This window comes from Nipponia nippon, unplaced genomic scaffold (assembly GCF_047370975.1).
Source record: "Nipponia nippon isolate SJK-2023a ecotype South Korea unplaced genomic scaffold, ASM4737097v1 scaffold_1, whole genome shotgun sequence".
NCBI lineage: Eukaryota > Metazoa > Chordata > Aves > Pelecaniformes > Threskiornithidae > Nipponia > Nipponia nippon.
This window is the reverse complement of record NW_028262290.1, coordinates 53906972-54483687: the sequence shown is the minus strand read 5'-3', so window position 1 is coordinate 54483687 and position 576716 is coordinate 53906972. Positions and strand designations below refer to the sequence as shown.

Here is a 576716-nt window from a genome sequence, read left to right as displayed (position 1 = left end):
AGGGGAAAAATGTGTGCGGTGGGTTTTTTCTTTGTGTGGTTTTTCTTTTTTTGGTGTGTTATGTGGGGTTTTTTTGGCTTTGGTTTTGTTGTTTTTGTTTTTCAATGGAGGGACTCTGAATTTCTTTAAGAAGATTCTGTGCTTCTGGCTTGGTGCAGGGATTTGAAACCTGGCAGAAGGTGGCCTTGGAAAGAGAGGGAAGGGTTTTGCTTTTGCCTGTGTTTGTTAAACACCTGAGGAAAAAAAATCAGTTTATATATCCTCAGATATGTGTTCATTTATGAACACATTCTGAATTCTCAGAATATTCTGTCTGCAGGCAGCAACAGTCACTGTCCCTCCCCTTCCAGTCCCTACATCCTCATCAATCTTGTATGTGACTGCATGCATCTTTAGGGTGCAGGGAGAACCCTGTGGTTGAGGAGCTGTTGTGACATTGTCTAGAAAGAAGAGATTGGTTTTTGGTTTGTTTTTTGGATTTCCCCCCCCACACACACACACATTCCCCCTGCTATATTTAGCTAATGCTCAGCTGGGATGAAGTTGCTAAAATCCAGCAGGTTGCAGAGGGGGTGTGAGCAGTAAGGAGCAGAGCTGAAGTGCAGTAAGCAGTGGAAAATGGCAGAGAGTGGAAAGAAAGAGGATCAGGGGTTGGTAAAGGGCAAGAAAGGAGGAAGGGGAGAAAACTGAAGCTTGAGTTGTTTCACACAGGAATGGTTAAGAAGCTTGAGAGGGAATAGATTGATGATGCACCTTTCCCATCTTAGCTTTAAGCAGTGATGGGGCAAGGAGCAGGGAGTGTGGAGGAGAAGAGAACTGTAGAGACTACTAGCTGTGCACCCAGAGAAAGGCAAAAGCACTGAAGATGGTGTTGCAAATCCAACAGCAGGCAGATATTTAGAAGATCTTGCCAATGGAAACAATACATATGAAGATCCAGTCAGAAATGGAGTTCAGATTATCTCCTCACAGGCCTTACAGGTTTTTCCAGCTGGACTCTCACCAAGGATTAACTAGTCCCTGTGACTGCAAACACAGCTGGACATCTTCCCATTGGACCTGGAGGCTTTCTTTGTTAACCTTTCAAGCAAATAACATGCTATTATGAACCCCAGCTGGTGATGTCAAGTCCCTAGCTGGCTCAGTTGGCTGTGTTTTGTTACTGGCTTACAGGAAAAATATTTGTGTAGAGAAGGTATGGCTCCTTTGGCATAATCTAAAAGCATAATAATGTTAGGCTCTGGGCCCGGACCTGCTGAATGTTTGAATCTCTTAGGTATTTGATAAATCAAAAATATCCAATCCCTAATCATGTAAGATTCTGGACTGTTTAGTAGATATGTTTTAGAAAACAGTGTAAGAATTTGGTATAGAAGTAAATATGAACTGCTATTAGCCTAGGTTTTAATTACTCTATTTTGTCTATAGAAGCCAATAAGTAGAACACAAATTGTGGGATCTGAATTTGAAGTAAGACATAATTTCTAGAGGAAGTTTCTTGAGGATTCTCAATCACCTGATGCTAATTATAAGATGGAGCAAACCTAAGAAACATGTGTTTGCAAGTGATGCCAACTGACTTCATGTGCTAAATGAGATATATATCAGCAGATAACTTGGATTTGTGATTAGAAAATATCTTGGCCCCAACCACACTTACCGATGGCTCAAGCACTTGAATCTAGAGATTTATGAGAGAGGGTAGCGTTTTCTGGACACAACTTACGTGTAACTAGCCAGAGTGAGTTATTGTGATTTAGTCTAGTGGAAAATATCTGCTCGAGTGGGGTTTGTTTCTCTTCTTCACCTTGCTAACTCAGATCACTACAGAAAAAACCTTGTATTACAGATCTTAATTACTCTTTCTTAAGTTCTGGCTTGAATGACTTGTACAAGTGGTCTCCAATTCACTTGCTTTAATCCTTGTTCATGGAAGGGTGTCAAATTCTCACAAACTATTGCAAAACAGAAGTCTTCATCCAACAGAGGTTGAAAGAAACAACATAGTTAAAGGTGAAGAATTCTGGCTGATGTTACTTTCAGCATCTCTGTTTAACAGACAAATATTCAGTAACCTGCAAATGTTAGCAGGTGCATCTGACTGGGAGATTGTTGGTCAGCCAGAGAGAGCGTAACAAATGAGCACTTGTATGACAAGTGTCACCTCTCTCTGTTTTTCTCTGCAAAGTGGCGGGAGACATGGCTGTTGCAGTTATCGGCGGTGACTCTCTGATCGTCTGACAAGGGCAGTTTCTAATTTCCAAGGTCAACAGTGGGGTTTGAAATTCTGTTTGTTCTAATCTTTGACCTAATACTTCCAAATTACCAAGTTCACAATAAGCCACAGAGTTGTAATGGGGGTTACTCTGGAGAGGCTGCTTAGTGGTGCCAAAGCCCCAGTGACTGCAGGGAGGGGAAAGGAGCAGAATTAAAACTCCTGACCAGGTCAAGACTACTCAGGGAACCAGGCTGTGGCCATTCAAAATCCACTAAAGGAATAATGAAAGGACCCAATCCATAGCCAGCAAGTGGGACAATTCTCAGTAGGAGCCCTTTGAGGATGGAAGAAAGATGCACCAAATGAAACTATCCTCTGATGAGACACTAACATCACATTACCAGTTACAGCAGTAAAAAAAGATTAAACTGAAACTTTATCTAGATTCTGGGCCAGTTTCTGAGGTGATAAAAAGCAACTGAGCAAATAGCTAAATTGGAAGCCAAAGAGAACTTTTAACTTAACTCACACCAAATCTTCAATAACCATAATCATTAAATAGAAATCCCTCCTGTTTCAGGAAGGTGGGAAACTATATTGCATGAAAACTAAAGACAGGCAAGAACTCTTTGATACTCTGTGCATTTTTCAGTGACAGATCAATCCTGAGAGTTGCAAAATGCCTGGAAATTTTTCTTGGGGAAGCTACAGAAGTGCACAACTTATAGCTGCTGTGAGTTAGAAGGAAGATCTAACCAAATTGCTGGTGACTATCCTTAGGTCTTGTATTCTTGGTGAAAACTGATTTGCAACTCTCTCCTGGGTACCACTTACCTAAAAATGGAAATTATGCTGCAGGAGTATAATGGTGACTAAAACTTCCCCATATTCTCCATGCCACTGAGGGACATGCAGGGGCCAACCAAAGGCAGGGGTGGAGGTAAGCATCATATGAACTGGTGGGCCCTAATCTGCAGAAGCTGCCCCACTCTGCTGTGCAGCTGGCAGCAAAGCACAACTTGCTGGTGCAGCAGAGCATATTGCTAACATCTGCCAGGTGGCTTGATGGTTTTTTCTTGCTTCTTCCCTTCCCTTAAGTAAGAGCTTAAAGGAAATTTTATATTGTGGGCAACCATGGTGCTTGCTGCTATTGGATGGAAGACAAATGGTGTTTTGCTTCTGTGGGGCTGGGATGTAAGTACATGGACTTGTGAACAAATTGACCAAAGTGGTACAAGGTCTGTGAATTTTTTTATAAGTTTGTGGAGATCACTGTACTTGATAAATGGAGGCTTTAAAAAAAAAGTGTTCAGCAAAAGCATATAGTAGTTGTACTATGAAGAGTTGGCCAGTCTTTGGAGGGTGGGAGCTCAGGTTTACCAATGCCTGGTTAAGGGACTTTGAATGGGAGAGCAGAGGCTTCCCAGAGGAGGGGGTCTGCCTAGCATGGTAAACAGTGTCCCTCTTCCCCACCCCAGATATTTAGTCATCCTTGCCGGGGGGTCCCTCTTGGGCATCTTGCCAAGGACAATGTCCCAAGAGCTCTGGCATGAGGTTGCTGAGGCTGAAATACTGCCACAAGCTGGTTTGTATTGGAGTTCATCTTGCCGTGGAAAGACTGGCCAGTGCTCCAGCAGCAGTCTGGCCTAAATGAGCTACAAAAATTGAGGCAGATGTAAGCCTGAACGTTGAGACAATAAGATGTCCCAGTGTCAGAGGGTTAAATTGTAAGTATCCCTATAACACTTAGAACGGGTGCAAGATAACTAGCTTCTGTTTTAAAGAGTCTTCTGTTACCATTGACACAAATGTGTTTTGCTGTATCTAGTCAGCCCTTGCTGAAATGAAGGGTGAGTGTCAGTTGTGTCACTTGATAGCCACACAAGCTTTCCCAAACTCTGTCCTTGCTTGGGGATGTTCTGGGGGCTAGAGCTTGAAAAGAAAATGGAGCCTTGGGGTGACTGCTGCCCACATCTGTGATGAATGTAAAACCTGGACCTGGCAATGGCCTTTCTCCAAAGCAGTAAGAAAACAAACCCCACAACTCTAAAAGGATAAAAATATCTTTAGGTCCCTAGTAGCTCCAAGAAAACAGTTGCTTCACAGCATGTTAGTCTTTCACATACTCACTCATTTTCCCGAGAGTCTTGAATAGATTTTTACTGTTTTGAAGAACAGTGTGAGGCAGGTAAATTGTCGTAAGCTTTTTCTAAAGTTATGTAAATGTATGCTATGGGAAGACTTTTATGAAACATGTTATTTATATACTTGGGAGACTGATAAGACATTATTGTCATTTGCTCTGTGATTCTAGACACTCTCAAAAGGCCTTAATGTCATATGTTAAACACAAATAGAGATGCAGCAGAACAGGGGAATGATTCATAAGAGTAGCACTGTGCTTTCCTTCTGCTGCTCTGCTAGTGATTTGTAGGAAAGCTATAGTGAAAAGCAAACCTGCATCTTATAAAGGCTTTTCAGGTCTTAAATTACAAAAACCTATAAATTGGCTCACCTGACTGCTTCTGAGATTTAAGCTATCCAGTTTCCCTAGATGACCTAATCTGTGCCCAGTGGTACTTTCATTAGCCCAGCACAGTTCAGTCCCTGGAAAAAAACACTTGCTGTAGGCAGAGAGGAAGTATGACTATTCCCAGGCTCAGGACTCCCAAGATGGCAGGAAAGTTGGTGAGATGGCATATGCAGATTGTGTGAGAAGAATTGTGCTGGAGTCTGATGACAAAAAACAAAACAAAAAAACCCCAACCAACCCACCAAAAAACCAACCACCACCAAAAAAACCACAATATCCCCTTCACTTAGAGGCTAAAGTGATCAATCCTGCCTTCAGCCAGCTGGTTGCCACATGGAAGCTCTGGAATGTGTCCACCGATTGGCATAGACTAGGTGAGTATTTTCTGCTCCCTGCATGTGGGTGCCTGAAGCAAGGGTAGATCTATCTGCGGGGTTATGGAGGCTGCGAGCTCCTGTCTGACAGCATGATCCAAAGCTCAGGAGAAGGGAAAGGCTCTTTTTCCTGCTGCCTCAGGAAAGGCTCTTTTTCCTGTCTGAAACTGTCCCCTGCATGGTTAGTGGAGGAGGAAATATATAGGGATATCTATATGCTCACAGATTCTATGGTCAGAAGAGACTATTCTGGTGATCTAGTCTTCTTTTTTTTTTGGCATATTATAGACCTTAGATTTCCCCCCCCCCCCCCCCCCATTGGATTGAGTGATCTCTTAGATAGTTAATCTTTAAAGACTTCAGTCTCTGCTGACTCTACCACCTACCAGATAAGCTCTTTCAATGTCTAATTATCCTCACAGCTAGGAAAAGACATCTTATTTCAAGGTTGAATTTGTAGAGCTGTTTGTTTCTTCTGGGTTTTGTTTTCATTATTTCATCTTCTTTCAGCTGACTTTTTTCTATAAATTTTTTGCTACTAGATTAAAATGGCATGAAAAAATCTGAAATGTATAGGTATACTTTTGTCTTTCATTTTCAAAACTAAGCATTGCATATTAGAATAGCTTAATTTATAAAAAAAGCTGAAAGGAAGGGAACACTTACGTCTAACTAGTAAGTCTGCTCTCACTGATTGAATCCCAAACTTCTAGAATAACAAATCTCCACTGTTTGCTTACAGCCGCCTTCTGTTATTTCTAGTTGCTTCTTGCACATGTCTATCAACAATGACTTTATCAGTTCTTGAGTAGGCCTTCTAACGCCTTGTCTTTCACAACCTGTGTTGTATTTTGTCTCAAAAAGGTATTTCAGCAGTCTTTTCTTGGAAGGAACTGTTTAGCTGCAAGCCCTTTAAATGTGACATGAACATTTGGCCTCAGAGAGTGCAGAAGAACAGCTGTAATGGGTCAGACCAGAAATTCATCTAGCCCAACAGCCTCCTTCCAGGAGTGTTCAAAAAAGCTGCTTTTGGGAAGATGATTAAAAAAAAACAAACCCAAAACTCATCTCCTCCTTGGCTATTAGCCAAGTCACCAATGCAAGTCAGTATAGATGCCAAAGCAAATAGGCCTTTAGGCAAATAGGATTTGGAAGTAATTTTTGCTGGCATGAGGTTATTTCATGGGTGGGCACATCCAGAACCACACAACACTGTGTAGTCTGAACTAAATCTGCATGGTGATAAGTTTAGGCCTTGTGAACCCATAATGTGTGAATTTAGCAAGCTCAGTAACAAATTGCATGAAAATGTTTTGGTTTTTTTTTCTTTTACAGATAAAATAAAGCTAAGCTAATCACATAAATGAGTTCTCTTTTCACTCTAAAGGAGAAAAATGCAAGGGAAAAATAGCAGAGTTAGTAATGGCAAAAGGGAATCAAAGAACAGGAAGACAAAAGTGGGTGGGGTTTGGTTTTTTTTTTTTACAACTCTCACACTTGCATGTTTTGTTGACTTCATTTGATTCCTAAATGGAGGAAGATGGTGATGCAAGCAGGCAAAACAATATTTCCTGGCTGCTGATTGTATGTATAGTTGTAGCTGCAGATTTTTTCTTAGACATTTCAGCCATTTTGTTTTGAGCTTACTGGTATTAAACGCAAATTATTTCTCCAGCACATATCTCTGCAATCCCTTTCCTACATTTAGGATAATCAAGCTTCTCTCTCTGTAAGACGAACTCGACTTGCCACTCCACTGTACGGAGAAGGTGAAAAAGGGACATGATTTTGTGGGAGAAAAAAAACCACACATTTTTTTGTAATCCTCCTGCCACCATTGAAGAGCTGTGTATATAAACTTATTCATGTTAGTGTCCAAGAGCAATTGGGTTTCAAATGGGCCTACCACATACATGCAGGTGGCAGGATTATTGAAACAAGTGCAAAGTGAAAGGCGGGGGGAGGGGATAAAATGCAAATTGTCTGCACTATCTAAATTATGCACCAGAGAACTCTGAGTAGATCCAGTCAGAAACACAGAATGAATGATGACTAAATGCAAAATGATTTGCAGCACCCCAAATATAGCCTGGAATCATCCGACTTCTTAAATCACTTCTGTATTGTTGCCGATTAGGTAGGTCTGAGCTACAAAACCAGACTCTGTTCTTTCTAGCCAAAGCTGGGCTTGAGGGTATTTGCTTTCCTCTGTTCTAGAGACGGAGGGCAAAAAAGTCATGTAGCTGAGAGCCAGATGCCAACACTAGCAGGGGTCTAAAATGAGAATGGAAAGAGCTTTTGCTGAGCAGAAGCCATAATGCTGTACTGCTGCAGAGCACAGTTTAGTGCTTCAGCAAACCCATATTTACAGAAAGCATCAGCACACAGCTATGGTCACATGTCTGAAGGTTGCCTTTCACCCCCTTGTAAATATTTTTCAAACAAGACAGAGGGGTGGGAGATGGTGAAAGCTCAGATGATGTTTAAATTTCTGCAGCACTGGAATTTCAGTACCTGCTGCAGAGCATCTAGTCTTTACCTCTTAAACTGAAATACCAAAACTCACCCTCCTGAAGCTCTTGCCAGTTTTCACGCCCCCCCACCCCACCCCCACAGCCTCATCACTACTGTCAGCATTTGCTATGCCATTTTGCTTCATTGCTCACTTGCTAAATATAAGTCTGAGATTTTTTCTTTCTTCTGAAAGCTCTGCTGTGCCATAAGCACTGAATTCTGACAACTTCCCCCACCCCAATTCACTGAAAGCTATGGATTGCCTACAAAGGGTCATAAGTCCATCTTAGGTGAAATGTTGGCTCCTGTGGCCAAGAACGTTCTTCAGACTGCCCATGCACAGTGTCATCCAGCAGCGGTGACACCTCAAGTCCAACAGAGCCTTCTCTTCAGGTGCTGAGGCAAACTTGTACTCCAGGCTTGGGTATTCTTGTTGTTCGCTAATGGCCTAGTTTGCTTTTGAGGCAGACCTAAAGTGCATTTAATCTCTCAGCTTTGCTGGAGACACAGGTACTTTATGTTCAGCTTATACCTAACACTACAGCAGTCAGTGGTGCTGTTGCTGTTTCTGTTCACCTCTCATCTGGGAAGTGGGAGACCTGGACCTGAGCACCTTGTGTTCCTAGATCCACAGCTCTGAGCTTCAAAGAGATGTCCCACTTACTAGGCTAGAGACCTGCTTGTGCACCCAGAAGGAAGATGAGCTGCCAGCTTGAGTGGACCTCAACTGAATGAGCAGTGGGAATACTACATGAAGGTGGAGGTGCTTTGCTGGAAGGAGGAGGAACTGGAGTCCTGTTGCATTTCAAGGTCAATTCATGCTTTATGGACATATACAAAAAAAGACTGCATTGAGAGCAGGGACTGAAGGCAAAGTGGATTGTAGGACGGACAGCTGAGGCTGGGAGGAACCTCAGGAGGTCTCTGGTCCAGCCTTCTACTCTAAGCAGGGTCAGTTGTGAGATCAGATCAGGTTGCTCTGCGTGTTCTGGTCTTGAGAACCTCCAGACACAGCCTGCACAGCTTCCTTGGTCAACCTGATTCAGTGCATAGCTGTCCTCAGGGTGAAAAAGTTTCTCCTTGCATCCAGTCTGTGCCTCTCACTTCTCTTTATGCCTGGTGTCTTCCCACTATGCGCTGCTGTGATGAGCATGGTTCTATTGACTGGATAACCTCATAGATACTCAGGGACTGCTGTTAGATGCCTCTAGAGCTGTCTCATTTTCAGATTGAACTAGCCTTGGTCCGTCAGCCTCTCTTCGCAGGGCAAGTGCTCTAGCTTTGACTAGTGGCCCTCTGCTGAACTGATTCCAGTTTACTGATGCCTTTCCTGTATTGAGGGCCCAAAACTGTGTACAAAATTCTAAATACAATTTAAAGAGTCCTTAGCAAAGAGGGATAATTCCTTCTCTTGATCTGCTAACAGTGCTTCTGATAATACAGCCCAGGATTGCTATATAACCTTCTGTGCTGCCAGGGCATGCTGCTGGCTCATGTTCAGCTTGCTGTCCTTCATGACTTCTGGGGCCTTGCAGATCTGCTCCACAGGTAGTGACTTGCCAAAGGGTTCTGAAGTGCTCTTTAGAAGCCCTTATGTCTTCATTGCCAGTGTGGAGAACGAACTTACCTTAGGTACTCTGAAGGAAGCTTTAAAAATCTGACCATGTTTACCCTACCAGTCTTTGTTCAAGACCAGTACTAGGTCACCTGAAGGTGTTAACTCGGTGCAGCATGTGCTGCCTGGATAGTTTTGTTAACTATGCAGTTGCCTGTTAGCATTGTCAGAAGTACCTGAAGACTTAATGGAAAAGAAAACAATTATCCCCAATTCTGTTCCTATTATCACATCAATGTAACTTATGCAAGTATTCCACTATAAACAGATGCAAGGGAATACAGCAGACTGTGCATGTACATACAAAAACTTGCTTGTTTACCACTGCTCCTAACAGTAGTAACTGCCAGTGTAGTGTCAGACTGCTTATGCACAGGAACGGGCATAACTACATACCCTTCTTCTTTCACCGCAGTCCACAGTTTGCACCCAACAATAACTGGATGGGGCAGCACCACTACTCTTGTATCTGACTGCAGCTCGTGTTCTCTTTCTTTTGTTCTCCATCACCTTTCAGTGTCGGCTCCTTTCCTTTTCTTATTTCTCTACCCCTTTCTTAGCTATTCCAAGATGTGCCCTTTTCTTAGGATGAACTTGTTATCTGAGATAAATATACCATACTCTCACACTGCAGGGAGACAGATCATCTTCTTAATCTCTACTTGCAATTCTGAAATGCTGAGATTGGAGGTTATTGCCAAATCGTCAGGACAGATCAGCAGTGAGGGCTTATCCAGAGGTCACCATTGGAAGCTCAGGATATTTCAGGACAGTGGATTCAGTATAGTCTGCAAAATAGTTGCTTGCTTGCTTCTTTGCTATCAAATGCAAAGGCCTGATCCTGTAGCTCTGAGAATGACCTTACTGGCCTCAATGGGACTGTTGCGTGACAGGGATTGCAGGACCAGATTCTCCAGGATGTTTGAAAAATGATGCGTGTCCATGGGGAAATTGGCTTGTTTAGCCATTCATGAATGTATGCATTTTGAAAGAGCAAAATTTTGCTTACAGTTTCTGAAGTAAAAGAGCAAATTTCCTGGCTACTTCTAAAAATATAACTATCTCTTAATGTCAAGATGCCAATCTGAAACAACTGATGATAGCATCTAATTTACAGTGAGGAATCATTATCTTCTAGCCGCATCACAGTTAGTTGCAAATAATGAAGTAAAGCTGTATGTCACTTAAACAGAGGGAAATGTTCACATTAATACAAAACATAAATTGGCAAGACCATATTCACAGTTAGTGCTCTGTTTGACATTCTCCCTCTGCCTCCTCCCCCACCTTTAATTTCAAGGATGAAGCGGTACGGGCTACAGCATTAAGGAAAATGTAGGTTTCTCTTTTTTCTCAGCTCAGCTTTAAGGAGCATGAGGCAAGTTTGTATCAATTCCCTTGTAACCAAGTATCACAGTGCAAGGATGGGAGGTCACTGTGTTCTGTAGCCAGTAAAAGAGGTGTGAAACACCAAAAAGGTGGACTTAACTTACCGGTCTTGATGTATACAGAAGTCTTAAAACAGTGCTGGAAAGCTGAGTGTCTTCCTCTTGCAAGCTTCTGAAAACAAGGTAAAAAGCTGTAAAATCTGAGTTTTAGTTACAGCCTAAGTAGTACTCAGCTAACGCAGATTGGTTTAGCCTCCAGGTGCAGAGAAGCTATCCAGCTTGCCAGCTTTTTTCTCCAGGTAGAGGAAAAGTAACTAAGCCAAGGGTTCAGGACCAACTGGGTGAGTGCTACTGCAGTTGGGTGCTGTGCAGGACAGAGCTGGAGGCAGCTGGTCTGGCTACCTCCAAAGCATGGGTGAAGATCACCTGCCTTTCCCTGCCACTTCCAGAATCTGCCCCGAGTGCTGTCCTTCCCTTGGGGTACAAGGGGCTGCTTCTGCCTGTAAAAACAGCCTGTTGCACTAGTAGAAATATATCCTGGAAGGCTGAAGATCAGGAGTCAGTATTGAAGACATTGAGTATAGTGCCAGGTCCTTCAAGAGAATGTTTAATATTGGCATTCCCTTATATCTCAAAGGAATTAATGTATTGGAAGAGCTAAAGCTGTTTTTGCTTTCTAGGTCAAGGTCTTGAGGGTTAGAAGTATTACAGTCTTGCTGTGATCTCTCAGATACTCTACAATGGGAGTTTGCATAAGTATCTGAGATTCTGAGAGATCACAGCAAGACTGTGTACTATGTTCAGGCAGGTGTGCTGAAAGTGTCTGGATAGCTTGTGGGTTAATTTCATCTGTTTTGAATGTGAGAGATCAGATGACCTACTAGACAATCATTTTACTGGGTAGCCTAAAAGGATGATTTAGTTTAAAAACCAACCAAACAAATCCTTTCTTGTTCAACCTCGGAAACTGGAATGCAGAACTGAAGGAAAATTCTGGGGCAGAGTATCCAAACACCTGCAAGCAAAAAAGGCCACAAAAAGCTGTCTAGTCCAAAGGATCTACAAAACTCTTCAGGTGCTTCACCATGGGTGCCTTATACTTGTGTCTGTATTTGCTGCAAAGCCTAATCTGTCACAGGAACAAAGCAGGAGAGGGATCACGATAGTGCCAAAGTCCTGTTCACCACAAGTGCAGACCATTAGTGGTGTGTATGGGAAACATACTTCAAGAGTCTGAAGCAAGCAGATGTGCCTCAGGCTATCCTGAAGCCATGAACACTGTCAGTGTAAACTATTTTCCAGTTAGACCTTGGCTTTGTCAGTGTCTAGGCCTTCAGGACAAAGATCCCTACCCTGTTTGAGAAGCCTAACATACATAGAAGGAATAAACATACATTTCTGGTCCCCAAAGGTGAGCGGTCCAGACCAGCCACACTCACACAACACAAACACGCAAAGGGGTCAGGTCAGGTCTCCCTCTTTCTCTAAGATATTATGAATGAAAGACAGTCTTAAGGGTTTTCGAAAGGGAAGACAAATTGTCTCAGCCATAAATTTCTCAGTGTTCTTTGGAAGTTTTAGTCCCTTTGCTTATTGAATTTCTCCCAAAGCATGAACAGAGATGCTAGGATTTATTAACATAGTTTATGAAAGATGTTGGACTAATTATCTAGTTCCACATGGTATGTTAGGAGACATGGGAATAATAAACATGGCTCATTATTAAAAAATAAAAAATTGTTGAGGAGGTAAGATAAGCTATGGACTGCAATATGCTTGTTTATCAAACCCTTGGTCTTGCAATCTTTTAAGTGCATCAGCATTTCCAAATGCATAAGCTGTTTCTGTGAAGTAAGTGCTTTCTGCATCCTGCTTGAGCTGGATGACAGAGAATACCATGGTCAGATATTTAACTTTCTTAAAGTTTAAAACAAAACAAAACCCCAAACAAATCCAGATATTTAAGCACACATACAACTAGTTATGTTAATCTCGCATAACTAGTTTTTCATAGCATGGCATGCCAAGGTGGCAAGATAAGATGTCTCCTAAATAAGTTGGACTGGACTGTATTAGCCCCACTGTACAGAGAGACATTGAGGAGTTCTTGAAATCTTCCTTCCAGACAGGCTTTGGTCAGAGTGCTGGGTAACTCCTGGGTGATTTGGGTTGATGGGTTTGGGCAGGTTTTGGTGGTGGTTGTGCTTTTGTTTGTTATGGTGTTTTTGGTTTGTTTGGGTTTTTTTGGTTGTGGGGTTTTTTTTTTTTTTTCATTCTTTGTTGGGTGTGGGGGTGTTAATCTTCAAGAAACTAAAAATCTTGAGGTTTATAAAGGACTCATCACAGAAGCAATGAGACAGTCTTAACAAGGTACCTGTTTTGAGCTAATTGTCTAATGTGTAATGAAGGGTTAATGTTTTTTGAACAGATTCCTGGATCTATTTTGAAGATGGATGTGTTAGATTCTCTCATTATGTACACCTGTGATATGTGCTCCTCTGGTAGACGGACAATATATATTTGCACAGTTTTCTGCCGTTAATTTCTAATTAGATACTTGTCAACAATGTGAATCAGCCTTGCTATTGTTCAGCAACCCTGTGATTGCTCTGTCCACCCTAATCAACAAACGGCTTCCTTATAAGTAGATTAATAGAGGTAGTCCCATTACCTAAAGTTATTTCAGTCACTGTGTTATAGTGCACCTCATTAGCTAATTGTAAAACGAAGTAGCATTTCAATTAGCTATTACACAGTATCTGATTCTTTTTGTTTTCTCAGCTATTCTTTAAAATGGGTTTTTAAGAAGGCCCTGACCTCTCCCTGGCATTCTTGAGCACAGCACAGCTTTCTGTGAAATGTCACTGCACTTAAGAACAACAGCAAACATAGCTAACTTCTTACTGTATTGCTAGAGAAAACTGTAAGGGAAAACTATGTTGTGATTAATGTAAAAAGAGAGATTTCTGTTTAAAAAAAGTCAGCGCACAGATACTGTGAGGTGTGCAGTGTCAATTGGAACTTGGTACGGTTGCTTAGCCCAAGTGCTAAATGACTATGTAAAAGGATAAGACCACAAGGTAAACTAGAAAATTACAAGCAGCTTTCACATGGGAAAGTCAGAAATGATGGCAGAAGATTGTCACATCTGCCCATGCTGCCTACCACTGCAAAAACATGTGAAGCTAGTAGTGCTGTTTCTAATTCTGGGCTCCACAGTACAAGGGAAACATGGACATACTAGAGAGAGTTCAGTGAAGGATCACAAAGATGATGAAGGGACTGGAGGAAAGATTGAGAGAGCTAGAACTGCTCAGCCTGAAGAAGAGAAGGCTCAGGGGGATCTCATCAATGTCTATAAATACCTGAAGGGAGGGTGCAAGGAAGACAGCGCCAGGCTCTTTCCAGTGGTGCCCATTGACAGGACCAGAGGCAATAGGTACAAACTGAATCACAGGAGGTTCCCTCTGAACATCAGGAAACACTTTTTTACTGTGAGGGTCACCAAACATTGGCACTGGTTGCCCAGGGAGGCTTTGGAGTCTCCAACCTTGGAGATACTCAAAAGCCATGTGGGCATGGTCCTGGGCAACTGACTCTGGGTGTCCCTGATTAAGTGGGGGGTGGGGTGGGTGTGTTGGAACAAATCACCTCCAGAGATCACTTCCAAACTCTGTGAGATATATGTAGGAAATTTAATGCGAATCACACAAGAGTAGAATGAACCTGTCCCTCTACTGAATGTAAGGACCAGCTAATCACTGATTTTTAAGAGCTCTAATTGATCTGGGTTCTATGACATAAATTTAAAACAAAAATCTAGAAGGTAATTCAGGTTAATTCAAACTTCAGCATGCTGAAATGGCTGTATTCACCATTACATTATCGAACTTGCCCATAAATGGCACAGACAGCCTTTCCTGTCATTATAAGTTAAGCATCCACCTTCATAAAGTGTCTGTTCTTGTTCTGAATGGCAAGGTTAGGGTGTGCTCAAGTTCCTTGCTGTGTTTGCAGTTTGGGTGGAATTATACAAGGCAGGGTGAAGCTAGTGAAACCATTGCTATCTTGAGTTCTTTGTCATAGCTACAGACTTGCCAACAGTTTACAGAGCACATCTGCAGGTGGAGGAGAGGCAGAGAGAAAGCAGACTTACCTGCTGCTTTCTTGTAGTGAAGAGTTACTGGTGAACTGCTGAAAAAATTCAGTCTAAGGACTGAGCCAGCTGGATCTGCACAAAGAGGATGGGTGGTTGGTACCCGCTCTCCTGTCTCCCTTCCTCTTTTGACGGAGGCATCAAACCACTTTGATGTGGGACTAGTGGTGATCTTTGAAAAAGAGACACATCTAAATGGTGGGCATCGGCCCCTCAAAACTTAACTAATACAGAGTTCTAAGGTTTTTTTGATCTTTCAAAGATGCTCATAACCATAATTTAGATCAACACCGAATTTAGAAAGAAAAGCCAAATGCTCCTTCTGGAAATGTTGGGGAAGGTGAGTCCTAAAAACCTGAGCCACATCAGTTCCTTGTAACGTGAATACAGAGAGGGTAATGGTGGTCTTAGACTCTGCTGTTCTCCATCTCTGGATGGAAACCCTGATTCATGGACAAAAAACTGCCTCCATCACAGAACTACCACCACCAAAACACAAACCTCAAACACAAAGAGAAGCAAACAGGTTTGTGGTGGTACAGAGTTGTTTTTTTTAATATAAAAGCTGAATCTTATAGGTTATCTTATAGTTTAGAGAAGTGCATGTTATATGTTTGTTGTAGCTGTACTTCAGAGTCCATGGGCATCATTGAGTTCAAAGGAATATAGTTAATCGAAAGGCCCTGCAGAAGTCTGCTCTACAGTCAGCTCCAGTACTCACAGAAACTTTTCAGTTGTGGATATAGGTGATATTTCAAGTGAAGCCAATGGTCATAATAAGGATTATTGTCATTCTATGCTATGATCATGCCTTTTCAATAGTAAGATATCTAAGAAGAATATAAAATATAAAATATTAATGACATCTAAGATTTCACTTTTTTTATTTCTTTGCTATAGCAATTAAGTGGTTAGTAGAGTAGCCATGCACTAAGGGAACATGTAGGTTCACAGTGTTGTTCTTACAAACTAGAAGTTTAAACTAGAGCATAGAATAATATAACACCACTCCATGAAAAGCGTTTTGGTTTTTTAATGAAATACCATGGCAAAAGATTCAGAGATAAGGGTGTTTATTAAAATGCTGATGGTGTATAAAACAATGCAGAAAACAGCTTGATACAAGACTTTACCCAGGGTATGAAAACCTAATTGAATGGGAAACTGCTGCACAGAAATATTTGAACCAGAGTGTCTTATATAATTCCACGCCTCCCCCCCCCCCCCCCCCCAAGGCTGTTTACTTGAATTGCGTGGTTGGATGAATACAGCATGAATATCAATCCAAGGGATGTGCTGGTCAAATTTTAAACACAAAACTATCTTTCTAGTAGTATACAATCTGATTGTATTTCCAGGAGTCTAGGAAGATTTTTTTTTTCTATTTGCTTAGTTGGGTCAACATATACAACCAATATTCTAAAGCTTAAGCACTAGGAGGCCAAAACATCAGTTTATTGATTTAGTCTCCCCTATTTTTGGGTTAGCAGCATTGCTGTCATAAATCTTTTTATCGGTGGGCCAAGCTGAAACAACCTGGGGTATTCAGACTTATAGCACACCTTGGTTTCAGTGTACGTTTCCAGTTTGCGAAGTGCAGTTAAGGTAGACTCTTGCTTTTACCTTCAGTCATACTTAAATGAGAATTGAAAATAAAATAAAAGTCAACACTTCCTACACAGAGATCAAAGACACAGGAGGGAAAGCAGGAATAGAGCAGGGAAGCTGGATCATTGCTACTGGGGGAAATAGGAGGCATGGGAGAGGTGGCAGCTATACTTGGAGCCAATCCTTCAAGTGCCATACAATCTAATGCCTCTCATCCTGGTAGCAACAGGAATGAGCTGCTTGGTGTCTTATTTTACTCTTCTGTCTCTTCCTTAAAGTGTAGTGCTCGAAACTGGAGACTCAGTCATGTTTTCATCAGTGTTGAGTAGAACAGAGTAGAACCCTCTGCTTGTCATAACTACAGCACACCTACGCAATTTCATCTGCAGTAGATAGTGTTTTTGGTGAGAAGGACTCCTGTTTAGTTCTGGTGCACTTGAAACTCCAGTCCTTGGAGGTTGTGGTCCTTGTTTTGCAGCTGGGTGTTAGATTTAGCAATAGGAAATCACTGTTCTTTATTGTCTTTCATCTTCTTGCACCACTTGTTCAATTTATCATAGTCATGCTGACTTTGTCCTTCAGAGTATTTTGCTACTTCTTCATCTTGGTGTCATCTACATACCTCCTTTTTTCATGGTTTTTGTATGAATGTTGTATCTATTCTTTCCTCAAAGTCATTGGGAGATGCTAAAAAGAGACCAGCTAGGGACATACAGGTGCTTTGCATTAGAAGTGCTTTTCCAAGTCTGGCAATAATCATTACTAATAAGTTTTGTTGCAACTACTCATGTATTTCATTCATGCCTTGTGCATATAGCCTCCCAAACTGGTGTTTTCACTTTGGTCAAGGTCAGGCAATACCATACCTATTGCTTCCCCTCTACCTTGGCTCCTGTATAAAACTAATGGAGCCCCTCAAGCCAGAGCACTCAATTCATAAAGTCCCTTGCACTTGCCCTTTCAACAGTGATATGCCTAATTATCCTTCAAAGCTATCTAAACTATCTAAAGCAAAGAGAGGTTGTTAAACACACCAGTCCAAACAAGATATAACCTGACCAGTAACTGAAGTCTAATATCTCACAAGCTATTTACACAAGCATGAGATTTTTCTTTGAACTCAAAGTAGGTTCCAGTAATTCCAAAATGGTGTTAAGGGAATACACAGTTAAGCAAAATTTTCTCTTGGTTGAATACTACCTCCTAGTCTTCCATTATTCTGTAAAAGTCTAAAATGGCAAGTGGCTTTTAATATTAACCTAAAAAGTTACGGAAGTAGAACAAGGTTAATTGTTTTACAATTGCTGCTTCCTTTGCTTAGTCTCCACTCAATGTGCAATGCCATTAGCTTTACAATATCACAAAGCTTACTTGATAATTATTGCAATCATTACAAGGTTGTGTTATCTACTTTCTGCATGTATTTAAAATTTTATCTGAAATTTTAAAGCAAGTGATGCACTATTTTTATGGTTCTCTATGAATCTTATTTCTTTCACGTTTCAAGGCTTATCACACTGCACCTGAGTGGAACAGCAATTGCTTCTGATGCACTGTTCACACAGAAGCAGCAATGTCTGTTGTGATGTTAGCTTAACTGCATGTTAATAAAGTATTGCTAACCAATAAACTGCAAGCTATGTCGCCAAGTTTTTTAGAAATAGGCAACAATTTCTCGTGTTTCAAATCTGTTGCTCAATTTAAGAGACCTTAAATAGATTTCTGATCTCGGAGAACAATAAGCATCTGTATGCAATGTGGATCTCTCCTATGTTGTCTGAAGTTGAACGCAAAGGTGCCAATTGCTCTCCAAAATATTATCTATGCTGGAACAATCATGCTAAACATAAGATGCCATTTGAAGTATGACAACAAATTTGTGACATGTCTGTAAGTTACAGTTTTTGGCACTATCAAACAGTAAGGGGGCCAAAGCTCTGCAGTTTGCAAGAAGAATGAGCTATCCCATAAGACCAGCTTTTACAGTCGGTAAAACAACAGTATAAAATATTCTGTTTTGAAATCACTAAGCAGGAAAATTGAACTATAAAAAAATAGTGTTCTTATGGAAAATTAATCTTGGAAGTGGAACTGAATAGTTCAACTGGTGGAAATAGTGGCCGGGAAAAAGGACACTTCAGTCAGAGCTAGGGTTAGAGCTCTGGACTTTATGAAACCTTACTTTTTCAGCTGATTTTTGGAATCATGTCCTCTGTGAGTGGACCTACTATTGGGGTATCAACAATGTGTTTTGCGAACATTACTTACTCCCAGTATTGATGCCAAAAGGAGGAAACAGCACAAGCATCTCTGTGGCTGCAACGGAGGCCTTTAAATTTAGTGTTTCATTTGCTGAGTGGATTAGATTGTGTATAGCAAAGTTTACATTGGGCTTTTCTTGAGGGGACAATAGAAATTAGATTCCATTAGGACCCTAGAAAAATTTGGGTTCTATGATATCCCTGTAGGAGTTAATACTTTTGTCTTGTCTTTTGCTGATTTCTTCCTTGCTTCTGAAAATATGGAGAAATAGTTGCCTAAGGAGAAAGTCTTTGTAATTCTAGACGCTAGCAGTTAGGGATAGCTTAAGTCTGGCTCTTGAGGATAGTACTTGACACTTGGTAGTTAAGAATTTGTATTGCTTATTAGCTTTGACTGTGATATTGCATAGTGATTTCATATGTCACACAATGTACAGATAGCCCACTCTGATGCTGTAATCAGCGTGGTACTGCAGTTTGGCAATATTGCACATACGCACAAGCTACTTTACTCAGGATGGAATAAATCCCATTTTGCCCCAATATTTCAGTAAAAGAAAATTAAAACAGATTGGCAAGAAACCTTCACTATGCGTAAAACTTAGGGCACTGCACGTTCTTCTGGAACTTTCAGCAATTTTTTTTTTTTTTTTTTTTTACACAAATAAAGGGGATTGAAGCAGTACCTGAAAGGGACAAGATGCAGAGTCAAAATTTTTAAAAGTTATTTGACCTCAGGAGGGCTTCTATATGGGCTTTTTACTGACATAAAGATAGCTTCACCTAGATCTAACCTAGTGGAAAGATAAAACTGACTTTTACAACACTAGTAATGAATGATTACTGTCTTGCAATCTACAGTCAGCTCTGAGAAGGCCTTACAGGTATATACTGTTTGTTTGGGAACTACATCTCAAGGAAGCTGCTGGCTAACTGATATGCTGAAAGAACAGCAAAGACTAGACAGCAAAAATGGCCTCTAAGAAAAGGCTTGAAAGCATTATTCTTTTCTAATCAAGACGAGATGGAGGAAAGGAATGTAAGTGTTCAGTATACAAAGAGCTATTGCAAAGAAGGGAGGAAAGTGCAGGAAATGGACTGTAATTTCAGCAAGAAAGTTGCATGTTGGAAATCACCTCCACTGGTGAAAGCTGTGATGTGTAGCAGGCAGCTACCTGGTGAACTTGTGGAGTTTTTACCATCAAAGGTCTTGAGGTACACGCTGGACTGGAGTAGTTTGGGCATAGTCTGTCACCTGGCCATGAGACAGAATTCACTAAGTGAGCTTTGAAGCTCTGCTTTTTTGCGATTCTATGATTTCTGGGTGTCTACTCACTGCAAAGGTGTGTCTAGTAACCAGGCAAAAAGCTATCCTTAAAATAGTGCCCTGAAATTGCAAAATGCTATACTCTCCATGTTGTGGGTGGAGAAGAAGCTGTGTCTATCACAAGGCCTGTCCAGATTAAGCAGATAACAGCTTTTTGCCTGGCTCCTGTTCTCCCTGCTGTTCCCAAGCACCTTAACTCCCATGGAAGAAGCACCTGGGCATATGTAAGAAAATGCAGCCCGGTGCAGCCCAGTCAGGACAACTGGATGATTAGGAGCTGGAGGGTACCTCATTACTCAAAGTAGTCTTCCATGCAGCCCCTGTGGTCCACAAGAAGTGATATGAAATTTGTGGTGAGGTTATGGGAACCAACATCTTTGTTACAGGTGACACTTCTCCTTCACCTAAAAAATTAGTTTCTCCAGCTATTTCAGTAGACAACTTGTATTAAATTACACACCAGCCTAGTTCATGCTTGAGTGTGAACACCTTTTTCAGACTAATCCTGGAATTAAATGATACAGGAAAGTACCTTGATTTAGCTCTTGCAAGCTGTTAGTCCCGGTTTGGTTCAACAAGACATAACCTGAAATAATTCTCCCAGAAAATAAATTTTCAGGTCCGTCCATTGAAGAACGTAGTGGAAGAGTAGTGGCACAATTGTTTCATGCTTCCTAAGTCACTATTCAGGTGGAGCTGTGCTGCACGGAGGAAAAAACATAAGCTTCATTATGAATTTTCTTCCTTTCTACAGACAATTTATTGCAGTGTTAAAGTGACTGAGAAGAACATATTTCATGCCTGTATGCTACTGAAATAACTACAGTACACTGCAGTGGGGACAATTATAGGAATGATGTTGGCTGGATATGAAGGGCTGAACAGCACAACCCACAGCTGGCAGTATATGGAAATATTATACTCTGAGATCTTCCAGGAAGTTGTTGTGCTGGTGATGCTTTCACCCATCATTTTGACGAGACCACATAGATGTTTTTCAACAGTACAAAATAAACTGTTTCAAGATGGGGTCTGAGCAAGTGTTACCACCACTACTTAGTGTGTTAGATGTGTTGAGGCCTACAGTATATTTTAGTAAAATGGGTTTTGTTGTGGCCATTGAAAGTTCGTTCCTCTCTAGTTTTGTTAATGGGTGGCAGACTTTGAAAAGAGAATAAAAGAACTATTACAGTTGTAGTTGCCATTTTCTTCTCCCTTCGAAGTTAATAAATCAGGCAGAGCTGTGAGGTAGCAGGCTTTCTGGTGGAGAGCATCATGTTGTCCTCCTATTTGTAAATTACATTTTTTCCTACAATGTCAAAGCACACTGTAAAATTGACTTACTATGTTATGACTGAAATAAAGCACTTTGAGGCTGAAGTGGGAGCTCTAGTTCTGTGCAGAGATTTACAGTGTGCGCTATTGCACGCCTCTGAGGACGTAACCTGTTGGATGCTAAGTATTACTGTCGGGCCTTGGCAAGACCTGTTTCAGTATCAGCTGTATAATGTTCTCTGTTCAGCTTCCTTTTTTCAGATGCTGGCAGTGACCTCTTGTTTTCATCTTTTGAACTGGTATTTTTCTGTAATTTGGCCTTCCCTGTGGAGCCAGATGTTTGTTTTCAGAAGTTTGAATAAACTAACCTTCTGTCAGAGAAGAATGAACAGAGACTATTCCTCTGCTGTAAAAATAAATTCTGCTCTTCTATTTTTATTTGAAAATGGAAGTCTGGCAGGGAAATAATTTTGGAACTATGCATGACCTCATTTTGAAAAGGCATTGACTTTGATTTCTCATTTCTGAAATACACATCAAAAATAAAAAAAAAGTACAGAGGGCTTGGTGGGGGTTGTTGCTGATTGAAGAGAGAAGCACTATATTCATGCTAGAAGACCTTAGCTGCTTGTGATCTTACAACTATGTTAAAATGGCAAGCCATTCTATGGAAAGCTATTGATATTGAATTAAGTGGAGAAAACTGAGAAGTAGGGAAGATTTCTGGAGAGAGGACCTTGTGAACTATCTATATGCACACAGTATGTTGATAAGACACTACCTTTTTGAATGTCTGCATAGGACTAACAATCCAGTGCTCTTATAGCAACACAATCAAGGATGCTCTAAGTCTTCTAAGACATTAAAGTGTTGAAAGTGGCTGGAAGAGTCCTCAAAAGAACAAGAGAAAAGTCCTTTTTTGGAGCATTAAGGTTTAGAGAGGAAAGGACTTGTTCTTGCAGACCTTAATACTAGCTCCATACTGTATTATTTAAGAATTTGTTATACAACAAATTAAAACTGTGTCTTAATGGAAACGGTGCAGGCAACCACAGCCCAGTGCTTTTATGGAATCTGATATGGTGTGTGACACTGTCTTTGATCTGAATCTGAGTGCTATTGGAGAGGGGTTGATGCCCATCATAGGACTCAACTGTGTTTCTTTTCTGTTATTGCCTTTTGTAACGTGCCTTGAAGCATCAATCCCAAGTAAAACCTGGGACCAGGCCATGGAGTTCAAAGCCTCTCTTAAAGCAACTAAAGCAGTATGTATGTTGGAGCTGGTTGTACTTTAGGCCTTTATGGATACCTTGGCATAGGGCCTCTAAATCTGGGAAGTTTGATTTTTTTTTTTTGTTTGTTTGTTTGTCTCCTAGTATAAAAACCTTTTTTAGGCAGTGTGCCAGGTGTTGTGGATATTCCTATGCTTACTTCCAGCATAGCTCCACAGCTTGAGAATGTCTAACCTATGGTCTATAGGGTCAGTCTAATTGCTACACTTAGTCATTAATGATCAGCTTATGATGAAAACAGTGATTCTAAGTGATCTTTTTGATAAGGAAAAAAAATTAAGTATTTAAATGCAGTCAACCCATGTCTATTATACCTAAGTGCAGAAACAGGACACGTTTGCATTAGAAATAATTCTGTGTTTCCCAGTGATACTTCTGAGTTTGTCCATCTTCAGGAGCTACCTTTTATAACCCACCTAAAATAAATATTCTTTTCTATCATCCTGAGTCTAGTTAAACTACCTGTCCAGGCTCAGTAGGATGCCAGACGCTCTGTGTTGTTCCTGAACTGTTTATAGGGGTTCTCGTTGCAAAGCTGGCTGCTACCCATTAGCCTGTGTGCAATGAATCCCTTCACATCAGTCAGCCAGATAAGCATCATTCAGAAATAGTTATACAGAAACTTCAAATGTGCCATACGTTGGAAAAGGAGGGCAAGCTAAGTTATAAAATGAGGGCTGGAGGAAGGGACATGACAAGGAACACAAAAGCTGCTGGTGGACTTACCTTCCTACACACCATTCTTTTCCTATTCCTTCTCTATTTTGTCCCCTCCTTTTGCTTCTCCTCTGCTTCTCTTTGCAACAACATTGGCCTGCTGTAAAGGTTGCAAAACAAAAGGCAGAGCTGGATGACTTCATACCTGACGTGAACTGAACACAGCAGTTGCTCTGCATTTACTACATCTGATGGGAGTTGGAAAGAAATGTGGGGAAAGAATCACCTCAGTTCAGTTGCACAGTTCTCACTTCAATAATCCTTCAGCCCCAATTATCCTGGAGTGTTAATGACTAAGCTGTAGGAACTACAGAATGAAATGCCATTAAAATCGCTTATATTAACAATCTCTCTAAGTGAGGTGGGAGTGTGCATCATCCATCAGCTCTATTGATCTAAGTCAGTCTCAAACACTCTTTTGATTTGAGATATTGACAATTTTAGTCTAACCGGGGTGGACTATTACCACTGGAAGTCAGCAGGGTACTGGTGATGATGCATCCATGGAAGGAGCCTAATAATAACTTGAATGCCATTGAATCAATAGTGGAATCATCAGTAAGTACGGTGTTTTTCAGGCTTTAACAGAGCTTGAAGGTATGCTGCATGTGAACCACTAGTGAAAAAGGGGGGAAAAAAAGATCTTTCCTGCTGTAGAAGCAGGGTGCTTTGTTGTAGCAACAGCATTAGAAATGGTTTTGATATTTAGGACAGCGTAGACAGAAATCATTAATCGTACAAACGTGTCATGGCAACAGTTGGGGTGCCTCTTGAAGTTTTTTTGGTTTGTTTGCTTTTTGGAGGACACTCTTGCTTCTTACTTTTTTCCTTTTTCCACTAACAGGCAAGGTCATTAGAGCAAAATAACCTCTGCCTTATGAACAGGAGAAGGCTTTTCTTATTGGTGGTTTTGTGCAATTACTTTATGGCAATAACATTTAAGATAATAAGCCAGATTCTCTCCTGATGAAAGCAAATGTGGCTACATTAGAAGTAAACATAGTTATGCATTCTAGAGATAAATAAGATAGAAGTCCCAGCTTTGCAAGAGACCCAAATAACCTTACAGTACAGCTTAATTCTCTGCTATTAAAATCAATGAGTAGAGTGTAACAGTAATAACGTTTAATTGAAATAAAGCACTATTGCTGTTTTAGATGTTTTGATTTGTGGTCTCTTGGTAGGATGGACAATGGGAGAGCTAGGAGGACTTACATGGAGTGTGTTTGCTTTTTGGTTTTGGGATATTTTTTTTTTTTTATTGAATCTACACAGTCTTACCTACTTAATGTATCTGGCTGTTTTCCAGTAGTTGAGATCATGAAAAGACCCTACCCAGAAAACCAAAAGAACACTCATCAGATATAGGGGAAATAGCATAAATGCCTTGGGGAATGTACTATATGAATGAAGATAATGAGAACTACCTCCCATAGTGGATGAGGAATGATCATCCATCACACATGCAGAAGATCCTTGCAGGTAGCCATTAAAGGACAAAGTCAATGAAGCTGCACCATCTTTCCCAAGTGGAATACTGCCCTCTGAGCTGCTGGCTCACCGACAGATACTTACCCTTTTGAAAATATAGGCTATGCTCTGCCTGTGAAATAATCCTTAACGCTGTTTCTCAGTATTTAAATTAACTCTTTGAGATGTTCATTTGGAGAAATACTTAAAGTTTAAGAAAATGAAAAAAAACAAACAAACAAACAAATGGTAGTTGTCTCACCAACAATTAAATTGCAGGCAGGAAGCCTCTGCCTGCTAACCTATCTTGTTTTCCCCACCCTGTGCCAGTGTCACTCCCCCTCATTTTTGCCAGCTGAGCTGTGCAAGTGAGCAATCCTCCCAACTCAGGCAAAATGAACTGGATTGGTACAAGCTGTGAGACCAGTCTTTTCTGTGTTTTGGTGGAAGGGGATTTGAGGAAGGCAGAAATTCCCAGCACCGGGTGCTAGTGAGCAGCTGGGGTGGGCTGGCAGGAAGGAGGTGCGAGCTTCCACTGGCACAACTGGCTGTGGGAATGCACATTTATCTCCTTCCTGTGTATCGGCTAGAAACAGCATCAGTTGCTTTCTTTTCTTCCTTCAAAATGAGGAAATTGTAATAACAACATTGGTTCAAATTTGTCTCCTGTCTCTGAATATCAATTAGAGAATAAACTAGGTCCTTAGTTCTCATGCATAAGCATATAGATGCTGCATGAACCATGGCAGTATTTGATCCCCAGTGCTAGTGTTCTACCAAACCCTCACTTTCAGTTCTGATTCTGTAAGCATCTTGATCTCTGATATTTATTTGTTTTGGTCACAAATCACCTTTCTGGTGGTGGCGAACAACCACATATGCAAGGTCTTACTCTCAACTCAGCTATAAAATACCTATTTGATAAGATATCTTCTAAATAAATTCCTAATATATTTCTTTAGATTAGCACAGGACGTGCTTGGTTTGTTGTCTGCCATGTTTTTTCCACGTAAGAAAAATAGAAATGGCTGTGGGCTGTGTTTTTGCTATACTTTGGATTTTCTTAAGGACAAAAGCAGTGCATCATTGGTTTGTTTTTTTTCTTCCTTTTGACTTAATACTGAATAATACCAAGGAACATTACACAGATCTGTTTTCATGTCCTGTGACAGCGTAGATAAGCTTTCTGTTGTCAAGATCCTGAGGACAGTAAGCTAAAAATCTACATATCTCAAGCTCAGTGTTGAAAACTGCCGTTTACCTACGAGCCTGCAATACATGGTATCACGCTTACAGGTCTAGTGAACCACATTGAACTGGCTTTCAGCAGCAGCTAGCTTTGTGATTTTTGTGATAATTCATCCATTAATAAATATGTAGCATCTCTGGGCATATATAGGAATGTAGCATACGCACATCAATCTGTCCATAAGATTTTTGGCTGTGTTAGGTTGGCTTGTGGTGCATCACGAATTCTCTAGGACAAACTGTTCTTAGGTTTCAATGTGACAGAAATGCCTGTTTGTGAGTTGGGCCATTGTGTGACTTAATGGGTGGTTTTGGTTATGGTTGTGTCAGGGTTACCACTTCATTTCTGCCTTTTCTAAGTGACTTGGAGGAGAGCAGATCCAGCACACCAAAACAAAGCTCAAAGGAGAGGATACAATGATGGTTCTATCATGTGGAATGCAAAATGGTGTCAGTGGTTTCTTCATGCCAAACCAAATCACTTAGAGTGAACTGGGATCATGTTCAAATACAGGTCCCACATCTGTCCTCTACAGGGCAAGCATCAGGATTTATTGTGCTGTAGGTGATTCTTTAATTGATAAGGACTTGTACTGATATATTTAGTAAAGTACCTACTAATAAGAAAATAAAAAAGCTTCCTAGCAGCACTGTAATGTGCTAACATTTTTTTTTTTCTGTAAATTCATGAAAGATAACTGTCTATGTATCAAAACAAACAAGACAGCTCAGCTGAAATTCAAGTTAGGAATGATGCATTCATATCTTGAGAAAAACAGGAAAGGAGAAAAAGGCAATAAAGTACGGAAGATTTTTTTTGTCTGAGTGGCTGCTGCTATTCACAGCTGCACAGAGAAATCGGGAAACCCAGTTTATTTACTTCATCCTCCTCTTTCTCCTTCCCTGCCGACTTCCCTTGCGTACTTGGAGAGGTGGTAGTTGAGAATTCATGGAAGGAAAATAAATGGTTATGCAAAGTGAAGGATGCATACTTTTGCAGCCTTCACCTATGTGCAACGGATGGGTGTGATAGTGTATAACTGTTTTATCTGCCAACTGATCTTTAAAAAGGTGTGGTTACCACAGCAACTGCCACATAGTTGTGATTTACAGCATGACACTTCTTGCATGCTCCACAGCACAATCTCTCTCCCCCTGGCTGGAGTCTCTCTGGTTAACTGGTGCCCATTCAGCACCACCTCCACTGCAGCTCCCACCTCTCCCCACAAGGTAACAGAGCAGAGGCAGGTGGTACGGACCGATGGCTGCTTTCATACCTTACTGCATTTTGGCTTGGTTGAAGTGTTGATGACCTTGAGGTACAAGGGTCCCATGGTCATCCCTGTGATGAATGTAGTGTAGAGCAGAAGCTGTGGGAGGTTTGCCTTTCAATGCAAGAAAGAGAAACAAGTGCAGAAATCAAAGGAAAGCTTACAGTTGTTTGCAATTGACCCAAGGCATCATATCTTCTCTTCATGGCTTTCTCACCTTTGGCTTTTCTTATTTGCGAGGATATTTTGTGTCTGCGCTGATAAATTACATAAACATGAAGTTTCTTTGGTGGTGCAAATGTCTAAAAGCATTTTTATGTCTTGCTAAGGAGAAAAGTAATCTTGATGACTGAGTTTTCAGAAAGGTGCATTTTAATGAAATAAGGGAAATACCTCGAGGTGGTGAGATTGCAGGCTGGCTTCTTTATTGTGGTACCTCAGTAAAACGTGGATGTTTGAAGGGAAAGATGAAGGCAAGCCTTCTTGGAGACAGGTCTACCTTGCCCAAAGTAGCAAGGTGCACCCTTAAACCACTTTGGCTTGCCTTGACAAACAACTGGATTAAGTTATCTCAGACTTTGCTACAGCACTGAAAGTGAATAAGATTTTCTTTAAAAAAAACATGCATTTCTTCTAAAATAGGGAAAGCCTAAGCATAAAAAAATAAGAAAAAAATGAAGAACAGAATTATGGGCAAACAGTAGACAACAGCCTTATGCTGGATTCAGAAAGATATAAAAGCTCTTACAAATCTCTTATGCCAGTTAGTCCCTTCAGAGAGTAAAAGTACAGAATGGTAATTATGGCGGTTTTCTTTTTGGCTTTCTACTTTAGATTTTTGCATGAGCAAAGCAGAAGGGATATGCACATTAATAAAGCAACATCAAAGGAAAACAACCCAGCCGGAAAATAAAGGGCTTTCACAATGCCATGTAAAGGAACATAAGGAAGTCAGCTTAATAGCACAGATCTTGTTTGACACAGAATTAGCCATCACTGCTTGTAACAGCTAGGGAATACTTGAATGCAGCATCAACATGATATTGTTGCTATGGCATACATCTCCCAGTCCTCCTTGTCTCATTACTGGTTTAGATTTCACATATAGCACTAATAATTTGACAAGCAGCATGGTAGCAAGAGATTTCTTATGTAGCTCATATCTGTGAGGAAATAAGAAGCTGGGGAGAAATGACACTAATTTTGTGGGGTTTAAAGTTAAAGGAATTCTGCCAGCTTTTCCCAAATTTGCTTGGAAAATGCTCTAAGCTTTAAAGAGTATAGTTAGGAAACTGTTGGAGAAAACTCCCACTAAGTTAAAGGGGAAGAAAGCAATTGGCTTTTTACGCATTTTCTACTCCATAAATACACACTTTCATGTTCGTATAGTACAAGATATTTATATAACACAATATTATTCACACCTTATGCAACAGTTATTTTTCATGAACTGAAGGCAGAGAATATAAGGTGGAACCAACTCTTCAGTACTTTAGGAAGAAAATAAACAGGATCAGGTGTTGTTTGCCTTGTATCAAATCATAGCTCCTCTTTTTGCATTTATCTTCCAACACAGTAAGGCAGTCTGTGAATATGCAGCACAAAATGGAGTCACAAGCCCAAGTAAGAGGTGAAAAAGAGTTAAATGTTAAGAATAAAATTAAACCAGTGTTTTGCAGCTGACTGTTTCAGTTTGTGCAGCTGAGATGTAAGCTGATATGCAAATCATTTGACCTCGAGCATTGTAAGTGGAGTCCAACTAGATTTATGCTGGCAAAAATGAGATAAGTCTTGTTGACTGGTGTCAGATAGATGCATCCTTTTCCACAGAAATAGGCACCTTACATAAATTGGTTGAGCCTTTGACGTACCTTTTTAAAACAAACAACCCCCTAAAAAACCCCTCCAAAAACTGGCAACTTAGGTTGTGCTTTGTACTTGGACTCTACAAAACAGAAAAAGGGGTGAGGATTTAAAATGTAAAGTAAATATGAAGAATTTACTCAGGACTGGAAAAAAAAAAAGCTTATTAAAATTAGCCTGTGGATTCAGGTGGATTTTTGTAATGTTAACAGACCATATCAATTTTTTTTTTTACTTGTACACAGGTAAAAATAAAGTGAGGTGAACCAGTTAGTGTATACTCATGTGGCCATTTGGAAGACTTGAACACAAATTGTATAAAGGAAATTAATTACACATAAATTGCTGGAGGTAAATGGTTTGTAAAGCTTGTATTCATCTGCAAAGGGGAGATATGTGAAAATTTCAGATACTTTGAGGCCTAGAGCTGAAAGTCTTTTAAGGGCCACTACACCATGTTGTCACAAGGGAGGCTGTAAACGTTTCTAACAGCCACATAACAAAATTGTTATCTCTGTGTAAAAAAAACCAAAACCACAAAATGAAACAAACAAAAAAAAAACCCCAAATTTTTCAGCCTGTTTTTTTGCTTTTTATGATATGCATCATTTCCATGGTGACTGACTTTTTTTTGTAAAAGATTATCTTGACAATACACGCTACATTCATTTCAGTGGAAATACTTCTCCAAATAAATGGACAACCTGGGTAGTATTTCTTGCTTTGCTTAGTGGCTTAGTTAGTCCGTCAAATACTGATCGCAGTGCCTGAGAAAGGTGTGGTTTCTACACCTTTTAAGATCATAATTCCTGCCAATACAAAATGTTCTTTCTGAAGTATTAATGTATTTTGACGTAAGTCTCACCCATTTGGCTTCTGTGAAAACTGTTTGAAACTGTTAACTTTGATTAACGCTGCATAATTTCTTATTCAAGTTGTCTGAATTCAATGTAGAGGACACTGTGTCAAACCCTTTTCTTGCGCACCTTTGTTCTACAACAGCAGTATAGAACAAAAGAAGCAACAGCAAGATGAACATGGATTAATTTTGGAAAAAGCATGTTTATGTTCAAGACCCTCTATATGATACTGAATCATTATATCACCTTCAGGCACATTCATATTGTTGAACTTGAACTTCTTTTGGATAACTCGTACACTTAGATGTTTGCACATGCTTAGGTGATGTTGAATTTGGGCCTCTGCAGCAAAAAAAAATACTGATATGTAACATTAGAAAAAGTCTGGAAGATTTTTTTCTATATTGTAAAAACTACAGCTTTTTTTTTTTTAAACCTCAACTTTAAATCTTTTGATTGGAAATCATGCTCCTGAAGAAACATTTCAGGGTGTACTGCATGGGGCCAGTCTTTTAATTTTAGGCATGTGAATTAGGTGCTCAGATCTAAATTTTACCAGGACCAAATCTCTGTTTTGTCTCATTTCTACTGAGCAATCTCATTGCTTTGGTCTGATCCTCAGCAGGTGCCTGTAGGCACAACTGTGTAGAAGTCACTGGAGCTCTGAATTCCTTTGAGAAGCTGAAGTGATCTGTGCATTTCAAAATATCTGACAGACGCTTGATGCAGTCAGTGTATGGCAAGTCAATTAATCTTTCTGTGCCTCAATTCATCCCTCCATAAAATGTCATGCACATATCCCAGGATGTTATGAAGCTCAACAGGTATTTATTAAGTACGCTGAGAATCTCTTATGGAAGGAACATAGCTGCTATACAGCACAGTGCATCTTTGCCTCATACTTGAGATCTTTGGGGTATTTATATAAGAAAGATGGAGAGAGCCTTTTTTCCAGGGCCTGTAGTGACAGAACAAGGGGCAACGGTTTTAAACTGAAAGAGGGTAGCTTTAGATTGGACATAAGGAAGAAATTTTTCATGATGAGGGTGGTAAGACACTGGAACAGGTTACCCAGAGAAGTTGTGAATGCCCCATCATTAGCAGTGTTCAAGGTCAGGTTAGATGGGGCTTTGAGCAATGTGATCAGTGAAAGATGTCCCTGCCCATGGCAGGGGGGTTGAACTAGATGATCTTTGAAAGCTCTTCCAACCCAAACAATTCTGTGGCTCTGTGATTTAGTTTCAGGCCTCATGCTCCAAAACAAAAAGTTACCCAAGGTCATTCATGTCTTAAGTAACTGAATTATGGACCACCACCGCTGATTAGACATGCAGCCATTCCAACAGTAAGGATTTCACTCCTCTGGGTGCTACTGCATTTTAATCATAAGGCTTGTGACAAGGAGAGAGGCACTCAGCCCAGAGTCATGAGGAGGAGGAAGACCAGTACAGCTCTGTCCTGCCTGTTTGCTCCTGCTCAGTACAACAAACTGTATTTTATTCTGCACAATAAATGGAATTTCTAGAAAACTTTGCTTTTCCAAGGCAACTGCTTCTAACACAACAGCTTGTGTAAAATACGTTGTACCTGCATTAATTCAGCAGTCTTTTTGCTTAGTTTACAGCTTTTCCCCAGCTGTACCTTGCAGATCTGTTTCACAACCTGAAATTGTCTTGGCGTTACCCCAGTTATTTCATTTGATGTGATGTTTCTTGCACTCGGAGGACCTGAGAAAGCTACACATAGCTTCGGAAGACAGGAAGCAAGAAAATTATATAATAGGCTGCTTGTTGTAATACCAGTTGTCAAATGAATGGGAGATGACATATCTAGCAGGCCTGGATTAATTTTTCTTTTTTTTTCTTGTTCATTTAGCTTGGAGGCAAAAAAGGATTCCTGTGTAATCTGGGAATTGCAAGAAGTTTTGTAGCTTAGTGTTGATGTGGCATGTACTTTTACCTCTTTCATATTTGACAAATAAGTGTTACAGACAACCTAAACCAGGTTCATGTTCTTCAAAATCAGATTAAATTAGGAATAAATCAGGCCTGCTTTTCCTTTCTCCCAGAATACTTCATCTGCCATTTTATATGTCAGGAGGTTGGTTAATTTTATTCCTTCTCTGGGATATCTTGCTAAAACACTTGGCTGTATCTGGCTATCTCAGTCCCAAACCCTATGCCTGTGTCTCGGCAGCAGAATGTATTGCTTTAGTATATACTTGATTTGTCAACTGTTTGCTTCCCAGGAGCTAGTAAAACATCTGTCAGGCCACCAAATATGATGCAAGTACTGAGTAACAGTGTTCCTTACCTTCTGCTGAAGTGCTAATGCAGCTGCGGATTTCAGCTGTGTAATGAGAGCCTCTAAGTTTGTGAGTGTAGTTGTTGCTAAAGGGGGGAAAATGTCATTTGGGTGGGAAACTGCTTTAATAAAAAAAACTTCGTGAATTTGTTCTTTTACAAATACCAATATTTTGAATAAATAGAAAAAGAGAAATTAATGTGTTTTCTGTTTAGACAGCAAAATAATTAAATGGATTTCATGAAAAGGTACATATTTTAAGGTTTTTTTTCTATAGCTGATTTTAGATGTTTAATTTTCCTATGTTAGGAGAATAAATATATTATTTGTGTGACATTTCTATGAAGGAAAGCCAGAATAAATTGTTTCATTAAGGAGTTGTTCTTTTTAAACATCTTATAGTAGAAATGCTGAATAAAATTTAAGTGATAAGAAATCTGTAGAAATAAATAAAAAAATCACTCTTTTCTTCAAGAACTCTAAACTTTTTGGAGTAATTCCTATTAGCCTGTCACCTCTTCTAATAGTATGCTGAACTGTTCCATTCAATTGATCATTTTTTGTTATATAGCATAAGATATTCCTGTAAGACTGAGTGGCTGCCTTCAGAAATTAACTGCAATTTAGGTGTAAATTCATCACCCAACTCCAGGTGCTGGACTGTCTGCTCCATGTGGACTTGTTAGCAGGGACCTCTCCCTGAAGAGCATAACCAGCCTGCTCCTTACAAAATTTCACTGAAGAAGAAGGAATCACCTTGCTTTTACTGAGCAGCCTGGTAGATCAAGACACTGTCCCAGGACATGAAATCTCTGGCTCAGGTCTTTCTTTTGCCCAAATAAACTTGTCTTTCTACCTCCTGCCTACTCAGTATCTCCTACCCGCAGTGTTTGCCCTTTTTGCACGTGTGCTTATATGTCTTTGTAACGGCAGATGGATCTCTTTAGTGTCTATTGAGATATCAAAGCATGCTTTCTCTTCAATAAATATCAAATGTGTTCATGTGTGAGGAACACTTCCAATGGCAGAAATTGTGAGACCCTCTGAAGAAATATTTCATAATTCATTTGAATCACTAACAACTGATAATTTTTTAAACTCAGTCCTGCTATGCAGCCCACCTTGGTCCAGCCTCCGTCTATCTCTCTTTCCTTTGCAGCACCAGTCGTCACCACCTCATGTTTGCACAGCAGCTCTCAGGCTTTGCCTTCCCTACAGCTGCAAAGTTGCAAGCCTCTGTCACCTGGGCTCCCCTTTGAGCAATGCCAGACATCCACTTCACAACTTTTTCTTCCCCCACAGTTTGGCTGTCTCAAATGCTAAAAAAAAAATCGCCACTGTCTAGCTCTAGCCCTGCATGATGTGTCACCTGCTATTACTTGTTCAGCACAGAAGTGTTACACGAGCTTAGAAACTTTTTCTGTGCTGTTGTGTGACAGGGCACAGGGTATGTAGAGGGTCACAGGACAGGCCTGTATTAGCATCAGGGAGTGATTAGGTTGTGGGGATCTCTGGAGGTACCCTCCTGCTCCCACAGCAAGTGTTGCACAAGTCTGCCTTGTGGCAGTGATGTTCTTCTGAAAAGTCAGCGATGCAAACTTTCATTTCCTCAAGAAAAATATGACTTTTGTGTTTGGGACTTTGACAGATTCACTTCAGCTACTTGTGCTCTGAGTGAAAAAGGGCACTATCTTTTTCCTGCTTCAGCGGACTTTAGCTGTTGCAGTAGGAAAAAAAAGATTAATGGATCCTAGAGGCAAAGGCTTGAAGTAGGGACCCATGTGGTTAGCATGTCCAAGATTTGGGCAGTTCTGAGTAAAATATTCAAAGTAATTATAAGGTACTGTAAGACTCTGCTAAGGTACTCCAGGCTAGGTGTTGACTGAGAAGCGTTGCTGAATACCTAAAGGCAAAGTGCTTTTGGGTACCTAGCCCCATAGCGGGCTACTTCAATAAAAGCTGGGGAAGTTCCACCTTCTGGAATACCTGGAGGTGAATGGATTTCTTTAAGCTGCAACCTAAACTAAGCTTTTGGGACTACTCTTATGTTATTTGAGGTAAACTTAATCTGTTTTCAGGCTTTGTATGGCCTTGACTTGAAGGGCTCCTCACAACAGTGATTAGTGCATGAGCTGGAGCAGAGTGGGAAGCAGGCTCCTGGATCTCTGCTAATAAAATAAAACATTGGACCTGTTCCTGTGACTGAATTCATTTTTCCCTACTCTGTCCAACAAACTGTCTTTAATCTAATAGCTTTCCTTCTGTCATTCACACTTCTTCTGAGTCACAGCATTTCAGGCAAGTTATTTAAAAATTAAAAACCACCACCACACTCTGGAATGTAATGTGAATCTTTCAAATTTGGTTGGGCATTTCAATTTCAAGATTAAACCTAGCAATCAAGCAGATGAGAAGAGATGATCATAGGTAACATAAAATGCATCATTTCTGTGTGCTGCAGAAAATGGAATGTATTTCTCCTGTGGGGACTTTCATGTATAAGATGTTGTATAAGGTAAAAACGTAGAGGGTAGAAATATTTATCTCAGCCATCCATCAATGCCTATTTGATTAAGGTATTCAGAAGGATCTTTATAAATAGCATCTTATCTCCTTGTTACATATGTATCCAAGGTTTCCAAAAAGAGGATCTGTTCCAGGTGGTACATTCCTTTTAAGCGATATATTATTTTTTTAAATGAAAGCTGAGTGTTGCTGATATGCTGAGCTGAGGAAAACACTTTGCAGAGCTGTACTGAAATAACCGAGCTTGCATAGATGTTCACCTGTGCAAGGTGGCCCTGTGGGGGCCAGTAGAAGCCTTCCCACTTGAGAAATTAGGCTAAGCTGGACCAAGGCAGATCGTGATATGTTGTTGCACTTAGAAAATCCTCACGCCATCCTTTGGAAAGCGCATATGGCTTGTTTTAAATGCTGTGCTGTGAGAGTTTTGATTTTCACTGTTCTTCCAGGAGCTGCTTTGTTAGCCCAAGGGACTATTTTTGACATTTCATTTCTTGCTTCCAAGTTTTGTTTGCATTTCTCAACAAAACTGCTCTGTGTACTACAGAAAATGAAGGACTAGAACCAATGAAGGTGAAGTTTGGGGTGCTGAAGCAGGGACAGGACCAGCACTGAGTATGGCTGAAATCAGGTGCCCAAACTCATGAGCAGAGAACATGGGATGAGCGAGGATCTGAGAGCACGCTGAAAAGAAAGTTATCTGAGGTCAATACACTACCTTACCATGATTATGAGTCTGCAGAGGAGTGAGGTGGGTCTGAATCATACTCCAAGACACCACACCTCTGCTGACTTGGAGCACCTGCCTGGAAAGACCTCCTGATGACTTGCAGCTCATCCCTCATTCACACACTCCTCCTCTTCAAAAAGTCAGTGGAAATGGTCCTTTCTCATAAAATGTGCTCAGAAGGTGGAGTGGCATTTAGTCATTCTTAGGTAAAAAACTTAGTAATTGGATTCAATCACACAGTAAATTGCTATGGAATAAGCTGGAGAAACTGTCCTTCAGACAAAAAAACAAATTCTGGTCTTCTGCAAACTCAAAAGAAAGCCTCAATCATGTGTCTATACTGGTATGTTTATTTCTGTCCTCTCTATATCATTGAATTACTGAATTACTTTCTATATGGTTCCCTAAGTTCACAGGCTGAGAGCAGCCTGGTAGGTTTAGGGTGGGGTAAGTCTAAACTGTTTGGGAGCAGGGGGACAGAATTCAAACTTGTTTCATAGAGGGGGGAAATTGAATCTAAAGTTTCTATTTCTTGAATAAGCATGCAAAATTCTGTGTTATTTTATTAATGCAGTTCTCTCTTAACCATAATTTTTTAAACTTTTTTTGAAATGTGCTTGATGGCGAGAAGAACTGATCCTGTTAGTATACAGTAGTACCAACCTGAGTATGTTTATTGGATTAAACTGTCAGAGATATGGGCACAGAAAAGTTTGAGCCTTAATTAGGTTTAGGTATGGCTGAGCACTGAGCTGCTTCAGTATTGTGGTTATTCTTTTGCTTGTGTGCAGAAGTAAAACTTTAAACAGTCTGAGAAACTTCACCTCCAACACCAGCTGAGCAGGTCTCTTCAGAACTGCAGAGTTGGAGGCAGTGCCTGAAGGCTGCTTGGTTGCTTTCTGGACCAAATCCAAAGTGATTTCTCCAAACTTTTTTTCTCCTCTGTGGACAAAAAAAGATGTTCTTTCTTCTGCTTAAATTAAAGTGAGATGTGCAGATGCCCTGTATGCGAGCAGAATTTGTTTTTCCTTGGGCATTCAGTGATCCAACAAAAATTATTTGGAAATATTTTTTTCCTCTAGCTGTTTGGTAAATGTTTCAATGCTGTTGCACATAAATTATTTTAAAATTTACACTGCAACGTCTTCTCTGAACAGGCAGTCTGGAAAAGTCATGATTAAAAAAAAAAATTGAGAGGTAAGAAAATACCCAGTTATTCAGTAAGCAATTCATTGTTTCACAGTAATTTCAAGCTTGCCATTTCCATAGCTTTTCTTTGGGAAAACCAAGCTCCCACTGCACAGTAGCTATCCTATTAATGCTTCTTCCGAAATGGGCTTGTCTTCATGCCAGCTGGTACTGGGGCTTTACTGGTTCTGAGTCAGTCTTTCTCTAAAGAAAAAAGCATTGAATGAGGACATGGGACGAAGAACAGCAAAATAAAAGGTGAGCTAATGGCAAGCAAAATGTAGCAAGAGAGAGGAAACTGTTGGCTCGATTTTGGTGAAGAATTTGTGAAAGTTGCCTGTAATTGCTTCCTGCCTCCTTCAAGTGTTCACACAGGTGTTTAGCTCAGGTGCTGGCTTCCTGGCTGTCCCATCTCTGCTCCTGTGCTTCAACTGGCACAGATGATCTCCTGCCAAAGCAATTTGTCTTGGTAGTTCCAGTTTTCCTTTATATGTGATTGCCCTTCCAAGATAGGTTAAACCGAAAGGACTCAAATCAGCAGTGACGATGCAACTTAAAGGACTTTGCCTAATATTGTGAGCTGATGGCAATGTCCCTGGCCCTAAATTTTGGGACGTATTTGTCCAAAGGGGTACTGTGGCCTCTCAGGCATGCTTATCCCACCTAGCCGAGCCAGTCCATGAAATATGAACTTTCACGGTCCTCCCTCAATTACATGCTTCAAAACCCAGCACCTTCAGAGGGCTTGCGAGTAAATAACTGATGTGCATTAACCTTTGTAAATTTGTTTTGAAAATTCAGTGAAACTGCTGAAATGTTTCTGACACCTTCTAGAGCTCATCAGCATGTGGTGGTGGTGGTGGTGTTGCTATGGTACCTATCAAGCAAAGTTTTGATGCCCTTAGCGTCTCAGTGTTTTAAAACTCACCTTATTCCACAATAGAGACCAGGATTCTGAATGGACTTTTTGGTAGTACCTGAAAAACTGTCAAACTTCCTAAGCATTTTGGAGCATAGAAATGCAGTAATATCCATAGATGGCATTAGCTCCATTCTGTTGTGACACCAGACAATATCTGGTGTCTTATTTAAGTACATTGGAGGAAAAAGATCATTACTCTCATTCGCTCCCATCTGCTCATTGTAAACTCCAAATGGAAGATCCTTTGGTGCACAAAATAAATCTTTTCTGCCAGGCATCAGTCAGTGAGGGTTTAGTACAAATAGATGAATGCAAATAACGCTAACACATTCTGCAATGGTCTCAGATTTGCTTTGCAGATTTGTAGCAGACAATCCTTTGCAAAACCTTGAAATATTCATGTTTTTTTCACTTTAAAATGCCTTACAATTCTCTCTCTACCTGTAAGCAGAGTGCTTTGTTTCCTTTACTGTTGACTTAACTACATACCTTCAGAATAAAAATAAAAGTGGACTTGAAACAGTATGGCAAAATAATGGCCTCAGGCATGCTCCCACTGCAAACCATAAATCTAAGCAGGACCTTTTCCTTTGGTTAGGTGTGAGTTTTGTGTGCTGCCACATTGGTGGGAAAAATGTTCTTAGAATATAAATATACACGATTCTGTTATCACCACAATTTGAATTTGGGAGCTGGTTGTCAGGGCTAGCTTAATTTTCAGCTGCTGCATAAAATAAATTCTTTAGCATTTCTTAAGGATGCATTAAAAACTCAGTAAGCTTTTTAAGCAGAGAAAACATTTTGAAACTATCTTGAGTTGAATTCAATGTCCTTGGCTGGAAAGAGAGGAAAAGAGATCTCTCAAGTTGTCATTAAAATATGAGCTTGTCTGGTTTTATGATGAATGAACAACAAGGATGAGAAGGAAGAGTAGAAAGCTGAAAGGAACCCCTGAGACTACTGAGATGCTGCAGACATGGTACAAGGCTTGCCTGGGCTCAGGCTTTACTTCCCTGGCTCAAAAGATCATCCATTCCAGCAGCATTTCTTTTCTGACAGCAGAGCAGGATGAGAAAGTGGAACAACTACTTTTTCGCAGCGCTGGGTCAAGGCCATCAGTAAACCTGGGACCCGCTGCCATGAGTGGCAACACAGGGGCGGACTGGGCTGAAAAGGAAGGAAAGTGCATGTCTGAAGCTCTTGGGTTTTGGTGTCTGTCTCTGCATGTGTATATACCCTACATCTTGTTAACATCTGCACCTGTGGTCTTGCTCAAATCCAGGTTTGCCTTAAAAATTATCACAAGGTCACACATAGAGACTGCTGCTATTTCACTCTGCCTGCAAGGTAGAGGCACTCTACACATGCAGATCAACTCTGCACTGGTGTTCTCTATACTTTGCTGTGGAGTTTCTTGATATTGGTTGCACAGCGAAACAGGACACATAGGGCTGTGTCTTAAGACAAACCCATTAACAACCTAACAACCAGTTTCTTAAAGCCTAAACAAACACACTGGGTGCCATTTAGAATTGTAGAATCATAGAATGGTTTGGGTTGGAAGAGACCTTGAAAGGTCATCTAGTCCAACCCCACTGCAATGAGCAGGGACATCTTCAGCTAGATGAGGTTGCTCAGAGCCCTGTCTAACCCGACCTTGAATGTTTCCAGGGGTGGGGCATCTACCACCTCTCTGGGCAACCCATTCCAGTGTTTCACCATCCTCATTGTACAAAATTTCTTACTTATATCTAGTCTAAATCTACCCTCTTTTAGTTTAAAACCATTACCCCTTGTCCTATCGCAATGGGCCCTGCTAAACAGTTTGTCCCCATCTTTCTTACAAGCCCCCCTTAAGTATTGAAAGGCCACAATAAGGTCTCCTTGGAGCCTTCTCTTCTCTAGGCTGAACAACCCCAGCTCTCTCAGCCTGTCTTTGTAGGAGAGGTGTTCCATCCCCCTGATCATTTTTGTGTCCCTCCTCTGGACCCGGTCCAACCGATCCATGTGTTTTCTGTGCTGAGATTTCTCTGATCCCATGTTAACTATATTCATTTTGCACTGTTTTCATGGCCATTTTAGAAATATTTATCGGACTAAAGTGACCTCTCTAATCAGGTTTTTTTCAAACTCTCTCACTGAGCCTTAATACTTGTCTCATTTGGAAAGCGGAACTTGCCTTTAGTGACTCTAAAAAGCTCCCAGTTTTAGTGATATTGAACATTACACATGTCACTGTGGGGTTGCAAAATGATTCCACTGTGGCTGAAACTTCTGCGTTTCTGAAAATGGAATTCCGCTTATCTGAAGAAAGCCAGAAGAGGAAAACATGTAGTTGGGGGAAAAAAAAAGCCAGCTGCTTAGGTAGCTGATGTGTTAAAAATAGCCTCAGCAAAGACAGATTAGCGTATAAGGATATAAGAATGTATCAGTTAGGTAAGATAGAGGAAGGTAAAACAAGAATGCAATGTGTCATATGTCTCCACAGTTTATTAGCTGGTTATTCTTTGTGCTTATTAGGTGTTTCCTCAAAAAAAGGCTTTGCTTCAAGGTGAGATCATGTCACAGGGACCGGTACAGTAATAAGCCCATTGAGTACTCTTAAATGATGTATGTGAAGGGAAGGGGGGGAAGGGAGCTTTCTTCTTTAAGTGATGATTTCTTAAACAAAATACTAAAATAATAGGGAGGACTGATTGAATTTAGCCAACTGTTACATCACCATAGCAACCATACATGATGGCTCCACACTGGGAATATCTGTTTTCTCAGGGATTAAAATGTTGTTTCTTTTTCTTTGGGAAAAAAAAAAATGTGGCAGATCCACTACGATCTTGCATTTGAAGAAAGAACTAGTTTTGTTTTGTTTTGTTTTGTTTTTTTAAATATTGTGATGGGGAGAAAAGATGGGGATGTTTTGTGCACTGTATTGGCAGAGTTTCCTATATGGCCATATGTTATCTTCTGCAGGAGTGTAGGGAAAGCAGAACAATTGCACACTGCTTAACCAGAAAAAAAGTCTTTAGAGGTCTTACTATTGTTTAAATTTATTTATTTTTAACCTTTTACACTTAGGGGTCATAGACCTAAAACAGTAATCAATTAGGTTGGACTTTTTCTACTTAGTCTTTTCTTTGGTTAGGTCAAAAAGCTACAGCTAAGCTATTTATTTTATGATGTGATAAATAAATGGAATAAAATTTTGCTGATATTTAAAATGTGCCTACTGCTAGAGTGAGCTGCGGGGGTATCAACAGTCAGAAAATGACCCAGTAGACTAACCAAGTGAAAATATCTTACCCAATTTGACGTGTTCAGTTGATGAAACTGCCCCCAAAATTGTGTAATAACAAACTGTTGGCCTGGGATCAGTATGAGACAATTTCACACGCCCATTTATTGTCTATTTTTGTATGACAAATGCAGTTCTCACTGATGGCAGCAAACTGTGGTTTCTTACAGTATTTCAATAAGTTTGGTCAAGACTAGGAAAAATGATTTTAATACCGAACAATAATGACTCTTAATCAGCTGTATTTGTCTTTTAGAGAGCAAACATTTAGCAATTACTTTTGGAAAGAAAAATGAATCCTTTACAGCTAAGAGGTATATTTGTATGTATGTTGTACTATAGTGAGAGAGGACAAATGCTTCTTTTTTCTCTTCTAAGTAGGTTGTCACTAGGCTTTCTGAGCAGCATTTATGAAGAACAAAGTGAGAGAATAACTTTGTAGTGAAGGCAGGGAAAAGGCTGTTCGGAAAACCAGAGTGGGGCTTGCAGGGGTGCTGTGGGCTCCCCTGAGGATGCACAAACTTATTGCCAGTGCTGAGCAAGACAGAGCAGTGCTGGGGAGAGGGGGAAAGCATGGCTCTGCTGCTGTAATGCTTAACCTTTTGCTGACAAGTTTTGCCTCACAGCAATATCATGCTGATGCTCACCCTCTGCACCAAGTTTGGTGGTGCTGGAGGTACAGAGGGGAGCTCTGCTTTACACCACACAGTGTAGCCAATGCCTGTGTGACCATGGGCATGGTATTAGCCAGATCAACAAAGACAGCTGATGATCCTCATTTGGAACTACAAGTGCTCTGTCCTTTTGGGAAATGGACCATGGCTGAGATAGCTAGGGGTCCCAAGTCCAGTCATGTCTGAAAATGTTGTCTCTTTCCTTTAACATCTTCATTAATAAAACATTAATACTAACAACAGGCTTCATCAGTGGGTCACAGAGAAAAGACAATCCCTGAAGCTTTGTATCTTCTTTCAAAATACTGCTTCTGTCTCTGAATGATGGATTAGTTGCTGAACAGCTCTGTCCGTGCTACCTAGCAGTGAACTGATGATACTACTTTCCCACAATTAATTCAAGTGTTGCAGTAAGGCTGACCTGGCTAATTAACATGAAATAGCATTCAAATTACCACAAGTATATTAGCTGTCTCTCTATTGTTTTTAATTTACTGACAGCAAAATCACTGAAAACACAGATCTTGGCCATATAGTTTAAAGAGCACGATTATTCTGGAGTCACAAGTTGTAGTAGGGCTGCCTTTGGCCAGCTGCGGCTCTCATAGCCATATTAAGTCAAAGCTGGCCTATTTTAGCTCCCCTTTTGTAGCATTTTTGCTTCCCTGAAGGTGCGATGTCTAGTGTTATTAATAGCCAAATTGTCTAACATCTTATAAAAGCTGGGTATTTCCTTGGATTCCATTCATTTGCTACTGGTTTTCTACAGAGGAGGCCATGGGATAGTGCTTGGAGGCGCAACTGCGGAGAAAATAGCTAATGGAAGGGGAAGGGAACATAGTGGATCAATGTTGCCCCTACATCCATAATACTTGTGACTTTAAGCTTTTCACTGTTCCTGGAATAGCGTAACAGGCTTTTTATTATTATTATTGAGGTTTGAGTACTGTAATGACTGTGCTGTATGCTAGAGATGATGGCTCATGTTGTTTTGCATAGCTGGAGATGCGCATGGGGAGGAATACTGCTTTGCCTCCTCCATTCACCACATGCATGCACCACATGCATGCACCCCTAACTACATAGTGTTGATCCCCAGGATGTTTCTCCCATGCAAAACATGGTATTCAGAAAAGGATTTTGTACTAATTGTTTAAATGACGTTAGTCATTGATGATAGCACACTGGCACCTATGAAACAAGGTGAGAGACACCCTGTGAGCAAATCCTCATATGCAATTTCTCATCCTCATCCGTTTGTGTGGATTTTGCTGTGAATTTCTGGCAATTTGTATTTTCACTCTCTAACAAAACTACAGAAGACTTTGTCATTTAATAAATGCATTTCACAAAATGTGTGAATCAATAGGAAATTTTAGCAAGACGAGTGAACTTGCTAAATGAAAAGAGGTGGCTGTTTTGCAGAAGATGGGGAGGGGGATTGTTTCTGATTGCAACTTTTCCATTAGATCCCTAAAGTCTTATAGCTACTTTCCAAATTGCTGCATCAAAATGATCAACCCAATTAATCGCTAACTGCCTATAAATCCCTAATGTTTAACTGGATCAATAGTTCCCCATTTGCTGCCTGTTTCCACAGCGTACCAAACACTATGATACTAACCTATAAAGAACATCTAAAAAGAGCAAGTGCTAGTGGGACAAAACTGTGTAATACACAAGCGATTGCACTATGACACAACGTTTGCTACTTGCTGTATGCCATTCCTGGAAAAAATCATAAACTATTGGTCTCTTTGGGCTTTCCAGCTGTCCCTCAGTCATGTCTTATTCATTGCTAATCTACAGTAGTAGAGATTTCACCCACTGACTCTTCTCCTATGTGTCCATAAAACTCACAAAATTGGTTTTTTCCTTGTCTTGCTTCCTTCCTTGCTCTTCAGTGATGTCCTTTACTCCAGATATAAAAACATTAGGTGGGAAAGGGTGAGTTACTTTTTTCTACAAGTAGCTTCAATAATATCTTAGGTCAATATTAATGGATTACAGAGTGCTACCATACGAACATTGAATTTTGTAGTATATCTTAACAGTAGCTCCAGTGAATCTTGTCTTGAATGTCCAGGAGCCTTGAGTCATGTTGCTAAAAAATACTTATTTTTAAGTAGCAGAGCTGATACTTCTTTGCAGTGATTCTTTCTAATCATCAATGGGCAAATCTCCTTTTTTTTTTTCTTTTTTTTTAACCAAAAAAACCCATAACATTTTTATCTTATGCATAAATGGAACTGGCCTAGAAGGCTTCAAAAGTATTTTTCATCAGTAAAATAATTTTTGTATGCCCACACAACTGATTTGATGTTTTTCCTTATTCAAGTGAGATATTTTGAGCTGGTGTTTATTTCTTGTTTGATGTTTGGGTTATGACTTTTTTCCTTTCTTTCTTTTTTAAGATTCATCATGCAGAATGATAAAGAAGATGCCCAGAAGGAGAGCTTTTGTCTCATTTTTTTCCTTCTCATTTTGGCTGGACTAATCACTGCATGTATAAGGATGATTTGTTTGTTTGCTGTCAGGCCTTGAACAATGGCATTGTGTTGAAAGAGTATTTTCTTTTAAAATAAGATGGCTTTTGCAATAGCAACAGAAAGGCCTATCCTGAGCAGTAATCAGTGTTTAGGTCGTTAGCACAATGACAGAGACCACAGCAATCTATAATCAGCACATTTGAGCTCCAAAGTTGGATTTTTTCAAAGCTGGCGGCTGATCAGTCCCTTTGAGATGTCCCCTTGAGACGCCCGCATGTCCTAGCCAGGTGACTGCGAGTGTGAAGAGTGTGCAAGAGCCTCACAGGCACAGGGCTTTCTGTTCTCTGTTTGATAGGGCTTTGACTGCTATGTGATTTTTCTTCACACACACCCTACCCCACAAGCCTTTTGGCTTCGTGACCTTATACCTGCCTTGTAGAAAATTGGAATGGGAGGACAGCCCGTGAGGCAGCAGCATATGTATGTTGTTTTATTCATACCTGTTGCAGGTATTGCTAAATGCCTACAACACACGTTTCCATTAGGGAAGCAGACCTGCTGCTCCCTGCATGTTCTTTTTAACATTCCCCACTGAGGACTCTGGCCAGCAAGTTTTTCTTCCAAGTGCTGCTGTGCTATAACTGATACAAAGATGTCTCGTATTGCAGTGCTCACTATGGTGCTCAAAACCTTGCATTTGTAAAACTTACAAAAGTCCAGTTAGCAAACACATGGCAAAACTTTCCTGGTCATTGCAAGGACTGTCCACCCTCTGCATGCTCTGTGTGAACACTGGGCTGCAAAGCTTTGCTGGGCAGCCCCCCAGGCCCTCCTTGTGGGTCTGTCTAAAGGAGAGTTGGATTTGGGAGACCAGGGATGGCACAGAGCCCTGACAGCTGCCATCACTCCCACTGTGGGATGCGTCCATGGGGAAGGACCTGCTAGTTTGCAACACAGCTGTCTGGCACAAGCAGAGCGTCTCATCTTAAGTCTTGTCTCAAGAGCTTCAAAATGATACTCAGCATGCCTATTATGCTCTCCATTTCACGTTAGGCTTGTTTTACTAGTCTGCCAGTGCACTGCAGCTAATTTCAGCCAGGCTTTACAATGGGTGGTGAGAAGCCACCATCTGTGATGGTTCCTGTTTTGTTCAGGAGAGCCCAAGATGGACTCTTCTCCATCTGCTTATCAGAGGGCTCTGCACATTTGACCTTACTGTTTTTAGATGCTCTTAGCAGTGGGGCTGTAAGACCAGGCACCTTCTCTCCCCAGCTTGAGCAGTTTCTTCTTCAGATGGCTTTTTCTTGGCTGCAGCAGTAAGTTGCTTGAAAGGAGCAAAAGCCACTGACTTTGCTAAAGATTTATGCAGTCGTAGCCACAACTAGAAACAGATAAAAAAAAAAATCCACCAGGGTTTTTGCTCTCCACTCCCATGATTAGAACAATTACACAGAAATGCAAATCATTTGGAAACCTCATTGCAATGCAGCACAGCTGCATCATTGGAAAGATACAGGTTCCCCATGCAGAAGTGAGCGTCTGTGGAAACAGCCGCTGGAAAGGTGGCTCCTTCCCCACCACCAGCCACCACCACCGGACCTCATACCAGCTGCACCAGGCTGCAAATAACCTGCTGAGCTGGTTAAAGGGAGGTGTGCACCTTGCATGCCCCCTTCTTCAGCAATACCAACAGTATCTAAAAAATAGTTTGGTGGGATTGCATCTTCCACATTCCCTGGGGATTAGGCAGTGAGATAAAAGCCACTTTTGGGCAGCAATCAGGGAGAAACACAGCATTTCTGACCTCTTCAAGAATATTTTTTGTGAAATGTTAAATTTCCAAGTCTTTTTCTCTGCATGTCATATTTCTCTACCCACTCTCCCTTGCTTAGAGGTGTTTAAAAATGCTTGGAATGGAAACACATATGAAAAATATTTAATCACAGCAGCAGCCCTGTGTGGAGTGTTCTGTTTAGCAAAAAGTCTGTATAATCTGCACGTCAGCAACCACTTGGAGACGTTACATGGGCTGTTATCTCTAATCACCCGAAGATGTTTTATAACTCTAAGAACAACATTGACAGCCTTCCCTGGACCAACACAGTGTAGTCTTTGCCACTTACACCATCTCTTGGAGAAGCGAGAGAAACATCACTGTGCGTGATGCTAAGATCTGGTAGATGTTGGTTTTAATGGCAATCAGCATGCAGCTGTTTTCACAATTGTTTAAAAATCATATTCAGACCGTCTAAAAAAACTGGAGCAGGAATCAGTGTGATCCGATTTAGAATGCATAGCAACATTGGTGTACTAATTATAATTTTGCCACAAGCAATTGTCACAGTCATAAAACTGCCAGTCTGTTTGGTGGTGGGCAGCTTTCTATTTCACAGACATCTGGCAGAATCAGCAGAGGACGATTAGCTTGCCAGACTGCCGGCTGCGTGAAAGAACAAAAAATCTCAATGTTGAGGTAGGCTGGAGAAACCAGTGAATTCTGCAACAGAGATGGTGGGCTTAGGCACTGCAAAATGGAATATCATTTGGCATTTAACAAACAAGGCTGTGAATGTGTCATGTCGGTTCTTACAAAGCGTGTTGTTGCTCTCAAGCTATTCTGTACCCTTCAGAACACAAATAGTTCTGATATTTTTATACCTAAAAAATACTGGAGGTGCTTTTGTAGCAGGGAGGTAAGCTAGCTTTGCCATGAATTTCATGTATCGGAGAGCATACTGTTGCACTGTTTTAGGACAAGACTGAGGGCCAATATATAATTTGCACTCTTCTGCATCCTAGAGATGGAGATATACCTCTGATAAGTCATATACTTACCTGAAGTCAGTTGGACATTTTCCAGTGACACAGACTAGCACTGAGAAAATGCCATTTTGAAACAGGCACAATGTGAGAGCATTGTTCATTCATCGCAGAGCTTTCCAGCCCAATTTCAGTATTTCATTTCAATAATGTGCCAAATTTTATTTCAACTTTATATGATACCATACAAAATGTAAATATATCTTGAGCCTTTCCTACAGTTTCAAAGTATTTAAATTCACAAAAAATGATGTAATTTTTTCTTTTTTTTTTCCTGAACATGCAGAAGAATTCTGTTTTAAAATCTCTACATTTGCCAGTCGGACATTACCATCAGGTGCAGTATGGGCAAGGTCCCCCCTTTCCTACTCACTGCTGCTGCCTGAACAGCCGTGGGAAGCCTCCCTGGTGGGCAGCACTGCTGCCATCTTGTTATTTACCTCTGCAGCAAATGGGTTCTGAAGTATGCCATACCCCTTCTTTTCCTTAGATGCATGATGTAGTTTTATACATAATAATAAAAAAATTATTGCAAAATTTGTAACAGTTCACATGAACTTCCAATTGATTTTAATAGACAGGAGTTACCTGGAGCAATAAGTGTTTTATCTTACTGCGTTTCTACACCTTGTCTCAGCGAAGGTGGTGATCTTTTAATTCTGTTCCTTATTGTATGCACATGATTTATGGAAAGAAATCTTTTCATTTCAGTGGCTGAATGATGATTGTTGATCAACAATCTGTATCAAATGGGTCAAATGCTTACCCTTAAAGCAAAACAGGATTGATTGCAATTTACCTACCTAAACACTGATCCTAGACGAAGAAAGCAACTGGGTTCTTTCCTGGAGATATTTTGAGGCTACATTATCCATAGTCAGATGCTTAGTTCAGGGAAATATAACGGACAATTAACTAAATGAGAAGATTATTATAGGGCAGGATAGATATGTTTTTGGAGGGAAAGTGAAGACAATAGCACAGGTTTGTCATGTCATTTTTCACTGTTGTGCTTGGTTGCATTTTTAAACTAGCAGGAATAATAATAGTAAAAGAATAATTCAAGAAATAATAATAATTGTAAAAGGATTAAGTAGGTGGAACTTTATCTGTGTTGGTTACTTTCCCTGGGGGTCAAAGTCCTGTGAGAACTGTGTCTGTAAGTCCCTCCCTGAGCTCTGTTTCAAATCTAACACAGCTTATCTCATTTTTAAGCAAAAGCACTCCCTAGTACCTACAGTAAACTAAAACTTTATCTACTCTTTAATTTGCAATGGTAAATTAGATTGGAAATTGGGAATTTTCACTCACATGTTATGGCACAAACTTCTTGAAAATATTTTACAAACAGGAGCAAAGACAGACAGGCTTTCACAGTAAGGTTACTGTTGAGATGAGTGACAGTAGGAGAAGGACTTTAGTCTGTTTTGTTTGGCATGGAAACACGATTTTCTAAATTTCCAGGAATTTAAATGCCTCTTCTCTGCTTTCATCTGCTAATATACATGATTTTAGCATATTATAAAACTGTGGCTATAATAAAACAGCACACAAAAGAACTCCCAAAATTAATTCGTATGTGAGAAAGAACACATCTTCAGAAAATCATGTTTAAACTTTTTTATATAAATGGTGGTAGTGGATTATGGTAGATAAGTCTCAGCAATATTTGCTGTGGCTACTTACTATGTGCTTAAAATGTGCACTTTACCAAAATAGCAACTAAATTCAAATACCAGTTAAAAAGCAATTTTCACATAGAGATAATGATTCCAAATAAAAATAATTTTATTTCTGCTTCTATAGTTATAGAAAGGAAAATAACTTAACCTCTAATATTTTAATGACTCTATGATTTAATATTCTATAGCTAACCCAGATAATATATACTAAGGCCGTGAACACTGCAACCAACATTGTATACTCCAGAAGAAACATTGGGGCACTCTTCCATCTCTCCTTCCCTTCCCCCACTCCATCTTTTGTGTTCATTTCTAGATAAAAAGTAAAGAAGGAACGAGACTTTCTGTGTTGGCATTGTGAATTGCAGCACAGCTACAAAAAAACTCTTGTCCTTTAAATGACTGCTGCGAGTAGCGGACGGAAGTAGGGCTTGCTTTGAGCTAGGAACGGGCAGTGAGAGCAGAAAATAATGACAGAGGGCACAGATACTCTGCTGAAGGCAGTGCTTGTCCTGCCCATATGCCCTCTAACAGTCAACAAATTGTTTGGTGTGGAAAACACTGGATACTCTTTTTGCATCGTTTTCTCAGTGTAAGAGAGAAGATGGAAAGAATAACGCGATGTGGGGGAAGGGAGGAGAGGTCTTTGCAAAGCAGTTTCCAGCATGCTGTCGTTGAGGGGGAAAGGGAAAATGTTTTGGGAAAGCACTACTGCAGCTGAATAAGTACATTCAGGATGACCGGAGCCTCTCTGTAAGATGCACTGCTTTTTTTCCTCCTCCCTTGCTCATCTTTAGTGTATGTTGGCTCCTAGTAAGTCATCCTCTATGGTGCAGCAATATAATCGCAAGGTCTTTCCACCACTTGTGAGAAGACTGACCCAAAGTTTGTGACCCTGTTGAAGCAGCACATTGAAAAAGGAAGCAGTGTTTGTAGGGAGAGGCGATACCTTTTCCTTAGACTCATTTGATAGAGCTGGAGTGGGGGAAATATGAGAGCCTTTGTCTCCGTGTAACTTTATCAGGTTCTTAAGGAACGGTGGCTGCAGGCTTGCCTTGTTTTATCCAGCTACCATTACCTGCTTTTCTCTGTAAACCTTGATTCCCTTTTATTCTTAGGCCATCATGCTGCAAATCTACTGCTACACATTAAAAAGATCACATCATGTAGAGAAAAAAATGTTAAAGTCACTTTCACTTTGGAATTTCAATTAATGCTCGATCGTCATCCGCTACTCTTTCGTGTCTCTTGCCTTCTGTGGAGCAAGTTTTAAAAGGACCATGATTGCAGCAGAGATGAAACCCAGCTAAGCAGAATGTCTTGTCTTAGGTAAGTTAATAATGTTAATCATGAAAATACTGTGTTAAATCATTTTTAAAAGCCTATCTCAAAGTAAAATTTCCTCCACGGTTTCTCTGCCAGGAACGGTGAGAGAAAGTTCAGTTAGAACAGGACATCAAAACCTTAATCTTTACACAACTTCGGATATTGTTTTTGGAGAAAAAGATAATAATGCATTTGCCCTTCAGGAGCTGGGAGAGAGAGAATTCCCTGAGATATCCTTTTCTTTTGTAAATACTACTGAAGGAGACAAATGATGGCCTCTTTTAGATGTGAAGTCCTCAGTCTTGGCGTTTGCATTAGGAAAGTTGGAAACTTTAGCATGACTTGATTTATATACATGGACAGTAAAGTACTAAAATATATGCTTGCTGTTATCATGGTGAAATTATTGATGTTAACTGACATGAGATTACAGGCATTTCAGAAGAGCACTGCCAAGGTGAGAGGCTGAGAAGGCTAGGTAGACTGATGCAGGGAAAGTATATTTGGGACCACTCAGGCACTTCCTGAGAAGTTTGACCGTAACCATTCCGGAAAAATAACTAGACACCATCAGAAGAAAATTGAAGGTACTGTCATGCACAAAACCTGTTAATAAGAGTGTTGCAGGCATTGTATAAAAATATATAACCTTTTCTTATTTGAAGTGGATTTCTATAACTGGATTTCTATAACCATCTTAAAGGAAAGTGCCACTGGGTAATCTTTACTTTGAGTTAATGACTTCCTGGGGAAATGAGGAGCTTATCTGTGAAACTTAGAGCCATGACTTGCTGGGACAAAGAGTTTAGCTGGATTCAATCAAGAAGCAAAAGCATACAATTTGGCTCGTTATAGACAGCTATCATGACACTTTATATAACTTAGTTAACTTGTTATCTAGAAATTTTAAGTAAGTTTTGTAAAGAGGGCAGGGAAATAATAGAAGCCATGGAAAGTTTATACCCCTTCTCCTAATGGAAAAACTTTTATGTATACACCAAAAATTTTAGATTAAATGACCCCTGGGAAAAAAACTTGTCCTGTGTTACCGCTCTACTGGGGCGCGATGGGGTGCTTTTTGGGGAGGTCCATGGTGTTTCACTTCAATCCTGCCTACACATTTCTGCAGTCTTCGTGAAGTTTACTGCCCCACTGGCTGAGAGGATTGAGCCATTTGTGTGAGTTAAAAGTTTTACAGAGGACGTTTTCCTGAGACTATTTCCTGGTTTTCAGTGGTTTGAGAACAGCTGAATGAGGACACAAGGGAAGTAATCTTAACTTTGGTTTAATGAATTATTGGGGAAGTGTTTAACCATGGACTTCAATGCCATGAGGCACCAAAACAAAGAGTCTAGTTGACTTCAATGAATAAATATTGTGTAAAATTTGGAACTTTGTAGAGAGCTACAGTGACACCTGCAGAAGAGTTCTCAATCCAGAAACAGATATCTGTAAAATACTTAAATTTGTCTTTCTACCATTTTTTTTTAAATGCAGATGCATTGTAATTTTTTTTATATATTCATACTTTATATGGAATATTTAACTGCATAAGCAAATCATTCCTTAGTAGCATGGAATTATGTTGCCCTGTTTTGGGATAGATGTGTCACAGATGAAAATGAACATGGCAAATGATTTGTCTAGTAGATTTTTTTTTTAAACTTGAGAAGAAACTCCTAACCTGGAAAGGGTCTATTTTCAGTAAAATATTCCGAAAACTACTGGAGCTGATTAAACTAACGTATGAGTAATGGACTTTGCCCTGTGGTGGACATGATAATTCATGCTAGTGATAATGAAAATAATTTCTTGACAATTCAGTTTTCTTCAGAATGCGATTTAAAATAGTTTTTCTATCTTTTGTCATTGGTAACTGTCTTTATCAGTCATTTTTCAATGTACTTTTCCATCAAAAGCTTGAAAAAACCCAGGAGTTCTGGGGAGTCAGTCTTCTAAGGTTTGTAACTTAGCAATTTTTCTTCACTGAGTTTTTTCACAACTCTTCCACTTTATGTCCTTTTAAACTGAACCCCTGGAAAATTCCTTAGAAATAGACTTTTTTGTACATTGCTTAGTTTCTTTAGCTTTCTTTTTTTTATTATTTTTTTTTTAATTCACTTCATGTAAAGGAAACTTGTATTCAAGAGAATATTAAGGAATGTTAATGAAGTTTCAGAGCTAAAATGTAGGTATACACAAGGTGCGGAACAATTTTTGTTGCTCTATACTGTCAAAACAACATTTTAATTCCATCTCTTTCTGAAACATGAAGACTGGAGTTTCAGTGCAAGTTGTATGCCTGTCTCCCAACGTCTTCCTGTCTTCCTAACTGTGCAATGGATGTTTCCTTGTCCTGCAAGCACTGCCTTTCTCAAAAGTCTCTGTCTTGGAGACTCGAGATAGTATCTCCTCTACTGGATAATCCTCTTTCTTCTCTGGAAAAGGCACGAGCCTTAGAACACATTATGTAGGTCTTTGGTACCCTTGTGAACTCGGATCTTTTCAGTTGGTCTACAAGGGTAGGGAGCAAATGGTTTGCAGTGCCACTTAATGGAGCTGTTTAAACTTTCAGTTGTGTGCAAATCATTAACAAAAGTGAGGTGTTTTTTGGTTTTTTTTTTTCCCTGTCTGTAAATGAAATGAAAGCATTATTTTTTGCATATTTTAAAATTATGTGATCAAATTTGAAAACACATTTTTCTACAATGGAGCGCTTGCTACTTATTCTCATGCTGTCTTCAACTACTAACTTGTTCATTAAACAGGAATTTCGGATGTCTAAAATATTTAGATTGGGAGATAAGCATAGGCTTAATATCACTGTCAGAGCTCTTATGGTAGGAGCTTTACTTACTTTTTTTCCAATGGTTGTTGTAAACAAAAATCATTAACTCCAAAACAGATTTCAGAGGAATTTTGAAAGGCCATAAATACCATCAAGGAAATCTGCCATCATAGTCTTGAAAGGATGCTACAGCATCAAGCAGTGTAAAAACACCTAACTAAATAAAGATATTATTCAGCATGTATTTGTATTACTTTTTTGCACATGCTCCTCAGCATGTTACACAGCTATCATGAACAGAGACTGCTTGGGTATTGCAACAGAAGCAAAGAGTAGTGGTAGCAACTAAATCACGCAGCCAAGGAAATGCTGCCCAAAGTGCTGTCTGTCAACTCGCATCTGTTATGGTGTCCAGTCCTACGGCACATGGGATTACCAAGCCTTGCTAAGTTTAAAGTACAGTAATCCTCTTTTGTGCAGTAACACGTGTAGATTCTTTATAACAGCTTAGATGGTAATTAGCGGGGGATTTCGGATTCATTGACTGGATACAAATATAGCATAGCGGAGGGAAAGACCTAGGCAGCAGTTCTCAAACTAGGGGTCACTAATGCAATAAGGGTTGTAGCATTTATGGGGGTGAGGATGAGCCAGCAGAATTTCGAGGAGGGGTGAATGTTACTAGCATCTGGGATTGCAAACATAGCAATGGAGTCTTAATCAGAAACAGATAAAGACTGTCTTGACTGGAAGAAGTTTCTGTTTAGATCTGTGTTTTCTCCAGCATTTTGTAACCATAGATGTAAATCCTTTGGACTGACACTCTAGTTGGCTGTTTCACTGGTTACTGTTCTGCTTTTGAAGTATTGGGAGAATTGTAGCTGTTGAATCAGCCTTATTAATTTAATGTATTTTGATATGTCTTATGAGAATGGGCCTGGGGTGAAGTGAGAAAGAACAAAGTGAGTTAAGCTGTCTCCACCTGACCTTGTTTTAGCTGCAGAGACACTACCACTACAGTTAACTGAAAGAAAATGAAAGATTTTACAAATTTTAATATTCAGCAGATCGATTTAGTCACCAAATGAATCATACTGCAAATGCATTGGCTCTTTCTGCTTACAAGTTTTCTGCATTTTAGCTATTCAACTGCCGAAATTTCAATGATGAAATTTCAATGATGAAATATCACATCATACTTCTGGTCTCACTGCCAGCTAACAAAGTTGCGCAAATACAGAAGAATTTGCAGGTTTAGGGTTTAAGGGAGTAACGAAAATCCTTTTAACTTTCTTTTAGTACTTGGGAGGAATGTTGGTTTTGTAAGAACAAGATTCACATCAGCTCCAAATGCAAACTCAGATCCTAGAAATATAAGTTGAATTCACACCTTTATGTGACAGAACGTACGAGTTCAGCTATTGGTTTATGTATCGGTTGTGGCATGCTCCCTTTCTTGTCAGAAGAGAAGGGGGCTGCCGTATATAGCCCTAGGTGAGAACAGGTTTTGAACAGTTGTTTGAATTAAAAAAAAAAATACTGTTAGAAATTCACCTAGATTGGCATTATTATTTTTTTTTTAAGCTACAATAAGGGCTTTATTTTGACTCTTACTTTGACTTGTAAGGAGCTTATAGGTTTGTTTGCCAAGAATGGGCTTTGGCAACTGTTTTAGTTTTGTTTGTTTGTTTTGGTTTTTTTAAACATTTAATAAATGTTTTATTAAATAAGCTTTATTAAATAAGCATTTATTAAATGTACGAAAAATTATTCCTTCTCTGTCCTGCCCACAAGATACTGACCAAGTAACAAAAAAACATGTTACATTCAATATATTGAATATTTTACAATTTAAAAGTCATCCTGTTTTTATCAACACTTTTATTTTTTCAATGAATGTTGCACATCTCATTTTGTTCAGTCTCTGCATTAGTTTCTCCCTCTCTCTCCCTTTCAAAGCACTGAATAAACAATCCTCCTGCTTGATGCTGCTCCTTGATGAACTCTGAAGTCTCATGTTTTTATGTTCTTGTGAAAATATCTTCCCCTGTGCTGTTAGTGGCTTCCCTTGCTTTCAGTAGTGGCCCTGGAAAAGTGCACTAAGAAATATTGCAATAAATTTAAAACTGAAAGCAAAAGGTAGATGACTAAGTCTATGCAAACAGGTTTTCTGGTTCAGTTGCCAAGATGATGTTATATGTGTGGTCGGAAAGGCACACATTGAAGCTTTACTTTCATGTCGAAACAGCAAGTCATGTGCTGTCAGCAAAGGCTGGTGGCAGTGGGTCAGTGATCGGGTACTCCCTCAACTGGGGAAGTGCTGGATTTCAACCCATCCTTTCCCACAGGAGATTTGATCGTCAGTGCTGTGAGGGCTGGGTTTTAGGTTGGGGCTCTGAGCACGGGTCACAGTGGCAGGGCAGCAGCTTGTGGGTGCTGAGCTCGGCCTGACTTTGAGCCCCAGGGGTGCAGGTTGACATGCTCAAGTAGATGTGAAGGTGCCTCCAGCTCCCAGCTTTTGGCTGCATAAGGCCTGTGCGCAGCTGTTTCTCCTCTCTTCCTAAAGCAGATGTAAACACTATGCAAGCCACCCACAGAGTTGTGCAGAAAAGCACAACTCAGGTTGCACTTTTTTCCTGTTAAAGCTGTCTACCTTGTACAACAAATGTGCAATATTAAATACTTTATTTTGTAAGGAAACCCATAAAATCTGTAGCTCTTTTGTCAAAAGATGCATCCAAGCCTTGAGCTACTTCTATTTTTTTTAATTTAGTTTTCATTCTGCCCAAAATTATTCTGTATTTTTAAGACCCAATTTCACAGATAGTTTCAAAACATCTGAAGCGGCATTTTTAGAACATGAACTAGTTGTGAAATATTTTGACCTACTTCTGTTGATGAACCCAAAAATTTGAAAGGAAAATAAATGTTGTCTTTAATGAATCTTAACACTATCTGTTTTGGAAGACATCATTTCTGTTTACAATCTATCTGTGAACCTTGTCAAATCTGCATTGAATATTAATAGGTGAGAAAAGCACAGAAAGAAATTTCTTTTTTTTCAAACTTTTCATCAGAAAAAGATTTGAGTGCAAGGTGTAACTATTATGCTGATACCTCCTCTATGCTGTTATGTTACCACTTTGTATCTGTGCCACCACTACTATGTGCATAGCGCCTGTAAATTCCTTGGGATTTATTTCTAGGGACCAGAAGGCACACTAGTCTGTTGCACTGACAAGCCATACTAGTATTATCTCATCCCTGATGAAATTCATAACACCCTTAATAGTTTATCTTGATGCTCAAGAAACTTAATAGGTCATCGAAAATGTTCACTTTCCATCATGACTGTCATGGTCCTCCTGAGATTGCTTCTTCGCTTGCTTTAATAACAATTAATCATTCTGGTTTTTCTCACTGCCTTGTTTTCAATTGATTTTCTTAATTAATGCATCCAAGCTAGTAAGCAAATAGAGGGGAACAAGGCAAACTGTGGGGTAGTAATTTCTTTTGTTGCTGTGAGATTCTATTGTTTTCAGTTCCACGTTAACTCTGGTTCATATAATCTTTTTTTCTTACTCCGTATGACTCACAGGCTAAACAGAGCAGATGGGGGAGTGATTTCAGACAATGACCTCATTTCTGCACAAAAAGAACAAGTTGGTTTTTTTTTTTTCATTTTGCTGCATTATAGACATGAATAATTTTGAAAAGATAAAAGGGCAAAGGGGAAGAGTCTGAGCTTCCAACACCACCAGTGTGTTCTGCTGTTCCGAGCTGGCGTAAAGATCACTGTCAAACCTTTGGGTACAGCTACCTTGAAATCTCCTCTCACGCTATCCTTTTAGATCTTCTCTATGTGCGAAGTATCCAAAAGACTATTAGTCAAATAATTTTAAATTTAAACACATTAAATTTCTTTACAAGAGAGTTTCTACTCATCTGTGTGTCTAAAGTTAATCAGGTATTGAATTGGTTGCAGTATTCAGGTCTTAGCTGCAGACACTATTGCTTCAGACAGATACACGTATTAATGATTGCAAATTGCTATCAAAAAGTATGAGTTCTCAAAAAATCGGTGTCTGCAATGAATACCCGTGCTTGTTTTTTCCTGTGGTCTTTATTGTGATGACAAGTCCAAGAGAAAACACAGCTGGATGAAACCCATAGGATAAAGATTTCCGTAATGCTGGAAACATTTTCGTTTTCTGTAAATGCTGCCCAATACATATATAGAGAGCAGTGACCAGTCTTGAAATCATAGAGTGAAATATAAAACTGTAAGAAAAAGACAAGAATACAATTTCAGTAGCACCTTGGGTTTCATATTTACCCTTGCTCTAGTAGTATTTCCATCATTAAGCAGACAGCGCTCCAATCTTATGTTGGTGTTAAGCTGGCTGTTGGGAATATGTCCTTAAAGCTCACAACGCTTTTGTATTTTCTTCAAATCTCCAACCCAATGGGTCAAGTTTTTACAAAAGAACCTTCCTTTTCAAAAGAGTAATATTAATACACCCGGAGGAAATCTTTAAGGTTTAGAGTGAGGATATCCTGAAGCTTAAGAAAGGAAGTAAATAAGTGCCTATATTTTTAAGCATATTTAAAATGTTAATATATATTAAACTAGTCTTTTGGGTTTTGGAAGAGGTATGACATCGTGAATATAAAATGTCATCAATATGAATAAACCGTAAGAGAAAGGAGCTAATTACTTTAATTTATTTAAAGTTAATTTCTCTCCATACAGTTACTTAAGGATAGAAATATTAGTCGATATTATACTTAATTTGCTTAAAGAGCAGGTAGCATGATAAAACCAGTGATTTGCTGCATTATGATCACAAATATTTATACAAACATTGTTCAAATTATATTGACTTATTTTTTAGATTCTAAAAATTCTAGAAGTTATAAAATTATAAAAAGGATGACATCAGTGATAGTAAATTACCTTGTGTGAATCTGTAAGGAATAATTATCAGGAGTAATTACTGTGAGACACTGACAGGAGAGTGTGGAGTTCTGTATTTCTGGTGGAATAATTGCCTGATTTCATAACAGATGAACACATCTTATGTCCTGTGAGTTGACATTGCCTCTTTTAAGGGTAACTTTTGTCAATATTTGGAGCTTTATTATTAGAGGTGATCTCTGACAAAATTCAATCATAAGTGTGGACTTCTGAGAAGGTAGATTTTCTGAGTCTGCTCAGTTTGTTCTAGAAAAAAATTGACTTGCTAATTTCAGTGAGAAATTAGCATTTCTTTTATTTTTCCTTTTGCCACTGAAGGTATTTCTCTCCATTTGATATCTTCGTATTGTTCTCTGTAGGATTAATTTGTGGGTGGATGGTATCCTGACCATTCTGTGGGTGGACTTAATCCTGACCAAGGCAAACAGAGATGCATTTATGCACTGACAGTCTGCTCTCCACTTCTAACCAGTGCTGGGGGAAAGCACAGCCAATCTGAAGCTGAGAATTAAATTCACTTTCTTACTTTACTTTCTTGTAAATTACTCTGAATAGCTGAGAGGACTGGTGATTTATGTCTTTTTCCTCTGTCCTGCCCTTCAAACACCACACGCAGCCTACAAGCCAGTGCCCCAGATCAGCGGAGAGAGATGCCAAGCCCTGCTGTGGGAGGCTGGGCTGTATGGCCAGAGGCTTTCTAAACTTGCCAGTCATCCTCAGCACGTCTTTCCTAATCCCTGCTGAGGTTTGACCTGTACTGGAGGTGGGGTTTCTTACCCTCATAGTATTTGCTTTGCAAGACATATTTTCTTTTGCAAGAGGTGAACTTCTATTCGAGGGGCACTGGAAAATTGATAAGTTATGAGCACAGTAGTTGCAGTTGTATACATAGTTCTGCAAGTAACTTTACGAACATACATCAGGTAAACAGATTTTTCCATTACTTGAGAATTGTTTAAACTCCTTTAAAAGGCTGAAAGCTATTTGTTGTGGTGGGGGAGGTTGAATAGCACTTTTATAGGGTAGTTAGGAAAAAAATCCCATTACATCTGTTATGTAAATACTGTGAAATCAAATTAAAGCAAAGAATATTGAAGGGGAGGGGGTGAGGGGAATATTAAGAATTTCTTTTTCTCACCAAGCAGGTAAAATGTTTCATCAAGGATCTTCTCCCCCAGTGAAACTTGTCCTGATTAGTTTAATTATGCAAAGATTAGTCTTTGCTTCATTTCTCTAAATCACAGTAATGATGGTACTGTCAGACTACAGAAGAGGTACTAAGCATCTTATAGGAAGTCCTTTCTAAACCTTTGCTATGAACTCAGAATAGAACTGTATTATTCAGTGTAATATTTTTCTTGAAAATTAATGTTTCAGTAAATTAAATGGAGATACAGCTCACATTCTAACATGAAGATACTTCTCCCATGGATCCATATTCTGTTTGAAGTTAAAAATGGTTTAAATTTTGTAAACAGAAAAGACCATTTTATGACTGACGCAGTGTCAAAAACAGCTCCTGTACAAGCACCGACCAGCTGATGTACTTCACAAACACTTTGCCTAACACAAAGGGTGTACACATGTCTCTGTGGCTGTTGGCATAAGCATGGGGCACAGTAGCCAGTTAGGGTCAACATTTGTATAGAATCAGGTAACAAGGAGATTACTAGTAACTGATTATAGAAGGGTTTTATTCACCAGTGAGGATTCATATATTGAAACATCTGCAATCTTTCACTATGAAACCCAAGAGTAAGCCAGTTGCATATGGAAGATGCTGAGGCTGGCCACTGGGAAATGGGAAATCATGTGCCTGATTCTTGTGCTGTGATGGTGTCAGATCTGAGAAGTGTGTGGGTATTATCAAAAGCTGGTAAACTCTCACCTGGACTGCTTTGCTCACTCATCTGGTTGTCAGCTCCAGCTCCCGCAGAAATGTAATCTCATTTCTAATGTTTTTCCACTGTTTTTCTCTACTGTAGTGTGGTTCTCAATGGCTTTATATGCTAAATCATATAATAGGCAGCAATGGCTTTTAAGCACATTTGCTGCTTACTGATGAACTAGCTCTGAGGCAGGGCATTTCCCCTTGCTTGCTGCCTCTCTACAAGTAAAAAAATACTTGTAAGGGAACTGGGTGTCTGCTTGCTAATGGAAGACCAAGTGGAGCTTCTGGCTGTTTTCTCCTAGTGGGCCTGATTACGAGGACTCACCTATGAGCACACAGAGGGAAAGGTGTCCATTATGTGTGAGAGCTGCTTATTTACACACATGCCTCTGTTCAAGTATTTGTACTTATTCAGCATTTGTACTTATTTAGTATTTGTACTATTTAGTAAGTATTTGTACTTACTAAAATATTTGTACTTGCTTATGCCAATAACAGAAGGTCAAATCCTCCCTTTGGAAAGCTCTGGGGGTCAGAGTACGACGAGGCAGCCTGCTCCCCACCTGCTTTTCACTCACTCCCTTGGGCCTGCCTTATAGGCCTCATTTTCCTGGTTTTGTAAAACCACTTTCTGATCTACTGGTTAGAGTGTTAGAGTTGCATAAACATATACACATGCATATTGGTAATGACCAGATATTCCTTAAGGTTAAGCATTAAAAATAATCATACAAACCAAAAGGGAGATTCCTGTGACAAATAAAAATTACACTAAAGAAAAAATCCCTTTTATGGTGCCCAGGGCTTAAAATATGAGGATTGTCTGAAATATTAGTTGTAATGAAGGGAATAATAATTTTTTTCTGATTACTGAAATGTTTTCACAACTTAGAGCTACAAGGCACAAATTCACAGTGCTTTTGACTAGAAAAATAGCCTTTTGTATCACAATGTCCCTTCTTTGAGCATAGGAGATTAATAAGCTTTTTGTGAGTAATAAGTCTCTTTCATGCAGTAACATGTGGATTCATAACAGCTTACATTGTAATTAGAGAGTCATTTAGATTCATTGACTGTATGCAATTATGGTTTTCCCTTGTCTGATTTCTCTGACCTATGCTTTGGATTGTATCTTACAATGCACCTCCTACATTAAGCATCATTATAATTCCCACTGACTACTGATGTATTTTCCATGGTATTTAAGATATTTCTCAAGGGAATACTGCAAATCCTGTAAGCAAAAAATACCACAGTGCAATAAATAGCCATTTTTAACGGCATCCATTATTTCCCCAAGATGTAATGTCTCAGAGGGCCTGAGTCCAGCAGAGACTCTGATTACCACTAAGTCCTTTATAAATCTGCCTGCACTTGTTACGTATCACTCCTCCCCTCACAGGCGTATGAGATTGTTCCTCACTTAGCACAGCAGCTCTGCACGGAAGCTCCTTCCATTTGGTTTTATCTTGAAGTCCTGGGAGAGTTTCCTGATTGATGATAGCATGTTCAGCCAGTGGACATTAGTGGGTTGAATTATTGCCACTAGTGTGTTAGCTTTCAGAAAAGTTTAGGTTAACACTTATCTTTGGCTGTGATAATATTTCTTTTTAGTGTAATCGGTTCTTCTAACCTTGTGTTATTTCTATCAAATCTGAGATTAATGATACAATCTGCTTTTGTGTTCTGTTATTGCCTGGAAACACCAAGTAGGAGCTATGACAAATATTGCTCTAGAAAACTCCTAAGCAGTAGCTAACTCTTGTTAGCCTAGTTAGGGGGAGTAAACACTCCGATTGCATGGGGAATCTTATGAGTCATTTATGAGAAGACAGTTTTAAAAGTGCTTGAAAAAGTTGGAGATTATTGAGCTAAGAAAGATATAAAATCCAAATCCAGTTTTTGGTATCATCCAAAGAACATCATAGTTGCATTATAACTAAGTTATACGTCACAAATGTATTGGTGGACACAGAATAACAGGAGAACTCCAGTCACAGCAAGAGAAAAAAAAACAGAACTGAGGATGTTATCACATCATTCAGTGCTGTTCTATGACTCATTTTCCACCCCATGATACTTAATCGCAATGAAAAACCATAAAAATACACTGAAAAAAGTTAGATGATAACTGACTTTCAGCAATTTTTCAGGTAGCTTTTATTGGAAGCAAAACTTAAATATTGCATAAAAATTAAAAATAAAAAAATCTGTGTTTCTTTAGAGAGACTGCTAAAGCTGTACATGAAATTGAACAACGCTTTTAGACTTCAAAGTCTCACTCTCCTGTGAAATACTTTTGCACACCTGACAAAATTCTTGAGCGTCAAGTACAAACTCTGTCTTGTTTCTGGATTCCTTCTCAAAATGTCACTCTGCGTGTTCACAGTAGATCGTCAGAATGGGGGTCTACAGTGGAAAGAAGGGTGAAGAGGAGTGATGTGAATGTTCAATCTCCCTGTGATTGTTAGTCAATATACAGTCAAAATTATTTATAAAAGGTAGAAGCCTATCACTGAACAGTGATGTACAATTCCCTTAGACTGTGAGGCCAAAAGAGAGCACAAGGAAAACACTGATGAGATGGGAATGGTATGACAGAGGAGAAGAACACTTTTTCTATACCTTGGACAAAAAAGGAATTCTGATTACAAAGGACCTTTCTCTGCACACCAGGCATAAAGTTCCTGCAACTTCATAGACAGGAAGAGAATTTGTGTATTTATCATAGCTTGCATAACCACTACAAGAAATTATCATGGAACTGGCCCAGAAACATAACTTACTTAATTTTTAAAGCACCTGCTGAGGGATTGGATAGCAAGTGTATCAATAGTGCTTTTAAAGCTATTTGGAGGAGTGGAGAAGAAGGAATCTCCTTTCTGCTTCCTTGAGAAATGATAGCAAAGTAAAGGTGTCGGGGGAACAATTTAAGCTTTTAAGAGCTGAATTAGTATTCCAATGGTATTTCTACACTTCAAAGAGTTTTGATCTTATTGACTGTCACTGCACTTCCAGGATTCTCTTTTTCATATAGTTAATCCTTTAGGTAGATGGGTAACTTGGCAAATAACAAGAGACGGTAAACTAATATCCTGATAGGTGCACTTGTATTGAATAAAATACTTGGTAGATAACATAGGTGCCAGAGGATAAACTGGAAACAGATAGTAAAGAATCAAGGTAGAAGTCTTACAAATGTTTGAGGTTATGCTTGTTTCCACACACGAGCAATGTCACTGCTGATAGTAGGAATATTTTCAGTGACTAAGGTAGTCTGTGTTTGCAAAACTGGGACCTTAGCTACTTTCCATGGTCTCAGGAAGGCAGTGAAAACAAATTTCCCTTCAGAAAATTTGAAAAGGAAGTATGTTGTGAGAATAAATCTGAAAACAAATCCATCTAGATGGACTTTTTTTCCTTAATTGGTAGAATTGTTCAGTGCTAGAAACCACCATTTTGTTTATAAAATGCTAAGTCCATTGATTGCTTTGAAAAATAAAGCAAGCTAAATGAAAAAGTGTACAGAACTCCAAACTCTGAATTATTTACTATATGCAGATAGAAAATCCCCAGGAGGGACTGGAACAGTTGTTGTCTGAGGGTTCAGTTCACTCAGTTAATAAGAGCTTCTGGTGATTTGGTAGATATTTGGAGGAAAATAGATCTGGCGACAAGCCTGAAGACATTTCTCTAGCTTCGGGCTGCAAGAAATGTGGCACATTTATTTACAAAGGAGGGAAGGAAAGGGAGACTGTTTAAAAAAAAAACCAAAAAAAGTAGATAAACTAACGCTCCGTTTTCAGCATCTCTCAGCTTGAAATATAGTGAAGCACATAATGGCCCTGTAGCTACAGCAGGCTTCCTCATAAATACTGATGACATGCTGAATCCTTTAAGAAAAGGAATGGAAGTCATTAGACTTCTCATTAATGGCATAGCTCTTGGATAAGAGTCCTAACGACTGCCGAAGCATGAAAAGACACCCTGGCAACTGCTGATCTGTGAAAAGATTTCTTCCTCCCCTCTGTTTCCATTGGATCTTTTCCTTACAAACAGAGACGAGCTTGAAATGTAAGATGTGAACCATGATGTGAAAGGTGCAAGACCTAAGTATGTATATTAAGCAAAGGCCTCATGATGGCAGAAGCTTGTTTGCTGATACCTTTCCCTTCTCATTCAGTAACATGGTGGTTTTTGCCTTAATTATATGTGCGGGCCCACAAAAACTGTAAAGTATGAAAACCAGAAAGCTTTAAAAATTGTTTTTATGATCTTTGATTTAAGTCATTTTTTCTGATGTCTGTGACAGATGGTGAAAACTGAGATAACACCACAACTGTGTGAGGCAGAAGTAAATGTAGATCTAAAATGACTGAAAGTGCTTGCAAAGATTAATTACAGTAGAGGGATATGCATGCCATAGCTGGCACAGTTTCTCTGTATCATACGTAAGTATATTTGATTATATAAGTTCAAAAATAGCTTTTGTGCAGTGACTCAGATGCCTTTTTATTTTTGATATGCATTAACTTTCATAAATTCCTTTGATGTAAACCAAACTTCACATTCTCTGCATCATCAGTATGACTTCTTTGGATATTTTGTTGTAAAATGTAAGAAAGAGAATATGCTTCCCCAGCTGCACTTTGACAAACTGGATCATTCTTTATGTGCTTGCTTATAAACAACGTGCATGCCACAGCAGGATGAAAAACTAGTACATTTTAACAAGAAACAGGAACACCATTCTCCCACCTTCTGCATCAGAAAAGCAGGTAGGTTGCCTAGGAGAAGGCTGCGGGTACAAAATATTCTATGTTAATGAAGGGTATGAATTTGTAATAAATCAGACGTTCCAGGATTACTATTTAGTCATGTTCTGCCTCCTGTATGTAATGCAACTTACTCATTAGGAAGGAGGGACTGACAGATAAATTTGTGTTTATGATAGGGTAATAGCATGGACATTGGAAGTCATTTTACAATAGGTTCTGGGATAGGAAAAGAAATACCACTGGTTACCGATTAATAGCTTCCTATTTGGAAGGAAACCATCTATTTTGAAGATACCAGGTATGGAAACACAAAGACCAGTTTGAAGCAGCAAGAGGGCATAAAATCTTTGGGACTACCCAGGATGTTAACTTCGAAAAGCAAACCCCTTGTTCGCAGTTTCTGTATTTTCTTTTGCCCCTGCATAGGGGAAATGATCAGCTTTTTGTTTCCCTCACCTCTAGGAAATGGGCCAGAGAGTGGCTTTATCTAAATTACAGTGAAAGCACCTTGTAGAGATGAAAATGAACTGCTTCTGCTTGGCCAGGGATCCTTTGCCTTGTCAACAGCATTAGCCAGCTGGAGAATGAGCATCTGATATTTCTGGGCCTCTGGTCTTGGGGGTGGGGGGAAGTTATTCTATTCTGTGAGTTGTAGGTCTAATGCATGAGAGAAAATGGGTCTGTTCTCCAAGATCTGGCCTAGTGGTACAGTTTTTGAGATATGCAAACATCTGCTGTTGCCCTAGATTCTGCTCATTCAGACACTGTTCTTCTGGTCAGGATTTCAAAGGTGGTAAGGTCAGTGCCCTTACAGGGGGAAGCCAGAACTTGAGTAAGCTGCACCTTTTTTTTTTTCTTCTGCCATTGTTGCTAAAATATAAGACTTGGAGTCAGTGATATTTTTGGAGTGGGATGAGGAAAAAATAGTAGAATTATAAAGGTTGTAGAAAGACCACTTTCCAGTCAGTTTTCAGCATAGTACCTGCATGCCTGCATGGGAAGTTTCTTCTGTTCTTCCTATACATATGATACTTCTCGTGTTACTTTGCTTCCTAAAAGAGAAAAAATTATTTGTAGCTTGATGTATCAGAAATCAGCACAATCTCTTTTTCTTCCATTTGGAAGATTAATTACTCTTTTTAGTGAACACATGATTAAAGTTGCTAATAAAATTATTGCACTAAACTGACCGGTTTCATACAAAATTTCATGATATGTTTTACTGCTTATAGGCTTTATTTACCTTGAAGTTGAAGCATGCATACTCTCTTGCATACAATTGCCTCCACTCTTCTTTTTTCTTGATCTTTTTTTTGCTTGCTAGTATAGTGCAGAAAGAATCAAATGTTTACCTTGGTTATTTAGGCATGCAGTTATTTTAGCATAAACACGGTTGCCAAACAAGGATACAGGAAGCACATTAACTATAGCTCTATTTTGTTATTAAAGCAAAAGTGTTGTTGACTCAGGGAACAGAGATGTATTTAGTATTCCTCTAACATGCCATACAGTATACATTCTAAGGATGGTTTGCTATCAGGTGCAAGTAAGTTAACTCCTACCAGAATCCCAGAATAGCTGAATCTTAAGGGCACCTCCAAAGGCCATCTAGTCTAACACCCCTGTTCAAAGCAGGGTTACCTAGAGCAGGTTGCTCAGGACTGTGTCCACTTCGATTTTGAATATCTCCAGAGAGAGAGAGACTCCATAGCTGCTTTAGGCAACCTGTTCTTGTGTTCAGTCATCCTTACAATAAAAAAGTGATTTTTTTCTTATGTTTAAACAGGACTTCCTGTATTTCAGTTTGTGCCCATTAACTCTTGTCCTATCAATGGGCACCGCTGAGAAGAGTGTGGGTCTATCTTCTTTAGCCCGCCCATCAGGTATTTATACACATTGATAAGATCCCCCCCTGAGCCTTCTCTTCTCCAGGCTGAACAGACCCATCTCTCTCAGCCTCTCCTCATATGTCAGGTACTTCCATCTCTTAGTCACCTTCATAGCCCTTTGCTGGACTTCCTCCAATATGCCCATGTCTGTCTTGTACTGGGGAGTCCAGAACTAAGCCTAAAGTTGACCCTGTGTCATGTGCACCACATAGATAACTTTCTAGATTTTGCATTCCGTTAAATCAACCAGACAAGCTTTCTCCTCGTCTGTCAGAGTGAGCTTTTCTGAGGAGCAAGCAGCTCTTTCTTTCCCAGTGGAATCTCATATTGATATTGCTGACTGGACTCTGAATCAGAATGCAAAAGGTATCTGAAGCAAAATACTGCCTTTGACAACGGCTACAAAAATGGCAGGTCTTCTGTTCTGGAAGACTGGGAGACGTAATAGTGAAAGATTGGTCTGAAAAACAATGGGGGCAAACTTCAAATGTTGCCTTAAATCATTGCTCATCAGAAGTCAAACTTAAGGAAAATAAATAGAATGGGGTGGACTAGACAGAACAGATAATTTTGATATCCTAGAATCATTTTACTGAACAGCGATGATGGAAGTGAGTAATTTTCTCACTATGACTCAAAGACGTTTCATATAAAATCAAGGTCTGTAATCTCTCTCCCTAGTGTAAATTATATTTGAATGGCAATAGGAAGACAAATGCTATTTATAAAGATGAGTGAAATCAGTTAGTATGCTGATTGGATAGTAAAAAAAAAAAATCAAAGATGGAGATTAATGTCTGCAAATTTACACAGCTTAGAAGAAATGTCTTTCAGTTTAGTGACATGGAATACTGCGCACCAGTAGTATGAGCTATACATACCATAAGTCTCTATCTTCTGCCTTGTACCCGCGAGAGAAATGTGCGTGTCTGGAAGACATGTGCTAGCCTGATACTAAACTACAAAAGTAGTTTTTACTCATTTTCCATTGAGTGAGTTAAAGAATTCAGCTAAACTCCTTGCACATGGATGTGCCCATTGATTCACATTGCAGGAATTTTCAAGCAGACAAAAATATCATGCAGTGGAATTGTCTTTTCCTAGTAAAGCAAAAACAAATATTGCATAGATCTACAGCAGAGCCGTTATTTCTTCTTACTGCTGTGCTGGTGGTAATGTGTGCCATTACTCTGAGGTTATTTCTAGTACTGCAGTTAGATTCTTGCACCTTGATTTTGACATTGCATTTAAACCTTTTCAGCATGTGTTTAAAGGAATTGTGTCTGGGTGCAGTGTCTCATTTACTCATTGCTGTCACTGTTGTTTTTTCCCAAAGTAAAGGGGTAAGAAAGACAGACATATTTCATTATGAATTGAGTGAACACAGTGAGCAGAGAGGACTATCTGCCTATTGCTCTAAGCCTTTGGCTGGGTTTTCAGTACAATGCATTCCTCCCAGATGCTTCAGGCTTTCCCAAAATACTCCGGGGTTTGAAACTTTCCATCTCAGCAAGCTCTTTAAGAGGAGAAACTTTTCTCCAATTCCTTGCTTTGTCCCCTACCTTTTCCCTCTCCTTTGTTTCAAAAGATCTTTTTTTTCAGAGAACAGGAACCCAGTGATGAGATCCAAAATGTACCAAGCTGGTCCCAAATTCTGCTTCCCTACTAGAATGAATGGGAAGAAAACTTCCAGGAAGAAAATATGGTGGAATTTTCTTTCTCTCATTTTTCCCACGCTGAGGTGTCCCATGGGAGAGTGTGGCTGTGTCCAAAGCACCTTTTATGTATGGGCAACATCATCCATATTCATCAGTTTGGGATATGGTCCAGAGCAGATCAATTGGTATTAATCTTCAAATCATGTCTATCAAATTTGTAAATTTACAACTTTAAGGTAGTTAATGTAACATCAAAATTTATTCTTGAACATCTACATATGAAATGGTGAAAAAATACAAATTAAATCCAATTGTGTTCTTCACTTCTTCCTTCCTTCTTTGGCATAAAAGCTGTACCAGATCATGCCAAAGATCTTGCCTCTAGCTGTGAACATCTAGGAATCAGAGTAAAACAATTGTGTTACTTCCACCAAACACTCCTTGTCCCCAGCAATATCTTTCAGGACCTTTCTTCTCCTCCTCTCCTATGTGACTAATCATATTTACCTACATAAATGCTGAAACAATACTTTTGTTCTTTTGCTGTACTTCATTACAGAGCGAAAGGGACCATGCATGGTTCAGTCTCTAAGGATTAGCAACATAAATAAGCATATATTATGTTGGAGTCAGAACCTTTCCACTGCATAAGCAATACCATTATTGCTTTCAGAAAAAAAATGTGATGCAAGAGCTAAACCTTAAAAGTCAACTCTTTAAATCCAAATCTCTTTTTTTGTCATTGCCATTCATTCATTCATACCATCTCATGCTTTGGAAGGTGGTGGGATTTTTTTGTTTGGTTGTTTTTTTTTCTTTCTTTTTTTTTTTTTTTTAACTTTTCTGCAAAGATTTGATAGAGGTGCTGTAATAGCATGGTCTTAAAACATACTGGATCTTGACACTTCTCATAAAGAGGATTCTGTAGTCCCTGTATAGTTGTTCCGAAAGGATTGCTTGTAGATGAATTCTGTTGCTCTCCAGCTTAAGTGGGACTAACTCAGGAATAAAGCAGTAAATTTTGCCTGCAAAGATTTATACAGATGTGTTTTAATTTAGAATGATTTAATTGACATGTTTGTACTCTGGCAATAACCATTCCATTTCAAGTGAAATAATTCAAATAAAGGTCACTAGATGTTACATTTTAAGCAGCTGTGAGTTATTAAATCATATATATGCTATACCAATTTTTGATAAAATCCCATGACAGGTATTCCTTATTTTGATGCAGAGAAACACTTGGTAAAAATTGTGAAAGTAAATTAGGTTTGGCCATTAAAGCACTTCTGTTTTTCTTTAAAAGTCTATACTTTTCTGGAGACTGAATATCATGCAATATATAATCATCTTTAACAAAGAAAATGTGGGGTTTTTTTTGTGTAATATCCAGAATGACTTGCTATGTTAGACTCAGAACTGGAAAATTATACTGCTCTTACTACATCGAATAATTTACCACTAGAATCACCATATACTGCAAAAAGGTCTGCTCTGCCAAGATGGCATCATTCAACTTCTGTTCAAATTCCTGGAAAATCTCACAGAAGTCTAGGAAGTTTGCAAGGATGCCTAGCACATAGTCATAAAATACAGCAACAGTGAAGTGAGAATGAAATGTCCTAACTGCAGAGGTGGCATATTCTGTTTGAACTCATAACTCTGGTCCAGCTCCTGTTGTTCCAAGTACTTTGTGTCTATGTGATCACTTCATTTCCCAGTTCTGGTCAGCAAGAATTAAATTACTGCCATCTGAGTACTGTTCAGAGTCCATGGTGAGAGTTAATAGAAAAGTGAATCAGACTGATGGGCAAGTGCTGCCAATTGAACTGCAACTAATCTGTTGATTTTTCTTAGCAGAGAGAAGTAGGAGAGGAAGCCAAGCCTGTAATATCAGCATGCTATTTAGTCATGTCCGTGCTAGGGCAGGTCCAGTCCCTCCACCATCCCTTTTACAGTGTCCCTGCATTCACGTGAAGGACAGCACCCCGGTCCCTTGGGCTACAGAAGACAGTCAGATGTGGGGTGCAGTCAGAACGGCAGGTTCCCTGACCTGCACCAGCCTGAGCCAAGTTGATCAGGTGCAGGGCTGCTCAGAGGGACCCATAACAGCCCTGATTGCATGGTTTGCTGTGCCTAATATTCCCCTTTTCCCTTCTTACACATAATCAGCCCAAGCTCGTTTTACTCTTTCCCCCACTAGCCCTGGGTTTGCTGATTTTATGCCCTTATTTGTTAATTCTGGCTTGGTGAGAACCCCTGCTGAGCCAGCACCCCCTTTCACTGTACTTCGATGTTATTCACCTAAGGGGAGTTTCTGATACTTCCCTTTCACTTTGGTAGTTTATCCCACTATTCACTATTGTCTTAATAGTTTTAGACCACTTTAGGTTTTGCCAGCTACTTATCTTCTTCGATTTTGTACAGCATCCAGCAGACTCTCACATTTTTTCCTTGATAGTTTGACCTAAAGCCAGGGCTCCCCATCTGCCTGTATACCTCAACTGAGTGATTATATTTTGATTATGGATAATTACTTGTGTACAATACCATGATTAGGGTTCAACCTAATAAAACTTTGTCTGTACCCTATTGGTGACACTGTGATAGTGATTGCAGACTGGCAGCCTGGGCAGGTAAAGAAAATATTGATCCCAGAACGGAAGAAGGGTTCATGCAGGTGTCCTGTCACTGGAAGACAGGCGGTATTTCTCCTTTGGCCTCATGTGGAAATGGACAGATACCTTCCAGCATATGGCGCATGGTTGTGTTCCTTGCTGTCTTCTCCCTTTCTTTGTGCACACACATGCACAGCACATGTACACGTTTGACTGTTAAAGATTACTGAATTACAAATCAGAGTAATTAGGAACCGAGGGAATTAGTTACTGCTGCAATGGTGGAGAGGTCTGTTGCATTTCAGAAATTTTATAAACCTAGGATAGCGCGAGCTTATCTTTCTTCCAGCTCTTTGCACATCCTGTAGGAATACTGGAATTACAGCAGTGAATCAAACCAAAGACCCACCCAGTTCACCGCTTTGTGTATCTAACATCAAAATAATAAGTGTTTCACAGAAATGTGCTGAATAAGATGAACGTGCCAAGTGTCTTAAGATCTCCTTAAGCTTTGTACACGAAGATCTGTTTCCAGCCTATGGATGATCACTTCTGCATGCTCCCAGCTGCTAGACACCTTTCTGCTGCTTCCCATCCTTCAGGAATGGGGAATACTAGAGCTGAAAGCGTGTCCTGGAAACCAGCCAGTGCAGTACCAGACCATTTTCTTCCTTTCTCTCAATCTGCATCTATGAACAGCACTTGATGTTTCGCTATTTCAGTCAGTCTTTCCATGGTACATGTGGCAGACCTTTAACTAAAATTTCTCCTAAATAATGTCTTTGAAGTTTGTCATAATCTTCATGTTTGTCTTTGAACTTGTAGTTATTTCATCAGTGTCCTGAAGTTGTTTTGGTATCTATTTTTCAGAGCAGTTTTATCCTGGATGTATGTATTAACTGAACTATCCACAGCAACAGCTTTTCCGCTTTACTAGTTGGAAAAGCTAAGAGATAAAATTAAACCTGACTGAAAAAGCTGATGCATTACTGTTTGGATGCCTTTGAGAAGCTGTGATAGGATTGCAGTGAAATCAAACAATTTTCCCCTGCTGTGGCCTGTCCTATTTCTAATCATTGTTCTTCAACACTTCGAGCACTGATTATTGCTACTTTGCCTGTACAAGAATGGATGCATTTGAGAGAGGTGAGGTGAGGATATCTTAACAGTACACAGGCACAGTGTTTTGCTGCTGCCTGCCATGGCAGAAGTGAGTGTAGTGGCACAGTCTAACCCAGTGTTTTTGTTCTCACTGGAGTCATGCTTTTCACCCATGCCAGGTCATCAGCAATGGATCCTTAGGAGAGGGAGGGAGCACTTTTTACAGAAATGTTACATTCCCCAGGGCTACAGCAACAGGTAAAGGCTTTTGTTCCTGAGGACTTGGTTTGTAACAAAGCCTTTGTGCAACTTTCTGCGAGTTTAAAGGAAAAATTAGTTCCAACAAAATCCCATCTCTCATTAGCATAATGAAGAGTTGTTTGTACAAACATTGATCTTGGCACTAGCATTGACAAAGAGGATTTAAAAGTAAATGAAGCCTTCTCAGCAGGTATCTCCAGACATGACAGGCAACGAAGTTGATATCCTTATTAGTAGACCAGTAAGCACCCCAAAGAATACAGTGAGCGAAGAGGCAAACTGGACTAATTTGGAAAAAAACTCTTTCTGGAGGGACAGTTTTTCTCTTCACATAAATTTCCCATATCACCAGAAAGCTGGCCGACTAACTTTTTTTTACATAAAGAAACTAATACTCCTCCATTTGACAAAGTTTAGACATTGTGCTATGACCAGATGTGGAATTTCATGTTGGGATAGCCACAAACAGCCTGACACTAGCACAGCTTTTGCTTATAAGAAAAAAAAATGCATGGAGCGAGAGCTAATTAATTTTAAAAGAGAGCTAATTAATTTAAGGCTTAATTAAAAATTAACCTGCTTTAAGACCTACTGAGAAAATTACTGCAAACTGTGATTCAGCTTAATATGGACATAGCTACATCGCACACTCACTTGATACAAACAGGTTTCAGATTGAAGTAGGTGGGAGTCTTTCCCCTAGGCTGGTAGTGAATTAATGTTCTGGCAGGCTGGGGTACTTCACATCCTAAACCTGTAGTTTTCCTTCACCTAAGTGCCACTAATATAACAGAGTATTCATACTCTCTCAGTAGTAATATATTTACCTTCCTCCTGTGCATCACCCAAACTGTCAGTCTCATTAATATTTCAAACACAGAGGAGACAGACTGATTCTCTTTAGCTTACTAATTAGAGTGCTCACCTTGGGGTGTGGGAAAATCCAGGGGCAGACACAACTCTTGACGGCTTTTTTGTAATGTCAAACAGATCCAGCAGAGGGTACTGAGAAAAGGCAGGGCTGTCTCCCACATGTGTAAGCTAACCACTGAACTGCTCTAAAATGAAGTGTATTTCTGTGTCTATTTTTATCGTTAAAAATAACAAAAAAACGACCACTGAAATGTTTTGATAGTGTCCTAACAGGAGAGAGATTTTTAAAAAATTCCTAGTCTTTGAGGATTTGGGGAAGATTTCTCTAACTGAAGTTTCTGTATTTTCTTGCACACTGTTTATTAGGAACACAAACTTGGTTCTTTTCTAAAGAGAAAGAATGTTGTGAACAGTTTAAATCTTCAGGACCTACAGAGATTTCTATGTATCTCAAGGAATTTGGTTTAAAAATAGAAGTTCCCCAGTAATCTCAGGATGTAAAGCCTAAAGCCACACAAATGCAACAAATAATTATTACCCAGGCAATCTTGTGCTTTTCAATAGCAGCTAGCTTTGGGTTGTTGCTTTTTTTCTTAGCAAATAGTAAATTCACAATTACATGCAGTTCTAAAGAGACTGTGTGAGCAAATACCTTCAGCCAAAAAAAGTGGAAGAGAGAGTATTGGAAAATGTTAAAATGTTCTAATAGCTGAACACTTGAAATATTTTTGACATTTTTAAAAAGAAATAGTTCACCTTCTCATGTTGAAATGGTCTTTTTGAAATAAGTAACTGAAAAGGAGTGGGAGTTAAGAGAAAAGGTTAAGTAACCTTGAGACAAAAGCAAACACTTGTCTTCCAACATACTCTAAACTTTAACTTGACCTGAATTATTATTTTTTTCCTTGTGTGGTTTTCATTTTCCCTGAAACCTCTTTTTCTTCTCCTCTTCTCTGACCCCTCTCCCAACTCAACTGAAAAAAAAAAGGTCTCTTGGCAATCAAGCAGATTGCTTTACTATGGATACAAAATGAAGAGATCAGATGAATAACTCCATAAGTATTTTCCAAGTTCAGTCAATTGTGAGTTCTGTTCATGGGGGAAATGAATGATTTGGAGGGTGTAGGACTGGAGCAGAAAAAAATATTTTGTTCCAGGTTTAAACTCCCTTCACACAAAGTTTGTCCTAATACTACTTAAAATAACTCCTTTTCCCTTCCCTTTCCTTTTCCTGATCTGACTGCGAAGGTCTGGGCTGCACCAGAAGGGAAAATAGGGAAGAAGGGAAATATTTTCCCCTGAAGGGAAAACAGGGAAGGTGTTACTTCATATGGCTCCTCAGGGTGTCCTCTGCCTGTCGCTGGAGTACACTAATGGCTTCTGAAAACGTTATTCTAGTTGAATGCTCCAGTGCTAATTTAAAATTATGTTAAATTGAACCTGAAATATGCTTCCAGTTCTGCCATCCCCTCCCTGCTCTCCTTCTCCTTGGCTTCAGCATTTCACTGCACTTTATGTTCCTTCTGTCTGTCGGGTTGTGCCTGAGACTTAGCAAGTGGACTACACGTCTTCCAAAATGTTTCAGTGCTGGAACCTGTATCATTGACTTCCAAATGGTTTTCTTTATCGTTTCGATAAATAAAATGTTCTTCACAAAGTGAACTTTAAGGGAATAATAAGGAAAATATTAAATGGCACTAATATGTTGTATGCTTAATTTTATTTCATGAAAGTATAGTGAGTGATTACAGTTATTTAGATATTGTATCATATTTCAAAACTAATTTGCTTGTGTTCATATGTCTTGCTTTTATGCATTTGAGTTATATATTAAAATTATTATATATATTGGCAGTACATATATCATTATATGACTTACTGATCTAAATATCTACTAAAGTGGATTAAATTTAAGTCCTAAGCGTTTACATATTTATGCAGTCAGTAAATTAAAATATAGTGAAAAAATAACTAATCTGAGCTATCCAACAAGTCTGGTAGATAATTAATGCAAAGAACAACTTGAATTCAGTCTTTTTCATTAAAGAATAAAACACTGCCACAAAGCAATTTATCACATAGTGACGCATAAAGAAGGAATTACAGGAAATAACAATCTATTGCCAACAGAATACCATAGACAGAAAGCAGCTTAACTCTATTGATTCTTCCCTCATCACTGGTGGTATTTTATTAAAGGACACAGGACCGTGATGTTTGGAGACATATATATATATCTCATCAGCTGAGTTACTGAAGCATTGGCATGCATATCTACTATATCTTTAAGTTTAGTTTAACTAAGGATAATAATTAGCAGAGAAAATGTAGCAGCAGAACCTTCAGCTCTAATTAGTAGTCAGAACAGGTACCTGGGGTTTCTGGCAGGCTTGACTTACTTGCCCTATAACCTGACTGACCTGTATTCACTACTGTTAGTAGCTAGATTAATGACAATTTAAGTATGAGTTTCTGTGTTGCATATGCTATGACTCCATTGCACAACCAGGGAGGATTGTTCTGGAGATAAATCTTGCAAAAACTATAAAAACATTTAAATTAGATGGGTTATCTTACAAATTATTCCATAAAGATATAACATCAGATTTTAATCTGATCTGTCTACAAGGACCACTTCCAAGGTATGATTATCACAGAAACATGGGGGATAGAACTCAATCTACAGCATAGAAAAAATATGATTTATAGGGTAATATGGCAAGATAGCTGTTGTCACATGAGTTGGGTCTGATGAACTTTATCCTAGAAGACCCCAGAGCACTTTCCGAACCTTTAAGGTGAAAAGTAATCATGGTACAGAAGATTAAATACATATATATACACAGAAGAAACTTTGCTGTTTTTTTGTGGTTTTTTTTTAGTAGAGGATCTAGTAAATTATAGGTCAGGCATCTAAACTTCAATTCCATGAAAAAACAACTATAAAGAATAATGCTATCAAATATTTGTGAGCTTCTAGAAGATAAGAAAGAGATGAGTAGCATCCAACTGAATTCATATTAGCAAGTCAGATGAAACCAATCTGATTTCCTTCTATAACAGACCCTGTGTTCTGTTCTGTATCTTAGCTCTAGTAAGGCTCTTAACAAAGTCTCCTATGATATTCTCATAGGGAAGGTGAAGAAATACAATCTGCAGTGAAGAACTGATTACATAACAATACCTGAAGAATAGATACCAGTGGGTTCACTGTCAAACTGGAAGGAAGCCTCTAGTCAAGTTCAGCAGACACTTGTCACAGGTGAGGTCTTTTATGTTCAGTGTTTTTACTAATGATGTGGAGAATGAAATGAAAAGCATTACATTTACCAACAACCCAAATCTGGGAAGTTAGAGCACATTTTATAATTCAAAATGATATTTGCGGATGGTTTGAACAAAAATCTTTGACATTAAAAAAAAAAACTCAGTGAAAGAGGTAGGAGTAATTAGGTTCACAAGAACAGATGCAAAACAACTGAGTAGGTAGTTGCTCTGAGAAGAAACTATGGGAATTACTGTGGATCACAGGCCAAATGAACCTTTTAACGACATGCAGGTACACAGAAGATCATTGTACTGGAATATGTTTGCCAGACCAGTGGAATAATTCTTAAATAATATTTCTCACTGTTGAGACCTCACCCCATTTGATGTTTCGAGAAGCACCTCAGGAAGATTTAGACCAACTGGAGAGCACTAAGAAAAGCAACAATCGTTGATCTAGAGATCTAGAAGGCATTATTTATGAGAAAAGAGAAAGAGCTGAGGCTGTTTTAGTAAAAGGAAGAAGAATCTGAAGGGGATGTAGCAACAGGCTACTCATGGCTTGGATGAGTATACTCTGTGTTGGGTAAAAAACTGGCAGGATGCCTGGGGCCAAAGAGTTGTGGTGAATGGAATTAAATCCAGTTAGCAGCTGGTAACAAGTGGTGTTCCCCAGGGCTCAGAATTGGGGCCAGTTCTGTTTAATATCTTTAACAACTATCTCGATGAGGGGATCGATTGTACCCTCAGTAAGTTTGCAGACAACACCAGGTTGGGTGGGAGTGTTGATCTGCTGGAGGACAGGAAGGCCCTACAGAGGGACCTGGAGAGGCTGGATCGATGGGCCAAGGCCAACTGTATGAGGCTCAACAAGGCTCAGTGCCGGGTCCTGCACTTGGGCCACAACAACCCCATGCAACGCTACAGGCTTGGGGAAGAGAGGTTGGAGAGCTGCCTGGCGGAAAAGGACCTGGCGATGTTGGTCAACAGCCAGCTGAACATGAGCCAGCAGTGTGCTCAGGTGGCCAAGAAAGCCAATGGCATCCTGGCTTGTATCAGAAATAATGTGACCAGCAGGACCAGGGAGGTGATAGTGCCCCTGTACTCGGCATTGGTGAGGCCGCACCTCAAGTACTGTGTTCAGTTTTGGGCCCCTCACTCCAAGAAGGACATCAAGGTGCTGGAGCGTGTCCAAAGAAGGGCAACGAAGCTGGTGAAGGGTCTAGAGAACAAGTCTTACAAGCAGTGGCTGAGGGAGCTGGGGTTGTTCAGTCTGGAGAAGAGGAGGCTGAGGGGAGACCTTATTGCCCCCTACAACTACCTGAAAGGAGGCTGTAGCAAGGTGGGGGTCAGTGTCTTCTCCCAAGTAACAAGTGATGGGACAAGAGGACATGGCCTCAAGTTGCACCAGGGGAAGTTCAGGTTGGATATCAGGAAAAACTTCTTCACTGAAAGAGTAGTCAGGCACTGGAACAAGCTGCCCAGGGAAGTGGTTGAGTCTCCATCCCTGGAGGTATTTAAAAGATGTATAGATGCGGTGCTCGAGGACATGGTTTAGTGGTGGACTTGGCAGTGCTAGCTTAACGGTTGGACTTGGTGATCTTAAGGGTCTTTTCCAACCTAAACAATTCTATGATTCTATGAACAGGCTTCCAATATGAAAAAGCCATTGCAAAGAAAAGGGAATACTCATATTATTCATGTCCAAAATGGGTAGAGACCAGATGTAATAGGTTTACGTTGCAGCAAGAAAGATCCATGTTAAATGTGAGGAAAACTTTTCACTTGTTAAGTGAGGCAGTAAAAGAGACTGTCCAGTAAGCCTGGAGGGTCTCCATCACTGAAAGTTTGTGAGAGCAGGTAATGAGGGAATTAGAATCACAGAATCATAGAATTGTTTGAATATCTGTGATATTCCTGAATTAGGGATGGCTGATCCTTTCTCAGGGATTGAGGATGAACTAAACAACCTCTTGAAGGCCCTTCCATCTTTATAAAGGCCCTTTATTGCTTTTTTTATGAGCCTTTGAGGATTCTTCATTTTGTTTTCCCAAAGCAAGGAGCACATTCATCATGTAAGTTAGCATTTCCAGTTTATGGTTTTGTTTTAGGGAGGGAGGAGTTAGCTGAGGTTCTGACAGTGTCTCGTATCTATTGTTATAAAAGTTTATGATGATTTGACATCTTTTCTTCCATTCCTATCAACTATAGGAGGTAGAGACATTGGGGAGTTAATTATTGCACCTTCACTGACAAGTCAGACCTTAGAATTGTCTGCTGACTTAGATTCCTAAATTTCATTAGAAATCTATGAACAGTATCGTCTCCATGGGAGATTTCATTATTTTTTTTTTAACTTCTGATTGAATAGAGTTCTGTGCTAAATTATTAATAAAAAATGTTTGTCTTCCAGAAATTTTTATATGTATCTAGATCCATATTTAAGATTAAAACTGCAGTAGACATAGTATGTCTTGGTTCTCTGATTGCTTTTTGCAAAAGCAGTCCCATATTGCAACCTGCAACATAAGACAGTAAGGGTGCGTCTGCTTTTTAGCTATGCTCAGTGTCAGTAGAGACAATGGGGTCCATTTGTAGCTGGATTAAAGTTAGTCTTCTATAAGCCACAATAGCCCCAAAATAAAGATCACTGGATGAAAAATTTTAGTAAAATATGAACTAACCATTACTTACAAGCTGATTTGAGACCAAGGTTCAGCTGGTCATATATTGTTGTACTCTAAATTACTGTCTCTTTCTTTTAAAAATCTTGCTACTCCATTTATTTATTTTTGTGATTCTTTTCTGACTTTCATAAAACGGACAATACCCAGAGAAAATTTTCAGGCTATAAACAAGGAAATCCTAACTTACTGTTCTTAAGATGCAGCATTTAGTACTAACTTTCTCATGTAATTAAATAGAAGCTAAAGGGTAATTACTTGACTTTATCTTATTAAAGTTCTGCACAGTATTACAGCTGTCAATAAATGTCCTCTTTTTCTTTAGTGTTTATGTATCATTGAAGACAATATCCTACAGATTGCAATCAAGATTCCTGATTATTTTTGGGTCTATCTGCCAGAAAAGAAAAGGAAGAAAGGGGACTGGGAGGAGAGGAGGAAAGAACTATTATATCTCAGAGGTAGTCATAAAAAATCTCACCCAGCAATTTCAAGTAGTAGATACAATTTTGCTTTTCTGTTATAGTATAAAGTGTTCTAGCTATACAAAAGCAGCTTTCAGGTGCCCTTGTACAATGATAGATAATTACTGCTGCTGGATCACAGGGCCAAGCTGATATCCAAGGATTCTGAGGGTGCTTGAATTTGCAGCTACCAGTGCTGTCTGACTTATGGAAAGTAGTTAAGGGGAGATAAACATATACTCAGAGCATTTTAAGAGGCCGGTGCTTCTTATACAATCCCTTCTGGGCTCCCTGTATTTTCTTCAGCCAGTTTGATTGCCACTTGGCTTCCTTTCTCCCAAATCCCTGGTTAATCTCTTCTATATAGGCTCTTTTGCCACCCTTATCACCGTAGCATCCAAGCAGCTGCCAGTAGCGCATTAAGCTACACAGTAAGATGTCACATGTGTCTCATGGTCTCTTTCATCCGCTTTCCAGGGGAAAAAAGAACCTGTGTGGACAACAGGGTATTGTACTATGGGATTTTTTTTTTCATTTGAATATGTGTCCTACAATGTTTGAGAAATCTTGGCAGAAAAAGCACACCTGAAGCATTTGAGGTAGAAGTGGGAATGGTCACATGCTCTGATGAATTAGTGCAGAAAGTTTCCTAAGGATTGATGGCCTCTGTCCCCCCCCAGAAGTGGCAAAGATAATTAAGGCTGAAATATCATCCACCAGGATGAAACAGAATGTCTTTCCAGACAAGGATGACTGGACCCTTCCTTTCTGGCTTTCTGTGAACCACAGTAAATCCATTAGCATTTCTATGCCAAGAAAGCCAGCTGACCAAAGGCATTTGTACTCTGCCCTTCCAGAAGCCCAGCCCAGTTCTGGGATGTGTGCTGGCCACATCCAGGTATTCAAAAGTGAAAAATTAAGCTCCCAAATATGAAAATTTAAATGGTGTTTTAAATTTTTTTTGCTTCAAAATGAGTTTTTTTAAGGCCACCCAAATGCACTGTAGTCATGTATTTCAGCTGTTTTTTACAATTGCAATACTAAGAAAAATATTTCTTAGAAAATAGAAGCAGAAAACATCATGTAACCATTGAACGAGAGGAACTTGGACTGTTGCAAGAACAGTTTTCCATGAAAATATTACAAGTAATTATGCACCCTAGTGTATTTCTCTGTAAGTAAATCCCTGGGTACTTTGGAGCTGTAGAGTGAAGCAAAGCAGTATTCCTACCTCAGGCTGCAGTTCCAGACCACATCCTGTAGCTCACGACTGCCTGCCATGTTTGGAGATTTCCTACCTGTGCAAAAGACCCCTCTCAGGGTTTTCTTCATTATTCTGGGTCTGTGACTGCTTTCAGGAATGATGAGATTTAACTGGTGGAAGAGGATGTGGATCTATTCACCACTACACCTAAGGAGAAATAGCACAGAAGACTCGTAGCAGCCTAAGGGCTGAAGTAGTAGCTTACTTGTGATTAATACCCTGCAAAGTTTCCACAGTGATCACTTGCTGACAACCTGCTACTTGAAATAAAAATCAATAAACACAGATACCTTCGTTATATCTGTGGCTTAGCACCTGTCATAATTAAGCTTTTAGCCTAACACCTTAGCAGACACTGAAATTGCTTTCATTACACTTATTTCTGTCATCCATGGTGAGTCAAGCTTACGCTTTAGTTAGGACAACCTCCTCTCATAGCTTTGTGGAATTTTAAAGTTTTAGACACAGGGAAATTGGTCCCATGAAGAACAACACCAAAGTGTGTTTTTAATGACTATCACATCTTGTTTAAAAGGGAAGAGCTACCACTGGTACCATCATTCATAGGTGATAAAGCCACACCATCGCACAGTCACTGATCTGTTTTTATTTAATTTTTTAAATAAGCAATGACACTTGTGAAGTATAGATAAAACTTCAAGAATATTTGGTGGCTTTAACAGACTTCTGAGAAGAGTAATTGCACAATTTCCCTTTTCCATACATCATTTCCTCTAAGCAAATGAGGAAGGAGAGTCTTTTCTAAACCTTCCCTTCAGTGAAAAATAGTTATGAGTTATTAACATACTCCAATTCACTTTCAACTAGTTTTGCGTTCATCTTTAGGATTACTGTTAATGACTAGAAGTAGGAAATAGCAAAGTGTGACATTTACTGGGTGGCAATACAAAGCTGCTGTCTCTAGAAAAAGCTTAGCTGAATATGAAGTGTTTCTTTGTCGTTTAATAGCTCACACAAATATACGTAGTCTTTAATAGAAGAGCCTCTCAAGATACAGAAGCCAACAAAGATTTGGGTTTGTCTTTAATCCACAAGAGTTGAATAAAGTTGCCATGTTTAACTCATAAATCCTAACAAAGATGATTGAACTACAGTTCACACACATTAAACTTGTTTTCCATCTGTTTCAATTTCTCAGGTTAATATGATCAAGCGTGTTGAAGATCCCAGTTTCTTGTAATAGAAAGTTTAACATACCCTGATGAAAACAGAGTATTATGAAGGATTTGGGTCATGCAAACAGAGAGAGGTAAGATATATCACAGGGCTGACTTCTCCAAAAGATTAAAAACATTATTTCAAAGTCTAAGAATAAAGTAACCACACCCACAAAAAAAAAAAAAAAAGAGGATTAAAGACACCTGGAGATAAAATTAAATCACCCTTGTTCAAAAACTGAGTGCAACAGCAACAAGGTTACTCTGTAGAATTTCCAACCCCAATAAGATAGCAAGAATACCAAAATAAAACTAATTTAGAAGAAAAGTATGGGTGCAAAACTAATGATAATGCTTAGCCAAGTCAGAGAAACAGTAATTCTCTACAAAGCAGTATTTCTTCATGTCCAGAAGTAAGGCATTTCTAATACCTTTTTCTACAATGATTGTTGTTAAAAAATGCTTAAAATAAGCATGAGCCTAAGTGAAGGCACTTTTATGTCTGGCAAGCTACAGAATGATATTTTGTACCTTTGTCTAGGTTTTATGTCATATTGCATTAATTCTCAATCTGTATCAAAAATTAATATCAGATTTTTTTTTTAATTTTTCATCTGCATGTTAGCTTCACTGTGTCAATCAAGCTTTTTTGGTTTGCCAAATATTGGAATTTTCCATATTGTAGTTTTCTAATGTTTTCAGTGTCGGTTTGCACCATAAAATTAGAGGCTGCTTTAAGCCTTACTTCGGAGTTGGACTTTTTAATATTGTTGAGTACAATCATTCTACTGTGGTCATTCATGGTGAACTGAAAATAGGATGTATCAATGGTCATCATAGGTAGTTCTATTCTTAGATGTGTGATACCTTAGGGAGCTTTTTGTTTAAAATAGCGGTGCCATTTCTGGGTTTCACTAAGGTAGCTAACACATTTACATGGTGATTTTTACTTACAGCACACAAAGACTGTTCCACAATTTAATGTAACTAGACAAAATTCAATATACAACAACATTAGCTTAGGAAGAACTTTTTACAAAAAAAAAAAAAATCAAACTATTTCCTTATGCATATTTTTAAAAGAAATAGTTTTCCTGAAGTAGCAATGTTTTTCGAGAAACTCATCTTCAGCTTCCCTTTCACCATTTTAATTAGAATGACTCAGAATAAAATCTGCTGAAATGAACTAATTAAGCATGTTAACACCTTTGTTTCCATATGTCAAATTGAAGGTCGTCTTGCCCTTGCCTTTGCTAGTCAGGAGGTTCTTTATTAGGCTTTACAACTATAAAATGTTCTTACTATTTTTATTTCTTCAAGGCTTTGTAGATGCTATTGTCAGTTACCCATATGTATTTAACAAAATATAAATTGATTTTTAGTCTTTTTTTTCAGCTAAAATTCTCTTTTTTGTTAATCAACAGGTCAATATTTTGTATGCGCCAAGACAACCACTTCTGCATTTCCCACTCACCTATTGTTGGTGAGTTTTTAGGCTTTCAAGGATACAAGAGACACTTGATCAGCTGGGCTTGTATTTCTAATCTACCAATCTGCACCTACCCCTTGTATTCAGCTAAATATTACCAAAACCCATCTACACTTAAACCAACTTTATGTTCACTCCAGTCAGGTGCAAGCCTCTTCCAAATATTTACGAGCTTTAAAAGGGCATATAAAGTATTCGGGTAACACAGTTTGTTGGGTCAAAGTGTAAAACACTTTCATAATGGAGGTGTTAACCCAGAGGGCTTCACTGACTAGGGCTTCACTGACTATTGCATAGCATCCACTTACAAGAATAGCTTAAGTAGAAAAGGTAATACTGAGAAAATACTTATTTCCGAGCCTTTAATTTCTATGTTCATGCTTTTAGCCCAATCTCCTGTTGGCTGTGAACCTTCTTCACTTCTGCCTCCATTTCTTCTCTTGTTGCCTCCTGAACTCTTTCCATCAGCCTAGATTGTGTAATTTAATCTATGTATCCTTTTCTAAACCTACTCCTGTTTCCACCTATTGACACATGGCCCTAAATTCCAAGAGGTTATTGACAGTTGTTACTTCAAATACCTCTCTCCTAAACCCACTCTGGATACCCTTAGCTTTTACACCTCTCCTTCACATCACTGGAATTTCTTTCCTTCTACATAGAGGAATGCACAAATCATCAGTTCTGTCATCTCCTTTGACTTGCCTGTCCTCTGTTGCTCATGTAAGTGAGCATTGTCATGAAACTGTTCTTTTCTGGGGTTTTCAGCCTCCACTAGTGTGGGATTGTCTTCTGAAGTTCTTGTTATAAAGTACCAGGAAGATGCGTGCTGTCATCTTTACACAAAACTTTGTCACAAGCTGCCCTTATCTAGGGGAACCACATGGCTTGAGGATTTTGGCAGTTGATGGGCTACACCATGATTTGCATGGCTTCCGGCTTAAAAAAGTTTTCCAGAATTACCACCTAGTCAGGGCTTTTCTAAATTGGGATGAAAGAGAAGGGATTTTTTTGTGAAATGTTTTGCCTGAGATGCAGTGAACAACCACAAGTCTGCATGAAAATTAATGGAAGCAATAGAGCTTCAAGTGGTAGTATTTCTGTCTTTGCCCTAGCTTCCCAGCTTTTTTCCTGTTTAGAAAATACACTGCATGAGTCACTAGAAATGTTAATGACTACAGGATTTACCCTACAGGGAAGATACTTGTGCTCTTTTATGGTGCTACGACTTGGACTCTACAGAGACGACATTTTTGTTTTATTCAATATAAAAAAAATACATTTTAAAAGGTATTTTAAAAGGTATTACAAAGCTGGCCATAATATCACATCTTTAATATGTCTTATTACTTTGAATTTGTATATTTTATCAATAATTTAAAATCTGCTAATAAAGTTATCTTTTTTTCTAATTAGCTGATTAAGCTTAGCACAGTGAAATTTTAACATTTCACTCTACCCTTCCTAAAACATGCGTCCCAAGACAAATGTGTTCACGGGCTTCCATTTTTCACATTTTTTTTTTGCCTATTTTTTTTACCTTTTAATACATCACTTCGCTTTGAAGGTACCTGTAACTCAAGGGTTTTCAGTTCTCAGGTACTGGTTCTAAGACTAATTTCCCAAACAAATACAACATCACTTAACTTTGTACAGTGAGAGTCTCCACTAATCTGCTTAGTCATTCAGAGCATCTAATCTTAGCCAGAACTCTGTAATACCACATTTAAGAAGAAGAAAGAATGATGTGGCTTGTAAATGGCAAGTATTACTAGGAATAAGGAAGAGGAATAGATCACTGTGGAGATTAAGGGATGGCCATTCCAAGCCTCAAAGCTATTTTACAGGTGAACCCTAATTCTTTTCCTGACCCTAACATTTATCAGAAGTGTCTCAGATAATATGAAGAAAATTGAAGATGAATTTAAGCACATTTCCTTTGCTGGAAAATAGAAAGAATGCACGTTGCCAGGTATGTCTTTCATCTCTAACAAGAGGCTAAGATAGTACTCAGCTTTTCTGTAGATATTTTGTTTCAGAAAATTTGATAATGTCTTTAATTTCACTCTTGAGCAAAAGCTCATATTATAGCTAATTTTCCCATTAGAAAAGTGTTCAAACTAGAAAAGGAATTGTAGCCCAATAAACAATGCTTGATATTTACAATGTTCGGGAGATGCACTTTTAAGAAAACAGCCATAGCAATTTGGATAAGGAACTTGAACAGAATTTGAGTCAGCTGCATGGTTGAATTTTTAAGTAATATCTGACAGTACTGGCATACAAAAGAGAAAAAAATACCCTACTATCTCTACTCATGCAATCTGAATGAATTTGTAATTGTCTCTGGTCAGGTACAAAAAAATAAGATTATTGTCCAATAGCAGTTAGAGAACCTGCACAGTTCCTAACCACTTTCATGGGATTATCAGCACTGATGTCCCAAGGTTTTGTTCCCCACAGAAGAAATCCCAAATGTGATCCTAGATTTCAGGTTCCTTTTGAAAAACAGTGGAACCATTTGGGAGAAATCCTAGCAGCTTGTGCTTAGATCCTGTAAATTAGTCCGGCATGAATGGACAAAAATGTTTGAAATTGTAGGTAGTGTGATGTTTTCAGGATCTAGCTTAAAACTGTAATGGGCAGAACCAAAATCCTGGCTGGAAAACTCCTAACCTTAAGTATTAGGGATCCAAACTATACTAAGATTGATTGTATATAAAATTGAAAATAGCAAGGGAAACTTCAGTGAATTTGAAGGACCACTGGCAGTGCAATTCTCTGTGATCTCCAAAGGAAGCCCATGGAAACTATTGCTTGTCATTAGAACTCACCTACCCCATTCCAGAGGTAATACTGATTTAAGTCAGCTGCCAGTTTTGTTAAGCCATTTTAACAATGGACTGGGCAGCACACTTTCCACAGAAGGTGGATACTAGCTGAAACATGGCTTTTAACCACATTTATCTGGGTTCTCATCAGAAAACATCTCAAATTTTTATCTGGAAAACATATTCATTAGACTATTTTCAATTAATTCCCTCTACTTTTCACTATTTTCCCTATTGCCAGAATTCAGAAACAGTTCTCTATGGAAAGACACATGCAAACAATTCAGGTATACAAGACAAATGTGTATCTACCCCACAGTAATGACAAAAATCAAGCATTTAAGTTCAGGTACAGATTTAAGGCAAGCATCCTTGCCCCTGTTGCTGCAGCTGCTCCTGCTGCTGCCTTCACCAGAGCCAGCAGCACCAACTGGCATCAGAGGTGGCAGGAGTTAGTGAAAGAGGATCTGCAGTTCTGAGAAAGGAGTATCCAAAGGGTACGTGACTGTTTCTGCAGGGGGCTCTCAAGCCTGGGCATCTCTCACGGGTACCAGCCAGTGCTGTGTGTGAATTAGATTCTTATGGTACCTTTAGAGAAGCAGAAACAGTCAGAACTATGCGATATTTTAAAAGGGAAACCAGTGAGTAATTAAGTACATACTTAGCTTTAAATACACAAATAGCTTTGATTAGTTTTTTAAAAGTGAGTAATCTAATCACATGTGTGTTTGTAATAACATAATGTTTTAAAATAGAAAGAGATTATGTATTACTGCTTCATTTGAACATTGGCATGGTATCTATAGTTGCCTTTTAAAATAGTCTCTAAGATTTAACAGGTGTTAATAGTTAAATATATAATTAAACTTAAAGTGATGTATGGAACAATACCATCAAGTAGGAGAAGAAACTTTAAACCAAAGGGTGAATTACACAATATACACTGGACCAATTTAAGTCTAATTTTATCAGTCCACAGTCAGCCTGAGTAACTGTGAAACTAGAAAGGGTGAGGAAGATTTGTACTTCTCAATAAGCAGTTCGCTTGCAACTAAGAATTTAAAAACAAGTTGAAAAAAATGAACTTTCTGAACCACTTATGACATTGCCTCTCTAAATCAACTTTTGAACTATGCCATTTAATGTTTTTGTTAATGACATGAAAGAAAACACAAAAAGTGATTAGCAAAGGAGGGGGAAATCATGATAAGGACAGATCACTAATACAAAGCAATACAAGTAACTTGATTCATAGATACGGTAAACCACTATGTGCTTCAATAGGGGACAGATGGTTTTACATCCAAAGCCAAGGTGCAAGCAATGGTATACGACAGGAGACTCTACCCCAGGGAGCAATGACTCTAAATAAGGTATTATGATCATGGTGACAGCTAATTGTAATTCCAAGGAGAAACTTGGAGTAATGTTGTCCTTCAGGATGTAACTATTATGCTACTGATGTGAACATTACTAAAACATGTTTTGTCATTTGGGTGTCCATATTTCAAGAAGGATCTTGAGAAACTAAACTAGGTTTGGAAAAGAGCCCAGGCATCATTAAAGAGATGGAAACTATACCTTACAGGTAGAGATTCAAAGATCTCAATCAATTTAGTTTATCAAATGGAAGATTAAGGAGTAATATAATCAATCTGTAAGTGCTGCAAATCAGATAAAGGATAATTCTGTCTAGAAAACAAAGAGTAATAATACGAAATATCTGAAAATGAACTTAAACATAATGATATAGAAATTTGTGCCATAATGCTGACATCGAACTAATGTGCCAATTTGAATGGGATAGATGTTATTTACTCGGACTTGTAACCAAGGCCTGTGATAGATACTGCACAAACAGTAGTTCTAAAATCAATGTGAGGAGCTTTTCTGGAAGGTGTGCTTAACTTCAGCTCCAAGCATTAATTAATGAACACAAATGATGGAACTTCTGTGAACCAGGAATTTGGAGAAGATTAACTACATTCTCTCAGCTGGCCTTAAAATCAATGAAAACTGTCATCTTCATTGCTAGTGAGCTGAATCACCCAAACAAAATAATAAAATAGAGGGAGAGCTAGAAAAAAGGTGAAACGTGAATGGAAAAAATGCCTCTTTAAAAGAAAATTCAATTTCCTTTCTGATAAATATAGCACACTAGTTGAATTCTGATTCTTCAGAGGAATGATTCATCAGTGTCCTTCAATTTCTGTGGGGGGTTTTGATAAAAATTTTACCAAGAATTGTTTCATGTCTTTCTATTTGGATAGAAAATTAGACAGAACTTTTGGATAGGAAATTCTTCTTGGTTTTAGTGAAAATTGAGTACTGAAAGTTAAATGAAATTACCAAATCAGTATATATGTTTGAAATAAAATTTCTCTGCCCTATTTATAAATCATTAAAGAGAAAAAAGTCAGTTAGACTATCTTTTACTGTTGTTTTGTGAAAGCCTATTGTTTTAGATTAATTTTATTTGCAATCAAGCTGCCTTCTTTAAACTGGTGTATTTTAGAATGGAAGTATTGTTAATACAGATATAAACCAGTATGCCAAAAAACTATTTTAGGCATATGGACTTTGACTCTTAATTTCTTCTGTTCTAATTCCATTATTCTTTCTCTATTAAATTCCTTCTCCATTTATAAAATGGTAAGTGAAGTAAAGCAAATGGGTTGACCTTTAAAATGGAAATTCTGTACTGATTAGTTTCATGGTTGTGTGCATTACTGTGTTGTTTGATTTTCTTTCAGCTAACAGAAAACAATTAAAAATACTTGTTGAAAAAAACCCCTTTTTCATGCAGATTATTATAAAATGTCCTAAATCAAACAGTTTTCTCCTCTGACTAATTCTGGAAAGCAAAAACTAATGCATCAGTTCTGTGTCCATATAGTCAAAATTATCTCTATGGAAATTCCTAGATGTTGATCCTGTAGTGGTACAGGACAAAGGTTTAAAATCTAGAATTTGTCTCCCTGACACCATAAGAGAGACCACAGAAGCAGTTCCGTGTTTAAAATGGCTAGAAACCTAAAATTGAGCTCCAAAACGTCCTGGGGCTTCATCTTCAATGTTTGCGATGGACTCCTTCCTAGCAAAGAACTGACAAAGAGGAACTGAGATTAGATTTTTAAAACTGCATGTGTAACTTAATCGTGTGGAAATCTCTTGCCCACAGAGATTAACTGGGAGGACTTCAAACACTAATTCTTCAGCCTTCCACCTTTTTCAGAAAGTTATAACAAGATATTTTCTAATTTCACCCCTCTCAGAAGAGCAGAGGAATGCTCTGACTGGCCTAATTGGCTTATATTGTAAAGGTCAGCTCCTGGAAAATCCCATGGAACTGAAGTACAATTAATATTGTAGTTCTAATATATAGAAGCATACTGAAGAATTTAAAATGCTGTTTAGGAATTAATACTTATGAATAAAAAATTTCATTTAAAAATCTATTTCTAGCTAGAAGCTGGCCAAAAAATGTGCAAATCAGACAGAAATTATATATTTTGCTATCAGTCTACGGTAGGACAAGTCTTAGCTTCTATTGAAGCAAAAAGGAACCGACAACCTGAAGTTCTGTGAGAGCATTACAGGCTAACTCATCCATAACAGATCTCATATGAAGTAGTTAGTATAATACAGCAACAAAGAAATGCATTATCACTGAAGAAAACAAATGAAATAGAAAAATAAATAAACAGCTCTCAGCAAATAATGTAAAGTTAATACCCATGAGATCAATGTTGAATAAAGACATATTTCTTAATTTTACTTTTCTTCCCATAATGACCAACAGCAAAATGTTGTTGGTCATAATAATGCTCATTATCTAGGATATCATCCAACATACCTTTTCCCCATTACTCTTAAAATTTCTAGTCAAAGACAGCTTTAATCCTGTGTCTGAATATCAGGATCTAGAAACTCAGTACAAAGCTATATATATTCATTAGTGACATAACCAGTGGAAGGTTATCTCTAAAGCTTGCATAGCACTTAAGTGCTTAACTTGGATTTGCCCCAAGTATTTTGATTCACTTAACTCCTATATGAAGACCTAGGAAGCAGACTTAGCATATAAATGTTCACAGCAGAAGGTGAAGGCAATTCCTTTTGCCACTGCCACCTAAGGACTTTAGAGTTGACATAACACAGCTATCCCACCTATGAGCATACTGGCATGTTTCCTCTTCCATAAATGTCCACATTTTTACTGCCTCCAATATCTTCTTTTACATGGATGCAGAAGAGGTCAGAGCTTTTTTTTGTCTGGGGAGAATAATTTTTTCCAGAGCACGCTCTGTCTGTGCTCTCTCCCAGAACACAGTGGTGGTGTTCACTTCTCCAGGAATAAGGCTATCTTAGTATGAAACTAACCCTGTTACATTTACATCATGAAATGATGCCTTATCAGGATATTGATTCAAAATTGGACAAACAGAAGACAAAATAAAATAATAATAATAATAATAATAATAATAATAATAATAATAATAGTAATAATAGTAATAATAGTAATAATAATAATAAATGTGCTTACCATATATTAGTTTATTATTATTTTTGGTGTTATTGTTGTTATTATCATTATTATTATCATTATTATTATTATTGCAAAGACCCCTAACCCAGCAAATTTAATTGACTTTTTTGTTTGTACTCATATTACAGAGTTTTGGATGTTAATGGATATTGAAATCAGAAAATAGTGAAAGTTCTCTCCTTTGAGCTTTCTTACCACCTGGAAAAATAAAGAATAAAAATTCAGTAATTTTCAGCCCAGGTGAGATACAGGTGATGCTGTAGGAATAGGAAAGGAGACCTGTTTAAGGAATTAGCTGTAGTTGGATATTCAACATTTCTATTAAAAGTACAGCTATTTCAAATGCTAGCATTGTGTCAAAATGTATTTTAAAGTTCAGTGTGCCAGGAAACTCCAACTTTTTATTACTTGCCATGAGTATGTCTGCTCCGATCTTTTTCAGATTAGAGTTCTCTAACTAGGTAAAGAACATCTGGAAAACTTATTTTGGTTCACTAAGCCAGCCATCCAGGTCCCAGACAGGTTGATAGATTCATTGTACTCACAGTCAGATGATGTTATAAAAACTGATTTCTTCTCAGAATACTTTACCCTGAACATCTTTTTTGTCCATAACTCGCATCCCATCTAGACTTATATTTCATGCTATAGTTAATACTATCCACGTTGAAATTACTTAACTGGGGAAATCTGCACTTACAAAATCTGCTGGTGGCAGAATAGCCAAAACATAGAATAGAATCGCTGGCGGCAAAACAGCCATCATTAGTTCAACTCCTCTTGTAGGCAGGAAGGTTGTACGCAGAATACCATAAGGTTTTCTATGTCAGAGAAATAAGGTGAAGGAATTGTTCACCCTGAAAACCAAGAATAGCATGAAAAGAGGTCAAACTTGCTTTTTTTTTGGGGGGGGGGGGCAGGTAACGTTCTTAATTATAAGCAGACAAGCAGACAAAGCGAGTGACTGTGCATGTATGTTGGCATTTAAATAACTTCAGTGTGCTAGAAAATTCTACCTCTCCATTTGTTGCCATAAAGCATGTCAGCTCCCAGTACTTTCCACATGCTGGTGCTGCTGCAGGGGCTGGTAGACAAGGGGTATATCAAATTAAGCACTGAATAACTAATAAAATCTTTCTTTTTTTAGAGCTGGGAATGTTTTTCCTACCCATGTACTATGGTGAGCCTGTTTTCCCTTTATGTTAGATGTTCTTTCTAAGTAGTTCTTCAGTTATTCCTGTATATATTAGACAACAATTTCTCTTTTACCTACATTCTTTCAAATCTACTCCTATTGTTCAAATCCCCAAATAGTCTATGAAAAACTAAACATAAATTCAAATATGTTCTGCTACCAGCTTGAGACATATTAATAAGACATTTTGATTTAGTAAGTTTACTAGCTAATAAATGTTCAGTATGATATTTCCTATCTATTGTATATTTATTTTCCAGTTTAGTTTTTAGCACCATGTAATTTTTTTTTTTATTAACTATTAGCAGCCCTCCTGGGCAGTGAATACTTTGGAAGACATCCTCACATGATTTGTACTAATTCAAAATTTTTCAGTGTGAAAAAGCACTTTTAAAATGTGTGCATACACAGATGTACTAACACAAAAAATTGAGGTGTACTGGACAGTTACATTACCAAGGATCAATTCTGTAGCTTCCCCATGCTCTTTCATTGCTAGATATCTTTATTTCTGATTTTAATATGCTTTTTGTAAATAGTGTGCAGTTAAACTTTTATTTTCTTTCATTGAACAGTTCATTTTCACCATCTCGTCACTGCTGAATATTCTAATGGTAAAACTGAGAATGGTAACTTCGCATTTGATTGTAGTGGAAATACAGTGCACAAAGGCAATTGTACATTTTGGCTTTCCCCTGCAGAGCAGCAAGGTTCTAATTTACTCTGCTGTTTGGTTGTGGGGTTGTTTGGGTTTTTTTCAAATTCAGCAAGAATGCTAATGATTTTTTGCCATGGTATCTTTATATTTAAATGATAAAGTTAGAAGAATCATCCCTGTGAGATACCATTAGATGAAACATTTCTGCAAAGTCATAAAACTTACTTCCTGTGCTTGATTAAAAAAAAAAAAAAAGAGGAAATTACATGCCTTTTTGTAGCTATTTACAGAATCAGAGAACAGTATTAGCCTCTGAATGATTTAAACTGTTGGTTTTAACCTACTTGTTTTCTGTACCTGGTGAATATGCATCACCCACCTATCTTGAATAGAGAGGTCCCAATAAACTACATAAATGAGCTTTGATGACTCTTCTAAATTATTCCTGATTGCCCTTGCTTCTATTTGCATGGATCTACTACATTTGCCTTCAAACACAGTGTCCTAGGGTATATACTACTGGCTGAATGGCAAAACTGTTGCAGGGAAAATGCTTTTTCGACATTAGCAGTGTGAATTTCTCAAAATAGAAGCCACTCATAAGGCTACATCCTTATACACAAAGATGCTTTTAACATATGCTCTTCCTCTGTGTTTATCGAATACCACTTAAACGAATTATTGAATAATTCTTGCCTGTTTATTTTCACACATTGCGAAGACCATTATAATGATTCAGCACTCTTTGTTCAGTAGAACAGGGAATTACACAAATATCACACAGGATGATTAGTTAAATAACTTTATAATAGGACTCCCACTTTTATTCTCCATGCCCCTGTTAGTTATAAAAAAAAATTGTGCAAGGTCACTGGTGTTAGGAATCATGTCTTTCACAGGAGTGGAAAAATAAATCTGTCTGTGAGGAACCGTATTCATGACATAGTTTCTCTTTCTCTCTGTATCTCCCTTTCTTAATTTCAATTGTACCTTTTTTTTTCTGAATACAATATTTTTGACATACACAAATTCAAGCATTATTATCTGCATCCCAATCATGCATAACTATTCTCTGTCTTTGCTGCTCCAGCACATGTAGTGGAATGAATGACCCAGGGTTTGACAGAGACTGAGGTTTGGGTGAGAGCTAGCTGGTAGAACTAAAAATGAAAAAGATTAAAACAGAGCCTGAAGTTGAAGAAGGCCACTGGAAGAATTGGTATGACTTATAACATTACCTTTCCTGAGGACACAAATTCTTTCTTTATAAAACAGCTAAATAGGTCAGGAGTTTTAAATTTAATATCAAAGTGCTCTGTTTCAGAGGAAAGCATGGGCTTTGGTGAGGGACTTCATGTGTCTGTATAGAATTTTAGGGCTTTATGTTGCTTTAGTACTGTACGATTTAGTACTTTAGTACTGAGGGTTAGAAAGCCACCTACAGTCTAACAGAGTATGAGATATTTTGCAAGATTTCAAAGCAGAAACCATAATTTTCTCCTGTTTCAGTACTGGCTTACTGCTAGAAAGGCCAGTTTAAGGCTTTTCTTGGCCCTGGTGGTGTTCATATGGGTATGGAGGTGCAGACCCTGCAGTCTTGACATGGCAATGGATCAATTCTTGCCAGTAAAAAGAATAGCTGTTCTGCTCTGGCCAATTCAGCACCTTCTGACAGCTCCCTGGAGCCAACAGCCTCATGTCGGGTCAAATTGGCACCTTGCTGCCATAGAGGTGGCAGCTCGAGTCACCTGCTGAGTTCCTCTGGAGTGAGATTTTCTGCACTGCATCAGGATCCAGCCCTGGCACAGACACGAGATCATGGAGGCTCAAAAGTATATTAAGCTTTATGAAGAAGTTGCTTAAGTGGGCAGAGGAATTAAATTTAATGTTACTTTAGCTAAGCACCAAGAAACTCTAGTTATGAGCTAGGATCCTGGAGTATTAGCCATTGTCTAAACGTGGTGAAAAGACTGTCCTATTTTATTTTGTAAAATATGTGCATGTGTCCAAAATGACTTAAGAAATATGTATTTATTAACTTTTTACTTTCATTTTATTTCCCCTATTTGTTCACCACGTGAAAGTCAATAATGTCCACAGAAATTGTTTTAACAGTGTTAAAAGTTTAAGGTTTAGCACTTAAAAGGGCATTTATTCCCTTCTTTTGACACAGCCTCTTGATACAAGGATATGTATTCTTGTCTAAGAGAAAATACAGCTAACAAAGCATCAATGAAGCCAGCTAGGGAATGGCAAGTTGATGAACTGCATTTTGAACACTGGTACAAGGAGCTTCACAGAGGGCAATATTTAAAACTGCAAGTATTAAATTGAGAGCGTATGCTCCAGGACAGAGGCCAGAAATGTAATTCTATAAATGTTTATGTGCGTGTTCCATCTTATCCTTACGAGTAACCTTGCTGGCTGTCACTGCACTGAGGACCTACGTCTGGAACATGCTTAGCACTGTGTGCTCAGAGCTTCAAACTCTCAGGGAAATAATGGGACCTTAAGGGTTGTATTCCGCTTGTACTAACCTAGGAGTGAGACTTATATGTGCTTCAGTGTATAAAGAAAACATTCCTTTATCACAAAGAAGAATGCTTTTATCATTTTAGTAAGGGTATGAAGAAAGCACCTCAGCTTAGGGCAATAAGGTTACTCTTAAAATCTTACACAACTTTTGTCCCTGTCCTACTATCTCCTGCCTAACAGCCCTGCTCTTGAACATACCACTGTGTACAGTTTTTACCTTCACCATCACACATATTACATATTACTGAAACATTCAAAGACATAGAGAGTTCCCTCCCAAATTATGTGAGCCGCTGTGGGAAAACCTTTCCAGAGAAGGATAAATTTGGTCATATATACCACTTTCTGTTTGCTTTGCACTTGATTAATGTGATGCCTGTAAGAACATATGCAAGCATTAATTCTGATTAACTGTTACTGCATTGCTAGCACGTCCTTAACTTTTAAAACTAATTGGCCTTGTTCTTGTGTTTAGATCTGTTTTATAAAGTGTAGCTGTCCGTGACTCTCACTGCAACCTTTTCAGACATATGAATGATGTAAAATTTTCAGAGCAATCAGCTGGTTGAACTTTTACCCAGTCGCTTACCCGGATCAAACTCTTGTTCAATATAGAGAAAATTCTGAGATGCAAAAGTTTTTGAAACTTTTCCATACAATGCATTTTGTAAATGTATTTTCTAAGTGAATTCTGGATGTTTTCACGTACATTTAGAAGCCGGAATGGATGCCCTGAACTCGGTTAACAAATTCTCGACAATTATCTTAATAATGTGTCTGATATGAAAAGACTCTTCTATTAGCTGAATGAATAAGTTGGCCTTAAGCCTGCAGTCTTTCCGCTGTGGTATACAGCTAGTTGCAGAGCTAGGCTTTTGTTACCGTGGCTAGCTTCAACTTCATTCTTTCCTTGCACTCTCCTACTTGTCTGTGTGCATCTTCTGTCTCTAGTCTTGTTCTCGCTTTATTAGCTCTCTGAAAGATACTCTTTTGTTCTGTACTTGCAAAGCACTTGGCACAGGAGAACTGATCATCCTGAGCATGGTTCCTAGGCATTAAAACAATACGAATATTAAACAATCTCTTTTCTTGAAAGCCAACTCTTATATTGGGGTGCAGTCTTTATGTGCAGAGAGCTGTTTTGATTACATGGGATGCAGAGAGATGAAATTTGCAATATATAATCCATATTATGTTCACAGAAATACTAGAAAATAAGCAGGCACAGCATCACAAGCAATTGAGAATATATTTCTTAGGATTCATGCTACCTTTAAGTGGCACTTGTTATCTTATCTTATGGTGTATAATTCCAGGAGGATGAGAATGTATGTCTTTTTACTGTCTGCTGACAGCAGGAGATAATTCATCATCCAGTAAAGCTCTTTCCATCCTAGGTCTTGGCCTAAATCCAGATTGTCCTAGGTCCAGAATACACTGGCTTTAGCTAGATCAGCTTGTAATTGGCCTTTGGCTAACTCCTCTATGAGCCCAGTCTGATACTGGGTTGTAACTATTCAAAGCTGGTTTATTTGATGCTGGTTAGATTAGTTTGTTTTCATGGAAAAGCAGAAGAATCATTCATTTTCTGAGCACGTTTCAAGCTAGGTTGATTTTTTTTAAAAGTAAATCAAATTATTATACCTTGTATAGGAATAAAAAAGGGTGATTAATAGGATACCATCTCACCAGCTCTTTTGACCTTAAACTGTATGAATTTCATACCTGAATGAAACTCCGTCTACTTCAAATAGGCACCACTTGCTTCTGTCAGTGAAGGTGAGAATATGGTCTTGGGTTCAAAGTCATCCAGGGGATTTAGAACAGCTCATCTATTGTGAACAGTTTAAAGACAGCCTGTTGTTGGTTCCTATAGTCCGATACTTTCCATTAAAAATACTGAATGATAATCAGATTGTAGGGAGAAAACAAAGTAGTAAATTATTGGGAAGGAGTAACACCATGCCCATCTGTCGCAGAGATATTGATAATAGCATTTAGCAATCTCTAGAATTTCCTCCTTACTTTATTTTAAGGCTGCAAATTTATCCATTTAAATATGCATGAAAATCAATACCATAAAGATGTTTATGTTTGAATAGACCTATTTTGCTACTTTGGCAGAATAAGAGTATAATTTCAAGTGCTTTCTCCAAGAGTATGTAAAGATGAAGAAATGGGACTTCAGCTTCCCTCAGGAGTCTGTTCCAGAGACTAATAGAAACCCAGTACAGATGAAGTAACAGGTCAGATTGGTAACTTTAAGTAAACTGTAAGGCGTTTTATCTCACCTCTTTCCATGTAAAACTTCCTCCCTTCCTTTCCCAGACCTGTTTTCCACAGCATTTATGGTAGGAAATGAAATATGATACAATTAAAACAATGGCACTTTTTTACATAAGAATTCCTTCTTCAAAATTATAACTATTATTCTTCTTAAAGACAAAGCATATATTACCCCTTTTTATTCTTGTTAAACCTGCAGAAGCAATGTATCAGTGACAGATAGAACTGGTTTATACGTGGCTTAAAGAGCAACATTATTCAGTACTAAGTCAACGGCATACTCCTGAGACTTTCTGTCCTTCAGTGATGCAGAAGGAACACCACCTGGTTTTCAACCCTAGCTTCAGCTTTCAAGGATGGCAGTTTAAAAAACTCTTTGAATAAATAAATAAAGTATGGAGAAGAAATTAACACAATACCCTACAGTGCTATTGGTAGTAACGTCTTTTGACATTTTACCTGTGCTTAAAATATTCTGTCCCCTTTGTTGATCTCTGGTCATCCTGGTGGCTTTTGGATCCTCTTGATCACAGTAGTACGTTTAATTATCAAATATTACATGATGTGATTCCATTATGAACAAGATCAAAATGGCACTTTTTCTTGCCTTCAGCTTCCCTCCATAGTAGTCAATTATACCAGCTTTATTGCCTTTCTGTGTCACTGAAGCTGCACAGAGAAACTATATAGAAGGTCTTCCCCAAGGTATAACTAATCACCAAATTGCTGACTAAGCTGTACTGCGGCACTTTTCGTAAGTTGAGGAATCTGATTGCTTCTCATTGGCTAAACTCTTTTTCCTTACACCACGGTGTTGGACACTCTGCAATTTGCTAGTCTTGCTTTTGCCAAGGGTTTCTGCCTTCAGAGATGCTGCATTGTGTACGCATGGTGATTTATTCACGATAGTTTGCTGTCCTTTACTGAATGCCATTTTAACATTAAAACAAAATTTAATGGGTATTAAAAAAGGAGGAAATTGGGGTTTTTAATTTTATTTACAAGCTTCCAGGAATGAAATGTTACCAGGTCCGATCAAAGCTTTTGGTGTTGGAGCTCTGTTGTGTAGGAATGATTTATATAAGAATGCTGTCAGATATACTTTATTGCAGCCTCCAAACAACTTTATAAAATATGCTGAGCTGCACAGCACTTTACAGACACTTGCAGATTTCCAAGACTGTGCTAGCTCAGCTGAAGACTAATTACAGATTAGTTTGCTGATTATTAGAAAACAAAAATTTCTGGATAGCTGGTAGCTAGAACACTGGAATGGAAGAAGCTCATAAAGATTTCCTCTTATAGGAGTTACAAATCTTGTATCTTCCTGCACATATGTCCTGGTTTTGGCTGGGATAGAGTTAATATTCTTCCTAGTAGCTGGTATAGTGCTGTGTTTTGGATTTAGGATGAGAATAATGTTGATAACACACTGATGTTTTAGTTGTTGCTAAGTAGTGCTTACACTAGTCAAGGACTTTTCAGCTTCCCATGCTCTGCCAGGTGCACAAGAAGCTGGGATGGGGCACAGCCAAGACAGCTGATCCAAACTGGCCAAAGGGCTATTCCATACCATATGACGTTATGCCCAGTATATAAACTGGGGGTAGTTGGCTGGGGGGCAGCAATGGGCTGGGTGTTGGTCAGCGGGTGGTGAGCAGTTGCATCATTTGTTTTTCCTGGGTTTTGTTCCTCTCTCTCTCTCTCATTGTTTTCCTTTTCATTACAATTTATTATTATTATTACTATTATTATTATTTTTGTTGTTTTATTTCAATTATTAAACTGTTCTTATCTCAACCCATGAGTTTTCTTACTTTTGTTCTTCAGATTCTCTCCCCCATCCCACCTGGGGGGGCTGGAAGGGTAAGTGAGCAGCTGTGGTGCTTGGTTGCCGACTGGGTCTAAACCATGACAACATATTAAAGGTCTGGGTTTTTTTGTGAGTTCAGAAGGCTGCTTCAGCTGTTTGGAAGTAAGCACACAACAGCAGAAGTACACTGATCGAAGTAATGTTGGATGGCTGCTAGGAATGGCAAAGGATGCTGTCAGAATACTGTTCATGGAGACACGGGCAGTGCCATTCAACAGCTGCTGGCTTTCTGATGAGGAGAAAACTGTCTCTAAGGAGAGTTTATTCAAGCATCTTGAATAAACTGTCCTGGTGCTTTTGAGGAGTAAACACCACCACCCCAAATACATGGCAGAAACTGCCATAGAGAATGCAGAAGGGAGTCACTTGTTAATACACACTTTTTTCCATACCCATTAATAAAGAACTTTTGAAAGAGGTCTGCATGATTTTTCATAACTTCTGTAACAACAGGAACTATATATGCATGCTTTAACAAGTAAGGACTTCTCTGGAATGGTGCAGGTAGAATTCATTTGATGAAATGAAAAAGTCTGGGGATTTCAAGAGATTTGAGAAGCTCTCACTTCTTAAATTGCTAATATTAACCCAAAACCTCTAGCATGGCCTTCCATACCAGGACCCTGTTTTGTGAACAACTGTAGAATTGTACTACTACCTGAAAACTTTTTACTACTTGAGACAAAAGTATGTTGAAATATGTTCTCATACATTTTTAAAAATATCATAAGTAGCTTCTTCCTGTGTTGTCTTTGATTCATCTTTATTTTAACTACGGACCCTCCATGAAACATGATGCTTAATTATAATTACACTGTAACTGTTATACGCATGTCAGTTTGGGGTACTTTACAGATCACGGATGGAAAATGGGAAATAATATTTCCTATAATCTGATGAGGTATTTTATTATCCTACTCTGCTGCTACCTTCATCGTAAAACTCCAGTTGACTTCCATGGGAGGAGAAACTAGCCTGAAATATCCATGTATGCTGCCTTCACTGACGTTATCAGCTCTTTTTCATGCCTTAAAATAATTCCTTTCCCATACTTGACTGACAACTTTATTGATGTAAGTCTTAATTATCGGTCTTTCTGGAGTCTAACTCTGTTAGAAGTTCCTGTTAAAAGCTCTCCTCAGAAACACCCTAACTGTGAGAGATCAGCATATCTTCCAGGCACAAAGTGGAAAATAATTGAGCATGTTATAAAAATGTGGGTTTAACCTTGACTATTGGGACCTTTTGACAGTTGTGTAGTGCTTACTACTTGATTTATCAGGATTCACATGAAAGAATGGTGAAAAATGGTTAACAAACTAAGTTGTTGCCTCCTTTCCCATAATGTAAAAAAAAAAACCAACCCAAAACCAAAAAAAACCCCAAACTTCAGAAGAATGAACAATCCCATCTCTAAAGCTTTGGATGTCTTTTCTTCTGCTTTAACACACAATTTATGCTCAATTCCTCTCACTCTGGAATAGGCTTACTAAGGCAGCAGACAACTTCTATCTTCCTAACCTCATTTCTGTATAAATGACATGATTATTGCACAACAGTAAATCTGGACAAATCTAGCTATCACTCTCTTATATCCAGTCATTTAAGGAGAATCGGGGAGTTGTCACATCAGAAAGCCCTGTTGAATGTTCTTAGGACTTCTCTCCAGGACACCTGTGCTTTGTGTGAATGCTTTCATTTTAAAAATCTTTTGGTGGCTGAAACAGACCAAGCCAGATGCAAATGAAACCCCCCTGTTAAAATCTAAAACCAGAATACAGGAATCCAGCCCTTGTTTCTGCTTCTATTGATACTTGACTTTCCACCTGCAAAATGAAAGTAATGTTTTCTTTTTCCCATCATGCTTCATGCTGTATTTGATTAAATTACTTATGAAAAAGATTGCTTTCAATAGTCTTTTGTCTTCAACAATGTTTGAACTGATAGCATCACTAGGAAAATGAAGCCATGGTCTCAGCTTGGACCTCAGTTGACTGTTGTGAGCTCTTTGATATGCAGTTAGTCTGAGTAGAGAAGAAGTATCTTCCACTGTTACCTGTTGTAAGAATGGAGTAATTCTAGCTCACATGGTAGAGAATTGTGGTTTCTGTACAAACTAGTCACTGCAGTTTTCAGCTAGCTCCGATTGCTTTGCGCTATTTGTGCTGCCTGTTCAGGAATTAATGCAGATATAAAATATCATTTTTATCTAAAAATACCTCACTTAAAATCCTAGGGGAGAGACAATTTTCTACATGATTACTAGTCTTCTCATTCATATAAAGTTCTTATAAAGCTTTCTCTGTTTCCCCACTTTTCTGTCAAAAGGAGCAAAAATATTCCTTTAGTTGTATTGCACTCCACTTTAGAATTATATGCTCATACTTAAAAAAAAACACGATATCGTAAGTTATTATAGCCCTCCTTAATTAAGAAATTGAACATACATCCTTGATGCAGATGTTTACAAACTGATTTGCACTTTGCCATTCTCTCAGGGCTTTGATATATCTCAATATCTGGAAAAGTATTCTCATTCCACTGAGGGAATGTCATGGGTTTATTGGTTTGAACTAATATTTCCTCCTCTCTCTTTATGTTTATTCAGAACATTGCTGTTGATGCCACTGAAATACATCCTAATATCTGAAAACCACAGAAACTTGCTTGTTTCTAATACTGAAAGAAAGATTTGGGGGGTAGGAGGGAAGATGTCATTCTCAAATCTTCTATTTTACATCTTCCAAAACAGAGACCCTGCTGAGAAGCTTCTCAAGACAACTTCTGACTTATTTCCTGATAGAGGTTGAAAGTCACAGGTTTTGTGGAATTATGTGTTTGATAGCCTAAAGGTCACAAGAATAATACCTTTAACAAAGTACTTGTTTTACTTCTAAATCATAAAAGAACAGTATCAATTGTAAACACGTGCTAATCTTGAAGCTTTTTTCTCTGTATTAAGTAGTTATGCTGAACTGACACTGTATTTGGATTACTTGCTACTATTTTCCAATTTTTCTGGATGAGTAACCAGTGGCTCATCAGGCCTTCATATCATCCATCTTTAACTGACTGGTCAATAGTCATTGTGGTTCTACAAGGTGAGCTGATGCCTCCTTACCTTTTCCTTGGAGGGCACCTGTTATTTAGGAGTCACTCACTGGGAACAACTGCTCTGCTCCATGCCCTATTAATTCCTCTATGTTATCCATTAGGCCAGGGAAAGGTATTTGCTGCAGTGTTTTTTATAGCAAATAATTAGGTAACACGAAATGCGGCAACACACACAATTCATCCACCTAGGACATTACTGCCTTCAGCGCAACCCAACAAAATATGACAAGCAGACCTTCAATGGGTGTTGCAGAACAGTCTTTTCAGTAAAAGACATTTATAGTATTAGGAAAGTGAAAGTATTTTAAATAAATTTTTCTAGGCAGATGTCTGCTTCAGGGTACTCAGAGGGGGAGGAGAAAGCAGGGGTTTAGGTTAAATGGCTCTGTCATTAATCAGATTAGGGGTAGAAGCCACCAAAGCTATTCTTTTGCCCATGTTGAAGATACCCTTACAGCCACCCTCAGAATGCCTTCTTGCCTTGAAGCAATAGCTGATGCCAGAAGGGAATGAGAAGAGCACACAAGTGGTCTTCATCTTTGTAAATCTGAGCTAGATGTGGTGAAGTTAAAAACGAATAGAGAAATTGGTAGCATCTACTGTGTAGAAGACATATTTTGAGTTTGACAGTGAAACTTTCTTTACTCTACACTCTGAGCAGGCCCCATCCTTCCCAGCTCTCAGTGTGCCTTGGAGATGCTTGTGCCTGCCCAGCTGGAAAACTTGGTGCGTTCCAACAGAAACTGCTCTCGATGTGCATGAGTTGTTGTGACAGTCAGTGGAGAAAATGAGACACATGGGAACTGGGAGAATATCACTGCTCTGCTCTCTGTGTTTCAGTTGTTCTGCTAATGCCCAGTCTGTGAGGAAAAGGAAAATAAAATATAAAAAAAAATGTGGTACTTTGGCAGTATTGATATAGACAGAGAAAGGTAAGTACAGAGGCCTGAAAGGTCAGAGTAGGAAAAGGGATGGAGGGCAATCTTTTTGTAATGGAATGGAGAGTGAACCAAAGGATTTAGATATGAAAGGTGATGAGGTTATCTACAAAGTTACAGGCAAATACTACCAAAGCAGCACTGCTTGAGATTTTCAGCATCTCTGTGATGAATTTAAATGCCTCTTCCCCAGAAGTTAATGGAAGATGTATCTTAAAATCTCAACCATTGCTCAGTCATCATTCTGCCTGTGTCAGCAAACTGCAGACAGCAAATTGTATGATCAATTATTTGAACTCACAGGGAAAAAGAAATCTTCTTATCAACACTGGCCATCCAGACTTTCACACCTGTAAGCCTCGGTCATGGAAAGGTGATTCACCAACAAACGAAGACCAACAGCTGTAGTGCTCTCAGGCTCCCTACGAAGACCTAATCGAGCGGTTCTGACCTTCTCTCCAGTAGAGGGCAGCGACAGACAAAAACTAATCATATTGTCAAAAATTTGTAACGTGGAAGAAGTCCATATAAGCACGCATATAGTTTAATTTTGTAGTAATGACAGTCGATATGATGACCTCTTTCACCATCGGTCAAAGCAAAGAGAACTTCCTCCAAGAAGGAAGAGATCAAAGTGTGAGTGTAGTACATAACAAGGACATTGGCATTTGGGGTAATTTGAGAAACTGCTGAAGATGGCTGAAGATAGTAATACTGAACTATCTCACCTCCCCAGGCCATTTAAAATGTTTCCTTTCAGATTCCTACTTTTCTGATCTGAAAACTATTTTGGAACAGTTTTCTTCCAGGCCTTGCTTTCTTCATTTGTTTCTTGTTCGTCTACGTTTGTTTACTGTCCTTACTGAAACCCTCTGCTTCACAGCCCCTTCTCAGTTTTGTTCGTGCATGCCATCTCTCACACAGCCCTGTGAAGAATTTTTGCTCTCATCTTGGAAATCTCCCCTCCAAGTTGCATGTCTTCTGAGACACCCATGAGTACTAGGACTACCAGTACATAAGTGTTATGTCTAAAATCAAAATAATTAGTGGCCCATGAAGACCATCTACATCATTATGTAAAGCAGCTTGAATTTCTTATTCCTCCAAGATGCAGATTCCTCTAGATCAGTTCAGGAGAGAATTTATAACGAGACTTCCCTCTCCTACCCTCTTCGCCCAGCCAGACTGAAGTCAGGCAAGCAAGGAGGATCCAGAAAATTGATTAAACGGTTTAGATTCACAATAGGGAGTGCAAGTAAAAAAAGGAACAAAATCTCCATGCTGGCTTTTATTTTGAGGTCAGATCATTCTGTGCAAAAACATCACCTCTTTCCTTCTTACTCTTCAATCGAAATTGGGTGTACTTCATTTTCTGGACGTTTGTCTGAAGCCTAAAAATATGTTATCTGTTTTCATTACTATCTAGTTCTATTAACTAATGTAATCAACTCGTTTGGTATAAATATTTTCATAGAACTATCACACATAACATGACTAAATCTGCTTTATAACTTCACAGGCCTACGGAGGGCAGGCTAAATCTTCACATGATTACATAGGAAAGATTACATAAATTCTACTATGAGGTCTTCGCAGACCGTCATATTTTAAACTACAGATTATGCCAGATTTGAAACTTGCTTGAAAATACAGTTCCTGATGACAAGTCAAAAAATTCTTGCTAAGAGATAAACTAATATACTGCATAGGACAGTGCTGTATTGATAAACACTGGGAAAAAAAATTAACCCTGTACTATTTAGCTTATTTACCTGAGTTAGCTCAGATTCAGCATCTGTGTTTCAGTTGAAGAACTAAAAGGGCGTGTGTACCTTTATTTTATATACACAAACAAACAAATGATATGGCTTTGGGGTGCAATTTGTTTTTTTAACGATGTCATACTAACTTGATTTATACAACTTAGTGACAACAAATTTGGTCTTTTTGATTTTATTGCAGGACTTCTGGGAAGTCTCAAAATATTTTATTGTAAACAGCTAAATCTTAACAAGATGGACAGTCTTTTCAGTGATTTCCTCTCTACACCATCTATTATGTCTACAACTAAAAAAACAACCCAACAATTATTTTTACATAGATTGACCAATTTTTTTCCACCCAATTGGTTGATTGCTTGCTAATTAACATAATTATCAGTCATCAGAATTTCCTAGCCTACCTAGCCTGTAGACGTGACCTACATTTGTAATTAAAAACGTCAGCAACACTTTTTCCTTTCCTCCTTGTTTTACCCCTGAGACATTAGGTCTATATTGTCCACTACAAAAGAAACAAAAAATGAGTAGAAACAGTATACCTGATATTCCCACCAAAACTTTTTTCATTCTTGTCATTTAATAAACCTTTTTCTACTACTAAGACTAACTTTTAGTCCATATATATTACTTGTTTTGTACAAAGACTAAAACATCAAGGACATTTCTCACAAACATTTCCTGGTTTGAGGTTTAAAGAAATCACATCGTGAAACTTGCTGGCACGACCCACTAGAAAATTTAGGACTATAAGAATAATTTGCTCATTCTATTTCAGCTCTTTCATGAATCGTATGTCAAAATCTCATTTATATGCATAAATGTGGCTATATATCCAAAAGATGGATAGAATATTTACTATTTAGCAAATAATTGATTTGAACGTATTACCACTGTTCAAATACCTTTTAGTAGGTCATATACCGTGGCTGAAAATTGAGTGTGCCTGACTGGACACACGAGTATCAAGGTGTCTGCACAGTGGCCTGGATTAGCACAGCCTTTCACCGCGTTTTCAGTTTCAACGCTCGCAAATGTATATATTTGTAGATAGAGCGATAGTTCTCACAAACGCCCAACCCGCACTCGGCGCCGCCACCCCCCGCACCCTCCCGAACCACAGCCGTGCCCCCACGCAGGGACAAGGGGCGCCCCGCATACTTTGGGGGGATGCCCCCGTCGCGCTGCTGCCTCTGGCTGCAGGGGCACCCCCGGGGAAACCCCGCGTCCCGCCGCTCCCAGGGGCGCGACGCTGCGGGCGGCCCCTTCCCCTCCCCGGCGCCCGCTCTCCGGGCGGCATTTTGGGGGCAGAAACGTGTGTTTTGGGTTTGGTTTGGGTTTGTTTTTTTTTTTCAGCTGGTTCCTGCCCGGCTCGGGCAGCCCGGAGTGCAGCGGTGTCCCCGGGGGCAGAAGCCCCGAGGGGTCTTTCCCGAAGGCACGTCCTTGGGAGCGGGAGGGGAAGGGCGGGCGTGCGGTCCGGCGCGCAGGGGCAGCACGCCGGCGGCTTGCGGGGCTCGGCCGCCGTAGTAGCGAGCTGCTCCTCCGGTGGTTGGGCTGGGGAGCGCTGGGCTCCTCCTCCTCTTGCCCCCCCCAGCAGTGCACAGCCGGGCGTGTGACTGACTAGTCTCCCCCCGTCTCTTTTTTTTTTTTTTCCCTTTTTTTTTTTTTTCCATGGGTACACACACCGAGATACGCACATGACAGTACTTCGGTGCAAGAGCCGGTGCATCGCCAGGAGGGCTGTGCTTTCACTCCGGGCACGGGCACGCACACACACGCATGCTGCTGCTGCTGCTGCTGCTGCTGGAAGTCTTTCTACACGGGGATTAGCAGCCGCCTCTCGCTCTCTCTATTTCTCTGTCTCTTTCTTCTCCTTTCCTTTCCTTTCCTTTCTCCTTCTCTCCCTCAAATGCTTGACTGACGGACGGCGGGCATAAAAAGGTAAATGCGTGTGTGCTGTTTGCTGACAATACCGATGGGTGATGGTGTTTTGGCAGCGTGCTGCGCGGTACGCCCTCCGCTTGCCAGGCAGGCAGCCTGCCCTCCTGCCGCGCCGGCGGCTGCCGCTGCTGCCGCTCCCGGAGGCTCCCCGGGACTCTTCGTCTTGGGGGATCGGGTTTTGCCGCGAGAGGTTTGGCTTCCCCAGCCCCCCCCGTTCTGTGAGGCAGAGAGGTTCCCCCTATTGTGCTCCCAGCAGTTGCCACCGCGGGCTGCCGGCGTGTGGGAGTGCTTAGCGAAGGTTTCGCGGGATGAAGGTTGCTATTAATTGCTGTGTGCGCGGAAGGGAGAGAGCTTTTCGCTTCGGCAGGGAACCTGTGCATGATTAATCAGGGCTGAAGAGTGGCGGCTGAAGAGTGGCAACGGGAGGACCAGCCCCCCCCCCCCCATCGTTTGCTGCATCATTCAAATGAGTAATTTCTAGCTGGCGTTGCGGGGCTTTTATCCCCCCTCCCTCCGCGGGTGTTTTGGCAGCCGCCGAGGATGGCGATCCTCCTTCCCCTGCCCCGGGGGGCGCCCCCTTTCCCGGGGAAAGAGCGAGCGATCGCGGCGGGGGCAGCCGCCGCCCCGGGCCCGCCGGCTCCGCGTCCCGCCGCCCCCCGCAGCCCCGTCCGGGCCCCACAACTAGTTGTCACCTCTTGTTCGGGCCGAGTTTGTCCCGTGTCCCTCCTCGGCAGGGCAAGAGAAGCAGCGTGAATCTTTGCCTCCCCCCCTCAGCAAAGCCCGTGTGGTGCGGGGATCCCGTGGAACCGAGAGGAGGTCCCGCACCGAGCAGCCCCCGCCGAGCGGACCGCGTCCCGCGGGGGCTCCCCGGACCCCGATCCAGACTTTAATTCCCCGGAGGCGCGGCTGCCTGAGGAAGCCTTTCAGGCCGGCAGGGGAAGGGAGGAAGGCGGCGTTGAGGAGCCTGCGCTGCCGGGCCGCTGGGGAAGCGGAGCTCCCCGGCCGCCGGGGCCGGGAAGGTCGGGCGGGGCAGCGGGCCCCGGGCAGGCGCAGCCCCCTTCCCCGGGACGCCCCCGGGCCCGGCGTGGCACAGGTGTGGGCGTTTAGCAGCGAAGAGCTCCGGTGACCGCATGGGTAGTCCCCGGGGCGGGGGGTAAAGCACCCCCCCGGGAGATGCGGGCCTCCCCCGGCGTCCCGCTGCGCATCGGTTCCCGGGCGTGCGTGTGCGGGCGGCGGGAGCGGCGCCGTGCTCCCCGCCGGGCGGGTGGCGGGAGCGGGCCGGGCCGGGCGCCGTCCCCCCTCCGCTGGGGAAACGAGGCGTTTAGCAAGGTCCGTTATGTAATTAATGGCTTTTTTTTTTTTTTTTTTTTTTTTTTTTCCCCCTCCTTCTTGTTGCTGTTACTAAAGCCGGCTCAGGATGCCAAGAAGGAAACTGTTACACCATGCTTGTTTCTAAAGGAGGGTGATCGCTTTATTTCATTTCGGAGAAAATTTATTGAGTGATTAGTATTTAACAAGGAGCACTTCGTTTCACGCAGGACTGAGTTTGGATAATCCCATTCATGTTGTTTCCTACACCTGTCAGAGATACGTAAATACACTGTTAAAGACAGGAAGCAAAAAAAGGAAAAATAATAACAGAAGTGAAAATGGTGAGAAATGTAGTGGACAGCATATGAAGTTAGTTATTAAAAAAAAAAAAAAAGTTGTTTAACCAAATAGAAGGTAGGTGTGCTTGTAGGCATGGTGTATGCTCAGCTGGTTGTGTTGGGTTGTATTTCAATGTTAATACACCTTTAAAAAGGCAACACTAATTTGTACTGGTATGTGGGTCCAGCATATATATACGCTTAAGGTATTTCCCCTCACTTAAAAGGTGTTGTGAGTTTGATCAGTGTTCACTGGTCCAAAGGATCCAAAAGTGCAAAGGATATGTATTTAAAGATAAATTTACTGCTGGTAGTAATGATTACAGGAAAATTAGGAATTTTTAGCGGCAACAACACAGTTCCTTGTTGTCTTCTGCATAGCTTACCTGTCTGTCTGATATTGTGTATTTCAGAACTATTAAAATTAGATAGCATAAATTAATGAAAACATGTGGGAGCAAAGTGTGCTGTTTATTAGAGAGGTAATCAAACAGTTTTGAAATAAAGGGTACAATAGTGTTCCATTATATATATATCTCCTCCTGAATTAAAGTTTTGGTTTTTTTTTTTCCTTCAACAGAACTGTATATGTTAAATATATGTGTTTAACTCAAGGCTCATTCTAGTCTGTCTCTTGTGGGATTAATGCTTACAAGCATATCAATGTAATCTGTTTGTGTTAGACTTTGCAATGTTGTCCTTCCTATAAAGGTGCTGTGCCTCAGTGCAGCCCTGGCTAATGATGTTGCCCCCTGGAAATATAAAAAGAACTGCATGAATAATTAATGAAATAGTATGATAAATAAAGGCAGCCCTGTACCAAGAAACAGTAGTAAGTAGCCTCCATGCAATTTTTTTTTGTTGTTGCAGTTTTCACTCTGGTCTCGTACCATCCAGTGACTCAAGCTTTCACCCAAATTGTAACAGGCAGGTGCAATACCCTCAGCCTGGCATTGCCGTTTTAAGAAGATAGAGCTCAATGCACTTTAACGTGAGATAGTTTATTCAGCTCTTAATCTCTGTAACCAAAGTTAATTTTTACAGCCTCTCTTGTATTATCTCTCAAGATTTAAGAAGGCTATTTTTGTCAGGGGCACATAATTAGTACTTGTTCTCCTCTTATGCCAAATTTTGCACTCATGCACAAAGCTCATCCAAAGAAACCTGAAAAAGGGATCTCCATGGTAACGAGAGAGAGGATTTTCTCTCTCACCATAGGTCAAGACTAGACGCCTACCCATTCCTTAACTTGTAGCAGCGTTCGTTGGCACCTTCTTCTTTGTGTTTGGGTTTTGGTTTTTTTTGTCTGCTAGGGTGTGCTTTTACTGTTGTCTCATGCTTTCAGAGAGCTGCTCCTGAGAACGGTGCTACACTGGACGAGCACAGTCTCTGTGTCTCTCACCACTCTCATCCTCCCTTCCGTTTGCATCATATTTCAGCATTTCTATACCTATATGATTTGACTGTGGGATTTCAGGAAATAACTTGTTTTCCCCATCAGGTTTTTGATTTGAAGACCTGTCTTGGCTCTAACTGTGTGTAAGACCTGATGGAGCCTTACTCCTTAGTCCGTTTCAGATGGAAGGGTGGTCACTTCCTTTCTTTCTGCTCTATTTCTCTGTACTCTTTTTGGACAAAGTTTCCCCATGGTGCCCCAGAGGCTTTATAGCGGTAAAAGCAGTCCACCTCTTCTTACCAGGGAGCAGGGCTTAATTTTGTTTTTTGAGTCAGTATGTGATATGTGATACCAGGATTACCATTTGGAGATGTTCATGATTAAAAGAGTTTCTTTTGCCCTGACTCTGTCACCACAGAGCAGTAATAGGGAACACTGCTTTCTGGGGTAATTGTGGGGGTTTTTTTGTTTTTTTTTTTTTTCTTTCCCTCCTTTCTTTGAAGGACTGTCTGCCTAGACTGTCTCTCTGTCCAAGCTAAGATGAAGTGAACCCTTTCTATTCTCCATGATCCTGTAGTCAGATACTTAAAATTTTCACTGAAGAATGTAACATATTTTCTAGTCCCCTGTTCCTTTCTGTATTCGTTTTTTGTAGCTAAAATCTCATGAGAGGATACCAAATGGCTTTTTAAATGGCTCGCTTAGGCTGCTGGTGCACCAGGTCTCTCTGGGCATATCTCCAGTTCTTTTGCCTTTCCCTGTGACATAGCTTGGGATAATTTGAAAACATCTGCTAGAGCAACCATCTTAATATAAGACAGCAGTCATCATTTGTCACTGAGCAATATGTCATTTGTGACTGTAATTGGAAGGCAGATGCTAATGCTGACTTTGGCCTTCTTGTCTTGTTGGCAGATTGTCTATAGAAACACTTTGCAGTGCTTTGAAATCACACAGTATATTTCTATCTTTCTCTATCTCTATGTTTCTGAAAGAATTGCCTGTGTCATTTGAAAAGCTGCTCAAGAAGCCGTAATGATAGCAGCTAGTACATTTGTAATCTGGCTTGCCAATTAAGCTTGACTTGTGCATATCTTCCGTGTCTTCTGCTAGATGAGAACTATTTTTGAATAGCTGCCCGTGAAGCTTTTCCTTTAACCTTTGTGTATGAGAAACTTCTGATCTCTTTCCACATGATTCCCGGTCCCTGTGTTGGTAGCATTTCAAGGAACGTCCCTCATTCCAGTCGTTTCCCTCCCTTTGAAAATTTTACCATAACCTTTAACTAATTAAAGAGGTTGTTCATCTTCTGCTTTCTCATACTAAGGAAACTAGGGATTTGAGAAATGGCCTTCTGTGTGAAGGAAATGTACACTTCTAGATATCTAGATCCAGGTTTCGAACCTCAATTGCTGTGGTTCAGATGATAAAAGTGTGTGGCATCAACTCATAACCAAAGATCTCAATAGTTGCAGATGATGTCTCATATCTAGAAGGTGCTTTTTTAAGCTTTGTGGGCCAATTTCTAATGTAGGTTGCGGTAGCTTGAGTTGACTTGCAACAGCTTAGAGGTTTCAGCTTCTTAATAGCCTGATGTGCTGATGAGGTGCCTGTGCTGGATCCAGTCAAGGATTCCTTGAGTTTTTCTTTCTTTTGGGGAAAGGGAAGATACGGGGATAAGAATCCCCCCAAATTTTGGCTAAGAATTGTTCTTGAGGGTCCATTTCATCTTCTGGGCATAAATCCTCGCTGAAGGTCATTCAAGGGCCATGCTGATAGGATGGTAGCCAAGTTACTTTTTCAGATGGAAGGGAGTGGGGTTTTTTTCAGCCAGCTTTCTGACTGTGAATCCTGTTGCTAATTCTGTGCTTGTACGCACTTTCTTCCTGTGTGTCTGTTTAGTTTTGCAGAGGGAACAGGACAATATATCTGTCTGATTGGAGGTCAATAACAGTAAAAGACAACGATTAGCAGTCTCACTTACCTTCATCGGTTTTAGCAGTGTGCATCCAACACTGAAAGTCAACATCAAGAGTTAGTGTCTCACTACTGTCCTTTGTTTTTCTTTTGACTTGCCATCAGAAAAAAAGAAAAAGGAAGAAAAAAACTAAAGAGAAATGGAGATGAAATCCAGGTTTCTGGATTTGGTAGTGGTCTCAACAGTATCTATTCATGCATAACCAGACAACAGGCAGTGTGCTGTTGCCTTTGTCCAGCAGAAGTACTGAGAGTCAGCGTGCTCCATGGACACGCAATATCTCACAGATGTCCAAAGTACACAAGAATCTCCATCTTCTTTCCATCCTGCAGTTGAAAGAATTTCAGAGTTGTTGCCGTATACCATTCACATAGGGTGAGCTTTATTTCATGGATCGTGGGAGAATGCAGCTTTTAGTTTTGTGGTGCTGGAACTGCATTGGTGCAAATATTTCACAAGGATATCAAAGGAGATTCCTTGTTCTCTTCAGTCTGTGTCTTCTGGCTATCCATTCACGGGGCGTAGTGCTCAGGTGTGGCTTGGTCCTTTAAAGTTGTCAAGAGCTCTGCATCTGGTTGACCTCCATAATGTTGTGGGGTTTTGTTTTTCTTTTTCTGTGACTGTCTTTTAGAACAACACTAAATTCCATTACCAGATCCCATTTTGTAAGAACATACCATAGGAGATCCCCCACCTAGCTGTTCCTTCTAACAGATCTTTGCAGAGCAGTGCTTACTGTCAAATTTATATACAGTTTTGTATATAGTATTGATGAATATCCAAATGTAGCTTTTTAGTGGCAAGAGGATGGCGAAGTAGAATAAATAGGGAAAAAATCACCACAGCAAGGAATGAAAGAGGTAGAATTAGGAGAATTTATTGTTATTTTGTACAAATGAAGTATTGGAAGCATTGTTGTGTCAAAACAAATTAGATTAAAAATGAATGTTGATTCTGTAATTCTGTTCATGGAAGAACTTTGCAACCATAAAATGCAATATTTAGGGAGATTATGAAAATTATTTTCTGAGGAAAATCATCCCAGTTATCTAGATAGTGCATGTCATTTAATAGCAACAGTGAAACAGTGCTAGCAATTACTAGATTAGTGGTACTTTGAAAAGTATGGTATGTATATCACTGTATGAAATGAAAGGCTCTAGAAGAAGAGTACAATGTCTATTTGGGAAGCACTGTAACTTTTAGTGAAAAAGATGGATTTCTTAAAAAATGTAATATGGATACCTACGTGATAAAATAAACTCGAGAGGAATCATAAACTGAAGACGAAACCTTTTTCTTACACATTTGGATCTCGCTCTTCCTTGGGAAAAGGGCCAATGCAGGATTTTTTCTTAAAAAAATAAAATGGAAAAAAAAGGGGGAAAATAAAAAAGCTACTGATATTGCACTCAGGAGAGGCTACTGAACGGTGGTCAAACCAGCTGGCTGTCCTCTTATCTCAGAAAAAAATATTTATGTTTTTAATACCTGAAATATTACAAACTTATTCATGTGAAAACTATGGTTACCTTTTCCACTTTTTTTTGTTTTGGGTTAGTTTTTTTTTCATTCATTCATAAAAACTACTTCAAAGCCAATATTCTTTGTAGAGCTGTTTCAATACCCATGTAATGTCATTTACAGAATTGAAGTGGCACGGTAGTTGAAGAGCATTCATTTCACCTTGGGTAGAAGTGTGAGTTGATTTTTTGTATCTAAGAATTATAATTTTTCATTTTTTTTCCCAATCTGCAAATCTATGTGGTGTTTCTTACCATACTGTGCTGGTGTGTGATCCGACTTCCAGAATACTTGTATGGTGGTTTACATCTCTATTGCATGATATAAATTTACCCACTGGGAATCTTCATGCTGTGTTTTGCAGAGAGAGTTGTATAGCAGAATTATATAGAAACAAAGGTGTTTATGCATGAAAAGGATCATTTGTTCGCTGTCATATGCTAATAATTTCTCAGTCAAGGGGCAAAACCAACAGTGTGAAGCCTGTGAGACCACTTGCACATCACAAATATTCTTATGAGCTCAATAAAAAGGACATTTACTATTCTATACATATGGTTAAGTTCTTGCATAGTGTTTGTCTTGAAATAAAATGTATTTTCAGGAAAAGGGACATCTTTAGATATCAGGATGAGGGCAGACAGGAAAAAAGGAATAATAATCTGCACGTTTTTAAAACCAGATTTTAATAATTATCAGCAGTAGATTTAGACAAAAGATGAGGAAATGCCATTCCCATTTTTACAAATTCATGTGAAAAAAGCCTTGCACAGTTAGCAATGAGATCTTAAATACAGAAATAGAAAAGCTAAACACAAGGAAGTTCTGCAGTATTCAAGTACTTTGGTCATTTACAAAGCAGATATTATGTAATGTACTTCTAAAATCAGTGCAGCGGGCTGCGAAATAAGTTCTTATGTTAAATTACCTTCCAGAGGACGCTTCTGACAGAACCAAGTCGAAATATGAGAGTATATTAAAGTTCTTGACCTGATCCTTTGCTCCTTATTCTGACTGGCATTTTGAACATCAACTGCAGGAGCAGGTTGCCTGCCATATAAAAAGCTGTATGAGGTTTTTAATGTTGAGCACCAATTGGTCAGGGCAATGTTAGAGGGTTTTTTTCACAAGAAGAAATGCTGAAATGCAGTAGCAACACTTTTGTGTGTTACACTTGCAGAGCCCTTCTGAAGACAAAAATGTTTGCTTAGAGATTACTCAAGGATCACAGCATTTCTACAGGACCTAGGAGAAATGAATTACATGACGTTTCTTTATTCTAAATTTCTGGTGCCTCCATGACAACACACAGCAGAGCATGGTGAGAGAAAGATGAAGGTTCATCTTAGTGCCCATTTCAGTTTCTTTTGGAACTAAAAAGAAAAAATTTACATACAATGAGAAGATTGGTGACTTCAGTTCTGTGTGTCCAATAATCAATTTTCTAACAGACTTTGCACATCTAGAGAAACTATAACTTGCTTTTTGCTATTCAGCTTACCTGTAGTTTGCTTCCTGAACTGCTATAGGACCAAAAATAATTAGACCATTTTCCCAAGGACTTAGTGTCTCTAAGAAGAGACGCTAATATGTAGGAAAGCCCACAAATGTCAATCTGATTTGTTAAAAGCTTCAATATTAGTAATCAGTAATGGTGTCATGCTAAAGTTCATTTTCATGTTTAATACAGTACATCATTTAGAACAAATCCTACCAACGTTCTGTGTGCAGCTCTCAGTCATCTCTGTGCGAGATATGTCCTTGATTCAAGAAACAATGCTTGAACCAATGAAGTTGGTGAAGGGCCTAGAGCACAAGTCTTATGAGGAGCGGCTGAGGGAACTGGGGTTGTTTAGCCTTGAGAAGAGGAGGCTGAGGGGAGACCTTATTGCACTCTACAACTACCTGAAAGGAGGTTGTGGCGAGGTGGGGGTCGGTCTCTTCTCCCTAGTAACGAGTGATAGGACGAGAGGAAACGGTCTCAAGCTGTGCCAGGGGAGGTTTAGGTTAGAGATTAGGAAAAACTTCTTCACCGAAAGGGTGGTCAAGCATTGGAACAGGCTGCCCAGGGAAGTGGTTGAGTCTCCGTCCCTGGAGGTATTTAAAGAACAGATAGATACGGTGCTTGAAGACATGGTATAGATGGGACTTGGCAGTGATAGGTTGATGGTTGGACTCGATGATCTTAAGGGTCTTTTCTAACCTTAACGATTCTATGAACCTGAGGCTATTGCAGAAAAGCCCAGTATTTTATTTTATTGCAAATTAAGAGATACCAATTAATAAATTGGATGTGGATTTTTACTTGGTTCAACTGTGATTCTTCTTTGTTTCTTTGTTTTTATACAGAACTGGGATCATTAATTAATTATTTGTGGTATAATTAATGAATTATTTGATGAGTCTGTCAGATCTAGTTTAGCCTTTCTGGCTTCCTTCGCCCGACAGGGCCTTAGCATACAGACTCCTTGCAGCTGATTTAGACATTGGCTTGAACCATTGCTGAACGAAGCAACGTTCTGGTTTTGAGCATCTGGATTTGGTTTGGTTTCGGTTTTTACTGCTTCATATTAAAAAATGAACATAATGTTGACTCCAGTATTGTGTGTACATGAGAGCCTTGTGTTATTGTAGAATATAAATTAATTCAGATGTATCTGTTGGTTTTGCCTTAACATTTAGTCTAGCTATAAACTGCTGCTGTACTCATCTTTCCTTCCATATCCAGTTCATAGCAGCTACTGCCCAGGTTAGCAATACGATTGATAAATGTGGAGTACCTCTTCAGGCTTACATATGCTTTGAATTTAAGTTTAAGTCAGGATTGATCTTTTGATGGGGATTTTTTTTTCCTCAACTGCAGGGAGAATAAAAGTGAGAGAGTGAGTTCCCTTGAAAGTCCCTCATTCTTGATGTTAATCTCTCCCTACTCTTTGGTGTTGTAGAAGAGGCTGAAGAGAAACTGAGATTAGCTGTTCAGGCACATGGGACGCTAAAGAGTTTTTCTTGTCTTTCTGGTGGAAGCAATGAGGACCTTGAGGAGGAACCATGAATTACTTTCTGGAAGGCCTTGAAGGCAGCGAGCATGCACCTAAGGGCTGAAACTGCCACGTTAGTTATTGCCATTAGGTGGCCTTGAGAACATGAATTTATAGACCTGCTAGCTCAAATAAGTAGTGGACTTCACAAACCCTAGGTCAGACCTACGTCGCATGCTCACTTAGCAGGTATTTAAAAGATGTGTAGATGTGGTACTTAGGAACGTGGTTTAGTGGTGGACTTGGTAGTGCCGGGTTGACGGTTGGACTCAATGATCTTAAAGGTTTTTTCCAACCTAAATGATTCTATGATTCTATGTGGTAGACCTGACTATCACAAGTCCACTTCTCAAGAATAATTCACTCAGTGGGTGTATTATTAGCCAGTTTTTCTGCATAGTCACATGACTGTCTGGAATTTCTGGATACCAGCAGCACAGTTATGCTGCACTTGTATTTTTGATATAGTAAACACCCCTTACTCATGGTAAAGGAAACAGCGTTTTTAAACAGTTTGATCTAGGCAGATGTGTGCCCTCTACAGATTGTAAATAGCCAATATGTTATTTAGTATACCATGATGTATGGCTGAATAAATAAATAAAAGATGACTATAATAGAGCTGTACTGTAAAATCTAATATGGTTAGAGCTTTTTCCACCACTAGCAGAGCTCAGTAATTTATTACTACAATTTGGTGTCATGGATATGACTAATTCTATTGTAGTGGATATAAACAAATTGCTTTACGTTTGTGTAGTAAGATATTACTCAAAGCTGAATGCATAGTTTGTATGATACTGAGATACTTGAAATTTTACAGAATAAGATGTATTTATTTATATGGGATTTTTTTTGGGGAAAAAAGTAAATCTTTCAGCACATACTATTTAAACAATCATCAGCCAACATTTAATTCAGCAATCAAGAGAACAGTTCTTGATCCAAGTGAATTTCAATGGCAAATCATCCTGGAGCCAAACTGGGCCCTCCCAACATTAGATACTGAAACTTGTGTGTAACCCAAATGCTCAGTCACTTTCCAGTTTTTTCATCTGTAGTATGAATTTTTCTAAGGTAAGCTGCCTGCTGTGTGTTTTATGGAAGAAAAAGTTAAGCCACAGTATTAGAAACAAAATGTTTAAATAAATTGATCAGTATGCACACTGCACATCTTATCTGTTTACAATAGATAAATACAGAAAAAAATTCATTTTGCTTCCCCCTTTGAATTTGCAGATTAGTCATGGATTGTTGCCCACAATTTTATGGAACCTAATCATGTAGTCCTTTCTTAATAGATTCCATTATTATCTTTACAATATACTAGCTGAAGTAAGTAAATTAATTCAGTGGAGTCTCTCTAGAGCTAAGTTTGTGTATGTGCTGGAAAATTAAGTGTGGCAAATGTAGTATGAACGGTTATTTTGTTAAGCATTTTTTTTTTTAGAGTTTACATGGAGATATTGAAGAAGTAGGATTAATTTTGTTGTATTTATTGCTAGGTCAAATACTTTTTGGAACTAGGATGAAATTAGTCATGCTTTAGCTAATAACTACTTCTAACTAACTCTGTTTGTGCCTAATAAATAAATGTGAAATTAAACCAAAGATGTACTGAAGAAAATACTCTGTGAAAAAAATACTCAAACACGTATATTTTATCAAAATACACCAGATCTTGTTCCCTTCTGCTCACTGACTGGATAGCATTAACAGGAAGCAGAAATGTATTTGCAGTAGAGTTTATCTCAGTAGATGCAAAATGCAGAAGACTGGGTTTGTGACTGGTGTGTTTACAGGGAGGTGAGTGGGATGAAAGCAGGAATGGATTTGACTTAATGGTAGATTCAAGTAGGTATAAATGTAAATTCATAAAGCCAAATGAAAACCTGGTTTTGTTATGTAATTGCCATTTTACAGCTTTTAGTATTTAGATATTTTTAAGTTTTGCCTCACCCTGGACTTTTTTTTTTTTTTTTTTTTTTTTTTGAGGAAGAGAAGGGGTAAAAGTTCATAATTTGGATAGTGGAATATATGACAACTGGAGGGGAAAAAAACCCCAAAAAACCCAAACCAACAGAAAACCTAAGGTCACCAGTTACATCAGTTTCTGTAGCCAATTATGGAATGAATTTGAATTTTAGGACCTTAAGGGTTAGTGCATATGATGTTAAGCCTCACAGTAGTCTGTGGGTAAAGCAAGAGCAGAACGTGTGGAAGAAACATCTTGTGCAATGAATATCACAACTGGCAAATCATTTGTGTAGTACTGGCCACAGTAATAAATGAGGTGTGTTCATGGTCTCCTCCTCAGTGACTAATACAATATTGCCATCCCTGTTGTGGTAAAAACATGGTCACTGTTTATTTGGTAGGATGTTGTTGTCACGGTAATGAATTTGAAATGAGTCTGTGTTTAGCAAGAAGAAATGAGTTCATAGAGAAATTATTGTTTTGAAAAACAGAAAATCACATCAAACTGAAGCAGTACAAATAATTTCTGAGTTTTCTTTGCCAGCTTAGTTACAAGTGAACACGTAGTTTGAATGACTTTTATAACATAAAATAATGAAGATGTATAACCAAGGACAAAGATTAAACCATTTAAGTTATGCTTTTAGAGTTTTAAATTTTTAGACTTTCATTTATGATATCAGTTCCAAATAAATTTCCTGTTTCAGAGGTGATAAATAGACCTTTCCTACACTTTCAGACCATACTGCTAATATAAGTGAAAATAACACAGTAATTTGAAACGGTAACATAAAAAATTACAGTGCTAAACAAATTGTAACACTTTTTATATTCCCTAAATAATTATCTGATAGATGAATTCAAGGCATTAAAATATGCTCATAGTTCTAAATTATAATTCATTCTCCATTATATTTTGTCAACAGTCTGAATTTCAATTTATTTATATAAACTTTACCAAGTATCCCATAAGGTCAAACATTATTATAAGTTCTTTAATGGTAGCGTGATATCTTTTGTGCCTGTCAGAGTTCAAGGAGCGTCTGGACAATGCTCTTAGTCATATGATTTAGTTTTAGGTAGTCCTGCAAGGAGCAGGGAGCTGGACTCGATGATCCTTAGGGATCCTTTCCAGCTTGAGATATTCTATGATTCTAAGATTTTACATTGTGTAAAATCAGAACACACTTTGAAATAAATAGCAGAAGTCAATGTGACTTAAATGGGTCCAGATTTCAACATCTTCAGCAAGGTGTATAAAAAGAAGTATGTCCGTAAGCCAGCATAGCCTGGTGCACCCTTTAACATGTACACATATAATTTTTATTGCTAAAAGAATGTCTCATGGTTTAGCATAGCTAGGATAATCCATAGGAGCCTGATCTGATACTCACCGAAATCTGTGGCTCACACCGTGAATGTAATGTCTATCATTGCCTTAAGCAGGCATTGGGTTGTGTCAATACATAAGCACAAATATCGCATCTCTCTTTTTTTTTTTTCTTTTTTTATGAGACCTGTTGGGTTATTGGCACTTCAAAATATTATCTCCTAAATGCTTTTCTTTTCCACGTGAATTGTTTGAAAAGCAGACTTTATACTGCTACCTGGTCTCCTTTGTATTTGGTTAATATTTGTGGGTTTCTTGACATTGTATGTGCACAAAAATTACACTTTTGAAGGGACAAAAAAAGTTATATGGGTTCAAAAGTGTGTGCGTGCCCATGGATAACTGAAATCCCAGTTCAGGCTTGACTTTGTATGTTATAGACAGATATTCCAGGTTTCTTTCAAAGAAAAACTTAATCCTCACTTGGTAAACCTGCACATAGCCTATGTATTATCTTTGCCTCATGTTAGATATATGTTTAGTACTTAACAGAGGTTGAAGTAATGCATGAGATCATCTAAGCTGACTTGAATTTTACCCACAGATAGTGGAAACTGGCTGTTAAGCTAAATGGTGGAAGATTAAGACACTATTTCTCCCACTAAGGATTTATAGTCGTTAAGACTGTCACATTCATTTGTGTGTCAGTTACAGTTCCAGAGGTGAAAAGTCAGAATGCCTTTCAAGACAAGTTTTTCTAATTAGAGTAATGAATGTTTGATTAATATTCCATTCGTAATATATGATAATTGTACACTGATGGGCTGTCACTTTCACCACATACAGAATAAGATCACAGATGCATTTTTATGTTGTTATGTGTTTGTCAGCTTTGGTTCCCATCAACAGTTAGCTTTAGGCAGATGCATGCTGTAATATTTCAGCAATACATTTTGTCCGTAAACCTGTTAAATGGTGCTACACGTCTGCTTTGTAGGTCAATGCCTATCTTTTGCTTTGTTTAACATTTCATCAGGGTTCTACACTTTGGCATTCACTAGATTGCACTTGCAGGCAGTAACTTTACTATGCAGGAAATATAGTGCGTGCGGAAAATCCTGATTTACTAACGGTGAATAAATACAAATCATGAAATACAGTATCTTCATAGAACTACAGTGGAAAATGTACATTTTTTGACTTCTGGAGGTTAAAAATATTTCCTTAGAATAATAGGTGTTGTAGAGATGTGTGCAGTTAATACTCAGAATCCCCAAGTTAATGTAATATATCTCCCTGAGGGTGATTGTTGCATTCAGCTTAGTTCTGTGATTGAGAGCTTACAGCGCTTTCCAGTGAACCTCATGGTCTTCACCTTCTGAAGCAGTTCTGGAACTCACTGTTGACTGTGAACATCCTGGTATGTGAGGCATGTTAAGAGGGAGGGGAAAAAAGTTGTAAGGATTGCCTGCTACAAATTGCATAGCAGAATGCTGGAGCAGCAGACAAGGATTGCCTCGATGCACATCTGACCAACCTCTCCTTTTTTTTCCTTGCATTTTCTATTCGCACTAGCTCAGAAGACCATTTTCTTTGTATTGCAACCTTTACACGTGGCTGAAACCGCGTGTCAGAACAAGAATAAAGTTTTCTTTCACAGTTGAAGAAAGGAAACCTAATTGATGCTGGCATACATGTTTATGTGGGCCATGTGTTAATTACCCATGGTTGCAAAGGAAAAGAGAGGTATGCCAGTTGTGTGTGCATGCTACAGTATATAGGAACAATTTCAGTGTTTGAATGTTTAATACGTTGTGCACTGAATTAATTTTTTTTTCCCAACACTTTTAATCTTGTAACATTTTTATGGTATTAAATATTGTGCTTTTAAACAAAACATGATTCCTTTTCTGTTTAATAGTAGGTATCCCAGTACGTTAAGACCTATAATGCAAAGCTGTCTGCCTCTTGGAATAGCAAAGGGACAAGTAGCTGTAGAGGACTGTTACCCTTTCTGTGTCCAGCCGCAAATCTGAGAGGAGAGCTTTGCAATTACCTTTTGTAAATACTAGCTGACAGCAGAGGAGGGTTTTGAGACTTCAGTTTTCTGGGCTCCGCTCCAAGTTCTGGGATGAAATATACTTCAGTGAGTGCATATCTCCCTGCCCCTGTCTCATGTGTCTCCCCTAGGCTGACTACTTTGTCTCCTCATCTTGACTCATGTTCCTTCTGTGTGCACCACGCTTCCTTCTCCCCTTTTTCTGCATTATGGTGAATGCTACCTCTGCCTTCTGTTCCACGCTTTCTGTAAAGTGTGGATGGAGGATAGAAGGTACTAGAAACAGAGTGTATTTTTATCTCATTTTTAGCATTCATGCCGTTGTGCCCCACTGAACAGCAATAAGCAATGACAGAAAGGCTCTTGCTCACCTGGAGACTGAGCTGCGTTAGGTGGCTGATGCTGTGGGACCATGTTCTGTGGCACTGGGGTACAAAGAGGAGTTTTCTTACAGCTTCTAATGTACTCCTGTTGGGTGAGATGAAATGGCAATTTTCTAAGGCCACCTTTTGATGATTTTTCATAGCTTTCAAGCCAGAATAACCCTGTTGCCCTATTTTTAAGAATGGGAGCAGTAGCTTTTCGGTGAGATATTTTTAAGAATTTAACTTAAGCAAAACTCTTTTTAAACTCAAGTGCTCAGAAGTATCTCAGCTGCTCTTCTCAAAAAGTTTATGGACTCTGAACAACTCAGGCGTTTTCACAGTTTGTTTGTAACTTGGATTATTTAACTTTTTTTTTTTTTTTTTTTTTTTTGAACAAGATTAGTTGAATGATTAAATCGGGTCTAAGATCTAGGCTGTCTGTGGCAGTAGCTGGGACTGAAGAGATCCAGGCAATTGCCATGTAAGGTGGATTGGCTGTTGGTAGGAGAGTTTGTTTTGTCAGGAACCCTTGGTAGGATATCATGGATCACGGCATGACTCAGTGCTGTGCAGATTGTCTCTGCCACTCATGTGGAGCTGCTTTCAAGGACTGTCTACAGTCCATAATTCAGGAGTGGATGGTGCTAACTACTCACAGAAAACTTGAATCCAGAGACACTGCTGAAAAAGTGCTTTGACGGATATGTCAGGAGGAGGAATTTGGCCAGGAAGAGCAAAAGTTTTCAGATTATTGTTAACAGGAGTTACCAGGACTTCTGATACAAAACCTTCTTATGGCAGTGAGCCAAGAGACTGAGATCCTAACACAAAAGCAATTAATTAGGATTGTTTTGGGAGAAGATTACATAGCTGCTTTGCAAAGGGCTTTTAGTCAGAAGGATGAAGATGACCTGAGAAATCAACTGATGTGCTTAGTTGCATATCCCAATAAGTATTCGTGACAACAGAGGAGATGTTGCTTTAGACATGATATGTACAACGTATACTCCATGAGATACCAGGAGGAAACTAGGTATTTCCACACCATTAAGAGTAAACTGACCTTGTGACGGGAAGCATTTGTAATTCAAGAGAGGGTTCAGTGGATGGATTAGCTCTTAAAAGAGAGAAGACAAATGTTACTAAATACTGCCATTTCTTGTGGAATTGGATTGGAGAGACTGCAATGGTGCCTAAAATGGTAAAGAAGCAACTAAACTGCTTCCAGGTGCTGTGGTATTGCTGGACTTGAATACGGTGAATACATTCATCATGGGGTGATATTGCAGCTTCCAGTTTTTAGTTTTCTGATGCAGAAGGATAATCTTTTTGTTTTAATTCCCGCTAAAACTGTAGTACTCTTAAAACAGTGCTATCTTAAGGTTGCAGTAGTAGCTTCATCTCCTGATATATTTTCTCATTTTTCCAGTTTAAAATATCTTTTCTAATATTTAGTTAATTGTCAGTATTTTTGTCCTAATAAATATGTACTTGCAATCTGCTTGAAATGGTTTTAAAGAATTTAAAGTTCTCCTTTTTCTTTAATCATCATTAGTAGTTGGACAGAAGCATTCATTAACTTGATTTGATCAGATTTTTGCTCCTTAATGCAATGAAATCAAATGTAATATAACATCAGCTTCTTTATATAGGGCGAGTAATGATATACAGTGATTGTTTTCACCCAAACAGAATGTAAATTTTTCTATTGTTTTAGCCGCTATTTTTCCATTGGAATTCTTTGTACAAAAATTACGTACGGTGCTCACATTTTAGAGGCCTCTTGATAGAGAGTACAGTTTATTCTGTTGCTAATAATAAACTCTCTTTTCCTCCCCATCTGCACTATAAAAATGTTACTAATCTTCACTATCACCATATTTCTCAAATCATGTTCACAATTAAAATACGACTGTAATGATGACACCAAACAGTCTTTCTATTTTACTCTCTGAGATAATACTAGTGCTGTTCGTAAGACAATATTTCCCGTGTTCTCAGTTGAATATAGCTCTGGAACCTTGTATGTTGTGTGGGGGAAATTATTTGTGCTTATGTGTATTTTTAATAATTATCTCTTTATTCTGCATTAGTACCGCATCTTACAGGTGATAGCTTCAGAAAGACTGCTCCTGCTCAGCTGACAATTCAGGAGGTATTGCCATCCCTCAGAGAGAAAATTAAATTAGGTCTTTTTGTTTAGACTTTACTTGCATTTCCATTTTCTGTGATGCAGGAGAGGATATGGGTATTTTGCTTCTGTGGCAGACAACCCATTAAACACACCTGATACAGTTGAAATAGATGTTCCAAAGAAGAACCAGCTCCTGTCCAGTTAATTACAGCTTTGTAATGTGTCATTTATTTAAGTGTCTTACTGCAGCTTCTTGTTTTCTACAGAGCTCATAGGTTACCTCTTAATTTGTCTGTTTTTATTAACTGTGGATGTGGCACATTGTAACAGAGGGAAATCAGTGTTCTTTGTTTTGCTTGATATTAAAAATGTTGCATTAATAATCTCATATTTTAATAATATTATTTGCCTATGAACTGATTTTATAGAGGATTAAACTACAGTCTTGCTGAGAATAAATGGATTTAAAACTTCAGCAATTAATATAAAATTAATGTGATTTGACAGACCCTAACGTATATTTCAGACAGACCCAAATTGAGTACCTCTGTGATCATTTTGGTGGTTCCTTTGTGGCACTGAAACTATTGTTCTTTCATAATCACATCTTGCTAAGGACCGTAAATAAGTTAACACTGATTATTTTATATCAAAATAAACTTTGAATATTTAATACTCCTGTGTCTCTCATATAGTTATCGGAGACTTCTGCAAAAATATTGGGTGAAAATTCCTGCATGTTAAACAACTGCATAGAAATTACGACCTATTTTCAGATCCTTTTTAGACAAATGATCAGATTGGAAAAATGCCTTTGGAACTGGTGTAAGAAAATGGTTTATTACAGTCTATCAGTACAGTAGCTGTATAATGATAAGGCTTGAGGAAAAATTGGTATATGAATACTTCAGAGATTTGCTGAAATTCAGTGATCCCAACTTGTCTGCTATTTGAAGTGATTATATCTTGCATTTGTTCCTGTAGACCTCTTTCCAGGAATGCATCAAGAAGAATAATGGCTTGGGGTTTATATCTACTGTGTGCAGAATCATACCAAGAATATACTTTTTTTTTTCCTACAAATTTATGTTATCAAACATGTGACAGTACTGTTTCTTATATAAAACATTTGGCTGTTGGAAATTATTTTGGTGTTGTTGATGTGGCTTGCACTTGATGGCTTTCAGACTTGGTAACATAGATCTGTGTTGTCGGTTGTGACCTAGATTAAAGCACACGGGAACAATATTGCTTTCATTGTGGGCCACTGTGGCCAGAGGATGCTGCATTGGGAGCATTGTATATGGTAGCCAGAAGTTCATTAGTTCACTGTGTGTGAAGATTGTGATTTCTTCCACTCCTGAGGCATAGTCCTGAAAGGTTTTCTCCTGAAGAGTTAGCAAGAGGAGCTCAGTTTATCTTGTGAATTAGTGGATGAAATGACAGAATGGGAGCTAGTCTCAGATATGCTGCTCATTTGGGAAAGGAGAGCTGGGCTCAGATTACATACTGATATACAAATAGGTAATCATTTTAAAATAAGCACAATAGTATGTGACTCAAAATGCACATGCAATAAGTAACTTGGTGTCTTTTATCTGATTTTAGTGACCCTTTAAATTCACTCCTTATTAGACTAGCTGAAATTTTATAATGAACAAAATGAAGTATGCGAATTTTGTAACTTCAGTTTATGTTGAAAATTTGCTCATGTGTACATAAATAAAAGTTACAAAATCTGCATACAGATAGACACATGCTGTCTCAATATCTGCAGACCTATGCCTGGATATTTTGGGATTGTGTTGGATCATAGAACTAAACTGAGTTTTCATGCAGCTCCATATATTTCTGTGCTGGTGCTGAGGGATAACATAGCCGATAAGTCCATCTGCATTTTATAAGTGGGAGGAGGCAAGAAAGGAGGCCAAATTCTGCTTTCTTTGATACTTTGCAATTCCATAAATTTTATCTATTTTTAGTTGATATTTGTATCATTGCAGTGCGACTTTTGAAGACTGATTGATATCGGTGCCTTCTTGTAGGAAACAATAATTCCTCTTGCCCTTTATTATCACTACCCTGTGAAGTTATAACTGAGGAAAAAGAGTAAAAATCCATCAAATTATGCGATGGGTATGCATTTATGTACTTGGACAAAAGACAGAATGGTGTTTTACGTGATCATATATTTAATAATCAGTGTACATGATGAATTTTTTTTTATTGTCAAACTATGCTCCCTGAACCTTGTCTTCTTGGCTTATTTAGGCTAGTGTTTAGAATATATTTTATCTTTCTAAAAACCTTGCTGGCCACAATAGAATACACTGTACAGACATTTTCACGTGTGTAAATGACACTTTTCAGGGTGGTCATGGGCTCTCCATGGAGGCTAGCAAGACAATCATCTAAATATTGTATTTCTCTCTGCTGCTCAGGTGTCCTACAGGTAAGAGATACAAGGAAAGCTGTGGAGTTCTTTGATTAGTATAAGACTAGGTCATCAGTGACCTCCTTGTGGGCTAGGACTTTAAGGTGTAAGAACAAGTTTACTTGCCCATACCACTTCAGTAGGAGCCAGTCTCCTGTTACACAGAACCCCACAGAATTTCTGTCTGATTAGGGTTCCCAAAGACTAACTAAGTTCACTTAAGATTCTTCAGTATTTCATGCTATTACATCTGTGTTACTTAATGAATACTAGGTGGTGTCTTCTCAGGGGACACATTTTCTTGATAAATTCTGTGTATAGCAGTAGCTTGTAAAGACCAGGTTATTATAAGGTTGGCGAATTTTGGCTTCCTTCCTCATGTAACTAGCAGAATTTGGCTTAATATGTTTTTGTGCTAAAGAAACTGCTCCCCAGAGGTCTTTATGAGCTGCTGAACCAAAAATCTCTGCTCTCTTTAAGGTAATAATTGCTTATGACTTCATGCATTAAGAGAGACATGCATCAAAATATATTGACCTGAGAAGTTTATGTTGACTGAAGAATAATCTAATTCAATATTTACTTAAAGCAAAAGTAAATCGTGTTGCTTACTAAAACATAAAGGCAGGACAGTGAATGCAAAGTTCCCCACCACTTGTGCCAAAAGCTTCATTTTCTGCAAATCTGGCTCTGAATCTGGGCATTACAAACAAAAAATTTTATAAGCCATATCCCAGATCTGACTATCTGACTCTCTAGGAACTGTGAATTTCTCATAGGTAGACAGCTATCTCAATCTATTACTGCCATGTTAGAGCTATTGGAAAGACTTTTATGGCCAGCTGGTAAATTTTACCTGGAGTTTGTTAATGAACTCCTGAAACCTTAGTGACCCACTCAGGAACTTGGACTTGAATGTATATGTGTGATCAGACTGGATATAGCATGGGGCTCAGGGAAACCTATTATTGTCTTCTGAGACGCTAGACAAGGTGAAGTCATGTGCAGATCTGATCTCATTAGTTAACATTGTTCCTGATCTCAATATTGTTGACCTCTGAGGAGGTCTAAAAAAATAGAAGTGCATCGTCATGTGAATTCCCAAGCCATGCTTACTCTAGAATTTTACTTTCTTGGTAATATTCCTAGTTATTACTATAAATGGAAAATAATATCTATTAAAACAGAGCAAATGGCTTAACATAAACATATCAACACCTGGTGCCTACAGTTGTAGAGGTAGCTACTTTGCAACAGTGTAATACATTGTTTCTTTGTTTTGTTTGTTTTTATGTCAGTGAATATTTGTTTTGAAGAGGGCAATAGCTAGAACAGTATTCTAGCGTTTTTTTAAAGTGTGATATTTCATGTTAGAATGTTTTATACTCCAGATCTATTAAGTAGTTTACTGAAGGGTTTGACCGTGCAGATCTACAAGTTTTTTTAAGAAATAAGTTACTGGTTTAATAACTGTCCAATCGAATGTATAGGCGAGGTAAGGGAAGGAAAGTAAGAAAAACACAATTCTCGTTGCCCCAGTGAAATTTTTGCTTTGAGATCTCTACCTACAAATGTATCTTAAAAGAAAAATCCAAAGGAACTGTGTCTAAAGCATATCCAAAATGGTCCTAACTTTTATTTCCCGATTCCTTTTTCCTGCTTAGGTTTATTGCTCACCCTCTTTTATTATTTTTTTCTTTTCTGAGTAACTTCAAAATATTAATCAATATAATGTTTATGTTTTAAGTTAATGGTTCTCTTTGAGGAGGAAGATAGAGGTTTTGTGTTTGGGGGTTTTTTTTGTTTGTTTTGCTGCTTGTTTTACAGATCTGTGATCTTATATTCCCTATATTTTGTGAATATTTTCATAGAGAGTGCTTTGACAAGTAGCAATGGATAAATTATATTATTTGTAAGAGAAGAAGTGCAGTCTGCAGTCTTGAAAAGTTGCTTTAGCAATCATTTCTGCCGTGGAGGAGGAAAAAATGATATGACAATTTATAAGGTGTATGGTCTCCTCTTTGTAACTGTGGTTGGTTCTAATTAGGAGATGTTTCTTACATGTATCATATGGGTCTGTAATAATTAGCATTTTATTCACGTGCCCTTAAAAATATTAATAGTTTATGGATAAACTGCTGCACCATATAAAAACACTTCAGGGTCTTGGATCTCTGTTTATTTTGAAAGTACCAAAGAGATACTGAGAAACAATTGTAACATGGATATATGAAGTTGGGAGGTCAAGAGTGCCTGCCTTATATATGGTGAAAAAACACTTTATGGGATGCTGGGAGTGCATTTCTAATTTTTTTTGTTATTATAGAGTTCATCATGTCAATAACTGCATTTAATTGTGTGAGCCACAGCACCTGCTAATAACACAAATTCTGCTATATATTACATCTGTAGTCTTTTGCAGAGCTAATTTTTCCTTTTGCCCATGGCAATAATATGCAATATCTTCATTAAACATACTGACAGCTCCTTAAAGAGCAAATGATTAATTAATCATGCCGTAGACTTGCAAGAAAGAGTAGCATAGGTAAAAAGATGCTGTTAGATCAAAATGCTTTGGGGAAGGACGATAAAAGAAATTGCGTTGGTTGGTGAAGAGAGACCTACCTGGATACTCCAGAGACAGGATTCAGTGTGGATAGAGATTCCTGTAGTGTTATGAGTGAAGATAAAACTCACTCACAGAAATTCAGAGGTGGAGGTTGAGGAACAAATACTGTTATCAATCTGACAGCCTTAAATGCTTTGCTCTATAGTGGGCAAGTTGTGATTACTAGAGAAATTAATTTTATTAAAAAAAAAAGTTGTAAAAACCACCTTGAATTGAGTGTTCACAAGATTCATTTTGACTTAAATAGAAGCATAAATGAAAGTGTATTAGTAATGTGTTTCAGGTCTTCAGTTTCAAAATAGAAAATTTAGAAGAACTGGAAAAAGTACAAAGGGAAGTTGCTGGACAGAGAAATTCAGGATTTGTTATATGGGAGAACACCATAGTTAGTAGTCTCTCCTTTGCCCAATATCTTGTCCATCTCACAGTTCCTCACTATTCATGTTTCAATAAATAATTTCTCAAGTGGCACCATAATAAGTGCTTTATTAAAGTTCATATTGATTATATCTGCCATGTTTTCTTGCATTAAACACTATTTACTGATTATTTTTTTAAAGGTAGAGTTTGTTTAACAACATATGCCTTTGTCAAGTCCATATAAAACTCCATGCAGCTTTTTATTTACCTCCACAATTCTACTCGTTCTCTCCAGCAATATTTTTATCTAAGTATTTACAGACTGTTAAGTCAAAATAGAGGTCTTGCAGTTGCTATTATTATTTAAGTAAATGGGAAAAGTATCAGCAACCATTCCATAACTCCCATAAGACATCACTCCAACTGATAGACATTGACATACATCTTGTAGTCACTAACATTTTTGTCCCTGTTATGCCTCATCTTTGCTCTCATAGTCAGCTGTACCATCCTTATCGATAAAAGAAACAGAATGTTAATATACCTTTCAGTCTACACCTAAACTCTACACCTAAATCTCTATAATGAAATTTCTGTTTAGTTCTCCCTCAGTATTTTTCATTCCTTGTTTTTTCTGTTCTTTTGGCTGAAGAGCTGTTTGTTAAAACATCTATGATATCTAACTAACCTTTGCTTTTAGCATTTTTCATTCTATCCTTCAATGGTTTTCTTTGCTGATTAGCTGAGAAGGAATGGAATAGACAGATCCACTAATTCTAAATGATTTCTGGAGAATGATCATTTCACCCAGTTAAATCAGGAAACACCTCTTGTGGGTTTTTCTTGTGTCACTGGTTTCAGGTCAGAGCAACCCTCGGTATCAATACTGAAGGGATGATGCAGGGATTGAGAGTAGCCCTGTGGAGAAAGACTTGGGGGTAATGTTGAATGACAAGCTGGACATGAGCCATCAATGTGCGCTTGCAGCCCAGAAGGCCAACCGTATCCTGGGCTGCATCAAAAGAAGCGTGGCCAGCAGGTCGAGGGAGGTGATTCTGCCCCTCTACTCCGCTCTGGTGAGACCCCGCCTGGAGTGCTGCATCCAGCTCTGGAGCCCTCAGCACAGGAAGGACATGGACCTGTTGGAGCGGGTCCAGAGGAGGGCCACAAAAATGATCAGAGGGATGGAACACCTCTCCTATGAGGAAAGGCTGAGAGAGCTGGGGTTGTTCAGCCTGGAGAAGAAGGCTCTGGGGAGGCCTTATTGCATCCTTTCGATACTTAAAGGGGGCTTATGAGAAAGATGGGGGCAGACTTTTTAGTAGGGCCTGTTGTGATAGGACAAGGGGTAATGTTTTTAAACTAAAAGAGGGTGGATTTAGACTAGATATAAGGAAGAAATATTTTACGATGAGGGTGGTGAAACACTGGAACAGATTGCCCAGAGAGGTGGTAGAGGCCCCATCCCTGGAAGTATTCAAGGTCAGGTTGGATGGGGCTCTGAGCAACCTGATCTAGTTGAAGATGTTCCTGCTCATTGGGGGGGGGGGGGGGGGAAGGGGGGGGGAGGGGAGGCGGTTGGACCAGATGACCTTTAAACATCCCTTCCAATCCAAACTATTCTATGATTCTGTGAAAGGAGCAGTATTAGTTAGGGGGAAAATTGCATTCCTTAAAGAGAAGTCTTCAGATCTGTTGTGCTTTACTATTTCATTGTTGACCCTGGCATAAAGTGTAGGAGTATGCTAAGGAATGAGTCAATGTTTTGGAGATATCTACAGTTTGGAGGAGGACTGGATTTGCAGAAATGGGAAGAAGTTTGGCTTTACACAGTGCAAGAGATCAGTGTCCAAGCACGCAAGTCCTTGGGGACTAATTCAGGTAATTTGTTTACAGTTGGGAATTCATTGCTTCAGAGAGAAATCTGCGTAACTAGCTGAGTATAGAATGACTATGAAGGCTCATATTCATGGTTCGAATGTAGATGAAGGCCACTTGTAACACAGAACATGCAAGGACAGACATTTCCTTAGATGTAGGCCAAGTATGGTGTTTGCCTGAGAAACCAGCATGCAAAGGTGGTGAGTGCTGCTATGCCTGCACTGAAGGTTGGCCATTACCATAGCTCTGTATGCCCAGTATGCGTACGAGTTACCTGTCCCAGAGCTGCCTGTTCTCAGAGCAGCAGCCCAGAAGGCACAGGGGGGGTGAGGCTGGGATGCAGTTTCATACTGGGGCAAGCAGGTGCTGCTGAAGGGAGGGAGGATGCTTTAGGAGGAAGGTAGGGTTTATGCCCAAGGGGGCAGGGATGAGGGAGGTGGGTAGGCTCCAGTGCCGCCTGTGAAGACGAACCTTCTGTTGCCTCTGTCTGTCCCCAAAGCTTTATTCTGTGTGCTCAGTTCTTCCTTCTTCCCAAGGAAACCCCTACTTTCCCACCGATACTACCTCCCCCGGCGACTGCCAGACCCTGTAGCTTTCCTGTAGTCTTGCTCATCCTCTTCACTCCTCTGAAATACAACAATCCCTTTTACCCTCACTGCTTGCGCTGGTGAAATCTCCATGACCCCTGCTGCATCCTTATGGCTGCAAAGCAGAGTTTTACCTACATGATGAGAACGCTTTGTTTGACATGGAAGGGGGAAAACCATGAAGTTTATTGCAAAAAGCTAGTGGTTAGAGTTTATCTAAAATACTGTGTAAAACTGATCACCCATTTGAAAAAAAGGCCCACATTTGGAGAAAAGTCACATAAGAGGTTGAGAGAGATAATATTTAGTTCGGCTGAAGAAGTCAAGCTGTTTTTAAGGCTGGAACGTTACAAAATGGCGCTCTCTATTTGTGTGAGGAACTGAACTGAACACCGGGGAGAAAACAACTATTTGAATCAAAAGATCATGTTGGTATACGCACAGATGACCCACCCATGGATAGTTACCAGGTGGAAACCAGAGAAAAGTTTATTACTTCCAGTAACGGGAGGTTTTAGAGCAGCAGTCCAAGAATGGTTTTCAGATTAAATTGGCTAAATTTATCTAAGGGCTTATATGATGTGGTTATGTGTGATAATGAGGGAGAAATCTTTGTGAACCTGGAGGCCTATTCCAATCTAATAACAAAGACTTTTTATAATACATTCATACAGCAGATATTAATGATTTTGTAGAGTTAGTTCTCAGTCTCAAGAGCATCCTTAAGAGTGGAATTTATTTCCTTTTTTTTGTATAATAGATCTTTTTCAGAAATGTCATGTGGTTTCCCAGGTTTTTCTTTACTTTCTGAATTGCCCTTTTACAGTTTTTCAGAATACAGTCACGTACTATTGTGATTAACTTCAGAAAATTTAGAGGAAGAACAATGAACTGAGTGAAGGAAGAACGACAGAAGAATCAGTGAAATAGAGAAAATAGAGAAATCTGATCTATTGTAAAGAAGCACCTGGACTTTCAGTGCTTATGTGAACCAAGCTTCTGAATATTCTCACAGTTGTCATCTGTAGGTACCGTACTTTGGTGATAAAAGCATACAGGCTTCATACATGTCCTACCCTCAATTTTAGGATTAAACATGTGGTAAATTTTTGGCTACTTTGATTTCAGTGGGAGTCTTCCTTTTGTTTTTCGGTGGAATCTGTTTTTGGGACTGTGATGTGAGAAATCATCTCATTTTAAAGCATACACAGAAGACTAGTTTAAACCAATTTAGTTCAGTGTCCATAGGTATGATGTTTCAAATCCTTATGTAAAGTTTGTCACTGCAGCATCTGTTTTTAAACCCTGAATTCTATTACAGCTCACTGTAAATTCACCAACTCAAAAATATTTTATGCAACATTTTATCCCTGAGTGAACATTTCTAACCAAGTTGCAGACCATGAACTGCAGATCTGCAGTGAAATACAAACAATTTAACTAGGTTATGCCAGTAGCTATTATATACTTGATCTGGGTTTCTGAATACTAAACTATGATATTCATACAGTAAATGTATAATTTATAAGTGAATGTATAAATATAGTAGACTTTTAGAAGCATACTAACTTTGATTAGTTAATCAAAAGAGGATTTTTCTTTTTGGTATTTGTGTAGATTAATTTGCTATTGAATTTGCTTAATCTAAACTATTTATTATTGAATGTTTTCCATTTCTAAGGGCCAAATTTTGCAGTCTTTAGGGAAATACTCATTCACTTCACTGTGAGTTTTGTTTGGATAAATGCTGTGGGATTTGCCCCTAAAAGCCATTGAATCTATACCTACATCAAACTTTAACAAATATTTCTGTGTTCCATAAAGAGCTGTCTCTCTACAATCTGAATTAGTCCCTTTCCAGACTACGGTGCTTGTCTATCAAAATATTTTTCATTGTGAACATTTCTCACTATGTAATTCAGTTTTAATTTAACATCGTAGTGCAATGTATGAATAAGTTTCACTTAGTCCCAGTATACCTGTGGTAGCATGCATGAACAGGTGACGTTTATAGTGATGCTTTCTGCGATATACCTTCAAGCTTCCTGACTCGGGAAAGTGTCTGGGAGAAAGGCATCATGAGATCCGAGGATTTTCTTGACAGAAGATTTTCTGTTATAAATTGTTCTTTAAGGTTGTTTCAAATTTGTTAATAATGTCCATGGCACTAAAAATACATGAAAGCAACAGTTAGTCCTACCTGTAAGCTCTTTAATATTTACATCATATAGAACAATTCATGCATATATTCTGTGGCCCATCATAATCTCTGCAACAGTTTCCCAGATGTGGTGTGAAGATAGTTTCACAGTTTTTCTTCAGGAAAATAAAACAAAAAAAAGATTACTTTAAAAGCGAGAGCTTAAATTGTCCCTAGGCTATATTCCATCTTTATAGAATCTCTCCTGCCTAGGAGCTGCAGTGTGGCATTGTATCATTGCACCTCTAGTTACAGATAGACTTCATGAGCCATGCATACAGATGCATCTTGATAAATAATGCTTCTCTTCTTGAGCAGATATTAGCAAGAGTACCTTAGTTTAATCATGTACCTGGAGCTGACCAACACAGTCCCATACCCCTCCAAGTGTATAATCCAGAGGCAGGTTATCACAGAAATGCATTGCTGATGTTGTTTTTTCCTAAGAAGCAATTTTTCACTTGCTTTCATAATAAGAAAGAAGGGTGTTGTGTGCAGGGGCTTAAGAAGTATGCACAACTCCAAGATGCTGGCTTTTTGGCAGCTGGCTTTTCAGATCAGTCACCTACAAAATCTTGGTTGCTTCACCTGTGAAACTGAATACTCAGTTGCCTCATTTGAATCAAGATGGTGCTTGTCACTCCAAGGGTAAAGGATGGAAAAGTGGGTAACAGTCATCAAGCATTCAGCCTTTTAGATGGAGGAGCTGAGATCGTTTGGAATGGAGATCTGTTCTGAAAAGCTAATGTTTTCTTCATTTGACAGTCCTAATGTACTTTCTCTTGCCACATCCTCTGTGCCACATATTTCCTTATGCATTTAAACTGTATGCTTTGCTTAAAGTCTGCACACATCTTGCCTCTATTACGTTGATCCTGATGGGAAAAATTGCTTTGCTGTCCTTCAAATCACCAGCCATTGCACTTGTCACTTGCATTCCTTGACGAATAGATGGATATGGCTCTAGTTGCACAGGATGTAATCTACTTCAGTATGGAGTGTAGTCCAGTCCACTGACCCAAGCAGACTTTTAGAAGAGAAGTATTTGAGATAGTTGAATGCAGTGAAATAAAAAAAACAAAACCAAAACCAAACAAAAAACAAACAAAAAACCCAAAAAAACCTGAACCCAAAACCCAAACAGATATGCAAGATGCAATCCTCTGTGAACTTGAGTATAAAAAAATATGTTGGAGATCTCCTTTTGCTTCAGGTTTTTATGCCCTGCTGAACATTTCTCCCATCCCCTGGGATTTCAGACTAGACTTTGCCTGCATGGTTAAAGTAATGCCCGTTTTTTCTCTTCTCATTTTCACGTCTGTTTTAGTTACCGTTTTAATTTTAAGCACTACCACTGAGGTGCTTAATTGCTTGACTTTCTTATAATTACCCATAAATGCAGTAGTCAGTACTGTAGCCTTCCATTTTAACAGAAGTTACTGTTGCCCGTTGACAAAGCAAAGACACTGACACTCTGATACTACTGTTGTCTTTAGTGGTTGTGAGCTCCCTTTCTGCCTCAGGGTTCTTATTTGTTCATTTTTGACACCTCAGTGAACAGCAGAAGTCAGTCAGAATAACCCTTTTGGATAATATGAAATAGAAGAAGCCAGCTCATTTGAATTTCGGGGATATTTTGTATTGTATGTTTTAATTTTCTGCTTAAAATAGTTTTCTACTTAAAAGCAGCTGGAGGGAATCAGATTAGAAAAGGAAAAAAAAAAATCTCTGAGCTGAGACCAAAGGCAGAAAATTTTCTGTTGGAAAGGAACATTTTTCCTCAGTTGTGAGACTGTGAGCCAGTGCAGCAAAATAACTGTTCTGACAGAATATGAACTCAAAAAGGTTTTTGGTGCGTGATGCGTCCTTCTGACTCATGTTAGTCAAGTGCACACCAATACTGCTGACCTGATGCAAAAGTGTTTCTCATCTTCTTGTCTTGCCTGCTGAATGTTTCTGGGGGGTAGCTAAGTGCTTTTAACTCATTCTTTTCCAGAATCAAGTTCGCAGCTGAGTGTACATATTTGATAAATAATATACTCTGCATATCCTGAAAGCGTGTACTATAACGCTAAGTGAAACTCCATAAGGGCAGCAATCATTCTGTATGCAAAATATATTGAAATCAGTAGGAAGAGGGTGTGGCCTGGTGAGTTGAGTCAGTTGTAATCTAAGACATTAAATACTTAGACTGAGATTTTTCTGTGTTGCCCATTAAAATAAACAGAAGCTCAATATCCACATCACTTATGTGACTTTAAAAAACTGTTCTCAGAGTCTCTTAGGGAAAAAAAAATTGTTGTCAAGTGAAGCCATTATTACTTTAGTGTTTCTATTTTGTGCTGATTGTGAAATGTAAGCTAATATGAGCGGTAAAGGGTTACCGGTATAAAAAGCTTTATTTTTGTATGTTCGGTATTTTATTAAAGTTTGTGTAAAACTTTAAGAGGCAGTTGCAGAGCAACGAAGGCTCCCATTGATTTTCTTTTTGTCAGTTTGATTAAATCTGAAATGTCCAAATGATTACAATTTAAAGCATGAAAGGTATTTCAATATACTATAAATTCTGTTCTTCTGCTTTATAAATATGCATTATATTTTTATGGAGTTGTAAATAAAAATGTTAATCTTACAGAAGATAATGACTTCTAAACCAGATTGGTATCTCAATACTAACCTCTAAGTAATATTTTCTCCCAGTTAGCTTGGGTTTTGGCTATATGAATGATATCTCAGTAAGTGCTGGAGCATCTAGCGTTTAAAGTGAGAAGCAACTTAGCTGAAGGATTTTATTATTTCCTTTGTGAAATTGTACTATTGTGTTGATTGTGTAGGTTTTCGAAGCCAAAATACATGACAAATGATAAAGACAAATACTGGTTCAGATCATCTTTGCAAAGAGACTGTTGTGTTAGCAGTACAGTGGTTTTGGGAGGCCTGTCCTATAGACTGAAAGCTTTTATTTCCTACTGATGTTAGTGAGAAATTAGAATTTTTGGGACCCACCATGAGGTGCTCAGCACCATGTTGCATCCCAAATGAACATGGACCTACTCAACCAGTAGATTTGAGACCTTCATAACCAAAAGAGTCTATGCTAATCTATAGATGCACTGGGTCAAAATAATTCTTTGCATATTTGTTTTAAATCAAAGGTCAAATGATTCCGGCTGCTGATTTCACAGACGTGTTTGTTTATTTATTTTTCAAACTAGGATGTATTAATCATAGCATAAGTAAATTTTAAAGTAATTTGGTTTAAAGTACTTTTGTTGTTCTGAGAAAGTTTTAAAGAAGTAGGTTGCTGAGCAATATCTGGAAAGGTTGTTCTGCTAATTTCTCCCTAACGCATACTATAGCAATAAGATGAATTGTAGAACTGTGGGCAATTAAAAAAAAAAAAAAAGCCAAGCCAAACAATAAAAATATTTACTTTTCACTCTTCTTTTTAGCCTCAGAAGTACATGGGTTTAAAAAAAAAAAGTTTCCTTTTTTTCATGTCTCCTGCATGTCATTGCCATGTAATTTTTATTTACCCATTAGTAAGGTTAGAGGACAAAAAATTATATCAGGTCTTGATTTCAAGCATGTTTTGACTTCCTGGCCAATTAATTGGTTTCTAATTGAGTTGAGAACGAGCAATGGAAAATGTGTGAATCTTAACTTTAAGCTGAAGAGTTTAGAGTTCATAGCTGAAGGCTGATAGACAAGTATCCTCCCACTGTAGGTAGAGGTAAAGGGGAAATGTAACACAAACTGACAAATTGGTTACATAGATACTTCAAAAGAAAAAATCAACATGAAGATCAGGATCTCGATATAATGTATTTCTAGGGTATGCTAGACCCTGCAGCAAAACACAGTCAACCTTTGGATTAATAAGAGCTGAACCTGAGCTTTCTGTACTGTTTCTGTCTCCCTGTAGCCTGGGCTTTTATCACATATTCCATTTATTATGTCAAACCTTAAGCTGTGTTCAAAATAACAGAAAAGCCATGACAAATAGCAAACAGTCCTTGAGCACTGACAAAAGTCCAGACATGTAGCAAAACTGTCTTGCCAAATGCATCTTCCAACCCACCACCTTTTAACAGATGTGCTAACACTGCGGTCTCTTGTATGTTTTCATATTCTAGTGCAGATTATAAGTAGTATATCTGTCTTTACCATGAAGTTATAGAGACTATGTTAATATGCTATGAAAGTATAAAATAATTTGGATGAATAACTGAACAAGAATTTAATTCAGAAACCCTTAGGGGTATATTCTCATTTCAATGAGAGGCGGTTTATCCTTAATGGGAGGCTTATGCATAGCTGTCTGTGCAATGACGTGAGAATACACTCAAAACTTCTTAAACACAAGAGCTACGAATAATCTATTTAGAGGTTTAGTAGTCAAAAGAGCTGGAATTTTAAAAGTAACTAGTTAGCCCTTATTTGCATAAGAAAATTAGCTGAAATTCAAGTCTCAGAGGAAACTTCAAAGGACTTTGTCACCTCCATTACATGGTATCTGATCAAATTGTACATGAAGGGAAATAGCCTGATCTTTTTTCCCATGTAAATCTTGCAAAGTGCATTTTATAAAATTAATTATTTTAAGAACCTTGTTAGTAAAGAAAATTTTCAAGTGGCTTTTTTTTCTGAAATTGATCATGATTACATTGCAAACAGATCTTTACCAAGTGTTGACCATTGTTCTTTTAAATGCAAATTGCTAGTTGTATCTTATTTTATTTAGACTCTTCATCTTAGTGAGTCTATTTGTTCTCAAATAACATTATTTTGCAAAGTTTCATACATAAAACCTAATATGTCTGACTTGTATTGCAGGAAAGTACATTTTGAAATTATTTTACTCGTTATGAAAACATCAGGTTTGTAAGAGAGCATGATCCTTTTGACAGGTGCATGCTGGAGAAAGAAAATTGTGGGTCCCCCTTATTCTAGATGGGCTAGACGCAATGATATTCCTTATTCACAAAAAGTCTTGGTGTACCTCTTATACCAACAAGGCAGATGTCAGTTGTGGTTGGGCAATTGTGCATTATACGGCAAGGGGTGTCAATAATTTTTTTTTTGCTTTCAAGGACAGTTTATGCTAACTGAGCTGGCATTTTTACAATACCTTCTGATGCCTTGCTCGACTCATGCTCAGAAAACAAACACATGGATGAGTTCTCACTTACAGTTTCAGGTACAAATTTACTAGGGGAATGTTCTGGTTAACTTTATTGGGTTTTGGAACAGACTGTTAATGCTCCTTTCCTCTCAGAATATATAAAGAATCAACAAAGAGGCATATGTACATACTATCAGTGTGGTCCCTTCTTTGGCTCAGACTTTATAAAATTCTTGTCTCCCAAATGGGGCAAATCCAAAGGAGCTCCACACCAAATTACACTGGATTTGCATAGCTGTAGCTACAGTCACAGTGTGCCTCTCTGATTCTCAGAAAGATACTGGGTTTTGGTTCTGTCTGTGTTCAAAGTGGAGTCTTAGAGCAGAAGGAAAAATGCTAGGTCAAGATAATAATGGAGGTAGTAGAGGAGAACAGGTTTACAAAATAAGAGCATGTGCCAAAAATATCTACTAGCAATACAGGAGAAAATGTATTTTGAAATGTCGTGTAGGAGCATCAGTACTTTAACAGCTGGTTATTGCTTGTGCCCACATGCAGTGTTTAAAATAACTGCAGGGTGAGTGCTGAATTTTTTTACACATTAGGTTATTCAGGGGAGTGGTAGATGACTTTGGCTCTTTGCAGTTTAAACTGGACTATGTAGGTCTCATCCTTTACATATTCAGCTACATAAGATGATGTTCCAGGAATTTTCAAGTAACAATTAAATACAGTCCACTTCTATTGTAGCATGAAAACCACAGAACTGTTAAAGATACAGATTTTTAAACTTTTTCTAATTTTTTTACTATTTATTAATTAGTAATAGCTAAATGGATTTAACTACTTTTACAATTTTACCTGGCAAGAGAAATTTATTTTTTCTATCTTGAGATCATAGGGAAATGTATTTCTCAGCAGTTCAGGTAGAGCTCATATTGATTTCAGAACTAGGAAGAATGCTCAGCACTTTAGGAAATCCTCCAGGTTCATACAAGGAAAAATACTGCTGACTTCAGATAATCCTTACTTGAGTTACTGTAAAAGGTTGTTGCTGAGAATAATAGTTTTAATAGTCATATTCCCTTTTGAGTCAAATTTAGGATAGTTTGTGAAGTTACACATTTTTTTCTGCTTATTTAGCAGCAGACACTTGATTTAAGTATGTGCTTAAATGCAGTCATGTAGTTTAAAATATCACATGCCTTTAACAGGAATTGACTTATTTTGATTTTTTTTTTTTTTTGAGAGGGAGGTGCTAATATAAAAATAGCAGCAAAAAATTGAGAAGTGAATCAGTTCTGGCTATAAAACAGGCTCAAGGATTCTGGGTACTTGTTTGAAAGGTGCAAACGACAGTCCACAGAGAGCAAACTCTTCCATGGTGAGATTGCCTCTGAGCCATTGGGGATGCTTCTGACAGATTAATGTGCACGTGTTGTCATTAGTTCTTGAACTACAAAGGAGTAAGGCACACGACTGTAGAGAGTAGAGCTTTTAAGAGCTTCAGCCCCACGTCTAGACCCTCTGCATCAACACTGTAGAAAAGATTCATTTTAAATACTGAAATATATTGGTACCCAGATGGAAACCAGACCATGTCAGGCATCCCACTGATTTCAGTTTTGCTTTGAGAGAGCACACTTACAAGTTCATAGAAGCAACCTAAGTTGCCATATCTGAAATGATTTCTGCGTTGTAATGATTCTGCTGTCAGTCGAAGCAGAGACTTCCTTGCGACTTGAAACAATCCGTTCTCCTGTTATGTTTTATACCCAGATAAGTCAGACATGAGGGAGAAAATATGTTCCTTTTATAAATGCTTTTGTGAGGGCTCTCAAACTAAAAAGTCACTGAAGGCTGATCCTGTGCGATTGCAGTAGACCGTAAAGCACCCCTAAAATAATTTGTGTTTCAATTCTCAGATAGACACGCATGAAACTAGCTGATACTTGTGACACAGATCAGGAGTGACCGAGTGTCTATTTCTAACTTGTTTTTAAACAATTCCACAACCTATTTAGAAATCCCTTTTCCCTTCCTTACAGTTTTAGCTTTATTGGTAACTGACATTTGTGAAAAAGCTAAGCTTCCCACTTTGCTTTCACTGTAAGCATGGCTGCAGGTTTTCTTGGCCAGGACATGATGAACTTAAGTTTGCTGTCTTCAAGTCTTAAGGTAGATGCTTGCTTTATTAGCTGTAGCTGCCAAAATACATTATTACTTTTCTTTGATGCACTCTGCTCTGTCAGGCAGGAACAAACAGAATCATGCTCAAAAGGGAGGAGGACAGCTTTTCTAGAAAAGTTAACTCTTTTTTTTTTTTTTTTTAATCAGTATTGATATAATGAAAGGATACATCATGGGACAGAAAAGTAGCAGAACTAGTGCAAAACGTGCGTGCTCAAATCGTAATTATTTTTGAGATGTTGATAATAATGCAGATAAAATCATGGAAGGTAACCAGATTTCCCCACAAAGGGGCTTGGGCAAATGGGTACCACATTGCTTTGCGCACAATATTGGGCAGCAGCAGAGCAGGATTGGTATGTGGGGGGTGTGTGTGTATATGGCCATGCTGTGAGAAAAATACCCTATCTCACTCTGTTGTCTTTGAGCCGCCCAAGGTCATGCTGTTTTCTTGCAGGTTCATGCCAAAAGCATTAGCTGTGCATAGTTGTTGCCGTCATGAATTTGGCTTAAAACAAGGAATGTAGTCAAAGCTAGAGGCATGATGACTTGCTAATTTTTACCTGAAGATACAGACCTGCCATATTGTGCATATTTGAAGTACTTTGGGAATGCTCACTTTAGAAATATATATGCCTTTCTACTCAGTTAGGTAAACCATTTAAAATCCAGAAGATGAATGGCAATTAACAGGATGAAGGACTTAACAAACTGTAGAGAAAATGCCTGTATCAAAGAAGTGCTTCGAAGGAGCTCAAAGATAGTAAGTGATAGATTTCTTTAGCCAGCAAAGCTGACTCCCTGGAGGCATTTGGATTGCATTAATTTTGTCCAGATTCAGAAACAGGTCGCACCTGCTTCTACCATCCCGCTCTTGGGTAGGTCAGTGGTCCTGAAGTTATACATCCTAATGGGTAACCTGTATTAAGGGACGAGAGGGCATTTTTCTGAAAAAGGCCAGACTCTTTCAGCACCTGAAAAAGGTTTGTTACAGCTTCTCCATTGCATCACTACCTGGGATCAGTAAGCATAAATGTTTATTTTTGTACTGTCTTGCAATTTGAATATGTAGCCTAAGCAGTCTGTGTCTCACCAAGCTTCAGGGTTCAGGGAGGATGGATGGTCGTTGTCTAGTGTCTGGAAACAGTGAGGTGCCCTGGGGTCAACAGGCTGCTTTTTGACATCAGAAAGCAGTGGGATGCAGCTGGGAACTTCAAGCATTTGGGGAAGGCCCCCTGGATTCAAATGGACCAGGTCTTTTTTTCTCTTTATTTGCCAATGTGTGTCAGTGTCAGGTAAAGAGCAGAAGCAATTTGTTTGATACCAGGCTGGTAGCTAAACGACAGCACCCATGTCCATGAGAGAGCTGACCCGCTGTGATGTTGCTGTGTGCCAGAGTGCTCTGAGGTTACTGGTTTTGTGCTTCGGTAACACAGTGAATCAGAGAGGAGCTGCCTTGGGCTACTGGTCTGCAAAAAAGAAACTCATGTTTGAGTTAACTTGACACCTAATGGTTTTGTATGTATTTTGTGGCAGTTTTCGTTCTAGTGCATCTCTAATGCATTTCTTCTGGAGGTACAGTTACAGGATCTGTTACACTTGCTCAGTGTTTAAGATTAGTTTTCAGTCAGTGGTTTTGAAGTTGGTCTCTTATAATTTAGGTCAGTGAAGGGAGTGTAATACATTGAACTAACAGCTTTCTCAGCTTCAGTTGAGAGTACAAACAGGATTTGCTAATGTTTGTTTAAATATTTTGGAGGAAGGGAGTGGAAGAGCAATAAAATATTCAATGTATGTGTTGTCTTAAGTGAAATAATATAGGTGGTATAGTATGTGAGTTATTTTATCATATCTTTTGGAACCAAAAGAGATATTTACTATTTGAATGTTTTGAAGTATTTTCTACTTCAAAAATCTGTAGAAGGAAGCTCTTACTAGGAGTATAAAAAGAAAGGCTTCCAGTAACATGAAATGACCATGAAACATGTAAGTGCTTTTAGTCCTCAGATTCTTGTTTACTTTTGTGAATCAGGAATATATATTTAATCATAATTAAATGTTTCTAACTATAAATGCAAGGAACTCTTAATTTTTTTTCTGTGTAATGGGAAGACGTGTTTATGGAGACAATTGATGTTTGTGAGAAACTTACACTAAGGTACTGGAAAAGTAAATGTGTCTTTTTTGTCTAGTCAGATATATCTGTAATCACATAAGGTCTATAGGCCGGATGAATGCTTGAACATCTTAGAAATGGTGAGTCCTCAGTTCTCTTTAACTGAAATCAGTGATCCGCTCCATCGAAATGCCTTTTCAGCTTAAAGAAAACATAGAAGGGCATCTACCATTTGGTATGTGTGAGGAAAAGAAATGGTCTGCTGCTTAGTGAAGAAATCATTGCTAGCACCATACCTGACTGTCTATTTAAAATTAACAGCGATCACCTAATAGTAAATGATGTTTCCTTCAGAAACCTGCAAGAAGGTTTGTACTTTGTCAAATAGTCAACAAATTCAAGCTCTGTCAGATTAAGGAAAGAATAGGTTGTTTTATTGAAGTAGATTTTTGGTGAAGGTGCTCTTGCTGGCAGTTGCATCCCACCTAAACCAAGAGATTGGCTTCTTGACTGCTTGGATGGTCTCAGTGGTCCAGGCAAATAATGAGAAATAAGTAAAAGGGAGATACTGGAGTAGAGGAATTAGAAGAGATGGGGTAGCTAATAAAAATGTGACATGAAGGAGCACAGGGATGCCAGGGTCTCTGGTCAACACGAATGAATTAGTATCGTGTAATCTGTCACACAAAATTTGGCTGTAAAGCTCTATCTTTTTTTCCACAACTAGTGCTGCAAAGAAATCCACTGCAGAAAGGGTAAAATGAGTGGAACTAGTGAAAAAACTTCAAGGAATTTTTTGACAAAAAAAAAGTGAGAAGAGAGAGAAGTAGCATTTTTCTAAATTTTCCAAGCATTATCAAGCACAGATGGCTGTTTCCAAATGGTCTGCCTCTAAAATATTGCCTACTTCTATGCTAGCTGAATTTTTCAAATATTTTCTAAGTGCAGAGCAGATTGCAATGATCCAAGTGGAAGGTAAGAAGAGATAGCTAGCCTCTGTAATGTCTATTTCTAGAAAAAATCTGGCAACATGTCAGCCGTACATAAATGGAAATAAGTGTTACTGATCCTTTACTGACACCTGGTCATCCAGAAGCAATTGAGCAGCTCCAGTTCAGATCAAATTCCCTAGCTAGTTGAACTGAAATAAACTCTATAAAAATCTTTTTTTTTGCTTCCACAATATTACCAGCGTTACCTCAGTCTTATGAAAACCCATATTGCATAAATTGCACCCAAGAGGTCCTCATCCGACCTCATCTCCATTAGGACTGTAAAAATACTGTGTCTGAATGTATATGTATGTGTGTATTGTATTGATACTCTTGTCATCCATGACCTAATTTGGAAAACCTTGCTAGGTCTGCATTGCAAATAGTTAGGTACATGTGGTTCTCCTCCCTCATGTCTTAGTCATATGTGCACACGTGCTGTGTGGTGATAATACCAAGTGATTAATATCTTTTGTTTTTCTGTTTGAATGACAGTTGTTTCTTTATTTTCTTTAACATGCACAGATTAACTAGTTCTGTGACGTTAAGGAGCATGTTAAAGTCTCCGACAAAGCCCAGCAGGGCACTAGGACTTTTGAGCTGAAGCAAGAGAGACTGTTGTGTAGAGGTTGGGGATGAAGATGGTCAAGAAGCTGGGGAACAGAGCAAGACTTGCATGAAGGGTTTTCTTGCTGTAGAGAAGATAGAAGTGGCTGAGGCACCAGTGGTCAGGACCAATGATACTCAAGTCAGGGTTTCTAGCAGAGAAGCCCTGACCTGTAGAAGCTACCTGCACAAGGGGACATGTATGGAATAAGCAAGAAACTTGAGGAAGTAAAAGGATGAATGCATGACTACAGTGGGTGAATGGATTTTCAGAGCTGTATTTTATCTCTGACACTGCCAAGGTCATGGTGTGTCGTAACAGTTAAGTGAACTTTTAGGTAATTGGTTGCTTGACTTGAGAATGTGTTGCCATTTACAGAAGTGCTAAGTACTCTCAGCTGCTTTGGAACATAAGGGTGTGTGCAGCAGTAATTAATTTTGGCATTTCCAAACTTCTGAATGAGTGCCTTTGCCATCTTCACATTTTAACAAAGGGATATTTTTGTGCATGTTACCTATTAAAAAAATAAAAGTTACCTTAATAGTATATTGCAGCTAGTGGATTCAATGTAAGTAAGCTGGAACATCCTGTTTCATGCTATTGCTATGAAAATCTGTGAGTACTTAATATAGCTTGCACACCCTGAATTGCCCAGTGATGCAAAGCAAGATGAGGCCCAGCATGATTACAGGATCCCAGACTGAGGTACTGGAGTGATAAAAGAAATATCATTTAGACCTACTGTGTATAAAAGACTGTAAGGTAATAAATATCAACCCACAAAGACAACTTTTGAACCTGTAAGACAGACAAAGGGACACATATCTTTCTGTTTGAAATGTGTACAAAATGCTGCTGCAGGACTGGAGAGAGATATTTAGATTATATTTGCAGTCTTAGATATGAGTTTGCAGCCCAAAACTGGGGACATGTATTTTTGGGGGAGGAATTTATCAGTTAATGATGAACAGAAGGAGCAGACTGACTGATTAGAAGACAAGAAAGTACATACTGACTCTGCTCCAGGGAGAACAAGCATGGCTAACAATTCCAGACAGACACTCCTCAAGAAGCGGCTGTGGATGTTTTTTGATCCTTTTTTTTTTTTTTTTTTTTGGCGTAGGAATAGTGGAGGTGGTAAAAAGAGACTGTAATGTTCTAAAATAAAAAACTTAATGTTTCCAGGTCATGGCTGTCCACACGTAAATTTAGTTAGTTAGGTTTTTTAATTTAGTTGTTAGTATTTGTAATGCTGTTCTTGTCTTACATTTTATTAACCTAAACAGCTGTTTTGCATAATATTATGTGATACATTTGCATTTTGTAATATTCTCAATTTCTTCTGTAGGTTTTCCCCCATTTATGTTATATGGTCTAGTTTTTAATTAAAAGCAGGTTTTCAAAAAAAGCATGAGAACATTTAACAGCTGAACTGAGGCACACTGGAGGATGGGAGAATACAATCTGACTCCTGAAATCTTGTGAACGTGATACAAGTGGGTAAATGTAATAGGCTGAGATAAAAAAGCAATAGATGTAGTGAATTGATAGTTGTAAACCTGGCTGCATGTGTGGTTCTGTAGTAGCTCAGCAGAGAACCAATTCTTCCCCTATCCCAGCCCAAGCATTAACTATGTGGACTGAGAAATTTGACTCTGTCTGAGGTACATAAGCAGCTGTTAGCATAAATAATAAATATTCATGTTTTATATATAAATGTAACCTCTATCTTGTCAGTCATAAAAAAAAAAAAAAGTCCTCTGAACCAAGTTTTATATGAGGACTAGTGAAGGACAGTGAAAACAAATTCAGAACCAGCTTGTAAAATGGGTCTGTTAATCGCCTGAAGCTGTTGCTGTGACTAATGTGCTAATGCTTCCCTGCATGGGGGTTGGGAGGGTGGTTTCTCAGCGACTTCAAGTGCTCTGGTCGTGTCTGCTGGTCTGCTGTTCCCCAGCAAACCAGAGGTACACGCGGTGGTGTCTGAACTATGTGTGTGGAGAAGATGTGTGTGTGAGACATGGTCTGCTTCTGCTTTTCTCCTTTGTTACATAGTCCTACCCATCACAACCCAAATGAGTGGGCAACTCTTTGTTGTTGGGGTATTTTTTCATGTGGTTTGTTCTGGAAGAGGGACTTGGATAACCATCTTAGGCAGTTAAAAATCATGTGCCATGCTCTATTAAAATGAAGACATTTAAATAGCTGTTACAGGGGACACTTCTGTCTTCTGTTCCCATTATTTCTTGCAAGGCAGGAGGAGGAGCAAATGTTTTCTTCTGTCATGTTTCTATGCAGCCATAAGACCCTTTTCCTTTTCTGAAATCTGAGATTTTTAAAGGCCACAGTTTAAAGAAAGAGACAAGTACTATTATGGAAATAGCAGTCCTTCCCTGTCTTTCCATTCTTTCATCATTGTGTGAGATTTCTCTTTTATGTTCCTCTGATGTGATCACATTTGGAGAGGAGGCAAGGGACGCTGCTTGTTGGCTCTCATTTGACCTCACTTGGGCTGACCAATGGGTCAGCAGCTTCTGAGTTTAATCTTTTATTTTGGGAAAGCTGCTATGAAGTCCCAAATCACTGGGTGATGATGCTGTTTGTCAATTAAAAATGTCTAAGGTAATAGTTCCTGAGTTTAGATGCACCTCAGAAGTGGCTCTCTGATTTGCTTCTGAACCAATTAGAGTACCCTGAGAAGTACACAGCAGGACTAATCGAACTGTGTGTACAGTCTGCACTCAGGTGTACAAAAACAAATGAGAAAATGCAGATTAGGTAGCTATTTCAGTAAATGTTTTCTTATCATTTTTGTATTCTTTGTTCGAAAATCAGTCAACGCATTGGCAGGAACCGAGTGGTACACGATTGTGTCCCATATATTTTGGTTTTATTTGGGGAAGTAGGATGTGCCATGGGGGTATCAGGAGGGCACTCAGGCAGAACTGGATGCCTGAAGCTGACAGCACTCATGGTTGAGACTGAAATTTCACAAGTGAGAAGGAATGTTCACAGTTCTTATTTCCTGAACTGAAGTAAATTCCCACTGGAAAAGGAAAATTCTCACTGATACCTTTGCAGTATACCTTCTCCTGTTCCCCATGAAGCTGCTTACGGAATAACAGAAGCTAGCAGTCAATGGCAGTAGCCTGCAAGCCATAGTTTAGTAGTTGCAGTTTCTGCTGTCTGATGTCTGCATGCCAGTGGCTTGGGATACTGCGTACCTGTTGAACTGTAATTAGTAGGTCTTGCTTCAATTTATAATTTAAGTGTACATTTAGTTAACATTTTAGGCTTCTTTAAGGATTCCTATTATGGTTGCCAGTGTTAAATTCTGTTCTATAATGTAATTTCTTTGGGTTGATAAACAGACATTGGTCAGTTTACAAAATTAATAGATAAACAAAGGAAGACATTATGTAAATGTTCAATTTCAGAAGCTACTAAGTCAAGATAGCTGTAGAGAATCTAAAAAATGTCCTGCCAGTAATATGAGACCGTTAACAGTTGAACAGAGGTCTGGGGGTTTTAGCTTGTGAGGGAAAAGTGGTTGCAGGAGTTCTGTATTTTGGTTTTGTGATACTTGCTGAAACTTTCACAAGTTGTTAATAGCCATCTGTGTTTCCTTTTAGTCACTGTGTTACTAAAACCATGGGATGAGCTCCAGACTTGATATACTTTTCTGTTCATGAGTTCTTAGTAACTAGAAAAATACCAACGTCCTGAAGATCACGGTGAAATGAAACTTTATTTTCCTCTCTTCATCTTCAAATAATTGTCACCAGAGAGCAAAATGTACTCTTGGTGTATGCATTAAGTATCTCATCACAGACGTTTTTCCTTAAAGGATCAAGTATATCTGATTGCACCCAAATATTTCAAACCCAAAACAATGGGAGAAATTATTTAAAACATTAGCATTTTATCTGTTTTCTTCCCCATCATTGTAATAAAAATAAGACAATCAGGTGGATGATATGCAAAAAAGTAACACACCATTGGTGTAAATATTAAAGGCTTAGAGGAGGCTGTAGTGCACTCCATCAAAGCCTCTCATAGCTCTTGAACTGCTGGCCTCAACAGTAGATGTACAAAGGGAGCCTGAAAGAAGGGTAGCTTCCCAGTGGCACTTTCAGTATCGTATCTAAGGGCATTAGCACAGTCCCTGCATCCAACCCTGACATCTTTGTTGCAGATGAATTGAGGTTTAGAATTGGTGTGTCTGGCCAATGGGAAATTTTGGAGTTGTAAAGAAAGTATCTGCTTCAGAAAGTATAGCTGAAGACCGAGATGCACTGCTCTTGGGAGGCTCTTTGGTGTGGGGCCAAGAAGCAAGACTTGCAGTGGCTGATGTGAACTGGCCTGTGTCTGTACTGTGTAGGTCTTGGAGCATATTATCTTTTCTTCTGTGCTCAGGTTCTCTCACCAATGGAACTGCTTAGATAGCTCTAAGTAGGAGTCTGTGTGCAAACTAATATGTATGCAGTGTGGACACTGAGAGGCCAAGGGCTGTGCAGTGAAACAGAAAGGGAAATAATTTGACGACGTAGATAGGAATTGTCATGTGTGTTGGAGCCAGGAACTTGAAGAAGGCTTTCCCAGGTAGGGTGCTCCACAGCACCCCTGGGAACCCTGGAAAGACAGTGCTTCCCATGGCAGAAAGTCCTGGATTCTCCAGATTTAGGACAGTTTGCATCCCCCAGGTGTTAGAGAGGCTTGGCTTCTGACTTGCCAGTCCCCAACAGAGTGGATGTAGCAACCTGAAAGCAGCATGTACCAGGCAGAATACAGTAGACTGCCACTAAATTGTATAGAACGTTCATGAAACGTGACAGATATACTAAAAAGTCACCTAAAATCAACTATTTCCAATAAAAGGCAGTTCCAGCAGAAAATTCTTAGCCAGTTACAATATAAAAGAAAAGTCAATGTCATCTTAATTAAGGCTAGATCATATAGAAATTAAGCTCCTCTGAAAATTAGTTTAAAGATAGAATGTTTAAAGATAGAAATGATGATATGGCTTCTGCCCACAGGAATCAAAATGAGTATTTGATCTAAACTTATAATTTCTTTTTTTTTTTTTTTTCTATTATGTTATAAAATGACCACACTGACTTAGTCATAGCTCTTTGGAAGTTACAGATGAGATTTTAAAGCCATATGTATAATAATTTATATAAATTATAGTAAATTACATGAACCTCCTTCAAATCTGTCAAACTTAATTTTCTGCTCTGTGGAGCACAGTGATTGAGACAGTGAAGCTGAATGATGTTTTACACTGTGCATAGTGCCAGCTGCGAAAAGCCTGTGGCATTAGCTGAAGCCACAGTAAACCCACGGACAACTGGTCAAGTAATTCCATGCTTCCCAAGTGCTTCCTTGGGAGCTTTCAGCATTGCTTTGCAGTGCCTGCACTGGCAAAGCAGTGGCATTCTTGATGAGCAGTTTGACAGAGCTATACCTATACCTAGCTATTTCAAAATTGGTTTGGATGCAGGTAAGTGGTTTGAGGGTCATATTTTCTTTGGATCTCTTTAATATCAGAAACATAATTAGGATCAGTGTCATATTTGGCCATAGTTCAGCTATATCCAAAAGGGAGTGTATAGCATACTCTCTTTTAAACTAAATGGTTAGTCAGTATTCAACATCTTATAGGTTGTTCTGTTGGGAAGAAAAAGCAATGAGAGAATTGCCTATAATCTTTGATGCATCTTTATTTGTTTGCAAAACAAATCTTCATAAAATTATATCTTCCCAAATAAAGAAAGAATAGGAATAACAAAGGGAGCAGTCTATTCTGTATTCTCTAAATTCTCCCTAGTGCCAAGATTATGCTTGTGATGCACTTTCTGAGCTTTCTTCTATGCTTGTATTACAAGTGTTCCTCTGATATTTCATTGTTTTCCATTGCCTTTTCTGGCTACATCTGTGATGCTTTTGTCTTTGTCTTTTTGCATATACAGTAGTACCAAGACTTTCAAAATTGTTTTTAGTCACCAGGAGAATCCCTCTCCTTGCATCACATGACAGCACCAGAGGAGCATGTGCATGAGTTAGAGTGCTAATTTCTTCTGCTTCTAAGGGATCTTAACTTCATGTTACACTTAGAGCGAATTAAGGATTCCCATTGTGCCTCCAAAGCCACAGATTTTGTACTCAATACCTCTGATATGAAACTACTCTTACGTCTTGCTTTTAATGTATGCCAGGCTCCTTTGAAATTGAGGACAAACATACCAGTGACATGAATGGTATCAGATTAGACATCAAATTGATGTGTCCAGGGTAATTCATAAAATTCATCCTCCAATGTTTGGGGTTTTTTCCTCTCCAAAATTTCACATTTACGCATAAGATCTAAGACTGTAGGTCCTTGAGATTCTGTAATTTGCATATTCTGTAACATTTTTTTTTAGGCTTTGAGTGTTCATGTAAGGGATATGCCATTTTTATCCAGGGGCTGCAGGAGGGAGCTAGGCTGTGTAACATGTCTTCTTATGTCTTACCGGGAGTGCCAGGATGCAAAGTTTGGGAGCTTGTCTTCTAGTTAAGGTGGCATCAGTGTCATGTTTTTTCATGTTCCTTGTACTGGAATGTAAGAGTATTGCCACTGCATAATTTTACTAGTTGGTCATTTACTTCCTTTTTTCCAGAGCAAAGGTAACTTGGAGTTTTCTTTGAAGATACTTTATGACCTTGCAAACCCTATCATGAAGTATTCAATACCATGCTCTGCTTTTTCATGTGACGCTTGATTGTCGTCATCCACAGCCATTGGCAAGCTGCTTTGCCAAAAAGTTAAAAACGCTTTCAACTGCAATCTTCATTTAATCTGAGGAGAATTTTAACATTTGATTCTTCGTTTCCTTTGATTTAAAAAAAAAATTAACTTTCCCTCATATGACTCTCTAAAATAATTTTTAGATGGCAGCAGAAAGAAAGAGTGGACACAGAGGTGTGTCTTGTTTGTGATGATGATATTATTATTATTTTTTTTTTTTTTTAAAAAACCAAAGCAATTAAAACCTCCAATGTATAGGGATGGAAATTTTCAGGTCCACAATATGCTCTTTTCCTTTAACTATACTTATCACAAAATATCTGTTGTAACTAAGTATAAAGGATAGTAGGGCAACGTACTTTAGCAAATTGGATCCACAGATATATATGCAGTTCTGAAAAATTCAGAAATCTTTGGTATACGTATAACAAAGAATTCTCCATATGCATGACATTTCTATTGAAAAGTAGCCATACATGTCACATCTTACCCTCACTGCATTTGTTAACCGTAGTTGAACAGACAGGTAATATATTTCATTTTGTTTTACTGCAATCAGAAAGCAATATCTTTCTCATTGCACAACTAGCAGTGGAAGAATTAAGTTGTATGTACCTGATTCAATTCTTAGTGACAGAGCTACAAAAGAAATATATGAATAAAACATCATTATAAATATGCTGGCATCAAAGCTATCTTTGTATCATGTAGAGGTTTTTGTATTGTTAAAATCAGCTGTATAAAAATAATCTTTTAAAATATTTTTCAAAAGGTGAACTTTATTCAAAAGACTATTTCTTCTATTGTATCTTCAAACTCTGTGTTCACCTCTTCAAGACCAAAATTTTGGATTATGCTTAGACAAAAATGCTTTTTCTTAAAAAAAAAAAAAAAACACAATATCCATCCACAAATAATTATTTGTGAATTCTCTTTTAAAGTACAGTGGATTCTTTGGCTGTATAGAGTGAAGAGACTGGCTCCACAAATGTGTTGAGCAGATATATTTTTTTATATCCTTAACAGTGGGTGGAGGTGAGCTTTCCCAGTGTGGTCTGAAAAAAACCATAATATAGTGTATGTGGGAGTTCAGATCTTGTAATCTCATTTTAATTCTGCCCCAGTCTCTGCTGTGTAGCTTTGGACTTGTTGCGTAATTTCTCTGTGCTTTCGGTTTTCATTTTCACTTGGGTGCCTTTGCCTAAATTAGATTGTAGTATAGGATTTTTGGTATAGGTGCCTTCGTGGGGCAGGTAATACATCTTTCAGGAGGAGTAATTTCACTAGGTGATTCTGCAGAGACCATTTTACAAGGTACTAGAAACTGGACTAAATAAAACATAGGATCCATTCTAATGTGATAAAGCCATCCATACTGAGTGCATGTCAAACGAAAACCATGTGTGGGTTGTTTTCCTGTTGCTATCTATGTTTATTTAAATTAAATTTGTACCTATGTAAATTTATATATACTACATATTATATATACACATACATATATAGATGTGTATATATATTGTTTCCTTTATATACGTATGTTAATTTCCTTTATTTTTTACAGATAATTTATTTCAATAATAATTCTGGGTGCAACTGTTTTCCATTTCATTCCTTTATGTTACTTCTATTTTTTAAATAAGTTTCTGGATATCTCTTGCCACAATTGGGCAATTATGGGTTTTGGAGTATGAGATGGGAGGTATTCTGATGGAGGTCTGTAGCCTAGTTTAGTCAAAGCAATACGTTACTTAGTTTGTCTTTACTTTGGAAATGCTGGAGTGGGAAAGTGTGCACAGCTGGTGCCCATGCTTCTATACCTGTTCTGAGTCAGCTGAAAAAAGTAATTATCCAGTGTTCTCAGGATAGCACTATTAAAAGCAAAATATAACACAGACGCTCCCACACCTCCAGTGGTAAATGGTTTTATAACAGAATTAAACATGTTCATGTGCTGCTAACTCTAATTTATTCAGGGTAGGCCCAACAGTAAAGCAGACAGTTTTTTATTTGAGGGCTGGAGTCTCATTTGCATTAATATACATTCACATTTCTGTCTGGCAGTAAAGAAATTCAGTACATAGGTGTGCTCACTTTGTCCATGTGTGAGGAAAGCCCCATGTAAACAAGAACAGGGTCCTGGAGATCTGATCTGGTGAAACGTTTGTATCGCAGGTATAACCCTGTACCTCCTTTAGGATGATGAACATGAGCTTGCTGTTCTTTGTTTTAATAAATGTCTGTGGCAAAGTTGAATTAAGTCTCTGTGTTGCCAGAGTATTATGCAGGTACTTTCTTTTTTCCTGGCATTCAGCTCTGTGACCTATTTTATTTTTGTGTGTGATTTTTTTTTTTTGACTTGCTACCACATAGCCTTCAATATTTAACACTCTGTCCCTCACAAATAAAAACATACAATGCTTTCAATGAAACCTGAGCTAGTAAAGAAAATTATCTGAAATGTCACAAAGTTTTATGTCTCTAACTAAAATGATACTAACCTCGTTTTCATTAAAAGGAATTATTTCAAAGCTGAGAGTTTATGTCAACGTAAATGGTAATGGGCGAGTTGTGAATAGCATATCAAAGTCTGGTATGGTTATACTGTCAGGGTCAATGCAGCCTCAGCCAGAGCATTATCATATTAGATTGTGCTAAAATGTCATTAAATTGCAATGTAATTTTCTCTCCTTCCCCATTTTGTCACTGCTGTGGCAGAGAAGTGTCTGAATAGAAGCTTTTTTTAACAATTTGCTAATCCAGCTTCATTTATTAAGTGTTTCCATAATTCAGTGCTTGAAACATCTTAATCACCTGCATGCATTTAATGGTGAGGTCCAGATACCGCAGGAAATACACTGTTCCAGGGCTTTATCTCTTGTGGCCATGCTTTGGGTAGGGAGGAGGAACATTGGCAGAGCTGCTGAACACATGTAAAATAATGTAAATACAGTGAGCACATAACACAGGCCTGGGGACCTTATCTTTTTCATAGTGTAGACAAGCCAGATTATCTTGTAAAAATATCTTCTTTTCTGATTAATAATCCTGGGGTGCTGACATCAGTTCTTCATGGATAAGCATCACTTCATTATTCCCTCCAGTCACTTTACACTCTGAAAACAAGGAAAGGAATTTAAATGTTGCTTTGTCACAGCTGTGAATGGAATCCAGTTTTCTTTTGAAAATCTGTAATTAAAAAGAAAGAATCAACAACAGCAAAGAGGAATTCCATGTTGTGTTAATAAAGAGTTCTTCATTGAATTCCGGAGCAAAAAGGACAAAAATAATTCAAAATCATACACAATTGTTTTCTTCCCAGCTACAATAGTTGTCACAAGTTCTTTTGTAAAAATTGTATTTGTAGGACTTTAATCATTTGAATGAATAATTTGCTTCTGGGTGAAAGTTGGCACACATCTCAGCTCTAGCACAATTCTCGGCTTTTCTGAAGGTGCCTTTATGGTCTATTCAGTAAATAGAAATATTTTCTTTTTTGGCACTTGTAACTTGAAAAATGTTTGAAAGAATATTATGCAATAAAAATGTCTAAATGCCATGAACTCTCTGTCTCTTCCCTCTTCTAAAAGGAGAGAAGCTACTCTTATGAATGGGCGGAAGGAACAGGCATGACAATGAATTAGTAAGAGGTAGGCAGTGGTTTGTTTTTTTTTTTAGTTTGGTTGGTTTTGTGGTTTTTTACTGTATTGCTGCTGGTAGCTCTTCTTGAAGACAAAAGGACTTGTGGAGTGTTGTATCAGCTTGGCAATGCCACCTAGACAGCATCTTCAAAATGCTGCTCTCAAAAAGTTGTTAGTACCAGAATATGATCTATTTCCATTGTGGAAAAAAGGCAGCCTTTCACTGGAGTGCATCAAGGAGCTTGGGTAGGGTCCCACGATAATGTGATACCAAGCCAGACATGACACTCATTTGACTTTGATGGAATACCTGGTACTGTGCAAGGATGATTCAGAACCTGATTTTCATCAGAACTCACTGAAATTTCTGAGTTTCAGTTCAGAATTTTTGAACAATTTCATAATTTCTGAAATTAGTATAATTTGCTATAGTGCTTTCAATTTTGAAGATTGCTCACCTGAAGTATTTTTGAAGAGTTAAGCAGTGACAGTATATGTACAGCTTCTAAAGGCCAATTAATGAATAATCTTACAGCTTTTCTGAATGCGATTGGTCAGATACGTGACATCTCTCGAGTGACACAGGGTGCTAAAAAATGTTTCCTGTTAACCTGTTGCTCCACATTGAATATCTGAGTATGAGAAGTTAATTAATTATTCAATAATAATGACAATTTAATAGCATCCAAAGTTGAATTTCCAAATAAAAAAGGAACAATTTAAAAAATCAAATATTCTGTAAATAAAATTGTATTTATCTGTTGAGATTTTAAAGAATGTGGATATCATTGGCCTTTTGCATTTATATGGATAAATTCTACATTTATTGGTACCTGCATAGAAAAAATACATAGCTGAAATATAATTGCCAGTGGAACAATGCTTATTTTCATTATGAGCATGAATAGTACAATCACATTATAAGATCTGATAGGTATTTTTCAATCCATTGCCATAAATACAGAATTTGTGAGTTATTCATTAAGAGTAAGTTAAAAATGATCAAACTGGGTTTTTTTGTAGGTGGGTTTACTTCACATGATGAGTTGACCCTGGCTGGATGCCAGGTACCCACCAAAGCCACTCTGTCACTCCCCTCCTCAGGTGGACAGGGGACAGAAAATATAACCAAAGGCTCATGGATCGAGATAAGGACAGGGAGAGATCACTCACCCATTACCGTCATGGGCAAAACAGACTCAACTTGGGGAAAGTAGTTTAATTTATTACCAATCAAATCAGAGTAAGGTAATGAGAAATAAAACTAAATCTTAAAAACACCTTCTCCCCAACCCTCCCTTCTTCCTGGGCTCAACTTCATTCCTGATTTCCTCCATCTCCTCCCCCTGAGCGGTGCAGAGGGATGGGGAATGGGGGTTGTGGTCAGTTCATCACACGTTTTCTCTGCCGCTCCTTCCTCCTCAGGGGAGGACTCCTCACACTCTTCCCCTGCTCCAGTGTCAGGTCCCTCCCATGGGAGGCAGTCCTCCACGAACTTCTCCAACGTGAGTCCTTCCCACAGGCTGCAGTTCTTCATGAACTGCTTCGGCGTAGGTCCCTTGCATGGGGTGCAGTCCCTCAGGAATAGACTGGTCCAGTGTGGGTCCCCCACAGGGTCACAAGTCCTGCCAGCAAACCTGCTCCAGTGTGGGCTTCTCTGTTTCCACAGGTCCACAGGCCCTGCCAGGAGCCTGCTCCAGCATGGGTTTCCCACAGGGTCACAGCCTCCTTCGGGCATCCACCTGCTCCGGCATAGGGTCCTCCACAGGCTGCAGGTGGAGATCTGCTCAACTGTTAACCCCCATGGGCTGCACGGGGACAGCCTACCTCACCATGGTCTTCGCCACAGGCTGCAGGGGAATCTCTGCTGTGGTGCCTGGAGCACCTCCTCCCCCTCCTTCTTCACTGACCTTGGTGTCTGCAGGGCTGTTCCTCTCACATGTTCTCTCTCTGGTTGCAGTTGCACATCAAAGTTTTCCCCTTCTTAAAATTTTGCCATGCAAATCCAATACAGTTCAGCATGATGATTGCAGGTGAATTGTCAGTAGGAGCTCCTGTGAATAAGATGATGATGTTTGATTTGCCTGGACTTTGAGCAGTACCTCCTTGCTGGCACCTGCTTCATTATGAGTAAAGTTATAACTGTCACAGCTGCTGCAGATTTAGTTTTTGCTTTATTATTAATGCATTCTTAACGGAATTTTTTCTAGTGGATTGGCAGCTGTGAGTTGATGATAAATATGTAAATGAATGTGCTCCTCTGAGGAAAAAGCCTTGAATGTTGCTGTATTTTGACCATGGTCTTGTAGGAAGTTACCAGTGACAGGCTGGTAGTTTGTCCTTTCTGTGGTGTAGCAAGCTGGAGGGTTTTCCTTGTGAAGTTTTGAGGGACAACTTTCAAGTGCAGTGTTGACTTCAATGCTTCTATGCAGCCTCTCTATAGTTTTTCAGAGGCTTGGAGGAGCAGGCTACTTTGAAGGAGAAACAGGACATTGAGGTCCATGTACTGCTCTGTACTTCAGCAGGTAGAATCAGCAGGGACTGGAATAGTAGTTTTAAATTAATTTAGTTACTCTTGGAATTATCCAGACGGCTTTATCAGAAAATAATTTTCCATCATCTCTCTGGCTATTATCATGTATCACTAAATGTATGACTGTGGTGGTTTTGAAAAATTATATTCTAGGTTTCTTTTGCTGACTCCAATAGTTTGCCTTGCTCCACATATGGCTGGAAGCTCAGAAAGCATGTGCAGATCTTAGTGATTAAAAATGAATTGTGGAAAAATGTGTCAGCTTAAGAATTTGGAACACTGGTTCTGTTTCTGCTTTTGGTCTCTGCTGCCTTTTTTCTTTTCCTTTTTTTTTTTTTTTCCCTCTTCTCCTGTCTTTTGAGGGAGAGGGTGGAATATAATTAACAAGACTGAACAAGTACTTGTAATTAAAAGCTTCAGATGTGAAACATACTTTATCAGTTCAATTCATTGTTAGAGGTCAATTCTAGAGTTGACGAGTCTGGGATTACTCCTGCAAATTAGCATTATGGCCAGCAGTGGAAAAAGCATTTATGGTGGATAGTTCATGTATTTTCGTTAGTGTTCAGTAACCAGTCTCCAGCATGGAAAAATCACCCAAGCATTCTGTTCCAGCCTTCCTTTTAGTGCGAGTACATTCACTTAAAAATCATCTTTTAAAGCTTATTGGCTTTAGTAGACAGGAGTCAAAGGTAAACTTACTGTGACCTTGTCTGAATTTAGGATGACTGTCCTTGACAATAGAAAAATTAAATGCTCTAAAAAGTTGGATTGTTTTAAAGTCATTTCCACCAGAGTGTATCATAATGGAAGAAAAAGACACGATGGTATCCATTTTTGCGTTTAGTTCAATTGCTGACTCCTTTTTTTGTCCCTGTGGCCTTACCAAATATATTTTTTGGTGAAGGCTAGCCTACTTCACCTTAATGAACAAAATATCAGTAAAACTGAAGCAAATTTGATAATTTATGCCAGGTATTTGTCATAGGAATCACAATTAATACATTGCTGATACATATTTTAGTTTTGAAGGTTAGTGGAAATTAGCTTTTCTCTATTTTTCTGTTGCCTTGGTATTAATGATTCTGGGTATTGGTATCCCCAGTGAAGCCGGATAAAGAGGCAGCATTTAGCTTAAATGTTCTTGACTCAGCCTTGCAGTAATACTAAGTCAAAACAACAAAGTCTTTGTTGTTTGCTTTGATGTTTTTGAAAGGAAATACTTTGACCTTGCCCAGAAATACTTGGTTTTGCATCCACATTCAACAAAATCCATTAGTTTTCACAGAACATTTTAAGTCTGTTGAATCCATATTTCCTTCCAAAAAAAGACTTGGAAAAATTTCAAGCATCTCTCTCTAGTTCTTGTGTATCTAGCAAACTTCTAGCAAAGCTGGTTTCATTATGTTCCTGTTGAATGATCATGTGCTTCCATACATGTATAGTAATAATAACAGGAAACAAAGGGAAATGTAAATAGCCATAAAATTCAAGCATGCAAACTCAAGTATGTAAGTCTGTTTTGCTAAGAAAACCTGTTAGAAATTGTTGACTTCAGGAAGGGGTCCAAGTATGTGAATTTTGTGCTTCATCTTATTTCAAAAGGCTTTTGTCTCTTTCTGACTCTTCTAGGTGTTAATTCCTGAGGAAATGTTTAGGTCTGATATTAAAAAAAAAGATTAAAAAGACTTTTAGTGCAGTTTCCCATCTATACTTTGTAGGGGAAATACTGTTTTTTTTTTCAATTGTTTATAACTTAGTTACCTTATCTTCAATTGCATATATGGCATGTTATTTCCTATTCTTAAGTCAAAGGATGTATTCGTAAATAGGTACAGACACAGAAGGCCAGGCCTCCTTTTGCTTTGAGCATCCTTGTAGGTAACAATTATTTGATTCTCTTTGATTTCTCTTTCTCTTATTTCAAGAAACTTCTACAGGTTCTGTTCTGAGAAACCTGCTGGCATCAGTGGTGAGTGCTGCCCACTCATACATGTAAGCTCAGTTTCTGGAAGGAAGGACTATTTTTTTAAGATTTTATTCTGTGGGCAAGAAACAACTTGTAAGTCACCACCTATAAAAAGTAAACCTGAATCATGGACTATTTTGGAAAAAGTAGCAAGTTGGGTTTGGAGGTTTTTTTCTTGATAAAAAACATTGGGATTTATGTAGGGGTAGTTTTACTAGGTATTTAGATTCTATTCATCAACAATTATACATTTAATTAAAAAAAAAAAGACATGCAGATCTCCTTGTGAAAATTTACCAAAAGTTGTTTTTGTCTTTAACTAAGTTATTTGTGATCCTATAGATAAATATTTCCTGGGCTATATTTTTATTTCATTTGTATAGATCATATTCATTTGTACAGATCATATGCATTGTAATTCAAGTAGGCTATGTAAGGTAGATGTTGCAAGTAAAAATAAGAATCGGAACTGGGTGTTCCAAGAAGGATCATCAGCTAAAATCTACATGTACATCATTAGAATGTTTTGTGTGGGAAAATGGATGGCAGAACTTCCTCCTTGCTCCTAAGGTAGGCTTGTGTGTGGTGTTTAACCCATAATGCAATTTAAGTCTATGCCTGCAGGTCTAAATGTGATGGAAATGATATTCATCTATTTAAAAAAAAAGTCCTTATTTTAGGGGTCTTGCACCTACCATCCCCTTTTTCTTTATTCCATAAAATTAGATTTAAAGTCTTGGACAGTCCTATGCTGTTACATGCTCTTAAAACAACAAACAAAAAACCTGCTATTGATGTACAGATGGCATTAAAATCTCTGCTAACAGCTTTCAAGAATACATCAAGGACAATTACTTCTAAGCCTTTATGAAAATAAGAAAAAGCAACATTCGCTATCCCATTTTGCTGGATAATAATTAGAAGATTTAGAGATGTCAGCGGGTGGTTTTAGCTGTGACATCTGGAAGTATAACTTCTTGCTTAATTTTACTCTCTGCTAATCAAATGTTTCTGAACTTCTTTGTAAATTGTGAATTTTTTCGACAGGGTAAACCATGCTGCCTTCTTTCCCCTTCTTTTTGTCCCCATTACCCTCCAAACAAACAAACAAACAAAGCCTTATCCATGCGGGAGAAGAAACTTTCATAGAAGCTATTTTTTTCTTTATGAAGTTTTATTTTGTGTTTCAAGTGAGCAACGTAAGCCTCACCACCTTTTCTCCAAGCAGAAGAAGGAGGACCTGCCTTCAAAAGAGCTATAAGAACACATCTAACTTCATTTACTCTTTAAACCCAGAAATTCCCAATACTGTTACTTGCCAAAGTAAATGATACTCTTCATGCAGAATTCTCCCTTTGGAGAAGAATCAGAGAAAACAAATATTTTGTGGCAGATATTAGTCATGACGCTTAACATACCAGTAGGAAGTGCCAATAAACTATGATGTGATGGCAGTACGGAAGTGTTCATTCAGCTCTATGGTTAAAATCAGTTTGTGCGAGATGAATGTGGTCATTCACAAAGAGACTGTAATATATTATAACAGGGAATAGGACTGCACTGCAAAACTCCAGACTACAACACTTGCCAAGTTCCAGTCTCAGTCTGCACCAGAACATCACAAACTTTCATGCATTCAGTCTTGAGTCACATTTGAATTACATCACAGTTTAGGGCTGCTTTTGTTCGTCTGTGAAATGTTGACAAGATTACTGAGAACGTGTTCCTTTCTCATAGGCATCTACCAGTTTTTCAGACTGTTTATCAAGATCCCCTTCCAGACCATGCCTGATTTATCCTGGCACATCTGTAAACCTCCTCTCCATTGCGTGTGCCTAGCCTCAAAGTCCCAGCATGAGAAAGGCCACCTGCTTTTGCTCTGCACAGTTGTTCCCTTCCTGGATGGATCATTCCGGGCATCTGAGGTGCAGCATTCATGCACAATCCAACCCTATGCTCCATGTGTACCATGGGCACCAAATACTTGATTGTAGTGCAGCATGATTGTCGTGGCTTACAATCAGACTGTAATTTGGAATATGCATTCTTCAAAAACCCACAAAGCCTAAGAAAGCTTGTGTTTCCTTTTTGCTAGTTGGTGGAGACACAGCTGTTATTTTCTTCATCACATCCATTGGGATCTGATGACGTCCAACTTGCCATTTTATTCTGAAAAACTGGATCTCCTGTGCGGATCCTTTGACCTTACTTCGTTTTATGTCCAACCGGCTTTCAGAATGCTTTGGACTATTTTCTTCCCTTTCTCAAAAACCTCTTCTGCTGTGTTGCTCCATATGATGATGTCATCAATGTATTGGAGGTGTTCCAGAGCCTGACCCTGTTGCAGTGCAGTCTGGATCAGTCCATGACAAATGGTGGGGCTGTGTTTCCACCCCTGGGGAAGTTGATTCCAGGTGTACTGGACACCGCAAATTGTGGCCTGCAATCTGCGGCCTGCAATCTGCTGCCAAAGGAAATGAGAAAAACGCATTAGCAATATGTATTGTGGCATACCATTTAGCTGCCTTTGACTCCAATTCGTATTGAAGTTCTAGCATGTCTGGGACGGCAGTACTCAGTGGTGGCATGACTTTGTTCAGGCCGCAATAGTCTGCTGCTAGTCTCCACTCTCCATTAGACTTTTGCACTGGCCACATGGGACTGTTAAGGGGTGAGTGAGTCTTGCTGATCACTCCTCGGCTCTCCAGTCAATGATCTCCAGCTTATGGATGGGAATCAGGGAGTCTCGGTTGGTGCAATATTGCCGCTGGTGCACTGTTGTGGTGGCAATCGGCACCTGTTGTTCTTTGACCGTCAGCAACCTCAAAATAGAAGGGTTCTCCGAGAGACCGGGCAAGGTGGACAGCTGTTCAATGTTCTCCGTCTCCAAGGCAGCTATACCAAAAGCCCACCCATACCCTTTTGGGTCCTTGAAATACCCTCTCCTGAGGTAGTCTTTGCCAAGGATGCACAGAGCCTCTGGGACAGTCACAATGGGGTGTTTTTGCCACTCATTCCCAGTTAAGCTCACTTCGTCTTCTGACGAAGCCAGGTGGCAATGTGCTCAGCTGGATGACAGCCGAAATCTTTTCGCATATCTTGCAGCTCAGACTGATACCGGCATGGGTTGGTTCTCTCGTTCAGCTGCAGTGCCTGCCACCGGGGTTGGCATAGCCACAGTGACTGTCACGGGCATTTGAGTAGCTGCAGTGCCTGTCATTTTGTCATCAGATCCAGTGACCTTCTCCTCCCCTTGTGGGTACTGAATAGTGTTGAACAGGGCTTGGTAGGCATGGGCCAGGCCCCAGCACATTGCAGTGATTTGTGTCTCCCTAGAATTGCCAGGGTGACATCATACTTTTTCCAAATACTTTACTAGTTTTTCAGCATTCTGCACTTGTTCAGGGGTGAAGTTCCAAAACACTGGAGGTGCCCACTGTCCTAGATACTTGCCCATGCTATCCCACACACCCTGCCACTCATAACTATCCAGCCTTGGGGCAGATCTCTGGGTGGTATTCTTAAGTAGTTGTTTAACTTTAAAGAAGACCTGAAACACATTCAGGAGTAGGAGCAACAGGAACATGCTGGTTTGAACATCCCAAGGATATTCCAAATTCTCAAGAGCTATTGTAACTAGCCTGGAGGAAAAGGGGAAGGTGAAGGAAGGTGTCTTCCCCGTAAATTGGCCCTTCGAGGAGAAAAGGTAAAAATTGTAATTATTAATAGTTTCCAAGAGATGGATCCCGAAGTACGGAGATGACAGCAATGCTGAGTACAAATACCAGATTAGTCTCCTGACCAGCCATTTTATCATATCATAAGCCAGTGCTACAAAGTACAGCAAAGTGATAACCTTGACCCAGCTCCCAGCGGTGATAAACAGCACAACAGGGAACATGTACTGCAAGTAAGGTGTTTCATAACACAACTGGAGAACAAGCACAACAACTTTGAGAGCAAATTGATCGACATTGTGACCAGTGACTATCAAACTAATGTAATGACTATTTATAAAAACTTTGTTCTAACATGCTCTGGTCAGATCTGTCATTATCTCAACCTGTCGAGCCCCACGTTGGGCGCCGAAAGGACTGTTGTAGTTTAACCCGGCAGGCAACTCAACACCACACAGCCATTTGCTCATTCCCCCCCGCAGTGGGATGGGGGAGAGAATTGGGGAGAGGAAAAAAAAAAAAAGTAAGATTTGTGGGTCGAGATAAAGACAGTTTAAGGACAGGAAAGGAAGGGAAAATAATAATAATAATAATAATAATTAATAATAATAATAATAATAATAATAGAATATACAGAACAAGTGGTGCACAATGGAATTGCTCACCACCCACTGACTGATGCCCAGCCAGTTCCCAAGCAGCAGCCCCCTGGCCAGCTTTCCCCTAGTTTATATACTGAGCATGACATCATATGACATGGAATAGCCCTTTGGCCAGGTTGGGTCAGCTGTCCTGGCTGTGCCCCCTCCCAGCTTCTTGTGCATCTCCAGCCTTCTCAGTTAGTAGAGCATGAGAAGCCGAAAAGTCCTTGACTTAGTGTAAGCACTACTTAGCAACAACTAAAACGTCAGTGTCCTATCAACATTATTCTCATCCTAAATCCAAAACACAGCACTATACCAGCTACTAGGAAGAAAAATAACTCTATCCCAGCCAAAACCAGGACAATGACCAAAGAGATGTGATAGCTGATTACCCTCATGCTGCACTACAGCCACCAGAGTCTGTGGGATAAATCAGTTTGAACAAACCTCAGTAAGAAGAGTCCATCTAGGGGCAGGTTTTATCTTGCTGCTGAAACAGTTATTGAGGCTCTTTTGTTTAGCCCGGTGGATTGCTGTTTATCAGTTGCATCAGGACAGCTCGATGGAGCAATGCTTTTGACCTTGATGTTCACACCACTCACCTCCAGCCATTCCCTGCCAGCCAGGACCATTGCCGACTGCTGCCACTAGCTGCCTTCTCTGCCAGTTGTTCTTGCTCACTCTGTCTGCTGCTTTGCTCTGTCAGCCAGTCTGTCATATCCCGTTTATCTCCCATCTGTTCATTTCCACTCTTGCTGTTCTATCCTCCCCAGCCAGATTTCTTTGCAACCCCTGTAGGGTTTCAGTTCTTTTAGAAATGATACAGTGATATTGATCAATCCACCTGGAGCCTTCCTTTTTTCCTCTTTTTTTTTTAAAAAAAAAAAAAAGAAGAGAGAGTCAACCCCTTCTCTTTATTCTTTTAGTCCAAACTTTTTTTACATCAAGGGCGTAAGCCACAGCATTCCTGTAGGGTGACTTATCCAATCTAAAACAATGGACACACTAGCTGTTTATGCTTTCCAGACACATTTTCCCCAATTTTATCATTGCACTATGTTTAATAGGAATCTTGCAAAGAATTGCAAGAATTACCTAATCCATGAGTGAATGAATTTTGAACAACGGAAGCTTTTGGTCAATTCCAGGCAGCTTCCTTTACTGTCTGACCAAGGTCAGCACAGCCCCTGCCTTGTGGGACTTCCCACTGAAGTTTCCAGGGAGAGACTGCTAGTGTGTCTCAAGATCTCAGTAGGAGAAAATAAAGTTACTTCATGTATGTAGAAAAGACTGATAATACATCCCAGTGGGATGACTGATTGGATTTTTGTTATTTAAGAGTCTGACCCAGTTGACATACATTCATTTTGTGATAAATTGTAGCCATCAGGTCCTGTTTTGTGGAATCTCTGACGGTCAAATCTTTGCTGAATTTCTGTCCGAAATTTGTGCAAATGAGCTTTCCTGTATTACTGCAGTGTGTTGTACTCATTCATAAGAGACCTGTAGCTTTCAGCCAGTTTCTCTGTTTTCCTGAGTGCCTCTTGAATTATAATCGTGGCCTCCAAAATGCTTGTAATCACTCCCAGTTTAGTGTGATCTCTGAATTTAATAAAACCTACTCCCTGTCCCATCATCCAACGCACTGATAAAAATAATAAATAATAAATAATACCATACTGAGCATCGGCTTTTCTGAACTTCACCCAAGTAATCCTTGTGTTTGTCAGTGATTAGATGTTGTTATCAATAGCTGTAAGCCTGTTTTACTGTGGTTTGCCCTAGACCATGTCTACCTAGTTTGTCTATGAGGATATCATGTAGTAACTGTGGCTTATTCATACACACCATTTTTTAGCCTGTAAAATCCTTTCATTTCCAAGCATGTTGTTTCACTACTTTGGCATAAAACCTGCAGTATCATTTTTTTCTGGACTCCGCAGATTTAGCACTGTACTTGTTTCCTTTTACTCCCAAGCTGATATTTTAGTGGATGTACACTTGTCCTGAACTTGCAGCCATAGGAACAAGGGTCTCATATGGCACAGTGGAGTGCTTCCACCTGCTTGTGTCTTTGATTTGTTTTCAAAATGTAAATTGTTGCTATGTTTAGAAGAGCTGTTCAGTGAGTCTTAGCAATTAAGGTTGACACCACTGTATACAAGTGCCAGAACAGTTCTTTTTAATATACAGTAAATGATCTCAGTGTCAGGTATAATGGATGGTTATGGTGTACTTGTCAGTGGCATCCTTCTCATTTTGAGTCTAAGTGAAAATGAGAAGTAGTGAGGGAATGGTTGATGAATATATTTTTCTTTCCTGTTGAGTAGCAGTTTTATTTTAGATGACTTAGCTGATTTTTTTTTATTCACATTTTTACCTGAAACTGAAAGTATTTGTAAATTTTTCTGTTAGCCTTTGTGTCTAGTGATGCTTGGGGTACAAACATAGAATCATAGAATCACAGAATCGTTATACAGCCCTTTGTGAGTATTCCTGCTACTAGGGAAACCCTGGAAAGAAATTTTGCTTAGAAGACACGATGCTCTCAGTCAGTGTGCAGCTCTTACTGTCTCCCTTGAAGTGCTGTAGTGTTTTCCTTCGTGTTTAGTCAGCTTCAATAGCTAAAGATAGATATGGAACCAGTACTGCTCTTGCTCAGTTAGGGTGGTTTATTTGACATGGTCGTTTAAAAGGAATATTTCTGTAGTCCATCAGGGACAGAGACTTCAGCGCTCCATAGCCATGTCTGGGAAACATGGCGGCCAGCCCCTCTCCCAGGCACCACAGCACATTGATGGGGCAGTTGGGAGTGTGGTTCTTGGTGAAGGAGTTGATATGTGTATCATAATGGCAACAAGATTAAATTTGATCTAAATGTAATGCAAGCATACAGTGCTGCTCTCAGGAAACATGAGATTTACACATGCATCACGGGGAATGACTAGCTATGCTGCTGGAATAACAGGGTCTATCTGTTTGGACCTCAAGCTGAATGGAAATCTGGCAATGATGTGATGAAGTTACCAAAAAGACCAGTGTCACTGTTCTATGAAATGTGGGGAGGTAATTGGTCTATGCAACTAAATAAAAGTCACTAGGGTCTCAGATGTACTGCTGTGTCTAGCTGTGGACACTGTACTTCAAGCAGGGGTTGAAGAAAGTATTTTTGATGGCAGGAACATTTGTTAGAGATCTAGAAATATATCTATGGGGAAATATTTTATTTTAAATTTAATTTGTAAAAAGTATTTAATTGGGGAGAGCAGTCAACATCTGTCATTGTATAAAGAGGGCAGGCTATCTTTGCAGTCTTCCTCACTGAAGATTTTAAACATCAGATTAGAAAAACGTTTTCAGAGATGGTCTATATATGTATCATTCATCAGAGCAAAAGAATCAGCCAGATGTCTTAATATCCCTTCTATGGTTTTGTTTGTCATCCTTTTGCAGAAAAATGCCTCTTCTTTACTTTTGTTGGGACTCTATTTTTAAGGGGTTCCTAAGAAGAAAATATTTCCACCCTATACTAAAAATCTCCCTCTTACCTGACAGCATTTTACTGAAACAGTTTTACCTGGTATTTGTGCTTTTTTGCACAGAGACGGATGAGCTGCAGATTTAAGGGAAACACATGAGAACATCCTTAAAACAAACTCCACCATTTTTCTTCAGCAGAATGAGCAGAATATTAGGTCAGCTAAAAATATGCTGCACTTCACAGAGCTTCCGTGGATGTTGGGATGTGGATGTTGAGGACTTTCAATAACATGGTATTAGAGACATCTTTAATTTCCTCTGAATGAGAGGCAAAGCTTTGTTTTATATCATCTGTTTTAACTGTATTTGACAGTGGGAATAAAGGGAACACTAAACCAAAATGGGTTCAATTAGCCAAACTATCCATTCGCTTCTCGCTTCTCGTTATTTACCATTTCTTTGCCAAGTTGCTTCAAAATAGGAGAAGAGATGACACCTGCATGGAGTCTGAGAGAAGACACAAAAAAGCCAGCTTAAATCTCAGATAATATTCCTGTAGAAATTTGGTGCCTGTCAGAGATAACTCAATTAAAAATACTGCATCGTTCACCGTGCAAATAGTTGTGTTAGAACTACTCTGTATTGCATTATGGTTTTGAGTGTTATCTGAGATGAGAGGGAAACTGGCTCACAAACTGGCACATACTATCTCAGCTAAAGAATGAGGCTGTTTTTTCTCCAGTGCTGCTTCATAAAGCAAAATACAGTGGGCAGCAATAAATTGAGTCAAAGAGGTAAAAGGAGGAGTAATCACATTCCGTACTGCATCCAAACATCTTTGATTGCTTTGTGTCTGTCTTATTCAGGGTGATATGATCCTTTCTGCTACAAGGCATGGAAGAAATCAAACAAAAATACCAGCTCTATCCAGATGATTAAGTTTGGGGAGGGAACAGAAGGCATTCAGTGTTCTGTTTTTCTTCTCAGGAATAGCAGAATTCCTCTGTATAGCACAATAGTATTGGATCCTCCATTTGTTTTGTTTTGTTCTGCTGGGATGGGGCAGAAGGGGGCGTAGAGGAGCCAATGGTGGATGTGGAGAAGTCAGTACTTTATTTGCCAGTATTTTTGACAAGGAACATGTACAATTGTTTTCCTCCTTGTCTCTGATAAACTGCCAAGTTTCCCAGGTATGTGGACATATGGGTAGACCAGACAAAATATATCCAGTTGACAAAACAAAAAACCATTTTTATACAGGAATCACCATTATCATGAGGCAATTGATATTAAGATGCACTTTTCTGGAAGTATGCCACTGAAGTCCTTGAAAAGTTCACTGCACAGTATAATGGTTTTGGTGCAAACTGATACCAAGACTCACAAAACTTTCTATTTTTCAGTCTAGAGGATCATCATATGTAACTTGGGGTTTTTTTAATACATACATGTCACTTGTTGCCATTCAGCATAGTCTTTTTCAAAAAACTTCCAACGGAGTATCTTCAGTAAAACTGAAATAGAAAGGCTTAAAGCATAAGTTGCAGTTGCCAATTTACAACAGCTTGATTCCAAAGTAATCTGGGTGAAAAGGGATAAGAAGCAGTTTGGCAGTATTAGTTGTAGAGAGGTCTTGCTCTCTGCAGGTTGTCACCTGGATGGTGCAATATCAGTATCATAAAAGAATATTGTTCTTGCTCTCTCTCTGCTTCAGATCACTTACTTGAAGTGAGTCATTTGAAAATTTTAGAGCTCTCAAAGAACACTTCCCTTCCCATCCAGTATTTTCTGAAGAAATGGATTAAGTTGTTTCACTAAACCTTGAGAGAAGTTGGCGAAAAAAATGGAAGGAACTGGGCATTCAGTTACCTGAGTTACAGGTAGGGGCATGGGTGCACAAGTTAGGGAAGCAATAGAGTGTCAAAAACCAAAAAGCTAGAATCTGATAAGATCAGGGCTGCAGAGCGCCTGTTCAATGTCCTTCTCTAGACTTGGACTCATTATTCAAGTTGGTAACCCTTCCTTTCTGACAGGTAGCTGTGAAACCCATAAAGTCAAGCACTTGCAAGTTAGGAATGCTGGGCATATAGTTGAACCATATAGGATTTATTTAACACCTTTGTGCACACACATTATGATGCATCTGGTTAATTAAATGCTTAAAGAGGCTCTCCCCCCCTGCTTTCCACAAAAGCTTTGCTAGCTCAGTGTATGAGGTGCTTTTGCTTTAGGACTGTATATAGAGGGGGCGACTCATAGTGAGTAAAGTAGAGGACTCCAAGAGGACTGTGTTTGCAACATGGCATAATTGGGTTTCAGCTTTGCCTCTGCCCCAGAATTCCTCCATGATGCTGGGAAAATCATGTAGATATAAAAATTGTCAAGCATAACTCCTCACTCTGTATTGCTTATTTTCTGAGGGCTTCACATCAGGAACTACGGGTTGGTTTATTTAAGTTTGGAGCACTTATAGCTGTAGCTGGGGCCAGTTTAATAGGAACTGTGCTCTGAAGGTGAAAAGTGCAATAAAACATGAAGTAATCTGAAAGATCAGGCATAGGCTTCTCAAATTTGGTTGCCCAAAAGGAGCTGACACTTTTCATCATTCTTGTCTTAATCTTTGTGCTTCTGTTCTCAATGTGTCAGATACATAAAAGAAAATGTGCTCAGTCAGTTGTAAACAATGGAGGTAGACAACAACTTTAATTTGGATATATATATGCCCTTAACTTAAAAGTAGGTTTACTTGAAATATGTTTACATCTGTTGTATTATAATTTAATTGGTCTTCACTGGTGACAGCAGAATAAAGTGTTCTTAATGATGGCTTAAGGGGAACAGGAATCTTGTTTGTGGGTTACTGGGGGTTTTGGAGGCAGTGGGGTGCTTTTTTTTTTCCTTCAGGAACGTCAGAAACAAGGGGAAGAATATAATGGTTATTACACAGGAGAGAGATCCCTGGGAAACACTGAAGGATCCTGTGGGCGTCAGAGGTGTAAGCATTGTTGTTCGACTCCAAAGCCAGGGGTGAGATGCATAATTGTTCAAAAGACAATGAAAGGCACAGAATGGGAACACGTCTGATGTAAATTACTGATGCTTTTTGGGAGATTTCATGGCCGTCATGAACACTAGCTTCTTCATATTGACGGTTGTCTGGTTTTGTTCGTTAGTGCTTTGCTCCCTGCTCCACCAGCTCAAAGAGTGCTCGCAGAGGAAAGAAACTGCACAACTAACAAAACATGTCAGTTCAGTGAAAAGGCACTTTATGTTTTGTTTAACCGCCTTGAACAGCTATTTTGTACCAACAGCAATGAGTGAAATAGAGCAAAGACAGTGTGGGCAAACCTTGGGTTCTCCGTCTGGTAAAACAAATGGAAATATGTACTCATCTCTCTACCTAATTCTTTGAAAGCTCAACGTTACACCTCTCGGACACTGTGTTCGTTTGTCTTTGCAGAGAATGAGGATGAGCTGCATGCCAGGATTCCCCGAGTGAACTGCTTTTCATTGTTCACCAGTAGCAAAAGTCTGCAAGGAAATAATAGGCTAGTGCATGTATAATCATACTATTCGATTTAGCTACATCTTGCTTATTTAGAATATTTATTAATTACATTTCAAATACTTCTTCTGACTTGCTAACTTGTTTGTAATTAAATCCTTGTTAAGGTGATTGACTTAATTGAAATAAATGCAACATCCTGATGAGAACTGGGTTATTTTGAATCTAGTTAACCTTCAAATGAAGAGTTTTTTTCTGCAGTGTAATTACAATTGAGATTAGCTTGTTATACACATAATGAGTGACCTTTCATCTTGTCCAAGGTAAATAAATAAGCAGAGGTTTTTGCTGCATGAGCAGAAAGTACACATTTTAATATAAGATACAAACTTACTGTTTGTTTTGTCTTTTGGGGCTCTCTTTGGTTCAGACGGACATGCTATTTTTGTTTGTAAAGTTCTGAAAGACATGAGTCAGGAGAGAGGCCCTCGTGTCAGGTGCTGCACAGAACCTCAAAAAGAATAAATGGATTCAGCTACTAAATCAGGCTTCATTTCTGACTGTATCTCGTGTTTCCTAGGCTGCCTCTGGATGTCCTTGTGCTACGTCTTGAATAAAAATGAAGCTTCAAAATTGTAGTTTCTCTCTCTTTCTCCCTCCATCAGGCTTGTCAATTCTCTTTAAAAAAAGAAAGATGAAAAGCCCTAGTGATTGCTGTGTATAGGCCTCAAGTGCAGAATCATTCCCATCAAGGCTTCTCTTTGTTTTTCAAGGCCCCATTCATTGGGAATACTTCTGTTAATTGTATTGTTATATATCCTCATACTTCATTTAAATGCTGACATGGGATACAGTACTGCTGTGTTTTAATGAGTGTGATAATGACTTGAGGCATAGCATGCATGCAGAGGGAATAGCGATGAAAAATGTAATTATGTGTTAATTGACAGTATCTGTGTAATAGAAAGCATATAGGTAGCATCACAATCTAGCTGACATAGCATCAAAATGTGAAGACTCTTGCCTTTATGTCAGGATACCCTTCCTTGGTAAGCCATAAGTTGTGTTCCTGGACATGTCGCACAATGGCTCTGTGCATTGTTTTCATCACCTTTGAAATAGGGAAGAGGGATTTGTATTTACTATTGCAAAGTAACTCAATTTAAAGCTTCTATATAAATATCTTGGTACTATTTTTCCTGTCATTATGGCAGTGTGATATTAAATACTGAAAGTAGAGGCCATAGGGGTCTCTTTCACTGAGTTTTTTTTAATACCAATATCATCAAGAGCTGTTTGTCATCAACATTTGAGGAAAGGACAGGCTGATGCTCTTCAGTTTGTAACTCCTTATAATCAGTGCCCTTTGTTCCACAAAAAACCCTGCGTTAGTATTTTATGGTCTGCAGAATAGTACCAGTGTAAATTCTATAATGCCTCTTTTCAGTATGCCTGGAAGACCTTCCTCAAAATGCAGAATAATATCCCGCAATACATGCATTACTTTCTCAAGACTAATGGGATAGTTTAAAATTAACAATCAAATAGAGGCCTCCTTTACAGGCAACTTTTATGCTTTAAATTATGTAGCTGTACCAAACCTTTTCTTTGATAGGTTGGAGGCTTACTGGGTCTTCCTGTTCAGAACAATACTGTTTGTGCATATTAAAGGTTCAGAATACATTCATTTGCAATGGTAATGGAATACTGATTTAGGCCATATGCTGGGGAAGTGAGAAGTTTTCATTCATTTGATCCAGCTGCAGACTATAAATGATGTAAGGCAGATCAAACTGGATTCCATATAAAACATGTTTGCATGGGCTTTTCCTCAAATTCAAAAGCAAAAACTGTAGGAGGTAATATTTTCCTTTTGTATTTTAACAGCATAGTACTGGTCACACACACACTAGAATTCGTTGCTATTGTCACTGTCACCTGTCTCTGCTAATCAGGTTTTCAGTGTGAGCTGATATTAAGGTGTTAAGATACCATTCAAAGTCAGATGAAAAAGATTGCTGATTAGCTTATGGAATGACTAAGTCCATAAGTGTTCGTTTGTCTACAAGAAGGATTTACAATATAAAAGTCAAAACTGATGATTTCACAAAGCAAGAAATCATGGATTTTTTGCTTTGGTTGTCTGTGGCAAATATTTTCAGTAATCTGACCCTGAGCCTCCCCAATGAATGATCGATGTCCTCCTCTTTTACTTATCCCATTGCCTTGCGGAGATTTTTTTCAAATAAATTGCAAACAAGCATTTAAAAGGGCAAAATAAAGACCTTTTGTATTGTATAATATGCATCATGGTGTTGTAAACGTAACAGTGATCCAAGTCACTAGTTATTCGTGTCCAGTAGGATATCAGTGCCGAATTCGGAATAGTAAATACAAATAAATACAAATCCTTTGGTACAGCAGAGAGTGCAGAGGTGTCTGAAGAACCAGCTGAGGATGATGTGCTGCCCCACCTTGAGACAAACAGCTGTCATGAAAAAACTTCAAGGTCTGACTCTGAACTTGCTTACCTTGGAGATTTCTTTGGGTTCATTAACTTTACGTTGACTCCAGGTTGTACACATTAAAGGTGTTTTATTTAAATATGACAGAGTTGAGGCACCAGGAACCCAAGCACATGTGGCAGAACTGGCTCTGTCGGCTCAGACATGAACACACGTTAGTGAAGTTCCTCATCTTAAGTTTAATCCTTTAAGATACAGATGCCCATGGTTAGAGATGCCATTAGATCTTTTTTTTAACCAACTTCATCTTTTTCTGTTAGCCTTTACTACAACCCTTGCTGTTTGAATGGGTTGGAAGGAACAGCTGATAATTGAAATCTATAAACTGCTGCTAGTTTCCTGACCTGATCTTAATGGTCAGGCAGATGGCAAAAGGAAGCTTACCACATGGATTGGCTACTTATATCTAGCTTATAAAGGTTAAAACATCCTGTTATTTTTACTTCATGCTTGCCACAGCCACCTGTTTTCTCCTCTGAGTTTTTGAATCTGTTTTCTTGTTGTTTATTTAAAGATTTTCATCTCTTTTGGAAGACAGAAAAGTTTGCAGTTGTTCAGGGGCTCTGAGTACTACTGCATAGTGCTCGGTCACCAGTAGTGACTGAAAATTACTGTCACTTGGCTGCTCTTGGAAAGTCTGCCTTGCGACTTGGTTGGGGACCATCACAGTCAGCTCTAGGTAACATCTGCCCAACACTTTCAGGAAGCATCTGTGCTACCCCTTGCCAGCATTTTTAGGGGAGGTCAGTACTAAGTGGTATGGCAATGGAAGGTTACTTCTGGGTTAGGGATGAGATGTGTTTTAGAGTTTGTTTGAAAAAGCTCCCACTGCTTCTGGCTGGGCAGCGGTCTGTTTTGAGGGCCAATATAGGATGAGAGTTTCTGTGGCTGTCAGTCTAATGCCGTAAATTAATATTAAGTACATTTTCAAAAGTCAATGATATAATTTAATGAAATACTTTTTATAATACGTTTCAATATTGCAAGTGTTAAGTGGTGGTAAATTATATTGTTTAAAAACAAAGAAAAAAGAGACTCTTCAAATCTAAAAGGTAAAGTAGAAATGAAAAGGCCGAAGCTACTGTGAAATTTTGGATATTTTATGCCACTCACTTCTCAGATGAATATATATGACTACTATTGTACCAATAGACATATATTATTATTTTAATTCCTCTGATGTAGGCAATCAATTAAAATATTATACCTGTCAGTTTGCCCTTGGTCTCTCTAAAGGGCTCTTATTTAAGTTTTCTTGCTCCTTAATAAGTTGGTTCTACTTGGTTGAAGCTTTGAAGAGATGAAATTTCTTTTCTCTGGCAGAGAATAAGATCAAAGTTACGCTAGCTTGAGGCGTTGATATTTTCTTAATTGGAGCAAGTTTTCTTCTCCTTCTTAGAAGTCTCACGTAGAAATTAAAGTACAGCTTTTTTTCCTATTCTCTGTTGTTCTTTCTCACCCAGATGATCAATTGCAAGCTTTATTTGTTTGCAAGGCTTTAGGCCATGTGGTTTTGGAATGTGGTCTCATCTTTTTCTTCTGTAAGATCTTCTATCGGGAGCCTCTAGGGAGGAAGCGGAGCCTCCTTTCTTTCCATCACAATGCTAGAAGATGTGCTGTTGTGGTTTTCCTTCAGAAAAGGAAGTTTCTTCTACTTAGGTATATTCAGGTGGGGAATGTTGCTGGAGAATGTTATAATATATTTTTCTGTTCCATTTATTCTCACAAGAGTTAACCCACTTATAATTTATGTAGATTTTATTTCTAATAGGCTAAAATTTAACCTGTGATATTCCTGTTCTGTCAGAATGTTCTCTTTTTTCTTTATTTTTAACTCTAAGTTATAGTATCTGCCAATATTTTTTATATCAAAGATATGATATCTGCAAGTTCGTAGCCACAGGCAGAATGTGTATATTTGTTCTAAACTCACATCAGATTGAAAACGTTGTGATTTTGATACACTTCAAGTACTTTGATTAAAAGAGTCAATGTATAATAAGGTTTGTCCACAATTGTTTCTTGGATGAATGCAGTTGAAACACAGACTTGTGATTTACCAAAGGCTGCTGTGGTCAAGGTAGGTTCTGTCCTGGAGTTTTGGTGTGGTACTGGGCAGGTGAATTAAAATTTCTGTATCTGAAGCCTGCTTCTCTAAAAGGGGAGCCAGATTCTTCATTATTCTCTGAGATATACTGAGAATGTATAATCTTAATGACTAAGACTTACTTTCATGCGGTCTGTAATACTGTTGTTCTCCACCTTAGCTGGAGTACTTAAGACAAAGAAAGTTCTAATTTGCAAAGTGCAAATAATACCTATTATGGTCTTGTCAAATGCAGACCACTAGAAATGCTACCAAATCCTGAATCTCAATGCCTGACAATATCCATAGGAGAGGGAAGAGACTATCTCTGTTGTGAGGCAATACATTGTGCATGTGTTTCCAATTGTATGGATGCCCGAGTTGCTGGGGGGGGTGGGGGGCAGAATTCCCATTTTATTCACCTGTAGCTTATTTTATTCGTTGTAGAGGTCACCTAGTCACCTCTGTTGTGAACTTCATTTCCTACCTGTCTGTTAACGCAGTCGCAATAAGGTGTCTGTTAAAAAGTTGATGATGCATTTTGCTGATGCTGACTTGGCTCCCTTTTCTCTAAAAGTACCCAAACAATCACTTTATCTTTGTTTTGTGGAGAAAAAAATGTCACTATTTGAACTGCATCATTCTGTATTGAACCTGCATTGCCCATTCAGTTTTATGGTCTTTGCAGGGAGAGATCCTTCCTTGCTCAGTACGTTATTTATTGCTATAACACTGTGTCCTGGTTTGGGCTGGGATAGAGTTAATTTTCTTCCTAGTAGCTGGTATAGTGCTGTGTTTTGGATTTAGGATGAGAATAATGTTGATAACACACTGATGTGTTAGTTGTGGCTAAGTAATGTTTATACTAGTCAAGGACTTTTCAGCTGCCCATGCTCTGCCAGGTGCACAAGAAGTTGGGATGGGGCACAGCCAGGACAGCTGACCCAGACTGGCCAAAGGGCTATTCCATACTGTATGATGTCGTGCTCAGTATATAAACTGGGGGGAGCTGGCCAGGGGGCAACAATTGCTGCCCAGGGATGGGCTGGGCATTGGTCAGCAGGTGGTGAGCAATTGCATTGTGCATCACTTGTTTTGTATATTCTTTTATCATTATTATTATTATTATTTTCTCTTCCTCTGCTGTCCATTTAAACTGTCTTTATCTCAACCCACGGGTTTTACTTTTTTTTCCAATTCTCTCCCCCATCCTTCCGGGGGTGGGAGAGGGTGAGCCAGTGGCTGTGCGGTGCTTAGTTGCCGACTGGGGTTAAACCACGACAAACTGCCTACAGAAATGAGAGGAGCTGCAACAGATCTATGCGTCCATTATTAAAAACATCCCTATATTTCTGAAGAGTCTGGATACTTCATTTGAGTGGGACTTACCAGTGATGCCAAGGGCTTAAAACAGTAAAGATAACAACAAATTACTTGACATTTTATCTAGACCCCACTGAGCATTCTTTTAGGTTAGCTTTTATGCATATTTATTTTTAGTTCCAAAAGGTATTCATTAAACATCTAAATATTAGAATGTCTCAGAATCAAGGCTAGTATGTAAAGCCACAGACAAAAATGTGTTGTTGGAGAGATCTGCATATATATGGGAAAGAAATAAATTTTTCCCCTGTTTTTCTTTCCAGTGTCTGATGTAGTCTGCTTTCCTTGTGACAACTTGAAGGTCCTTTTTTCCATTAACTTAAAGGACATGTATATGCAAGTCTTATTAATGTCTAAAGAAATGACCTATATTTACCCTCCCTGTAAATAAGATATAGACACTCTTAAATGCTGCTGCCATTGATAGCTTCTGTGAGCCAAGACCTGCTAGCAGGTAAAAATAAAGCACAAGCACAAGAAACTGGGGAAAGTTATCATGACAATCCACTTCTCAATGGATACTGTTAGGCTGAGGTGTGTGTGTGTCTTTGAGACAGAACTAGAACATCGATGTTTGGTCACATAAACCTAGCTATGGTATAAGTACAATAAGGATCAATTCAGTATTGGAAGGAAAGTGGATTCGATTGGTTTTGGCTTTGGCTTGTTGAGGAAGTAAAAGCACTGTTAGCAAAGCAGTCAGCAAATGCATGGATTTAAGTAATTTTCCCTCAGAAATGATAGGTGATAGCCTCAAAAGGCTCTATTATCACTAATTTCCATTAAAATGGAAAAAGATGAGGATTGAAAGATCTTATTGCTTATACTGATTTTGTTTTTTAAAAATTTATCAGCTCAAATATAGCTGTGTGAAATTTTGGACCTAGTGAATCAATGACAAATTTCTAATTGATGAAATGCAACCCTTTTGTCACCCTCTTGTTTGCTCTGTGGTTTTCTGAAGCAAACATTTAAAGTGCCCAGTTACCTACACAGGTCACTCTTTCAAAGGAGAAACACATTATTCAGAGAAAAAAACTGAATAAAACTGACACTGTCTTTACTGACTTTGATATGAGCATGCTACTTATGTGAGAAACATGCCAACCATATAGATAGAGGCCTTTTTCTTCAAGAGTTTCTGAGCAGCTTAGGTATGTTTTGAAAACAAAGGTAATAGTTTATTAACTCTGTGTGATCTCATTTTTAAATGTAATGCTCTTGGCAGAAAGCCTTATTTCTGGCTTTTTGCTGTGATGAATAATGAAACTGATGAAAAGTTTTCCAATTTCTCTTCCCCATCACAACAGATTATTCACTCTCTCTAGAGTGTGCAGGCAGAATCTGGAAATAAACAGCAGAAGCTAGGCTACATTTTACTAGTGATGTTGTTCCAGCACATCTGGTTTATTTGCTTTTAAAACTTTCGGTAAAATTTTCTGCCGCTTAACGATGGAGATTGTTTTTGCGTTAAAATCTAGGGGTATTTTGGGCTACGTAGGGGAATACCTAAATTGAGTCTCTAGTTATGTAAATTAGTGGTGGTTTTGTGTTAAGCTTCTTGACTGTGTTTGCAAGGTAATGCTTGAATGCAGGCATCACCCAGCATTGTAAGTGATTTCTTAGGTAAAAACCATGGGTACTCTGTGTGTATAATGTAGCATATATTTTATTACATACACATTGCTCTCTGAATTACCGGTAACACTGGGATTCTGCAGTGATCATAGCTTCTCACCCTATTTTACATATTCTCTGATTACTTTGGGATTTCTTTTGTAGCCCAGCATATTTTTGGTGAATTACCACTGTGCATTGAATTACACAGAATATAGATTACAACTCTGAATACATTAAGTCAGAACTACTTTCTGTCATTTATCTTCCTTTCTTCTGTTTACTAAAAGGCACTGGAAATAGGATGCCTTAGGAATGAGGTTTGATGAGACTTGCACTTTCTGAGTTACAAAGCTAAAAATAAATACAGAAACATCCAACTACTAGTAAAATATGCATAACATTTAATTTAGTACTATAATTCTTTACTTATTACTTATTTTTATAGTGGGAGTTGAGAAGCTGTAGAAAGGTTCAATATTTTTGATCTTATATTAGAAATATATTTTAGTCCACTAATTTTATGAGATTGCATGTCTGTAGAGAAATACTAGTAGTTTTCCCAGAATAGAATGAGCCTGAGATTGTCTCTCCCTTAATGCTGGGACAAGTTATTGCACAGCTGGAACAGTGTCAGAAGGTCAAGACTAAGGAATGACAGCTATTGGGGTGCATTTATCTAGGTCATTTTCTATCATTCATCTGTCTGTCTACAGCTACGCACCAGGGAAGTTTTAATAATAGAAATAATGCTCTTTGGAATACTACTTCAATTAGGTTATGTTTATTCAAGCAGCTGATTACATTATCAGAATCATATTTAGAAGAGTTTAAAGGTACACAGGAAAATAGAGAGCTGTATAGAGGAGGCATTTATTTATAATAAACATTAAAAATCTGCTATAATTTGAATGTTTGTTCATGACAAACCTGACAATTAAAGTATTAAATGATACCCAAATAAACATATTTTCTGACTGTGAAAATCAACTTCTACAATATTTTTCCCTGGGAAAGAAAGTAGATTTTGTGAAAGAGACAGAAATTTGGTGTTGCTTTCTTGTGCAGGTTGTACCACTTCTTTAGGGCCATCACACTACCTTTACCTATCTGTTTTCTGATAACTGTTAGAAGACAAAGAAATGGCTCAGGATTTCATGCTCAGTATGTAGCAATGATACAGCAGTAAATGCCAAAGGCAACTAATGCTTTCTGCAATCATACTGCTGTGAAGTAACAATTTGCCAGGTTTTATTTATGTTTCTCAGAACCAAAAAAAGCTATAATGCCTCAGACTGTGGAGCTTTTCCCAGCAGTCCCTTACTCTCCCACAAGATGCATGAGATTATGCTAGCCCCAAACCACCCTCAAAATGAAGCACTTTTAAGCACATTTTAAGCACTTGCTTCAACACCTTCAACTCTTCCCACCAAAGAAACAAATGCTCTAGTAAATGCTCATTGGATCCAAAGCCAAGCAGTTCTGAGTATTTGGACAGAGGTATCACTATTGGCTAGTGTTATACTGTTACTGATAACTTCACTGCATTTCAAATTGGCTTTTGGCTAATTATGCCTTTGAGGTGGCTTTGCCTGCAGACTCTGGTTCGTGGTGTTGAGAAGTGCCACTCCAAAAGGCAGATTTTTGTGGTGGAGAAAAGTGCAGGGATTGTAAGAATTTTGAACAATGCATACTCAGCTAAAATCCATTTTAGGAACCTATAGGGCTTTACCCAGGCAATCAGAGGAGCTGCAGAACAGATTGCTTTTTTTAGTTTGCAAAACAATGAGCAGTTAAGATTATATTTTTTAATCATTTACCAGACATTAATGACCTTGAAAGACCTGGAAAAATAAATAAAGCAAAGTATGACTGGTGTTTCTAGATGTCTGCTTCATGAATTTCACTTTTCAGGAAGACAGGTGTTGCCAATTGAGAAGCTTGTACATGACAGGTACCATCCTCTCCAGTTCTTTGCTGAACATAAAAGTTTCCATACTGCGTGGGACCAGAGCTTGTCTTTCTCTTACTGTGACCAGCAGTGAAAGCTTACAGAACAAGTATAAGAAATGAGACATACCAGGACTGACCATCAAGGGTTAAGGAGCTTGCTTCTTTATTTAATAATGATCAGTGAGCTTACTCTCCATGAACTTGTCAGTCTCTTTTTGAATTCTTTATACTTTTGACTTCCTTAATGTCTCAAGAGAATGAGTTCCTCAATTTACATGCACAATCTGTGAAATATTTTTTTCTTTGGTTTATTTTAAACCTTCTGGCTGGTAATTTCATAAGACAGAACCAAACTTTTGTGTTATAGATGGAGATAATGGCTCTATAGCCACCTTTTATGAATTTCCAGTGGTATGTGGAGCTTTAAGGAGTATAAAAAAATAGTTTATAGTCTTTTGAAGATTACAGGTTTACAGATTGCTTCATGTGGGCATATATAGAAAAAAGTATATCATAGTAATTTATATCTTTTTTTTTTAAAAAAAAAGTCTGATATTGCAGAGAAAACATATTCCAGAAGATCATTCCATAGAAGATCCTTAGAATCTCAAATGTTTTCCTAACTTTGCTGGTGATTTGATGTTTTACCTTAGGTAAAGTATTTTATTTTTCTGTGCTACTGCTTCTTAACCCATCCATTGCATGCCGTGCCTTTATCAACTTTCAAAAAGCAGCATTTTATTATCAACTTTCAAAAAGCAGCATTTTATTGTATCTATTGACACAGAGTATATCAAAATGATCTTTTAGTTCACTCTTAGGTGTCTGCCAACACTGCAATAAAGATGGATTCCAAAACAACAGTATGGAAGCAATTAAACCACTCTTTCTTTCTGCCAAGCAGTTGTTGGGAAGGTTCTGCAAGGGTTTATGACACCCTGTGTGACAGCCTTCTCTTACAGTCAGAAGAGAGATATATAGCTTAGAAATCTATCTTAATTATGTCAGCCATAATTTGCTGATATCACTTGTAATTCTTGTCTATTTGCATCTTTCAGGAAAATTTCACCTTGAGTCTGCAAGATGACAATATGCAAATCCTGCATATTCTGTATAATCACAGCTCCCTGTTGCCTTCTCAGCTCCCTCTTCTGTTTTGTTACTTGTTTCACATGTTGAAACAGCTTTAATTGGTAATTTTTCAGTCCTGTGATCCACAAGCCTCAAAGGTGTGTCTACTAAGGAGCTTTCTAAGGTGACAAGGAAACATATATTCATATATATTATATAGCTCTGTCTGCATGTGACATTTTAAAAGATATTCAGACATAGCTTAAAATTTTTGAAGTGGTCTGCCCTGTAAAAAGCCGTTGAGAATGACATTTTCAGGTTGTAAAACTCGCTCTAGAACAGCATCTCACCTGCCTACTCATCATGGAAACATAGTGGGATGACTTGTACAACTGGAATGCTGCAAGAGATGGCTATAAACTCTTCAGAAGGGATAGGCAAGGAAGGAGAGGGAGTGGGGTAGTCTTTTGGGAGTGTTTTGACTGTAGAGGTTAATGATGGCAATGATAGGGTTGAGCGTTTATGGGTAAGAATCAGGGGGAAGGCCAGCAAGGCAGATATGATGGTGGGAGTCTGTTACAGACCACCCAACCAGGATGAAGAGGCAGACAAAATATTCTATAAGCAGCTGGGAGAAGTCTCACAATCACAGGCCCTTGTTCTCATGGGGGACTTCAACTTACCAGATGTCTGCTGGAAGTACAGTACAGCAGAGAGGAAACAGTCTAGGAGGTTCCTGGAGTGTGTGGAAGATAACTTCCTGGCACAGCAGGTGAGGGAGCCAACTAGGGAAGGCACCCCGCTGGACCTCTTGTTTGCAAACAGAGAAGGACTTGTGGGTCATGTGACAGTTGGAGGCCACCTTGGGCATAGTGATCATGAAATGATAGAGGTTTCAAGTCTTGGAGAAGTAAGGAGGGGGTCAGCAGAACTGCTGTCTTGGACTTCCAGAGGGCAGACTTTGGCCTGGTCAGGAGCCTGGTTGACAGAGTCCCTTGGAAGGCAGTCCTGAAGGGCAAAGGAGTCCAGGAAGGCTGGACATTCTTCAAGAAGGAAATCTTAAAGGTGCCAGGAGCAGGCCATCCCCAAGTGCAGAAAGATGAGCCATCGAGGAAGACCGACCTGGCTGAACAGAGAGCTTTGGCTGGAACTCAGGGGAAAAAAAGAAGGACATTGAGGTGCTGGAGCATGTCCAATGAAGGGCAACGAAGCTGGTGAAGGGTCCAGAGCACAAGTCTTATGAGGGAGCAGCTGAGGGAACTGAGGTTGTTTAGCCTGCAGAAAAGGAGGCTGAGGGGAGACCTTATCACTCTCTATAACTACCTGAAAGGAGGTTGTAGTGAGGTGGGGGTCGGTCTCCTCTGCCAAGTAACAAGTGATAGGTCAAGAGGAAACGGCCTCAAGTTGCGCCAGGGGAGGTTTAGATGTGATATTAGGAAAAATTTCTTCATGGAAAGGGTAGTGAGGCACTGGAACAGGCTGCCCAGGGAAGTGGTTGAGTCCCCATCCCTATAGATATTTAAAAGATGGTTAGACGTGGTGCTTAGGGACATGGTTTAGTGGTGGAGTTGGCAGTGCTAGGTTAACGGTTGGACTTGATGATCTTAAAGGTCTTTTCCAACCTATATGATTCTATGATTCTACCTCTTGGCTGACTGGGGAGAGTCATTTCTCTTCCCTAACTCAGCAGTGATCAGCCCCTGACTCTCGCTGTGGGGAAGAGAGCAATGACTATTTACCTGCTGTTATCTGCTCTGAGCAACTGGAGGGAGCAGGAGTGAAAGCATATTGGCTGCACCCCACTGTCTGTTGGGAGGAGGAGTGACGGAGAGCACAGGGTAAATTTTGTGCAGCACTGAAAAAGGGAAATACAACCAGCTTATCCCGGTTAACCGGAGTGGGCAGGGGGCGAAGAGCTGATGCACATGTAAAGGAGTTCTTGATCTGTGCCACTTTTAGGGGAGCTGCGGGTTGCTTCTGACCTGGAACAGGTTGTGAAGTAATTGTTCATATTTATGCTTATCCAGTGGCTTGTCCGATCTTAGTGGCTATTGATAGTTTCAAGTATTTGAGTTTGAGATGAAAAATGTGTTTGGGAATACGCAGTATCGGAAGAGGTCTGGAACCAGTTGATACTGGTTTTAGAACAGAGCAGACGCAGTCTGTACTGAGCTGGGATTGCAGCACTTGCAGACTTGTTACTATCCTGACAGATTCCAAAACAGATCCTTCACATTTGCAGGGCAAAAAGGGGACCATCTGAGAATAAGTGAAAGAAAAACATAATGTGTGAAAGAAAGAAAGAAGGAAAGAAATAGGATATTCTCCAGAATGCATATTTCATTTTAAAATCTATATTTAAAAGAGAGAGTTCTGTTAGCAATAACGAGTTGATCCATTTCCTTACTAGATGTTAACTTTAGCTAATTATTATCAGAACATGCATTCTTTCTTTAAATATTGGAAAGTTTATTTAAATTGTACTGCAAATCGCCATATAAATGGAGCTTTTCAGGGCACCCATCCACTACAGTCCTTAGACTAAAGTGACAGATTTGGTGTTAGGAAACAGCTATGCAGTGCTCTGTCTATTGAAGCACTTTGTAAGCGGTAGTATACTCTCATGAGATTTTAAAGGTGATCACAACAGAAAGTTTAAAATGTATATATATGATAGAATGAACCTTTACAGTAACAAATACATATATAATTTATTACCTAAAGAGCTTCTTTGTGGTTGGAGATCTCTGCAATTTTCAGTTTTGTTTTGAAAGCGAGATTGACATATTTTAGTTATAAGAGAACCTAAAGCAATCAAAGCTAGAGGACTGAACAGTGAAGCTTGTAGGTCCATCAGTTTACACAAGTATTGCCCTTTTCTACCCATATTCATAGTGACCCAAGTTTCAGACTGGATGTCAGGCTTATATCTCAGTTTATGTTTTTTCTCTAATATGGTTCAGTGTATTGGTATGATTTAAATATATTGGGGGGCTTAATAAAATAGTAACATCCATTTTTCTCAGTGTGGGAGTGCGAATTAATGGTTAAAGACAGCGACAATGAGCCACAATTCCCTGGTTCTATTCTGGGCTCTGAGCTGACTCACTGCATAATCTACTCAAGTCATTTAAATTCAGGTGAAATGGGCCCCACTAAACTGATGAGATAATGCATGTTTCAGCCTTTCTTCCTCAGCGGATTTTTCTGTACAATTCTTCCCCTCAGTCATGAACATAAACTTATTAATATGTTGTTGCATAAGATCATTGTAAAATGTGTTTAATAAACTTCTTTAGTAATTTTTAAATCCTTTATTGAAAGGTAATTTTTTTTTCTGTTAGAAGCAGGCAGGTAAATGTTATCCTAGTCTGTGGAAATATTTTTTCTAAAATGATTCTCTTCTACATCCAGATGAAATGACCTTTCAAAAAGCATTGACACCCATAATAGTTAATTGCCCATCAGTAGGGTTGATACCTGGAGGTATCATTGACCCATGCTCAGATCTCTACAGTGAACTAAATGATCCTTTGTGATACATGAGTCTGAAGTCAGGCCACTGAACATTTGCTCTCCACTGTAAAGAGTACCTCTGATGTATGAAAACTCAAGAGATCTTTACTTTCTTTTTAATTCCAGTATGTGGAGTGAGAATCAAAATACTGACCATTTTTGCCAAGTGAATTTGTTTTCCAGCAAACTGTAATGGAACTTAACATAGAACAACACATGCTTTCCCTTCCATTTCCTTCCAGAAACTGCATCCCGTATTACTGTCTTCTGCCTTTTTGGTTGCCTTGTTTGTTGCAGCAAATATTATTGTCTCTCAGGTTAGCATTCAAAATTTTAAAAATTGAGGTATTCAGAATTCATCCAGGATCTGTGAAGTTGCTGTGGTCTTTTTGACGGACATGTTGGATGACCTGTGAATTCTTTGCATCCGTATAGTCCTTCCACTGTCATAATCTGCAGCTGACTGAGGAGGATAAGAAATTATGGCTCAGAATGACTTCACATGACTACACATCCCAGCAGTGTGAATGGCAGCACCAAGCAGTGGTGATTCATTCCCTTGGCACTGAAATTGCCAGCATTCAGAGGAAAAGGATTACTTTTGAACAAAGAAATGCTTTATCCAACAGAGAGTACAGACATTATAGAGTTATTAATCAGGGCAGTCATCCTGAAAGTAGATTTAACTGCAGGATTTCATGTAGAGGGAAACTAGAATTACAGTAGGAAGCGATTGAGGACTCAAAGTGGTAGATAGAATTGCATATTTTAAGGGCTTCTTAAATTACACCTGGGGAAAGGTTAACTCTGTGGATGCTAATGATACGGTTCCTGTTTGTGCGGTTCAGTGTTTTCTTTGGATGGCATCTCCCCAGTACAGTAATTGCAGTTGGTTGTAAAACAGGAAAACAACCAGTTTAATTTGCTCTGTTTTCCACTTCAGTATCACAGCAGGCTGTTTCTTTGCTAAATCTTGTATGCGAAGCCAAGTCAATCTCATCATTAGTGAGATGGGAGACCTCAAAAGAAAACCCAGATGTGGCAGGTAACTATACTGGTGATTTTTGGCTGCTAGGAATCCTTCTTTGGAATCGCTACTGAAGCATGAGCTGGGAATTAAGGATTTTATAGCACTGGAGCAGCTATTGTCTTTATGAAACATAAAGTTGAGGTGCTCTTCTTCTATGGCCATTGCAAAGCAATTCAGATAATTTGGAACTCGCTGGCTCAGCTTCACTTCTTTTTGGAAAGTGCCTGAAGTAGTGCAAATCAAATTTCTACCTTGTCTTCTGGATATTGCTGTGGTTCAGCTGAGGACAAAGTAGTTTCACATAGATTCAAATGATTGTTTAGGTTAAAAGGGGCTTCTGGATCTCAAGGACAACTTCAAAGCTAGATCAGGTAGCTCAAGGCCTTGTCCCATTGAGTTTTTAATATCTCCAAAGGTGTAGGTTCCACGATCTCTCTGAGTAGCTCGCTCCAGGGTTTGGCCACTTTCATGGTGAAAGAAGTAGGTACTGTCAGTTGCTCTGTAAATGTTCCATGTAGAAGGGAGTTCAGTTGCCTTGCCCCAAATAAATTATATTTTGATATTGTCTCCTGGCTGCCAATGAAGTAACGTGTAAGTGCTAAGGCTTTAGTGACCTCCAGGTTAACAGTACCTCCACTGAAGTTGTTTGGAGTCCAGGTAGTCATCATGTATCTCTGTGGAGATTTTCAAATGTTCAGGACATTAACTGAGCCAGATAAGGCTTGCGTTCGGTGGAGTCCTATCATCAAGTGGGTCCGTAAGTTTTCGCTTCCCAGAATGGAAGGGGTGACTGTGTGTGTACTGAAAACAGGTCTTTATTCTGATAAAAGTTACAATAGAATAGGGGCAAGCAGATATAACAGAAATTCTGAAACGAGTTCTTGGAAGCTTAGATGTCTTGGTAGTGCAATTAAAGATTTCAGAGATGTACGTTTAGAAAAGACACCCTGAAACTCATTAGTATTTATCACAGTTTATGACATTGCAGATTACACCAACCTACATTTCTGGTAGTTCTTGAAAGGCATGAGTTTTCAGCATTTACTAATATCTTAGGTATTTCTTTATACCTGTAAAAAGTGTTGTGTAACGTAGTCATTTTGATTTGGTAGCACTTTTGGCACCTATTCTGCATAAGTATATGTGTCTGCACAAAGCAGGAAACAATAGGTAATCATGTGTTTTATATTTTCTTACACAACATCGCAAAATTTAATTCATTGAAGTCTTTAAGGACTTGTTTAGAATTTGTATAGGGTTGGATATTACATTAGTTTCTTCTTTCTGCTTCTTTAGATGTTGGAACTTGGGTAATGAAATTCTAACCTTACATAAATGGGCATGATTTCTGCCAAGTATCTGAAAGATGTGCACGTTCAAGAGAAAAATTGCTCCAAATGTGTCATGGTATTAATTTTTATTTAAAGACACAAATACTTCTGTCCTTAGTAATGTATATTATACTTGAACGCTTCCATTTAATTTTCACTGTAAAATCGTGTGTCAAACAGTCTGTAAATTCTTAGTCTACTAGTTTCAGCAAGTTAGGAGCTGATGTGTTATTTACAACCACAGCATTCATTGCTCAGGGAGACGTTTCTGCTTGGTCTTAATGGAACACTCTGTGATCAGTCCGTATTATCATGGAGCTCATCCTTTCTCGCATTGACTTATGAGATTATTCCTATGGATAGCTATTCTTTCTCTGGTGTTATAGTGGAGTTGACATCTTGGTAGTGCTACATTTAGTGAAACAAAGACTTGGGAAATAAGAAATAACTACAGTTCTAGAATATGCAGTTTCAAGTAGTCTTTTCTTCCCAGTGCACATATTCGTTAAAATGAGGTTGAATCTGTAGATATGCCTTAACTGCAAACTTCATAAACCATATTCTGCAAGATTTAAAAGGCAAGCTTTACTAATTTCAGCACCAAATTGTCACTTATCTGATTTCCTGATTGGCATTTTTCTACTAAACTCTTTTATCTCTAACGTACCTCATTCAGAATAGCTGTCTGTTTAAAACGTGTTCCAGGCCAGTCACTCATATTGCTGAGACTAAGGACAGCTTTTCCATTTTGTGGTACCTCCCATCTGTGATTATGGAATAATATGTGCTGTATCTTCAGCTTCTTGGGAGATACATGAGATTTCAGTAATCTCACTGTATTCTTCTGCTACATTTATGTGGACTCAAAAATGAGGTGCAGTCTGAAAGGAGTTAAGTACTGAGAAATTCCTTCTGGAATCAGCTGCTGTACAACCGCACCATTAAAACTAAAGTTGTTCTTCATTGCCTTGTTTTTAGTGAGTCTTATTCCTGAGAGCGTGCAGCATATTCCCTCTCCATAAATAATGATCGATTTAACTTACTGAGTAATGGAGAGATGAGAGCACCTTCCTGACCTTCCCACTGAGGCCTTTTATATAAACCTGCAGAAGGGAAACTCTCTTTGGTCATCAGAAGATGTATTAATGCCCAGTTGTACAAAGGGAAAGACAGCCTAAATCTCTATCTCAGTTTTTGCAGCAGTTTTAAGCAGTCCAATCCTTAGCTGACAGCTCGTTACTGCATGCTAATGGTGGCCCAGCTTCTAAGAGGATCTAGAAAATAATTCATGTGGAGGGAAATCTCATTGGTTACAATTTTACCAAGGAAAAATAAATGGTTGTTTTAACTATCAGCATTTCTGCACCTGGGTTTTCATCCTCACTTCCCTGGAAATTAGTTTGTCCATCTATTCATATATTTGCTTGCATCTGTGTGTGTGTGTCTATTGCTCTTACCAGTCTACCCTTCATTGGTGCTTCTTAGCTTCTGTTAAAAGCAACAAAACAAAATGAAATTTCATTTGATTTGCTGACATTTTATTCACAGCAGTTTCAAACTTATTTTGTTGATATGCTTTTGGGCAATTTCATGTCTGGAGAGAGGTAAGCAGAGGGCTAAAACATTTATGGATGCTTCAGTTCCTTCAGTATGGCAGTTATTTAGAACACATTTCAAATATCACATTTGTAAATAATTCTGGTTTGCCATATTTCCTATAAAATGTCAGATTCTTTATAACTGGTATCATTGAAACAGGATATGTGATCACAGTGCAGGTGCCTTAGTATTTATTATTCAATGTCTCGTCATTTTTACTGGACAACCAAAATGTATACTCTGGTGTTTTCAGTGAAAATATTTTATTTTTGAGGTCAGGAGCATTTTTACCATGTTCATCATAGACCTCTTTATCACTTTTTTATATAAATATATTGTCCATGTTTTACAATTTATCAGTTTGTTTATGAGGAAGAAAATAGTGTCCAGTTTGTAATAACGGAGATGCTTCTAAGTGAAGTCCACTGATATTGGAAGACATAGTGTTGGTTTGCTGAGAGATGGATGATCGTATTGTCCAACTTCTTATTCCCTCAGACAGTGGGTTCACATTATACATGTTCGTAAGTGTATTCATGACTTCATTATATTGTGTTTGCAAATAGGCAAATGTATCTGGGGATGTTAAGTGGAGACAAGCAGCTGAGGGACAGTGGCCCTCCGTTTGATATAGTGAAAAAAGTGGGGGAAGTGAAGCAGAGAGAGTGCTCCCTTGGGGAAAGAAAGGCCTTCAGGGTTTTTTTATGGAAATGACATTAGCATGAAAGCTAGCAGGAGACACTGATATTTAGAACAAATGTACTTTTGGGTTTCCCCCTTTTCTGAGGCAGAGAGGAGAATTAGGAAAAATCTTCCCATCTGGACTTTCTCTCGTATTGCCATATGAACATGAATTGTTCTCTTTTCTTAATTTTTTAACATTTTTTTTATTAAGTTCCTGTTCCCGTTTACGTTATTTCACACTTGTTTCCTCTTATATGAGCTATAATTACTCCTCCGTCATCAAAGCATAGTACTTTGAGTTGCTGGATGCCACTGCTTGATGTTTATCTCAACCTGTCTTTTCCTTTCTTTCATTACTCCAATGAGTGTTAATAATTTCTAAAAATGTGACAAGAATCTTAAATGTCTAAATTGTGCATTTGTTCCAAGGCATGTTGAATATGCCAGTTTGCAGATGACACCAAGTTGGGTGGAAGTGTCGATCTGCTGGAGGGTAGGAAGGCCCTACAGAGGGACCTGGACAGGCTGGATCGATGGGCCAGGGCCAACTGTATGAGGTTCAACAAGGCTCAGTGCTGGGTCCTGCACTTCGGTCACAACAACCCCATGCAATGCTACAGGCTGGGGGAGGAGTGGCTGGAGAGCTGCCTGGCTGAAAAGGACCTGGGGGTGTTGGTTGACAGCCACCTGAACATGAGCCAGCAGTGTGCCCAGGTGGCCAAGAGGGCCAATGGCATCCTGGCTTGTATCAGGAACAGCATGGCCAGCAGGACCAGGGAGGTGATAGTGCCCCCGTACTCTGCATTGGTGAGGCCGCACCTCGAGTACTGTGTTCAGTTTTGGGTCCCTGACTACAAGAAGGACATCGAGGTGCTGGAGCATGTCCAAAAAAGGGCAATGAAGCTGGTGAAGGGTCCAGAGCACAAGTCTTCTGAGGAGCAGCTGAGGGAGCTGGGGTTGTTTAGTCTGGAGAAGAGGAGGCTGAGGGGAGACCTTATTGCGCTCTACAACTACCTGAAAGGAGGTTGTAGTGAGGTGGGGGTCAGCGTCTTCTCCCTAGTAACGAGTGATAGGACGAGAGGAAATGGCCTCAAGCTGCGCCAGGGGAGGTTTAGGTTAGACATTAGGAAAAACTTCTTCACCGAAAGGGTGGTCAAGCATTGGAACAGGCTGGCCAGGGAAGTGGTTGAGTCTCCATCCCTGGAGATATTTAAAGAACGGATAGATGTGGTGCTCGAGGACATGGTATAGATGGACTTGGCAGTGCTGGGTTAACAGTTGGACTCGATGATCTTAAGGGTCCTTTCCAACCTTAACGTTTCTATGATTCTATGATTCTAAAAAAAAGTCAATTGACCACTGAAATGAGAGAGGGAGAAATGTATCCACTGTTTACCTGCTGTTGCTGTGGAGTGTGTGGTATCAGACAGAGGATATGAATTTTATTTGTTGTGTCATTATTTAAACAAGCGGTTATTGCAGAAACAACTATCCATCTTTATATGCAACTTTAGTTAATTAAATGCTTTGCAGTACCTGCTGGCTTTAGGAAGTTGAGTGGCTGGTGAGTCATAGTTATCTAATTTCACTGTTATTTTCTAAACCCAATTCTGTCTTATTTTGCTGTGTGTATTGAACTCAGTGTCTGGGCCCCTTCACTGATTCCATGTGATTCTTTCCATATTCAGCAACCTTGCTTTTCCTTTTCTTTCAGGAGCTTTTGAGAGTGACAGGTTATGCAATTATTAATTGCAAGTCCAAAGACTAGTATCTGCTCACTTTATTCAAATCCCAAAGATTGTTCCTAAGAGTTCAGGGTTTTCTTCACAGCTGTGCATGTTGTCTCCAATCCATTCTTTGTTATTAGTAATTTGTTTCAATGAAAGTTCCTTTTTAGCAAGTTGCTTGTTGGCAAAATGCTCACACTGGGAATGTTTCACCAGGGCTTCTCTCAGAGAAGTCTGGGAAGTTCCTAAAACAACTAAAAACTGTATCCAGCATGTTCTCCCACTTTCATGACCTTCTCTACCAATACTTGGCTGGATGAGTGGATCACTGTGCCCTGGCAGTTGTCTGCTCTGGCTTGGTCTTGGAAATCTCTGACTATCTCAGTGGCCCAGTAAGCAGAACTGGTTGTTATTTGGCAGCATGCTCCAGCAAATGCTGTATGTAGTAGAAGCAGTTGTGCAGAGATGGCAGATTCTTATTTCAGTCAGTTACTGCATATAATTCATTTTCACCTGCGTATCCTACTTTGGTAAGTATTCTGGAACATATTACTTCCTTTTAGCAAAATAATTCCAGATTACAGATAAATATATCTGTTAAAGAGGGGATTTTAGTAGTTTAAAGTGAAGTTCCATCAATCAAAACTCTTTTTTCCTCTTCAGCTGACTTTATATTTATTTGTACATATATTTTTTTTTTTCCTTGGCAGCCTAAAGCATCACAACGGTCATATTGTTCAGGATTTTAAAGAGCCATCATTTATCTTTGTGGATACAAGTAAACGGACAATGGTGTCCCAACCATCTGCTCAAGCTGCTTGAGAACAGTCTTCTGTGCAAATGGCATGAAAGGTAATTTAACCTCAGAAGGTGCCCACAGAGCTTCAGTTCTGTTTACCATTGTCTCTTTGCCAGTCTAAAAATAAATCATGCTGAACAAAAAAAATCTCTTCTTCTTTCCCAATTTAAAGAACAGATCATCACAGGAGCTAATTTCAGCTAATTTCACTAGCAAGGGGTTGTTTTTCCTTTCTAGTATTTTTTCAAGTAGCAAAGAGCTTTTCTGGGATAAATGGTAGCTGTCTTATAATTGTCTTTGTTGCTGTAGGAGGCTGTTGTTTTTCAGAGTACAAAATAGGATATAATCATAGAGTGGTACTCAGTGCTGGGTGATACACACTTTCAACATATGAAATGCAATTCTGCCACGACCCCTTTGTTATTTTGCTTTGCCAGCCCATGTGCTTTAATGAGGAAGGCACCTGTGTTAGTAAGCAAGAAGGTGTTTTTGCAGAGGGATATTCTGTCCTGAAAATGATGAGTGCTTTCTCTGGCTGTTTTTTTTCAAAGCCTCATTTGATAGTAGTTTTACTCTCTGGTCCCGGTGAAACTGTTAAAACACTTTTAAAGTCTTTTAAAATTTCACTGCCAGTAACAAAATCAGAATAGCAGTTGTAAAATGTGTATCTATATATATATAAAATAGCAAAAAGAGGGAAAAGGGGATTCCTTTCTAAATTTAAGTATGTATTTCAGGATAGAAAAGAAGGACCTGACATTCATCTCACTGTCACTGGTTTTACAATTCCTATTGGCTACAGTGGTTAATATCAGGACTAGCAAGAGTAGTCTTCAGGTGTTGTCCCACAGCTTTAACCTCTGTACTACCTTCTGTCATCTACTGTGCTAATTTCTTCAGTTCCCACCACTACAAATAAAGCAGTTTCTGGCTCCTTCATGCTCTCTTAGAATCATAGAATTGTTTAGGTTGGAAAAGACCTTTAAGATCAAGTCCAACCATTATCCTAGCACTGCCAAGTCTAAACAATATCCCTAAGCACCACATCTACCCATCTTTTAAATACCTCCAGGGATGGGGACTCAACCACTTCCCTGGCCAGCCTGTTCCAGTGCCTGACTACCCTTTCCATGAAGAAATTTTTCTTAATATCCAACCTAAACTTCTCCTGGCGCAGCTTAAGGCCGTTTCGTCTCGTCCTATCACTTGTTACTAGGGAGAAGAGACCAACGTCCACCTCGCTACAACCTTGTTTCAGGTAGTTGTAGGGAGCAATAAGGTCTCCCCTTAGCCTCCTCTTCTCCAGACTAAACAACCCCAGCTCCCTCAGCCACTCCTCATAAGACTTGTGCTCTGGACCCTTCACCAGCTTCGTTGCCCTTCTTTGGACACACTCCAGCACCCCAATGTCTTTCTCTTACTGTTTATACTTCATTCCTCCTGCTTTATGGTAGGTCAAACTAGTCCAAGATTTGAGACTGTTTACTTGCGAAGACTGGCGATCAGGTCAGATGTTGTCTCTGGGACACTGTGGCTGTGCAGTCATCTTGCATGCTGCTGTGGGAGGAGAAGTAGAAAATGTGTTTTCCTAGCCGCTTTGTCAGATAGCTTGTTCTGAGGGCACGTGGGAATATCAGCAGCAGAAAGAAGGTAAATATAATCTGTATTCAAGAAACAAACTTGGATTAAAGTAATAGTGAAGATAGTGTGTCGTGAGAAAAGACATACATCTTGTCTGAGCTGGTTTTGTTGCTGAACTAGCTACACTGGTTTAGTTAACCTAATAAAATGTGTCTTAATGTAATAAATGCATTCTGAACATAAAAATGGACCAAGTTCTTATATTTGATTGCAAAAGAGTATCCGGTCTTCATGGTGGCATAGCTTTTGCTCCAACTTAACAACATAAGCCTGATTCATATTTTTCTTGGACATTTTCACTTAGATTTTTTTTTTTTTTTAAAGCAGAAGAGGTGGAACATGACAGATTTGAAAATGTTTTATATAGCTTTCAACAAGAAGCAATTTATAGCAACTTGAAGTTACATAACTTCTAACTCCACTTTTTTCACGGCATGATTTAGATAGTTCTGGTGCTTTCACAATAATTCAAAGGAATATCAGTCAATCCATCTTATCTATTTTAAGCATTTCCAAGGAACCATCAGTGTAGTTTCTAGGTCCTAAATCTGAACACGAGTGACAGTTTGCCATAAACACGCATTTTGTGAGATATCAGAAAGGAAAATGTCTTTATTCATTTAAGAAATGAGGACTTCCTCAAATAAAGGGATCCCACAGTGTTGATTATTCTATTCCCTACACGATTAGTGTTAACTTGTGCAGGTACTTTAGGACAAACTGCATTTGTCACAGGAAGATGACAGGTTTCATCTCCAGCTTCAAGTAGATATGTAAGACCCCACAATTATCAGAAAGATAATATAGCATTACCTTTTAGCAATTGCATAGGCCTAGATATAGGACAAATGAACACAACAAAATTTTTCACAAAGAAACATTTAGGATAATCTAGGAGGGCATCTAGGAATTCATCCAGATTTCTTCAGAATACTTATAGCCAGAGGTACTTTGAATAATATCATAAAATAGTTTATTCAGATCATTTTGTGATATTGTTCAAATGAATCATTTGGCTTTTAGTCAAGTGAATAATTCATGAACATTGATTTAGAGGATTTTAATCAAGGCATTTGCTTAATATTTTTGCAATTCATTCAGTTTTACTTATAGTACTATCAAAGCAATACCTCAACCTCAGCTGGCACCTCTGCACAGTTCGGAAGTTTGGGGTTTGCATCATTTGAGCTTACAAAGAAGACAGGGAAAATAAGGTTGACAGTATAGGGCAGAATTAGGTGCCTGTCTGGGACATAAGGGTTACCCAGCTGAGAAAAACAGACTATCAGTTGAGAAAAGCATGAGGAGAAGTACGAATCAGGAGCAAGAAATTTGGAGTGGATGAAAATACCCCTAGCAGATAGAAAAGCCTGTGTGTCAGCAATATTGTCTGCTTCTGACTGCATTAGCATATTTACTTAAAATCTTTAAATGTTCGCTCCTTGTTCATGGTTCTTTCACAGCTGTAGAGCAGATTTGGATGATTTTAGTGCACTTTTTCAATCCGTATGAAAGTTTTACTAGAAAGGAGTACTAAAAAAAAGGTATCAGAATTAACTGGAGCTTTTTTAAGGGCAGGGACTGCTACTGCAATTCAAAACAACAGTCTCAACAACAGATGGAAATCTCTGCTACTCTTGAGCTAAGAGAAAGAATTCTGGAAGACCCTTTTAGTATTCCCTGAAGTATGAAAGTCATGAAGACTTGAGAGCTCAGTTTATCTTCTGTCTCTCAAAAGGTACATGGTAGTTTTGGATGTTATTGTTGGTGACGTTTTACTGTTACTTTGGGCCACATATCATTATTAGGTTCACTGAAAGCAGGAATTAGAGATCAGGTGGGATTTGATCCTACCTCACATCTCCTCCAACTCACGGACCATGATTGGACTTCATTAGTTGTTGCTCCTTGAATGGTAGTCTGTCCTGAGATGAAGTGGTCAGTGAACAGAAAGGAGTAAATATTGTTGTTCTCCCAAGCAGAACTTTGTCTTGAATGTACATTTGATGGAAGGCCTGAGACAAAATGTGAAGAAGCTAGTTCCCAATATATGGTAATACCATTTCAAGCATCGTCCTCACCCATACCATGTAGCATTGACATTTGATTTCATGAGCTGTAATTATCTGTAATTATCTGCTGTTATCTGCCATGATCTTAGGCTGTGGTCGGTTTTCAGTTTGTGGTGAGGACACTTTAGTGCAAGCATATGTAAGTGTCTAAATGTGTGCTAGGTGTCTAAATTCTAATGTATAATCAATGGACTATATGTCCTCATGATAGTCAGGCCAAAAGAATCACTCTAATGACCAGCTCCTATAGGTTCAAATCACTGACAACTGTGTATGCCACTAGTACCATTTGAAATGTTGCAAGGTATGTGGGACATCCACATGGAACTGATAAATATGTCACAGGACCTGTAGGAGACCTGCAGCCTCCTGAAGTGATAGCTGGAGGCCAGGAAGGAATATTCCAGGGCATCTCTGAGGGCAACTGAATTGAGCCATAGGTGTCTAGGTAACAGCAAACTTAAGCATCTTTCTTGTGTGTAAACAACAGGTGTGGGGTGTGTTAATCTGAAGCTGAACTCCATCACGTGTAACTGTGTCTTTATTGTATTTTCTGCAAACAGCCTCACTGATATGAGAATCACGTAGAGAATTAAAAAGTAAGGAAAGTCATCCAGGTTTTGTCTCGTTTGCTTACTATGGTCACTTGTAGGAGTATGACATTGCTATGATATACCAAAGAGAAGCTTTCAAGGGCAGGCCCATGCGAATTTGATTTGAAGCAGCTGAAACAGCTGCCAGTGCAAACCTGCTGGCAAACTGAGAGGCAGAGGCAGGAGCTTAGGTGAGTACATGTAACAGTCCAGTGTATTACCTAATGCAATCAGAAGAAATAGTCCCTTGGATTCAGGCTTAGGTGGGGACCTTGGGCTAAGTGAACCAATGGCTTGCAGCAGGCATTCAGCTGGGCACGTTGTCTCCAACCAGGGACCCATTGCGGGAAAACCCTCATTGGGGTGGGACTGCAGCTACCATGACCTTGCCCATTTAGAGACCCTGAGCAAGGCTTTGGTGTCTGGGGCAGTAAACGGGGCCTCAGCTGTTTTGAGACTATATGGACCCAAGCAGGACCTTGGGCACTTGGGAGCAGCATGGACTGTAAGTCAGACTTGGGCAGTTTAGGGGTGGCCAGGGGTACTTGACAGCAGGTGATGGTGAAGGCAGCTAGCAGGGCTTCAGCAGTAAGGGGACCCTTTGCAGGGTAGGGCACTTGCAGGTGGCTTAGGATGCTGCTCTGGTTGGTGTTTGCTCTTCGTACTTGGAGTTTGCCCAGCAGGATCAGGCTCTGCTTTTAATTCTTTTCGGAACAACTTTTGAGGTCTTCCAGGCTAGTATGGAGAAAAGCTGGCTCCTGATTAGGACATGTCAGTTCTGATAGTCTTGGACCAGTCTTGGGCCCCCCACTACAGGAAAGACATTAATAAACTGGAGGGAGTTCAGCAGAGGGCCACGGGATGGTCGGGGCTGGAGGACTTGTCCCTTGAAGAGAGGTTGAGGGACCAGGACTGTTTCAGCCTGGAGAACAGAAGGCTTTAGGGGCACTCAACAGCAGCCCCTGGTACCTGCAGGGAGGTTGTGAAGCCAGACAGTGATGCATAGTGGGGGGACAAGAGTTAATGGGAACAGGCTGAAACAGCAAGTTTAGACTGGATATAAGGAGAAACATTTTCACATTGAGGACAGCCAGGCACTGCATTGGGTTGGTAAGAGATGCTGGGCTGGCTCCCTTCTCTTAAGTGTTCAAGACCCAACTGGACAAACCCCTGAGCAACCAAGTCTGATCTCACAGCTGACCCTGCTTGGAGCAGGAGCTTGGACTAGAAACTGCCAGATGTCCCTTCCTACCTGAATTTTCCTATTATCGTAAGATACATTATTTCAAGAATTGAAGCCAGTAGCTTCCTTGTTCAAGCCCAATTAGACAAAGACAGAATTATTTTTCCTTAACTGAAGATGCAAGGACAGTAATTTTCCTTTTCTGGCAGGAAAAGATATGGTCACAGAATTAATTGAATTAATCCTGTTGTAGTACAATATAAAATAAAGTGGTTTGTGAAATCTTGTTACAATAAGCATTAAAAAATTATGAAGGCACAGAAAAAGAAAAAAAAACAGCAGAAGGATTTAGGGTGGGGTTTGTTGTATTTTGTTTTGGTTTTTTATATGATACATTTTTTGCTGTGAAAAGGTGGGAACATTAAATCCTACTTCTTTATAAGTGCAACAAGGCAAACACACAAAGAGGAGAAAGAAAATGTAACAGTTTGACTTGCAATTAGAAATATAGCACTTCCTCAAAATTAAGAAAGCCCAGGAAAAATAAATTTCAGGTCATTCTAGGATTTTTTCTCTTCTCATATCAGTGGAGCAAAAAATACTCTCTATATTTAAGGAAACATTGAAATAGGTTTTCTTACCTCCCTAATTAAAGCCATACTTTATTATTTTAATCACAAGACATGTATTACAGATAACCCAGCATATATGGCTAGCTATGCCTGTGCAAAAATAAAAAATTACTTACTTCTGAATTATGACACATTTGCATGGGGTGAGAGCTGCATCACACAAAAAGATACTGAATTACTTTTTGCCTTTGCCCCTATTATAAAATAGCTGGTAAAACTGAAAAAGAAAGTAGAAAACATCACTTTCATTGACTTGTGAACAAAAAGAAAGGATGTTTCAAAAATATGCAAACCACTACATAAATACAGACCCTGTATTACAGTAGTGTTTCAGATAAAAGTCATGTTTTTAAAGAAAAAAAAATTAGAAAACAAATACAGTAGTAAAGCATAGTTATCACAGAACAATAATAAAATCAACAGGGAATTTGGTGCATTTTGTATGAATTCGAAGAGCAGGATTTGAGCAGGCTCTGGAATGCAGGAACCGTGATCTTGCTTTGTTATTTGTTATTCAACAAATTTGCATACTTGAGTAGAAAGGTGCCTGTGAGTGTTTGAATTTTGGTCACTCCTATCTATACCAGAGGCCATGTACTGCTGAGCTGGTGACCTCCTTCCTAGAAAAGCCTGACGTGTACAGCAAGATTAGATAAGATGCTAGAGCTTGTGTTGCTTCAAGAACAGCCACAGACAATTTAGAGTGTGCTCGTAATGCCACGGTTCTTTTCCTGCAACTTAGAAAAAAGAAAATTGTAGTGGAGTGTAACCAGGACAGGTATTGGATAACCATCAAAGGAACTTTTCTTAGTTGCATCAAAATCTTAAAGGATGTCTGCAAGAACTTAACTACTTTCAGTCATACATTCAGGAAAATACAGGTCAGTTGGTATTAATGTCAGAATAAGGTTTTTTGTGTCATTAGCCATATCCCAAAATTATTTTCATACTTTTTCGTACTGTTGATGGTCTTTTAACTGTTGTAACACTGTCTTATGCTAGATTATGAGAAGCATGCCATTATAGTTCATAAACACTTGATTACAGCAGGAGTATTATTTAATATGTTTCAAGATTGTTCCCTTTAGTAGTAAGTAAAGCAAGTAGTGTAAAATTGGTGATCACTAAACCTTTATGACAAGATGCATTTCATTTTGCTGTTTTAATATCCAACTCCCATACCCTCAAATAAGATTTTTTTTTTTAAGTTGTGTTCCATTATTTTCAAGCTTCCACCTCTGAAGTTTGTTCTGATTGAACCTTGAACTGGTCAAATATATTGTCAATAGCATAAAGTTGCATAAATATACAGATCATATTGGTTCTGGAGAATGCATGCAGAAGACATTTCATGCAGTTATAAATAGTTTAATAAATAAAGGAATTCTTTATTGGCATTTTCATCTCATCTAGTAAATTGGGGTGAAAAATTTAATTATTTCTAATTTTTAAAAGGTTTTAGTTATATGCAATCATTAGTTCTAGCTGGAGATTTTGTTTATGTGAATGTGTATATATATTTATATTAAATATATATATATATGCGCTTGGTTTCTGTTTCATTTGTTCCTTTTCTGCATCTTTCACCTACTGTTTGATTTTTTTCTTTCTTCTAATGCATTTTGACATTTGCTTGAAATGTTCTTCAACAGAAACATTGCTGACATTTCTCAGATATTTAGAAACATGTTACCTTTTAATCCTATATGGCATGTCTTCATAGAAAATAACCTAAAGTAGAGATTTGTATGTTTAAAAAGAAATCGGTGGTAGTTTTTTGGGTTTTATTTCTTGAGTGGTTATGTTTTCTCAAGGGTAGGCTAACACTGGTCAGCTGCGACTATGCTGCCTGGAGAAGGTATCATCCCAATGACAGTGGCATTAGAAGTGTGGATTTTGAATTTCTGTTCAGAAGGTTAATGTTTGTAAATAAATAATAATTTTGCTAGTACTTGCACCAAGTTTTATCAGGCAAAATATCTTAGACATAACATTTGGATTGTGATTTGTTCCATCGTGCTGAGGCTGAAGGTGTGTTGGGTACAGAGCTATTTTCATATGACGTACCTGGGAAAGTTTGGCTGTTAGCATTTGGCCTCTTGGTTGGAAATGGTATGGCATTTTTTTTTAGTGCTGTAATAGTTAAATCAGTCTGAGAATTATGTTTTGCATCTCTCTAAATTACGGTCAGTAGTTTCCAAAGGAGAGGGGTTAATTCTCGTACATGATTAGCTTTTGAAGTAAAAAGAATATGGAGGTTCCATAGTGAAGTCTCACTGCAGGCAAATCGTACAATCAGAAAGGGACGTAGTGCTTTCATGCTTCTTTAGAAATAAGACACATTCCTTTTACAGTGTTTACTTGCAAACTTGCAAGTTGAAATGGACATGAGGTCTTCCACTTCAAAACCTATTAATTTAGCAGGTGTTAATTCTTGGGGAAAAAATAGCTTTTTAATATGCTTTTGGCATGCTTCCATTTCAGCACTTTAAATCAAGTCATTAAATATTTCTGATGGTTCTAAATTTTTAGAAGAAAAATAGGTCAGCAAAGTCGGTAAATCATTTTGTCTTGAGGAGTGGTGATGTCTTGAAAGATAGTAAAGTGATGAGATTTTTTTCTTGCTGCATGTGAAAAAATTACATTTGTAACGTGATAGATCACCTCTGGAATTAATACTACCTTTGAATCAGTGATCAGTGTGTAACACAATGAAATTACAAAAAGTAATTTAAGTATTGGAATGTTAAAATTACAGTAATTTGTAATTTTAATCTTGAAGTAACATTTAGACTACAAAAAATACCGCATTGCTGAAAGAATCATGGAAGGATATAATATACATGGGAGCAGATGAGCCACAGGTACAAGGGATTTCAGGCCATTATGCAATAAAAGGGTTGATATCAAATAAGGTTGGTATAGGTGAAAGTTACAATATGCTAATGGAGTTTAGAAAGCTTGAATTAAATTATTTAGTGATTTTACCATGCTGATGGAATATTATCTGTTTCATTAACTATATCCATTGAAAATGGAATACCTCTTTTCTAGTCATATTTAGCACAATGGTTAACCATTAAAAAGTCAAAGAAACCAATTCTTCCTTATATTCTGAAATAAGGGGGTTGACAGTCAATTCTGCAGTACATGAGTAGGAATTCATAGAGACGTTTTTTCCTGTGCTGTACTTTTTTTTGAGCTTAGAGGACTTCAGTCCAAAGGGCTGCAGTGTAGGGCTTGTTAAAGAGGTAGTGGTCAATAGATAGTGTTTTACTCCTTTTTTTAATTTTTTTTTTCCTTACAGTGCAAATATGCTACAGAATTGACTTGTCCAAGGTACCTCAGAATAACAATAGTTAGGATTTCAATCTGATTAGGGTTTTCATTCTATTGGGTAAGCTTGTTTGGGTAGTTCTTCCAGAAAAGCAGTTTGCAATGGTAGGAACACCATTTCTAGACCTCAGCCCTCTACTCCTGACAAAAAATACAGTAGAGATGAAACAGAGGTGGGTCTTTTCTTCCCCTTTTTTCATGTTCAGTATATATACTGTCACTCACAAAGTTGATTGTGAATGATGACAATTAGAAGGAAACTTTTTTTTTTCTCTAGGGGTTCTTTTTGCATTAGCTGCAACTTGTTTTTTCAATTGGGGAGATTTTTGCTAAAACAGAGGGGCTGCTTTTCTCTTAAACAAGTTGTTCTGCATTGAAAGCTAGTCCTGAAATTCAACCAGATTTCAGAGAGAGTGAAAAAAGGATAATGATATATGTCCTTTTTTTCCTCATATTATCATCAAAATTATCACTTTGAAGTATTTTATTTTAACATTTACAACTAATACGCTCAACATAAGTCACTATATGAAAATTGCATTTTTATAGATGCATAGACTGCTGACTATTTGTTTCAGGTAGGAATTCAATTTTACAAAATAGTTACAATAAAGTTAAGATGAACTCGTGTAGCTACTAACATCACAGGAGAATGTATAAGGCTTATATCAGAGGCAGAATGAAACAGTGCATTTATACAAGTCATAATTTATAGTTAGTAAGTTAAAATAATAAAAATCTAGTGTTGCTATGGGATTGTCTCTGTTAAAGGTACTTAATAAACTGTCCCAGGTTTATTTTACACACTTACTGTTCTTGCATTCAGCATCTTTTGTATAATTCCTAAATGAATTCATCCCAGCTTCCTCAGTCACCTACATTAATGAAACATAATGTATCTAGGTATTTGAGTATTGAAACTGAAGGGAATATAATGAGCTAATAGTAATTGAAAGGAGATTAACAAAGCTGTGTTATGTTCAGTAGTACTTAAGTAGACTTTTTTTTCCCTTTTTGTTCATTTATTCCAAGCAACCTCTCTTTTGAGACTGACCTCTGATGGAAGCTTTACCTTGTTTAACAAATAAGTGTCATCAGAGCAGCTTTAATTGTGTAAGCTCTCTTCAGAGGCAGCGAAATGAATTTGAACCTTCAGTGTACTGTGGGAATAGAGCTCCAGCTTTTTTGAAGCACACTGAAGGTTTCTGGGAGAAAGGCATGCCTAACTGTACAAAAAACATTGGGGTACAAAAAACTTAAAGGCTGGAAGGCAAATTGGAATTCCGTAGTTTCATTTCCACCAATCACACAGGAACTCTTGTGGACAGATAGGCTAAAAGGAAACCAGATTTGCCTCTGTTCTTTGAAATACATTGAAACTCATACTTCCAGCAAAATATGTTACTCAAAGAAAAAATATTTTCTAGTTAAACACCTTTTGACCAGAAAATACCAACTTGTTGGAAACGTTCTAAGCAGTTCTATTCTCGATTCAATAAGTACCTAAATTTTGTTGACAAACCTTTGTTTTGCCCTTAAGTCTATCTCTAGTATTTAGAATCATAGAATCATTAAGGTTGGAAAAGACCCTTAAGATTATCAAGTCCAACCGTTAACCTAGTACTGCCAACTCCACCACTAAACCATGTCCTCGAGCACCATGTCTACCCGTCTTTTAAATACCTCTAGGGATGGAGACTCCACCACTTCCCTGGCCAGCCTGTTCCAGTGCCTGACTACCCTTTCGGTGAAGAAGTTTTTTCTAATATCCAACCTAAACTTCCCCTGGCGCAGCTTGAGGCCATTTCCTCTCGTCCTATCGCTTATTACTAGGGAGAAGAGACTGACCCCCACCTCGCTACAACCTCGTTTCAGGTAGTTGTAGAGAGCAATAAGGTCACCCCTCAGCCTCATTACTTACTCACATTACTTACTTACTCAGCCTCATTACTTACTCATTACTACCCCTCAGCTGATTTACTTAATCGGATGCAGTAGTTTTACATACTTTATGAGGCATTACCTGTATTTCAGAAATGAAGATGACTAAGTCAGAGCTGCGAACAATTTGCAGTCCATTTACAATTGCATTGTATTATTAAAAATTCTGATAGTGTAATATAACTTCATAAAATTATTACAATTTGAAGTAAGTTTAGAAATATTTGGACAGTTTACAATAAAAAAGGCTGAGTAATCTTGGAGGGCTGACCTGGATATTTTACAGTAGCTGAGGTCTTGGGTTTGATGAGCATGTCATCTTAAAAAGTTTACATCCTGGATTTTTAACATATTCATGAATGGAGCAACTATGGACAATACTTGGTAAAGTGTCCCTACTATTAAAAACATCTTCCTTTTATTTGAAAGCTGAACTTGTCTGATCTTGGCTGCTAATGACTCCTATGACTAAATTTCTATTGTTCTGTGGCACCATAAACTGTGACCAGTTTATCCCTTAACTTTTTTTCTGAGCAAGCTTTTGGTATCAAGCATGGGTGTTGATCGTTTGCTCATTCTTAGGATTCTTTGCTTCTCCTGGTTTTCAGCATCTCTATGCAGCTTTGCAACAGTAAGTTGGGAAGGCAGTTTGGGGGAGGAAAGAGGACAGTCCCCTGGAATGCAAAAGAATTATGAAAATCACATGAGGAAAAAAAGGTGTTCTTCGTGCCATGTATGAATATGAATTGTAATCCTTATAAATAATTCCATCCTCTATGTAATGCATGACAATGGAAAATAATTTTCATTTTTTTCTGATTACTAGATATTTTACTCTTCAGAGGAAATATGAACATCAAAAGTGGCTATTATCATCTTTAAACATCAGCAGGTAGTATTTTGGCCACAAACTAATATACTGTGGATGCCTTGAACTATGCAAAGTTCAGGCTGCATGCTTTGTTATTGGTGTCTGTGAGGTAGTTGAAAATTTTATTCTATGAATCACATTTTCTGGTAGTTCATAAAAACATTAGTTAAATAAAAAATGCATAATATATAGTGCACATATATAATTTCCAAGGGATTATTATGTGACATACACATTTCTTAATTTTAATAATTTAAACTAAGTGATTTTCTATTCCACTGGATTCTGCAGTAGTATTGCTTAGGGTCTGATTCCAACAAAAACACTTTTACTGACCTATTAGCATATGTTTAAATAAGTTTTAAGTATAGTGTAAAGACATTTACACATTGTAAATGTAAATGTAAAGAAAATGTAAATGTAAAGAAATTTACACATTGTAAATTACTTTGATTAACTGTGGTCTTTCCTTTAAAGAAAAAAGAAAAACTTAACAAACCAATGTGTTTTTTCATTACTTCAAGATATTTGGATTTTTTTGGCAATATTAACATTGTGGAAAAGGAAAGAAAATCTTCACGGGACTAAGATAATATATAATCTAAGAAATTCTTTAATTATTGATTGATTTTTCTTCAACTACCTTTATGTTTAAAGGACAAATGTCAGAAACAAGCATTTTCTTTTCTACTGAAGAGTTATGTAACTTGCATCTTTTCATCCAACCATGTTATTTGCAGTGCGTTGGTTTATATTAGAAATATTTATAGTCTTAGCTGTAGCTGTGTAATTCCAAGAGTGACCACAGTTAAGTAAAAAAGGGAGGCAGTATTAGTCTGGACATGTAAGGCAGCTGAAATTCTGGACTTGTGGATCAAATCGTGAACATGAAATAGGCTTCTTTTCAGTGTTAATGTCTGATAAAACTAAGTCCCAAAAGATCTGAAGTTCTCTCTGACCACATGAGACTTGTCAGCTTGTCCTCAGGTTGGCTGCTATAAGTTTTCTGCAGATATGAAACAAAAAAAAAAAAAGGAAAATTAGTGTACTTTTAGTAAGCATTTGCAATATGATTTTGCTGATAGTCAATGAGAAGTCAGTTTCATTTGTGAAATTAGTTGTATAGTAAACATTTACATTGCCTTTACATTCTTCTGTTGTTCTCTATATTCTACTAAAAGGAGTAGGATATTTTTTGTTCCGTCTTTGTTGTTAGCTCTATTTTTAACACAACATCACCTGAGATCTATAGCATATTCTTACTGGCCAAAACCTTTTAAACTATTTTTTATTGTTTTGTGGCTTAGTTCATGTCTGGATTAGCCACAAGTGAGGTTTCTAGATTTAGTGTACCAAAATTTGCAGTTGCATTTTGACATTGACTCCCTTTTCAGTGGTCTTACTCACTCCATCAGTGCTGAACATTTCAGTTGCAACCTAGCATCCCCAAGAAAATAGAGAATGTGTAATGAGTCTTTCCATTGCAGCCCGCTTCACTGCCTGTAGCATTGCCTTTGAGCAAGTAATGCCGTAGGAAAGTGCTGAATGTAAATAACAAGATACAGAGAACATATGTAAAATTAAAGTCTAGACTACCAGTACTACCTCTGTATTTTTCGGAGTCGTCTTCAGGTTTATTCCTGCGTGCCACTGGAATTGCATCTCAAGAGTCTGAATCTGAGTTTTGGCATTAATATTAATTATTATTAGGGCACCTCAGATTTTTCTTGATAATGTGCATACTTGTAACTCCTCCTCTATACATAGGAGTGCCTTACTGCTCTGTCAGATTGCACACTTCTAGAAAACCAAATTGCATTTGAGCATCTGTTGCAGTTAATCTCAGATTATTTCTACACATTTTCCTAGCTTTAAATGTATTTTAATATAATAGTCACTAGAAATTAGCAATGCTAAACAAATTAATCTCACAGGAGAAAAAGCGCCCAAAGAAAAATGTAGAAAGAGGAAGTATAAAATGCACAGATTGATCATGACAGCATAAATCGATCCTAAAGAATTATTATGGGCAGTTCTTACTTATCATGTCTAACAAAATTACAGTCTTTTTCTGAGCTTATGAAGATGATTATCATACACTCAGCCTGTTCTTAACAGTAAACAGTGATAGGCTTGAGTGACGACTGATTTCCTTTTGTACTTTCAGGAATAACGGTGCAAAATAGCTGTATGAAATGGGAAACTTGGGCAATTTGTCGTTAAAGGGAAGACCACTGCTACATTGAAGTCATTGTCTACATTGGCCAGAAATAATTCCATATTTCTTGTATAACCGAGTCTGCAAAAGAGCAGTTTAAAGCCCCAAATCATAAGTATTTTTTTTTAGTTGTACAGTTCTGCCAAACTTCCTGTAAAGCTGGCAGTTTCTAAATATGCTTTGTCTAAATTAAACATATGGTAAAATCTTCCTGTCTAAACTATATGGGAATTTGGAGAAATAGAAAGTCATTAGGACAAAAACTCCATCTCTCTTCCCCCCAAGTTTGTTCATGTATCAAAAGTACACAACATCCGCCTTAATGTTTGTGCAAAACTGTATGCTTCTCTGCTATTGAAATCTTCATGCTGGTTCATGGGTATCTTTCTGACACATGGATAATGTGAGGCTCTATGGAAATTAGAATAATATTATATACGAAGAATCTTCCAGATCAGCCTATTTTTTAAAGTTTTGAGTAGATGGCGTGATGACAAACATGAGCCTGTTTAGTTATTCTGTGACTCTGAGCTGCCAAACGTCAGCCAAATCCCATGTGACACCTTAGAGGAGCACGAGGGCTTCTCTGCACTCTGCCTGTGGGTATGTGGTCATTTGGCACAATACACAAGTTCCCAGAAGTGATTCTCCAGCCCCAGGAGGGAGGAGAACAGGGGCCATTACATTGTCCCTGGTTTATATTGGGTTTTTTTTCCCCTGGCCAGAGTAATTCCTAATTATTGGATGATTGAATTCAAGGGTTTTTTGCTGCTAAAGTGGCACAGAGCAGCCTCAGTGGTCCCAAGAAGGCAATGTCTATAGACTGTTATGCAAGAGGAGGAGTTGTATAATACTTTCTCCATTACTGAACCAGAACAACCTGGACCACTCTAACTTCCTGAGCGAATGTCTCCTGAGTATTAACAGTTCCCATTTATCTGCTCATGAATAAATCAAGTTATGCAGAAACATGAATATCACAGAACCCCATAGTGTGCCTCCGTGGTACACGCATATTCTCTTGCAATGTGTCATTTGCATGCTTTATACTATTGCTTTTAATCAGGTCTTATGGGAAGATGAAATAAAAATATAGGATGATTTTTGTTAGCGTAATGTATATACGTAAAAGAATTAAATTTGAGCAGGTTTTCACAAAGAAAAGGAAATAACTTTGACAGCCATTTCTCTTATTTTATGAATTCTCTTTATGAATTCTCTGTATGTGTTTTATGAATTCTCTTTATGAATTCATCTAGTCGATGATTTCTTAAGTGCTGAGTGTGAAGTCAACACAAGCTTCATCAGTAGTTGATGTTCTTCTAGGTGCCATTCATACTTGATTGCAAGTATCAGAAGTAAAAATCTGATAACTTATGATTCTGTGTCTAATCCACTGATTATTTTTTTCGTTAACAAAAATAGTTCTGAGACAAAATTCTATTGTAAAGGAATCAGCTTTCTTATGGCACAAAAATTTTGATGTAACATGAGGATAAAACTGCACAGCAATTTGGGAGAATGTGTTTGTTTACCTTTTCCACCTTTATTACCTTTGTCAGTGATATCAATCATAGCTGAGAGTTCAAAGAAAATAAAAGCTTTCTAGACTTATTCCTGCAGGTGCCTTTTCCATTTCCTGCCAAGCCTCTTACTCATCTCAGTTTCCAAATGGCACCCGGAGCTGGTACCACTGTAGATACCATGGAGCAGCTCCTGTGAGGAACAAAGGGCTTGTTCTTCTGCTTCAGCTGAGTGCGTCCCTGAACACTAATGCTTCAAACTTTAAGAAAGCTCTCTTTTATGATTGACTATACAGTGTTATATAATCTGCATTAGATAGGTTTTAGTCTTCTCACTGCTGCTGTATTCAGTATGCATTATTCTCACCCCAGAAGAGCACCCTGCCTCCTAGTGCAGTGACAGAAAGCATACCTAATATTTACTCTAAAACGAAATATACTGTGTGGAGTGTTTCACTGGAATATGATTTAGTATCCATATTATGTTTTTAGAATCCATGTTTCTTAAAAGTCTGTGTGGTTTAACATATTTTTTTCATTTAAGAAGAGATAAGAAACCCCCTCAATTTGCAATTGAAAGAATATGTACAGCAAAGCTAATAAAAGCAAAACTGAACAAATAATGTGGACATAAAAAAACTAGAGTAGCCAGCTTTACATCTGTCTCCTCACTATCGACCCATTAAGTCCTTGTACACAAGCATTCAGCGTGCAGTGCTCACTTACTCATCCACAGCAGCAAGGTGACCTGGACAGGATGTGAATGGCTTCATTCTTGCCCATGTACTCAGCAGTACAGCAGAGCTAGTGAGGCTGGAGACTTTTCGTGCAGCTGTCAGCAGCAAATTTCTATCTATCTTCCTTGTCCACAAAGGAATTGTGGCTTATTTCTGAGTGTTGAAGCAATGCTGTTGTCACTTGCTAATACAGGCTATGTCCCTTGAATACAGTCTGGTGTGGAGCAGCCAGCAGGGGAATATGAGAAATAAGTGTTGGGATACGTACATCAGAACTGACAAGGACAGTTTTAGTGGGACCAGAGTGATGGACACTTGAGAAAGGTGCGAGTTGTATTGATAATGTGAGTTATCCATGTTTCATCCATTAACACATACTCATTTAGATGATCCATTTTTAAAGTAAAAGCCTCACATCTTATGTAAATGTGCTAGTAGATTTCAAGAACCTGTTGGAAAGGTTCCCAATTCTGCCTCTCTGTATCTAGCCAAACCTGCCTTGATAAATCCAAACAACCTGGTATGTTTTCAGCATGCCCTGCCAGAAAAGCAAACAAACCCAGGACAGAAGAAAATAAGGTGATTTCATCCTGCTAATAGTATATGACAGCACGCTAAGGCATCGACTTAACATGGCTCAATGAAACAGAGGATAGGCTCACTCATAGTACCACTTCTGTTAGCAGGCTTTCACAGGGTGTGAGACTGGACTAGGTAATTAGTATGATCTCCTCTCTCTGTATGTTGTTAAGTTTTACACAGATAACTTTCTCTTTGGCCTTTATTCAGACAAAAGTATTTCCTTCCCTCAGAGACTAAACTTGGGGTTCAGAGAAGAGGAAAGGTATCAAAGTATCTTCAGTGTGCAAAGCCACTGTGACAGTAAAGAATTAATTAAATAAGACAAGCCTAGATTGTCCTAACAGGCAATGGAGGTCCTGTGCTGCAAAAGGTGGCTCAGGAGCTACTAAAGAAACCAAGGAAGTAGAAATGAATCTCTGCTGTTTTATACTCACTGAGGAGCTGACCAGAGATTAGATGACAAGATAAAACCACAGAAGTTGGCATGACGGGGTTGCACAAATGTAAGCTGAGACTGGGCTGGCAGACTATCTGGTTCCTAGGTGGGGGTTCTCCCCTTTTGTAATTGTATTTTCGTTTCTTATTACAAGATGTGATACCTTGAAGGAAGAACCTGGATGACTACACCTCTGTGTTTTATGTGCTAAGACATTTTATAATGTTTGAAAAGAATTCAGGAATGAAGCAGTTTGGTTTTGGTTGAGTTTTTCTTAAAGTCTTAAAAAATCAAGTATTTCAAAAGATGTGTGTAGGTATAAGAAAGAAGCAAATGAAGATAAAGTAGAGAATAAAAGAGTTCTTATTTTAATGAACAATTATGTTTTAACAATTTTCTTTTGTTACAGTCTTTGAATATAAAGTAAGCATAGACAAATACAAATGACTGTACAATGACAATCAAAGACAGTATGTTGTGACTTTGAGTGTGGAAGTATCTTTGTGTTGTACATCTTTTTATTATGTTTATAAATATGCATGTACCTATTCTGATGCATAGAATTAGAGACTCAGAACTTCTATTTAACTGTTCTTAATGTCTCCTATTTAGCAGGCTGGTTAAATAGTAAAGACAAAGTTTTAGCTCAATGGCAAATGATGAGGAGTTGAGTAAGAACATGCTTATATAAGATAGCCTGAAATTTCTATGTAAGCAGTATGAAATGCATACAAATTAGCTTCATGTTAGTGCTCAAATGATCACTAATTAGATTGTAATACCCTGATTATAAATACCCTGGCTATAAATGCAGTCCATATTTAAAAGGTGGTGTTGGAGGACACTTGTAGTTATTAAAAATATGCTGTACAAGGGCTAACATTTATCTTCCTGATGGTTCTCGTTCTTAAATTTCTTTTGAAATGAGCGAAGTTGTTCTGTACAGATTCAGATTTTTTAAAGTCAGTGAAATAATAAATGTTATAGAATCCCTTTCTTTCTTCCTCCTTCAGGAAACTAAAACAAATAACATTCCCCTCAAACTCTTTGATTAGTTTCACCCCAGAATGAAACGTGCTCCATAGCGTAAGGACTTTCTGTAGAAGCATTGAGGAAACCCTTAATTTTCAGATAGTAGGAAAGTCAGTAACATTCCTGGTGGCCATAAAAATTAAATCTTTTGAAATGGGTTACATAACTTGCTGCGAGTGCAGAAATGGCTTGGCATATATGTTTAATGGCTTCACCTGTGGTGATGCTTGCGGGCAACCTCCAAGCCTTAATGCTGAACTCTAATTAGTGTAGACAAGATCACAGCACTGGATTTCAAGGGAATGCAAGATAACCTGCAGACAAATTACCACTGAAGTAACATGACAGGTCTTGACAGTATGTTCAAATCATTTACAGAAAAAAATGCATCCATTGACTCCAACGTTTTCTAATATTTTGGCTACCAAAACATTTTGCACCCAATAGGTAGCTAGACTTCTGGATAAGTATAGAAGTGGCACTGTAGCTGGAGGGTTTATGGTAATTCCATAAGCAGCAAAGTGTCTCTGTAAAGGAGAGATAAACAGCTAGTAATCCTCATAATTCCCCACTGATAGCCTATCCATCTCCGCTATAAATTAGAAAGCCCAGAGATTAGGAAGGCTAGGCAGGGTGTAGCTCACAGCATTAATCACAGTATTAGGACAGCAGTGTGCTCGAATGCTGTGTCCAAAGGGCTGGTATTTTTCTCTAGGTTAAAGTGACATAATGTAGTTTGGAATACATATTGATCAAACTGCAAACCCAATGCAGAGATGGTTTTACAGAAGACACTGTTATACACTTCTTAAAACTAAGCTATCAACTGCAGACTTGGGAATAATGCATTAATTTTCACTATGAGGCTTGTGGCAATCATTTTGTAAGCTCTTCAAGTTTCCAAATTAAGATTTTTTTTTAATATGTGTTTAGCATTATTTTGGTGGAATTAGGGTCAGCTTGTCCTCAAACCTCTTGGTACTGGGAGGAGATTGTGCAAATACTTCTGATCTTTTGTAATCTGCATGTGGCCGTACAAACTGCACTGGTAATGTAGTCAATGTCTGTGTGCAAATTCCTATTTAAATATAAAATGTGAATGGACACCTTTAAAAATCAGAAGTTAGTTATTAGTTCTCAGAAGCATATGGTTGAAATTAATACATTTCATCAGAAAGTTTCTTGATAATAACATTTCATTGTGGTAGTAGTCAGAGGGAGAATGAAGAACTGTGGTTTGGCCTCCATAATAGTATGGCATATATTGCAAATCCTATACAACATTTGATTTAAAATACTTAATTCCAAAAGTGGATATTTTAGTCCTCTGCTTTTTATCAGATACATTTTCTGTGTTCAGATCTCTGCTGCCTCGTTTCAAAGTCCTGTTGAATATATGCACAATAATTGTACTCTGGGAATGTAGTTGATGTGTATATTATTGTCACTTCAGTCTTTTGAGTGGATCTAGTTCAATAAACTGTTGCTTGAGGAACAGTTTTGATGAAGAGTAAGTCTTTTCTAAAATTGACAGTGCATCAACAAACTTTTTATTCTTGCATGCAAGGTAGCAGTGTACAAGGCTTTTGAGATTGTGAAAGTGTTTCCATCATCTTGTATGTCCTTGCTTTGGAGTGACGATAGGCTTTCTGGTTTTGAAGTCATGAGAAAGGCTAAATGGGAATTTCTAGAGAAAGGAGCTCACTAACTACAATATGAAAAATGTCTGCTCAGCAAAGTGAGAAAAACACTTTAATGCATGTTCATAGGGAAAAAAAGAACAATATATCTGGAAGAGACAGAATTGTAGGGAAAATGGAAGATTTTATGTAAGTGTTTGTAGCGTTGTGAAAGGATATGAATTGACATCTGACTGTTAAAAACTAATAGGAGACTAAGAAAAGGCTTTGGCAAAAGAAGCACCATTTTATCATCAGCACGGAGTAATTTAGACTCAGCAGATACTGTAGCAAAGTTGAAGGTTCACATAACTGCAAATGAATGTCTGCAAGATGACAGCATTAGACAGAAGACAGTCCCAGAGAGACGTTCATGAAAAAGCAGTTGGAGCAAATACACCCTATTGTGTAAATGTAAAGTTCACAACTGGAAACTGTGAAAGATGAAGCAAAACACCAATCCACGAAGTGCAGAAACTTCCAGCAAAAGGTAAGACATGTATGTAAGACATCAGTGAAAAGATGTTTTGCAACACAGACAGATCCAAAAGGGAATGTTGGCACTGGGTGACAGCAAAGAAATATATCTTCAACAGCATACAGAATGTCTTTGTATGCAGCTAACTTCTGAAACGTTTTCACAAAACTTGAAACGTCAGCATGTTATTAATAATGGTCAGATCTACCCTTCCACCAGACAGATGTGTGAGAAGACCAGTGGAGAAATTCAGGCAGCTTTTTTAATTGTATTAGTGGACTCTTCTACAGCATATCAGTCACCACAGTTTATGTCTGAACTACAACCAGCAGAGTTTCTGATGGGAAGGTGAATAAGGAAGCTTGCATTTGTAGTAGTTGTTAAGCCTGAACAGAGAGGGCTACCCAACTGAATGTGAAAGAAACTATACCAAAGGTTCATGATGATACTTTGAACTGTTGGAAAAACTGGCAGAAACCATTGGGTAACAATCAAAATTCTATAAATACTTTTAGAAAGTGGTGTGCTTCAATTATTTTCCAGGACACACAGGAGAAAATTGTGTGCCTGTTCGTGTCGTATCAGGAAGTAAAATTCTCACCTCCTTTACTTCCTCAGGGAACTCAACAGGGGTGAGAATACATTTTGGAAAGCTATTCAGACCCCTCTTTCCCTTACAAAGTACTTTCAGGAAGAAAAACATGTATCACGTATGGCCATTTCAATGCAGATAAGTGAACATGGTGTTTAGGCCTATGGATCTGAGGCATAAGAATTATATTCCGGTTGTATTTGTATGTCTGTAACAATACTGGAGTGCTTGTGTAAATGATTTGTAGGTCCATTGTGTTCCAAATTATTCAGCATCGCATAGTCAAAGCAATGCTGCTGTTGGTTCCATTGTGTCCTCAGTTCTGAGCACTTTGACAAATTATATTAAAATTCTTGCTCAAGACACCCTTGAGATGAGAAACACTAATGTAGTGACCACCTCTGGAAAGTTTGGTTGATTTTATTTGCTCTAATTTGATAGCATGTAGGAATTCTGTAGTTATAAAGAATGCAGGGGTTTTGGGTGGAGTATTCAGCAGTTTTAAGCATTAAACAGTCCTTTTCTTTCTGTAATCTCTTGCCCTGTTCATTCTGCATTTTTCCAGGTTCAGCATAAAATAGGGAAAGGGTACTGTAGACTTCATGCTCTTTGCCTGTGCAGTTATGTTTCATTGAATAGGCAGCCACAGACTGTCCTGAACAAGACAGGGTCATTGGGAAAACATGTGTCATCATGTAGTTGTAAAGAGTATTATAATGATCAACAGAGGGCACAGTAAGCTTACAGAAGCAACAGTGTGGTGTCCCGTACCTTTTCAGACCTTGTTTTACTAAACTTCTCTGAAGTTATTTTGGGGAGTTCTAATAATTTATTAGTCTCAGTAAGCTCTGTGTTTGCTTTTGATTTATTTTTGATCCCTAAATTTGGGCACTTAATCGCAGTGTAGCAGTGATGGATATATACATTGCTTTTTTGTTCATGGCAATATTGCCAGCTCACTTGCATGTTATAGGTGCCTGCTTGAGGAACTAGTTGGCTACGATTCAGAGATCTTTGTCTTGCTATTCTCTACTGAAAAAATACCTTAGTATCTGAAGCTAAATCAATTCTCTGTTTTGATTAACCCTAAGAAAGTAGGAGAAAAAGGAGAGACTAACTGATTAAGCTTTCTGGAGTAGAGTTACAAACACTGGCTGAGCAGATGCTTACACTGTCATGACTGGAAACAGAACTGGTGAGACATGAGTTCTTTCATGCAGTTTGGTGCCTGAGCTAACAAGTCCTACCAAGGCAGCCATGCTGCTTCCAGAGACTTCAACCATTGCTTGTACAGCAGCACTGAACTGTGCCGTGTGGATTTGTGGCTCAGGTGACAGATAACTGCCCCATTGTCCGATACAGGCACACCTTCAGGTCTAGTTATAAATACCAACTTAATTTTCTGATAGCAGTGGTAAAGTCGAAAGGGATCATTTTTGATGAGCTTAAGACATGTTGAGGATATCCAAATGTGGATGCCAGTCTTGTAAACCTAGGAATTAAGATTCTTGTGTTAGCTCAATTGAAGATACAAACTTTTCATAAACTTCAAATATGGTAACAGCTGTGTGACCTTTTATTTAACTGACCCTTTGAAAGCACAGGTGGAGAACACAGAGTTGACATTTACATTTACACCAAGCTGGAATATTATACCAGATACTTAGCTAGATAGTTGGGCTGAATACTTCAGTGTAATATGGCTGTGGACCTCACTGTAACATAACTGCCATCAAGGGAGAAGAGGGAGCATCACTAGGTAAGTGTTTAGTATTCATATGCCAGGAATAAATAAATTGAGCAAGCAAAATGTTTTATAACATGTCAAAATCTGCAAGTATTCATTTATGTAGAGTTATATGTCAGACTGTAGTTGCTAAAATGATGTATATACTTCAGGAAAGAAAGGCTATGTTACGTCTAAGGGGATATGATAGTGCTTCGAAGGCCCGCGAAATGCCTGTGAAAAGGAATTACATGTATTCCTAAGGTTGACTGCATTAAATCTGGTGTTCAAAGTCACTAAAATAGTGAAAATTCCTTCCTAATCAATCTGCTTGCTGAGTGCTTACTAACAGCTCTGCGCATGTAATGGCATTTATTTTCCAGGAAAACTCAGTCAAACAGTGTAGGTCACTTCCTGCTATTCATTCACATTAGCTGATAATGGTAGTTTAAAAAGTGTTTCCAGTAACACTGTAGATATTTTTCAGGTTAACAGCTGGAAGTCTAAAACTTTGAGCCTCTTGCTTTGTTGCTATGTTCTGTCAGAAAGTCCTCATCTGGACTGTGAAGAGACCCTACTGTAACTGGATAATTTTTATGTATAGTTTTTGTACTCCTCTTTCTTGAAAGAGGTTGTCTTTTCTAAGTTGCTGAGTCAGGTGCTTTATTAGCAGAATCTCTTTCAGAAAGGTGAGGGGTCATTCCTGTACTTCATGATGTTTGTTAGATTTTCTCTTCCTCTTCCAGTGTGTTGTCAGCATGTTTGTCTTTTCCGCCTTCTTCTTAAGCAGTTCTCATTCCCGTGATTCCCTTGAGACTCAGGCAGTTTAAAATCTATTGTATGTTGGTTTCATTTTGCCTACTACCCTGAAAATAAAAAAGTATTTTTGTCAGATAGTAGCCCATAACTTTTCTTGAAGGACAGTGTGGCTCTGCCTTGCAGAAGGGAAGGCAGCACACCCAGTTTGCATCTTGGACAACTCAGAACTCCACTCATTTTATCTCTTTATAACCAGCGTATGGAAAGCAGGAAAACTGAAGTATACACACGTTGGCCTCTTGTCCAGAGTGGAAAAGCAATGATTTTTTCTGAAATGCTTAGTCTCTTCTCCTTTCAGTTCCTGTCAGCTGTTTGCCATATTGAATTTTACACAATAAAATGGATTTTTTTTTTTTTCTGGTACTGGAAAACTCTTCTTATAGTTGAAAGTATTTTGATACAGAAAAAGAGAAGGGAAATGAGCATTTGAATAACACTTGTTGGTATTTTGGTTTAATTTGGGGAATGTCTGATACTGCACACATTAAAAACCTTGAGACTAATTTCAGCTGGGACTTCATGTGTGACATTATGAGATTGGGGTGGGGGGAATCTTTTTCTTTACTTCCTGGAAAAGCATAATGTTTTCTCTACTTCAGACCTTCATTTAGAGGTGAGAAATTGACACTATTATGTTGACTATTATTTTGTAGATGCTAAATTCCTTACAAATGTACCATCTGCAAGTAGTAAGCTTCAAGGTGCTTGGAAAAAAAGCAAAATGTAATAAAAGGTGGTCGGAAATGAAGAAGATGTGTCGAACAGAAAGGGTGCTTTAGGCTATAAATATTCTAATTTAGCTGTGTCTATTCCAAATTGTTGTTGTAGTTCAGTTCAGAAAGGCTATCTTTCATGCTGTAAGACTAGGCAAATATCAGCCAGTGCTGAATTCTCAGGGCATAATTCTGCTCAGGATTATGGATAGGTAGTTACCAGAGAAGTCAGAAAACTGCACATGCAAATCCAGAAGCAGAGTTTGCCTTTAGTTGCAAGGCTTGCTTTAGTCAGTGTCATAGGAGATAGCATTGCACCTCAGGCAAGAAAATGTGACTGTTTAATGTTGGAGACAGATTTCATGCTTAAGCCCAGAATCTGAAGTGTAACTGTTGTTTGTTTTTATTTTAGCAGGGAAAAAGAGCAATAATCCCAACTGGCAGTCCAAAAATAACCAGATTGGAGGGTGGAAGGAAAAAGAAGGAAAAGGGAAGAGAAAAATGGAGAGGTAAATTGTTATTCTGTAGCCACAGTTCCCTTGCAAGGAGGAGCAGGGAGGCAGCATTTTTTCAGGAGTATGTGGAAATACAGTGTTTCAGTGGTGTATGGTGACTCTGCAAACAAGGAGCAGAGACACCACTGCTATGGCACAGCATTTGAAATGGTTAATGACATATGCGGGAGAGAAAGCAGAGCACACCATCTCCAGTTCTCTTTGGAGATGTTAATATCTTGTAGTCAGTTGTCCCATGAATTTCCTTAAATACCTCCTGAATATTGGACTATTACTGTTTCTAGTAATTCACTATAATGTTATCTCCCCATTTCTTTGGTAACTCCTGGTCTCACATAAATCATTCTAGTCTAGGTGGTTCAAGCATCGGGAAAGACTGATTCTTTGCAATGAAAGATGGTGGTGCAGCAGCAGATTCTTATTTGTCATTCCTCTTTCCTTGATCATCAGATTATTGGGTATTGTGGATGCTGTGGGATAATGGCATGTTTAGGCCCTCATATGCTGATATTGTGTATTTTCTTCACATTTGTGCAAATGATAAACCTCAGCCGCAGTGGAAGGAATGTTATGAGTCCTGAGATGGATTCTCCCATTTTTTTCTGATTCAGAAGTGAGCTGTGATATAAAATTATTTGGGGACTGGAAATGTGAAGGAGAAAAGTAGAAAATATGAGACTCTAAAAGTGCTCTGAGTCTGCTCTTGATGTCTATTGCTTTTTTCCTCATGAAAATATATTTAAATGTTTTCTTCCTGAATATTTTAAAAATTCAATATATTCTTCCTGGAAAGTACTGCTGCTAAGTATTACATAGGCTGCCTTTTTTAAGATTTGAACCATAAATAAAACACAGTGGGATATTTTAGCAGTAATGCGTAATATTTCTTTATATTATTTTACTTTAGTTTTATAGCTTTGTTTTATACTGTATGTTTAGAACTTGGACCCTTTCTTCTAAATTTTGTATTAGTGATTGCAGTAAAAGTTCCTAGTTTCCTCTGGCCATTTTTCTCCCCTATCCTGTAAAAGAATAGATGGCAACATGTAGTGATATTCCTTCAAAGCTGAGTGGTCTGGAGAAGGCTGAAATAACTCAGTCTCCACTCAAAGACTGTAAATGCTGCCTCTTGTTTTATTGCAGAAGTAAATGCGGAGTCCTCTGTCTGGGCTGGGATAACCCCGTGCAACAGCACAGACTGGGAGGCCAACTGGCTAGAAAGCAGCTTTGTAGCTGCTAGAGGTGTTCATGGACAACAAGTTGTGCGTGAGTCTGCAGTGTGCCCTTGCAGCAAAGACAGGCAGTCATGTCCTAGGCAATGATAGCAAGCATAACCAGCAGGTCGTTCCCCTCTTTGTCACTAAATGAGATCACGTTGGGAGAACTATGACCAGTTTGGGGTTTCCCAGTAAAAGAAATACATTGACGTGCTGGGTCGAGTCCACCAGAGAGCTACCAAGATGGTCATGGGGCTGGAGCATATCTGATGTTGTGCAAGGTAAGGCTGAGAGAACTGGATTTGTTCAGCGTTGAAGAGGTGGCTGACGGAAGGTCTTATTGCTGTCTTCAGGTACCTGGGGCATACAGACGCAACAGGGCCAGACCCTTTTCAGGGGTGTGTAGTGAAAGGACCAGAAGCCACAGACAAAATGAAACACAGGAAATTCCGACTAAGTAGTAGGAGTGGAGGGAAATTACCAGGGGTAAAATCACTGGAGCAAATGTCCCGAGAGGCTGTGGGATCTCCATCCTTGAAGGTATGCAGAACTTGGCTGGACTTGCTTTCAGATGAATTCTTGGACCAGACGAGCTCTAGAGATTGCCGCCAACTTACACAGTTTTGTGCATACTAGTGAAAGGACAAGAGGGAGATAAATTGGATTTCCAAGGGAGCTATGTAGCATAAGAGGCATCTCCTTAGAATTGTGTGAATGTTTGTTGGTTGGATTTGGTTGGGTTTTTTTTCTGAAACGCTTCTGGCTCTTACTTTTACCTTAACTTACTTGAGGATGTTTCTATAGTTTCTCTTTTTTAGATAAGTTTTGATTATTTGTATGTTTCTCAGATTTTTGTATTTGTATGTTTGTCAGATTTGCAATCATAACAGTAAACCTTCTTTCTCATAATAACTCTAGCAACCACTAAGGACCTTAATGATCCAATGCTCCATTTCTTTGTAAGCTTTGATCAGTGAAGTAGATAAAAAAATCAATTTCTGAATTATTCTGATTGGGTTTAACTTGAATACTGTCTGTAAATAGTAGAGATTATTTACACTTATCTGTGTCTCTGTCTTCAGGCTCTCAGCAAGCTCAGGCAGATATGAAATGGATATGAAAGCTATAGCAATATTTAGAAGGCTCTTTTCAAAACCATGGTTCTAGAAACTTGTTTTGCATGTAGTAATTTTAAGTTCTGGAGGACAAAATAAAAAGCTGCTGATCTTCCACACAGGTGAGGCCCGGTGTAATCCAGTCTCTGATGGCATTACTTTGAAAGAAGAATGCAAAAGTACATTTTGTGTAGCTGTATTTTAAATCACTCACTTGCTTTGAACCCATTTGCAAGATGTTATTTACTCTCTGGAGGCTGCTTTCATGGACCTTCTTGAGAGCTGAAGTTACTCATCAGTTCACCTGCTTTGAGCCCACACAGATTGGGCAGCCATCTAGCTAACAAAAAAATCTCCCATGCGAGGATTTCCACATACCAATGTGACTTATCTGACTCAGATGATTTCTTTATTGCCACATGTCAGTCATCTGCACATGTAGGTTTTGCACCGTGTTTGGGCCTCTCCTTTCAGGAAGGGCACTTGGCATCTCTCCTGAGCTTGGTTGAGGACTGTTCATTCCTCTTGTAGTAGTCTCCCGATATCCTTCTTTTCCTGAGAGCCCTCGGAGCAATGTGTGAGCTGCACGAGCTATTCTGATGGAGGCAGCTCATCCATTGATCCATTGACGCAGGAGCCGTACGGCCCTGCTATGCCCCATTAGATCAGACTTTGTCCGTATGTGCACAGGTAAGATGCCAAGAAATACATCGTCACTGCTGAACCAGTTTATCTCACTTGCAGCCTGTTCCCTTTGCAAGCGGTCTCTGGCAGGCGGGGCACCAGGAAAAAATGGCAGGGATTAGCCTAGTGTTGGCTGCCCTTCTCTCAGGGGAGCGAGTGCGGGAACCTGAGTGCACGTATTGTGCAGTGCCCACGGACCGGACTCGGCGTAGTGTCTATGTCCATGCTTGCTAAACCCCAGGCTTCCTGGGACCACAATTGCATCTGTGTGCATGGGTGGACTGGTGTGTGCAGAAGATGAAGTCACTTCGCTGATGATGGCCTGGACAGGCTTTTTGTGTAGCTGGCGTAATGTGACACATCCTGGTCAGATGCTCAGGGCAGCAGTCAGGCACTACACTCTACGCTGCTTCACTATTTTGTACTCTTTTCCATTAAGTAGCAATGGAAGTGCTTGTGGTCCTGCTCCTGCTCCCACTAAAGTCTGTTGGTGGTGCTGGAAAAAGAGATACCTCATTCTCCATGTTAGTATAATTTGGATTATCCTGAGAGGGGAAGAAAGAAAGAGAATTGAAAAATTGAACTGAAAGGAGGGAACGTCATACAAAAATAAATTCTTTTTGTCTGTTTTTTTAGTCAGTACCTCATTCTCTCTTGGCTATTTTGGAATTACAATTTTTAAATAGTAATTTAAAATTAAGCTAATATTAAGCCCATATATAATCAGTCCTTAAAAGTATGCTAACTAGTATTACACTCAGAGAAACGCTAATGAATTGCCAGCTTCCTGAAATGTATATCCCTCCTATGACCTATCCAGACTGCTGTAAAAGAATTGTGTCATCAGTTTGGCCAGCTGACGAGGCATATGGCGAACTCTTTTATGATGCCTGTTATCTGTAATGATAGCTGTTTGTGTAGCTGTGCTATTCACTGAGCGAGAGTAGAACAGTAGTGCAGCAGTTGCTACTAAGTGAAGCAAACTGCAAAAGGACAAAAAAAAAAAAATTGAAGACCAACATTTTAGAAATGTGAGAAAAAGAAAAGCAGCGTAGTCACCCAGGGGAGTTTCTATAGCAGCAGTAATCTGAAACACCCAGGCACATTGCCAAGAGCTCCAGTAGGCTGTTAATCAAAACTTCCAAGTCTCCTGCCAATCTAAGGCGCTCTCAGTATCAGAAGGGAAAACTGTCACATAATGATGTGATACTTAACTTCCATAAAGAAATTTTTAATTTTTTTGGTGAGGTGTATTCTTGTCCTAAGCAGGTATTTTCTTTTTCACCCTATAAAAATACCATTCCTATTGGGCTTTCAACTGAAGTAATGTATTTTTATACATTAATACATTTAATTTTTAATAAACGTACAGGATACTTTCTGATACCCTAGAGAATATATTCTCTTTTATTGGCTGCAATTAGGTGTTCCAGTAGTAATATGCAAATCTTATAATTCTTCCTAGGAATGGGGTAAGGTAGTATTGAGAAGATTAAACAGGTGTCTGCATAAAGCAGACACTTTAATTGCAATGTAAAATTTAAGTAAACTCTGTATAAGCACTCCAGTTATCTATGTAGTTAACAATAATATATGGCTTTGCTTCAGGCATTGAATTAACTGAAAAATAACGTCAGCCACTTCCTGTTTATAGGGGTAGTTGATTTCTTAATATCACACAGTAGGCATTTTTTTCAGCTGATGCTGACAAATCCCATTATCTAGGGAATGTTTCTATCGCGTAATCTTAGCAACAGCGAAGGCAGCAGTGATTTCAGTCTTTTCCATCTTAATTTTCTGCGTGATGGATTTTTCAGTTCACTCGGAGGAGGAGGAGAAGGCGGCAGGACATAAAGGGAAAGTGTGCTCTTTGGCATGGTTTTCCCTTCCCGCTGCTTGCCTGGCAAGCCCTTGGTGGTCCTGGTGAGGATGCCAGCGAGGGGCAGGAGGGAGGCCAGGAGGCAGTGGTGGTAGCCACTGGCCATTCATACCAAGAGTGTTCCCCAGCACCTCACTATTTGCTCCACCAATGGTGGGGTCAGCGTTAATTTACACTGTCTGGCATGTATTGAGGGGAAATTTGCTGTTAAAGGAAATGGCTGCACACAGGGATACCGGTGAACTTGGAGAGCTGTGTTCTATAGGAACTGTGCTGCCATAGAAACTGAGATACTCTACGTAAGTGTTGGCTTTTCATGTAAATGGCCATAATTGCCTTCGGCCTGCCTATATCTTGGGAGATTGATTTATGGGGCTCAGGAGAGGAGAAGTTCCCTCCCCCATGACCCTATTTCCCCAAAATACCATATGCCAACAGGATTCTTTTAAGGGAACTGTTGAGAGTATTAATGAAATAGAGCATCCCGTGTTTTTTGTAGAATAACCCATGTCAGTTGATTTGGTGAAAAGCTTTCACCAGTATAGTTTTCAGCCTGTCACATAGAGTGGAGGAATTTGACATGGAAGTACAATTCTGTGTATTGCTTTAAAGGTCTCAAATTTTGTGTTATTGTTATTATTTATCCCCTATATTTCTGCTTGCCAGAATTCCAGATATTGGCAGTAAAGTTGTTAACACGATAAAGATCCCTGTGTGACATGATGAATCAAGTCTGTTACAGACCAGAAGGCATACTTAATGGCCTTAGGCAAAATTGATGGAAAGTAATAAACCTAAGAAGCTGGTATGTATAAGCTGAAATACTTTCAAGCCAACAGGGACACTCTGTAACTCAGTAGTAGTTTGGCTTTAGTTTAGTTTGTGATGTTTACACTGTAGCTATGTAAGTATATGGCTTTTCTTGGTTCACTCACTAGTTTAGAGTGCTGAAAGAAACTGCGTATTTTAATGCAAACACAGGATGAATAAAACCAAGGCAAAACAACTTTGTATTTCCTTGAAGATGAAGCTTTACCCAAGGGTCGATAAATTAATTTCACTGTTTTGCCTATCTGACAACTCTTCTGAAAGGCACGGCTACACTTCTGTCAAACATGGGGTGGCGATGTAGGTAGGTGCAAGGTGACATTAATCTAGTTAAGTGACAGCTTTGAACATCATGAGTTTCAGTGCAGGCTGGAGACCCCAAGTAAGTACTCAGAATAGTGAGTGGTCCTGAGAAGCCTGTAGCAGATCGTGTTTGGCTATGAATGAGTGCAGTGCTCTTAGTAATTGCAAACAAGATTCATTTCTCCATTTGATTTGGACATTTTAGCTGTCTGAAAACTGTGTATGCAATCTGAGCTACTGTCTGGGTGCCTTTTCTAGCCACTGGAAAAGTGGTGATACATCTTGTCTTAATGTGGCTAGATGAAATTACGTGTGCCAAGTGAGTATCACGCATAGAGTATTACTAGCCTGAGTATGCTTTTATGTACTGCAGTTTGTCACAGGCCCCCCACAAGTGGCGTGTGTCTTCATGTCTTGAGCTCTTGCTTCAATAAAGTTGATGAAAAGATCGCTTTTTGAAAGAAAAGGGTAGAACTGGATTGCAATTTTGTGTGCAGGATAAACTGCAAATTGTAATTTTAAACCCAAATCCATCAGTCATTTATGTAACAGACACAGTCTAAATCATGCTTGCGATACTGGCAGTCCACTCGTACAGCCATAAATTGTTGATCTGCTTCCTGCAAATATTTTGCCCTTTCTGAATTATAGTAAAATTATTTACTGTCTCGTTCTTTTTCAAACGCTTGTGTCATACAAGCGGCTTTGTTAAAAATGCTACAGGCAAAGACTTGTTGAAGGGGTTTGAAAGATAGAAACTCTGTAAGAGAGTTCAATCTCCTAGGTGATACGGGCTTGATCAATTTATGAAGACCACTTCTTCATGGTTGTCTTCTTCATTTCCACTTCTTCATGGAAAGAGAAAAAAATAATTTGTACAGCAATCTGAAGTTTTTTGGATCCTTTTCAGTGGTGTTTTTCTAGAAATCCAATTACAAAATGATCAGGAAGCTGTTCTAAAATCTTATCCCTGTAAAAGAATTCTTTCTTTTGCAGCAATGGATTTTTAATGATGAAGGTGCTTCATATTGGACATGTTTTAATAAAATGCAGTAACCCCTGTGAACTTTAAATGTGACTTAAATTGCTGCTGCTTTTTTTTTTTTTCTTTTTAATCTGGCAGAAACTGATGGCTTGATTTTCAATTTTAAGCAGCTGTTCCTTTTATGAGATGTGTGGTGAGTTACAAATGTAAATTTCATCTAGGAAAAGTACACGAATTTTCTACTGCAATTGGTCCCCTGGCGTTCTGCCCCAGAACGGGGATAAACAAGGACATACAGGCTGAAGGAGGAACATACCTTTGATATTAAACATGGTTCAGTTTTAATGTCACAATTATTGCAGACCCTTGAATGATCAGATTTTAAGGGCAATCTTACACATACTGTGCCAGCATTGGGAAGGAGGAGTGTGGGAAGGGCTGGAACATCACTGGGTATTGGTCACTTCTCTCACAGGTGTTTCCAGCTCTTCTGTGAGGACGGTAGAAACAAACAAAGTCACCATAATCCTTGGCTAGAGGAAAAACAAGTTTTGTTCCGAGACCCACATTTACAGTCATCACTGATTCATATCATTGTGTTACACACTTCAGCTGGGCTCCTATTCCCATAATTTGTACTAACAAGAAAATGAGTCTCTTCTCTGAATTGCATTTAATATACCATTTCTGTTTTTCACATTCAGCCCACATGGTGCTATGTCTGAATAAAAGCAGATTGGCTTCCTTTTTTATTCAGACACTCTGGCTAACCCTTATATACATAAAAGGACTACATCAAAGTTACCACCCACTGAACATACACATTTTTTTCATGAATCAGGTCCAACTCCTGTTTAAAGGAAGCTGTTTAAGAGATTGGGTAGCTTCTTCGCATGTTACGCAGATTCCTTCCCACTTTACAGATTCAGCAACAGCTATTGTTGGGAGCTAAAGCAGCCATTTTCCTACCAATTCAAGTGAAATATTAGTCCTGCTCCATAACAAGATTAGTGAGTATTTACTGGATACTGAGGTAGTAAAGAACCACTAGAGATCTTGAGTGGAATATAAATAGATTACCTTTTATTGGGTCTCAATGAGAGGAAGCTGAGAAATATGCCAGCTGTTTAATTATTAACATTCACTATAAATCAATAACGAAATAGGCTTTGATGGTGATCTTCAAAAGGATTTTAATCATTACTTCCCTCAGATACAGAAAGTAAGCCTGAGCACTGGGGTTTTAGCCTGTGTTTCTCTTAACTGTATTGGAAGGTTACCACTGTGATGTTGCACTGACGTTAATAGCAATAATTAAGATAGCACCAGTCATTTAAACATATTGGCATTTGGGGCTTTATGGTTACCACATGGTACACCTGGGTAATTCCTGAAACACAGATGACAGACTAATGAACAATATTCACTTAAATCCCATTGAAATTAATTAAATTGTATGGTAGGACTGTCTGTAGATTTTGGGCCCATGTGGTGCGCGTGCACGGCACATAATGAAGTCAAACAAGTTTACAGTTCCACTTCAGAGTGGTGTTCCTCTGCCGCCTGCCATGATAATGATGAGCACACAGGATCTTGGGGTTATCTATGGATCCTGATTCCTTCACTGTTCCACTTCCATAGTTTGAATTTGCAATCTTGGTTTTGCATTTTATTTGATACTACAGAAAGATATGGTATGTAAGCCCTTGGAGAGTGTATTCCCTATTTGTATGCAAAAGGTATTCTAAGCGTAGTGGGGCTGGGAGGATATGTGGGTTGCAAAGCAGGGTGAGGCAAGGGGAGAACAGTTTAATGCAGGAGCAAGTGACATGGAGAGAAAAGAATAACTTTATAGTCAAAAGTACAGAGTAAGGGTTGCCAGACTTTCTGGATCTTGAAGCCATGCTGCAATGTGTTTGAGCCACAGCTTCCTGATGGATTCCCTATAGCTATCTGAAATAGGATCTTCCACTATTCCTGCCTGAGTCCCACTCCTTCATTCCATATTTCTGCTTCTTCAACCAACTCCATGTCCTCCCACCTTCCGGCTGCTCTAGCTTTCTATTGCCTGCCCTGCTTCTCATCCCTAACGTACAAGCTGTACTCGTACCAGGTTGCCAATGCTCCAGAACTGCCTCCGCCTCTAAGCTCTTGTCTTATGACCTGCATAACTCCTTGTACGGCTCCTTTTCCCCAGCGTCTCTATGGGCAAGAAGCTGGAGGCTTGGAAGATGGACTGAGGGCTGCAGCTAGAGCTATGCTTCGAATACCTGCAGTGTCTCTGCAGTCATAGCTAGTCTCTGGCTCTGAGATCTTGTGTGTTAGCCCAAGGTGCTCAGCCTGGTACGTGGTCTGCCACACAGGCTCCTGGGCTGGAGGGAGGCTGCGCTGTTTGTGCTGCGACTGCGCTGTCAAAAGAGCTCTGGTAGAAAGGTGCTCCTTGCAAGCTGTGCCTCGGCAATGTGCTCCCCCCTTTCTCATGTTGCCTGATGTGCCTACAGTCGGGTGATGGTCTGCCGTGTGAATCCTACTTCATATATGGAGTCTTTGGGGGAAAACAAGGCAGAGAAGGGACAGGGAAGGCAGCAGCTGCTGTCTGTGAACCACACTGGCTAGTAATCCAGCTGGTGGCTGGATTTCCTTTCAGTGTCACCCAGAGACTTGGAGGTGGGCTCACTGCTTAAGTCATTAGGCCATCTGGTTTGCCTCATGGGTCATGTAAAAACATTTATCACCCACTGGGTTTTCTGATTTTTTTTTTTATGATGATGCAATCTAAACTGAACCAGTATATGTAACTGTTCATATAGTCAATTATATGACCTTTGGAGCTCTGACAGATACTACTCAAGATATAGCTTATGTTGTTATTTTTTAATCCATCTGTTTCAAGGGGATAGATAGGAAATATTTTCATGGGGTAGTTTGAGAATCTGATCCTCAAAAACTTTATTTTTAAGGTCATGTGCTTTATACTGTATGTGCAATTTGCTCAGCAAGATTGCTTTTCCTTTAGTTATTTTCTCATATGTTGATACTGGTCATAGGAAAAGATTCTTTTTCTTTAGGTAAAAAAACCTCTAACAGCCATACTAAAAATGTCAGAGTGCATTCTTTTCTTCCTTCCCTTACCTCCCCATACACATGCTTTGCTATTGCTATTGCATTGGCTCCTTCAATTCAATAAAAATAAGTGGACCTCTTCCACTGCTCATGCCAGCGTGTATTTCTTGGTGTGGGGTTAATGGTATGCACTTACTGCTGCTTTACTGCCTATTGCCAAGTCAATGTGCACCTGTGCAGGCTCTATCTCTGCAGCTTCAGAATTTGAGCTCTATTGCCTGCTTTCAAATGTGCATCTGCCTCTTGGAAGAACGAAGTACTTCTGCCAGGATGACAAGATTTCATACACTGAGCCATCCAGATCATCTTACCATAATCTCACAATAATAAATCTTCCAAAGAAACATTTTTCTCTAGGACTCCTGCTAACGTACATGGTGTTTGCTAAGGAATATTGTTTAGTGCTATGAATCATTTTATTAGTTGTATCATTTTTCCACAAGGGAGACTCAGACAATTATTCATCGATATGGAAGAGCATGAAATGAAATCCAGTTTTGTTTTTTTTCTCATCATTATCTTAAATTTCATTGTTTAAAAAAGATGTTTTTCAGTATTTCTGTTCATTAAGTCACACTTGGAAGTGACTTATCTTTTCCATTCTGTGCCCTTCGCTTTTTTCCTTTTAGGCATTTTTACTACAGATAACACCATATTTTAGTTGAACTTATTTATAGGATATTATTATGCTGATAGTTACACAGCATTTTTTAAATCCCACATTGGGTCACTAAATTGACAAAGCTCAGTAGCAAGTCATTTGGGAAGACATATTACTGGTGTGTTATTGAAACCTCACAAACTGATGAAGTGAATTCACAGGCAGATTTGCTTTTTCACTTGTATTTCCTAAACCAGTACTTCAGAGCAAAGTAGTGTAGTGACTCGCCACACACACCGTTTTTCATTTTGTATCATTTGGTCAGGCAAGCTCATTTTACTGAAAGGCTTGATAAATAGTATCCAGTGCACTAATTAGCCAAGTCAGTGAGAGCTGGAGAAGTTCCAGCTGCAAGGGATTGGTTTAGCAAATATATCTTACCCCGACGATGTCCAAGCAGATCCTGAACTATGTAATACAAATGGTCAGGATCAGTCCATGGAAGAGTACAAGTTATTTTTCAATAAACAATTGTTAATGGAACTGTATTTCAGAACCTAAAAATATGGTATTTAAATTGGCCATCATCCTTTATGGAAAAGAACCATTTTTCATATCCTCAAATATTTAACAGTCTGTGACTCAGCCAATTATCATCTGAATCATTTTGTTTCATTTTGTATCCTGGAACTGTAAAACTTAAGGAAAATTGTGCAATTTTAGGAGAAAAATGCAAGAACAAATCTTAGAGGAAGTGCTTCTCTGTAGAACGTGACTCCTCAGTTTGTGCCCTGTTACATAAACTTTTTGCCTTAAGGATGCTCTGTTTCTTTTTTCAGCACACCTGAAAAATTACTTTCATGCATTATATCTTCTGAGGTGCTTGCTGAGGATGCCATATTGTTTAGTGAATATGTTTTTGTTCTGGTTAGATTAGTAATTATTCATCAGTTTTCTTTGTTCTTTTTTTCCCAATCCATGTCTTTTCCTGGTATCTGTAGCAGTATGAAAAAGGTGTCCCTTTCCTTGGCAATCACCAGCATTGCATTGGCGTTACTAAATTTCCATCAGTTTTTGTAACTGGAGTTCTGGCATGCTGTTACGACTGTTAAAACAGGATTGATTCATATGCTTTTCTTTGGGGCTTTTCACATGCTCATAGCGTAGCCTATTTATCCTTTTTTTAGCTGGTGCTAAACCAGTTCTATCTTGATTAATCCAATATCTGTATCTAAATCTGAAGTCTGAAAAAAGTGAAGATTTTATTTAACTAGAGCTAAGAACTAAGTGTCTGGTCAAAGTTAGTTGCTTAAGGTGTCTCTGTAGGCAGTGGTGAGATCACAAAGTATGATTCTTCCCATTTTAAAGTACTTTCACAATTTAGAGGATATAGAGATGCCTGTTTCTCTCCATTTTCTATTAAGGGATCCCAGCTTGGACCAAATGCCAAGTTCCAAGATTAGTGATACCAATTTAAGCTGTATTTCCACATTTCTTTCAGATGTGCAAGACTGAACTGTAGATGTACCTGGGCATCACTGTCTGACCAAGAATGGCATATTTTGTTGCGTCTGTAAAGGAAATAACCCAGATACATTTAGAACAATTGATTAATGCATGTAGTTTCAAAAGCAGCCTGATAAAGACATTGCCCTATAAGGCTACTTTTGTAAATTGTATCCACCTGCAGCCTTTCCCCACCCTATTGTTAAATACCATTATCTGTAGTGAGAGGTGTAACTTGGATTGTTTAAACTTCTGGACACCGTATGCGGTTTTTACTGTTTTCCCTGTAATGCCTAGTACATTTTTTGGTACTGTGAAATATTAATAGCATCTGTTGGAGGTAGGAGAATAGAGCTATCAGAACTGGCAGGTGGTCAAAAATGCTTTTTCATTCCATGCTGTGGAAACAAGTGCTTTCTGTCCCCTTGGTTATAACAGGTTGTCTCTCTCTGCTACCGAACGAAATGTCCATGGCCCCACTCTGCACGTGGTTGGCATACATGGTAGCTGCGGCCTGTATATCACGTACCTGTACAAAAGAGCTGCACGTAGGCATGTCTAGCTTATCGAGTGAAGAACTGGTATTTGATATGCTGTATGGTAGGTGCTGTATTACTGTTGCTGGTCAGATGCAAAGAAAGATGTTTTCGGTACACTAGAGGCCAAGCAGTCTGAGAATGTTGGTTGTCTTACCATAGCCGAAACTATGGTAAAAGTTATCACCAATTCCATCTTTTCCTCAGTAATATAATTTTCTATGAACTATAATGATTTAATTTCATTTACTATCATTAAAATATTTGTCAAACATTCTCTTGTTCTCCCATCTGTGTGAAAATTCAGATCCCTCTACCCAGTAGCTAGACATAATTTTTTTGTGAATAATATTTTAAATGTCTCATTTTGACTTCTTTATTTGTCCTGGCTATGAGAATCATATTTGCATGATTAGCATCAATGGTATTTCTGTATTTCCTTCACCATTTGACATATGTCAAATATGACCAGTGAACAGTAGCTCTGTAAGTAAATACTTTTGTAGTATTTCCACTTATAAGCAGTTTAATCTTGTTTTTATTGTTTTCTTTATGTTTTCTCTTTAAGTTGCAGTAGATTATGCCACATTTCTTAAAATTCTTGACCAAGGCATGTAAACCTAATTTTTAAATAATATTTATTGTACATACCTCCTTTCCTGCTTAGGCATAGAAGCATGATGTATTTTTCTCTGATCTGAATACATGAACTTCTTTGACATAATTAGTAATTGCACAAGTATCTTTGAAGCTTAGACATTTTTATTCATTCATAGATGTAAAAGATGACTTTAGGCGACCTTGTCTGAAGAAATGGATCATGGAAATGCTTTATCAACTTAGTCCATTAAGACAATATGCACATAAATGTAAATCTATATACAGTCACAAAAATGATGCACATACACAGAGATATAATCATATATATAGATGCATGTTCATACATGCATAAATATAGAACATGCAAAAAGCATTTGAAAACAGAAGAAAAAACAAGTTCGAAATCAGGAAAAAGCACATTTAAGGTGGCTTTAGGGACAGAGGAAGATCTTAAATATTAGCAGTATATAAGCAATATGCCATTTTCTAACTTTTTAAAAAAAAAAAAATGAATTGAAAACAAACCCCACTAATTCCATGATGTCAGAATGTATTGATATCTAGGTGGGTGATAAACATCTTTCACTCCTCTTCCCAAGTACTTGCCACTAGAGTGTACAAGGTGGTTTTAGCAGTGACTTGTCCTATGTGTACTAGCCACTAGAGGGGGGATGAGACACATGTTTTGTCAAGAAGTTTTGCAGATATTTGGTTGCAGAAGTCTTGAGTTTCTAGAAAATTTTCATTTTTAGGCTGTGTAGAGTATGATCTTATGGCTACTCATCTGCAGTCTTCTAACTTTGTGTCCTTGGGGTCTAATCCTTATTTCAAATTCATAGAATCACAGAACAAGTTAGGTAGGAAAGGACCTCTGGCAGTCATCTGATCCACATAGTCTGGCCCTCAAAGTGAGGCCAGCTTCAAAGATAGAGTCAGTTTCCAAGCTTGAGTAGGTTGCTCAGGGCTTTGTACAGGCAGGTTTTAAGGGTCTCCAAGAATGGAGATTCTACAGCCTTTGTGGGCAAACCCAGTGCAGGATTTGACCACCAATGTCCACGGTTAACATTTTTTTTCCTAAAATTTAATTGGAATATCCTTTGTCACAACTTCTATCTGTTGCTTTGCAACTTTTCATTTAGCACCACTGAGGAGAAGCCGTCTTTGTCTTCTCTACACCTTCCCACTGATTAGTTGAATACTGTTGTAATATCCATCCTTAGCCTTCTCTTCCGAAGACTGAGGAAGGCAGTTCCCTCAGAGTCTCCTTGTATGTCATCTGCTCCAGGCCCCTAGTCATCTTGGTAGCTCTCTGCTGGACTTGATCCGGTATATTAATGTCTTTCCGGGAAGCCCAAAACAAGATGTGGTTCTCGTGATGTGATCTCACAAGTACCAAATAGAGAGGAAGAACCACTTTCCTTAACCTGCTGGCTACGCTTGTTAGTATAGCCCAGTAAGCAACTTTTCATCTCTCCCTGCTACTCCACATCTCTATTTCTTGCTTCTGCTTTCTGTTTGATCCTTAGTCTTCTCCAAACCTTTGAGCCACCCTGGCTTCCACTGTCAGCTTTTTTCATGCTCCTATTCTTCATTTTACCTCCTCTCTGCTTGTGTCCAGATTCCCCTGCTCACTTTCTTCCTGCACTCTTCTCCATACTATGTGAAGAACATTCATCATTGTACACAAATGCTTCACATACAAAAAGGTTAGTGTTAAATCTTGTCAAGGAGCAAGAGACCATTTCAAATATAAGCAAAATCAGGTCTGAGTTTTTCAAAGTTGTTGGCATCCTACCATAGTTTTTCAAATAAAGGCTTCCATTGACTGCCATAAGTGGCAGTTGCAAGCACACTGCTATGCAAAATGCAGAGTGAATACAACTGCAGAGATTGTATTTCACCATATTTTGCGTGAAGTTGTTTATCAGTTCTCTGGCACAGTTCTTGATTCTTTGTGCTCAATGAGGTGCACAAGGTTCTGTCAGAGGAATGGGATTTATTCTTTCAAGTCGTATATGGAATAGATTTATATGAATTTATAATAGATTTGTGTATGGTTTATATGGAATAGATCAAAAGGATTGCTAAAATGCTGAGATGCACTGTAATGTCATCACAGTATTTATTTTCATTTTCTTCTGTACAGAATTCCACCCATTTCCCTGGCCACAAGGTGAAGTGGTATTTTTCCCTACCTTCCATGCTGTGTAGCCAAGCAGAACATGTATTTCCAGGCAGAAGGAGACCTGCTTAGGGAATAGGTTTGAGCTAAGGCAAGAGTTCTCTGGATGCAATGCATAAAGGCATATGCAAATGCTGTTATTTGAACATAATCTCTAAATGTACTTGGAGAAATTGGTAATAGTACAAATTAAAATTCAATCACATTCCATTAGAGGATTTCAGTAATTCTGCCACAGTTTTAAGGATCTCTTGAGATGACCAGATGAATCTTTTAATGTACCTCCCACTTGACAGTCTGCAGCATCAAGTCCTGAGCCAGGCTCTCTCAGTACAAAAGTTAAGTGAATTTAGCCCTATAGTCTCAAGAAGAGAGAAGACAAGGAAGACAGGCAAGTGAAATTCACTACTTTTAAGTAGTTTAAAAATCCTTTTTAAAAGTGAAAATAAAATATTTGATTGCAGTGATGCAACACAAAAGTAAAGTGTATCACATAGCATCTATTCCTAGTAACTGGTATGAGAACAGGTGTCTAAGTGAACTGTGTGAACCTGTGGTATGACCAGTGTGGAAATTCGTGGAAGTTTCCTCCAGGTTCTTAATATGGGAGAGAAGCGAGGAAAAGAATAGTAAAAGTCAGTCAAAAAATTAAGAATTACCAGTCAGTCTGCTTGACAAGCTGAGCTGGGAATTCCCTTCTTCTAGGTCATGATAGGATTCAGAGTTGAGTCATTTGGCTTTCCTTCTTATTTGGGAAACAGGATTGTTTCTGTATTTGTGAGGTTTCAAGAGTAGTTGTTGACATTTAGATACTAAAACTAGACTTTCTTCATGTACGACAGCTATGTTAGTGCTGTCGTCCACAATCCAGAGCTCTGGACACTACTACAAATTAAAGTAGGTATAGAAATGTAAGTAGGTGGCGTCTTTGTTCAAGTACATAAAATTTCACAATGTGCAGAATAAGGAAGAAATAAAATACTTCAGGTAACTGAGTAAATGTACTTTTCAGCAAAGACAGCTACAAGAGCTAACTTATGTGATTACATAAGTATGCCACAAAATTATTGGAAAACTGCTACATTGTTAGAACCTATCATTTGTAATTACTGTTATTTCTACAGACATTCCTATATTACTGTTGTTGCCATGAAATAGGAATACAGTTAACTCACATGACCTATAAAAGCAGTTTGAGCTCTTCACCTGTGCCTACTTTTACTTCTCAATATGTGCCGTATTAATTTGTACTGTGCAGTCCAGAAACTCAGCAAAACTACAAGTCTAAGCTGTAAAGATTTTATTCTTTTACAGAAATAGGTTTATGTTGAAAAGCTGCTAGTTTCTTTGACCTTATAAGATCTGAGAATATAAATATGATTAGGTATTTAAAAAAAAAATTAAATGTGCATGTAGTAATGTTTCTTCTCATAAGATTGTCAAGGTTGTAGTTTAGGAAAGCATTCACACATCCCAGTTGAAAAAGAAAGAAAAGTGCTAAAGGACATGCTGTAAAAGAATCTCTTAGGGCTGTGTGTGCTTTTGCATCTTGAAAGAATTATAGCTCAATGCTTCTGTTTTTCAACAAAAGAGGTTGCCATCCCATTTTATAGAGGGCAAAAGTGGAGCAGAGAGATGAGAAGTAATTTGCACAGTCATAAAATAAGACCTTCACAAAAATAGGCTATTAACCCAGATTATGTCAATTTCATTCTTCTAGTTGAACAACTAAGTGCATTTCCTCTTTTAAAAGGCATTAAACTTGTATAGTTTTGATTTTTTAATAAATATTTTAAAATATTATTTGTGATAAAATCCTAAACTTCAATTTACCCTCTTTTTGTCTCTTTGGCATATTATTATGTTCTTTTTTGCATATACTAGTATGCTCAGTAATATTTCAGAGATAGGCAAGGAATAATACTGGGCATTGCTGGGCTGCACTTGTATAAAGCTTCACTAGAAACAACCAGTGATTGAGAGGGAAAGCATTGAGACGATTCAGGTTTATGTCGCCATACTTAAAAAGTTATTCTAAAGAGAAACTCAGAAAGATCTTGAACTAACGTAGTCTTCTAGGTGTAGCAGTCCTGTATTCTGAAGATCCTTCATTTTACATTATCTCTGCTGTTTATATAGAACGTCTGAATTAAAAATACTTCAGCGTATGTCGATTACAGTAGAACAATTTTTACACCCCCCCCAAAAAAAAAAACAAACTGGTTTGCCACATTTAACTCTCAAATATTTTAGGTCAAAACCTCAATTGTTATAAATCAAGATAGAGTTGTGGAAATACGTGTCATGGATGCCTTGAATTTCATCTGGTGGATGTTTTTCATGTTTTAGTCGAAGCACAGTATGCAGTTATTTTGAGCATATATTTCACTAAGTTTTCATATCACTACAACAGTGATGTCATCGGAACAGAAACCTCTTCTCAGCGTGGTATTTCTTACTACGAAGCTGACCAGATTTATGCTGTTCAATGCAGTATGTAATAAAAATATCAAAGACTTAGAGTGAATATAACACTAAGGTTGAATAAGGAAGTTGTATCAAATTTTGGAGAACTGTGTTTCTGGCAAACTGTGATTATATTTCCTGTCTACCATGCCAAGTCTTGTGTTCAATAACGGCCTATTGCCTAAGGAAAAGATGAGCAAAAGCCATTCATACTGAGGAACAAATACTGAAACATTGTACAGTTAAAGTGACTGTGGTGGCTTGAAGGTGAGAAGCTGTAATTAGTAGTAGAAATGCTCCTTCATTTCCCAGATACGGGAAGGCATTCCAGCTGTGTCCCAGCACCCTGCTGGGTGAGAACAAGGAGTGCCTCTTCTGCCCTTCTTGCCACGTCCTGCTTTCCATGGGAAGGAAACCTCTTGGGTGATTGGGCTGGACAGGAGCCACCACTCCTGGTAATAGTAAGTGTAACCAGAAATCCAAAATAGGGCTAATTTTGGGTTCAGTCATGCTAGAACTTTACTTCCTAACTTCCTCTCTGAGTCACTCCCCCAAAAATGTGGTGCATTTGTTGGCACCAGTTCCCTATTGTTACCATACTAAACCTTCATATACAATTCAGGGCTGTTTATTCCACTTAGTTTAATGTATTCCATCTTGAAAGTTTCCCGAAATAGCCTTGGAAAATGAATTAAAATCTAGAATGACTTTTTGCAATGTGGAAGGTAATGGCTATTAAAAGCTGACTGACAGGGTGCTTTCCTGCCGGTTGTCAAATAGAAAGAGAAATTAAATTTAGCAGAGTTCATGAGTATTGCTACACTAAGGAGCTCTCAATCACTAGCAAAGTAGATAGGAACTGTCATGCCCATTTGCAACAGAAGCTGGGATCTGATGATACAAATTTGCCATCAGCCTGCTCTCCTTGAACCAGGCTAGTCCGCCTCAGATTCATGTGCCGTTTCACACCAATAACACAGTTGCATTTAAAGGCTTTCAGAGTTCCAGTCAGGCTTCCATGTTTTAGTATATCATATCTTCCGTGTTTCAAATTAAACTGAGTTTCATTATGTATTTAAGGTTTAGCTCAGTGTCACTGAAGTGCTGGTCTTTCTAATAGTGAAAGAGGTTTACTGGATCATTTAAAATTCTGATGTTTTAAAGCACGAAGTTTCCGCAGTTACTGTGTCTTCTGTAAAAAGTCACAGATATATCCTTAAGGATGGCATTAAAATCTTCTTTCCACATCATGAGCATTTAACTTATCATAATTTGTCCTGATATCTGATGTTCTTAAATGAGAAACACTCTCTGTTTCTTTCACTAATGTTCAGAAGAAATTCTATAAGGGAGAGATTTGTTTACTGAGTGAGCATATCAACTTGAAATAACGCACTGAAGAACTTGTGAATGCATTTATGATAATTTGGAGAAGGTAAAATCATCAATTTGTCTCCCAGATATTGCTAAGTCAAATGGAATGAAATCCTTTTGGCTACATCTCCATGGTGATTGTAAATACAAGTTGGCCACGATGTTAAAAAGGGATTAAATCTTGTGGGTTGCTTCAGTTTTTGCATAGCCAAGTTGAGTTAAAAGCTCCACTATGAAATGTTTTATCAAGAGGTTCTAGACTAGGTTCTCAACATTTTCACATGCATCCTTTCTTTATTTTGTAAATTTTGGTTGTTCATTTCTGTAGTATTATACCCTTATGCAAAACTTTAGCACTTGGAATTAAATGGTGCTTATTTTAGCATCTTAATTTCTTTCTCTAGAAGCACTTTCAAGTACTTACATTCTGTGCTAACATTAAGCAACAGCTTGTTCTGTTTGTTCTGTGGCAACGTGAAATTAAAAAGCGGCTTTGCAAGCAGCTACCCCAGTAGATTAAAAGCAAATGATCCAGTTTTCTGATGCAGTTTGAAACATGTTGAAAAAGTGAACTCTTAGTACCTATTGTAAAAGCATTGAATTTGATTTAAAAGGCAACAAACAGAAATAGTGCATTTTCTTCTTTCTTCAGGTGAGCTCAGTTCCTGCTTCTGAACAGTGCTAAAAAAAAAAAACCCACCTGAAACCCAAACTAACTGATTCAGTAAAGCAGAAAAGTCTCATTAGTGGCCTGAGCTTCTATGGCAGCTCCGTGCTGGCATTTGATCATTCGACTGTAGTGATTCAATCATTCCACACAGCTAATTTAGTGTGTTTCTTCATTCACGTCACAGGAGATTAAGTGAAAGTCTTGACCAGTGCTTGCCTGCGTAGGCAGACTGAACTAATCTGTATTCCTGCGTGCAAAGAATAAGGTCCTGGCTTGTGATCAACCTTGTTAGCAACCACAAGGAAATTCTCAATGTAATTTGAAAGTCGGAAATTTTGGGGATGGAAAGAGGGGAGATTATGAGAAACATTGAATAGCTTCCTGTTAAATGAGAGGAAGATATTAGTCCAATCAAAAACCTCTTCGTTCAAGAAGCTTTTTATTAAATAGAAATATTTATCTTCATAGTTTATTTTTACAGGACAAGATGTACGACAGGGACACTTTTTTTTTTTTTTTCAGTGAAGCAGCTGAGTCACTCAGCTTTAAAGATGAGTTTGGTTAGGAGAAGAAAGAAATTGAGAAGGAAGCTAGCTAACAGCAAGCAACTAAATATAAAGAAAAGTACCTAATAACACAGGTTTGAGTATGGTAGTACAGCTGCCAAATGGCTTTACTGAAACAGTTTCATGTTACTACTATTAATAGTACAGAAAAAAAGATACTCCTGTATTGCTTTCTCGTACTTTTGTAAATTCTCTGGAATTGTAAATGCCTGTTGTGCAACTGATATATTGCAGACAGCCATCTTGCAAAGAATTTTAGGACAGCTTTTATGGTGACAGTTCAGCTGAATTACTTTGTCATGCAGTAGTATATTGCTACTATGATACTTAATGGTCGTTAACTGAGGATGGACTGACACGCTCTGTGCAAGTATGATAGTAAAAATTTCAAGACCCACTATAAAGCCCAGTGGAAAACAAAACTATTGTAAGAGAGAGAATTCTGATGAAAGAAAATAAATGATTCCTTGTACATCTTTAGCAAGTCTTTACATTTTTTTTTTCTACTCTTATTTCCAGCCTCAGTCCTGTGTTTAGTGCTTTTTTGTCTTTAGCATCATTTTTTCCTATGCTTCTAGCTGAAACATGGTCACAGAGTCTGTAGACTCTTCCATATGATCACTCCCAAACATTTTGTAAAACAATCATAATAAATTGTCCCTCATTTCCTCTTTCCTGACTGTAAGAAGCAAAAGGAGAGACAGGTAAACAAAAATAACATCAATACTGACATAAAGTTCTCCAAGGTAACTTTGTGACCTGATTGTTGCTGATGTCCTTTCTCTTACTTCTTAATCGTTTTGTGTTTAAGATCCCACTGCAACACAATGAATTTATACTGGTATGTTCTTCAGATCAAAAACTATGCTTGTGATTCATGCCACATTTGCAGGTAATTTGTTGGAATGATAGTTGCAGTCATATTTTATGTCTAGAAATTGCTTATATTTGAATCACTGCTATTGTAGGTTTTATTGTCTAGAGCAACAAAAATAGAACAAACTTCACTTGATAAGGTGTTCTGCATTAAAACTATGTCATTGATCTCGGGAAAAATGTTGTTGTCCTTAATAAAGGAGCTTGTAAATAGTCTGGGAAGTATTTCATTAAGCACACAGCAAAAAGCTATTAATATTCTTTTGTCTTCCCTCACAGGCAAATTTTGTGTCACAGCAAGTGCAATGCTCTTCTTGAGCCTCTTTTATGATGTGACTTCACTGTGATATTTGTCACTTTTGAGTATTATGGAAAGTTTGGTCATTTGTTCAGATATTTTACCTAGACTCTGGCCTCTAACAGATTGAAGGGTAATGAGAGGACCAAAACCTAGCCTGAGCATACTGAATTACATCATCTCATAGAGAGAGGGGAAAATAAATATAAACCAATCTTTTTTTGTATGGTCATTTAGCCATTTCTCCTGTGATTGAAGTCTAAAAAGAGTCATTTCAGTAATTTATTGATGAAATAGATTAACAGAACATTTTAGTGTGTACATGTGCTGTAACAGCTTTGGATGGTAAATGGATTTTGCAAGACTACATTTATCAAATGTGGAAACTTGGACAGATGTGGTGTACACCAAAATCTTTAAAGCTGGAAACACTACAAAAGAGGAGGATTAGAAAACAGACTTTTTATCTCAAACTGCTAGTAGCCTTTCAAAGGTGAATAAAATTCTCTGTGGTGAAGCCACAAGACTAATATTAGATTACTTGGTCTTTCAAATGGTGAAGATGATTTGATATTATTTATGGAGCAGCTGGTTCCTGAATTATTGGACATAAACGTTAACAAAAGACTCTATTCATAGTGAAAAATCTGCATCCTGTCACAATAAGAGTGCCATCCAAAATCCCAAATGAATGGATAGAAAACAATTATTTTGAAGTTGCTGAGCTGCAGAATAAGATAGAATCTTGCTGAGGCAAACAAATGATAAAGATCCTCTACAGAAAATTCACATGGAATTTTCTTTTCCAACCATGAGTTCAATCATCCAACAAAATGCTGTCTTAAACCAGTGAAAATAACTTAGAATAAGAAGCAGATTGAAGCTATGTTTCTTCTTCCTACAGAAAGCATGTCACTATGCCAAATGAAAGCTTGGTTTTTATTTTCATTTCCCGTTTGAGGGGTCTATGCCAAGTGAAAACTAAGAGGAAAAGACACACATGCATCATGTCTAATAGGCTTTCCCAGTCCAGCCTGGAAAGCAGGACTCAGCTGCAGCATCGTGGCTAGTCCCCTACAAATCTGTTGGTTATGGTGACATGGTCATGTGCTGTGAAGGTGTTACTGAGCGGTATTCCATCAGTCACTCAAAATACCAGCACTGAAGGTGAGGGGATGCCGTAAATTGGAAGGAGGGACTTCTTTAAATGTCTTCGTTTCAGAGCCTGGATACTGGAGGGCTTGTCAGATACCAAGGTTGTGCTCTTGACCTGAACCACATGCCTGCCTTTGCTGACCGCAAAGACAGCCTGTAAAGACTAGCTTACTAACTTACACACCAAAATTCAGTGACCTGGGTGAGGCACTATGAAAACCTAATCAAAACCTTGGAGTTGCAGCAGAAAGTTTAAAACTAAGATAGTTAGTCCATGGAACCAGGAATAGAAGGTTTTCTTGGGTATTCCGATCACAGATCCTGACACTGCTGTCAAAGTATTTCTAGTAACATTGTCCCTAATGAAAATATCTGCCCTTTGTAAAGGCAGGTGTGTGGCCCTGTTATCTAAATACAGTCTTCAATGAGATGATGAATGTTGGTAGAACCCTACAGTGTTCTGCAGGTCTTGGAAAACATACATCGGTTCAGTGATTCTTTTGTGTTCAAGTCTAAAGTCATTCTTGGGCAGATTTTCTGGCATGCACAGGGACAGTGTACTTATATCAGTGTCCTGTTTCCCGCAATGACCAAACCCAGAAACCTGGGGAAATGTATAAAAATTGTGAAAGCTCACAATGAAACTTTCCATAATATGCCGTCAGCTTCTAACCATTTGCTTTAGACTGGGTTCCTGGACGAGGACTGCATTTGACAGACATGATGTCTTTATATTCAATGGAAGGATGAATTTTCACCTGTGGACATTTTCAGTTTTCTGTTTGAACCGTATAAACTATTAACATCCACAAGATGCCAAGGATGTCCACAGATTAATGAGATGTTACATGAAGAACTGGCTCGTGTTTGTTTGAAACCTGTGCTCTGGCAGCTTCATTTGGTGGCCTTCTCACTCTGTATTACAATGTGAAGAACTGATCCCTTTTCACACTCTCCTTGCCATGATTTCAGAAGTCGCTTTTCCAGCTTGACAAATTCCAGCCTATTTAACTGTTTTTGTTTTTTTTTTTCTGTAGAAACATTTCCAGAACAATGATCATCCTCACTGCCCTTTTCTAGTTCTACTGAATCACTTTGAGATGGTGGAGCAAATCTGCATGCAGTGTACCAGATGCAGGTGGGCCATTCATTCAATTAGCGACCTAAGGAAGTTCTGTCTTGTTCTTTATTGCATTCCTGATAATTCCTAACATTGCTGGTCATTCAATTGACATTTTCCTGGAAAGACAATAGCTGTAGGATCTAGCTGCTAAGTGGTAATAGTTAGCTTAGAGGCCATCTTTTTATGTGTAAATTTAGGGATTTTTTTCCCCACTTGTGTCACTTTCCATGTCTATGCACTACTGCTCAATCTGGTAAGATCTTTCTGCAGTTTTTTGTGGTTTGTCCTCATTTATTACCCAGTAGAATGCAGTATCATCAGCAAACTCTAGTTGAGTTCATTACACACTTCTTTTTTTTGGTCATTTATTAAAATGCTTAAGAGCGTTGTTCCCAGAAAAGATCTTTGATTTTATGGGTGGTTTCTTTCCAATGCGAGAACTTTCCTTTTCCTGTTTTTTAATTAATATTGTATCTGGGCAAGTATCTTCCCTTTTTGTCCTACTGCTTTTTTCTTTTGTGAGGAACATTTTCAGAATAATTTTGGAAATCCAAGTAGAAATTCAGCAGAGTAGACGAATGGATCTTCCTTATCCACATGGTCATAAACCCCTTTAAAGAACACATGCTACATAATGAAGCATGACTTCCCTTTGCAAATGCTGTGTTGGCTGTTCCCCAATACTTTATATTTTATCTTCACATCCACCGCTTCTGTTCTGACAGGTCTGTAAAATTCTTGTGGAACCTTTAAAAGTCAATGTCACATGCACCATATTCCAGGCACGGTACCAAGGTTATGGCCCTTGCTTTATATTTCCTTGTTCCTACATCTCTCAAAGTATTTCAAAGTGAAAATAGTCATTTTTCATGTTGTAATGCTTCCAGAGTAGTCGTCTGCCTTCCTGAAAACATGCAAAAATTTGCCTTTCACAAGTGCTAGCATAATACTGCACGCCACTCCGCAAGCTACGTGTCATTACTGGGTTTCCGGTATGACACATCACACTGATTTCACTGTTAAAACTTGTTAACAATGGCTCCTACTCTGTAATTATGTAAAGATGGAGGTATTTACACAACAGGTTTGTATCTATGTGAGTTTGTGTGCAAAATTAGGGTTTTTATTTTCACCGGTGTGCCTAAGCCAGTGCTGCTAGGAGAGAGAGGACTACATTATATTCCTTCATGTGTGCCTTTTCCTGTGTTGACTGAGTTCTTACGAACCATATTTAAGCAAACTCACTTGTCATGTGGTTGGTTGGCATGCGCAAGGCTGATGGTGATAGGCAAGACAGAAGAAGCCTAACAGCTCGTTAAAGTGTGCATCCAGTTTGCGTGCCCAATGGTTGTGGTGGGAGAGCAACTATCTATGTTGGACTTCACTGCAGAAGAATAAACATTGAGCACTACTGTGCCTGTATTACTGCATAGGGCAGAGATGTACCAACAGCAGTGGTAAAAGTTGTAATAAAAACTCAGCTATTCATAAGAATTTGCCAAAACAAAAAGTAGTTTCATAGTCATAGCAGTAAAGATTACTGCTGGTGATGGGGAGTGTAATTTCAGTTCACTGGCCAGTAGGTGGAGAATTAGGGGCACTGTGATCCTTTGATGTTGCTGTTATGTCAAACAAATTATGTGAGTGTGCTTTGGTCAGGTCATTTCTGTAGTTAGTAAAATCTTATCTAACATATTAGATCAAAGGGAAACATGTTTGTGCCATTACTGAAAATTCATGTTTTCTTAGGTAATGATTATGCAGTTATTATATATTGTATTATTTTCTGTCAGCCAAACATGCTCTGGCACAATGATAGCCATTCAGCTTGCTGTGGTTTTACTGAAGGGCTGATCTTTTGTCAGAACATTTTTATTTTCCTTGTTAATATTTACTACTTTATTCTTGGAAGTATTTGTCTCTAACTAAAAGGAAACCTAGTGAGCTAATTAGTTGACAGCAAGTTTATTTGTTGTCCATTTAAAGAAAATATGCCTTAGCAGTTCATAGTCTTGAAACACACTTTTGAGAGATAAGTGCCTGTGTTTAAATTATAGAAGGTCTCCTAAGGGTATGTAAACACTGACAAATGTACTCTTCATTACTGCAACATTAATGTCTGCCCTTTTCCTCCTTTATCAAACCCCAACATGCTCTCAGAGGTGTAAATTTGCTAAGCACAATTATGGGTTTGCAGTAATGTTTTTTCCCCTCTCCATCTGTACTATCTTATATTTGTTGCTATAAGCAACAGTCCTTTGAATTGCTGTGTTTATAAAGCTGTAAAATAGGACAGATTGGAGCATATAATCTTTGCAATGGGCAATTTTTATCCTTTTTCTTCACAAAAAAAGATGGCCTGTGGAAGGATATGCTCCCTCACCTGGATTTACAGTAGTCTTTGATCCCTCCAGAAGCCCAGAGTTTGGTTGCCCTTTCAAGGACAAATCTCTTTAAAACTGGCAAAAGGAGGAGACTGTGTGTCAAAACTGATTAAATGTGTCAGATGTGATAATCTATTGCAGAGGTTTTTCTAGCTCTGTATTCTCAGTATCCATGTTGGAATGTGGGAACCTTGATTTTCTTTTCTCACACTAAGGAAGTTGCAGTCTTGTCAGAGTCCTTATAACTTCAAACTCAGATGTTAACAACATAAGACTTCCTTCCATTTAAGTTTTAGGAAATTATTAATATTTCCCTGAAATGCCAACACCAAGTGTGAATGAGCATTTGGTTTCATTGGTTCATTTAAAAAGGAGTTCAAGAACATCTGCATTTTCAGTGATGATTGTGTCAGCTTTTTATTTCATAAACAGGCAGTTCAGCTATGACATAAGAAAAACTAAATTTCTGAAAGCTAAAAAACCAAAGGGGGTCCTTATGAAATTCCTTTGCTTTTCATACATCTTCAGCTGTGGACCATAAAAACAATATTGTGCAATGGTACTGTTGTGCAATAACAACAGTAGTTTTTAAAAGATGTTTAACCAACTGTGTTTATCTAGAGGACAATTTACTAGAAAGTAGCAGCCATCTCTTGACTGGAGATACAATTCAGGAGAAAAATAACCATCTCAAAATAGTCAGAAAAAACAACTTTACTGATTTTATAATGTCCAGAGAATATGATTATCATTTATGAAATCATGATACATTTATATCTGTACCCTTTCATGACTTGTTCCAGATCGATTATTTCAACATGACCAGTACATGCAAACATGAATTTGTAATTTTAAGTTTCATCTTTAATATAATGATATTAAAAATAATTTTTAAACATTAATATAGACTTCATTTTCTTTAAAAGGGACACTGGGCTTGAATGCATGAAAAACAGGCATGAAAGAGCTTTTATTTACTTTGTCATGGAAAGATAATTTGAATTTAATTAAGCACATTGGTTTCAATCCAAAGTACAAGAGAATCTAAGTGTTAAAAAATTGTTAAAAGTCTGTGAATCATCCCCTTCATAAATGATAAATTACCCATTTTTGCTTTGGTAGTCTCTAAGTTTATTCAGCCTTTATAAAATGTTACACCTGTTCAATACAATGAAAAAATAGCATAGTATTTCAAAGGAGCTTTTCGAAAAACTGTAAGGGGCAATGAATTTAGGTATTTTTATTTCAGAGATTCTGTGTCTAAAAGAAGACTTTAGATGACAGATCATGTTATCTGTAATTGCTTCTTGTTTTATCTTACAAGTAGCTAATCCTGTTTCTGATATAGCAGCTTTTCTTTGTCATACAGAAGAGTGTGCAGTTTGGATGATGCTTAGTAAAATCAAGTCAAATATGCTTATGAAGCTTGGCTGCTCCCCAGCCTTGTTCTCTCAAAAAGGCCTGTTTTAAAAGCAAAAGAAGAAGAAGAAAGTCAACAATGAAGAAATAATAAAGAGAAAGAGAAAGAAGTTCAAGCTAAACTGCATTTGGTGGAGTAAGATTAGGGAGTGGCTACAGGTGCAATTGAGTTGGCAAGTCTAACAGAAAAGGGCTCACAAGCAGCTGAGGAGAAGCTGCAGGTGGAAAAGCTCTTCAGCCATATTGCTACTGCTGGAATAGTATGTTTGATTGTGCTCTTACCTGGGGAGTCACCTGTTAAATAGTGAGGATAGAAAAACTTTAAAGTAAACTCTTTATATTAACATTCCTCTAATGCATTTCTTTGCTGGGGACGGGGCGTGGGAGAGAGAGATATCTGCTTTTAATTGGTGTGAGCTTGCAGGAAGAACTGCAAATGGGTACATCTGAGTGAGCAGTTCCTACCCCAGGCAGCTTCCTACTCTGCAAGGCCTTCTTGGAAATACAGTTTCTGGTATGTGAATGATGTAGGCTTAACAATGTTTCTTCCCCCATGCCTTTCCTAGACCGTATCTACTGGTGGTTTGGTTTCTGAGGAAATTAAGATTTGGTCATCTTCTTATGTCATTGATGAGTAGAGTGTATAGGTATAGAGAGAAGGATCCTTGTGGGATGATGTGGGATGTATGTGGTACATCCAAAGAATGCACAGCTTGGAAAAAAGTTCTCCCATTCCTTCCCCTGCTGTTTACATCTGACTCTATTAAAAAACATGCTTTAGTCCATGAGCTAAACCAAAGCATTTTCTACTGTCCTGCTGGGTTCTTCTGAGCAGGCTATTGTCTGTTATCACCGGGAATTTTGAAGTGCTTAGCATTTTTCAGGGATCCTTCCGCTAAAACTGATCCAACTGGTCCAACATCAGTATAGTTATTCCTCCAACTGCAAACATATGCTCACCTGCTTAATTACTAACATAAATAAATTTTATCAACATGGAGCTCAGAGCATAGCATGTCTTGCTGTATCTTGTGTTACCATGACCAAACTGCTTATTGTAACCAAACTAGCTCAAAAATACCTAGGTAGTGCTGCAGTCTATAGCACTGATTGCAGTCTAGAAAAAAACAGTAGCAAGTTTCTCATGAGTTTTAGAAGTTTTGCACTTAAGCAGTTCTGAAAATACTAGCTTACCTTATAACAGGTTATTTTCTGTTGATAAACAATACTATAAGCAAGGCTCTTATCTCCTGAGCTAAAAAGTGTTTTCTTTGGTTGCTTGATTGAATTCCTGGTATCATGTTCCATACTTACTTCTTTTCCTTCTACCCTTTCTCCCAAATCCCTATTTTAAGCCAGTTATCTTTCTATTGCCTTTTCATCTCCCATCATTGCTACTCTTTCAGTCTCTAAAAAGAGGTCAGTAACATAGCACAAAGCTTTCTGTCTCAGGGACTACGTTATATGCCATTCTCTGCACCAATATTGACAGATTGAACTGTGTATAAACTGGCAAAACAAACAATGGGGGAGAATATATTATGAAATGGATTCAGGTGGGGGGATTTTTGTGTGCGTGACAAGTAAATATTTGTATATGAGAGCAAATGGCATATGTGGGCAGTTGCATTACTCAAGCCAGCTCACAACCTTGCATTGGGCAATAGTGTTCCACATGTGTATGCACTTTATGACTCTCTTTGGCTGTATATTCCTCTAGAAATTATAAAACCTGTTCATCCAGTCTCTGTCAGATAACAATGTGAGAGAGTTGCTCTGTCAATAAGTAAATGTTTTTAAAAGGGAAAACAGAGTTACTGTTCAATTGGAAAGATAGAATGAAGGAGATGGAACTTGGAAATGTGGCATTTGAACTATTGATGGTAGTATTCCTGAAGGTGAGTGACGGTCAGCATAAAGTGCTTAAAGTATCATAGAATCATAGAATGCTTTGGGATGGAAGGGACCTTGAAAGGTCATCTAGTCCATCCCCCCTGCAATTGGCAGGGACATCAACAACTAGATCAGGTTGCTTAGAGCCCCATCCAGCCTGTCCTTGAGTGTTTCCAAGGATGGGCCATTTACCACCTCTCTGGGCAACCTGTTCCAGTGTTTCACCACCCTCATTGTAAAAAATTTCTTCCTTATATCCAGTCTGAATCTACTCTCTTTTACTTTAAAGCCATTACCCCTTGTCTTATTGCTACTGGCCCTGCTAAAAAGTCTGTCCCCATCTTTCTCATAAGCCCCCTTTAAGTACTGAAAAGCTGCAATAAGGTCTCCCCAGAGCCTTCTCTTCTCCAGGCTGAACAATCCCAGCTCTTTCAGCCTTTCCTCATAAGAGAGGTGTTCCATCCCTCTGATCATTTTTGTGGCTCTTCTCTGGACCCTCTCCAACAGGTCTATGTCCTTCTTGTACTGAGGACCCCAGAGCTGGACGCAGTACTACAGGTGGGGTCCCAGCAGAACAGAGTAGAGGGGCAGAATCACCTCCCTCGACCTGCTGGCCACGCTTCTTTTGATGCAGCCCAGGATACGGTTGGCTTTCTGGGCTGCGAGAGCACATTGCTGGCTTATGTCCAGCTTTTCGTCTATCAGTACCCCCAAGTCCTTCTTGGCAGGGCTGCACACAATCCCTTCATCCCCCAGCCTGTACTGATACCGGGGATTACCCCGACCCAAGTGCAGGACCCTGAGCTTGTCCTTGGTGAACCTCATGAGGTTCACACAGGCCCACCGCTCCAGCCTGTCTAGGTCCTTCTGGATGGCATCCCGTCCCTCAGGCGTGTCGACTGCACCACTCAGCTCGATGTCATCTTCAAATTTGCTGAGGGTGCACTCGATCCTGCTGTCTATGTCATTGATGAAGATACTGAACAGCACTGGCCCCAGAATGGACCTCTGAGGGACACCACTAGTCACTGTGATATATCTGATATTGCACTGTAAAACAGGACAAAGTAAAAAGGCACTCATGATTTTTCCACAGCGATGTTTCCCTTTTCTCCCAGAATAAGTATCGCTAGGAATGAGATGGTAGTCAGGTGTTAATGTTTGTTCAGAATTTAGGTCATCTGAATGACAACATTTTTGCAAACCTATGCAGACAGGTGGGATACTGTAACAATAGTAAGAAGGTTAAGAAAGATTTCACCCCTTATTCTAGGGAAAGAAAAAGAATTTGCATTTGTTCCTAGAGAGGTAACATATAACGAGCCGTATTACCTGGTAGGGTTTTTTTAAGCTACCAAGAAAGTGAGGAGGAGAGATCATAAGATACTGTCTTTTTTTAGACATTCAAATAGAGCAGCTTTCTAACAGTGATCTCAGTTGAAATCAAGTGGAATGTAAACATTTCATCTCTTTTTGGTAGCTCTGAACATCTTATCCTACTAGTCTTGCATCTGCCTTTCTAGATTTTTGAAAGTCTGGCATCTAGGCTTTGTGCTGAGATGATGAAGACTCAGTAAAAACAAACCTCTTCCCTTAAACCATGATCTGTTCTCCAAGTAAAGTTAACATTACAAAGTTCCACACCATATTCTAAGTGGCAAATACAGTTTCTTCTAGTCTATGCTCCATTCAGGCTGGCCATTTATTACACTCCATGGAGGTTTAAAAGTCAAAGGGGGATACTCTTTCTTAGAACTACCTAAGTACTGTTCTGTGTATACTGAAAAAATATTTTGCAAAATAGACTCTGAAGTATTGATTTGCTCTAACGATACCATTTTTCTTGACTTTTTGAGTGAAACTTATTTTAATCAGAAACACCCATATACCATTATCTATGCAAAAACCTACCTAACCCACCAAGGACAATCCCTTAGTTGTGCAAAACAAAATTAAACCAAAATATCTGACAACTAATCCTGCCAGTCTGATTCAGCCCTGACTGAACTCCATTTCTTATCCATCCCTCCATCTTGCAGTCAAAGTGAGCTCTGTTGAGGGAGCTCAACTGCATCTGGTATTAAAGAATTTCCTGCTTCAGTAGCATTCTCTTGCTGGCTTTATTTTCTTTATACGCCTATACTGTGAATTGAGGTTTTGTTTCATTAATGCATTGCTATCAAAACAGACTCCTAATACTCTTATGGTGCTGCTATTTAATGCAGAGGTCACTGCAATATGTGGGAAGTCCAGTCAATAATCAAAGACCTATTGTTTTAGGCATTGTATAAAAAAAGACAGTCCCAGCCTGGAGAATTGTTAAAGAAATGCAATCGTTAAAAGAATCCTTAAAGAACTGCAAAGTGTTCCCCCATCCCCAAACCCAGCATCTATCTGCCTCATGTAACAAAAATAAACACGTGTCTTATGAACACATAGATGTACCAGCCAGTTCTGTACAGCTTTCTGGATAGTTAAAAGAAGGTAAAATGAATCAATAATTGTTTTGTAATCAGTAAGACTGGAATTTCTGACCTCCTCATGTGTGGCTGTCTGGTACTCATAAAAAGTGAGTCATTGTCATTGTCAAATTAAACTCTAAGTTATTTGCAGATTGTGAAAACACAAGCAACTTGGGAAAGGGAAAAGTAGGAAAATTATTAATCATCCTTCACTGCAGAAATTTGTTCCCTCTGCTGCTGATGAGATGCAAACTCCACTTGAGTCTGAAGAGCTTGCTGACACTAAAGAAACTGAGAAAAACAAGGCTGTCCTATTGCAGTACACTCTGCCACAGCACTACCACTGTCTATATAGCCTTGCACAAGCAAAACTGCAATGTAGTTTTTCCAAATATCTAGATTTTAAGTTCAGAGGCATTGTGAATTCATGTACACACATGGAACTAACTTAAAATACGAAAAAAACAGTTAAAATGGAGTGAAAAGGAATCCTTTATAGAATTGAAAGAGCTGTGATTTGGAGAAATACAGGTTGTGCAGATGGTCTGGACACGAGGGCCCTGCAACTGATATCAAACTTCAGAGAATCAGCGTTTAACTGGGTGGTGAAAAAAAGACAAACTGCTAATATTTTTATGCTTCATAAAAATTTAAGCAAATGCTATTTTGCATAATAGATGTGGGGTTTTTTTTGAAAAAAAGTATGTATATTGGTATTTGAGTTCAGATATTTATAATTTCTTCTGTATCTTATAGCATGATTTACTTTGTCTGAAAACTGTTTTAACCTTGTCAGTATGCTCTTATGAAATAATTAAACATAGCAGAGTTCCAAGATAAGGCTGGACAAGCATACAACAGGAATTATTCTTATACCTTCCCTTTTGCATCAGAGAGAGACGTGACCCACAAAAGCATAGAATATCTCTGCCAAGTTTGTTGCAAAAAAGGTACACTTGCTTGCCATGCTGATGAGCAACTTGTGACATAAGCAACAGCCCTACAGACACCATCCTCCTTGTTAATGTATATCGTTCCCTCAGCTTTTGATTACAGTCTTAATAGCTTCCACTTCAGTGTTGCAGATGAAATTGCCAATTACGGCACTTCAGTTCCTCTCTCTGTATGGAATGACACATTAATGAATTGGTTTGAAAACAGATATGACACCAGTTCAATATTTTACATGCAAAATCCTTTATCCACCAGGATTTCTGTGTTGTAATGTGTGTGACCTTAAGATACTGAGTGGATTTCAATAGTTTTCTGATGATCCCAAGTTGAAACTTGTCAACTGTATCTGTTTTGCCTTCAAAATGGAAGAAAATATTGGGGGAAAAAATGTAACTATAGAAAAGAAGATTTTAATGTTAATAGTGAGCAAAGAAGAGGTAGGAAAGGTAACAGCTCTCATAGATGGGGTAGACTGGCTGTAGTTCAGTAGTTCAATCTCATGCATTACCTTAGCTGGACCTTTGGGAACTGAAGCAGATCAGCCCTCCTACTGCAAGGCACATGCTAGCAGTTCTATGACTTGGGTCTTCTTTGACTTTCCTGACTTTGACATCTGTTGCAGATGTGGTACTAAGGTATACTGACTGCTGGTTAAATCTAGTGGAGAAATTGCTACAGAACATCTTCCCTGAGAATTGTCCTTGATAATAAATTCTTCCCAAATAAAAAGAACATTATTGGGATGTAACTGTGGATAGTGGGGTTCTATGGAAAGGAAGTTTGATTGTTGTTGCAATCAGGTTTGGTAAATCACCTGGGTTACTGTATAATTTTTTAGAATCATAGAATGTCCTGAGTTGGAAGGGACCCACAGGGATCGTGGAGTCCAACTCCTGTCCCTGCATAGGACAACCCCAAAATTCACACCATATGTCTGAAGGCGTTGTGCAAATGCTTCTTGAATATTGTCAGGCTTGGCACCATGACTGCCTTCCAGGGGAGCTTGTTCCAATGCTCCACCACCCTCTGGGTGAAGAACCTTTTCCTAAAATCCAACCTAAACCTCCCCTGGCATATCTTCCTGCCGTTCCCTCAGGTTCTATCATTGGCCATCAGGGAGAAGAGATCAGTGCCTGCCCCTCCTCTTCCCATTGTGAGGAAGCTGTAGACCATGATGAGGTCTCCCCTCAGTCTCCTCTTCTCCAGGCTGAACAGACCAAGTGACTTCAGCTGCTCCTCATACGGCATTTTGTTGGCTTGGCCAACCATAAGATATCATGCTTATTGATATTGGGCTTCAGGAAAGGTACTGCACAATAGTAATTCTGACTAATGTGTAGGAAGACTCCTGTTTGAGTTCAATAAGCAGGATATTGGTAAATATGGTATCTATGTTTCTTGCCCCGAAGTGTTTGTTTTGAATGTTTTGGCAGGGCTTGTAATCAGCAGAACAGTAGATGCAGGTTACAGTCACTTTTAAACACTGGTTTAGAGGTTTGACTAGATTGTTCATCTTGTACTCAAGAACTTCAACTGAAAAAACTGCCTTTGCAGAAAGCCAGAAAATAGTCAGCCAAGTAATAAATCTAATTTTTATTAGCCTAATAATGAAAAAAATTCATATGAAAGCAAATAATGCTGAAATCATTTGATGAAATTTATTTTACCAACTTTTATGCAATTGTAATAGCTATTTCTTTATAAAGGTGATGTACAATGCAAATTATATGCAGTGGTGTCATGATACTGTGTCTTATACAAGGAGTGCGTTAAAAATCCTTAGCTGTGACTCATTCTGGTTGCAAACGCAAAATCAGGCTCACAACTTTAGTGCTACAGGCTACCCAGAAAAATGCTAGGAAACTATTTTAAAAAACATCAAATCATACCTGTTTCTTGGATGGAAAGCCAGTACTCATTGTAGTTGCAGGTAAAAGGAAAGCTTTTTTTCCTTAAAGTTGTTTTGTTTTCCTGCTGGTGTTATTCTAAAAGAACAGGTATTGCCTCTTCTTTTTAGGAAACCTTATCCATTTATAATGCTGCTATAATGTTTTTAACTACTGAGTGAAGTAGTTCAATCACTTTGGGCCAGAAATCTAATTCACAAGCTGTTAATATAATTAATTCAGCATTCAATGTAGTGATTTGAATTTTCACAAGCTTTTGTTTCTTCAAGTCTTTACACTTGACTCATCACTTTGTTTTTAACTTTCTGATAAGAGGAACTTCAATGGAGAAGTCTGTCAGTTTAAATGAAGGTTCCGCCAATCTGAAGATTTCTTCGCTAATCACAGGCTAGGTTTTATGGATGGGCAGTCTTACCACTCAACCCATGTCTATAATGTGCCATAGTGTGAGAAGTTTTGAGTGCCAATATATTTAAGTGAAAGCTATCATTTGATGATGGATTCTGCATGACAGTCAGCTACTAAATACCTAGACAGTCATGGTTTGTCGAGGAAGTCCAGAACACAAAATGTATTTACCAAAAGCAAGCAAATATGCACGTGTCCACCTTTTATGCGCGTTTGATGTTTGTTTTACAAGTGGCTGCTACAACAGGAAGTTATTTAAGTGCTGGAGCACTTAAGCATTGTATTGTTCTGGTATTTTGTATTCACTAACCTGGAATGAAAGCATCTCTCATCTGATGTCTTCTTCTGTTATCTAGCAGGCAGAAGCCAATGTTACAAATCAACAGTTCAGACCGCAAAAGAACAAAGTGAACATATTCAAACATTCAGCCAACTTTTTATGGAGGCTGTGCCAGAGGCATTTATTGTGTATTTTCCCAGTGCATTTATTAATCACTTCCTCAAAGCCTTATGTTAAAAAAAGATATGAATTATCCATCTCTGAATATGCCATTGTATAAATATTTCTACATTTTTAAATAGCAGGATTTTAGAGAAATGTGGTTAACAAAAGAAGAACCTGAAAAGTCAGTAGCAAGAAAGTTCCAAATAGGAGAAAAAATTTTCTAGTGAGTTAGGGAGTATGTTTGCATGGGTTGGGAAAATTAAAACAGAAAAGTCCCTGTACTCATTCAAAAAATTTGTTGAAAGGAATTTTCTCATATCAAGACTTGATTTCTCTGTCGCAGTAACTGGTTATTTAAAAACTGGAAAAAGGCAAGAGCTATCTGAAGAAACAACTGGTATTCTTGATAAATATTTTGAGGATGGTTTTCATTCCTAAGGTTGTCACTTGCCATTTGTGCAAAATTCACCAAGTGAACAGTCAAAATCGAGATGGATATACTTAGTATACTGTTGGTTCTGTTATAAAGTCTTCATTAGGACTGTGGGTCATGCACCATGTAACATCCAGCATGTCATTACAAGCTTAAACAATAAAATGATTTTCTGTAGCATATCATGAAGGTTCATCTGCTGGGAGTGTTTTCTGAATTCTGTGGGACTTCCGTGAGATTTGCTAGACCGGAGACACTAAAAATCAGCTGTTCCTGTGCAAACTTGATAGAAAAAGCTGCCCAACTCATTTTGCTCTTTGTGTAGGGGCATGTAAATGCAGAAGGTGCATAGTTGAACAATTTGTATGTCACTTCGCACATAAAGTGATGAGTGCATGTCCCACATGGTCAAGTTTTAGTACATGTAGGTGGTTGTGTTCAGCTAGCAAAACACATGATCTGTTGACTGTGGACTTTCTCCAGATGGTAGCAAAAAAAAATTAAAAAAAAAAATTTTTTTTCTTTCACTAAGACATACACATACACAATTGCAATCTATTCACAAAACTTGCAATAACTGCAAAAAAGGTGCCAACTTGAATAAAACAGAGCTTTAAAGTGTGAAGAAACAAGATGTGCATTTTGCTCTGTAGTGTTATCTTCTGGAAGGTTTGTGAAATACAAAAAAAAAAGTCCCAGAGTTTTTAGAAGTAATGCTCAGCTGCATTTCCTTGAAAGATAGAATGAGCTACCATTTAAAGCATATTTTCCTTATGCTCAAAATATGATCATGTAGGGTCTGCTAAGCCTCACTCGCTCCATTTTCTTCAGTGATGCTTAGACACACCAGATGAAGAATGTCTCCTGGAGTCATAACTTCAGCTTTCATGAAAGAAAATGATTTCTTGCCTCATCATTTCGGCAGAAACCTGTAATCTGAGCATAATGCAGATTGTGATGTAGCCTGAGTCTGGAGGCAACGTCTGTGAGAGAAGGGAGGAACAGCCATGACCACGAATGAATAGCCTGTCCCCCATTAGCAGTCTGAAACTAGAGTGACCCTCTATTCCTCCAGCGTGGCTTGATAGAGGACAAAATTTTCTTGGAGACTTGCATGTTCTTGGCTTACTAAACACGACTTGATTGTTATCATCACATAGGGAATATGTAGCTTTTTGTCAGTAAAAAAATGCAAGTACCAAAAATGCAAGCGATGGTGAGCGGGGCATTTGGACTCTGGGTGCCACGCATGGCAGTATCTGTGTATGTTCAGAAACCACCACAGCATGAGAGGATAGGATCAGTGCACTGAAGCAGTTGGTACTGAGGACTTGGCACTTCCTCTGAGGGATTTCAGCTTATGAACTAATTTTTCCTACATTCCATCACCATTTAGTTATACCCCTGATCTACATCTCACTTTAAGATTCTCCAGGGAAAGAAGGTGCTCATAATACCTTCCAGAATAATAAAACTCTGATTCCTGGGTACTTGCCCCTTATTATGGTAAACAGTATAAAATATAGAGTACCTAACAAGGTTCATCCTTGTTTGCCTTAGCACTAGATCTTAAAGAGAATTTAATAAATAATAAATAATGAAAATAATGCTAATTCCCCAAACTAATAAAAGGAAGACTCAGTAGGACATGATCACAAAAATGAAATATACAAAGGGTTAATAATGTGTCAGAGCAAATTAATTGAAAATTGCAAATGAACTCTGATGGACTTTTTGTGCATTATTAGACAAAATTAACAATGGTATCAAAAATGTTTTTGGCTTCTTTATCTCTTAAGATATGCATCCATCAGATTTTTCAGCATTCTCTATATTTAAAGCAAGATAAAAAAAGCTTATATGTTGTGCTACTAAATCATCTCTGCAGGCTGTTTCACATATACTGGCAGGCGAAGAAAATAAACCAATCAAAAAATAAGAAACAGAAATCCACCTCTTCATAAAGTTGTATTAAAACTTTCTTTAGTATCATATGGAAAACTTTTGATCTCATAGAAATAATAGTATTTAAGACTGTGAATATTCTTTCTTAAGATGATGAATATATTAATTTGCTTATTCATCTTTTGTTCCGTTGGTTTGTTTTACCTTTAAATATCTAGCTGTACATGTAAACTCTCATGATTATTCATGGTATAACTTTACCGTTGAAAGCCATGGCAGAAGTATTTTGGAAGGGTTTTATTTTCACTTGCAGAATACTTTAGCCTTTTCTTTCTTTCTTTCTTTTGAAGTTCACTATCAGGTGTTTGACTTCTGGCATAAATGATGTGAAGTTTCTTCTCATGCTTTGCGGGTGTTTTCATAGAACTCAAATTAACTTTATTCTTAGAACAGCAGATATATCTCTCTCTTCTGCATGTTTCATACCACTAGACCCTTTCCCCTGCTTTTTTACCATCACTAGGTACTCTGTTCCATTTGCTTCATCCATTTATGCATGATTTTGGACTTGGAAAAAGTGATAAATGCTGTCTCCCCTTTATCACTCAGCTCTTAAGTCTTTCTGACAGCAGAAGCTGCTGTTCCAGTTAGAGCAGGTTCATTAGGTCATCAGAAAGTGCTAGCAGGAGCTAGCTTTCTGCCTCCAACCTTACTGCACTAAATGCTGCAGTACCAAATGATCCAATTCATGAATTGGTCTAAGACAGCATCCACCAGAGCTTATAATAACACACAGAAGTATTCTGTCACAGTGAATGTTGAAACTATTATCTCTCATTTGCAATTCAATGAAACTGTCATTTTTTCCTTGCAGTTCTGCTTCTTTTCTACCATATGTTCTCCTTAACGTAAGCAGTTGGGCAGCACTTTTAGTATCATTCATTCACCTCATCTCTTGCTTCTGTCACTCGCCATGAAGCAGGCTTTCTGCAGCTCCAGCCTACTGTTTGCTGCCTGTGACTGCTTTCCAGTTCTGTTTTTCCTGATGAAGGAAGTTCACCAGCAATGTAGGCTTGTTCTTCACCATTATGGAGTTTGTATTTTTTTGTTACATATGTACAATTTGCAGCTGTAGTTGAATGTTACATAAATAATATGATTAATTAGCACTTATTACTGCTTTACATTTCATAAGTACTGCACAAACTAGCTAATCAAGCAGTTAATAAACTAATTAAGCAAAACCAACACGCAGTTACAGTTGTATTCTCTCTTTGTCCTTGTACAATCCGCTTGCACACTGGTACGCTGTGAAGTCTATAATCAAAAATATGTATAAAAAGTTCTCCAGATCAGGTGATGTCTTCAATTTTCTCACAGTAAAATATAATTGAAAACCAGTGCTTGTGTAGTTAGATATAATAAACCTGATTACACTGTGTGGGATTTTTAAAAAGCTTTTTACTTAAACCTATGTTCCCGTTCAAATCAACAGTAATACTGGCAGCCAGTGTGAGCAGAGATAGGCCAGCAGCAAACTCCTGGGACTAAGGTAGCACACTCATGACTCTGTAAGATTGTCTTGATGTGTCTTGCTTATTAGAACCAAATTAAAAGAAAAATCAACTTGCCAAGGTGGAAAAATACATGGCTTACCCTGATTTAAAAAAAAAAAAAAAAAAAAAGGGCAATTTCTCTGCTAACAAAAGGAATGTTTAATTGTGCAGGACATAACACATGATCTCTACTGTGCCTTCACTAATACAGTTCAGTTTGGTGGGAATTCATGCGGGAGTAAACTATCTTCATTTTACCACCCAGTGTAGCGTGATGGAAAGATAACAAATTTTCTATTGGCAGCTTTTTTTCCACATCCAGTGTAGTATCCAGAGCCCTATTTCCCAGGTTTGAAGGCTTGAGTTTTAAGTACAGCCAGTGGATGATGACTGAAAAAAAAAATGGCACGCTGTATGGGAAAACCATTACCTAGCCAGGTGTTTTAACCATGGCAATTTGCAGGGATAGCCTCTGTCATATATCCATAGTGATGTTTTGCTCTGGCTCCAAAGCAAGTGTGGAATGACATGGACCAGATGAAAGAAAAGAAATAGGACCTTTTTTCACCAGGAAATGGTAAAGAGAAATAAATGTGCTCTTAAATATTTTGAAAGATGGTCTGTTACATTGACTGATTTGTGTTATGAGAAATGTAACCTTTATGAAAACTGTGACTAGATTATCAAAGTATCACCCTATTTGCAGATTACTAATTGTGCTGCACAAGTAGAGTTCTTTATTAAACGGTGTATTTTCAACCAACTGTGTAATTGAGAATTTTTCCCTGCAAGAGCTGGATGCAGTTTTTTAACATGTTCAGTATCAAAAACTGCTCAAATGCCTCATGATTGCCATTTAGGCTGAAAACAGATTTTTGTCATTTCAAAGCAAAGGGAATTTCAATGGTTGCAGGAGTAAGACTTCATACAATACAAACATGAGCAGGACATGTTTAAAATTCACATGCAGATTCTGGAAGATGTACTTTGAAGCTGTCTGCTTTTCACTGTATACTGTAAAAAACAATACAGCTTGTTTTTTGTTTCCTGCTTTTTACTGCCCATCATACTATTTTGAGGAAGAGAGGGATGAAAACTTACAGTGGTTTAAAAACACAGTAATTCTTGCAGTGCTGCTGACATGTTTGCTTCTATACATGTTCCCAGAAGTGAGGGTGAACTGATGCAATGTAAAGGCTTTGTGAGGAATAGGGAGACCAGTATAATTTGCGAAGGAGCATGATATATTTGTGGAAACGTCACTCGAGGTTTTTAAAAATTGGCAGAGTTGTGTTAGAATCAGTTCGATGATATACAGATATTTTAGGCAGAAATTGCATAAGATGTACAACAGTATGTGAAAGAAAAAAATTGTAGTTGGCTTTTATAACATTTCACTTGACTCTGCAGGTATGATGTGTAGAGACTTCCACCACATATGTGGTGTGAATAAATATATCTATATATGTGTGTATAGAGATATACATGTCAAATGGTAAGGGGAGATGGACTGGCCAGTGCTTCACAATGAAATGATTTTATATAAAATAATTGTGGGCTAAAATTTTTGTTTCTTGTTTTCCTTTCTTAGAAGCAAGGGACAGGCTAACCGACTTTGGCTGTTAATGTGCTCTACAAATTTCATGAGGCTATTTCATGTGTTTTCTTCCATTGCTCATGCCATTGACACAATTGAAACTGGGATGATATTGCATGTGTGCCAGATGCCTAGTTGCTAGGTCTAGACGCCTCTCATACTTCGTTTACCTTTTTGCATGGCAGCCACAACGCTGTTTGGGTTAGCTGCTTGGCTCTTCCTCTGCAGTCAGTGCGAGGCGAGAGTTTCACCTTGCTAGAAGTACTTGTGTCTACCAGACACAAGCAAGGCAAGGCGAGGAATTATCAACAGGAGTAACGCAGCAGCTGTTAAGAATGTCCTTTAGGACAGTTGTTAGTTTTGTGTTTTGTAACTATTCCTGTTTAAAATACGTAGAATTCTCAGGGTGGTGGTGGATACAGAAGATTGTGTTTTGTTTTATTTCGTTTTTTTAAATTTGCCTCTGTTTTAGTTTTCTGTCTGCTTTTGAGCCAACTCCTTCATTCACATACCATGAAAAATCTCACAGTGGGGCAGTCTTGGGTGAGGAGCTGTGGAAGCCTCTCCTTATTGCAAAACAGGTTTGGAAATATTAAGGCTTTATTTAACTGATTCTTTCACTTACAATGAAGAGAAAATTAAAACCATTTACCTCCAACTAGAAGAGATTGCAGAACTTCCCACTGGTGCTGATGCAGGAACATTTCATAGAGAATATTTTATTCCTCCTGTGGACTGATGTTGAGGGAAAGCCTGTGCTCGGGATTTTTCCTTTGTCATGTGCAGACTTATAACTCAGTTTCAAAAGCAATTAATATTTATAAGGCTGGGCTGAGAATAATACAACTGCTGTGAGACAGTGAAATGTCTGCCATTCACATGCTGCTATATAGTGGTATAAATACATATTTAAGTTTGAATGAATTAAATTGTATTTAATCCTTTCTCTGGGAGCTTGTTAACAGATACCAGTGCATATCAGCACTAGTGTACATTGTTGGCAAGTTATATGTGCTGTCAGCAAAATTTTAGACACATTTCATTTCTTGCATAGTACTTATCTGAAGTTATCACTGACCTAGAATTTTAAACTTTTTCTCATTGGTGTGCTAGCTACTGAAATCAGAAGGTTTTCTCAAGGTATGAATTGTTTCCACTTTGGATGCAGAAACAAGGGACTGCCAGTAGTGATAGTCTAGTGACTTCCTAAAGTAGCATAATTAAAAATCACACTTTGCAGAGCCTTTTAATGGGCATTGATTTTAATCCTTTATCGTTAAATAGCTTCAGGTTGGCTTCTTTTCAGTTTAGAGTAAAGTATAGTCAAAAGACTGTGTCTGTATCATTGGTGGCAAATGCAATCAGGCTGAAAGTGCTCGTCTTCTCTGCCCACCTTCCCCAGTAGGATGATAGAAGATACGAGCAGCTTATTATTGGAAACTTGGTGCTCCAGTTGTCTTGGGGAAAATAAGCGGTTTGCTCTGACTATGGACAAAATCTTAATGTGTTATTATTACTGTAGATCAGGAGTTGAGCTGTAGACATTGAAGTATTGCATTAATATTTGCTGTGCTTGGATTAGCTGAATTGGCAGCATATTTAAGTAGAGACTTGGGCTTTCTTATTATTTACTTAATTATATTTGTAATTTACTGTGGCTCAGTACTCAGCATGATTTTTAATTGTCTGAGGGAGACTGTTAATTTTACAAATGAGGTGGAGTAAGTATGTAATATTGCAGTCTTGTCTTTATAGGAAGAAGTTTGAGTTTTGTGCTCATTGCTAAGCTTATGGTATTCCCATTTCTACTGCACTAGTATGGTTCTAATTAAATTTTTAGAAGTTCATTTTCCAGTAGTTACTAGACAGTCCTCATTTCTGTAATTATTGCTATTTTGCTATAATTTGGGTAGCAAATATATGAGGTTCCTGCCTAGTGCTTAAAAAGTAAAAAATTGTTGATGCTAGTGGCTTAATATACACTAAATCAAGTTCTGAAAGAGGCGTCTTCTGAACATCTGAGGTTATCTGCCATTTACCACCCTAGGTACCCTCATTGAAAGGGTGCACTATATATAAAGCCCCTCAAAGTACATTTTTGTAATGGAACAGGTTTGGGCTGCTAAAGGAGGTCAGTATCCTGATATTGCTTACAGAAAAATGGATAGTCATGCACTTTCACTATGAATTACTTAATACAAATATGAGAAGTGGGGGAAAAAAGAATAGGAAAGAAAAACATCAGGTAAAAAAATGATCCATCTCCTTTACAGTATATCTTTACTAATTAAAAATGGCGTATGACAGCAGAACCCCAGGAACGTAAAGATATATCATGTAGAAGAGAAATCAACTGGCTTACTATGTAATAAAACACTTGAAGACCTGCCTTTCATTTTTGCATTGAAATTTAGTTTAATGATGATGGCCACACTGTGAATTGGTGTTCTGCACAGGAGTGGTACAGACGTGATTAGAGTCTATTTCTTAGAATTACAGAATCGGAGAATAATTTACATGGAAAGGAATTATACGTGGTCATATAGTTGAAGCCCCTGCTCCAGCAGGGCTAATGTCAAAACTACATCAAATTGCTGAGTATCTTGTTCAACTGAGTGTTCCATATCTCCTAGGATGGAGATGCCACAGCCTCCCTGGGCACCTGTTCCAGGTTATTCTTCATTCCTGTTCTTCACTGCACTTTTTCCAGGTGTCTTTCTGACCAGATCTAGCTAGAAACACATAGTGGCTGTTAAGTTACTATTTGCCACCTAAAAGCTGGTTTTAGAGACTCTGCTTTTTGTAAATGATCTGCTGTACAATACCTGGGTAATTTGAGTCACTATTGTGTGCTAAAACTGAACCAGAAACTGCGGGGTTTAAGATAAATCTGATTCCTGCTATAGTGGTGAGTGCAGGCTACGAAGCAGATTTAGGTCAGTCTGTTGAGTGAAAAGTCAATTCATGATGTCCTCTTATTTCATGAAAAAGAAACAATCTGAAACTAATCAGAAGAGATCAGATACCCTACAGTTTGTACTTCTGTACTTCAGTTAAATGTCATGCAAAGTATTACAGTCTAAAAAAGCCACATTTGAATCCTGTCCACCTTCTATTCAATTGTCCTCTTTGTCCTGTATGCCAAATGGGGCTGTGAATGTGCACAACTTGTTGGTTGTACCGTAAAAAGATCATAAAAATGGCTACAATGTTGAGGTCAAAAGTCCTTTTGTCCCATGTCCTGTTTCATGCATCAGAGACCAAAAGAAAGAATATAAGAACATGGCAAACATATGTTCTTCTCCTCCAGCCGTCTTGAACTTCGGGTCTGGATGTTTCTGAATATTTATAGTTAGCTAAATTCAGGGGATTTAATTTTCCCACACCTGTCCAGACTTCTCTTGAAGGCATGATTAGATGTCCATGTCCTCCCGTGGCAGTGAGTTCCACAGCACAACTGCACGTTGCAGAAAGAGCCACCTCTCTTTGTTCATTTCTTCTTCTTTTTTCCTTCTTATGAATGTGATTCTTAACGAGCTTCATTTGATGCCCTCTAGTTCTTGCATTGGGCAGAATGAGGCAGTGAAAAAAAAAGCTTTACTAATCCTCTCCATGCCAGTCATGTTTTCATGATTGAATTCTCTCTTTCATAGACCAAAGAGTCTTACCCTTTTCATTTGTCTCTCATGCAGAAGTCATTCTGTACCCTCCATCATCATCTTGCTCTTCTGTGAACCTTTTCTGGTTGTATCTCTCTGATTAAATAAAAAATAGGGAAAGTGGGCAGAGAAGTCTAGCATGCATGGACATACACAAATAAGAAGGACAAAAAGCAATAGGGATGAAGAATTAAACAAATTTTAAAACTATTAAAACAATATTGATTTAGTTTGGGCTGTTGGCGTGGACAGTACCATGTGTAGGACAGAGCTTGGAGCACACTAATCCATGATCATCTCTGAAAACTGTATCATATGTACTTATAATATATGTTTGCAGAAAGTTCCTCTCAAATTTTGTCTCCTCCTTTACATTTTAGGCAGTCGTTTAGAGTGTGCTTAACACTTGTGTGATGCAGGTGATGCCTTTGCATTGCCTGGCCTCAGTGTCTCTGTCATCACTAAGCATATCTGACAAGTTAAAATTTCTTTTATCCAAGTGAACGCTGTCAGCTAAGAGAAACCCGTTTGAGCCCAACTTCAGCAAGCTTCTCAAGCACACATCTTCAAACATGGGAGTTTCAATGGGTTCAGAGAAGCCCTTTAAAACTGAAGGCTCTGCATAAAGACCGGCCCAATTTGATCCTTCAGAGATTTATCTTTGAAAGCTCCCTAAGGGGATCTTATATAGAAAAATCAATCCAGTTGACTTGTTACAATTAAATATACTCTGTCAATTTTATACTCTCAAGGGGAAAATCTAAAATGGTTATAATGTAGTCAATATTGTAGTCAAAGCCTCTCTCAAAAGAGATCCTCTCAAATGGAAATCTATGCATTTCTGAAGTTATTTAAAAGTAATTTCTGGTTCTGTACCTCTCTCTTGATCCCACCATCAATCTGATGGTTTTACCATCACATTTTCCTGCTTTAAACATATTTTTCTCCCCCTTCTCATACAAAAACCTGCACAACCAAGAAAAAGTTATTTAAAGACCAACTGTAGAGAAAGAACTGGGAAGTTAGTTTTAGACTTAAGAAGAAAAACAATAAAGATGGTTATATACCTCAAGGGAGAGGCAGGCCCTCAAAGCCAGCTATACACAAAGTGCTGTCATTGGAGTGCTAGTGGCATGTGTTTCTATTCTGACATTAATTTTAGAGACTCTGAACAAGTGTCAGAATTTAGTTCATCTTGGAAATGGGCCTCATAGTAAATAAAAAGACAGTAACAAAAGGCAGGCTGCAGCCTTCATCAATTTGACTGCTTTTGAGGTCAAGGTATTCCCAGAAATAAACTTATCTTGTGTATAGAGGCTGTTCCTGTACTCTTAGTGGTTATTTGGAAGAGCTTCAATCCAAAGCTTGATGCTTTACTAAGAAGTGCATCCCATTTCCAAAGGAGTTCATTTAAGAAAGCTTTCTAGCCTATGTGAAGTGGGACATCAGACACACTGATCAGGTTGGCCTCTTCTGGCTTTATAAACATGAGTTTGTAAGATGTGCAAGTTATTTTTGCTCTGAAATAATTTTATTTGCTTTTTCTGACAACTAGTGCCCAATAGTTAACGGTGGTCTGTGTAAAGGTGTTTCTTTGAATGAACATCAAGAGAGTAAAATAACTTTTCAACATGCCGAACAAGTTGTACTGATCATACCTCAGTACAGTCTGAGGTTAGTATCAAAGCACACTTAGCCATACTTTTTTTTTCTTTCTTTTAATATGTTTTTCAGTAAAAGTTTGATTGGAGCTGATAACTGCATTTGCAAGAAAAAATGTTTGCGCTTATTCTGGCTTGTATTTACGAATTGTTCACATAAAAAAAAAAACACAGAATAAAATAGGGTAGACCTTTAAGTGATGAGAAACAAAACTTGAAATAGTGAGATGACTCATAGAGCTCAAATATAGAGCACAGAGGAAAGCCATTTATTTCTGTTAGTCTCAGTAAGCAGTACTGGAGAGCTAAGAAGGGAAAAACATATATATCATTTTCCTTACCAGAGAAAGAAAATGGCTTGGAAATAAGTATTTTCAGTTTATATAATTTTAAAAAATTCATATATTTAAATGCACAGTGATTTGCCATTGCAATTTTGTCCACCGCCCATCAAGTCAAGTTTTCTCACCATTCTCCTCTGCTTTTCCAGACAGGGGCAGCAGGACTCCATGGTGCTTATGTGGTGTGACAAAAGGTTGTAGAAGGATGAGACTGGGGGAGAGGTGTGCGTGCAGAGAGTCAATAGATTTACTGAGGCAATCACATGTAACTAGTCTTTGTATCTTTCTGTAAAAGAACCGACAAACTCTTCATGTGTAGCACAGGGAGAATGAAGCATGTGAGATGGCACCACAAATGCAGCATCATACAATCTAAATGTTCTTTCTTTGTGCTTTTTTCTTGCAAGGAGAGCATGGTACCATGTGAAAATTTTGCCACGGACCATTGATATAAAGCCTCTCAACATTGCTGTGATTTTTAATGAATACATAGCTGCTTGCCATGTTAATAATTTTATCTTGTTTCAGGCTAGTAGTTTTAACTGCTACACTTTGATTGTGTTTCAGAACAGTCAAGCATCAAATATTGGAACCGACATCTGAATTAAAGAGTGTGCAAAAAAATCTCTTCCCTCTTTAACTATTGAAACAAACTAAAATGGAAAACTGACTAAAGGAGGTGAGTCGTTTCTTCTTACTCTCTGATCATTCTCCTTGATCTGTCTCTGCATGGCTTTTATTCGTTTTTCTCCAGATTTGCTTGTAAAAGGCAAGAAGCCAAATGATTGCAAATTCTGAACTGCTTTAATGGAAATGAAGGTAGCCTGATAGCTTGCTATTTTGGCTTAGAAAATGATATATATGATAACCCATCTTTGTACTTATCTAGGTCTGCAGCCTGCAGACAGTGTTAATATCAGGTGTCTTTGTATGTTGTGGTGAACGATTTTGATGAGTCTGACCTGAACATAAAAATGTAGCATATAATCTTAAATGTTGAGTAGAGCCCCATAGGGCTAGATGTGCCATAGCTATGGAGCGAGTTTAGAGACTATGAGAGGAAAGGATTGATTTGGCCTGGAGGAGTATAATGAAAGAGAGAGATCAGAGCCAAAAACAAAGTACAGAAGACAGCATGGGGGAGTGGTTGCAGCATCTTGGAAGCAACATTGAAATGGCCTAGAGAAGCTCTGGTAGGGAAAGAACTTCCTTTTCCACAGTTTCCACAGTTTTGCTTTTTTTTTTTTTTTTCCCCCCAGTAAGAGCTGCAAAAAAACAGGACCTTAGTGACCTGGTAGACATAGTGAAGATAAGCAGACCTCTAGCAACTCCAGCCTCTTGAACACAAATTGAATAGTAGTGAAATGTCTACATGTAGTGAACCATAGGTATTTCACAAAGTGGATCATATCGAGACAAATTAAAATCAACAGTTTCATATCCTATTTCTTTATTCCCCCATGACAGACTAAAACATACATGCACTAGAAACAGGGAGCGCATTTTTAATTTATATTTCTTATTAGAATAGTGGTCATGCTGATGATGATTTGATAGGATTTTAAAAGTAACTCTTTGAACTATGCTATATTCAACTGTTTACAGTTCAGTAACAAGCATTTTAATGATATTGTTAAATTAATATATTAATTATATAATTGGTTATGGGTATATCAGGATTAGTTAGGTATGATACTGTACTTCAACTTATAAATTTCCCTGAGTAGAGCGTAAGTTTAAGATATTGAATTTAATGTTTTACATCTCTGGAATACTCTTTCTATCACTCCAGAGTGATCTTTACTCATTGCCTTCCCTTTACTTAAAAAACTTCAATGGATACCTGACTTAAAAAAAAAGTTTCTTACAATTAGAGTGTTATGTAATTATCCAGCAGTTACAATTGCTTTGTATTTTAGTAAACTTACTATAAGAGGAGAAAATACTGATGCTGCTTCAACATTTCAATAGCCATAAAACTGTATTCATGATGATATATATAATATATATATGTATATATGATTCTGTATGTTACATATGTAACACATATATGTACTTACATATTACAAGTATGTATTTCTAAGGTATGTATGTGTTAGAAAAAGTGGTGCGTTTTCTTTGCAGAATAGGACTGGGAACTAGCATGTATTTTTTTGACTACGTAGACTAATTAGGTCAGTTCACCTACCTTTGCCTCAGTTTGACCTTCTGTAAAAGTCTAAAACTTCATTGAAATGGTGATATGATGTTGGCAATGATGTGATTTTTCCCAAGTAAAAGTTGGATTTTTAGCTTAGGAGTTTGTTTTTTGTAATAATAAATTTACTTATCACTTACATATATTTATATCAATTACTATGTGTTTTCATACACACACAAAAAAAAAATCTATCCCCTCAGTTCTCTGTAGTTGGTTAAAATTGCTATCTATCTCCAGCATTCCCAGTGCTCAGTTTCTTACAGCCGTGCTCAACTTTGGCTGTTATATGCACCTGGATTTGGGCATGTGTCTTTTCGAAGGGTCAAGGAAGTCAAGAATGACACAGTAAGAACATTATTAAGGCTGTGCAGTCACCTCTGCAAAAATCAGGAAATTCCAAAATACATGTTGCCAGTTCACACGCATCATGACAGATGCTTTCTAACAAGAATTGCATGTACCATTTTTTCCCTAGAATTATACTTGAAGTTTGCCTGGGTATTGGTGGTTTCCTTTTTTAATGATAGAGAAGTAAACTTGTGATTTAGTTACATTATTAAATGTGATCCTTCTTATGATGCTTTAAGGAGTCTATATATTCAGTCGATCCACCCAGTTTTGGATAGGGTATTTAAGATTTAAGAATAGGTATTTAAGAATATTATAAGAATATTATATAAGAACATAATAATTTAATAGGTATTTAAGAATAGGGTATTTGTAGATATATACAGACACACACATTCCTCCTAATAAAGAAACCCTCTGCTTACTCACAAGAAGCAAAGGCACTACCACTTGGAGGGCAGAACAGAGACTTTTTTCACTGCATGTTGGGCGAAGAGGTGTCACAGGGAATTCTTTCAATATAGAGGATTGTATTAGAGAGCGTAGAGGGGAGTGATTTTTTTTTTATTGTAAATACACTGTTTTGTTGGAGAATTAATTGATTGCTCATAAAAATGGAAAGCTGAAATACTGGGGGATACAGCAGCATGAATGTGACCAAAACATTGTTAGAATTACACAAAAAAAATACCATTCATTTTAGAATAATCTGAATGGACAAAATGTCAGAAAGTACGTACTCTGGTGAGGCTATAGTTGTTTATGAGAAGAAACACCTATTTCTGTGAGGCTTCCTATCAGTTTATTGCCCTTCTGTAAAGGGGACTTTTTGCTTGGGGCAAAAGGATGTGAGGTAGGGGCAGAAGAAATCTCTTAACAAAGGAATACAAAAGAAAACATTATGTGATTGAAGAAGGTATTTTGACTAGTGACACATTCATTAGAAAGAACAGGGTGTGGTCCATTTGTTTTCATAAGATTATCATCGATGTACATTAGTCTGTTGTGAATTTTGTTCAAGGGAGATGCAGATGGAAGTAAAATATGCCATTAATTAAAGACATTTATCAGCAGGGAGAAGATGACTAGGCTTTGAAAAAGTCAGATGAGGAGAATCTATATGAAGTGTATTACGTACACAGAAGAAATTGAACTTTAACAAGACCAAACAAAAGGAATATAATTAATTCTCTACAGGGAGAACGTGTGAAAGAAATGTAAATCTTAAGGTCTTCCTGGCTTATTGGGAGACAGGATAGTGGATGCTTTGTATGATCTAATTATACAGCAGTCTTAGGCTCTTCAAAATATTGTTCCTTAGGGAAAAATGACACAAGACATAGAGAACAAATTACCAGTTAAAAGATGTGATGCTCTTTGATGCAGTACAAGAGGAAGTGTAAGGTATTTTACTAATAATGCTGGTGTGAAGGTAACAGCTGTAATGAGAAAAATTAGAAGTATTGCCTCAGGTAAAGTACACTGAGAAGGCACAAAAGCTTAGATGAGGTAAAGGTAGTGTGATCAAATAAAAATAAAGAAAAATCTGAAAAATTGAAAACTGATCATGACTTGCTTGGGGTTTTTTAAAGAAAAATTTAGACAAGCCTTTTTATTATACCTTGAATGGTAATTCCCTGATTGGATATACAAAGCCTATGAATCAGAGAAGAGAGACTTAAATGACAATGAGATAGACAGGTGAATTGTCTTGTCTATTAGATAAAACAGGAGATTTCAAATGAAAATACATTTTATATATTCCACTCCCTTCTCTAATTATGGCAGAACCAAGCATCAAAATATAAGATAGGGATAACTCTTTTAAGCAACAGTATGTAGGCAACAGGAGAGACTTGATGAGATGTAAAGAGCCAAATGCATTTTTTCATCCAGTGGCAAGTTAGAAATCCAGGGAATCTTTTCATTAGAAATCCATAATCTTTTGGGATGAGGTGGATACTGAAACTACTCCTGGACACTCCTTAGATTTGAGTGCTTTAGTGACAACAATAATGTCATAACTCTGAACAATCGTGATCCATGCAGGCATAAGAGAAAATGGAGTTATAGTATATAGATGGAGAAGATACCAAGAACTGCAGATAGAGAGGTGCTGAGACATAAAGTAAAATATTGTATCAAAAATTTCATTTCTACTGATAAATAAGGAAACAATCACTAATGACTAGAAACTATAGAGGCTTATCTTTCAGTAATAAAACATTGTGATGAATTTGTTTACACTAGTTAAATACATAACTGGGCGGGGGGGGGGGAAGAACAAAATAAAGAGGAAGGTTGAAATTGGATATAGCTAAGGCCATAATTTTTTTCTGTATCAGTCTGAACAAAATTTCACTTCATCACATCTAGCAGAAATAGATAACAATTCCTCAGAGCTATAATCATTTTTGTATCAAAATTTATCTTGGAAATGCACCTTTGATCTCCTGCCTTTTCACAGTTGGTGTCATACAGATATTTATTGACTGAATTCTAGAAGAAGGTGTGGTCCTTTTTCCTCTGCCATCTAGATTTTTTTTTTTTTTTTTTGGTCAAAGATGGGAAATTGGTAGAGGAAATTGTTCTAGAGTGCCAGAAGGCTCTGTTTTCTACAGCTGACCTTAACTTCTGTAAAAATAAAGAGAGAAATTTTGTAGCCTTTAGATCAATTATTTTATTACACTGTCTTTAAATAAGAAAGTAAACAGGTTGGTAAACTCAGAGGAACAGACTCAGGAAAAGAGAGAGAAAGTAACTTCAAGGCAGCATTGTCTACTTCCCAGCCCACCTCCCATTACCTTGATAAGTATGAGGTTGTAGAAGATAGGTAAGGAAGTGAGGCTAAATATTTAAGCATCTAGTCCTTTGTTATTTATTACCCTTTTTCTTCCTATTTCATATTAATGCTATGGAATGCTAAATGGCCCTTTAATTTTAAAATGCCTTTCCTTGTGACTTTGTTTTCTTACAGTGAAAGCCACAAATTAGACCTGCTTGTGAGTGCATGACTGTTCAGTGGCAGCCTGAGGCCAAGGGACATAGTATTAGGGATAGATAACACTATTGCAAGCCTCAAAAGAGGTCATCTAGCTCAGGAAACACGAGTTATTCAGCCTTTTTATACTTTTCTGTACTCTTCCTTAGGCATCTAATACCACTGTTGTTTATGACAGTGACTCAATGGGCCTTTGAATTCACCCCACCATGGCTATTTTTGCAAGTGCACACTACTGGAAGTAGATGCCTATAAGAAGCTTGCATGGTGGGTCAAAAGTAATAACACCATTAACTCTGAGAAAGAGAACATTTCTTATATTCCCATCATTCTCTTCCAGTAAAAAATTTCAAATTGAGCACAGTGGGAATTCCTGTTTACTCCCATGGTATAAAATCATATCCCTGAAATAATTCACCTATCTTAGAAACAAACTGATCTGTGGAACTGGCACTGGTTTTAGGCTGCTGATGCGGAGAGAGGTGGCTTTCTTAGGTTTGCATTGCACATCATAAGCAGACGTAGCCACAAAGATAAATATGTCATGACCTCCTGATGCCTTCATGGAATCAGGGGCTCCACATGCGTACTCACACTGGAAAGAGTACAGGAAACACAGTCTGTCCTTATATGGTCTGTTTTTATGTTTTTATATGATTATAACAGCTAAAGCAATAACATCATAAAAAATCTGATTCAGATAATCTTTTTAGTTCAGTGTTGCAGGCATGGAACCTGCACTGTGCAAAATGAAAAGATAAATTTGTCTTTACTGAATAGTGAAAGTCTGGCCAAGGTACATTAGTAACCTATTCTAACTCATTGGGTAATGCAAAATGATGTTCTTCTGAAAGCCTTATTTTATGCAAAACTCTCTCTGCCATATAGTTATTTTTTTAAACTGTTTCTGCAATCTGTTTTATTTCTATTGTATAGTTTCTACTCATCTTTCATTTTGTTGCCCTTTCGTGCCAGCTTTTACCTTCTTCTAGTGTGCTGCAGGCACAGTTTAAAAAACTGGACAATGATTTGGGGAAGGAGCAGGATAGCAGTGGGTCACAGTAGGTACACGGCAAAGAATTCTGGTATTCAGGACTTGAATGCTCAAGAGAGAACACAGTCATGGTTGGATGTGGTGACTATGTTCTCAAGACCAAAGGAAAAAAAAAAACAAAACAAAAAAACAAGGAAAATGGTTTAACAAAGTATAATTCATTGAGGACAAAATGTATAATCATGTATATTATTGAAGGTTTCTGAGTTGCCTTTGCTCTTAAAGCATGAATTTATCTGAGCACTTTGATGACAATTAATTAGGCTAGAAATCTCCTGCAAATACTCATCTTACTGTTTTTATTTTAAAAGTGGGAAGAAATATTTCAGTGTTACAAAATCAGCAGAATGAAGTAATTTGCACCTAGGTTTTGTGATCTGGCTAGGAAGTTCTTTCAACAACTAAAATTCAGATCTTGGGGATCCTGGAACACAGGACAATTTCAAGGGGTGGAAGAAAATCTTAAATCATCAAAAGTAAAGTCTGGAAATAGTTCAAAAATTGGTGAAGTGATAGATACCAAGGAGGGTGAGTTGCTTAAACATTTTGGGTGAGTTCATATGTAAAGTATCATTCTGTATGTCCTATATCGATATAAATATAGACAAATATTGTGGTTAAGAATTAGGCAGTACCAGAATAAAGGAGTACAAAATGGGAATGTGATCCCATAAATCAAAATTCTTATAAGGTTTTTGAGGGTGTGATACAGTACCAGCTGTAACAAGATTCTGCAGGTGGCAGATTAATGCATTACTGTTAATGCACTATTTGGGCTTACAAATACAAGGATCACCTTTCTGATCCAAATACAGCCCCTCCAGGACGTACTTCATTAAGGTACTCACGCTTGAAAAAGTTGTTGAAAACTGGAGAGACTTTGGGAGAAGCCACAAGCTTGCTTCAAATGAGACTAAAAATAAGGCCAGTTTGGTTCAGTCTTCGGGCGGGAGTCTGAAAATTATTTTCTCACTGTGGAAGGCAACAAAATACTGAACTTCTGAGACTCACAAGCAATGACAAAAAAGGTCCAGTACATGGAAGTTAAACCTAGAAATGGAGGCAAAGTGTGTATTTTTAAGCAGAAGTAAATACACACTGGAACAATTTACCAAGCAGTGTTGTGGATTCTTGTAACTTAAAAGATTTCATTTGGAATTAAGGCTAGGATTGCTGAAGCAATTTAGGGAATTAGATGCTCAAACATCCTTGAAATGTACTCATTAAATTCACCAAGATCTCTTGGGTTCCTCTAGAAATGCAGGAAAGCTAAAAGCAGCATGCTGCATTTGATTCACAAATGGGGCTTGATCGAAGGTGCTGTGGAGTAGTATGAGATGTTCCGTGGTGTTACACAGCAGGTTAGACTGTATTGTCCCAGTGGCCTCTCTCGTTCACAGAGTCAGTGAGTTTGTTTATTTCTATGTGAGAATAGCTAAAAACTGTTCTAACCTAATAAGAACTACTTGAGATTGCTGTTGAAGTACTTTCAAAGTTTTTTCTCACACCCAGTCTGCTTAATAAGATGACTCTGATTCACTTGTGCTATAGCAGTGGGATGCTATTTCACCTCCATTCTTCTGCTGCTGGTAGGGAAAAGACTGAAAGACCAGGCCTGTGTACATAGATGGCATCGAGCAGCTTAGCAACAGCTTTGTTTCTGTCAGGTTTTCAGCAGCTGATTTGATTGCCAAAGCAGAAATGGTCAGTCATGTTTCAGGACCTCCTCTCTGATCTGAGTGTGTTGACCAGAGGAGGTCCTGAAATATGACTAGATAGATGTACTAACTAAGCATTTCTTGGTTTTCTGTAATATTGTCTATATAAAGAATCTACTTCAGGTCATTGTCTCTGACCAGGAAAACTTTGATCTTAAATAATTGAGTCTGGTTGGCTCGATTTTACCTCCATGAGAGTTACATTGAATTAGAGGCTACATAGACATATTGAACATCCCGTCACGCGCCAGTACAAGCAGCAATTTCACTGTCACTGAACACTGTAGCCCTTACTGCAGAAATTATCTATTTTCTTTCTTTTTTACACTTCACTGCCTATGGTCTGCATGGCTGAAAGCCACCTGTCCAGCAAACCAGATCTGTAATCAGTACAAGTACTATTTGCAAGCCAATTTCCTAGTATTACTTTTCAGAGATATGCATCTGAAATAGGATGGTCGTGGAGAACAAAGTAAAGCTCACCTATGGATGAGGAAGATCACTGTATCCCTTCAATCAGAGCTGGATTCTGCCCTGAGTTTTGTTTACTCACAAAGCTGAGTTTTGTGAAGCTCTAGTAATCCAAATTCTGCCTGATAAACACGATGTATGTACAGAGCAGTAAACTAGGACATTGAGGTTTTAGGGTTTTTTCTTGCTTTTTTTTTTTTCCCCACAAGAATGCACAAATTAACAACATGGAAACAATTAATGTGGAAAAGGAATAGTCTGCTTATGGTTATTAACACTTAATGAAATTATAACTTGTGTGTCCTGCTCAACAGGTTTTTAAACTTGCTTTCTGTTGTATGAGAAAAAAGGCTTATCTCAGCCCAGTGTTAAAAACTCAGGGTATAAATGGTTATAATTTGTATAAAAGTGATTTGAATTGAATCTAAAGTACAAAGAGAAATAAGTGCTTATGTAGTGGTTGATACATCATAGATATTTTTGGAATCTCTTTATCCAAGACATCAGTGTGACAACAAGTTTATAATATTAGGTTGTTGGGGCTGTGTCAGTATATAAAAGCTATTTGTCATCTTTATGAACTATATATCATTATCAGAATAAAAATTATACTGATGACATTGGTGCATTTCTCATCATTATCAAGTAGATCTTCCATGTGGTCTATCAAGTCCAACAAGGAAATGAAGCAATTTGTATTTCAGACAAATTATTGATGACAACTGCTGTGTGTTTTCTTTGTGCAGCTTATAAAAGTTCAAACTAAAAAGCAGCTATTGTGATGTCCAGTGCTGGAAAATGAATTAAGTGTAAGCCAATTTGAAAATATATTACATTTTCAAGATCAAGACATTCCAGCCAGGTACTTGAGTTGAAGGTGTCCAGTGTTGAAACAGTTGATTGTTTTATGTTAGTGACTGAGAAAATCAAAGTGCAGACGTTAGCAGTTTGGGATTTTTGGTCTCTGTAAGAGAGCAAGTAATAATGTAATGTAAGTGAGCCAAAAAGTAATATATATCCTTGTTAACTTCAATAGCTTTATAATGCAGCTATTCAAATGATATACTCTACTTTGCTCCCATGTCTCAGAGAAGTGTCATGCTTTCCTGTAAGGCTGTTGTGATTTTAGCTTCAGAGCACTGCATGAAGATGCCCTCTGGTCTGGAGGGTGCACTGCTTCCTGATGGATAGGCCTTATTAAAATTGGGTTTTGAACACAGTAAAAATTGAGTTGTGCTGCTTTATGATAAACTAAGTTCACCTCTTGATTTGGCCAAAATGAGTCTGAGAAATGCTTGCACAGAGTAAGTCATGTAATTATTATATCACATTTCTTTACATTACATTTGTATGTTTCTGCATATATGTATATCTAGTTTCCTAAAGCATTTTGTAAATATAACAAATAAATGTAACTTTTTCTTTCTTTCTATCCAATTCGAAAATGTAACTCAGAAAGTCTGTTCAAGGAGACAAGGCAACCTAGCTGTCCCAGGAGGTACAAATTGGACTGATTAGGTCAAAGCATATTTTCTTTAATATGTGATGTGGAATCTGCCCAAAAGCAAAATAATACTAGGCAGGACTGAAGGTAGTCAGTGTGACATCAAGAAAGAAATAATACCACTGGGTTGAAATCTGACTTTAAGTAACTATGGAGCTTCTTAGATTTAAGATCAGGAGCAATCCAATATAAGAGAGATACATCTAAGCAACTTCGTAAGACATGCAGCTATTTTAATTCACCAGAAATAAGTGAGCTATGATACTAAAACCAGCACCTCCGTCCAGATGCTATGGAATCATTGTAGGATCATTCTTTTTTCAGTGGAAATTTGTAACAAGGATGAACTTTGTCCTGCAGCAAGATTTCTGATCTGGTTTTGACTCTTTGATACTTGGTGACACCAGTCAGATTTCTTAAAGTATCATGACAAGAGTTAGTGTCTTAGAGCAACAATAAGCAAAGCAGAGTGTGCTGTGGGGAAGGCATGGCAGAACCAGACATAACACGGCATAGTTTTAGAAATTACCTGATTTGACAGAGCGTCCGGTTTAGGGTTAGACAAATTAATACTTTGAGACTGTTTGGGTAATGAATTGATCTCTTGTTGAGATATCAATAGCCTGAGTATCTGAGAAAACAGAAAATGATTGCAGTATCCTGATATCCTTCTACTACAAGAATTTATTCATCCTGCACTGCCTGACTATTTTAGCCTTCAACAACATGGTGGGTTTTTTATTTTCAATTGCTAATCTTTACTGCACATGTTATGGTAAGATTGTGTGCTTGTAGCATGTCTTCTCTGAGTAACAGGTTAGGGAACAAGAAAAAATCAATAATACCAATACTTTTTAGCTCTTAAATTCTAAATCAAATGTCTATTATATTAAGTAATTTTCATTATATGTACAGTTCTGTATGGCTATTTTATTTTGCTTATATTTATTTTCTCAGTGGTTTCCTCATATTTAAGCAAATTAATCATAATGAACTAAAAGAAAACCTTTTTCTCCCCCTTTCTAAAATATTAGATTGATTACTTTCTGGAAACACATACCTGGCATAAATTGAATTATCTGGTTTCAGCTGAGATTAGGTACTTGATTGGAAATAAAATCCAAATGGTAAAACAAATTGAGAATGACAAATGCAGTTTATTGAATCAGTAGATCACCACTTTCCTGTATTACAGCTGTTCTGTCTCCAGTGCAGTTCCGTTTGATTTACTAATGATATGCGAAATATCATTATGTTGTAGTTCTTCATAACTGTTTTGATACTTCATCAGAGGTCCTTCTTGGTTAGAATGATTGAAAAGGATTGGTGGAATAATTTGTATCATTATAGTTACTGATAGTTTGTGCTGCTACACAGTCTAGCAGACTGCTCGTTTCATGTATGCTTGAGAAATTACAACCTATTTATTTTCTGTGAGGAAATCTTGAATAAACTTAATGCTTTGCTTTTTACAGAGATGTGATATAGTGTTCTTTTTTAACTTTACAAAATGAAGTGCCTTCCTTAGAGGAGTTGGACCTCTGTGCAAAAGGAGGAAAAAATTCTGCCTTTGAAATATTACTAGTTTTGGTTATCCTTCTAAATGCATAATATTGGCTGATGATCTTATTCATAGCTACAGCGGTACTAAAACAAGGGAAGATGTATAAGGCATGAATGCTATGGTGTCTTCTTTCAGGGAAACAGAATGCAAATTTGTGGCATATTTTTCAAACTTGAATTATTTATATATCAAACATTACTCTGGCAAATCCTGATTTAACTTACAAGAATTCTCTTAATCTCTTCAACAGTTTGCCCTGCAGTTTTTAGTAATCCTCCTGACCCCCTAAAAATCTACAAAAGCTGGGACTTTCATATCCCAGCCGGAATAAATATTATTTAGATCCCAAAATATGTCTAGCTATATTGATAAATATTTCTTTTTTAATCATTAAAAAAATCTACCTCTTTATAGCTAGCAAAAGAAGGCACTGTTTCTGTGCAGAACCTATTTAATCTGTTAATTATACTTTTCTGTTCTGGCCATCATGATAGTACCTAATATCCTGACACACATTAAGCCGTTAGTTTTCTCCATATTCCTCTAGTGTGAGGAGTGACCTGAGGGTCTTGGCAGTGGAGGGATCTCCAAGAGACAATGTACCATTTATGGCAATTTTAGAAGGCAGGTACATGTCTGAGGAAGGCAGTTTTGTTGTGGACGACAGAGCCGGTGCTTGAGTGATCAGATGTTTGGGGGTTTTTTTGCTGTCACGGAAGATGGGATTCTACAGCTTTTAAAATGGACTTGGATTTGCACCAGTTACTCTCCAGGGAACAGGGAAAACTTAGTGGGTTACTAACAGCCTTTGATTATTCCCACTGATGCCATTAAATCCAGGTGTTTGACAAGACCCAGGTAATACAGTGTTTCTGCTATCGCTGATTTCTGTTGGCACACTTGTCTCCTGTGGTGTTACTGTAGGCTCGCTGTTGAGGAAGTCTTTTATTTGATAAGGCCAAACGAGAGCTTGTTCTACAGCGGGTGGGATTCTCTGGGAAATAAATCTATTGCTGAGCACCATTAATTCTCACCTGCCATCACCACTTAACCCACAAATAGCTTGTGTCAACACTAATGTTGTAATTTTTGTTTTCACCTTTGGTAGCTGAACTTCTGCTTGGGGGTGTAATGTAAAGGCTGGGAGAGGGGTGTACCCACTGGGAAGGTTGTTAGCTCAGAAACTATTATCCTTTGGTCAGTCAAGGATCATCTATTTATCTAAGCATGAATAAGTGTTAAATTGGGCTAGAAAAATCAGCAATGTAATTGATTAATGTTATTGCCTAGCATAGCATAGTGTTATTTATTTTGCAGTTTAAATTATGTACAGCTACCCAGAGATTGTAGTTGATGGGAATATAGTAATCACATCTATAAAGAAATATTTCTATTCAATGCATATGATGTTTAGCTTTTCCTACAAATGAATTATTTTTTGTTAAAACATGATGGTACTACCTATTGCACCAATTCTGAAATGACCATTTAATATCAGTCACAAGTTTATTTTGCTTCATTGTGGATACTCATTGGTAAGTTTCATATTGTACTTCTCATTCTTAATTCCCGCTCTCAAATGCTTCCCACAAGTGGCATTAATCAGGGTGCCACGGATGAGTATATCTCACCCAAGGTGACCAGTCCAGAGTTACTGGTTTAGTCTAAGATAGTTGTCTATGATCTGTTTTTAGGCGGTAGAAATAGCACCAACAAAGAATGTTTTTGACGAAATCCCTAAATGATGAGGACAGATTACCCCCCAGATGTGCCTGTCTCCCTACAGCTCTAGAGGAACCACTGGCAAAGAGCTGAGACTAGGTGACTCTTTTAAAAAGATGAATCTAATTGGAAGTATTTTAAATCACTGTTAGTTAATAATAGCCGTTTTTTGCAGAGCAGCTGAAAGGAGAACATTTGGTTCAGCCCAAAACTTATTTCTGGTTGTGTGTGGCTTTCCAGTGTGATTTACAATATATAATTTTGTCTTCCCCATATTCTTGAATGAATAGAGAAAAACAACGGCACAAGAAACGACCTGAAAGTGGCCCTGCTTAGTAAGGGAAATTGGTCTTTCGTTCCCTTTAGTTGTTCTCAAAACACAAGTTAAAAAAAAAAAAAAAAACAAACAAAGCAAACAAAACAATCAGACCTGCAGCATCTGTATTATACACCCTGGATGTTCAAAATTTTATTAAAATGTGTTCTTTTTTTTTCAACAGTCAGTCATATTTCTCAAAACCTTTTTTAGTCCATGTGAAGTACTAAAAGGCTTGTACTGTAGTATCTGATGTACATTTGTGAACCCTGGTTTGTGACATTAAATGCCAACATCTAGAAAGCATTCTTCAAATGTCTTTCTCCTCTGTGTGGTTTAAGCAACAGGAGTTTTCTCCAATGAAGTATCTCCCCCATGTACTTTTTCTGCTCTTGAGAACAGGAAGGTTTCTGGTAGGCATTTTGTTTATGTATTTTCCTCTTGGACTGGAAGTCTCTAAAATATTTACCTGTTCTGCATTCTTTCTCCTTTCCATCCTCCTTTCTTTTCAGGAGTTAAGGAGTATGGACTGAGTGCTACCAGTCACCCCAGCCCTTTCTGTTTGCAGGGGAGCCTCCTTGAACTGCTTGTGTCTGGCAGCAAATGCTTTTTTTTCTACTCATTTTTCACTTCATCCCAGTAGGGATGATTCCTCTCCCAGAAAAGGATTGTCTGGGTTATGAAGTTTATCCTGTAGCCTGACCTAACAGCAAGAAAGTCGCCTGACCTGGACAGGAGAAATGGGTTTGCTGAAGACCAGAGCATTTGCCGTTGTTTAGCCTGTTAAGTAACAGAATTCAGGGTTGCCTTTTTATGCAAGAAAACGGATTTTAAATGGAAACCTACGTTTCCTGTTTAGCAAGAGAAAGTCTAGTTATAATAGAGGAATAACTGGACTTCAGGGGGGAAAAAAGACTCCCAAGTATTTTTTAAATATCCTTCTTCATAGAATACAGCTTACTGTACCGAAGTGCAAGTTCAGCAGTTTTCAGAAGTGCAATGAACTGTTTCTTAACCCAGAATATTAATAGGCCTAAGAACCTACAAGGCAGGGTATGCTCCTCTGGTTGTCTGTGTTCCTCCCTCTTTTAATTATTAAAATAGAATAATTCATAATTTCACCTTTTACATTACTGATATGTAATCTCAGACTGAAAAACTGTTATATGCCATTTTCATATTTGTGTAACTGTGAGTTTGTAGACCACTCTAATTTCCAGTAGGAAATATTACTACCAAATACATGATGTATGATTTATTCTGAAAATTGCATAACTTGACAGAATATATTATTCAAATTATAGCTGAAGTTCTTCATAGGCCTTGGGATGGATCTGCAGGGTGCTGGGGAGGAGGCTGTGGTGGGGCATGAAGCTCGCTCTGCTTGCACTTAGCAAATTCCTTTTTTTTCTGGACTTTCATACTAGGAAAACCGAGGCATGTGAATGTTCATGCAAGTGAACTTTAAAGGTGTTCTACCATTGTCACAGAGAAATTTACCTCTGACTTGGAAAATACGTTCCATAGAGTTAGGATTTCATTATTAATATTTTTATACCAGGATTTTTCTTATTGGTGCTTTTTCTGTTTCCATTATAGAGTAAAGCCTATGTGACAGCATACTAAGGCTGTCATGTATCATTACTCAATACAGAACAACTTATAATTTTGACCTTAAAACAGGACACCTCATCAGTTTATGTCCGCACTTAATAACTACTAGAATTCTTCACTAACCGTCCCAAAATAATCATTTGTGCATAGGTAAATGCATCCTACCTTTTCATTTTTAACTTGGTATTTATTTTGTTTGTATCTGTTTTTTAAGGACAACTCAAGCACAGATTATTTTTGTAAACTCCTAACTTGTCCTAAAACAAGGAAAAAGGATTTACAGATACTATATAATGTATACCTGTAGTTTATGCAGGTATATTTTGTATAGGATCCTATTTAGGTTGCAGTGCCTAATCCTTTCTAATCCATTTTCTCCTTCCTATTTTCCATATTATCACAGTTTGGATACCAAACATCACACTTCTGCAATGTGCAACCAGGCAACATGCCTGCTACTTTATTTAGCCCTTTCACAAGTCCTAAGTTAAATGCATGCTTATAGAATGTGTTTATTAAAAAAAAAAAAAATCAAGTTAAAATAATTACTGGATAATTACAGTGAATAAACTGAATGAGTAAGAGCCATGCAGAGCCTTTTCATATTGACTTTCTGTCAGATTAGGGATTAAATATATGATCTTTATTGTTTCACTGCTCCATTTCCAGCGAAGATAAGAATCTGCTTTTAACTGTTCCGTGCAATGAATGGTGCTCTTCAATGGTCTTTAAGGAATTAATTGGACATCTTGATAACATTTACTTGCAGGGTAAAGCCTTCTAACAACTGTAAATGTAAATTCTAAGTAAATTGCTATCGTTGTTTTGTCAGTGTTGTTCAAAAGTCACAAATACTTCAAAGGTTACTTTATAATAACTCTATTTTAATTTTTGGGAGATGTTTTGTAGACTTTGTGTCAAGAATACATTCTTGATTGAATGCATACAGTCTTGATACATTGCATGTTTGCGAGAAAATCCTTCAACTGAAGTATCAGCTGTAATTCCTCGAGTTCTACCACTGTTCACTGACTTTTATTTTGCTTCTTAAATCGGTTTCTCTACAGTGGTTCTACCTAAAGGGACTATTAAAATTTGGAGTCACTGAATCATGCAGAGCAAGAGTGCATATGTCATGCAAGTTAATAAGCAAGAAAGTTTATACGAGTGAAGACTGTCTTGTTCTATATGGATGTAATCAGAGAGCTTTTTCAATGCAGAGCTACTTTGTTTCCACTTCACAGTAGAACTCATGTTGTGATTAATCAATTATGAAAGTATTAGATAATAACTTCTTAGATGGGTAATTATTAATTAATAATGTTACTCTGCAGCTACAAATTACTATGCATAGGGAAACACAATCTGGAACACACAGTCAGTGAAAATAGGGTTGGGTGAGTGATACCACGCTGCCATAGACTGAGAACTATGACAGCTCTGGAAAGGTAGGAAAACTAAAAAAGAGAAAAGAAAAGAAAATTTCTTGCCTCATTAATGATTTGGTTTACAACTTTTTGTCCTCAGTAGGCATTCAACTTCCATTTTTTTGAGAAGTGTCTTGTTTGACAAGTTTGATAGGTGGATCAGACTAACATATTAACAAAGCAAATTGTTTGGAGTCAGTAAGTGTGTAAAGATGAAATTAGTAAGGTTAGTTTAAATGTTCATGTTAATACAATGTAGGTGGTAATTATTCAGTAGAGTGCTTGTTCCTTGGTATTTCATCTTTGCAAACTGAGAACGGATTGGGAGAGCCCATTTCCTATAGAAAATCAGAGATTATAGGATCCTAATATCTGGACCCAGATCCTCATGTGAAAGGAGAATGACAGGATCTCAGCAAATGTAATGTCATCTGAACATTGATTGACACAAGCCCTTATCAGGAGCATTTATTAAAATAGTCGGTCTTCACAGTTTAGTGCTTTCATTGCCACTGAATGAAGCAAATTTGTTCTTAAGTAGCAATCCTTCTTTCTTAGGCATTATGAAAGCCATGTGCTGACATGCTGCTAAGGCATGAATGTCATTCCATGTCAGTACTTTTTTTTTTCCTATACTTGGATGGCTTAAAATCAAAGAGTAAGTGAAGACCATGATAAATTGAGTGCATCTTTGATATTTCTCAGAAAGAAAATGAGTGTGTGTCAGAAAGAAGGAACAGAGGCACTAGATGTGTAAAAAATCCTGGGCATCTTAGAAATCTTAACATTTTTGCATTGTTTCTTGAAAAGGATCCTTGTGACAGTAGGATGCATGAATCCCATAGCACAAATATTCATTTTGTTTCTGACTGAGAGCTAGAAAGGTAAGGAAGAAAATGAAATAAATAGTTTATAGAATTTACCGTAATTAAACATATTTTTCTCATGTGAGAGTCACATAAAATTAGTGTACTTGTATATGTCATCTGCATTAACTTCCAGGCTTGATCTGGAAAGGTATGAATTTCAAGGAGCCTGTCCCAGGGGAACAAAAAAAAAAAAAAACCAAGCAAAAACAAACAAAAACAAACCACCCCACATTTTCTCACAGAAATACATAAAAAGAACTTTTATTTAAATATCAAACATGCAGTAAAATGATTGAAGGATAAAGCAAATAGGGTATTTGCATCTTTTCTATTTGGAAAAAGACTGATACAATGGCAGCAGTATGAATCCTTTTTTTTTTTTTCTTTTTTAATAGTTATATTTGTAGTCAGAACCTTAAATTTGAACATTGAGGATTGTCAGCTGGTTGCCCAGCTCTTGGGAAGTCTTACATCCTACATGAGAAAGACATTCAGGTGTGTGTCCAAAGAAGAGCAATGAATCTGGTGAAGGGTCTCGAGCATGTGTCTTATGAGGAGCGGCTGAGGGAACTGGGGTTGTTTAGCCTGGAGAAAAGGAGGCTGAGGGGAGACCTTATTGCTCCTACAACTACCTGAAAGGAGGTTGTAGCGAGGTGGGGTTGGTCTCCTCTGCCAAGTAACAAGTGATAGGACAAGAGGAAACAGCCTCAAGTTGCGCCAGCGGAGGTTTAGATGTGATATTAGGAAAAATTTTTTCACTGAAAGGGTTGTCAAGCATTGGAACAGGCTGCCCAGGGAAGTGATTGACTCCCCATCCCTGGAGGTATTTAAAAGACGTGGATATGACACTTAGGGACATGGTTTAGTGGTGGACTCGGCAGTGCTAGGTTAATGGTTGGGCTTGATGATCTTAAAAGGTCTTTTCCAACCTAAATGATTCGATGATTCTGTAATTTTGGAAACTGTGTTCCAAAAAATAACTCCTCCCATATGCAAGTGGGAATCTACATTAACAGTGTAGGAAGAGCACTGTCTCAGAGCAGAACACTTCTTCTATCTTTATTAACCTAAAATTTTCTTTATCTGTTTAATGCAAACAAGTGTTACATATTTCAAATCCTCTTAATCTATATGGGGCCAAAATATATCAGTTATTAAAACAAAATTTTTAAAAGACAAACAAATGTCACCCGTCAGGATCATTTGCTCCCTTCAGCGCATGGCAATTCTGTCTCATTTCTCATTCTGACTCTTTAGTTTTTTTCTGGTCATCTTATTTGTTGCTGCCATAAATGAAGTCAAGCATGGTCTAACTTCTGTGTGCCTTTTATACATGCTTCAATAAATGTTCATTTACACTGATTTAAGGGGTTTCTTGTATTATCTTACACTGTGTTTTATACTGCAGTTTACAAGAGGAGTTGCTGTTAGATGATGTGTCTATATAATATTTGGAGTGCTATGTTTCATCTAAGTATCTTATTGTTCTTCACATCCTTCCTTAAAAGTTACCTCTATCATAAAATAGATATATAATTCCTATCACATAAAACTTAAATGGTTGCTAGGTGATCACTGATAGTCAGCAAAGCACTGTATACACACTAAACCTGTATTAAGAGACCATCTTATTTTTTTCCTTATTACATTGTTTTGTGCTCTTATTAAATCTGTAGTTTTTAAGGGCAGTCATATACTCTCTTTTCTTCTGTGCCTTATCATACTTGGATCCAGAAGTGGCTGAACTTACTTGTTAGTAATGCCAATATTATTTCAGGTTGTGTTCCATCTTTCCTGGAGCATGTTGTTCAGTTGCTCCAGGCTGAGTTTTGGCAGTGCGGGGAAGGGCTAGGGCAGTGCTCTAAGAACCCTACATACTTGAGTATTTTTACAAAATAATTTCTTCACTTTCTGTCCTTTTTAGCGCTATTATACTGTCACCGTTTCCTTCAGTTTAAACATTCACTAATTTCAGGTGCACTCTCACTCTTGTTCAAATAGCACAGATCCTTCGACTATTCATGTAAGTTTCAGGAGTGGGGCTTTGCCTAGGGAGTTGAGGTGATGTAGGTCCAGTGAAGATGAGGAAAGGCAGGGAGTCAGATGAGTTTAGTTCCCCTGAGCACTCTACAGGCAGCTGCTGCTACAAATGTGGAAAAAAAGACTCCTATATGCAAGCAGTCACTGACCCCTCTCTTCTCTGGTGTATGGCTTTAGATGCAGAATTTTGGAAAAGTGCTAGAGGGAGCCAGTTCAGTGGTTATTCTCACTTATACAACGATTTTTTGAGACACCTATAATTGTTGTGTATCAAGATTGAAGGCTGTGCAAACTTCAGAAGAAAATTTTTGGCCGAATCCCTCAACCGCAGTGGGATTTTTGTAAGGCTGGCTGGCTTAGGGAAGGCAGTGAAAGTTGTTCAGTACCGATCCATTGAAGCCTGAGTTAGATGTTCCTTGTGATCTTATAATTTATGAAAAAAGGCCATCTGGTCTTTACAGGTTTAATTTCATCTCCCTTCACACTGCATTTTCTTTAGTATAATAGGATTTAAATGTTGCACTGCACCAAAAAAAAAAAAAAATAAGTGACCATTGGACAATACAGTTACCATTGTCCTCCTTGTCCGTGCAGTTGTACTGTTGACTTGGCACTAATGACATAAATTTAAACTGCAATGAGAAACACTTTGAGAAATACTCATTAAAACCTTTTAAATACTGTGAGTGGTTTTGTGCTTGCTCTTAAGATGCTTAACCAGTACAGCTGCCAGAAATGGTAGAGAAAAAGAAAAAAAAAAAACAAACCTTGGTTAAAGTGTTTTGGTTTCAAAACACAAAACTGAAAACCACTTTGAGTTAATTTTCATTTGTTTTGGAATGAAAGACAAAAAAATTTGACAGAAATTACAAATTCTGTGAAAATTTAAAAATACTCTGATGGCTAATTTTTTACTGTTATTGCTTCTGCTTTTTACCTACATATTCCCTTTCTACCCCTAAATAATAAAAAATACCCCTGCTCTTGCAGAGCACTGATGTAGTGTCCTGACGAAAATGAGGATTGCGTTCCCCACCTGTAATGCAGGAGTGCACAAGGCACAGAGAAAGCCTGGTCAGACCCAAAGTCTTCTCAGACCCAAAGCTTTCTGGAGAGCACGTGTGCTCTCGGCATCAAAAGTATGTCTATGTGTCTATGACACAGCACCATTACTCATCCTGAAAGTGTATAAAGTGCGACAAGCGAACACATATTTTGATAGTATCTTGTTTCTGCTGCTTGTGAAGGGAGTGTTGGGAGTGGTTTTGGTTTTGTCCATTCATGCCAGTTCTTGCTGTTGAACCCTGAATCCAGCCTATGCAGGGGGAAAAGTTGCTTTCCTTAAATTAGTGGCAGCATTTTTCTCTGAAGGATCTTTGCAACAGTTTTCTGTCACATGCTGTGGTGTAAACATTTCTTGAGGCATTTTTCTTTGGGCCAGGGTACATATCTACTAATCAGCACTGCAGGTGGTGTGACAGAGGTCCTGTCTGTAGCTGTAAGTTTTAATAAAGAACTCATCTCTCTTTATTTCCCCTGGTTCTCATTATGAAACTGAACTGGATTTCTTTCCATCAAGCTCTATGAACATGAAGCTGTAGACCAGTTTCCTTTAGTTTAGAAAAATAGTGGTACCATAAGAGTATGATCTGATGATGGCCTGCACTTCATCCCTCCCCTGTTGCTAAACTCTTTTACATCTCCTTTTCCTCTGTTATGCTATTTAGGTTACCAATTTTTTCGGGGCCAGTCTAGTATTTTCAGTCACTGAATGAATGTATGCCCCATATCACCACTTTGATATGTATCTTTCATTTTTTTGCTCTTTATACTAGCTCTGGTTTTCCCTTTTTATCTCTTTATGATACCACATATAAGAAATAAATACAAAATACTTTATGTTGATATGTTTAAGGAGCTTTAAGACAGTGGTAGGTATTGAAAGCTACAACGATACACAAATTAATCAATACAGTAGAGACTACCAGATTCCACCAAAACCATAAAATTTTCATAGAGTAAAACCTCTCAAGTTACCTACTGTAAGTTAGAATTAGGAGACCTGTATATTCACTGGAAACATCCTCTGTGATACTGGAATTAAACTTTTACCAAAAATTTACATCCTAGAACACATTATGTCTGTGTTACACATTCTGACCTATGGGAGCATCAAAGCAAAATGCTTTTGTTCTTATTGATGCAATAAGTTTCTTAAAGAGTCAGACTGATCGTGTACTTCTGGTACACTGTACCTTATCCCACAAGTTGATGTTGATACAAATGGGAGCAAATTCTGTGTTACCTGTGTTAGTGTCATGTTCGTGCTGAACAGATGTATCTATTCAGTTATGTATTTGTAGCAAGTCCATAACAATATGCTACAAAGATTGTGAAAGACAAGCCATTATCTTTCATTCTTCATTTTTTCTTGCAGTAGTTAATATGGTTTTTATTCTCTTCAAGTAGTGCATCATAATCCTCCCACAGTGTTTATTTTTTGTCATTTTGAAATCCAGAGTTCAGTGTCCCACTTAGGGCCTGGTGCTTGGAGGTGGGAAACATTCTTAATTTTTCACCCATGTAACGGTTCTGAATCTGCAAGTCTCTTCAGAAAGCTTGTAACAATATATATGCTCATGAGTGTTATATACTTCTGTTATGGATGGAAATGCATGTGTTTATTATTTCTAAGGGTATTCTAATGTGTCCAAATATGCAGGATATGTTTTGCATATCAGACCAAAAATATCAATATTTTGAAGCTTGAAATCTTTGCTAGGAACTCTTTTCTAAAAAGTAGATATTTTATAGAGTAGTTAGTCAATCTTATGTAAAGAAGCAGAAATCTTACGTTGTCCTCACTGTACTGTAGTTTTTAGTATGACACACCCAAAGTTCAAACCAATAATCTTGGTTAATTTTTTCTGTAGCAGGTGGGATGAGGAAGCTTCTGGGTGTACTATTTTAGCAGTGTCTTCATTATAAGATGAAAAATATTGATGACTGAATGAGCAAAGATTTGATTAGATAATTGTGATGAAACAAGACTACCAGAATTGTGTCTTCTGCTTTTGCCTGTGGTCTTTTCCATCAGCAGTTGAACAACAAATCTGAAAAGTGACAAAATCAAATCTTAACAAAATAAATTGAAATAAATTGTGTAGTATTAGCTAGTTTTCTATCCCTGATAATTCGCTGCCTGATGGAAGTCAATCAACCAGTCTTCTGTTTTCCAAGACTTTTTAAACCTATGATCCTTGGACGCTCACAGTCAATAGACAACTCCAAGGAGGTCAATGAAAGAACACTAAGAAAAATAAGCTTCTTGTCAGCTTCATATTTACTATATGAAGGACTGTACTCTCCCAAGAAAGATTTGAAGCACTGAGAACCTCTGAAAATGAGGGAAAACAGAAAATTAAAAATATGCTGATTATTTAGTTATTTTTATTTGTTTACATCACTGTACGATTCTTAACTTTTTTTTAATGCCTTGTTTCTAATGGAACACCATATCTGAATCATTGTTCATGTTCTGGAAAGTTCTGCTGCCTCATGGCAAAATTACTCAGGCCAATATGTGGACCCTTGCCAAGCTGCTTCTGCTTGGAGGAGAAATGGATTATGAGAGTCAACTATCTCTTTAATGATCTTCTGTTTATTAACAAAGAGGATATAGAAAGCATATTTTTCTGAAGGCAGGAAGAACAAACAGCAGGCAATTTCCTTGCCTGAAATACCATCGCTGCTTTTTCAACCTGTCCTGTGTACCATGGGTTTATTTTTTAACCTCTGTACAAGGACACATATTCACACTTCTCCTCTAGTTTCCTGCTGCCTGACCCTTGGCTTTTGGTTGCTGGTGAATTCTGAAGGTATGATTTCATAATATAAGGTGTTCTCTAATGGAGTAATTAAAGGAACTTCTGCCTACTTCATCTTGCAGACCCAGTCAACAAAAAGTTGACTTCACTGTGACACAGCCTGAGAGGAACAGGGTGGGGTATGGCTGGGAAGTCTTTAAGCTGGGTTTGACACTGAACAGTTCAATCTGATGGGACTGTGGCTTGACATTGCTAAGAATATAATGACAACTGTATCTTATCAGGTTAAAAGTCCATTTAGCCACATATGCTGTATCCTGTCTTCAGCCATGAGGAATAGCAGCTACCCTGGGAACAATATAGGGCTAGGGCAAGGTATACAGCGAGAGATACTGCTCCAAATTTTTCTCCCAGCCTCTAACAGTTTAAGGATTAGGGACTTCATGAGCCCAAAGTTTCATATTTGTGTGGACTAGCCTGTGATGGATCTTTCTTTTGCAGATGTGCCTAGTTACCTATTGAAGCAGTATGGGCTTTTAGTATCTTCATCATTGTGCAGGAGTACTTCAGTTTTGTACCTATTATCAGCTACTTTAATCTGACTCCCCCTATTATTCAGAAAAGACAGTAATCAGTCATTATCTGTTGATCCTCTTTATGCTATTTCAGATGTGATAGACCTCCATTAGATCCAAGCTGCAAGCAGTTTAGCAATGTAGCCTGTATCATCACAACCCCCAAAAAACACCTGAGCCCCCACAAACCTAGTAGTTGTGTTGGTACCTCAGCAATCAGCATCTGTTGACCACATCTGCAGCTCCATACCAGACCTTCAATGAGGCATCCATTTAGTCTCAAGGTAAGAGAACTATCATACAATCATAGACTCCTAGAATGGTTTGAGTTGGAAGGGACCTTTAAAGATCATCTAGTCCAACCCCCCCCTGCCATGGGCAGGGACATCTTTCACTAGATCAAAGCTCTGCCCAACCTGACCTTGAACACTTCCAGGGATGGAGCATCCACAGCTTCTTTGGGCAACCTGTTCCACGGTCTCACCACCTTCACTGTGAAAAAGTTCTTCCTTATGTCCAATCTAAATCTACCCTCTCAGTTTAAAACTTTTACCCCTTGTCCTGCTACTACAGGCCCTGCTGAACAACCCCAACCCTCTCAGCCATTCTTCATGGGGGAGGTCATGGAATCATAGAATTGTTAAGGTTGGAAGAGGCCCTTAAGATCATCAGGTCCAACCGTTGACCTATCACTGCCAAGTCCACCACTAAACCATGTCCTCAAGCACCACGTCTACCCATCTTTTAAATACCTTCAGGGATGGAGACTGAACTACTTCCCTGGGAAGCCTGTTCCAATAAGGAATAGGTCAAACCTGTCTGCTTCAGGAAAGTCTGTGGTTAGCTATAGATTGTCCTTAACACCTGTCAGGATTTTTCAACGCAAGTGAATTAAAAGTATGTCCTAACATATACCCTCAACTATCCTCACAGCTCCTTCTTGCTTTTGTCTGGAGAGACTAAGCTGTTATCATTATCTTGTAAGTGCTCTCAGAGTGTTGTTTCATGTTAATATTTCTACTGAAGCTCCAGTTTTCTTTAAGTGTGGGACATCAATTGTGTGAAGAAGTGTCTCAGGATTTCTTTCTGCTATTCTCATCTGTCTTTAGTTTAAGTTGCTTTTCTCACATTTGTCTCACAGTGCTACAATACCTATGCTTTCTATTCCCTGAAAAATTTCTGGCAACTAAATGAGACCATTTCTTAATTTTCTTGTGCTATACAAAAGACATATATCTATTTTATTTCAGCAAAAAGTGAGTTCTTGCATGAGTCTTGTTGACCTTGACATTATCATCTGCTTTCCTTTCAAAACAGCTGCTTAAAATTTGACCAGAAGACTACAATCCAAGTGGTGCTTACCTATTTCTTTAATTTGCTCATTTGACCAATGAGCTCAATAAATTAATATTTCTGATCCATCCTGAGTCTGTTTGTCACTTTATTCTCAGAGGTAAGGGTTTGAATTTGTTAATTATTTTCATTAGAGGCATGTAACAGATAAATTGAAAAGAGAACAAAATATTCCTCTTCAGTAACAAATATCTGTAAAATGTAACCTAAGAGAAAACAGAAAAAAAATACGTAATTGAAACTGAGAAACACTCAGATGCTGTAAAGCATCTCTTGTGAAATGTTAAAATTGCTTAAAGGAGGGAGGTTCCTTAATTCAGGGATAAGAGGTTGAGTCTCTGCTCTGTGCCATTGCTAATGAATATTAGGTAGGTATTTGAATGCAACAAAACCTTGTATTAGTATTGAGCTATTGCAGTTTGTCTTTAATTCCTGCAGAAATTGTAAATTGCTATGAGCCTGCAATCTGATTTAATTGAAATTTGGCTCTTCTTTTACTGTGCTTTATAAAGGTCCCTTAAGTTATGGTGAAGGATCAAAATATATTATAAAATATATTTTGTTTCTGGAGGTGAAGCACAGTTAGTGTTTCATCTGTGATGCAACAGAAAGAAGCATTCTGATGCATCAGCTGATGATGCAACTTGTCTTTCCTTACACAAGCAAGGGACTTATGTAGCTTTAGGTTAAAATCAGGTGCTTACGAAGGCGGTCACAGCTGTGGGTGAACTAACAAAGTTCCATGTCCCACACATTTCCCTCATGCTCCCTACTTTTTTAAGAGACTCAAGTTGGTTCACTAAATAATTATTCTCTTGATCTGAACAAAAAGCTGACACAAAAAGGCTTTGAAAGTATTTAAGTAGCTTATTTTTTCCCTTTGGAGGAAGCTGCATGTCTTCCATTTACTCATTTAGTCTGTCATTCCATTGCACCCAAGGGCAAAGTGCCATTTCTGTGTGCTTCAGTAATTTTGTACAGCACACAGAGAACAAACAAATATCAAGTGACTGAAGCCAAAGTGGATTTCATGCAAGAAGCTATGTTTCTTTTTCTCCCCATACATTTTTAACAGAGATTTTCTTGATTGTAAGGTAGTAAGTAGACTTCTGCCCTGGATTTCATAAATGTGTTTATAATAGCAGTTGATACAAACCGGAGGTCAAAACGTGTTCTCGGAATACACTGTTTCTTCACTAACTTACAGACAGTGGTTTGATAAATATCTGGATGCAGTAAATGAACTGCCTAACAAATCAAAAGGATCTTGCATATCAGTTTTACAAAATATGATCTTAGATAATATCTGTAGTCAGTTCTCAGTGTTGTTTTAGAGTCTTGTACACCCAGAATAATGATACAGAATATCAAAATGATCTTAGAATTAACTTTTATGAATTATTGGTTTTAAATTTAACCAGATAAGTTAGTACAATATTTTGGTTATTTTAGAGGCTTAAAACAGAGCTCTGAATCTGAGCTGAACAAAGCTTATTAACTGACATCATGTTTCTGATAAGCAAGATGCTATGCTATTTGACTAGAAGCTACAAAACATTTTTAATGAAATAACAGAATTTAGCATGATAAATATTTTAGTAGGATACCATGTCATCAAAACTAGGTCTTGGGAGATTTATCATACTAAAATTATAGACTTTGTTTATTGAGCTGGCATTTCGTGATCACCGGTAGTATTAAAACGATGAATGAAATAAAGAAGTTCATTTAAGAGAAGGAAATAGCAATAATTAAACAGTACAAATCATATATAGCTTACTGCACAAAAGATATAAAAAAGTTCTTTTAGAAAGTCTAGTATCATTTAGAATAAGTAGTCCCTATTAAGTAGCCCCAGATTGCCTTTTTCTGGCTTAAAGATGACAACCATTTATTGATCCTGTGTCATATTCTGATGAACAAAATGGTTCTCTGATATGTTCTATGCATCTAAATTTGAAATCATAAATTGTACATTATTTTTTATAATTCTTATCCAATATACATAACTGAGCTTATCCTTATAAAGAATCACTGTATTTAGGCAGAAATAGAAAGTATCTGTGAGCAAAACAAATTCTGGAGATGCATTTTTAGCAGCTGTCAACATTTAAGGTAAGTTGATTTAAAACTGGTTTTGGCTTACTGTGGAGAACTAGAGCAGTTTTACAATTTAGAATTGAATTTAGTTTCTGTTGTTTGAAGTCTGGACTACTACCTTTTAAAGATTATCTACTGGTATCTCATGTTTAAAAAAATAAAATTGCATAGTTATGACCAAATTTCTTTACATTAGCTGATTATTAATCCAAACATTTATGTAAAGATCAAAAGCAAACACAATTCAAGCAAACTTAATCAATAGTAACTTATAGTACAGCCAAGATTTCAGCATCTTGGTGCCTAGAAGCTTCCCTCAAGTTACTTTTGATGGGGGAGACATGTGATGAACATGATCTTTAATTAGTAGTATTCTTAAGCCATCTTTGCAGCTCTCAGCACTATTGTACCATTGTAGGTTTCTTTGTACCTGGCGTAATAGCATGCTTTGGAATACATCATGATGCCCCTGAAGAAGGGTTTCTCCACCTGCTTTTCCAGCTATAACCTTTTTTATGTTTTTGTGAGCTACCAGCTTATTTTTTTGCAGCAGTCTTTCCACATTTGTATTCTCAAATAAACTTTTCTGCTCTTAAGGTTGATTGATTTTCACTCCATTCCACTGTATTTTTAAATGTCCTGGTTAGAGATGTCAGCCTAGAAGCAGCTTTCACTTTACCTTTCATTTTGTATTTACAGTACTCACCCTTTTAATTCTGCCTCAAAGAAAATCATTAGAGTAGGGTTTTATAAATACTAGAATGGTTTGTGCTGGCCCTTTCCATTGTAGGAAATACTGCCAATAAGGCAATAATTCTGCTGCATATCAAGCATGAGCTATTGAGGGTTTACTGTTCATTTGTTCCAGTGAGCAAAGAAGAAAAATGAATGTTTTCAAGTTACTTTTTGAGGTGGACAATCCAAAAAGCATAGACACATTCAGAGTGGTTGTTTTGAAAGAAAAGGTCTCTGAGAATGTGGTGGCATGGTGTGTCAGAATGGAGAACAGGATAAAAAGTGTTATAGAAAGGGATTAAAAAACCTTCCTGTGCAAATATACCTATCCCTGGGCGGAGAATCAGCATCAGTCATCTAATTTGGATTAAAAGATACATCTAGCTTGGAGATGACCAACCTCTGGTTCTATTGTAAGAAAAAAAAAACCCTGTAGCCGAGCTATAGTTATTCCTCAGAACTACATCCTTCGGGGAATTAAAGGCTGCACAGATCCTGACTGTTTTTCGATAGTTTCTTCATTCAATATATTGTTTACAGATCTTCCAGCAAGTGATAGCTCATTTTTTTTCTTGTGAGCATTTGTTATATTTTTTTATCAGAAACTCAGAATATTTTTAAAGCCCCAGTTCCATAGCTTATATTACACAAGTCTACAAATAAGAAGAAAATAAAATAAGCAACTAGGATTTCACACAATTTATACTGAGATCATTGCACACCTTTTAATTTTGATATGATACTAACATACTTGAGAAGTACTACTTGATTTCTTCACCGGCATACAGGATTTGATGACCAAACAAAAGACAAAGCTACTCTATTGCTCACTAGAAATAAAAATGGAAGCATAAAACAGGCATAATGAGAATATATGCAGAATTTCTGTTACTTTGTTTCAAAACCCTAAAAATTATTTTAATGCTTTGAAGATGTGCATTCATGGCATATATCTGGAAAACCAGCGTTTAACATCAAAGTTAAGTCTCAATAAAACAGAAAACAATGAAATTCTATTAGTTTAGCAATGTGCAGTGATAAATACAGTACACATGAGATGGTTTGGCCATGTTGCAATCAACATAAATAGCTAAATGTAGAAAAGATTCTTCTGAATACTCCCTTTTGGAGTTGGCAGTGCCTAACAAAAGAAGAAAGAAAAGACATAAATTAATGTTGATCCAAGCAGAAGATGCAATGGGTCATCTTTAAATATGGTTGATGGGCTAGGAACGGTCATTGGGAGATAGAAAAGGATGAAAAACAGTACAGGCTGCAGGATGCTATTTTGCAGGGACAAGGCAGAAGTGTCAGTGTGAAAAGGCACACCCACACATAAAATGTCTCTAGCTTCTGCACTTAAAAGTGTATAAACTGCAAATTTATGGAATTGGATATTAATTTTGATTAAGTGGAACTGCTGTAATAACTGTTTACTGGATTGCTAATGGGAGGACTTGACACAGAGTTGTGAGTTATTGTATTGTTAAAAATGCATTTTGTGGCTGTCTGTACGTTGATCTTGTAGGGTCAGGGTCTCTTTCCTGTGAAGCTTTGCAGATTTGCACATTCCCCATTTTTCAGCCGGAGTTTGATGTGTGAATTCACAGCAAATTTAGTGGGAAGGAAGAAACATAACCAGTTGATAAGCTTGGCTCTTTCTGTCAGCTCCTCGCAGCACCCCAGGCGAGCTTAGTAGCCTATCACATGGTGCAGGAATGCTTTCAACCTCCAAAGGGAAAACCACCGTCAGCTTAAAGGCTTGTGACAGCAAGGAGAGAGCAGAAAGCCCGCTCTTGCAGACTCGGGAGAAGGCTCTTCTTTCCACACCAGCATGGGGATTTAACAGAGCAATTTCATGACTGGCAGAAAAAAACTGATGGCATACCCGCTCCTCGTTGATAGAGCAGCTTGGGCAGGATATGCAGAGGAGTTTATTTTAAGTAACTAAATAGAAACTTCAGAAAAATTACAAATATTAACCAACAGCTTAACCAACTGCCTCCTTCTCGAGAATGCTTTCATGTATTTCCAGTTTAAACGCAGCATGTCTCTGTGACGTGAAACGATGTGGCACGCTGCTTTTGAGATACAGCATCGTTGACGTTGTCACCTACTTTGTCCTGGGCAGTGAGAACCAGTGAGCCTCTTTTGTGCCCTGTGACCTTTTTCTCCTTCTCCTAGGCTGTGAAAGTGTCAGATGGGCATGGGGTTGAGGCTGACTGCTGTTTTGTCCTCCCAATTTCCTGCTGTTGGAAATTTGTTCCCTTTGGCCCTAAACACCTTGTGAAAAATGGTCATTATTGCTGCTGGGGGCCGCCACCCTCAGCTTATAGCTGGCATGTTTGTTGGAAATGTGCTTCATGGTCTGTAGGAGGCTTAACAGAGTGGCCGCCTTCTCCATACGAGAGTAAAAAGAGGCCCAGAGTGCTTTTCTGTCCACTTCTTAGAACATACCGACTGCCACTGGGGATTGGTATGGGTAAAGGCAAATGTATGCCTTGTTCAAAGAGGATGTGAAGTTGTCAAATATTGTCACACTTTTCAGCCAGCATCGTGTGCAGGTAAAGAGATATTGGTTCCATCTCCTGCATGGGACCTAAGAGGCTAGTGGGGCTTTCAAGACAGGCCAAATTTGGACTTCAGTTCTTAGAGTAAAAGACAGTCCTTTACTTTTTAGTTCTATGATTAAGGATCAACAAATAGTGTCTAGTAGCTTTAAATGGAAAACATTATTTCCTTCCTCCTCCTCTCCTTTTCATTATTATTTGGATCAAATCGCATGTACTGGCTTCAGTACAAGTATGTTTAAGAGGTTTCAGTTAATTAAGTTACAGGAGACGTTTCCAGATGAGTCCAAGAAATTTTAGAAACTGAAGTCACATTGAGCTCATGCTCTAATATCTTTTGTTTGATGTTAAAATGTATACTCTGTCATGACGTATTAGACAGTGAATTGTCTTCTTATATGAAAATAAGAATATATTAAAAATCTTACCAGATTCAGGGGGGAAGGATGATTTCAAATGCGTTTACTGTTTTACTGCCATTTTTCCCAAGGTCACAAAACGTCCCATTAAGAATTACTGTATCTCTTTTCAAGTTTATTTATGGAATATGGCTACACCTGCAAAACATGTATTGCACTGATTCAGATCAGTTATGATCAGATTTAAAAATCTTAACATAATGAGGCCAGGTGGTTGTTCCAAATTTCTCCCAGTCAATATTTTGTGATTTTAATTTGGGAATGCCACGGGCATTCATCCTACTCTTGTATTATTTCTGATCTATCACAGTGTTTGCTGGTGGGTGGCTGTCATTTGTTGACATGACATGTTTGTTTTATATGGGTCTGCTGATGTTATGCAACTGCTTGGCAGTTACATTGTCAAAGGCGAAGTGATAAAAGACTTGAGAGAAATATTTATAATGACCCTTTCTTTATCATAAAAACGTTTCTGTTGCTTTTCTTCCTTATTCTCTAATGATTTTGTGGAATCATATCACATTTTGCATCCTAGAATGCAGGTGCGGCTTTGCCTGTATCACTTTACTAGAGTAATTGAGATTTGAAGTTAACATTTATCAACAGCCAGTTTTTACAAGTAGTGCAGTATATGCTTACACTTGTAATGGCAATGGCTGTAATATTGCAATGGTAAGAAATGTTTAATTTGTAATGTTGACCTTGCATACACAAAACCCAAAAATTTGTGGTAGGAAGCTAATTGATGGAATTCACTTCATGAATGGTACTTGGCTGTGGGGAGTTAAAGCGACATCAGCTTTTCATAGAGCAATAGATGGCTGTGGTAAAAATACTGGTCGCTCAGTTACTCGAAAGCTGTTCCTGGAGTAGTGCAATGAATGTGTAGTGCAGTGAATGGGTTTTCCCACACCACTGAGTTGCTGAATTCTAGAACTCTAAATACAGAGATAACTTTCTTCTCTATATTTGTTAATAAACCTTACACATATCAGAAATATGAAATGCAAATTAAGTAGTACAACTGTGAATACTTGAAACAGTTCAAACATGTATACCTCTGTTCTGGCTAGAATATATATGTAGTCAGTTGTTGAGCATTCACCTATTTGCACATGGACCAGATGTTTGAACCTATATGGCTGATACATTTATTATCTAGACATGTAACTGCAGTTTGTATATACAGTATGCGTATCTTTCCAAAAGATGACTTAGACTTTGACATATGACAGCATCTAGTTTGTTGTCTTTCAGTAATGTCTTCATATTGCTATCCCAAAACCATCAATATACTGTCTTCATTTTTTGTGCTTCAGTAATTTCAGGTGCAATATGATCTTTCTTCAGCTGTGCTTGCCATCTCTAAAGTACATTAATGTACACTGAGAAGGCAAAGTGACTGGCACAGAAATGAATAATTACAATAATGACTAGTTGTTATTCTTGTATATTCTGAGGAGTATTCTAATTAGCTGCTCAGGAAATGGCTACTTCCTACATAGCTGTCATCTATATTAATTTCTGAGGTGGAACGCAGTTGATTTAATACTGAATCCTCCACTTCACCTAGAAATAGATTTGACTCCTATACATACCTGTTGTGTAACCATATGCCGATGTACTACTACTCCCGCTGCCACCAGGCTCTGACAGCTCCTAGAGCAGCCTTAAAAGTGCTGTGGAAGAAGGGGCAGGCTGAAATTCCCCCATGCTGTGAATTAGGAATATTTCCATCCACACTTTCTACACCTGTTTCTTGCCCTCAACTTTAGTTCAGGAACCAACACCAATATCCTGCAAAACCTATGGCAAAATAGATCCTTTTTGGATGAGAATCAGTAATGGTGTTAACTTGCCTGTGTGAAACAAGGATACTGTTGATAAAGTCGATCAGCAGAGAATTGCAGTGGTAAGTATAGACAGAAGTCTTATTTTGAAAAGTAGAGATGTAAGATAAAATGGCAGAGGGAAAGGAGAGGCTGGCCACTGAACTGGAAATGTACTGAAATCTGAGGTGCTGAGCAAGTATTCACTTGTGAAATGAGAAAGACTGTGGATGAGTCTGTTACACTTAAGAGCTAAAAGGTATTTCAGTGCAATTACATAAACTATGTTTAGCCATGACTGATGAGTCGATATTGGAAGATGTGGTAATGAAAATCAACATGATAAAATAGTACATCTTATTTTCTTGCCAGTCTTTAATGTTTTTGAGCATCCTCTATTTTTCTGTGGATTTGATGGCATGATTTTCCAAAATGCTTTCCTTCTTTCTGTTCTTCTTGGGGTCCATGGAGAATATGGTTTTATCATTTGCATAAAAAGGAATAGGAGTTTTTCATCTCTACTTTTATCTGACATGAAACGTTAAGCTTTTACAAGTCTTCCAAGTTTCTCAGATCTTTTTTAGTCCATGTGAACTAGAAACCTCTTTTTTGGTGATCTGAAGATAAGCAAAGTTTGGTAAATGAAGACACAGTTTTCACCACATCTTTCTTCTGCTTGTATTATCTATTTTTATATGAATTGTTTTGATTTATTTGCTGTTTTGGAAGGATTTTTCATAGAACTTTTAACAGGAGGGAAAGAGGTGGCATGGGAGGGGTTCAGCTGAAGTACTGTTTCTGCTTCTAGGCTCTGTGCTTCAAGAAAGTTTAAGACCTGTAGGATAAGGTTCAGGAGAGAGCAATTGAAATTATATGGAAACTGATTATTGAGAGGAAAAGCTTCATTAACAATGGTTGCTTAGGAAAAGAAGAAAGTTAAGAGGAGATACTATAACCTTTACTTAACCAGAAGGCTACTGCAAAGAGGAAGGGAATTTATTTTTCCATTTTGTAAAGGATATAACAAAAGCTAACAGGCTTTCTTTTCAGAAAGAAAGAATCAAAAGTGTATAGGTATATTCAGTTTTGGTAGGAGGGTTGATAAAATGACCATCTGCAGTTTATCCCAGGTTGGTTTTTTTCCTATGATGATGAGGAAGGAAGGGGCAAAGCAGAATCCAAATGACAGCATGTAAGAACTGGGTGTGGGAAAAGCAGTTAGTTCTCTGGGGAAGAGGTTTATATGAAAGCCATATTTTTGCTAATCAGGAAGGCTTTGTGAGGCCCTGTAAATCTAATTTTTAAGAATTAACACTGTAAAATTATAAAAAAATAATTAAGAAGTAAAAAATAGGGTTTATGGAATTGTTTGGGATTCCTTATTCTTTATGGTGATGTTTTGTTAGTAAGTTTTGCAGTTCAGCAATATGCCAGTCCTGAGTCTCTAGTTAGCTGGAAGGGTGATTCACATTTGACATATGCGGCTGAGCTGTCAGTTTGCAGCAAAAGAGCAGGGCAGGTCATGTTTCCAGTGTTAATTTAGATTTGACATCTCATTTATACCTGGGAAAGGCTGTTAGAAAATATTAGAACACAAATAACGCTGGCACAGCAGGGTTTTCAAAAAGAGATTGTGTTGACTTTCTTCCCACAAAGTTAGGAAATAAATGCACCTAATGTTAGAAATCTCTGTGATAATTATAGAAAGATGCTACACTAGATATGGCATTCTCTAGCCCTTGGTTTTCTCCCCAGGGAGAAAGAGGCAAGACCTACTGAGTGCTAACAGTAATGAAACTGCTTCCAGTAAGAGTAATCATGTTCTAATTTAGATAAAATTTCTGTGCACACTTGGATATGAAATATTTCAATTTTATTGTCTGTGTGTACTTATAGCGGTAGAACTAAGTGTTGTAAACATCTCTGAACACCATGCATTAAGAAATTGTAACAGTTAGTGTAACTTGCTTTTAGCGCCCATACGATTTTATGGAAACTTTTATTTGAACTTGTAATATAAAAAAGTAAGTCTTTATTGTTACAAGAGTATCTCACCCCTATCTATAAAAATGCGTAACTTTCAATCTTTTCAGTCTGCATTGATACTTACAGATACTTCCATGATGCTATGGTTGGGGGTGGGTGTGTGTGTGCTCGTTTTACAGAAGACAAAAAAGAATCTGATGTTTTGGCCATCTTTTTGGAGGGCCAAAGGACACTCCTTGAGAGTCTCCATGTGGTTTCCTCTGGTGAATTTGAATGGTGCATTACTGTTTCATGGTGGCTGACATTCTGGGTCTCCTGTAAGAAAGCAAAAAAAGGACAAGGGCAAGTATTTGCATGATTTTGTGCCCTTTCAGAAGACCCTAGAACATGAGGACAAGTGCAAAATTAATTTCCCATGCACCATTTTGAATCCTATAGATTCATCTTGAGCCTGCATGGGATGCTTGAAAGCAAGTCACAGAGGGGGATAAAGGAGTAAATGGTCTTAGTAGAAAGTCTTCAATCCTCTGAACTCACCTGCTAGATTTGCTCCTTAATTTCTGTTGCATCGTGATAATTATGAATGTATAATACAGTAAAGTAGTGCTATTAAAAAAAAAAAAATCCCTACCACTACAGCTACTTACTGGCTACTTGCAACATTTACACTGTTGTACATTCTGAATATGCAGAGTGTTTAAAATACCACAAACATTAAGAAAAAAATACTAAAGGTAGAGGTCTTTTCAGTGTATTTGAGCAGCAAAAACCATCAGTTCTTTTACTACCAAAAAAACTGAGGAGTAAAATACATTTTTCAACTTAGTTTTGCCCACTCAAAGTAGAAATATGTGTTATCACTGGTAACTCCTAGGCATAACAAAAGATTTTTCCAGGCAACTAAGTAAGCTTTAGACACAACACAACATGGTCACAGTGGACCTATCATAGTTTAAATGTGTAATAAAGTCAGCAATGTCAACTCCAGATGTTCAAAGACATCTGTCAAGCTCCGGAAATCCTTGACTTATGTTTCTTTTTATTCATCTGCTGGTTCCTAAGTTTTTGGGATTCCCTTAGATCTCATTTTCACACAACTGAGGATTAGAAACTTACTTTATTTTTAATGCTAAGAGTGAGTTTCTCACATTCTTTGTCACATACCATAAAATGTAACTGTACTGCTAATGGAAACTGGAGTTTTTTCTCAGTGTGCTGAGGTGGTACTGCTTGAAGAAGCTATATATGCCTAGTAAACGAAATGTGATTGTGTAGTACAGTTAATCTATAGTTCATCCAAAGATGTCTTGGAGGTAGTGGCTTGATTCATGAAAGAGGATGAGAAATGCAATAGCAGTAAATGTAAGATGATGTTTCTCTTACAGAGATTTTTTGTAAAGCTGTTCAGGAAAAAAAGTCCTTCAGAAAATTGATAGACTACATATGTTTTACTTCTAAACTAAAAAAATTCTTGATAAATTGACTTTAAGAGTTTTTACAAGTCCACCTTCTCTAATTAAAAGACAGTTCATAGTAGAAATCCAGACAAACCAATATATCCCCCATTTGTCCAGCAGAAAACATTAAAATCTGTTATTCGGGAGTGGGCAGGGGAGTAATTCACTACTGAAAAGGAAGAAAAAAGCTTAAAATTTAGCAATTGCTTAGGGAGAAGTTTCTTCACTCCAGGCCACATCTATGTAGACAGCAGATACAGTATTTTTATAGATAGAGAGGTGCATGTATAGTGTGTTTCTGCAGGCAGAAATGGGGGAATTGATATGTCATCAAACAACAGCACGAACCTTTCTTATCACAGGGAGAAAAGAGTTATTGATGAAAAGGAAAATTGAAAAAATTAGACTCCTGACTTAAAATCAGGAGAAGGGTCTGAAAAACAGAGCTGCTGTCTCTTATAATGGCAAAGAGTAGTCCATTTTTTGCAGTTTCTCCGGTCTCTTTGAAGACATAAGTCGTGTTACAATCTCTCTACTTCTCTGGCAAGATAAGCAAACAAATAATTACACTGTTGGGGAATTTTACAAACATTGGATCCAGTTTTCTTCTTCTGTTTACTTTCTATCAAAGTTGTTCCTGTCAGTCCTGCAAGTTGCTTCTGACTTAACTGCCTGCAAGTGAGAGAATAGGCCGTCATGTCTGATGATACTCTTAAGGCACACAAAGTTGACAGAAGAAGGAGGCCTGGAGAATTCCACTCAGGAGCTGACATGATTGATCACTTTGATGTGTATTAGCTTTCTTTAAACTACCCTCAGAAAATGACAACTCAAATTCCAATTTAATACTCTCAATGCCTGTGGTTTCTTTTAACTAAACATCCCTGTTGAGTTTCATAGGACATGCTTTTAAACACATTTATTGCTGATTATAGAATTAGCATGATACTGACATAAGAGTCACTATTACTAAATATAATTCCATACAACAATTTTAAACCATTTCAGTATTGTAAGACTTAAAGTCATATCATATAATGAAATATTATGCTGATATAAAATATATAGTTTAGATGTCTGAAGAAATGGAAGATGACTTGACAATTGTCTTGTTACCATATTCTAGTGGAAACAAAATCTAAACACTTTTTATCTGTCATTATTCTAACACTATGAAAAGTCTACACCAGTATTTTCAGTTCTAGCTTTACCCTCAAAATAGCAGTAAAAGTAGCTTTGTGGTGGCGCATGTCACTGTATCTCAAGTCTTCATTTTGCAAGTGCAAAAATATTGAGTGTTGCAACCTCACTTTATTTCCTGAGAGTCAAGTGGGATTTATTTCCAGCTGTTATCATTAATGGTTGAGTTTTGCAACACCAATAATGGCTTATTTAGGCAATGCAAGCCTGCTATTTACCCTTTTTCTGGTGAGATCCCTTCTAGGAGAAGGGAGAAGCTTGTATTGCTATGGGAAAGATTTTTTTTAAGTGTTTTTGATTATTTAAGAAGATTAGTAAAGTATCTTCAGTGCAATTATAATCTGATTTACTTTTTAACTGAAGAAATTTGAGTCTTCCTTCTTAAGAGTATTTCATAGTTGGAAAGGGAAAATCAAAGCACCATGCTTTAGGGAGAAGAAGTAGTAATCTATGTGCCACTGATTCTGGCTTGGACCTTCAGATTTCCGTCATTTAATATTCTCAGTTGCTTGCATTTATTTCATATACAGCATTAAGATAAACACAACAGCCAGAGCACATGATTTTATCTGAACAACTGCGGAAGAGACACAGACAGTCCCTGTTATTATCCCTGTTATTATGTACAAAGATACATTTGATAGGAAGCCCAGAGACCATAAATTTCAGTTCCAGCTCTCCTCCTAATTGCTGTTAATATTTCTATTTCGTTCACATTACACATGGTTCATATTTCTACCTTTGACAGTATCTTTCAGTGGTTCATTTTCACAAATAAAATATTGGACAGCTTCTTCAAGGTCACTTTAAGCAGAGCTGGGAACAGACTTCAGATTTCTATTACATTGGCATCAAGACTCATCTGCTTTGCCAGTCTTTCAACAGGATTATGGAAAATAATGTTTATATTGCAAAACATTTGCACTTAAAAGTGATTTTGGGTGGTGCGATAATGTTCTTTTTTATGTTTTCAGCTAAGAAAAACTATTCCTCTGAAAACAGTTTTGTATTCATCTAAATGTGTATAGTCAGAGCCTGTTATGGGATATTTTGCCCATTTCTTATAAGCAGGACATCTGCTGATGTAAGCTACAAAAATGTTAAAATTTGAGTTAATAAACTTGTCTTTCAATTCATTCTGAAAGATGTAACCTAAGTTCTTTAAGGACACGGGATGTCTCAAGCTATTTCTAGTCATGCATAAAGCCATTCCCTTACAGGTCCAGTTTGAATCCTGCACAGCTCAGTGGGTTTTAAGTGTCATTTCCATCCAAGAGATATTTGGCATCTCTATGCAATGAGTTTTTCGTGAATTTGTGTTCCAGTTCACTGTCCAAGGAGCTTTGTTAGCTCTTCCGTGCAGCAGCATCCCTTAACATTTGCTGAGTTCATGGCCCAGCACAATGGGATCCTGATTTCATAGTAAGAGCTCATACCCCTGGAGGCATAATAAACTGACCGCATTTGCAAGGAGTGGCAAAATGATTATTACTATACTAATACCTGAAATGAGGTGGAGAATTAGAAAATAGATAAAAGAAATCTGGCTTGACCTTGTTTAAAGCCTTCATAATTTTTTTGCCCCAACTCTTGATTTTTGGGTCTGAATTACACTTAATAACTCTGCCTTGGCCATTCTCTTTCGTTAAAAAAGTACACACAAAAAGTGACCAAGTTCAAAGTTGTTGCCATTGATAACATAGGCATTTGTTACACAACAGTTATCCAGATTTAGCTCAATCTGATATCATTCCCTTTTTTGTATTACATTACGCCCTAATCCATATTTCAAATTACCTTTGGCAATTAACTGAAGTGGATATTTCAGGGGCCCAACTACCCTCTGTTTTTCATGTAATCGATATAGACAAGCATTGGTTTTGCATACTAGATACCTAAATTTAGGTAGGTTTAATTCAAGTCATAGAGCTCAACAGTCCCTACTAGAACCCAGCCCAAGGAGGTGACTTTTCCATATTCATCCAAGAAAGATACAAGGAAGAGAGGCAGAGCTCAAATACCCTGAGGTCCAGGCCATTGCTCGTTACAAAATACTTCTTCCCCTTTCACAAGAGCCCTTCACCACTGCAGATAGGAAGCTGCAAAACAAGAGAGGAGTAAAATTGGCACCATACAGTGAGGAGGGCCATCAAGATGATTAGGGGGTTGCAACATGGGGAGGCTGAGAGCTGGATTTGCTCAGTGCAGCTCAGAAAAGAGTGGGAATATATTGCTGTCTTCAACTGTACCAGTTGACAAACAAATTCCAGTTTTATATTACAGAAAATAATTTACAGTTAGGGTAGTCAAGCACTGGAGCAGATCTCTGGGAGAGGCTGTGTCATCGCCATCTTTGGAGGTACTCAGAACTTGACTGGACATGGCCCTGAGCAACCTGATCTTACTTTGAAGTTAGCTTTAACTTTGAAGTTGGCCTTGCTTTGACCAAAGGGTTGGACCAGATGACTTTCAGAGGTTCCTGCCAGCCTAGATTATTTTATGACTCTGTCCCCCGAAGCTGCCTGACTTGGCAGAGCATAGCTGTGCAGCAGCCAAAAAGGAGCAGCTGTTGTACAGCACATCCCTGCCTTGCCCATCCTGGGCCACTGCCTCATGCTGGGCTCTCAAGATTTTTTGCTAAGTGTGGATGGGAGGAGCACATGCCAGTTGAGCCACAGCACCCTTCTGCTGCTCCTGTGACACGATCAGCTCTGTGGTACTGGCATTATTGTTTTGCTCCCTGTGCAACAGAGAACTGAATATGGAGAGTCAATGCCTTTGAATTCATGATAAGAACTTTGATCTTTCTATTTGAAAGTACTTTGACAATTTGTTTTAAAACACCTGACAAAAATAGCTCGGTTTGGAAGCCAGCAGGTGTTTAGGCATTTTTTAAATGCATATATTAATAAAAAATGAAGTAAAACCTTACAGTCATTTGTGTTAATCTGTTAGGCTATTATGGATCTGTTTTGTACTACATTATGGAGATATTAACCAGGAATATTCAAAATGTTTATGAGAAATGCTTCACTGTGTTCAAATATGACATGGCAACATACTTATGTCAATACACATATGGGCTTAAAAAAATTGGAGAAAAGTGAATATGCTTCCAGTGTTCAGGCATGGACATCTGGTGTCAAACAATTAATTGCATTGAGAAGCAGTACTCTATGTTCTGGGCTGCCATAGACTGAGTATAAACAGCTACAGAATTTGGCCCATAGCTTTCAGGAAAAAATAAGATGCAAGTGTAGGTAAAACTTTTTCTATAAACAGTTGTGTGAAGTTCTGATTTCTTTTTCTATTATGCCACCAAATTTTGCAACAGATGTGTAGTTCTCTGTGATACATTACTGTCTGCTTGCTAGTCCAGCATTCATTGTGCTTGCTTTGTGTTTGCTGGAGAAAAGGGAGATAAGGATGGCACAGCTAACATGAAAGCCTCAATTTTTACTTATTTTACTATTTAGAATAGAGAACAAAAAGGTTGCACTTCAAAGGCTAGATGAATTTTGTTTAATGTTATTCAGCCACAGCACAGAATTATGTCAGTAGCATGTTTTCCAAGATGCTTTGTGGCATTTAGTGTGAATAGGCTGCAGAAAATACATAAGGACATTAAGATAAACAACCTTCTTTCTCCCTGAGCATACCTGTCAGCAGAAGAATGATTTAAGGCCTTTGCCCAGAAATGCAATGCCTGTGTGCATGACACATCACAGGGTACCTTTGCTTTCTAAAGCAGCGCAGTCTTTGATTTCCACTGCAAATATCTTGCAGTGTCAAACTGGCAAATTTTGATTTGAGCTCTGTTGCAAATATATTGTCTGATCCAAAGAGAGTGCTGAAACCAACAGGGCAGATATACATGCATGCACGTGTATACATACAAAATTGCACTGGCTGCACTTTTTAGTGTTTTACAATTATGACAAGATGGAATTTTGTTCTTTTTAGCCCTATGACTCTAACCAATGATTTTTTTCAGTGTTGTAAAGTGTTTATGTAGGTTCCTTATGATTAGAGAATAAAGGAGCCTCCTAGACTTTGTAGTAGAAAACAGACTTTTCTAGATGCTCTGAAACCTACCGAAGAAAGGGTGAAAATTAGTGTAAGAATTATGTGTCCCATGTGGTATAGAGCACAATATGTTTAAGGGAATTTAGAAGAAATGCCTGTGCAAAAGTAGTCAGTACCTGGGGATATTATCATTTTATGCCTCATTTACTTGATGTTTTTCTTTCATATATTTTTTTTTTAAGTGGCTTCATAGAAAAGAGATAAACCTGAAAAATTTAATGTGCAGTACGGTGCACCATCTTTTCTATGAAAGCATATTATTATAAAGAGAAGTTTGCTTTTTTGTATTAATTTTCCACAGACTTCACTTTCCAGATTTTACTTCATATTAATTATAATTTGCTTGTAAAATAATAAGAAGTTGAGGGAGTGATTGTACAGGTCACCAATCTGTAGAAGAAATCAGGAAAGTTAAAACTGAATCATTAACATGGCATTATATTTACAACTCTTTATATGAAAGCAGAATTTTCTAATGATGGCCTGATTCTGGCAGCGTACCAGCTTTCCACCACTTTTTGCCAGTGGAGCTCAAAATCAAACAAAACCAAAAGCAAAAGATACAGATTCCTTAGCTTTCCCTGTTTAAAATACTGGAGAGTGTTTTCTGTCTCAGTCATGAACCAAACACAGGTTGGACTCAGGTTTAAGGAACTGAGCATCTATTGTCATTTTAGATGCTGTAAGTTATTCTGCCTGGCTTGAAGCCATTGCTCCAATAGGGCACAGCTCAGGTCTCACTCTAGTTTGTACCTGCCAGCCCCACACAAATGTCTCAGAAACTGAAGGTGCTTAGGGCATCCAAAATGGTACAACCTGCCTATGGTTAGGTACCTGAATCCTGCTTCTTATTGTACCACTTGAAGGGTCTTGTTGCTAAGGCACCAAACTGAGTTTTCACTGCAGGCTCTCTTCTTAACTACTGGCAAATTTCTTCCCATATACTGGTGGTTTGGCTCCAATTCCATGACAGGACCTATTATTTCCTTGTTCCTGCTGTTCATCTGTCTTGACTAAATCAACTGGGAGGTTCCTGTGGAAAGATCTTAGGCTAGCATGCACCACAGCTTTAGCTGTGATTTCAAGCGGGTGTCTCTTGTGTCTAAGTAGTACAAATAGTAGTAAATGAGTGAAAAGCTGATAAACAGTTTGGGAAAGGACGTCTTTGTTCTGATATTTGTAGATGAAGCTCTTGGGACTTAAACTGCCCTAAACCATAAATATCAATACACCCTATATAGGAGTTGTGTGTGATAATTAGTATTAATGGTGTTAGGAACAGCAAATCAATTACTTTTGTATGGAAAGTGATTTCATATTGCTGAGTACTATACGAGCAGTCTTGTACTTAATTAACACATGAATTTCTAGTAAAAGGAAGTTTTAATTAAAGGAAATGCTCAGTGGTCTTAGTGATTCTGAGTATTTTGACCTTTACTATCTTCACTGAAAGCACTTTATGTATTTGTGTGACTGTGTCAGCTCAACAGTGATTCTTCCATTTGGGAAGAGGATAAAAAGGGACATATATTTTTATCAGCCTTGCAAAGTTGTCAAGACAGCTTACCAGCCTATGTGCAAAATCTTTTTCCCGCCTTCTACTATGATGATTGAAGAAAACATTGGTTTCTGTCAGTGTCTCAGCCTACTTCTTTGTAACACAAGCCTTAAAAATTGTCACTTAACTTGTAGGTGATTTGAGGAAATATGTACAGAAGTAAAACATGTTAAGATCCTCAGATGAAAATGCTATATTTGTCCTCATAATTATTGTCAGTGCTCTAACTAGTAAGATCTTGAGTCTGAGCTGTGACCTTGAGGTTAAAAAAAACACTAATTATAAGTCTTTGAAAAATGCTAATTAACTCAGCCAAGCATTAAATTACATTTGATAGTATTTCATTAATATAAAATATAAACTCAAACTTTGTTAATGTATGAAATGCCATTTAAATTAGCACTCACTCCTAAATAATGTTTCAGATTTTAAAAAAGTTTTTTCTCACTAATGTAGACATTCTCATATCCTTTGAAAAATGTTTATTACATAAGATATTTTATTAAAATCCAAATTCAGCAAAATACTTAGGCATTTCCTTAATTTCAGCTACTTATTTGCAAATTAGTGTTTCCTTGTTTACTAAGTAGAGATCAGTGTTAAATTCCTGACCAGAACTGACTAATTAGTTAAAACAATTGGCGTTAGAGCTTCTCCCTGTGGTAGGGAAAGACAGCCATGGCGTTGTCCTCTATAGATTTTTTTGTAAGACCTGGTGTTGGGCATGTATCGGGCAGTATTTAAGTGAAACAGAAAGAGATCTGACATGAGACAAAAGCATCCCTAGGGGACTGCGCAGTGTGGGATAGCCTAGAGGTACTGCAGATCAGGTGTATGCTCAACACGGTCTAAAGATCATTTAAAGCTTTTGGTCAGATCCCAACCAGGATTCAGCACACAGAAAGATGGATTAAAACCAGTCTTCCTCCCACTTCTAAATGGGGTGCACAGTGCACTCCTGTACCACATAATGAAGCAGTACAGAACCCTCCTGTTGTTTTAAGTGTATGTAGTAGGAGGCAGAAACTGCTGGGAGTGTTTGTTCTTACAAATAATAATGTACTATGGCTTCCCAAAGGAGCCTGTGTTCTTGTAAGGCTTTCTAGTACAACTCCTGAATGTTTGGTTTGCACCTGCCTTGTGCTTGCTCCTGTCTTGCCCTGTAAGGGTGCCTGTGCTGATGGCATGCTGTGTTCCTTGCAGCCCATGGCACCCCTGGCCTGCCTTGTAGACGGATAGCTCACAGAGCTGGTGAGAGACAATCTCTGTTTTTTTCCCAAAGACCATGGCAACTTAGCAGTTTAATTATAGAAATGACATTTCTTCCTCCATTCTTCAAGAGGGGGAGGGGAGAAAAAAATCCCTTTAAAAAACATGAAACTTCTAATTGTAGGTCCCTTTGCTAGTACGGGTATCATTTGCTAAATAAACTATATTCAGAAGTATGTAAGTTGTATATTTCCCTGCCACAGAAGACTGTCGTATTCATTTAAAATTGTTGGAGGAAGTGGTTCATTGTTTGGACAGATTGCTAAGAAGTTTTTCTGTTGGGGACTGTGAGAAGGAAGCCTTCCCCTTAAACGTCCAGGAGTTAGCCACGTAATTTGGTTAGTCCTTCCCACTGCAGCAGGGAGTCACCAATGCAACCATCTTCAGCTGAAGTAGCCCTGTTTGTGCAAGACAACCTTCCTTCTGAACACCTTCCTCTTGGTAGGCTTTGTCGTAAAGAAACAAGGGAGATCCCTGGATAGGCTTCCTAGTTGCATCATAAAGAGACAAATCCAGCTGCTTTTTTTTTTATAATGTTCACTGTGGTCCCTGTGTTAGAAATCCAAGGATTTAGGACATGGGGCCTTGAGCTTTGTGTTTCTCAGCTCAGTGCAAGGCTTGTTACATTTGGAGCTGCCTGTGGGTTGAGATCAGTGAAGGAAGGTGTGGATGAAGACACTTTAGCTGAGCAGGACCTGCTGCAGCATCTCTCAGGCAGGCGTGCAGTGTCCCTAGTCTGAATTGTGGCTGCCATCCCATGACCAAGAGAGAAGCATCTGCCTCCCCCAACTTTCCACAGAGCTGACAGACAAACTTAACTAGTCCTTCGATAATTCAGGGGTGAAAACATCAAATCCCTAGACATATCCATTAGCATCTTTTATAGTGTCAAGTAAGTCAGTGGTGTGATGGCAATGTGACAAGCTGTGAAAATTTCTTTAGCCCACAGTGCAGTAGGATGGTACGTGGGTGTGCTGGAATGAAGGTTAGTGCATGAATGGTGGAACATAGTGTTTGGTAGAGTATTTCATCCTAGGTGGTATGGTGTAAGTATCCTTGGAAATTAAGCGGTTCCTGAGCTGTCCAGATTACCATAAATTATCACTGTCCCAATAATACGGCACCCGCAGATCCAGTTTTCGTCTTTCTGGGGCAGGCAAATTTGCATTTTTAATTCAGAGGAATCTCATTACTCTTATCCCAAAGACTGAGAAATGCTGAAACAAGATCAACAAGGAAAGCCTTCAGCCCTTTTGCAGTAAATGTTATTTTTACATTTCAAAATGGATTTAATTGAATGGATGAAATTCAGTTCCAGAAGCCCAGCAATGCAGCTGAAAGAAAGTGGAGTAATCCTACATTTGATAATCTTTTTTTTTTCAGCTAAAACTTGTCAAAAGAGTAATTTTGTTATGACAGTAGCTTTTTCAAATTAAATATCTGCAGCCTTCTCTATCTGCCTAGGCAAGAACAGCATATTGGAAAGTTGCAAATGAAATGAGATAAGACATCATTCAGCAGAAGGAGACAAGCTTGGCAGTAGCGTATGAATGGGATACTGATATTGTACTCGGCATTGTGAGCGGGACTGTGGTTGTGCTGGTTTTGGCTGGGATAGAGTTAATTTTCTTCTTAGTAGCTAGTATGGGGCTATCTTTCGGATTTGTGCTGGAAACATTGTTGATAATACAGGGATGTTTTAGTTACCGCTGAGCAGTGCTTACACAGAGTCAAGGCCTTTTCTGCTTCTCACACCACCCCACCAGTGAGCACGCTGGGGGTGCACAAGAAGCTGTGAGGGGACACAGCTGGGACAGCTGACCCCAACTGACCAAAGGGCTATTCCAGACCATATGACGTCATGCTCAGCACATAAAGCTGGGGGAGGAAGAAGGAAGGGCGGGATGTTCAGAGTGATGGTGTTTGTCTTCCCAAGTAACAGTTATACATGATGGAGCCTTGCTTTCCTGGAGATGGCTGAATGCCTGCCTGCTGGTGGGTAGTAGTGAATGGATTCCCTATTTTGGTTTACTTGCATGTGCGGCTTTTGCTTTGCCTATTAAACTGTCTTTATCTCAACCCACAAGGTTCCTCACTTTTGCTCTGCTGATTTTCTCTCCCATATCGCGCTGTGCGGGGAGTGAATGAGTGGCTGTGTGGTGCTTAGTTGCTGGCTGGGGTTAAACCATGACAGTGAGATATATGGGAGTCCACTAAACCCTGCTGTGAGGAGAGCTGCAAGCAGCTGGTTCACATACCTGAAGACAGTGAAGAGGCATGTTGCAGATCTGTTGATCAGTAGAAGCATACACCCTTCAGATGTCATTATCTATAGTGTTACGAATGGTGAATATAATGCTGTGGGCCTTCCCACCAGACTGAGGGCTTTTCTCATGCACCCAAATAAATGTTGTGGCTTTTCAAAGATTGTTCTTCCATTTTTAAGGCAGGGGAATAACTAGCCTGATACCTAGTAAGACTGCAGCACAGACCTTCTTAGGAATTTGATCAAGTTATTACCTCTGATAGTAACTGACTATGGAAAAGGATTGTGTGTTTTTTCTAGCGGATGTTGGTCTTTCACATTTTTTTTCTCTTTTTCTGAGATACACAATGGAACTCCACATTCTTATTATATGTAACAGAATATTGTTAAAATAGAATTGAAAACATAACATTGCTTATAGCTGTACAATAGTTTATAAATTACAGTATGTCATTCTTACCTTTTGGACTCCATTCTGTCTTCAAAAAGTAAAATTTGGAAATGGCTTGTTGGCTTTTTCAAAGATAATATTTCAGTAATATAAAACAGTGCACAGTGTCATTCTGGTCTGAAGAAAATAGTTCTCTGAAGAAACCCATGTAAGCATTTCACCACTCATGTTCCTTGCTGTCCTTCATCTTTTTCATAAAGTTACACTTTTTGGATTCCAGGTCTGTCAGCTCTACTAGGTATCTAAAATTGAAGCTGGACTATTGCCTTCTTACTTCTAAGTATTTTCTTCAAATGTGTGCTTTCAGTGATATCTGAACAAGCCAATTTGTTTAGACGTTCCATTCATTTTCTCCTAAATTATATTTAGACTAAAACCTACAGAAATAGCTTTAAGTGAGTTTTCTCTTTTAATCTCTGTAGCTATTGGCCGAGGCTGAAGTCCTGCTATGTATTATTTTCATGGTTTGCATTATTGACAAAGAATCTCTGGAGTGCAAAGTGCAGTGCAGCTGGAATTTCCTGTGCAGCCTCGTTCACCCATCTCACCCCAAACCAGTTTTTGCAGAGTGCAGACTTACACCCATTTAGGTAGAAATATGTTGAATATTTTGTGAGGATGCTGCTTGTTCCTCTGGAGCTCCTGAAGTAATTATCATATTTATATAAATCAGTCTTGATGAAGGTGTTTGAAAACTGCACAGTTGGAAATCATAACTAATTCAGCCACACATACTTAGACCTTTTGGTCTCTCGTGACTGTGTGCACTTCTGTAGTGGTACTGTTGAAGAGTAATTCAGGTTTTTTCTTACTTTTTTTTGGCTTGGGAAAAGTGAAAGTGCATTTTGACTAGGATAGGTGCACAAAGGCATTTAACAATTTAGAGCTGAAAAAGACCTTCTGTGCTTGAGAGCTTCTCTGGTTTCCTTCCACTCTGTCAGCTGGTCTAACAAAAAGATAGAATCTCTGTCTGCACAAACATACTTTTAAAAATCCACCATACCTCTTTTTTGTTTCTCTCAGAGAGTTTTTGGTCAGGGTTGTTTTGCTGAGATTTTTTTTTTTTTAATTAGATCCAAGTTGTATTTAACATGAGACCCCACCTAGAGTACTGCATCCAGCTCTGGTGCCCCCAGCACAAGACAGACACCTATTAGAGTAGGTCCAAAGGAGGGCTAGGACAATGATCAGAGGGCTGGGACAACTCTCCTATGAAGAAAGGCTGAGAAAGTTGGGGTGGTTCAGCCTGGAACAGAGAAGGCTCCAGAGAGACCTGATTGTGGCTTTTCAAGTACTTAAAGGGGGCTTATAAGAAAGATGGAGAAAGACATTTTACCAAGGCCTGTAGTGATAGGACAAGGGGCAATGGTTTTAAACTGAGAGAGGGTAGATTTAGATTGGATATAAGTGAGAAATTTTCTACAGTAAGGGTGGTGAGACCCTGGAACAGGTTACCCAGAGAAGCTGTGGATGCCCCATCATTGGAAGTGTTCAAGATCAGGTTGGATGGGGCTTTGAGCAACCTGATCTAGTGCGGGGCGGGTTGGACTAGATGATCTTCTGACCCAAACCATGCTGTGGTTCTATGATTAAGGTAGCTCTGTATTTACTTTTCTTCCAACAGTAACATAATATATAGTCAGACTAGGCTAATCATAGGTACAGGAACATTTGATGTGCAAGGGCAACGGACACCATGCATTTTGGAATAACATTTCCTTTAAATCTTGTGCTGTACAGTCATAGATTGGCTCATCAGCAGTGGGATAAGGATCACAGGAAGTTTTAATCAAACAATTTCCTCCTTGGTAGCTCAAAATAGGCCTGATTGTGGTAAAAAAATCTATTGACATCTGATAAATGATCTTTTGCTTGACCAATCTATACGATCACTGCATTTTTCGTGACAGTAGTTATCTGGTTAGTGTTGCCTAGACCTCAGGGAGTTTCCTCCTTGAAATAAAGCAAATTGTTTACATATTTTCTAAATAACCTCTATATATGTCTAAAAAGACCATCAATAAATTTCAAATAGCATGAGGTCATTAATGTCACTTTCTTTTTGCCCCAGGTGGTTTAGTCTTGTATGCAACATTCTTGAGTTACAAAAGAATAATGATACAGTACTGAAATTTATCCATAAAACTACTCAGAATAAAAATAAACTGTGGGTAAATTAGCATCACTTGTCACAACATCAAAAATCTTTAAAATATCAAGAAAGATTTGCTCATTTAAATAAGATTTTAAGATTTATCTCATCATCACTGTAAGAAAGACTAAGGATCATAAAACAGGATTACTAGTGGTCAAACCAAGAAACTAAGGAAGAAAATATTTTTGTAGCACATAAACAAAATAAACCAGTGTAAACTTGATCTCTTCTCCCTGGTATCCAGTGATAGGATGTGTGGGAATGGTTCAAAGCTTCACCAGGGGAGGTTTAGCCTGGACATTAGGAAGCATTTCTTTAGTGAGAGAGTGGTCAAGCACTGGAACAGCCTTCCTAAAGAATTGGTGAGTGCCCCAAGCCTGTCAGTGTTTAAGAGGCATTTGGACAATGCCCTTAACAACATGCTTTAACTTTTGGTCAACCCTGAATTGGTCAGGCAGTTGGACTAGATGACTATTGTAGGTCCCTTCTAATTGAAATATTCTATTCTACTGAGTGTGGTAGATGAATATTACTTTGACTTTCATTCTACTTTAACAAAGAATAGAAAAACAAACCCAGGTCCCATCAGTGCCAAATTATTTGACACTGTGTAAACAGTACTCTAAGGAAGAAGATGTCTAACATGAGGAGCATGTTCTTGCCTTAGACACATCAGTCTTTCTCTAAATTCTTGTAATCTTACTAGAAAATTACTTTTACTTTCTGGGATTATGTTCCAGTTACACTGTGTATAGCTTCTGCCAGCAGCAACTTCAGAGTTTTAATATTCTGTTCTGTCCAGAAGTTTCAATACCTGTTGATTTTAGTCTTTCGGCACAGACCTCAATAGAGAGAATAAATGAAATGACCCTTTGATGGCAAGGACTAAATTAATTGTGGCTTTCAACTTACTTTAAAAGACAAGGTGCAATGAAGTTAATTTCATACTCAAGTGTATGCTTGAGTTTGTGAAATACTTTTTGATATTGTCTACCTACATGCCCTAATTCTTGATCCATTTTTTTCTCTGACATTCAAGTGAAATTCTGAGCTTGTGGTACCACCTAATGGGATGACATTGTAACATACCATTTATCATAGAGCAGTGAATGTAGATATTGTGAAATGTGCATCTTAAACCTACCTGGTTTCCCTTGAATTCTTTGTTTTATTTCATTTTTCGGGATCATTTATCAAGTGTCTCAGTTTGTTTCTGCAAATGTGAAATGACTTTTTTAGTGAGGTAAGTAAAGCACCCAGTTGTGTCACTGTGAATGTTCTTGAGCTGAACTCTCAAACTATTGTTTTGCCAAGAGAAAAAATACTACTTTTTTTTAAAAAGACTTCTATATATCATAGGTTATTACCTTTGTTTCTTTGTTTCTGTATTGGGTGGCTGTGCACAGGGGCGGGGGGCAGGAGGGGGGCTGCAGGGGTGGCGTCTGTGAGGAGAGGTCAGGGCTGCCCTGTGATGGACACAGTCAGTTCCAGCTGTCTCCAACGGACCCACCACAGGGCACAGCTAAGCCCAGCAGTGACGCTGGTGGCACCTCTATGATAACATATTTAAGAAAGGGTAAAAAACACTGCACAGCAGGCGTGAGAGAGAGGAGTGAGAAAAATGTGAGAGAAACAACTCTGCAGATACCAAGGTCAGAGAATAAGGAGGGGGAGGAGGTGCTGCAGGTGCCAGAGCAGAGATTCCCTTGCAGCCCATGGAGAAGACTATGGTGACACAGGTTGTCTCTCTGCAACCGACAGAGGACCATGGTGGAGCACATATCCACCTCCAGCCCATGGAGGACCCCACATTAGAGCAGGTGGATATGCCCTGAAGGAAGCACCACCCTGCAGAGAGCCCACAACGGAGCAGGCTCCTGGCAGGAGCTGTGGTGCTGTGGAGAGGAGCTGACACAGGAACAAGTTTTCAGGCAGGACCTGTGGCCCTGCGGTGTACCCACACTGGAGCAGTCCCTTCCTGAAGGACTGTACCCCATGGAAAGGACACATGCTAGAGCAGTTCTTGAAGAACTTCAGCCTGTGGGAAGGACCCACGTTGGAGTAGTTTGTGAAGGGCTTTATCCCATGGGAGGAACCGCACACTGGAGCAGGGGAACAGAGTGGGGTGGAAGGAGCAACAGAGATGAAGTGTTATGGACTGGCCATAACCCCCATTCCCCATCCTCCTGCACCACTGACGGGCAGGTAGAAGAGTCAGGAATGAAGGAGTGAAGTTGAGCCAGGGAAGAAGGGTAGGGGTTGGAGGAAGTGTTTTTAGTTTTGTCTTTTTTTCTCGCCACCCTACTCTATTTTTAGTTGACTATAAATTAAATTAATTTTCCAAGTCAAGTCTGTTTTGCCTGTGGTGGTAACTGGTGAATGATCTCCCTGCCTTTATCCTGACCCATGAGCTTTTTCATCTTATTTTCTTCCCCCTTCCTTTTGAGGAATGAATGAGGGGGAGTGAGAGAGCAACTGGGTGGGCGCCTGAGAGCCAGCCAAAGTCAAACCCACCACAGTTTCCTACTTCTTCTGAAAGGAATTTGGACTGTATCCCACTAGCTGAAAGCATGCACTAACACAGCAGACTGAAGATTGTATTATCATTAGGAAATTTATGTGTGACTTCAGTCCATGAAAATTATGTGTACACTGCTCTATTCCCATGGCACTCACAAGGACAAAAACACACTGTGGAAAGATTGGTAAGATGTTTGCACTGGGATGTGGAACACACCCGTGTAAAATTAGTCCAGTGTTGCCTTTTCTGACTTTTCTGAAATTTCATTAAATCATGTTCTCTGGTTGGTTAACATTGATAAGACAGTTCTAAACATACTGCCACTTTTAATTAAAACATCAACCAGTGCAGGCTATTAAAATATTTGAATGTAATACCCTTTTCAAGCTCAACTTGCACTTGCAAGTCCTTCAGGATTGAAAAATACAAACTGTGTATTTGGTTAGGAAGGCAGGGCTCTGCCCAGCATGGAAGTCTTCTGTGTACAGCAAGTTTCTTTTCAAGCTGGGGTATTCTTTGAATTAAGTTCATGTCAGCTGCAATCAGCTTTTAATACAATGCCTGATCTGTATCCCCATTCTGGAGCTATTGTCTGGAGCTTAAGCAAGTCTAAGCTTGGCTACAGCAGCATGGTTTGGTTTTGTTTTTTTTTTTACTTTGCCCACCCAAAGTTTCTCTGTTTATTAGCGGTGGGGTTTTTTTTCCATTCTGTGTTGTGCCTTCACTGAGTTTTTTCTAGCTGTAGGAACTTCCTTAGTATATTCTCTGCTGTCAAAGTGCTATTGCTAAAATGAAGCATGGTCTTGCTGTTGCTAGGCTAGGGAGTACATTGAACTCTGTTTTGGAGATGTTACAGCAAAGGAAGCTTATCATTGACAAAACTGTGTGTGACATATATTTGTCACAAAATTAATTGCTGTAATTGCTTCCTCATACTCACTCTGGCTCGTAATTTCTGCATGGGCTTATTGCAGCCATCATCATGTAATAATGTAGGGCAACAGGATGTCTGCAACACAATGAGGGTAAAGTGTAAAGGTGGTGTAAAGCCACTGTGTTTCTCCTTACTTTGGCTGTACCAATGATTTCGTCTACTGACTTACACCAAAATGTTCAATGGTAATTTATACTACTGAGCAGAAGTTTCACAACATTGTAATTATGGGCTCTTGCTTGGAAGGTTTGTATGCTGTGATACTTCAGGATGTAATTACAACTCCAACGTATAAAGTAGCAGAAGTGAATCCCTAAGGATATTCTATACTAGGATAAGTGTATGCCAAATTATGCTCAGAGCTGACAGCACTCCCACATTTGGGATCAATTTTCAGTGATATGAAATGCTTTGGTTTAAATACAAATAGCCAGGACAGTTTCTCCACTGAGTGACTTGACTGTGATCTGCAGCTCCAGTAATTCACAGAGGCTGGTAGGGAAGAGAATCTAAATCAATAGAGCATTCAGTGCAATATTTGTGTTTTAGAATAGGACATATGATATCTACTGTAATTACCTACATTATATTGAATAGAATACTGCTCTGTCCTGAAACTGAAAACTGAGTTAGTAAATTGCAACAATCAACGTGTATGAGATGTCTTAAAGAGAAAACCTAGAGATAGGCTTAGATTCAATATCATTAACATGTAAGTGAGTATTGAGGAAAGAAAATAAAGTGTATGCTGATGAAGTATGCAGATTTTATTAATTAGAAAGATGTTGCAAGCACCTCTAGGAGAAACAAACAAATAGACCTAAGTATGTTTCTCAATCTAGATAAAATATCAGATGTTCAGCTTGAAAAACTGAAAAATTACCAACTTGAAGAAAGGCAGCCAAAAATATGCACCCTTAGGGAGGTCAGAACTCTTGGAAAGCAGTTTAGTGCCATGAGAGTTACATTAGAGGACATGAGATGCATTCTGAACTTGCTGCTCAGTTTGTCAGAAAAAAAAAAGTTCAATGCAGCTTGGTCTTGCATGTCAAATCCCTGCGTAGGGTGTTAACCCATCTTTTTAAAAATACCTCTAGTTTGGAATTTTTTATCTGACCCTCAGCAACGGCAGGCTAGACAGCTTGCTGATAAATTCAATGTTCAAAAACCTCCATCAAAACAATGTATACATTACTGGAAGGACTTGTCTTCGTTTTCACAGGCTTTAGGTAAGTATCAAAGAAATTGAAACACCTATCAGTAAATTCAATCACAAATCATTTAAATTGATTGTTAGCCAATACTGTTAGTAAACAAGACTTTCAAAAAAGGAAGGTAACTTTGAAAATACTGCTGTTGTTTACTCATTAAGAATAGTAGTATTGCTAACGTAGTCTGTGTTTACAAGAATTTACTATTCAAGTTTTACACCTATGAGTTGTCTACGTTGATAAATTGCCTTTACGTTCTTTCTTTCAGCATCTGACTGACTATATTTTCGTCAGTAAAAGGCAATGAAATTTTAGTAAGAATACGGGAAAGTTTTTAATATATTATTAGTGGTGCTCATGAGCAGTGCATAGCTATGTACATACATGCAAATCCTTTTATCAAAATCTTCAGCAGTTTTTTCTTGTCTTTTCAGTGATAACTGAAGTCGCTTTCAGTTTTATTTGGGAGTTTGGCATCTGATGATATTAAACTTACTAAACTGTTGAAATATTAATGTTTCTTAATACAGCTATACGGGATTCCCACTTAAACACTTGTCATCTCTAAAGGTTATGCTCAATTCAGGAAGTGTCTTCTATTACTTTCTACTTAGAGAAGAAAATACTAAATTGATTACAAGATTATGTATATTGATGCTGTGACACACATTGAATTCCTGTCTGAATGTCTTCTGGAAAACCTTTTCTAGTATTTATAGGAGACACAGATAAAGAATGTGTTCTGGAGTGAAGCCATGATTTGTGTTTTTTCTCTCTGAAGAGCTCTCGCATTTGACAGATCTCCAATCTCCAAATCTCGAGTTCTCTTTTGCTGCCAGTTAGCAACAACTTAACCACGTGTGTGTGTGTGTGTGTGTGTGTGTGTGTGTGTGTGTGTGTGTTCACTGAATGTAGGCTTGAAAGACCTGCATTTGTGTCTGAGCCACTGAGTTATATCTGACTTAAGCATATTGGCAGCATTGGAAAAGTCCTATCTACTGAAGCCGCTGCATCCTTCCTGTGCTGCATGGGCCAAGGTATGTGGTGTACTGCATGGTATACATGGGTCTTAATGCTTTGTTAAGCTGAGTAGCTGCATATCTTTTTATTTGTAGAGAAGCCTAGAACTTGATTGTCCTTCTGGCCACAGAGTAATAAATCAGTGACAGGCACTGGGAAACCCACCATGCTCACATGGCTTATTCTACATCCCCACTGGGAAAATTTCAGCTGGCCTTCGGCCTGCAGCTCAAGAGAGCCTAAGGTGAGAGTGTCACTGAAATCAGTGACAAGATTTTTGTATGGGGTGAAGGAGCAACAGAGACAATGCTTAGGTCCAAATTACTTAAAAAAAACCAAAGTAACCTCCAAAAGAATGAGAGAGACTTCAGGTAGATCAGCTCCCTGAAGAACATTTATAGGTGTATGTTTTTGAAGACTACCGTATTTTGTTCTGAGGACTCCATTATTAAAACCACTGATATGTATTGGAAGGCCACCCAATTGTTGTAAATCTCTATTCAGGAATTAAGAGATATGGAAACTAATTTTGACTTGTTTGCAGAGAAATTTCCCTGTGCAGAATTTCCAAATGACACCCAATTTATCAGCCTGTCAACCTCTGAAGCAAGAGAAAAGGGTATTAAAGCTGAATATATTGTCATTTTCAGATGAGATACCATCAGCAACTGAGGCCAGTGTAGCCTTTCCATTTGTAAAGTACATAGCGGAAATGAATTCTGTCCATTAGTATAGTTTAAATTATACTTTTAAAATGATTTTAAAATGTTCTTCTGCCCAGTGCTTATGATAGGCCCAGTGGTCTAATTTCCCCAAGGCTTCCTTTCAACCATACAGCTTGAGATATGATTACTGTTTACTGTGATTAAAAAACATCAAAGCATTGATTGTCTATTTCAAATTCCTTTACCAAGCTAATTTGAATCATTAACTACCCCATTGAAGTCACAACTCAAATTGTTTCTTTAGCCTGCTTTTCTATTTTTTCTGCTTCTTTAAGTAAGTAATATTCCATTCTCTTCATTAATTTTTAAGACTGTTTCAATTCAGTCAATACGTGATATGAAATTTAACAGGTTTGCTTCTTAAAAACTAAAAAAAAAAAAGCAAAAAACATTTTTAAGGTACTGAAATGCCTGAAAGGAAACCAGAAATCTCAACAAGATTGTAGAGTAATAAAAGCAATAAATAATTTTCCTTAGAGACGCTTAAATGGGTGGATGACTGTCATTATTCCATTTGTAAGAGGTCAATAAATTGAGGCACAGGCTTCATAGAGGATGAACTCAGGGTCACACAGCAACCTGGCAGCTCAGCCCAGGGTGAAACGCAGTCAGTCTGCTTTCCCTAGAATAAGCCTGCAGATAATGCCAGAATATCTTCCTCTCTGTCCTTCAAGGCATTTCCAGTTAAGGAAGGTCAATGGGGGGACAGGAATTTCGATTGTATGCTGCAATCAATAGTATGCACAATCTTGTATTTTCTTTCATTTTTTTCCACAACTCCTTGCTTGGGAGCAGAATGTGGAAAATGAAGGTGAAACCATCTGTGGTAACCGGCCAGATTGATGTTTCTGTCTTTACTGTGTACTGTAATGCTGAACTTGATTTAGAATTTGTCTCCGAAACAAGAGATTTTTGCTATAACTCACGTTGTTTTTAAGTCAGTTTCATTAATTTAATGAAGAACCTGTATATAGATACTTACTTGTACTCACCATCTTCTTTTTAGTTTTGTACTAATGTGCTCTCTTTCTAATGAAACCAAGGTAACTTTGTCTTTAAGACAGGTAACAGTCAGCTAGTTCATGCCATGATTGCAATTCCATCAGCTCAATCAGATTTAAAATAATAGTTTTAAAAACATGCAAGACAAGGCCTGGTGTTTGAAATACTATATAGCTGAGTCTGAGGAATCACATAGGAAATCCCAGGTGTCCAAAAATAACAATCTAAACTCCACAGTAGAGAAGTGTTTTGTATAGGTACTGATTTGCAGCTTCTATGACCACATCCAAAAGGAGTACAGAAAAGATACCTTTGCCCCAAACTACCTTTTAAATGTAAAACCAATCAATTGTGTAGACACAGGAAAGAATCTCTGATCTGCAAGATACTGTGCATAAATGTTTTATTTTGGAGCTTAGACACTGTAGGGATACGATCATTAAAAATGCAGAAGTAGTGTATATGCCTGTGGGGAACTGACTCAAAATAGAGAGGTAAGGGGAAGCAAAGTGCTTCTGTACCTAAGAGAGAAAGGAGAGAACACAAATGAAATGAACCTTTAATAAGAAGGAAAGAAAGACACCTAATGGTCAAAAGGAAATTAACAGAATACAGCACAAATCTCAAAACAAATGGCAGGACTATTTGCTATCAGAGTCTTAAGCTGTGCTTCAGTTGTTTGCCACATGCTGTATAAGTATGTAATATAAAGAGAAAGAGAGCATGTGTGTGTGTTTATACATATTTTCCATACCAAACTGCATGTTGGATTGTAAATGAAGCGTCAAAAAGCACAATTACAACAGAAAACAGAGTTCTGCTAATCTAAGATGGAAAAATGGGAATTTGATTTCTCATTCTTAAATATATCCGCCTTATTTCAGATGATTCAAGCTGTAAATTTATACTATATAATTAAATAATATATAATTAATTAAAGATTGCTTTCTCTCTTCTTGCTCCAAAAGATACAAATAATGGATTTTTTTAAAACATGAACATCCATAAGGTGTGATTTGAAGTAGTGTTTTCAATGGAGTCAGTAACCTGTTAAAATCTAGGTCTAGCTGTAGGTAATCCCCCTTCACTAACTGAATTTGTCTCCTCAGAAGAACATTTGGTAACTAAATAGGCCTTGCCATCTGTCTTGAGCTCAAAGGCTTCACAGTTTTAGGGACAGCAAATAAGTGCAAGAGGTGTGTCTAAGGACCAAGAAGCGAAGTTGGGCTGGAGTTTCAGTATTCCCAAAATTGATGGAAAGAATTTGGAGGTGCCACATAAACTGCAGGAACCAAACCAAGAAAAAAATACAACCTTCAGTTAAAAAAAGGAGGAAGTCAGTACCTAATGCATGTGGAAATCGTACCTTCAAACACCTTCTCCCAGAAGACAGTGTGCTGCAGCCATCTGGACACCAAGGAGCTGCATGTACAGTCCCTCCTACATGGCCCTGTGTTCCACTAAATGCAGTTCATAACTTTCAGCGCAACTCTTAAAGGTTTCCTAAGCCTCATCTACCAATGTGATACCTAATGTCACTTAATCTTTTGGCTAATGTGTGTACTCAGTATAAGACCAAGTAAGCATACAGGTAGTTATATACTGTTTTATACATACATTGTAGCAGGCCTAGGTGCTGCCCCAGAAATGTTTTGGGGTGTGTGTGGTTTGTTTGTTTTTTGGTTTGGTTTTTTTTCTTTTTAAAAAAGGACATTGATGCTACATAGACTGCATTGGAGGGAGCATGAAGCCAGTGGGGAATGTTTAATCTTATACTTGTACAACCTAAGCAGTGATATGACGCTCCTATTTGTTTATTTCTTTATCAACTTCTAACAATTATTTAAAATTATATGCCATATAACATCAATCAGTTAGATCTCATTGTGCTGGTTTTGGCTGGGATAGAGTTAATTTTCTTCTTAGTAGCTAGAACTGGGCTATGTTTTGGATTTGTGCTGGAAACACTGTTGATAATACAGGGATGTTTTAGTTACTGCTGAGCAGTGCTTACACAGAGTCAAGGCCTTTTCTGCTTCTCACACCACCCCACCAGCGAGTAGGCTGGGGGTGCACAAGAAGCTGTGAGGGGACACAGCTGGGACAGCTGACCCCAACTGACCAAAGGGCTATTCCAGACCATATGGCATCATGCTCAGCAATAAAACTAGGGGGCAAGTTGGCTGGGGGCCACTGCTCAGGAACTGGCTGGGCATCGGTCTGTTGGTGGTGCGCAACTGTTTTCATTTGCATCACTTGTCTTTCTTGGGTTTTATTTCTCTCTCTTTGTTATTTTCCTTTTCATTACAATTATTATTATTGTTATTGTTGTTGTTGTTTTCATTATTATTTTATTGTATTTCAATTAGTAAACTGTTTTAATCTCAACTCATGAATTTTCTCACTTTTACCCTTCTGATTCTCTTCCCCCATCCCACTGACGGGGAGTGAGTGAGCGACTGTGCAGCACTTCGTTGCTGGCTAGGATTAAACCCCAACACCCTCGAAGTTCATTAGATTTGATTTGTTGTTCCAATAGTCTTATTTCATACCAAGATAAGGCCTTTAAAAAATGTGAAGCTGCTGACCTGTGCTTCAGGCACATCTATTTCTTTATTTTTACATCAAGAAGATAAGTTTTGTTTTCTTCTTTCTATCACTTACATGTGTACATGTGTACATACAGATACAGAACTGCTTGTCTTTAAAGTCCATCCTTCAAGTAAGGGCTTTTCAAGTCTTGCTCAAGCCAGTTTGGCCTACTGTGATGCTTTATCATTTAGCTCTTGACTGCAGGCCCATAACATCCACCATAGGAGACTTCTGCCAATGTTTTTCATGATTTACCAACTCCTTCTCTGTTCTGTCTTTAGAAATCACTCTTGTGCTTCAGCGACACAGAGATCCTCCATCAGCAATTTCGGTTTTCTGCTTCTATTTTCTGGCCACTCTTTTTGTCATTTTCTAGTTATCTGCAAGTAGAGCAATTCTTGATAGAGAGACAAGTGATTCATAGTCATATTTCTTACTACAGGATGCAGAGAAACCTGGAGCATATTGGTAAAACTTCAGAAACACTGTATAGATTAATTTAGTATTTCTTACAAAGTGTGATACATACCAAGAACGAGAGTTTGAGTGACTTGAGTTAGCGAAGAACAGCAGCAGTGTATGTCTTAGTCCTCTTTAAAAGACTCTATTTTTAAAGAAAAGTAGGCATAATTTGGTTGTTAGGCAGGAATATCAGTGGCTAGTCTGAAAGAAGAGCTCTCTGGGCATTCTGCCTGTGGTTGCCAAATATTGAGACATGCTGTATTATAACTATATCTACTGTATTGGTTGTGAGCAAAACTGATTTTATCCATAATAATGTTAAACATTTACTGGCCAAATACTGGGTAGGGAGAATTTCATTGTATCATTTGTGAGGGACTGTCTATACGGAGATCATATTATACAGGAATATTCATATTCTGTATTAGAAAAGAAGATGGAAAACTAACCTGAAAATATTCTTCACTGTCCTTCTTTGAAAGATGCTTCATTGTTTATGCATCCCTTTTGCAATCATAGTAAAGGCAGAACAAGCTTCATCCATTCTGAAGGCTCTCTTATGTCATGGTATATAAAATTCTCGATTAGAATTACTTATCTAAAAATTAATGTATTTCCAAATTCAAGTACTGTGTTTTTTCTTTTTCCTTTTTTTTCTTTTTTAACTGTTCCAGCTAATTGCTGGTGATATTTATGCTGGTGAAATCCATCACTTGGTGTTACTTTCCCCCACACAGGAATTATTCATCCATCCATCAAAAGGTTTCTGTGGGTGATAATGATGCACACAATAATGTTAAGCTGCAGTAGCTCACCTTCCGCAATGCTCTTTCCATAGACTCTGACAAGCTCCTGGTTTACAAGTATTCATCACAGGCAATGAATATTGTTTTCCAAAACTGTGCAGAACATTTTCTAGGCAGGGGATCTTCACAAGGAAACTCCACTTGTGTAGATGGAGCTACTACAAAAATTAGAAGCCATGCTGCTTCTTGGCTTTATCCTGCTACTCTTACTGCCTGCTCTGATAGTCTGTGCTCAGTGCTCAGCCAAAAGAGCAGAAGGCATGTAAAATCCATACTTCACAGAGCTCCATCAGGGCATGGGGTCTTCCAGTTGTGGCATTAATGAAACCAGTATTCCTTGTGTTTAGTTTTGGGCACTTTATTGTCAAAATGACATCAGAAGTTAGATGAAAGTTTTGGGTTTCTCTTCTTGCTCTGCAAGAGATTTCCTGGATGACGTTGGGCAAATCTTCAAGTCTGCAAAAGTTTCTTTCTAGACATTGCTGTTTTGAAGTTAACCTCATCTGAGTTTTGTGAGGACTGATGCTGTCCATAGAAGTATCAGCCTAAGCAATAATGTATTGCAGAACTTAAAGGATGTAAATAGCAAAGGGTAAGATGTGTTGGTTGGAATATGAAGGGGATGAGAACTAGAAAACTGCAAGATGAATATCAAGGAATGGCTCCTGGCTTTTTTTTTTTTTTTCTTTTTTCCTCCCCCCCCCATTTATAAGACTGGGGGAGTCTGTTAAACTCTGGAACATGTATTTCACATTACATAACTGCAACATGTATAGGTAATTAATTTTGAGAAAACAAATCTAGGATATTCAGGTAACAATGCCTTTTCCTTTTTTCTTGAATGTCTAAAAATCTTTGTCACTCAGAGAAAAGCTTACAACAAATCATCCCTTTCATTTTTACTTAAAACTGCATCTCTCCATAGTGCAGAGATTACTGCCATAGACCCTTCTCATTAGGAAGCACTATTTAAAATGAGTACTCTAATATACGAAGGAGAGGCCTTAGACATCCTTTGGAAAAAGTAAAGTGAGCATAAAGGATTTAAATACTACATCCTGCTTAAATTGTCTGTTTCGGCTGGTAGAGAAATTTCCAAGGCGTTATTATGACTAAATGCAATTCATCTAAGTTAACTTTAAAGTTTATATTCCAGGGAAGAGTGAAACCTGGAAAGCATCCGAAGTGATCAAAGCTGACAGCATGATCATTTTAGTTCTGAAGACTGAAGCAGCTAGAGCAAGCACTGCAGGTGAACAAAAATGCTGCAGCTTCTTCAAAGGATGCTAAGTTTTAACTAGAGCAATTACTTGGTATGCCATTTAATGCATGAAGTAGAATACTTTTTCTTGCTTAACACCTTAATTGAGAAGGCTAAAGTTTAAAATTACTTTTGGATGAATTCATTAATAAGATAAAAAGGTATTTAATGCAAAACCAATTCTTGAATCACTACTTTGAGGATGGTGAGCAAAATCCATGGGAGTGATTACACCATATATTGTAGGACTGACACATAGTTGCAAAGTCTTAATGCAAACAAATATATTTGAATTGATTTTGCGAGTGGTTGTTCTGTTTCAGTAGGTGAATCAGAGAAGTACCAAAGAACCTGTCATAAACAGGCTTCAAAACCAAATTGTAAGATCAAGAAATGCAGTGTCCAGCAGCAGAGTGCGCAGACTTCAAGATTCAGTGGGAAAGGAGGGATGACGTTGTAAGGTTGTTTTCCGCCTCGGAAAGCCCTGTCTTAACGCAGATGCTGTAAAACAAGTGTTAGCCGGTGTTGTAAAGCCAGCTGAATGAGGATACTTGGGCCCAGCCCAGCCAGTGTTTCAGCTTTTAAATTGCACTTCACATATTCAAGGTGTTTCACCAGCACTTGAGTCCTTGATCCTCATACAACCCTTTGGCTGTTAGTGCCTCATTGATACAGAATATTGAAATAGAGGAGAAAATTTAGATCCCAGTTTTTCATGATATCCACCTCCAGTTTCCTTAGATACCAGACTCTGTCACAGATTAGGCATCAAAATCAAGATGTGAAAATAGATGCTTCTGAAAATACCTGATCATGTGCATTCCCTGAAGACAAGATACATGAGAAATGTGGATCCATGGATTTCCCTCTTAAGTCATTGTGGACCACCAGAGTCAGTGCCTGCTTTGTGCTTATCAGTCCCCCTTTGCCTTTTTCTTGTTATTTTTCTCATCTAACTAAAGTGTTAATCTTCAGCACTGACCTAGAGAGGATTTCAGAGAAGAATTTCCATGTTGCAATAGCAACGGATTTCTTGTAAAGATGCCCCCTCTCACAACAATTTCTTCAAAAGCTACTTGTTGTCATCTTGCTTAAGTGTTTGCTGATGAAAACTGACAATCTGGTCCTGTTAATCATTTAATGTCACATCAAATATCTGTAATTAAGGGAGAAGAAACCCTTACAAATGATGCATGTTTGAGGCTTTTTTTTTCCTTGTGTGACTTAAAAACTAATTTGTTACAGTATATACTGTGCTTTCCGGTAGACTGTTCTCTTCCTCATTTTAAGGCTGAGAAGTACAATAATAACGTACATTTATAGTGCAATTAAATCTCTTTCTCATTTCATTTTTTACCCTGCCTTTTCTTTTTCCCCCTCTTTTTCCAGATTGAAAATCTGTTCATAAATCATATTATGTGTTTGTCTATACTTAGTATGGATGTTTCACTTTCATTTCTCAAAATCTATCAAAAAATCCATGCAACTTTAAAGAACTCTCATGAATTTTACTGAAGTAACTGCCAATATTTTGAATGTCTGAGGTGACATACTGTTATGTGCTTTCATATTGAGTTAATATTGCAAAATATGATGTTAAGTGTCTAAAAACATTTTTTTTCTCCCCTTTACAAAAAAGGCAGGTGCACTATCTGCAAAAAAAGAAAAAGGAAAAACCAGTCTCAGTATGTGTTTCTTAACAGATCTCAACATTTTAAGAATATTGTATTGATACTTACTTACCAATTTTAGAGTATCCAGATGCCTTAATAAGTCAGGCCTCCATTGTACAAGCTACTGTAAAAACATACAGACTTTACAAATGCCTCTATTGCAAAGATCTTACAATTTAGAAAATAGGAGTAATAAATCAGCCTAGAAGCAATATATTTACATTATAATAAATTACAGGGTTTTGCATAAATTAAGTGTGCTTAATTCAAAACCAAACGGTAAGGGGAATGCATAAGCGTAACTTGCTCCCGTCATTAGTTTACTTGGCAAAGTTTTCTGCTGGCTTTAGAATTCAGTACCATTTTTCTTTCAGAGGTTTTATGGGATTTTTCTTTATGCGTCTATCATTTCCACAAACCACTCTGGGACTTTTTTTTACATAAAATATCAAATCTTACTTGGTCTTCTTCATTGACCTCTATTTCTAGTTTATTTTCCTTGCCATAGTAAAGTTCATAACAAAATTGGTTTTGACTCTGTGGTACATAAACTTTGCTTCATATCTTTTCCAAATGGTAATGACTCCATGAAGTTTTAGTGTTAAAAAAAAATAACATTATGGAACAGAAGCAGCAAAAAGTTCTTTTTATTTTGGAGATTTATTCCAAACTGAACTTTCTTAGGAGGGCTTTTAGTTTCTCAGATACATGTGTAGCAAACACTACACATCAAGGTTATCCCACCAGATCTCCAGCCAACACGGGCTTTATACCCCCAGCAGTAGGTGTGTCATGTTATAAGGGGCGGAGACAAGGGAGGGTCGACCCTTAACTCTTTCCGTACAGCACGTGATCTTCCGGTCACCAGCCCTTATCTTTACTACATATATGTAACGTGCTGGGTATGATACTGACACCTAGTGAAGTATTTGGAGGTGATGAGAAAATAACCTTGTCTAGCTAGAATTTGGAAATTATCTAATTTAGGCTGAATGGCAGCAGCCTCTTATTTCTCTCTTCAAAAAAAGATTACTTGGTGAGAAAAAGAATTTTAATGCAAAATCTATGCAAAGAAAGTGTGGAGTCCTCACCAAACATTAATCATCAATATTTAGTTTCAGATATAATAATTTAGTTAATAATTTTTTTGAAATGTTAAAGCTAGAATTTGAGTACAAATTTTCCTGGGAAAATGCATTTTGACGACTCATCTGATATTTTCAGCTCACATTTTTGCTGTTATTAATAACAACCCACAAATTCTGATTTCCATAGGAAGTAAGTAATGCATGCATAGCAGTAAGAACTCCCAGGCTGAAAAGACTATCTGTGAAGTTTTAGTATTACCTCAGCTTCAGATCTGTATGGTATCCTGCCAATCCCACAGAGAATACTTGAGATTTAAATGAGTCATGTGGATGATTTGACAAGGCAAAGCCAAGTGTGTCTTCAGAAGCATGTTATTTCCTTTTGTTCTGATATGGTATCTACTCATTTATCAAATGCAAGAGCAAGCTCTTTTTACTGTTCATAGACTTGGAAATATCTCTTCTAAATTCCATAAATAGTAACAGTAGATCTATTTAGCATACAAGTAAGTGGGAATGTAATTAAGAGTATATGATAGCATTAAAGGAGGAAAAATCTAGGCTGAACGTTAGGAGAGTCTTTCTAATGTCAAAATTCAGTAGACAGGTAGTAATCTAGTGTACGAAGTGGCTGAAATGCCTTTCTCTTTTGTTTTTTTTCTGTCTGAGAAAAGAGGAAATACATGGTAGAAATACATGGAGAAACCTGAATCAGAATAGGTTTGTTCAGGATAGGAGACATCTTAAACTGAATGTTTAAGAGTTAGGTGTGTTGTCTGAGAGCATCACTTAGCCTTGCTTTGTGATCAAGGAATGGTGAGACTTCAGAAAGCAATTCCATGTCTCAGCTAACTGTCTTAGAAAGGGATAAATCACCTGCTGGAGGAGCTGCACACTCTCCGTAGGCTCTTACAGAAGCCACCCTGACAGACCTGTCTTCTGAGTTTGCAAAGCAGAAGGAGATTAACAGAAATACCTGCGTTACCTGCAAAAGTAAATATGCAACAATGATGTTCCTGAAAAACAACTGTTTAGCACTTGCATGATTTCAAAGCATCAAGCTGCTTAGATCCATTTTGAGTATTGTGGTTGGGCAGGGACAGTTTTTGAGATATTTGATTAAGCAGCTCTCCTGAGCAGTCTGCCCTACTCGCACTCTGTAAACTACTGAGCTTTTTCTTAAGTATCTCCTGCTGCAATTTACAGCCCAGAATCAATTTTGGTTAGCCTGAAAACATCAGGCTGTTAACTGTGATGGTTTCAGGATATGCTTCATATGTGGTTTGCCCATCCGTGTAGTGTTGATGGTAATCTGTTGGAGAGAAGTAGAGCAAACAGCTGAGCATGGTAACTGTTCTCTGCCATCCGAGTTTAATTTACCTGCATTGGTGAGACAATACATAAAGGCTTTTAAATGAATTACATTCTTTTGCGACACCTAGCCCAGTATGCATATTAAAACACCCACACTGAAGAGATATGAAGCTGAAGACTGCAAGTTTGTGGACTTTGCTTTTGTAATTGTACAGGTAGATGGAAAGTCTTTGGGCATTGATCTATTTCTGGCCACACAATGCATAGAGTCGTATGCTGGTCATGCCAGGAAGACTTTCAGCTGCGTGTAGACTTTTGACCTACAGCTGAGGCTATCAGTAAAATGCACAGCTGTCTTATTCCAGGCAAATAGCACTGTAAGTTTAATATAGATATGAAAATGTCCTGTGCTATAGAATACATATATAAGGTTGGAAAGTGAGAAGAGGAGAGAGTGAGAAAGGGAAGTTACTCTTGATTTTTCTGCCCCCTAATCTTGGCATAGAAATTAATTTCATTTCACTGCTGCAGAACATGTATTTTCAAACATCTTGACTTTTCCATTTGCTTTGGGCTGTATGTCTTCCTTACGTATAACTAGTGCACAGAAGTTCAAGGTGACTTTGATTCAGTTTGAGTGTTCTGAACATAGAGGGAAAATCTAACTGTCACTAAACCCTGTGGAGAGAAGCATCTCAGACCAATTTCTGCATTTTTAGGATATTTAAGATGAAAGAGACAAATCATTACTTTCTAGAAATAATGAAGCTATCCCTCTGAAGTTGATTTTCTACTTCCTGTGTCTTGTTATTTATTCTTCTGTGTAAGAAACAGTTGATTGATATAAAATAATTGACTGTGTAAGCTAAGAACTTCTGATTATGGTTTGCAGCTTTTCGTTGTTATTGCTGCAGTTTTTGATGCTTGCATACTTTTTCTAAATGTACTGCAGTCTTTTGGTTTTGGTGTGTCTCTGTGGACATTGGTGTGTCTCTTCTGTGTACACACAACAGTCATAGGCAGTTCAAGCTAAAAGGGCATTTGACTGTGCCCAGATTCCTGACCCACAGTTGGGGTGGGTTTCATAAACGTGAACATTTGTAATCCCCTCTGCAAATCCGTTATGACTTTTGGCTTTGAAACCCAAAACGTATGGTCCTCTTCCCTTTCCTGAAAAGTTTCCTGTTTTCCTTACACCCTTTTCTGTTATGGTTCTTCTCTTCGCAGTTGGGTTTAATCCCTTCACAACAAGATAGAGCTCAAATAGTTAATCTTTACGTAATAGTACTCAAATCCTGCCCCAGCTATACCTGTGGCTGTTCCACTCCTAAAAGAATTTGCCTATTTGGCTCATGGTGTTGTCAGAAGAGCAGGAAGGGTATTGCTGGCTAGGTAAGAGCTTGATTCAGAAAGATATGGTTTATGAGAATTAAGTTGCTTTTTGTTGCAGGGGGCCTTCTTGAAGGCTCTTGGTAAGAAGGGATGTCTGTGCTTTAAAAGTAAGTGTTCATACTCCATGTGCAATATGAATAATTTTTGCAAAAATATGTGACTTCTGTTTGAATCATGCATATTGGCAAGAATAAGAGATATACTAGGTGACTGATGCAGTTTATTTTCCCAATGAACAGATGGCATCTGCATCTTTTAATAACAAATTTTGCCCTCTACCTCCTTGGTAAAACAATTAAGGTTCTGTGCAAAGCTTTTCAATTTGTGACTGTTCATTGTTTTGAGATAAAATCTTTTTTAGCTGCTGCAGTATATTCACTCTTTTCGCAAATACAGAGGAAAGCAGAAAGGAGCATGTTGCAAAGCACCTTCCTTAAAATAATTGATTCCTGAGTGGCAGCACAGATTAGAGCAGAAGTTGTTTGTCCACTTGTCATTTCCTTTCATAGGCTCCAAGCCTCAAGAAGTCATTTACATCTTACAAAAGAACAGAATAGCAACTATAAACCCAAAATTCAAAAGTTCATAGACTGCATTTGACATAGAAATCAGCAGGATCTGTGGACACTCATTTCCAGCCTGTATGTGTGGGGAGTGGATTTTTTATTTTAGTTTTGCCTGGTTTACTGGACAGATTTCACAGGATTGTGGGACTGGATGAGTGGATGGATCACTGTAAAATTGATAAACCATCAGGAAGGTAGGTGTACTTAATTGTGTGTCACTTTAAGCTCCCAACCCTGATGCACTGATGAGAAAACAAAAAAAAACAGTAATATAAGGTCATTTGAAATGAGAGTGCAGGGTCTGATTGGTAACTGATGATAGAAAAGTATTATCAGGGATCATACTAAAATAACACCAAGTACCTGTAGTTCCTGGGATTTTTCTGTATTGATTATCTTTATGAATATAGGATTTTAAAGGATTTTGGGGCGTTATTGAGTCAAGTCTTTCTATTGCAAACAGTCACATCTCACAGAATTCTTTTTTAAATGTATCACACACCATTTCAGAAATTATTTTGATAATGTAAGCAAACGTAGAATACTGGACTTCTGGAAATCTGTTCATAAAGTACTCATAGCTTGTATCTCTATTGAACGTTTCTGAAAGAAAATAGAAATATGGCAAATATTGTAAAGCAATTTAATTTTTAAAGCCCCTCACTGTGGCTATCTTGTCAGTGAATGATTCATTTTATGGTTACCTTTCACTGGAGGTCACTGTTGTAATGATATTGTAGACCTGGTTAATTGTTTAAGCATACCTTTCAGTTTTCATGAATAGAGAAGAAGAAGGAATGTGTGCATTATTCTTCTTAGTGAAAATCAGATCAGAATGTGTCCAACCACGCACAATCGCCCTCTCTCTAAGCTGTGCCAGTTTTCTGTGAAAAACAGAGTTTCTCAGGAAAAAATAATTACCTGAGTATTTTTTTCTTGGTTGGTTTGTTTGTTTGTTTTGTTGGGTTTTGTTTTTGGTATTTTTGGTTTTTTTTACTTTAGGTTTAATCTCAATTGAGAATTTAATGACAAATATACCTTAAGTAGGGATTTCAAATATTGGCTTCTTGGATCCTATGGCTCTGACTTTCATAGCTCCTATGGCAACTGACTTCTCTTGATTGCTTAAAGATTCAAACAGACAATGAAAAACTCTTTAAATCCTGTCCCGAAGTAACTTTGCAAAAGCATGCCCAAAGCCTCGTGACCTTCAAAGGTAAACCTGCGTAGCATTAGTTAAAGTCAGATAGATCAGATGCTTTGTTCTCATTATGCACATCAGGTTGTTTCAGCCACTTCAGTTTCATTTGAGAACTGTGGATCTGTGTTGGTTTTTTCCTGTATTTAAGATGAAAAGAATTTCTATTTAGGAAGGCAGGATATGAGGCTCAAAGGGAAGTCCTGACTCGTACAGTTCTTTTCTATTGCCAACAATTATGCTAATAAAAAAAATAAAACAAGATTTGAGTGCTGGACAAGAATGGTCATGAGAAAAAGGTGTTTTGTTTTACTTTGTTTTGGTTTGGTTTGGTTTGTTTCAGCTTTTTCCAGGAAGGCATGCCTACTTCATCTTTTGTCTAGATTTGATTAGCTTTCTAAATCACTGTAAAACAGAAGAGTTTTCCAGTAAACATGAACAGCCATCCTTACTAATGCCTATTAATCTGGCTCTTCAGATGTTAGCACTGTTCAGCAGTTCTGTGAGAAAAATCAAAACTAGCATTATTAAATTAGTAGAAAACAGTGGTGGTCTAAAAGCTGTATCATTTCATATATTTAACCAAGACTCTGTGCTGTTTGCCTGGTTTTCTATATTCGGATCCACAGTCTACTGCAAATGATCATTATGTGTCTCAGTCCATAGATACAGAGTAAGGAAATGACCTCTGTTGTTTTCTGCTATGGAAATAACAAGTTTCTGCCATTTCATCATTTTAGTAAAGTTCCTGCAGTTCATTCTTGTGCCCGTTGCAGTGTGTTCATTTAACTGTATGATTTAAAATGGAGAGCATTTGGCTAATTAGCAGGCAGCTGTTCACTTAAGTAAATGACTCACAGAGTGATATTTATGGTGCATAACTATTTTTCAAGCCTGGAGAAACTTGAAAAAAAAAAAAAGACACAAAAGCAGATGTTTATGCTTCTACATCCATGAAAAATGCTGTGAAAACCGACTGCTGCTTTCATTTCATGACATTTTTCTCAAAACTTAGCGATAAACTGGTAACCCCATCTTTTAACTAATATCTTTCAAAGTTGAGATAGCACTGTAAAGAAAATATCCAAAATACTTTATTTCCAGTATTTCTGTGAGCTGAATATGTAAAATAAATGATCAGACATCACATGAAGAGGCCTCAAAGTTTATGATATGCGTAGGCTCAATCAACACTTAGAGTACAGGAATTTGCAGTTTAGCTAAAGCCTATTTGCTTTATATTACAAAACAATTATGTATAAAATAGTTCAACTACAAATTGGAAAATATCGATCCCCATAAACATCATACAGATTCCATTTTAAAATAGCATTACTACAGCAAAATACCTACAGTGTTTCCTTTGGTCTGTTTTGGGAGTTTATGATGTTATAGAATTTAGCATTTGGATTTGAATGCTTAGGGTGTTCCCCATGAAGACTGCCTTGTGCCCATGCTTCTTCCCATGAGCTGGTTATCTCAGAACTGAAGACATCATCGTGGTGTTTTGAGAATGGGTTGGGTTTTTCTCCCCTCTTTCCTCCGCTTTAATTTGCCTGGCATTTGTCCGCTGCGTCTCTCCCGCTGTCAAGTACTCTTCCACAGTTCTCGTCTCTCCTCTGCCTGCTTTAGTGCATGCTCTTCTAGGTTCTCAGGTCACCTAACCGTAGCTCAGGTACAATATAAAATCTGTTCTGAACAAAGAGACAATATAAAAGAGAACATTTTTTGTGTCCTCTGCCACTCTCTCTTTTAACAGTGGGTAAGGCTAGCTGCTAATTTAAGATTTCTGAGACCATACCGAGTTCTGAGTATGAAGTTCTGTAGCATTGCTGGATGGATTAGGCAGGTGGATAGTTTCTTTTCTTTCTTCCTTTGTTGTACTGCTGCACCCTGCTTTCAAATTCTTCTGAGACTGTTTCATAAAAGCTGTTGGTTAAAATACACAGGTTTTGGTTATTTTGAAAGGACTTAGTCTTCTTTCTCATATAAATGAGGGGAATCTGGCTCTCTACAAGTGGCATATGTACACTCTACCACGAAATCTGTTTTTAGGTTTTTCTGTTGTTTTCACTGGGACAAAGAGAAAGGACGTTTCCTTTATGTAATCAAAATGCAGTTTAAAATCTTAGCAAAACTCTTTAAGAAGGAGAATAGAATCAATTGTAGGATAGGTACTCTCTTAAATAATGATTACATCTTTAAAGAGGAAGCTGAGGTGGATCAGTGTTTTGTGACTATGGATTAGTGAACAGCAGGATTCATCAGTAGTTTATTTTATTCAACAAAAATGATTTTAAGCTAGATTTGCTGCTGATTGGATAGTCAGTAGTAATCATTAAGGAATTGTAACCAGTCTGTCCAACCTCTATAAACTGGAACTGCTTTACCATACTTTGTCATTGTACTCTCTGTGACTAATCTGGAAAAATATATTTCAGTACAGTTTAGAAACAGGAGGCGTACCAAGATGGAATAGAAAAGCATGTAAAGCCAATACAACAAAATTGGAGGTTTGTCACTCTTTTACCATCCATTTTATTAGCTATTTGATAAATTCACAATCATAGCTCACTGTGTTAATGTAATTACCTTGGCATATAAAATGACTATCCTAATTTCCTAAATAAAAAGGAAGAAGACCAAGAAAGATTGGAGAAGCACATTATTGTCAAGATAAAACCTTGAGCTAAACTACCAGTCTTCAGAATCAGAACGACCTCCCCAGCTTGAGAGTGTTTTAAGAGTTCACTTTTCAGCACTCTTCACCTCTCAACAGCTTTGGAACAATTCCCTAAGTGAGACTTTACAGCTGTTGTAATGGTTATTCTGTGATATATTTGAAATATAAAATGTGTTTTATATAGAGCAAGATTTCAGCAACCTTAAAAAAGATGATAAAAAAAGATCAGTTTAAAACCATGGAAGCCTCTTGTAAAATGCAAGATTGAACTTGTTTAGTACATAGTTACTTTCTTATTCCCCTGAATGTTAATTGACTTGGAAGATTGCCACAAATTAAGCAGTAGTTGAACTGAAAAATACAAAATAATTTCTATTAGAAAAATGGTTACGTGAGTTACCATAGCCAAACATAGTTTTTTTTATCCTTAGCAGATAGAACAATGTTCTGCTAGGTGGCTAGTCTATAATGCTGTCCAGAAAGACAGAGTATTCAAAACTTGTGTGAAAAATGTATCTAGACAGTAGTGATTTTAATGGAGGATAGAAAAGACTTCGTGGTAGTACTGGAACTGTAGTGTAAATAACAAAACATCTCCATGGTGTAATGGTAATATATGCTCATGTAAACCTCTGTATATGCACATAAGATGAGTAGTTAATAGCTCATCCCAATTTATATTATTTTTCTGATATTCAGTGTTGTAAATGTTATGACTTAGTCCCTCAATGTCTTTGTAGTAGTGACCAATCTGTAACAGGAGTAACAGCAAACTCCTGCCGTGTTCACCAGTGAATTCTGCTGACATCGCTTCTGTATATTTGTTAGTAGAAAAATATTAGATCTCTAAGATTTAATATGGAATACCACATCTCCATTGCAACACAAAGGTATAATCTTTGCTTAACAATTTCCAATAAAGGGTATGTGTTCATCTTTTTGTTAGAGGGATAAATGATAAAACTTTCAGAAAGGAAGGAATATTTTTTTCCATCTTATTTGAAATTGACTGCCTTTATGCAGTCCAGGCATGCATTCAGTGAGCTGGCAGCATGTAGGGTGCTTGGGAACAGCTTTCTCAGATAAACTTGCATTATTAATGAAACTAGATTGAGTTTTGGAAGGAGTGCACTTTCAGCTGTTGACACCTGTTGCTCCATTAGTATATATCTAATAAGATCAAGGTAGGAGTTTGTTTAGCACCAAAAAAATGTATTTATAGAGCAGAAAAATTAATCCAGTATTTGTCTTTTTGTGGCAGATATAATGATTACTGGTCAACTCTGCAGCTGACTTCATTGCTGCTTTTTTTTTTACTAGAAAGTATATTCTTGCTTATCTAAGTAAAACAAAAAGCCCCTGGACAATACATAAGGTACATTTGAGATGGTGAATTTAAGCTCACAAGTCCTTTGAAATAAGTCGCTGCCATTTGTCAAAGTGGATTTGAATCCAAGTAGATCATGTGCAAAACATGATGTGCAAGAGTAGAAAACTGAAAATATAGTAGTTTGGAAGAGGCAAAAAAGAATGAGAATTAAATTGTTCATGTATTGAAGAGGCAAACTGAAAGCATCAGCAAGTAAACCTAGAATTTTTTGAAAGACAATTATTTAAGTGTATTGATATCCAAACACTAACAAAAGACATAGATTCTGATGTTTTACACATACAGAGATGATGAGAATGAGATGGAGGGGAAGAAAAGAGTCCTGGTATTCAGAATTCGAATATATCTGAGGTAAATAAATAGCACCTAAAACCTGAAGAGCATCCAAAGTAAAAAGGGGACAATGACCAGACTGAATATACAGAGATCATGTAAGAGGCCTACTAGCTTGCTTTCTTCTTTGTCAGGCTTCAGTATTTCTTATAAAAACTAAACAAAAGCCGAATCCTAAATCTATTTTTTAAGTCTGCAGTTTCATAACTCTCATCTTTTGTAGAAAAATTCCATTAATTTGCCAATTTCCAGTGAAATTGCTTAATTGTAGCAATACAGTGAAAGCTGAGTGGCTTCCTGTCAGACCAAACATAATATCCTTGTTTTCAGGAAACACAGTCTTTGACCACTAGATCAGAGGAGTAGCTCTTCTAGGTGCAGTGACACTGAGGGGTTTATTTATTTATTTATAAGCTAAGTTTAATTAAGTACTAATCACTTGAGCAGTTGGTGGTATAGTAGGTTTGCTAAATATGCCATTGCTGGTAGAAGGCAGGCAGAAGGCAACCATTTTTACATATCTGCTCTTCAAAGTAATAAAGGATCAACAACACACAAACCACAGGGCATTATTTCAGTGCACAGATATGCTTGACCATGATTCCCAATATAATGAACTGAAAGTTCTTCCAAATGCATATGCATCCAATCTATATCAGGCCACCTCGAAACAGCGAGAAACCTGCTGACAAGCAGGTACCACTCCTGTCCAATTTCGAGGTAGAGCTGTAACACCCCAAGGCAGTCTGTGGAGGAGAGCTTTCAAGTTTCTGCTCAAAGGTGGCAGGGTGTCTCATAGGAAAAGAGAGTTTTCTAAAAATCAACTTGAACAGTGCTAATTACCAACAGGAATTGCTCCTGTTATATAGACCGTTAGTGCTACACTTAGCTAGAGAATACATACACAGGTTTAAGGGTTTGGCAACAGAGAGGCTTTGCACTTGTGATTATTTGCAATGGAAAGTGGGTGCAGTTCCACTTTGCTGAAAGAGAGAGACTCTGGAGAGCCACCAGCTAAACATTGCAGAGAAACTGCTGTATTGCCAGAAGCCAGTGGGGCTGGGGCTGCCACTCAGTATTTCCTTTCAGTACCTCTGCCACATGAGGCTACTTCGGGAGTCTCCGATAACTTGAAATGCCTGTTCCCCAAGTAAAGCTTCAGGAAAAGTGGCAATATTGCCTCTTATTGTCTTCTTGGAGAAACTGAGGGAAATGCATGGTAGGAAGAGTTTCATTTGCTTTTCCTTGATGAACCTACAAAGTAATTCTAGGGAATAAATTATTTAACACAATTACAAGCTATTACCCAAAGTTCCAGCAAAACTGCATGATTTACTTTAGCCTAAGTACATGAATGATAGTTTTACTTGGTAAATCTCCATAAACATTTTTGCTCAGTTGCTAAAGTGGTGCAGGGGTACATGTGTCTCATCCCCAAGGCTCGAATGGTACCCGAGTGGATTATTTTTCTCTCTTTTACTTTGCTCCATGTTCTTCACATGGAAAATGGGCTTCCATTGTTTTCCATATGATCCTTCTTTACATTTGTGATAGGAAAAGCAGGTGAGTTCTGTGAAACTTAGCTGTAGGTGTTCATTGTGTGCTTCTGCAGGTCTTTTCTAACCTAAATGATTCTGTGATTCTATGAATAAACCTGTTTTCCTCCTTTTAAAACAAATAGTCACAGTTTTGCAATCTCTTGCCAAATAAACCTTAATTTTAGGTAGTTTTAAATAATTTATCTTTTTTTCCCCTTTGTACATCTACAGTATCTGAAGTGTCAGTCTGAGAAAATAAATTATTTTGCAGACTGTCAGCAGTAGGCAATAACTCTCCCAGTCATGCAATAGAGAGGCTGTAGAGGAGAATTGTTTCAACAAGCATTAGACCTTATGAAGTGAGTAATTCCTTTTTGTTCAAGAGCAAACAGTGGGAAGTAAGGAGTAAAAGAGTCCTGAACCCAGGCTTTGGGGAGGGTGACAAATGAGTAGCTGACTTTTCTGCTGAACAGTCTGGATTCATACTGGGGCAGGATCTATCAGCCTAAAAGGTCACTACTATTTTCAGCCAAATAGGGACCTTAGCACATGGCTACACTTGGATTCCATGTTTGTCACATTCTGTGAATGTATGTTATTATATGTTGAACAATTAAACAAGGCTGGCCAGGGAAGTGGTTGAGTCTCCATCCCTGGAGGTATTTAAAAGATGGGTAGATGTTGGGGACATGGTTTAGTGGTAGACTTGGGAGCGCTAGGTTAACGGTTGGACTTCATGACCTTAAAGGTCTTTTCCAACCTAAGCGCTTCTGTGATTCTATGATTACGAGTACTGCTTTGCAAAAAGAGAAATATACTTTATGTGGGAGTGAGTATAATCCTATCTGTAAGTCATGCAAAGGCTGTATATAGGAAAGTGTTTCTTTTGATGGCTAAACTGCCAGTTCACTCTAAAAACAATAAATGGATGCATTTAGGACATCATGCTACAGGCCACTGTTTTGTTATGGGCATTCAGGTCCTCCAGAATTTTGTGGCTGCAATCTGTTTTAATGATTCCAAATTTATAGTTGTAGGCTTAAGCTGAGATCTTCAAAGTTTTTATATCTGCTAAGTCTCTATTTTAGGAATTAAATTCCCTTAGGGAAAAAAAAAATTAAAAAACATTTATTCCAATGCAAGATAAGTGCCTAATTATGTTTGTCATTTGGAAGCATCCTTCCAAGACACAGCAGGGAAGTCAAGAGCTGCACTGGGCTCTGCACCTTCACCAAAAAAAGTAATTCCTGGAAGGTTTGGTTTTCACAGACAGAAGATTAGTTTTTAGATATCCATCACATACTGATTGGGAGTCTACATGGATAGCATCTGATATGATTAGAATGTGTTTTGTGTGTGTACAGCGTCTCTCTCTCTATATATGCACATTTTGTCCATTTGGCAGTAGTTGGAAGCATTTCTGAAGGTACCAAGTTCCATGCATGTGTAACAAAGCATATTGCTTTTGCCCCTTCTTAAGCAGTATCTGCTTGCATAGCACATAACATGACCTTGTTCTTGTGTAGCATGTTATCTGACAGAAATGAGAACAAATCCCATTCGAATTTGCTTTTGAGCCAAACAAGCCTGTTGGTAATTTTCTAACTGAATTTTGAAATGCTATCTTTTAGCCTCCAGAAGAGGAATATTCAAGCAGCTAATACAACATATTTCAAAATCGATCAGAAAATTCATTGCTGAATTTAACTCTTTTTAAGCCAGGCCTTTTAAAACAGAGATGGTGTCTTAAATATTTTTTCATATAGTGAACATTGTTAGAACAAGCTTACAAATTAACTTAGGACACACCTAACTCCTCATGGCATGCAGAGAATCCCTAATTTGTTGAGAATTTAGATATTTATAGGAAAACAATTTGTGCACTTATTCAACCATCATATTTCACTTTAACTTTGATGTTAGTTTTATCACGCTAGAGAGACATACTGCAACATTCAAATATCCCCATATTTTTCTCAGAAAATCTGAATTAATAGACAAACTAACAATCAAAAATTGTGTCCTCCATCAGAAATTCAATCCTGTCAAATTAGCAACCATTACCTCTGGGAGGTATTTTGCCCAATCAGTCTCACCAGAAATATTAGATAAAGTCACAAACTCACTTGAGAAGAAATCAGCAGAGAAGTAACCTTATTTATCACTAAAATCAAAGCAGTAATGTACCTTGTTTATTTTTATTTACACTGGCAGAAAGTAAGTGGCATTATGTCAGGTGACATCACTGTAGGAAAAGCTGGAAGAATGCATCCTTAAAGTCTACTTTAAATACGAGTTGTTTCAGCTTCTTTGGCCGTGACTCCATTGTTGAATTATTCAGGTACTGCTCTTGCTGGCTATACTTTTGTCACCATATGTCAACATTTAATATATGTCAGAAAGGTTAACAGTTGTTTCTAAAGGGAGAATGTCAACTTCCCATATAGTTGAGATGCTCAGTGGTCTAGAACATGGTGGCTGGTAAATCTTTTTTAGCATCCACTTGTTTTTCCACAGTAACATTAGTATTACCTGAGAATTTCTGTCTTCCTTTTAGGAAACAGGGGTTTTTTTTCCATGTGAAAGTAGCAGAAATTTCATTTTAGTCAGAACTCTCATAGGAGTGAACACTAGAAATAGCTCAAGTACTACTGAGGATAAAACACAGCTTACACAACTGGAGCGAAACACAGTTTATATGAATCTATAATGCAAGCAGAGTTTAAGAGGTACTATGAGGTGACTCCTCATACTCTCAACTCAGAAGAGCAAGTTGAGTGCAAATCCTAGTCAAGCACAGTATAATCACTTTAAACCCAGAAAAGTCCTTACCTATCTGGGAAAGACAGGAAAAGAAAGCGGACAAATTCTCCCCAACCCAATCTAGTTGTGTCTTCTTCATAAGGTTAAAACTTGTACCTATGAGGCCACAGTTTTGGCAAAGAATAAAAATTTTTCCTAGTCCCTGAAACTTAGCTGGTAGATTGGGCAGCATGTAAATAGTCCCACATCAGTGAAAATGCTAAATCTCAATAGAATAAAACTTAGTCTCAAATAAACACTAATACTGGTGTCTGTTCTTTCTCACGCCCTATACACAGAAGGAACTTCTACCCCATTTTTGGTGGAAGGGGACAACCATCAGCTCATTAAAACATGGGCACATCACAGAGAAGCCAGCAGAAGCCAGCTCTGTTACCTCTAGCAGGGACAAAATTTGTCTTCCTCAGTGCTGTACTCCTTGTCTTTTCAGCAAACGAAGTTTCTTTGAGTTAGCTGCAAAACAGTTCGATGCATGGATAATGTTTGGCCTTTTAACATGAACTCTGGCCAGTTTTGCTGTGGTTATCTGTTCTTGTGGTGCTTCTTTCTATATAGAGGTTTGTTCATTTGCATAGATAATATGTACTCAATTCTTGCTGCTGTTTATGTCTTAGTGAATTTACTGGTGTCAGATTCAAAGTAGGTATTAGTTTCTTCAAGAGACTTTTTTCTGTAAACAGTTCTGTATGTTTCTTTAAGCCAGAGCAGTTAAGTTCAAAATTATCTGTTTTGATGACAGTGTCCTCAGCCGCTCCTCACAGGACATGCCTTCCAGCCCTTTCACCAACTTTGTTGCCCTCCTCTGGACACATTCAAGGACCTTCACATCCTTCTTAAATTGTGGGGCCCAGAACTGCACACAATACTCAAGGTGAGACTGCACCAAGCTGAATACAGCAGGATAATCACCTCTTTTGCCCAGCTGGTTATGCTGTGTTTGATGCACCCCAGGATGCGGTTTGCCCTCTTGGCTGCCAGGGCACACTGCTGACTCACGTTAAGCCTGCTGCTGGCCAGCACCCCCAGATCCCTTTCTGCAGGGCAGCTCTCCAGCCACTCCTCTCCCAATCTATACTTCTGTCCAGTGTTACTCCATCCCAGGTGCAGAATCCAGCATTTGTTCTTGTTAAATTTCATCCCATTAATCATTGCCCAATGCTCCAATCTATCCAGATCCCTCTGCAAGGCCTCTTGTCCCTCAAGAGAGTCAACAGCCCCTCCCAGTTTAGTATCATCAGCAGACTTCCTAATGGTGCATTCAACACCTGCATCCAGATCACTGATAAAAGCATTGAACAGCACTGGCCTTAGAATTGAGCCCTGAGGAACACCACTAGTGACTGGCCATGAGCCAGATATAGCCCCATTCACCACAACCCTTTAAGCCCTGCCCTAGAGCCAATTCTTCGCCCAGTGCACTGTGAACCTGCTCATCTCACAACTGGACAATTTGTCTGGAAGGATGCTGTGAAGGGCTGTATCAAAAACCTTACTATATCCACCGCCTTCCCTTTATCCACTAGACAAGTCACTTATCATAGAAGGATATCAAATTAGTTAGACAGGACTTTCCTTTTGTGAACTCATGTTGACTGTGCCTGATGATCGCATTGTCCTACAGACCAACAGGTCTGTAGGTTCCTGGGTCTTCCCTCATGCACTTCTTATAAACTGGAATAACGTTGGCTAGCTTCCAGTCAGCAGGGACCTCCACAGACTCCCCAGACCTTTGGTAGATAATTGAGAGGGGTCCTGCTGTAACATCCACTAACATTGTTAGATGAAAAATTAGATATGAGCCAGCATTGTGTGCTTGCAGCCTGGGCTGCATAAAAAGAAGCATGGCCAGCAGGTTGATGGAGGTGATTCTGCCCCTCTACTCTGCTCTGGTGAGACCCCACCTGGAGTACTGCATCCAGTTATGGGGTTCCCCGTGCAAGAAAGACATGGACCTGTTGGAGTGGGTCCAGAGGAGGGCCACAAAAATGGTCAAAGGGCTGGAACACCTCTCCTGTGAAGAAAGGCTGAGATAGTTGTGGTTGTTCAGCCTGGAACAGAGAAGGCTCCAGGGAGACCTGATTGTGGCTTTTCAAGTACTTAAAGGGGGCTTATAAGAAAGATGGAGAAAGACATTTTACCAAGGCCTGTAGTGATAGGACAAGGGGCAATGGTTTTAAACTGAGAGAGGGTAGGTTTAGATTGGATATAAGGAAGAAGTTTTTCGCAATGAGGGTGGTGAGACCCTGGAACAGGTTACCTAGAGAAGTTGTGGATGCCCCATCATTGGAAGTGTTCAAGATCAGGTTGGATGGAGCTTTGAGCAACCTGGTCTAGTGGAAGAGGTCCCTGCCCATGGCTGAGGGTTGGAACTAGATGATCTTTGAAAGTCCCTTCTGACCCAAACCATTTTATGATTCTGTGATCTTACAGAATTTTGAAAAAGTATTAATAATGGTGACCTGGTAAATTCAGACTGTGTGAGTATATTTTGCCGTCCTAAATTCTTCCAATGGATATTTTTTTTAATCTTGTTCAAATAAAAGATACATATTTTTAGAATTGTTATGTATGATTGCGTTCAAAAACAGAAAGCCAAGTATTTTGAACTTTCAAATTTATCTCTTATATTTTTGTGAATTTTTTTGATATTTCTCATTCCTCCCTACTAGCTCACCCTTCTCTAGAACAGACCTGTAGAGCTTCCCTGGGGTCAGCTCAGGCACCTCTTAAAGAAATACTTGGTGGCTACTTTTGTTCTAATTCCTTATCTGCCACCTCTTAATTTTGTTAAAATCATTACTAAGCAGGGTTCATTTTCTTCATTTTATTCCAGGGGTCTCTTTTAAAGGCACTTCATAGGCAACCATTTTTAAGTTAGTCTTACTTTTATTGAACCTTACCTTTGTGCATGTGTCTACCACATAGGTCACAGAGGGCAAATACATAGTTTCAGGTTACAGCTGATGTTACAGTTAGCTTATAAATACATATATCCATGAAATTCATGTCCCAGGATGCCACAGGAAGTATTACAAAAGTGTAATGAGACCCAGTCTCCATTCATTCATATACAACCTGTATTATGTACAAAAGCATAGGAAAGACTCTACCATCCAGTTTTGCTATTCATAATGGGGTGGGCACAGCCTGGCTTTGTGAAGGACTTTAACTTTATTCCTTGTGACAGGCCTAAAACATAGTTTGCAAAAAAAAAATTGTCATTCTCCACTGAAATTTAATTTTGCAATGTCTCTAAATGTGTGATTCCAATCAACCATATATCTTGGGGAAAACAACTAGGCTTTATATCACATTCTGGCTTTGCACAAAACTCCAGATGATATGCTCAGAAGTTCATGCCAAGAAAGAAAATAGATTGTTTCCAAATAAAATGCATCTTTGATACAAATCTGCCATTTATAAAGCAGAGAGAGATTAAATGCTTTAGCCCAGGCATCTTGACTTTTCCTGAATCCTTAACAAAAATTCTAAATATGCAAAGGATGCCTTTCCTTTTGCTTTTTGAATGCCCTGAATACTTTTAAAAGCATTACTCGAACTCATGTGTGGTATTTTTCTAAATGGTCGCTGGTTACACAAAGAAATACAAATTTAGATTACGAGATGTTTATCTTCTTGCACATATTTTTGCTTAAATTATTTATGAAATCTCTTCTGCCAAGACAAGAAAATTGCACTTTTGGAATCAACACAGTGCTATTTTGTTATTCCTTAAGGTGTTTTGCCTCTCTTAAGTGTTAATGGGTGTCTCCCTCCAACTACACTCAAAGGTTTTTCAAAACCCATTTTAATCATGTGATATATCATCAAGCTAAACACTTGATAGAGTGTCTGGCCCCATGGAAGTTGCCAGCAAAATGTCCTTTGACTTCAAGAGACAAAACAGCATAATGAATCTGATGGGTTTTCAAGTATAACTTGAATTATATCAGCGAAACAGAGCAGATCTAAGCCATCTCATTTTCCTGTTATGATGACTGGTTCAGCTGGAAACTTCTCAGGCTTATATGGAGCTGACTGTAAGGCCAGATTTTGATTCTTTACATGCACCATCAGGAAGGGCTAGTTTCAAATAAAAAGTGAAATTTCCACCTGCGTTTCAATCTAAACAGGTTTGCTCTTTTCCTTGTGCAGTACGTACAGAGGTAAAACAAGATCTGGGATTTTTCAAAGTCTCAAATGGAGATACTTGTCAATTTAAGTCTTACAAGTAAATAATTTCTTTATCCTCAGGGAGTATAGAATACTAATATCTGTTAGGTTCATAACAGCAACCGACTTCTCAGGATACTTCTTCATTAACATTTTTCACCTGTCTTATCAGAACGGCAGACCTTGCAGGTGTACAATGAATAGTTGCAAAAAATAGCACTACAGAAGAATACTGAGGGTTCATGCCAGCAATGCACCATTTTTGCTTGAGTGTATTTTATTCCAGATTCAAGCGAAGGGCCCCTTTCTTGCAAAACTTGAAATAATATTCATCTTTTGAAGACAAGAGTCTTCTTTTGAATACATCTGTAGTGGGAATTGGAGAATGTAGTAGAGAAAGCTGTACAGTGGATAGGTGGCCTTGCTGGGATTGCAAAAGTAGCAGAGTGGATCACTTTCACAGTTACAGCTTTAATGGAAATAGTGAAGCAGCTCATTTTGGAGCTTTTTGCTTACTTGCAGCTTCCAGTTCAGCTGAAGGCTCATCCCACTTGCAGCAGGCACTGTCTCAATGGAGAGCCAAACTCTTAATTCATTGCTCACATCATTGTGACAAAAATAATGTCACTCAAGGTTCTTCGCTATACCAGTGCTATAATTTCTAATCCTTAACAGATTGCAGTATTTTCCTTTATATATCGTATTAGAGTACAGCAAAAGCTCATTTGAGGACTAATTCAACTGCAAGCATTGAGCCAAAAGTACTAATTGTATGCTCTGGACAGTGAATATATACTTACTTGCCATTTGCTTTCAAGCTTTCAAGCAAATGGCTTGGTCAGTTATTTCTCTAATTTAAAGAGATTAAGACAGTTTAGCAGTTGATAGGAAACAGGAAATGACAGCAAGATTTCCCTGTGCATGAAGTGTTCTATATCTTTATCGATGATCTTGATGAGGGGATTGAATGCACCCTCAGTAAGTTTGCAGACAACACCAGGTTGGGTGGAAGTGTTGATCTGCCTGAAGGTAGGAAGGCCCTACAGAGGCATCTGGACAGGCTGGATCGATGGGACGAGGCCAGCTGTCTGAGGTTCAACAAGGCTCAGTGCCGGGTCCTGCACTTGGGTCACAACAACCCCATGCAACGCCACAGGCTTGGGTAGGAGTGGCTGGAAAGCTGCCTGGCAGAAGCTGGGGGTGCTGGTTGACAGACAGCTGAACATGAGGCAGCAGTGTGCTCAGGTGGCCAAGAAGGCCAATGGCATCCTGGCTTGTATCAGGAATAGTGTGGCCAGCAGGACCAGGGAGGTGACAGTGCCCCTGTACTCAGCACTGGTGAGGCCACACCTCGAGTCCTGTGTTCAGTTTTGGGCCCCTCACTACAAGAAGGACGTCAAGGTGCTGGAGTGTGTCCAGAGAAGGGCAGTGAAGCTGATGAAGGGTCTATAGCACAAGTGTTACGAGGAGTGGCTGAGGGAACTGGGGTTGTTTAGTTTGGGGAAGAGGAGGCTGAGGGGAGACCTTATTGCTCCCTACAACTACCTGAAAGGAGGTTGTAGCGAGGTGGACGTTGGTCTCTTCTCCCAGGTAGCAAGTGACAGGGTGAGAGGAAATGGCCTTAAGTTGTGCCAGGGCAGATTTAGATGGGATATTAGGAAAAATTTCCTCACAGAGAGAGTGGTTAGGCATTGGAACAGACTATCCAGGGAGGTGGTGCAATCACGGTCCCTGGAAGTGTTCAAAAAACGTGTGGATGTGGTGCTTAGGGACATGGTGTAGAGGTGGACCTGGCAGTTAGGTTAACAGTTGGACTCAATGATCTCAGAGGTCTTCTCCAACCTTAATGATTCTATGATTCTATGATTTCAGCACTGAAACATGGTCCAGGAGGTGCAGACATACCCAAACTTCTGTGGTTACAGTATTCTTCCGCTGTCGTTGCTCTGCTATTTCAACCATGTGTTCTCTCTGTCCTGTGCATTTTTCCACATTCAAAACAATGCTATTAGTGTTAGGTGAGCCTCCAAGTAGATCCTAGCAGTACAAGGGTAAGGGTTAGATCAGTCTTTGGAAGAAGTGATAACCTTCTAAATTCTTCAGAAAAACTCCACACCATCTTAAGTCTGCAATTATACTTTTTGCCGATTTATTGGACAACATAAACTGGTCTCTGAGTAGGCAATTTTGCAACCAATGGCTTTTCAAGTGCTTCAGGAAGAGGAATATTACAATTACACTTCTACTGCATCTTTAAGAATAGTCTTCCTGCTTTAAAAATTCCCCTAATAGAACACTGAAAGGTAGCAAGATAGGGATTTCACACTGAAATAGCAATTTTTAATCTTTCCAACTGTGATTATTTTCTTGATTGCACACTAAAATATACCTGATTCACTTGCACATAGATTTAATTATGATTTAATTCTTTGATGAGGATAAGAACTTGTCATACTTTTTTAGGAATATTTTTTGCAATGCAGAGTCCTGTTGTGGCAGTATTTCAGGATGAAGTTATTTGAGCATTTGGCTAAAGTACTTTTTCACTAAAAGGTTTTTATTTTTATTAGAAACTGTTAGCAATTTAATGCTGCCATTGAAATTGTCCTGGGGATGGGGGAAGACTAATTTCCTAGTAATGTGTTTGCACTTCTTAGTTCAGTGTTCAGTCACAAGATTATATTTTCCAGTTTGTTAGAAGTAAAAGTGTAGGTATCTGATGTAAAATAGAGTGCATAAAATCTAAGGTTTCTGTGTCATTACCTGTGTACCGTGTACTGTGAACTATAACTGCACCTTTATTACTAATTACATAATGAAAAGTCCATATCTGTGACATGAACTGTTGGAAACCTTGTCTTTAAATGAATACATTTCAGTATGTAGGTAAACTTACAAATGTTTTCTATTTTCTGATAAATTCATATCCTGAATTGATGTTACCTGTTTCCAATGATGCATGCATTCAGCTGCATGTGAAAACAGTAGCACACATCTAGAGCTCACTTAAAATGAGATGAAAGTGAATTATGAAGTTATTATGCGACAACAGCTGTGGTACTGAGATGAAAATAAGTAGCGTCCATAAATTTCAGTACTTGTTTAATGATAGGACAGTTTCTTGGTATTCTGTAATCCATTATTTGCTGTCAGTGAGGAGACCAGATACTCAAAGTTACTTCATTTTGTGTTATAAGAACAATTCTAGACAAAATTAAGATGCAAAATGATCCTCAGGCACTTAAAATGCAACTGAAGCAAAAGCAGTCCAAGCTCTAGAAAGCAAGAGCACACCTGAATAGTAAAATGCTGCAACACCACAGGTGTCTGAGTTTCCCACTTAAAGTTTTTCACACATCCAAACCTGTGTTACTGTATGTTTTTACACAGTCAGTGTCTTGGCTGGACCAACAGTGGGATCCACAAACTAAGCATCTCCTAAAGGTCCTGATTTGCTAGGTAGACTCAGAGCATGCTTGGAATATGCTGGGCTAAGCTGAAAAAGAAAATATATGCCTGGAGAAGAAGGTAATGATGATGTTTTGGGTGATGGCACAAGTTTTTACCTAGTAGCCTCATTAGAGTACTCACCTAAGAGGTATGACACCTGGATTCTGGACTTCCCTCAGCCCCACTGTGTGTGTTGAGTACCCCAACTGCCCAGCACTTCCCATTCCCTCTGCTGAACTTACAGGGTCACTGTGTGTCATGGTTTAACCCCAGCCAGCAACTAAGCATCACAATCAAAAATGCAAATTTTGAGGAAAGGAGCAGAAAAGAAACAATTTGGGGGACCAGCTGGGATATTTGTTGAGAAGGGAGAATATAGGTTCTGGGTTTTGCGTCCTGATTTTTTTCAGCAGTTACAATGAAAGAATTCTCTTTGAATACTTGTAAATGCAGTTTAGGTTTGATTATCTAAATGAGAGTTATCTGAATACCATTAGATGCCAAAATAGTCTCTGAAGATAATCATAAAAGTGGTTAAGTGTTAAAAGTGACGTGAACAAGCATATGCTAAGAACAAAAATACTGGGCCAGGTGAGCACTGTCAGGAGTTAAACTATATGTTGTGCTGCACAGATTCAGTGGTGTTGTTTCATGGAGAACTGTGGCTGCAGCATATTGTGGCAACAGTCCAGGTGGACTCTGACATGCTTGAACTGTTAAGCCCATTCAAATTCGCCAAATGATGTACCTGCTGGTAAAGACAACAAAAGCTGTGTGATAGGAATAGGAACAGAGTTTGTATATATGTAGAATAAGACTTGCGTAATTGCTTCTTATTCCTGTTTTTTTCTTGTGTATACACATCTTCATAGAGCATATCAGCGTAAAGAGTGTGTGTGTGTGTAATCATGAAGTTTCTCATGGGGATGTGGCTAGTCTACCTTAAGCCTCCCTTAGATATGTCTCTAATCTAACTTTATGGGACAAAATTTCTAAGTGAAATCTCAGACTGAGATGGAACTTCTCAGAAGTGTAGACAACTTCTCAAAAGCTGTGAGAGATGATGGATACAGCCTCTGGAAGCAGACCACAGGCTGCCTGTTTGGAAATTGTCTGAAGAGGAGTTGGAAAAGATCTGCCCATGACTCTTTTTGGAAATTGCTCTTTCAGGGTGGTGCTGTTCTCTCCCAGCTTAGTGTTATCATTCTTGGTGATGAGAGAGCATCCTCTGTTCTCAGAGACAGCTCCTTAGCTGTGAGAAAAGAGGATTTCTTACAAAATGTTCCTTTTCCACTTACGGGGTTTTTCAGCAATGTGCTGGCTTGGGCTTTTCACAACAGTGCTATGATGGAAACCAAAACAACTTTCTGGCTCATACTCCAGGAGGTGCTAAGTAACTTGAATCTTTTGCTTCTCATTCCTTGCTTGACTAATGCCTATGTTTCTTAGCTTTTCACTCTTGAATGCAAAGATATGTTTAAGAAAATGAAGCATGAAAGCAGTAAAAAAAAAAAGAAAATTATTCATGAAATCCATATGTTTCAGGACCTCATTTATGGCCTTGCTAGGCTGAATACAATACAGATTTCTTTCTCTCATGCTTGGAAAGGAAATGTTTGCCTGGACTCAGGAGAATAGTTACTGCATTTTTTGTGACTTTATCTGAAAATGAACCAGGAAATAAAATACTTCCCTCCGTAATGGAGTAAAGTATAACATATAATATTACGTTACCATGTCTTTTACAATTCCAAACGTGCAGGGACTTTTTGCTTAATGTAACACTAGAGAAAATGATTAGGGTTTTTTGTAATGGAAGCTTTCTTTTTCCTGTATTCTCTTTGAAATAGTGCGAGTAACACTTTAAAATGTGTCAAAAGTTATTCTAACTCAGGAATGGGCACTGACCCAGAAATCCAGTGACCATTTACAAATTTAAACAGAATAGCACTTTCTTTTCATGTGAAATCCTAGCTCCATTCAACTTCTTAGCACAGATTTTCTTCATTTTGCTGTGCTTTTAAAGCACTTACTGCTTTTCCATTGGGAAGAGCATCATCTATTATTTATCTATAGCTTCAAGCAGCCTCTTTGCATACTTCTTTCAAATATGAAGCAGCCAGCACTATTTCAGCAGGAGAGTAAGTTACATGGAACCTAAGACTTCATTAAAAAGTTTTAAAGTAACATCTATGTTTTTGTACTGACTTATTCGTAATGCTTGATTTTCATTTTGTTTTGCATAATTAAAACATCTGTGCACCATTTTAGGAAAGTACACATGCAAATGCTTTTTGGGTTTTGATGAAATTACCTGTTCCCTTCCCTATAGTAGTGGAAAGATGTGTGTGCTGTCTTGTGACTTGAAACATATGGAATTCCTTCTCTCTCATAGGCCTTCAAAAATTGAAAACACAGAGTAGTGCTGCAGTCTGTCTGTAACAGTGTGGCAGAATTGCATTTATCATTTCAGTCTGTTAGCGGGTGTTGATCCTCAGAGGAAAAAATAGATTGGTACCATTGACCTGATAGGACAGGGACTTATTATGCCACTCAGACAGAAAGGAGGTATGGTTTGCCACCAGAGAAGAATCTAGGCTACAGCTAAAGCTATGTTTGGTTAAGTCTGCTGGAAAAAAACAATTTTGGAAAAAGACAAACTGAAGTGTCGAGTACCTCAGTTAACTTGACTTGTGATGTTACATTGCTCAAGTGAGGATATTTTAATATAGAAAGCCCTATCATTCATATAACACATTATATGTGCTGCAACAATATGTAGAGAAAAGAGTGCATTGCCCTGTGTTGCAGCTTTACTCCAGCTGTTCACATATTTCCAAGATTCTAAGCATGGTCAGGTAGCAGCTGTTTCTTATTCTCAGTTCCTAGAGATCTGGCTTTGCTTCATTTTGCTCCCTAAGTTTGCTACAACCTAGGATCCAAAATGGTCAGTATGCAGTCTCAGTCCAACAGACAGTATCTTATAGTTTATTAATCTTCTTTGTTACTACAAGGTTGATAAGTACAGTCTCAGAAGCATTTGCATTACTGCATAGAAGTACCTGATACATCACTTAAGATTATGATGGGTGTAAACTGTTTTGTAAATTATGCATTCCTACTTCACACTCTGTCTCAATCCTCCAGTACTACGTTTACAATAAGATGCAGAGCCTACAAATATGCATAGAGGAATAGTCCAGTAAAGATTTTTAAAGTTAGAAAATGCCATAAATATTTCAGTTTTTCCCCTTTCACAGTAAATATGACACCAAACTTGTGCATTTGAGATATGATTTGGGAGACTTTGTCCACGCTTGTTTGGAATATATAGCATATCTCAGACATGGCTTGGTTGCTCACGAGTAAATTTAAGTAAACTTTTCATACAGAGTGAAAAACCCACCGTAACCCTTGTGCAATTGTAATCCTTGTATCACTTTATTACTTCATTCACATACAGAATCACAGAAAAGTCAAGGTTGGGAGGAACCTCTGGAGATCATCTGGTCCAACCTGCTGGATTGGACCCAGAGCAAGGCTTGGATTAGGCTATCCAAGGCCCAGACAAGCTCTCTTGAATGTTTCCAGTAAAGGAAATTCCACCACTTCTCTGGGCAACCTGTTCCAGTGTTTAATTGTTCTTGCAGTGAATTTCTTTTCTTGTGTTCAGGTGGAATTAATCCTGTAGCAGCTTGTGCCCTTGTCTTATCACTGGGCACCCTTGTGAAGAGAGTGGTGCCATCTGCTCTATGACTACCTTTTAGATATTGCAATACTGTGGTTAAATCCCCCTGAGCCTTCTCTTCTCTAGGCTGAACACAGCCAATTCCAGCAACCTTCCTTCCTATGTCAACTTCTCCAACCCTCTGATCATTTTGGTGGCTCTCCACTGGACTCCCTCAAATTTTCCATGTCTCTCCTGAACTGGGGAGACCAGGACTTGGTAGAGCAGAACAGGATACAGTGTTTCAGGTTTGGCCTAACAAGTGCAGGGCAGATGGGCAATCCCAAATCCCTCCATCTGCTGGCTGTACTCCTGTTGATGCAGCCTAGGACATATTTGCCTGCTGGTTCATGTTCAGCTTGCTGTGCACCAGGACCCCCAAGGCCTTTTCCACAGAACTGCTCACCCCACAGTCAGACCCCAGCCCATGCTGCCGTGTGCAATTATTCAGGATGCAGGAGTTCACATTTATCTTTGTTAAACCTCATACAAATCTTGTCCCAGTCTTCCAGCCAGTTGATGTGTTTCTGTGTGGTGGCTCTTCTTTCTGGCTTCTCTCTCTCTCCTTCCACTTTGGTGTCACCCACAGACTTGGTGAGGGTGCAGTCACTCTTGTCACCCAGGTCATTTCTAAAGATATAGAATAGTATTGGACCCAGTATCCACCCTGACAAACTCCAGTGATGACCAGCTGCCAGTTGAACTTTAAGCCATTACTCACCACCGTTTGAGCCCAGCAGGTTAGCTGGTTTTCCACCCATCTTGTGGTCCCTGTTCAGTTCATTTCTTGAATGCTTGTCCATAACTACATGTGCATAAGGCATCGTGCTGGAGACACTGCATATACACAGGTATGTACATGCAGACACACATATGTATATAAAGAGGGAGTGTATATGTCCCTATATAAATGTTCTGTTTCATCAATACTGTGTTATCGGTATGGTTCTTTGGCAGAGGTGATAGGCTCATGAATAATCTCTGTCAACAAAAGTTGTCAGTCTAGTAAGAAAATTCTGAAGATATTTAAACTCCAGGTTATTATTGCCTTAAAACTCCCATAAAGACTCTTCATAAAAGTATTAAGATAGTAATTTTACTCCATTGGTATTTAAAGCATTGTGCTTCCTTCATTTTAAGAGTCTGCTGTTACAAATTCCTTTTTAAAAAAATCCAATTACAATAAGTTTAAACAGCTAAATCATCTTTGTGAAATGTGTCTATTTGTTTTATTGATGCCTTAATTAACAACCATGCTACTAAAAGTGTTTCTGTCTTTGTGACAGATTCTAGTAGATTCATCATATTGGACAAAAGGATCCATTGTTAAAGCACAGAGTAATGCCAAATCAAGTTCTTCTCTGTGCGATGCCGTTCTAACTGAGCTCTCATTTTATGAAATGGCATGCAGCCCATTCCATTATTTTGTATGAAGCACAAGCGGTCTGCTTCTTAAAGACATATAGTAAATTAAGTTGGTCATTTTCTGATTGCGGACCTCAAATTTTGCCCAGTCAAATGCATGGTATTTTTGTTTGCCAAGACAACAAATGAAGTGCAAGACAAGGGACCAACATGCTGTGGTATCAGAGATGCTCAGCAATAAAAATCTCTCAGCGAAGTTGTCAAACAAGAAGATACCTACAGCTATTACCGCAAAGGAGGTAATATTTTCTCGTACGGATGCTGCTAATGAGAGCAGTTGTGTGTTCACATTTTCTTCAATCTTTGGAGCACTGACAGGAAGAAAAGCTGTAACTTCAGAACCCTGAAGCTGGAGAGAACTGACTCTGTCGGCCCTTGCATGTAAGACAGGAGGAGGTCTAGCATTAACATACCACCTGCCACTCCTAACTTAATAGACTTAGTCTTACTCAGTCTTAATAACACAAGGGAATGTAGCAACTCAAAAGGATTTGTAAGCAGTATATATTATGGGGAAATTGCCTCAAACAGGGAAGTTACTTTCAGCTCCATTCTTTGGTTGGCTGAGCGACTTAGAGTGCGTAATATTAATGTAGATACTCTAGACACTGGAAATTCACATGCTCGAGAAGCTGTAAATGCTTCAAAAGAAGCTTCGAAATTAATGCTCTCCTAGTTATAACAAAAAATCACAGCTCAAGTCATTGGTCAAAGTTCATTCCTGCTTTACAGTAAATGATTTGGAAGGAGGTAAAAATTCATCATTTAATACTTTGTTGAGCTTCCATTCAGGTTTCAGTGGAGGTTATTTTCAAAATTTGTGATTAATTTGTTGAGATTTGGCATTTATGAAAGTAAGACAAAATACATTTTACCATGTGTCTGCTAGAAATTCCTTATAGATGAGTTATCCCAAAGAAATACCAATTTCTATAACCTGGTTTCCATCTCCCAGAAACAAACTGGTGAGGCCTTCAATGCGTGTAATAGATCTGATCAGAGCATACATTGGCAATGATATCTGGCAAGTCTGTACTCACTAAGGGTGCATTCTCATGTTTCCACAGTGGATCTGCTGCCAGAGTAGCATAAAAAAACCTTTCAGGCAGGTGGGAATTGAGCTTTGTATGATACATGTCCATTTATTTTAAATTAAAAGTTGCTTATTACCCACCCTGGTTTGCTCCTGTTAAGCAGTGGTTTACAATCCGATTGTCCTGAGTTGTGAGAAAAGTTTTGGTGGTTTATATGATTTCAGTGGTGAGATTCCATCATGTTCCCTGTGCGGTTTCCACCTTTTTTTTTCAATTCCAAATGATTTTATGTTTTATTGTTGTGACCAGCCCTTAGAATAAAGATTGCCTCAGAATCAGTTAACCAAGAACTTAACATATCTGCAACTTGTTATGATATTCTCATTTTGCTAACATGGTCAGGAACTTTGTAGAAATCTTCCTGGGAAAGATCTTGTAAAATGAAATTTTTTTTTAATTTTTTTTTTTTACATATATATGTGATAGGGGAGCAAATAGAAAATTTTGTAATCAACTGAATCTTCTAGACCAACCACTTCCACACGCTGACCCTTCTGATGCTCAACCAGGATCCATCTGCCAGATATGGTCTTGTCCAAAGACTGGCTACAGAAAAGTGAATCTATTCAAAGACTGTTATACTGTTATTTTTTTACTGGAGAACTTCACAGTGTGATACCAGATTTCTGCACTAGTCTTTATGCTATCTGATCTCTCTGGGTGGGGTTCTGCTTTTCTGGAGGAATAACGGCGCTGTAAGCATCTGTCCTCCTCTCTAAGGACAGATAAGATTCCCATGGGAGAGGTTCCCTTTCTAAGGGAAGTAGGCCCCCAACGATATTTGAATTTTCATTCCTTGAAAGATAACCCTTTTTAGGAGAAGATTATTTTGGTATCTAAACCATAAAATTTGTTGGGTATTCACAGTCCTTGTTTTGTGATCCCAGTTAAGCTGCATATTGAGATAAACATGTTTGAAGGACTTAGGCCAGATTGAGATACCTCATGTGCTTCTGACCTGCCATCCAGAAATGTCCTCAATCAAGCCCCTGTCTTCCTAAACTCCTGAGTAGAACCAGAATGAATTCATAACAAATCTGTTATTCTGGTTTTGTGGACTTTCCAAGGGGACGCTGTGAATAGGTAAAATTATTTTTTCTTAAATAATTCTCTAAGTAACTCTTGCTTTTACTATTATTTGTAGATAGCTCATGGTATATTTTTGGCCAAATGAAGATGTCAACATTTGCTGTAGATTTGTATTTAAACTGAGATATAGACTTATTCTAATGAAGGACAATAGTGTCTAAACAAAGAGAATCTGGTATCTTTTCTTAAACTATTACGTATTTTTGCATTAAAATATGCTTTCTCCTGTAAGAGAAATGGAAATTTAAGAATTTTCTCCTAATCCATTTTAAACTAACCTGAATAAATATTATGTAGTTTCAAGCATTATTTTTCAAATCATTTACAATAAAATAATGAAGTTGCATGAAAAGAATATACATAAGAAACAGCTTAGAGTGACATGAAAGAAAGCCTTATTTCTAACATTCCGGATTAGAATTGCTGCTCTAACTAAATCCCAGACTGCATGAGAGAGCGCTCTTGGAAAACAGCACTATTGACAGAGAGAGAGGAAATTTTTTTCTTCCATTCAGAGCTCAGATCACTTCTATACTCTTTGCAACAAAATCTTGTATTGGTTTTTTCTAGCAGCTGCCATCTGTGTTTTGGATTTTATTAAGTGAATTTGTTTCCCTGAACAAAACAAAACATCATTCAGGCTACAAAAATGAGTAGACAGGTGGTCTTCATAAAAGATATTTTTCCCATTGTGTTCTATACCACCATTTAGTCTAATTATCCCTATCATCTCACCCCTCATATTGTGATTTTTTCCCCCAGAGGAAAGAAATAACGGCATTTCTTTTTGAGAACAAAGAATTAACTTGGAAATTGTGCAAAAAAGCAACACTGCCCACTGGTATCCTTGCAGAAGTGCTTTGGCAACAAAATAAAGGACATGAAAGGGCATTTAAAATCTAATAAATTTAAAAAAAAATTAACTAAATTATTTTCAAGTTCTGTGTCTGTCCTTGAGTTTCTCTGCCAGTTCATATTAGCTTTTTATGACCATTTGTGTTAGAAGTCTGAATGCAAGAGGAATGCTCATTCAGTTGTGGGGGAAAAAAAAGCAATGCTCTGTGTGGGGCTGCTGGGAACAGTGCTGCACATTAGGAAATGAGAAACAAAAATTGTATTTCTAACTGCCATGAAAAGAGGGAGTTTACTGTGTTGTAATATCATAACTTAGCTTTTGATACTTCTTTGATTTCCACTTCTTTCCTCCCCACCCCACCCCATGCCAAAACTACCACAGTAATGCATTTAGCACTATCAGTGCCTGGCCAAATTAGAAGTGATCAGCCCCAACAGTGTAATTCTATTAAATATATCCATTACCATGCATCCCCAAAGAAAATTTTACAGCCCATTACAGCCCACTCCCTTGCATGAAGTGGTGAGAATGCCAAGAGCAACCACTGAGATGAATTGTTATCGAGTATTTCATTTGGCTTTTAAAGAAAAGAGAAATGAAAGCTTGGGCCAAGTTCTTAGATGTGATATCTTTCAGTTGCCTTTAGGTAAAAATAAGCTGAGGTTTCAGGTGTTTCTGTCCCTCAAACCCTAAATAAAATACACCGATTTCAATGCATATTCCCATATGCTTACATTCTAAAAATGTGCTTTCTAGAAGTATTCATGCTTACATTGTTTTCGTGACTGTTAACAAAAGAAAGAAAATTCCATCAATTAAATGTGTGCAAAAAGTGAAAACTTAAAGCATCTAAGCATTATTAGAATGAGCTAGAATAAATAAGTGTGTAAATATATTGCATATATCCAAGTCCACTTGGACATTTTTACCACTAGTAATTAGAACAATCTCTCAACTCAGTGCCTCAGTGGAGTGGCTAAGAAATCAGAACAACGACATTTCTAACAGAGCGTAGGGTGTTATTATGTGGGAAATGCTGAGAAACAAGCCAGGATTAGAAAGAGAACAATTGCAACGGGAGTTCAATTCCCTTTTTAGTGAATTGATCAGCTTTACAATCTATTCAGTTATATAAATGAAGGAAGAGAGCACTGCATGGCCCTTTTGGTCACAGGACAGCCGTCTTCGTTGTAGTAGAAGACAGGCAGTTATTAGTGCTCTTGGTAAAAAAACATGGTCCTATTGCAAAGAAGGGGAAGGACAGACTGAAATCCTTCTGCTATTAGATAATTTCAGGTTCTTGTGATATACAATTAGAAAACCTACAGGTACTATATAAACGCTCCTTCTTCACAGGACATTACAGAGGGTTAATACAATAAAGTTCTGCTTCCAGCGTAGCCTGAATTACTCCAGAGTTTAGGTACAGTTGCCAGTACAACTGAATTCGAACTCAAACTCAATGGAATCTGCACAATAAATCAGAGAATCTGGCTGCAAGGATTGTTTTGTTAGACACTGAGAAACTGGGGAGGGGGATTCTCAATACATAGCATGAAAAATTTATTAGGTGGTGTCACAGCAGGGTTTTGCCTAATTATTTCATTTAGTCTTCATCTAACAAAAAATGGCAAATATGGAAGTATCTGGATATTCATGGGGTTCAAAGCTGTGTTCTGGGAAACATGTAGGGTTAAATTAATGAACTGCATAAAGAAAGGGCAAGCTAGAGAGAAACCAGGGCAAGATCTTGCGTATGCACTTTCTATCAGTGATCCAAGTTACCCAATAAGAGAATCAATTGTATTGCCCTCTAGTAACACCTCTTGAGTACACCATGGCTGAGAGCATATTGACTAAGAAAAATAAAGATCAAGCATGCTCTCCCTCCCCATTCCCCCCAAAAATTAAGTTGGCATTTTGGTAGTAACAAGTGAGAGAAACAGCCCTGCAGACACCAAGGCCAGTGAAGAAGGAGGGGGGAGAAGGTGCTCCAGGTGCTGGAGCAGAGATTCCCCTGCAGCCCATGGTGAAAGACCATGGTGAGGCAGGCTGTCCCCCTGCAGCCCATGGAGGTTAACAATGGAGCAGATATCCACCTGCAGCCTGTGGAGGACCCCACGCCACAGCAGGTGTGCATGTCCTGAGGGAAGCTGTAGCCCATGGAGAGCCCACACTGCAGCAGGCTCCTGGCAGGAGCTGCAGCCCATGGAGAGAAGCCCATGCAGGAGCAGGTTTTCTGGGGCAGTCTGTTCCTGAAGGACTGTACCCCATGGAAAGGACCCATGCTGGAGCAGTTCTTGTAGAACTGCAGCCCATGGGGAGGACCCACACTGGAGCAGGGGAAGAGTGTGAGGAGGAAGGAATGGCAGAGAAAACTGTTATAAACTGACCATAACCCCCATTCCCCTTCCCCCTGAGCCACTGGTGGGCAAGTAGCAGAGTTGGGAGTGAAGGAGCGAAGTTGAGCCTTGGAAGAAGGCAGGTGGGGAGAAGGTGTTTTTAGTTTTGTTTTTTATTTCTCACTGTCATACTCTGTTATTAATTGGCAATAAATTAAATTGATTTCCTCAAGTTGTGTTTGTTTTGCCTGTGACAGTAATGGGTGAGAGTCCTGTCCTGTTGAGGAGGGGAAGTGAGAGAGCAGCTTGGTGGGTGCCTGACAGTCAGACAAGGTTAACCCATCACATTTACTCATTGCCCTCTCCACTGTGTGGTAGGTAGCACACTTTCAGTGCCTTTCCATCATTTGTATTATAGGCATTTCATTTTATCCTTACATTGCTAACGCTTAATGGACTCATTTAAATATTTCCAGAATTATCAGGGCTGACTGGCTTCCAAATACTTCCCAGAAGCGGTTACACAGTAATATACTAATCACTTCGACTATGTCAAAATAGGGATCATGCATTTTTTTCTGAAGTTCTTTATATGGCATCTTTTTAAGAAACTGGTAGCCAAATAATTCTTTCTCCTAGTAATACAACATAGTCTACCTGAGATGCATTTTTACCTGTATACATAGCCCATTTTTGAAACATTACGGCATCAGACAAGTTGTGTATGTGAGAAAGTTCTACCATGTATGCAGCACAACCATATGTTCAAGACATAATTTTTCAGAGCTAGAATTGCATAGCTTTGTGTGTTCAAAACATTTGCATTGCTAAGTAAATCCTGGGGTTGAGGAACTGTGGAAATGTTGTTGTTAAAACCGGTCTCACCATGGCTTTTTAAGTCTTCGGTCTGGGCAAATACTCAGAAGAATGGATAAGAAGTGTCTGGCAAATTTTATATCCTTGTTTTAAAGTACAAAGGAGCTGATGTACATAATTTTCAAACATCACCACATTTTTTTTAAATGAGCAAAACAACATATTTTCACTGGCTTTGTTTGCAGAAATAGTGGGATATTTTTGGCTGAAATTTTCAAAGAACAATCAGAACAAGGGGAAACTCCCAATAATGGAAAATGTCAGCCCATAGGCACAGAGATGTGTTAAGGTTATAAGCAACTGGAAAGGAAGTGTTATAAGATATTTGGCAGTCTTTGTAATAAGTGGTGCCACTAATCTCATACATAAAAAGTACCATTGTGATGCATAAAATTTGAGTACCACCTGGTTGACATGATGGCGTGCTCAATCAAGTCAGCTATACTTCATACTGCATTTTTGCCAGTATTTCCAAGTAACTTCTTTAGCTGTGTGCAAGCCAGGGCAAGTTGTACGCACGTCTAATGCCCTCAGTTCAATGGTTCTCTCAGCTCAATGCTTGCCTGGTCAGATACTGCTAGGACTAGGGCAATAAATGGATGAATGGGAGGGGAAAAACAGGCCCTCTGCTTACAGGCGCCTTTCACAAAAATGGAGCTTAAATCTGAAAGTTTTCCTGAGCTTGTCATTTTTAAATATACTTCAGAGGACTTACATTCACTTGTCTTCTAAGAGCAACAAATATTTGTTGCTGAAAAATGTTTCTTTCTCACTGCCATATTGGTTTCACATTTGTGAAAAATGCTGCATTTAAGCCACCATATTGCAAATTTATTTTAGTTTGTAAGGACACTTTTGAGTGTAGACAAGGAATGAAGGGAAAGTGGCAGCTCCAGCACAATTTTGAATGCTGTGGGAACCTGCTATGTGCTGAAGTTGACAGTGTGGAACTGGAATTCAGCTGTGTAATCTGATTATCATCTTTGCAATACCAGAAAAATTTTATTAATATATATTGTCACAATAAAGAACTTGAAACAGTCTGATAGTGCTTTAGAAAAAAATTCAGAATAACAATTTGTCAATTTATCTGGAGATTTGGATGCGTGGTTATAGAAACATTGAATATTTGGCTCATACCATATTAAATATCATGTAGTTTCCCTCATATTACCTACCTATATATAGCTGTGGGACCTGACAAAAATGACATGATGTGAAGCCTGAACTTGAATATTTGTCTTTACCTCTGTAAATATGGGAGTGCTTTATGAATGTCACCACTGTGCAAATGAGGCGCAGCTGAGAGCACATTGCATCGAACTCTTCCCACAAACAGTCTGCAAGTAACTGAAAAATTCAGCAACCTGCTGTTATCATCTGTCGCAGTTTAGTTCTCCTTCCTTTTTATTTTGCAGCTGATAACATATCAAGATCTTTTCCTGTGTCACTGCTGGTGCTGATGGCAACCCATAGGTGGTTCTGTGGTAGCTGTGAATCCTGCCCTCATTTACTTTGCTGCATTTAAGTTCTGATTTATGTGTGAGTGCTTAGGGTTTTATAAAAAGAAATTACCCTCTTCTTGGAAAGGGAGCTGTTGGTGTACTTGTAAGAGAAAGTAAAAAGGGAAGCTTGATGTATCCAAAGACCAGACATGAGTGTTATTGATTTGTATATAGGACCTGAAGGACAGCACGGGCTTGTAGGAGTTGTTCTCTGGACCTTGTATGAATTTGGCCAAAATGAGGAGAATTTGAAGCTGCAGCATGAGATGGTAAAGCAGAGCGTTTAGGCCTGCTGGCCCCTTCAGTGTTAATCCATGGAATTCATTGAAATACTGAAAAATAAAAATCCAGAAGTTTCTTTGCTGAATATTTTTAGTGATTTGGCCCTTGGTTTTTTTATAAAATGCTAACCTGGTTCATAGGCATTATAAATATGCTTATGGAAGTCTGGCATTTTTCTGTAGGGTGAAAATGTAAGTTGGTGTGGGTGTTGCAGTAATTTACATGCAAACATAGTTTTCTACAGTATTTTAAGATGATGAATAGATTTATTTTTAGCCTAATCACATAACAATGATACAAATAGTTTAGTGATATAAGTGTTCTGCAGTAAAAATGTTTTGTTGCCACACTTGATAGGAAGGATGTTATTTTTTCTTTTTCTTTTACATAGACAAAGGATTTTTTCAATGAATTCCTTCCCAAAACTGCATTAAATGTAATCTCCAGAAGAGTTAAAGGGTGGAAAACAATTCTTTTTTGCCTTCTTATTTTACATCTGACTTATTATATTGCAAATTCATTCTTATTGCACATTCCAACTATTGAAATGCAATAATAAATCACAGGCAATGGCACATTTCACTGAACAAGTAGTCATAATCCAACAATATGTATCTTTTAAGAGGTGGGGTTTTTTTCCTTGCTGTGCAAGGAATGGGAATTTTAAAGTAGTCTTTCAAAATACTAGCTGCCAATTCCTGTTAGCCTCTTACTAATGAGGATGTTCCCCTGTGTCAAGACTTGATTCACAGGAGGCCATATGGAGTTCCTCATGGTTGCATTGCACCACTGCTGTTTGAAAGTTGCTATGTCAAGGTTAGGAGGAGGACAGATGGGCAGCGAGGAATGATATGAACAGTGTGTGAGAAACTGTGAATCATCATTTTTGGTCTGCGTCCTATCTGTAAATACCTAGGAGTCCCTTTGATATCTCTTAAGCCAGTGAAGGAATGTGGTATTCTATAGATAGTTCTGGATTCAGGACAGGAATTAGCTGAGCAAGTCCTTACTAAAAAAAAAAAAAAAATCTCCATAAACATAGAATAACATACTTTAATGAATAATGAATAGCAATAAGAGAATGCTGAGTTCGTGTTTCATTTCATTCTTTTTATGCGTAGATTATGGTGGTCTTCAATGAAGGATGCAGTTGCAAATTTCACCTTTATTCTGGTCACCAACAACTGTCCAGGGGAAAAAAGCTATTTCCATTTCAGAATGCAAAATTCTCTGAAGGATTATCTAATACTTAGAAGACCAGTACTTCCAAATCATTAGGATAAATGAATATTCATGAAGAGGATGAGTAATACCATGTGTGAATGTGTTTGCATTGTCATGAATATGGCAAGCAAATTTTTTCAGGATAATGCAATGCATAAACCACAAATATCTCTGCCTCATGGGAATACAGTATATGTGTACGTTCTTAGACTGATAATTGTTAAGATGTTAAATGTTCAAGAATATTTTGATAGTTCTTAGAAATTGTAATATCTGTAAAACTTACAGTGTTTTGCAATTTGTCATGTATGGTGATAGCACCTCAAACCCTTGTGAAATTCACAGTGGCATCAGTGACATGTTCTTTTATAGGCTTACAACTTCATCCAGTACACCTGAAGATTAATGTAAATGAACCTTAAAGAAGTTGGCAGTATAATTCATGTTCATTCCAAGGTCTAGTTTCAGCCATGGAGCTGCATGGATGTACCTTTGTTATAAATGATAAAATTATGCTCGAGAACACAATGCTCAGCGTAGCTAAGAGCTGTTAGGAAAATATGTGTGTACAAAGCCAGAGTTTTTGGAAGTGGTTGCTCAGTCTCTACCAACAGCATCTTGCTATGACCTATTTAAACATACCTATATTTGTGTACCCAGTCTGGAGTGATCTTCATTCCAGTATTTCCTTGTGCAAGCAGTGACTAGCTTTCGTGTGTAAGAACAAACAAGAGGGATGTGAAGACTTGCCAGAACAGTTAGGTTCCTATAATTAATATGTTAAATCCTGAACATTTATTTCCTGATTTGTAGATAATAAAGAGAGTGTTTCCAGATTATATTTTAAAGATACTTTACTTGGAAAAATTTGTATTATATAAAATTACTAATAGTTGCCAGCACTGAATGATAATTTTAGCAAAGAATGTCATCAGTCTTACAGAACCCTGTACATGTCATTTTTTTGCTGAAGAACAAGCCTATATAGTGATGTGTGGTTTCTTTTTCAACTCTTGCTTGAAATTGTATGCTTAAAGTTTATAAGGGAGATGAGGTAGTTAGAAGTACTCCTTTATTGAAATTTTGCATAGCTAACTGTTATTTTCAGTTTTGCAAAACATTTAAGTATTAAGAAAAAATATATCGATACCTGACATGAAGACTAGTTGGCTTTAAAAAGACATTTCTCTATATTAATTGAAAAGATGTCTAATTACAGTACATCAGGTAATAATGTTTTGGGCCTATACGATAGACCACAGTAGTAGTATGCCAGAAAACATTACATATTCATTTGCATTTACATTGCAACTAACAAGATTCTTTCCTCTGAGACTTCTCTGGCTCATTGTTAATATTTAAAGACTTCTTGATCAAATCATTCCTGTATGCTGCCAGTGCGAAAGAAAATTCAATTAATATGCCAAAAAAATGGAAGGCAAACACTAAGAGAATATTTTAAGCACTGTATTCAACTGTGATTTTGGTATGAACATTTTGTCCTCTGTTTCACAAATATTTAATATTACGAATTTTTATTTGCAAGTAGATTCATTTGCATAGGATTATTCAAGTTAGTATAATTAATCATGTGTGTTTGCAGAATGATGGATGTATATGTTAACCAGTGTTTAACTTACTATTTAACTTTTGTCCCATTTTATATTCCGCTTCTTTTTTGAAGTGGAACAAATGTACAGGTACATGATTGCCACTGTTATATCCATAGCATATTAGTTGGAAACCTTCCTAGATCTCAGAGTTGTAATATGGGTTATGTACTGGTATATAAATAACCAAGTGAGCTTCAAAAGGAGGAACATTTTATATAAACATATTTTTAATTCATTCAGTGCTGATAAAAGTTAGCTACTTAGTCAACTGCAATACAGGATAGTATATTCTGGTTTTCTTCATTTTGTCAAGATACTGCAAATTTGAACACTAAATTTCTGCAGGAATAATATTCCATAAGGAAAATACATGAAAATGTACTAAATGGCTTGGTCATTTTGCAACATAGACAATGGCACTGCAGACTATACCAGAATCTGTTTCTAGAGAGACCAAAGTTAGGTCATATGTTGTGCTGTTCACCCTGTGGTGTTTTTATGGCTTGGGCTTAATGTTTTTCTAAAGAAAATGAAACTTGAAATATCCAATTCTGCCAGACTTGAAGTTTTCTCTTCCAAAGGATACAGAGCATTTTTTCACAAAAGGTTCTGGGCAGTGTGTATCTTTCACTAAAGCACTGTCTCCTGGGGAGGTCATGGAGAGCAGGCTTTGCAGAAATTGCTGCTGTACAGCCTGCATGAGTTGTAACAGAATGAAAATCCCCGGTAGTGTCATCTGTTGGAGGGATTTTGCAGAACTGTCAGTCATGTTCGCTTGACAGAAGGGAAGAGTATTCTGTTTCACACCTTGGTTCATGATCTCAGAGGTGTAATAGCAGATCACATGAAGGGTTTCTGCAGGGAGGTACCACAGAACCTGATGGATGCAGAAGGCAGCAGCAGGCTTTTCCGTGGAAGTTGCCCGAGAACCAGCCCTTCTTCCCTAAGTCCGGGAGGCTACTTGTAATGGAAATATTTTTTCCACTGACACAAAGCTAGACTAGATATGCATGAACCATGTGCTTCGCTAAGCTAGTCTAATGGCAGAAAGCCTAAACTATCCATATGCTCACTGTGGTCTGGCATTGCAGAGGCATGCTGACAATTTGGCGATGGTGACTGTTCCTGTGGGCGTCACTGAGACATTCCTGTTTCACTTCATCTCTTCGGTATCATATGATGTTCTGGGAAGCTGTGTACATTCTGTTTCTTCATGCTTCACAGAGAAAGCCATTACATACCCCAAACTCCAAGAAGTTAAGAAATATGTACCATGAGATGTAACTGACCAGGAGGTGAAACAGGAAAGTTTTTCTCCGGCTGGTAGTTTAATACCACCAGCCAAATTCTTTGCTTATTATTGTCTCATCTGCCTCTAAGGCAGCCAAGCTTTCTTAGCCATGGAGCACTTCATACTCCTCTCAATCTTCTTCATGTTTCTTATCATACTTCATTACATCTTCTCTTTCAACCAGAACATTACTCTTTAGAACTGTAATGCTGCTGATGTGTCCCTGAGTGTGTACTTCTGAGGGCAACTCACCTTAAAGCAAACAGAAGTTAGCTGTGTGCTGAAGTTATGCGTGGAAGCAAAGGGAAGAATAATATCCCTCGAATCATAAAAGAAAAAATTAGTGCCTGTGGAGTTCACTTAGGAGTGCAGCTGCCTTGAGAAGAAGTCATATCATTAAGTGTTTAACAAAAAATATTCAGTTACTGACAATTAGAAACTCATTTGACAATTATCCTACTTTCACAAAGGGCATCTAGTTGGTCATTAGAAGAGCTAAGAAACAGGCGCCTTAGGTTAAGTTCATTGCTGAATGTTTCTGCAGTGTTGTTGCATTCCAGGTAGATTTTGTCTGTGACATCTTGGTTTTAGCCATACTATTCATGACCAATGGCATGCAAATGGGCAGCTTAGGGAAATAAGCGTAACTTCATTATTCAGTGCATTTTCAACAAAACTGCTTTGCATTCTTGCCCTCATCCTGTTTTCTAATCACAACTAGTGTTGAGGAAAAACACCAGGGACTGCCGGGGACTTCAGGCCATGGGAGAATGGTGACCACAAAGTCTGGTAACAACAGAGGTTTATTGGCCATGTGAGAAGGAGTAGGCAGAAGCCTGTAATTATCTAGTCTAAGATTTCCACAGGTTGCCTATTGAGAATGAGTGCAGTCCCACCTAACGAACCAGAGCAGGATACTGCAGCAAACATGTCCCCTTGATAAGGGGATGGCATATTCTCCAGGAAGAGGACCAGGGTTGTACTGTGAAACACAGGCATCACCCAGGACACAGTCACTTGTGTCTGATCCCAGCAAGAGAATATTGCAAGCTTCAGAACTTCTCACTTTGGCTAAGGTTTAAAATGTGTGGAACAAGGAGTGATAAATGTTGATGATTTGTTTTTCCAGATGCCATGGATTGTTTTAGCTACTTATGAGAATGTGGGTGAGCTGGAATTGAAGGTATAAAGGACTGTTTTGTTTTGTTACCTGCATGTCTGTGAGACAAGATTTGCTATAATAATTAAGCTTTTTTCAGGTTAATAGCAGTGTTTCTATTAGTACCTTTTTGGATTTAGACCATCCCTTAAAAAATCTTTACTGATGAATTCAAATCTAAAAAACTTCCTACTACAGCACATTCTAGTTTCTTGAGCTTCTGTCTATGAAAAAAAACAACCGTCAAGAAAAGGAAACAGACATAATGCTTTTTACAATTATCATAATTAAACTCAAATTCTCTATTTATCATTCTGTCTATTTACTTTCACAAGAATGCCCTATGTGTCCAAGATAGATGTAAAGCAGCAGAACAAATTCATATTAAATTGACTGCTTTGTGTTTTGGACTGGTAGGTAGTGGAATCCTCGTATGTCACCATCATTAAGATTAAAAAAGATTAAGTCTTATACACTTCATTTCAATTACTTTTCCCAATCCAGACTTCAAAATAGTGTTAAAATACCTGGGAAATTTACTTTTTTCTCAAAGTTTTTTTGACCTGCATGGAAGTTGTGTAAAAAAGGGGATGGCTTTTTTTTTTGGATATTAATAGATTTGAAGCCTTTCAAAAGTCTAGAAGATAAAAACAGTAAAGGTGCTGATACTAATATGTTCATTATCATAACATAAAGCAAGTAGCTGTGTGAGTAATGCATGGCTGCCTTGACTGGGAAATGTGACTTTCTATAGCTTCCTGTGTGTCAACTGACTGCATAGTTAATTGAATCATGGTGGTGTTTTTGTTACTCCATATGTATCTTTAGTCTTTTCCCGTATCATTTTTTTGGCAGCAGCAGTCAGGCTGTTTTCTTGAACTGGAGTAGTCAGACGCAGGAATAAAAACTTATGAGAAGTGAGCTTGTAAATGTTCAAACCTGGTGTGGGTTCCTGTTTTTTTATGAGACTTGTAAGAGTGTAATCATCTTTACAGGTGCTATGGTTGCCTCAGTCAGATTTGAGTTCAAAATTTTATGAGAAAATGGCAGAAAATATAGCTCCATATTCAGTCCAAATAGTCACACAGCCCTTCAAAACTAAAGGGAAAAAAATGCTCCTTTGTGTGGTTCCGTGATGTGAGAATTAACAGAGGGCAAGTCAACCTGAGCTCATGGAGGAAACTTCCCAGGTCTGCTATAAGAATGAGCAGTACAATAGGAGATACTCAGTCAACTCAGAGGATTCAAACTGCGGAACCAAAGAAAACAACTTAGGTGGCCACATCTGAGTCTGAATGGCAGCTTCTGCATCAGGCAAACCTTCAGGGCTCATTGTGGGAAACCTGAGGAGGGATCGATTGGTGGGCTCCTCGGCTTTCCCAGGTTCCCAAGCAGTGTACTTGGGAAGCCAGTGCTTTCTGAAGGACAAAGAAAGGAGAGCTTGGAGGATGCATGATGCCATCTATGCTTTTTGCTCTTATTCTTTGATCTTCAGATGCCACCATTTCTGATGCTGTGAATCTTGGAAAGGTCCTGTCTCTGGATGGTGTCCCTGGTGCCTTGTGCCACTGGAGCCCAGGTCCAAAACTAACAGATTCTTTGATCTCTAGGAAGATTCAGACTCCTTTTATGGTTCTTCCCACTGTCAAGAAATAGGCAGGATTTGCCTCTCTGCCAAAACTTTCAGGGGTTGTACAAATCTTGTATTTCAACTCCTGCCAGTTGAAATTTGAAGTAGGGAGGCAGGTCAGGAGGTAGGGCTGTGGGTGGAAGAACGGACACAAGTGCACAAAAAGGGGGATTGTATAAACCTTACTGCAGGAAACCTGGCAAGTAATCCTTAACAAATCATTTTTATTGCTGTCCACCATGTCTCCCATAGACTTCAAAGATGCACTGTAATTGTCTGAGATCACACTCTTAATGGCTGTATTAAGACCATAAAAACTTCCCTTTAAATCACAATCTTCTGGAACTAAACCAATGTTAAGAGCCTTAGCATGCTTGGCCTTTTTTTCCTGTTCACTTAGGGTAGGAGAGATCACAGACCTCTTCATGCTGCTTCTGGGGTTTTATTCTGAACTTTCTCTACATATGTCCTTGACCTGCCAGTCTCTTTCCATTCAGGAAAAGAGAGGAATGACTTTTTAAAAGTATGCAAGGCTCTTCTGAACATGGCTTTATAATCAGCCAATAAAGTACTTATTCTAAAAAAAAAGAGTAGGATCATCACTTTTTAACATTCCACATATTCATTCATGTAAAGAATAACAGTGTTTGCCACATCTACTTGCCTGCTTTTATTTGGTGTGTTTTCAGTGAGTTTGTGGAGTATATGTGTTTTGTTGTGTCTTCTGTTTTACACTTCTCTACAGAAACCTATTGTGGAAGATGGTGAAATAAAATTATGGGCCTTCCTCTCATCTTACCTTAACCGCATTTGTTCTTAAACTTGAAATAAAATGGAAGGAAGAGACTGGATAAAATAAATATATATCCCGATATTGCTGGAGCCCACCGTATTCCATTACAGCCATTCTGGGATGGAAACAAAGGAATTCAAAGTGCAAATGGCCAAACTGTCTGTGTCTGTACAGTGTTGCAGATCCCAGGACTCTGCCCACTTACACCACAAGATTCAGCCCATGTCTTCATTCACTTATGTTCTGCAGCTGTTTTACCTTCACTAATTCAGATATTAATAAGGGATTTTATAACCCCCTGCAGAACTAAACTCTACCCTAAATACTCGTTGCCTAGCAGTTCTTTAAATAGGTACAGAATTTCAATGCATAAATATTATCATTGTAATAAAAAGAATACAATTAGTTTACTAATATCCTTTGAGCAGCTGTCACCTGTAAGTTAAAAAAAGTAATTTATTTACCTTTTTAAAAAATATTTCTTTATTTTTAAATAAGTTTCATGCTCAAGTAATTTCAAAATGGATAGTTATTGAAACCAGTGTCCTTCATTTATCTGCTGGAAAGTATTACTACAGAAATCATACATTTCTGAAAGAAACCACCCATGTTACCCAAAATTCCTGTCTTGGATCTTCTCTGCAGTGCCTTAAATAGTACGCTCTGAAAAGACACTGGCTATTACAGTTGCAGTAGTGCAAGTTTTCTAACAACGATGTGTCCCGTTTCTTTGCTAGTGCTCACATGCATTGCTGTGTAAGCAGGGGTTAGCCTGACTGTCAGAGTCGATAATGATCACTAGGTCTGGCTTTACAGTGAACTTCCCAAGAAAGAGGGTAAACATGAAATTTTAGATCGGCTACTGTTTTATGGAGCTAATGTCATTTTGTTTCCTTTCCTCCATGCAGTACAGATTTAACATTGGTAAACAGTAATGGCTGAAAATATGAATGAAAAATAAAATTAGTTTACTTGAACATTGGGTATGATTCTGAGTTACATTTGTGCAAATACAGGTTAATGTGACTGGTCTCAAGAAATACTTTTAATTTATCTAATTATTGGTAAAATGTGAATCTGTCTTTCTGTGTAAGCATGAATTCAAGAATTTGAAAATCGTTGTTTTAAATTAGCACTCCAAATCTAAACCAAAAAAAAAAATTCTATTATGTGAACTGAAGACAGCTATGAATAAGTATCATCTTGTATGTTATATATTGTACTCTGTTTACAGTCCAAACTAGGATCTTCATGGTTTTCCCCATAGCAGGGAAAGGCCCAAGCCCTGCTGTGACAAGTTTACTGGACATTTTCAGTCAAGTTCTTTGTAGACAGAGGAATTCACAAGAACAAATCTGTATTTACTGATACAGCATGACAACATTATTGCATATCTGATAAGAACTGTATTTTATAAAGTAGCCAAAGGCTGGATGGTAGGCAGCTTCAGGAGTTAATAAAAGCCTGAAAATCTGCCTTCAAATGTGATTGAAGAAACCCAGTCAATTTAATTTATGACAGAGAAGGGCATGAAATAATTCTGTTATAGCGGCATGAGGGAACATGGCTCATGGTAAGGTCTTCTGAAAAGGTCTATTCAAAAAACTCCAGAGCTATTCTGGAAGTGGATACCAGACACATTTAGATGCAGCTATGTATCAGTGGCTAATTACCAGAACAATTTGCTTGGAAATGTGGCAGATTCTGTTACTTCATATCTTCAAAATCAGAATTACTATCTTTCTACAAGATGATCTTATGGTATCACGGAGACGTGGTGGGATGGCTCCTATGACTGGAGTATTGGAATGGAAGGATATGAGAAGGACAATGATTACTTCCTTCTCCAAGCAATAGATGAGCCAACAAGGAGAGGTACTATGCTGGACCTTGTTCTCACCAACAAGGAGGGCCTGGTGGAAAATGTGAAGCTCAAGGGCAGCCTTGGCCGCAGTGACCATGAAATGGTGGAGTTCAAGATCCTTAAGGCACCAGGGAGCGCACACAGCTAGCTCGCTACCCTGGACTTCAGGAGAGCAGACTTTGGCCTCTTCAGAGATCTGCTTGATAGAGTACCATGGGATAAAGCCCTGGAGGGAAGAGGAGCCCAAGAAAGCTGGTTAATATTCAAGGATCACCTCTTCCAAGCTCAGGTGCGGTGCATCCCAATGAAGAGGAAGTCAGGCAAAAATGCCAGGAGGCCTGCATGGATGAACAAGGAGCTCCTGGACAAACTCAAACACAAAAACGAAGCCTACAGAGGGTGGAAGCAAGGACAGGTAGCCTGGGAGAAATACAAAGAAATTGTCTGAGCAGTCAGGGATCAGATTAGGAAAGCTAAAGCCCTGATAGAATTAAATCTGGCCAGGGACATCAAGGGCAAGAAAAGCTTCTATAGGTATGTCAGTGATAAAAGGAAGACTAGGGAAAATGTGGGTCCTCTCCAGAAGGAAACGGGAGACCTGATTACCCAGGATATGGAGAAGGCTAAGGTACTCAATGACTTTTTGCCTCAGTCTTCACCAGCAAGTGCTCAAGCCACACCGCCCAAGTCACAGAAGGCAAAGGCAGGGACTAGGAGAATGAAGAACCACCCACTGTAGGAAAAGATCAGGTTCGAGACCATCTAAGGAACCTGAAGGTGCACAAGTCCATGGGACCTGATGAGATGTATCCGCAGGTCCTGAGGGAACTGACGGATGAAGTTGCTAAGCCGCTATCCATCATATTTGAGATGTTGTGGCAGTCCAGTGAAGTTCCCACTGACTGGAAAAAGGAAAACATAACACCCATTTTTAAAAAGGGAAAAAAGGAAGACCCAGGGAACTACAGGCCAGTCAGTTTCACCTCTGTGCCCGGCAAGATCATGGAGCAGATCCTCTTGGAAACTATGCTAAGGCACATGGAAAATCAGGAGGTGATTGGCTTCACTAAGGGCAAATCGTGCCTGACAAATTTGGTGGCCTTCTACGATGGGATTACAGGCTTGGTGGATAAGGGAAGAGCAACTCACATCATCTACCTGGACTTGGGCAAAGAATTTGACACTGTCCCACATGACATTCTTGTCTTTAAATTGGAGAGACATGGATTTGATGGATGCACCACCTAGTGGATAAGGAATTGGCTGGATGTTTGCACTCAAAGAGCTGTGGTCAACGGCTCAATGTCCAAGTGGAGACCAGTAATGAGTGGCATTCCTCAGGGGTCGGTATTGGGACCAGTGCTGTTTAACACCTTTGTCAGTGACATGGACAGTGGGATTGAGTACACCCTCAGCAAATTTACCAACGACACCAAGCTGTGTGGTGTGGTCAACATGCTGGAGGGAAGGGATGCCATCTAAGGGGACCTTGACAGGCTTGAGAGGTGGGCCCATGCGAACCTCATGAAGTTCAACAAGGCCAAGTGCAACATCCTGCACATGGGTCTGGGAAATCCCAAGCAAAATTACAGGCTGGGTGGAGAATGGATTGAGAGCAGCCCTGAAGAGAAGGACTTGGGGGTGTTGGTGGATGTGGAGCTCAACATGACCCGGCAATGTGTCCTTGCAGCCCAGAAAGCCAACCATATCCTGGGCTGCATCAAAAGAAGCGTGACCAGCAGGTCAAGGGAGGTGATTCTCCCCCTCTACTCCACTCTCCTGAGACCTCACCTAGAGTACTACATTCAGCTCTGGGGCCCCCAATGTAAGAAGGACATAGACCTGCTGGAGCAAGTCCAGAGGAGGGCCATAAAGATGATCAGAGAGCTGGAGCACCTCTCCTATGAGGACAGGCTGAGAGAGTTGGAGTTGTTCAGACTGGAGAAGAGAAGGCTCCAAGGAGACCTTATAGCAGCCTTTCAGTATCTGAAGGGGGCCTACAAGAAAGCTGGAGAGGGACTTTTTACAAGGGCATGTAGTGATAGGACAAGGGGTAATGGCTTTAAACTGAAAGAGGGTAGATTTAGATTAGATATAGGGAAGATCATCTTCATTGTGAGGGTGGTGAGGCACTGGAACACCTTGCCCAGAGAAGCTGTGGATGCCCCATCCCTGGAAGTGTTCAAGGCCAGGTTGGATGGGGCTTTGAGCAACCTGGTCTAGTGGAAGGTATTCCTTCCCATGGCAGGGGAGTTGGAAGCACATGATGTTTAAGGTCCCTTCCAACCCAAACCATTCTATGATTCTGTAATAAGGTGTACTCTATGTCAACAAAAAATTGTGGCTCCACAGTAGTAGTTATGGATGGTTTTTATAACCCTCATATTACGTATGAGGACAAATAGTGTAGTGACTGTGGCTCCTCCTGAGCTTACACAATAATGCTGAGATTTAACATGTGATGAACCTCATGTTTTGAAAGGAATGATGAGGTTTCTGTTGACTAGCTAAGATGTAATAAAGTGAAAAGGCTGTGTACCTTTCATTCAGGTTTAAGGGAGTATGGCTTTTTAGTACACAAATTAAAGTAGATTGTATGAATCCACTCACCCTTCACCCTGAAATGGAATTAAATTAGGAGGAGGAAGTAACAAAGAATTATGAGGATGTTCGGCATATATCACCAGTTTGATGTATATAGTAGTCTGCTTATCATGTTTCTCTTTTAAAGAACCATTTTCCTGAAGTATTTTCAATGCTATGGAAATATTTAATGCACATTTATGTATTACTCTGCAGGCAGTTTTTACAGAATATTAGAGCTTAATTTAATTAAAAATAATTTAAAATGCATGACAAGTAATTTTTTAAAATACTCATTACAAGATGCTTTGCAGTAGAACCTAGAAATAAAGCATTTCACCTTAAAGTGTACAATATTCCAATATATGTACACTTTATCATTTGCCATTAACTGTAAAATAAATTTCAGGAGCTCCTTGAAGTGTATTTCATTTTTGGTAGTTCTATGTGATGAAACGATGAGTTACTAATACCATTCTCTTCTAAAGTGTATTATTAATGGTTTCAAAACTGTACCTACTAAATATTATGGAAAATACTTATTCTTTATTATTACTTTAAACTAGCAAGTATTAAAAGCAGAGATTAAGTTCATTCCATCCACTTTCATGATATTCATGCTGGTCTCACTCAGAAGTAATTCCAGTGAGATCTATGAGGTTAAATCAATTGGGGCATTGCTAGAAGTAGTAACACAGAAAAAAGAGAATTAAGCTCATACTTCCTTTTCCTTATTTTCATTTAGTGCTTTCTCTCCCGCTCTTTCCCTCCCTCACTTTGATTTTCCCTTTTCAATGAATACTCCTTAATACAGAAGTTCAAGTGAAATTGAAATATTCTTTACTATATTTTACTTGGTTTTGACTTCTTGGCTCTCTCTACATATAAAGAAAAGTTTTAATTCGATTCTTTATTATCGTGTTTAATGTCAGCAATGTGTGATGCTCTGTCAAAGCTAGTATAAATTAACAGATTCTGGTGCTTTGGTGTTCCCTCTGAGCCCCCAAGAGTGAAACACACAGTGTATAAATGCCTAATGTGCTGATGAACTCGGGCATCCTTCAACAGTAAGATGTTCATTTACTATTTTGTATATCTCAGCGCAGTGATTTGTGATGAGCTTCTGTACAGAGTGCATACAGTGAAGAAGAAATCACCTTCAGATCTGAGTTTCTTAGAAACATGTATGTGAATCACAGAATCATAGAATCGTTAAGGTTGGAAAAGACCCTGAAGGTCATCGAGGCCAACCGTTGACCTATCACGACCAAGTCCACCACTATACCGTGTCCTCGAGCACCACGTCTACCCGTCTTTTAAATACCTCCAGGGATGGAGACTGAACCACTTCCCTGGGCAGCCTGTTCCAATGCTTGACCACCCTCTCGGTGAGGAAGTTTTTTCTAATATCCAACCTAAACTTCCCCTGGCGCAGCTTGAGGCCGTTTCCTCTTGTCCTGTCACTTGTTACCTGGCAGAGGAGACCTACCCCCACCTCACTATAAACTCCTTTCAGGTAGTTGTAGAGAGTGATAAGGTCCGCCCTCAGCCTCCTCTTCTCCAGACTAAACAACCCCAGTTCCCTCAGCTGCCCCTCATAAGACTTGTTCTCTAGACCCTTCACCAACTTCGTTGCCCTCCTCTGGACACACTCCAGCACCTCAGTGTTCTTCTTGGAGTGAGGGGCCCAAAACTGAACACAGGACTCGAGGTGCGGCCTCACCAGTGCCGAGTATGGGGGACGATCACCTCCCTGGTCCTGCTGGCCACACTATTCCTGATACAAGCCAGGATGCCATTGGCCTTCTTGGCCACCTGAGCACACTGCTGGCTCATGTTCAGGCAGCTGTCAACCAACACCCCCAGGTCCTTTTCTGCCAGGCAGCTCTCCAGCCACTCCTCCCCAAGCCTGTAGCATTGCATGGGGTGGTTGTGACCCAAGTGCAGGACCCGGCACTGAGCCTTGTTGAATCTCATACAGTTAGTCCTGGCCCAACGATCCAGCCTGTCCAGGTCCCTCTGTAGGGCCTTCCTACCCTCCAGCAGATCAACACTTCCACCCAACTTGGTGTCATCTGCAAACTTACTGAGGGTGCACTCAATCCCCTCATCCAGATCATCAGTGAAGATATTGAACAGGACCGGCCCCAACACTGAGCCCTGGGGAACACCACTCGTGACTGGCCACCAACTGGATTTAACTCCATTCACCACCACTCTCTGGACTCGGCCGTCCAGCCAGTTTTTAACCCAGTGTAGAGTGCACCCATCCAAGCCGTGAGCAGCCAGCTTCTCCAGGAGAATGCTGTGGGAGACAGTGTCAAAGGCCTTACTAAAGGCCAAGTAGACAACATCCACAGCCTTCCTCTCATCCACTAAGCAGGTCACCTTGTCATAGAAGGAGACCAGGTTAGTGAAGCAGGACCTCCCTTTCATAAACCCATGCTGGCTGGGCCTGATCCCCCGGTTGTCCCTCACGTGCCACGTAATGGCACTCAAGATGATTTGTTCCATGACCCTTCCCGGCACCGAGGTCAGGCTGACAGGCCTGTAGTTCCCTGGATCCTCCTTCCAACCCTTCTTGTAGAGGGGCGTCACATTTGCTAACTTCCAGTCATCTGGGACCTACCCGCTTGACCAGGACTGCTGATAAATGATGGAGAGTGGCTTGGCCAGCTCCTCTGCCAGCTCCCTCAGTACCCTTGGGTGGATCCCGTCTGGCCCCATGGACTTGTGCGCATCCAGGTGGAGGAGCAGGTCGGTCACTGCCACCTCTTCAACAACTGGGGCTTCATTCTGCTTCCTGTCTCCATCTCCCAGCTGAGGGGCCTGAAAACCCTGAGGATGACCAGTCTGACTATTAAAGACTGAGGCAAAGAAAGCATTAAGTACCTCAGCCTTCTCCTCATCCTTTGTGGCAAAGTTACCTTCTGCATCCAACAAAGGAGGGAGATTCTCCCTGGCCCTCCTTTTGTCACTGATATATTTATAAAAACTTTTTTTGTTATCTTTAACAGTGGTGGCCAGTTTAAGTTCTAGCTGGGCCTTCGCCTTTCTAATCTTCTCCCTGCATAACCTCACAACATCCTTGTCGTCCTCCTGAGTCACCTGCCCCTTCTTCCAAAGGCGGTAAGCTCTCCTTTTTTTCTTGACTTGTAGCCAAAGCTCTCTGTTCAGCCAGGCCGGTCTTCTCCCCCGCCTGCTCGACTTACGGCACATGGGGATGGCCTCCTCCTGCACCTTTGATACTTCCTCCTTGCTTGAAGTACATGCACAAGCATTTTAGGTGGCACCTAACGTGAGGGTACCACCACCATATTTCTTCCAGTGTCGAATCCTCAGAGTGAATCCTGTGTGACCTCACCAAATTGATAAAAGATCAGTCATGAACTGTGGAAGTAAAGATCAATCAGTCAGTCAAGTAGAAATCACAGTTAAATTCTGTGACATTACAAAGCTGACCTGTGCAATTCAAGTTATCAGCATTTTTATTCATTTTTCTTTTTCAGCTGTTCAACATCAGATAGACTATTATTCATAATGAGTAATTTCATCAAATAATTTTTTCAGTTACTTTTGCCTCTTCCTGATTTAAAAGCTATTCTGAAAACCATTTCTGAAATGTTTAAGGCATGTTCACTGTTCTGAAAAATTTATTTCTATGAATAATTTTTAGCATGTTTGCAGGGGTTCATTAGAAGTGTTCTGTATTCAGTAATTAAGCTTTGTCTTCATTTTACCTGCATATTAATAGAATTAATTTCTGATTCTTAATTGGATAAGCATAATTCCTAACAATCAGATTCTTGTCATATGCCATTTGTATGCATTTCTCAACATACATGATCAAAGTTCAAAATGAACTTTGCAAAATTATTTTTTTAATCTTTACATTTACTTGTTTCTAGGTATGTGCAGACCATTGAATCTATTTACTGAAAAAATGCACAGGGAAAAAAAAAAAAAGAGACGAGCACATGAGCACAGTGGAAACAAATTAGATGTGCATAAATAATAGCAAGAAAATCTGATATACTCTTTTTTATTTTTTATGTTTTCAATCAGAATCATATCCAAATAAAATCAAAGTTACTGTTATGCAGTTTTTGTAACAGTTTTTAAATTATTGCTCTTGTAAATTTATAGATTAAGTGTGGCTAGTTGTTCTGTGGTTTAGGTGGAATTGAATAAAGCCTCAAAGCAGAAGTTGAGATGTTGTGTCCTCAGCTCGAGGGCAGAATACCTTCCCGGAGGCGATGCAACCACTGTCCTGTGCCATGCTTGGGGAAAGAGCCTTTTGCCTGCAAACTTTCTCTTCTATGCTTACTTTTGCTGTCACATTGTATGCTATGAGGTACTTGATAAACTTAAGTAGCTTTTTGAAAGGACCAATTATTTTTTTCAGACATTCTTCATAAATTAAGATTTATTTCCCAGTTTGCCATAGCTCACAAACATTTTTCACGGAATTCTGTGAAAAATAGTCCACTTTAAAAATGGTTGCCAATTTCTTCATAGCTAGAGCTGCATGAAAAATATTTGTACTAAATGTTTGCCTCTGAAAAGATTTTGCCGTTTCTTATTATTTTTCATGCCAGTAGAGGTGAAATGAGACAAGTTGATTTGAGCTTAAGACTTCCACCAAATCTAACTCAATTTTATAGCATTGCTATAAAACCAGAAATTATTTCCATTCTATCTACTATGTTACAACAAATATCGATCAGTTACTATAGTCATCAAAGATAAGGTGGTTAAAGTTCTTTACCTGCATTTATAGACCACAGTATATATGAGGCTTTGGTTCAGGTTTTAGTTTGTTTGTTTTTTTAAGAAACCTTAAACTCAGGAAGTTCAATGTTACAGCCCTGTTTTATGGAACAGTTACAACAGTCCTGTTATTCTCTGCCTTTTAATCAGATGCTTCATATTTGAATGCCAAACTGAGCTTATGTTTGCTGTTTTTTACTTTTAGATTGAGCTGGAATGAACAGGTTAAAATAAGTAAGATTAAGTTTTGATCTAAGCATGATTGTTTTCTTCCAACGCAATGAACTTTCCACCTTGCTTGCTGAGCTCTTTTATCTCATACCTTCAGAGAGGGCTTTTGTTTCTTCCAAGAGTCAGTTTTCTCCCATGTAGAAGTTCATTGTCCTTGGATATGAGCAGAATGTTCTTGCCACTGTTTGCCTCATCTCTTTTCCTACTGCCTCACTGGAGAAGCCTGGCTTGGGCATACAGGACCTGGAACATATCCATGACTGGGCAGGGTGATCATAGTGGTGACATTTGTTGATACAGTCAAAGCTCCATAATACCAATATGGCTATGTTCTTACTGGTAGTTACAATATGGGACATTTTCACTGAGACTTTGCAGGTTTTTTTCTTTCTGGTGGGCTAGTGGGGGTAGCATATGGGCTGTCCAGCTGTGAAGATCAATAATCCCTGTAGTGTCATTCTGTTAATACTAATGTCTTCACAACTCTTACCCTTGGTCTTCACAGAGCTCCTGTAAGGTTTCAATGAAGTTTCTCCATTAAGACACTTGTAAATTTCTTTCTCCATTTTCATTAGTTTCTGGGGCTGACAACAGATTTTCAGGGGTGACACCATTCAAATAGAGCTACCAATTGAAAGCCAAGATGGGAGACCATCTGCAAGCATAGAGACTCTGATGCTTATATGTTTTTGTAGCATTCACTTTTGCTTGGACTTAAAAGATCACAGTGTACTTGGAAGAACATTTTTCAAGGAAAACAATCTCTGTTTCTGCTAAATGAGGTGAAGGTTTGTGAGTAAGACTGGAGCTGTAGAGTCTCATAAAACTATGTTTCATTAAATTAAAATGAGTTGGGAGATTTTTTGTGGAGAAAGAAATATTTAACATAATGTTTAGCTTAATTTCTAAATAGTAAGGCATAAAAAGCTTAGAGCCAGTTTGAGTCATGAGAATTGCTGGTCAAGACCAGCAAAGTCACATAATCACAGTGTCACTGCCATCATAGAAATAAAAGTATGGATCCTCTGGTGTGGTGTCCCTTGAGCGGACTGTAGTGCATAGGGCTAAGAAAAGCCAGTTGCCTGGCTTGACAGTGAATATTGTCATTTCAAGATATGTATAGAAAAGCTCTTGAGATCATGAAAACCTGCAGCTCAGGCAATAATTTAACTGCGATTCCTGTCGCAAAAGTGCCATGCTACAGAATTGCAGACTACGTAAAGAACAGGTAGAAAATGAGTTAGTGAGCCGTGTAGCCGAGGATTGTGTAATGTTGGTGCAAGGTCTGACTTAGATTAGCAGCTTCCATTAGATCGCTGTCAAACAGTCACTAGATGCTATAGTGGCTCCTTTGCTTCGTCACAGTAGTGTCCTTGCAATGAGGATCAAGTGCTTCTTTTAGTACAAGGATGTCAATTTTCACTATGTGACCACATTGCAGAGCATGAAATTACTTGCCTTTCATAGGAAAAGTACATTGCACACATCAAATGTATGTTTTATCTGCTGATCATCTCATTCCTACTAGAAAAATAAGCCTTTGACATTCATAACTGACTGGCTTGCAAGAATCTATATACATACCTGAAATCTCCATATGCTTATTAGTCATTTAATGCTGTATGTTTTATGCCACTGTGATAGTCCCTCTATTTTTATGAGATGTCAGTGCTGTAGGAACGTGTGGCCTATCCCTCATACTTGCTTCCTTTTGTAATCCTAAAATAATATAAGCAGTCCGAATCACATTGATTATCTGTAATTGCTAGAAGGTAGTGGCTGTAATCCTTTCATTTTAAGAAATCTTCTGTGAGGAAAGCAAGTAAAAGATCTCGAGTTGCAAACTTAGGTGTGACAGTAGGGTACCCAAAAGAGAGCAACCCAGGTAAGTATGTGTCAACCTCGTTGCAAATTTTGGAGCATCTTCCTTTTCATCCCCTTTTGCTGTTCCCCCAGCCCAGACAGCATTCTGGAAACTCATTGTAAGTATTGCTAAAAAAAATATTAAGGTCATAAAGTTCGTCATCCTACAGACTGAGAAGTATAAAATGCAACATCTAAACTTGTATATGAGGTATATGCTTCAATACTGCCTAGGTGACATTTGTCAAATTATTCACTTTAATATATTATCTTACATGCATGTTATATAGACATCATCTCCTGGTTGTTTTCTTTCTGGGAGAAGAAAATGTTGATTGGCAGTTCTGAATTTGCAGAGGAATTCACAATAGGCTCTCCAACCGATGTGCTGTACCTTATCAAGTCAGAGAGACTCTATGTCCTATACCACACAAAAGGCATGAGCAGTCTAATTACACATTATATTATTACTCACTGGAGCAGATCAGAATTTTCTAAAAGTTGACTGTTAATTGTGTGTGCAAATGAGGAGAGTGGAAGAGCAGATGATCACAGTTTGGTATTTCTGTTTGTAGAGCGAACATTTTTGCGTGCAATCCTGCCTATTGCCAGTCTCACTCCTAACAGGATTGAAAAAATCAGACTCTGTGTGTCAAAATTTTGCTGACATATTACTGCTAGAACTCTTGCAGACCTTGTAATGTATTTAGATATGACTCAGAGATTAATTATGTGTTAGGTTCCTTTAGTGACTACAGTTTTTGTGACACTCCTAGTGAAGAATCAACTTGCTATTCGCCACAGAGATGAAGAAAAGAAATCCAAACCCAAACCTTCAAGGCACATACTACCCTGCTACGGACCACCACAGTTGCTCACCAAGAGCACATGGATGAAAACAGTCATCAAATGTAAATGTGAACCTTGCCACCACAAGTATATGCAAACTAAAGATTGTTGGATGCAGACAGAAAAAAAAAAAAAATCCATTTTTATGCCACCGTTGGTGGGATGCCTCTCTCCTTTTTTTTTTCTGTATGCATACCATTCACAAGGGACTCCTCACAGATCAGCTAGAGTTTAATTACTTTTTCCCCCCGTTACTCCCACTTATTGATCTGCCCATGAACTTGGAATAAGTTTATGTTACTGACCAAAACATTTCTCTTTATGACTCCCCATCCACTGTTCAAGATTAAATTATATTGTAAGTATCGCTTGCCTGGTGTGATTGCTGATATGGAAGCAAAAGCCAGACATTCTCTTGAGAGTTTTACCCAAGGCACAGTATCTTTCATATTACATGCCAAAATGGATTAGGAAGATAATTTGAGACTTCATTTTCTTCTGAACACCTTTAATAAAATATGTGGATAGATGCATTTTAGATTATGTATCCTTTTAATGATGTCTACAATTTCATTAATGTGATGTAACCTAACAGAAAGGCCACACAGAATGGCTGCAAAATATCAAGACCTTTGGGATAAAGCAATGTGCTGCATGAGGAACATGTGGAAGTTTGGTTCTCGGCATAAATGTATCTTCCATGTGTTTGTAAAAGTCTGAGAATCAGGGAAAGGAATTTCCCTGGGAACATCCCATAGTGTGTAAGTAAATAAATAAGCAAATGCTGAGAATCTTTGGTGTGCAATATGGAAATGATAACCTCTGTTTGTTTACCATAGAGCATAAAATGGGAGCACAACTACAAATAGTACTGCTAAAATGCATAATTTATGTCCTCTCACTTCAAACAGTAACGCAGCATTTCTTTGAAAAGACTGCTGTGATCTGAGGTGTAAGTACCAATATGGTCCAATTTGTGCGCATGATTAAATGCCTTCCTGACTCAGAGCTGTACATGCATGACATTATGTGTTTACATCACCTTCCACCTGTGCACCAGCCCTTCAGCTTCTGGACCTCACACAAAACTGAGGATTCAGAAGCGTCCTCTAACTCACTGAATGGTATCTTAGAAGAACCATGTTCACCAAACGAAAAAAAATTCAGCGTCTCTCACTCCTTAGTGTCTGAACAGACAAGGATATTAGACTTAAGGTGCCGTGGTCCTGATGACACTTAATTAGGGTGTCTCTGTTGGCGTTAGGGTTGGCTGTTAGGGTGTCTCTGTTGGTAACTACACGTAATGTAGTTGCATTGCCTTCCTTCTATATATTGCTAATACAAATTGCAAGAGCATGTTTGTCTGTTTCTCACATATATCTTGCATGTTTTTATAATTAAGCTACACACCTTGACATAGATACCACTGCCATTCTGTCAGTTATCTTAGCAGTTGTTGGCCTTACACTTTACATTATGCATTATATTATGCATATGGCAGTTTGCCTTGCTCTGAATCTTGAACAGCTACAACCTAATCAGATTATTGAAAAAAATAGAAAATTATGAATGTTGACTCTTCATACTGATCCTACAAAATTCTTTTCAATTATGATGGTTTGTAAGTCGCTAATGGCCATAAACCATTTTTATTATATTAGTCATTTTGAGTTATTAATTATCCATTTTGTACTCCCTGCTACATTCTCCTGTATTATCTACTTACTCTCTATATGCCTATGTATGCATTATTTTAGTGAAAGCATTGTTACCTGATTGTTTTTCACAGCTTCCTGTAAAAATGTAAGAAACGTAATTCTGCAGTCTCGTGAGATAAAATTGGAGGGGCTGTGTGGCATATCAGTAAATCTTTTATAAGAGAGAAATTTTCACATATATCTAAGGGAAAGAATATGTTTCTTGAAGACATGTTTTATGAATAAATTTGGAACATATGAGTAGACAATAGAGTTAAATAAAATTTGTAAAAGTGTAGGTAATGTATGCATTCAGGTTTTGTTATTTTGCATGCATTTTCACTTTAATTACATAAGAATTCCAGCCACTGCGTTATTCCAACAAATTGTTGTGCATTAGGGACACCATGTTAGCAGCAACAACGAATATATTCGTATCCTTCTTACCCAGGGCATCCTCAAGAAAACAAAAGCAAATGTAACATGAATGTTGAAAGTAATAAGTATTCTTCAGCCTTATAATGTTGTATCTGTTTAACATCTCATTTATTCCTATGCCATCAAGTGGGTTTGGTCTACTGTCCATAGAATTGCTATTTCCACTGTTTATTAATATGCAGTGTGTTCATCAATTATCTTGCCTTATTTAATGAGTAATTAAATGTTCCTAGTTTGGCCAAAAAATAACAATACAATAAAAATCTTAATTGGCTTCCTCTCAGTTATTTATGGCATGATCAGATAGCCCTGTCTGCAGCTGTTAATTGCACTAAACATTGATTGATAGGTTCAGCCAACATAATTATGGAAAATGATGCATCTTTTTTCAAAAATACTGATGGAATCAGAGTCTGTAGGGTGTTTTTGTTCTAGACGTATCTTAACATATTAAAGCTGGATCGAGGTGCGAGAGTGATTTAGGAATTGTGTTGGTTTTTTTCTGTGCAGAAGAATTGTCCACTAAATGTTTAAGAAAAGCACCACTCCTTTCTTCAGTGCAGAGAATATTGTACTTATTCTTTTCTTCCTGGAAGGTGTGCTATGGTACATTCTTGAGTTTTTTTCTAATTCATTATAGTTTCAATACTGTAGCAGCAGTAATATAGTTAAGGTAAAATGAAGCTATATTCTAGTTAATGCTCATTTTTTTATCACAATTGACAAATGATAAAATAAATATTTTCAATGCTGTTGCAGCAGAAAAAAATCCTCATAATGCATACACCAGTCTAAGAGTTGGGAATAAACAGTTTTTACTCTGAATTTCAATTTCTCCCAGGTTTTGGAGCCTTTACCATCACTCCTTTTTGTTACACAGGTTGGTTGCTCCCTTTTGTTTTTTGTTTGGTTTTCTATCAGTCTCTGGTCTTTGCTACTTCTTTTTTTCCTTCTCTTTTAAATCTGCTGCTCCTGTGAAGTTTTATCCTCCTTTTTTTGTAACTCTATGATCTTTTGCTTTCACAAGCATATTTTCTCTGTTATTCTCTGTATCTGTTCATCTGATTCCTCTTGGGCAGATCATCCTATCTATTTTCTGTTTTTTCTCTAGCACTTCCTCATGGAAGATTCATTGACAGCTCAGACTCAAAATGGGTGTAGAACTAAATGTTATCTTTTCTCCTGAACATTTCCACCATCCTACTTGCCATCCAAGCTCATATAGCAGTGCTTAGCCAATCTTCCTCCACAATTTATGGAAAGCCTCTCCCTTTCTCTCTATACAGACAAATGTCACTTTTCATAAGCTTTTTCACTTTTTAAGACTTCTTGCGCATCCTCCTAGCATCCATATTGCCAGTCCCTCCAAAACACAGCTGGTTACACTGCTGCTCTCATCGGTCAAACCATGCTCATATCTTTTAAGCTCATCTTTATCTTCAAGATGTTCCATACTAATCTGTCCCAGCCTATAAATGAGATCAAGTGTTCCCTCATCCCAGACATTCTGCTCTATCAATATATTAAGACTACATAGTCTTTAATAATTCCATGACATCCCCCATGTCTGTCATGACTTCACTATTCTGTAAATTATTGGTTCTTTCAGTTCTTTGTCTACATATACTCTTTTTCCACAGTCCACAAAAATGAAAAATTTATAGCCATTCAGATAATGAAAAAATGAAAATAAATCACTGGTTCTGGGCATGTCCCACCTTACTGTACTCTCAGAGTCTTTCCCATAACTTTGGGGCAAGGTTTTACTATTTTTATCTTATATAGCACACTAGTCTATTGTTATCCCTAAGATAATTTATCAGTCATCTTGAGGACTGTTGCATGATTGTAAATGGATTTAAATAAAAATTAACTGTCTGAAGCCTTGTTTTCACAAGCCTTCAAGTGTGAAAGATATTCATAGATACCATAGATTGGAGTATTTTTATTTGGTGATTATATCCTTTAGTGGTATTCTTCTTGATGGGATATTCTTGGTCAAGTCACATTTTCAATTATCTAAGTAATGGATCTACTACTACATCCCTTTGGATGTTTCTCTATTACACAGTCTAATAGATCACATTTTTAAACGAGTTGGTGGGGATGTAAAATGCTCTTTAGAAGTGCTAAGGATTGTCACTACAGTATAATTGACGAGTCTAGCTCTCTGAATATATTATTTTTATGCTTTTATAAGTGCCTTTGGCCATACTCCTCCTCAGGTAAGCCAGCGAGCTCATCCGTTTGGAATATTTCAAGTGTCTTTTGTGGTATTTTGAAAACTCTTTTTTTGGAATTCAGGGTCTCCTGAGAATGAACAATTTCTGCATTGCAGGGATCCAGTGAGGGGGAGTGAAGTGCAGGACATCCACACGAGCTTTGAAGCATATTGAAAAAAACTCCTCTTTAGCTCACTGCAGATTCAAAAGAAAATATAAAATATGTTCTGATGAAATGCAGAGCATGCTTTTCCAGACTAACATTAACTTAATTCTGTTTTAGAAAACTTCATTGTTGCTAATTTGCCAGTAGGTACAATGTCTACAACCTGTTAAAACATGAACTTTATCTGAGAGATCACTGGAGGAACATAGTGGAAAGCTGTTTGCTATGCATGTCTGTCCATACTCCAAGAAAGATCTCAAGGGTGACGTTTCCAAAAGTATTATGTGATTAGCCATGCTGGAAAGGAATAAAGTATCTGAGTGACTCCCATTTCAGTTGCGCGCGGTATAAGAGGGCATCCTCTGAGGAGTCCTCTGCCTGTCAGGAGCTGAGACAGCACGATGAGAATGTTTTGCCACATCTGAAACCCCATAATTTACACATTAGTAGCTCAGAGGTTGCAGTAGCAGTTGCATCCAGACTTTTGCTAGTGGTGGGAGCTAAAGTGAGGACATCTGGCCTCAAACAGAGTGGTTATCATATTGCTTGTGATGAAGATTTCCATTTTCAATTTGTTGTAATCAATAGTCTATAACATTGTGAGTCACTTCAGGGCCGAATAACTGCGATCAGGTATTAAGTGTTGAAATCTCTTACAATGTTATAGCAGTGTGCAAGTTTTGGCTATGCCAATTCCCCTAATGGTAGAAGAAGTAGTATTTAAACACTGCTTAGTACTCTGAAAATTTATGGAAAATTAAACCAAGCCACGCATTATCAGAATAAGATTTTTTTTTGTGTGAATAGGAGCAAGCAAACAGTAAATACAACAACCCCAAATATATAGGTTATTAAACAGGTGGTTTGGCTTCATTTTTACAGAGTTAGTATAATGTGTTATTGTTTTATTCTTACTTTGAAAATATCTTACAGAAGTAATGTTTTGATATTGTCTTGAGATGCTTACAGTCTAGGCAGACAACATGGGGATCAAGTAAAACTGTACTTGAATCATGAACAGATGTGCATTGAAGACAGAGAAAAGTTTCCCATTATTTGCACCACACTTTGTATTTGGCCCAAAGTAACCCGGAAAGCACTCCATTAAGGACATGACCTTTTTTAATGCATTTATTTGGCCCTGAAAACATGCAGATGAGCAATTAAGGCCTCCTGGGAGTCCCCTGTCTATGAATGTTTTCAAGACTGAGGTTTTAGAGTATAGGTGGTGATCCTTATCTTGCTGTGGATTTGTGAACAACAGTGAATTTCATATCAGAAAAATTTTCTTGCATCTGTTTTCTAGCTGGAGGAACAAGGTAATTTTTCTTGTGTGTTATTTAGGTATCCCCTATCACTACATTGGAAATGAGAACGATTAAGCGATAAAAAGAATCAGAGAATGTTTATTCCAATTATTTTTACGATAAGAAACAATGAATGAAAATTTTGCACATGCTGTTTTTTCTCTTAGCTTGAATATCTTATGACTTCTGTTGTATTTTATTCTTTTAGGCCTTTCTCGGAGATCTGCCCTTTGCATAGCCATACGTATTAGATGACTTTGGGATTTGCTTTACATCAACGATGAAGGGATTATCTAGCAGCCGTAGTCATCATCATGGGGTTGCCTGTGACCCTCAGTGTGACAGTCTGCCACACCACCCAGACAGGAAGCCATATTTGTTAAACCCGATGGACCCCCATCCTGCAGACCACCCTTACTACACTCAAAGGAACTCTTTTCAGGCAGAGTGCATGGTGCCCTACAATGATCAGATTGCCAGCAGCACTTTTCCCCGGAGGCATTACAATTCCCACCATGAACTCAAGGACGAGTGTGCTCTGGTTCCCCACGGAACTGCCAACAAGACCAACCGCATTCCTGCCAACCTTTTGGACCAGTTTGAGCGGCAGCTGCCTCTGAATCGGGATGGCTACCATACTCTGCAGTACAAGCGGACTGCCATGGAGCACCGCAGTGACAGCCCAGGGAGGATCCGGCATCTGGTTCATTCTGTCCAAAAGCTCTTTACCAAGTCCCATTCACTGGAGGGACCATCCAAGGGGAGCGTCAACGGGGGCAAAGCAAGCCCAGAGGAGTCGCAGACGATGAGGTATGGGAAGCGCAGCAAGAGTAAAGAAAGGCGATCAGAAGGTAAGCCCAGATCCAATGCATCAGGATGGTGGAGTTCAGATGACAACTTGGACAATGATGTTTGCATTTATCATGGTCCCAGTGGGGTCATGACCATGGGAAGATGCCCTGATCGTTCTTCTTCCCAATACTTTATGGAAGCCTATAACACTATTAGCGAACATACTGTGAAGTCATCCAGAAGCAATAATGATGTCAAATGCTCTACCTGTGCAAACCTGCCTGTGAATTTGGACTCCCAGTTAATGAAGAAAAGCTCTTGGTCCTCTACATTAACCGTGAGCAGAGCCCGTGAAGTTTACCAGAAAGCATCAGTTAACATGGACCAGACAGTGGTGAAGGCAGAGACGTGTCAACAGGAACGGTCATGTCAGTACCTCCAGGTACAGTGTGGAGAACTGATTGCTGTTAACTGTGCTCTGCCTTGTCTCAGGTGTTTGTGCGGGGATGGAGGTTTGCTCTGATGTTTCAACTTTCCCAAGAGGTCACTGATCACCAAACAAGGGGCAATGCTGCTGAAATTAAAAATAAATCTGCTTTTCCTTTTCTTTTTTTTTTTTTGCCAGCATTCAGTATTTCAAAGAAACAGTTCATGTTGGAACAGGCTTAATTTTCTCATGTGGGAAAAATGAGACCTTTCTGTGTACTTTTTGAATTTATAAGGCAGTCACAGTAGGGGTATAGGGAATTTGATGTTGTAGTGCTTGCACTTAGCATTACAATGTCAATTAACCGAATGTTACCAGGATACAAATTCTTTGATTTCTGTAATTTCAAGATTTGCCTTCATTTACTGCTTATTTTATTATGAAAGCTTTTGAGACCCTTTTGAGAAACTTTGGGGTACCTTAATACTTTCTCCAGCAGGAAAACAACCTACTTTCCTTTTTGCCATAGAATATAAATTCTCATAAAACAGTTATTGTAAAGTGTCCAGATTTGTTTATCTGGCTATTCCTCTTTCTTGTGGCTTTGAGTCAAAAATAAAAAATCAAAAGGTTGAAATTATTGCTTGTTCTGATTATACATTTTAGGAGTACATCACCTACTCCCTCACAAGCTGTTTGCAGTTAATACAGCGTCACTATTTTTCACCAGTATTGTATCTTTAAATGTCAAGAATCAGATGTCTGCTCTTGGAGCTATCATACTGCCGGTGAATGTTTGTGGCAGGAACATGGATCAGAAAATATTAAAACTGTTTCATTCTTAGGAGAGCTGTGGATAGCTTTTATGCACTTTAAACGAAGCACTTATGGCACATCTAAGTGTGTGTGTAAGATGGAACAACGTTGCACAGAGAAGAGAGAAGACCATGAGGAAAAAAGAGGTTTGCTAAGATGATTTGGTTTCATTTTAATGTAGTGGGACTCTTGTCTATTTGTATAGAAACTGTAGCGAGTGTTCTCATATGGGTGGTTTAATGAGACAGTCAGCTTCCACATTCTGTTGTTTAAGTCAATACGCAGAGAAGCATAGGGCTGAGGCATCCGCATTTAAAAATTGATCTTTTATTGAATGGCATGCAAAATAATTTTGAATGCCAGCCTCTGGGATTCTAAGTTTTAAATGTAAAGAAATGGATCTGTGTGTTTTCCATTAATTGTTAGGAGAGTGGGGTGGGGGGAGAGGGGGCAATGTGAATGCTCAGTGTGTATTTACAGCTGTGCGTGTGGACTCTGGGGATGGAGAAGTGTTTCAAAATAGCCTCAGGTTGCAACCTTTTGAGGGTTTTTTTTTTTATTAAGTTGCTTTTGTCTGAATTTTGTGAGTGAGAAGAAATCATAACTTTAGTCTTGATTGTTGTGGTTACTTTGGACTCAGAGATTTCTTCTGTTGATGTTTTTGTTTGAGTAAACAATCTTCAGTCTTCCTCTTAGGTTTAGATAAAATAGCTGACAATTCAGTATGTGACCAGATGGCTAGAAAAGAGCAAAAAACTGTGCCAGCATCAGCTTTAAATGAACACCTCCATAGGGACTTTTAGATAATGTTTAACTGACAGGAATAGACTCTTGAAGTGGAATTAGAGGACATTATCTGTGTCTGTATGAAAATATGTCCAACAATTGTCAAGGGCAGGAATTAAAATAACTAAATTCTCACTTAGAATAACTAGATTCTCACTGTGTTTCCCATCCTCACTGGTAGTTTTGTTTTGGTTTTAATTTCATTTTTTCTAATTGTACTCTTGTTTGTAAAAGCCAGGGAAATATAAATGGTTTGAAATTGTTTTTTAAAAAAAGGAAAATCTTAACCAGGCTTCAGTTAACATTGGAAATAATATTCAAACAGAATAAGGTAGATTTGAGGAAGCAGGTCAGGATTATTCCTCTCTCTTGGCAGCTTGAAAGGATGGCAAATGGATACAGGTATTAAAAAGTCAGTCTATTTTGAATGCATCCCATTGCCTTTCTCTTCACTATATCACTTATCTTTTTATACTACAAGCCCTTTGGGGCTTGGACTTTGTTCCCTTTTGTGTTTCCAGTGCCCAGCACTATGGGGCACAGAACTTAATTGAGGCCTTTTGGCTGTCCTGCAATATAAGTACATAGTAACAGCAGCAGAGTATTACTCCGTTAGTAGGCTGCAGAGGTATTCTGTATATCCGTATTTTCCTGGTGATCTCCTCATCATCCTACCAAAAGGCTGGTGTCCTATGTTAGAACAATTAGAAAAGCACTAAGATGAAAGCTTGAAATTCATGACAATACTGGACAACTCTGATAATTTAATTTCATTATTATGATGCTTCTTTGTTACTTTATTTGACTCATTAAATGTTAAATATCAACTCACTCATAATTTTAGCTGTTGTTTATGGTCCAGGACATAAACTCTCTGATTCTTGAAAGAGACAACTATTTTGTTCATGCAAACTCTTCTTGTGATAGTATCTGAATTCAATGAAGGAGTGCCTTTTTTTCAACTCAGGGTACTCAGGATAATTTTCTTTATCCTGATAGATTGAGTATATCAGAGATCACAGATGACATTGACTTCACATTTGCTTGTAAGGGCTTTTATCACAAAAGTATCTGGATGAATTCTCAGTGTAAAGACATGGAAATAACAAACAATTATCTCACTTGGTGTGATATTTTCCACATAACTGTTCTGTGGAAGGAGCTGGCAGTAGCTTCGTGTTACAGATGGGCTTATTTCTCATAATTTGGAATTTGGATCAAGTGCAGAGTCTTCCTGCATTGCACAGTCTTTCTTTACCCCAGCAGGCTCAGCTTCCAGCCCGGGTGCTAAGGCGCAATGTCCGTCCTTGGAGGTCTAGGGGAGGCTTGGCTCAACACTGTATCTTCAGAAAGAGATATTAGCTCCTAGACTAGTCTAAAGACTGTCAAGCAAACCTTTTCCTCTCACCTGCGTTTTGGGAATGGAATTGTAGTTTTGTCTTCTCTCTACTTCTTCTTTCAAGAATGAGGAGCTGGACGGTAGAAAGATAAGGTCCATTTTTTGATCTGTTTCTTAATTCAGGGAAGTGCTTTTATTTGATCCAGGTTTACAGTTGGACTTATTTGAAGGAAGGTGAGAAGGAACTGTTCATGTTTTCTCAAAATTCTTCTTCAAAATGGTTTCCCTCCCTTGAGAGAATAATTTATAAAGCAGTGGACAGCCTCTACTTCTCTGGTAACTTCTCTGGAAAAATTAAAATTAAGCAAACTATCGAAGACGAAATGTAAGCAGCAGTCTTTTTCTGCAAAAAACAGAGTCTAAATACACGGGTAGATATTTTTGACACTCTTGTTTTCTATGAATTCATGATTGTTGAAGCTAATAGAGTATCAAATACACTGCAGGTTTTGTCTCTGATTATAGTTTTGCCATTCAGTGTTCCCTGTAATTACTATTCCCATGGTCCTTGATCCATTCGTTAAGAGATGGAGAAAAAATACAAAGGATGACATTTTTCTTGTTAGTCCTCTTTTCTTCTTATGTGGGTCAGTCATATGTTTTCTTTTGATCCCATTTGATGAGACTGAAGTCAGCTGTGTCAGATACTTGGGGCTGAGGATGGAAATTTTACTTCTGAAAACTGAAGTGCAGTAGGTGGGGACGACGGTGCAGTCATCGGAGTTCCGCATTAGCATCTCTTGTCCTTTGGTGGAATACTGTGAGAAATACTGTAAAAAAATATAAGCCAAGTTTCTGGGTGTAACAAGCATTTTCTGGTGGTGAAGGGCTCTGGTTCGTACTGGTTTCTTGTGTGAGGGTTGTCTGTAATATGTATCATTATTGAATGTGTAGTGTTAAGAAACTCATAGTTAAAGTGACTTGTTTTACAGTCTCAGGACAAGGCACTTCCACAGTTTCTTAGGAGATACTGCTCAGTCCCAGCCTCTTGCTTTTGCCTGTGACCATGGATGGCCAAATAGAGGGCATTGCCCTAGGTCAGGGTGCTGGTAAGGACTAGTATTTGTCATATGAGTTGTTAAAGTGGTACGTTAAATTACAAAGTGCTATCCTTATGACACAGCAATTTATGTTAGATCTGTTATACTGGGCTTATCTATTCAAGTCTATTTGTATCTTCAGTTAATCTCTACTTTTCCCTCATTTGTGGTGTTTGCATTTCTGTCGCAACTACCATACTCAAATTAATTTTTCAGTATGTTCTTGTGTGTGTGTGTATATATATATATAAGTTGTGTTTTAATATTCATTAATATTGATGTTCCATTTTTAATGTATCTGAAGACCTGCCTTTTTTTCTCTTATTCCATTATAAATTGAAAATTAATGAAGCGTATATTATTTCCCCTTCAATTTTCCAGTCAGAACTACAAAGTATATGATGTATAAGTAAGTTCCACATTTTTTTTACTGAGCTCATATGAAACATACTTTTTGGTAAAGCTAGTGAAACAATTTGAACAACTGTGAAATAAAATGTCAAATGTTATAATGTATTCTAGGACAGCTTCCAGGTAATGGAATAATCATGAAAACATTTGGAAATTCTTAAATGTTCATGAATGTTAAAATAAACTAGTATCTAAGAACATTAAAACTGAAAAAATGTCATTCATCGAAAGCTAATTTATTTCAGTTTTAAAATTGTGAGATGGGTAATATGAATAATGAATAGTTAGGGAATTTGTGGGCACTTGGAAAATACAAATAAAGCACAAAATAGCTTATTTACAAAAAATATATTCATAACAAATAATTCCATTGAACCTACATCTTGGTTATTTAGCCTACCTGCAAACCTACCCAAGATGTCTTTGCTATATTAAGACAAATATATAGGAGCGTGTTTCAGTACAGCCATCCTCCTCATCTTTGCAGTGCTTTAATTTCCCCTAAAAAAAAAAGAAATTGTCAGCTCAGTTAGTGAGAATGGTCTTGCCATATATTTCACCTTAACAACTGCTGTGTTCTCATTCATTTAATTAAAACCTGGACTGACCTTTGGTGTCTGAGTAATGCAGTAATGGGGGCCACCTAAGTACTAAGAGAGCTGTTCTACAGCAATGTCAGTGCTTCACATTTAGGTGCAATTTTATCTGCCCATGTTCCTTATGTAATAATTTTCTATCCTTTAGCTTTATCACCATTCTGTAACTTCTTAGTATTGAATATATTGGCACTGATCTTATTTTTTCTAGATTAACTTGAATTACTGTTGATTCATTCTGTTAACATCCCTACATTCTAATAGCACATCCATTAATGAATGTAATTCTGACAGCTGGGTCCCTGTTTTGTGTTGCTAGCATACCATATATAGGATTTAGCAACATCTTCACGTGACACTACATTACATATACTGTTATGTCAGAAATGTTTATGAAAATTATGGCTGCACATAATAGCTGGCATTTGGTATCTATCCTTCATGGATAAGATTTGACTCAGACCTGGATCTGAGTTTTTTCTGTAGCCTTAAATATCTGGAGTGTTCTAATCTTATTCTTTTCAGTGATTTCACTGACCAAAAAAAAAAAAAAAAAAAAAAAAAATCTTCAAGACAAATCAAGTCCAGCAAAGAGGATCATTTCAATCATCTCCATCTGAGTTTGAAATCCTTAACTTCTATTGCGGAGATGTGCAAAGTGGGCGGGGAAAAAAACACTGAGCAGTGATATGTTTTCCCCAGTCAGTGCAAAGTAATAAGGAATATTTCCCCTACATCCAGTTATTGGTTTTTGTTTCAAAAATGGAATTTGTGGTACAGATCTTGAGTGGGGAAATACTACAGTGGCTGAAGAGTAGTTTGAGCTGGGGCAGCTGGCCACAGTTTCTGTTCTGCCTTACAAATGCTCTTGCACTGTGCTTGTTGCACAGCTGAGCTTCTGTCACTAGTGAATTAAGCAACAAGAACATGAATCTGTTGTATATTGTTTGTCCTTTCATCCTCTTACCCTGAGCCTGTGCAATGGACTGTCTTGTTTGGACTTCTAATAGATACGTATTTCTCTCACCAAAGGCTAAGCAATGTGCCATGCAGTTGGAAAAGGCACTGTGACAGTTTTCATGGGCCAGGGCTTCCAGAGATGGTCTTTGAATTGTCTCTAAGAGTCTTTCATGCAAATAAGTTTGTGTCTAATTTTGCTTTACTGACATAACCCCAGCCTGCTAATCAGTTTGTTAGGAAATCTTTTGAGATTTCCCAGTCTCTAGCAATTCAGTTCCCAGCAGATGAGAGTCAGGACCATGACCTTGATTTGATATCCAGTGAGACACTACTGTAGAGCAAAGGTGACAGTTTGGAGTCACTGAGAAGACACACTATGATGTTCCTAAAGTGAAAGTTTCCTTAGAGCCAAATGAAAGCTTCTTACACAGGTATATTTCATTGTTGTAATCCAAAAGAAAATGTTGTGGAAGTTTCAGTGAAGTCTGTCCACTGTACACTAAAATGTGATGGAAGCTAGTAGCCAGCTGGAGACAGTAGCTTAACTGCATTACTTACAGCTGCTGCCTGCAACAACACAACATTAGCAAAGCACCAGAGATTATCTAGTTACAGTCAGCCAACAGAAACAGCATAAGGGCTGTTTCTCAAAATGCTCTCCCCACCACATGTGTTTTCTTCCAAGGATACAGATTTAGCTACATGTTCTCCATCCACAAGCCAGTTTGCTGGCTGCTTGATAGTGGGCTTGTGATCCTGTATATTGAAAGAAAGGTAAAATGACATCTCATTTAACAGTATTGGCATTTGATGCCAACTAGTCACTGTATGCAGGTGCTGAAGTGATTAGAGAGAGAACTGATTCACCCCAAGAGAAGGTATCTAGAAGTGAAAGAACATTTCTCCATTGCTAGTCATTGAAAGTGTCCTTTCAAGGATTGGTATTCATGTTAACAGTCATCCTGTCGTCCTTACTTGGGCAAGGAGCCATATCTCATTATAGCCAACTGCACTGAAAGCTTCAAGGGTATTGAGAAAGATGAGAATGAATGTCTGCCCTCTGCCACAGAGAGAATATCATCCATGAGTATCACTGAAGCAGTTTTAGTTTGAGGTCCTGGCCAAGAGTCCTGCTGTATGACCTTCAGTTATGTTTCCTTCAGCTAATAGATGTGGTAGTTGCTGTTTGGCTTCCTTTCTGCAGAATGTGTTTGGGGGTGGCAAACTTGCAAGGCCCTTGGCTGAATCATTGTATCCACGTGGTCCTCTTCATAGTTGGTTGGATTTTTATGTGTAAAGCAGGAGGAGAAAATTTGTCTGGAATCAAGACGTGGTTGTTTTGTGTAGGAGACACACATTTCTCTTCATAACACAGGATGTGAATCAGATTGACAGGCTAGTGGTCAAGGCACCTTTTGATGAATGAAAATTATAAACTGGAGCACTGTTTGAAGAACTTTATCTCTTGACTTACCCTATGAGGATTCACACTGTTTTAGAAGACTTTCCAAAGTACTGTTACGGGAAGGAAGATTGCAATTCCTCGCACTGCTTGTTCAGGTTTGATGCAATGTGTGGGCACTTAGGATTGAGAAAGTAATGTTCTATCTCAGACAGGGTCTTTGCTAACAGCGGACAGGCTGTTAATACTCTTTATGTAAAAAAATATGGAGATAAGTCAGCTAAAATAAATTAATTTATAGTAGAACCTGAGTGCTGAAATAGTACAAGCTAAAACAAGTGTTGCTGCAGATAGAGAGCACATTAAGTTTGTCCTAAATAGAAGCAACCTTACTATCCGCCTTTTTGAAAACTCTTGAGGCTTATTAAACATATATTGTTCTTTAAGCTTTCTAAGCCTTCCTTTTTTTTTTTTTTTTGCATACTTCAGTGATTCTTAATGCATGCACATTGATAGAATGAAATACTACTCATCTTTATTGGTCTGATTAATTCAATATTCATGAGTGCTAGGAATAGGCTTAGTAAGTGGAAGATGGCAATTGAAACTTCCTTAACAGCATGCAGAAGAGGCATAATAATGGCTAAGAAAACCAAATTGCATGGGTTTGAAAATCTGCACTGAGCAGTCATTAAGCATTGTTCTTCAGTTGTGTGATTTCATTTCATTAAGTATTTGCATACTAATAGAAAGCTAAAGTTACAAGTCTACTGCTGTGAGCGATGGTTAGCCACTCCTTCCAGTCCTTGTGTTTACTTCTATAGTCATCCACATTGCTTTGGCAAAGCACAAGGAGAAGCTTTAATGATTTCAGCTGCAGTAAACCAAATCAAACTAGAGATCAATAATGAACTTAATTTGCTATAGAGACAGTCTGTTTGCCATTTCATCCAGTAAGGTAAGTTAATAGCAATTTTGGGCAAAAAAGAAGGAAATTAGATATTCTAATTTTATTGTTTAGAAATTGAATAAAAAATGTTTTCTTTACCTTTGTCCTTACATGCTGGGTTTATTTCACATACCACTATGTGTGAGCTTTTGAAATGAATGTTTGAAAACTGGGGACCAGTATACCTGTTTGCTTAGTTTCTTTATTTGAGGATCTAGACTATCTATTAGAAAAATCCAATTCCTTTATATCAAAAAATGCATTAAAGGAATTGACAGGTCAGTCCAGCCTGGCTAATGACAAAGTGTAAACACTTCCAGAGCAACATAAATTTAGTTAAAGATCAGGACAGGTAATCTATACACTAAATGAAGCTGAATCCAGGTAAGATGTTGGCTGGTGGCAGTAGTTATCTGTATAGTCTGTTCTGTTTACAAAAAAATCTTGTATCTGCCATTTAATCAGAAGAAAGAAACTATAGTCAGGCTTAGCTTTCATACTTGTAACAAACATTTTATTTCTAGGTGTATGCTGAAGTCTTAAGTTTCAGTAAGTTGCCTGGCTCAGAGGCCTTTGCTGAATATTTTCTATGTATTTTCAAGTAATAATGGTGTTCTGTTTCACTGCACTTTTTGTATAAGTAGAGTGCACTCTTGATTTTTAGGCTTGTAAAGAAAGAATTGTACGTGATCTTAAAGATCATTTGCAGAATGAAATTTTTCCAGGATCTCTATTAATTCAGTAGCGTGAATAATAATAGTTCTATTTTAATAAAAACAATTATGTTCATTGTTAGATCTGAGTTTAGCTCTTCCTCCTTTTTCATGAGAGTAAAAACAATCATGCAAGTTATGTTCCTGCTTGATATTCTGATACTGAAAAAATGTTATTGCCAATGTAATTGGATAATATGATTTTCTTAAAAGCATGAAACAGCATTATCTCAAGTATGTCAGTCTTAATGCCATTAATCCTCTAAGGCAACAGATACCCTGCATATGCACTTGCGTGCACTGTAGTATGTGACCTTGCAAGACGTAATATTGGCCAAACAAAGTAAGAGCCTGTGGGAAAATTTGTACAGACCTCCTAACTGAAAAAAATTAAAGAGCTGGAGGTTCACATAGACAATTTTCCCAGCATTTTTCCAGATCAACAGAAGGAAACACACTACAGGATGTTTAGTACCATGCTCATAGAAACAGAATGCATGAAATAACGTCATCGATTTTGTTTTTGCAATTTGTAGTTTTGAGAGGGCTTTATGTTTTACCTTTTTCCCGTGATATGAAACACTACTGTGACAGTAAATTGCATTATCTACTATGAGCTGTTACAGCCATTCCTTTTAGGCACCAAAGAAAGCACTCCGAAAATCAGGTCACTTCTTTTAGTAGGTATTGCTTGAGGTATTTGACTATAGGCACAGAAGTATTAAAATGTTGATGTTATTGTATCTGCCTGTATTTTCTAAACAGCGAAATAGTTACAATGAAAGGAAATGCTGAGCTTTAAGGGTTGTTTGTCCTACTCAAGTAATACACATACAGTGCTCTAAGATCCTTTCATAAAAAGTATTACAACTGTTAATAGCCAAAACAAAAATCTACTGCTTCCAAAGTGTTTCTTTATCCTGCAAGTGCTCTCTACCAGTTACGTGATGTCTTACTGTTTTCTCCTACTCCAGCTTCTGAAATCAGGGTTTCTGACTCTTGTGAAACTGAAATAAGATAAAGGGGAACTGGACCCAAATTTCTTTCCCTAATATTCTGTTAAATACTAAAACCTTACTGAAAAGAAAAAAGAAATAAAAAAGGAAAAAGAAAAAAAAAAAACACTCAGCCTTAAATATCTGCAAGAAAACTGGGCAAACTGTTTAACAAAAATAGCTTTTTAATCAAATATCCACTACATTTTTCTACTGCAGCTTTGTTAAGGCAGGCAAGATAGTTCGTACAAACACTCTGACTTCCTCAATGTGTTAACTGAAATTAGAAGTATATCTGGGTTGATATTTTAGGCTGTTCTCTAAATCTGGATGTTTTTCCTAACCATAGCCATCCTTTTCTCTTTGTCACATACAGGGTTTACCCTTAAATCCATCATATGGTAATGGAACTTGGGTTGCATTTGTATCGTTTCCTTTGGTTTTGCCCATACAGGTGACTTCCAGTGCACAAACCAGCCGGTGGGTTTGTGGCACTCCTTGAAACTGCTTTGCCCCTGGTCTCTATGTGAACAGCTCAGCTTTCTATTTCTGCAACTAGAGTGTTTAAAAGGCAGAAGAGCTATTAAAAAGGTAGCGTGCTGGTTTTCAGTAGTTGCTCACTTCACTGAGTGAGCAGAGCTCAAACTGGAAACTTCCTCCCAATCACATCATATAAATTGTGGGGCTAGAGCAATGCATTCAAAGCTCATCACAGCACAGTGTTCGCATGTGTAAATACTAAGTTTTGTAGTAAATTCATTGCAACCAGCTTTCACAACTTGGCCTATTGTATCAAAATAATTTTGAGAAGCTTTGGGATAAAAGGTGTTGTTCTTATGTATGGGGTTATTGATAACAGAACTCAAGAATTTCAGAGTTGTGGTGCTCACAGCAACTATATCTCATCACTCGTATTGCATCTATAAACTACAGCATTTAATTTAACAGTATGTCTATAATTTAATAAAACTACAAGTGTTCAGCTTGCCTGAATTATGGGTACTCTATAAGCATTGTAACTTTAACTCCCCTGACTTTCTCTCAGTTAAAGACACCAATCTTAATATTATACTAACATATTTCATTTAGTGCATTAAAGATTAATTCACTACTTTATTTTAATGAGAAAAAACACAGATCTTTAACTCAAACATAATGATTAAAATATTAAACAGATTAAAGTGCATGTCCTCTGAGAAGTCACAGATTCTCTACATACTCTGACTTAGATATCTAATATCTGCCTGAAAACCATATTAGTTTCCAATAGTGTATTGGAAATACACTATTACAGGTTTTAAACTTCTGGCTGAAGTCTGAGCATGTCATCAAAATGTCAGCAGATCTTGATTTTACTAAACCTGTGTTAACTTCTTTTTTGTACATAAGTGATTTGAAAAGTCAAGCTTTTACAGTTGACAAGCAGGAGCTGTAGGTTCCAAAATGTTTGTGAGGGGTGGTATGAATATAGATTGTATTTTCGCTGTTTGATGATTCTATAGGCCTAGCATCAATGCAAGAATAAGACCTGAAAAAAATATTATCCTCTGTCTGTCATAAGTGGTTGGAGGAGCGTAAAATGCTCCATATTCTTGTATGTCAAAAATCAGAATCAAAACCACTACCAAGTATTACCTTCATTTGCACTTTACAAATGTATACACACCAGGAAAGCATCAACTTTCCAGATCTGGGGTCTAAGCATAAACTTAGAAGCCACAGAACTGAAACATTGCTTTTTCTTTTTTTTTTTTTTTTATTTGATGTGGGAACATATCAGAGCCATGTATTCAATCCTGTTCCTCCAGTGGGTTCTGTTAGTACTCTCAGTCTGTAATACTCCAGTTCTTAGTTAGAGTCATACCCTTTTCTAGAAGACTATTTTAAGTGTTTTTAACTATTTATTCCATTACTTCCTATAGATACACAATTCTGTGTGCCTTTGTTCAATAAGAAAACTGGACTTTAAAATATATTCCTGCCTTAAGGAACTTATATTCTTGAAGCCCAGGCAAATATCAAAAACAAAAAACAAAAAAAAAAGAAGAAAACAGCAACAAGCTTTGCATGCTGCTGGAAGATAAGAATTTAAATGTTTCACAGAAGTAGAGTTACCAGAGTCATTAACTAAAGGATATTTAAAGAAAACTTGGAAGTTTATTTTAAAAAGGCACAAGGAAAGAATTGGTTAAACAAAACATGGAGCAACTGAGAAGGAAGTCTGAGTCCTGAGAAGGGAGACTGAGACATAAGAAGAAATGTTGATAAAGATGCAAACTAGAATACACTTCAGGATTAAATCTTGAGTCCTCTGAGGAAAATATAAAAGGTCCAAGAGAGTTTATCAAGGCCAGACTTGACCAAGAGAGATCTGGGAGAAAAGAGAGAGCTTTGAGCACAAGAGGAAAGAAGAAATTGTCTGAGCCTGGAAGTTCAAGGAAGGCCCTAAATCATTATGTCAGTAGCAGGAAAAGAAGAGTCAATGAAGGAAGAAAGTTGGCAATGTCTTAGGTTTGAAATCAGCAGCAAACAAAGCAATGGCATGGCTTATGAATAGTTTGGTTAATTAATTATAATTAGCAATAAACCCATGAATGCTTAGGACCATTAAATATCTTTGTTCCTTTGTATAGCACAATGGTTTTTGCATTGCAGTTTATAGCAGCATAGATTGATAAAATGCCATAAAAATTTGACCTACATTGACAGTAACATTTTAAAGCCTCTGGCCTTAGAGGCTCTGGATTTAGGCTTATGTTTGTAGTAGGAATCAACAGCTAAGCTGTTAGCAAACAGTCCAGTGTTTCAGTTTTAGTTGTCTAAACAAGCTGGCATGTAAATGCTCTGGCTGAAGTTTGGGAAGCAACGGATACACAAGATAGCAGAAGTTAAATGTTGTTGAAGAACAGACTTTCCATAGAAAAGAGACACTTGGTGATTATCCTGGTAGATGCTAGTTTTCATAGCTGCAGGACAAATTTTAGCAACCCAGATTTGAGACTCCTTGTTTAATATGGTTTGTAAGGGTTTCTGAGCATTGTAGGTATAGCTTGCTTTATAGAGTTGATTCACTAAGAATAATCAGAAAAGCAGCAAACTAAAAATTCACAACTTCTTTTATTTAAATCTAGCACAAAATATGTTTAACTAAAAAGCCCTTTTGCAGTTTCACCTTTACTATAAAAATGGGGTTTCTGCAAAATAACTTCAGGACAAGTCCTTCAAGGACCCTGCTCCACTGCATGTTGTTTCCACTGTTACAGGAAAGAGAAGGGTGTTGGTTTGCAATGGTCAGAAGCCCCAAGAGCAGAGAAAGGGAGAGGATGGGTGGGCAAGAGCACCAGGCTCTTGGACTGTCCTCTGCTATGTCCCAAAATCTCATGAATGCACATTCCTAGTGTTCCAGATTTCCATTGCGAAGAATGGACGGCATTTACCTCAGATCAAGAGAAATAATGCATATCAATAAGAAGAAGAAAAAGAAGGGAATAAAGACTTGTATGACTCAGATGCTTAGACTAACATAATTCAAAAGGAGGATCCCTGAAAGCTGGCAGGTGTTCAGTCACACTAATTATGCTATAGAAGCAATAGTAGTATAATTTCACACTTGCAAACCTACTTTTGTGATGATTAGTACATAGCTCCACAAATTTGAAATGTATCTTGAACCGAAATCATCCTGGTGAGTGTAGCTATGCACACTCTGAAAAGATTGTGATATAGGGATTTGTATTTCATCTTTTGTGCCTCCCCAAAAGTGTTCAATATGTTGAGCTGAACCAACAGCAGCCCATGGTCAAATGGGATGGAGGATGAGCCCTTGGCCGTGAGAGTTTTTGTTATGGCTCTGTTGTGGCTTAGCACAGTCAAATCTTGCTGTGCAATTACATCAGGGAAGAGTATACTAAGAGAACTGTGTTTATCACTTCAGGTTCCTCAAGATGAATGGACTGGATACACTCCACGAGGGAAAGATGATGAGATTCCCTGCCGACGAATGCGTAGTGGCAGTTACATCAAAGCCATGGGGGATGATGACAGTGGAGACTCAGACACAAGTCCAAAGCCGTCTCCAAAGATTGCTGCACGGAGAGAGAGCTATCTCAAGGCCACCCAGCCATCCCTTACAGAGCTCACCACCCTCAAGTAAGTCCATGTTTTACTACATCATATAGAGCTTTCCATTAAGACATACAGTTTCTGTTCCTATTTGTTTCTATTCTTTACTGCTAGGTACCAGTTAAGGAAAGTATTTAAACAAGTGTGTTCGGTCATGCTTGGTTTTGGTTGGGTTTTTTTCTGAACAAGAGTAGATTTGGGAATGTATTTCAATGTTATTCTGAAAAGGGACCCTACTACCTGCGCTTTGAATTTGCAAAGTATTTCAACCTGTTAGTGTTAAGTGAGTATTCAGGTATGTACAATAGGTCTGTTCTTTAAATACTTAGGTGAATTATAGCTTTGGCCTGCAAAAGCTTTGCATATTTGTGTATTTATATATACTCAACATGCGAAATTAGCCCTAAGCTAGTCTTTGCAGCTCATCAGAGAGCATCTGACATTTAATTAAAAAGAACAATGGCCATCTGAAAATAGACAAATCCATGGTTTCCACTCTTTAGTTCGCTCAGAATTGCACTGTATTTAGTGGAGAAATATAACCAAACCTGAAATTTTTTTAATTGGTTACGAAAGCTTTAGCCAAGAGGAATGATGAATTTAGGGTTTTTTAATGCCACTTTGTGTTTTTCTTTTATTTGGGCCTTTTAAAAGAGCCACCCAAATTCTCATGAAAATTGCACATATGGACAATTTTGGTATTAGTGTTTTATTTTAAATGATTCTAAAATTGAGATGTCCCCTAAAGCAAGAAAATAAATTATATCCATAAAAGAAAATATTGTGGATTTAAATCAACAATTGTTTCTGTCTGCCTTCTGCAAAATTTGTAGCTGTAATAGTGAATCATAGTTCACTGAACCAAAAATAACCTAATTTAGTATAGCTTCCCTAAGGCTGTAGCTTTAAAATGGAAAAAAAAGAGCTGTATCTCTTTTAGTATCCCTGATTAGTGACGGAAGACTCCTTCTGCATTTCCCTCATTAATTTCCTCTCCTTCCTTGTCCTACTCTACCCCATTTTTTGTCCAGAGACCTTATCTGAGAAATAGATTTTAAAGCGTTTGATCCTTGTTAAGAATGTCATGCTCTTGACATCAGTGATGAATAGACCAGAAGACAAAAACATGCTTATTGCAGCTCCCCATAGCAGCCTGCCTGACTTTGTCTCAGGGGAAGCCAGGAATTGCTTCTGCTTTGTCTTTCCATTAGTGTCCAAAGGAGAAAGCAGGCTCATTTTCTGCAGGGATTTTCATAAGCTCGCTGGCACTTGCTCAAGGGATCCAGTGATTCCTCTCATCATCCAGCAGACTTTACCACATCCTTTCCTGAGCCAAAACTCCTCCTCTGAGATCAGTTATTGCAACCTCTGCAAGGTGAAAGTAAATGTTACGTACAACTACAAACTCCATAAAGCCATGCTTTATGCATGGGCACACTCTCAGGCATGGAGCTTATTCTTTTTGAGACTTTAGAAGCATATGTTCCGTAGATCCATAATATATATGTGAAGTACAATGCATCACAGTGCGTGTATTTGCACTTGGTCATTTCTGTTCTCTGTAGATATGAGATTTGCAAAATAATATGGAATTACTAAAAATAAAAAGTCCTGTATGTCACTGTTCACCCACAGAGGATGTTATATCAGAGGGGCTAGGCAGGAGAAGCTTTTGGGTTTAGCTTTGAAGTCATTGTAATTCAGCCAAGTGCTTGTATGAATACTTCATTTCACATATGGTTTTTTAATCGCTTCCTATTCGGGAAAGCTTTTAGGAGTGTGCTTAATTTTAAGCTGCACTCTGTAAAATTCATGTAAGTTTAGGAGCTATGCAGAAGTAGGATGTACATCACAGGGTGGAAGAAGGAAGCGGAAAATGGCAAACTGTAGTAAAACAAAAAAGAGGACACAATATGAAATAACTTTTCTTTTTCAATTACTTTTCAGCATAAATTGGGATGAAGTAGAATTATTTCTTTTAATCTATGATAATACTTCATCGAAATGTCTGTTCCTGGCAAACCTTTCCACTTCCAGAGACAAATTGTGTAATACATAATTATGCATTGCTTTTATTCCTTTCTGCTGAACATGATAATTTGGGGGGGGGGGGGGAGGGGTGAGAACTAGCCAAGTACTTGCTCTGGGAATTGAAGTCTTCTGTTAAGCTAGGTCTTATTTGCAGACTTCTTCATACTTTCTTAGTAGCATGACTTGACCTTGACCGTGACATTGCTTGTTCATCCCAGGGCTACCCTGATTACTCTGAGAGTTGTGATAGAGTTTTGCTGGCATGTCGGCCAGAGACTAAATTAAGGCCCCTAACTCACTGAATATAGGTCATCAAGCAATTGCATAATATGTGATAACAAGTTATTTCCTTGGCTTACTGTTGACTTGCGTTCAATTTGCACCTGAATAAGAGCTCTATGGAAATGAGCCAAAAGCCACTCTAGTCAGTGTCAGCCTTTTACTGACACTAGTGGACTTTCTAGCTGACCTTGCAGGACTTATATTAACACCTTAAAGCTGAGTGGCATTTCACTCCTTTAATTATGTTTTTTCTGTCAGTGAAGAACAAGGCAGCTTGTGAAAGCGGTGTTTCTACACTGGTAATTGTCAGGGATCTTCTGCACGTCTTTCTGCTACTCTCTCTGTTTTCTGTATGCAGTCTATAGCTGGCTTCACTTTCATCTTTGGTGGAGCAAACAACTTAAAAACATGTTCCCTTTTGTTTTCACTGTTGTTTTTAAAGGGATTTTTCACCTTGTGGGCCTTTTCCTCTCTGAGTACTTTAAGTCTAATATTGGTCTCACAACCCACGCCGTTCCTCCCACCTACCTACCTACCATTGCTCATGCGCCTACTCTTCTAAGAAAGGGTTTTCATTGTTACCAATGTTTCTTTTTATATAAGGAATAACTTTTGAACAGCACAACTGTGTCATATCTCCGTTATGTAATACAAATTTATTTTCCTGTTTTTGCTGAGTTTTTTTTCTTGCTATACCTTACAATCTCCCTCCTACAATATTCCTCCCATGCCATGGTTTCCATGTGGTTACAGCACATGTGTCAAATGCTGTTGTACCGTTCTGAATAAAGCACAGCTTGCTGTGATCTTGCAATGCACACCTCCGCTGCTGCACTCTCATTATCCTACCAGGAAGTAAGCAGCTTTTTCTCTCTGTCTTTGCTGGCAGTATCCTCTTGGTGTTTAATCTTTCACAGTCTAGATAAACTGATCCAGCTGAAAAAAAGTGACATTTTCTTGCCCATTCCTGAAAAGTGGCAAAAGTTTATCTTGCGCTTGTAAGCAGATGGAAATTGGACTGGTTAGCTAACTTCTAAAGAAGGTGCAGGCAACAGGTAACTGACATTTCTATTACAGCTGAGCTTGATTCAGGATATATTCCTTCACTATCTATATGTGCCTTGGTTATGCTTAGCCTGGTTTTCATTGGGAAAAAGGTATGCAATTACATTGTCTGTCCGCATGTCAACCTGTCACCTGCACCTCCCAGTAACTTTTGAATCCATTGGCCAACTTTAAACAAGTTTGCCAGAGAGACTGAAGTCTGAAAGATACGAAGTTCCAGAAAACTTCAAATCTGTAGCTGGACAAGGCAGAGAAGGATCTGCAGCCATCCCTTACAATCTCTTGAAGGACTATGGGCAAAGTAGCTGGTGAGTCAGCACAAGGTATAACTTGATGGCAGCATTTTCCCAGCCTAAAAGATGAGGAATATGGAAAGGACTGGAAAACTCTGTTGAGGACAAGAGGTCTAAGAGATAGATCCTGTTACCATAGCTTTTCTACTTCATTTTGCCCCTTTCCTCTTCCCCACTGCACAAACACTCCCTGCTTAAAATATGAGTTTGGGTTCTGCTTCCTAACTCAATATTGCTGCTACTGTGAGGACTTCAGCCACTTGAGTCTTCTGCACCTCCTTTTTTTTTTTTTTATTTTTTCTAAAATATTACAGTCTGTCCTGGTTTTGGCTGGGACAGAGTTAATTTTCTTCCTAGTAGCTGGTATAGTGCTGTGTTTTGGATTTAGGATGAGAATAATGTTGATAACACACTGATGTTTTAGTTGTTGCTAAGTAGTGTTTATACTGGTCAAGGACTTTTCAGCTTCCCATGCTCTGCCAGGTGCACAAGAAGCTGGGAGGGGGCACAGCCAGGACAGCTGACCCAGACTGGCCAAAGGGCTATTCCATACCGTATGATGTCATGCTCAGTATATAAACTGGGGGGAGTTGGCTGGGGGGCAGTGATTGCTGCTCGGGTACGGGCTGGACATCGGTCAGTGGGTGGTGAGCAATTGCTTGTTTTGTATATTCTTCTATCATCATCATCATCATCATTATTATTATTATTATTATTATTATTATTATTATTATTATTATTATTATTATTATTTTCTTCCTCTGCTGTGCTATTAAACTGTCTTTATCTCAGCCCATGGGTTTTACTGATTCTCTCCCCCATCCCATGGGGAGGGGGGAGGGTGAGCGAGGGGCTGTGTGGTGCTTGGTTGCTGACTGGGGTTAAACCACAACATAGTACTTGATGGTAATCCATTTATGGACATTTTACATGGATTTGGGGTTATACACAGTTGCAGAATTGTATACACAGTTGCAGAATTGTTCCTTTGAACTCATATTTGATCATGCAAACTTTTTTCAGAGACAAGTTGTACTCTCTGATCACCAGTGTATTGACAATTTCAATGATCTTCATATTTTGGAGATACGTTTGTGGAACTCATAAAAAGGAGAGAAGGAAGAACAGAAATTAGGGGTTTTTTTTAACAAATCTTTATTTTCAAGGTATTTTAATAGACACATCATGTTTTTTCAGTCAGCTGGAGAAACACAATTATAAACACCACAAACACTTTTTAATGGGCACCAACTTACACCACTGATGATGAAGAGAGTATTCTTTTCATTCATAAGCAAAAAGCATTAGGCTTTTCTCCTTTTTATCCCATGGTAAAGAATTCGTCTGTGTAACTTTCATCATAGCTGCATCTATTCCTGTGATTTACTGCATAGATGAGTGATACTTAGAATAAACCAATCAATTCCTAACTTTAAAGTTTATCAGAGACATTCCAAAAATAATATCTCAAAATATGTGCATTTTATTTGTCTACACCCAGGCTTATATTTTTTATGAGCTAATACGAATAGCGTAAGTACTTTCTATCTGTATGTTTATAGGAATCTGAAGATAAAATTGTTTTGGAAACCTCTGTGCCATTTTTCTTAATATCCTATAAAATCACAGTAAACTATCAAGCTCAATTAAGAGGCAAAATCTGGTAGCAAACTTAATAACAGTGACCAAAGCAAGAAGAAAGAGGTAGATCTGATTTATACATGCTGAATTCCAACTTTTCATCACCTGTCTGAGAACTGATCAGGTCAGTTCCTGGAGGACAAGCCTTCAAGCTAGGGTCAACCTATATTACACATCAAATCTTGACAGAGTTGCAGGACCGGCTCTGCTAGGATGGCTTGCAAAAAAAATCCAACCACCCCATTGTTACACAGTATAAGATGTTTCAATCCCTTGATCCTTGTAAAAGTCATAGAAATTACCATCAAAATAGTTTTATAATCTGCAAAGTTCCCAAGTAATTTTGTCTGGTGCTAATTTGTTGTGATCAGGAGGAAGGTGATATGCGCACACATGGGCACGTACATATAGACTGATGGGAAGCTAAAGTGCGTCATCTGCACTGAGTGAATTAGTGGTGAAATTGCATAATGTCTGTTTTCAAACATGATGCTAGGACTGATGTGAATGAAAGGACGAGCAAAGGTCCAAAAGCTTTTTACAGTAAAGACACAGCAAATTAAATGTTGCGTGGCAAGGACGTCGTTAAATGTTATGCGCAAAGCTGGAGGTCATTATAGCTTTGATTTTCCTATAGTGATGCAACACATGCGTTTGTGTACATAGATATCTTCGTGGCTTCTCGAACTGAAATATGCAGCTCTGAGAAAACTATGGAACAATATAAACTCTGGAGATGGTTCTCCCACTTTCTCAGCTTTTCTAAAATGCTGCTCTTGGGAAGTGTCTGTACTGAGGGAAATGATAAGGGATGTAAGGATAATTGTAGCCTGACATGCTGGCCAGGCTGTTCTGGCATTTGAGCAAACTGAAGCTGATGTCCTTACACTGCACTTCACCATACAGCGTAACATACATCCTTAGGTATGAAAACCATCTTGGTCTTAGGAATGAGGTCCTATTTACTTTAAGGTGTTTCTATATTACTATAACATGCTCAAAAATATCCCCAGAAAATGGTCTCATATAAACAAAAGCATACTTTTTTCTAAATAGAGGTGTTGTCCTCGTTCTGCTAAAATTAATGAAAATATCCCATTAACTTCACTGGCCCAGGTCACAGATGGGGGAAGGGAACGGGAAAATAAAAGGTAATGCAATACCTTATCTTCCTTAGGGTGAATATTTTTAGACACATGCAGGGAAGCTTGCTAATTTCTTGTTGAGTGACTTCCAATTAGGGAACAATGACTTTCCTAATTAGTACAAAAGGAATAAGTCTGATTAATCTTTCATTAGTGTTTTACAGTATGTTTCCAGTACAGTGTGTTTCATTGTTTCATGTTGCAGTCTCTTTCATTTTCATCAAACCTTTAGCTAGTGAAAGAATTGTTTCCATTTTTCTTGAGGTGTATTTTGTTTGTTTGCTTAAAGGGGGAGTTTTTTTGATTTCCCATGAAAGAGAGTGGAGCATCTCCACGAGCTCTGGACATGCAGCCAAAGGAATAGTATTCTGGAACTATTGTTGGCCTAGGTAGTAACTTTCCCAGCCCTCAGTCACTGATGCATGATATATTACTTAGCTTTTTATTCATATTGCTGCAATCCCTTCTCCCTTTGAAAGCTAGGGAGAAGCTATTGGACAGGTTTCTCACTTTTCAGGCTCGTGTCAGGTATGATTAAGTCCAGTGAATAATTTATAAGTCAGAAGAAAATTTGAAAGGCAAGACAATAAAAAAAATATTTATTTTGAGGTAGTAGGTGGGCATACCTCAGGAGCCAATGGTTTCCTTACGGCAGCTGACATCTGTTTTGTGTACATGATATTTAAGGAGCAGAGGATATTGATTTATTGAAGGAACTTAGAGCTTGGAGCTTTTAACAAATAGTTGCAGCTTTCCACTGATGGATATATAAAGCATGTGTTGTCAGTTAATGCTTAATATCACTGATGGGCATGTCAGAAAGCTTGTGCCCCATGGCAGCTTCCCTTCTGGGCTTTGTGTCCCCTCACACAAAGGTATGTATGCCTTTACAGCACAGAAATGAACCCACTCATCTCACTGTACAATCCTCTGTGGAGACAGGGCATTCCTACAGTTCAATGCATAGTACGTTGGGCGCTCCTCCTCTCTCCTTCTGTGATGATCCTCAGCAGTTTATCTTGCAATGAAACTGAGATGCCCTAGGTATTACAGTCTCACTGCTAGCACACATTGCTTATCCCGTCGTAAAACTTACCCTTGTGTCAATCCACACCCAACTCCATATGCCCTTATGCCCTATTACCTCAGTATTGTCACATTTGAATAACTGATGTTATTTCTTGTTTCTCTAAGATGAGAAGTCAGAGTTTTGTTGTAATCTGTGACCCATACTACAGTTCTTGCCTCACTTGTACTTTTACCTTTACTTGCTGAAATTTGAGGCAATGAAACAGTTACAACTGACTTACAAAAATGTTGGAAAAAAAAAAAAAAGCCTTTAACTTTGCTAGTCAAAGTGTGATCTTTCGGCAATACTGGAGCAGAGTTTTGGAAGTTGATAATTTGTTAAAGAAAAGCTGCAACCTCATTTAGATGATTGCCTTACTTGCAGAAATGAAAATCCCTGTCCTGTATCTAGTCATCTGGCTCAACTTTGGACAAGATTTAACTTTATGTTAGACATAGCTAGAGATGAAAGTCAGGACGGTCCAACTTTTAGGTTCTCTCAGTTAAATCCTGTGAACATTTATTCATTTTAGAGCAAATTATTTTGGTGAATTCAAGTCCATCCCATTGTCTCTTTTAAAAAGCACTGTACCTTATGGGTCAAATGGGCACTTCTAGGGCTTGCTTTAAGAAACACAATTATAATCACTGGACCAAGATGTCTTTTTCAGCCATCTCTTTCAGGGTGTAGTTTTTACACAGCCAACCTTCATGTTTGTGTGCAAAACTGGTCTTGTTTATTTTTAGCCCTACTTCTGCCCACCTACTTAAAAGGCTGCCTCAGAAAGGAAGTTAATAATGTCCAGTGGGGACAGGAGGAGAAATACTGCCTTAGACTGCAAGGACATACACAAGCTATATGTTAGAAAAATTTTCCTAATGGTAATGATAGCCAAGCATGGGAGTGGATTGCCAAGAGAAATCGCTTCACTGGACATTTTCAAGAAAAGGGTAGAAAATGTCTGTCAGGACAGATTTAGGTATTGCTGATCTTGCTTTAGGGGAGGAGGAGGGACCGAATGACCTCATGAAGACCCCTCCACACCTATCTTTTGTGATTCTTTGTCTGTCTTTCTCAGGCTATTGAATATACCCACTATCACTGTTCTTACTTCCTTTGCTTAACTTATTTTTTAAATACAAAAATAAAATTCTTATCAGGACCAAATTATTCCTGAAGGCCTGCTGTTGAAGAGTAAATATAGATATCCCACCCACCACAGTGCTGCGTAATTCTTTCATGCATTTTAAATGTTATTTCAGTGCAAGCGTTTTGAAATTGTGTTCCGACTGCTGCCAGCCATACCATGCTTGACCCTTGGTATGTGATCTTGTACTATCTGGTTTAGTTTGCTAAGGGGAGCTCAGCTGATGTATTAAATCTGCCATGCAGAAAATTCACAGGCATAAAGAGAGATGTGCGTTTGCACAAAATTCAGTCTGGAGTCCTTAATGTCCAACATAACAAGACAAGCAAACAGGCAACAATAATTAATTATTCATAATAATTTTCCATTCCAATCAGCTAGAAGTGCAATATTCTTTCACTGTGAAATGCTGGAACTGTTTTAGATTAAAAATGGAAAAAGTTAAAATAGTGTATTTTGCTTTAGTTTTAATGTGAAATTACAAGACAAACAGTGTTTCTGCAGACATGCTTTAGGATCTTCTGTTAATTTGCATCATGTTAGGGTGAGAGAGAGAGACAGTAAAGTGAGTAATTGTTCTGCCCTTACAAATAAAAGATACTATTAATATCTAAGTCATGTTGATGCCCAGTCATTTGTTTCTTGTATTTTCTTGTGTTTGTATTACTGCTAAGATGGAATAACTTTCAACTTATTTTAGTAATTCTCTGCTGGCTTGGGTGCAATATGGTGTGAAGGTTAGGGGCAGGGGGCAGCAAAGAAGGTGTATGGCCCTTCTTCTGCTCCCAGAGACACACGTGAATGAAAGTTCATCTGAAGAGACTTAACTTTTTGAAATCTTCTCTCCTCCTAATGAAGTTATAAATCTTTTCAGGAAGGGAGAAATTAGGGAAAATCCTTAAAGACTTTCTTACATTGTGCCTGCTTTCTTATTAATTGTACACCACAACAATAGAGAACCATCATATGATCACTGCTTGTGTTATTTGCTGGTGTGAAAAAAATATTTTTGTTGAAAGCACCTTTGCAGCAGCTACTGAGTTCCCATGAGAGATTTCTGTGGTTGCATCTGTAGCTGAGTTGCACGGCAATTTCCCATTCCCCTCCAGAAGGGCTGTGCTACCTGACCAGCCTGCACCCCAGCTGCCCAGCAGCTTTGCCTGCAGTAAGCCCAGGGACTGCAGGAAGAACTAACTGGCTTTGTCATCCCCGAATGCCAGCAGCAACATCCAGAGCACCGAAATCATTCCCTTTATTTAAGTGACGTTGGGGTGGCAGGCATGCTTGGGTTGTGTCTGTGCAGCTCTGCACTGTGACAGTGATGTATCATGCTGAAGGCAAGCTCAGGAGCTTTCAGGACTAGTATATAAATCTTCCTGTTTTATATCTGACAATTGCTACTGCAAATCTGTGCTAAGCTTTCATTACTCCACACTTGAAAGGAAACCTTGAAAAACTGCTTTTGGAAGTTAGTCCTCCTTGGGCTAGTCCTAAAAATGTACACAGTTATTATTTATTACTTTATCACACCAAAATAAGCATAATATAGATGTTTATTAAAATTCTCTCTTGTAATAATCAATGTTTATTACTGTCTGCGTAACAAAAATTGGAAAATGTACTAGAATGCAAAATAATACAAGGTTCTCACTTCATTTATTATGTTTACTCTTTGTTTTACAAAACTTAAAACTGCTACTTTGCTTTGATCACATTTAGAGAAATAATTTCGTTCTGAACTTTGCATAAATCTCAAACCCAAGGATACATACATAATGCAGAAAGCTTGCAACCACTCTGGGTGAAATGGTGTCAATGACAACATCGACTGAGTCATGACTTCATCTCATGATATGTATGCTTGTAGCAGTGATAGAAATTATATTTATAAAAGCTGAAATTTGGGGGGGGGGGGGGATGTCTGACTTTGAAAAGGTCTTTTTTGCTTATTCTAATGGGATGTAGCCAACATGTCATTCAACCATCCTCATGAAGTTGCAGTCAAAGATGTTAGAAATCTCAGAAACATTGGCGCTGTCTAGTCAATAGGGTCCAATCTAAATGTCTAACCATGGATTTCAAACTGGTGAAGGATCTGTTGGACTCCTCTCAGTCATGTGGCTGTAGGAGCTGTGAGACAACAGGGCTTTGGCAGAGATTTGTTCCTCAAACTTGTTTGAAATGTTGGTGAATCAGGCTGTGCCACTGCAGTTGTTCAGACATTTACTGTTGGGTAGAATGTAATTTCTGGCATAGCAGTAACTTTCTGTCTATTATCATAGAATCATAGAATCGTTAAGGTTGGAAAAGACCCTTAAGATCATCGAGTCCAACCATTAACCTAGCACTGCCAAGTCCACCACTAAACCATGTCCCTAAGCACCACATCTACACATCTTTTAAATATCTCCAGGGATGGAGACTCAACCACTTCCCTGGGCAGCCTGTTCCAGTGCCTCAATACCCTTTCGGTGAAGAAGTTTTTTCTAATATCCAACCTAAACCTCCCCTGGCGCAGCTTGAGGACCTTTCCTCTCGTCCTATCACTTGTTACTAGGGAGAAGAGACTGACCCCCACCTCGCTACAGCCTCCTTTCAGGTAGCTATAGAGAGCAATAAGGTCTCCCCTCAGCCTCCTCTTCTCCAGATTAAACAACCCCAGCTCCCTCAGCCACCCCTCTTAAGACTTGTTCTCTAGACCCTTCACCAACTTCGTTGCCTTTCTTTGGACACTCTCCAGCACCTCGATGTCCTTCTTGGAGTGAGGGGCCCAAAACTGAACACAGGACTCGAGGTGCGGCCTCACCAGTGCCGAGTATGGGGGACGATCACCTCCCTGGTCCTGCTGGCCACACTATTCCTGATACAAGCCAGGATGCCATTGGCCTTCTTGGCCACCTGAGCACACTGCTGGCTCATGTTCAGGCAGCTGTCAACCAACACCCCCAGGTCCTTTTCTGCCAGGCAGCTCTCCAGCCACTCCTCCCCAAGCCTGTAGCATTGCATGGGCTTGTTGTGACCCAAGTGCAGGACCCGGCACTGAGCCTTGTTGAACCTCAGACAGCTGGCCTCTTCCCATTGATCCAGCCTGTCCAGATCCCTCTGTAGGGCCTTCCTGCCCTCCAGCAGATCGATACTTCCACCCAACTTGGTGTCATCTGCAAACTTACTGAGGGTGCACTCAATCCCCTCATCCAGATCGTTGATAAAGATATTGAACAGGACCGGCCCCAACACTGAGCCCTGGGGAACACCACTCGTGACCAACTGCCAACTGGATTTGACTCCATTCACCACCACTCTCTGGACTCGGCTGTCCAGCCAGTTTTTTCTTTTCTCTCTCTTTTTCTTTTTTAAGTGATTGCTTAATATTCCTAAGTAATGATCCTCAGTACTTAGCTAAGCATCCTTTCTCCTTTAAAAGAGCCAAGATTTGCATGAATACCTAGAGCCACTGTCCCTTCACACAGTGACAGAATGACCTTCTCACTATCAACTATTTCTATATTTCCAGCTCCCCACTGCTTATTTTATTTCCTTTTTTAATGAATTTCACACCTTTGCAAATAATGTGTATAGTGTTCTCTTCTCTTTCATCTATTATAGCCCTGATCCTAGCATACTCTCCTGCTAAGATTTTCATCAGTGGTGATTTAATTATTAACCTTTTTCACTAGTCCTGTTTCTAATATCATCCTTGTGAGTCTTTCACAGTTCTTTTATCCCACAGTTTCTAGTCCTGACTAGAGATGGTCTGCTGCTAGCACTCCTGGATCCTTCTCCTTGCATCCTTTTCTCACCAGGGAGGCGTGCAGCTTGTGTTGGAAAATAGTTATGCCTTCCTTCATTTTGGCGCTCCATTGCTGCCACCATACATGTGGTGGTTAGTTGCACTCAGTCAAACTTCAAGCTATCTTTGGAGTGATTTCCTGGGCAACCAGGTTTGCTCCTTGTTTCAGTTCTCTGGACAGAAGTTGCCGCGGTGGCTCACGACCGCAGCCTGGCAGCCAACGTGCCCTTGCCATCGACCAGCAGTCAGGCAGCCCTTGCACACTGATCCCTGTGCAAACACGCGTGAACGCCAAGGAGGCTTTATTCTATCAGCTCTAATTGTCCCATCTCCAGAGAAGTTAATCAGATTCGTTATATCTCTGTGATAACTGCAGTATCTGCCTGAGTGTTTTGGCTCTGGCAGAAGATTGACAAGCCCTCGTTTTCTATTGAAATTGCATGTTATGACTATATTTCCTTCCCCTGTTCTCCGAATCAGTATGTCCGCATAATGGTATCTTGTTATTTAATGTAACTAGTTCCCTTAAGGGCAACAGCCCAAAGAATTATAAAATAATCCATTTGAAGTTCATACAAACAATGAATCACCTGAACAGCTGTCTCTTTAAAAACAGGGCTGTATTTTGACGTTGATGTCGCAGAGCTTCTTCATCTTTTGAATATGTTTTCAGATTATGTGTTTATTTTATGTACCTCCTTTAAATTATGCATGTAATAGACAGTAATAAATAATACATAGAGGAAGAATCTTTATTTTTAAGGAATATTTTTAAAGAAAAGAATGAAGTAGAATTGACATGCAAAGTAATACTTAAAACACTGATTTTAGAACTTCTTGATGCTTATTTGCAAGCCTGTTTTACAATATTTTCAATTATCAATATTTTAAAAAAAATCTAATCCCTTCTCATAAATAGAATATTTATATTTCTAGAAAGGAAAAGTAAAATTAGTCTTTCTCGTAGCCAAAACAAGGTAAAAGTTTGCTTCTTAGTTGAATCTTACAAATTTTTATTGTACTATCTTATATTTCACAATTACTCCCTTGATGTTTCTATCATGGGCAGCACTGAAGCCAGCCAGAATGGGAAGGTTAGATCTGATCCAGGTTAAATCTGATATGAATGTAAATCCCCTGCCCTGCTCCCTTAGCTACCCACTGCCCCCAGTACAGGCCTGAGATACCCACTGGGAGGGCATCGCACTCCATGGGGAGGTATGCACTGTACTCAAAATCAACACTGGGTTTTTTCCCAAAGGCATGAGACTTAATAGGAATAAGGCACGGAAAAATGATTGTTGACTATTTCTCTGAAAGTCCTTGGGAATACTATGCAATTGGGATCTGGGTCCTCAGAACTGGATTCTGCAGTGGGCTGTTTAGAAGTCTCAAGTGTAGAGTTTAAGATCTGAGCTATGGAGGTTTTTTCCTCCCCCCTGACAAAGTACATACGAAGTTTTAAATCTCAGCCTCCTACCCGACACAATGGGATGATAACCTCTGCCATGAATTAATCAAGCTGCTTGTTAAAAACATTATCTTGCTGCTGTTCTTCCAAGTTGTTTTGAATTCAGACAAATTTAACAGCTTTCTCTTCCATAAGATGATACACTAAAGTTAATTATAGTTCAGGAGCGCTCTAAGGTATGATTTGGCTGCTCGGTGTTTCTCAGGTCTAAAAAGAGCGTGAGGGGTGCACCTGGAACGAGCGCCTGGCTTGCATTGTTCCCATAGGGAAGGGGAGGATCAGTTGAGCAATTAAAATCAAGGACTGAAATTGCAAAACTCCCAGGTGTGGTGCCCCTTTTTCTGCCAGAGGGGAGCAGGGTGGTGGGAGAGTATGGCCCCCACACCTACATGCTGTGCCTCCATGGCAGGTAGACTGTGGCCTCGGGAGCAAGGGCCGAGGAAGGAGTGCTGGGTGCCCCACCACTGCTGCTCCCTGCCCGGCCTCTTCCCAGCTGCAGATATCGATGTACCTCCAGTTCTGGGTAAAAAGGGATAATAACACTCACCTGCACATCAGGATGTCACGAGGATTGATTCATTACAGTTAGTGCAGCAATTATGGAGCCTTCTAAAGAGGCTGCATAAATGCTAATACAGTCATCATGAGTCACTGCCCCCTTGCTCTTAGCTCCTGTTTTGTACTCCTGAAACGAGGCTTGCGGCAGCATTTCCTTGTGCTCACCGAGGTGCCTGGGAAGAGCCCCACCATATTGCATGAGCAGCAAGACACAGCGTGGGGAAGAAGTTAAATCATCCTCGTACTTCCTTGCTGGAAGAAGAGCTGCAGAGGCTGGCGAGACCTCAGCCCGGGATAAAAGGGTCGGTTCTTTCAGTCCCTCCTCAACCGTGCTTCCCACATGCATCCTGCTGCCAGGATGCTCTCTTCTCTCTTTCCACTTGCTGTACATATTTGCTCTCCCCATGATGTGTGAAAGCCCAAAGGGGACCACACTGCTCCTAGGAGTAACAGTAACTCATGTTGCATTTTGCTGTGTCTGTTGAAATTCGTAGGTACAATCTTCTCATAACTTGACACATCTCCCCCTCTCTTACCACCATGCAGCCCACACCCATTGCTAACATATGTCCCAGAGGTGGTTCAGATACTTTCACAGGGGGTAAATGATAGATGGGCATGCTTCCCTTCAGCTAGTCCTGCCTCTCCTCTTCCCTCTACGCCGTGCCTACGTACGCTAATGCACGGCTTCCCACTCACATGTCTATAAATTTTCTTTGTATTTGTTACCCTTCACACTATAGCAGAAGGGAATCTTAAAATGCTTTTTTTTTCCCATAGGGAAGGCCTTCAGAGCTAGGAAAAGATATTTTAATACATCTCAGAGCCTGAGCTACCATGGTATGTGCTGCACAGAGAAGCAAGCACACCACACACGCTGAAAATCGCAGTCTGGCTGAGTGGAGGGGGTTCCCACGTTATGCTGTGTGCATGCCTATTCCTGGAAAACCTGTGAATTTTCTGAAGAAAAGCCATTTGGAAGGCTGTGAGAAATGTTTGTCTCTGTTATAGTCTCCTTATTTCTCTTCTTTGGAGAGGGTAGACAGCAGCACCGATGGTCCCATACTGATGGCAGCCTAATGGCCCCCTAAGAGCATGGCGCTGCCAGGGACAGTAAAACCCACACAAGCTAGTTTTTTTGCTAGAGCAGTTTTCTACTTACATCCCAAGATCTTAGTGCACTCACAACAGAGAAGATTATCCATGAGCTTGCTACAGCCTTCTTATGAGGTACATTGATCCGTTTTCTTCTGCTGAGTTTAAGCTTGTTTTTTTTCCTGTTTGGAAAGGCAGGACTGGACCCATTACGCAGAATTTGTCTGAGTTGAGGAAAAAACATGACTCAAACTTTCCCATTGATAGGCCTTCAGCAAAACTCCAAGATTTAACCTGCTAAACATCTAGCAATTACCTATCTAATTAATTACTTGCTTATCTTTAGATAAAAACAACTTTTTAATTTTATTTAGCATTTTCCTATTACTGAATATCTTCTCATTAGTGAGTAGTGAATATCTATACACACAAAAACCTGCCTTCACATACCTAAATTGCTTACTTCCTGCTATAAATGGATATTTAGCATAGCTATCTGTAGTGAAAAGAGCAAGATTGGTAATACAGCTATTAAGAGTGTATTATTGTTTTGAGCTGTTCTTTGGTTTCTACTTTCAAATAGCTTTATTCTTAAAGAATATGGAAGTAACATTTTTAGCAAGTTGCCAGTTTCTGTACAGAAGGAAAATTCCTTTTTCAACCCCAGTGCTGACCTGCCCTTTCTAGTCACCAAGAAAAATACTTTCATTCATGAAAAGTACATTAAAAAGCTTTAAATCCTACCATTTTTGTAATGATATGCTGAATGCTATGAAAGCAAATTGCCCTATGAATCCTAATTAATTGAAAATCAGGTCCACAATTCATCTGGGCTGTAAAAATCAGGATATATTCTAAGATATAATAGATGTGCAGCACCTTTGTTGTATGCTTTCTGTTTCTTGAGTCCTTGAACTTTGTGTTTGTGTGCTTTCTTCACCAACTGTGAAAATTCGAGTTTTTTTTTCCTTTGACTGGAAAGGTTTTGCAAGCCTCATGAGATGAGCTTGAATAAAAACATAATGCATCGCAGAAGTGTAATAAATAATAGCAATCTTTGGCAGCACTAGATTATTCCTCCCTCTAGTGGCTGGCTGGTTCCAGTGAGAATAAATGGAGCTCTTTATTAACATCTCAAGGAATTATTCCATTAATTTAGCTACTGGGAACTTATTTTTTTCAGGCTAGCATCCTCCAGCTCCCTGCCTGCTTGGTAATCCATGGTGCCTCTGTGCACACGTCCGTGACTATATGTTACATGACCAGCCTTTCAATTTTTCAAGGCCACCTCTGTACAGTGTTCTCAAGCTTTCCCAGTCCCTTCTGTGCATTATATTTACATGATTCCCGGTAGCAGTCACGTAAAGAAGGTCGCCCCACTTCTATTGCATTTCTGTGGTTCCACATGGTACATTACACCAAATCCAGGTAATTTATCACAGCTGATCTCTGATGTATGCTAAAATGAAAAAGTGATGAATTCAAGGCAGCTTAGTTTGTCTAGTCATGGTGCAATACTGGGAACTGTGTTTGGACAGTGAGCAGGATATTAGTGCTTCCCTCATCTACCTGGACGTGTCAGTGCTTGCCCATACACCAGTGGGCAGCTCAGGCATGTTCATGTCATCAAGAGAGACCAGTTCGGGAAAATATAAAGGTGTTGCAGAGCTGGAATGCTCCACTTAATTTTGCCTAGCAGCAGCTGCTATCTACTTAGTCAGAGGGAGAAAATTCGGTGGGTTGACAAGTTGGGCCTTACCTGGCACATCACAGGAGAAGTCAGAGTCCCAGGATGCTGAGCAGACCTTCAAAGGTGGCCCCATGCATCTCACCTGCCCACAAAGACATGCAGGTGTTCAAACATCATCAGACAGGTCTCTGCCCTGTTGCTCCTGACAATAAGAAATGGATTAATATATTATCATAATGTTGCTGTTTTCCTAATCAAGGTGACAGAAAATCTGAGCAGTAAAAATAGCTCCTATAAGTACAACAGCCATTTAAGGAAGAGGGCATCTAAGGAAGAGGGTACTTACCCATATGACTTAATTAAATTATGTAACTTCAGGGCAAAATTGCAGCCCCCATCATAAGAGTTGTGAGGCTTGAGAAAGTAATATAGGTTTCATTACACTTTGTTTAAAATTGACATTTTAGGCATTAAACTTTTCCATAGCTCACTGAAGTTTTTTTTAGGCTGGAGATCTTTTCAAGGAGTTCTGGCTTACCTCAGCAAAACCATTGACTTGAGATGGTATCGTAAATTACCATCCATAGTCAATAACGGTTTTAATCAAAAAATGCATTTCTTCTAAAGTACCTTTTGACCATCACACCAAACACTCTTTACTCTTTATTTACCAGCTATTCTGCTTTATATACAACATCTGTCTCTGGGGCTGAAGTTTATTATTTCAATCGTTCTGTCACTTTTGCCTCCAGTAATATAATAAAAATACAGTGCAGCTATTCTCTTCCATCGACGAACCTCAGTCATGTTTGCTAACTTTAATTCAGCATCACAAAGCAACCTGAGAGGTGCTGTAGGGAAGTATTAACATACCTGTTTGCTGAGCCTGAGAGTTTATACGACTTCTCCTCCAGGTCACATAGCAAATTTCTGTCAACACTGAAATCCAAACCCATGAGCCACAGTCCATTGTCCATGGTTTTAAATGCCAGGTAGAAGTTATTCATCCAGAAAATTTTGGAGTTTATCATTCCTTTTTTTTTCCTGTTACAGTGTTTTAAACAAAAACAGAGATATCCAGATATTTTCGTCTTCTGAGTAGGACAGGCGGCCATCTTCAGCTTCACTATGTATTCATCATTATGTTTTGAAAAGGAGAGAATTTTTTCTTAACTCATTCACAGGTGGTTGGTTGGTCTGTGATTTATACAGGATAGATCGCACACTATTAATCAGTCCTCTGTAAGGAACTAGCTTTATTCCTTTGCCCATGCAAACACAGAAGTTTGGGTACTTTTTCTCTTTTTCATCTGACCTCACTGCATTTTTTTTCTTTAATTTTTCATCAGAAAAGAGTAGTGTCCCAATTCAGTAAAGCATATATTTTAATTCTAAATATGACAATGAAATTCAAATAAATATTTAGAAATACTTAAGAATGTCTACTAGATTTTTTTTTAAAAAATCTCTTTTAGTCCTCAGCTGGGTTTGGCATTATTATACAGCTTCTCAAGACATTTTTTTCCTTTGTTCTCTCATACTCCAAAATAAAATTAATTCTGCTTTATTAGGATTCATTCTGTACAAGTTTGCCCCAATGATAGCCTATAACACAGAAGGTATCTGTTTTTTAAAAAAAAATCTAAAATGCGTGTTAAGCATAATTTTACATCTTTCAAGCAAACTTCTATTTATCAGAAAAGTTTTCGTAATGGAAGTCCACCTTGAGGTGTTCAGTGCTTTGGCCCTGTTTATAAAACCATTGACAAGCCAACTTGCCCAGACCACAATATATTTCACACATACTTGAAATAACAGGTTATCACATCATGTTGTATCTCAGTACAGCAAACAGATCTTTTTGTAATCACTGCAGAACAAAAGTGGAAAGACTTTGGAATGGAAAGAGAGAGTTATAAAATACACGTGGACAGCTGGGGATTTTTAATTACCTGGGTTTCTTTTGAGGGATTTCATTTGATGTAAAAGCACCTGAAGGGAAAGTGGTTATCAGCTTCTTTTTTCTGAGGAGTAGCTCTTGTAAAGTTACATGGAGGGAAGGTCTCCCTGCTCCTGGGGTATCACTTTTGCTGTGCAATATCAGTGATAACAGGGAAAATCTCCCAGAGAAGCAGAGACTGCTGCCGAGAGAATCAGTAGAGAATTTGCCAGAAACCCTACTGCACACCATTATTTTTTCATTTACTTATATTCTAGACATTACTTTAAATAAAATTATAGAAGAAAAGTTAGAATTGCCAGCTTCTTTGGTATGACGGGAGAAGTTGCAGGGTTTTATCTTAGTCAGTGATAACTCTTTGAACAGTTTCCCTCAAAATCTTTGCTTTTTTTTTTATCAGGAAGGGATGGCTGCAAGTCATATCTGAGCTCCAACGTATACTTATCCAGACACAGTTTGAGAAACTGGCTGTAGAGTTACCCAGGAGCTCACTGCTTTGTGTTTTCGCCCCCCTTTCAACCCCTGTGCTGTCAGGCATAGCTTGGATTTCAAGTCACCACCTCCCCAGTGTCTGCAGAGAAACAAAATGTAATAAGTTAGAAGTACTTGCTTAGAAAAGAAGAAAAAGCAGTCTTCTTTTCAGGCACTTTAAACTGCTTAGTGTTCTTCAAATACAAACCAGCTAAAATAGAGGATACTGAAATAGCCACTTAGTAAGAGTGCACATATGATCCTTCAAAATGAACCCATCAAGAGAGAAGAGGAAAATCCACAGTCACCACCAGCACATATTACAGTCTAGGTCAGCAATTTGCAGGTGTTATCAAGAAATAATGTGTGCCCACAGCAGGTGAAATACTCAAAGTATTTGTCACATAGCGTGCTTGGCCCTGTTTTGTGTCTTGCTTTCTCAAACATTCATTTGGAGGTAGTGCTGTTACTCGGAGATTTAAGAAGGTGAGCTCAGCCCCTTAGCTTAGTTGGACTTGGGATTTTTCCCTTGTCCATTATAGAGTTACTAGCCTACCCTCCTCATTGCTTTAAAATGTACTTGTTTTTCAGAGTTCTCCAATAGTTTGGTTTGTGTTGCACATCTGTACAGATGGTGTTGAATCTGCTTTTTGCCTTTTTTTTTTTTTTGGTAGGTATCTGAAACTTTGGAAATGGCAGAAGACTGAATAGGAAGTGGAAAAATGCTGCATATGTAAAATGCATTTTTGGAAAGTGCAGGTGGCTGCTTATTTATATGAAGGTTTTGGAGTAACGGTGTTGACTTGCAAAACTAAGATGTGTTCCTAATCTCACTGGGAGATGTTTATACAGATCTAGCCCGGATGTTTGGAAAAGTCTTGCTGAACTAGGTGAATCAGAAGCAGGCACGTGGCAGGGCTTGCAGGCTCATGGTCATGCAGTGTGTGGGTGACCATCACCTGGTTTCAAGTCCATGTGGAGCTGAGGACACTGAACACTGAAAATATATAGCAAATTGTCAGGAAAAATTGCTCTTAAACAAATACTGCGGTGACATTCAACAGCAAGTACTTTTTTAGTGTTTACTGGAAAACATTATTTGTAGATAAATACTGCCCAATATTGTAACTTGGAGTAGCACAGGAGGACTTTCAGTTACGGGAAGTCTGCCCAGAAGATGCCTTTTAGCTGAGCTGGAGTGCTATCCTCCCACTCCCAGGAGCAAGCCAGAGCTCCTGCATAAATCGCAGTGCTAAGCAGGGAGGGCTGGTTGTGCAGCCAGCTCGGCACGCGGCCGGGTGACATTCCTGAAAAGTAACCGCTTTCCTCCTGCGGTTTGGCAGAGAGCTGTAATTCTTGTTTTTTCCCACTGGCAGAATTAATCAAACTTTTAATGTATGAATGGGGGAGACCTGAAAATTAAATTAAGCAGGTGAGGTCCGAGCTTATGGAGACTGTGATTCTTGTAGAATAGCACAAGGACTGCAGCGGGGAATATCTTCATCCCAGACACCCTGAGGTTAAAAAAAGAAAAAAGCTGTCTGTCAGTATTCTGAGTAGGAGTAAGCTTAATATTAATACAGACTGAGACTCAAACTTCAGTTCTCGCCATGAATGCATCAGGAAGTGCAGATCCGCAGGTGTGCGAGAGGATGTTTTGAGTGTGTTAGTAGACACCCAAGAGGAGGAAAATGACAGTATGGTTTGACTCACTTATGATTATAGCAGCAATAAAAGAAGTGGCAATGAAGCAGTCCATGTCCAATGCCAAAAGCTGTGCCTGAGTGGACCTGGAGGCATCTCCTTCCCTCCTTCTTGGAGGGCCTACCGTCAAACACGTGCTCTCAGGTGGCTGGCTGGCAGACCGAAATGCTTGAATTACTAAAATAAGAGTTTAATCTGAGCAGACTGTGGATGACTTTCGAGTCTCATTAGAGGGGAGAGGTGGCACAGAATTATTTAGGTGGGAAAAGACCTTTAAGATCGAGTCCAACCATTACCCTAGCACTGCCAAGCCCACCACTAAACCATGTCCTCGAGCACCACATCTACACATCTTTTAAATACCTCCAGGGATGGGGACTCAACCATTTTCCTGGGCAGCCTGTTCCAATGCTTGACAACCCTTTCAGTGAAGAAATTTTTCCTAATATCACATCTAAACCTCCCCTGGCGCAACTTGAGGCCATTTCCTCTCATCCTATCACTTGCTACTTGAGAGAAGAGACCGACCCCCACCTCGCTACAACCTCCTTTCAGGTAGTTGTAGAAAGCAATAAAGTATCCCCTCAGCCTCCTCTTCTCCAGACTAAACAACCCCAGTTCCCTCAGCCGCTCCTCATAAGACTTGTGCTTGAGACCCCTCACCAGCTTTATTGCCCTTCTTTGGACATGCTCCAGCACCTCGATGTCTTTCTTGTAGTGAGGGGCCCAAAACTGACCACAATATTCGAGGTGCGGCCTCACCAGTGCCGAGCACAGGGGGACGATCACTTCCCTAGTCCTGCTGGCCACACTAGTTCTGATATAAGCCAGGATGCCGTTGGCCTTCTTGGCCACCTGAACGCGCTACTGGCTCATGTTCAGGCAGCTGTCGACTACCTTCCCCAGGTCCTTTTCTGCCAGGCAGCTTTCCAGCCACTCTCCCCCAAGCTTGTAGTGTTGCATGGGGTTGTTGTGACCCACATCCAGGACCTGGCACTGAGTCTTGTTGAACCTCCTACAACTGGCCTCAGTCCATCGATCCAGCCTATCCAGATCCCTCTGTAGGGCCTTCCTGCCCTCCAGCAGATCAACACTCCCGCTCAACTTGGTGTCGTCTGCAAACTTACTGAGGGTGCACTCTATCCCCTCATCCAGGTCATTCATAAAGATATTAAACACAACTGGCCCCAATACTGAGTCCTGGGGAACACCACTTGTGACCAGCCGCCAACTGGATTTAATTCCATTCACCACGACTCTTTGGGCCTGGACATCCAGCCAGTTTTTAACCCAGCACAGAGTGCACTTATCCAAGCCATGAGCAGCCAGTTTCTCCAGGAGAATGCTGTGGGAGACAGAGTCAAAGGCTTTACTAAAGTCCAGGTAGACAACATCCACAGCCTTCACCTCATCCACTAAGCAGGTCACCTTGTCATAGAAGGAGACCAGGTTAGTCATGCAGGGCTTGCCTTTCATAAACCCATGCTGACTGGGCCTGATCCCCTGGTTGTCCTGAACATGCTGCATGATGGCACTCAAGACAATCTGCTCCATAACCTTCCCCGGCACTGAGGTCAGACTGACAGCCCTGTAGTTCCTCAGATCCTTCTTCCAGCCCTTCTTGTAGATGGGCATTACATTTGCTAACCTCCAGTCAACTAGGACCTCCTCAGTTAGCCAGGACTGCTGACAGATGATGGAAAATGGCTTGGTGAGCACTTCCACCAGCTCCCTCAGTACTCTTGGGTGGATCCCATCCGGCCCCATGGACTTACTTAGACTTGTTTGTGTCTAAGTGCTGTAGCAGATCACTAACCGCTGAAGTAACCAAGAATGTAACATGATGTGGGATCAGATGGGTGAGCCTGGCCTCGACGAGGGGAGCTGAAGGAGGGCCTTCTGCAGGAAGGAGGGTTTGACTTTTGTGTCAGCAAAAAGACAGTTCATCTAAGCAGTGGTGGAGGACTTTAATAGGGAGAGCACCAAAGGATTCATCCTCACCCCAACATGGGCCAAAGGGCTTCAGGCAGGGCTGCAGGCAGGGCTGACCTGCTCAGGCTCTCTGGCAGTGTTTGTTGTCGATGCCATACCTGATACAAGGCAAGAGCTTTTCCAACTTAGATAAATATATCTCTCTGTTGGTGAGCAGCACTTTTTCCTGGGATTAGTAGTGTCAGCCCAAAGGAGATTCGTGCTGAAAAAGACGAGAGCCTTGTGTCACACATTTGGTCTAGGTTCAGATATCTTTTCCTCAAGCAAGAATCTCCAAAAACCCTTTTAAGCATGTACTCAATAAGATTGGCAATAGGGGACATGAAGGCCCACAGCTTTCCTCAGAGGGCCTTCTGAGAGGAAAGCTGCTTTTCTCAAGCTGGGTGCTCTCAACTATGTTATATCTTACCCTGCTAGGTGTGACAAGAGAGGATGCATTTCTCTTCTAGTGTAAACAAAAATTGTGTGTTGTTATACAGAAATGGCTTACCCTGGCATCACTGGGTTGAGCTGGTTCATCTGGGTTGAACTGTTTCTACGCTTCAGCATCTCTTTTCACTCTCCAGGGCGGAACAGAAGAGCGCTCACAACTATTCTCCACACACACACCCCCACATGGGAATCAGCACCAGCATGTAGACCAGATTTCTGATTAAAGAGAATTGTATAATGTCTGTCTGCATCATCTTCCACCTGCTTCTCTTACCAACTCAATTGCATGTGGCATTGTGTACCCCTTCCGTGCTGTGTTCTGTTCTTTCGCCATGTCTAGAAAGCAGGGAGAAGATACAGCACGTCAATGGCATGGGAAAGGTTCCTTCAATTCATTAGCCTATTTTTTTTGATTGTACACAGGACCCAAGAGGATCTGTGAAATAAAGGGTAGCTTTGCTTTAATATATATGTGGATTTTTATGCAGTAGATAGTTTTGTTTGCTAACATTTTAACACTTTTTAAGGGCTAAAGATGCTCTTGAAACATGGTCATACAACCTCAGCACCCCACACCCCAAAAAGAAATAAAACAACCCAATGATTTTGTGTCTTTTGAGAGGGAAGCAGGTTTGTAATAAAATCACAAAGAAGTGGTTTCATGGCTGATTCTGAAGCTGGCAGTAGGCACACGTGGAGAGTTTTAAAAGGGACTGGGCTTTTTAGAAGCATTTGCTACTAAAAAATGTTGATCCAGTTCCTGATGCCCTCTATCAAACAAACAGGAGCTCTCTGGCAGGACACCATGTGCTTACTCAAAAAATCCACAACAGCTGGAGATAGACATGTTAGAGAGCTGTGTGACACCAAACTGTGTGGACTTCTGGTTTTATTTTTTTTTTAAGTGCTTTCCTCTGCAGCGCTACCAGAATCTGCAAAATCAGGCAGAGACAAATACACCCTACTGCAATTTCTGCCTCTTCTCAGCCTGTGACAAACACTGTGACACTGGCATGTCCCACGTGGCTTTGTGGTATGTGTTGGCTGGTCCATGCAGTGAGGACAATTTGTAGTCTGATCAGTGGAATCTTTTATAATGCAAAAGGAAGCAGATGCCAATTTTGTGCTGATAACATTGAATTGCTCTTCAGCAGATGAGCTTTTTATGGTTGTCTCCAAGTTTTAGATTTTTCTTTCTCACACTTGGCTCTTTAGCAACACACTAAGGATTTGAAGAGAGGTTTTATTATTTTTTTTTAGCTTCAATGTAGGAAATCCCCATGAGGAAGTTCACTTGATTATAAAGAATAACAGAAAAGGAGATCTTCAAAACCCAGAAAAATCCCTGGTGAGGGGCAAGAATGCTCAAAACTGTTTGTGTGCTGCCCTTGTCTCCATCAGTAGCATGACAGATTTGTGTTCGCTGCACTGAAAAAGCAGCAGAACATAGGTGCCAACATGATCAAATTACACCAGCCTGGCGACCCATATCATGACCAGGATCAGACAGATGCACTTGAATGACTTTGTTCTGTACATGTTCCTCCCTGATGTCCTTCGGTGTTTGCCTTGTGTCAGACTGGAGTGGATTATTCTACCTTCTAGCAACACTAAAATGCAAATAAAATTAAGCCCAGAAATGTACGTTGGATGTGCCCACCAGCCACGTCAGAGCTGGGGGATTCAGCCTAGGATAATTAAGCACTAGGGAGCTAAGCTGTCCATTGTGGGCTACAAAAATGAGAGCTGGGATATTTAGCAGTAGTGGTTTTGAGGTTTATTTTTTCTTGGGTTTGGGTTGTGTGTGGTGTGTTATTGGGGATTTCTGTTTGTTTGAAGGCAAATTTTAGCACAATCCTCTGCTGGCTTACAGAAGTATTCAGGACATGTTTCTGGACTTTCACTTTATTCTGCTTTGTCATTTTCTGTTGGCATAGCACAGTACCCATCTGGCACAACACTCTGCTTTGTGCTATGAATCTGAATGCTGAACTTGCAGAAGACAATACAGTCTTAGGACTATTTTTCACTGTAACACTTTTTTATAGGGTGTCTAACCTAAAGGGGAAGGAAAGCAGCCATCATCAGTCTTGTCTCTCCCTTTTTTCATTCAGAAATGAAATGTAATAAATGAAAGTATTTTTCATAAAAAGCACGTATACAAGAGAATGCATTGTGTTTTCCTAAATTAAAAGGAAATATTTGAAACTAAACTTGCCTGTTCTTGTAAATCCCTGTTGTCTAACTTCTCGTTGGCATTTGAAAGCCATTTGGAAGGCAAAAGAACTCTTCCAGGAATATATGCAAAGCTATTTCACTTTTAATCTGCTAACACTGCATTTTAAATGCTTTACTATGTGTTTGAGTGAACTAAATTATGGCCAGCATATACAAGTCAGAAATGACAAGGCAGTATGTAAAGACAGTGTATAGCTTTCCTTCCCCCTTCATTCATCCTGGACCATCATCTGAGCCAGGCACTAGGCTAAGACTATTTCCTGCCTCTGTCTCAGACTTCCCTGTACAAACCAGAGCAAAACAGCTAAGCCTAGCACCTCCCATGCTTACCTATGCTAACCAACTCCTTACTCTGCAAATAGTCAGTTAAGCAAACTAGGGACCAAAATGTGTTTCTGACTGAATTAAGACTGTGTAAATACAAACACATCTGTAACAGTTGGTTAAAAGTATTTATTAACATGCATGTTGCAATAGTGATGGGGTGATTAGGTGTGTGCATTTTAAATCTTTTCACTTCTATATTTGAATGAAAACAAGAGAATCACTCTCAGTATGTCTGAAAGGTACAGAGCAGAAACCAAAGGGCAGTATGCAAAGGTAGCTTAAAGATTTCCTTTACACACCTACATGATCTTCTGTTTTAGATGCTTCGCTAAAATGCGTTTTTTGCTTAAATGAACACTCTCCTGCTTCTCAGAGCCCCTCACAGGCTTTCAGTAGCATTTTGCCCTCACAGGCGTGGTGCCTCAATCGTCCCTGAGGCACGGTGTGGATCAGAGGCATTTGACTTACTTTATGCAGGGGAGCCTTTATTTCTCCACCAGGACTTGGCAGACTCCATTTCCACACACCTCAGCACAGGACTGGCTCCTTTTCTGGTCAGTCCCCTTGGGACACCTGCAATGGCAGCCAGCAGAGTGGCAGAAACCCAAAGCCCTCATCTTCTCCTGTTGCCTCTTGCTCTGGTTCTTGGGAAGTACATCTAGCAGTGCTACTCCTCCCGCCCAGTGCACTATCGGCATGTTGCCCTTGTGGCTGTGCTCCCATCCTTCGGTATGAGGCCTGGGGCAAGGGCAGCAGTATGGGGAAGAAGGATGGTGCAGCCGGTTTGGAGACCTGCCACCTGTGAATGCAGCGTGTTTCCTTAGGGGACAGCCCAGCCCCAAAGCACGCCTGGCTCTGCATGACCGCTGCAAGCTCCTTGAATGCTGCTTCAACCAACATCATCACATTATGTATCCAAAAGGGACTAGAAGCCTCCCAGGCAAAATCTCCCTTTTACCATAGCAGTAAGAATGAGCTGTGTATAAGCCCCTCTGAAAGGGATCTGGTACTGAGTTCAGGACTACCTTGCAGCGCTTGTCCCATGTCACACCAGCGGGCACTGCAGCACAGAAATGATGCAGCATGCTTGAGGAGCTTGTTCAAGATCTTTAATAATTCACATCCTCCTCCTGCCAATTAATATATCCAATGCAGTGAGTGGAGCTAACAGACTGTTTTGTATTGGCCAAAGAGCTGTCCCAAAGTCTCCATCCCTTGTCTGTCATGCTTAGTTGTGGAAGTCATGATGGCACGAACAGAAGTTTAGGTAATGCAGAATAAATAGAAGATGGAGTTGAACCCTTGAGGAAGAAAAGAGTATTTTCATATACAGGTTACTGGTAATAGTAACTCTGAGAAAACAAATTAGACATTAAGATCTTCCCCTGTCATACACAGCCAGATTTATTCCTAAATGGAATGTTTTCAAAATTTTCAGTGGCATTTCAGCTGTTCATTAAAGTGTGCTGTAGAATATAGTGACAATTTATTACACAGCTATAAAAGCAGTAGTAATCATTATAAATGCAAGCCTTCAGATGTTTTTTTGTCTATGCTTTAAATCTTCTTTCTTTTTTTTTCCCCCCCATCACTATATCTAGTGAAACAGTGATTGTAGCAATCAGTCAGCAAGGAACCACCTCCTCCAACAGCTGCCAATATCCTAGTCTGTTTTACACAACAGATGGGAGGTACGCACAGGCTAAGATCAGTGGCCACCAGTAAAATACAGCTCCAGGTATGTGCCAAACTGGCCAGTCATATAGTCAGGAACAAAACTAGCCAGAAAAGGAAGGCAGCTGTGCTGACCACCCACATCTGAAACAACAGAGAAACATTTACTGTCATGGATGGATGCCCTTGTTTCAAGCAGAATTGGGAAAACATTGTTATGCAACACTAATGCATACATAAAATGAATTTCTATACCTTTTGTGGTGGCTTTCCATGACACTTGGAGCATCTGATCTGATCTGTACTCTGGCTGCCACAGCAAAATCTTGCTGCTATGGGTACCTGCATCTTGTCATATTGGTTCCGACCTTTAAAGGGCACCTGCCTCAGCACTTGCTAATGTCTGTCTGGCAATATCTGTGCACTGAATTTGGTGATGTGCTGCAGTCTTCTTGTGAGCTCAGCTAATCAGTGACGAGCGACAGCCCCAAGTGACGTATTTGACTAACTGGCAGCTAATCAAGCATATTTGAATTTTGCATGTCACATATTGGCAGCAAACTGTTCACAACATATTCATAAAATACATTTTGAATTAATTTAAGAAATGCATTTCGGGCAGTGCTCATCAGTTTACAGATCTGCAGGGTGGTGAAGTAGCTCACATGCATCTGAAAAATTGTCTGTTGAATTATTCATTCTATTTTATCTTTTTTAATTTTTTATTTCTTTATTTTTTTATCAAATAACAGACAAGAATTTTTTTTTTCCAAGAGTACCATGGTTAGTGTTAGTTATCAAAATGTTGTAGCTAACTGCTAGTAACAGTCACTTTTTCATCATTTTCTCTTCCTTTTTTTGAGTTTGGAACACCACTAAGTATGATGTCTTAAAAAGCTTTCTGCTTTTGCCATGTGGAATCAAATGGTGTAAGGAGTCAAAGCATATGAATATAGCTGCCATGAGTATTGCACCATACACACAGTGCAAATGGCAAGCAGAGGCTTTATCTTCATCTTGTGTCAGGAATATTGAGTAATTAGCATAAGTTTACGTATTTTTATTAGGCAGGTAATTAGCAGCCAGAGAATACAGTGTTGTAGAGATGACCTAGATTTTATTACAGTATTGTACCATTCAGAAACAGACCCAGTTTCTGAACTACTTAGGTGTGCGATTACACAATGGAATTGTCCTCCTAAAATACGTTGACAATTACCAGAATTGTGCATGCCACTGGGAAATTGCTCATACTAATTACCATCGTTAGCTACTTGAATACAAAATAACTGCAAATGCTTGAGGAATTAGACATAAAATGGATTCTCTTCTTTCAGGTCAGTTGTGTATGTATTTCTAAAGACTAGGGGACCAAGACTAAGCCTGTAATTAGGTTACAGATTTTTCTTTCATATACCTGCAAACATCCATGCGAGATTTAAATTTAAAAATGGAAAACTTAATTAATATTTTAATTTGTTCTCTTCATAATACTTGGAGAATATTAAAGATGTTTCAATAAAAATATTGAAGAATCACCCTTTCAATACTTTATCCATTGATTAATTGTTTAAAAAGAAATATCCCCAAAATGAACTGTATTGCATAAGAGGCATGACATGGATCACTTTTTGTGACTCACAACTTTATAGGATGCCTCAGATTGTGAAGACAGCACTTAGCTGGCATTTTCAGAGGATAAAACGTCTTGCAGGTGGAAAATTGTAGCTACATGTTATTACCTTTGCTAGCTGACTCTAAGCACATATGGCAGGAGTACTGCAGTTTGTGCACATTACCTATGGGGATTTTTTTGTTTGTTTCTGACTACTTATGCATCTCATCTGTCACAGGTATTGGAAAGCTGGGCAACGTTATCACTTCAGAAATACAATTGTGGTTTTTAAACTTCTAATTTGACATCAGATCATGTAAAGCTACTTCCTTAGCCTATATTTTCTCAACTTTCAGCTTAAGCCAGGAATAAAATAAAATTTAAAGCACATCAAACCTTACCAGGTGCTCCAAGTTCTTGGAATGATTTCCCAGGTTAAGATGTACTATGAGTGTATTTGCATGTTGTGTATGATCTACCTACCCCATTTGTCTATACAGCCTTGAAAGCTCCATGAGAAGCAGCCCCTTTACATGGGTACATACGTGGGTGTCAAAGTCACAGCACCAGCAGGTCTCATCAGCACCAGGTTTTTGCAGAGTAACAATGCTTCAGAGGGACGCTTTAGAGTTCCTACAAACTGCATTTCAAGAAGTGCGTGTTCAGCTGATGTGTTTAGGATCATGCAGCCAATCTTACTATTGGGCCTCTCCTTTCTTTACCCCAGTCCTGGTGAGGGCATCTACATTTGACAAAATATCTATTTTCTTTTCTTCTTTTTTCCCAAACCTCCCAGGATATCCAGTGAACACTCGCCAAAGCTTCAGATCCGGAGCCACAGTTACCTGAGGGCAGTGAGCGAAGTCTCCATCAACAGGAGCCTGGACAGCCTGGACCCCGCAGGGCTGCTGACGTCCCCCAAGTTCCGCTCCCGCAACGAGAGCTACATGAGAGCCATGAGCACCATCAGTCAGGTGGGTGACACACACCCGCAGTGGCCTGGAGAGCAGCCGCCATGCTGGACACCGGCTGAGCCCTTGCAATAGAAGAAACTTGATTTTGTTTTAAGTAAAATCAGGCTGTTGCGTGCCACACATTTTAAAAACATTTTTAGAGAAAATAGAAATGTTTTCACACAGTCTTGTTTTTGAGAGGGTAACATCTGATAATGCTATAACCTGCCCTTTGCAGATGGATGAGTGGCACAACATGCAATTTGTTTGAAGGAGCAGTCTAATTTTTTATTTTTCTTTTCCAAAAGCAGCTGCTCATCAACAGTGTCTTTAAACAGGGTTCTCTTAAGGATCTTGTGCTTAGTACCTGAAATCAAATTTTTTGGAATGCCTCCAAAAAAAAAAAAAAACCCACGTTCACATGCTGAGTGAGATGCTAAAGGAAAATTAAGTCCATAGTATTTTGTATTTCACAATTTTATTAGTATTTTATCAAAATTTTTAAAGCTTTCTTTATGCTATTGTATACATTTTTAACCCCATGCACCTCTAAACTTGTCACTTATACTTACAAATGTTGCAGTATAATATATTAAGTGCAAAGGTATTATTGCCCTGAAATTCTGTAAGATCTCTTCATGCTCATTCTAAACTACAAAAAAAATAAAGGCCGCTGTGACACATTCAGTTTATGAGTTTTAACATCATAAAATAGCTTGTCCTTGCATATAACATGCTTGTACAGTTGAATTGGTCAGGGGAGAGCCTGAAAGAAATGCAAAAGTGCCAGCACTCCACAGGGCAGCAGGCCAGTAGTTCATCTGCTAAATCCTGTAGCTCCTTGGTATGATTTTTGGCTTGTTTGTTTAAGTGGATCATTTGGATAAATCACTTGGATAAAAGAATTTTCTTACACTAGTCCAGAAGTGCAGCAGGGAGGGATTTGTGGTGCCTTATTATTGGCATTATTACTTATTACTGGCCCCTTATTATCGGCATGTCAAGTCACTGCAATGTCAAAAAAACCACGTGACATCATTGATGCCAGGAGTTCAGCTGTGGCTGTAACAAATATATGTGCCATTCAGAATGGAGCTGTAGTTTGAATTTCTGCGGTGTTCTGTATTTGGGCATTGCAACCTCCGAGTATTCACCTGTGTATTTTATAGTGAGGCACTTTGCACAGGGTATGGGCTGATGCTCTAGAAAGAGGATCAGGATGTATCTAGGAGGAAACAGCACTGAAATTCAGGTCTCAGAGGCAACTATAGGAACACTGGGTTAGGTTACTTATTTAGCTGGGCACCTAGTACTTATACAAAGCTATCCACCAAAGAGTGAGTATTATTTGCCAATATGAAGAACTTGTTTGTTTTTAAAAAAAAAAAAAATCAGAGATATTTATTGGGGTTTATGGCTATTTTCCACCATTGTAGGATTGTTCTTTATGATGTACTATCCACTACACTTCCATGCTCTTTTAAGCAGTTTCCCTTTGAAAAAATATGTTCTACTCTTTGAGATTTCCCTTTTCATTTATTTATACAAATACTCAGCATAATATTTTCCTTGGTAAAATTCATCCTGGAAAAGAATTTCTAATGTTGTTTTCCACCAGCCTAACACAATCTTATCTTCTCTTGAAATCTTGGCCTTTTGCATGCTTGAAAACTAATAAAATCTTCAAGTGATGGTTTCCATGTACATGTTTCCTACAGTGGTAATTATTGTGCTTTAATGCCAAGCTCAGGGCTCTATTCTCAGTTTAGAAACATGAACATCCATTAATAATTAAGCCCAGGTAAATGGTTTCCAGGTTTGTAAGACCTGCAGTGAGGCCACATGCTTTTGAATGTTCTTTAACCTGCATGAGTGCAAGTCTTTGTCACCACCTAGTGTCTGCTCCAAAAAGGGTCTAAGGATTCCCTTGCATCTCTCGCTCTCAACCAAAGGAGTCAGCCCACAGATGTAGTTATACAAACATTTTTCCTCTGCAACAAAGCTGGTTCCCTTATCAGCCTCCTCTTCCCAACTGTTTGTTACCACTTCTACCTTCGAGCTTCTCAGCCCCTCAGGTTTATCACTCTGATTGCCTGTGGGTTGCATTGGTTGTGTACTAGGGTTAAGCTGACCTTTTTTTTTCCTCAACCCCCAAAGAAAGAGTGATTTTTGTTTTTCAATGTAATGGTCATAATGGCCAGAGGTTCAGCATCTGACATGGCCCCAGGGTGAGATAAACCAGATGCTGCTATGAGGACTCCCAGCTTCCCACCAGTCTCGGCAGGAACCAAGAGCCTAAACTCTGCTGAATCTCTGCCTAAAGCCTCTGTCTCCCCTTTTTGTACATTATTTTTTTCTCTTAACAATTGTTGCTTTCTAAAATGGTACATGTTTATATGTCATTCACCTGTTCTTCATGTGTGAAGGGATCTTCTAAGAGATGTTGGCCATTGTGCCAGTGTAGCTTGTGCATGTTTGTACTGGGTAGGCTGGTGTATGGGATGTACTGAAAGCACCTGGTCTTTGCCTGCAGGTGAGCGAGATGGAGGTGAACGGTCAGTTTGAATCCGTCTGCGAGTCGGTGTTCAGTGAACTCGAGTCTCAGGCAGTGGAGGCACTGGACCTGCCCATGCCGGGCTGCTTCCGCATGAGGAGCCACAGCTACGTCAGAGCCATTGAGAAGGGCTGTTCCCAGGATGACGAGTGCATATCGCTGCGGTCCTCATCTCCCCCACGTACAACCACCACGGTGAGGACCATCCAGAGCAGTACCGGTGAGTAACAAAAAGGGAAATCCAGAGGGGTGGCAGAAAGGGAAGGTGCCTTTCTGTGCAGGTCCATCAGATCAACAATGAGCTCTTCTCTGTCAGACACCAAGCCCATAAGAGGGTCTGTGTTTCACCAGGGAGCTGGACAGACTAATCAGCCTAAAACTATGGACAGATGAAGGCTGATGCAGTTGTGGTGCCTCCTACGTCCAAGCTAATTTATTCTGGGCTGAAAGTACATAGAAGGGAAGTCCAAGGTCGTGTCTCCTCTCACTTGCCTTCCCAAAAGAGCAATCACAATTTGGCAAGGCTGAACAAGGCAGCTCTGGGTTAGCAGCTTTGCTGGCTCTTACCAGCAGAGGAGGGTCCCTCTGCTGAGTTTTTCTAGAAAGACGAGGTGATCTTTGTCTTTTCTAAAAGTTGCAAGTTATTGGATGTGTTGTTTAATGGCTTGGAGAGACTGTTACAGCTCTCTAGGCCATATCTCAGAGGTGGGAATGAAGAAGGGAAGAAGAGGTCTGCAGGTCAAAACATGCATATTCACATCCTGCTGTTATTCCTTCTGCAGTTCAAACTATTCAAGCCTTTCAAGAGAGAGAGATTTCGATCTAAATGTGAGACTTACAAATGCTCCTTTTAATGTTTGAGGTTGTTTTTCTTTTGGAAATAACCATGATGAACTCCAGATTCTGTCACCAAAATTAGTGCTTAAGGGGAAGACAAAGCAAGTCAGAAACCAAAATCCAAATCTGCCTCTCTCATTCAGGAAAGCGAGAGGCAGGAACCATTACGTGTGTGTGCTCTTCCCTGTGGGAGGCTGAGAGAGGCCCTCTTTCTTTTGACTTCTCTCCATCCATTCCACTGCTTTACACAAGCTTCATTTACTATTCATGTACTATTCATATTCATGACTAATATTAACTATTATATATATTTCACTGTACCTACTCTCTCTTTTCCCGTTTCTTTAATTTCTGTTTTCCATACTTTAAACTTTTGCCTTTTTGTGTGTTATCTCACAGGTGCAGTTGTTTATACCTTGTAAGTTCCTTATCTCTCACTCCAGTCTTTTTTAAAGCCACTTGGCAATTGGTTTATGCCATCAAAGGACACTTTCAATCCTTTTACCAAAAATGTTCATCTTAATTCATGATTTTTCAAAAAGTAACAAGTTTAAGTACTGTTGGAAATACATTGGCAGTACAGCACAAACATCAAAGCGTTTTTAACAAATGCTGCAGAGCAATTCTCATCTAAGTCACTAACCCTTAAGAAATAGTATTCACTTGACAACATTTCTGCTATAAAAGTAGTTCTTCAATGCACGCAGGGTTTGCACCACACCACAAAGACATGATTTACATAAAGTATGTGTTACTTCATTGTATGGTATTAGCTTGTGTCGAATGTGTTCTGAGGGAAAAGCTGAAGGATGGGAGTATTCGGGGATTTTTCAGTGTGCATTTGCCTTTATTAGATCACCTTGGGTATCCCAGAGTGGTTTTTCAGTTCTTTGAGAATGGCTTTGTTAACATGTTTCCTGTATAAAAATAACTGTCATCCAGAAGAGAATAACTATTTTTTAATCATCTTTATATAAGAGGTTGTTTCTGTCACTTAGAAAAATGGCGCCTGTGTTTAGGGATGATGGTGTATAAATGGAGAAGGTTGACTTTATATACCAGCTAAAACCACTGGAAAACTCGAAAGAGGAAAATCGTTATTGTAAACTGTCTCTTGTTTATGCTCCTTTTTTCTAGTACAACCACAGACAGAGGCCTGATCTCTTCTCTGGGTAGCTGGCTTTATTAAAAAATCATATGAACAAAGCTATGTGTTATTGAAAAATGTAATCCAGTGGGTCTGCTTCTGTAGTCAGCCCCTTAAAATGCAGAGAGAGGAATGATTTGCAGCCCGCTCTTTAGACATCCATAGAAGCATTTAAAAACTGCTGTAGGTATCCATTTTCTGCTGTAGGAATTTTACTGACTTATCTTTCTCATTTTTTAATTCTGGGGTTCCCAAGGGCCCATCCCTTGCACTGGTAGCATTTCAGACAATTTGTCTCTTTTACTACCTGACTTACATACCACTATCCGTTTAATGAGGATTAGAGCTAGAGAATTAATTCCATCCAAAAGCATCTATATTGACGACCTTGCTGTTGCCTGTGGCTGGCTCACAGAAGAGAAGTAACATGAAAGGTATTGTTGATGGTTTCTATTAATATCTGCTTCAATAAAATGGGAAATGGCACAACAGCTAGGCAGATGTGAAGAACGAACGGTATCTCAGATTTATCACCACTGAGGTGATGTTTCAAATGCTTTTGTGGGAGACATAAGGGCAGTTATGATCTAAACTACGGATTTAACATCCCAGAATGAGAAAGGTCTCTTCCTGCCCCAAAAACACCTCTGCCTGTTCAACCAAGCAAGGTTCCTTTCATCAACATTAGCAATTCCCCCAGGGACATGGCTTTTCATTCACTAATGCACAAAGCTGTGATCATACACTGATATTGGGAATTTCTTTGACTGCTGGAAGCCCAGGAAAATGCCTACTTGATGATGAAGGAAAAGACAAGAGAGCTGTCTGTCCACTGGATTCAAAATTATTCCTCCAGAGCAATGACCCACAGCTTTCCAACGCATCTGGATAAGAATATTAAGCAAGCACTATGGACAAAAATTACACTTACCTCTGCCTGTTAGCCTATGCTACAGTGGTTGCAGCCTCAGGTTTTAATTTCCTTTTACCACATAGTGTTGGAGGTTTAGTTCTGAAATTAGGAATACATGTCTACTGGCATAGCTGTTTGGTTCCTGGGGATGTGCTCAATCCAACTATAAATCCAGTGCTAATGTGCTAGCTGTGGCACAGAGCTCAGCTACGGGTGACTGCCCAACTTGTGGTCTCTGCAGCCTGCGCTGGTCTTAGTGCTATCACAGCAATGCTGCGGGGTGACTGCATCTGGCTGAAACCGAGCCCGAGTGTGAAAATGGGGCTGTAGGCACAAACCTGTTCTCATCAACAGGATGAAATGGTATACTGTGAGTGGGGAAAAAAATCCCAACCTCACCAAAGTGAAGTTTCTGCATGTATCTGGGAGGTGAGTACTTTGTTCATGAGGCAGTCTTGTATGCAAAATGAATTTTTATCCTTGTTTTTAAATGAAGGATTTTGAAATGAAGATCAGAAAATACGATCTTATCACTTTATATAGAAATAAGAGACATTTGGGAAATAAGTGCCACGTCACAACTTCATCATGCCTTGAAAGCTAAGCAGTTGAAAAGGTCCATTCACCCTTGCATTTGCTCACGCAGCATTGGTCAGACCCGCGGAGGCAACTGCACCCTGAGCCAGCCGGAGCCCGTCCCTGGGAGCGGGGCTGTGCAGGCTGGGAGCTACAACAGCTCTGAAGTGCTGGCATATGTTATACACCATAGCCTGCACTAAAAATTACCACCCATGTCATTTGGTCTCTTCAGAGGAATTTAATGAGGTGTGAGTTATTATATAATTTGATCCCCGGTTATTTGCAGATGCAACCATTGTAGCTGAAACTCTTCAGCCAACAGATTCAGTCACTAAATAGGTAGCCTTTTATCACTTCTAAAAGTCTGTAAATCATTTCAATGAGCTTGAAGCTTAATTATGGTATAGTAATTAAGAAGCAAAGAAATTTTAAAGCAGTCTAAAGAACATCTTTCACCCACATTTCTTGTGTCTGTGTTTCTAAATTGTGCCTGTGCAGCCGTGCACATTCCTTTGCTGCAAACAAATCTTATGACATTGTGAGGGCTCAGGCATTAGCACGTTGATACAAATATATAATTGAGATTGGATACGTTTAATTTGAAAATAACACCTCTGTAATGGAGCTGGAGCAGTAACATCAGCAAAAACTCTGCACTAGATTGCAATAAGTATTTCCTCAATATCTAACCTCTGTACAGTCAGGTAAACAGGAATATCAAAGTTATCTGCAGCAATGCCATCTGGTGATTCTCAGTAATATTACACTTCTGCTTCAAAGCAAAACAAACAAAAATCCCAAGGAAATCATGCTGTGTAGCCAGCAGGTTAGAGAAGGACTGAGAGTTATCACAGTGTATGCTAATTATGGTGCTTCAGCTGAGCAAGCTGTTTTCCTTCCGTTCGTTGGAACATCTGACCAAGAGGGGTCAGGTATTTTGTGGAAAATCTCTAAGGGCCTGCTCAGCCACTTAAAAAAAAAAAAAAAAAAGAAAGAAAAATGCGAACAGCTTTAAAAATAGACTCGTGCCAGGCAGAATTCAAAAATAAAATCAAATCCTGTGGAGAAGGAGGCTGTAACTGACTGTATGCCAGCTGTGTCCAAGCTCTTTTGGACTCCTCAGAGCTGTCCTTTCAGAGACTGTTCTGTCCAAAAAGAAACAAGGAATTAGAATTTCAAATTTGATTTCCAGTTAAAGCTAGGATTGGTTTCTGGATCTGTACCAAAATTAAGATATTTCCACAGAAGGTCTGAAGAAATATAACTAAGTTAAGGCCTTCATGCAGATGTTGAACCTTAAAATAGATTTGAATAGTGTAGAAAACTGTTTGACAAAGAATTTACATGGTTCATTTCCTCTGTTTCCTTGAGTAATCATGAAATGCAGTCTGCCTTTGGATCCGCTATCAAATTGCTTAAACCAGCACTTAAAAATGTTTTCCTTTACTAATGAGGAGCTGACCTTGGAGGAGAACACTGTTTCCAATTTCAGAGGCATCTGACTGTAGCTGGAGCAAGTTCCGTTTCGTCTGTCCCAGAAGTCAGCCTTATGAATGTTAAGCTCCAGATCACACCAAAAAACCACCATGTTTATGAAGCCAGTGGAAGTTTTTAATGAGAGCAACTAGACCAGAGCTCTTGCTGGAACATTTGTAACTGACTTAAAGCACAATGCAAGGCACTCATGGAAATTGCTCTGATAATAAGTGCCTGAGAAGCAGCAGGACTGAGCCGTGAGAAAGAGTAAGCCATAGAAAGGCTACCCAAACATTTGTCCGGTTGCACCAGTCAGTTTACATGTGGTGTAGTTTTATGCCAATTGAGAATAGGAATTGAAATAATTTTGATAAATTCCATTTTACCTTTTGGATGTAAAGTCTCTATGTCCTGAAGGCACATGGAACTTTGTGGCCTGAAAGACAGGGATTACTGGAATAAATATTTCACGGTCCCCTACTTTAAGCATACTTGGTAGTTACAGCTGGTTTGCAATTTAAGTGATGTCAGGTAGTGGAATGTATTACATCAATTTTTCGTCATTATCCCTGGTTCTGAGACACTGCCCAGATCTGGAGAGAGACAACCTGTGGCATTCACCCTGGAGCTTGGTGATTTTGCTTTCTTTATAACTCCACTTTCCCTCACAGCACTTCAGGAAAGTGCTCAGTCCTTGCAATTTCACGTAGGGCTTGAGGCGACTTGCTGAGCATAAGGGCACAGTGAAAGCTCAGAGCTTCCTAAAGAGAAAGGGTCAGGGAAGGACGTTATTTTGTAGGGTATGGGCTATTTATTTTTTCCACCTCTGAAAACATAAAGCTTAGAGGAGTTAAAAGTGGTTTCCAAAGTTATAAATGTGTTTCAAATGCAGGAAATGAAAGATTTGTAATACCCTTTGATATTCAATCTTTGCTTACTATTCTTACTCTTCATTTGCTTGGTATGCTTCTAAACTTTTGGGCTAAGGCTTTTAGTGAGGTAAGAATATGAGAAAGATCTTAATCATTCAAAACTGTGATCTTAACATGTCTTGAAAGAATGCATTGTCTTACTTTGTGAACATTTCCAGAAGCACAGAACAACTCTGCTATTTTGTTCAGGTAGCACTTGTGTGGTTGACTTCTCCACTTGTCCAAATGACTTGGACATCTCCGAGGCTCCAGCCCCACTAACTCTGTCAGCGTCCACGTGTCTCTCATGCTGGGGTGTGCCACACTGGACACAGACTCAAGATGTGGTCTCACCAGCACTAGACCTCCCTCAAACTGCCAGCTGTGCTTTGGCAAAGGCTGCCTGCCATGCAGTCAGCCGTCCTCAGCGCAAGGGTACACTGTTGACTGCTGCTCAGCCTGCTGCTCTGCAGGACCCCACAGGCTTTTTCTGATGCTGGGAATAGGACGGCCATCAGACCTGTACATCTGACAGTCTCAAATGAAGCAGGAAAAAACATGATTTTTCAGGAGAAGGAGATCTTTAACAGAAGTCCATATTGTTCTATGAAAAGAACTTTTAAGGAGATTGTTCATCTAGTGGCAGCACAAATAAAGAGAATGCAGTAATTAGTTACATAAAATGTAATGTTTCATTATTTGTTAGTATTTTCTTAATTTCTTTACAGAGATGAAAAATTGTATGGAAGCCCTTTGCATATGTCTATATGGAATGTGCCTAAATGTATTCTGCCATTAATTCATTTCCTTTGATTATACTGCACACGCTAAAGTGATAATCATTTCAGGTGATCAGATTTATATAGTTCTCCCTAAAGGAGTTCAGATCATGTTTGGATTTGAGCTATGCTTTTGCTTCAGACTAGGTATGCGTGTTATCAAATGCACTACTATCTGGAGATTGTTGTAGGAGTGTCCAGAGCCCCAGTTAGATGGAGACCCCCTGGTGAACTAATGCAGTGAGACGACCCTGGTCCCATGGTTGTGCACTCCAGTCCTGCTGGTGTGCGTATACCTTGTATAAGTACCCCTGATGGAGCCTGCAGCCATGCTTGCCTGAGTATATTAAAGCACCTGAAAGTCCAATGCCTAGCCGAGACAAAATACCAATTGACTTACTGTAACAAATGTACAGGAGGGTATTACAAGCAAAACAGTAATTCGAAGTTTGCTGTGTTGACTGAGTGCTGCATGCCTCACGTCTCATTAGCTGAAAATGAACTGTTTTCTAAGCCTATAAACAAACACGAAACCTCAGTGATTTTGCTACAATCCAAGAAGCAGTGGCTAAATCAACCGTCTCTTCTGCTCATTGCTGCAAGGCAAGTCTACCCTGTGCCGTCAAGCTTGGGCTAGCTGACAGGTCTACCTCAGGTGGAGGCAGCAGTTTAGCTCAGGTCTGGTGCCCTAATAGTGAGCTCAGGTGCAGGGCCAGGCTGATGTGACTTCAACAGCCCTGACTTGGCAGCCTTGTGTATCTGTGGTTTTGGGGACAAAGTTTTCTGACTTGCAAGCAGGGGTAGGAACCAACCCCTTTTGAAATATGCCTGGAATTACATTGCAAGGAAGCAGGTTTCCTGTAGCCCTGCCGGCTTAATCACAAACTAATGAGTAGAATGTGCAGCAGAATATAAACCCACAGTCCATTTCCACTTACATATTGTGAGGACACTATAACCTTGTGCTGGTTTTGACTGGGATAGAGTTAATTTTTTCCATAGTAGCTAGTATGGGACTATGTTTTGGATTTGTGCTGAAAACACTGTTGATAATACAGGGATGTTTTCATTATTGCTGAGCAGTGCTTACACAGAGTCAAGGCCTTTTCTGCTTCTCACACCACCCCACCAGCGAGTAGGCTGGGGGTGCACAAGAAGTTGGGAGGGGACACAGCTGGCACAGCTGACCCCAACTGACCAAAGGGATATTCCATATCATATGACATCATGCTCAGCGTATAAAGCTCGGGGAAGAAGATGGGAGATGGCTGGAGCCACCTGGAGATGGCTGAACACCTGCCTGTCGATGGGAAGTAGTGAATGAATTCCTTATTTTGCTTTGCTTGTGTGTGCAGCTTTTGCTTTACCTATTAAACTGTCTTTATCTCAGCCCATGAGTTTTCTCGCTTTTACCCTTCCAGTTCTCTCCCCCATCCCACTGCAGGTGCTTAGTTGCCAGCTGGGATTAAACCACGACAAACCTTTATCCAAAATGTTGTTCTCAGGGACTGGTCATTGCTCTAAAACAATAGAACTCTGAGCATTAAGGATACATTGTCCCTTAGCTGAGATGCCAATAACAAATGAAGGGCAAATTATTCCATTTTCACTTTATGGAGAAATACAACAAAGACCTGAATCTCTTCTTTGTTCTGGCTTATTTCCAATGCAATGTTTTTGTGATGGCAGTGACAGAAATGAGCTGAATCAGTAAGCTGAAGACATGCCCCAATTTATATAATGCGATCACATTTTCAGTAATAATTCCTGCCATTTTCCTAAAATAGACCAATGTGGTCACTTTTAACTACAATTGTCTTTTGGGAAGCAAGACTTAGGCCTCTTTCCTGAAGGGGCTATGCTTAATTAATACATTCAGTGTGTAAAAATAACCCAGGTTGTTCTTTTTAGGGTGTGCTACTGTCCAGTCTTCAGCAATGTGTTGCCACCCACCTGCAGTAAGTTCTGTGTCATTCCTTTAAGACAAAACTGAATATTTTCATTGTCCTCAGATATAATAATTACAAAGCTCTTTTGAGCCATAGCATATTCCAAGAAGTTACAGATGAGATATTTGGTGATGGTGGGCTTTTTAAAGTGACTGAGCGATTTTGGATTTTCAAAAAACTAAGTAAGAATTTTTAATAAGTGGGTTTAACGAGTACAGCTCTGCAGGGCCCATCTTGTACCACAGCAATTCATTCAGAGCTGTTATATTTCATCATGTCAGTAATTCCCATTTCAGAGCTTAGATATGATGCATTAGGTACTGGATTCAGTAAATAATTACACATTTTCATGCTTCCTAAGTATGTGTTTATGCAACAGTGTAACAGTAATTGGCTCTTTGAAGCTATGGTGGACTACAGGGTGCGTATATTAGTAACCACTTTTTGAAACACAGACTGCCTTTTTTCTTTAGTAATACCACAGATAGATAAACCCAAAGGAAATGTGGCAGCAAAGAAATCTATACATTAAAAAAATTACAGAAGCTCTGAAGTATACACAGAGATGCAATTTACTCTTCTTATTTCTTGCTGTTACAATGTTCTTACTGCACTGCTTCTTACAATGCTCAATAACAAAGCACAATGCAACTCAAATACTGGGATCTGGAAAACACCTAATGTTATTTTGCAAAGAGGGACAGTCTAGCTGCCATTACTGTCTAATAGTCCCTTTTATCAAAGGCACACTGTAGGCAGATGCTGGTAATCGGTTCTAGTGCCACAACCTTTGTCTGGCCTCTCAAGGGGGAAATGGATGTGTTGGTCTTTGGAAATTGTTTTCCCTTACTGAATTTGGCTTTGGTCAGATGGGAGAGCACTAAATTGCGTTCCACTTAAAATGCAGTAAGCCATCTGAGCAGAACAATTCCTAGTTGCTCTGATCAAGGATTTGAGCTAAGCTATCAGAAGAGAAAAAAAAAAAATAATATCATAGAACCCTCTACTGTGACAGATCTCTTGCTTGTTCTGTTGAGAAAGATGCCTAGTTTTTGTCTTTGCACAGTCAAGAATATGGTGGCTTGATAACCGTTCTTTTTGCTGTAATGATTTTTCAAATTAATTCTGTCTTTAGCTAAAGTAAAATGTGGATCTGTATCCCTCTGGGAAGGTTTAGATGGAAGGCAGACTGTTGTAATAGTACAACAAAATAAATGCTGGCAGACTCTTTGTTTAAACAAAGCAGGCTATTTCTGTTTTGAAATTCCTTGCTTTCAATTTCTTTTAATGCTCTTCTCCTGAATTTTGCTAAGAGTCAACTGAAATTATGTACATCTGTGGCAGAAAAAAGCCAGGGTCTTAGTAGACCAAAAATAAACAAGCTATGAATAAAACCCAACCTGTCCGTGAACTACTAGCCCCAATCTGCCTGCCTCAGGAATTCCGGAGAAAATCTGCTGCTTTCCATTTTCCATGAAGGGCAATTTACACCCGAGTGACAGAATTGGCTGTCGCCTGGTGCCATGGCCTTACGCTGTCTTATCTCACACAGTTCCCTGAAATCTCATGTGATATTTTACCATTTGCCTCTTTTTAAAAAAAAAAGGGAGAAAGTGGGAGAAGAAGGTATTCAGAGAGATGGAGGTGGGGTGAGGGGAAGTATTGTGTCTATGTTGGAAGCTCTGATAGTGTGGTTTGCAAGGCTGCATGCTCTCTTCTAGGTGAAGTCAAGGTGAAGTCAGTTATTGTCTTGTTACATACTTCCAATGGAGCCAGCTCTGTCCTTACATGTATCGCTTTACGCCATCTCTTTCCTTCTTTGGGGTGTTGCTATGGGGAAGTTAGATCATATTAAAAGTGATATTAATGCACAGCTAAGGCCAAAATGCTTATTCTCTTTTCAGAAAAAGGGAGACAAAAATCCTAGAATTTCCATTCACCCTTCCCAAATCCTCCCCTAGGGCTTTATCCACATCCGAAAAGCTGCATCACATTTGCCCAAAAGTGTGGAGTGTCATTTCGTATAAATGGGCTGTTGTGTTTAACCTCACATCAGCTACCTGAGGGGCAGTCCTTGTCTACGCCAACTCTGCAGCCTGCAGCGCATCAACATCTGTTCTGGTGTCGCATGCTTCCACAGATTACACATGGCATTATGAATGAGAACACCCTCCCATAATCTGATTTACTTTCCCAGTCATCCCCCTTTCTGGACTCCAAACATGTGTGGCAGTCCTGAGGGTCTTTTCCTGTTTCTGTCAATGCTTACTGAGAATGTAAATATATATCTCCCTTACAGAGAGCATGTACAACTAAGTTAGTAGAGAGGACTCGTGCTGAGTACAAAGACTGGTCTTATGTCCTGTGAGCTTGGGTGGGAGGGTTGAGTAATAGCTGTAGGGTGAAGGGGTACTGAGCCTGAAAGCACATGGGTGTTTTGGGTTTTTTTTATTTAATAAAATATAATAGCGTACCTTACAGGTGACATGCACCAATGGAGAAAATATGTATCTGTAAATAAGTAGAAGTGGTTATTCAAATGCTGCAGTTTTTTTCCATTATGCTGCTACAAAAGATGAGATCCTGGGAAATGTCAGTGAGTTAAATATTTACCCTTTCCCTGTGCTGTAGTAGCACACAAATTTGCAGCACAAGAAAAACTGATTTTTACCAAATGTCAAGATTGTTTCTGTCACATTCATAAATGGAAGAGACAGAAGGGGCCGCTGTATCTTTTTTTCCACTTCCACAATTAGCAAGGAAATCATGCTCAGCAGAATGAGATGGAGCGATCCCAGGTGCCTTGCATCTGTTGTCCATAACATCATATTGTGAATTGACCACAGCCACCATATTTCATATACATGTGCTAAACGATGATAAAAAAAGACCACCCATTGCAAAACTAGCATGTCTTCATTAAAGGTATTATTTCTATGTGCACTGCAGCCATGTGCATTTCCTGCAAACCATCTGTGTTTTCTTCTCCTCAACACATTAAGTTTGGTACATGCATGTCCTTTGTGTCACCTTTGAAGAACTGGCAAATAACTAACTTTGCCAGCTCCTGCTGGTGAGGAGAGGAAGCCTTACTCCATCTTCAGCCGGCTGCCTCTCCTGCCTGTGTAGAGAAGAGTCAGAAACTCTTTTAGGGTGACATTTTGGCCAAAGCCTATGCAGAAGCACATGGAAGAAGGTATTTTTATCCCAAGCCAGAACCTGTGTAATTGCAAAAACTATCACTAATCTCCAAAAATAAACAGTATGGTTATCGAACAACATCATTGTAGTAACTTGGGACATGTGACATTAGTCATGGCTGCAGGATTAGGCATACCTGCCTGGTCTAGGCTTCCCGTTTCAAAACCCCTTTTCTTTTTCTCGCTTTCAACATGATATGAACTTCTCTGGGGCTTGAGGCATTGTCAGGTTCTGATACTGAAGTGCACTGGCTGCATTAGCATCATCTGGCATCATCTTTTACATCTAATTTTTTCTCCTGAAAAATCTGTTGTTGTTATTGGAGCATGACATTATGCTTCTTAGGAGAGAGAAAGAAGCCCAAGGAAATTATTAATTCAAGCTGTCAGCAATACCTAGCTCATTCATATTGTTACGAAAAACATTTCACTTGTAAAGTAAAACTGGTGCAGGTTTGCTTTTTGATAACATAGCAGGAAGAAGTGGGTATCTTTCTACTGGGCAGTTTGTAGAAATTTTGCAAAATCCAAATGAACATACATCTTCCTTAAAGTGGAGTAAGTTACAAAGTCATGGCTTTTCATCAAATTGGAGGAAAGTGTTGCACTTCTCAAATATGCTAAACTGAAAAGAACCTCACATTGAAAAAGTGATAATGTCATTAAATAATTTTGTAGAACGAGGCCTGCAAATGCTTCATGTACTGCCGATGCACAAGTCATCTGCCAGTCAGTTTTCCACTACTCACTTCAGCTACTTTGCTGATTCTTATCAGTTTGTCTGCTTAAAATGTGGTTTTGTAAAGAACTTTGAATTTCATGCACTTTGAATCATCTTTAGTCTCACTGCAGATTTCAGATTCTGTCTCCATTGAATCCATATTTTAATACTTGGCTGATGTTGAAGGCAACTGGCATGTCTTCTCCTAGACTTGTATTTACACTGCAATTTCTCTGGCTCAGTCCCTGATGACTCCCCACAATAATCAAGCCTGAGCTGTTTGCCATGCTTGGCAGAAGTGGTTAGTTAATGAAGATTTGTTTGGGGACAAGTTGAAGCTAATGGGATAGCTCATTTACTCAATAAAAACTGATGCTTAGTAAACTATATCTGATGGCCTCATGACACTCATGTCAATCACCATTTTTCCTAAGCCATTTATTCTGATTTTTACAGATAGTGGCTCTCCAACCATTCTATAATACTGCTTTGGAGAAAACCAATGATGTCTCCATACTTATTTTTGTCACGTAAACTTCTATCATTCGCCTTTTCCTGCCTGTGAAAAATGCAGATGTCTTTTAGTTTGTCAGCCAGCAATGCCTCCAGCAAACAGTCAAACAACAGACTTTTTCTTGAACCAACATTATGCTATTGACTTTTTCACAAAAATTGAGGGACTACCATCCAGTAGGGCATAACTATATATTCTGAGACAAACTCTAAAGATATGCTGCTAATCTGCCTCTGTCTTACAGATGCAAATTAGAATATCTAAAAATTATATGACATAAAAGTATTTGCTGTGTCTGGTCTGGTGATATATACAGAATAAATAAAGGCTTTTCTAGGGAAGAACTCCCAGACAGTGTCCCAAATGCCCTTCGCCCATCGGTTATGGCATATAGATAGTTAGAGCTGTTGTTGTTACAAGGCCTTTAATTGAACTTCAACCTCTACAGCCACTTCTTGAATATAGCCGCTTTCTCTGGTATCATATCCATTAAAGTCATATTTTATATCTGCTAAATGCATTATTGTATCATAATGTTACTGGTCTGCAACTCTCCCTTCTGTGTACACACATATTAGTCACTCATGGCTGTAACAGTCATTTCCTCTCAATTTTGCCTGTATGTTAAATTTCTGGTTTCCCCAGTTGCACCCTTCTGGTTAGCATGGAGGGGAACTCTGTGCATGCACAGTCAAATGTGCTGCTGGCCAAACTGGGCAGCTCCAGCAGACAAGTGTCATTCCTGGCTGAAGAAAGGGCATGGGTTGCGTGAGAGGCTGCAGGAAGCAAAAAGGAGATGACAGTGTTACATCTCTGACAAATTGAGAGATTTTTCTGGGCCCCTACCAGTAAATTAGATTTTCTTTTTCCTCCTTTTCCTTTTTATGTTTTAATTAGTGATTATTTTAGCAGTTAGAATTACAGTGAAACCATCTCAGCAGACTGGATATGAGTGGCTTGTAGTAGTATTGCAGCTAAGATCACCCACCCAGTCACGAACTATAAAATCATCATGTTTGCAACATCTAGAATGGAAGAAATGGGGAGAATTAGCAGAGCAGACTGCATTTAAGGAAGGAGCATTGCTAATCTAGATGCATACTAAACACAGTGCTTTTTTTTCTTACTCTTTTTAACTGTATATAATTATATTTCAGACAAGCCGTCCCTTTTCATAGTGTCTTGCTTTTGTTTCCTTTTCCTTTGATTCTGTTTCATGTTGCTAATTTGAATCATTATGTAAGTTTCTGATTTTTGGAAAGGAGAAGCACTGAGAATTTTTCCACTCGTAGAGCTGTGCTCACAGCTCCTCTGTTACCTAACTCAGCTGTTAGCCCACGGGCCAGCAATGCCAACCTATCACAATTTCATTGTTGCTATTTCACTGCGCTTGGTAACATTAAGGGCAATCCCCCCTTCTCATTAGGCTACAAAGCCTATTCCCTGTTTGTGTTAATGAGTCATTTGTATCTTCTCAGAATTATTATTTCATCTTATTAGTACCGTCTCCACTTGAATTAGGTAGCAATGAGAAAGCTCTACTCCCAGCCATGAGTTCCTTGCATAAACAGAAGCTGGCAATCAGAAGAGTCCTGTTTTCTTAGCAAAAACACACGAATTTGCTTCACAACAATGTGATTGCTCTTGCGACAGGGCAGAGTCCAGGTCATGCTAGCAATGAACCATTGCAGAGAGGTTGCCTTACAAGAATAGCATTTGAGATTTAGAGACTTTTTGCATTGCAACTTGCCAGGGATGAATGCATGTGTGAAATTCAATTATTTTACTTCTTGAGATGAAAATTTCTGTTAAACAGAAGCTCGTGAGCTATTGGAGAAGTGCTGGTAAGGCAATCCCAATACATCCTTCCACTGTCTAACCTTTAGGGAGAAAAATTACCAGGTTTATAGAACCTGATCAGCCACATCTCCATTTTTCTTAACAGGATCTTCATTTTGCATAGACTAGATTGAAAAAGCAGATTATGCAAGAGTGTTCCTTCTGGACACTTGAGGAATTTAACAGTAGAATAATAGCTAATTCCTCATCCTGCATATAATTATGGCAAATTCTGCTGAGAGGATCAATTTTCTCCAGTCTCCGTTTTCCCTTTATCTAATCATATTCAGCAGGAAGCTTTGCCAGTAATCTGACTGGCTGAATTCCACTTCATGATTGTTCTTTTACAAAAATCTCTTTTTGAATAAGTTGTTACAAATACAGTACAATTACAGTATATTGTGTTCTTTCAACTTATAGATTAAAAAATGTAAAAATTATGGGCAAAAGTAAGGCCTGTATTTCATTCAGATGCATGGACTGTGTGGCACAGGGTCAAGTTTTTTAATAACTGCATATGCATGTGCTGATTTATCTCATTTGATGCCTTCAGAGAGCCCTCATGTCATTAATGGGTCAGAATTGGCCATAAGGATCTACTCCAGCACAAGACACAAAACTGTTAACTGGGTTTAAACTGAATGCAATTCCCTTTACAAAAATTAGGTTGATAATAACAGCGGTAATATGAGTTAAGCCTAGTTCTGATATCTGAAAAGTTATGAGCTAATCCCTTTTTTATTTTTATTAATTCTAACTGAAATGTTAAAATTTCTTATTGAACACTGAAGGCAACACTGTTTCCATAGCCAAAGTGAATTTTGCTCTGAAATAAATACATCCTAGATTATCCTCTTTGGATATCAGAAGTAAATGCATTATTTCATGTCTTTTGAAGTTGAGCAGCTGAGGATATCTGTGAAATCACAACAAAATTGTGCAGGTGTGCTTAGTGCTAGTTCCTTTATAGCCTGAGTGCTTGACCGGCTATGATGTGTGACCGTGCCATGCTGTAGCTAGCAGCAGCCAAGGCGCAGCTCTGAATTTCACAGCTGCAGCAAGTGCTGAGGACAGACAGTTCCAAGGAGTGAAGTTTATCTGGGTGTGAACTGCAGCACAGCATGAACCCCGTCAGCGTGCCCTTTGTCTTTCACTTTTCTGGAAATTGTGCAACTGCCATGATACCATCATTCCCTTCATTTGCAGAAATGAAAACTGTTCTAGCAACATTTAGAAAAACAGAAAGACATGCTTGGAAAGTAACAGCTAGCAAGCACTGAAAGCGTAACAGAGCGCATTATCTGCACCTCCCACTTCCAAGGAGACTGACATCTGATCCTGGAAACAAAGAATGTGAAATGATGTTTTTGATTTGGAAGGCTAATAAAATACTTCAACAGGTGCTCTACTTGAAATGTTCCCTTTCTATTGCAGAGGTTTGCAAATTTATTACTAAGCAATGCCTATTTTCTTGAAAGCTGCTGTTGTGCCTCAGTTTTGTTAATTTTTAATTTGTCAGCTTTATTCAGTCTTTAAGGATTTTTTCATGGATCTTCCTGTTTACATTACTTGCATCAATCAATTCCATTGCTTCTACCACTAATTTAGGGTACAGATTTGTCCCAGGCAGAAAGATCCAGTCTAAATTCACATTCCCCTGAAGTACACATGCTTGTGGTTTTGACAAAAGATCGTTTCAAACTAAAAATGAATAAATGAGAACTTTTTTGGAGGTAACTGCAAATCTGGGTCATAGCTTTTCTAAAGACCAATGACCAAAATGAGGCGTGGATGCTTCCTCCTCTGACGTGATTGTTCTTCATGAGCATAGCAGCAAGCCCTACCATGCAGTGCTGCAGCTCTCTGGCATTTTCTGCTTTCTGACACAGATGGAGATCCCTTTTGCAACACCTGAGAACAACTGGTTTTACTTATGCATATCATGTTGGAACAAAGGGGATCATGTGAAGCAAATAGCTAATGATTTCTTCCAGAGATCTTCACAATGTATGGATGTCTGGTTCCCTTAAAGTTATTTTGCAGCAAGCGTTGCTTCGTAGTGACAAGGCTAAAGCAGAAAGCAAACACGTACTGTCTTCCATGGTCATCTTTAAAAAAGAAAGGTAATGCATAACATATTCAACAAGATGGTTTTCTTTCCAAAGCTGAAGATTTTCACATGCTGAGGAAAAAAACCTCTCAAACACCACGCCATGTCTATGTACTTTGTTTAAACAAAAAAGCCTGTGTTGAGGTTTTCAGCTGAAACCTTGGAAGACAGATGTTGAAACCAAGGCCCAAGGTTTTGCCTAAGCAAACTCTGTTGGTGAGCAGCAAGAGCAACACATCAGGAAGACAAAGCAGTCGCCTCGTAGGATACCTATAAACTGCTGATGACTCTGAGATGGACAAGAAGCCAGAATGGCACTGTGGGAAGCCCGGGACTAAAAGTTAAGAAGGTGGTGACTGGAAAGGCAAGATGACTGTTGATGTTTTGAGGTAGATCAAGCCTCAGCCTATTCCTCATAGGAAGAGCAAAATGACCCAGAAAAGCTTTTAAACTCAAAAAGATAAGCTTTTCCAGACTATAATCTGAAGTAGGTAGTTTTTAAAATACAGAAAACTTAATGTGACTCAACAAGACAGCATAGAAATTAAAAAAGACAGCATAGAAATAAAAAGGCTGTTGAACGTTTGGAAGCTGTTGTCCTCTGAGGCCAAGGTTCATTTGTTGCAGAAGCAAGGTGTGTGCCAAATAAGACCAGGGAACTGCAGCAATAAAAAGTCTCACAGTTAAACCCATGGAAAGCTGCCCTGGAGAGCTGGATTCTGCCCCGCTTCCAACACAAAGCTCCTGTGTGATGTTAAAGAAGTCATTTCCTGCAGATGTCACAGAATCACAGAATGGTTTGGGTTGGAAGGGACCTTTAAAGATCATCTAGTCCAGCCCCCCTGCTGTGGGCAGGGACATGTCTGGCTGCTTTGAGATCCTTGTTTCATAGGTCTCCAGCTGGAGATGCAGACTTGATTTGTGGAAGTGCTGAGAACTGAAGTCACAGGGAGCTCTCCTTTGCATGTAGGAGGTGATGTAATCTGGAAAATGAGATAACATCTCAGACCAGGCACTAAAAATTGTAGGTAATCTTAAATTTGACTGTCCTGCTTCTCATTTCCCCACCTCTGAAATGGGAGTAATTAACCTCCCTTTTCCTCAGAAGGGTGCTCTTAAAATACAGTAGTTTTTCTGAAAGAAAAGGTTAGTCACCAAGAATATAGTAATTCTGTCTTTTCGGTGTAGTGTGAACTGTGTTTAATAGATCTGTGATGGGACTGCACATTGAACGAGAAGGAAAACCCCATGAATGACAGAGTTGCTGATCAGATGAGCACTGCTTTTCCTGTGTACTGAATTAGTAGTCATTTTGTGAAGAAATAGCCGAGGGCTAAGTTAAGGCTTATACGGGCTGTAATTTTTTACATTTTGAGTACAGGGCATTTATTGTTCTTCCAGGATCCCCTAGGAAGACTTATGTATTATGCACAGATGTATGGCTATATTGATCTTATAGAAAAATATATAATACACATTTCATACCCAATCTTCTGTCCTCTGATTTCTCCCTAACCCAAATTTAGTTTAAACTGTAGCTTATACCCCTGTGTGTGCATTTTCCCCTGGGATCTCCAAGACATGGGTTTTGTAACCACTCGTGTTCATACTGAGGGTTGCTGTTTTCACTCTATGTAATTTCAAGTATCATATGGAGTTCTTTTATAGGCAGAAGATGCAAATGGAGCTAAGCACTGCTGGGGATCCTATAGCACCTTGCTAGCTCTGAGAGAGGTCCCCCCAGTTTTTGAACACTGGCAGAATTCAATGTCAGTATATGCAATGCACTTCTGCATGCTCTCTGTGCAGTATTTAAGGGTCTACAGGTCTGATGAGTTATCATGATAAATTTACAAATATTTTAAAAAGCTATTATTAAAAATAAATTGGCAGAGGCTGAAAAATGCTAGAACAAAGTGATCCTACAGGCTGTTAACATTTTGCCTTTGGGTTGTAAGAGTTATCGCATAAAAATGCACTAGAACACATTGTAAACAAGGCTAAAAATCAAGTATTTCAGAAAAGGTAAATGCAGCAATAGTGTTTAAAAGGAAGACTTATACTATGCTGTTTCAAACATGTTTACCATTTCAAAGAGTTTCCAGCTTCAGCCTTAATACACCCCCAAAATGTTTCCTCTTTAAATTTGGCTTTACCCCCAGAAATAATTTCCCTTCTTGAAACCAAAAACAGCAGTGACAGCTCTTCTGCATGTTAAGACGTCACTACTTAAAATCTGATATCTCATATCCCTTCAGGCTCAGAAACTGGAGCTTTATATCGCTGCAGAGGGTTGATCTCCAGCTGCCTAATTGTTCTGTGCAGCTGCTTCTTTCAAATCCTGTAAGGACCTGATGTATCAAAGTTGAAATTATCAATTTTTGGCATGAAAAGCTTTCATAAGTTTTATACATATATTTGGTTTTATGCTTTCAAAGCTTGAGCCACATAGAGTTGGCCACATAACAAATATACAAGAAATCATTCTTGGAAAACTGAAACTGTTAAATATTTTTTAGTCGTTCTCATAATATGTCTTCATTCAGGAAAGATGCAGCTACAGAAGACTTGGGCTGGTGAAAACTTACACCATCTGACATTCGTTGTGTTCTTTTGGTAGTATAATGTAATACAATATGGTGTTGGCTACAAAATATGTTTCTTGCACAGCTGCCCTTTGCATTCAGTTACTTGATTTCAATAATAACAAAAAATACCCCATCCGAAGTAGTGTTTCATAACACACTGTAAACAATATAATTTGATCTCAGCAGCATTAAGATGGTCAATTAAACAGAAAGTCAAGCAACCAGCCACCTGTTAAATCTCTTCACTGTCCCTCCATCATCAAGAAAGCTCACCCTGTGCTCGGGCTTACCCAGGGTCTTTTAGAGAAGGTGAAAGCCCGGAAGGTCACCCCAGGGGACTGCCAGGAGCATCCCAACCCGGTCCCGCAGCAGGCGCCGCTAGAGCCGACCAGCTGCCGACAACCAAGTCAGTGCTACTGCATTTAGTATCTGCTGAAGTTGTTGAGTTTTGACAGATCTGACAACACTAATCATGTGTTTGGTGTTAAAAGCTTGGGATTTGACATAATGATAGACCTGCATGTCTTAACTGAAGGGTTTAAAGCTACTTTGAGATGACAGAGGATGACATCTTCATGGATTTTATGACAGCCAAATGGTATCACACGTTCTTCCTTGTTTTTCTGTGGAAATTGAATATCTAGACCAATGCCTATCATTAAAATATTTTTCTTCAGATAACTGTCATATTAACCATGAATGCAATTAATAAAGGATTCATTTTCTGCAGAGAAACAAAACACACTTACGATATCATAGTGTTGTACTTTTGATGTCATGTTGGTTCATTTTAAAATTATTCCAGAGTTTTTTTCACACTTAATTGCTCCTGAAGTTTTTTTTAGAAAGGTATATAAGATGACTTTGAGTTTGCCTTTGAAAGAATAACTAAATCAATTCCATGTCCTACAACCCAAACAAATGAGTCTATACCAAAAATCCCATTGGAGCTTAAGCCTTCATATTGATTTCAAAATGCCTAGAAGTGTGAAGTGGGTTGGAATTTCTGTGTTTCAGTCATAAACATAAATGTAAGATTTAGGTTTTGACTGTCTTTTCTGAGAGGAAACTCACCAATGGCCTCTACATGACATTGTTTTGAATGATAAGCTGATGCTTGTTGGTGTGAAGTTTTGCTGAGATTAGGAGTAAAAAAATTAAAGGGCCAAATTTTCCAAAGCATTTCACTTCCATGTTTATCAGTGGAGTGGGTCCTGAAAATCCACTGTAACTAGATGATGTCCGTGATGTGAAAAAAAGGAGTCGGACCATTACCTGATATACAGCAACACACTTTTTAAGGTAATACAGCTAAACTAGTTTACAAGCAACTGAAAAATTGCTGTAACTTGTAAGGTTTGTCATTCATCTTGTTCTACTGGTGGCTTAGAAAAATAATAAGCCAAATATGCTTGTCATGTGCTTACTTAAACTGTGATGGATGATTTTTGCTGCCATTAATTTTAATATTTTAAGGAGATTTTTTTTTCCTTCTGTAGTGAGTTACGCCATTATGCCATTTATGTTCTCCATGAATTCTCTAAGTGGGAGGGGTTATTTTTTTTTAAATAGTTAGGTAATTAAATAGGGCTTTGTAGTTTCTTTTATATGTATCACTAGGTGTTTTGAAACCCATTTAATTACAACATTTTACTAGTTCCCTACTCCTGTTCTTTGTCTGTCCAACCACTCTTCTAAAAAGCGAAAATCTTAGACTCTACCCAACATACATCAAAAGATAGTTGCACCCTTAATAGGTTTAACTCTCCAAAATTACTCTATAAACTTTTTCAGAATGGACCTCTTTAGTGGGAATATGTGGGGAAAAAAAGTCATATGGTGATTTCTGAAATTTTGTTTCCTTGCTACTGAAGAAAAAAGATTCATTTCTTTTCCTCATCAGACTGTTATTAGTTCCTGATGAATTCAGAGTTGTGCATTTATGATTTCAAATACCCTATTTCTTTACTTTTATGATATATCTTCATGATTTCATTCATACTTTTAAAACTAATTATGATAATACTCAACACTGACATTGTATTTTTCATCCTTGAAACAATCCATGAATAAGAAAAGTAAGGATTATTAGCCCTGTATCACTGATGAGAAAGCTGAAATAAATAGGGAATTAAAGCCTGAATTTTAATCTGGACATTCCAATTCCAGTCTTGTGAGTGCTGATAATATTAAGCTTCTCATCTTAATACTAAAGTTTTCTTCTCCTCATAGTAATAACATATATGCAGTGGGTTTATATTGGCTTCTATTTTAGTTCTTGTTCACTTAATCTCATTTCAATTAAGAATTAAGATGAAACAAAAATAGTATTAATTATAACTATTAGCTCTTACCTCAATAATTTGTTTTCCAATCAACAAACATTAAAGCAGTGATTTAGGGGTGATTACACTGATTTTAAAAGTTCAGAAACTGAACAGGGCAACATATTTCATAATTTAAAAGTTGTGTTTTTCTAATCAATACACTGCTAATGAAGTTTGGCAAAGTGATTACTTAATTAAGCTTTGGCAAACTAGAATTGCTTGTCATCACCTAGATGAGGTCTAAAGAGAGCAAGCATGCTCCCTGTAACAGCTGGACTTCTAATCCTCCTTAGAGAGAGGAATGGAGGAGATGAAGTTACTTTTTTTTTATATGCATTGATGCATTTGCCTGAAAAATTTTGTTCAGTGTCTTCCTAGGAGTCTTGCTTGTAACTTTGGTGTTTTACCTCACTTTTTTCTACTCACCAAATTAAAACTGGTTCCTTTTGACAGGTGTTTGCCTTTGATGTTCAGAATCTAAAACTTCATGCAAACAGTCAAGTTACTCAAGTGTTTTATATCTATCTGGCATTTCTGGACTTTCATGGGAGATGGGAAGATTAGTACTTATAGTTGATAAGTTAACTTTATTTCCTAAAAATGGATTAAATACTTGAGTTTCTTATTTTTTGCAACACAAATGTTTGCACTCATGAGAAAATTCAGCTGACTTAATTTTGGCAAATCAAGGAAATAAATGGCAAAAACAGCTGTAAGGAAATTAATATTTGGCTAGTTTGCTTGGAGTACAGTGAATTTCTCAGTGAGAGTAGAGTTTCTCTCTGCTAGAACCATTAATTTTGCTGATTTACTGTAAACATTTGAAATGGCATGAGAGCCTAATTTCCTGCCTTTCTTTTAGAAATAGTACTGCCTGATTCCCACGTGCAGCCCACTTCAGCTTGGAGTGTTTATCAGTACTATTTATTGTTCTTGTTATGCCTGGGTGGCAGTCTTTGAGCTATGACACATGTGCTGCTGCAGTTCACTGCAAAGAAGGACCTGCAGGTCTGCAGGGCATCCCTAAACCTCCAACAAAGTTCAAAGCCACTTAGGCTGGGAGACTAGCAAGACCCCTTCCCTCAAACTCTTGAAACTGAGGAGTTTGCATTCAGGTTTGTGACTCACGAGGAATAGGTTATAATCTGAATGAAGTAAGTGCAAGGTAATTTTGATTTTGTACAAGGATAAGAGTTTCACAGAATTTCAGGAGAAACTTTAAGCCTCTTGTAGTCATAAGATTAAATGACAAACACTGTGAAAAGTTAACTCAGGATGCCAGAGAGCTGTGCCATTTAGCTCAGGCATATTTATCCATCATCCCCAGGGCAGCTGCCATGAGTCAGAAGCTGACCCAGAGCCCACAGTTGATCGCTCACTTTGCCCGCTGGCCCAGGAGAGGACAGACCAACACAGAGGGGCTATGGATAGGTGATCCCCATGCCCAAGGATGGTGGGGACCACCTCCCAACAAGGGCAAAAGGAATAAAATGCCCCTAGACCTCAGCAGTACAACCAGGATCTGTCCTGCTGGCAGCAGACCCTGCCCTCCATAAAAAGCAAACCTGGAGAAATTTCTGTGCTTGGTCTTCTGGGGAGCAAGCAAGGCAAGCTGGCTGGGCTTGGACAGACAAGATGAGACCGTCTCATCTGCAGGTTGTGCTGTTGTATCATTGGAAGCTGTACCTCAGCACTCCTCCTAGCTTGCTACAAATTCCTTATGGCAATGTGCATGTTTGTCAGCAAATAAAAAGATTTGTTTGAACTCTTAGGCTAATATTCATCATATCCTGCAAATAATGCAGTTTATGTCATTTAGGGTCTTACATTTGACCTGAGGAGACTCACATTATAGTCATCACCTATTGTCACGATTAGATCATTTAAATAAACATGCTGATCTGATGAAGTAGTTCTAGTCTCAACCTCTACCTCTGACTTAAGGTGGCAATATATAAAAAAGCTTAATCTTCCAATAATGAAACTTTGAGTAGCTAGTAGCATGCTTGTGAATGTCCAGGTGCCAGTGCTAGGGGTCTTGATTATTACTGCTGAGGTGGGAATTTTTCTTTTACTAGCTTGTTTTAGTAGTCCAGGAGGAGATATTTTCAAATCATTCTAGACAACTAGATCTTTCTTTTCTAATTCTCTGGTCTACAACTCAAATAGAAAATGTTGTTTCACTTGTTTCCTGTTAACTTTCCCAGAAATGTCTTGACCAATCAAAAACGTAGGCAAGCTACCATTCTGCTGGACAACTAGAAATTGTTTATTCATTTTGTTAACCCAGTTCCAGCCAAGCAGTGCATCTGGAATATGAAAAAATCAGACTATCTTGGTCAGAAACAGAAGAATCAGGCTTTCTGTAATATTTAGTTGCCAGTGCCCAGAAAATGGATATGAATAGTTTCCAAAAAAAAGAGCTTTCAAGAGCATATGTGATTTTAAGGATTACCACGCGCAAGAGGGTTATTATCTGAGAGACAAAGGGGATAAGAGATTACAGCACATTAAAGGGGAGTTGTTTTACATCAAAGGTGTAGTATGGTTACACACTGTATAATACAAGGCCTTGGCCAGGGACCCTTCTGCCACGGGGCTATTTGTAACAAGGATGAGGGATCCAGACAGTCAGGATTTAGTATGAGCTTTCAAGCTCTTTTAACTTTTCTGATTTCAGCACTGTACACCAGTGTTTGAAATATGCAAAGATGTTTGCATTCAGAAGTGAATTAACAGCAACAATAATCAGCTTACAGATTCCTATTCTGTGATATGCTGAAGAAAAAAAGAAAAAAAAAACCTCCAGATATTTAGGTCAAATAAATATAAAAAGCTTGTGGGCTGGTTGGAGAGCGCACCCAGCTGAATGATCACATGATTCTTTGGAAGGAATTTCTATTAAGCTGCCCAGCAAAATAACCTCTTCTCTTTGGCAAAAGGTGTATCTCAAACATTTAGTTTCCTTCATCTTGTCTTGCAGATTTGTTTTCATCAATTGATTAAAGCAAAAATATGGGAAAAAATAATTTTATTGAGTGTTTACTTATAAATTATCATGTGATACATTTTTAACATAAAAAGTTTATATATTCTTGTAAATTTTGCATTTAAAAAATTGACAATCAGCACCACTATAGCAATAGGTAGGTAAGGTCTAGCCCTAAGGTCAGGAGCTTAATTCCCTTGCATCCCATTTTGCTTCCTCTGCCTGCAGATATAGCTTGAAACTCACTTGCAGGTCAGATTTGAACCTTGAAGCTGTGACAGCATTCCTGTAAATAAGTTTGCAGTTGAATGACAGTGCCATATTGTCTGTCCCAAGAGCAGAGCACAGCAATTCATTAACTCCAAACTATCATCCAGCCACTTGACATATCCCTATATGTATCCTGACCCTCTCGGGACTGGGTTGGTAAGTTCCAGTATTCATCAAATAAAAACATCCAGACACATTGCAGTAAGCTTACTGTTCCTGTAATTAAATAAATGCAGGGAGCATGTTAATGAGTCTTTGGCACCGTGAGCCGCTCGGCAGCAGCAGAGTTTGGCGATCGACATTTCGTGATGCGGTGATGTTCACCTGCAGCCCTGCGTGCCTCTGGGGCCGGCGTGTGGCTGATGGGCACACACTGTCCCTTCTGCCCGAAGTGTAAAACACCATCGACCAAGGAAAGAGGGTTTATAGTGCGTACATCATCTGGCAGGGTTTCCCAGGGCTGTGGCTGAGGCAGTAACAATAGCAGGCAAACACCAGAGGGAGTTATTGTTCTACTGGAGAGCTAGGAAAGGACAGCCTCGGGATACGGTACTTGTAAATAGCGTGACTGAGGTTTCTAACCAAAGAAAAAAGTTCAGATGACATGACTCTACAAAAATGTAAATGGTGAAGCCATTCATTCTAGTGATGTTTGACAGAATTTGCGTTCTTCATTGTTTTTCAGTGCTGACTCCAACGTACTGATTCTTTGTACCAAGGAGTTGCTGTGTAACACCTGCTTATGGTCCAGTAACTTTTTAAGATCTGTTTGCAATGCTAGAAGCTTACAGTTCAGTGTCCAGAGCCAGATGAGCAGGAAATAAGAAATAACCATTTTCACTTGTTGATTAAATGAGTCTTTTCTCCCGGCCCATCCATACCTGCCCTCCCTCTGTCAGAGTGCCTGTGTCTTGAACTGGTAAAGTCCTTGGACCCTGAGAGTCCTGGTCTGAGGCGTGCTGCATACTGGAAAGGGACCAGGATGCAACCATATCCCCAGGTGCCCTGGTTTTCCATGGAAGCAAATCTGGGTACATAGATAGGAAAGAAGTGAGTGGGTGTCTACTCACTAGAAATAAGCTGCCCTTTCAGCAGTTATACCTGTATTTTGTGCCTGCTAAAAGTCTGTGCTTCTTCTGCCCATGAAGTCTCAGCTGGCCTGGACCAGGAAAAGTGAATCCCCTGGGCTCTCTATATAAAGGCTCTTGCAACTCCTTGATTTTCCGTAACTGATTGAAAGAAAACACATGGACAGCCCCAAGGTGAATCTATGCCAGTATTTTTTAGAAAAGCATTTCAGCAAACAAACTGACCCAACTCCATTATGGTTCACACAATGCTGGGACAGGTGGGAAGCTTCTCCTGTTCGCCACTGAACTTACAAGACAATGAACTAAAATGGAGACTCTCTGCTTTTTCCCCACATGTAATTAATGCTTCTGCACTGACTGCTTTTAGTTTCTATTATTTACATGGTGCTTAACTTCCCACAGCCGCTACACTGACATCCACCTGTGGAATATGAAGCGAAGATCATTACACAATCCAGCTGTCTCTTCAGCAGAAAAGACTTCAAAGTTCTCTTCTGTTCTCATAGGGTATTCTGTAAAAATCATCCTTTCATTGACGAAAATCAAAGTAAATCCAGGCGGAGCCTGATGTTAAATTGTATACCCCTGGATTTCACAATGCTGCCAAGCTGAAGGAGTCTGCAACAAAACTTTTTTTTTTTTTTTGCAGTTATGTTGCAGGTGTGTAAGATCTAACGGAGACAGGTCTATTCTATTCTTAGGTGTGTCAGCTTTACAGAGCTCACCAGCACAAAAAGAGGATCTTGGCATTGTTATAATGGTGAGCACAGAAGATACTTCATATATTCAGGTGGACGACTTGCATTGTAGAGATCTTTTAAAAGATCTGGGCATTATTAGAGGTGGGTGTTGTTTAATTGTTGATTCATTAAGTCAGAACCATACACAAATTATCCAGGCAGTAAATCTTTTTCTTCCGATAGGTAAAAAAATCCCTGAGATAACTAGAATCAAATTATCATCTTAATTATACCAACATAAATGTAAAGGAGGAGAAAAGTATTTAGGTATTTAATGATGTGGATAGTTGCCTGGTAAAATTCACAGAAACCTCTATGCAGACCAAATGTTTAAGTAGGTTTGGTTTTGTAAATCTGTTTAAATATCAGTATCTCTGTGACTTCAGGTCTGTTTCCTTGGTTGCAAGGTAATACATTGCTCCTGCTTTTGAAGGTAAAAATCAACGTACAGATTTGAATCTTCCTACAATATGGAGAGAAGTAAAGGTTATATATAAAGGTCAACTTCAGCCTGGGAAAATAAATCTCCCTGGGCTGCTCTTATGGTCAGTGTAAAGACAGGGGCTCCTCCATGCACTTAAAGTTAGGCTGTAGTGACAGCGCTCTGTCTTCAGAAGTGATACTGTCACACGGTATCTCTGTCCCTACTTCACAGTTTATTGCTCCCTCCATCTCTGCTAATATGGCTATTTTCTGGAGCTGGGCTGTGAATCTGACTTTTTTTTAAAAAAAAAAAAAAAAAAAAGAGAAGGGAAAAAAACCCTGAATGTAAAAGCAGTGATGTGTATCATGTACCTGATCTGGTTGACAGCACCATCCAAGTGATGTATTTTAGTACAGGTGGGGATGTGGCGATGCAGAAGTGGACATGGCTAAGGTATCTGCATTGCTACTGCCACTGAAGACAACTACCATCAAACCTTGTCCTTAATACATGCTCTGAAAAGAGCTGAAATGATCCTTTGTGAACAGCCCATTTATTGGGGACATTTTCATTATAGACTTTAAAACATTTCCATGCGACATTTCTATGTGAAGCTAAAACATTTCTATGATGTGACTTGCCCACAACTCCTGAGTAGCGCAGGTGTTTCTTCTGCAACAGTACTGTAGCACTTTTATGACGGATTCTGCTGGTTGGCCTGGAGAATGCTGACTTGCTGAGGAATGGGGAGAATCTGCACAGGAACTTTTGGGTCTAGCAACTGTCCTCCATTGAGTACAAATATCCAAAATAAGCTGTTTTATAGACGTGAAGCAATATATTGTCATCACCCAAAACATAAAAACATGGTGAATATCTCTTAAGACCAAAGTGCAATAGCAAACACAGGAGCTGGGGCATCGATTTTTTGAGCTGTACCTATTGGTGCATAACAGAAACAACAGAAACTCACATGGGTGTATCAAAAATGCTAGATACAGCACAGAAAACCACTGAGGGTGGGTGGGAATATGGAGTGACTATTTTTGGTTAAAGTATGTGCTGATAGCAGCTTAGATTTGCAAGACAGAAATCCTTATCTCTTTGATTCTTTCAGAGTTGAAGGAAGTCAGACTCCCTTTATTCTTTGTTAACAAAGATTCAGAGATTGATGCTTACTCCATCACTGCAGTCCTTTCCTAGGAATAGCAACCATCTAATCCAGAATTGACTAGCATCTCAATTCAAAAAGGAATAGCAAGGTCACATGCTTATGAATGTTAAATTCATTCATCAGATAAGCATGCCTGTGGAAAGGACAAGTCCTCTAAACTGTTGGAGCAATCACATTTGTGTAAAACCAGGCACTACAGTTAAAATTTGCAATGCCAAGCATGACTTACATTCAAAAGTTATTGTTGTTATATTACCTTTAAATTCAGAAGGTTTTGCCAGGCAGCATGTACAGACAGCAGAGGAGGCATTTGTAACATGAGGAATCATTTCTCACTACGATCTTTCAGGATCTGTGCCTGTGAAAAGCAATCCCACACCTCAGGGATAAGAACAAGGAAAAAAAGGTCAGCTTGCCCTTGGGAAAATATGGCTTGCAAAGCTCATATAGTTCCTCTTTAATAATACATTTTTAGAAACCTGTGCTTTTGAATGCCTACTTTGAACAACACCCACCCTTTGGGGCCCTTTCATGAGTTCTTATAACCTGCAATAAATGAATCTTAGTCACAGCAGTGTGTGCCTGAATATGTCAGACTGCAAACAGGGAAGAGAAGGACTGGACAGTAGTCCCAGTGACAACACAGGGACTGATTTCCAAGGGCGAAACTCTTGAGTCACATGCGTCTTTCTCTACAGCCAGCTTTTGCATTTCCTTCATTTCTAGCTTATGTTTTTACATCAAGGTATTAGGACACTTAATTTGATGTTCGTGGTCTTCTCAAACTGTAGCCCTTCCAGAAACATACTTCATCTGCCTAAAATACAGTGTCTCCTACACCATATTTTCCCTAGCTCAGCTAGGTTCACACCCATTTACCAAGTTAGCGTAAAGTCTTTTTCCAAAGGGTTTACGTATTAATAAATATTTGGTACTCCTTTGAGTCCCCTGACCAGTTTATTCCTCTAATTTTAATAAAGAACGTTTGTTTAGAAAGTTTACCAGATGTATTTATTTATTTGTAATTTTATCACTGGTAGCCTGTCAGGATTAGCCAGCAAAGTGTTTAATCAATACCTACTGATGCTGAGCTGTTAGCATGCTCTCATCCCCCTTCCTACAACACTTTCGTTTCATTTATGCAGCAGAATTCACTTCAGAAAAGTTGTGTAGGCATCAGCCCAGGATTTGCCCGAGGCTACTAATTGAAAACATGTTCAGGTTAGCCAGGAGCAGCCCCAGAGGCAGTTCTGCTTTGCCTCTGCAGTGTCCAATCTAATCTGTCACTCACGGAAGCCTGGATCCATGCTGGGTCCTCTTGGGAACCCAAAATATGTCTAGCTTCTTTTGCCAAATTGGAGAAGCGAAGGTCTAAGTGGACCATCCTGAACCCAGTCTTACTTCCACATTCTGGGATCATAAGGGAGTTTATTTCTCACCTTAGCTCTGGTGTGGGCTAGAGATAAGACAAAATGTAAGCAGAATACACTTTTGTGAATAAGTTTGAGGGATCTTTTCATAGTAAGGTGATGGGATAGTGCAGTAACAATCTCAGTTTCAGTCAGTCTGTTTTCCTTCATCCCTACAATGACATACAAAATATCCATGTTCCAGAATGTGGCATGATTCATATTAAAGTCTATCCTTGACCAAGCCTGTACTTGACAGTTCTTGTGCTTTGCAGAGGATTATTTCAGGGGGCAGTGGGGGAGAGAACAACCAAAGACTGAAGCTATTTGTATACACACAGATGTGTATTCCTGGGCTAACATTTCCCTGCCTGACCTCAGGAAGACGTGATGAAACACAGCACTAGCTGCTGAGCCAGTGAGGCTCTTTGAACTGATAACCGTGGCATGTTCTGTGATGTGGTTTGCCTGGAAACCTATTTGTTTCTTTTGAAAATCCAAAATACCAAAATGACATCAGTTGTAGTGAGCACTGAAAAACCTAGGCTGAGATGGCAGACTGTTTTATTCCATAAATGATTGCAGATGTTTGGGTGAAGGCTGCAAAACACGAGGCTTTGCAAACGTGTACATGTGGGGAAGGAAACTAGGGACATATATAAACATGAACATATTTGTTATATATTACAGTCAGTCAGCTGATCCCATTTTAGATTGGCAATTATTAAAGATGTGCAAAAATAAGTGGAAACTGTGATAGCTGCAATACATCTGGTTTAGTGAGTGTTTTTTATTTCTGACTCTATAGGCTTACCTCCCTTTGTCTGATGCCAGTTACATACTAGACACATAGAACTGTCAGCAGTCTGAAGAAGAGGCTTAGGAGATACGCTGCTGGTTTTTATTACCACCAGACTGCAAAAGCATATAGCCTGAACTGGTTTTCCAACAGGCTTAGTCCCAGCTCTACGTCCCAGGAGCCTGCTGTGCTAAGTAAGATCTGGCTGGTACCAATTTAGGAAGCTATGTGATGCCCTTTAAGTGACTGAGTCATTTGCCAGAGTCACAGGCATGGGAAAAAGATAGGAAGAAGAGCTACTAGCTGAAGAATTGCTGGCATTAGGTCTCCCTCCTGATCTCCAAATTTGGGCTGTTTGGCGTTGAATTCCAGAAGGAAGATCCTAATAGTTCTTGCTGACGCTGCATCGAGAAGGTGAGTGACAGGGGCTGTTGGAGGCCATCGCCACCTGCTTCCCAGCCATAGGAAAAACCAAGTCATCGTGGGCCTTCAGCTTCAAAAAGCCAACAGCAGGCAAAATCTGTCACGGCAAAATGTTTTTTGTGTCATCTCTTTGGGCGAAATTCCAGCTTATTAATATGTTGCCATATAATAATTCTGACAAGTCCTTCAGCTGACTTGTCACAGCTTAACCCTCTATGCAGCTGTTGACAGAGAGTGAAGAGGGCTTTGCTGCTGTATGCTTCCAGTTGTTCTGCAGTTATCCCTGGTTATATTAGTGTTAAGTTCCTATACACCCAACTGACATTTCTACAGCTTGTGTGTTTATTACTGATGACAAATTAAAAATGAAGTTTCAAGCATTTACACAGCAGAAAATCTCATCGTTCAGTTCTCATAAAAATTAAAGTGTCAACTACTTTTTTCGAAGCTGTCCTTTTTAACAAACTTCGCATCTTTTGCAATGTGCACAGTTGGAAGATGGAAAACATAATTTCTTTCCTGATCAGTGTTGTTCTTTTTCATTTGACAGACATTTTATTTTAAAGGGGACATCTGCAAATGTCCCCTTTCTGTTTACACCTCTGTCTTTGCATCAGTCAATGTTGTCAGCAGTAAGGTGAACAATTGCAGGTAGAAAAAAGCAACGAGGCAATCACACACATGGTGTATTGATATGAGTGTGCCAAAAAAGCTGGCATTTAATTGCACACAGGTAGGGAAGAAAATTCACTGCTTTTATGAAATGTGCAAAGCTATTTAGATGTTTTGTTGTTACTATATGGGTTCAAGAAGAAACCGTAAAAATAAATGAAATAAAATCCACTAAGGGCTGTAACTGTGAAGGATACCACATCAGACTACGGAAATTGCTGAACTGCAAGTCACTGGAACTGGGAGAGTGGCTGGGAGAGAGAACATACTTTGCCTTGTTCTTGTCTTGATCAGCCTGCCTTAGCCACTGCCCAAGACGGCTGTAACAAGGTGGAGGTTTGGCTGCTCTTGCAGTTGCAGTGAGCAAAACAGCTTCTTAAAACTGATAGAAATCCTAACGGTCAGCACAGGTTTATTCCAGCTGAGAGTTCCACCAATGCGTGTTGCCTTATTTTCAAGTAATTGCACACAATTGAGGCAGTGTCTCAAGTGAAGAAAAAAAAACAAGTTTCAGGTGCATATGTTCAAAAAGAACTCTACAGAAGTTGATTGTGTGTGCTAGAAGACAAAATTTAGCCAAATTTAACCAAATTTTTAGGGACATGGTTTAGCGGTGGACTTGGTAGTGCTAGGTTAACGGTTGGGCTCGATGATCTTAGGGGTCTTTTCCAGCCTTAATGATTCTATGATTCAAATATTTAGCCAATTATTTCAAAACTTTTTGCTCGTATTCTGTGGTTTGTTCTTTTCTCAATACACCCAACTTCATAAATGAGTGTGTGCTTCAAATGTCTTCTCATGTCTAGCAATGTCTGATAGGTTCAGTAAAACTTAGCAACTGGCGGGGTGGGGGGGAAGAGCACAACATCTTTGCAGGTTCTGTCCATGTGAAAAGCAGCAGGCAGCATCACAGATTGAAACTGGTGCCCCAAGTGGCACCAGGGACTAAGGGTTTCATCAAGAGCAAGTTGAAGTCAGTATGACTATAATGGCTGGAGACTACAGAATCTGACCCAAATATCAAGGCTCCAGCTGAGTTCAGCAGAGCTGAATGTGGTGAAAACAGCACACCTGGTGCAATTGTTATTGCATCCCACAGTGCTAAGCTATGACCTGGGAAAGAGAACTGATAAAGAGACACCCAGTGCATCTTGCAGGGGACCCTGCCTGAGAGAAGCTGCCACTGTCATGCAAGTAACAGAGCAGCAAGTACCTGATAGCAAGATGGAAGCATTATTGAGCAAATAGAAGTGCTTGGTTGAGTTAACTTTATGGGACCATCCAAACTCCTGAGCCAGTACTCCTAGCATCTTGCAAGGTTGCATTCTCAGTAGCGGTGGTGAGCATCAAAAGGAAGGTGAGGCAATGGTGCAAAAGCTGTTGTGCTGCAAAGAAGATAAAGTGAATTTTTTGTTATGTAATGCAAAAATTTATGATTCAGCTTCATTAGAAATAGAACATAGCATGTTTCTGTGCTTCAAGTGATGAGACTTTCAAATCCTGGCTGGTTCTGGGGTGAGATGTAAGCCTGGATCACATCCAAGCAGAATTTACCTGCAGTGATGGCAATAAGCATGTTGTAGTGATAAATACTAAAGGCATACTGGTGCTGGAGGAAACTCTGATTGTTCTGGTCTGAGACCCGAGGAACACAGCTGCTTTCATGTTCCCCTTTCTTGGGCAACACCACAAATCAAGCAGGCTGGTCTTCACATCACTCTATACTGAAAATTGTTGGCAATTATTTTGAAACAGCTCATTCTTTAATAAGTACTATCTTGATGACATCATTTGAGGTAAGGTCTGGAAGCCATATTCGTATTTGAATCTCTCAGTCACAACACGTAAGAGCACATTAAAATTTGGAGGAGAGCTTGCTTCACCAAGGTGCTATGCAGACATGCTAGTTCAGCTGTAGAACCAATGGGTTTGTTTAATTCACCAGTACACTGGAGGCGTTTTTATGAGGCTTTGCAAGGTGTAATCCAGAGGACCTCATGGTTTCTTTTTCTTTTTTTTTCCCCACCTTGGACGAGAAGATAATTTCAGATTGAGGCATTTGTAGCATATGTTTTCTGCAGAGCTGGTGATAATAGAAACATTTCAGTGAGGTTCCTATATGAGTTACGTCACTTGTTTTTTGACTCGGCAATCGGAGAGGAATTAGCGAGGAAGCCTGCTGTCACTGCTGGAGAAAGGATATAGGTCCTGGCAGCAAGCCCAGGCCTGCTCAGTAGATCAAAGGCTCTTCCCTTGGCTACCAGAGCAGCCGGAAAAGCAGCTGCCCAGTACCCTTTCAGCATCCTTCGTTCCTTTCCCCCGTGCCAGCAAATAACATCTTCTTTTCACTCCCCACCTCGGCAATAGTCTCATTTTTTTCCCTCGGTATCCTGCCAAGCAAGGTCCTTTTAGGGACCATTTGTGTTTACTACCTGCAGATCCCCAGGCTAGCCAGTGGAAACATGCTGGGGATGCTGTGTTTCTTGCACGCTCCTCCCTCCTCCCAGAGATGCTCCCAGCTGCTGCCTTTAACCTGGAAGAGGAGGTAAAGCCGAAAGGAACAAGCCGTGGTTATAAACCATATGCCGTTTTCCAAGCCAGCCCGATGGAAGATTTCAATTTGGAAAAGTACTTTTTGTGCCAAAACAGCATAACAGCCACACTTTGAAAGTCTTCCCACTCACCTCCCAGAAAAATAAATAGTGTGGCTTTTTTTGTGGGCTTCTTGGTGGTGGTTTTTCCTTTTTAAATACACGACTGCCTTCCTCCAGAGCTGCTGCTTGTCGGTGCTGCTCGTCGTCCCTCTTAACTGGTTCCTGCTGGGAGGTTTGTCCGCTATGAAAGGAGAGTCAAGCAAACGTGTCGGAGAACTGCAGACTCTGCAAGAAGAATATTATGTCTGCTATTACAGTGCCATTTCTTCTTAAGTTACACGATGGGCTGGTTGATGGGAGCCTTTAAAAATAACTGCACTGCGCTTCAAAGGCACACGCAGCCCTTAGGTACCAAATTACTGCTAAAAAGGGGGCAAGCGCCTGACCCTTGACTGCCCCGCAGGCAGTGTCTGCATCACCAGCACCTTTTCTCCTCCCTGGTTTTGCGAGTCAATCAGACCAGTAGTGGTAGGTGACTAAACTGTCCCGCCTGGGTCTGCTAAGGGTCTTGAAAATATTTCTGTAATTGCTTTCGTTAGCACTGTGAGGCACTCCAGCTTGCAATTGCAGCTGCAGCTGTGGATATGAGGTTTTCTTTGCTCAATAAGCAGTCCCCAAGCATGGGTTTGCTGACTAATGATCTGTCATAATTAAAATGACTATGGGAGTAATGTTTTAAAAGATCCTTGTTCCCAATGTGAGCTTCTATGGGCTATTAAAGCTGCAAGCCTTTCGGGAGCTCCTCTGGGGAGCAGAAGCTCTTCTTGCTGTGTTTGCACACTGCTAATAAGGCCTTCATATGGGTTTGCCTACTACAAATTGCCTAATTAATAATATTCTATATAGAAGCATCAGAAATAGTTAAAGCATGTGAGTGCGGACTGGCCCTGTGCCTGGCCCAGCTGCTTGGCAGGTCCGTATCTGTAGGCAAGTTACTCTATGCCTCAGTTTCTCCTTCAGTAAAATGAAGAGAATATGAGATTTAGTGATGCTTGTAAAATGTTTAATGTCTATGGATGGGTGGTGGAAACCACTGGAAATGACTGGTGTAGAAGCAGCAAAGGAAGAGAGAGGTTATTTTCCATAGCTTTGCTTATTATACCTGATGCTGTTATAATGGAATCTAATTTTCTAACTCATCTTTTGCATAAATATCCTATATTAGACAGCAGTGGCACTGTAGGGGGAATTAGAATAAGTGGAGAGAGTGAACTGCAGGATCATTATCATCACGAGAAATACATATCATTGTTTATTATCATAAAGTACCTCTAACGAGGCACAATTATGCCTGTAATTTTTTTTCTCATTGTTCTTAATTGTTCTTCTCCATGTGTCTCCTACCACCGTTTCTTTATTATGTGTATAGTGAAATTCCTCAGGGGTCCCAGCAAGGCACCAGTATTGCGGAAAGGCAGGGTAGCCCCCCGAGTATGTGCAGTCATTTCTTTCTATCTATCTCCCTTATCTCTCTTCTCTGCCTTTATTGGCATCTTCCCACTTGCCTCTTCCTTCCTCCCTGCGAGTCTGGTTTTGTCTTTACTACGCCTGAAACAAATTATTTTGACAAAATGAATATAAAAAAGGGAGAGCAAAACACTCTCTTGTGTTTTGTTTAGTAGAAAAACGTGCGGCATTATAAGATAGCGAAACTGTAATGACTCTGTAGGAAAATTCAGGTAATGAGCAAAACAAATGGATACCCAAAGCAAATGTGTGGATGCACCGGACAGGATTCAATCCAAGACCACGCCATATCTTTATCCCGGGAGAGATATGTGGTAGTTATGGGCCCTGATCTTCAACAGATTGCAGAATTCTGGGAAATTAATCATTACAAGAAGTTTTTAAGGGATTTCAAGGAGTGGGTGAAGAAAGTCTTGAGAGGCCAGCTCAGCGCTTTCTTGATCTTTTTACTGTCCCGGTAAATCATTTATTGGGGCAAACTTTCAAAAAACTCCCACACAAACTATGCTAGGCAGAGTGTCCCAAAAGTAATATTAGTCTCTGTTTATGCTTTCCGGACCTGAAAAAAAGATGTTGCAATACCAGGGTGGTACAGGCCCCTGCCTGATAGTGTAGGGGCTTGAAAGCTTCCCTTTTCTGAAAAAATACTTAGTGAATTGTTTGGGACTATGAGGCTGTTCATTTCTCATTTAACCTTGCTTTTATGTGTTTTATTTTTGTGATACCCGATACAAAATTCCAAGTAGTACCACAGTGTGAGATCATAAACTGCCACATCTTTTCTCTTTTGAATGAGTAAAATGAAATATAAGATATTTTTTTTTCCTGTAAATTGTTCTGGTTGACTTTGCTGACTTAGAGCAGAGGTGTGGTTTGAAAGGTTCAGATTTTAAAATATTAAGGGGAAAAAAAAAGAGAGAAAAGGAGGAACTGTGTAAGTTCTATTCTCCCTGCCCAGAAGAGGCTCCCAGAAAATCTGGGAGCACCACACATGACTTCTGGAAGTCACATAACATATGAAAGAAGAGACATAACTTGCATTCATCCGCTATGAGGTTTTCCCAGGTCTAAAATATCCCAAACCATTCATTGTCATTTGCATGCAGCATCAACTCCAAATCCAGAAGTATGATGAGTACCTAAAAATAATCAGATGTAAAAAAGGGATTTCTTTCTACTTATATTCTGATTTTCAAACTGTTCAGGTGCAATTGATTTATTACAGGAATATGAACCTAATTTGAGGACCAGAGCCTTGAGAAAGGTATTTTAACAAAATACCTTCTGATAACATGTCAAGATTCAGCAGTACTTAATAGAAATGGGACTACTTGGAAACTTCGATAATTTCTATTATTGCTTTCTACAAGGCCGTGACCATTTTCCCATCATATATGTTAGCACATGGGAAAAGGGAATAGTGTAAGAGGCACAAGGAATAACTGTGTTATTTTTCAGTAAGAAAAAGAAAAACAAGTGTTGAAAAAGTTTTGTGTAAATTAAACTGTATGCACAGAGAAACTAGCTATACATGCAACTGGAATATACCTTTTTTTTTATTTGCACATAGTATGAACTGATGGATTTTAATAAAGCTCCTACATCCAACATGTATAATCAGCCACGTTTCGCTGCAAGATCCAAACAGCAGCAAATGGTGATATTTGCTAATGTTCGTTAAAATGTAATCCTCAGGTGACAGATTAAATTCGTCACGGTAGGTCCTAACATTGAGTTTTGCACTAAAAGCAGGAATACATCCTCGTTCTCTTATGAATGAAAAGGTATGTGCCCTGACTGCCATTACAACACTTACTGCTTGAATAGAGAAGGAGTTTCTGACAATGCACAAGCGAGGAGTTCAGGGATGACAGTTCATTAGGAGCGGGTACTTCCAGAGCTGCCCGTGTCCGGCATTTCTGTCACAAGCAGCGTTAATGACAGAGTGCTACAGATGTTTCAAGCTTCCCATCGTTGTCATCTCACAGCAAAATTATGAATCAGCTACTTCTGAATAAAGTTCTTCCTTTTTTTTTTTTTAAAAAAAAAAAAAATAGCTAATTTCAGCCTGGTTTCCTAAACCTGTATTCTCCCACTGCCTGACAGGTAAGCAGAGGCCAACAACCCATGCCTCTTTGAATAATTTTTTAACCTATTGATCCATTTCAACCAAATTTAAGAGAGGAAGAGCTCTCAGGAGTGCTTATATTCTGCTGGGCTTTGTGAAAATCGGTGGCAGGGTAGAAAAGCGCAGCTGGGGTTTGCATCCTCCCTGGCAAGCCCGGCAGCTCCCGCCCCAGCAGCCCCAAAGCATGAGAGCGGGTAGGTGCTGCTCGCTCCGCCTGGTCCTGGTGAGCTGGTGGCACCGGGGGCCTGGAGCGAGGGACCCAGAGATACCAAAAAAGGGTGAAGCAACAGGGCATTGCCAGCTTGGAGGTTGTAATTGTGGCCTCAAAATAAGAAGTTTGTGGGTTTTTCATTCAGACGAGCTCCCCCTGCCTACCCACAACCTCTGTGGAGCAACTATAGTGTTTTAAGCTCTCCCAAGCTTACAGTTTTAGGGCTAATTTTCTGGAAGAGCTAATTGAAATCACATGACAAGGGCCTATATTAAATGCTGTCTAACATGTAACCTCACAAGTGCAAAATATGATATTAAATATCCCCCCATATCTGTCCATCCTCCCGTTCATCACAAAAATTTGATTCCCCTTGCCACAGATGATAGTATTTACCGGGTACATAGACCTACTCCTTGCACCCTTACTCATCTCTGCTCCTGCCACTGCTGCTCTAGGGCTCCATCTGCCTGTTTCACCTCTGTATCCCACAAAGATGGTGTTAGCTGTTTGCCAGCATTAAAGCAAATGTGGCTGCAAAAGCGCTTGCACACAGCAGCTACTCTGAACAACTTGCTGTGAAGGAATTTCTGCTAAAAACAGAAGAGAAAAAAAAAAGAGCTAGTATCTCAAAATACTTTCCTCACTGCAGCCATCAGCTGAGGAGGAAGGTCAGGAGAGAATGGCATAATGCTGTTCGCATATAATGTGGGGGTAAAGGGAAGAGGGCAGAAGGCACTGAAATTTGTTCATAAAGGAGTGAAGGAAACCTCTGGAAGCACAAAGAAGAGGAGAAGCTAATGTGCCTTTAAAGTACATTTAACGTGGGATTGCTGACATGTCATCACAAGCACCAGCATAGAGCTATTACATGGGTCACTGCAGGGACAGGGTTATGGTGCCCTTCTCTAATCTTGTTGGATTTATTTTATATATAACTTTGCTCCTGAATTCCACCTTGTATAAAGTTTGGTTTAGAAATAAGTGCTACAGCACTCCATTTTTTTTAATTCTGACCTGGTGATAAGGATTTTTAACCCCAACTTCCCTATATAGTTTTTTTGTCTGAAAAGTAATGCAAAGTCTCTATGGATAGTATTCTTTGCTCTTTTCAGGTATTTTTCATGGAGCACTTTTCATTTCTCAGATACTCAGATTGTTTTTGCAGGCATTTTGAAGTTGCCAAGCTCTCTGCCCTTTACAAAAGTTTCCATTATCAAACAGAGAACAATAACAGTCAGGTGTGATGAAAATTGCTCAGCCAAACACCATAAACACTGAATATGCCAAGATATAGTTGAAGTGAGGTGTTTATAAAAAAGTGGTAAAACCTGACCTAGATCCATAAGAGGTCTTAGAGAACGATGTTGCATAACAAAAATGTCAAAAAACTTTTTGCAAGCTTTGTGAATAGAAAAAGGGGTGGCTACATTCATTATTGGTTATAAACACTTTAGCCCAGGCTTCTTCTTAATATAGTTTCACTGGCACAATCACAGCCTTCTGTGTTCCAAAATATAAAGCCATCCTCATTCTTCCTTACCACAAAAATGTGTTTTTAAGAGGAAGCAAAAAGAAAGGAAAAAGCGGCAGCACCTCAAACGTGTTACTGATGTCTGAAAACTCATGGCAAAAAAACAGCACACCTTTAAACTGCAAGTTCTCATAGTTGGGTTTTGGCACGGAGGTGGAGGGAGGTCATTGAGACAGGATGAGAGTCCAAATTGTATGTGCTCCAAGCATCTGCACGGAAGCTGACAAGCTGCAGCTTGCCTTGGGTCCTGGGAAGCAAGACTTGCTAGGGATGCTGCCTTTGAAGGAAGAGGCAGCATCGGCAGGCCGATAGCCCTGTTTGATGAGGACACCTGGCCAGCAGCAGTCACCAAGTCCCATCCATTGTGTCCCCTTTGGTGGCACTAGGAAGAACATCCCAAAAATACCTGTACCTGAGCTCTGCCTCTTCTGTCTGGGTCCCTCGTGCGTGAGGTCACAACACTGAGCTGTGCAGGTGGTTGTTGGAAAGATTTTGTTACCAGTACGACGTATGCCCTGGCTGAGACACAAACCACACTCATCAAGCACAGGAGCAGTCCTGAGCACTTCATCTATTTGACGGTGGTGGCATTGACAACTCCTTGCATTGACTCAGAGTTTATATACTTCTTCAGAAATACTCTCTTATTAATTTTGAAATAAGTAGTGGATATTGCTTACTGCTTATTGCTTATTGATGTATATATCTCAAAGACTGTGGACAAAATACAGACCAAATGCGTATGGTGGTTGGAGCAGAATCCATTACATTTGCAGTAGTCATTGGCATCTTCTGGAACAGGAGGTAGCTTGCGATTTTTCTCTTTTTATTTTTAATGTATCAGACCCATGAAAGCATGGATTTATTTACAAACCTATCTGAAGAAATAGCTCCAAAGACAAAAGGTGATTGCCTAATGCTAACCACTGTGGTAGCAACAAAAACTTAATTATTAATGGGAAGACTTCATTTCCACCATTTTTGCAGACTGTTATGCCTTGTGGGACAGGGAATGTGCTTCATTAGGGACTTCTCTTAAAAAAGAAATGTAAACCATATGCACATTCAGCTCAAGGTCTTTACCTCAGAAATAATTATGTCCATAACTACACACTGCCTGTTAGCTAAATGTCATTCAAGGTCTTCCTTGAAATATTAGAAGCATAAGTAATACCAGATTAACCAAGTTCCTGAAAAGTATTTGAGGGTTACTCTTTAAAGCAAATAAGGTTGTGGGACATGGTTCAGGGCAGAGAGAGAATACACTGGAAACCTAAAGGGATGAAGCAATCCCCTCTTTACATTTACTGCAGGTTTGTCTGTGTGTTGTTATGCACAGGGCTTTTGCATGTGACTAAGAGCCACATGTACTGCAGAGAGAGTGAAAAAATGAAATGTGTTTGGGGAAATTAGTTCAAATGGTGCCTACACATTTGAGATCTCTAAGGTTGAGGGTAGCAAGTGCACAGGCTAAGGTCCAAATTCCCAATGAGACATACACATGGATCACAATATCCAGAAATTCAGAGTCTTATTTGACAGAAAATAAAATACAGGAGCATGAATGTACAAGCATACGTATTGTGTTATAGGGTTGCTTAAAAATAGTTGCTGGTAAAATAGGATTTCTACTACAAAGAAAGAACCACATCTTTAGTCAGTCCTTGCGCAATTTAGCTACTCTCCGTTTGGTCAGAAAGGGGTGATATCCCCAGGAATCCCTTTGGAGTTCCCCCAGAGCCAGGGACATTATCCAATTACAGTTTAAAAAAAGCTAGAGCAAGGATGACTGAGTAAAGACAGAAGTCTCTGAGAGCGTTAGGAAAAGAGAAATAAAAAGTGTGAGGGAGCAGCGTGTGAGAAAGCAAGCTTCACTTTCTCGTATGAGTAAAGCTAGGAGAATTATATACCTGTCCTTGGGTTTTGTGATGAGTGGAGCCCAGGTCCTTGGTATCAGGTCTGGACCTGCTTGCTTTCCTTTCTTTCTTCTTTTCTTCCACTTCTCTCTCCTGTCACAGGCAGACTCCTTATTTAGATTAAAAACTTGCATTGATTCTTATGGAGGCTTGTTAGATTTACATCTGTTAACAAAAAGGGACTCTTAACTGAAAGGCTCTGTTTGGGGCAGTAGCAGCAGAGAATAAGACTGCTGTTAGTCTGGGCTGAGCCAGGGGAGTGGTAGATGGCTCCTTCTCCCGGGAACGCAAGGGAGGTGCCTGAGAGCCTTTGCCTTGGAAATCCACCCAGAGCAGGCGCATCAAGAGCTACCAGCTCTTGCTAGCTTGCTCTAGGTACTCCAGTTGTCCACAGAAGGAGACGGCATTATCATGCCTGGAAGGAGAACTGCATGATGATGCATCTTCATCCCATGCCCATCACAGGCAGTGCCATCCCAGAGGTGTCCCAGAAGAGTGTGCAATTGATTCAGAAGCACCTGAGATTGATTATGACCAGTCCATTTACTCTTTATTGCTAATAGCTCCCACCCAGGCCCAGCTCACCCTTAGGCACGGCTGGGTAAACCTTACTGTTTAACCCTTGCAGCTTCGGATGTGACTGTCTGCTGCTGCCAGCATGGCCGTGAGTCAGTGGAGTGGCAGAAGGTAGCAGCTCTGCCTTACAGTGTAGCACAGTCCCATATTAGATCACCCTACCTACAGGGCAACACTTTTCAGAGGCTTTGCTATTTGTAAATTAAATGTTGATTAAGTGATGTTATATGGGATTATCACTTTATGAGAGCTCTAGCATTCTTTGGGCAGGATGCCTGTTTAATTGAAATATCTATATTTGAGTTGTCCTCAGTTAAGACAGGTGTGTTATCTGTCAGGAGCTGCCTGCCGTCTTTCTACAGCGACCTCCCATTCCCAGCACAGCACCTGTGCACGGCGGGTCGGTGTGGCTGCCATTCCCTACGGAAGGGCACTCTTGAACAGGCTGAACAGTTTTGCTGCAAAAAACCATAGTGTGTTCTTACTACACATTATCCCTGTACACAAAGCCAGATCTGGATCTATTTCTTTTCAGTTTATACCTGTGCAGTTCTGTTGACCTTGGTGGATTTATCCAGGTGTATGTCAGACCAGAATCAAAGCCTCTGCTCTGTCAGTGAAATGGAAGTCAGGAGCTGGGCTGGTGTGCTAAACAAAACACATGATTACCAGGAGAAATGACTTGGCAGGAGTTGAAGCACCAGACATACAGAAAAATGTTTGCTTTGAAATTCCAGAGACTTGACTGTCCCTTTGGTTTTTTGGAATGCTTTGATTTAGTCCTGCAGGGTGGGAGCAGGCTGTAACCTCGCAAGGGCACTGGGAACAGTACCTCTTGTGCAGCTACAGGAGATGTGAAGGGAATTAACTGTCAGCAAGCTTCAGGGAGACAGCAGATGTATACGTGGTTAGGAGAAGTTTGGCTGGCTTGTAAAATTTATTTGTATCACAGGATCAAAAGCAATTATGTGTATAAAACACATAATCCTTGAACGTGTAATGTATAACAGGACATAGTAACTTAAGTGAGGGAATAGTGAATTCATTGCATGCAAATAGCTGAATAGTTTCACTTTTAATTACTTGAGAGCAGAAGAAAAGAAGGCTCCTACAGTTTCCGCGAGTGCAAATTATATATGCCCATAAGGAAATCAAGATTTGGTGCATTTAAAATAACCCATTTTATGATTCATTTTTAGAAGTAAACATTCCAAGCCAACTCTGCGTGCTTTTGGGTGCAGCTTACAGGACAACCCTTGCATCAGCAGAACGAACTGTTGACACAAATCTACTTGCCGTACTTGAGTATCTTTCCAATTTGCTCATGCAGTCAGCAGTTAAAGGCAGCTTGCTTACATTTTCTGCCTCTACTTATGTTATTAGCTCAAGTGTGAGTGTAGTTTGTACCCCCCCCAAAAAAATCTCTTGCGTCTCAGAAAAACAGGAGTGGGGCTGGATACTTTTCCCATATTGTTGGGGAGCTCCTGTTAGACTCCTACTCTAGTACACATCCAGGACCATGTGTGCATTGTTAATGTACACACTGTACATTGTTAATGGGGCTTGCACAAGAGGAGAGAGAAAAAAACGCCTAGTTGAAATTTCCTCATAATAACTTTAGTAATTCAGTCCTCTTCTATGGCTTTTATATATTTTTAATAAGTGTTAATAAGTGTTTCCATTTATTTTTCATTGTTATGTTGGCATTTTGTTTCTAGGATAAGAATAAAAATAGGATGAGGGGAAAACACTGATTAGAAGCTTTAAAACAATGTTACAAAAGGAAGGAAAATTTAATAATGCCACAAAAATGTGCTTATGTTCCAACTTCTTAATAACCCAACTATGGAGAAATGTTCTGATTAGAATTTAAAAAATATGTTTTCCCACTCAGTTGCTGGTGGGCTGCAAAACTTCTAGAGCTATATTAAGATAGCCCAAATTCCACCTTAGTCCCCGAGACTAGTCACAGGGATAAACCTTGGAGAAGGTCTCTGATGACCGAATCGGAGGGCACAAGAAATGTGCTGAGCAGGGAACCAGCACAAGCCAAGTTACACGTGAAAGTCAGGTTTTCTCTGTGTGGGACCCATTGTCTGAGATCACTCATTTGATGCAATCTGTGAGATCTTTACTGAAGTAAGTTTCCCTGGGTGGAGAAAAGAATAGGTAGGCTATAATCATTGATTGCTTGACTCCAGGCTTGCCAGTAAGGTGTCTGCCCATATTTTGAATCTCCCTTGGTTTTGTGGACTTTTTGGAACGGGCTTCCTAGGGAGGTGGTCAATGCCCCATCCCTGTCAGTGTTTAAGAGGCATTTGGACAGTGCCCTTAATACCATCCTTTAACTTTTGGTCAGCCCTGAATTGGTCAGGCAGTTGGACTAGATGATCATTGTAGGTCCCTTCCAACTGAAATATCCTACCTTACCCTACCCTACCCTACCCTACCTTACCCTATTTATTTAACATTGCGTTTTACCTTTAAGCACATGTTTAATCCTTGGGAGAATATAAAACATGCTTTTAAAAGGTCTTAAACTGTGTTAGGAGGTGGGACAGCAGCTACAACAAGCTGTTTGCTGGGAGGATTTTAAAAAATGAAAAAGTTTTTTTTTAAATTGAAAATGAATAATTTATTTTTGGTGAGTTGGGTTACCTTAGCTGTGTCTCTGAGAATACTGCAAGCCCTCTGACGATGGGTACTGCAAACAGCACCGTCAAACTTGTCCACAGTGGACAGGGAAATTGCACATAATTCACAATATGTGCTACGGTGATTCTATAAGGTCAATATCTGTCATTAACTGGGAGGAAATTAGAGGGGAAAGAAAGAAGTGTTTGTTCTCGCTGATCTTTGAAAGAGCTGTCTACAAACTGCTGATTTCTGTTGTGCAGCACTACACAAACAGCAAAGCGAAGTCCTTATGCTCATTTACAAGCACTGTATCTGAGACGGATAAACTCTGTGGCTAGAATACTATCCCTTTGTCCCCAGATTTTCATCTTAGGGCTTAACAAAAATGGAGAAAAGGGACCAAATACAAATAGGGGCAACTTTGTGCAGCAATGTGCTGGAGTTGTTTAGCGTTGGGATTCCTCGTGCCTAGTTGGCCATCCAAAATTAGTCATCTAGGCCTGCCGTTCAGTACAGGGAGGGAGGCAGACACAGCCAAAGGGCAGTTCATCCCCTCCAAATATATCTGTCGTAAGGAGGGTGGGATAAGTTACTTACCCAGCGTGCCTGTGTTTTCTAGGCATTTATAGCCATTTGTACAAGTTCTTCCGGATTTTTCCTTTTTTTGTTTTCTGGAGATATTTGCTAAGTGGATTGTGAGTGTGCTTTGTATTTGTTTCAGATTTCCTTTCACAGCAAGGAACTGAAATTAGCCAGGTTGAAATTACCCAGCATACAGGAGTCAGGGCATAACTGGGATTTTCAGAAAGACAGTACTGCAACGGGGCATAAACAGCATGTTGGAAAACTTCAGGCATTTTGTGCATACGCTATGCAGCGAGTAGGCACTTACACAGGGGCTTTATCCTTCCGGATAATGAGTGTGACATTTACTGCATTGCTATGGAAAGCAAAACAGCACATGCACAAGAGGGAGGCGATGGCACAATGCATTGAACTACGAGGCAGAAATATGGTGTCCTGAGAGTCCATAAGGAAGGAGGAATTTGGCTGTAATCACACTGGGTTGCAGGGAGCAGTGAGACTCAGGAAGAGCATCCGAAAGGCTGCAATGTGAGGCAGGGCTGAGGAGGGGATGGAAAGCTTGGAGAGAGGCCACAGCAGAAAACACAGTGAGTGTTTGTGCTACGGAAAGAGAGATGTGGACACCCCAAGGTAAAGGGCTTCTTTTTCCTACAGGCAGCATGTTTTTGTTTGCTAGATGCTTGTTTGAATGGAAAACCATTCAGGAACGGTCAGGACAAAGTCAGGAGAATGATGTGTGTGTCTGTGCATGAGCGAGGGAGAAGGGAGTAGTATTTCTGTGAGCAGTGCTCACATGGCCACATGTGGGCTAACAAACACTGAAAAGGCAGCTATTCTCTCTCTGGATGTAATTTGCAAACCATCATTAATTAAATAAAGCTGTCCGTTTTTTTCCGTGTTGGCTTAAGCTGTAACGGAGTGTAATCTGTTGAATAATAAATAGCCTTGTGTTTCACCGAATGTTCTTTTACTACATAAAGAGGCATGTCAGGAAGAAATCTGTGGTTCTCCTTGAACATCTCCAAAGTTGTTTAGATTTGCCTTTTTAACAAGCTTTTAATGTAATAACTACAGAGGAGTATCATAAGGCAATGTTTCCCAAACCGTGTGAGCTGCCAGGCCCTGTAGGTGGTTTGCAGATGGTCTGGAGACCATATTAAAATGCTACTCATAAACTGGAGAGTTAAAACACAGGCGATAAGAGTGCTGAGCAGGCCACAAATGTGTGACAGGAGTTTCATTTACAAACGTCAGGGATGGGCCACAAAGGCTACTCGCTGATGGAAGGACCTACGAGTTTTCACCGACTTCTCCAGCGTTCTGCATGGGTCAGCCTTCGCATCCACCAAAAACCTTTTGTAAGATGCTAACGGCTGGGAAGGCAATTTGTGGAGCTGTCTGCTTTATGCCATTGTGTAGGGCAAGGGTGTGGATGTATTTGAGCCAAACCAACTTTCCATCAACGGTGGGCGAGTGGACCCGGTGAGCCACTGAGGCTGCTTCTGACCTGCATCGCCACATGCGGTATATCAGCTTCCACATAAAAAAGCAAACCTATATGCTTGAACGGACAGTAGAGTACACTCACCTGCCTGCCTTGCCTGCAGTTCTGGCAGCACAAGAGAGCTGTCAATCTGACAGGCGCTGCCCGTTAGGCTGGGGTTACGGCTGCTTGGTAGCACTGGAACGGGTGTTACTGGCATACTGGTGATCTGAGTATTTCTGAACATACACAGTTAAATTTTCACACTATAAATAGCTTGCAAATAACAAATATCCTCAAATGCTTGTTCTTATTTCAAATTCAAATGTGTTATGTTTTTGTGAATTCCAAAGGGAAATATTTGCTCCGTGCAAATTACCTTTTTAACCCATAAATGACTAATAAAATATTTATAATCTTTATATTCTATTCAATAGCACATCAAAAATGACATGGATATGTGTGTTTCTCCTCTCCAAGGCTGTACAGTAAAATGAACGCAAAATGGCTACTTTCCATTATGCTCTAGCCTCCTTAGTGACTAATGCATTCGGTCTACAACAGAAAACAGGTCTGTATCTGCATTCTGCAAACAACAGCTGTCTTCTGAGCAGCCAGACAAAACCCCCAAATCTGCATACCTTCAAATCCTGGGATATAAAAACTAGGGGTTTAATTTTATTTTCTAAGAGAAGCTAACCTGCAAAGAATTTCTGTTCTTTTTACCCTGTGTTAGACATAGATGATTAGTCTGAAAGGTAGAGAAAATTCTCTTCAAGTAAATGAATCTATTCATACTTAGATGAGCTATTCTTCTGCTTTGGCAACCTGTGGAAATGGTAATCTAATCATGCCACAGTACTACTATCCAATATGCTGAAAGCTTGTAATTCACAGCTCAAGGGGAATGTGGGAGATAGTTGAGAATGCAGTAATTATAGGGCTGGTGCTCGAATGAGCAGTGAAATAATGTGTATTATTTTGCTCATAAGCAGAAATTTTTTTTAGCCCATAGCAAGCAGGTTGTGCAAGCAACCAAGCTGCAGGTTTTTGTCTTTGACACAAAGCCGTAGGACATCTGGTGCTATTAACTATAATTCCCTCCGTGTCCCAGTAACACCTTTATACAAATAAACGCACATGCATGTACACTTACCTTAAAGCTGAAGAAAACTGCTTCCAGAAAAACAATTTCTGACTATCTCTTCATATGCTGTTCTGTGAAGTGAAGAACTAGCAGGGAACTAAGTTGTATTTGGATTCAAACCAGTTAATGCTGGGGACATCATGCTCTTAACTCCAATCTGTGGTGTCAAATAAACTAGTTTACCTGTAGGAAAGGATCACCTGGGCAGCTTCACCCTCATCTAGAAGGGCCCATGACACTGGCTGAACCCTTGAAGCTCTTCTGCTCTCTTCTTGTAGCATTTCACTTTTGAGGTTTCAGCCTTTTACTGCAAGTTCTATGTGTTTTCATTTAGTTTGGGGTGTTTTGCAGTTTGAGTCAGAATGGTCAGTGTTACAAGATACTTTGGGAATCAACATGTATTGCGTGGAAGCGATGGATAGACCAAATCATCCCTCCCAGTGTCATATGCCGAGGAAGCTGAGAATGCTACCCAAAAGGAGCATCCTGTAAGAAACCAAATCGAAGCTCAGGAGAAAAGCATGCCTTGAAATTTGTTGCATCGTATAAGATGAAATGAAAGCAAGACTCAAAGGCAGAGTTCAAAATGAACATGATTTTGTATGTGTGTGCATGGGTGGCTATATCTGTGTGTTCAGACAAGCATACGCACACAGGTATTTGTTGTACTTGTGGACTCCTCTTTCTTACTCCACATACACTTCGGGTGCCTCACCTACCTGTCACCCTAATGCATATTATACAATAATGTAGAGTAAGATTTTCCAAATGCATTTCCAAGAATAATAATATCCATATTGTTTTTATTAGAAGATTGCATGTGCACAGTAACAATTCATCTAGCCTCTGCCTCATCTGGCAAAGTGCAAAAAAACATTCTGCAGACGGGAACATGTGTTAATGATGCAACTGATGTTAAAATTGTCACGTAGGATGGATTTCACACATGGCAGGCTCCGGAAGCTCACGGAAAGCTCAATTCTCGACCAAGTGGCATGCAGCAGTCTGAAGAATGTGAAAAGTAGCCTTTTTAATGCATTTTTTCTTTCGACTACATCTAATTTAGGGGGGAGAGGGAAGTACCGTTGGCTCGGTTCTCTTTAATGAGGCTAATACAGTGATCTAGGAGGTCTCTACTTTTAACTTGTACCAGTGGAATTGAGGAAAACAAAGCTCTGGAACATTTCAGAGTGGCTTAGGACACTTTTAAAACCAAAAGCTCATTGAGTATAATACTAACTTAAATTACAGTGAATAGTGTGTTGCATCCTGAAGGAGTCTAACAAGCTCAAAAGAGCTTGAGTCCATTCTGTTGTGTGAGCATGGCAAGGTTTGAAATAATTGTCTTCTCATTTCTGTCATGACAGGTTTTGCACTTTTCCCTTTATCATTATAGGGTTGTTCATAAATATAGACATTTATTTTTTCCTTTTAAGACTCTAAATTCCACTGCATGTACTTACAAATAGACACAAAGAGCTTCCACACAGACATATATAAAGAACATGAAGGGTATGCTTTTCCAACTTCACAATTTAAACTTTTATATAAAGAAAAATGTTTTTGTATTTTTTTTCTTGAATGATGCATAAATACTAGAAAAGAAGAAAAAGAAAATCCTCTAGACCAGTCACTTTTTACTTTGCTCTCTGGGGTTAAAAAGAAATTACTCACAAGAGGAAAATGGGGAGGAAAAATATGAAACAATCTTGTCCTGTTGAGATGACACTTTTCTCTTGATAAACAGGTCAAATCAGCAGGTTCCCAATCTCAAAGAAAACTGCTGTGGTGGCCTACTTGGCTGTTAATACAGAGCACATTCAAGACATGTATAGAAAAGTCAACTGAATGGAATAACAAGGAAAATATGACTCATCTACAGTCCTAAGCACTAAATTCAGAGAAACTGTTAAGAAAGTTCCTTTTTATTTTATGGGTAGATTTCACTCCTGGTATACATGGATTAAACAGGAATTTTATACACAAAAGAATGACATTGTGGATGTAATAAGCTGCCTTTGAAATTATTAAAAACTAATTGTTTATGCTTTTTCTAATCATTCTGCAGATAGGGAAGTCTATGCCCTGAGAAATTTTAGATAGAGGCGAGTTCATGCACACACTTCATGGCTGTTTTCTTCACCCAAGTCATTCAGCCAAAGTACCTTGAATATTGCCCTTTTTAGTCTTTAAAAGCTGAAGGGAATCAGACCTGCCAGCACTTTGACAGACTCCGAAGAAAGCGGAGGTCGTGGAAGGAGACTGCTGGCTCAGTGTGCCGCACTCCTCTCAGCAGCAAAGTCTCCCTAACTCTGGAGATCCTCCAAAAGTACGGTGGTTATTCCAGAATAACTCTTTGTGTGGATACCCTTAATCCCAAATAAAAAGCGGGGGTGTAGTGATTCAGTTTAAACCACTTCCAAAATGCATAATTACTCCAGAGTAATAGCTCTTCTGGAAAACATCCAACTAGCCTTAAACCGTTCTCTCAGCTGGGTGCAGTACAGCCATGGATGATGATGCTGTGACCTACAGCTACGCACAGTCTGCATATCCTCTTAGATCCCTTATGATAAAAAGTAAATGATATTAATATTGTTGGTAACAAGAGCTGACTGATTTACTCACTGGAACTGATATTAATCTTGACTTTATAATTTTTCCCAGTTCCCAAGTTGTTTGTGAACAGTCCTCATTATTACACATGTATTTGTTTATCATTTGTTAACAGACAATTTATGAAAAGCAGACCCTGGCCTCTGGATTATTCATCATCTGTCCATTTTAATTATTTGCTTTTTGTGCTGGGTGATTGGCATTTGACAGTGATACTGCTCAGACTCTGTAATTTGATGAGAATAGCAAATAATGAATAACCACATGTTCTCAGCAGTGTTAACCAGGCAGATAAAGGTGCTGGTATTAAGACAGACATTCTTCAAACATCCATGCAAACAGAAATTGAGGTCATGTAAAGGTTTTCAAGCAAAGCAGAGCTGAACTGAACAGCCTGAGTTGAAACAGGTTGCCTGTTGCTCTGCTGGGCATCCTTGTTTTCGTAGAACATTCATAGCTATTTCTATTAGTTTATCTTTTTTTTTCTTTTAACTGTCCAATTTGGACAAGAGGATCCAAACCTGATTCTTACCCTGTCTTTCACATCCCAGATGCTTGTGGGAGCATCTTCAAGTGAGAGGTTTGGGTTACCTTCTGGTTCACAGTGAGCCAGCAAAGTCCCAGAGAAAGATTTATATTCCAAAAGAAACACCAAGTTTGTAGGAGGAACAGTTGTGTGCAATAAATGGGTCATCTTAGGGGGATGATTAAAGAGGAGGAAATATCAGGCTGGGGCAGAAAATGGTAAGGAGAGAGCTCAAAAATTGGAGCTTCGGTTAACAATGTGATCTTTCCTGCATGTCATGCACTCAGAGGTGTGAAGGATTTGCCATGGGCATGTGAAATTGTACAGATTTGTAGGATTCACTTTGCTGGTGTTTGCAAAGATTTTGTATTGGCCTTGTGATCTTCAGAAAGCATTTCTGTAGTCTAGAGAATCAAAAGGTCTAAATACTTTGAAGTGTCAAAATTCACCTAGGCGTGTTTGCTTTCTCTTTTTACATATTAAATAGATGGCCTGGGTTTACCTTTTAACTTAGCACAAAACATCTGGGTTTACCTTTTAACTAAGCCAGTACAAAATGCATCATTCATTTTTTACAATTATGTAAATGTAAGAAATGCTAATATTATTTTGCTGTCTAGGTGTTAGGGAAAAGGGAGGTTTATCCCAGGCTGAGACCATGAGCACTAATTCCGAAATCTCTGGCTAAAGAAAATTGTAATTGAAAGATAAATCCTGTGTGTGCCTGGGAGAGGAAAGTTTGCTCACATTGGTTCTTTACTGTGGCAATGCTTCTTTGTCCTTGTGGAAATTATGTAAAATAAACCTCTGATTTTTTCCACTGGAATGATATCAGATTAATTCAGCCATTGGGGTTTCAGGATCATGTTGGCAAGTTTTAAAATTTCCACCTCTACTAAACTGATGTTTTTTTAAATAAAAAAGAAACAAGACAAAAAACAGGGAAAAAAAACTGTTGGACTATCATCAGGCATGCAGCTGATGTCTCTACGGAAGTTATGGGAGTTTGTGTCTGACATCTATAGATTATGAATCTGAATTTCTTCAAGGCCTGTTTTACAGGCATTTCTTTAACAAATGGAGTAATATGTGGAAAGAAATGAGAATGTCTTTCACTCAAATCTTGTTTAAAAGTAACACAAGGCTGGTCTGTCCTCTTTCTTGTGTGCCAGGGCCACCATCTTTCTTTGTCTAAATGTCTTCTGGGAACTCGTGCTGTCCTCTTGCTAGTTCAGGATCCCAACAAGAAGTGATTTTTGTGCTCAGATTTATTTAAATGCTCTTATCTGTACACTATGGTGACTGTAAATGTGATGTCAATATTTTTTTGTGCTCAGGACACTCAGGCTGATCATTAGGAATTTCTCACACCATCATTTTCAGCTGATTTGTTGCATTATTAGCTAGGACTCTTGTCGTAAAAACAAGCAAATAGAAAAAAGAATGAGGTCACTCACAGTGACCTCAAACCTGTCACTGAGCAAGGACATAACTTGTTAATTTGAATGTAAAATGGGAAGATAGAAATCAGGTTTTGGTGTAGATTTTAATTCCTCTCAACACAGAATACATATTTCATCCACAGTCTTCTTATGCCTTGTTCACCAAACAATTCTATTTTTTTCTAGGTTTTGAAAAATGTTAATGTCCTCGAGCTTGAGTCATTTTTGCTATTTTACCTGAAATTAGGCCAAAGATAAGTACAATTTCTTGTGTAAGCCCCTTGCCTACATTTCCTCCTCCTTTGAGAAGGGATTGGATTTTCCCCCATGGCACTAGAGAATCTGCCCCAACAGGTGACTTTTAGCAGGTCATCTGATAACCTTATCAGGACCACAGGAAAGGCAGAACTTCTGAGTTCGGTCATAATTCTCTCTCTCAGGTGACAAGTCACTGTTCAGCCCAGAGTATGGATTTAGCCATAATTTTCCCTCTTCCCTTCCTTCCTCCTGCTGCAAGTGGCTTTTGCTTTTGCTTTGGGATTGGGTTTTTTTTTTTTAGGAAATACGCAAGCATAACTTGCTTGTTTTAGACATTCCTGCTTGGACTGGAACACCCCAAAAGAGATAAGTGTGCTGAAAAATGCAGTACTGGCTGCGTAAATACAAGTCATTACTTCCCTGGCTGACCAGATGTTCTTGCTCAATACCCACATGATGCTTTCCTTCCTGAATGCTGGTTTTCTACATTTATGTTTAGTAATTCTCTATGAGAATAACATAGTGTGTTGTTATACCTGCATAGCTCTTTTCGGTTACAGTGAACTACATCGAAACAGATAATAAAATTATATAAATCAATTCTTGTGATGCTTCATGGCAATTTATAGTAGCTAAAAAGCTGTACATGTTGCTTTTATCAATCACATTCTCCTTTTAGTTTGTACTGGCTTTTATTTTCTTGTCTTTGGCATTCGTACAGTTTCTTCCCAACATATATCTGATTAAAACACAGCAGCCCTTCATCATTGCTGTCATTTGAATAACTTTCAACTCTTAGCCAAACTATTTAACATAATCTTAGATATCAAGTAGCATAAAATAAGATTCTCAAAACAAATTGAATGGTAGACTTTTGAGACGATGTGAAAGCAGTAAAGCCTTGATGCCATTGGGGACTGAGCAAAAAAGCTTAAGCATATACTTTCTTTTAAGAGTTTAAAGAGATTTGAGTCCTTTGCTGGATTGGGTGACAAAGTGCTTTCTGCTGTGCGGAATCACAACCTGTACTCATCAGCATCATGAGGTAGTTTGCTTAATAAAGTAGATGGCTACTATACCAAAAATAGTAAATTCCATCTCAGATATATTGTATTAAACACATTTGAATAGCCTATGTCAGAGCAACGACTTTCTTGCTTGCTTAAAAGATTCTGAACAGCCTTAGGGTTGAATAACATGCAAAACTGGTGTGCCTACATTTCTGTACTTGCCGTGTATACCAGTTCCCTAATGACTGAAGCAATATAACTGTCCTATGTGTGTGTGTGTGTATGTGTGTATATATATATATATGTATATACACACACCTGTCTCATAGTGCAGAACTTCCCCAGTGTGGGTCAGCTTTGAAAAGTTCATTAGTAACAATGCTGCTCACTGTGTTCTGTGTTTTATTGTATCTTTTAAAAAATCCCAGATATAAAAGTAACCAAACCATTCAGGCACAAATGAACTCAAACAGAGCAACCCTGAGAACTGATTTTGACTCAGAAAATTAAAGAGGGCTCTTAAACTTCACCAGTTGCCATCAGGTCAAATTATACCTATACAGTTTTCAGTGGATTCAACTGGATGTAATTGATAACAATGTGCAGGTTGTTTGCATAACATGGCATAATAGGAAATCAGGTTAAAATCAGTGAACTGATACAGTTAATTGGGATAAACTCTTTGAATGAATCACTCTTATTTCCACTGTATTTTCATTTAAGTTTTTTAAAAAAAGACCTTATCAGTCATATCCACTTCTAAATGTGTCCACATCAGGGGTGGGTTTGCAGCAATTTAAACTAATTGATTTCTAGATGCATCACTAATCAAATTCTGTGAGACCAGCGTAATGTCAATGTGTGCAATGATACAGAATTCTGCTTATCCTACCTTAAGTTTATTAAGTATTCAGAAAACCACTGGGAGTAAAAACCAGTAGAAGCTTGTTTTCTTGCATCAGCAGCAAACAAAGAAGGTAAATTTCCAGACTGAGGAAGAGGGAACAACTTTTACGGTCATTTCTGTCTTATACAGGAATCACACTTCCAAGTGTCAATACCCCAGCCAAACCTGGCCTTTCGAAAAGCAGTTGCAATGAAGAGCTTAAAAAGAAAATCATTGCAGTAATGTTGAAAACAATGATGTCCAACTACATTAATATCTAGCTATCTTAAATGCTACATGATCAGATTACTCAGAGATAATTAGCTTGCTTAAGTCCCCTCCAGGTTCACAGGTTACTATCTGGGATTCACAGATTTAGAAGAGGAGAATCCTAATTATTCTCTAGTCCAACCTCCTACATGACAAAAGCTCTGCAATTTCAACCTGCAATTTCTCCATCAAATTCATGAAAATCTCATCATAAAATGACTGACTGCTAAACTTGCTTTATCATCAGTCATCTCCATTGCCACCGTGGGAGGGTGAGAGATTGGCAGCAGAGGCTTAGGAAGGACAAAATGCAGTGCTTCTTAATGAACTGCAAAGGAGGGCACGACCCACAGTACTTGCTTCATGAGTAACATGCGGGCTTAGTTCTGATCACACATCTGCCCTGATATATCTCCAGGTTTGACAGGATCAGTCTCCTATGCATTGGCTGCTCAGATATTAAATACGCCATTTGTAACTGAGGGGAAACCATGTATACAAGAGTGTATTAATATGTCCAGAACCAGTAGTTACAAACTTACATGATAATTTTGAGAAATAGCACCTATGGTAATATGCCCAAACAGAGTGGCAAGTGTGGGCTCCACTTTGGCATGCTCGCTGCAGAACTACATGTTGGAAGAGCTGCTGGTATAGTCTGGAAATGAGGTTGTGTATTCACAGTTCAGGTCAGGTTTTCAAGAATCCAGATCCAATTTAGAAATGTAAATAAGAGACAGGTTTTCAAGTGATTAGCCCCAAGAACTTGCAATGTGCACTTGCAGCTCAAGTCTTTACATTGAACTATTCCTCAGTAGTCAAAAAAAAAATAAAAAAGTGATTAGTTTTTCAGAGTATGCTTGGATTTGAAACTTCCTTGCTAAGGTGGCTAGATACTTGCAAAAAGTTCAACCCCCTGAAAATCCAGGCTTTGATTCTTGCACTGTGTTTTTACTTAAATAGCTGCTTACATATATGTGTCTGTATTTGGTTAGTACAACTCCACATTAAAAAAAAATTGCCCATTTTATTAACAGCATTGCCAGGGGGAAATAGATGCAAATTCTGGAATTTGAGAGCACTGCAGTAACACATAACAAAGTGTTATATCAAAGTGCCAGTGAAGTTGCTTCCTGGAAAATATATGGGAAAAATACCTGGTTTCATCAAGCTGCATATTATTACATTTTACTGTCACATGTTCTTGGTCTAAGTGGGATAAACTACCATATTTGACAAGGTTTCCTCTGTTTTCCCTAAATGCCTTTTATAAGATGAATGTATTGACATTCAGAAAGCTTATGAATTTCTTACCGTGGTGATTTTATGACATGTAAGTTCTGAGACATAAAACATTTTTAAGTATCTTTTTTTATCTAAAATTCTAATGTTTCTTGTTTTCCATGAGCGCGCTGAAAGGGGGGAAGCATGAAGAATTTGGTGAAGTACTTAAGTGCAGAAAGCATTTGAATGGTTTGCTAGACTTAGTTTAAGCTGTAGATCAGTGTTTCCCTGATTTTCTCAGAAAAAAAAATGCTGCACAGATGAAAAGAGATGGTAAATAATTCATATGCTAACTACAAAAGACCACGCTGTTGTATTATTTTTCTTTTTTCTTTTCACTCTTCTCCAACATGTTTCATTGAATGTAGAGGTTGATGTTCTGTATCAGATACCTTCTACCATGACTGTTTTAAAGCACTTTGAATCTTCGAAGCTCTGGGAGATCATCTGTCTGGAACAGACTCACATCTTCATCCCTGCAGATCTTGATGCTGGTTTTCCAGATGCTTTGTTGATAGCCAGAGTTTAAGGACAAGGCCAAAACAGTTTCACTTCTGTCTTCCTTCTCAGCCAGACTGAATTTCAGTTTGAGCAGCTATTCGTATATCATTTGTGGGTATATAACTTCATCATGTCACATGGGCCAATGGCCATGACTGAACTTGCCTGTAAAGCACCATCTCCACAGTTACGGTGCAGTTCGGTCTCATGGAGACGGCTGCTGGCAAGGGAATGGCAGAAGCAAATGCTACTGCTGTCCCCTCCAACTGCTCACTCCAGGTAAAAAGGCAAGGCAGTTCCTATGCATTAACGGAAATTAAATCTAGGGTTTGCACGTGGTCGTATTCTTACCTATTTTATCTCTGTCTTCAGAAAAGATAAAGCCGAGTCCTAATTGCTTGACACTAGTAAAGATCACAGTTTTTAGGAGTAAGGTATTATAAGCCATCCTAGCAACGATCCACTTTGGGTAATGACTTTCAGCTTACATTAAATCTTTTTTCCAGAGTTTCAGTTGTTTATAGACTTCTTGGCTTTGAGGCCAAATGAGTGGAATTGCTTAAGTTGTGTGCTGTTAACGTCCTGGTAATTTTTATGTATAGAGAAGTTCAGCTATGGCTATATAGTACAAGGAGTGAAGTGGGTCTCATAGGAAGCCTACATGCACTGAATTTTGTCTGTGCATCCATCATTTGTGGTGATATAGTAGTGATAAACTGCATTCAGCAGACACCTTTGGCTGTCCCACCTGTTCTCTATACACTGATTCAGCTTCCCTGGTATAGCAGTTAAACTTCTGACTGGCATCAGCAGCTTCCAGCAGCAGACATTAAAAGAAAAAAAATTTGCTGGAGAAATATTCGCCTGTCATCCCCTGACTATGCACTTGCAGATTTTTCTAACTCGATCCATTTGAGATGCAGGATGAGCCATATTTAGTCTCACCCCTCTCTTAGGTTTCAGGAGGTCCTTTACTGTACCCAGCTAGGAAGCTGGAGGCACCCTACTGGCGAACAAAAAAGTCCAGATTTATGAAAAGATCACCAGCACTGTCTTTTAGACATCAGAGTACATGGGACACTAAATCTTAACACTATGGTGCTATTGTGTGCAGTAAAGATAGTTTAGATACTTTGTATAGATTTCTGCAGGATTTTAGTTATCAGTTATGCCTGTTTCAAAATCCAGTGTAGCTTAGGCTTTTGTCGGATAAGATATCTGGCTTCGCAGTGGTGGCGGTGCAGAAAAAGCATGGCCTTGGCAGAAACATGAAGATGGCGTGGTACAGAGATTTCAGTAGTTCTCATTTGGGATAATGACATCCGTAACTCACTCTGGTATTATTCTCTTGCGCAGTTTAGAACTTTGTATGAAAATCTTTATTTCAGTTTTTACATAGTAAATCTCTGCATCCTCAGAAGCTGTCTGCTATATGAAAGTAGTTTTTTATTAAGAAAATGCATGCTCTGTTTTCATACCAACTTTTTGCATGTAAAAATAACAACACAAAATCTGAAACCCCATTTCCAAGCCTTTCCCCCCCGAAACCTCAACAAAGCAAGGAAGTAAGTGCATAGTAAAGAGAATAACCTCTCTGTTTGAGCCTAACAAGCCAAATCAAGCGCTGCACCTTTGTGTGGGGAGCTCGGGGGCTGCAGCTGTGAGGCTCAGGCCTGCTTGTTTTGTGTGGCAGTTGTGTGAGAGGCAAGGGCACCACTGTTAACACACCTGTTTAACAGACAGTAAATAAGAAGACTGAGGTCCATCTGTGCGGGGTGGAAGAACTCCTGCCTTGTACCTTAATACTTAGTTGTGCAGAAGTGGTGTCCTTTGCTGCTCCTTTCAAACTGTGGAATTAGTCCTTTTTCTCAAGAGAAACACTATTATTTTAATTAACTTTAAATTTGCACTTTCATTTATTCTTGTATTTGTTAACCAAGCTTATATGAGACTGCCAAATTAGAAAGATATTGCTTACATATCTCATCACGTGAACTGTTCAAAGTACTGCATGAATTTGATCTCTTCACAAATATTAATCTGCCTTGGGGTTCTCCTGAGCACCCATTCACTGAGCTAAAAATCTGTGTTTGCGTGCTGATGTTTGTTCCTGAGGGCTCATCTCCCTAGTGAGCATGTTTAAACAACTGAAGTGCTCTTACAATGAAACATTCAAATTCAAGCCTTTATTATTATGCAACCTGGGATTATTTTTTTTATCATTAGACTTCCTTCTGAACTGGGTGGTTGACACTCCCTGTTCCAAATTCCTGTCCCATGAGCTAGTTGTTTGGAAATACTGGCTAGGAGGACAAACACCAGGACTTTTCTTTTTTTTAATCTGGAGAAAGTGCTTTTTCACTAGGTATTTGGGATTAAACTGTAACCCGAAGGCAGGCCACAGAAATAGGATAAAGATCAAAATGAAAAGGAGAGCATTGGTTAGTGGATTGATACAGCTGGAAACAGTGGGCCTGATTCAAGGTGCTTTGGAAGTCAGAGGATTCTTGCACATGACTTAACTAGTTTCTGGATTAAACTTTGCATACGCTTTAGGAGAGGAATGTATACCTGCTCCAGCAGCATGTGTGCACTGGAAAATAATATGAAAATCTTCTCTATATTGTGACAAACTGAGGGTTCATATACACGTTTGCTATTCAGAAAACGATAGTTCTGATTAACTCCATGTCTAAACAGTTTTAATGAAAAACGAGACTACTTTGACTTGACCCTCCAGTCAGATCAGTTTCCATACAGAACTTCGCTCCTTGATCCATGTCCAAGAATGTATTTATCAGGGAATTTATACAGCCCTTTAAATTCACTTCCTGATGTGAATTAAACTAACTTTCATGTGCAAAACCCTTTGAAAGTCCCCTGTGTGTGAAGTGAGGATTTCTCCATCTTTTTCATGCATCCCATGATCCTGTAATCTTCTCCCTCAGAGTCCTCCTGCCGGGCAGTCCATCTCTGCTGCAGGAGAGCTGGATGGATGAGCTTCCCCTTTGCCCGCGGGAACAGAAAGCAACGTGATGTGCTCTCCCCGCACCGACTGCATGCTCGGACTCTCTTGGCTGCACAAGGAGAGCGCCAGGGTTTTGTCATTTTTCTTGGGGAGTGCTTGTTTTGTTTTTCGAGCAGCTTAGCATTTAAAATACTGTAGCCACTTGAAAAGCCAGCAGATCCTTCAGGTTGCCATGTTACAAGTTGCCAGGTTCTTGAAAGTGCCTGGAGAAAAACTGATGCGCCGAATCCCTTTCGTTGTTGTGCTTCAGCCGTTTGGAGGGCTCAGCCAGCTACGACATTTAGAGCGCAGCTGCCTCCGACGGTGGTGGCGGCCCAAGCATTGTTTTGTTGTCGTTTCTGCAGAGGAGCGGCGGGAGCTTACATCATTTCCAGTAATGAAGTGCCTGGGGTTCTTTTATGACTTACACACTTTGCTTCTCCGGAGCTATACAGTATGTGCTGCGTGACTCCAGGAAACTGAGGATTTGTTTTGACTTGCTAAAAGAACGTTTGCTGTTTCTCTTTACAATTTCACCGTATGACTTGTCAATTCTCTCCCCCTCTTAAGAATAACTTCAGATTTAATTAGCTGAGTGCAAACATCTTTCATTGCAGAGTGGATTAGAGTCCTCATTGAGTACATTTACCAACAGAATGAAAGACATCTTAATCAGGCGTTTCTGTATTTGTACTGCTGTGTCCAGAGTGCCTGGTAGCTGTCAATAGACAGTTGCTATTGACTCTCTTTCTAGGGGATGATGACCAGTGATGTGGGGACCAGCCTGGTTAAGGCTTGCTCTTTATTTTTGAAGCTCTCTCTTCTACCTAAGAATACTTTTCAAGTGTGTTGCATTATCATTTCCCTATCTGCTCTGTAGGAAAAATGATACTTACGTGTCTTGGTAGGATGTCCTGGAGGTGCTGGTGTCTCCCCAGGATTTCCACAATGACCATGCCTAGCATATTTTAAATGGGGCAATTTATACTTTGCTGCATTGCAGAGTAGCGTTGCACACAAACCTCTATTAGGCTTCAGCTTCCCAAAGCATTACCTGGATATACACGTGTGTATGTGCTTTGAATTCTTCAGTGGTGAATTTCAGTTTGCATTTCCACCACTCAGAGAACATTTTCCAGACCACGAACCACCTGGGTCATTTCTGGGCTATCATCACCCAAGCAGCAGCCTCCACAATTCTCCGTAAGTCCCAGGGTAAATGTTTGTGCTGCAGCAACAGCAGCTGATTTACCTGAACATGCACAGCTGCAACAAATGCTTTTTGGCAGCATCAAATCCAATGAAGAATGGCACAAAATTCACCATCGCCTTTGTAAAATTATCATCCTTTCTGTTAGTTCCAGGTATTGGTCTTGTCATAAGCACTTTAAAAAACACCTTTAACCCCTATCAACTATTTACTTCCCTGGAGTTAAAATTTGACAAGTTCATTTTTAGCCATCTCTTCTCTCAAAGATGCCGTGGTTTCTGTTTGATTCTTCAGAAGTGAATCATAGTTTCAAAACCCTCACTACCTTAGTGAAACACTCTTTTTCCATTAACATTCAACGTGTTCAACATGGGTTCAGACATGTTATCAGAAACTTATACTAGAGTCCTTAAAAAAAGTCCCGTGTGATTTCATGCCCTGGAAATGCCTTTACACTACAACTATTCCTACAGCTATCGGGAGATATGAGGCATATGGATCTGAGCTAGTCAAATTAATACCATAATGGCTTCTGGCTCGACAAGTGCATACAGTGCAAACAGAGAGCAGAACAGCTGTAGTAGAGTTACCTTTTATGTGGGTGGCATAGACGTCTGCCAATTAAAATGATCTGATGAATCATTTCTTGCCATATGATTACTGTTAATAAGAATTTATGTTAACATGTTTGTGTCTGAACTTTGCACAGGTTCATGCCTGCATTTATTTTCTTAAAAAATAGAGCATATCATGATTGTTTTTTGTTCTTAATGGACTTTCTTTCCTCATTTGAAAGCATTCCAGGACTTCAGTAATGCAGAGCTGCCAGCTTTCCCTTAAAGGAAGATGTTTTTATCTCCATGTAGTGCTTTCTGCATGTAATTCTGTAAACACAGGCCAACAGTTTTTAACCTGGGAACCTCAAGCTAGTCTTCTAAATCCATATAGAAGCACTTACAAAGAGAGCATGGCCTTCAAAGTATGAAAAGAGAAGTCCTCATAAACTTTTATTAAAGCCTCTGTTGTTGCAAACATTTATACTTAGACTTTCCTTTAAGTCGTCCCACTGACTGACAGGCTTTAGCCATTGACTTCATTACGCTAACTCCCTGTGTGTAAAATTAAGCATTTTTTTTCCAGAACTGATATGTTATATTTATGATAAGAAATTTAGGCATGGCAAAATGTTCTTTTAAATATGTCCTCAGTAGCTTACAAAGCATTTCAAAGTATTTGAGAAGTCTGCACAACAAGTGAGACGCTTTATAGTAAGAAATACACAAGTCCAAGCATGGTGAGTGTTAACAGACTTTGACCTAGGATGGTTTGGGGATCTCCCTCTGATCAGAAAAATGGAGTTTAAAATTCTACATAAACTTGGACAGGGCAAGAGAGACAGAAAACGATTGCAATAAAACTGCATGAAGTACAGTTTAGCTAGGATAAGTGGTTGGAGATTCATCATCCTTGTGAATCTTATTTGGAAGCCATGAGCAGAACAAACATTTTGGTGGAAGGACTTGTTCCCATGGGACTTAGAACAGTTAGTAGAAAATATACTGGAGAAAACAATCCTAAAAAGACTAAGGAGGAACTTGGCAAATAGATAATTTCTTTCCCTCTACCGGCAATTCTGCCACTCACATCAGTAGGAACAGAGGACACTGATAAGCAAGGTATTTCCATGGCACTTACATTGGAGCTTTTGGGGGCTGTTTGACTAACAGCATTCTCCTTATGTTTTCTCTGTCCATGTTCACTGATGCTTTGAGAACATATTTGCATCCATTTTCTTTGCAGCGTCAATAAATCAAGAACTCTCATATGTTTTTTCCAGTGTCATCCTGCATTACCACCTATAAGAAGACACCGCCTCCAGTCCCACCAAGAACTACCACCAAACCATTTATTTCCATCACAGCCCAGAGCAGCACAGAGTCTGCCCAAGATGCATATATGGATGGGCATGGACAGAGGGGAGATATCATCAGTCAGTCTGGACTTAGCAACTCCACGGAGAGCTTGGACAGTATGAAGGCGCTAACAGCTGCTATTGAAGCTGCCAATGCGCAGATCCATGGCCCTGCAAGTCAACATGTAGGGAACAATACTGCCACTGTCACCACCACCACAACCATTGCCACCGTTGCAGTAGAAGATAGAAAGAAGGACCACTTCAAGAAAAACAGATGCTTATCTATTGGAATACAGGTATGGTACGGGATGTGGATTATATGGCTGCCATTGTTTTGGATTTCTACATTTGTTTTACTGCTCATTATGCAATGTTTCTTGTATTTTTCTTCTTTTCCTGACAGGTACCTATGTAGAAATTGCAGCAGCGTAATCATTCCACATGGCACTAATGATGTTTTACTAATTTATCATGAAAACATCAGATGTGAGGATTTGTTTAAGTCTCCTTGCTGCTTGTTATTCAGCTCTTTTAAATTACACACACAAGCACTAATCTATGAATCATAACACAGCGGGGGTCAGAAAGGCATGAATTAAATCATTGAAAGGGAATGTGTAAAACAATGATTTACATTACACTATCACCCAAAAAATGTTTTCATCTGGCCTCACTGAATTAATTGTCACTGCTTATTCATGCATTTCATAATGACTGGTAGCCACTTGAATGAGGCAGCATTGTTCCTATCTCAGCCTCAAGAGCAGAGGGTAAGTTCCTTCTGATTTGCCCTTGTTAAAGAAAATTACATTTTGTTACCTCTAGTGGAATGAAACAAGAAAACTAACCCTGCCAAAGTTCACTCCTGTTTACAGAAAGGAGAAGAGCAAATAAACTAGACCAATTTAATCTGCTTTCTTAATTAATCTACCTTTCCCATACCCCCCAAAAGAATGTGCATGGGACCTCAACTATCTGCTTGCAGGATTAGCTTTTGCAACAAAGTACTTGAACTTACAATCAACTGAGAATCAACACAGGTTTTGATGGGAGATTAATCCCAAGCAAATAGAATAGCAATCCACAGCTTATCAGCCTTCACAAGAAGACATGATTTTTTTTCTTGCAGATGGAGGTTGTAAGCACAGCACTATGTGCCTGGACAAGCTTATCTGATTAGCAAAGCCTAAGAATTTACCGTGAATCTCTGCATCAGCCTGATGAGATGAGAGGCGCTGTGTAGAAGTATGCCATCCCAGGGGCAGCTCCTGGAGAAGCTGTGACTTTTCTCTTACTTCTTCTTGGAAGGGCAATAATTACTATTGCCTGTGGGTTCAGTTTACTGCTTTTGTTGTAGCCTTTTTCTGCTTCACAGCCGTTTGTTTTGGGTATATTCTGAAAGAAGTGCTGATGTTCAGTGTTAAACACAGGAGCAGGATCCAGGTGGGACCAGGGTAGAGGAAAGCTCTTCTGTTACTTATTCCCATACCCAGCCAAGCCTAAGGTGCCATTTTATTGTCGTAATCCCTCATTTCACTGAGCAAAGAAACAAAGACTCCTTAGCAGGCAAAAACCCTGCAAAGTAGTGGGTAGGAAGAAATAATTTCCACGTTTGCAGAAGCCAAAATGAACAATGGTAATGATGTGAATCGTGGCTCTTGAGACACCATCTCCCTGCTGTCTTCTTAAGGTGGTGTTAGTGCAAATAACAAATGCCCCTTGAGCTGGGGCCTCAGCTTCCTGAGGTCTGAGGAAACCAGATCCTCAAATGCTGTTCAAGCCTTTGAAAATCTCCCTCTAAAATTTTGAGATTTATAGATGACCAGCATAATCATATGTAGAAGCTGCCTGGGGATGGTACATGAGGAGCTGCCAGGGTAGTTTTTGTGTACAAACCAATGAAGATGCTTAAAGAAGGGATTACATGAAGCGAAACCTTCAGCAGTGATGCACCATGCCACCCTCCCAGTTGTGCCCATCAATGAGACTTTTAGAGTCAGATAGGCTTCACAAATAAAAGAAAACTACTTTGCCAGTCCACTGTCTGGCCCATTTTGCAGCATCATTGCACAAGCAGTCATGCTGGTACAGCTGAAAGGGTAGTGTGGGAGTGGAAATACCGTAAGATTGCTGTTGCTGCCAGAAATTACTTCTTTTAGAGACAACTGCCCTAAAATAGGTAGGTAGACTGTCAGCCCTCTGACTGGCAATATGAAGTCAGTCTCTCTCCACTGACTGTAAAGGGAGCCTAGTTTAGGCTTAGACTGAACTCATTACTTATAGTCTGGCCCATCTCTGTAAAGCAGGGCTTTAGCCAAAGGCATATTCTTGGTTTGCTTCCTCCTCTAACAAATAAACCTAATGTGCACTTGTGCTGAACCTCCATGCGTGTCCTCCGCACCCCTCAGTCACTCTTAGGACACCACAAGCCTTTGCTGTAAATCTGTTTAGCAAACAAGTAAAATAAAGCAAAGCAAAGCAAAACCCTTCCATCAAAAGGTTTCTTCTCTGTCAGTTATGGGATTTAAGGCGTAGTTATCTCCCCAAAAGCCTCAGTATCAGGTAAGTACCCTACTTCACTGAACAGCTCTGTAACTCCCATCCCTCCTTGAGCACTTCTTCTGCATAGGCTGTTAAACTGGCTCTCAACAAGCAGCTTACTTATTGGTGGAACAGATGCTAACTACAGCTTGAGATTTTGTACACCGGGGGTCAGAGTGGATCCACAGGTCACTTTGTAACACTGCTGCGGTCCAAAAATTCTGTGTGCAGGAAATTTTTTTTCTTGTATGACTAACAATGTCATATATAGCATTGGGAATTGACAGCTACACTGATTGGACCCAGAAGTTTGTGATTTTGCTCAAAGACGCATCTGTGGTTAAATTTTAACTTTATACCATTGGTATAAATCTCCTCATGGTGATGGAGAAGTGGTATAAAGTTCCTGCCTGTGTTCCTGGGGACCACCTGTTTGCATGATGAAGCAGTGAAGAAAATGCATTCCAAGAGCTGCATCTGCTTTCTTTAAATCTTATCTGTACAGCGCTCTGATTCAGGGCACTAACATTTAAACAAAATAAACACATAATTTCGACATGAGTTCACATATGCATGCACTTACAGACTAACAGGTAAAATGAAACAAATGGTGGAGCGCAACAAGTGAAGGTACAGCTGCTCAGAGATTTGCTCTGGCAAATCTGAGCATCCAGCCTCCATAAAATGCTGGATAAACTCCATCTGCATTTTCCAGGTCAAATGTTGTCTTACCAGAAATGCTTTATAGATGAACAAGAATGATGAATATTCACTAATAACATCAAAACACCACAGATAAACTATCTGACTAGATGAAGGTACTTGTGGTACAAGCTGTATGTGCAGACACTTAGTAGTTATCATGCATAGAAATTGTAAGTAGCTGGGTGATATCTCTGCTAAAATACATTCTAATTAGCTGGTTCATTTTTTTTAAGGTTGATGGCGCTGAAGAATCCACCAAATCAGGTGAAAATAAAGCAACCAGTAAGTTCCAGTCCATAGGAGTTCAAGTAGAGGAGGAGAAGTGGTGAGTAAAAGTTAATACTTTTTTTCTAAAGTAAATAATTATGCTACAACTAATTTTTAAGAGCCCTAGTTCCTGCACACATGACCATGTAAACCTGCTTCCTGGATGAATTGTTAGATCACCCAGCTGAAAAGCTGAGTCTTATAAATGCTGTAGCTCTTATTTCTCAGAGGGGAATTTTCAGGACCAGTGGGAGAACTGAAAGAAAAGTGCCACATATTTTGAAGGTCAATATACTTTTAATAAGCTCTTTTTCCCCAGAAAATCTCCCTAAACAGCGGAAGGTGATGCAGCTGGAGTATTAGTCTCAGGATGGCTGAAGCAGCGTAGAGTTGATGGGGAAGTTTACCTTGGTTTTCAGCAGAGTAATTTCAGCCACGTGGAGCAGTGCAGTGGCAGAGCCAAACTGATTGCTTTTGCTCAGGTATCTCGCCCAGACATCTCTGCATTACAACTGCTCCCTTGCAAAAAATTGTTGAGATTAAAAAGCGAGCCTGTAAAACTCGGTTCTCTCTCCAATCTGCAGTGTAACCTGAATTAGTAAACAAATATGCTCCAATAAAAATGAAAAAAAAAAATCTAGAATAGCTGATGTCTTCAAAGGTTATGTTTCTTTTGGCTGACAAATTGCAGTTACGTTGCAGGGCAGCATAACTGTGCATGGCACTTTCCAGAAACATAAAGTTTCTGAGTGCTGGACCACATCTGCAAACCCTAATTCCTGCCCAAAGCTGGACTCAGTGGCTGAAGAGAAGCCGGACTCTCCCCTTACCTCTGAGCGTGCAGGCCTGCCCATTGCTGCTGCGGCTGCAAGCACCCACCCAAGTCTTCATTCATTTTTCACAAGCCATTTGCACACAGTGTAACTTTTGGATCCTGAAGCCATTTTGTTGATAACTTGCTGTACCGTAGCGTAGGAGAAACCTTGGGGCAGTATCGCTTGTCAGTGAGGGAAGAGTTGCCCTTGCAATCTCTCCAGAGAAAACCTGGGTGCAGCAAATCTGAGCTGACTAAATTAGGGCCCTCTGCCCTCCTCTGGCCCGCCAACTGCAGTAGCAAGTAGAGGAGATGTCCATTTTCACAATGTTTTTTTCCTATGTTTGCTAAAAATACTCAAAAATAACATGTTATCTACACCGTTTTCAATTCAACAAAATCTCCACGTAAAGTAGCAGAGTATTTTCCTGTGGTTTTTAAAGGCTGAAGTGATTTCAGCAAAAAGAAATGTGATTTTGCAATGACCCTGCTAGGCTGTTACCAAGTTCCTCATTAACCTGCTAAAACATCTCTTGCTGGCAGACATTTCTTTATGTGTTAGACCTTAGCCCCATTTATACACAACTCTTCCAGCACTAGATAAATGAGCACATTAGAATAGATGCTGAAGGACCATTTCCCTTCAGCCTGAGCACAAAGGAAATAACTACCCCAAAAGCCCAACCCTCACCCTCCCCTCAAAAAAAAAAAAAAACCACACCAAAAAAAAAGACAGAAAAAAACCAAAGAAAGAAAGAAATGGCTGTTTGTAAATACCTTACTTCCAAAGTCCTCTTTCTATTGCAGTTTTTATTGCTCCAGAGAAAAAGGTAAGATTTGCCTGTGAGTGTCTGCCCTGAGAAAGCAATATTTCTGCATTACCTACTGACAGCTGTGTTTGGGGGTTTCCTTGCTGATAAAGTTGAGGTTGCTGCTGTTTGGAGCAGACGGGCAAGCAGCAATCTATCATGGACTTTCAGAAGTGAACTGGCTGATAAAGGACAGCCCCTAATCCTTAGAAAATGAGTGCACTCAAGACACAAAGGGCTTATCATCGCAGTTTGGCACTCATATTCCTTCTATTTTTTTTTAACACAGCAGAGCACAATGTATTGATTATCTGTTACAGGAATAGAATTGTAAATACAGTGCATTCTTCCCTGCCCCTGCACCATAACATCTGCAGAGCCTCAGAAAAGCCCTTTTGAGTTGAATCTGTGACTAATGAATGTTTTTAAAAATCTTCCAGGCTTCAGAAATATTAAATAAATGTAAAATAAGAAGAGAAGAATGACACAGCAAAGAGGATAAATACAGTGAATTGATCATGCTTCTGTGCCAGTCTAAGCTATTAAGTGCACTGTTACAAAACAAGAAAGCTCTTTGCTTAATGCACCAAAAGCCTGCCATACAGAATCTGTTACACTCCTCTTCTTTGCTTCCTGCTCTTTCCTCCCCCTTTCCCTCACCTCATGTGACTGTCATTCTCACACTAAGGATTCTTACCTTATGTCCTTTTAAATATTCCTGCTTCTGTGCTTGGACCAAGTACGCAAAAGATTTTGCCTCCTTTTCTTGATCTAAGTAGCTCGAAAACAGAGCATCTTCGGAGGACAGCTCTATCTCTTCCATCTTCCATCTCGACTCAGACCTTTCATTAGCCCTTCACTCTCTGTAACCTGGGCTTTCTGCCAAGACAAATGACTGAGTCTTCCTCCTCCTCTTGTACTGCTTAAAGGATAAATGTGCCTACCACTACCTAACCATATTACAACTGGATCCATCACCACTATTCATATTATCCTCAGTACTTACGCTGCCTGCTCTCCATAATCTATTTTGTACCCATTCCTTAATGAAGCTCTATGATTTCTAGCATTTATACAAAGTACCTCTGTCCCGTCCTTCTTGTGGAAAAAAACTGGTATGCATTTCTTTCAACAGTAACCTCATGATCTTCCTGCTGTTACACTTATCTCTCACCTGATCTTCCCCGTGATGCTAACAAAACACCAGCCAAAATGTTCTTCCCCTTTCCTCACATGACCCACCACCCCTTCCAGGGCAATACTGAAACGTGTATCTAATGAAGCTGATCAGTGCAATCTCAGGGGACTTCCATTTCTGTCCATTTCTGTTTGTCATTTGTCTCTACCTACGACTTCTTCTTGACCTCAAGGGACCACCTTCCATTCCTCACTTCTAGAAGATAGCTGAGTTGTTGGAAGTCAACCAGTTCTACTGAACCAGAAAAGAAGTAGTCATATATTGTGCCAGGCCAATTAGCACACATTCTTATTGAACAAGGGACTCTCAGTCCCATAGCTCTGTAATTACTTTTAGTCTCTCTTGCATTTTACCTTGATCGTCCCAAGATCTCCTCCCATTCCATCCTCACCCCCAAAATTGTCTTGCTCATTGCTCCTAGTCATACCATCAGCTGGTAATTGTACTTGGTTTGCCATCACAAGAATTTATGAATGCTGAAACAATGGTAGTTTCTGAAGTAAGAACACTGCCATGGGAGACTAAGACCATAGACACACGGTCCTTCTCCATTTTCTCTGGCTTCTGTGGGGCCAGGGAAGGTGCCCCCACCTCTTGGTGTGGTATGAAGTGTGGTTTACCACACCATACCTCTTGGTGTGGTATAAAGTAAAATGATTTGAAATGGTGGTGGGGTAACATTAAAAAACAAACAAACAAAAACAAGCAAACAAACAAACAAACAAACATGCTCTTCTGTCTCTTCAAGGAAAAAAACCCACATCTTTAGCTTTTGTTACTATATAAAGCCATATTTTTATCTTTTTTTCATTTAGGTTTTTGGGTTTGGTCACTTAATGTCCTGACAAAACATACTCAGGTTTTAGGTCTCCCCTGCAAAGCAGGCCAGTCCTACACTCTAACTCAAACTTCTTAACTCTCCAGTCTTTGGAACAGGACCTTCAAATCTGCATTTTGACCAAGCTGATCTGGGACTGATATTTCCTTGGCTTTTGTCTGCAGCATTTTCTGGCTATCTGTACTCTCCACAGTGGAAGCCATTCCACTGAGAAATTCTGAACGTGGTAGATGCCCCATCTCTGGAAACATTCAAGATCAGGTAGGAGGGGACTCTGAGCAACCTGATCTAGTTGAAGATGTCCCTGCTCATTGCAGGGGGAGCTGGACTAAATGACCTTTAAAGGTCCCTGCCAACCCAAACCATTCTATGATTCTATGATGATTCTAACCTGGCTGCGAGTGACTGCGCTGGTATTCAGAAGAAGGGAGAGGCAGTTTCAAAAGCAAGGCTTAATAATGTTCCCTGTTTAAAGCTAAGGGCCCTGACCTGGTCTTGTGTGCTAGGCCTTGATAAAGTGTTGCTCCCTCTTGTTCCAGCTGTTCCCCCCAGTGCTGCCCAGGCACTGTCACAAGGCAAAGGTTAGAAGCAGTTTATTTGAGGATGAGAGATCCCAGGAACGCTTTGATCCTCCGTCTTCTGTAAACGCTGGTGGTGAGAGACGTGCCCGGCACAGGGTGTGTATTCGCCATGGATGGTCTCTGTAGCATGACCTCCTCCCTGCACTGCTGTGCTACTCGCACACTGGAAAGGGCAGGGTAGATACCCTGTGAACATCTGGGGGGCAGAAGGGCAGTGCAGGACGGGGAGGAAGAGCCCAAGCAGCACGTGAAGCTCCACCATGTTTCAAGGGATATCAATGGATGGAGATTAATTGATTGATTGATGGCTGTGAGACACGAGCAGGCCAGCTGTATTAAGGCCTCGACTTCACTCCCGCAGCATACCTGCCAAGGAGCTGGGCCCATGCCAACAGAGACTATGGTGGGGCCAGACCCTCTCAGAGCAACAGGGCTCCCTTCTTCAAGCATAGCTTGGGATCAGGGTTGCAGTACCCGGCTAGGTCTGCTGGAATTGGATCAACCTCCATGGGCTACTCCTGATCTTCCAGTGGGTCAACCTCCATTGGCTCCTTGCCATCCTCTGCTGTTTTGGGTCGCCAACCAAAGAGTCCCTAGACGTCCGCTTTGGTTCAGTCAATCTTGTAACGGCGGCCCAAGCACGCAGCTGACCGTGGGTCCCTTTGGCTGAGGGGCATCTGGCCTGAAAGAGGCCCCGCCTGGGAAGAGGAGGGTGCTCGGGGCTGACGGTGCTCTGCCCCTGACCAGTCCCACCCTGGTGGGACCCACTGTCCACAGCTCCCGCCGACCCATGCGTGGTTGGGAAAGGAACGGCTGCTCTGGTGAACAGAAAGTGAAGCAGCCACTGGCTCTGAAATGGACAGTTTCCTTTCCCGGCCACGGCTACCTGTGATCAGAGAAAACCCTTACAGCCCTGGTGGCTCTCAGCCTGCTGGTGGGCTGCCCCAAGCCTGGCATTTGCAGAATTTGCCATAAATTTCTGATCAGACCCCACTGGTTGGCAATAGCCTCTCTCCTCCACCCCTGGCCCTGGTGGAAGGCTGAGCGCTTCAGCCAGCACCCTGTGATCCACGATGCAAAGGCCAATCTATGGTAAAAAAAAAAAGTGGTTATGGGATCTCTGTGTGTAAAGCAGCCAAGTGCTGTCTCCACATGGCGTTAGACATTTTCTTTCCCTTGAAACCTCCCTGATTTCCCATACTCCCTTACATCTTGGACTTCATAAACCTCTGATACCCAGCAAGGAGGGATGTCCTGCCAGGGTAATGGGGCTGGATGGCTGCCCATCTTCTCGATCACTGGGAACCATACCACGTGTCGGCAGAATGGATAGAGGGGAGTGCAGCTCCAGGGTAGGCTGCGCAGCAGCTCAGCGTTCCCGGGCATGGACCACCCTTGCTCTCTGTGCATGTGGAGCAGGCATGGACTTGCTAGAGCAGTGGCAAGCTGAGCCCTGTGCGTGCCGGTTCCTGAGTCTGTGGGCTCTGCCACTGCCATGCTGGGGCAGCGGAGGGACCTTCTCAGGACAGCAGGTCTGCAGTGGACAAGAGGGACATGGCGGTGGAGAACTGTGCTAAGGCCTCGGCTTCCCGCCACAGCATACCTGTTTTCTTTGCCCCCTCTTGGCTGCTTTCTGTTGAGGGGCTGACCACTGCCAAGGAACTGGGCCCACACTGATGGAGTGTTGGGTAGGGCTGGAACCTCTCAGCGTGATGGGCTGTCTTCTTCAAGCATAGCTTGGGATCAGCATTGCAGTACTATTGCAATGAGTGGTGGGAGAAGGAAAAGCTGGGCAGAGCATGGAAGCAGAGACATTACTTGAAATTCTGACATTGTTATTTATTAGTAGTGGACCCAGGTCCTGCAGGCACCGAGACAGTCACTGAAGCAGCGCCACTCACCCCACTCCTGCCTCATCCTGTTCCATGCCCGTGTCCCAAGGGCATCATGGGGCATTGTGGTCCACAGTGGGGCATCCTGAGGGAGGCTGAGTGCACCGGGGGCTGCTGCCTTTCCCTCAGGGATCCCAGGGGAGACAGGGAGAGGAAGTTTCAGGTGCCACAGGTGACAAGCGTGGCTTGTGGCTTCTGGGCAGTGGATGAAGGTGAGCTGCTGTGGGGAGTGGGGTTGGAGCAGGAATAGTGTTTTCTTGGTTTGCATCCATTTGTTTGGACACTGAAATTGTAAGGGACTAGCTGTATCAGCTGAATGTTCACAAGCCAATGGGGCCTGATGGGATTCATCCCAGCATACTGAAGGAGCTAGTGAATGTTACGGCAGGACCACTCTCAGTCATCTACCAAAGGTCTTGGGAGCCTGGGGAGGTCCCCGCTGACTGGAAGCTAGCCAATGCTATTCCAATTTACAAGAAGAGTGTGAGGGAACACCCAGGAACCTACAGACCTGTTGGTCTAACCTCAGTTCCTGGAAAAATGGAGGTGATGATACTGCCTACTATGGAAAGGCATTTAAAGAGTAATGCAATCATCAGCCACAGTCAACATGGGTTCACAAAAGGAAAGTCCTGTCTAACTAATTCGATATCCTATGGTAAGGTCACTCACCTAGTGGATGAAGGGAAGGTGGTGGATCTAGTTTTTCTGGATTTTTAGTAAGGCTTTTGATACTGTCCTTCACAGTATCCTTCTGGACAAGTTGTTCAACTGTGGGATGAGCAGGTTCACGGTGTGCTGGGTGAAGAACTGGCTGAAGGGCAGGGCTCAAAGGGTTGTAGAGAATGGGGCTATATCTGGCTGGTGACCAGTCAATAGCACTGTTCCTCAGGGCTGAATTCTAGGGCCAGTGCTGTTCAGTATATTTATCAACAGTCTGGATGCAGGAGTTGAATGCAGCATTTGCAAGTTTGCTGACAACACCAAACTGGGAGGTGCTATTGACTCTCTTGAGGGACAAGAGGCCTTGCAGAGGGGTCTGGATAGATTGGAGCATTGGGCAATTATCAGTGACATAAAATTTAACAAGTCCAAATGCCAGATTCTGCACCTAGGATGGAATAACGCTGGGCACAAATATAAATTGGGAGAGGAGTGGCTGGAGAGCTGCCCTGCAGAAAGGGATCTGGGGGTGCTGGCCGGCAGCAGGCTCAATGTAAGTCAGCAGCATGCCCTGGCAGCCAAGAGGGCAAACCGCATCCTGTGGTTTGATGCTGTGCATCAAACACAGCATCACCAGCCAGTCAAAATAGGCCCACTGTGTTCAGTGTTGGTGCGGCCTCACCTCGAGTATTGTGTGCAGTTCTGGGCCCCACAATTTAAGAAGGATGTGAAGGCCCTTGAATGCATCCAGAGGAGGCAAACAAAGCTGGTGAAAGAGCTGGAAGGCATGTCCTGTGAGGAGCGGCTGAGGACTTTGGGCTTGTCTAATTTGAAGAAAAGGAGGCTGAGGGGCGACCTCATGGCTCTCTACAGCTTTCTGAGGGAGAGGGGGGTGCTGATCTCTTCTCCCTGGTATTCAGTGATAGGACACGTGGGAATGGTTCAAAGCTGTACCAGGGGAAGTTTAGACTGGACATTAAGAAGCATTTCTTTACCGAGAGGGTGGTCAAACCCTGGGACAGGCTTCCTAGAGAGGCAGTCCGTGCCCCAAGCCTGTCAGTGCTTAAGAGGCATTTGGATAATGCCCTTAATAACATGCTTTATCCTTTGGTCAGCCCTGAATTGGTCAGGCAGTTGGACTAGGTGATCGTTGTAGGACCCTTCCAACTGAAATAGTCTATTCTAACATTGCCATAATGGATTAGAGTTTCCCTGCAAAGACTCTTTGTGATGAAAAAAGACTATATGAATGGGAGAAGGGGTAGGAATAGAGCAAAGCACACGAGATTGTGTAGCTTGAAGATGTATGGCTGAGGATCCTGCTATGGCAGGATCCATATCTGCTAACTCCTGCAGTTTGTTTTGTTCTGCTGACAGCAGCTGCAGCCTTAGCAGGGAAGCCCACAACCAAGAAAGAGTACAGCCAATGGGTAAAGTGAGGCGGGCTGAATTTAATGTAAGTGCCTCTGAGGCTCACATACATCAATTGGTTTGAAACCTAGATCTTTTCTGGGTTTTGGGGTTTTTTTTAGGAAAGAAAGAACTTCTCTGAGTTGAAATGTAAACATGTTTTTCAAAAGACAGTAAAAGAAGACTTAGAAACAGAGAGTCCAATGCTAACAAGTGACCCTGTTGTTGCTGTTCAAAACACATCATGCTGTTGTTCTCCATACTGGTTTATCCGGTCTGAGGTTTCATGGCTTTCTGCACCTTAGGCCAGATATCTGCTCCAGTTCTCTGAAGCTGTAATTATTACACCTTGTGCCTGCAGGGCACAAGTGATTACAAAAGGGCCAAGCCTGAAAGCAGAGGAAGCAGCAAATCTCTGTTTTTAATGATTACCAGCAATTTATGAAAACTTTTTTTTTAGGTAGACCTGTGAATGTTTTGTATGTGTAGAAGCAGCGAAAACTTAGGCATTAGCTTTAGCAGCTCTCCTGTGGTACAGAGATTTAACTGAGAGCAAAGCAAAAAAAAAAAAAAAAACTCACGTGGGATACAAATGGTATTTTGTAAGAGTAAAACATCCTGGAAGTGAGTGAGGAAGCTATGTCAGAGACTAAAATTACCATCTATTAGGCACTTTATATAAATGTGCTGAAGGTAGGCAGATAGTGGGTGCCTTCCTGCACTTTCATTTCATTCAACATACATTTCCTTGGGAGTATTCTTTTAATTTTGAACTGATGCTATATTCTATTGCCAAGTAGTTTGGAAGACAGATAGGTTACACAATCCAGTGCCAAGAATCTGTCAAGCAAGCCTGTAGCATACCATTATATAGGTAAAACAAAGGCAAAAAAAGTAGGTCATTCTATTTTATTTGTTGAGCAGAGTCTGGTTGTGGTGGTACTAGCTCATGTTGAACACAGTAAGAGTACACTCCTGAAAGCTTTGAAATGTAGTGCCTCCAGCAATATATCCTTTTGGCAAGTAAACCTTGATGTTTTCACATTTGGGATTTGGTGTACACTGAAAAGCCAGGATGTTAACTGAAAATACAAATGGTCATCTAAAATAGAAGGATAGTAGAGTCTAGGGCACTGGGGAAAGTAGAAGGTGGCTGTGATGTGGAGGTAGGGGCACAGAGAAGAACAAGGCTGGATTAAGGGATTTACTTTTCTCTCCAGTACCCTGGAAGGTGTGGAAGAGTACACCGTGTACTAATGCCTTGGCTCTCAGTGAACCCTGACTAAATGACTGAAAAGAAATCCTGTGTGAGCATGTGCCTGTGTGGGCACACGTTAGCGTGCCTGTGTCTCTGTGTGGCTGTATGCATGTGTGCACTTCAGTGTAGATAAGGGATTTGTCAGGTTGGTGGCCAAATTCAAGCAATTTTTTAAAAACTAGCACAAAGTGGACCAAGAGATTTTCTTTGTAATGTCAGCCTAAAGCTAAAGCCTTTCTAACCACTAATACCAGTGTAATAGCTTTTCTCTGCCAGGGGCCAGTAGCAGATACTTCGGAAAAGTATAAAGGGTGTGTCTAAAGCACTACTTCTCCCAGTAGACCTTCCCAATTTAGCAGTCTGTTGTTCAGGGACTTCCTAAACTAGATACCACATCTGTGTAAGAGCTCTTCCTGGACCTATCTCCTGTGAATTTGATCAGGTTCTCTTTGAACCTATTTTTACCTTTGGTTTTCTCAGGATCCTGTGGCAATTTAATTACACATTGTGTGAAGAAGTGCTTCCTTTCGCTAGACTTAAATCTTTAGACCTCTAAGCCTTGCAACTGGCTGCCTTCCTCCCCACAGTTCTTGCACTCTGAGAAATGGTAAAACACCACCTAGTTGGGATTTCATAGGGCTCTCATATCCCTCCTCAGCCATCTGTTTTCTAAACCAAGAAATCTCTTTCCTCCTATGGAAGCCATACCATATCTCCAATGATCCTTGTCCTCCCTTTTAACTTTTTCTGCTGTATCAGTCTGTAGCAAAATGCTTTGTCCTGCTTGTCAAAGGATAAATACTACCGAGCTGTAGAGTTCTGCTCGCTCCATATTTTTCACTTTGCTGGTGCGTATCATGCAAAACTATGGTGGCGTAACCGTGACTTTTGCATCATTTAACAACACCTGTTTCAAAAGAACTGCAAGTGGCAGGCAGTACATTAAAATGTTTGTATTCTAGGCCATTATAAAAAAACGACACACAATCTATTATTAAAGTTTTCCGGGGATTGGTGTGTCTGAGAAGCTACTTGTAGCTTTCTTCTGCAAAGGAATTGGTGTCTTTTATTAAAGGAAGAACCCTTCTCAACTCCTGCGTTGCTTTGCTCTACTCCTCTCAAAGCCTCAGATCAACAGCCACTAATTTCCTCTATCAGCAGGACCTGATACAGTCCTCCCTGAAGTCTGCTGCGCTCCTCCTGAGGTACCTGGATGCATCAGGTATACAGGACATGAAATTCTCCCTCAGCATCTTTCCATCTGCTCCCTCCCCAACTGCAGACTAAATACACTTGACAAAGTTTTGCTGTCAGTTGCACTTGTCTAATGGGCCCTTCAGTGGAAGGTGGAATATAAATGAAAGAGATTGAAATGGTTCCCAGCATCCAGCTTCACTGTCTCCTCAGCATTTTCATTGCTGCTTGAGCTCAAACTAAAAATAAAACTGGTACAGGCAAAACAGCCAAAATATCACAGGCAAACAGGTCCTAACACTGGTTTCATGAGTAAATGTGAGATTGTAGACAAATTAAAAGGAAGGTACCAGCAGCATGAGTGTGCAGGCATCCTGGATGAGTAAGAAGAAGGAGTGGGAATCTGTCCCTATTCAGTTGAAAACTATGTTCATTTTGAAGCCTAAAAATTACTAATTTAAGTAACATCTACGTTAATTACTTTGTGATTCTACCTTCTTGATCTCCTTTCATCATGGGGTGAGACAGATGTCTGCCTCTCTTGTATTTTTCCTGTGTTCCTCGGTGCATCAGTTTCTTGAGTTAGCCCAACTCTCTGTAATTATTTTCCTGCAGATTTTCCACTCATTCCCTCCACAATTCGCTTGTCAGATCTGCTCTCACTACCATCCCCTGCAACTGCATTAGGTGTCTCTTACTCCTTACACTTTTCCTCTGCTCCTTCTCTATCAATCTCTTCACCTCAGATGCCTTGGACTGCAGAATTTGGGGTGCTGTTTACTTAAAGAAAAAATACCCAAACCCAAAGCCCCAAACCTCCTCTCTCCCCTGCTTTTACCTTTACCCTCAGGGTTTGCTCTCTGCCTTCAGAGGCTCCAACATAGGGAAACTATGCAAGGTGAAAGGAAGCTACCTACAGGGTAGCAGCCATCACGACAAGGAGAGGAAGTGGAGAGGGAGGTGCTGGTCTCTTCTCCCTGGCATCCTGTGATAGGAGGCAGGGGAATGGTTCAAAGCTGCACCAGAGGAGGTTTAGACTGGACATTAGGAAGCATTTCTTTACTGAGAGGGTGGTCAAACCCTGGGACAGGCTTCCTAGAGAGGCGGTCCGTGCCCCAAGCCTGTCAGTGCTTAAGAGGCATTTGGACAATGCCCTTAATAACATGCTTTATCCTTTGGTCAGCCCTGAAGTGGTCAGGCAGTTGGACTAGATGATCATTTAGGTCCCTTGCAACTGAAATTATGCTATTCTATTCTATAGACAGTGACTGAGAATGCTAGCTTTGGTGAAAAAGAGAAGACCATTTTGAAACTGAGGGTTGGATGCAAAAAACAAGCTGTCTTAACAGTGGGAATGGGCACTAAAATTGTGAGAGATGGCAGTGGTATTTGCAGAAGTAGTAAACTAGCAGGTACATAATTATGAACAGTAACTCTGAATAAGCAATACAAAATACTTATCTGGGTTAAAAATATTTATCTTCTTTTTAAATTGAATGTATAACATGACATAGATAGTGGAGTCATTGGTATGACTATCTTATCAGTCTCATGTATGATTTTTAAATGTGGCATGTAAGTTGGAGTGTGCAACTTCAAACCAGTGTTGAAGGTTGAAAGAGAAGTCACTTCTTAAAATTGGGGTCCTTTAACTTTTCATTAATTGGTAACTTAAAATCCTGAGCTACTGACACCATTAGCTGTCTCTTGGGCTAGCCTCTGGCTTTGTTAAACCACACAACAATTAGGGGTATTTGCCTATATAAATGGTGAGCTTGCACAGAAAAAAAGAGAGATGTTTGTTTGTTGGCTTGCAATGAGAAAAGAAGTTTATCCTGATGATTTCCAGAAAAAACACCTGAGTGTAGCCCGAAAGCCATGACTGCCAGTCTTAGGAGGAGTGGCAGAGTAAGTCCTTTCTTACAAAGTTACCTAGAAAAAGCTTTCTAAATATTTTGTGTTTGTGCTTTCCAAAGCTTTCGCAGGTTTACACGATCTAATAGTGTAACAACAGCCGTGCAAGCAGACCTGGATTTCCATGAGAACTTTGAAATAATAGACCCTCAAGAGGACAATACATGTTCTGGACAAATATCAAGACAATTTTCCCGAGATGCAAGCACCTCTACCGTTAGCATACAAGGGTCAGGAAACCATTACCATGCATGTGCAGTAGATGATGACTTTGATACAGATTTTGATCCGTCAATTTTACCTCCTCCTGACCCCTGGATTGACTCTATCACTGAAGATCCTCTGGAAGCTGTTCAAAGGTCAGTGTGCCCACGAGATGGCCACTGGTTTCTGAAGCTACTTCAGGCAGAGAGAGATCGTATGGAGGGCTGGTGCCAACAGATGGAGAGAGAAGAACGGGAAAACAACTTACCTGAGGACAGTAAGTAACTGCGTACAATAATATCGCAACTACAAAAAAGTATTTAATATAGGTCAAATTTACTCCAGTGGATTCTGTATCGTGCCCTTTCTTATTTAGCTAATGAAGCTATGGTTGTGATTCTCAAAAGGACTGTATGTATCTATATAATAATCCTTATTAAAGTTGACAGGGAATGCAAATGCTTGGCACTTCTGAAACTCCAGAGGTATTAGATTTTGGGATTGCATAGTTCAATGGATAATTAGGAGATTGTGGTTAGGGATCTTGTAGTATTAATGTTTCCTAACTCTTCCATTTGAATCACTTCTCATAACTTTAGAATATAATTGAACAGATTCTAGTTCCTTTTCATTAAATTCATATTTTAGCTGCCTTTTTAGATGGTGATTGGCATCAGAGTCTTCAGATGCTTCTCCCAATTGAAAGAGATTTCAGGTGTGCTTCCAAGTAGTTCTCCCTCTCTTCCCCTCTCCAGTCTCCCCTCATCTCCCTTGCAGTTCTCATTCCTCTTTGATCTTCCTGGTAAAACAAGCTCTCCATATTCTGTGATAAAAACACACACATGCAAACTACGTCTCAGTTGTCACCACTGCCAGAAGTATTACCGTACCTGTAAGGTAATGGGAATGTCTAGTAAGCCTTCATTAGTAAGAAGGGTTGGGTATCTCACGACTTACTCATTCACTCTAATTAGGGACAAAGAGCTGACCATGTGGCTCCCTGTCCAGAATTTTTTCTCCCAGTAAAAATGGAAGTTTTTTTCCATTTACTTCCATTACAAGGAGCAGTACTATTGATAACTGTCAACTTTTGGACATAGGTAAACCTGTGAGCTTAGGGGCATGCTCCTTGTGAATGAAGCTTTTTCAAATTCTAGCAGGGAGCTTCTAGAAAACACTAAGGAGCAGCTGCATAGAGAGAGTACAATATTGTATAATTTAGGCGCACCTAAGCGTATTTTCCTGGATATAGCAAATAAGACTTTTCCGACCCCAAAATTAGCTCCTACCAAACCAAGAACTACTACTTCTAGTCCAGGATTGCTTCTTCCAAATTTCTAACCCTTCCTCTCAAGAAGGAAGGTGCTAGAATTCTTTTGAGATGTGAAGGTTTTGATTTATGGAAGGAAAGGAATTGACACTGGTAAAAAATATTTTTTTAATACTTAGAAATGCATAAGCTGTTTCCACTGGAACTTTCCATTCAACCCAATAAAAGAAATAACCATAGAGAAGTTTGATCTAGATAGTGAAACACTATTGTAAGCAACTGGAAATTGACTTCTAATGGAAAGTATGAGATAACACTAACATTAAGGTATGTTAAGGTTTTCTATTTCTACAAATTTTCTGTTACATAATAGGCTAACGATTTCTTCCAAGGGAAAAATACAGAAGGATTAGCCTTCAAAGCAGATCCAGATTCCCCAAGTTTTAGAGTATTTGATCCTCATTTTTAATTTATATCATCGATACATTCAAAAATCTCTTTGAACATGTATCAGAATACAAAGGTTTTCTGTCGTTAGTATGCAAGAAATATACCCCATGAGCTAAGAGATTTTAGATTGAAAAAGAAGTGTGAGCACATAACAAATAGGAAATACACAACATTCTTAAGTCCGAGCCACAAAACCCACTTGCTTTCTCTTTGCCACAGCAACTTAGATTGGACAAAGGAAGACATTTTCTATGATGAGGGTGGGGAGGCACTGGAACAGGTTGCCCAGAGATGTTGTAGATGCCCCATCATTAAAAGTGCTCAAAGTCAGGTTGAATGGGGCTTTGAGAAACCTGTTCTAGTCAAAGACGTCCCTGGCCATGGCAGGGGGAGTGGACTATATGATCTTTAACGGTGCCTTCCGACCCAAACCATTCTATTATTCTATGATTCTATGAACAGATAATAATGGAAAAACCTACAAGTATTTTATTTATGCACCAAAGTAGTTATTCACCTTGGGAAAAGAACATGAAGTGAATTTTACAAGGCTGTTACATGCAGAATGTGTATATCTATGTACAGAATTTTCTCTCATTGTCTTGGTGTCTTTGATATATGATAGTTTTAAAGGGTTTTTCTTTGAGCAATCGGTGGGAGAAGTCAGTTATGGGGAGGACAGAGGAGTGGTTAGGCTGGCTATTCCCAATGCCTCCTTACAGCACACATGGCACGTCTCCTGCGGATTATTGCTCCTCTTTATTTTTCTGACCGGCACTTCTCAAGATCACTGGAAATGGGAGGAGGAAAGGCGTCACCTGGTTTTTGTGGTCACCGGTGAGGTACTGATTTCAGTGTGACGCCATCAGCCGCTCCAGCACGTGGCAGCTGCCTCCCACAGAGGCTGCGCAGAGCTTTCTGCTGCAGCTCAGCACGCCTTGCTCTACCTGGTGCCAAGGAAAAGCATATGGTCAGGGCCGCACTGCCTGCTCAGTAGTGCCAGAAACAAAAGCCTGGCTGTTGCAAACCCTTCCCCAAAATATGTCTTTTTCATACATCTCTCAACGTTGAAGAGAGGGAGGAAAGGAGCAGAAGAGATGTGTTTGCTTTGGTTTTCCTAAAGAAATATAACCAGAGCAGGGAACGCATCCTTTGTTTTCAACCTGACATCCCCAGCGTGTGTTTGGCCAGATAACAAAATAACGAGAACGTGTGATGAGCGAGGTTTTCTCGATGCCATGGCAGCTGACAGAGGGCTCGTCCCCCCGGCGCTCCGCGTAAAACGATCCACGCTTCCTCCAGACAATGCGGCCCTTGTGCGAAACAGCTGTCTCGGGGAGACGGCTCGCTGCTGTTTGACAGTAGCTTGTATGTTACATAGATACGTTGGGTATTATCTAGCTGGGAATGAATCTACCAGATGGGATTGAATGTTTCTAGCTGGGAAATGGAGTCTGCTGCTGTGTATAAAAACAAGCTGTGGTTCAGTGGCTGCACGATGAAATGCCAATATAGAGAGAAATGTGGCTCCCCTTCCGCCATGAATTATTTATTGTATAGTATATTCTGGTTTTATCTGAAATCATTTTCTGATAGAGCCGCAGCATGTGTAACAAGCAGATGAATACCACTCACACTTGAAGCTAGGATACTTGATATGGTTTCTGTGTATTTTGCTGTTACAGGGATGTTGGCTACAAACACTAGGGCTCTCATAAAAAAAAAAAGATGTTAGAGAGAGGAGGCTAAACACCTGGTGAGAACTGATTGATGCTTTGGATCAGGCCTCAAGTGAAATTAATTGTTCACCTTTTTTTTTTTTGGTTTTCTCCTCAACCTGCTTCTCTCTCCTCCTGCCTCTCCCCTGCAAAATTTCATATAGTCAGAGCCTCGCCACTGATGTTGGTGACTTTTGGCTCAAGGCTGTAGCGTAACCTTTGACACACAGAATTAGCAGCAACAGGTCTGGCTCCCCACGCAGCGCTGTTAGCAAGCAGCCTCTGGCCTCTTTTTTTCACAGCCGTGGTAGGCACAGGAACACACCTACTACCTCGGGCTGGCTTTTGCTGAATTTTTTGCTGTTGTTTTTATTTCACAGGGGGCATTAACCTTTCTGGAAGAACCAGGGGGCTTCATTTTGTCCCCCTTCAGAAATGTTTCTCTTTTACATAGGGTTGTAATGTGGCTTTGATGCGAAGATAACCATCAGAAGCAAACAGCGGGCCTGATTCACCACAAGTCAGGTGCATTGTGGGTTTAGTGGCAAGACAAGTCAGGCCAATCAAGTAAAAACTAAAATAGAAAACCAAGGCTCTGACAAGACATGTCATTATAACAGTCTTGTGTGTACATTGTACTCCTCTGGACTAGTCTGCGAACAAAGGTTGACCTCAAATCTGCAGTACTCTCGCTGCTTAGGACCAGAGTCTCTGCAAATTCAGCCGGTTCTGGCAAATTATGCAATGCTTGCACACTTTCTGCTGTTTTGGTTTGTTTTGATTGTCTCAAAGGAAAACTTAAAGACTGAAGGCTAGACACAAGAGAAGAAAGTTAAGGAAAAGGTATATTTTTTGTAATAGTTGTGCAGGGCAAAAGAAAAAGAGACCCATGAGTTCATTCTCAGCCACGAGCAAGGAAAACCATTTGCCAGTCCTCTGAAGGGCTTCCCCAAGCCGTCCTGGTCCAGGCTGCCTGGAGGTGCAAGGCGGCCTCATCCCGCAGCGGGCCGATGCAGCCGCGCAGAGGGACGGTCACCAGCCTGACGTGTGGCCAAGTCCTGCTGGAATCCCCCTGGCTACGTGCCTCTGGCCATCTGCCCGACTCGTCCTTTTCTTCCTCCGGTTTTCTTTTCTCCCCAGAAGGGACTTGTCCGTCTGCGAGGGCTTCTCCAAGGAAAGCCAGCTCCGGGCTGGAAGCCCTGCCAGTGTCCAAAGGCTAGCAAGGAAAAAAGAGAAATCCGCAAGCAAGAAAACAATGTAGTTAGGGAAAAAACATGAAGTGTGCTAATAAAAGCCAAGTAGGTCAGAGTACATACAGAAACTGCTTTATTCCCAGTGAACAGCATTTACTCACACAGATAGCCCTATTAATTTCAATGAGATCACTCTTATAAGTAAATATGACTCAAAGCAAGGACTGCCCCTTCCATAGGCTGCTCCGGTTGGCTGTTTTCTCCTTAATAGCTGAGCTTAAGACCTGAGCAGCAGCTTTAACTTTGAATTTCCTGGCTTTTGTGATGCTTGGCGTTATTTAAATGTAGGTCTGTCAACATGAATAGGCTAAAATGCTGGTCCATCCTGGCTTGGAAATGGATTGTGACAGCTCTGTGGCAGGATTTCTTCATATGCACAGTGCCCAGCCAACATCTGCAAACGCAAATGTCAGGCTGTGTCCCTGTAATTTTGGCTATTGTTCCTTCCACTTGCTCCTGGGGCAATGACCAAGCCGCTGGTTTTCTGCTCCCTAGCTTGTGCCCTGCCTACCAACCAGGTGTTTTCACAGTAAGGGCATTTGATAGTCACAGTTCTAAAGTGCCTCCTTTGTCACTTGTTAGACCCTGGGGCCTGTCAAAGTTGAAATGCAAAGAGATCCGTTGGTGTTTTAAGGTGAAATAATGCTGTGCTCCTCAAAACTCCCGGGGCTTCTATGTGATGACTTTTCACATCACTTCAGGTGTTTTTTGTTGTTGTTTTCTTCTATTTTGTTATCCTCATTACACACACAGTCTCCTTCCAAGGTAGAGCAGATGACCATATCACCAATTTTTTGCTTGTGTTTGAAATTCCTTTTTTTGTTGTTTCATTTCTTTTCCCGTGAAAATGGGGGGAGAGGGAGGAGATACATAGAGCTCCAGAATCCCAAAGTAGGTCCTATGCAGTTCTTAGAACCAAGAGAAGCAAGAGCTAATTGCTTGAACAGCACATAGTCTAAGTTTATATTTAAGAATATTTTAAAAGGAGAACAGGTTGCAGGGTTAGAGACACAAGGAAATTCACTGGCATGTGTTTATCCTAGAATAACATTCTGCAACCCCTAATCAAAAACAATAATAGTGAGGAGACAGTCCACAATAGCTGAATTATATCAAATGGCTATACTGAAGCAGTTCTTCCAGAATTGACATAACCATCAATTTCTTAAAAGTCATCACAGGAGAGAACTGGATTTGCAAGGAAGAGAGGTCAAAGCAAGGCAGGGGGAGGGAAAAATTCAAACTATAAAAACAAAACACTGGAGTAGTCACAGTTCTCCCCCTGGGGAAGGGGTGACAGCAAAGCATGTGATGGATGTTAATAATGTTGCTTAATGCATTACTGGAAGGCATTCAGATCCAGCAGTGCTGAGTGTGCTGTATAACCCTGTATGGAATAGAAAGCAGACAGGAATAACATTATATAGGTGTTTAAGTCCATTATGATTGCATCTTGATGGGTCGGTATTTTTTGTTGCTGCTTGGCTTTATACATTTTGTTTGTATCCTATTAGCTGAACACATCGATTTGAATGTTTATATGTTTTTCTCCTGTACCCCATCTCCCTTGCTGTTGAAGATTTCTCTAATTCTTTTCTTATGTATTTTGAGCATTATCTTTGCAATTCCACTTATTTTCTTGGTATTTGGCTTCAAACCTCGCAGGATTTTCTCCTCAGAAAGCATCAGTCTATTTTTACTTTTTGGTTTTTTTACTACACCTTGGCCTTTCTCTGTGGCACCGGAGGTTTTGCCCGAGTAAGCGAAACGAGCACTCTGCCTTGAAACACTAAAAGCAACGTGCATTTGGAAACAAAACTATTGATAAGGCTTGGTGCCTTCTGGAGAGATTCCTTTCAGTCTTTTGCATGCTTTGTCTTTTTTTTTTTTCCCCCCCTAACTTCCGTGACGGAGTTGGTTGTTGACTGGTTGCACATTAACAGACCGCTTGCTTTTGAGGGGCGAGGAATCAGTGACACTTGACTAGATACAGCCGCGGCTACAGCAGAAGTGGCAACAATAGAGAACAGCATCAGCATGCATCCCACAGTCAGCTGGGATGATGGTTTTTAGGCAAATAGCCAGTCGCTAGGCAGCCAAGGACAAGGACTTCCTTTTCCCTCTGCTGAGATCTCTGAATATTAAGCTCCTCTTCCCTCAAAGAAAGGGGCACATTCCCGTCCATCACCAACAAGGTGTATTTACATTTCTTCGTGCTTGGGATGTGATTTCCAACTCGGGTGGTGCAGGTTTCCAGTAAGAGCCCGCCTTTTTTTGTCCCAAGAAGTCGAGAGACTGTTTTTTTTTCTCCCCATCTCAAGTCTTGGGAAGCGTCAGAGTGGCCGAGCTCCAGATGAGGCAGCTGTTCCCAAATATACTCAGTGGGAAGAGTTTTCATAACAATGGGAACCACATGAAAGCTCCCAGAGTAGCTCCTCCTACTATTGAAGAGTCCTTTCAGTTGAGTGGTTTGCATATTGGGTTGCATAAATGACTAGACACACCAAGGGGTCCATTTTCAGCACTGTGCGCATAGAATTAGACACGCAAGCCTTGCTAACAATAATGAGAGTTGTGTGCAAAACTCCCTGCGCAATATGCTGAAAATATTCTGCTTAGCGAATCTTCCAGCTCACGGCTATTTTCTGGCAGTGCTGAGCTGAGTTCTGGGAACAAAATGAAAGTCTGGGCTCTGTGTGTGTTCACAGAGCTCTCTCCTATAGTTTCTGAAAAAAATGTGAAAAGACTCTCTCCCCCCCTCTCTTTTTTTCCCTTTGTATGTCTAAAGTATAAATGAACTCCGCATCCCACTTTTCCTTCAGCAGCCTTAAGGAGCAAGCTTTAAGGCTGCTGAAGAAAAAGGCACTTGCCTTGAAGGAGCAGAACACAGGTTTTGTACTACTGTGTGCCTGGTTTCAGGTCACCATGAGTGTTTGCACCAGTTTGCTTAGCGTGTGGCTATGCAAGTGAATCCCGGGGAGAGGCCTTTCTCTTACCAAACACTGCATGGTGGAGTTCTGGCTGCAAGCTGCTGGCGTGCACTGAGGCAGGTCAGAGGACCGTGAGACCCTAAAAATTTTGTCAGAAGGGGTTATAGCAAAGTTGTATCTATTTATTTTTCATTGTGGTAAGCAGTAATACTTATAGTATTACTAATAGTTATAGTAATTACTAATACTTACAGTAATACTAATACTTAGGAGTATTTTCCCAGCGGAGCTCTGCTAACATTGTGTTAGGTTTTATACAAAAAGTGACTGTCCCTGGGAGATGGTACAGGGGATGGCAGCTTAGGACTAGTATCTCTTCTAGGCTCTGCCAACAATTCACTCAACTTGAGCTTCATCTCTTTGTTTTTCCTGTTCCTCCCTCACCTGCCTCATGTATCCAGACTGTAAATTTGTCATGGAGAAGCTGCTGTGTTTATATGAGGGCTGGGACAATGCAAATATCTATGAGTAGAAATGATAGTGAAAATTGTGACACAGTGGCTGCCATTCATGTCTTTCATTAATGACGTGGTAAATATTTTTTTTATTAAATGAAATTAATTTTAAAATAAATATTTGACCAAAGAATTGGGGGATAATAAGTTGCTTCAGCTGAGAGGGAATATTAATGGTGGAGCCAGAGACATCCATGATGCCAGCCTGTTTATTTAAAGACAGTGCATAAAGCATAGTTGTTGGTGGTTTTTTTCTTGAGCACTGAAAGTCTCAAACAAACCAGTAGCTGCTTTCTTGCTCACAGCATGAATTTTCTTTCAATCAGCAGTCCCCAAAATCACACTCTCTTTTCTGGATTCACTGTCCTACTGCCAGTTGAGGTGATGTCTGTCTTCGTGCTGCATTTCTGCATGCTTGCTTCTTTTTTCACATGCATACACATGTGCACGCGTGCACGTGCGCACACACACCCACCCCTGACCAGAACTCAGCAAAGCCCCAGGGAAATGCAGGTCTCTGAATGCACCAGCATGTGCCTCGGTTTCAGGTAGCGTATTCTCAACTACCCCTTGCAGCAGTAAAACCCCTTCATTTCAGTGAGGTTGAATGCAACCAAAACAGTGTGAGCTCCGGTTTTGTTCAGAAGCATTTACTATGGGTTGTCTTCTGATTCACTGCAGTCCTTCACAGTACTCTGTCAGTCCAAAGAGACCATAAGTACCCAGCTGTCTCTACAAAGGAGTCCCCAGGCAGCGCAGGAGCTGGGCTAGGACCCTTTGATGCCTCCCTCCAGGTCTCCAGCATGGAGGAGAGGGCAGGGTGTGATTGCTCCCTGAAGTATGCCTGGGCATCCTGATTCAAAGGCAGAAGCTACTTCACATTGTGCTCATGGAAAACACTCAGAAGGTCTGAATGAGATTCGTCGATGTGCGTTAAAATCACTGTTCCCTTTCTGGGGCTCAGATCGAGCAACACTCAGCTAAATCTGAAAACAAGGCGCCGAGTTGCTAAGTGAGATGGCAGAAATGCTGGTAGACACAGTGTTTTCCAAACCGTGTAGATGGCATCACAGGGTTTGAAAGCCGCATATCCTTGTGCAGGGAGCTGGGTTTGCGTGCAAAACCTGAGCCTGGGTCACAGTGATGACGAGAGGTGTAACTTCTGGAGAGCTTTCTATACAGGTTGCAAAAGCTTTTGATTAGGCATATTTATACTGCCATAGAAGTGCTCTTTGGTGGTTGGAACTGGTCTTACTGGGGGAATGAGAGTATGCGGCAGCAACAGATGAGTATTTTTCCCAATGCAAGCTGCCCTGGGAGCCCTTGCAGTACGCCTTTACCTGGTGCAGATCTGACCTCAGACTTACCAGTTTCTCTCTAATCCGTGACTGAAAGATAACATGCTTTATGAAAGCCAGAGCTGACTACTGCACAGCTTTCTCCTCCCTTTTTATAGGCTTTTAGTTGCCCACAACAAAGAAAGCATCGTGACTTACATTTCTTTTTCTTTCAGTTCTAGGGAAAATCCGAACTGCAGTGGGCAGTGCCCAGCTTCTCATGGCCCAGAAATTTTACCAGTTCAGAGAACTTTGCGAAGAAAACCTGGTATGTAACTTTTCTGCTAGACACTGCTGTGTGCCTTTTACTAACCCTGTGAATAATCGTACCTAAGCTAGACAGATTTTCTGATTAACATGGTAATTTTTCCAGTAAAGGCCTTGATATGAATTTGGGAGTAACTGTCAAACTTGGCAGAGTCAGCACGAGTTTCACAATAGCTCGAGATCCTTAAAATAAAGACAGGCAAAAAGCTTTGGGTGAAATATCACTGAGGCTCTGCTACTGAGTTCAGAGGAGCAAAGATCTGTCCCTTGGCCTCTGAGTTCAGTTCACATGGGCACAGAGATGCGTGGGTGCCTCCTCGGGGTCTTTCAGGGTGGACCAGAAGTCTCACGAGTGGGGCTTTCCCACGTAAACCCAATGCCGCCTGTATTCAGCAAGACAGAAATACCAGAAAATCAGACACTGAAAGTTGGTGCCTCATGCTCCACAACCCCAATAGCAAAAGTCATTTTCGAGAGTGCTAAAAGGGTAAAGAGGCAAAGAGCCAGTATGTTATCACTAATATTACTGTATGTAATTGGTATATGCTACCACCATTATTATTTGCTATTTTTACGCTGTTAGTAGTAGTAGAATCAGAATTATATTCCTGTTGATAAATAAAAATACATTTCACACCGTGTATCTAAAGCAGTATTCTCAAAAATTCCAGCACTTATAAAAATGTTCAAACATTTTAATTAACAATCCATCCTTGCAGAGCAGATACAATACATTTAATTCTCAATTTTGGCATAAATTCCTAGAAGCCCCAAAAGCGTAGAGCATTATGCTCTATCAGCATAGAATAGGGAAGGGAAGACAAACCCTGTGATACTCACCAGAGTGGGGTGACCATCTTCTGCATCAGTTAATGCATCTCTGGAAATCAAGCCCCAAACTAAAGTCTGCCTCAGCGGACAAATGCAACAGAAATTGGCTCTGTCTAAGCCTTCCAATTCTTAATATAAAAACTGAAAAAGCATTCTGGTTGCACATCTTTGTAAATAAAAGCCTAAAATTGGGCAACCTGCTAGTGTCAAACACTGAAAAACTAGGAATGCAAGTATAATCTCTGGTCTCCTTATAAATCTAAAAATACGTACTTTATTGTTTTCAGTAATTGCTACTTTGGTGGTACAATCATCCTATCAAAATCACTTGTCAGTTTTGCTGTGAAAAGCACAAATAGAAATTTCTTAAGGCAAGCAACTGACTCCTTTTGGTTTATTGCTTCTGGTGAGGGAGAAAATTTAAACACAGTAAAACCTGAGCTATGTAAAACAACATGCAGCAGTCTAATAATAAGTTATTTATTCTTTATTAATAACAATATATCAATGTAATCTTACGAGGCCACAGCAGCCATGAAACCTTGCTGGCTCAGATTGGCATAGGTACTGCTCAGCATTTACGAAAAACATCTTGAAGTGAGTGTACGCAACATCTCATTTTATTTGAAGAGTTTCAATTCAGAACCAGCTTACAGATACATATCCTGTAGAAAGCTTTCCCTCATACAAACTTTGCCGGAGCAGCAGGGACCATTTCATATATGTCCACCGCATGCAGAAAATGTTCAGAGCTGAGTTGCGCTGAAGGGACGCAAGACAGCACAGGACCTGTCGGGTCACCAGCCTCTGGCCCATGCCGTGCTAGAGATGCTGACGGTCCAGGTGTGCTCTTCTGTGCAATGCTCTGGGGCTGATGAACTGGACTGAGTTATCACACGCAAAGCAACACTCTCCACCTGTGTCCCAGTCTCACTCTTCCCAAAAATGTGCCTGTAAAAATGGGATTACTGTGCTTCTGCATGTTCTCTTCTGAGCTTTTCACCCTGCAGAGGTTATTCTTATCAAAAAAATATGAAGAAATAAAAGGCAATTTTACTTGAAATGGTGCATTTTTGTAGCACTTAGATTCTCAGAGTGTGGAAGAAGTGTTCATGCATCGGTCTATCACTATTTGCACACGCAGCAAATGTACATTTGCACAGGTATCAGTCTTTCTACAAGCGTGAACATGGCAGGGAATCCTTCCTCATGGAAGCGAAGAGGAGGCTGGCAATTAATTTCAGTGTCGTTAGGATATCACCCTTGAACCCACCGGTTGTGCCCAGGAACATCCTTAGGCAGATCCTGTCACAGGGGACCTGCCACGTGCCCTTTCCCTATGGTCCACAGTAGGTAGCCGCTGCCTTCGCTGAGCGGGGGCTTGCGGGGGCGCAGTGGCTCAACACCGAGCCAAGGCTCCTCGCAAAAACCCCCCACCAGTAAGTAGCGCTTCACTTTGTTTCTCTCTGTGTGTCTCACCGATCGCTTGGATCTGCTGAAACTGCTTTGCTAGCGAGATTTGTAACCACTTGCACAAATGCTTTACATTAAGAGGTACTAAAGCCAACGTGTTTTTTTCTTCTGTTGTACAGAATCCTAATGCACATCCACGGCCGACCTCCCAGGATTTAGCAGGGTTTTGGGATATGCTGCAGTTGTCCATAGAAAATATTAGTATGAAATTTGATGAACTTCATCAGTTAAAGGCCAATAATTGGAAACAGATGGATCCTCATGACAAGAAGGTAGAACATTGTAGATTTTGTATGCTTCATTTAAAACCCTGCACAAATACTGGACAGATTAAATAGGCCTCTGTGTTACAGTGTTGACGTTAAAAATGTGAAATGAAGCTCATATCAAATTAATTTCATTGTAATAACAATGTTTACATAATAATCATCTGGGATATTATCTGTAATATGTTTCAGGCATATTTTTAAACCAAATCTGTCTTTGTGAATCGGATAATGGGAATGTGGTACTTTGTTAAGCTTTACATTTAATCATATTAGACGATCAATCGTTGGAAGGAACTGCCTTATATATTGATTCTTAAAATTAAATAAATCACATTTGCGGTTCATATTATTGCATATAGCAAGAGTTCTAGGTTGTGTTACTGAAAAAACTAGGGAAGCACTGTAACCATCGCTGACTTTGGTAACCAGATTACAAACAGAGAGATATCAAAAATATGCCTTCCAAAATGTTACATGAAAGAACTTCTACATCTTTTTTTTTTTTTTTGTCCATTTGTTTGCTTTTTGTTTATTTGGGGTTTTTTTAAATGGGTTATTTCATAACCAGGTTCACTTTGCTGGTAGTGTTGTTTACCCAAGGTAGCATAAAAATCATCTGGAGCTTTGGTCTTTTTTTTAAATGTAGTCTTCTTCTGTCACCATGAAAAACTACCACATCTCCAAGCGTAAGACACATTTCACTTCCATTCTCATTTGGCACCATTGCCTTATTTTTCTCCTCACTATCCGCATCGAGACAAACAGCACTTGGGTGAGCCAAAATACATGAATGTTTCAGAAAATCCTTAAAAGACAGACCCATTCCTAGAGGAATCAACAGTCTAATGTCGCGCTCCTATAGGTATGTAATTTGATGGCTGAAGTTCCACTGTGGCTGGTCTGATACCAAAGAATAGAGCCAACAGGTAGGGTCACCAGAAGGAGTGGGAACGTGACTTACAGGTACAGTGGCTCAGACAGGAGTCTGGGCTGCCCCAACTTACGGTCAGCTGGCTGCCGATGACCAAAGCGATGTTTTCTTTCGGACAAATAACCATAATAATATCAAACCCCATTAATCTTGCAGCAGGAAGTTTGCAAAGGCAGTGCTGGTAGCACTCTCCCTCCTCCTCCGATCAAGACTAAATACTCATTCCTGACTTAGGAGTGCCATGTTCACACCATTTGTGCACACCTAGTGTGTTTTGTAGGGGAATGAATGGGAATGTGTTTTCCTAGCCCAAGGTACTGAAGGCAAGTCATTTTCTTATCTTCTTTTTTTTTTTCAGTATCTGTCAGAAAAGGAAGTTAAAACTGTCAAACATGCATGCACAGAAACGCTGGTGTATGGTCTTTCATTAGCTTTTACAGTAAAGCGGGTAGGCCGAGTGTTTGCAATTGCAGCAGTAAGAAACGAGAGCTTTCCTTAAAAAAAAGTGCCTTTTCTTTGCTTCTGAAAAACATTTCAAAGAGTTTCCAACAAAAAGAAGACTATAACGAGTTAAAGGAAGTTAAGTAGTGCTGAAGAAAGGGACCTACAGTAGGAAGGTAAAGATTTTAAAGAATTACACTGGCTATGTTCCTGTTTCAACAGCATTTGTCTATGATTTTAGATGAAACAGATCATCTCCTTTCTTAAAAAGGATAAAAAAAAAAAAAAAGAAGAAAAAACTTTCTGTGGAATTGATATTTGCAGTTGCCTTTGGCCTTTGCCACTGGGCCCTTTTTAAGCAGCATAGATTAATCCTTGGACGGAGAGAAAAAGCAAAGTATGAATAAGTGTAACTAAGCACCTTTATATTTCGAGCCATGGAAGCTGTTGTGAGCAGCATGAGAGAAAACGAAAGGGCAGAATGGGACCTTTGTAGTGCGATAAAATCCCTTCACTCAGAGAGCGTGTTCACAGTTGGAAGGGGATGTAACTTAAAAGACAATCTAATTAACTTGACAAAGTCTTTGTGGCTGCCTGAAATTCAGACCTGAATACACTTTTCCTTTTTGGGAGAGATCCTTCTCTGAGGGTTTTTATTGGGGTTTTTTTTTGTTTGTGTGTGTGTGTACATGCACCAGGATATACATAAAAGTCCTCCTTGTTGATCGCGTATCCGGAGCTAGCTGCCACCATGATGATTAATGCATATTGTCTTAATGGTTTTTAAGTTTTTCCTACCAGTTTTTTCTATTTCTAGCTGACTGTAGCTTGTCATGCCTATTTAGCAGGAGGCTAGCATTTATGAGCTTGCACAGTGAGACTCAAAGTGTGGGATTTTTGAGCAGTCATTAAGCCACTATAACATATATGCATAAATATATGGTGTTTTTTTAAAATATTTATTCTGATACACCAGCTGCAGGCAGCCAGTTCCCATCTGCATTCAGGAACGCCAAAGCCACGGTATCTCCGTGTTGCAAGAGCGCCTAGCGTAATGCACGTATAGAAGAGGGTGGCCCGGGAGTCGGGGCTCTCCAGAGTTCCTCTGCCGAGAGTGACGTTGGCTCCCCAGCCACCCGCGGCTGCGCTGGCGGCGGGCGGCAGCGGCCGAGATGCTCTCCTTTCTAGTCCCTGGCACCAGGAGGAGACGCCTGGATCCCCCGCCCCGGGGAGCCGCACTAAGCGGTTAGCGGTGGGGGCCTCGGCCCTGGCAGCGCCGGGCGTTTCACACGCACCGTCCCCGAGGAGAAGTAGCACTGCGGCCGGCCCTCCCCTCCCCTTTGCCCTTGCCCTATGTTTATGAACCCTTGAGCACAAAAGCCAGTTCACTGAAGACAGAAAGGCAGATAAGAGCTAACAAACCTTAGGTAAAATGTGTGTTCTAACTACTGACGTATCCTAGTTTTTCCCGCCTTTCCCTGAGAAGCTGTATAATGCCATTAACCTTCTGCTTTGATCAGGAGAGAAGGGTCCCTCCTCCAGTGCCAAAGAAGCCATCGAAAGGTCAGGTGCCACTCATACGAGAACGCTCTCTGGAAAGCTCGCAGCGTCAAGAGGCCCGGAAACGGCTGATGGCTGCCAAGCGCGCTGCATCGGTCCGCCAGAACTCAGCTACCGAGAGCGCCGAAAGCATTGAGATATACATCCCCGAAGCCCAGACCAGGCTATGAAGGGATCCAACCGGGAGGACTCTCTCTGGCAAGACAAGCCTCATGTATAATCTGCCCCTCTAGGCTCCTGCTCAAGGTCACCACGAAGTATTTGTACCTCCTCCTCCGCCTCCTCTTCCTCCTCCTCCTCCTCCTCCTCCTCTCTCTCGCTCTCTCTCCCCTCCTCTCCCCCTCCCCTCTCTCTGTACGCAGCCGCCCCGATGCTCCCAGTGAACTCCACTGCCGTGGCGTAGTTGTCGGTCCTCCGAGAGATGTCCTCTAATCACCCTTGCTTTCTGAAGGTTCGCCCATGTCTTCACGATGCTTTGTCACATGTACTGATGCTGCCACTTTGCCTCATGTAAACGAGTACGATCCTTTTTTTTTTTTTTTCTGTTTGAAACAAATAAACGCAGCGCTCAGACTTCCACACACCCGCGCACCTGTACAGTAGATGCTCCGTTTAACTTACTCATGATCTTTAGTTGACCTAAAGCTAGTCTGTTACCCAGTGTACAGCAATATCAAACTGTAGGGGACTTTGGAAATTTCAGTCATGCAGGGTGATCCTTTCGGACTCTGCCGTCTTCCTCACAAAAGATGAAAGGAGCTATGACTCGGATTCCCTTCTTTTTATTACTGTTTTTTTTAAAGCAGATGGCGCACTTTATTCTAAACCTCCGAATCACACCTTCTCACCTGAATTTAAGGAGTCACACAAGGGGAGGGGGCTGGGGCGGGAGTGGGGAGGGGAGGGAGAAGAAAACACAGATCTGTGGGGGTGAAAAAGTGGAAGCATATCCCGCAGGTGAGATGGCGAGGGATAGAAAAGATCCTGTGGAAAGATACCTGCACACTCACAGCTGCACAAACTGCCTCATTTTTATTTCATCAATCACTACTTAAACATTTCAATCAGCAGAAGATTGTAAATTCGATCTTCCAGGGAAATAATCTATTTTGAAAGGCAATAAAAGAGTGAAAAGGAAGGAGATAAGAAGCAATGACAGTTGAAGAGATAATACGAAAGAAGGATTTTCTTGTCCAAGTATTAAGAATTTTTAAAATTGTACTGTATTGTCAATTCCTCTTGTATTGTATTGTATGGATTATATTGGTTAAAAAAAAAAAAAAAAGAAAAAAGAAAAAAAGCTTGGTTTTGTTGATGTCTTAATCTCGGTGGGACCATCTGATCTCACACGTCCACGCAGCCACACACGGACACCTGTAGGCGAATTGTTGCACATGGAGCCTCTGATGCTTTTCCAGGCCAGGCTTGCTTTGCTCTGTCCACAGCCGGTTGTATGCTACAGTTCAGACTGCTTATCACCAAACGGTCCATATCTAGGAGTAAGTTTCCAATTCAGCCTCCTCTTAATAGTATAAAATACCCATCTGAAGAAGAACAATAAAGTATTTTTCACAAGTTATGGGATCAATATGAGCTTAATTTTTTTTCACGACAAGCCTTCCTACCCTGGCTTCTGCCATTGTTTTGCAGTCACGAAAAATATGCGTCCCAAGTAGCTCATTAATACTGGGGGGAAATGGCAGACAATAGGGCTGGAGAGGAGCGTGAGAGGTCAGCCCCTGCGTGTCTGTCCCCCCCAGCCACCCCCAGCTGAGGCAGGAGCTTGTCCTCCACCTCCTCTGACAGGGAACGATGCTGACCACGCCGCTACCGAAACCTCTTGTGCCAACATTAGGAAAGCTATGTCAGGCATGTTGCTGAAAGCAAGTTGTGCGTGTGAGTGTGTGTGCGTGCACACGCGTGCCTAGCTGGCCTGTGCTGCTGAAAGCAGAATTAGCGTGAGCTGGTTTGGATGATGGGGCTGGTCCGGGGCAGAGGAGCGCTGTGTGGCCCCCGGTGTGTGTGCAGCACCGCGGCGATGCTTTCCGGACCCCTCCGCTGGTCCCTGCATGCTCTTCGCCCTGGCTGGCAGGGCATGGCTATGCGGGAGAGGAAGGCAGGCTGCTTTCTGCTCCCAACGAGAGCAGGGGCCGGGACAGCCCCCGCCATGGAGGGGCACAGGGTGCAGCTGTTGCCGCACGCCAGCGCTGGCTGGCTGTGCCCGTAGCTGTTAAACTTCTTTTATGGATGGTCCAACTCACGAAAAATCCCACTGCACAGGTGGTGCAATTCTGCAGCTTGCATTTACAAAGCATTTAAAATCGTCATCAAAAAGTTAAGCTCTTGCTAAAACTATTCATTGAGTTCATGCCAGACAGCTTCTTTTCCTACAACATCATAGCCAGGTGCTAATTTAATTTTATTGAAGAAAATAGGAGAGGTAATAGGTTCTGGCACCAAGTATTTTCATGAGAGCATACTAAAACCACTAGAGAATTTGCTACCTCTCAAAGCCATTGATATCTGAGCTATGTCTTTATAAACAGGGCACAAATATTTACTGCTGTGGTTTACAAGATAAGGGCTAATAATTTAATATATAAAAGACTTTTAACTAGAATAATCAGAAATCCAGTGTAACCCTAGAGTGCTTTGTGTTACAGGAGCTTCGAAAGGTTTGACCCTCTAAGCGTTTGAATACCAGTGTATTTGCTAGTTTTGAAACACTGCGTTTAACTTTTAGCAGCAACGAAACATCACCGTGTTTGCAGTATGTAATCGTGCCAACTGCCACTTTTGAGCATATATAGTCATAGGGAGTATTAATTATTTGGAACTCATTTGTACTGAAATATTCAAAGCAGTATCCAGGTGAGAGTCCACATTCACAACTCTGTCGCAGAATTATTTAGTTTTGTGAACGTTTTATGAAAGATGAGTTAAGACTTTGGTTGACAAGTGGCTACAGAAATTTATATCCAGCAAGTTTATCCCTAAAAAAGCAGAAAAGCGAAGACTGTCTAGTCTTGTACATTATGAATTACTCTATTTGTATATCATAGAATATTTTTCGTATCTATTTTAAATGAATCTATTCTTAGCTGAACGCCTGTTAGTTCATTTGGCACTGAAGAGGGTATTGTAATGTTTACTTAGTTTTTTAGCAAAATATTAAAAATACAGCCAAGACCAAGAAATATAAAATAGAATAATTCTGCCCCTAGAATGCCACTAGTTAACCACTTGACTCATTTACTGACACTAATGCTAGTATATCTGCTCTATCATCTGTTTTAGTATAATTTGTAACTATTTGTTTTTAGTCTAACCTGCCCAGTGTATATTAAAAATGCCTATATTCTGTTTCACTTTGGGACTAAAGTATTGGTTTTTTTTTTTCCTTGGGGGAAATTTTAGAAAAGGTTGCTTTTGTTTCCTGCTTCAAAAGTTAAAAAAAAAAGAAGTATTTATTATATTTTTTGCAGATGTTTCCATAAAATTCTCATAATCTTTTTGTAAAGAAAGATGAAGAAATGGATTAAAGATTTTTAATATTTGAAAAGGTAAATAGAAATAATTTATTTGTAATATATTTCAGTTTATTTATTGGTGTTCCCTTAATGCTTTGATGTGCACTATCACTTTAATTTAAACTGTATCTTTGTGAATTTATTGGTTTTTTGGTTTGGGTTTTTTTTAAGGAAAATGGTCAAATGCATATTTTAAGTAACTGGAATGTAAATCACTGGCCTACCTGCATTCCCAAATGTGATTTTAAAAATGTTTTTGATTTGAAACAAAAGACACAAATTCGAAAGCCTTTAGACGAGGAGAGTGTTTTTATGGCTTAACGATTTGGGTTTCCATAGGATTATCTATCTAATTTGTGTGTGGACAGGAAAATGTAAATAGATGAATGTTTCCCATAATGTAAAAAGAGCAAATTAATAAAATAATTAATGCACTGCTTGTAAGAGCTGTGGGTTTTCAATGCAAATTCGTTCTCTCAGAACTGCCAAGGCGTTTCATTTGATGTGGTCAAGGATAAAAGCACAAGCAGAATGTTTCTCTTAAGCACGCATTGCTTAAGACTGATCCTGCAAAGTCTCATACGAAGAGTCCCGCTGAGTGCCCTGGAAGTGCTCATCTGCACAGAGTTACTCACAGGCGTAAATGTTGCCATGATCGAGGCCTTGAGCCTTAGCAAAATCTTCAAAGGCGCTTCTGCACGGAGCCCAGCCAAACCCTGCTGAAGATGGCAGGAGTTTTGCTGGTGACTTCAAAAGAAGCAGCGAGAAGCCCCCAGCCCGTTTCTTTCCCCCTCTCCTGCACTGGTTCCCTTCATCTTGCGCTTATCTCCGGGGTTGGGGGGGGCGAAAGAGATCCCTGGCAGAGATAGCTGACTTTCCCTTCACTGGAGTCCTGCTTCCAGACTGGGTTTTTCCCAGTACATGAAATAAAGTCAGTCACCACATCCCACAGAAATATGTCCCCGATGATGTTGCTCATGGCTATACCAGCATTTAAACAAATTCTGATTCGGTCTATAGAGCCCAACAGTCATATTAATAGCATGCCAGCGCTGCACCACATACCATTTGCCCACGTTTAGACCCTCAGCGCAGGAAGATCAGGAAGATTTGTGCCAGGGATCTATAGGCAGGGAAACTTCTGCTTAAAGTTTTATTACCACCGAGATGAAGGGATATCCCTTCATCTGCTGGAATTTATGTTCTCGTTGGTCACTGATAAACTGATATACCAGGGATGGAAAAAAAAAAAAGTTTTATTATTTAAAAACCTTTCTGAGCTGGCTGGTATCTTTTTGTAATGAGAATAGATCAGAGGGCATAAAATAGCAGATATGTTTCAAGCTGTTCTCTGTCAGAAGAATGAAGAAGTCCAAACCATGGCTCATAGCTCTGCCTTTCGTGCATGCTTAAGGTAAATTTTATCCCTATTTACACTCAGTGTTCCCTTCCAGATCAAATCATGAGCCTTCCCCTCAAGCATAGCTTGTTGTCAGTTTGTTTGCCGAAGCCTGTTCTCTCCTGCTAGACATCTATTTTTGCAGCACGCAATAGGCAAATAATATATTTCAAGCGTCAGTTTGGAGCATGTTCGCCTGTCAGATCTGTTGAGAGTTGGTGTTGACTTTCAGCTGACATTTTTGATAGCAATTAATAATAAAAATATCTGCCACTCTGCTGCTATTGGCATTTGTTGTTGGAGTCTTATGTTTATACATGATTTGGAGTGCAGTCAACAAGTGAAGTTCTCGTTTCCCACTACACGCCACGTAACGGGGTCGGCTCAGCCCCACCAGCCTGTGATGCACAGGTGGGCTTGCACTGAGCAAACCGGCAACCAGCACCCACGGTCAAAACATACTCATCCCCTTTCCCTTTAGTCTGATGCTATGCCAGTGACCTAAAAAAAAATTGCTGCCCTGCCACGGCAAGCTCATTCACAACCATCTTCCCTGTGCTTTCGTACGTGGCAGGGAGGTTTTTACAGCCCCTCTTTTGCGCTGCTGCTCGGCCGCTGTTGTAGCAGGAGCAGGTAGCTGCTGTCACTCGATTCATCAGGATGCATTTGGGTGCCAGCCGCAAAACATGAGGTGACTGGCCTCTTCAGCCAGCAGTCAGGCTTTCCCACGCTTTGGGTCCCATCAGCAGGCAGCACCCTTTTGGTAGCGTGGGCGAATACAGCGGGTCCGCTATTGCTCAGTGAGTCACACGCCTGATCCGCAGTGAGACAAAGGGACGAGGAAAGGAACAGGGCTTCCTGGTAATTGTGTTTTTCATGGTTCTCTTCACTGATTTGGTAACAATATAATCACAGAAATTAGAGACAGAAAAGCTCTGCTGGGGCATTGTGTTAACACTCTGTCAGTTCCAGATTGCGATCTACGGAGCTGTGGCAGGTAAGTCATCACCTCCCCGGTTGTGCTCCACCCAGGGGGGGAAAAAAACAACACGTGAAAGGAGAAAAAAAAAAGAGATATATTAAAAAACAAGCTGAGTTGTGACATTGCCACCACCTATTATGGGTGACTCCTGGTGTAGAGGCCTTCATCGTATCGACTCTGAGCTGAACAATCCCCGTGGTGGGGTGCTGGGCTTTTCCTCATTTTTAGCCAAGCAGAATGGAAGCAATTATGGATTTTGCCAGCTCTATTCAAAGAGGAGAAATACTGGAGTGTTGCGGAGCCCCTGGAGAAGGCAAACACCGCACGGCCCCAGAGCCGCACCGACAACGATGCTCTGCCATGTTTCAAAGCTGTCAAAGGTTTGGGCAAAGGAACGGGCCTTGCCTGGAGTTAAAGAAAAGCAGTAGGACAGAGTGGGACAGATGTTTTATGGGTATCAAATGTCTCACCGAGGTAAGATAAGTCACTTGGATAAACAACCGTGTGCTGAGGCAGACATCTTAGTTTGGAGACGGTAACTAGGGAGCCAAGATGTTTGTTAAATAGCAAAAGGTAACCCCTTCTTGTGTAACTAACCTATTTATTTCCCCAGTGGGAATGCCTGGCCTATCACTTATCTCCCTGGCTTTTAACTAGAGAATTATCAAAGTCATGTCCTTAAAACAGTACAGCTTATTTTTTTCCTATTGTACTGGCTATCGCTGCTCAAAACTGCAATCTGGAATCACTCAGTGAGCGTGTGTTCAGCGATGGATTGCTGCAGTCCTTGAACCAGAACTGCGATCATCCCTGCTTTTGCTGTGCACGCTCCACAAAGTATGTAGCACTGAGATGTTAATGCCTTGCACGAGTTGGGCTACGTTATTTGTCATCTTATAGCATGTTCTTTTTTCCTTTTATCTGGAATAAGTGTTCATAATAATAACTCACTGTGCTCCAGTTGTTTTGCCGATCTTGGGAAGAAAACTTTCCAACCACCTGAAAAAAAAAACAATACTGAAACTTCTTCAATTTGTAGAGAGTTCTGGCAAATCATGGTTACACTGGGCCTAAGGGGGGGAAATGGAGATAAATGATGCACTTCTTAAGTGTGTGTTGTTCCTCACCTCTGCACACAATAATTGACAGTGAAAGGGAAAAAATTGGTACTGGTCAGGCAGCTCACAAGTGGTGCACCGAAGTTGTGATGTCATTTTGCCGTGCTGTGGTACTGGGGTGAAATGAGCACTGAGAGCATGGGCCATGGTACTGAGAGCCAAAACAGGGAGTGCCACCAGTGGCCCTAGGGAAGGAGGAAAGCAGAAGGAAGGAGAGGGACTTGGCAGAAGAGCCTGGATATCACCATTACAGCTGCAACAAGTTCATCCGTGACCTGTCACAATCTGTAGCAACAGCTGAAGGGGGAGATTCCTTCCCATCTTGGAACAACGCTTCGTTAAGTAGTTTCTAAATAACTAATATCCCTTCCCGCTGCATCAGTGCCACCATAACCACAATTTAGACAACATGCCAGGGCAGCATCATGCTCTTAAGGAGCCCCTGGGCCCCCAGCCGAGGGCAGGGGAGATGCAAGTTGCTGGGCAGCACTGGGGCTCGCATGGGGTAGGGCTTTGTCATGCGCTACTGAAACGGTGTCCACTCTAGGGGAACGTGCTGGGGATTTAACACAAGTAACGTAACCCAAAAGTAACCCAGGTCAGTTCATGGCTGTTATTTCCATGATGTAAGCTGTCGTGGTGGAAAAGAAGAGTTTGAAAGGGTGAGTCTTGTTTTCATCTTGCGAGCAACTGTTTTAATCCAGCATAAACGGCAGTGTTGGATTTGTAGTGAAGTTACACAGTTGCATTTACACTGTTGGGAGAGAAAGGAGACTTCACCCCAGGCTAATTGCCAGCTGTGAAATTTAGCCAAGGCATAAAGATGAACCTTTAGCACCTTCATTGGAAACACATCTGTTTGTCAATCTCTGAGTGAACTCAGAAGACCTATGCCTAAAACACCTGATTTTTAAGTCATGATCTTATGCGAGAGGTTCCTATGACCTTGCTCACTGCCCTGACTCACCACAGTAAATATTGCTGTGATTTTAAAAAAATGTAAAAACCGGTGACTTACGTAAACGAAGCCGTATGACTACACATAGCAAATAGCACCTCTGATAAATAGAGAGCATGTATCAATCTGAAAGACTCTATGAAGTACTCTTTTGTATTACTAACCTAATGCTTCAACTGACAATGAGAGGTTTCCTTTTGTTTACATCTTTCCTGGCAATAGCATCATGACAACCACAGCCTGTCTGCAAGAATGTACATGGACCTGGGAACCCAGCCATACGTTAGCAAACTGTGGTGTACTCCACGCGTTTCTCATCCTTTGCTTAATAGCTTTGTGCTTGTATACAAAAGGGGAAAAAAGCTACTTGTGTGCAGTACTGCGTTCATTGCGATGATTCGTGTCGATCAGCTTCTCCCAGGCAATGCTGAGATTTCAGGTAGGAAGCAGCCCACCCTCTGTATTTGTCCTCTCTGAGCTAAAATATTTCTTAGTAGAAGGCAGGTAATAAAATCAGGAAACCAAGCCAAAACAAAGAAAACCTGTTGAAACACGCAGAGTTTGTTATTAAAGTGTACTCCAAGCAGATTTTGTTTGTCAACAGTTGCGTGAGCCAATATAACAATATTCTGAAATGATTTTTAACTGGAAATGTTTTCATGTCAAGTAGCACGTGTGAGCTTAAAGCTAATGGTCCAAGGCTTTCTCAAGTGTCAAGTGAGCGCGACGCGGGTGCTGTCGCAGCATCTCTGCCACATGCCATAGCCACCACTGCCAGGGTCTGCCAGCTGAGGTGCCGCTGTCTGGGAGCCTTCCCTCGTGGCACATCCCTCACTCATACGGTAAGAGGACATTGTGCTGCAGGAGCCACGTGTTTTCTGCTTTACCTTGCACTGATGCCGGGTCAGAAATCCCACCAGAGCAGGCTGGACGAATCTCCTTAAACACCAATAATGGGACAGAGGTTTAGCTTTCAACTCATCCAGCTTTTGTTCAGTTATCTTTACACCTCATCTCTCTCTCTCTCTCTCTCTGATTTTTCAATAGACAACATGAAACTCTGCTTTCACACCTCGGGAGCCAGTGTATTATATTTGCTCTGGACTTTCAGCTTTATAACTAGGAGCAGAAGTTGGATCCATTTTTCCCTTCCTCTCTCAAAAGGTCAAGGAAACATGAAACCGCAAAAGTCTAATTCTTCTCTGTGTCACATTTGTGTAAGCCCAGAGGGCAACATGGCAATGGTGTTTTTAATGCTCTTTTTTTCCCCCTGCCTTTTCAGTCCACAGTCCTGGGCACATCTGGTGACAGCTCACACAGTAACGCACTTTCTCTCACATCGCTCCTTTTAAGAAGTTGCTTCTGATGAATATTGACAGCACCTGAAAGGATCCCAGCTACCGCGGTGCACACGCGATAAGCAGAGCGCGGGATGAGCGGGGGGCTGTATCGCAGTGCTTGGCCTCACCGTGGGTTTTCTGATTCCGGTGCTGCATGGTCACAATCCACAGTCTTGGGCACATGCATGCACGGTTATTGTTAAACTGTAAATATTGTAAGAAGGTATTCAGTGTGATTTAATATCCCTATTAGCATGCCTTCAAAGCCCCAACTAGAGAAGCTGTGCTGTGCTGGGTTGAACACTATGCAAATATTGATGGTTTCTGTCTTGCAGTGTTTACAATCCAGAGAGTCCTGCACCAGAGCTTTCTGCTACAATTTTGTTGTTTATCTTTGGAAATTAATGGTATGATTTAAAGTGTCATAAATGAGCATGTCCTTTCTTTTGCCACTACGAGGAGAGCAATTACTTTACAAAGAGCTGTGAAGGCAAAGGCCAGTATAGGACTTTGGGTATACAAAGACTTTGTCATCCTGACCAAGAATTAGTCTTTTGATATCAACACAAAATCGAATACTTTTTTCTGCAGCTGCAATATACTGTAATAAAATATGATCTCACGGTTCCCGAACCCTTGCCAGGTAACAATGATTCAGCACAAGCAGGGCAAGGCATTGCTTTGCTGCTCCTGAATGGGGACACGCTGTCAGGTAAACTCACTCTACGCCTTAATGGAAGAGGCTGCTCCCAAAGCCACCACACCGATAAGACACGGATATGTGGTAGTGGCTGTGGAGAAAGCCATAGCAAGAATCAGGTAAGTTAACATTACACATGTATATAGTATGAGCAGACGCGATAAGAATGGCTTTTGGGCCAATGCCAAGCGTGCAAGGTGGCTGCAAGCACCTTGCTGAGGGTGCTGGTGTTTGGAAAGGCAATGACAGTTTCTACAGCTGTGAGTGCGGGTGCTGGCACGCAGCCTGGCTATACCCTTCCTCCAGGTGAGAATAAAACCTCTGCGAGGGAGTCAGGAGCTGCGCTGCCCCTCGGAGTATGGCCGGGCGCCGCCGCCATCCATCATGCATGCACAACTTCTTCAGAGTTCAAAGGCAAAGTTGCAAAAGACTTGTTATTCCTCAGGGTGCTCTGAAGATTTATGTACTGTCACCTACCCAGGCAGTGGGAGATGTTTACCAGTCTCCTGTGTCAGCTGAGCTCAGGGAGCAGTAATGTGATTACAACACTTGCATGCTCAGAAACACTTTCTGGCTCCTCGTATCTCCTCACCTGATCTCCAGGACAGCTCACCAGTGTTAAAAAAAAACCAACACCAAAACACCACCCAGATCCAAATCATCTGAGGTGTGGGCCCAGAAGCATCTCTAGCATGCCTCTTTTCCCCTGCCATTGCAGCCCTCAATTTCATAAATTATATTTGTTCTTCCCACAAGCCTTACCTCATTTGGGGGCAGGGGGAGGCTTAGAGTCAGGGGTTTCACCCACAGACATGTTATACCTGCAAATACAGGAGTGCATGTGGAAGGATGGCCTCACACCACCGCCACCACCGTGTTTGCTTGCCAGAGCACTGCAGTGAGAGCCAGAAGCTGAGATTTAAGCTCTCGGAATCTCCCTCTTCCCCGCACAGGGAAGCTCGTACCTTTTTATTGCTGCCCCCGCCGCCATGCACATAACGCCTCAGGGCCGCCTCCAGTGCTTCTGTCCGCACTGTGCAAACACCGCTGCACCCTTTCTCCGCACACAGCAATAATGGTGCAGCCCTCGTTCCCCGCTCCCGGGAGCGACGGCATGGGCACCGAGCGGCAACTACAGACGGTGTTCCAAGGTCTGGTTAATGTTTCAGCACTTGGCCATCACAGGTTGCACTTTGAGCCACATACGGCACGTTATTGGCGATCCTGGTGTTTATAGGTTTGTTTGCACCGACCGGTTGGGTGCCTTGTCTTTTTTAAGAGGAGGTTAACACTAGAAATCTCAGGTCACGTCAAAGCACCTGATCTCCACCCACACCGGTGAAAAACCAGTAAGTGCTCTGCTGTCAGCGTAACCTTGATTTCCACAGATTTTGGGGCTTTTTGCACGTGAGAAAGGGCTGCTGTGCTGCCAGATGCCCTGTGAACAGCCGATGGGGCAAAGTTCTTGTTTTCTTTGTAGTGAAAAAGTTCAGGGCCGGATTTTGATTATCACAATGAGTAGTAAAGTACACAGAGCAGAGATCGTGCATTGGGTAAGAATTATCACCGAGGTGAAGAAAACAAACAGAAACAGCAAAACAAACTCATGCCCAGCTGAAGCAGTGCTGCCCCACATTCTGGTGTGTGCAGCCCCATACCTGCGCAGCACATGCGGCTTACGAAAAATGCTGGGCCATGCGCTGGAGGTAGCACGTCCTCCCCTGGCACGGCGCGGCATGGCGGCACAGCTGCCAGGGGAGTCCTGCCAGGGCGACTGAGCGATGGAGGGCTCATCCTGCCCTTTTGACAGCTGTCCTCAACATGCAAATTAAAGTAAATCAGGTGAAGTACCAAAGTCCAGTGTCATATCGCTTGGCCTACATACCAAAAAAAAAGAAAAAAGAAAAAACAGAGAAGGGATGCAGGGATCTCTAATTTTATTTTTTAGCAGGACCTGCTACCCTGAGCAAGTGTTCAGATGTAAAGCAGAGTTGTTCCGAATGCGAGGGTGGACGTACTCCCACACTACACTCAACCTGCCTCTTTACAAGGGTTTGAGTATTCTTTTACAAGTCTGGGAAAGAGGCAAATTCACATTTTACACAGAATTAAAGTCCTGCCTGACAGCTCCCCAGCTGCGGGCTGTGCCCCCACTGTGTTGTTGCTGCATCCTGCCTTGGTTGGGCGCTGGCGCAGCCTTGGCTCCCCTCAAGGTTTCCAAAGAAATTGTTTTGTCTCTTACCGTCAAAATTCACCCACCCCCATGCAAATATCCCCCAACTGGCAAAAGTCATGGGGATTTAAAGGCAAAACATGAACATTGCAGTCGCTGTGGCTGTTTGGAGAAAAACGCAGCCAAAGGACCCAGCTTGCAGACTCTGCTTGCAAATGCCACCAGCGTACATGAGAAGAGCTCTGGAAAAACCTCGCCGCTCCAGGCTTGCACAACTGGGCTGCGAGCAGCGAGGGGTAGAAGCCGTGGGAACTGGCAGCAGGGTGACACAGGAGAGTGTCAGGACTGCCCAACTATTCAGCTGCAATCCAGAAACTGGGAGTTGCAGCAACAGACATCTTCCCCCCCCCCGTCCCCGTCCCCGTCCCGCTCCAGTCCTGCAAAACATTCCCTCTCCTAGAAATTTGCATAAGCCTGTGTACATTTCCTGCAGTCCTTGGGCAACAGATAGAGTTGTGGTTCAACAGTTTACGGGATCAAAGGCAGATTACGATCCTGTTGCCGGAACAGTTAAGTTTTTAAGAAATGATATCTAAAAAGCCCACATGTAAAGATCAAACTCTGAGGTACCCCGGGGAAGTGAGTTTAGGCAAACCACATAGCTGAGGAGCTGGAAGGATTATTTATTTTTTCTTACGCATAATCGAAAGGTTTATTAGGGCTTTCTCAAAACCTGTAGCTCTCGTCCTGTACCCAGCCAGCGCTGACTGGCCGCAGTTTAAAATCCCGATGGTGGGTGTCCCAGGCTGCCTTGCAGCAGGGGATTTCCTACGGCAGGAAGCGCATCCCGCGGGAAGGGAGGCTCAGCCAGCTCTTCCTTCAATGGCAGAAAGGGCCGAGGCACCGAGGGCTGAGCTGCGGCTTTTACGAGCGCCTCGTATGTGATTTCCCTGCTCTCCATCCAGGCCCCTGGCAGCTGGAGAGGAAGCGGCGTGTAATTAGCCCCAGGTGGAGGGAGCAGCTCCAGCTCTGCAACAGCAGCTCCCCGCACCCTGCCAAGGGAGTCCGCAGGCACTGGGGAAGGCGGCCAGGGCAGCCCGCCTCAGCCCAGACCGGCTAGCAAAAGTGGAAGAGGGCTGGGGTAAGGCGAGGATTAAAGGCAAATCTTCAGGGAAGTAGAGGATCTGAAATCAAGCTCCTTCTGAGTTCAACAAGCATCACGGAGCAGCAGGGTCGCGCCACTGATGACTGGCTTTGCCAGATGGGGAGAGTCTGGCTAACATAGGCATCAGCTGGTCCGCGCTCCCCTCCTCGCTCCTCCGACCCTGTGGGAGGAAACCTGAGCTTCTGTATCACCACATTTGAAAACGGAAAGGAAAAGAAATTTCTCGCAGTGGAAATACCTGTTGCTTATCAGAGTAAATAGGAGGCAAAATGATGCCCTCCCAAACCTCCACATGTGCTGCTTATTTAAATTCAAGTTGCCACATCAGAGGAAGCTGAGAGAGTGGTGCCAGCTGTTGGCACACTCCCCAGCCAGGCTTCACGTGCAACCCTCCCCGAGACCACTGGCACCCTTCTGGCCTGGGGACCCGCACCGCTCCCACACTCGCATCCAGGTGAAGGAGTAAGATGTTGCAGGACCAAGTGGGAACTCTCCCACAGAGATTCCTGTATGCCCACATTCCCACCACCTCCTCCTAGGGTCTGAAAAGACGGTAGGGAATGACACTCTCCCTTCAGAGGGCAACTGGGACATTTGCCCCCACCCCCAAGTGTCATGGACACAGTAGGTGAGAAATAAGACCAGGTGTCTCTCAAAGACCCAGAGCACATCTATTATTTTACTGACCAGACAATGAAGGAAGCCTTCTGCATCTGAGCAGCCATCCACAGCCTCCAGAAACTTGGGGACAGCCGCCAGGGCCAGGGCAGCTGATATGGTGACAAGTCTCAGCAGGCAAGGAGGTGAAGCTGGCTGAAGTTGCTTGTGGCAGGACAGAGGGATCAGGGGGTCAAGGAGGTCTGGTTTGGTAGAGGAAGGGATGTGTAGCTTTACAACAGACAGTATGTGCTATGCAGATGCAAACCTGTAAACTAAAAGGAGATATTTACAGGAGTTTTCTTCCATGTATCACCAGCTAAGGAAGAAAGGCTTTTGAGGAAGCCCTTGGAGAAAGTTGGCAGCACATCACTGGAAATACCTTGGCTGAACGCAAGCCAGCTGAATTTAACATGAAGAATGAGTTACAGCAGCAACTGCCTAAGTAGCGTTTAATATGATAACCTGAACTAACCTTTTAGTCAAGGTTGGCAGAGGAATGCCTGCTTCACACCTCACCTGGTGGGACGTCCACCTGGGGAAGGCCCGTAGCAGCAGAGCCAGGACTGCGTGCTGAAACCAGAAACGCCACCGACTCGAAACTAAAAACAATCCCTCCGTTTTTAAAAATGCCCGATGGATATTATCACTAATTGCTTCTCTCTTCGGCTTACCCCTGTCATGTCACAGAAAGCAGAAGTTAGAAAAAAGCCGAGCTATCTACACAGGGAAGATGTGCTCTCTCCCATGAACAGAAGTTGATTTGTTTGCATCAGAGCAAGATCTGCTGTTGTGGTTAGTTTAGCGGGGTAGCAAGGATCAGATGACTTTCAAAACAGTACGAAACTAGTCAAAATAATCTCTAACCTAGTTAAATGGACTATGTATGATATTATCATGTAAGCACTCTCAAGTCAAACAGGGAGAGAGACGGTAGAGGGAGAGTTCAAACAAGGAATGAGACCAGAAGTACAAAAGAAAACAAAATAAGACATTCGGCACAAGGTCAGGCAATCAGAACATTGCAGGCTAGAAAAGGAAGTGAAATTACAGGCTCTGGCAAAACAGCTGAACGCTTACTCAGGAAAAGTACAAAACTGTTGTGATCCTTACCATCAGTTCTGTGTCTGATATCCAGAACAATTCCCAAGACAAGCCACACAAATTCATGAAAGCAAGCTGGAGGATATCATGTTCTTCCCACAGTTGGTCCAGTGATTTTGGGTTTTTATATATATATATATATATATAAAAATACCAGGACCATATATATATATGGTGTCCTTACTAGAATATATATACACATATACATTTATGTATATAGTGTCCTGGTAAAATCTATGAGCTGGTGGTAAATTATGATCAAGATTGTCTTTTCCATCAACACCTTTAAAGGAGAGGTCAAAAGGCCGAAAGCCCCCAGCCAAGCACTAAAATCTATTTGCCAATCAACAGAAAAAATTTTGCTCCTGCAAAAAACCTAGGACACTAAAGGCAAAGTCGAGATAGGAAAGAATGCTCAGTTTTATGCTGAAACTAGGTAGGACACATCAGTTAAAGAAACTGAAGGGTTTATCCCTAACGTAAGCTGCTCTGGCCCCGAGTGTTTGCAGGGAAGGAAGCAGCAGCAAGCTTCAAGTGTATGACACATCATTGTCCAAAATGCTATTAGACTGTAGGGACTTCAGAGGTGGGACCAAACATCTTCTGTACATTTATTAAATACTATAGTGGTAAAACTTAGAGGCCTCACAATGGGGAATTGTTTCCTTACTACTGATAAAAATGAATATTCTCAAAAAGAAGTTGAGCTCTTGCAGCCCGTGAAATGCCACTGATGGAGGAGCTCCAGGAACACTTGCCAGGGCGGTATTTCCCCAGCAGCATGGCAGAGAGGGAGCAACTCGGGGAAGCCATGCAAACACCTATACCTACTGCAAAACCCATAGCACTGGGATTCACCTGCTCTCACTGCAGTCAGGCTTATCCTCTTCATCATCAGCTGAATGATTTGATGCAAGGCTCACAACAAAAACCACGTGCAGTGTTTATATATGCCCAGGCAAGGGTTCTTTGCTGCCCGAGGGCAATGTTGTTACACACCTACAGACAGGGCTCATTGCCCAGGGCAGGCACTGGCTAGGCTGCAATTAGAGAAAACAGCCACAGCCTTGGTCTGTGGTCCCAGAGAAGTTGTCCAAGAAGAAACAGGGTTAGGTGGTTGTCAGCTGCACTCAATCAACCCCTCCTCACAAGCTGCCACCTGCCCCCCAGTTAAGGCACTGATTCAAAGCACTGCTACCTGTGTGCATCTTTTCAGGTTTATTACACACTGGTGTAAGCAGCTGAAAGACCAACACTGTGTTTGTCAGTGGAAGCACAGGAAATATGGCAGAAACCCTGCTATCCAGTAGAACTGGGATTAGCTGGGAGGCAGATGTGACTTACTCATGTCTGCATCAGCTTCAGGAACTGTGATTCATATTACGCAGCAGCATTGCGGTGCTACAAAGGGCTGTGAAGTTTATCTGTTGTTGGAAGCTACTCTAGTCTGCAAGCCTGTATAGCAAGACTTGTGACACTTGCCAGTTTTAGTCCCAGACCCGATGCATCAGAGCTGAAGACTTTAGAAAGCTTCAGAAAGAAAAAGGAGTTTTAAGGCAAGTAAAGCCAGTTTGGAAGGAAAAGGTGAGCAAAATGGCTAAATGCCATGGCTTTGAGCTGTCAGCAGGAATGCATGCAAAATTCAGACGGAGAAGGTAGTCTGAGTTTTGACTTTGTAGTACAGCTAACATCACTTTGTGATTTTCTCTGTGTGCAGAACTGCAGGCACTCATTGTCGTGACAGGGACTGCAACAGACACTGAACTGCATACAGAACACGTGGATGTAGTTGTTATGTCTGGAACAGCTTTAAGTGACGTTTTGCTAGTGAGACTGGCTAATCTAATCTTTTTTCCTTCAGTCTGAACACTGCAGTTTATGGGAGAAGAGCCCGCTGAACCAGCGAAACAGGATAGAGACGTAACAACTCCGGCAACTGGCGAACAAGAGACTTAAAACAAGTAATGTCCTGAAAAGTGAACATGCGCTGTATCCGTGCCAGTAATCCCTATTTGGCAAAAGCCAGGAGGGAGGTTGACAACTGCAAGATGCCAAGAGGAGGAAGAAAAAAAAGAAAACCCCAAATGAGCTTTAAAAGAACTACAAAGTACTCCAGGAATAAGTTTTAAGCGTTAACAAGAAAACTGCATAAGCGCTGTGAGAAAAACGACGAATGAAAACAGACTTTGACAGGCAGCACACAGTTAACTGCAAATGGCCTAAATACCATGGGTACAAAAGTGACACTTAACAGGGTCATGGTGCACCCGGGCTCCCAGCTGCACCGCACCTTCTGCTGGCTGGGCTTCCCGCTGCAGGCTTCCTCCTCTCCAAGGGGAAAACCGTGATCATTCCCCACCGCCCCCCCCCACTCTCTCTCCCTGGTTTCACTCTCTCCTGCCATCCCTTTTCCAGTGAGGTTACCGCCTGCACCCCTCTGGCCCGGGCAGCAGCATCCCTCCGGCCACCCGGGAGCTTGCAGACCGGCTGCGCTGCCCTCCCGAAGCAAGTTATCCCGGTTTCGTGCTCTCCCTGCACCCCTATCCCTCCCCCAGAGCGCATGAGGCCAGCTGTTACAGCTTCAACGGTTTTATAGACGTGTACATTGACCTCATGGCAGAAGCTGGGAGACGTGTGGGATACCACAAGCCCCCTCCCAAACCGGCAGCGAGACACCCCCCACACCCCCCCCGTGCACACAGGCGGCGACGCCAGTCTCAAGATTCCCTCCCTATTGTCATTTCTGCGCTGCGCAGAGATTTATCACATGCAGCTGCCACAAGTTGTTTACAAGACACAAAAGCTATGAAAACAAGGTTGACGAAGTCTGCCTGTGAGCTGTTTTCCCTGGCATAGATTTGTCATACCTCTTAGCTCACGCCCTGGCTGGCCACGCGGTCTCCAGTAACACACGGCAATGCCTTCCCTTCGTCTTCGGAGGCAATCTAAGCGTGTTTTCAGCCAAAAGTTGGGTTCTGACACAGCTGCCTTGCAATTAGGTTTATCACTGCAGCAAGAACAGCAGTAACTGCCTGTGTTGTCTCATTGTTTCTTTTTACTGCCTTTTTTTTTTTCCCTTTTTTTCTTATTCCATGGTAAAACAAGTTTCCCAAAATAAACTTTTCTTTGCTCTCTCAAGGATGAGTGACCAGCACATGAAGCCTTTGGTTTGTTAGGCACTAGACTTCGGCTCAGTTCTGGATCCTAGCTCCACCCGATGCCCTGCATCTACCTACCTTTGATAATTTTATCTGGAGTTACTTCAAGTTTCTGCTCTGAAAGAATGGACTCAGACAAACTTCAATAGCCTGCACCAAAACTACCAGGGCTAGATTACGGGAAAACAGAAAGCTCCCTTTTGATGTTATTTTAGTGGGTACTCAATATGTCATTTTCTTCCTCGAAGTTAAATAACACCTCAGGGTAGGGAAAAGCTTTTACACGTGTGCCAGGTGCTACTCGGCCAAAGGGGTTTGGCTTATGACTACAGCTGAACTTCTAGGTGTAACCTTAACACAAGTAATAATTAAAAAAAAAAAAAAAAGAAAACCGGCCTCAAGCAAAACTGGTCACAAGTGAAGTCCCTGGGGTAAGTCAGTCAGCAAAATGGAAATGCAGTGCTCATCACAAGGGCAGGACTTTGGTGCTCAGTTACACTAATGCCATTTTGTGTGGCATAATGGTAAATGAAAACAGCACAGACACCACAGGCTTTTACTTTCAATGAAAACTGTTAACCTGAATGGCAACAGCTTTCTTCCTCATCCTATTTTCATTTTCATTACTGCAGCTGTTCTAGTAGAATTACAGAACTGGTCAGCGCAGCAAGCAAAGCTTAAATTTTTTTTCTAAACTTGCTGACATTTTTTTTTTTATTTTAAAGGGCAGAGTAATGAAGAATAAAGATCTCTGAGAATGCCCTTTAATGATCCGAGTCCCGCACTTTTTCTCTACCCCACAGCACACCAGCAACCTGCTTTGGGGAAGGGAAAGAAAAAAAGAAAAAAAAAAAAAGTCAAACAAACCAAACAATGCAAACACATTTGCATGCGGGCGTTTTTCCTTCATCAGTGCTTGAGGCGTGGGCATAAGGAGTGTTGCAATAACGCTCCTTCCTGCGTGTGGACAAGGAAGCATCTTCCAAACCTTTACCGAAGATGACACTCCTCTTTGGGTGTCTAGCACCCTTTGAGAACAATCATCTATGCCACAAAAGGATGTCTATTGACCAATTTGTCCCTCAACATTGACCTCACAGTTACACAAAAGTGTATTTCCATTTTATTTTATACTTAACCATTAAAAAAAACAAACAAACAACTAGAAAAACATACATAGGTATCCCAGGAGAAATATAGCCTCAAAGTATGAAGTACAGTGTGTCCAAAGAGACAAGACACAAGGCTCTTTCTGGACTCACATGCTATTCCTTGAAGACAAAGTATACAGCCATCTCTGACTCCGTTCAAAATTATTTTTCTAGCTTTATTTCAATGGAAAGTATTTTAAAAAATGATTTTATATTCATACAGTATACTAGGATGACTCTGTGACTGATGCCGATGCAGACGTGAGTAAGCCACGGTGTTTACTATTTGTCTTTTTTTAAAAATATAATCATTAATTTTAAACTTGAAGGTTAAAGACAGGTAGAAGTCCAGTAGAATTTCAAAGAGTACTCCAGAGAACAAATAAAGAGTATTTCTGACACTAAAAAAAGATAAAGGCCACAGCAAAACAAAATGCATACACATTGCAGTCTGAATATTGCAGTCTTCTGCTCATAACGATATCCTTAAATTCATCAGCTATCCTGCTCCACGAAGCCCTCCCCAGCCTCCCCAATAGACAACTGGTTTGTTTTCAAGGATTAGCTGAAACTGATTTTTTTCCTCTAGAGGTCTCTTATTTCACTGTTGTTGCAAGGATAAGGGTGGGTGCCTGACATTCAAGTAAGTTGAAATGTGAGCTGCAAGTCTTCACATTTTTCAGTAATAAGTAATTTTGATAGCCAAGTCCTCTTCTGAAAGGTAACTTAGATTCTGTTGGCCAGAATACACCCCAATACAACAGGGATCTCTTCTAAATCTTAGTCAGCCACCTGTTTAAGTATCTCACCAAGACCTGGCTCCCAGAACTCAGATTTCAACCCAATACGGTTTCTTCTATTTCAGTCTACTAGAGTTATGCTGAGTCAAAACCTTGTCATTGCTAGTCCAGGAAGAGTAAGAGTGGGAGCCCTTGTCCTCCCCCCTGTAAATTTGTCACCAGTGATGTCTGGGAGCTGTATCAAAGAACACTCGCCCCAACCCCTTTTCTGGGCTCCTCATTTTATCTTCAGGAGAACTTCCCCATGGGCTGTCACATCTCCCAGCCCTAAAGCATTTCTAGGAGACAAAAGCTGTAACTCTTAGAGGGGCCTAAGATATCCCCCTGAAAGATAATGAGAGTTGCTTACATAGCTCCCTTTGGCCCCTTTAAAACATCTCAACATAGCAGACACAGTCAGGTACTTCTGGCCCACTTTTCAGCATTCCTTTAAACATCTGGTTAACAACAACTGCTAGCATGGCTCTCTAAACCAAACAAAGTCAGTATGAGCTCAAAAAATATTTCTCACTTCCATTTATTTCAAGAGTAAAGCTGTGTTTTCTGCAAAGCTCGTCGTATTCAACAAAATACTCTGTATGCATCCATTTTTAAAGAAAATATTTTATTACATTATGGGAAAAAGGCATAATCATCCAAAGTTCGTATTGTTAAAAAAATTGAAAATTTATTTTAGACAGCGTGTCGGTATATTCTGTTCCGCATGGGAATGATAAGAAGACCCTATATCATTACTAGATATTGCACAGTCTGAAAGAAACAAAAACAAATCACATGATCTTGGGAACCATCTCACATTATGAAAAACCTACAAAGAAAACATTAAAAAAAAAAACAAACACACAATCCTTTCTTTCTACAGTAGCTTTAAGTTTATAATTCTTGGAATGACCATACTCCACTGAAGACCATCTCAGTGACAGGAAGCTTCATTTCAGCAATCCCTTGTGCAAATAAGATTAATAAAAAAAAATAATAATAATAATGCAGTGAAGTCTTTTGATATCATGTGGGTGGCAATAACCACACAGCTGTTAGATCCCTGCCTGGAAAAACAAAACGGGGAAGGAAAAGGAAGGGGATTTAGGCCATAAGTTTTGCCTGCAACTCCATCTCTGCCGCCCTTTTGAGTGCAACATCCACCAGTAGCTGAAATCCACTAAAATCCTGGTTAAGGTCTGGTGGGGTTGGAGGAGGAGTGTTAAAGAGCCCGCTTTGTGCATTTGCACCAGGTCCCAGTTTAGATGCGTCCTCATGGTAGGAGAGGGAGTTGTCTGTGAAGCCGTTGGCCGGGGGCTGCTGCAGGTCCGTGGTCTGGCCTACGTCAGCTGGCTGGCAAAAGTGGAAAGGGGCATCTTTCAATGCAGTCACAGTCGTGTGGCAAATCACCGACGGCCGAGCCAGGACTGATCCCGGGGAAGCCGGCTTGGAAGAGGGCACAGTCTTGCCGAGCGGCGCGGCAGCGGGAAGGAAGGCAGTCTCCTCCAGCAGGGGAATGCAGTTCTTTGTGCTGATGGCGGACTCCACCAGGCCGCCCTCGGGAAGCTTGGTCCCTCGCCGCGAGATAGTGAATTGATTTGGGTCTTTGCCATCCTTCCTCAGCATGTCAGGTAAAAGCCTGCGGCGTGCATTGATAAACCAGTTGCAGACCTGGGAATATAATGACATCTTAATTTCTACCTTCATTCATTTCCAACTATGTGCCATTAGAGTCGTTGGGTTAGATTAATGAATCCCTCCAAGCAGTTTCCTTAACTGCAGAACAAAAGAGAGACCTGCTGACAAGTTCTGACATGCCTGGCAAAGGCCCTTCCCTTGTCCCGGCTCTACCCCCGGCTCCCCACTCCTGTTACAGAAAGCCCCGGGACATCTGAAGGCTGCTAGCAGGAACGGAGGAGTTTAGCTTTTAACTCTGTGCACACACATTAACCTATTAGCTATTGTTCCCTAGCCTAGGTTAATTAACAACAGGAAAACCTTTTCTCTCTGAAGAGAGCCACTCCTCCCACAAATAGTTACTGATTTTCCTTGTTCAACTGACTGTGTCGACAGACATAACATGAATTACCTCATTTAAGTTTGTCCTTGTTTAAATATCAAACCAGTTTCCTGGGCGATACAGGATAGTTTATAGTTTAACGTCTTTTTTCTGTTTACTACATAAAGGAGGTTTTCTTTGTGATGTTACATTAAGGAAATTTTACTTTATAGCCAATTACGAAACTTGCACTAACGAATTAATCTGGAAAAATAGAGCTGAGAAGTCAACAGGAGCACTCTATATTTAGCACCTCTGAAAACCAAATCGGGGTTTACCCAAGTTCTCATGCAGCCACCTTCCCATGAAGTGAAAAGCAGCAGCTGTCAATAGCCATTCCACCAAAGATGATCACAGAAGATGAGAATGATGCATCCAAGGGACCTCTCAGCTGCCAGCGGTATCCCGGGATGAGAATCCAAACTAACCATACAAAAGCCTCATCATACCTATACTAACACACTTGAGTAGCTCTATTCCATCTAGGTTGTCCCACTGATCTTACTGGAAGTCATCATACACATAATTATATATGTGCACGTTCTACAGGAATGAGCCTCAAGTTGCAGTTTTAGAAGTGAAGTTATATGTTAAGCTGCGTATCTATCACCATAAAACCTGTGTTGACAAATAAATACCACCTTCTCACAATAAATTACCTTATACTGACACTTTATGTCTTCTGGGCCCCGATTCTGCAAAAATTATCATGTGTGCTCAAATTCATGACTGTCTGTTCTCCCAGAGAAGTGATTTTATTCCCAGTAAACAAAGATCATCGTAACACACAATTCATTTGTATTTCTCCTTAGAAGTGCCATCAGAAGGAGAATAACAATAAAAAAGGACATCTCACATGCAGTGTAAACATTTGTATCCGTGACTAGACCACAGGTAAATTAAGAAGAAAACAGAAAACAGCTCCTTTTGAAGCGAGAACTACTTTTTTGAATACCTGTAGTGTGGAAAGGTGTGTCTGTCGGGATAACAGCGCTTTTTCTTGCTCTGAAGGATAAGCGTTGTATCGGTGCTCATACAGCCAGTCCCGAAGAATTTGCACGGATTCCTTGGGCAGGTTGCCACGTCTCCTCCGTTTGCCTGAGCCAGCAGATGAGGAAAGATCCAGTGGGACATCCATAGTGTCATCATCCTCCGTTTCACTGCCTGATATTGCAACTACACCTACAATTATAAGAAGACAAGAACAATCAGCCTCTTAAATCCGTAAACTACTCAGCTCCAGCATTCTATGGTTCAGACACTTTTTATTACGTTAACTGTCTTTACTATGAATCCTGGTATAGCCTCCTATACAGGAGATTTGTCCTGTAGCATTAACTTGTCAAGCTGTAGCTTTTCTGTCAGTTGAACAAAAAGTAGCACCAATGATCTGTTCCTAGGGGAATTCTTCTCCGCAAACCCTCATTTTCTTGTTCCCCTGGCAACCTTTTATCTGCTGCATGTTATCAGATAGCTTCAATCTAATGCCAATATTGTCCAAATTTGCTTGCTGTGGTATGCATCCAACACTTTTCTTCAAGGATAACTATCCAGTGGCTGGGCAAAAGGTCAATAAGCAAGAACTTAAAACACCCAACTCCAGCAATGGGTTATTTAATTACTTCTTAACGTGCCAATGCTTCCCTCCTGGGAGAGAGAGCTGGTAGATTTTATAAATAATAGCTCATTCCAGATCTATTAATAAAAACTAATGGAACAAGAAAAGAAGAAAGGGAAAAATTGTGTCTGCTCCCACCCCCAAGTGGTTTTTCACTTCCTAAGTGAAGAAAAAAAAAGTGCAGGAAAAGGAAAGAACCAGATGCCTAACTCATGTAAGAGTCCACCAGTTTATCAGGAGATGGACTTCTGTAATTTAAGTGCACTCCTAAATCAAAGAACCACAATCATTTAGCACTTGGGTGGGTGGGTTTGTTTGTTTGTTTTAGAAGTACCACTTTGCATCCTGGTTGTTTTTTTCAACTTCATGGTTTTCATCTCGTATTTTCATCTGTGGAAATGTGTGTTCTGTGCTACGCTTACTACAAAGGCTCCAGATTTACAAGCTCACTGCATACCTTTTTCCTTCAACACAAAGGAAGGAACAGATTTCAAAATTTGATTATCCCTTTATATATACACCACACTACTAGTAACCTGAAGCTATAGTATGTAAATAAAACAAAAAGAAAAAAGAAGCAAAACCAAAAAAACAAGTATACAAAGTTAGGAAGACTACAGTTCTATTGCTTTGGTAGGATATAAAAGTCATGAGGAAACAAATAGCACTGTAAAATACAAAGAAAACCATGTTGTAAATACTCACCAGGTTAAGCTCATCAGAAATTTTAGGAATCTTACAAACTATATATAAATCCAAATAAGATACCACCCATTTTCAAAAGTACAATTAAATACTGATTTCAAGTGAAATTATACTGGCTTTCAGAAGCATTTTCTAGAAACTATAGAAGGAAAACAAGCCCTTAATCTTTCTGTGTTTTGAACTTGGCGGGGGGTGGGGAGGAACACGACACAACTTGCTTATTCATAACATCTAAACTAAAAACCTTAGTAGTAAAAACAACTTAAATGTCAAATGTAAAATTTTTATGTGGGCAACCACCCATAGTTCAAAAATTCTGTGTAAGGAAACAAAGTCAGCCCTGAAATATGAGAAGTGTGCCAGTGTAAGTATAAAACTATATAAAGCTATAGTTATATCCATAAGTAAAGAAACAGGAGGAATTAATGTCATTTAAGAACAACAACCAAAATGGAAAAAGGGGGGTGTGTCCAAGTTTTGCTTAATAATTGGGGGGGTGTGGGAGGGGGGGGAGGACCTCTCCCCACACTTTCAAAGTTTAGCCAAAGCTGACATGGTGAATTATTCTTTCTTTCCCCTATTTATGAACAGCTCCAGCATCCTCAAATTTAGCTTAAGTTGTCCAAATTTCAATGCATTTTTAACATGCAAGCACTCCCAGCAGGATGATCAATCTGCAATTTGTCTGGCGTAGTTACTTCAGTAACTTACTCAGTATTGTTTTCATTCTCCCAACTGCTGATTTATGTAACCGACAAAAACCAAACTGACATATCAAATTTTCCCTGTGATGATTAGCTACATAAATTACCCAGTCATGGAACAGGAACAATAGGACAATATTTAAATAGCCAACACAAGATAAACTCCAAATTATGTAAACAAGTTCTTAATTCATGTAGAAAGTATGTCAAGTTTGCTTTAAAATGATTCCGAGCAAACTGCTGGACATTTGTCATGGCTTCACGGAAAGTGCTGTCACACTTGCAACCCAACCTAAGCACACGCCTTGCACAACGGGCTCCTGGAGCCATGAGGAGCACTTCTGGGAACAAAGATCCTGCACAGACAACACAATGGCTCTGCAAAGCAGCTCATCCCTTTTAAATTGAATTTTAAAACTAGTTAAAACTAGCCTACGCTATTCAGACAATGTTTTCAAGCGCACTGTTCTTGTTTGTCAGAAACCAGAAGTGTTGCAGCACTTCAGTGGGTTGGGTTTTTTGTTTGTTTTTAAATATAATAGGCAGCAAGACAGGACCTTGGAAAACAGGGAGAGGCAGACATTGAGGGCTGGAAATAAGAGGGAAGAGAAGCCGAAGAAACTACTCCTATGAGAAAGTTAGGTGTCTAATGGCTTGGGAGCCATATTTACGTGGCATCACAAGGAGTCTGCTGGACACACACCACCCCATCTGGAGCAACCTCTCTAATAAGATCTATCATACAGCTAAAAGACTCGACAGGCACCTCTCCGAATTGGAGAGAACTGATTTGACAGCAAAACAACTTCTAGAACTGTTGCTCTTTTTCACCCAAAAAACAGAAGTGACAAAATCCTGTCTGAAAGCCAGCAGCATAAAAACGTTTCTCTACTTTGCAAACAAGATCTTTTGCTAAAGTAAAAGTTGCCGTCTGACTAACCGTAACCTGCCTAGCAAGAAATGAGTCAACAGCAGAGCCTGCCCTTTGACCCGCTCGCTTAGTATGTCATATTAATTGACACAGTAAGTTAGTGACACAAAGCAGGTTTTGGTTAAGCAGGAAACCCAGTGTAGTACAACTTCTCCTCATTTAAATGAGCTCATTTAAATAGATGATCGGCCCTCTGAACTCGCGGCACATCTCCCCGGCACGGCGCGGCGCGAGCAGCAGCAGGAAGTCGTGGCTAGAAATCTCGCACTACCCCAGCTGATATTTTTTTACTAGAGCAGGAGCCACGTTGTTGCTGTCAAGGCTCTGTTTTCATTAAAGCATTCCTGCTGATTACAACCCAGCTTTGTTTTTCCGTCTTGTTAGTAATCAGGCTATTCGCTGCTGGTTTCCTGTTTTAACAGGGCCCAACTGAAAAGGCTTCTGGCTAGGCTCCACCGCCGGACCATTGGCTTACTGTTATTTACACCCAGAATAAAGGCTTGTGGACACAACGAGTAGCCCCAGCTGACCTACTAATTTACTTAGTCTTAAAAGCAGGCTAACGCCAGGTGATTTTACATCTTCTCCTAAATATGTTTAATCTGAACAGAGAAACTGCTTTTATGGGACTAACTTAAAGCAGTACGAGTTCATTGGCAGAGAGGTCTGAGAAACAATACAAAATCCCAGTTCTCCACTCCTGCCATCACCACTTAGATAAGCAGTCCATGCTATTAATGACCTAAGAACTGTATGATCAGCATCCCTTCTTTACAAATTACTTTATCCTCCTGGCTTCCCAGCTGAAGTCATATACATGACTGAACGCACTGTTGCGTCGTATCACAGCCCAAAGATTTTACAGGTCCTCCCGTAATCAGCTCAGGAAAGATTACACCTAGGATCTCGAGTCTAGGCTCAACACCCGACCACTAACAGATTGAAACAACTTGAGTAAAAGTAAAGTGATGACTAAAGTTGATTTCAAAATAAACTACTACTACTTAAGAAGGCATACTGAAATGCTTTGAGTGGGAGGACAAAGTATTTAGAGAGGCTGAGACAAATGAAATGGAAGTTAAGCAAATGAAAAATTTAGGCTATCAGGAAAAAAAAAAACCACCCAACTATCCCATTGTGTCGAGGAAGAGCTGCACAGAGGAAGTGGCAGCAGCTGATTGTTATTCAAAACAGGACAAAGTATACCACAAGGAACAATCTCTGCCCTCCACAGAGGGGATGGACAAAAATCACCTTATGGAAAAGCCTCCCACCCCCTTAGGGTTCTCTGAATTTCTTAAGCCGGATTTTTTTTATGAGCACAGATAAACAGAACCAGTTCCCACCTAAGGCCCTGATCCTGTTGTAACCGAGCTCAGTAGGATTCCTCACATGTATAAACTTGAGCACATGCCTGTGTCTTTGCGAGACTGTATTCTAAATCAGCTAATTAACAAGCTGAATACGTTCAGTGTGATTGCTATCACGCTATTATTTGTAAATGAAACTATCCACAGAAGAGTCCTCGGGGTTTTAATCCACAAACTGTTAGCTAAAGAAAAAAAGAAAAAAAAAAAGCCCCCAAAACAACAAAAAAATCCAACACACAAACAAAATAACCTAACTAAAATTTAATGTGATTTTAAAAACCAACAACAAAAATAAATTAGTTTACAATTATTCATAAGTAATCAAGAACTACACGGATGCAGAAGGGAATTTCCACAGGAAAAAAATACACAACAAAAACAAAAAACCCAAACTTTTTCCTCTGAATAAGTTTCAAAATTGAGGAACCAGCTTATTTGTTTTCCTCTGCATTTCACAGCTTGTGCTCTATCACTTCTAAAGCAGCCAGACTTGGCTACGCTATACATTTTTTTCTTTAAAGGGGATTTTTCTAGGAGTGCAAGCAAGAAATCTGTAACAAAGTCACTCTTTGAAACTTCTTGAATGAGCCTCAAATGCCAGGAGGTCACAAATAACTACAAGCCCAACCTTTAATAAAACAAAGGCACCCTAGCCCTAACATCTTTTTAAAAGTTTCCGTCTTTGTCTCCTCACCTTTTAATTTCTGCCACGCAAACCCCAGGCCCACGGCCCCTCTCAAAAGTTCTCCCTCCCGCCTGTCACCTTTCATTGTTTCCATTGTTTCAGCCCAGGACTTGCAACCCTCCAAGCAGAAGATCTTTTCCCCCCTCTCTCCCTCACACACACACACAAAGCCCTACACATGCATACCTAGAAACTACGTCAGCGTTTTTCACACGCATTTATTTCGGGGGTGGCAAGAACAACAGTTGAAAGTGCAGGGAGTTTGGTATTTCACCAACCAGCAGCTGCCCTGGGGGAGAGAAGTCTGAACAATGGAAGCAACAGCAGACAGGAAACCAGCTCACCACTGCTGTGCAAACAGGGAGCATAGGAATGTCCTAAAAATAACCGGACTAAATTAATTCGGTTAAACCATAAAAAAAGAAAAAAGAAAAAAACCAAAAACCAACCCTGCTCGCCGTAAGGTTAAGAATCTCAACCTACCGACGACGACTGAAACACCTTAAAGTCGATGCTGTCAGTGTCTCTAGGCACGGCGGGCTGAGCTCGGTATGCGGCACATGTTGTAATGTGCAAATCCGCGCAGTTCGCGAGCAGGCTGCACCGCGCCGTAGCGACCGCGGGAACTCCGCACGCTTTGCTTTGCTTTGCTTCGCTTCCCAACACCGCCCCCCCCCCCCCCCCGCTCTCTAAACTTCGTCTTTGTGTCTTAATTCCCTTTGTGTGCGCTCCTCTTAGACGAGCGGCACGTCCAAAGCTTCTTACGAGGGCTACAAACCATATTAGTACATGACGTTTCCAGCAGCCCAATGATTTCACGAAGCACTTATGCATTAATTGCTCCAAGGATATTAACAATGAGCGAGGCTGCCCTACTATAGAGCCGCAGGAATGCGTAGTAGGGGAAAAACAGCACAACTCTGGAGTACTGAACATGCGCACTGTTCCCCTCCAAGCCTCCACTTCGGGCAATTTAATGGGTCTTTGAACGCGAAACACCCTTCATCCACGCCACGGACGCGTAAATCGCAACTGAGAAGATCCTGCTTTGCTACAAACTGCTTTCCAGCCAGCGCGGATGTGTTAAATCTGAAAGCACGTTCCGCGTCTTTGTGGCCAAGCTCTAATTTAAAGGCACTTAAAGCACCACGAGCCAAAAGAGTAACAACCCTCTAACTGTAAAGTTTGTCTGTTTGTAAATTAGCACAAAAAAAACTTAAAGAGCCTTATTTTTATTGGGGGGGGGGAAGTCTTCCTCCTTTTAACCCTGTGTCGAAACTTTGTACTTCCCCCCCCACACCCGTTTTGAGGGATAAAAGGGAAGGAAAGGGCAGCAACTCTCAGCAAAACCCAGCGGCCGAGGGCGGGAGCGGAGACCCTCCCGGCCCCGCCGCGCCCCGGCCCCGCCGCCTGCCCGCTCCCCCCGCGCCGCCGCGAACAAAGAGTTGCCCGGCGCCCAAGTTGGGAAAGCGACCCGTGGCCCCCCTCGGCGGGACGGCGGGGCTCGGTGCGGGAAAGCGGCCGAAAAAAGCGTTTTAGCGGAGGGCAGGGGGAAGAGGCCGGGCGGAGGGAGCGAAAACAAAACTTCGCGGAGGCACAAAGCGGGCGGCTGGGCATGTTTTTGACAGGGAGCCAGCGGCGCGGAGAGGCGGCCGCCTCCAAACAACAGCCCCGCATGTTTTGTCTGGGAGCGGAGCATCCACTGCCATCTTCCGCGGGAGCTCGGCCGGGGAGGGGGGGGGCACTGGGGAGAAAAGGGCCGAGGGGAGAAGGGAAACAAGACCCCGTCTGGCTTGGCAACACCCCCCCCCCCCCCCCCCCCAGCTTCCCCCCACGCCGGGCCCGTGGGGAGAGGAGAGGCGCAGGGACCCCGCGTCCCGCCGGCGGCCGAGCGCGCCCCGCCACAACTCTACCTTTTTTACTTTTCATCTTGATCGCGAGGAGCGAGCCGCCGCCGCACACCCCGCACACCAGGGGCACCCCCTCGCCGGCCCAAGTTTCTCTCCCTTCGCCGGACGCCGCTTCCCCCTTTAAACTCGGCGAGGAGGAGGAGAACGGAGAAGCAGCGCCGCCGCCGCCACGGAGCGCGGATCCAGGCGCCCGGTCCGGGTCGGCGCTGCTGTCAGCCGCGGGAGCCGCAGGGCTCTGCTTCCCCGGGGGTTTTCTGGTGCGGCCGCTGCCGGGGTGGGCTTCCCTCCCCCCTTCCCTTTGTTCCCTTCTGCCGGCGATTGGCCCCGGCTCCTTAAAGTGTGGAAAGGCACGGGAGGAAAAGGTACACAGCGCCCGCCCTCCCCCACCTTCCCGCGGCGAGTAGGGGAGAGTAACCCAGCGCTGCACTGGCACTCGCCGCCGCCGCGCTCCCTCCTCCTCCTCCTCTCTCCTCCCTCCCGGGCTGCTGGGGCTCTGTCAGACGGGAGGGGAGGGACGGGCCAGCGGCGGGGACGGGGGGAGGACAGCCCGCCCGTACCCGCTCGCTCATGCACACACAACAGCGGCGGCGGGGGGAGCCCTGCGTGCCTCCCGCTCCCTCGCCTTTCTTCCAGGCAGACGTTTGATCATTAAACTGGAAGGAGAAGGGGGCGAGGGAGGGGGGGAGATTTTGACAGCTGCCCTTGACTAGCCTCCTCCTGTTGCTGCCGGATGAACCACCCACTCCTTCGCGTGAATAGAGAAGAAAGGAGAGTGCGTACGGCCGGAGGAGAAGGAGCCCTCCGAAGACCGGCGCCCCCCGAGGGCTGCTTCGCCCCCTGCCGCTCCCCCCCCCCCCCCCGGCGTGGCAGGGAGCGAGCCCCGGCCGGCCGGCGCTGGCCAGCCCCTCCCGCGGGGGAGGGCGAGCCCCGTTTCTGGGGTTATTTTTACATCCGTTCGTAAAGGTGTTTTTTTTTTTCTCCCCCTCCGCTCCTTCCCCCCCCGCAGCCCGGTGGATTTTGGTGAGACAGACGCTCATAGCTGTAAAAGAGAAAAGTCTCGCAGCTTGACTCATCCCTCTCAGGCGAGCACGTGTTGCAGCAGCAACAGTTTATTTTCCTCCGGGACGGGAAACGCGGGACCCGCCAGCCGCTCCTTCGCGGAGGGCTCCCTCCAGCTTCCCGCCGAGCCGGGGTGGGGGGGAAAGAGCCCTCCCCGGATCGCGGGCGGCCGCGGCGGCGGCTACCGCGCTTCCCCCGCCAGAGCCAGGTGCCCGCCGGCGCCGGGCGCGTACTTCAAAGTGCCGAACGCCGGGCTGAAATTTCACGCGCGACGGTTTTGGCGTGGAAAGTTAAAACCCGCCGCCCAACGGGCGCGCGGGGGTCCGCGTGTTTATATTGCCCCCGCGCCGCCACGTGTTGGGCTGCTTGCGGCCGAGGAGGAGAGGGGGCAGGCGCCGGGGGGCGAGAAGCAAACGCTTTAAACGGCTGATGAAATAATGAATTCCTACGGCAGAGCAGGGCTCCTTCCTCCCCTTCCCCGCCTCGTCCCGCTCGGCGGCGCGGGCATCCACACAAACGCGCATTCACAGCAGAAGAGGAAGCAACAGCGTTTTAACAGCAAATCCTCCCGAGTACCTTGTAACTATTTTTATGTGGCGTAATTACAGCGACCTTGCCGGAGATAAAACAGCTGTTACATCCTGAATGGGGGACATGTGCCGGGGAGGGGGGAGGGCGGCTGGTGAGTCACGTCAGTTAACAAGGCCCCAGTGTTTGGCCGCTGCGGGGCCGGCGGCTCGGCGTTTGGGTGACCGTTGGGCCTGGTCGCCGGTACCCGGCGCGCCTGGCTGTGGGTTCGCGGGGCGGGCCTGGCCTGGCCAGGCGCACTGACTCACGGCGCCGCGGGCCAGCGCCGAGCCAGGCGGGCGGTTGTGCCGCGCAGCGCTGACTGAACGCCCGCCGGCGGCGGCGGTGGCGGCGCGAGCCGGGCCGTTACCCGCCGACCAACCGCCCTCCGCCGGCCGCGGGGGAGCCGCGCGCGCGCGCCCTTCAGGCCGCCTTCCCGCCGTCGCCCCTCGGTTGTGCCCGGGCAGGGTTGGGGGAGCTCGGGAGGACGAGGCTCGCTCGGGGGCGGGCGTTTTTAACGTGACAAGCAGCGAGCCGTGTCTCCGAGGGACTGGTGACTCAGGGGCAGGGGGGTGTGCGCACACGCCGCCGTATTTTTTTTTTTTTTTTCTGTTTTGTTCTTGTTGTTGGAAGTCCTGCTTCCCAGCTGTGAGGGCTGACTCTTCAAACGGGTGTTTTGAGCGTCCAGGCATGGTCATGCCAAAAAAGTAATTACGGGAAGTTAACAAAAGACACGTCAAGGATTTGAAGAGATTTCCCTTTCTCCATACCGCCCAAGCCGCCTCACGTTTGCTTATTGTCCTTGGGACTGTCGGCAAATTCGTGAAACAAACTCTTCCCTTTCTTTCTCTCTCTTCCCCCCCCCCCCCTTTTTTTGTTTTGTTTTTGAGGTTTGTTTGGGTTGGGTTTTGTTTTGCTTTTTTGCTGCTTCTTTAGCAAGGTCACTTTTATGAGGGGGGAAAAAATAAAGTTTCATTTTCACACTGAGCTCAGGCTTGCTTTTAAGAGCGTTAGAAACAGCCTTCCTAGCTCTGCTGGAACATGGGTTCCTCGGTATTTTCTCAAAGGATGCTAGGAGAAGGTTGTTTTCGACTTTGTGTGGCAGCTTTTTAGCTAGTAGGAGCGGGCAGTGGACCAGTGGGTGTTCATTCCTAGCTCCCCAGGTACAAAATGCGGAGAGAAGCATTTTTTTGAACCAAGTTACTCGCATGGGTGTGAGTACGGAGGCATGTATCCATAGTTGGGACCACTGGGAAAAACAGAAAATGGGCTTGTGCAGTGCACCTTGCAGTTGTTGCCTGGGGCAATACCTCAGGGCTGTCTACAAATTCTGTCTGTCTTTACCCCTTGAAGACCCTTGATATTTCAGGGACATGCTTTAGAGGTGGACCAGGCAGTTAGGTTAACGGTTGGACTCGATGGTCTCAGAGGTCCTTTCCAACCTTAATGATTCTGTGTGTTCGAGGTGGAAGGGTGGATAAAGTTTGCAAAAAAGTAGAGTGGGTGGAAGAAAACCCCTGCAACCTTCTCTACCAGTAAAGCCTCAACACACCTGAAACAAGGTTGTAGCTAAAGGGAGGGCAGGTGATTTTCTTGCCTGTCCTGAGCTCAAATCTAAGGAACAGAGAAACTTGAATTTACAATGAATACAGTAACCTGGTGGCCCGTAAGTTGATGATGGGTGTTGGTATTGTCTGCTGCTTGCAGGCAGAAGGAGATGGTATGGAAGACAATACGTAACTCTGCAGTTTTTCTTTTCTCTTTGCATGTTTGTGAGGCTGTGTCTTTTAGTATTAATTAATGGGCTGGAGCCACATCAGCACTAATAATCATATCTCACAAGCAGTTCACGCTGCTCACTTGAGCGACTTTGACACCTGTGCAGCTCCTTGGGTAAGTAGCGGTATACATGTACATCAAGATATATCTGTGCCAACAGGTTTGAACAGCTTGGTTTAGTCAGAGCAAGTTCAGCTCTGTCTGGACCCATCTGCATAGATGTGCTGTAAGTATTTGTAAAGCTGGATTCCAAGAAGAGGGAGAAATAAAACTGGAGGGGATAGATTTTGAATTGCTCAATGATTGTCCATATCATAGGTTTATCAGTGTTCTGTGGTGATGTATATGTGTTTCTGTCCTGTCACACTGCCACGTGTGCTATCTTGCATGACTAATAGTATGTTTCTTACTTTACCAGTGCTTTGCTTTGAGATGTTGGGACTGTGTTTCTCTAACTACTACTGAAGTCTCTAAGGCCACTCTGTGGGCATAGAAACTCTTAAAGGAAGTACTCTGGAAAATCAGAACCTAAGCATCTCAGGCCTGTGGATGTTTGTTATCTTAGCCTTTTTGTTCCAGTTTCCCCCTTATAAACTGGAAAATATTATATTTTTTTCCCCACTTTATAGGATGTTACGAAAATAAACCCGTCGATCTTTGTGGAACACTCAGATGCCATTAAAATGTTTGTGAGAAAATTTATTCCTTTATATTCAGAACAGGATTAAGTAGCGCACAGTAAGTTAGCAGGTCATACCTTCAGCAATGAGAATAAAGCAATGTAACAAATAACTGTTTTTCCAGTGAATAAATCTGTCCTATGCCTGGAAAACAGGAATTGCTGCTGTGGGTCACACCCATTCTTCACCTTTTCTTATCCATGACATTGACTAGTCTCAGATGTATCAGAGGAAAAGGAGAGGCTACAGAAGGCAGATGTGAGGTAATATTTTTCCACAAATGCCCCATCCAAATCTTGAATAATTAGATACAAGCACTGGAGCCATAGTTTAATATAACTTGAAATTTTGTTACTGAGATAGCTGGATGGTCTTTGTACTGGTATAAATGTTTAATATCTCTATAGCGTTAAAACTCTGTAATGGCAGTCAGTGGCAGAGTAGCATGTTGAGTTGTGAATTACATGAAAATGCATTTGTCTTGATTTTTTAGTTCTTACCTGTTTATTTCATTGAATATCCTCTTGTGCTTTGAGACAGTGAAAACAGAAGTTCCTATTTTTTATCTTCTCTGTACCATTCATTATTTTATATACTTTCATCACGTCTGCTTTCTGAGATAAAATTTTTCACTCTTCTCAGTCTCTTTTCCTATGAGAATTACTCCCAGCTTTTGATCACTGCCTTGGTTTTCTCCCAAGTCTATTTAGTCCTACAATATTCCATTTTTCAGTAAAGGTGACTTATGCTGCATGCAGTATTCTAAGCAAGGTTATGCCTCTGATTACAATATATATGTATTTTATATTATTCCCTGACCTATTTCTTACGGAATCCAGCGTGTTGGGCTTTATCTTTGGCTGCTGCTACATACTGAGGACGGGGCTCTATCAACTTTGGAGATTATATGGCTTGTTTGAAGTTTCTCTTGTGCATAGTTTCATGTTCGTCTCAGTGCTGGATTTCTTTTGTCATTGCATTGTTCATTCGTGTAACAGAAGTCACGCTGAAGTTACTCACAAATCTCCCTTTTCCCAAATATATTTTTGATAGCTGCAAACTCTGGCACCTGACTATTCTATACCTGTCCCAATTTCTCCCTCTCTCACTGGTCTGAATTAATATATTCAAGAACACTGGACCGAGTGTAGGACCCGGAAGCACCCTGCTGTTAACCTTTTGTCATAATAAAAACCAACAATTTAATCTTACCCTTTGATTCTCTTGCTCCAAACAGATATTCATTCATGGCAATCGTTTGCCTTTTTCTCCTAGCATCTTCTTAGTTTCTCCAGTAGCTCCTTGCATGGAACATTGTCAAAAACCTTTCGGAAATATAAATAAATTATGCCAACCAGCCGTGCTCCCATAATTAGAGCTCACTTTGCCACCTTTGCGCAAGGGCAAAAAGGGTAAATCAAAGTTGTGAAGACAATCCTAAGATTTCAGAACTTCTGCATAATAGACTCTGCAACTTGGACATGCTTTTCATTTTTTTTTATGTGGGCGTTCTTGTGGTTATCGAAGATCAAACAAGAACAAAAGTCCCAGGAATTCCTTATGTAGAATCATACTGACTACTGTCTGGTATAGCATCAGGTCTGCAACCTTTTGCTTCTCAGCATGGGCTTTAGCATCAACTCGAGGTAACGGGCAGTAGTTAGTTATCATTCCTGATGAGGATCAGCTGCTGGAGTGATCTGTGCTCGCTGCTGGGGTTTCCAGACATTTACTAGCAAAGGGGAGCAGTGGCTTCTTTAGCGGGTTCTAGTGCGAAGTCTCTCTCTGGGGCCTCCTTCAACTCTTCCTTGTGCCAGTCCTTGCTCCCTCATCTCCACGTGGTCCTCCCCCATGTCTGTGCCTCAGTATATAAGCATAGGGAAGTAGAATATTATGGTTACTATAGGGGCAACTTAAATATATACAGTAAAGTTAGTTATGATTATAAGACAATGCAGAAACTTCATAAGTGGCATGATCATGCCCTGAGACTAAAAGCTGTGCAGCTACTCTGGGGAGTGGTTTATGAAACTTGCATTAATGTAAAAGCAATTTCTTCTCCACAGTTTGAAGTCAGACCACTGTGTAAAATTAAAAATTAAAAAAAAAAAAAAAGTGAATTATAGGTTTAATCTTGCTTGGAGTAATAGTGTTCACTTTCAGGTTTGAACTTAAAATAAAAGTACAAGTTTGACAAGGAACAGACCTCATGTATTCTTTCTGGTTATGCAGAAATGATACTTTTTGTCCACCACTGGCACATCTGATAACTGCTTTGCCCTCTTGTCTAAGAGGGGGGGCTCTGGCTCTGTTTTCTTTTGTGGCACACAATTGAGCGTATCAAAAGCAGCATGACAAATGGCATGATCGTATACAATCTCAGCTTAGCTCAAGAACTTGGGGCATGCAAAGAAACAGATCCCTCTTTCCTGAAATTTGAAACTGTGGGTGCAATTTTGCAATCGATGTAATGAGTTTCTGCTTATCTGTAAGAAGTTAAGCAAGTAAAGCAGGTATGGCTGACCAAAAAAAGTACGTGGTTTTAGGTTTGGTTTTGTTTTGCCTTTTCTTTTTTTTAATTGTGGGATGTCTAACTTGCTTTTACCACAGACTGGTTAGTGCATACTGAAGACAAGGCAGGAGGTTTACTGTGAGGCACCCTAAGCAAGAGTGACCTCACTTAGCTGACCTTGTCTAACCAAATACTAAATGTCTATCTCTGCTTAAGGTTTTGCATCAGCAAACTCTATCTAACTGTACAAAAATCACCATATAAAGCAACAAAAACAAAGCCTAAGAGATGTCTGCACTTGATAACTGATTTTTTTTTTTTTCAGGGCAGAATGCTAATTTAAAATGAAATAACTCTTTTCTTAATAACTGTATCTGGACACTTTTATTCTGTTTAGTGTAGTCTACTCTAAACAAAATAACTTAATGGTCAGCCAAGTATTTGCTTGGTTGAGTCTACACTAGAAGTTTGTTTTGTTTTTTAAGAATTATATTTCAGGAACGTTGTCTCTAAAGTTATTTCTGTCCTTCCAAGGCAAGGTTAAATTTGACTTGCAGAGGACAAAACCATGCAATCATAATGAATGAAATATACTACTTATTATTGCACTAAATATTATTCTGTATAACAATAAATAAGTTTTTCTTATAAAGAAAACTAATTAACTTGGAATACTTGTTATGCCTGTGAACTAAGGAAGTGATAGTACATCTTGATACTTTGGGAAATAGAAAGTTCTTGCTAAAGATGCGCTGTCACCATTCCCTGTCATTAGGGTGGAAGGCTTATGTAGGAAATAAGAATGCCTTCTGGGACTGCAGATTTTCCATGCCTTTTTAGCAGGATATAAATGTGGATGTTGTTTATTAGGTATAATAGTATAGAAAAAAATATTCAGATATATAACCTCATGTTCAACAAAGATTGAAAAGAATGCAGACTAGTTAAAAAATAGTGGGATTTTATGACAGGCCACAATTAAACACTGTATGCCGAATCTAGAAAAGCTTTCGCTGCTGTCTGTGCTGTACCTGCTCTGAATATATGCTGGGAGCTTTATTTTCAAAGCTGTCAGCTTTGTGCTTTTATAGGTATTGTATCCGCTTTATTATTTTTGCTGCTGTGATTGTTTTATTAATCTTTGGTGTTATACAGTTTAAATTTAATGCTCACATTATTCTGTTAGCTGTCATTTTCACATACTTAAGTGCAAACAGAATATTCTTTCAATATTATAGATGTGTTACAGAGATTTTGCATGACCAGTCAAATTTGCAGCATTATGGCACAGCTTCATCAACTGAACATATAAGCAAGCTATTAAGGTTATTTTACTTACTGAGCATTTATGTACATAGTACTCAGCTGAAAAGATTCAGTGCCTGCTTGAAAGGCCCAGTCTAAAGGAGCAAATTTGTACAATTAGGGAGTACTGCATCTACCTTGTAGGGGATACGGGTGAGTTGATCATTGTGTGAGAAGCCTTAACTTACGTAAAGTGAATGGCATTATGGCAGGCAGTCCCTAAAACTGCGTGTATTCTAAGCATTTGCTTTTGTAAGATTTGGGCGTTCAGATGTTTTTAGAGTGTGAATGCTAAAACTGTCCTTCACGTAAATATTTTTGTGATAGTCTTCATGATTTTGATCGTCTTTAAACATAGTCATCTCAAATGCCAGAAGTCATGGGGACATTCTCAGTACTTCATGGATGCTTTGTGGCCTGCATAATTAGCTAGGCGATAAGAGTCAGGGAAATTGTGGTAATGCATCAGGAGACGCTGAAGGTACGAGTAGTTGAGCTTGGATCCTCGGTGTAGCGAGTACGTTAGCAGCCTAAACTTATAGTGTGGGTATTTCATGTCTTGATAAGAAGGGGTCTCAGGACACTCAAGGAAGAAGTGGAACTAGATGAACAAACTGTGCATCTTTATGGAGCAAACATAAGTCTTTACACAGCTGTTAATCATATGTTGATCTGTGAACTATTAGATCGCTAAAATCTATGGTTTTCCTCCTTCCGTTGCAGTTAAGAGGTATAGTAAGAGCTACCATCCTAGTACCAGCAAATATTAGAATCTCTTGTACCTACCCCACCTCTGTACCCCTTATGAGGTGTAACAGAACCTGACAAAGAGTCTAAGTAGGGTCATTACTCTCCTGAAGAGCTGGAATTGAATCACCTGGATGCTAACAGTCTTATGTAGGATCATCAGGTGGCTCGGGATCCAACTTCAGCTGTTCCGAGGTAAACCTCAGGTGTGGAGCTGTTTGATTAACTGGTTAGTCCTGAAATATGTAACGGAAGGCCACAGCAAGTTCGAATGACTTTCGTCAGTTCGAGTCTTTGTGTTGAATTGTTTACAGCTTTACAAGGTGCTAATTGTCTGTCTTACCTGTGTGCAGTTAAGGCAGATGATTGACATCTGTTTCAATCTCTTGCAAGTGTGCCTGCAGTCACGAAATTGAAGCAAGCTGCATATAGCTAGGTCCTGGCTAGCATTTCTATTCTTAAATCATGTTAGTTTAAGACTAACTTCCCCTTTGAGGGCAGAATCTTTTAGCCTTAAATGTGAAAAGAAAACATTGAAAGTTTTGAAAATCCCATATTTATTTTTGACTTGCTAAACTGAAAGCTAATTGATATTGAACCAGTGAATGAGTTCTCACTCATTTCTCTGGAAACAAACTGCTGCCAGGTTTAATACTAGATAAATCATGTACACCTGCAGTAAACTCCAGTGGACGCAAAGCACTCTATAACTGTACGCTGTCAAATTGTTAACCTATAGCTGTTCATGGTTAACATAACATGCCTAACTCATGCTAAAATACAGAAGTGTCCAGCTATGCGTGCTTGTGTCATGTGGCTAGCAGGAGCCACGTTGCCATGAGCAATGCTGGTCGGGAGCAATAGCTGCTTCTGGTGAATCTCATTTCTCATTCTGCAATAAAGAGCCTTTTAGCCAACAGTGACAACTGGAGAGACACTACATTGTATGTGATGTACATCACTGAAGTGGACGTGAAATCTAGGGCCAAAGCCTCACTGAGAGTTTGGTAGTTTTTTGGGGAAAAGGGGGAGTTTATGCAGTGCATAGGCTTACAATCTGTGTTCCAGTTACAGAAGTCGGAAATGCTGAAATAAATTTAGCGCCTCTCCCCCTTTTTTTTTAGCTTCCTCCTTTAAACTGAAGTTCTAATCTGATTCTTTAACACAGACACCAAACCACATATTTAAGAGAGACAGAGATAAGGATTACGTAAGAGACAGTACTTGTTGCTTGACAATTAATCTGGTAGTAGTAAGTGTCCTCTTCCAAAACATGATTTCTCAAATTGTTTGATTTTTAGAAGTGGAATAGCTTCACATTGTATAAAGGTTAGAACTCGACTGCTATTATTCATTCCAAATAAGGGCGTGAAATGAGATTGTATTACATAGTACTTTGTTAAATGCAGTATCTTAAATAAAGCTTGTTCTATGCTATGGAGATAAAACACTGAGAGAAAACTGCTGCTTTCTTACAGTGCTGTACTGTTTCTTGCTTTATTTCGTAGTAATACAGTGAACGTACCTATAGTCTTGGTATGAAAGCATGAACGTTGTTAATAAAACTTAATTTCATGGGTAGATCCTACCAATCTAAGAAGAAAAGAATAACAACACAGAGTGCATTTATCTAATATTTTTGCTGCATCAGGTTAATATACAGAGCACTCCGGACTGATGTTCTGTTCCCCGTATATGTGGGGATATGTCCTGGGCTTACGAATATGTATGTGTTCACAGACATATATGTACAATGTAGTAACCTGTCCTGACCTTCACTGTTGGTGTAAATCTTAGAAGAAAACACAAAGCAGAGAACATTAAGCACTGTTTGCATGCATCTGTGTATCTCTGTGTGTGTAAATATGCACACAATGCTGTTAGTTATGTAATTCTAATTCTTGACAATGGCATTTTATCAGTGTTCCTTCTTGTCTTACTACACTGATAATAATAATAATACATGTGCAGATGGAAGATACTATTTTGCAAATTTGGTAACAATATTATTTTTGGAAGGCTTAGTGAATGGAATGCCTAGCAGAAATGATCATTCTGGTGTGCGTGTTGTGCCGACGTCTCCTGGGAAATGAGCTGCCTCTGTAAAAGTTCTCTGTAGACTGGCCAAAATTTAGGTCCTGTCCAAGTGACACGTGTCATGCTAAATTAATTTTGAGCGCTGGTAACAGTATGATCTTGTCATTGTGGCATTCCTGCTTCACTAATTAGCTGAGATGTAAGGCTTAGTGTTGATGAAACACCACACTAATATAGCCATACTACTTTTCACTCTCAAAGTGAACTTCAGATGTTCATGCCCACATAACACGGTGTTATGCATAACAACTGCTAAGAAAGTAATGCTGATGATTATTTTCAGCAACACGCTTTCCCTGAAGTGGCCAAATAACTTCTTAACCGCTGTTTCAGAAATACAGTGACCCTGTCAGAAATGTCCATTATACTTCAAAAGTGTAAAATTCAGTACAAATAAGACAAAGCTTATTGGTGGCTCAGTGTCAGAAGTAGCAGAAAGGCAAGCAGGTGTTGGTGGAGATAAACGCAAGACCACCTGGGACTGCAGACTGCATGGGCAAGTAAGCTTCCTTGAGTGGGGGGCTCAGCATTACTCGAGCAGCCACACTTAGTGTTTAGATGGTCTTAGAGTTTGGAAGTGAGACTTTGGCCTAGTTCAGATTTATGGAAAAACTTCCATGGACTTAAGTGAGGTAAGGCGCTATAACTTCTAGTTCTGCTAGCATTCAAAGATGCTGCACTTCTCATTAATTTAATTTCTGCAATATGAATGGACCCGATCAGCCAATTAATAAAGTGTAACTTGCTTTGACAGAGCCAGAGGGAGATATAAAAGAGATATACTGGAGACAGGAGAATGAGACGTGCCGCAGAAGAAACAGTGAGTCTGCCCATGAATGCCTGGTGATGGCATATTGTGCTTTGCTGTCAGTCTGTTGACTCATGTACACTTCAAAAGAGCTCTCGGGGGAGCCAGTTATACGAGTCACTGCCTGATGCATTGTAAATCACGGCAGTACATTTTTTTGTTTGTTTGGATGGGCCTTGAGTGTGCCTAATGCCGTTTTGAAACATCATCTAATGCCATTGGAACCTGGGGATTTCAATAAAAGTGGGGCAGAGGGACAGGGAAAACCGGCCCTCGCAGATGCTGCTTCTGGGTTAGCTGGTCATCTGTTCTTTAATATCATGTACTGTTCCTGCTCAAAGCTAAGAAAACAGCAGGAACCATGAGCTTCATGGAAGTTGAATAGAGATGAAACCGAAAACCTAGTGTGCTCTGTCTCCGTGGCCTATCTCAGGGAAGCTGTACCCCTAAGACTTGGTCAGAAAACAGGGCAAAGGCTTCAGAGGGTCAGGGCAGAGGGCCTGGTGCTGCTTTGGCATGGAGTTTCCTCGTAGGAACAAACGAGTGCTTTTCCTCTGAGGAGCAGGCAGCAAAGGGTACCTGGTGGCACTGAATGAACCTTGAAATGTTACAGTCATGACATTATAGAAGAACCAGGATAGGAGTTTTAGCCAGGATTCCTAAGGAAAGGAGGTTTACACAATTGTGTTGCCCTTGTCTGCTGGTCTGCCTGGGTTCCTCAGTAACTTCAGAAGTTGTAGGACAGTTTCAGATAAATCTTACAGAACTAAAAAGTCATAAAGATGCTTTGTTCTTGATGAAAATGATTGAGTGGGTCTGAATCTCTCCACAGAAGGAAAGGCTTTGACAGGAGTTATGTTCTTGGAGAGTGACAAACCCACAAGGGGGAAATTTTGAATGCTCCAAGCACAAGAGAAAAGGTGGTCAGAGTTTGTATCTTAGTTGAAATGGGGTAATAGAAACATGAGACACAAAGTTGCAGGTAAACATGAAGAGCATTTTACTCCCTGGGGAACTATTTGGGCCTTTTAAAGATTTGATGGATCATTTGTGTCTTTAAAGCCAAAGTTGGGCTGCTTACATTTACAAACCCACAAGTGTAACTATGGTGATTGCACAGATGATGAGTGAATTATTAACACCAAATCTAATGTCTACTTGATTTCTCTCCACAAAAACAAAACAAAACAAACAAAAAAAATCCACCACACCAAAACAAATATTTGTTTTGGTGAAGTTAGTTTTGTGCAAAAATGTTAAACCAATAGCTTGGCTTGTCTGTCCCTAGTCAGAGTTCAGTTTCTAGGGTCCAGCACAAAGAAGTCAGTAATATGTTTAGTTGTCTTCCTCTTCTTTTTAATTACTGTAGATCACCAGTGGAATTTAGACGATGGGTAACTGATGACAAGGCTTTTATTTCAATTGCTGATAACAGGACAATGTCTTCAACTATGTTGTTGGAAGTATTTCTTTTTAATTTTGAATAAGTAATGGAAATCAGTTCTCTTTTAAGCTAGTTGGAGCAGTGGCTGTTCCTATAAATTCAAAGCAGAGAACTGCCTATGTAAAGAC

At 39.6% G+C, this 576716-nt stretch overlaps 2 protein-coding genes and 2 long non-coding RNA genes across 17 annotated transcripts; 2 read left to right on the top strand and 2 right to left on the bottom strand.

Moving 5' to 3' along the window:
• The first annotated feature begins 75919 nt into the window (after positions 1 to 75919).
• LOC148057384 (uncharacterized) lies at positions 75920 to 83190 on the top strand. The gene is made up of 3 exons (XR_015702130.1): positions 75920 to 76037; positions 81614 to 81724; positions 83057 to 83190. It is a non-coding gene; the product is annotated as an uncharacterized LOC148057384 (long non-coding RNA).
• A 23199-nt stretch (positions 83191 to 106389) lies between these two features.
• DLGAP1 (DLG associated protein 1) lies at positions 106390 to 537358 on the top strand. Of its 8 annotated transcripts, XM_087755716.1 has the most exons (15): positions 106390 to 106819; positions 192859 to 193000; positions 218164 to 218260; positions 242268 to 242368; positions 265945 to 266056; positions 390321 to 391346; positions 405333 to 405547; positions 436007 to 436184; positions 438697 to 438937; positions 501784 to 502157; positions 505341 to 505432; positions 518008 to 518426; positions 527799 to 527890; positions 530313 to 530465; positions 533355 to 537358. In XM_087755716.1, exons 6-15 carry the CDS (start codon positions 390393 to 390395, stop codon positions 533562 to 533564), a joined length of 2928 nt encoding a protein of 975 aa, XP_087611842.1. In that variant the 5' UTR covers positions 106390 to 106819; positions 192859 to 193000; positions 218164 to 218260; positions 242268 to 242368; positions 265945 to 266056; positions 390321 to 390392; the 3' UTR covers positions 533565 to 537358. The 8 variants fall into 8 exon arrangements, with proteins under 8 accessions (XP_087611842.1, XP_087611832.1, XP_087611878.1 ...); XM_087755706.1 differs by lacking the exon at positions 218164 to 218260; XM_087755752.1 differs by lacking the exon at positions 242268 to 242368.
• LOC148057383 (uncharacterized) lies at positions 534408 to 544521 on the bottom strand. 6 transcript variants are annotated; one of them, XR_015704382.1, is made up of 5 exons: positions 544387 to 544506; positions 542269 to 542320; positions 540257 to 540304; positions 537560 to 537643; positions 534408 to 534938 (listed from the first exon to the last, which is right to left on the bottom strand). It is a non-coding gene; the product is annotated as an uncharacterized LOC148057383 (long non-coding RNA). The 6 variants fall into 6 exon arrangements; XR_015704383.1 differs by having other exon boundaries at positions 537560 to 537640; XR_015704402.1 differs by lacking the exon at positions 542269 to 542320 and having other exon boundaries at positions 544387 to 544521.
• Positions 544522 to 554130: 9609 nt separating this feature from the next.
• On the bottom strand, positions 554131 to 564216 carry TGIF1 (TGFB induced factor homeobox 1). Of its 2 annotated transcripts, none has more exons than XM_087755682.1 (3): positions 563594 to 564216; positions 556623 to 556849; positions 554131 to 555279 (listed from the first exon to the last, which is right to left on the bottom strand). In XM_087755682.1, exons 1-3 carry the CDS (start codon positions 563607 to 563609, stop codon positions 554713 to 554715), a joined length of 810 nt encoding a protein of 269 aa, XP_087611808.1. In that variant the 5' UTR covers positions 563610 to 564216; the 3' UTR covers positions 554131 to 554712. The 2 variants fall into 2 exon arrangements, with proteins under 2 accessions (XP_087611808.1, XP_087611819.1); XM_087755693.1 differs by lacking the exon at positions 563594 to 564216 and adding an exon at positions 562164 to 562333.
• Between the last annotated feature and the right edge of the window lie 12500 nt (positions 564217 to 576716).

Coding starts and splice junctions, on each gene's coding strand:
- TGIF1 (XM_087755682.1), bottom strand. Junction 555,280..556,622: donor CACACCTTTCCACACTACAG/GTATTCAAAAAA, acceptor TTATATTCCCAG/GTCTGCAACTGGTTTATCAA.
- DLGAP1 (XM_087755762.1), top strand. CDS start 390,393: ATGAAGGGATTATCTAGCAGCCGTAGTCATCATCATGGGGTTGCCTGT. Junction 436,185..438,696: donor CCATGAGCACCATCAGTCAG/GTGGGTGACACA, acceptor CTTTGCCTGCAG/GTGAGCGAGATGGAGGTGAA. Junction 438,938..501,783: donor GACCATCCAGAGCAGTACCG/GTGAGTAACAAA, acceptor TGTTTTTTCCAG/TGTCATCCTGCATTACCACC.